Raw genomic sequence first — 576,716 nt, forward strand, 5'->3', positions numbered from 1 at the left:
AACTAAGAGCAGTGGTCTTCTTTTGGGAGTTCCTAGGGGGATCTCTGTTCATTAAAAAGTATTCCACAGCTGGCACTGCGATTTTGGGTTGGAAAACCCCTGGGAGTGATATGTTAGAATGTTTCTCCATGAAGTGCTTGCCTACCAGTTGGTACATGTACATACATACACTCCAGATTTCTATTTCACACTGTTATTTCAAAACTCCATTCAAACATGTCTTCTCTAAACTCTGCTCTTATAAAAAAAAAAAAAGAGACACACTCTGTGTTGTCTCCATTGTATACTTCTGTATTTATCAGAGCACCCAGGACACTGGTATTCATTTGAATCATTTTGTCTCCCTCTAAGAGATTATGAAATCTTTATTGACAAGAAACAAGGATTGTGTTTTAATGCAGCTGATAGAAGACTGGAGAGTGTAGGTCAGGGTAGTGAGGTTGCCTAACACACACAAGGCCCTAGGTTCAATCCCTAGCACTACAAAAATCAGTAAAATAAATGAAACTGAGAAGCCCTGTGGTTTTACTTCAGGAGGGGAGGAGAGGGTGGAAATAGGACCACAGTGCCCTCTCTCTCTCTCTCTCTCTCTCTCTCTCTCTCTCTCTCTCTCTTTCTCTCTCATGGGATCTCCCACCACTTCATGAATAAGAGAGAAGAAATTATAACAATGAAAGCCAAGTGTTGGGCCAGTGTGGGAGGGAGTACAAGCCTGCAATTCTAGCACCTGGAATGTGAAGGGGGGAGAATCAGTTCAAGGCCAGTCTGAACTGTAGAGACTCTGCCTCAAAGAGAGAGAGAGAGAGAGAGAGAGAGAGAGAGAGAGAGAGAGAGAGAGAGAGGAGGAGAGGAGAAGAGAAAAGAAAAAAGAAAAAGAAAAGAGAAAGGAGAAAAGAAAAAGAAAGAAAGAAAAGAAAAATAAACAGTCAACTAACCAAAAACCTCCAAGGATTTTTTTTATTTAACCCATGATTTATTTGGAAGTAATTTTTGGATTATACTTTTATGTTAATTTTTATTAGTTCTCTGAGAGTTTTATACAGTGGGTTTTCTTTACACTCACCCCTTAATTCTTTCCAGATCCTCTCCCCCTCCCTTCCCCATCAACTCTGTGTCCTTAAAAAACAAACAAGCAACACCCCCCCCCAACACCCTTTAAGACCTATTTGTGCTGCCCAAATATTCTTGGATGTGTGATCTTTCACTGGAGCACGGTTGACTTACGGGAAACTACACACTTAGACAAAACTGTTTTCCCTGCGCCCAGCAGCAATTGCAACTGTCGCTCCACAGCTGGGTGGTGTGCTCAGTTCCTCTCTCCAAACGGGAGTGTGGTCTGGCTTGGGCTTGCACAGGGCTTGGGAGAGTTCTGCTCTTAGTTCATACGTGCGGCTGCCCTGGTGTGCTCAGAAGACCATGTTTCCTTGTGATCATCTCCCACCTCTGCGGTCTCTTACGCTTTCTCCACTCCCTCTTCCTCAATGACTCCTGAGCCTTGGGAGACAGGATATAATAAATATGTTGAAAATAATTTTTTTGTATGGGAAAGTGAGGCTCGGAGAGGTGGGCAGTTTGCCCAGGCTGAAGCAGGTCGTCAGCTTTCAGAGCTAATGTATTTGACCCTGTGCTTTGAACGAAGTCCTCAGTATTCTGGGGAAAATTTCCATCAGGGCTCATTCTAACCACTCAGCACACGAGAAACCTCTGGGTCTCCGCAGAGTAGCCAGCAGGAAGTCAATGAATACTGGCATTCAGGAACTGAGGTTTATGCTGTTTCTCCTGGATCCATCCTCCTATCTCCGATTCTAGAAAGATACTCAAAATACAAGGTTCCCTCCAGTCGCTGGATCCATATCTGTTTGGCCTATGGAACTTCCTGACTTTTGGAAAAATCTCACCGCTTTACCGTCAGGTTCATAGAAGGGACTATTTTTTTTCAGAGCACAGCAAGAGTTTTTCACTAGTGAAGATGTGGGGCTTCTGGCAAAGATGTTAATACCAGGTAACTTGAGGTCAAGTGCCCCACCGTGCTCTCTCTTCCCAAAGCCTGACTGCAGATTCACAGGAGGCCAGTAGCTTCCTTAAAGACTTTGGGTTCTGATTGCGATCAGGGGGCCACCCAGCTGGCACCAGCCGCCAGTATACTTTCCAAAGATAAGGAAACCAAATATTAGCTAGCAGGAGTGTAAACACACCCATAAACACACCCATAAACACACCCATACCCTTTTCTCCTCCCCTCCCCCGTCCCTGGAGTGGCAGCAACCTGTTACACCTGTCCTTAGAAAGTACGGAACTAAACACAGCCTGGCTGAGAGACTTGTTTAGCTAAGATGGGTTCTCAGACAGAGAAAGGTTTCTTTATTCCCCACAGAGAATGGGGATAGGTTCCTTGATTTCTTCACGACTCCCTCAAGTAACCTCACCTGTCTCAGCACCTTAGCTTGGCCTTGAATTATAAACATACCACAAATGTCCTGCAATCTCTAATCGTTGTTTATATGGTTTCAGGATCCGGTTTAGCGAGAGTTTTCCAACCCCTTTGATGTTGGCTCTATGTCTTGTGTATCAAACAATAGCTCTCCCTTAGGACTTCACATCCTGTATCTTCGGTGTTGCCTGGTATGGTCCTCTGCCTAGTATTCCAGAGTTCACCAGGAGCTTGTTAGAAAGGTAACCTCTCTGGCTCCAACCCAGAACCACTGAGTCAATCCACATTTTAACACGGCACCAGGTGACTCACCTGCCATTTAAACTTTAAGGTGCCCAGGGCTGGAATAATGTTTACAAATATACACATTCTAAGTGTGCTGGATAGTACGTAGCACAGGCTTGTCATCTTCTGCCCATCAAGGCCTTTGGGTGTGGCCAGTACTACCACTACCCTCTTGGTATGTCCTTGTAATATATACACGTGTATATATTATGTAAGTGCCATGTTCCAATTTTTCATTTTAATAATAGTAATAAGTATAAGAATGCAAGGCTAGCATCCAGCTGCCACTTGGCCCACAATACCTGCAGCCATCCTTTCTCCTTCACAGGAGACTGTAGGTGAATCTCTGGCTAACAGACTTCCTGTGCTGGAGGTTTCTCACTTAGGGAAGTGGGTTGACATCAAAAGGGACACCAGTGGGTATACATTCTGCTCCCCACTTCCTTCCCTGCCTCTTGCCTGAAAGTCAGAAAGCCTGGCTACAGGCCCTAACCTTCCCCACCCTCAGAAAGACATGTCTCTTTTGCCATGGGCCTGTCTTCAGACCCTCTGCCATGCTGTCTGTTTCTGACGCTAGGGCCTGAACCTATGTTGCTTATCTGTCTACTCATGGCGTTAATTAAACTTCAGCACCTCCCCCACAATCCATTTCAGTATCCCCTTGGTTCCCTCATCTGAGACCTTTCAATGAGTGTAATAACTTTTAACTAAGTATGCAGGTGGTGAAGAATTTATGCGTGTTATTTTTAAATCTCCATTGAATTGGTGATTAGAGTGCCACAACAAAATACTACAGGCAGGGGGTTTTGAGAAGCATAAATTTCCACTGCTTTGGTGGTTATCCGGTCAAAGTCAAAGTGTGGGGAGGTTTACCTTCACCGTGGCTTCTCTCTATGACTTCCCGGTGGCCCCGTCCTCACCAGGTTCTTTTGCTGTTCGGTTTTATCTCTGCTTGTTTTCGTTCTTTATTCAGTTCTAAGGCATAGTCTCAAACAGCCTAGGCTGGACTTGAACTCGCCATGTAGCTAAGGATGACCTTTTAGTTCTAATCCAGCCTCCCTATCCTAAGTGCTGAGATTACAGGTAAGTCCTAGTGTAGGTATGTGGTGCTGGGGATCTACCCCACGGCCTCGTGTGCGTTATGCAAGCTTTCTATAGACACAGCACCCATGCTGCATTCTTATGTGCCCTTGGCTCTTCCTGTTCATGCACTGGGTGCCTGCATGTCTAGATTTCTAAGTCTCACAAAGATAGGACTTCAATCTATGATTGGAGTAAAGAGACAGGAGGCAGATGGAGATCGTCACCATGTGGCAAATTCTTAACCACATTAAAACTGAAGCAGGCTGAAAGACGTTCCTATAATTAATGCCATTGTGTGGTGGTCATGATGCTGGAGCTGGGATTCCGTGTTTACCTGTGTCTCTGCCTGATGTTTGCTATGCATTTTGTGACAAGAATACAGAATCATGACATCTGTTTTCACAAGATGTACACTTTAATGGATATCTTTTCATCTTGAAGATTGTTTGCCTCTCCTCTCTTGCTATTCAGATCTATTTTTGTGCACTTATACATTATTGATTGCCAAATTCAAGAGAACACTACAGCAAAGTCATTTGCCTTCCCCATAAAACCAGGCTCTGAATGTGGCTTTAGGAAAACTTTTCCGAGGCTGCATTGGCTTTTCTGCCCATGTCAGCTGCTTCCTGCGAAATACATTGGAATTTGCCTGCAACTTTCGTGGTTTCCTTTTAAAAATTGCTGTTTTGGCAAGTCCTCCTGTCCCAGGAGAGTCAGCCATGCTATTTCTCAATGCCAGCCCTGACAGGATAGGAGATGAGGAGCAGGCATCAGTCTACAACCGTGGTAGAAGCTGTGGGATGGTGCGGCTGTTTGCCATGTCAAGGAAGACAGAGCCACAGCCCCTGGAAACAACAGCCCTGGCCATGAGATGAAGGAGCTTCTGAAGCGGCCAGTGCCTATCTCAGAACCCAGCTCTGCCTCACAGCCTGCGGCCTCTGCTGTGTTCCTGGGGCCACGAATGTTTCTACAGCGGCTGTCACTTCGGGGTACTCAAGATGCAGCTTCTGGCAAAGTCCAGCAAATGAGAAAGGTGGGGTTCTCTCTGCTGAAGTGCTAAGCACCACTGGACTCCAACCTCTGGTTGTCCTCTGTTAGCTTCCAAGTCTTCATTGAAGGAGCCGGGGAAAGGCCTAGCCAGCCAGAGAACATCTTAACTACACAGTGCTGTAGAGACCACCAAGCAGGAAATCTAGCTCTTAAGCTAGGCGGTAGTGGAGCATAACATCAATCCCAGGAGGCAGAGGCAGGTGGATCTCTGAGTTTGTAGCCAGCCTGCTCTACAGAGCAAGCTCCAGGACAGCCAGGGCACATAGAGAAACTCTGTTTTGAGAAACTGAAATCCAAAACCAAACAAAGAAGAAAAGAAAAAGGAAGAAGTAGTTTAGCTCATTAACAGCAAAGACAGCAAAGAGTCAAAGCATATGCTGTCTTATATACTCTATCACCAAAATCCAAGATTATGTGTGGTATTGGGGCTGTGAATTCTCCAGGCAGAAGTATACGGTTTCTTACAAAATCAAAAGAAAAGGAGATTGCTTGACCACGTTTGCCTTTCAGCATGCTTCATCTTAATATGGTTCTTCTTTTCTAGATAAAGTCTTGCTCTGTAGCCCAGGCTAGCCCAAAACTTTACTTTGTAGCCTAAGCTGGCCCTGAAGTTAGAGAGATGCTCCTGTCTTGGCTTCCCAAGTGTGGCTTGCCATTCTTTTGGTTTTGGTTGTGAGCCCGGCCTTTAATGGCTGGGCCATCTCTCCAGCCTGCCATTCTTCTTTTATTTGTAGTACTCCCACCTCCCAGGGAGGAGGGGGCAGGTGTCACATTGTATGTGGGCAAGGCTGACCTTGAACTCCTATTCTGCCTCCAACTCCTACCCACTGGAATTATATATGTGTGCCACAAATCCTGACTGATAGGTGGTTTTGTTCTCTTTCAATTTGCAGTACTGGGGATTGAACTCATAGATGCAAGACAAGCATTCTACCATTGAAATACCACCCAAGCCTTCATGTCTCTTGAGTTCTAAATTAGTCCACAAAGTAGCTCGTTCATATTTAACTCAGAACTACTGTGAGCTGGACAGTGGAAGCACAAACCTTTATTCCCAGCACTTGGGAGGAAGAGTCAAGAGGATCATGAGTTTGAGGCCAGCATGGGCTATGTCCCGAGACTTCATCTCAGAAAAGAAGAGAGGAGGATGAGGATGAGGATCCGGAGTGTGATGACAGTGAACGTGTGTATAGTTATGGTTCAGTACAAAATCTGCAGTCCTCTGTGACTGTAGTTCCAGTTTCTTAGGAGGCTGAGGCAGGAGGACTCAGGAAGTCCTTAAATCCAGGAGTCTGAGGTCAGTTTGGACAATATAGTGAGACTTGGGCACATACATACATACATGCATGCATACATACATACATATGTACATACATACATACATACATACATACATACATACATACATACCATAAGCTTGTAATTCTAGCACCTGGGAGGTGAAAGGTGTAAGGATCAGAAGTTCAAGGTTGTCCTTGGCTTTATAGGAAATTTGAATTAGGCCTTGAATTTTGAGACCTTGTCTCAAAACAAAAAGCAATGCTAATAGATAAACTCCAGCTCTCTGAGAATCGTAGTAAAATTTCAAAGGGCAGCTAGGGCAGCTGGAGAATGTATGGTAGGGATAGCTTCTGAAAAGGCTGTGTCTGAGAATGAATGAAAGCTCCAGTGGAGAAGCGAAGGGATACCGGACATGAACCATCCATCAAGGGAAGGCCCAGCAGCCATAGAGCGAGCCTCTTCTAAGGACACTTGCTCTACTGACAGGGTCCCTACCTTTACAGCCTCGTTTAGCTTTAACCAACTACTTAAAGTCCCTCTCTTTAAGGGACAGTCACACTGGGGTTAGGGCTTCAGCATATGAATTTAGAATGGACTCTATTCCACTGATGCTCAGCTGGCTTCCTCCTTTCTCGCTTTCCTTCGGTCTGGAACTGCAGCCCACAGCAAGGAGTCATCCCCATGCAGGGTAGAGAGCTCCTCCTCGGTTAAGTCTCTGTAGAAATGCCCTCAGACAGGCCCAGAGTGTCTCCTGAGGAACTTCAAATCCAGTCAAGCTGACAATGAAGATTAACCCTCACAACCACCTGCTGCCTTGTCAGATGACCGAGTGCCCTTCCTCTCTGTACCCATAATTTTTTGCCTAAAACTCTTATTAGTGAATTCTTAATTTAATTCTACATTCTTCTCCTTATCTGTTTCTCCTAAGTGGGCACTTTCCTTTCTTTGTTCATTTGATTTTCTTTCTTTCCTTTTCCCTTTTTCTCTTCTTTGGAGACAGGTTCTTATGTGTAGCCTGTTCTTTTGTTCCAGCCCCCCTCAAGGAGCTGGGATTGTAGGTATGTGCCATACCTGGAAAAATGGTGGACTTCTTTCTTTTCCTCTTTCTTTCTTTCTTTCTTTCTTTCTTTCTTTCTTTCTTTCTTCCTTCCTTCCTTCCTTCCTTCTTTCCTTCCTTCCTTCTTTTTTTTTTTTTTGTGCCAAGGGGATCTGTCCATGTAGTCTCGGCTATCTTGGAACTTGCTATGTAGACTAGGCTGGCTTCAAACTCACAGAGATCCTCTTGAGTCTGCCTCTGTAATGCTGTAAATAGATTTTAATAAACTCTACTAACTATTAACATAATCTGGCTAGAGGGCCCCCCCCAGTAATGGAGGCAGAGTCCCCTGGATTATTTAATCAGCTCTTGCACAATTACTGGGGGATTACCCCTAATCTATATTTCTATTTGCTAAGACTGTTAATTCCCAGCAGTGCTCCCCAAATACTTGCTGGTTTAATCTTGCCAGGGTTCATTCTGCACCAGCAGACTATCCTGGGAAGGGTGTGTGTGTGTGTGGGGGGGGTACATTTCCCCTGGGCATGTGCTCCTGGTCTATCACATCTAATGGACACCTCCTGTTCTCCTCACCTTCTTCCTCCTTCACTCTCCTACCTCCTTTCCCTCTCTCCTTCCTCCTTTATTTGTGACCCTCAGCCAGGTAACTAAAACTCTGAATCTTTTTATTCTCCCTAGTAATTGGCTGTAGCTATTTTTATTTAAACAATAGCTTTAAATTAGGGAGCAAGGTTTCTAGAGCATCATTTGGTATACATGAGGATCTGCTTGGGGGGTGGACAACCAGATCTTGGGGGCCAGTATTAGCATTTGAACACATAGCAGCACCAGACCAACCCCCAACACAGTGCTGGCATTGAAAGCATGTGCCACTACTCGCAGCTGGACTTCCTGATGGCAGCGGCTCTCTGTAGTCTTACCTTAACATCCCCAGAGACTTGCTCACTGCCTACTCTAGTTTGCTTTCTGTTGCTGTGATAAATACCAACCAAAACCAAGCTTGGGGGAAGAAAGGGTTTATTTGGTGTACCATTCCATGTCACAGCCCATCACGGAAGGAAGCCAGGACAGACGTTCAAAGCAGGAAGCTGGAGACAGGAACAGAAGCAGAGGCCACGGAGCAGTGCTGCTTCCTGGCTCATGCTCAGTTACCTTTCACAGACACCCTACCCACTTGCCTAAGGATTGTACCACCTACAGTAGACTGAGACCTGCTCATGAACCAACGATTTAAAACATGCCCCACAGATCCTCAGTTGAGATCCTCTCTTCCTAAGGTTGCCTAAGTTTGTGTAAGTTGAAAAAAAAAAACTAATAATGACATTGTCCATACCTGTAATCCATACCTGTAATATTAGATATGTGATATAAGTTTGATTGATGGATGAGCAAGAGAACAACAACAACAACAACAAAACCCCCCAAAACTATTGATACAGAGGAAGATATGCTATGACGGCAACGAAGCTGAAGGGACCTCCTTAGCAAGATGAACTACCTATGTGTTTGATTTTATAGTTTGCTATTCTTTTCCATAAAGAGTCACATATGTTCCAGCAATTTAACATGGAAACTGGAGGATCTGCAGACAGCCTGGGCTATGCATTGAGATCATGTTTGAAAAAGTCCAGAGAGACAGAGAGAGAGACACCAATACACAGAGAGACAGAGAAAGAATGAAACACACACATAGATCTATTTAGGGGTGCCCCTAATTAATAAGACATGATAGGTCTCTCTATACTTATGGCTTATAGGGTTTCACTGCTGTGAACACACACCATAACCAAGGCAATTCTTACAAGGACAACATTTAATTGGGGCTGGCTTACAGGTTCAGAGGTTCAGTCCATTGTCATCAAGGCAGGAACATGGCAGCATCCAGGCAGACATAGCCTAGGAGGGGCTGAGAGTGCTACATCTTTATCTGACACCTACTATCATAATACTAACTTCCAGGCAGCTAGGACTAGGGTCTTAAAGCCCACACCCACAGTGATGCACCTACTCCAACAAGGCCGCATCTCCTATTAGTGCCACTCCCCGGGCCAAGCACATACAAACCATCACAACTTATTACTCCTTCCTTATCATTGGAGTCGGGAGAAAGAAGCGCCTCAAACCCTCTTCTCCTTCCCTGACTATTTCCAGAGATGAAACCTGCTGCTTAGCTGTCCTTTGATCACAGGAAATGAAAATCTTGGAGCTGTGTACCTGGCAGCATGGACCATACTGACTTCCAAGACATCATGTTAATTAACGACAATGAGATGCCCGGTGTGATCCCAGGGAACTTTTCTTCCCATTAGTTATCACTCCTCATCTTTCTAGAGAAGGAAGGGGTGGCCCCGGAGCACCCGAGGTCCTGTAGGAGGTCAGTCATTTGCCTGGATGTTTCGTTTAGAGCTTCATCTGTTTCTCAGAGCTTGGCGAATCAGGCAGGGTTGGATCTTTAAGTTAGTGTCCCCCTCCCTCCTTTAGCCTGTCCTTCATTACTATTTGGAAACTGGCTACTCTTGCCTCATTAACATCTGCTGTTTGTCTACTTCTCCCTCCTCATCCATCACTGTCCTCGACCTTTGCCTCATTTTTACGTGCAGCACTAACTGCTCCTTTTTCTTTCTAAGCTCGCCTGTCCTCAATCGAGGCCCCATGTGATAGCCACAAGGGCCTCTTTAAACAATTCCAGATGACTGGATGGCTTCCAGGGCTCCACAGGCCTTGGTGGTTTCCTGGTCGTACCCAAGTCGAAGCTTAGATTCTGCCGTGTTTTATGCAAGCTCACCTTGTCTTCCTTAGCTGCCTCTGCTTGCTGCTCCTCAGGGTGCTCTGAGCTGCTCCTTGTTTTCAAAGGTGGCTCCTTCCGCCATCTGCATAGTAACCAGCCAAGCATGTAGGCTCCCATGTGCCCAGTTGTACTTTACACTTTCTGCTTGAATCAGTACTGCCTAATAGAAATATATGAGCCACGTGTTTACTTTTACTATAAATTGTCTGGTAGGGACATTTTCATAAGTTAAGGGAGGGTAAGCATTATAGAATAACAACAAAAGATCTCATTGCTTCAAAATCAAAAGTAGATGAAGCCGTCCTGACATTTTAGATCGTGAGGAAGTTGATTTGAATTTCCTCAGTCATAGTGATCACTTTTACACCCTTATGAGCCCTATTGGGCTATGGCCACATTTTTTCTTCCTTTTTAAAAATTACATTCATTTATTTGGGAGAGGTATATGCAGAGATCAGAAAACTGCTTGCCAGAGTCAGTTTTTCCTTTCCACCATCTGAGTCTCTGGGATCAAACTGAGGCAGTCAACCTCTCTGTCAACCGTCTGGATTACCAGATTTGGATGTCACGTTCTCTTGACACTCCCTGGCCTGTATTAAGCACCCTCGTCTTTCACTCCAGCGTCCTATGCTTAACCTGATCGCTGTACTTACTGCTCTGTGATGCAGCTGCCTGCTCACTTGTCTTTGTTTCTTGTTAGAGTTTGAGTTTCTTGACAATGAAGACTTTGTCTAATTCATTTCTGTATCATCAGCACCCAACAATTCAGGCCTAAAATATTTGCTTGGTTTGTTTGTGTGAAGGAGTTTGAATGCCTAAACAACACTCCTCTGTGGAGCAATACAGTACTGCAAGATCGGGGCCCTCGCTCACTCTGACCTCATCTCCTACCACACTCCCTTTTGTTCTCAGCTCCCAACACATTGGCCTTCTTTCTAGTCCTTGAATAACATTAAGTCTGAGCTAACCCCAGGGTCTTCCCACTGTGTGCACTTTCTGGAAAGAGCCCGTCCAGTGAGGGTGTGTTGGTATGCTGGGTTCTCTCGTTGCCACTGACACCTCACTAAAACCTTCTTCCTTGAAAGCTAACTAAGGAAAACACACAGAAGCTTCTCAGATAAGATTCTCAGAATCTAAACCCAGTTTCACTATTTCTGCCATTTACAGTTTCACAGCATCCAAATGGCTTGGAAAATCTGAGTGTGTCTGAGGCTCTGCTCTTACAGTCAAGGCATGCCTGCCTGGTTCTCTAGAGAAGGGTTGGAGGGATGGAATGTGGCTGCTGCAAGCTTCCATGGCAGTTGCTAAAGATGACCAGATGGACCTGCAGGACTTCAGCGGGACCCACTGACCAAGAAGGGCAGGTAGGAAAGCCCTCACGCAGAGTAGCCACACTGGAAGTTAGCTCCTTCTAAGCCTTGAGAGGCCTTAAGATGGTACAGAGAATGCAGGAGCAGGGGACCAAACTCTGAGTGTTGGCTACTCAGGACAAGGTTGGGCTCCTTCCTCAATGCTCAGTTCTCTCTGCTAAGTCGAGACAATTCTAATCCCGAGACAGTGAGGACAACCTGACATAATGTATGTGAAAGCAGTCTGAACCAGCGAGCGCGTGACAAATATGAGTTAAGGGAAGCATTTCACTTGAGTAGTCTTGTTTGCCCACCTTCCGCCTTTAATCATTGGATTTATTGATTGCCTATAACCCAGGGCTCTGGGAGACTTTCATTTTGTTGAGAACTCGGGCTCTTTCCTCTTGAATGTCCCTCAAGGTTCAGAAAATCAAATCTCAGCCTATGGAACCATTATAATTTACGATTAAAGGAACCATATCTCAGTATGTCAATGAATATCGTGTGCCAATTATTTCTTGTGTGGATATCTTTCCTCCCCAGATTGAGACTGTAAGCTGGCTGCTAAATCGATTGGTGCTATGTTTACAGCTTTGCTCCTCACCAGTGCAGTAGGATTTGGGTTAGATTACTTAATCTCTCAGTGTTAATCCTCTCATCTACAATATCGACAGGATAATATCCTTTGCAAAGTGGTAGGGTAAGAATTCAAAGATGTATTCAATACATCTAAAGCATTGACCTAGACCTAGCACATAGTAAGACAGGACACTAATCAATGATCCCTTATTAACAAGAGCTACTGGCATAAAGCCAGATAGTGCTAGAATTGGGTTTCCTCAAATTCTTGATTGGGAAAGAGAAGTAAAACTAAGAAAGCAGAGTGACTCCAAGTCAAATCTGGCATTAGTTTCTAGGCTGTCAATGCAAACAGAAAGGTTTATGGCTTCCCTAACCCAGGCAGAAACTTAAACAGCAGTAAAAGGGTACTTTATCTTCTTGGTTTGGCAAGTGATAAATCTCATTTGAAATAGGCAGTGGGTTTATATAGAGAGGGAAGATTGGCAGTATTAGTCTCAAAATGTTGATGAGACTGTTTGGGACCACAGGGACAGAGGTAGCAGTGTAACACAGTTACCAGGACATTTTTGAAAAGTCCCTTGGGTGTGTTTCAAAACTGGCTAAATCCAACCTAGTAGACGATGGGTGCTCAAGGTGGCAGAATTTATCTTCCTTCTAGACTAGCCAGAGATGGGTGTGGTCTTTGTAGAAGGTACACAGGTTGGAGCTAATTGAATCATGTGCCCCAAGGCAAGAAGAAAGAACTTGACAAGGGTTTTCGAGGATGCAGGGAAGTTGGCTAGGCAACCAACAGTATCTCTCAGGTGAGTTGTACCTGTACCAGGGCTTTCTTTCATTCTCTTCAGGATAAACCATTTATTCATTTTTCAGGAAGTGTTTCTTAAGAACCCATTGCATATCTGCACCCGCCTCCAGGGTCCAAAGAATATGAAACAGGAAATGAGGTCAGCACCGTCAACTTCTGCCTTCATTTTCTTTGCTAGTTCAGCTGTGAGGCTAGGAAGACAAGGCAGGGCCTGGCAGGGGTGGGAACATTGTCTTTTATGACTCCCACGTGATGAAGTGTGGTGAGAGAATGCCAGGCACCTCTGTCAGCCTCACCCCTTAAATTGTAGTCTTTGCATTTCCAGTGCAAGGGCTGTTACTAAGAAATGCTCAGCAAAGGAGTGTTATGTGAAAACCTAGGCTGTTCTGAGCGTTGATTTTGGCCTCCGTGTTTGATGTGACAACAAATCGTAGCATTGAAATGAGGACATCTGACAGAATGCTTTAGCATTGTGGAAATACCACTGTTCAGAGTCACAAGACATACACAGGAGCAGATCCAATAATCGCCCATCCTCTCTCTGCTCTAAAGTTGGAAGGCTCCTTATAAATAGACCTATAAAATTTGATGTGGGTGGTATTCATCCCTTGGAGGCTTTCCCACTCTTATAAGTTCTTTCTCACTCTTTCTTAATGAATCTATGTTCATCCTGAAGACAACTGATGTGAAGCTTGTTTTGTGCTTAGATAAATTGATTAGTGGAAATGTTCTGAGCACACTAGAACAGACAGTGGATGATCTGGAATATGCTCAAACATGTTCCAGTTTTTGTTAAGAGTAATCTACATAAGCAAAGACTATGTTTATATATAGTCAGCCTGAAACTTATGCTGTTTGAATTAATCCCTTATTGATATTTGGACAGATGTTATGTCAATTAATGAAATCTGTATGCTAGAAATTGTTACTGCTATTTAATTTGCTATATCATTCTATCCTTTTTAACTTTATATAGTTTATAGCTGTTATTGGTTATATAATAATTTAGAAGTTTATGTATCTTTAGGAAAAGGAAATGATGGTTATATAGTGCCTCATTTATTTCCATAAAGTTGTTTTGTCAGCTATTAATGTAGGTGCACCAGCTTTTAGTTAGTACACTGCTCACCACCTCTGCCTGCCTGCCTGCTTGCCTGTTTGTTTGCTCGCTCTCGCTCTCTCTCTCTCTTTCTTTCCCTTCCTTCCTTCCTTTCTTCCTTCCTTCCTTTGTAAGCATAAGCTTTTTGCAACCTACCTTTCAAAGGGTTCAGCGTCTCCTCTAGCCCACCACCCAGCAGAGGCAGTGGAAGAGAAAAGTTAGTAGGACGTGGGGGAAGAGGATCTGGTCGGCAATAGTTCTTTGGGGGGCGAGCTTGATCTTCTTTGGCAGCAGTTCTAGCTTATTTAATATTCTATAGTCACTAATACTTACATGTAAAGTCTTTGCACGTCAAGTTTCTTCAGCCTATTGTGCTGTCTCTCTCCTCCATGCCCCAGAATATTTTCTTGTGATTTTGTTTTGTTGTGAACTAACATTCTCCAAGACTATGTGGACATTTTGAATGACTTGAGTGCCATGACCAATATATGATTTCCCCCCCCCCTGTATATTCTTTTAAGGGTACATGTGTTTTTCTTTTAACATTGGGTTTATAATCCTCTGCAGGTTGCGAATAAATGTTTGGATCTCTAAGATTAGTTTTGAAATTATGTGGATCTGAAAATATCCTGTCTTTTGGTTAAAAAAAAATCTGGATCACTGTGGATCAGAAAATATTCTAGAATAGACAGCAGTTTTAATATTTTCCCTATCCTTCCGGCTTGTTCTATGGGCTTATTTTTTATTTTATTTTTTTTTTTTGACTTTTGTATATTTCCTTCATTTTCTTGCCAAAGAAAAGATGTCTGTAGAGGTTCACCTCATAGTTTGGGAGATTATAAGAAAGGTAGTTTTGACATGAAACTCATGAAACTCTGTCCTATGTACGTCCACAAGCCCTTAGGCTCCTGAATCCTGTAACGTGTCTGACGAAATAATCTGACTATATTTTACAACACTCTTTCAGTTATCTTAACAAACAGGTGAGATCAGTATTATCATAATAACCTGTTCCTTTGTTAAAGACCAGAAAACAGAGGCATAGAAAGGTGGAGTCGTATGCCCAGGGCTGGGGTCAGTACGTGGCAGGTGTTTGAATCTGAGAAACACAGCATCAGTGGATGCACGCTTAAGCATGGCCTTCAGCCATATCTATTTCTGCTGTGTACTCAGCACTCTTCCATTTTGTTTAAAATCAGAATAAGGAGTCTAGGTGTGCTAGATTAGGTCTGCAGTCCCAGAGACAAGAGAGTTGTGAGTTTGAATCCAGCCTGGGTTACTCATTATGTAACTTGAGCTCCACTGTGACTCTTGGCCTCAAAAAGTAAGCCAACGCCCCCAAACAATAAAACTGGTCAGAAACGGAAACAGAACCCAGAGCCCCGTGCAGGTTCTTCTACCAAACTGTAACTCAAGCCCAGCCATGGAAGCCAGGACCTCACACGAGCTGGTGCTGGTCGTGTGTCCTCCTCGTGGCCACCTCTCAGCCTTAGTGCTCTTCTTGCTTATCCACAGCTCCGTCTTCACCCCCCAGCCCCGTGGTGGCCCTGAAAATAACAGCTTCAATGCTGAGACCAGGACCAGAGAGGGTATAATGAATGCTACTGTTTGCCTCCATTTGGTAAACCTTCTAACTCTGGTCACCCTACAGCTCAAATGGCTCGGTTTATCTTGCCTTGCCTTTCCCACACCTGAAGCCAACACCAAGAGTCAGTTATTGAAACAGGCAAATGTCACAACTTTTGAGGCAATGATGACAGTTGGGGAAGCCAACATATTTAACCAAATACCTCAGGAAGAAAGGTGGGGTGCGATGCTCTGGGGAATAAGTGAAGAACAAGAAGTGAAGGTTGTGTGGCAAACTGCCTGGGAGCTGAACGCATGCCTCAATAAAGACACGGAAGTCCTCTGAACAGACTGGGAGACATTCTTTTGTCCAGGGTGTTTGTGGAAATCTTTGTCCAACCATTATCTGACCACTAAATTAACACAACACAGACATTAGTGTTTGCACATGTGAGCTCACAGAAATCTGTACAGAACATGCTACAGGTGTAGTACAGCCATAAGTCAGGTCCTGTAGATCAGGGCTTAAAATCCAGAACCTTTACATACTGGGCAAGACTCTGTCACTGAAGAGGTCCAGCTTCCCTAACCCTACCTTTTTCAGACAGGTTCACTAAGTATCTATCCCGTGCTGGCCCCAAATACAGCCAAGGCAGACCTGGCCTTGATTTTCATATTGGTGGCTCAGGCCTATAAATCCCTTTCCTCAAGAGGCTGAGGCATGAGGATCCGAACTGCAAAGCTACTGTGGGCTACATAGCGAGTGTCTGAAGACAAGAAACAAAGGGAGGGGACACACTGAAATGAATAAATCAACACGAGGATTCCAGCACAGGCAGTTTAGACCACCACCTTCTCTTAGAGTAAGTTTAGGAAGGAGGTCTTGACATTAGAGGGCAAATGGCAAATTGACTTTGGGCATGGCAGGTTCAAATTGAAGACTATGTTTGGCTGATAATTATGATCTCTATAAATGCCTCATGAGAATTCAGAGCTAGACCTAGTACTTTGACTTCCCACTCTCCTTAAAGCTGTGCCTAATCTTTTAATGAGATGGAACCACTTTCCATTTCCCTAAAGCACTGAGACATCAAGACATGGCGTCTGGGAGTTTAAAGCAGAAGACAGATGTGGCCCAATTACGTTTGTTTCAACACGATGCCTGTGCTTGCAGAGTCAAAAATGGATAGGAAAGGGGTTTGTTGAGACCAGATAGTGGCATGTAGTTTTTGTTTCTGTGTTTTGCCTTTTGGCAGTGGCTCTCCTTGCAAAACAAAACAAAAAACAAAAACAAAATAAAAACAAAACAAATGAAAACAACAAAATAGTAACAACAACAACAAGCAAGAGAAAATCTCACAGTTTTTCTTTCAGATAACTTCTCCCTGCCTCTGATTTTAGGGTTAAAAATGCACCTATATTTGAGTTCCCAAGAGATCACTGTAGTTCACTCTTTGCTAGGCCCTGGGTGAAAATGCCCATACAAACTGTGTTTCATGGTTGGATCAAAGAACTCTCCCCTCTGCTGTGTCTACAGGTAGACATTGGTGTCAGTGTCTCATCATCTTCCAAATTATAGCCTTCACGTCTGTGAGGCAGTAGACAGACACGTAGTTACCCAGCCAGGCTCCTGACCCTCAGCAGGGCTGACTGTATTAGTGCTGGAACAAATTTCCACGAAGTTTGTTTGTTTGAGACAGTCTCACTACACAACCCAAGCCAATCTCAAACTTGTGGCAATCCTCCTGCCTCTCAGCCTTCTGTGTGCTGGGATTGCAGGCCTGAGCTTGTCACCCTAACCCATGAAGTTTTACAGTGAAGTGCACAGCAAACTGCCAGTAGCAAGTTGCTAAGACACTGGATTGTGCTGTATCCATGCAGGTCTGGTTAGCTCTCCACACAATGTTTAGACTTTGTCCCCAGAGAATCAGACATTTATAAGGATGTTCTCAGAGATGCTAAAAACCATGACAAAAAAAAAAGTTGTTTATTCATTTGTTATATATGGTCATAGAAAAATAGACACAATAATTTTTAAATCTAAGGGAATGGTCTAGAACAGTGGTTCCCAACCTTCCTAATGCTGTGACCCTTTAATACAGTTCATCATGTTGTGGTGACTCTCCCAACCATAAAACTATTTTGTCGACACTTGATAACTATAATTTTGCTACTACTATGAATCATAATGTAAATATCTGATACACATGATATCTAATATATGACCCCTATGAAACTCCCTATGAACTCCCAAAGGGGTTATGACCTACAGGTTGAGAATCACTGGTCTCGAAGTGTTCAATATTGTTAAGTTTTACATGTCAGAGAAAAGCTCCTACCACAGGATAAAAGGTATGCACATGGCTGTGCGTCATCCATCAAATGCCCCACCCTTACAGGACTTTTGTGTCCACCCCCAAACGACTCTCTTCCTCAGCCATCATCTTCCCCTCAGAACAACTGCTTGGTGGTCCATCCAGGAAATGGAGGCATTAGCCAGCTTCCTGTTTCCACCCCTCAGCCAGCACAGTCTCCCACACTCATGGAAAAGAACACTTTTTAAATTCTTTGTGCTGTCTATCCCCAAGTTAAAGAGCCCCAAGCAAAGAAGTTCTCTTGTCTAAAAAAAAGGAGAGCTGGTGGACAGACAGCTGTCTCTATTGACAGACACCTCCCAAGGTTCCCCATCTTGCTCTCCTTTCCAGATGTTCGGGTGGGTGTTTTAAAATCCCTTTCAGTTTTGACTCATTTCATTTATCATCTTCCACATACAGTTGAGATCTTTGTCCATTTTTTTAAAAAAAGATATATTTATTTATTATATATGAGTACACTGTAGCTGTCTTCAGACACACCGACACACCAGAAGAGGGCATTAGATCTCATAACAGATGGTCATGAGCCACCATGTGGTTGCTGGGAATTGAACTCAGGACCTCTGGAAGAGCAGTCAGGTCCTCTTAACCACTGAGCCGTCTCTCCAGGCCTGTCCATTTGTTCTGATATAGGGTCTTTCTGAATAGCCTAAGCTGGTCTCAAACTCAAACTCTTTCTGCCTCAGCCTTCCCGGTGTTCAGGTTATAGGCGAGAGCCACCATGCCCAAACCATGTCCAGCTTTACAGCAGTCACTTAGCTCCTGTAGTTGCTGTTTGGCTGTGGTGACACCATTCTCTACAGGAGTCTTTCACCTTCAGGCTCCTTATGGGTGCTTTCTCACCAGCCTGCCCTGGGCTCCCTACTCCGGGGTCTGCTTTTACTTACGTGTTCCTCTCTTTTTCCTGTGTCTCTCTTCCATTCTTACGACAGTGACCATTGTGCACATGCATGCAAGTGCTTTCCACACTGACGTGCATCTGTGCTCAGACGCCTCCTACTCAACACGCCATGGGTTGCCTCTTCCATGAATGCATTGCTTCTTTCCATCCAGCCTGCAAACTATCTGCTGACTTCGTTTCTCTCTTCACTGTATCTTCACTTAGGGTTCTCACTCACAGGGGAGCTCAGATCCATATATGGATGGGTCTTGAGCTCATCACTTTCCTGCCTCAAGTTCTCCAGCACTCTCAGAAGTGATTAATCAATCCCATTACAGTTCATATTCTCACTAAAATACCCGACAGCAGCAAGTGCTTCTTCCTCCCCAGCTTTACCTTCTATGGCAGAAGTCTGCAAGCTATGCCTCCTGGGCCAGATCTGGCTCCCTTCCCATTTTTGAAAATAAAGTTGTATTGGAACATGGCCATGTCTGTCCACATACATATTGTCTATGGCTGTTTCTATGCTACAATCATAGTAGTGAATAGTTGCCACAGAGACCATCTGGCTGACAACATCTCGCATGCTTACGGTCTCTTTTTAGAAGATGCTGTCTTGTCTTGGTCTCCAGGCATTTGATCAAAGGTGTCAGTCTTTCACCACCTCGAACTGTGCAGTATTAGTGCCCCCTTTGCCACTGGAAACAGGACTGTAAGTGCCTTTGACTCTAGTGCAAAGAATAAATTAACTCAACCTCAAACCTGTTGACAGAGATCATTTTTCTTCAAGGTTCCTGGATTCCTAGCAGATGTCAAATTTCCCTATCAGGGTTACATCAAAGAAGCAAACCTCTTGAAATTTGATATTACAGGACTTCGAGGTGTGTTGTTCTTGTCTGGTGCTGGAATGTGAGGCTTGCAGGGCAAGCAGTCTAGAAGAGGAGATGAGTGTAGAGTGAGCAGGTAACCAGGCCACCACTTAGAACCCACAAAACTGTCAGTACCTCACTGTCCCCAGCTAGGCTGGAGTGGTAACCCCAGGGACTAAGTGCTTGCCCATTTCTGATGTTGGGAAAGCCCCAGGAAGGCCTCTAAGGAGATGGGCAGCTATAGGCTGTGGCCTATACATGCCAAGGGGTGGGGCTAGCATCTAAGTGACAGTGGGTGTTGGAGATAAAACTCAAGTCCTTTGTAAGACTGGCTCTTATGAGCCATCCCTCTAGTCTGTACCATGAACTTGAATCCATTTGAATTCCTACTTTCAATTACTCTGGGCTTATTCCCAGGACTAGAAATGTTGGATCCTACAGCAATTCTATTCTTAATACTTCAGAGTGCCTCCACAGGTTCTTGGTGTCTAAAGCAAGTAATGCAGCCTCACCAACTGTGAACACAGCTTCCACTTTCTCTGTGTCTTGTTTGTAAAACATCAGATACAGAAGCAAAGGAAGAGGTATTTGCCAACTCAGTCTCAGGAAGCGTAGTCAGGGCACAGTAGCACTCTTGACTGTCCACCTTTCTCCTGTTTGTTCTGTCTGAGGCCCCTGCTTGTGGGATGGCTCCACCTGCCATCAGGATGAGTCTTTTCCCCACAGTCAATCTTCTCTGAGAATACCCTCCTAGACACAGTCAGAGATACACCCCACTCATCCGCTAGGTGACTCTAACTCCAGTTGAGTTGACAGTGAAGATTAACCCTTACCTTCCACATATTTACCAGCATGCATTACAAGACTTGGTGGCAAATGTCATCTTGCTGGATCTTATTTGATTTATATAACAGGTTTTACTTGGTAGGCCTGCTCTGTATTTCCTTTAGATTGATGGTATTGAACATCTATTGGATGCGTGTGTGTGTGTGTGTGTGTGTGTGTGTGTGTGTGTGTACTCTTATTTATTAAAATTGTGTGTCTGTGTCTGATGGGGGGCCAGTGGGTACACACATGCCACAGTGCAGGTGTGGGGGTCAAAACACAGCTTTGAAGAGTCAGTTTTCTACTTCCACATCCTGTTTCTAGGGCTTGAACTCACAATCGTCACACAGTAGGTGGTTTTGCCCACTGAGACACTTCTCCCAGCCCCAAACGTGAATTTTCTTTGGAGAAATGTCTGTTTCAGTCCTCTGCCCATTTTCCAGTCAGATCCATTGTTGGAGAGTTGTTGGTGTTCTTGAGCTGGGGTATTAGCCCTTGACTAAGTATATGATCGGCAGCTAGTTTCTCCTAGCCCACGGACTGCTTCTTTTACACAGTTGCTGGTGTCCTTTTGTACGTGCATGCTTACAATTTGAAGTGCACCATTTATCCACTTTTCCTTTTGTTGTGTTTGCTTTTTGTGTCATATAAAAAAAAATCACTGACTGCTCAAGGGATGCTTTCCCTCTTCTCATGTAAGGGATTTAAAGTTTTAATGCTTGCATTTCAGACTTTCATCCATTCAAGTGAACTTTTGCTGAGATAGTCAGTGTTCTAATGCTGTTGAAAATTGTTCCTCCCATCCCCTTCAACGACCTTGGTACCATCATTGAAGATACTTTGGCCATGTACATGGTGATTTGTTTCTGGCCTCTGCGTTGTATCCCATTGGTCCGGATGTCTGTCTTGAGGCCAGTACTCCATTGTTCAGATGGCTACAGCTTTGCAGTAACATCTGAAAATCAGGAACTGTGAAACCTGTTAAGTTTCTCTTTCCCTTTTAAGGACTATTTTGGCTATCGGGGTTACCATTTTTAGGTGGTGGTGTTTCTAGCTTTTAAAATTAAGTGAATATTAATTTTATTAGTAACAAACTACTAAAAGGACACATTTAATAGAAAGCTGAGCCAAGTGACTCCCTACGTTACTAATGATGACTCTTTTGTTTTTCCAAGTCCTTACTTTGTACCAAATTAATCCCCACCCCCTTTCAGGTGGTTCAAGCTCTCCGTGCAGTATTATTCTTCCTCACCACACCCCTTCCTTTTCCCTTTGTGACCCTTGCTTTCTAACTTCTCCACTAATACCTACCCACTTCTGGAGAGTATCATGCCTAGCTTTCCACACCTCCTTGTGTCTTTGCCTCCTGTTCTCACTGCTGAGAACACTTCCCATGGTTTCCTAGGCCTCACATTCCCCTTGGCTCTTCCTGTAGGAATTAGGTTACATGTCATTTTCTCCCAGCAGCGTTAGTTTCTGAAAAGATCCTGCCTTCTAGTTTCTGTTGCCCCCATCCTGTGCTGTGTGGACAATAAATATTATGTGGTAATTTTCAGTAGCTCTTCAAAGGCAGGAGCTGGGTTTTCATGTCTCCCCCCCCCCCAATGTATAAACACAACTGATGGTACACAAATAACTTCTGTTAAACTCAACAGAACTAAAAGAAGTTGGAGTCACCCTGGTACTTAAAAGTGGATGTCTCTGCTATGGGCAAAAGGAAGGACAAGTGGGAGAGACCCTGTGGTACTCTAGGGATCAGGTACATTTGGGACTCAGAGTGTACGAACCCTTGCTACAGAACAGCCATGTCAGCTGACTTCTATAGAGTAGGCTTGGAAATTTTCCCTCTTGCCAGGTCACTACACAGAACTTGTATTCAGAAAACCTATGTAAAGTTCAAGGCTCTCCAGAGGCCACTGGGCAACAGTCCAAGTCTTCTGTGGCTTAGTTGCCTTTTCCTGGAGGAATGCCAGAGGCCCTGAAGACCTTTTCATTCCACAGTGCATTTAGACAGTGGAGACATGGTTTTGTACAATTTTACTTCTTGAGAATGTAGATACTGTGATTGTCATACAAATTGAAATGGCCTTAAAACTGAAGCAGACCCAGTGGGCTTGGTTCCTGGGACATCCAAAATGAAAAAGATACATGTAGAACATACTGTATGGTGGCAAGTGTCTAGCCCAAAGATGAAGGGAGCAGGTTGTCTCAGCAGCCAGGATAAAAGAGAGACATGCTTAGCAGGAAATTTCCTCAGCCCCTTGCTGGGATCTATTAGTCACAGGCTAAAGAGGGGTGTATGCAAAGGAGGTGGTAGTACAAAAGCTTCCACCGGCCATTTGTGATGACTTTCCCAGGCCACCATCCCCCTCCCATATATGGTAAAGGAGAGAGCAAGAATGATTGTGTTTTTCAGTGAAGTTTTATCACCCCATAAACATGGTAGGCCTGTGTATATGTGTTTTGGTTTTCAGCTAGGACTGACATCAGGCCTGTGCATTCTAGACAAGAGTTCTAGAATATACTTAAAGGCAAGAAGTGCTCTTTTTTATGTAAAGGAAGAAGACAGGAGAGTTATGAATCTCATGATGACCTTTAATGTCCTCTTTAACCAAGGATCATGGGTCCACGTTTCACCCTGCTATTGGCCGTTGGGGTGTTAGGCACAGCTCTTGAGGAGGTAAAATGTGGGGAGTGTTTGATTGTGTCTCCCTGTGTCACCACTGTCTGTTGCTGGGCCTTAGGGCAGCATCGAGACGCTGCTCAGGGGGTGGGAAGACACAGTCTAGGATGGAGGAGGCATCCTAGACTCCCTGACTCTCAGGCACCCAGTCGCCACTGGGGTGTTGCACAGAAGAGTCACCAACGAAGGATTGGCGTCCGTGGGCCCTTGAAGAGGCCGGGACCATTGGGGGTCCGAGGGTTGAGCACAACTTCGATGACTGTGAAACTGGGGCGGAGGAAATGGGGAACTCCAGTTTAGCACATCAGTGAAGGAACAACGGTGGTCTGGAAGCACAGAGAGGCTTTCTTCAGGAGACTTAGGCTGTGCGGCTTTGTAGGTGAAGGCCTTCTCCATGTTCCCCACTGCTGTTTCGATGGAAAAGACAGTCCATGTTTATCCATACTGTTTATTGACTGTTCATCATGGAAAATGGATACATACCAACTTCTCAGGGTAGGCAAGAGATTAAATTTCATTTGCAAGAGGAATGTCCAGGAAGGGAAGCTTATTGGCTAACCCTCACAGTCTCTAGGTACCTACCGCATTAGCATAGAGAACTCTGTATTGGCCTGCTTGACCAACATGGGGAGCATGGACACATGTTGGAGGCCAGGAATCTGGGAGCAGGGAGGCGCCTACCGTCTCAGGTATGTGTACCCAAGTACTGGGGTCTCAGATCTGCTCTGCCTTACCAACTTTCCTAGCATGGCCCACTGTCCCACAAAGGATGACCTTGAACTTTTGTTCTTCCTTTGTCTACCTCCTAAGCATTACAATTATAGGTTGTATTACTATGTGTAGTGCATGTGGTACTGCAGATCAAATCCAGAGCTCTATGCATGCTAGGCAAACACTACCAATGGAGCTACATTCCCAGCCCAGGAAGTAATTTTTTTTTAATATTATTTATTGGGTTGGGGAATTAGCTCAGTGGTAGAACACTTGCCTAGCAAGCACAAGGCCCTGGGTTTGGTCCCCAGCTCCAAAAATAAATAAATAAATAAATAAAATATTATTTATTTAATGTGTATGAGTATACCGTAGCTGTCTCCAGACACACCAGAAGAGGGCATCAGATCCCATGACAGATGACTGTGAGCCACCATGTGGTTGCTGGGAATTGAACTCGGGACCTCTGGAAGAGCAGTCAGCGCTCTTAACCATTGAGCCACCTCCCCAGGCCAAGTGTGTAGCCCAGCTGGCCTCAAACTCGTGATCCTCCTGCCTCTGGCTCCTTCAGCAAATCCTACCGATGTGTGCCACCACAACCAGCAGTAAATTTCTAATTACCAGTATCAACCAGGCACGCTCAGTTTTTAGCCAGCCATTCTTTTAAAAAAAAGAAAATTGTGGAAATGCCACATGAACTAACAAGGAAACTGAAGGGTTTATTTTTTTTTAATCAAAGGATTTAAGAACACTTTAATAATCAAGTATTTAAAAAAACAATGACTTCAATATTAGCAAGGGTACATGGTTAGAGGAATTACCTTGAATACATCTTAAAGATCACTTCTATTTTCATCCTCGTTATCATGGACCCCATGTGGCTCATATTCCTTATTATATTGGTTTTTAAAAAATTTATGAATTCCCAATCAGACTTGTCTTCCTTAGTGGTGAAGTAAAACCAATTTCTTTGTAATTGCTTTTTAGACACTGTAAGTTTTAGATTGCCTTCTTTCTAAATTTTTCCAAGTCATCACAAAAGGCCTAGAGAGTCCTCTGACAGTCTGCTATAAGAGGGCTCATGGTGCTGCATGGACTTTTGACAAACTTGGCTTCGATAGCCCCCCAGAGAGACGTCTCCCCTTTAAAAACCTGCTCTGTGATCATAATTGATCACAGACAGATACCTGTGTCATAATTGCTGCTGACATAGCAGCCCGCATCACGGGAGGATGTCTGGTGTCAGCTTGCCTTCAGGTGCTCCATCAAGCACACGTGGAGAGCTCCGTGTTAGGTTAATGTGCTAGGAGACACTTGTGAGCAAAGTATGATCCTCGTGCTCCAAAAGCTCAGAATCCAGGTAAGCAGAGCCAGTAAACAAAGGTGCTTACAGCCCTTTGATCAGTCTTGAACTGGAAGTGAATTATCAGAGTTAGGAGAAGACATTATTCCAATGTTGTATAATAATTTCGAAGTGGTTAGGTTGTCCCTGATTCTAGACCTGGAGGGATTAGTTTAACTTTACCAGGAAGGTGTGGAACTGGTGTTATATGTCTGTAATCCCAGCACTTGATGGCCAAGGCAGAGAATCATGAGTTCAAGTTCATCCATCGTGGGCTTGTCAGAGAGATTGGGGGCAGGGGAAGGATGAGAAGCAGGGAGGGGGGTTTATGGTAAAATAGGACCTGGTTATGACTTAGCAGGTAAAGGAACTTGCTCCCAAGCCCGAAGACTTGAGTTCAATCCTAGGGAAACCACAGAGGAATTCTGTAAGAAGCCTGCTTCTTATACAACCAGGGTCAACCTGCCCAGGGGTGGCACCACCCACAGTGGGCTAGGCCCTCTCACATCAGTCATTAAGTAAGAAAATGCCCCGTAGATATGCCCGCAGGCCAATGGGATGGAGGCAATGCCTTAGTTATAATTCTTTCTTCCCACCTATGTTGGTTGAGGTTTGTGTCAAGCTGACCAAAACTAACTGCAGGTTAGAACTGAAACTCGACTTCACTCTTAAGAATTCGGACCCCAGTGACAAAAAGGAATGACAGACTGCGGGGTGTGAGAGATGATGTGGATTCAAAGACCAAGAGGCTGCAGGATAAAAACATGTTTTTTTTTTGTTTTTTTTGTTTTTTGTTTTTTTCTCAGTTCAGGACTTGGTTGCACCCACTGAATAGAATAGCAAATGTTAATAAAGCCAACACTGAGTAAGAAGGGTGGGCAAGAGGGTGGGGGTGGGGTGAGGGTTGAGTGGGGTAGGGTTGGAGGGTGGGGTGGGGTAGGGTGGGAGATGACCTTCTCAAAGGGGTTCTTTGGTATCCTCACCTGACTTGCGATCTTGCCAAAATTTGTAAGTCATTCTCCTAAAAAGAAATAAACAGATAAACAATTAAAAAAAAAAAGCCTACCCATTAGGCCTAGCCCTTTTGCTGGTGTAAGCAGAGAAGACAGACGCCTGAAGCACAGAGTCTAAGGGATTCGGGAGCTGACAAGCTGTCTCTCCTTGGCATAAAGGGTCCCATTGCCATAAATGGAAGTGGCGTTCGGAGTGTTGTTTTTGCCAGGTCTCCTGGACTTAAATGGATGTAAATGCTTTTGCAAAGATGGAGAGAGAATGAAGGAGAGGAGGGGGTGTGTCTGGGCATAGAAGCTGGCTGCCAGCCCTCGCTCCAGAGGTCCAAGTTCAAATATGCTTGCAGGCAAGCCTCAGTTAAGTTTTCTGTCCTCATACAATGAAGCTGTTGTACGACCAGAGGCTGGAGCAGGCCACTGGTTTTCCAGAGTCCAACAGCCAGCACCTTTTAGGCTTCCTCTTGATTCTCCTTCTGTTGGAGTTCCTCATAGGGCACTTCTGATCCATCCTACTGTAAGCTCTAGGAAGCAGGACATGCACTGCTCAGGAGTGGGGTGTCAACCCTGTCAGCACACAGCTTCAGAAAGTGACAGAGCAGTCAGGTAATAAAGATATTCGAAAGATCAAGAGCCATTAAACATTTTATTCTGCTTTTAAACATTTGCCCTGCCCTCAACAATCATTTTCGATGACGGAATTCCTGGACTGCTTGGTTCCTTTTGCTATGTCAGTTTAAATTTGTAAGCTCTCCCTACAGGAATTACTTGACTAGATGCCCATCTGATTTTTTAAGTCCAGAGGGATTTCTGTGCCTACTGCTTACAGATATAATCAGATGGTTCTTGAAATGGCCCTGACCCCTTTGTTGGGAATAATTTCGAAAGTGATAAATTTTCTCCCTACCAAACCTCTGAGTGATCCTCCTTTCCTCCCTCCTCCTGTCCCCTGTGTGTGCATGCTTGTGTATGTGTTCGTGCATGATTTCTTTTGAGTTCTCCTTAAACACCAAATATTAAGCAAGTTGGTACAAAAGAAACTAGGTTTGGAGGTGAGGGCTAGCAGAGGCATTTAGCCACGGTGATGATGAAATGGACATTTATTTGGTTCTGCCTCTGACAGGTGCCTGTTAAAGGTACTTAATGAATTGAATTCATATAACACTCAGTGTGACTCTAATTGTTATAATCGTCATCACCTTAAAAATGGAGAAACGGAGGCACAGAAGAATAAAGTCAGGAAGTGTCTTGATCATTGAGTCTGGCTCCCAAATCCATTACTTACAGCCAAATGCTGGACTGATTTACAGTGAATGGGGTGTTCCCTAATTTTCATGCCTCTTGGATTCAGTGTAACCATGAATCTACTCCTGAATATAGTTCCTAATGCTTCCTCACCTTTGTGTTCTGGTCACCAGGCATAAGTAGGAAATAATGGGAGAAGAAACAGGGTGGAAAGTAAGGGGTAACCATGTCATTGAGAGCACACACCTGGCCATTCATGTGCTTATGTGCACGGACATATTTATCATTCACTAAAGACTGTGTGTGTGCATGTGCATATGTATGCAAGTGTGCATGGGGGGCAGAAGTCAACCTCAGGTGTCCTCCTTACCTTCTCTTCCATTCTGGTTGAAACTGGGCCTGTCACTGGATTGGACTTCACCAAGTCTGCTAGGTTAGCTGTGCAGAAAGCGTCAAGGAATCCATCTATCTTCACCTCCTCAGTGCCGGGACTACAAGCCCATGTACACACCTAACTTTTTAAAGTTCTTCCTTTCTTTTCCAAACATAAGTTCTGGGCAGTGAACACTGGTCTTCTGCCTTACAAGGCTAACGTTTTATAGACTGCACCATCCCTGTAGCCTCCTTTTTGGTTCCTTTGAGATAGGTTCTCATGTAGCTCAGGCTGGCCTGAAACTTGTAGAGCTGAGACTACCCTTGAACTCGAGATGCTCTGTCTCCATGAGCCGGGATTGCCCACATTGTCCAAGAGCCATGCCCAACACTGACTCTTTTTTGTATTCACGTCATTTCCACACTCCCTGAGACTTTCTCGGCAGGTTATACATAGCCCTTCCCCGAGGGATCAGTTTTTCCCATTCCAGGTCATGGGAAGGGGCAAGAAGGAGAAGACTTCCTTTTCAAGGGCCTGTCAGGAAACCATGCTTGGAAAGGAACACATGAAAATTGATCAGTAAGAACAGTCAACAGTTTACCAGTCCTCTGTGCATGATAGGGTGCCCTCAGCAGCCTTAGGGTATAGGGGGAGACCAGCCCTGCCCTTTAGGAACTCAGCATTGAGAAAACCAGATATCCAGGGCCCCAGGACCACCCTCTCTGGCCATGTCATTTATCCATATGCTATCTTTATGAGTAGCATGAGTGCTTGACCCACCTGTAGGTAGGTGATGGAAATTGAAACTGGATCACCGGAAAAGCAGTAAATGCTCTTAGCCACTGAGCCATCTCTCCAGCCCTGCCTGAATCCTTTTATACTATTTTATAGTCGGGACTTAAAAGCAGATCCAATTCTTACACAAAGACAATTGAATGCCATGCTGTCATTATGCTGTATGAGGTTGTACTGGTATTCAAGGATACATTTGGAATATTATTAGATGACATACACTTGTAGAGCAGCATTCCTATTGTCCTATTTGTGTGACAAAGATAAAAATGCATAAATAACAATACAATGCATAATGATTACACCTACATAGTACTTACCATATACCGGGCATTATTTTAACTAATTAGTCTCCCAGAGAACTCTGTGGGTGTCAACGAGGTAGTTCAGTGGTAAAAGTGCTTGCCCCCTAGCCTGATTATCTGAGTTTTATTCCCGAGTTTCACATTGTGGAAGGAAAACACTCATTCCTTTGACCTCCACAGGTGGCATGTGTGCACTCTCTCGCGTGCGCGAGCGCGCACACACACACACACACACACACACACACACACACACACACACTTTTTCAAATGTAATTTATAAAAGAGAACTCTATGAAGTAGATATTACTATTATATCAATCTTATATGGATAAGCTAATGTATACAAAGTTTGTGACTTTTTAAAAATATTCCTGAAATAGTAAATGACAAGATCAGAATTCAGTCTCAGGTGTTACTTTTCCCAGGTGTGATAGTTGGTGTATGCTTGGGCCAGGAAGTGGCACTACTAGGAGGTGTGGCCTTGTTGGAGTAGGTCTGTCACTGTGGGCTTAAGACCCTCACCCTAGCTGCTTGGAAGTCAGTCTTCCACTAGCAGTCTTCAGATGAAGATATAGAACTCTCAGCTCTGCCTGTATCATCAAGGGTCTACTATTAGCCAACAGGCTAACCTGTAAGTGACGTGTAAGTGTAAACAAAATCTAGACAACAAACTCCCAACTGTCACTAGTTAAGAGGTATGGAAGTGGGTTGGATGGAGAGGAAAGGATATTTTCTTTTTACAATATATAATCCACCCCCCACCCCCCCGCAGTGCTGGAGATAGAACCCAGAGCTCCACTGAAGGAATTACTCTGAAATGAGATTATGGCTTATTTACAATGTTATGCTGCCATTGAGGGATACAGAGGGCTGTGGAGTCAGTGGAACTTTAGGCAAAGGGAGCGAACCCATGGGATCTGTTTCTAATTAGGGAGAATGAGAACTGGGTCAGGTTGATAAGTGGAAAGGAAAAGAGGAACGTGAAGAGAAGGAGAAAGAACTGAGCAGCCGAAAGAGGCAGCAAAGAAGGGGTGGGGTTGGATCTGTGAGTTGATGTGTGGCCAAGAAGTAGATATTTAACACCGTCAACTTTAAGGACCCACATTTCAATATAAAGTCTTGGGGTGAGAGAGATCTGTGTGTGGGGTTCACAGAAATTAAATACTTAACACATTTATAAAATTAATCAGTAATTGTAAATTTCTAGGTGAGGTGGAGAGGGTGGTCAGAGGGCCCTTGGAGAATTCCAGTCCTAACAGGTTTGGCTCCACTGAGGCCAAGTGCTGTTTTGGAAGGAAGGTTGATCTCCCTTCTGCTGATTATTATGGATGACTAGGGTTGCCCATGGCCACAGAAGCCCGTCAGGGCAGGGGTCATGCTTCAGCTGTTGGGACACTTAGCTGCCCTGCTGACAGGCCTCTCTGACTTGGCCCCATGCCAGCAGATCTCAGTAGCTCTTCTGCTGATCTGCTATCCAGCTCAACCACCTTCAACCAGGCTGAGGGCTTTGGAGGAAGGGCCCTTGGCGCACACAGCGTCAGGCAATGCTCAGCCTTGAAAAGTGAGCCAAAGCTACCTTCACCCTGCTTTCAAGGGCCTGGGCAGAGGCCACTGTTATGGAAAAGACTGAGTCTTCAGGGAAAGGTAAATCTGAAAGCACTGTCAGCTAGTCCAAGGACAGCCGTCCTTGCTTACAATACTCTAGTTACTGGAGTCTTTCTGGAGTATAGACAAGACTGGGTTGACTCCCCCAAACCCCAGGCTCAGATGAACTTCAGTTTAGGACATGACATTTGACAAGAGAAGAGGTACCTCCTCTGTCACCATGTCTTCCTCAGATAGCTGCTAGGATAGCGATGACAGCTCTTTTCTGAGTGGATATTATGCGTCGAGGCTCCTATAGAGCATGCTTCACCATAAGATGCTACCTTATTTTACAGATGCTAAAACAGAGACTTAGAGATGCTCAGGGTCCCACTTATTTATTTCAGGGTAGGATTTGAATTCAGGTCTGTCCTGCTCCAAATCTCGTAACATTGTACATTGTGTTTCCCCCAGATGGTCCTTTCAAACATGGATAGGAATATCTTTTGAGCCAAGCACCCTCTAATGGGCGAGCAGACTGTAGTATAAACATTTGTATGTTACAGGGCCTGGTGTCTATTCTTCCCTGTCTTACGTCACTTGTATTTTGTCTTAGAAGAGACACTCACTCAGCTACTAAGTGCCATGAGGTCCTAGAAGACTCAAAGCCTCATCATTCCTTCCGTATGTTCCAATTCTAGAATTGAATTCGTGCCAGTTGGGTGCAGAGGTCTGTGAGGTGTGCCAGGCTGAGCCTTCTCTCTTTCCCGTGCCAAGCCAGAGGTCCTCTTGCCTGAGCACTGCTGTCCATCAAGCTGATGGGCACCTGAGATGTGCATCTCTGCCAATAGCATCTACTCCTAGTAAAGCTGATCTGTGCATTCGTAAGGGTTGGATGTGATTTCTCCTTGTCTTGAGTGTAGGATCTAAATTATTTCAGCTACTTGAATCGAGCCTCATCTTTATTTAAGCTACAGAGTTCCCTAGAAGAACAAATTAGGAAAATTCTGAGAAAAGGCAGTTCACGGCTGGTTGAGCCTTCGCGTGGGTGGAAATGCACTGCTTGTGGGTATGTCACAGACAGCACTGTTTACGACACACCCCCAGACATACAAAGAACACACTGGAGACTTTTACTTCTGACCAAGACAGAGTAAAGGGAGCCAAGTTTACCTTCCAAATCATAAACTGGACAAAATATGTAAGACAACAATATTCTGATGCTAATCTTATCAGGCTGTTTTGGAAAGTGCTTCCTAAGGAAGAGGAAACAGAGGAAGTGGGCCCTGCAGTTAGCCAGCTTACTATTGGGGGAGTTTCCCATTTGATAGGTTATTTCTGCACTGGTGAAACGAGCCAATTCAAGCAAGATTAGATTAGATTAAAGGCAGGTTTATTGGGACGCTGCTCTTGGGCAAGTTCCCTGGCCCCAAGGATTCCTTGGCAGATTTAGAATCACCCTCTCTCTGGATCCCATAACCTCTTCTGACTCCCATCTTCTTTCCCTACTTGCCTCATAGATTTTCCCCCTCCCCCATTCCTTGAGACACAGGCCAAGGGCCAATCTCTTCTCCCTTACCCACCCAGCTCTTTCTCTGTTTCTCTTCTTACTGTCCCTCCCCCTTCCTCACCCTCACAGGCACCATTTGAAAGTCAGCTGCCTCCCCTTTACCCATCTCCTTCCCATCCTCTTCCCTCCTCAGTGCCTACTCTGTTCTCTTTCTCTTCTTCGACCCCACAACCTACACCCTGGTCTCCATCCGCACACTGGCCTGCCTCACAAGGAGTCTGTCCTGTGGCATCTCACACTGGGCCAAGCAGGCCTCTGCTCTCCTCTGCACCCTCTGGGAGGTGGTAGGAGGTAAGGGGTTTGTTCTAGTCCACCATCCTTTTTTTCCCTACAGGACCTATCCCAGATGGAAAATGGCTAGGTTTCTTCTCTGCCAACCCATCTGCCTATATTAAAGGGTTCTGCTACCTTTGCCAGGCCTATGACCTAACTTGGCATGACCTTGTCATACCATGTCATACAGCTTACTTCCCTTACTCCTAAGGAACATGGATGGGTTTAGGCAGCTGCCAGGCAGTATACAGACCAGACCTACCCTGTGGGTAACAAGGAGATGCCAACTACAGAGCCCAACTGGAATCACCAGCCAGGTAAAAATGGCCGCCAGAGGAGGGACCTCATGGTTTGCTGCTTCCTTCCAGTCAGTCTCAAATAAAATTGTTGACTTTGATAAGTTCTGCGAAATCGCACAACAGGCAGACAAAAATCCGGTCATTTTTCTAAATTTTTTTAAATATTTATTTTATGTATTTGAGTACACGGTTGCTGTCTTCAGACACACCAGAAGAGGGCATTGGATTCCATTACAGATGGTTGTGAGCCACCATGTCGTTGCTGGGATTTGAACTCAGGACCCCTGGAAGAGCAGTCGGTGCTCTTAACCGCTGAGCCATCTCTCCAGCCCCATTTTTCTAAATTGATTACAGAAGTTCGTGATCCCATGTCCCATACCTAGACCCAGCCTCCTCAGCGGGAAACAGGATCATTGCTACTCACTTTATTTCTCTGTCTTGGCCAGATATTCGGAGGGAAAAAGCTTTAAAAAAAGAAAAAAAGGCTGAGGATGGTCCTCAAAGCCCCATACAAGAGTTGGTAAAAACGACTTTTAAAGTCTTTAATGCCTGGAAGAGGCAGCTGAGTTTTCCTGAAAGGCTCTGCCCAAGCCTTAGTAGCTTCCCCGAGGCTAACAGCATCCCTGGGGAGGGAAAAGAGAGGTCACTTTGCCCCATCCTACTGGGGTCAAGCCTAAGCCAGCTCTGCCAGGGACATGTTTTAAGTGCAGTCGTTTGAGAAGGACATTAGTCTCTCAGTGACTCAACCTGAGGCAGCTCACCAAGCCATGGCCTGCCAGTCGGCAGCCTGGCCAGTGGAAGCTGGAATGCCCCATGCCATCTTGCCCTCTGTGCCCTGCCACGTAGGCCTAGCCCTATCAGCGTAGATCCGTCAGTCAGTCCCCTTCGGTTTTCCACCGAAGATCCTGCCACTCCTCTGCATTCTTGCAGAATTTCTTTCACATTCTTTTCTGGTCATGCCTGTCTTCCCAGGTTCCTTAGTCATGGGACAGAATTGTCCCTAGGTGAAAGGTGGCTGTGCTTTCCCTTATTACCACAAGCCTAGGAAGGACAGAATTAGTCCCCAGTAATTTAGCTGTGCTCTAGAACAACACTCAAGTATATTTATGAGAATACACCAACAGGACAAGTCTACCAGGCCTGTTATCCAATTCAAAACAGATCTGGAATGGAAAGAAACAGGAAACAACTAAGGATGAGGGCCCCCCAAACAGAGACCAGAAACGACACTGTTGATGGAATTCTTAGATAAAGGTTGTGTTGTTTCGCTTTTGGTTTAGACCAGAGTCTCCTACAATCAAGACTAGCCTGGAACTCACAATCCTCCTGTGTCCTCTGAAGTGTTGAATTTGCTGGTCTGTGCCCTCCTTACAGTTGTTTAAATGGTGGTAGTAATGTATCCTCTGTGCTGAAGAAAGCAAAAAGATTGAGCATTTGTAGGAGAGGGAAGACTATAAAAAGTAAGCTGGGTGTGGTGAGCTATATACACATGTAATTCTAAAAATTTGGGAAGTCGAGGCAGAGGGATTGCCTCAAAGTGGATGCAGCCTGAGCTCCATAATTTTTTGTTTCTCTTCCTGCCCTAGTGATACAAAATACTCGACCAAAAAAACAAAACAAAACAAAAACAAAAAAACAAAACAAAACAAAAACAACAAAACAAAACAAAAAAAACAAAAAAACAAAAACAAAACAAAAAACAAACAAAACAACAACAACAACAAAAACCCCAAAAACTTAAGGAAGAGAAGGTTTATTCTGGCTCCTAGAGTACAGTCCATCTTGTCAGGAAAGCCAAGACAGCAAGACACCTACAGAGAGCAAGCTAGGGAATGGTGCCACCCACAGAGGGCCTTCCCCACCTAATTATCCTAATCTGGAGCATGTCCGCCTACCTCAGTTAACATAAACAAGATTGTCTCTCACAGTCTTGCCCTGAGGCCTGTCACTCAGGTAATTCTAGCTTCTGTCAAGTCGATAATTAACACTAACCATCATCATAGCAATCCATACCAGCTGGAGCTACAAAGCAAGACTGGGCCTTACCATACCACAGTACCCCCACCTCCCCACTGAGAATAAAACCACGATCAAAAGTAAAACAAGCAAGCAAGAAAAGAAACAGACAAAAATTTGTTTTATGGGCCTATAAAAGAACACCCAAAATGGGATGGTTTGCTTATGGGGTCTTTCTTGTTCACAAGAGGCCTGGGTAGGAAGAAGAAGAGCGAGAGAGAGAGAGAGAGAGAGAGAGAGAGAGAGAGAGAGAGAGAGAGAGGTGGCAGGTGGGGGTGGGAACTTCCTTTTACTAGGAACTCATCCCTACAGTCCAGGCACTAATCCAGTCATGAGGGCACCCTCATGACCTCATAAGGGCATTCCCTTATGGTCTCATTTATCACCATTGCACATGGGCAGTGCAGAACACATTCAGCATAGCATCATTCAACAGCAATAACATCATTCAAAAACAACTTTTTCAGGGGCTGGGGAGGTGTCTCAGTTGATGAAGGGCCTGCTTGTGCAAGCATGAGGACCTGGGTTTGGATCCCCAGAGCTCATGTACAAGTACATGTACAAGTAGAGTATGGTGGCCTGCCTGCATAATGCCAGCAATGGAGAGGCAGAGAGAGGAGGATTACAAAGGCTTTCTGGAACACACATAGAAATGGACCCACACATGCAGCTAACCGATTTTTAAGAATGGTGTCAAAGCACCTGAATGGGCAGAGGACAATCTTTCCAACCAACAGCGCTGAAAGCAATCAAGCGAAACTCACCCCTTATCTGCAAGCCATCTTGAAGTATCTGGAAAGCAAGATTCCACAGAAGCGGCCTCTTAGCTTCATGGAGCAAGGCCTGCAGAGGTAGTCTGTGTGTCATTAGCACAAAGCTTCCTCTTTTCTACTGTCTACGTTGTTGAGGCATCATTGAGCCCTACCGTTCCTAGAGGTCCCGGCCTTTCAGATTCTTGGATCACAGACTCTCTTGCTGCTGTCTGACCTGTGTGAGGGATCATCGCTTTTATGCTTCCGTAATGAAAGCTCTCCATCGTGGGGAATCAGTGCTCCTTGGGGAACACTGATGTGCTGGCTCCCAGATTGATGACTGCACAGTTAATAAAGGCGGCCAAGGCCTTCAGACTTCAGGCACCTGCTCGCTCTTGGCTGTTCCTTCATAAAGGAAAGCAAGCCAGCTCCAGCAGTAATCCCACCTCTGACATAACCTAATGGTTTCCTGGAGAATTTACTTGCACTTGTTGCTAGTCTTTCCCTAAATATTTGAAGATGGAGCACAAGAAGATCTGGCTAGCTTAATGTACGGCATGTGGCTGTAGGGTCCACTGAAGAAGAGAAAACTCATGAAGCCATTGGAAAGTTGCAGGGAATAACGAAAGAAGCAATGAGAGAAACCTAGGCTTGGGATAGCCTCATTCTACCATGAATTAGTGCTCCTGTAACTTGATAATTATGTGCCTAGTGGTCTCTTCAATTACACATCTCTCTGTGCCACAAGCAGTGGTGTAATTTGCACATTAGATCCGAATTAGCTTGGGCATGCTGGCTTATGTCTGTAGTCCTAGCATTTGGCAGGAAAAGGCAGAAGGACTTGGCTGTAAGATAGGACCTGTTCAGATTTCTATTCTGCCAAAAAATCATTTCATGTCAGACTTTAAAAAATTATTTATTTACATTCTAGGCATTGTCCCCCTCCCAGTCCCAGCTCCCAAAGTTCCCCATCCCACTCTTCCTCCCCCTTGCCTTCAAAAGGGTACTCTCCTTCACCAGACATCCCCCTTCACTGGAGTCTCAAGTCTCTCAAGGATTAGGCGAAGCATCTTTTCTCACTGAGGCCAGACCAGGCAGTCCTCTGCTACATATAAGAGGGGGCCTCGGACCAGCCTGTGTATGCTGCTTGGTTGGAGGCTCAGTCTCTGGGAGCTCCCTGGAGTCCAGGTTAGTTGAGATTGCTGGTCTTCCTATGGGATCACCTTCTCTTTCAGCTTCTTCAATCCTTCTCCTAATTCAGCCATAGGCATCCCCAACTTTAGTCCAATGGTTAGTGTAAGTATCTGCATCTGTCCCAGTCAGCTGATGGTAGGGCCTCTCAGAGGACAGTCATTTTAGGCTCCTGTTTTCAGTCTCTTCTCAATTTTTGTCCCTTCAGTTCATTTAGACAGGAACAGTTCTGAGTCAGAACTTTTGACTTTGGGTTAGTAACCCTGTCCCTCCACTTGTGGCCCTGACTGTCTACTGGAGGTGGAGGGGAGTTTCTTCTCCCCATTGTTGGGCATTTTGGCTAAGGTCACCCCCATTGAGTCCTGAGAGTCTCTTACCTCCTGGCTCTCTGGTACTTTCTAAAGGGTCCCCCCACCTCCTACCCCGGAGGCTGAATATTTCCATTCATTCTCCTGGCCCTCTGGGTTTTTATCCTGCTCCCCCCACCTGAGACTGTTCCCCTTTCCCCTCCCCCTCCTCTCTTCCACTCAGGTCCCTCTCTCCCTCTGCCTCCCATGATTATTTTCCTCTCCCTTGTAAGTGAGATTGAAGCATTCTCTCTTGGGTCTTTCTGCTTGTTATACTTCTTAAGGTCTGTGAGTTGTAAGCTTGGTATTTTGTATTTTTCTTTTTGGCTAATATCCACTTATCAGGAAATACATACCATGCATGTTCTTTTGGGTCTGGGTTACCTCGCTCAGGATATTTCCATCCATTTGCCTGCAAAACTCATGATGTCCTAGTTTTTAACAGCTGAATAGTATTCCATTGAGTAAATGAAACACATTTTCTGTATCTATTCTTCAGTCGAGGGACATCTGGGATGTTTCCAACTTCTGTCTAATATATATAAGGCTGCTCTGAACATAGTGGAGTATGTGTCCTTGTGGTATGGTGGGGCATCTTTTGGTTATATGCCTAAGAGTGGTATAGCTGGGTCTTCAGGTAGTACTATGACCAATTTTCTGAGGAACTGCCAGATTGATATCCAGAATGGTTGTACCAGTTTGCAATCCCACCAGCAGTGGAGGAGTGTTTCTTTTTCTCTACTTCCTTGCCAGCATGTGCGCCACTTGAGTTTTTGGTCTTAGCCATTCTGACTGGTGTTAGTTGGAATCTCAGGGTTGTTTTGCTTTGCATTTCCCTGATGAGTAAAGACTTGGAACATTTTGTTAAGTGTTTCTTGGCCATTGGAGAGTCTTCTGTTTTGAGTTCTATGTTTAGCCCTGTATCCCATTTTTAATTGGGTTATTTGGGTTTTTGGAGGTTAACTTCTTGAGTTCTTAATATATTTTGAATATTAGCCCTCTATTATATGTATCATTAGTGAAGATTTCTTCCAAATCTGTAGGTTGCCAATTTGTCCTATTCTCATTCTTCTACATAGAGACTGCCAGTTAGACCAGCATCATTTATTGAAGATGCTTCCCTTTTTCCCTTGTATGTTTTTGGCTTCTTTGTCAAAGATAAAATGTCTATAGGTGTGTGGGTTTATTTCTGAGTCTTTGACTCTATTTTACTAATTGACTTGTCTATCTTTGTACCAATACCATGTGGTTATCACTATTGCTTTGCAATATGGCTCGAAGTCAGGGATGTTGATTTTCTCAGATCTTTTATTGTTAAGAATTGTTTTGGCAGGCTGGAGAGATGGCTCAGCCGTTAAAGGCTAGGCTCACAACCAAAAATATAAGAATTGCTTTGGCTATCCTGGGTTTTTGTTTTGTTTTGTTTTTCCATAAGAAGTTGAGAATTTCTTTTTCCATGTCTGTGAAGAATTGTGTTGGAATTTTGATGGGGATTACATTGAATCTGTAGATAGCTTTTGGTAAGATGGCCATTTTCACTATGTTAATCCTACATATCCATGAACATGGGAGATCTTTCCATCTTCTGGGGTCTTCTTCAATTTCTTTCTTCAGGGATTTGAAGTTCTTGCCATACATGTCTTTTGATTACTTGGTAAGAGTTACACCAAGATATTTTATATTATTTGTGACTATTGTAAAAAATGTTGTTTCCCTAATTTTCTTTCTGAGTCTGCTTATCATTTGTGTAAAGGAAGGCTACTGATTTGTTTGAGTTAATTTTATATCCAGTCACTTTGCTGAAGTTGTTTATCAGCTGTAGGATGTCTCTGGAGGAATTCTAGGGGTCACTTAAGTATACTATCATATCAACTGCAAGTAGTGATACTTTGATTTCTTCCTTTCAAATTGGATCCCCTTGACCTCCTTTTATTGTTTAATTGCTTTAGGTAGAAGTTCAAGTACTAATTTGAATAAATAATGAGAGAGTGGGCAACCATGTCTTGTCCCCGATTTTAGTGAGATTGCTTTTAGTTTCTCTCAATTTAATTTGATATTGACTGCTGGTTTATTATGTTTAGATATGTGCCATGAATTCCTAGTCTCCCCAAGACTTTTAACATGAAGGTATATTATATTTTGTCAAAGGCTTTTTCAGCATTTAATGAGATGATCATGAAATTTTTTCTTGAGTTTGTTTCTATAGTAAACTACTTTTATAGATTTTCATACAGTGAACCATCCCTACTTTCCAGGGATGAAGCCTACTTGATCATGGTGTTTTGATGTGTTCTTGGATTTGGTTTGTGAATATTTTATTGAGTATTTTTGCAGTGATACTCATAAGTGAAGTTGCCCTGACATTCTCTTTCTTTTTTTTTTTTTTTGAGTCTTTGTGAGGTTTAGATATCAGAGTAACTGTTGCTTCATAAAATGAATTAGGTAGTGTTCCTTCTGTTTCTATTTTGTGAAATAGTTGAGGAGTATTGGTAGTAGTTCTTCTTTGAGGGTCTGGTAGAATTTTGCACTAAGACCATGCAGCCCTTGGCTTTTTTGGTTGGGAGGTTTTTAATGACTATTTCTATTTCCTTAGTGGTTATGGGCTGTTTAGATAGTTTGCCTGATCTTGATTAACTTTGGTACATAGTATTTATCTAGAAAATCATCCATTTCATCTAGATTTTGCAGTTTTGTTTACTATAGGCTTTTGTAGTAGGTTCTGATGATTTGTTCAATTTCCTCAGGTTCTATTATGTTTCCCTTTTCGTTTCTGATTTTGTTAATTTGGATGCTGTCTCTGTGCTCTTTAGTTAGTTTGGCTAAGGGTTTATCTATCTTGTTGATTTTCTCAAAGAACCAACTCTTAGTTTGGTTGATTCTTTGTACTGTTCTCTTTGTTTCTACTTGGTTGATTTCAGCCCTGAGTTTGACTCTTTCCTGCAGTTTACCCTTTTGGATGTGTTTACTTCTTTCTGTTCTAAAGCTTTCAGATGTGCTATTGAATTGCTTGTGTTGGATCTCTCCAACTTCTTTATGAAGGCACTTAGTGCTCTGAATTTTCCTCTTATCACTGCTTTCCTTGTGATCCATAAGTTTGGGTAAGTTATCATTGAGGAGAGAGTTGTTCCGTTTCCATGAGTATGTGGGCTATCTGTTGTTTTTGTTGTTATTGAAGTCCTGCCATAGCCTCTGGTGATCTGATAGAATGCATGGGATTCTTTCAATCTTTTGTGTCTGTTGAGTTTTGTTTTGTGTCCAATTATACAGTCAGTTTTGGAGAAGGTTTCATGAGATGCTGAGAGGAAGGTTTATTTTCTTGTTTTGGTGTGAAATGTTCTGTAGATATCTATTAAATCCATTTGGCTCATGATTTCTGTTAGTTTCCCTGTGTCTCTGTTTAGTTTTTGTCTCAGTGACCTTTCCTTGTTGAGAGTAGGGTGTTGAAGTCTCCCTGTATTAAGGAGTGAGGCTCAACGTGTGTTTTGAACTTCAGTAAATTTTCATTTATGAATGTGGGTGCTCTTGCTTATGCTCAGAATTGAGACTTCTGGTTGGTGGATTTCCTTTGTTGAATATGAGGTGTTCTTTCCCATCTCATTTGATAACTTTTTGTTGAAAGTCTATTTTATTGCATATTAGAATGGCAACTCTGGCTTGTTTCTTGGGATCATTTGTTTGGAAAACTTTTTTCTGAAGTAGTATCTGTCTTTGTCACTGAGATGTGTTTCTTGTATACAGCAAAATGGTGGATCCTGTTTATGCATCCAATCTGTTATACTGTGTCTTTTTATTGGGGGAATTGAGTCCACTGATGTTGAGAGATATTAAAGACCAATAATTATTGGTTCCTGTTATTTTTGTTGTCAGCAGTGATATTATGTTTATGTGATTCTCTTCTCTTGAATTTATGAGATGTTTAATTTCTCCTGTTTTCGTGGGTATAATTACCCTCCTTGTGTTGGGGTTTTCTTTCTAGTATCTTCTGTATGGCTGGATTAGTAGACAGATATTGTTTAAATTTAGTTTTGTCATGGAATACCTTAGCTTTTTAAAAACAGTGGCTGAAGATGTGAAAGTTAAGAATTGTTGTTTCCAAAGATGTTAACATTCATAGTGATCCTAGAAAAAAACAGTAGGATTTTTTCTAACTCCTCCATTAGGTTCCCATACTCAGTCTGATGGTTAGCTGTAACTATCTTAATCTGTATCAGTAGGGCTCTGGCAGAACCTCTCAGGAAACATCCATATCAGGCTCCCTCCTGTCAGCAAGTACATCTTTGCATCAGCAATAGTGACTGGGTTTGGTGGCTGCATATGGGATGGATCCCCAGGTGGGGCAGTCTCTGGATCCATTCAGTCTCTGCTCCATTCTTTGTCCCTGTATTTCCTCCAGTGGTTATTTTGTTCCCCCCTCTAAGAAGGACTGATGCATCTACATTTTGGTCTTCCTTCTTCTTGAGTTTCATGTAGTCTGTAAATTGTATCTTGGGTATTCCAAGTTTTGGGGCTAATATCCACTTGTCAGTGAGTACATACCATGTGTGTTTTTCTGTGATTGGGTTACCTCACTCAGGATGATATTTTCCAGTTCCCTCCATTTGCCTATGAATTTCATGAAGTCATTGTTTTTGATAGCTGAGTAGTATTCCATTGTGTAAATGTACCACATTTTCTGTATCCATTCCTCTGTTGAAGGGCATCTGGGTTCTTTCCAGCTTTTGACAATTATAAATAAGACTGCTATGAACATAGGTGAGCATGTGTCCTTGTTATATGCTGGGGCATCTTTTGGGTATACGCCTAGGAGTGGTATATACCTGGGTCCTCAGGTAGCACTATGTCCAATTTTCTGAGGAACTGCCAGACTGTTCAGGAAATTTTCCCCAGTGCCCATGTGTTTAAGGATCTTCCCCACTTTTTCTTCTATTAGTTTGAGTGTATATAGTTTTATGTGGAGGTCCTTGATCCACTTGAACTTGAGCTTTGTACAAGGAGATAAGAATCGATGGATTCTCATTCTACTACATGCTGACCTACAGTTGAAATCAGCACCATTTGTTAAAAAATTCTATCTTGTTTCCATTGGGTGGTTTTAGCTTCTTTGTCAAAGATTAAGTGACCATTTTTGTGTGGATTCATTTCTGGGTCTTCGATTCTGTTCCACTGATCTACCTACCTGTCTCTGTACCAATACCATGTGGTTTTGGGTTTGTTTTGTTTTTGTTTTGTTTTTTTATAAATCACTATTGCTCTGTAATACAGCTTGAGGTCAGGGATGGTGATTCCCCCAGAAGTTCTTTTATTGTTGAGAATAGTTTTCTATATCCTGGGTTTTTTGTTATTCCAAATAAATTTGCAAAATTGCTCTTTCTCACTCTATTAAACTTTGAGTTGGAATTTTGACGGGGATTGCATTGAATCTGTAGATTGCTTTTGGCAAGATGGCCATTTTTACTATTTTAATCCTACCAATCCATGAGTTTTTGAGATCTTTCCATCTTCTGAGATCTTCTTCGATTTCTTTCTTTGGAGACTTGAAGTTCTTGTCATACAGATCTTTCACTTGCTTGGTTAAAGTCACACCAAGGTATGTTATATTACTTCTGGCTATTGTGAAGGGTGTCATTTCCTAATTTCTTTCTCAGCCTCTTTATCCTTTGAGTAGAGGAAGACTACTGATTTGTTTGAGTTAGTTTTACCCAGCCACTTTGCTGAAGTTGTTTATAAGGTTTAGCAGTTCCCTGGTGGAATTTGGGGGCCACTTAAGTATACTATCATATCCTCTGCAAATAGTGATATTTTGACTTTTTTCCTTTCCAATTTGTATTCCTTTGACCTCTTTTTGTTGTCTAATTGTTTTGGCTAGGACTTCAAGTACTGTATTGAATAGTAGGGCAGCCTTGTCTAGTTTCTTATTTTAATGGTTTGCAACTCCATAGGAAGAACAACACCAACCAGCCAGCCTCCCCAGAGCTCCCAGTGACTAAACCACCAACCAAAGAGTACATATGAGGGGACCCATGGCTCCAGCTGCTTATGTAGCAGAGGACAGCATTGTCTGGCTCTAGGAGGAGAAGCCCTTGTTCATGGGAAGGCTTGTTTCCCCAATGTAGGGGAATGTCAGGATGTTGAGTTTGGATTGGGTGTGTGGGAGGGGGAGCATTCTCATAGAAGCAGGGTGAGGGGGGATGGGGGAACCTGGAAAGAGGATAACATTTGAAATATAAATACTTAAACTATGCAATAAAAAAAAGAAAGAAAAAAACCCCAGTAGGATTGATGGATTCTCAGCCACAGATGGATTCTGTGCCAGATCTTTGGCACAAGGGACACAAGACTGTAAATGGCAGCTTAAACTCTTAGGCTTGGCAGAATGGCCTCACTCAAAGTACATACATGCTATCCCTCTTGATATCTTATAATTAGATCATATTCTGATAAGAAATGGCCAGAGCCTGTGGATTTAAATAGTCTTGGGAGAGGGGAGTCATGGTGTCTTGACACTACTGTTCTTTTGGCAACTACATTGTGGTATCAAGGTTGTGCTTTCTTTATTTAGGAACTAAGGACATGGTTCCAGAGTAAACATTTAGGCCTTCGTTTAGATTCAGTTCTGCTGTGCCTGCCAGTCTTTATGATCTTGGGAAAATAGCCTAACCTCTATAAAAGTTCAGACTTTGTGTTCATAGCAGCAAGAACTTTCCAACCAGCAGGGATTTTGCATCCCCACCCTGAAATATTTGGCAAGAGCCTGAGGCATTTGGATTGTCATGATTTGGGGAGTAGGGACTGCTGTTGGTATTCAGTGGGTAGAAGGCATGGGTGATGGTAATGTCTAGTAACACGGAAATGCACAATAGATGGCTACCCTCACAACGAAAAGTTACCAAACTGGCAGTGGAGTGAAAACCAAAATATCCCTGGCTTAGGGGCAGAGCATTTAGAGTTTGACACAAGATTTCGTAGGTGCCACATCAACAGTGCTGTCATCAGCAAACGATCAGTTTAATGTGGTTTGACTAAAAAACATAAAGAAAATGAAACAAATAAACACATACACACACAAACCAGCTTCTGAAAAAGTAAGGATCATCCACTTCTTGGTAGAGTTCAGAAAATTCTCTATAAACAGTGGTAACTGCAGCCCATCCAATTGTAACACAGGCCTAGCCAAAAGGTTTCAAGTGGAGGCTCTGGAGCCTGATATATACATACATACATACATACATACATACAGACACACACACACACACACACACACACACCAAGGTATGTTATATTACTTGTGGCAATTGTGAAGGGTGTCATTTCCTAATTTCTTTCTAAGTCTCTTTATCCTTTGAATAGAGGAAGACTACTGATACACACACACACACACACACACACACACACACACACACACACATCAAATGATATCATTTAACTCAGCCTTCTTTTCTGTAAAGTGGCCATCATAATACCTGTCTTTTTTTTTTTTTAAGATTGTAATGACCTGACTTTATTTTACACTAGGTAGGGGCACAAAGCAATCCTCTTTAATAAGGTTGACAATTAGCTTCACTTAGAACATTTTAATAATGCACATTAAAAAAAAAGCATTTGTCTTACAAATTGTTCTGCAATCCAAATATACAACAGCATGGAAAACGACATTTAGAAAACAAAAGCCAATGTGAAAAGACAGAGTAAAACAGCTACGACAGTACAGGCTTGATATGGCTCAGACTTTACGGTTTTCTGACTGCATCATCTACGTCAGAGATCTGTTCCTTCAGCTGGCTCCACTGTTCCATGTTTAAAGAAATACCTTTTCTCCCTGGTTTCATTTCACCTTCTGAGTCCATCCAATATTCTCTAATGCCATTAGAATTTTTCCTTTAAAGTCCCGAACACTGACATATCTCACCTTTCCAGTCGGGAACGTCATCATCTCTGCTGCTGCTACTCTGCTTGGAGGACGCCAGTGCTCTAGAACTCTCACCAGGCTTTTGCTTCTTCACAGGTTTCTCTGGAACAACTTGCTTTTTCCTCTTTAACTGTTTTCCAACTTCGCTGTCAGAATCACTTCCTGAAGAGCTCGAAGAAACAAGTTCCTTTGATTTAGGCACTGCTCCGCTCCAGCCGTCCAACAGCCTCTAGCTTGCTCGCTTGCTCCGGACTCCATAATACCTGTCTTATAGGAAATACATTAAGGCACATGAAGGGCCAGTCTGCATAGCATAGCAAGCATTTGACTGACACTTGCTATTCTTGCAGAGGAGTGGTTAGGGAGAATACTAGAAGGAATTTTAAAAAAAGAAAAAGCATTTGTTATTTACTTGTAGTTGTGTGTGTGTAGGCGTGCTTATGCCACAGCACATATGTACTGGTCATTGACAACTTGCAGGAGTAAGTTCTCTTCTACCACTGTGTGGGGTCTAGGGACCAAACTCCACTTGTTAGGTTTGACAGTGAGCGCTGTTACTGCTGAACGTATTTCTTGTCCACCCAGAAGAACACTGATTTTAACAAGAACCTCTAAAATATTTAATACGGCGTATGAAAGGGACACTCACCACATAAACAGAGAATCTAACCAGGGGTAGAAACCACCAGAGGACCTGCTGGAAAGGAGCCAGGTGTCGATAACCATCGTCTCCATGACTTCTCACACCCCTTTGTATTTCTTTGAGTCTCGTTGACAGTTGTGGAAGTGAGCTCACAATAGTCACTTGCTGAAGATCACACGGCTGCAGAGGGGCAGAGCTGGGCTTTTGAATCCCCAGTGTGACTCCCTCTGGCCTGGGATTTTGTGGGCTGGAATTGAGCACTGCTCAACTCAGGGCAAATTTCCAGAACATTAACAAGTTAGGAGGGTTTCTATGTTCAGGGAAAGGAAGTGTGAAAGCCTAGCCTCTGTCTCCTGGCAGCCTGGGTATGTGAGGCTGAGAGCAGAAGGCTGCAGTTTCTGCTTTACTGCAACGATAGCTTCTGGGTCCAGTCAAGTCACCCTGCAATGTCAGCACAGAGTCATCCATAGAGAGAATCTCTTAGTGAATATGAGACCTGCTGGCCAAAGAAGGAATATGGGCTCTTAGGTTGTTATTCAGCATTCTTTTCCACCACAAGGGGAGGTCTTCAGGATTCTTAACCTGTGGATCTCATCCCCTTTGGGGTCCAATGACCTTTCCACAAGGTTTTCTTAAGAACATAGTAAATATCAGATGTTTGCATTATAATCCACAACAGTAGCAAAAGTACAGTTATAAATAGCAGCAAATAATTTTATGATGAGGGAGGGTCATCACAATATGAGGAACTGTATTAAAGGGTCATAGCATTAGGAAGGTTGAGAACCACTGTTCTAGAGGATTCCTGAGACCTGAGACAATTCCTAGCAAGTAGGTGTGTGTGTGTGTTTGTGTGCTGTGTGTGTGTGCTGCGTGTGCTGTGTATGTGTATGTGCTGTATGTGTGTGTGTGGTAGTGTGTGTGTATGTGAGGTGTGCTGTGTGTGTGTGTGCTGTGTGGTAGTGTGTGTGTTTGTGGTGTGTATGTGGTGTGTGTATGTGTGTGCTGTGTGTATTGTGTGTGTACGTGGTGTATGTATGTGTGTATGCTGTGTATGCTGTGTGTGCTTTGTGTGTGTGTGTGTGTGTGTGTGTGTGTGTGCTGTGTGTGTGCATATTTGTTGAGGTAGGGTCATCATAACCTGAGTAACCTAGGCTGTAAACTGGAGAACCACGGTAGCCTTCCCATATGCAGCTCTATCTGGCAGAGAGAATGCTGGAAATAGTGTGGAGTCCTGAGGGCCTAACTGTGAAGAGTTGGTGCAGATGATGATGTCAGCATCTCTGGTGTCCTGAAGGACCCCTTTGGCTCGCCTGGTCTTATACAAATGCATTAGTTACCTTTCTCATCATTTCAACAAAGTACTGAACCATAAGACTTTAAAGGAGCCAACAGTGGTCCTGGCGCATGGTTTCGGGAGGGTTTCAGGCCATCGTAGCAGGGAGGTTTTGGCAGGAGCAATGCTCTTTACATGAAGTACTGTCTATGTGGGACCTGGCATGTATTAAACCTTTAAAGGGTCTCCCATGCTGACACATTTCCTGAAGCTAAGCAGGCTTCCTCTATGGCCTGAAAATTATCATTAAAAGCTGGGAAAACAGGGTTTAAAAGTTGAGCTGGTCGAGGCATAGTTCAAATTCAAATCATAATCAAAAGTATCACACGCAGCATCTGGGTGGATCTCCCTGCTTACCCACCTTCCCTCCACCTCTGCTCCTCCTCCTAAGATTTATTTTATGTATGAGTACACTGTAGCTGTCTTCAAACACACCAGAAGAGGGCATCAGATCCTATTACAGATGATTGTGAGCCACCATGTGGTTGCTGGGTATTGAACTCAGGACCTCTGGAAGAGCAGTCAGAGCTCTTAACCATTGAGCCATCTCTCTTTTTTTTTTTTTTTTTTTTTTTTTTCCGGAGCTGGGGACCGAACCCAGGGCCTTGCACTTCCTAGGCAAGCGCTCTACCACTGAGCTAAATCCCCAACCCCATTGAGCCATCTCTCTAACCACCCTCCCCCGACTCCACCCCCAGCTCTTCTTGAGGCACAAAAATAACAGAGCTAGAAGCTGTCTTGGGATGCTCGGGCCCCACATATACAGCGGAAGCTGAGCAGAAACAAAACAGGTTATAAGAACTCACTATCAACATGGCCCATGTGTTCTGTGAAAAGTCCTGCTCTGCTCTGACCAGAAAAAAGTACTAAAAGTTCACTAACCTGGTTGTTTAAATATAGGAAAGGAAACAGATGCTGGCTGGGCGGAAGTGGGTTGGGGGTGGGGCTTGAAGCCTAACCTCTGCTGATTTGCTGTGGGGCCTTTCCGTTTTTTACCCTGGGCTGTACCTCCCTCAGAATTCGCCTTCTCTGCAAGCTCCTCCTCATGATTGACAAGAGAGAGTTATTTTTAAGCCGATCTTTGTGACTTCCTTTTGGCTTGTGTCCTCTGCTTCCTTGGTAGTCCAATTCTGGCACAGTCTGACAGGCCGTGGGAGGCGAGGGCTGTCTTTGTATGGGCAAATGGCAAAGGCTGAGTGGGGAGCCCAAAGGTGCTGACTCTGTCAGGCTGAACACAAACCCCCGACCCAGCTCCTGAGCCGACAGTGCAGAGGAGTCCCAGCTTCAGGCCTAAATCTTAATCTCAGTGTGTGGACGTAGCCCGTAGCATCCACTTTGGAATCCTCTGATTCTATCCACAGTGTCCAGATAAATATAGGGATGCCACCGTGTCTTCAACTGGTCTGTCTTCTGAGGAACTCCCCTTTCTGAAACCAGGCTGGGCTGCCCTCTGAGTCTCCGAGGGCACCCGTCCTGTCCTCTCATCTGACTGGGTTCCTGGGGAGTGTGTCTGGCCAGGTGCACCCCCAGCACCCTCAGACTGTGTGGCTCACGAGTCAGCAACCTGTCTCAGCCTCTTCACTCTCCATAACAAAGGAGGTGAGTGGAGATCACTGTGGCTCTTGGGGATGGGGGATGGCCTCCTCAGAGTTCCTGCTGATCCCTTTTACTTCCTCTAGACTTCAGTATACAGTAGAGACCCTGAAGTGCAGCTGGTGCCCAATAATGCGGGTCTGTGGCTTCTTGTTCAATGGCTGGTCATGTCCTGGAAGGGCCTCCTCCTTAGTCTTCTCTGGAGATGGATATGGTCCCCCAGCTCCTATCACATCACAGAGCCACACCCTCTTCTGATTTCAAAGATTTCTTTCTGGCTCATCATACATGCAGGCTGAGGCCTGGGAGGGAATACTTTAGAAATTAGCACTATCTTGCCAAGGCCCAAGAGAACACAGCTCAGGTCTTAGTGGGTAGGAGTCTTGGTTGAGTAGCCCCTGTGAAATCAGGCAGAATAAGCTAGTCTGTGTCTTTCCACAGTAACCCACATGGGACGCTTAGAAAATTCTTTCTAATTCAGAGTCCGTGTCAAGAGATATTCGGTTTTTGAGATTCCTCCCCTGCAGACAAAGAGCTGGCTTTGCACTAACTTTCTGTTGAGCTCAAGCTTCTGACGCTCAACTTCAGCTACTGTAGAACTAAAGAAAATCCGACTCTCAATGTTGCAGTTGGATTAATTGATCTGCTCCAGGCAGACAGGCACAGTGGTCAGAGATGTGAATGCCTAGGGTCACCTGACTCTGGCAGCTGCTAGCCAAGCCTTGGGCAAGCTACTTAACCTTTAAGGAAGGGGACGTGGTGCTGTGTGTGCATGACCATGAGTCCCTCCTACCTGCACCCTCACTGACTTGCCGTGGGTGGGGCAGTCACCGCACCTGCTTCCTCTTTGGGTCTTTCCTGTCATCTGTGAAATGAGAGCCACTTCAGCTTTGCCACATCTGACATCTAAATGGTATTTAGGAGAGCGACAGCATGGCGTCTTTGATTTGGTTAGGGAATGGCAGAGTTTATCTTCTGTAAGTGGAAGGCGAGGAGGATTGTGAGGTAGCCCTTTAAAAATGTTTATTAATTCTTTGAGGGTCACACACACATACACACACATACACTTACACATAGTCACACACTCACAGTCACATACACTCACACACACGCTCACAAACACACACACTCACAAACACACACCCTTACACACAATGCATTTGATCATATTCATGTCCTACTCCTCCCCCTAACTTCTCCCAAGTGTACTCCCATCCCCCAACCCCTCCTAATTTCATACCCTTTAGAAAAGTATTTTTATAACCCATTGAGTCTACTCCTCAGTGTCCATATATTAGAGTGTGGATCCACCCACTGTAGTGTGGTTGACCTTCCAGGGGCCGTGCCCTTAAAGAAAACTGACTTTCCCTCTCCTAGGACATGTCCCCTGCTTGACTGTAGGTTTCTGGAGCAACCTCCCCTTAGGCCAGCCTTCCGGCAGTTCCTTGTAGCCCCACCCAGCCAGCAGCTGCTCTTGCATCCCTGCAGATGTTTCCAGTTTGCAGATTGCTTGGGGTTCTCGTCAGTCATTTGTTCCATTTGCTCAGAAACAACAGCCAGCATTCTTGTCAGGAAGTGAGAGAGTGCCAACCTCAGGATGACACAAAAGGCCCCAGTCATGGGTAGACAGAGATGGGGTAGGGGGTGGAAAGGACCAGTGACGGGACCATCTGCAGTGACCTAGACTTCTGCTGGCCTCTGCTGCAACCATGGTCACTGAAACAGCATCTATCTGGCTTCCCTCTGGGAGGGCCCAGCACGGGTCAGTTGAATCATCTTGGAGGGCCCAGGTCAGAAAGAGGCATTCTCCTAAAGGCCCGGGAGTGACTAGAGAGTCTGGCTCTGAGGACAAAACATTCTGGTTCCTTGCCCCCTTCACCATCAGGATCTAGTCCAGCGTTAATGAAAGGTTAGAGGGTGTTTGGTATTCGGGATCAAGAGCAAACACAATAAATGCGCAATAAATCTCAAGTTGTGTGCTGTGCGGTTCACTTTTGTCAAGTAGCTGTTTTGGCAGGAGGTGACCATAATAATAATCAACCTTCACACCCTGCCCAGAAGGTGGCCTTTTTATAGCACTGAAGAGTGCCAAGCGCTCTGCCAGGCCCTCCAGAGTGAGTGACAGGTGAGACACAGAAACTGTGACTGTGGTTCTGAATAGAGCTGGCTCTTGCGATAGCCAGGCTTCACCTGCGTCAACCGAGAGGCCTCAGCAGCTGCGGGGCCTCCATCCTGCCTGTCTAGGAACTGCCTGCAGTCAGAGCCCCCACCCCTCCCCCACGGTTGGCCTTCTCCATGGCTCACAAAGGGTGTGTGTGTTGGGGGGGGGGGGGATGTCATTTTGCTGAACTCTGGCGCAAGCTTCTTCATGCTGTCAAGTTACTCACTTCCTGGCAAGTAGAAAAGATAGGAGAAGGCGTCACCGCCTTCCTGCCATCGCCTTCGGGTCCAGTTTCTGAAGCTAGGAAAATCAACAGAGGATTTGGAGCAAAAAGCTTCTTCAACAAAAGATGAGAGATAGGTACCAAGGAAAGCCAAATCGAGACAGTTCCCGCCTTCCGGTCCTCAGCAAGCCTACAGCCCACGGTTCACAGAGGGTCCGTAGGTATGGAAATACTTTCTGTTGGTTAGGCATCCGCCAAGCACCTCACGCTGGCTGGGTGCCAATGAGGTTCACATTGAGCATGGGTGCAGGACTCTAGTAACTACCAGAGTGGGCCAGACCCTGCTCCAGCCGTTTGGTCCTTTTCCCTTCACTCAGGCCCCAGAGAATAATCTCCCTCCTTCCCCAAAGAGGAATTTAAGACATGGAAGATTGGGCAATGTGGCCAGTGTTATCCACTTAGAAACAGGGCTCACAAAATGAGAAGGACGTGGCACGTTGAACTTCTGAGTCACACGCTGGCAGCCAGCCCATATTGATTTCTTCTCGGGCTGGGCCTCAGGGCATAAATACAGTGGGACAGGCCTGACACCCGGAGGCAGAAAGCAAAGCGTGCACACGGACTGGACTGTGCAGTGGAGTGGGACTGGCTCTCGGCAGGCACTGAGTCTGAGGATTCTGGCACAGGCTTGAAGGTGCTGCCAATAGGAGGTGATGCGACTGGTGGGTACATAAGCCTGGATGGACGGGACAGGGAGACTGGCCACAAAGCACACATGCGTGAGTCACTGTTTGAGTGGGTGGTCCTAGGGTGTCCACCTGAGGGTTCAGTGAGGTGGGCACCAGAATGAGAAAGAAGCTCAATGCCAGGAAACCTGATTACATTCCAGTTTTGAGCTTGAACCAACCACTTTGGGCACCAGCCTCCTCTCATGTTCAGTTCTGCTTCTAATACACGTGTGCCCTAAAATCTCACGGTGAACATTGATTTGTGACAAGGAAAGTGATTAGCAACAGGCCAGGTGAAGCCACTAACTGCCAAGAGCAGTTCTGGTCTTACAGAAGAATCAGGAAAATGAGAACAGGGCTGTACATACAATAACGAGTGAGTTCTGCCAGTGAGGGCCATGGCAACATCCCGGATACTTCTGGGCATCAGTACCCCAAGTTCTGTATTGAGTCCTCTCCAAGACACTCACTTAAAATGACAGAGCTTTGTGACGTTTTGATTCACTTTGTAACCTTGGCAGTCCACTCTGGCTTTGAATTCACAGAGATCAAGCTGTCCCAGCCTCCCAACTTCTGGGATTACAGGCATGTGTACTGTATCTGGCTGGATATTTTATTTTTACAATTACACAGATTCCTATGGTGCATAGGAAATAACAACAACAATGTCCGTTCTATGTACTCTTTTTTTTTTTTTTTTTTTTTTCTGGAGCTGGGGACCGAACCCAGGGCCTTGCACTTGCTAGGCAAGCGCTCTACCACTGAGCTAAATCCCCAACCCCGTTCTATGTACTCTTTATTTGTGACTTGCATTCTTCCCAAAAGCATGTGCTCGTAAAAAAAAAAAAAAAAAAGAACAGAAAAAGAACAGAGCATAACAATTAAGATACCAGAGCCAGGGCTGGAGGTTTGACTCAGTGGTTAAAAGCAATTGCCACTTGGGATGGTTTGAATAAAAATGGCCCCCTTAGGCTCACAGGGGAGTGGCACTATTAGGAAGTGTGGCATTGTTGGAGTGGGTGTGGCTTTGTTGGAGGAAATGTGTCATTGGGGATGGGGGGGGGGGGGAGTTGAGGTCTCAGAAGCTCAAGCCAGGCCCGGTGACTCACGGTCTCTTCCTGCTGCCTGCTGATCCAGATGTAGAACTTTCAGCTACTATTCCAGCACCATGTCTGCCTGCATACTGCCATGCTTCCCACCATGATGGATAAAACCACTGAACTGTAAACCAGCCCAATTAAATGTTTTCCTTATAAGAGTTGCCGTGGTCATGGTGTCTCTTCCCCCGCAATCGAAACCTTAAGACACCGCTCTTTCAGAGGACCCGAGTTCAGTCACCAGCCCTCACACCAGGTGGTTCTGAATGCCTTGTAACTCCAGCTGCAAGTGTTCTGATGATGACTTCTGGCCGCTCATACTTAAAAAAAATAAATAAGTTTACAAGGACATTAGGAGCCTGAAGTTGAGATGGTGCATGTAGCTTTTCTAGAAAGTCTTTTTTTAAGTGAACCATGGTTGCCGAGACAAGCCTGGCTTGGGCTGACCCACTCTGAGTCTCTTGGCTGCCCCCTGCAGAAGCAACTTATACTACTGAGCTGATGAACAGAGCAGGAGAGGTATTTAGAAAAGCAATATCCTTCCCAGAAGTAGACTCCTCAGGGAAATTGACCTCTTAAACTTCTGTATAAGCAATAACAATATAGCATCTTGAATCATGAGGAGATGCTGAGAGAGTCTGTATGAGAATAGCTTTAATGAAAAGCGAAGGGAAACAAAGTTGTTGGGGAGAACCCTACTGCAGTAAGTGATGCTGTTTCCTATGCTGTCTGACCATGGACTAGCTGCAGGGGTGTGGGGTGGAGAGGGTTGAGGGAGGATCGGCTGGCTGCCCTCCACTACCCTGCAGCCTAATGGGAGAAGCCAGAAGCCAGAAAACTGACAAAAAAAAAAATACCCTGGTTTCAGTAGCTGGCCCAACCCATGGATCACCCACACCCATTCGGATACTGAAGAGTTTCTGCCCAATGGTAGTTTAGGTTTGGTATAATTGATTTGGCCTATTCTGAACTAATGCAGTAGTTCTGAAGTAACTAATGCGGGTTCAGTTCCTGGTTCCACCACTTGCTGGTGGAAAGTCACCTCTCACAAGGCCTTGGTTTCCTCGTCTGTGAAATGAGTAAGCTGCACTTTCGACTAAGTTTGGCACGTGATTGTAAGTGACAGGTATAAAACACCAAGGACGGAGCCTGACCCATGGCAGGGTTCACACACGCGTGATAGAGGGAGTAAGTGGGGAAGACATGTCATCAAAGTAGTAGAGGTTCCTGGTTTCTTGCTATATCGGAGAATGTACCCAACTCATTTAAGGGTAGAGTGGGTTAAGAAGAAGCAGACCAAGGCACAACCCCACTATAATCATCTACGACTGGCGGTGCTCTATCCCAGGTTCGTTCCAGCACCGTCTAGTTGGTGTTTACATAAAGGTCACTGAAAGTGACATCAGGAGCCACAGTTGACCTGTGTGGAATCAGAGGATGAGCCTCAGAGACTTGAGTGAAAAATACCACGATGGGTAATTGAAGGCCTGAGGCAGGATTGAGGGGGCTGGGATATGAAGAAGCTCACAGAAGTTTGCATAAGTCATGGGCTTTGAAAGGATGCTCTCTTGAAAAGGTCAGGACAGTAATCAGAGGGTCCTGTGCCCCACAGGAGGATGGGTTAGGGATTGGAGGGTAACAGGGGAAGGACCAACAATGCACAACCTAGTGAGACCTCCTTTCAGCAGACATCTTATGGTAGCAGAGCCCTGTCCTTAAGTCAGGAGACCAGATTGGGCTGGTTCCCAGTGCAGAACGTGCTCTTTACCAGAACAGACTTAAGCCGATTCCTCCTCTGTTTGGTAAGAGTAATTGTTCCTGCTTTGTGGAGCAAAGAGCACAACTTTTTTGTTAGGAGGTTCATGCTGCTTGCCAGCCTTCTTGAGTCAAGAGGACCAGAATATTCTGTGGGACTAGACTGGATTGAACATAGACAGCTTAACCTACCCTCCTAGCTCCTGGCCTCCCATGCAAGTCCGAGTGCATTTTCTTTCCCTGGTGGCAGTTTGTGTTTTAGAGGACGGTGGAAATGTGCTGCCATCTGGTGTCCATGTCTGAGCACAGCACCTTAGCCAGACCTCAATTGCTCAAAACACAAGCTGACATAGCTAGTTCAAAGACATACTCATGTTTTGAGAGCCTATAATCTGGAAGAATGCTGGGGACAGCTGAATCCTCTAGAGCAGTGGTTTCCAACCTTCCTAATAACATGACCCTTTAATACAATCCCCTTTAATACAATACAAATGTTGTGGTGACATATTTTCATTGCTACTTCATCACTTTAATTTTTGCTACTATTATACATCGTGACGTAAAAATGTAGGTTTTCCAGCAGTCTTATGTGTGTGGTGAGCAACTCACAGGCTGAGAACTGCTGCACTAGACTTTCTCTTGGGCTTGGAGGCCTGGCTCACTTGGGTGTGGTTGAGACGTGGTAGCTAAGGTTTGGGCACCTAGTCACGAGCAGTTCCCTTTCTGAGCAGGATTTCCTGTAACCCGAGTTACAGGGACCTTGGGTTTCTGGGTCTTACCATCCTTTTCATTTTTACTGATACTGAGAGAGCTCTGCATGTTCAGAGTCTTGGGCCCAGTAAGTCGAAAGGGCCTCAGACTAGCCCTAAGGAAACCCTGGGATCCCAGGTCTGTGAGCATGGGAAACTGCCTGAAGTCTTAGCATCTTACCTGTAGTTTGACAGAGAATGGGAAGGGAGCATGTAGAAGAGGTGGCAAGGAGAAGACACCCTCAAAGGTGACTCTGAGCACTGGTTCCTTCTAAGGTCATGTTGTTGACTGGCATATAGAAAGGTCTGTAAAAGCGTAAGGCTTTGGGGGAAGTGGTAATGCTGTCAAGAGGAAGTGAGTAGACGTGGTTCTATGCAAGTATGCCCACAGCATCGTGGCAGCTCTGAGCGGCAGGCTGCACCGCCCAGCTGCCTAGCATCCTATCTTGGCTGCGGCTTGTGCAGTTCTGGGATCTGGAGCTGCATTCCGGGTCTCCCGCTCATACACTTCGCTGTCGAAGACTGGCAGTTGAGGTTTTCTAGGCTTTTCTGAGAAGCTACAAAGGAGCTAGTGTGTGTCCTCTCTCTGGTCAGCTTTTTCAAGATGTTATGCAGCCAGTGGCTGAACTATGCTGGGGTGCTCCAGGCCTGAGCTTGGGAGGTCTTTTCCTGGACTGGGGTCACTTTGTCAGACTGCAAACTCCTCAGAGCCCATCCTTGTCTCCCTTGGAAATCAGCTCTCTCAGTAGAACTGAAAATGGTCTTCCTTTCAAATGGAAAAAAAATGACAGGGAAACCCAAGCTATGGTTCACTTATCTTCAATTCACAATTAAAAACATTCTTAAGTAGACCTTTTCTCTTCCCCACCCTGAGTCTTCTGTGAGATCCAGTGTGCCACAAGTGGCCTGCTTATGGGGCCCTTTCTCTGGTCTTATTATCTCTTCCAATTTCAGAACAGGCACTGAATCTATTTCATATGTATGCTTTAGTCTCACAGTCTTGGCGGCCTAATCATCACATCTTATAGTATTATTTTCTTCCTACTAGTGGTCAGATAGCGACATCAAGCAGAGGGGCTGCTTGTACCTGTGAGGGCTTCATATTGTGGTTGGTCGTTTCTGAGGGCTCCAAAGCCAGCCTTACGGTTTGAGTGTCAGCTTATCGCTTCCTAACCTGCTATCTCGGCCAATTGATTCAACCTCGAGGGACTCTGCTTACCATTAGCAAGCACTGTCATTCCACTCAGAAGACACTAGACAAGACCACAGATAATAAGATGTTATTATAAAACTCCAGGACACTCTGGTGTCCTGAAGAGTACCTAATAGGTCCTAGTTGAGGGGTTTCTGTCACTGTGTACCCAGTGCCAGGTTTCTGTCACCTGGCTTGTTATAAGAAGCATATCTAGTCATCCATCGAGCAATAGTGTACCGCTGTCTGCCAGGCATCGTGGAGTAAAGGTGAAAAGTTCTGGTTTGCTCTCAGGGAACTGCAGGTTTATAGGGTCTGGGTAGGAGGCTGTTAGGGTCTCTTGGTGGACCCACAGGAGGGAGAGGTGATGTCTTAGTTAGGGTTTTAATTGGGCCTGGCTTACAGGTTCAGTCCAGTATCATCAAGGCAGGAACATGGCAGCATCCAGGCAGGCATGGTACAGGAGGAGCTGAGAGTTCTACATCTTCGTCTGGAGGCTGCTAGCAAAATACTGGATTCCAGGGAGTTAGGATGAGGGTCTTAAAGCCCACACCCACAGTGACACACCCACTCCAACAGGGGCACACCTTCTAACAGTGCCACTCCCTGGGCCGAGTATATACAAACCATCACATTCTCCTCCCTGGCCCCCCATAGGCTTGTCCAAACATATGAGTCTATGGTGGTCATACCTAAACATAGAATAATGCAAAATACATTTAGTCCAACTTCAAAGGTCCCCATAGTCTATAGCAGTCTCCACAATGTTAAAAATCCAAAGTTCAAGGTCTCTTCTGAGATTCATCCAATCACTTAACTGTAATCCCCAGGGCAAGACCAGCAAACTCCAAACTCTGCATCTCCATGGCTGATGTCAAAGTGGCCTTCATATCTCCAACTCCTTTGGTTGCAACAAACTTCTTTCTCCTGGGCTGGTTCCACTCCCTGTTAGCAGCTTTCCTCAGCAGATAGCCCACGGCTGTGGCATGTCCAACATCTTGGGGTCTCCAAGGCAACTTCAATGTTTTAGCTTTTTGTTTCGATGTCTGGGATCCACACGTGACACACTGCCGCTGCTGTTTTTGGTGATCATCCCATGGTACCGGCATCTCCAATACTCTGGGGTCTTCCACTGCCACTAGGCTTCACCAGTAGCCTCTCACAGGCTCTCTTGCCAAGTCTCAACTCCTTTGCATGACCTCTTCAGTCCTGGGCCATCAACTGCAACTAAGGCTGCACCTTCACCAATGGCCTTCCATGGCCTCTCACAGTGCCAAGCCTCATCTGCTCTTCATGACCCCTCCATGCCTTAAAAACCAGTACCACCTGAGTGACTCTTACACCATATTAAGTCCAGCTGCAGCACAAGCTACAACCTTGGCTATCTCTGGAACACAGCCTCTTTGTGCTCTCAGAAAACATTTCCGAATATGCACCTCAGTGATGCTAGTCTCTTCTTAATCACCATTAATTTCTTAGCTCTAGCTAACCAGCATCAATTGTCCCAGAGGTCCCTTCTATATTTCACTCTAAAGTCAGAGCCATATGTCTGAAGCTGTGTGTCCTGCTGCTTGCTGGGGTTGGACCATGCCCCCCACCCTTTATTCTATTACCAGCTTTGTTTTCCAACTCTCTCTCTCTGCCTAAGCTTGGCTGCTCTAGAACTTCTCTGTAGATTGACCTTGAACTCAGAGATGTGCATAGCTCTGTCTTCTGTAATTCGGGGGTTAAATGCCTATACCACACTGCCTGGATTTACACTTTTTTTTTTTTTTTGCTAGAACCTGATTTGTTCTAGACTGGCTTTGCACTCAGAGATCTGTTTGGCTTTGTCTCTTGGGATTAAAGGTTTGTACTACCATGTCTGGGCCTAAATTTAGCTGGATGGGATCTTGCCTCAAGGAATTCAATTTAATATCCTTGATGACAGGGTTCAGCTCCATTTCACTTCCTGGTGCCCCTTTAATTCTCAAACCATATATTTTACATTTTTCCTTTCTCAGCTTGCTATGCTTGTTTAAAATGCTCTTCATGAGACTTAACCAGAGAACAAAGTCTATGATGGGTGTTCCTTTGTCAATGAGACTTCCTTTGTCAATGCAATAAATCTGAGTCTCTTCACCTTAGCCTCAGGCAGACTCTTCAGATAAGGGCAAGAAAATAGCCACACTCTTCACCAAAATACCACAAAAGAGTCTATAGGACACATATTGAAGTTCTCCACTGAAACCTCTTGGGCCAGGTCCTCACAATTCAAGTCACTCTCAGTAACAAAATCTTTCATTTTCTTACTAGGATAGCCCAGTAAGTCCCATTTAAATCATTCCAGTGCTTTCCAAATCAAAGTCCCCAAATCCACATTCTTACAAAGTATGGTCAGGCCTATCACAGCAATACCCCAGTCCCTGGTATCAACTTTTGTCTTAGGGTTTTACTGCTGTGAACAGACACCATGACCAAGGAAAGTCTCATAAAGGGCAACATTTAATTGGGGCTGACTTACATGTTCAGAGGTTCAGTCCAGTATCATCCAGGCAGGCATGGTGTAGGAGGAGCTGAGAGTTCTACATCTTCATCTGAAGGCTGCTAGCAGAATACTGACTTCCAGTGAGTTAGGATGAGGGTCTTAAATCCCACACCCACAGTGACACACTACTCTAACAAGGCCACACCTATTCCAACAGGGCCACACCTTCTAAAAGTGCCACTCCCTGGGCCAAGCATATACAAATCATCACAGGTGGTGTAGGAAGTTTTCTTCAAGATCTTGTTAGAAAACTGTCTCAAAGGGAGACTTTTATTTTTCTAAGTGGGCCAAGCTCCTCCAGCTAGACCAAGTGAGTGTGCACAGGAGAGGAAGTGAAAGGGAATTACCGAGCCATGAATTGCTGGGAGCTGTGGGCATATGGCTTCTGAGAAAGAAGCAGATGGCAGGAGCCTGTACAGGCTCAAACCCCACTAACCTGGGAATTATAATGAAAGTTATTATCAGAAGCCAGGACCTTGTAACAGAAGATGTGAGAGAATGGGTCCGTGGGTAAGAATGAGGAAACAGGATTGTAAGGTGGCTGTCTATCCTGGCCTCTCTGCCTTCCTGGATCTTTTGGATTTCAATCCTCATTGAATAGATCCTTGGCACAGTCATGAGGCAAGCTAGTGAGGGACTGTGGAAACCTCTCTCCCACCCTTCAAACTTGCCCTTGAGCACTGATGCTTTATTCAGAAGATACAAAACGACTTTTTCTCCTTGGAAGAAAAGAAACTCCCAAGGCATTGCAGAGAACTCTGGGAGTAATGTTGCTGGGTGAGAAGGGGTGGTGGCTATGTTCCTCTGGAAGAACATATACTGTTCTGAATAGCTGAGCCATCTCTTCAGTCTGTCCGCCTATCTTTTCCATGTAACAAAGCATGGACTGTCATCATGTTTCTGTTGTTGTTAATGCAGAAGCTGCCCATTGCCTGACCAACAAGCTTTAAATAGAGAAGAAAGCTTGAGCTCCTGTCCTGCCACTCTGTGGAAAATGATGGAGATTTTTTTATAGAAACCCAGCAAGATTCTGATTGTTTTTTGGTAAGGAAGACTCTTGCCTCTTGGTAGAAATTGTTCTCTGTAACTTCCCCTCTGAGGAAGAGAGAGAGAAGGCAATCACAGCAGAAGTAAGAGGAGGCTGATGGAACATAAAACAACAAATAAACAAAACAAAACAAAACACTGACTTAAACACCAGGGCTGGAGAGATTGCTCAGTGGTTAAGTGTACCTGCTGTTCTTGCAGAGGGGGACTTGATGTCCTTTTCTGATCCCTATTGGCACCTGTACACAAATGTGCATACACATGGACACCATACACATCAACACATATATACAAACATATATGTGTGTAAAAATTGTTTTGAGTTTGTCCTTGATTGACTTGAAATTTTTAAGTAGATCTGGGCGCCCTTAAACTCACAAAGATCTGCCTGCCTCTGTCTCCCCAGTCCTGGGACTAAAGGCATGCACCACAATTTTCTTTCTCTATCACAAAATCTTTGTGCTAAGCAGGCAGAGGGTGGAAATATTACATAGTGTTTCCATCTCTTCTATTCAGTCCTACCCACAGCTTATCTGATTCCTGAATGATCCCCGACATGCATGGACACTTGCATGCCTGCGTGCATGTGTGCATGCCTCTGTGTGTGTGTGCGTGTGGTGTATTATCTGTAGTGGATATCTGTAGTGGATGCAGTACTCAGAGTCTGATGTATGCATGCCAGCCAATCAATCATTCTACCACTGAGATATATCTTTGGCTTCCCACACCCTGACTTCCCTGACTTGAGGTTTTGTTTTGTGTGTGTGTGTGTGTGTGTGTGTGTGTGTGTGTGTGTGTTTTAAAGATACTGTTAAGTTACTTAAGATGGCCTCAACTCTGTAACCAAGACAGAACCTGTAACCCCCCTGCCTTAGCCGTCCATGTAGCTGAGACTGTTTGCTTTCACTAACGGACCCTGGCTCTAATCTCCTCTTTGAGCAGCCTCCATGTGACTCAGGGCAGCCTCCTATGCTCTGTCCATCTGGTTTTTTTTTTTCTTCTTCTTCTAAGGGTTCCTGGCCCTGTACTTCCTCTTGGACTATCTCACTTCTTGAAACACTGTAAAGAGGGGTGCTTATCTTGATGGAGCTTGAAAGCTCTCTGGGGCCCAGGGACAGCAGAAGCCCTGTCTCTGTCTGCCCAGGGAAGTAAGAACAGCAGCACTCTTGGATTTGGCTGCATAGAACTGTGTCCTCCAGGTTATCAGGAGGGCAGGGCTAAGTGGCTGAGGTCTACGATCCTGTCAAGGACCTTTTCTGAGAAAAGTCTCTAAAAGAGCATCACACCAGAAGGAATAAGCAAGTCATGAATTCTCCGGACTGTTGCTACCTTCTAACTTCTGGGCAGATGTCTGTCAAGAGCTAGGTCCACTGGCCCATACACATCCTGCTGAAGAAGCAACAGAAGTTTCCAGCTGAAGCTTCTCTGAGACAGCATGAAAGCCAACAATACCACGACGAGTGCCTTGTGGTTGCAAATCACCTACATCACCATGGAGGCTGCCATTGGTCTCTGTGCTGTAGTGGGCAACATGCTGGTCATCTGGGTGGTCAAGCTGAACCGCACTCTGAGGACCACCACCTTCTATTTCATCGTCTCCCTAGCACTGGCTGACATTGCTGTTGGGGTGCTGGTCATACCCTTGGCCATTGCCGTCAGCCTGGAGGTCCAGATGCACTTCTATGCCTGCCTTTTCATGTCCTGTGTGCTTCTGGTCTTCACCCACGCTTCCATCATGTCCTTGCTGGCCATTGCTGTAGACCGATACCTGCGAGTCAAGCTGACAGTCAGGTAACCGTGTGGGAGAAGTGGTGGGACAGTAGTTAGAATGCTGGAGACTAGAGCTACTAAGTTTGGTTCCCAGACCCTTTCCATGGACACGAGCCAAAAACTGGCCCTTGACATTTCAAAAGGGCAGTGAGTACCTTTGCACTACATGGTGTGTGAAGACCTTGGACATGAGGAGCTGAGACACGGGAATAGGAAACAGGGGGTGCTCCAAGCCCTTCTCCATTGAACATGGGCGTCTGCTTTCTGGCTGTGGTAGGAAAAGATGATAAAAACGTGATATATCTTTTAGTTTATATATAAAAAAATCTGATCTCAAGTTTTCAAAGGGACAGCGACCTATTCAATAGGGTATCTTGTTTTAGAAGTAGAAGACAGGCATAAGAGGAGATCAGCAGATGGACGAGTGGCTTCACAGACGTAGGTTAGATTGTAATGTCGCTTCTGTCTGAGACTGTCCTAATGTGGAAAAAGGACTCCTAGCATGTATATTTTTCTTTTAATGAAAAGTAAAACCTTCCTGAGATAAAGATGTTCTCGTTTACAACATGGTAGTATCACCTTCTGTGACCCTGCAAAGAGGTCCAATGACAAATCACATTCCCTGCTTTCTTCTGGTAGCATATTAACTGCAAAGGAGCTATGGATGAACACAAGTCTGGGTTCCTCTCCACTATTTCTGGGCTTCAGTCTCCACCTCACTAGGTGGCTCTGAGCATCTGAACCAGGCTCACCTCCATTCAATTGTAGCACTACACTCCCAGCCCTCTGTACACAACCTAATGCTGTTTTACATGCTTTAAGATCTATAAAGTGAAGATAATAATTTCACCATTATAAGGTTAAGTAAATAAAGCCAATAAATGTAAAGTCCTCAGAAAAACCCTGTCTAGAGCCCGTGTTTGGTAAACGATAGCTCTGCCACTGCCATCAATAAAACAGCTGTCAGGAAACAGCTCTAGCGAGCTCTGAGGGTCAGTTGAGATAAGTCTTAGGTTCATCCTTTTGTAGTCTGTTTTGGGCTATTTAGGAAGGATTGTTTAAGCAGAAATGATGATTCCCCAGGATGAACTATTAAGGGCTCTGAAACACTTCAACATAAACTTAACAAAACTCTGGTTAAACTGAAACACCAGAATAGATGCCCAGGTGGAGATGGGGCAGGTACGGGTAGAGAGAAGTGTAGGGGTGCAGTGCAGCTTGTGAGCTCCGGTACAATAGCCAGCCCCCTCCCCCCCCTCCCAACAACCCAGAGCACAGCACTCCAGCAGGCTTAGAGGAGATTCTCATCAGCTTGGGGCTCCCAGGACTTAGGGTAACGCTTACACCACAGGAGAGGGAAAGGCTGGAGAGGTGGCTCAGCAGATAAAAGTGTTTATTATTCTTGCAGAGGACTCAGGTTCCAGTCCTAGCACCCAGCCCCCATCCTGCCCATCACTCTAGTTCCAGGAGAGCCAGTGTTTTCTTCTGACCTCCCTGGGCACCAGGCACACACACGGTATACAGACATACCTGTAAACAAAACATTCATATGCATAAAATACATAAATCTAAAAAAACAAAACAAAACAAAACAAAAAAACCACTTCTTGGAGCCATGGTTGAGTGGAGGCAGGTAGGCAGCCTGATTCTCGGACACTGATGATAATTCTCAGTTTTTGTGTTTTAAAAGTGCTCCAGAGGAGTTTCTGGATTTTCCTCTGATCATTCTAGTCTCGTTTTGTTTTTATATCTAGTGGGATTTAGTCAGAGTGACATTACACCATGAGTGTTTTACCTCAGCAGATCAGGGAAATTGGGAGAGCTTACTCTGTCTTTCTCGTTTTCTCCCAGGTTGTCATTTCTTGTTGTGAACTTACCGTTTTCCTCCCCCCATTCAAACAGATATAGAACGGTTACCACTCAAAGAAGAATATGGCTATTCCTGGGCCTCTGCTGGCTAGTGTCCTTTCTGGTGGGACTGACCCCCATGTTTGGCTGGAATAGAAAAGTGACCTTAGAGCTCTCTCAAAACAGCTCCACCCTCTCATGCCACTTCCGTTCCGTGGTCGGCTTGGATTACATGGTCTTCTTCAGCTTCATCACCTGGATCCTCATCCCCCTGGTTGTCATGTGCATCATCTATCTGGACATCTTCTACATCATCCGAAACAAACTCAGTCAAAATCTGACTGGCTTCAGAGAGACGCGTGCATTTTACGGTCGGGAGTTCAAGACCGCTAAGTCCCTGTTTCTGGTTCTCTTCTTGTTTGCCTTGTGCTGGCTGCCTTTGTCCATCATCAATTTTGTTTCCTACTTTAATGTGAAGATACCAGAGATTGCAATGTGCCTGGGCATCCTGTTGTCCCATGCGAACTCCATGATGAACCCTATTGTCTACGCCTGCAAAATAAAAAAGTTCAAAGAAACCTACTTTGTGATCCTCAGAGCTTGCAGGCTCTGTCAGACCTCGGATTCTTTGGACTCAAACCTTGAACAGACTACTGAGTAGTTACCATGACAGATAAAGAGCCAGCTCATTTACCTTCACAGTTCGCATCGGTAAACACTATAAGGACTTAACAGCCATTCTTGCTTACTTCCACTGCAGTGGGATCATCGGGCTGGTTGCCACAGAGCTCCCTTCCCTCCTCCCTCCGCTCCTCCCTCCACTCCTCCCTCCAGTCTTCCCTCCACTCCTCCCTCCCGCTTCATTTATTTTCTTGAGCTTCTCTCATTCAATTCTGTGGAGGTCTGACATGAAGGCAATGCATTCCTGGTTACCACAGACTTCGCCCTTCCTTCCCAGACACAAGAAGTAATGGAGTGAACGTTGAGGGAGTCTCCTCTCACCAAAGAAGACTCTAGTGGGGCTGGATGTACAGAACCTGCGTTGAAGGATCCCTAGGATGTTGGGAACACAGGGAGTGAATTGAATTTAAAGAGGGCTAAATTCACCTGTGTGGGTGCATTTGAGCAAATAAAAGATGGCGCCCAACTGACGTGTAGCTCTCTGCTGGGATTGCATGGGGTTTGCAGGCACAGTTGACTGCTCTTGGCATTCCTTCTGCTTGCTTCTGGAATGCAACCACTCCTGTTCCAAGGGGACAGCCTCACCACCGTAGATGTCCTCTCTTAGAGGGAGGGGTGGACTGTTATGCAAAGTTCTGATGTCCTTGAAATCCAAGGCAACTGCAGGCTAAGGACAACTGGACATTTACTTGGTTTTGTTGTTGTTGTTGTTGTTGTTTTGTTTTGTTTTGTTTTTTAAGATAGGATTTCCTCTGTGTAGTCCTGGCTGTCCTGGAACTTGCTATGTAGACCAGGCTGGTCTCAAATGGCCCGCCTCTGCCTCCCAAGTGCTGGGATTGAAGGCAGGCAATGCCACCAGCTGGCTCCAGCTGGAGATCTTTAGGTGTGCTTTGAATGTCTGGAACAGGACATCTGAGAAAGCTGACACCAAGACACACACACATTTGTGGCTTCAGCCGAGGTGGAGGAATGAAATAAGTTAGGTATCACAAGTATTTTAACAAATACTCTGTATTTGTTATTTTTCTGTTGCTGTTAAAAAATATCATGACCAAGACAACTTGTAGAAGAACGAATTTATTTGGGCTTCTTGTTCCAGAGGGATAAGAGGGCCATGATGGTAGGGAGTGGGCATGGTGTCAAGGGGCAGGCATGGCGGCCTGAGCTGGAAGCAGAGAGAACTGAAAGCAGCACCAAAGCTTTAACCTCGCTCAGTGTTGCACCTCCTTCAGCAAAGCTGCATCTGCTCAATGTTCAAACAATACCCAAAACAGTGCCACAACTGAGGACCAGCAGGGGTGGGGAGTGGGGGGTATTTCTAATCCAAACCACCACATACTCCTTGAGTAGCTCACATGCCCTTATGCAGGTAAATAGATTGCCCAAAGGATACAGATGGAAAATGAAGGCAGGGATGGATGTGCAGGCTTTTGCTGGGCTCCTAGTTACTTTGTGAACCCAGATGAGGAGTCCAGGACATTTAGTAAAAGTGATCTTTGAGTTAAAATTCTGTTACGGAATATAAGGCGAAAGGTCACTATCATTTTCTGGGTTTGTGTGTGTGTGCATGTTTCTGTGTGAGAAAGAGCACATGCAGGCGGAGGCTAGAAGACAAACTCAGATATCCCTTCTCCCACCAAGGTGGGCACTGCCCTCCTTGTTGACTTTGAAACAGATTCTCTTAACCAACCTTCCACAGTTAGTCTAGGCTGGCAAGGATTAGACTCTCTCCCTAGCCCTGGCAATCCTTTTCCAGCCACTGAGATTTTAAGTGCCCCCTTGGCTCTGAAATTCTGTGAACTGGGTACTACAATTATTTTTATCTCAGTGTGAAGGTGTGAAGTCACCGTGGGTAAGGCACGATGGTGTGAGGGTGAGGCACCTGGCCACATTGTCTCTGTGGTCTGGAAAACAAAAGTTGATCACTGGCCAAGCATGACGGACATACCTTTAATCCCAATACTGGGGAGACAGAGAACTCTGTGAGTCCACGGCCAACGCTGTCTATGTAGTGAGGACTAGGCCCGCCAGGGATACATAATGAGACCTTGGTGGGAGAGGATGGGCGGGGGAGAAAGAAGGAAGATGGGTGATCACAGTGCACTTGAGGCTCAGTCACAGCACTGGAGCCCTTCAGCACTCACCCTTGTTTTGCCTATCTCAGTCTGAAGCTACCCAGGGAGTCTCACTTCTGAGATAACATATTGACTTGACTGTAACCTCAAGACAATGCCTCCAAGTAAGCAAAGAGAAATGGGGACCTGAAAGTGGAACCAGCTATTCCTGAAGTTTGTCTGAGGGCTCGTCCTAGGCCAGAACCCAGTCTTCTAATTCCTCTTGTCATCATTTCAGCAGAGGTCCCTTCTTTCTCATTCTGTCACCCCAGAAGAATCAAGAACTCAGGGCTTCCCCTTACTGAGTCTCTGATTTAGTCCAAGTGCACTTCAGGAAGAGGCCCTGGGGTTGCTCTGGGTGTCACAACCTCTGCTCAAGTTGGCCAGAGAGTAAGGGGGAAGTGCTGCAGAGTCTGGGTTTCCTGGTACTCTTCACACGGCACCTCTTGAGTTTTAACTTCTAGCCCCATTATTGTATCAGCACTCAGTCCCCCCCCCCCTTTTTGAGAGACTTGATTCGATGTGATCACTTCTCTCTAGTGAGGAGGACAATCAGGACCAGGCTTGCAAGTATTATTTGACCATGGCTATGAGGTTCTGAGAAGTACTTTTGCTTTTTTTTTTCCTTTTGCCCCTCTGACTGTCACTGGTGGCTTGCTGGGACCTGGGTGGTTTCATCTGCCAAGTGAGAATCTCCTGAGATAAAGAGCTCTGTCAGCTTGGAAGAAGCCAAACCCTAGGACTCAGAAGAAGCTGAAACCTGAGGTGTGAAAAATATTCTTTTAGCACAGAGTATTTAGCAAAGTCAAGCCAAAAGTCTCTGGCTACAGAGTAGACCCACTCTGCTTTCAGGTGGCCTCTGGCCAGCAAGTTTTCATCCCAAAAGGAAAGCTAAGTGTGTGGGGGGGTGGCGTTCTCTAAAAAGAAAAGGTACAGAGACACACATCATAGGGGTGGTTTCCGCCTCTTCCTATGAAGACACTGAACAAATGTACATGCCAAACACGTGGGCTTATTACTTTGCTTTTTAAAAATATAAATCAAGTGGAAATGGACACTAGCTTACCAAGAGTAAGCAAAAAGCTTTTACTCTTCTTCCATTTTTATTACATTTGTGTGTGTGTGTGTGTGTGTGAGTGTGTGTGTGTGTGTGTGAGAGAGAGAGAGAGAGAGAGAGGAGAGAGAGAGAGAGAGAGAGAGAGAGAGAGAGAGAATTCACTATGTAACCTACACTATCATTAAAACTCATGAGAACTCATAGTAGTCCTCCTGCCTCAGCCTCCTTAGTAGTGGGATTATAGGAATGAGCTTCCACACCTATTTTACTCTGAATTTGCTGTAGCACTTGGCCCAGATTCAGGCAAGCAGAAGAGTAGGGAAGCCTTATCGTTTAAGAGAAACTTAGGTGTAGCAATGCACATTTGTAATCAAGGTACTCAGTGGACTGAGGCAGGAGAGTGAGAGACCAGACTGTATAAGAGTCCCCACCCCTCTCATAAAAGAATGAATAAGCAAAATACACTGAAATGTTAATGAGTTTGTCTTGAATATTGGAAGAATCATGAACAGGGTGACTGTAGACTGCAAATGGCTCTGTACTACAGGGGAGAGATGTGGAGAGGCTTTTAACAAGAGGCTTTGCGGAAGCCCAACAAAGAGTGTATTTGATTGGCCAAAGTGCTAAGTCTATTGTTACTAAAGGGTTTGTCCAGCAGTGGGTTAATTGACTTTATAGGTGATTCTTCAGTACACACAGAGCTGATTTTCAATTTGATGATGAAGAGGCCCTACATATTGGAGCTATGTCAGCCCTTTAGGTTTTTTGAAACAAAAGAGAGAACAAGAAAAGGCTTGAGCTGTGTCCTTGTGGGAGGGTACAGCACTGGGCCATTTTGGATGCTACAGAACAGGGAACACATGATTGGTCCTAAGCTGCAGTGAGAACAAAAATTGAGGAAGCTACCACTTATTAGACAACCCTGGTAACTTGAGGAGAATTGTGAAGAGGGGTCCTTGTTTGCCTTCTGAAGATCATTGCTAGAGATAATAGCTCGACTCTCTAAAAATCCCACTGACTGCTGGCTGGCATACTGTGTGTTATAGATCAATGGCTGTTTTCCTGGGCAGATTGTTTCAGGTTGTGAATAAGAGTACTATGCTGATATCATCACCCATATGCATACCTTCCAGGCCTGTTTTGTAGAAAACAAAAAACAAAAAACAAAAAACAAAAAAAACCAAACCAAAACAAAAAAAACAAAAAAACGAACAAACAAACAAACAAACAAACAAACAAAAAAACCACTGCCCCTAACTATTACAGCTGGTAGGACAGGAGTGAGAAGCCTTGCTTATTCAGATGACTGATGACTCTACAAAGTAATTCTAAAGTGTTCTGCATTTCTGCAGTATAATGGCTCTGTGTGTGTGTGTGTGTGTGTGTGTGTGTGTGTGTGTGTGTGTGTGTGTGTGTGAGAGAGAGAGAGAGAGAGAGAGAGAGAGAGAGAGAGAGAGAGGAGATACTGCAACGGAAAGAGATTTTTATTACTGCTATTTTCCAACTCTGCTAGAATTCACATCAGATCACACTGGCTCTAAGTCTGTGAACTTGGCCCACTTACTTAAACTACTGTCTGCTCTCCTTGTTTGTAACATATTCATGCCATGTGGATGTGTAGATGTGTGGCAGGACATTTGTAACAGCACACATGTTGAGGTGAGAGGACAATTTTGTGGAGGTGGTTCTCTCCATGTGGGTTCTTGGTAACTATTTGTTTTTTCCTTGCCTGAATCATAAAGGTTAATCATAGCCTTAAGAGAGAGGAACAGAATAAACAGTTCCAGCTAACACGGACTATAGGCATCTTCATGCCCCTCTCTTTTTGTTTTATTTGATTTTCCAGTTTGAGACTGAATCTCATATAATCTAGGTTGGCCTTGAACTTGATATATAGCAAAAGATGACCCTGATTCTGTGACCTAGACAGAGCAGGAGGAGATAATAAATGCTTACAACTGTCTATGCTATACAGAAAATAATACTGATTTTTAAAAACTGCAGTCCTTATCTCTGTCAATACTAGATAGAAACCAGTCAGTGTTACCCAGAGATGGCACACTCTGTAATTCTGGCACCTTGGAGATGGAAGCAGGAGGGTCCCAGGTTCAGGGTCATCCTTGATCTCTCATGAGATTGACTGCTGGATCAGACATCTGAAAGTGTGACTCAGGTGTTGGGAGCCATTTGCTTGCTTCTGAGTAAAAAGTCAGGCAGCGTCAAGGTGGTCAGGGTCTCCTGGCAGATTTCCCAGCCTGCCGAGGCTTGGAACCATAGGAGGGAGGTACACTTGAAGCTCAAGGCAAGGTGAGGAAAGTTCTACTGACCTTGTTGGAAGGAACAGGGAGGCCTCTGGAAAAGAAGCAATTGTTTCTGCTAGCTTATGGTTTGGTTTCCCACTGCACTGTGAGGTATAAAAAGGCTATGCAAAATAAACTTGGAGGCTGCTTTGGTGTTCACTAACAGCCCTCCCAAATCTATCTCTTGTCTCTCCCTCTGTTTTTTACCTTTCCTATAATCATCCTCACTCCCCTCTCAGACACTGTTTAAACTCGTGCCAATGGGCTCCGACACACTCAGGCATGAGTGATAAGGTGCTATTGGCAAGTTGTTTCCTTTTCACGTGAGGCTCCCCATTGCCTGCTTGAGTCCTCATAAAATGATGGCCAACTTCCCCAAGGTAGCAGCACAAAAGTCTGAGGTAGAAGTTTGTATCACCTTTGAAAGACACACGTCATACTGCCAAACTCTAACCATGCAGGCTGTCCTAGTTAGGGTTTTCATGGCTGTAAGGAGACACTATGACCAAGGCAACTCTTATAAAAGATGACCCTTTACTCACCCCAGTTCCTTTTGGTCTGTGTTTTGACCATGGCAACAGAAATAGGTTATGATGATACCATTAACACACCTAAAACAAATAGCTAATAGCATGGACTATCCGGGCACTGTAATGAATTAATATGTTATCAGACTATCCGGGCACTGTAATGAATTAATGTTACCATTTGCTAATAGAGGTCACTCAGCCTTATTTAATCTATAGCCTTCTTTCTAGTCTTCTTCTTGTCCGCACGATTTATTGATTGATTGAGAGAGAGAGAGAGAGAGAGAGAGAGAGAGAGAGAGGGAGGGAGAGAGGGAGAGGGAGAGAGGGAGGGAGGGAGGGAGGGAGGGAGGTGGAGGAGAGAGAGAAAATCCATGAGGAACAGATAATATAATATAATGTAGGTAAAACCCCATCATAATGCAAGCTGCATATGCTGAATTCCCATGAATTAGAGGAAGGTGCCCCTTTCTCAAGAAAGGCTGCCATTGCACAATGCAGAAAAGCAATCTACTTCTGGGCCTTGGAGGGAAGTACTAGCTAGCTCTAGGGTGTAAGAAGAGTGATCCAGCTTAAATTTGAGAATTTAAGGTGGTTCAAGAATTGTCATGGCTAGTGGTCAGAATGTGTGCACCTATTAGGAATCAGGAGCCACTACTGCCTACTTGATGTGAAGTCCCAGCTCTATTCAGAAAAACTTTCTAGAATCTGGAAGCCCCAGCCCCAGATGCTGACCGCTTCACTCGTGTACTCGAGCTTGCAAGCACATTAGCTTCCGACAGCCATCATTCTACCTCTAACCATGCTCCCTAGGTCTTCACTGCAGTTTGGGACTCAAGTTAGCTAAGGATTTCTTTGCTGGGATTTCTCCCATCTAAATAGGAACTGGGCCTCCTAAGAATGATGGGGGTGGGGGAACAAGAGGCACAGGCTCTTTTAGCACACGGCAAAAGAGGGGGTACAGTTGCCCACACGAACATGTGCCAGTGGTGGTGTCTATAAAGTGTACTTGTCAAGTGGGTTTCATCAAGGAGGGGGTTGGGCCTCTGACTGCTTTGGGCTCTTACGGGAGCTCAGATTTTCAGAGTTGCTGCAGAGATAACATTCCATTCATGAGTGATAGCCCTCCGATGGGTTCCCCTTGCACAACCGCACACAGCCCAGATGGCCCTGCAGAGCAGGATTGCTCAGAATAGCTGGGGGCTCTCCCTTTACACAGGATGGAACCACTTTAACTCAATCATGTGTTCCCCTCAAACAGATCCAGGGTTCCTGAGATCCTCCCTCGAGTTATTCCAGCTGAAGGCTCACTTCCTTCTCAGCATGGAGCCCCTCCTACTGCTCTCCTTGGCTCTCTTTTCCGGTAAGATGTTGGTGAGGAGCCCTCTAAGCCACAACCTTCTGAGGCAGCTAGAGCCTCCTGTCTACTTAAAGCCCCTGCTTGCTGTAGCAGTTTGAAGCATATCAGCAGTTGGAAGGGAGAACAAGAAAAAGTGAAAATATATCATGTTAACAGGTCCTATCAAGAGGTCCTAGGTTCTTGCTTCTGATAAGGGAGTTGTGGGGAACTTGAAAACCTTCACTAATAATAGGGCTCTGCAGTTTTTTTTTTCACTGTCCTGAAGTCTTCCCCTCCCCCATTTCTTCCCTCACGTGTCTGCGAAGATACAAGCAGACCTTCTTATCTCTGTTCTGTCTAAGCCTGACACCAAAGACAGTAGTCAGAGACTGGACTTGCCCCAAGCTGTGTCGCCTCTCCATTGTGCCCCCTTTAGATTTATTGCAGATCTCTGTGGGTCAGCATCCTTGAACTGAGGATCACAAGATCTTCTCGTCTGGTTGTGATGAGAAGAAATTGACACTTAGGATATGAATTTGATTTGTAGGAATGTGTTAACCTCCTGTAAGACACTGGAAGCAGCCTCTTGGTGGTGATGGGTAGGGATCCTGCAATATACACTTGAAGGCTGAGAGTGATGGGCTTTCTCGTCCTCTCTCGTCTTTTATCAGGTATTTTCCAAGCCGTAGTGAAGCTGAACAATGCATGCATTACTTCCCCATTACGAAATATCCTGCTATGATAAAGATACTGGCACTAAAGCTGGGCAGTGGTGGTGAATACCTTTATTCATACAACTCAGGAGGCCAGCCTGGTCTAAAGTGCAAGTTCCAGGACAGCCAGGATTACTTAGATAGATCCTATCTTGAAAACAAAAACAAAAACACGAAAAGATACTTACATTGGTCTTGTATGGCAAGTTATCAGATCCTAAAATCAGAATCCTTTTATTTTCAGTCCTCTGCAGCCAGAACAGGCCTCCTAACCTTTCACTTCCTTTTAGTGGCTGCCAAGATAAGGTAGGAAGCTAGGGGCAGAGCTAAGGGGCACAGCAAACCTCAAGCTCAAAGATCCTTATGTCCACATTTCACACATTCTCAGACTCGGAGGACAGACTTCTCCACGGGATGCTGGGAGCTAAGCACATGAATTAGGGCTACCTACATTCAGGAAGGTCTGTCTTCTTCCCTTAGTCTATTTTCTCTGTAAACACCCATATAGAAACATCCAGAGATTTGCTTGACTGATCTAGGCATCTCTAAATCCAATCAAGCTGACATCAAGATTAACTATCACAAATCCCCAAATAAAGGTTTCTTCAGAGATGGCGTCATTCTGGAGATTCTTTCTGGCTTACAGATGGCTGTCTTGTGACTTCACATGGCTTTACCTAACAAGAATTTAAATAAGAACAGCAGCCATATTGGATTAAGAGGTACCCTAGTGGGGCCAGAGAGATGGTTCAGCAGGTAGCTCATACCTGGAACTTCAGTTTCAGGAGATGTCATTTTCTGACCTCTGGGTGCTGGGTAGAGATTGGTGCACTTATATAAATGCAGGAAAAGAACACTTATAAACACAAAATATAACAATTTTTTTTTAAATTTGAGAGCACCCCAATGACATAATTGCTTCTTAAAGGTCTTGCTTCCAAGTGCAGTCATAACACATTCTGTATAGCGAATTGGGTTTCAACATATGAAGAACACACACAAGTCAAACTGTAATACTGACCATTTATAAATGAGCAAAATCTAAATTCCTATTAATTATCTTCCAGGCCCCAGGGGAGATTTGGTGTGTTTTCAAGAATAATGAGCTCTGTGTGTGTGTGTGTGTGTGTGTGTGTGTGTGTGTGTGTGTGTGTGTGTTTGTTCACAGATGCCATGGTCATGGATGAAAAGGTGAAATCAGGCGTTGAGCTGGACACAGCTTCTGCAATCTGTAACTATGACGCCCACTACAAGGACCACACCAAGTACTGGTGCCGTGGCTATTTCAGGGACTCGTGCAACATTATTGCCTTCACCCCTAATAGCAGCAACCGTGTGGCCCTGAAAGACACAGGAGACCAACTCATCATCACTGTCTCCTGCCTGGTCAAGGAGGACACAGGCTGGTACTGGTGTGGTATCCAGCGGGACTTTGCCAGAGATGACATGGATTTTACAAAGCTGATTGTGACTGACAACAGAGAAGACCGGGCCAATGGCCTTTCACCTGGTAAAGAGACTGGCAAGGGATCTTTGAAGGGTAATGGGTGTTTGCTGAGGTAGTAAAAACTCACTGAAGGATCCAGGTCTGGTGGTGTGAAGGCAGAGGTGTTCAAGGCCAGCATGATCTATATGAGTTCCAAGCCAGCCAGAGCTATAAAGTGAGACCCTGTGTCAAAACAAACTAAAACCAAAACCAGACAAAACCCAAAACAAAAAAAAAATCTCATTGAAGGAAGTGGTTACCAACTCAAGTGCCTCTTGTATTATTTGAGATAGCCTGCTCTCTTGATCCCACTAAATACAATGGACTATTGTTCAGGTAGAAGTTTGTAAGAAAGAAGAGTGTCTAAGTGCTAGGTATGCTTATAACTTCCCTTCCCTCCCGGCATCCCGGCTCACAGACCTTGGAAGAGGCTAGAAGGTCTCATAGACCTGAGATCTTCGTACTGATGGTCAAGGCTTTGAGGCTGTCTTGAAAGCTCAGCCTTGCAGGTCTAGAACCCTGGAGATGGCTCCTTAAGAAGTGAGTGAGGCTGCAAAAGAGAGACTTGGGTTTCTTGTAACAGTGCAGCTTAAAGAATTTAATAATTTATATAAATTAAATATTGTGGTCAAATTTGCCAGCACCCAGTTTTACTAACGTGGGATGTAATTGTATCTTGGAGGCTACTGGGAGGGACTGGAACCAGAAGGCCAAAGTTTTGTAAGATAAATAACTGCGACTTTTAGCTGTAGCTAACTCTTGGGGTCTCCCAATGTTCAAAGGTGCCTTCTCTAGAGGCTGGAAAATTCTCTAGCACCTGAAAGCCCCCGTCTTACAGGCAGAGAGTAGTGGAAGACATGGACTGTTCTCTCATTGTTCCTATTTTGGGAAGCAATGTGTTTTCCTGTCACTGCCTAGAGCCCAGTGGCAGTAGGAAAACACATTGGAAGGACTTGTGAGCAGCCTCACAGCCACCTACCTCTCCAGGTCTTGTGCTGGGAAGAGTCTTACATTTAATCTACCGGTAACTGATTCAACAAGTAAACCACCGAGGGGGTAACATCCTCGCTGGCTGAGTTCCAAATCATGTGTGTCTCTTGAGGTTTAGGCTCAGGAAAAGAGGAGTCTTATCAAAACCTGCTCCTTTAAAGAAACACAGAGGAGGCTAGGTGGGTCTCCTCTATGGGTTGGTAGCAGCTATCAGAAGGAGCTATGTCACCGGTTGATCCATTTCCTAATGATGCGACTGTCTATTTGATACATCAAGACTTTTCCCCTTGGGAATGAATCTAGCCTGGGACTCTAACCACAAACTGCTCTTAGCCTGCACAGGGCCTTTATGCAAATCTGGGAAAGGTGCACTGTGGGTTGGATTACAGCCCCTATTCACTCCAGGCTTGTCCCCTGTCCACAGCACGTTTATGCAATAGTTAGTGCTGTTTTATACAAAAAGCCAAGAGTGCACATCCTCCCTGGAAGCCAGGTGGGGATGCAGCTGGAACCAAAGGAAGGGTCTTCGAATAGGCTTTGTTACCAACACCTTTTTTCTGATTCAGGCACTTCAGGCAACAGGACCCGGAGCTGTAAGACGTCCAAAGCTGTTCAAAAGGCAGAGGGCTCCCGGTGAGTCGGGATCTGAGGAGATGGCTGGGTCACGGGTATGGATGGGGCGAACCACAATATAATGTAGTGACTGGGTTACGACTACTACTTTTCAGCTGTAGTGTTTCTCTACCTCGGTCATCTTTATTGTAATGGTTTGGTTTCTTTAAGAAGACTATCTTTTTTTTTTTTTTGTTTGAAAGCAGCAGAAAATAGCCTCTAGTTTATAACAGGGGGCATCATCCTAAGGAGAGAACTGTCTGAAATACAGAGACAGGGATCAGGCACCGAGGACTCATCAGGACTCTCTCTTCGCCTCTAGCCATTTTCATCTGATGCTGGCACGTGCATCCACCTCCTCATCTTTCTGTGTCACTCTTCCCTAGTTCTCTTCTATTTTTCAAAACGTTTGATTCATTTTTATTTTATGTGTATGATTTTTTTGCGTGTGTGTGTGTGTGTGTGTGTGTGTGTGTGTGTGTGTGTGTGTGTGTGTGTATTTGCGCCCGGTGTCTGTGGAGCCAAGAAGAGGGAGTTTGGTCCTCTGGAACTGGAAGTAAAGATAGTTTTAAGCCGCCATGTGGGTGCCGTGTGCCACCCGAGAACTGAACCCAGGTCCTCTTTAAGAGCAGTAAGTGCTCTTAACTTCTGAAACATCTCTTTTTTGTTTTGTTTTGAGACAGGATCTGAAAAAGTTTCCTTCCAACTTCTTATGTTGCTGACCATATTGACCTTAAACTTTTTTTTTAACTTTTATTTACTTTTTATTAGATTTTTTTTTTTACATTTCAAATGTTATCCCCTTTCCCAGATTCCTGTCCATAACCCCCCATCCCATTCACCCTCCTCCTGCTTCTATGAGGGTGCTCCCCCACCCACTCACCCACCCGTCACCTCCCCACCTTGACATTCCCCTTCACTGGGGCATTGAGCCTTGCTTGGCAGGGCCTTAAACATTTGAGGCCTCTGCTTCCTCCTTCTGAGCCAAGGGATTATTGGTGTGTGCTACCACACCCAATTCACAAGCACTCTACCAATTTGCCAGGGACAGCATACCATGACAAGGACTGCCAGCAGTAGGCCGGGATGGAGACATGTCAGAAGCCTGTGGCTGCTCCTTGTAAAGAAGGATGGTGTCTGGGACCCTGAGAAGCAGGAGATACCTTCCTCCAGGGGACCCGACATCTGAAATAAGGGACTGCCTGCCTGCAGAAGGTTGGGATGCAGACACCTCAGTAGCCTGAGGCAGCGCTCTCTCTCTCTCTCTCTCTCTCTCTCTCTCTCTCTCTCTCTCTCTCTTTCTCTCTCTCTCTCTCTCTCTCTCTCTCCATATATATATGCATATATAACTGTATATATGCAGTTATACAGTTGTTTCCATTTCTTCTAACATTAGCCCTGGACAACAGCTGTATAGATTTCATTTGTGTTTGACTGCTTTTCAGTTGGCCTTGGTGTACATAATTATTCTATTATATCTGACTTTCCTATTTCTCCTCCTGCTCTGGTGAATTCTGTGAAACTAGATGTTCCTTGATGTAACAATCCTTAAACAATTGGAAATTGAGGCATAGGAGCACAGCACAGCACAGCCCTAATGGCCCAGGTGCAGGCTGTGTGTGCTCATCTGGAAACAATGTAATAACTGCACAATGGTAGTTCCAGATTAATGCTTGACTTGCAAAGAAAGTTTGAAGAAATTATTAGAAAATGAATTAGAGCCAATATTGGGACCCCAAGAAAGGAAAACAAATATTGAAGTTATGAAATAAGTTTTGTATAACATTTGAGAATGGTTCCTGGGTAAGGAAGTATAGAATGCATAAAATTATATACTAGCAAACCTAAGTCAAAATACTGGAACTCTTACCAGAGTCGTTGGGTGCAAAGAACAGAAAGCTAGCAGAACTACTGAGTCAAGGGTTAACTTGATTCTTTCTGACCACTGCCTGGCAACCTTGCCCATGTCATTTATCATTCGAGCTTCACAGGAAAATGAAAGTAGCTGACCTTGTTCTGAGCTCTGAAGTCATAAGTTAAAGTATAATAAGTCAAAAATTAAAAGTTAACTAATGATAAATTTACAATTATTGTTTTAGCTACAGGTCTAGGAATAGGGGAAGTTTGAAACTTTGGGGAAAAATTGTAATTCTTTTTTTTGTTTATAAGATAGTTTTTTAATAGAAAAATAAGAGAGATGGACAATACAAATGGCAATAAATATATAAAAATGCCCAGTATAATATCATTGAAAATAAACATTATAATGATATGTGATATTCCATTCATATAATGTCTCTTATTAAGAAAACAAGCACCTCAACAGCTTTACCACACACCAACAAAAATGAAAATGCACAGGAAAACTTACAAAGAGCATTGGATATTCAACACATGCACATACACACACACACACACACACACACACACATACACACACACATGCACACACACACATACAAACACAGAGATAGACAGAGACAGGGAGATACAGAGAGAGACAGAGAGACAGAGAGACAGAGACAGAAAGAGAGTTACAAACACATATGTGTGAAAATAACTTGGAATGACTTGGAATAAACTCAACCCAAATAATGAAAATCCACTACAGTGAAAACTTCAAATACTTAAGAGCAAACCGAGCTACCATATGCAGAGATTAGAGCAATTAATACTTTTCTATCTTACCCATAGCAATCTACAGATTTACTGACATCCTCCTCTAAATTCTAGTCCATTCTTATGTAAACGAATAAGTTAAATTAAAAAAAAATTAGGAGCTTATATGACCTCAGAAAAGATCTTCGATAACCAAGCCTATCCAGGAAATGCAGAATGTTAACTACATAAATAAGACTGATGGTACACGAACACGATAACAAAAGCACCATAGTAGGGGAACAAAATTGGCATATACATCAGTGGAACAGAACATACAATTTTGATATAAACCCATATAACTGCAGCCACTTTTTCACTGAAAGTGATTAAATGGATCCATTTGACAGAAGGCCATCTCTGGTAAGTGATGCTGGAAAACTGGGTAGTGATATTTGGAAGAGTGCAAATAGATTTATATCTCCCATCCTGAGCAGAAACCAGCTTCAATGATATGGAAGGCCTTAGCAGGTCATGAGAAACTTTGAACTACCGGGGTCAAACTTAGAGAAAATGCTTATAGATATAGGTAGAGATATAAGCTTACTCAATACATTTAGATCACCAGGAGAAAAGGGGGAGTAATTAACCAGAGAGACTGGGTACAAACCAAAAGCCTTCTGCAAAGCAAACAGTCTATCAAGACAAGACACAATCTTTGCCAGCTATACATTGACAGGAAGATGTTATCCCCAGAATATAAAATGGTCAAAGCCTGAAACAAAAAAGCAAACAAAACATACACACACACACACACACACACACACACACACACACACACACACACACACACACATATATATATATATATATATATATATATATATATATATATATATATATATATAACCACAACCATATTTCACATCCTTAGTCATCAAGGAAATGAAGACAGAAATTATTTTTAGGTTTATCAAACACCAGTGAAAAATTTTATCATCAAGAAAGAAATTAGCAGCTAGCTAGTTTGCTCCCCAGAGGAGGCTGTATCCTGAGACATAGCAGAGGATCCACTGCACCCAGCATTTGGTAAGAACCACCTCCCCCAAAGTCCCACAGCAGCTGCTCGGGGCCAGTGGACTCAGGGACACACAATCTCCCTAAACTTCCCACTCGCCAAATACCAACGTCCTTTCACCTGATCCTTTATTAAAAAAATTGAGATGTTGTCTACTGGTTTGCTGTATGTTGCTTTTACTATGTTTAGGTATGGGCCTTGAATTCCTGATCTTTCCACAATTGTAATTCTTAATTCTTTGTGGGATGTGGTTATTCTTTTGAATTTGGTTTAGCAATGATTATACAATGTCTTTTTTTTCTACCTGCTTTTGGAGTATCAAGAAAATACTGGGGCAAGAAAAAGGCTAGAGAGCATGTGTGAGCATGTGAGAGCATGTGTGAGCATGTGAGGAGCAAGTGGAGAGTGAGAGCAAGGTGTGCATTAGATGTGTGTGTGTGTGTGTGTGTGTGTGTGTGTGTGTGTGAGAGAGAGAGAGAGAGAGAGAGAGAGAGAGAGAGAAAGCATGTGAAGAGTATGTGAAGAGTGAGTGAATAGAGAATGTGAGGTGTGTATGGAGAGTGTGTGTGTGAGTGAAAGGGGAACTCACAGAGGTGTGTAGGAGTATGGGGATTCGAGAAAAGAAAAACGCACAGGAGAAAAGCAGAGTGTACAAGAGAATGCAGGGTGTGTGCAGCCTCAAGCTGTGAGCAAGCGAGCGAGCGAGAAAGAGAGCAGAGAGAGAAAGAAGAGAGAGTAACTTTAAGCCTTGAAAAATTGCCTGTCAGTTTGTACCTGAAAAGTAGTCTGTGTTTATTTATTATGCACCTTCCAGATAGCCCTGCTTCCAGTTGAGAACACCGATCCTGTGTGGAGGCTGGACTTCAACACCAACTAAACAATCCTCCTGCTTGTATGTCTTCTCTCTTCTCTCTTGTATGTCTTTCCCTTCTCCCTCTCTCTTCCTATCTGCTCTTTTGTTTCTGCTTTCCTTTTCTTTTTGCCATAGCAGGTGACACCCATTTATAGTTCCTCAGTTTATCTCTCCCTCATTCTGAGGAGTGGCCAAAGTCTGTGGTTTTCCACTCCTTGTCCCCATTTAACTTCTGGGGAAGGGATCACTGGCCCAGCTTGGTCAAATGCCTATCAGATCCAAATAATGTGGTCCAAAGAATAGGACCACTCTTCCAGAATGTAGTTGTCAGGAGCTACCGGGGCTGGGATGGAACTGGTGTGGGAAGAAAACCAAAAGGTCTCCTTCCAAAGGACCTGATATCTGATGCGGTTTCTTCTAGAATGTCCATTCTGATCGTTTGTGTACTGATTAGCGGGCTGGGGATCATCTTTTTAATCAGTCATATGTCCAGAGGAAGACGAAGCCAAAGAAACAGAGGAGGTAAGCAGCCTGGGGGGTGGGGGGGGTTGGATCTAGAGTTCGAGGAGTATCTTTCATGTGAATAAATGTGGCCCTCCTCTTACTGCCTAGTCACTTAGGTGCCAAGGCCGCTAGCCAGCCTACAGGCTGAGGAGGATGTAATCCACCCTCCTTGTGACAAAGGCGTTATGAAAGGTGGTGGAAGAAGCCTGGTAATCTTAAGTGGAGGTAGTTGCAGACAGGGAAGAAGGAAGACAGAGCTAACATATGCAGGTTCCATATCTGTAGGGCTACTTGTATCCCCAGCACACTACCCTTGGATAGGAGCCTATTATCCTTACTGCCTGTTTGAAACATTTTGCTCACTTGTAGGGATGGGGACAAGGCTCTTGTCAAATGATGGAGCCTCTCTAACCACCCTAGTTGGGCCAGCAAGTGTGCAAAGGTCTCCTTGCCAAGGGATCTGTGCGGAGCAGGTGGGCCTGAGATCTCGGCCCTTAGCTTTGTGTCTCTGTTTTCCCTTGGACAGTTACTGGCAAAAGCATCAATAGAAACCCACAAGCAAGTCAAGCTCCGTCCATGGTCTCCATCCCCTTGGTAAGTTCCATCCTTAATTGTTCAGTTCTGCATCCTCAGCCCCAGCAGAGCCCTGTCTTTAGTTCTCCCCTTTCATAGAGAGAGGACTGTGACTGTATGTCTCTGCCTGGGACACAGGCAGACCTTATCATCTGGAACGTTCTCTAGGTCAGCATGTGGTGAGTTCACCATTCTGCTAAGCTCTGAAGAATTTGAAGAACTGAAAGGATGCTGGCTGAAAGGATACCACAAGCCTCCTTTTAGCCAAGGCAATGCTGTTTGCTTTTGTCTTTTTGCGTTCAGAAAGCACGGAAACGCCTTGGACAATGAAGATGCTATGAGATAAATTACAAGATAGCTTCCAGTCACCTGGGTTTGGAAACACAGAAAATCATTTCAGGAAAATAATGATTAAGATAAAACAAACAAACAAAAGCCTCAAAACAGAAACCCACCACCATCACCAAATCCCAGTAGCACCCTAATGACAAAAGACCTGTTAATGACACACAGTGGGCCAGTGCCTGGGGGAGCCCCGAGGAGCTGAGATGTGAAGATAAGTCTTCATGGTCTCAGGCTGCTCTGTGAGATTTGGGTCTCATGCAGATGCAGAGTAAGCTCTATACGAAGGTAAAGGAAAGGCTCCCACAGCAGTCTTGCCTTTTTGCCATTTAGAAGCTTTGGGACCAGTGGAGGTGAGGGATATACAGAAAGCAAGGCCTTCAGGGCTTGCCTGGTTCTATCCTCTGTAGGATACAACTGTAGTTTATATTTATTTCAGAAACCTATTGTTTATTCTTAAAGATACGACCCTGGACGACATTTCTCTTCTCCAAGCTAGTTTTTCTCCATATAAACACTCTGTTTCCATACTCTTCTGAGTTTTTTACCCACCCATGACCCACCCACCTCACTCATACACCCTTCATTTTGCAAACTAGGAACATGCTAGTTGCTGAGGTTACAAAGACAAACAAAATAGATAGCGTCTGTCTTCATGGAGTGCATGATGTGAAAGAGGAGAACAGCTGAGCAGCTGTGGTACTCCCAGAAGCCCAGGCAGAAGCATCTCAAGTCTGAGGCCAGCTTGGACTACGTAGTGAGTTCTAGACTTGCTTAGACTACAGAGTGAGACTCTGTCTCATACACAAACAAGAAAGTGGGGTGGTGAGGTGGAGTAGTACAAACAAGCAGACACAAGCACAAATGTAAGCTTGTCAACTAGAATAAGCAAAGGAGACATGATGCTATAAATGATGGGACAATGGAATCCAAGGCTGTTCTCTTTAGCAAGGAGCCAGCAACCTGTTTTAGCCATGACCTGTTCCCTCATCCTTGGGAAAACAGCATCCTGAACTAAAATCCCTTCTACTTTTCTTATTCTTGGGCCTTGAAGCCAGATATATTTGTACCATCAAAACTCAGTGAGAGGGGAGAAAGCCCTAGGTATCAAGCTTTCCTACAGCTGACAAGTCTCATAGGGAAGACATCACACTCTAGACCTGAAAACAAACATTGGTGGTCTCAGGGCCAGTAAGATGGCTCAGTAGGTAGAGGTGCTTGTCACCAATCCCGTTGACCTGAGTGTAATTCCCAGTACTCCGATGTCAATGAGAACCAAGTTGTCCTCTGACTTCCACATGTGCTATGACACATACACACACACACACACACACACACACACACACAGAGAGAGAGAGAGAGAGAGAGAGAGAGAGAGAGAGAGAGAGAGAGAGAGAGAGAAGAGACAGAGAGAATAAATTAAAAAAAAAAAGCCTTGGGTATTTTGTTCCCGGGAAGCCTGGGAATACCGGGAGTGGCTCTTACATATATCCCTGTCTTCTGCCATCTAGAGAAGCTTTGAGGATGCTTAGGTTTGCTTGAAAAGATTCCCGAGTATGGGAACATAATCTTCAATTTAAAAGAGAGGAAAATAGGCTCAGAAAAGTGAAGTTTGTGGCTCTATGTTGACAAACACTCAGGCAAGAGCCCTCAACTCAATTTTCCTTTTCTGTTTCCCAACAAAGTAGGCAACGATTTGAAGTTCTTTCCACATGTCCTGACTCAAGGAAATGGCTCAAGCAGAACGCGTGTGACTGAAGATTTATTTCATTTAGCTCCTAAATAAAGTGATATCATTACAGTAGACTCTCCATGCCAACTGGTCTGCATCTCAGAGACTGACTCTGACCTTTCAGGATTTCTAAAGGACTCTGTGACCTTGCAGCAATCTTTTATGGCCGATGGCAACAGTGAGGCTCGGAAGATCTTTGGAGGAAGGCTGCCATTGAATAATCTCTCCAAATCTTAGCTCTCATGCATTAGATTAGCTACAGTGAAGAAGAGGTCACAGAATCTGGGACAAAGGGAAATGACTTATTTATTTTATTTACTAGCCAATAAATATCTGAATATTGTTGAAAATTCACCCCTAGGAGAATCACTGGATTCTCCTAGTTATTATTGGAAAAGTATTTATTGAAATGTTCCTAAACAGCATAATATTCCAACGCATTTCTGAGTCAGTATCAAATGTTTTATCCCAAAATAGAAGATCGATGGAGTCTGTGGTTCTTATATTCTCTTGGTGGAAAGACTCTGGACCCCAAAGCACATCCCCAATGAGGAACTGTCACCAGTGTAAGTGGGTGCTGCTTTTGACCAATGAGCAACAAAAAGGTGACAAATGACAAGTGTTTTTCAATCAGGAAGAGCAAGGCCAGAATGAGGCGTCATCTGTGGGAGCAAACAGGATTGCCACTATGGCACGTACTCCCCTGCAAGCTGACCATCTTCCCATATGGCATCCCTCCTGTTTCATCACTGACATCACTGACCTCATAAGAACCCTGCTACCCTGTGGGAGAAGTGCATTCATGTGTGTGCTTGGACATGTAGGGGCTGGAGGATAACCTCAGATGCCATTCCTCAGGAGCTGTCCACTTTATATGAGACAGGGTCTCTCATTGGCCTGGACCTTGCTGATTAAGCTAGGCTAGCTGGACAATGAGAGCCAGGGATCCTCCTGTCTCTGCCTCTCCAGCGCTATGATTACAAGCATTCACCAGTATGCCCCACATTTTCCCATGGGTCCCGGGATTCAAAGTCAGGTTCTTGCTCCTGCCAGGTGAGCCTTTCACTGATGGAGGCATTTTCTTAGTCTCAGCAGCACACAATTTGCTGTGCCTTGCTCCCTTCTAAGAAGGAGTAAGCTCAGCCCAGAATCCTCGAGTCCCCAGCCCTGTGTGAACGGGGTTGGAGTGAAGTTTGGGCGCTGATTAGATTCGGTATCTTGTCAGATTAGATCAGGGCTCTTGAAATGTCTCTGATGACCATAGTTCAGGTTCAGCCCCAACTCCGTTCTCTAGGGAGGGAACTCCAAGCACCTCAGCAGTCTGAGGGAAAGGGCAAGGGTCTACATGCCATACTTGCATGTTTCCTTGTAGTTTTTATTCTTCTTTGAGTTTCAAACACGCCTCCCCCCCGCCCCCACCAAAGCATTCTCCTTCTGCTACTGGCAAATTTCAGTCTTGCCCAGTGGTCATGTATTGAATTTATATATAGTCAATTTACCAGGGACTATATTCTTGGAGAAAAGTGTCTAATAATTGCTAATAATTCTTCAGCTAGGGGTAGGACTATGTGCCCAATTCATCTCTCCATGCCTGGGATTGCACAGGTCTTAATACTGTGATAATAGTTATGGGTTCGTATGTATGTATGTATGTATGTATGTATGTATTTATGTATGTATATATGTATGTATGTATGTGTGTATGTATTATTTGTGTGTGTGTGAACCCGCACACACGCGTATATGCATGTTTGTGTACTATGTTATGCACACACACCGCAGAGTAAATGTGAAGGCCAGAGGACAACTTTCTTGAGTCAGTTCTGTCCTTCCACCATGTGAGACCCAGGATTAAACTCAGGTTGTCAAGTCTGGTAGCAAATGTCCTTCTCTACCCCAATAGCACTTAGGTTTATTTTACAGATGTTTTCTTCTTGCTTAGTGCTTACATTTTAGATTAAGCTTGCATAATTAAGAAGAATCTTGCTGTTTTTTTCTTGGGGCAGTCTATATGATTGTCCATTTGTTTGGGGGAAATAAATGAACATGTTTAATCTCTCCTTTTGATTTTCAACCAAGGTTGTGATTCAAAGCTCTAATGCCATACAAAGGAGATAGAAACCCACATTTTAGCAGTGTTTTACACAAACGTACTTGGTGTTGACTTAGCATTCTGACCTTGATTTCTGGAGAACATAAAGGGACAGGATGACAACTAAGAAGGGACCAACCTTGGAGGAGGGTCTGCCATTATTTGTAACTCTTCAACTGTTTATTAGGGTTGGCTCCTCCCTGGCTATCATCAGTGTGCTTCTTTATCTTGAGCTCTATCCCCCCTTTGGAAAAGTTTAGGGGTGTTGTCCCTAAAGGGGCTGCTACCGAGTGAAAGCAACAGCCTCCTTTCCTCTGTCAGGGAAAGTCACTAACCACTGGTCCTTATGACTGACACCTTTCCTCTGTCAGGGAAAGTCACTAACCACTGGTCCTTATGACTGACAGCAACTGCACTAGATCAAGCCTAAATCACTCCAGTGGCAACTTTATATAGACTGTGGTCGCAAGTTTGTGGAAAACAGCAAAAGCAAACATACGGAACAAAACAAGAAAGCAGCATGTCGAAGGAGCTGAGCTGAGGTCCTGCATTCTGCCTCATTGGAGAGGCAGCTATGGGTCTGTCACTTTAATCTGAGAATAGACAGTGGGGTCCAAGCCTGAGGAGTGGTTTCTAGTCAAGTCATTGCTGTTTTCTTCTGAGGACTTGAAAGTCATGCTGGCATATGTGAGCGACTCCTTTGATATAGATGACAGCTTTTGAGGAGAAAGAGGAGAAACAAGTGAATTTAATTTGAAGCAAAAGATGTCTCTTTAAAAGTGACCCAGAAACTCTGAAAAGTGGGGACTCAAAGAGAACAGAACTCATAAAAGAGCCACTTGCCCAGAGTCCAGAAAGTGATGCCAACATTCTACTTCGAGAGGAGACAGAATAAACCAACTTCCCCCAAATAATTTGGTGTACCATTTCCATCATGCTCAGTCTCCCTCTTGCACCCTTAAAACACCAGATAGTCCTTACCTTGGTGGGAGGCTCTGAGTGAGGGTACCGGGTCTGGGCACTGGAGTTACCTGTAGCATACACCAGGAAGAAGAGGGTTGTCCTCTTACCAGGGTGACTGGAGGAGCCTCTCACCTTGGGTAAAGGTTAGTGGGTAGGGGTGTAGGGGTGTGGAGAGCAGCAAGGAGGAGAAAGGAAGGACCTGAAGGTGGATCTGCAAAGAGGGTGGGCCAAGCAAACCTTCCCTCCTCTTCCCCAGCGCTCACTGCTCTCAGTCACAGCAAGAGAAGGCTCATCTCGTCTCACAGAGACCACTCACATTTTCTGCAGCTCTTGATGAGGAGAGTAAGGATCACAAGGAGCAGTGTCAGCAGAACCCCAGCAAAAAAGGCCAGGATTAAGTGTTCCTTTCTGTTTTAGCAGAAACAAAAGGGAGTAGATGACTGGCTGGCAGAGGGCCCCTTGAAGCCTTTCTGGAAAGACAGGCTTAGCTTTCTTATGTAGGCTCTTACATGGGCTGGGCTGACGGGGCTTGCTCCCACCCACTGCTGGAAAAGAGGCATTTTGCTTTTGGGGCCCACAGCCATGAGACTTTCTTTTCTCTCAATCCCATTCCCAATACCCCACACCCCAGCACTGTGTGAAGTGTGGAGTGGGGATCTCTCAAATCTTGGGCAATGTTGAGTTCATACTGCTTGTAGCGCAGCGCCTGGGAAGCCGAGGCAGGGTGATTGTGGCAATTTGGAGGCCAGCCGGGGCCACATTGTGAGATGTGCTCAATCCCCCTCCCCTGCCAACAAAACAAAACAGAACTATTATACTCTTAAGATCAAACACTGAGTTCTTTCACCATTCCTGATCTCTTCTCCCACTCAGACTGTCCTTCCCAAGGTCCCAAGACAAAATGGTCAACAAAAAGCCCTCCAATGGACTGGAAATGCCACAAAGACCGGATAAGTGTATTCCTTTACTTGGGTTTGAAGGAATAGGGTGTAGAACTGGTCACTGGGGCTGCCGTGGAGATTGTTCCTGCAGAGAACATGGAAGGTATCAGTTTTGGGGGGATCAGTATCTCTGCCCTACTCCTGCCGTCCCTCTCGGATAAGACCCTGAGCACGACCACTACCCACGGGAACTTGCAAGCCGGCTACAACTCTTCAGAGGGAAGGGCAGTGAGTCTTTTCGCTGGTGCTGGGCAAGTGAACCCAGGACTGTTTGCACACTGGGTCAAGCCCTCTACCACTGAGCTACATGCTATATCTCAGTGAGACCTTTAAAATGAGAAGTAGAGCTGTACTTGAAAGGGTATACGAAATAAAGGAGCAGAGGTAGAGTGGGAAGCCCTGGGGAGATGTGGTTCTGACTTCAGCAGGTACTTCCCTACTTTCTCGTAACTGCCAGTGTGTGTGTGTGTGTGTGTGTGTGTGTGTGTGTGTGTGTGTGTGTGTGCGCGCGCCTGTGTGTGTTCCAGTGTCTAATCTATAGGGGAAGGAGCAAGAAGAAACAGGAATTAGATTTTCATAAACTACCAGCTGATCTACTCAGTTTAGGGGACAGGTCAGGTCTTCCTGATGCCTTTGTGTGCACTGGCTTCAGCAGTGTGGTGGTACCCTTGAATTCTACCTCAGAAACACTCTAGCCAACACTGCTCCCCATGGGGGCTTTCAACATAACTCTTCCTGTTACTAATTCACTGTAGCACCCAGGGAAATGATTTTTGTCCCGAACTCACTGATGGTGGGTTTAGGTGTGGAAGGAGTAGTTCCCATGCTGTCTTCTCCTGAGAATAAAACAGGTATTTTTTTAGTTTGGTCTGGGGTCTGAGCATGACAGTGGCACTCAATGGGGTTGGGGGTGGGGTTAGTTCAGAATGGGCTAATCCTTCTGTGGAGGGACAGTGATGTGTGTCATTGGTACTTTGTTCACCTGGACATATTCAATGACCAGAGAAGTTACATCGGAACCCTTTAGCTTAGCATTTACTCTATGCTTTTAGAGATAATCAGCAGCTGGATGTGGTTGAAAGTGTTTCTAATCCGAAGCACAGGGGAGGAGAAGTAGGAGGATCAGGAGTTCAAGTTCAACCTTAACTATGTAGTAAATTCCAAGTTAGCCTCTCTGACTTGAGACCCTAACACAAACAAACAAACAAAACTAAGGGGCTGGAGAGATGATGAATCAGTGCCTAGCGGCACTTGGTGCTTCTCTAGAGAGGACCAGGGTTCAGCTCTCAGCAAGTACATGCTCACAGCTATCTGTAAGTCCAGTTCCAGGGAATCCAACACCATCTCTCCTGCACCAGTACTGCATGCATATATATTCAGGCAGGCAAACACTCATGCACATTAGTAAGACATAAGTAAAAAAAAAATCAAGAAAATTACTAGCTGTGAGGTTGTATAAGACTCAGCGTCTCTCTCCATCCCCCTCACTCACTGATTCAATCACTCAAAAACACAAAGCAAAAATCCAGCACCTTGGGGGCCACCACAACTGTATTGCTTTGGTACACCTGGTGGCTCCTCCCTTGTAACACATAACGACATACGGTGCTTCCTTAAAGTAACATCTTTGAGATGCAGGATGGCTTTTCAGACACGTCTGCATTGTCACTGAACAGATACTATTGAAATGAATGCAGAGATGAGCTGGAGAGATGACTCATCAGTTCAGAGCACTGGCTGCTCTTCCAGAGGACCCAGGATGATTCCCAGCCCCCACTGGCAGCTCATAGCCACCTGTTAACTCGCATTCCAAGGGACGAGACGCCATTTTCTAGTCTCTTTGGGCACCAGACAATCATGTGGTACTCAGATTACACCCAGCAAACCACAAAACTGTAAAGCATCTAAAGGCAGGAGAGTACCATTGCCTGGACTCCTAGTGCCCATTGCTAGCTATGTGAATTCCTTTCAGTTACTCACTGTGTTTTATTAAAGCTGCCTGAAACACTTCTTCCCATCCAAGGCCAGATCTCTCTCCTGCTCAGAATTTTCTGTCCATTCTTGCACACTTCTAAAACCCTTGTAGTGGCGATAGACCTTTCTGAGCTGTGGCCTCCTCGCCGTGTTTGCAGAAGATACTTTGTAAGATACTGTAAAGATGTCAAAGACCAACCAGAGCCCCAACCCCTGCGTATAGGACTGTTTATTTCTGGAAGTTCTCCTTCATATTTTCAAATAACAGCTGGCCAGAAAGAACTGAAACTGGAAAGCAGACCTGTGTGAAAGCACACCACTCAGTTCTGATCGACCGGACCGACTTTCTCCTTCTTCTGTTTTAAGATTTTTATTTTATGTGCATCAGTGTTTTGTCTGTATGCATGTCTATGTGAGGGTGTCTGATCTGCTAGAACTGGTCTTACAAATGGTTGTGAGCTGCCGTGTAGGTGCTGGGAATTGAACCCGGGTCCTCTGGAAGAGCAGCCAGTGCTCCTAACCACTGAGCCATCTCTCGAGCCCTGGAACTGAACTCTCTTAATCAATCTTATGCTTATACAAATATTTTTCAATGTTTTTAATAATTAACGAGACAGGTACTTTAATATGTAAAATTTCAGCTACAACCTTTTTTTTTTTGTGGCTACAACTTGAATTCAATTTAGGCAAATCCATAATTTAAAAAAAAAAATCGAGGTTCTACAAATTTCACTGAATCTTAAGGCAATTTACTTAGAAAAATTCCATAAATGGCTCACGTGTTTTAATCAGTCAGCTTTCATGAGTGAATATGTCTGTCCTTAGATATGAGGGGGACTTTAAGGAGGACTCCTGTCCCTAAGCGCCATTAAAGCAGGAGCAAGGCAACATTATACTGTAGCTCGCCAGTCAGCATTTCTGTGTCTGCCACTATCTGAAGTGGAAAGTGCTGACAAGAAAACTTGGTGGGAAGTCTTGTCTGTGAGAACAGGAAGACCACGGTCCATGGAGGATGAGCAGGGGCAACACTTTTTTTAAATCACTCTTCTGTTCCTTTTGAAATTTACGTTGGTCATGTGAGGCGGTATGATTTTAATTCCAGCAATTGGGAGCGAAAGGCAAGTGGAGTCTGTGGATTTGAAATCAGCCTGGTCTACATAGTGAGATCCAGGCCAGACCAGTTACTATGTATAGGGAGAACCCACCTCAAAATAAAATAAAATAAAATAAAATAAAATAAAATAAAATAAAATAAAATAGTCAATGGTATTCATTGTAGAACACCATAAAATATTAGCATATTTTCTTGTATTTTATTATAGGATACATTATATGTTTTATAAAATATATTTAAAGTATTAAAATGTATTTTTCCTGAGGAGTGTGAATTACCACTAGACCTTACATTTAGAGCTACTGAAAACCTCTGCTTTTTTGCAGCAGTGGATCTATATGAAGAAGCAACCCAAAGAAATATCACATAAAAAATCCTAGGCCACCCTACTGTGATAGACTAAGTCTTAGACCACTACCACAGAGAAACAGATACTTACAAATCCAGGTAACAAAATGCAACAAACATATTTACCTTCAAAGGCAACAATCTAGCCAGGTGTGGTAGCACTCACTGGAGAGGCTGAGGCAGAAGGTTTGCCATGAGGTCAAGTCTAGCCTGGATTACACAGGATCTGTCTAAAATATTCAAAGGGAGCCTGGCATGGTGAGTTTACATCTTTATTCCCACAAGTTGGCAGAGGCAGGCAGATCTCTTTAAATTGAAGGAGAGCCTGAGTTCTAGACCAGTCAGGGATACATAGTGAGACCCTGCTTAAACGAAACAAAAGAAAATAAAACCAACTAACCAATCGAAATTAGGGCAAGAGGGATGGCTCAGCAGGTAAAGGTATCTACCCCACAACTCTAGAAACCTGTACACACACACACACACACACACACACACACACACACACACACACGCACGCACACACGCACACACACACACACACACACGCACACACGCACACACGCACACACACCTTTTAATCACAAAAGAGAATAGCAATAATCCAAGCATCAAAGAATAATAATCTAAGCATTTGGCAGAAGCAGAAAGATGAACCAGAAACGAAGCTGTTTGCAGTTTGATCTGGCATGAGAGACTCATACTCCACACTGAGACCTGTGCTATGCGGCCATTCAAATGCAATCCTTCCCCCACCCAAATAAGCAGCACATCAGAAGCCACTACACAAATGATTCAACTGTCCTTTGGTGAGCAATTAGAAAGGTCTTTACCTTTTCAGGAAAGTTCCAGTTTTAAGGTGCAGCTCTGAGACTTAGCCTTTGACTTTTCTGTTCCTAGTCTTGGTTTTCAGAGATGATGTCACTGTCACCCTCAAGCTGTGTTGCAAAGATATGTTCAACCTCCAAGGCACTGACTTCCTCTTTGAGGCCAATGATATTTTTTCCCCTTTCCCTCATTTCCTTCTTTTTAGATTGACTCTCTTCTCACAGAGACTAGGCTGGTCTCCACCTCCTGTGGATGATAATGACTTTTTGATCCTCCTGCCTCCAACTCCTGCATGCTAGGCTCACAGTCTGAACCAGTATGCCTGGTTTGTGCGGTACTGGGATTAATCCCAGATCTTCATGAAAGCTAGGGAAGCACTCTACCACCGGAGCCATAGCCCCACCCTGTGCTACATTTCTAAAGGTCCTGTAAGCAATGAGGGTTGCTTGTTTACACTTTCACACATGAATGCCAGAAGACCCAGGAAAGGTCATTTCTAGGAAGGAGTTTATTGTTTAACCTCCCGGAAGTTACTGATAGCAGCATGACATCATCACCTTCAGCAAGGACTTTGTAATTCCATGTTGAAATAGAAAAATGAAGAGTTACGGGTCAAAATTAAACAATGGGCTGAGAACTCAAGTGTGTTCAGAGCATTGAAATACCTTTTGAGGGAGCAGAAGATTGATTCACTTATTTATAAGCATTTATTAGTAAACTAGTATCCGGCAGATGCCATAAACCACCCGAGGATTGAAGGATGGGATTAGGCAGTGTATTTGGGATCTTGACATGGCGCAAGGAGTGGGTACTGGTAGGAGGAAAAGCACTAAAGAGTTAAACACAGATGGGCTAGAGCTAGAGTATGGAGACCTTTAAATTTAAACCTGTATGCAGTCATTAGCATACAGTTGCACTGAAGAGACTGCACTCACATAAACCTAGATGGTATGTATCACTCACCTGGTATGGCCTCCAGTTGCAATCAAGAGAGTTGGATGTAGTGGTATTCCTATGAATCTCATCCAAGCTTGAGGGCCTGGGTTCTCAAGGGCCAGACCTTTTTGGAGAGGGGTTAGATTTGAGAAACATGAGCTGAATGAGGTTGCCACCAGCAGAAACCGCATACTATTCTAAACTTTCTAAGTAGATGTACGGTCTGAAATTGTGGTCAAAGCTACAAGTATCTATCATGGCTGTTTTACCATTTTCAAGTCCTGTACACAGCTGTATAAGATGTGTGTGCTATAGTTTTGCTGTGGGTTTGTTTACCCTGACATCATTGCAAACATGTAAGTAACGCTCTGACGTATGACATTATCATAGCCAATGTCAATGGATGAAAGGAATTTTCAGCTTCATTAAAATCTAACATGTAATATATGTGAACTAATGTTGGCTATCTGTCCTACGTGATTACATTTAACATTTATAAAAAAATGCACAGATTAAAAAATTTTCATGTGTATAGATCTTTTGCCTGCATAGATGTCTGTGTATCGCATGTATATCTAGTGAAGAACCTCTGGAACTGAAGTTATGAAGAGTTGTGAACCACCATGTGGGTGCTGGGAATTAAATGATAGTTGAATTACAATATGGATACTGGGAATTAAACCTGCGACTCCTGGAAGAGTAGACAGTGTTCTTAACTACTGAGACATTTCTGCAGCTCAAGAATTTTAAAATGTGTGCTTGTTCAGAATTCCATAATGCATACAATGTATTTTTGATCACCTCTTTTATCCCTAACCCATCCCTTCTCAACTTGATATCCTTTTCTTTTTCTTTTTTTTTTTTTTAAAGATTTTATTTTTTACTTATTTCATGTATGAACATACTGTAGCTGTCTTCAAACACACCAAAGGAGGGCATCAGATCTCATTACAGATGGTTGTGAGCCACCATGTGGTTGTTGGGGATTGGACTCAGGACCTCAGGAAGAGCAGTCAGTGCTCTTAACCGCTGAGCCATCTCTCCAGCCCTCTTTTTTTTTTTTTTTTAAGCTTTATTTATTGTATATGAGTACACTGTCGCTGTCTTCAGACACACCAGAATAGGGCATCGGATCCCATTACAGATGGTTGTGAGCCACCATGTGGTTGTTGGGAATTGAACTCAGGACCTAAGGAAGAGCAGTCAGTGCTGTTAACCACTGAGCCATTTCTCCAGTCCTCATTTTCTCTTAGAATAATCCATCTAGTCTAATTTGTGTTCACATTCCCATGGGTATGGACAGTCCACTGGAGCAAAGTCAAGCATACGAGGGGCTTTACCCTTAAAGCCAACTGATGTTTCCTTCCCAGAACCTGTCAGTTATCAGTAGCTCCTTGGCTAGGGGTGGGAGACTGTAAGGCCCTCCCTTCTACATGGAAATTTTGATTGGGACACAGCATGAAAATACAGTTTTAAGGAAACAGCAGAAAACCATAAATACAATAGGATTGAAGGACATAGGGATTAAAACACAGGATGAGCCAATGATCAAACTTTTGAATCTCAGTGGCTCTTTTTATTCACAATTGACATTGACTCAGGTCCATCTGCCACTCTTTTAAGTAGTTTAAACTTAAAACTTACTTATGCACTTATTTCTGTGTGTGTGTACATGGACCGTGGAATATGTGTTAAGGTCATAGGACAGTTTGTGAGAGTTGGTTCTCTTCTTTGACCTTGTGGGTCCCAGGAATTATACTCAGGTTGTCAGGTTAGATGATGTGTACCTTTACCCACTAAATATTTCTGTGGCCCACAACATGTGCTGTTCTAAACTGAGGATATGAAAGTCAGCAAAAATTGGCTTTTACTTATCTTTGTAAAACTTTCTGAATGTAAGAAGTTGCAGGAGGCAAATGATTCCATGTGTTGTGATGGAGTGGAGTCCTTTACATATATCTGTAACACAGGGAAACTTCTCAGAGGAAAACACCGATACTGACTAAAGTTCTCATTAATAACACTAATTTTCTCAACGTTATTCTAGAATAGGAGGGAGGGAATGTTCAGATAACAGACCATTTGAAAATTGCTAGGAAGGAGAGCAAGAAGATCAAAGAGAGAATGAAAGTTATAGAAGCAAGAAGAGGTAATCCCTTGGAACATTTGTCTGCACAGTAAGAGAAGTGGGTGCATCAAACAGTCACTAAAATGGAGACAAAACAGGTTGGACATGAGTAGTCTAGTTGGGATCCTTGCAGAAACCCATTTGAGGGCAACAGGGACTAAATGGAAGGGGCAGAGAGATGAGATACAAAGAGATCTGAGAGGCGTTCAGAAGAGCGGCAGCAGAAACAAAAATAACAGATGACCAAAGAGACCACTCAATGGCAAGACTAAGAGCCCAAAAAAGGAAACAGTGGAAGTTCAAGACTTAGTTACATAACCAAGCATGTATTGAACACAGATACTAACCCATGCTCTGTAAGGTGGTAGAGAATAACAGGACATAGCTCTTAAGGTATTTTTTTTTTTAAAGATTTATTTATATGAGCACACTGTAGTTGTCTTCAGACACACCAGAAGAGAGCATCAGATCCCATTATAGATGGTTGTGAGCCACCATGCTGGGGATTGAACTCAGGACCTCTGGAAGAACAGTCAGTGCTCTTAATCGTTGAGCCATCTCTCCAGCCTGGTATTTTGCAATCATTGGTATTTTTGTTGTACAAAACAGTGTTCCAGATTGCTTGCAAGATAGAATGTTGTGGATGTTAATTTATAGATTTATACACATTGGACTGGGACCCCAAAGAAAAAACAAGAGGTTAGGTTACTCGATGAGGAAAGGGGGGTGTTGAGAAAAGCACAGATATTTGAGGTCAGAGGAGGGATGGAGAAAAAAAAAAAACGTCAAGTATCAGTGTTGTTTAGAGGTCAAACATGAGGAGTGGAGAAAACAGACTGGATCTGGAATTAAGAAATAATCTTGACGGCTAGAACATTAGTGTATCAAGGGGTCTTTTTGTAACATGGACTTCTCTAGATACCACTGTATGTAATTAACTATATGACATTCATGAGCTTCTAAACTAGATTAAGTTTATCACTTATAGATGTGCCCACCATTAATCTTTAAAAAAGCCTTTGCTTTAGTTTGTGTACAGTTATATACACCTGAGTCTAGGTGCTATAGAAGTCAAGAGGCATTAGTTACCTGGAAGTGGAGTTTACAGGTGGTTGTGAACTGCCCAATGTGAATGGGAACAAATTTGAGCTCACTGCAAGATCAGTGTGTTCTCTTAATCACTGAGCCTGCTCTCCACCCCCTTCATCTCCGTTTTAACATCAGGAATACTTACACGGTTTAATTTTCAATTACTTATCCTTAAATCCCACTGTCATCTACAGTTCAACAAAAATAACTGGTCAAAGATCTCTGAACTATGAATCTTAATTCATATTTTCAGTTCTCTTAACTCAATCTGAAAATCTACCACTGACCCTTCCTACATACAGCACTCCACCTTGTCTACCACTGACCCTTCCTACATACAGCCCTCCACCTTGTCTACCACTGACCCTTCCTACATACAGCCCTCCACCTTGTCTACCACTGACCCTTCCTACATACAGCACTCCACCTTGTCTACCACTGACCCTTCCTACACACAGCACTCCACCTTGTCTACCACTGACCCTTCCTACACACAGCACTCCACCTTGTCTACCACTGACCCTTCCTACACACAGCACTCCACCTTGCTACGTCTACTGACTCCACAATCACTTTCCTCTTCCATCCTTGCTGGCATCTTCCGTGGTTCTTTACTCAGACTGTTTTCTCCTGGAACATTTCATAAACAAGGTATGACGTCAATGTATTTTCACCATATATATATACATACATGTGAGGTTCTGTGTTCATGTGTGGAGGCCAGAAAAAAACCTTTGATGTCTACCTTGCTTTGTTTCTTGTCTGCTGCTGTGTATACCATCTGGGTCCACAAGCTTCTGGGAATTCTGTCTCTCATCTTCGGGGATTACAGATGCTTGTTAGCGTGCCTAGCTTTTACACGGTTCTGGGCATTTGAAGTCAGACTTTCATAAATGCATGGCAAGACCCTTTGCTAAGTTATCTCCAGCTGCTAGATATTTTATTTTAAATCATGTAATTCTTACTCATAATAAAGCAGTGCTATTTCAGAGTATGAAACTTACAAATTCTGTTTCAAACATTTTATTGTAAGATGTTTTAACTAATTACAAGTTTAAACTATAACTTGGTAATTTCTGTTGGGCAGCGAGTTGCTGCAAATTGCTTACTCAAATGTGATCAGACAACTCCGAATACAGAGCAAGGATCAGAAATAGGGTTAAGCCACTAAATGGACCTTGATCATTTCTTAGGAAAGGTACACCACAATTTCATTAGACAGCAATACAGAAAGAGTTCTTCAAGTAGAGTAGTTCTCATTTAAGTTAACCCTCTCTGGCTATCACAACTGAGATAGACACATTCACATAATTGGCTGAGCTTGAGCCTTCTTTGCAAGCATCTTTAGATCTCCGATGCACTTGGCAATGGTCTCCTTTTCCTGTAATAAGGAAAGAGAAATCTAGTTAGTTCTCTCAAGAATATGGAAGGGTAACATAATTAGAACGTCAAGATTAGTGCTTAAGGTAGAAAGCTTACTAAAAGAGCTCACAAAAAAATTAATTATAGTACACAGGGTAGATGTAATTTGTTTTAGAAATAAGTCCTGGGTGCTAGAATTTCCTGGTCTACCACTTTTATGAGTAAAACCTACAAAAAACTTCAGACTAGAAATGCTGGTTAGTTTAGGTAATCATCACTCCTTGTAAAAGACCAATCAACAAACACTAGTAATACAGAAATTAATAATGAGAAAAACTGGGGCTGGAGAGATGGCTCGGGAGGAAGCAGCACACATTGCCAACTCTTCCAGAGGACCTGAGCTGGGGGTTCTCAGCACCCACATCAGGTGGCTCATTGCTGTCTGTAACTCCAGCTCCAGAGGCTTTGAGGCTTCTGAGCTCCATGGGTATCTGCATTGTGTGTATGTACACACACTAGACAGCATGTGATTGCTACAGTACTGGTCCAACCATAGGCGATACAAAGGGTCATCATGTACCTGCTGTGCAGAAATGCTCTGTATCACATGCTTCTCCACCCAGTTTATCATGTGCTCTCCCTCCTTGCGACGCATCATGTCCTGTACAGAAATATGGTAGTCCAGGCGATTCTTTACCTCCTTATATGCTTTATGTAGTCGTTCCCGGTAAGTGACCTCCAAGGCCAGGGCAATGTTATTCTGGGGGTGTGGGGAGAATTTAGAAACGGTTTACATTTAATTAAGAAATACTGTTACATAAATGAAAGAACATTTCTCTGCTGGGGGCTTTGCCAGCTAGTATTCTCTATTTCTTGCATGTATGTTTATGTGAAATTCCTTTAATATGCAAGTAGGAAAACAGCATGTGACCAATTTAAGCATGGGCCCAAGCTACTGTTTTTCTGTATTTTTCAAGTATTCTTTCCCATAAATATTTAACAAACACAGTATGCTATATACTACCCACCTCAATTATAAAGTACACTGGAGCCCACTACACTTGTGTTGCAGTATTCACTTAACTAAGTTCTGCTAATGTTAGGCTGTTTCCAATCTTTTCTACTACAAATAGTGTCTTCTCTCTCTCTCTCTCTCCCTCTCTCTCTCTCTCTGACCTTCATCTTATGTTTGAATGGTGTCTTTATGTTTGAATGGTAGCTCACACTTACTATGTTCTAAACATTCCTGTGCTTGTGTCAATCTTGTCAAGTCTTATAAATACATCATGGGGTACCAGTGTTATCTATTTTACAGAGAGAAACTGAGGCAGAAGTTGAACTTGCCCAAGGTTACAGAGCGAATACACTGTGAAGCTAAGATCTGAACACAGGCTTAGATTAGGCTACAAAGCTCACAGTCTTAAGCACCTGTTCTTGGTAACTCTCAAACCTATCTAAAGGCTACTTGCAGCAAGGCTGCCAGAATGATCCTTTGAAATGTAAGTGAACCCACATCTCTCCTCTGCCTATAGCAACCCTCTGAGTTTTCTGAAAGAGCAACAAATGCTCCTAACAGCTGAGCTATCTCTTTAGCCCCAGTGATGTGTTTATATAAATTTCAATGATACATCTTACCTAAGAAATAACAAAATATCTGACATGCTTATAATTTTTAGAATTTAATTAAGCTCTGGGTATGATTAAAAGCTCTATTGCTTTCTAGATATTTTTTTTTGAATGATTGCTAAGGATCAGATTATCTAACAGTAAATGTTAACATTTTCTTACCCATGTATGTATGAAATGCAGAGAATGTATTTCACCTCTGGTGTGTGCCTTTAAAAAAAAAAAATCAGCCCTAACTTACTACTTTCCTCTTGTACGGATTCAAAGTGTGTTCTTTAACAGCTTATACTGTTTCTGATTTTAGAACAGTCTGAAGTATTTTTTTTAACAGTTTTTAGACAACAACTTCTAGTCAAATCTCTTTTCCACATAAAGTAAATAAAGCCCATTTTAATCATTCTTCAAAATACTCTGACTTTTTGGGTAGTGTTTCAGGCTTTCTTGAGCATGGAAGGCAAGTGACCTACTGCTGAGCTACATTCCAGACACTAATTTTCTGGTTTTTTTTTTTTTTTTTTTTTTGTACACCCACAAATTAACTACACCATCTTAGAAATTACTGAAACCTGCTGAGGTAACCCTTTTTTTTTTTTTTTTTTTAAATAAACTTTGTATGAAGGTATGTCTCTGTATTTTCAATGTTTAATTGTGTATTGGCAGAGAGCTAAGTCCTGGCAGGATTCTGGTATTATTTCTTCGGTCTATCAGGGGGTTTTCTGTTTTGTAAATATTCATCCTTCCTCCCTTGCCTAAAGGCAATCTACTAATGTATCAGAGGTTGCCTCACTACTGATTGGCTGTAATAAAGAGCTGGCAGCCAATAGCTAAGGCAGGAAGTTCTAGGGTGGAACTTCTGGGAAGAGGATTGATGCTGGGAGAAGGAAGCTCCTGTGGAAGAGTCAAGGGCAGACATGGAGGTACAGATATGGACTGAAGTGGAGCAGAGAAAGCCATGTGACAGGTGGTAGGCTAGTCAGGATGAGTTAGATGAGCGATCTGGAAGGCTGCCCCAGCAAAAGGCCTAAGCTTTAAAGTATAAAAGAAGCTTCAGTGTCTTACTGTATCACTGGCAGGTCTGAGACAGTCCCGCTATAGAAACCTACCCTCTGAACATCGAAGAGGTAGTGGCGCTTCTGAACCAGTGCCTGCTGTGCCTTCTCCCTGTTGATTGCATCCTGGATTTGCTTCATGCTTGACTGCTTTATTTCTTCTAGTTGAGCAATTTTTTCCTGTAATTATGATATTACAATGTCAGTTGAAGCACTAATGCTACCAAAAAGTCATTTTTATGCTCCCTCAGTTTTATTCCTCATCTACAAAAATTACCACGACGAAAAACACAGAGGAAAGTACTCAAAACTTTAGAAGAGTTCTATCATTGAAGGAAAAAGACCAAGGAGGGTCAACTCAAACTAAAGATGCATGAAAAAGCTGTATTAGAACCTGTTTGAACAGAGGTACCCTATATAGGTGGATAATACTGCTCTTAGAAACCAGAGGTTACTAAACCAAAATCCTTGTGCTAGGACTAAGATACTATGGGGGGGAGGATGGGGAAGGGGACACCCATATAGGAGGGGAGGAGGAGGGGTTAGGGGGATGTTGGCCTGGAAACCGGGAAAGGGAGTAACATTTGAAATGTAAATAGGAAATACCCAATTTAATAAAGATGGAAGAAAAAAAGAAATAAGATACTAAGTTGTTGGTCAGGGAGGCTCTAAGCACTCTCAATATTCTATTTCCATTGCTCTTGACTGAGCACCAGAATTTAAATGGTTAAGAGCCTACTGTTGAAATCACCACACTTTGGTTGCAGGACTGAGAAATCTAGCTTGAACTAGTAAGATGGAAACTTTTTCTCTGCTGGATAGCTTTCAAAATGATTGAAGGTTCTAGGTAGACAGAGGAAGAAAAATAAGTTATCAACATTTTTTCCTAGATCCGAACTCTTCAAGATGTAAAACACTGAACTTGCCAGGGAAGATATGTACAATAGTCTTATGACAGTAATCAACTATTTTCTGATTGGATTTGATTCTATTCCACAGGAAGGAACTCATGCATGGTTCTGCAATCTACTCGAAACTCCAATGACTGAGAACACGTAACATACTTTTTTTTGCTAAGTGAATACAGTGCCAAAGTGCTTTCTGCTATGTTTCACACACAGAGTAGCACCGTTCTTAGCCTTCATTAGAGAAGCTAGTTTTCATTAACCAGTCAAAGTGCCAAGAGACATGATACCCAGCCCTAAATGTAGCATCTGTACTACTTCCTTTAAGGCTCAGGGAACATCAAAGAAGAAATGGAATGAATCTAACAGCTGGTGGATATGGAGGAACACTGCAAAATTTTGTTTTCTGGACATGACCTGGTCACTGCACCAATGAATTCACAGTGGCTATGGTTATTTTATGTGTACAAGATTGAAATGTCTACATTCAATCAAATGGAGCAGGAAGTCATGAGGCCCCATCCTTCATTGTAGCAGTAAATGGTTGATAAGGGTGTCATTTTCTCCAGTAGTATAGCCACTGTAGTATAAGCAACCCCCCACCTATGTTCATGCAAGCAACACTATTAAAACTCAGTCAGCAAAAACAGAAGCATGAAAGCAAGAAAAGGACTTGTTGGGAAGAAAGGTTCAGCAGAAACAAGAGGAGGGGAGAAAGGGGGTAATAAAGAATGAATCTGACCAAAGTACATGTATGAAATTGTCAGAAGCACAATGTCCACAAGTTCAAAGTCAGCCTGGTACACAAATTGAGCACCGGGCCAGCAAGGGCTACATAGAGATCCTGTCTCAAAAGGTCAAAATAAAATTCTATCACTTAGGAGATGGACATTAAGGAACTCAGGAATTCAAGGCCAGTTTTGATTTTATAGAAGTTCAAGGTCACCCTGTGGTGTATGGGAGCCCTCACCAGGTCCCAACACCACCAACCAATCATGCAAACAGATGCAAATGGAAGCATAGTTTTTTTTTTTTTTTTTAAATTCCAAATAAATGTCTTTCAATTTATGCCAGTTGTGGAAATTAAGCATGTTCTAAAAGAATTTTATTCTTTGACAATTTTATACATGCACTTTTTTATCTTCAAAGTAGCTACAATGAAATATATTTTGGATTTTAGAAATAAGAAAAAAAGACTGAGGAAAATCTGAAGACTTTGGCACATTTGAATTCTGTGTCAAGGTATTAACTGCAACATGACTATAGCCATGTAACTACATTGGTGTACCTTTCCCTCTAACATGCATATAAATAATATTAGGTAACTGGGATGTTTCTGCTATAGTCTAAAGTGGAAAGTAAAGTTTATGATTCTTACCTCATTAAGTTTGTCAATAAATTCTCCAATAGAGGCGCCATATTTCTTAATCACATAGACAATCAACCCTACTACTGATATGGTAGAGAAGGTCTCTGGGGTAATCACATATATTTCTTTGGATAGAAAGTACAAGCTAAGCCCAGTTCCAAGCACGTAGGGTCCTAGAATAACAAAGAGTTATTTTAGGTTGTGCCTACTGCACATTTGGTTACTTCAGACAAAGTTAAAATGATAATCAGATCACACACACAGATTAAGTAGCATGCACAGCTGAAAGAAAGAAGATCTGGACTGAAGGAAATCTGTATCACGACTCTATAACCTATCAGAAACAGAAATCAATATAATCTCTGAACTTTGTTTCCTCAAAGGGAAACAGCACCTTCTTCCCAGGGCTGATAAAACACAATATAGATGTAAAGCACTTAACACACAGGAACTGTTCTACAAAGACACGAAGTGGCTTTCTATAGTAATCGCTCCAGCAACATATCCTGTTGACTGAATGGATACAAGGGACAGGACAAAGGTCTGTCTGTTCTTTGCCTACATTTACAAAAAAGTTAAGATGCAAAAAAACCAAGCACAAAGGAATTATTTAAAAAAAAAATATATATATACACACACACAAAGGAATTAAGTTATCAGAATTGTGGAAGTTAGGACACATTTTCTTTCTAGATTATTTTTAAAAGTTGTAATTTATGATGATTTAGTGGTTAAGAACATTTGTTGTTCTTGCAGAGGGCCCATGTATGAACTAGCACCTACATGGCAACTTAGAACCTTTGTAATTCCACCTCCAGGAGACTCAATACCTTCTTCTAGCCCCTAAGAGCACTGTGTAAAAGTGGTGCATGTATATATGTGCAGGCAAAACATTAACATACATAAAAATATAAATTTTAAAAGTTGGTATCTACACTAGTACATAGAGCAGATCTTTGCTTTCCAAAGCGTGGAACTAAAGTGGCACCTACATTTTCCAGACAGTCTTGCTCTGTAGCTCTGGTTGGCATTGAACATCCTGTGGTGATCCTTTTTCATGTCTGAAATCATGTAAAGCCTCTTTTTTTTTTTTTTTTTTGGGTTCTTTTTTTCGGAGTTGGGGATCGAACCCAGGGCCTTGCGCTTCCTAGGCAAGCGCTCTACCACTGAGCTAAATCCCCAACCCCGTAAAGCCTCTTAACAATTGCCACTGACTGGATTTTGAAGGGTCCATTGTATTAACATTTTAATGATTTACAAGATCTGAAGACATTCATTTTCTTCAATTCCAGATAAGGAAATGCTATTGTAGGGCAGTCTAGAGCTTAAAACAAATTTTGGGTTTCCAGTGTTCTATTTAAGAAAGGCATTGTATATAGACAAAACAATCAAACACACACCCAAAAAACAAAACCTAACTTAGCCAAGAGATCAAAGTTACAATCCAGTTCAGCCACAAGTGAGGGTAAGGCACTCTTGCAAATCACTCTTCTAGGTATTCTTGATAAAGTTTTCATGGGAATGTCCAAGTACAAAGTAGCAAAAGAGAAACCAGTCATTATAAAAAAAAGTATGGTTCTGAAGGTTTATCCCTTTCTTAAAAGAACAATCAATGAGATGTTCCTACTTGTTAAGATATGTGTGCCAGACACACTCTCTGTAATAGTTTCTTTTGCTTTATTTATAGCTCCTTTTATTATCTGATAGAGTAGGATATACAGGCACTATTTTTTAAAATTTTTATTAATGTTCCACAATATCAGACATTTAACTTAGTCCACTATCGTATGGCTAGAACAATGCCTGGCAGTAAATCAAAGAAATTAGCATGATTAGCATATGAATAAATAAAACAAAGATGCTGAAACATTTATCTCAAGGTTATGTGGAACCTGTAACTTCTTCTGGAAAAAGACTGACTTGATTTTAGTAGTATCAAATGTATTACTAAAGATGTGGCAATGCTCACCTGTTACACCAGTCTTAGGGTAAAGGAACTGGAAAAATTCCTCAGGAATCAGCCCAAGACGTACTTTTCCTCCATATTCAGGAAGAGGTGGTAGAGGGGCAAGGCGAGGCTGTCCTGTGTGAAAGACCCTTGTTGCCTGTAAAACCCTACAAGCAACCATTATACAAACTTAAGGCCAATTTTTCAAAGAAATAAACCCGGAGGAACAATTAACAAAACCAATGAATAGGGAGAAAGACTAGGTGTTTCCTACTGCCACAATGAAACAGAACAGACTAGAAATAGGAAGGTCCAGGGAAATGACTTAAAAGACACCGGTAACTTCTACTGGAATCTTTGCTTAAGCTTATGGATGATTTGCCTAGGACATGCTATGCCAATCAAGTGCAATGAAACCTGCGAGAGAAGACTACAGCCAGGTACCCACTTAAAATCCTAGACTGACCACTGGGCTTTGAGCAAACGATTTCAAAGTTTTTAAACATTTCAGGGTTAAAAGTTTTTAAAAATTTTCTATTTTTAAAAACTTGCTGGAGTTGTTTGTCTTCCACCACCACATGGGTCTGGGAATAGAACCGAGGTATACCTGTCAGGTTTAGTGGTAGGTATCTTAACCTGCTAAGCCATCTCACCAGCCCCTAGAACTTAAGTTTGTGTAATCTCAGACTTCTTTATGTAAGAAATAAAACATTACTTTACAGGTCACTGTGAAGACTGTTCATTTGTGTAACATTCTTAGAATGGTGCTTGTCATAGAGTAGGGGTCCACATGAGTAGTCACCTAAATGGCAACTCTGCTACAAGCAACCTGCTATTAAGAACCTTGATGCAAAACATTCTCTTGTTTTGATGATGGAGGACTGCTCATCCAAACAAGCCTTCTCAGTTTGCAGTAATTCTAATTATGTTCAATCTTTGAGTTGTATATAAATCTTTGGATCCTCAACCCATTTGTTCTTATTTTTCTGGTCTAAGGTTTTATATATATACATATGTATATATATGGTAAACACTCGAGTTCTCTCACAATTTTGCCTGCCTGACAAAAACCTTTCCAGATTTTTTGGCGATTTTGGTTATATGGTGAATGGAGATGGTGAGCTCTAGATTCCACAGAGTATTTTAAACCTAAGTTTTTTTGTTTTTCTGTTTTTTGTTTTTAGATAACTATTAGATCTTGCTATTGCCATTTCTAGGCTTGAACTATTACACCAGCGTAACAGACTTGCACATTATTTGTAGTAAAGCAGTTGATTGTGCATTTTGTAGAAATTACAGCATGCTGACGTCTGATTGAGCTTCTGATAAAATGTTTGCGTTTCACTCACATCTGCAGTCAGTCTCCTTAAGGTTCTGAGGGTGACTCTTCCCCACTTCCTATTCAATCTCCTTTACTCTCTACATCTCTATACTCCATGTACTTTAAGAGTTCAACAGAATTTTACTCATTTTTATTCACTTATTAACATAACACAAAAATATAAATTTTAAAAGTTGGTATTTACAGTACAGTGCTAGGAATTAAACCTCGCTACTCATACACCATGCAGGCAAACGTTCTATCACTGAGCTACCCCTCAGTCCTATGCCCTCTTTGAGTATCATTTTATGTCTCTAAAACATCAGTGACCCCACCAAGCTTCAAAACTGAAGAACCGCGGTAGAGAGCCTTCCATTTAAATTAGGGCTTCTCAGCTTAACCTGACTAAGACTGCACAATCCTTTGCTCCTCTGTGCATGTTTAGAAGAATCCATATACTTGCTGAATGGTGGCAACCCTAAACATTTTCAGACAGTCAAATGTCACCTGGGAAATCAGCTGAAGGCTGAATCCTACTTGTTCAAACCATACCGCAAGAGGATTTCGGAACTTTGCCAAGGTCATCTTATCAGACATTCCTAACATGGAGCTCTTTCACACTACTGCCAATGCTTCTAAACTGTGATCTGACTGGAAAACTCTTCAGCAGGCGCTCTTCTGTCTACAGAAACATGACAGTGCAGCAGGTCCAGTCCCTGTAAAATTTGTACTTTGTTTTTCCTTAGTGCTTCATCTATACTCACATGAACTATTCACATCTCTTGAGAACAAGCTGAATGACAAAGATCTTAGGGCTCAAAGATGGTCAAGAGTGCTTACTGTTCTTCCACAGGACCAGAATTTGGTTCCCAGAACCTATGCTGGGTTGCTTACAACCACCTCTAACTCTAGTTCCAGATCTAATACCTTTTTTTTCTGCCTCTGCCATCACACGCGCACGCACACACACACGCACGTAAATAAAAATAAAATTATTAAAAAAAAAAAAAGCTTAACTTTCTTTGTGGAAATAGCAGGACTGGCATGATAGGTACATAAAGCCATGTGGAAGGATGAGAAAGACCCAAGAGTAGATGAGGTTAATTTAGGTTGAGTTTTCTTGGTTTTGCTACGTTTAGATTTTATTTCAACAGGGATATGAATTAAGACTTTAAGTGGGGAACTGCCATAACTCTCTGCTACATTGGGAATGGACTGTATTGGAATGAGAACAGATGTCAAGACTAAAAGCCTAATGAAACTGTCCATTTCAAAGCTGCTCATGCCACAGTGAGGGTAGTAGTCAAGAGTCAAAGCATCATCATGGGAGCAGAATCTTACTGACAGATCAGAGAATGGAGGGTGACAGAAATGAAGGGTGCTCCTCCTTGCATTTTCTTCATCTAATTCACTTAATGTATCACCATTTTTGTTTTGGCAGTGCTGAGAATCACTCAAAGAGGTGCACTGTATGGAGTCATTTTTCTATGATTTGTTGAAAGCGATCAATTATGGCCTTACTTTTTTGCACACACAAAGCACTTTGTAGTTATTAAACCTTGAAGACTTCATGATGACATTTAGGAGTAAAGAAACGCACACACCCTGCATGCTTTAGGAAAAGAGGTGTAACAGCAACAGCACCATTTCTAAGCAGGCACACACACGCGCGCGCACACACACACTACCAAGTTATCTGAACTTTAGCTTTCTGAATTAAGTCATATCTCATAACCCATATGCCTCTAAGTGAGGTGTCACAGCTAAGTTGGGGAACCAGGTGTCCTCAGCTCTACCTCTGGGGCCTGTAAACTGCTACTTTGCAGCTGTCTCTAGGACTATGGTTGTTGTGAGCTCCACGAAGGTGTTCGTTCTCCACTGTCACTTTATGTGATTATCAAGACAAGTATTTACGAAGCAATAAATGATTTCGGACTCCTGATATGGTTAATAAAAGATGGGAATCTGGAAGACACCCAAAACAACATGTTTTATTTTGCTATATTTAACCAGATCTGTCCTTGGGTGTAATCTAGTAACTTGTGTGCTGCTGAAGGTCATGGTGAGGGGTGAGATTTAGCCTCTTCGGGGTTTGTCAGAGGAGGGATAGGATCACGTTCAAGGCAAGTAGAAGAACGAATGTCTGAATGGGGATGTAAGCTTGCTAAAGTGAAGGAAAACAGTAATTTCTGGCTTAACGGTAAGAAATGTTAAGAGAATAAAATGTGGTGACACTTACCCTGGACCCAGGACGGCCGCGTTCTTCAGACACGGGGCTGCAAACACACAAGACGTAGGTTAGCAAAGTCAAGGAGAAATCCATTTTCTACCTTCCTCGGTCTCGGTGAGTCGCGATCACTACGGCCCCTGCATCCTTCTCAGAGGTCCTCCGAAATCCTACACTGTCAGGGAACTCTTCGGATCAGGCCCAAACACTGCAGTCCTTTCTTTACGCACTTTCCGCCCTCCTGACCTAGCTTCTTCCCAGTCATCCTGATATGCCAGCTTCGGGTTTACATCTCTTACCCGCTGTGGCGGCGGCAGAAAGTACCACCCGGGACAGCATTGTCTGCGAAGATCCAGACAGCGGTACCGATGTCCCTGTGACCCCGACCCGAGACACTCAGGGGCAGGAACAAGATGGCCGCTCACATATCTCGCGAGAAGAGATCTGCACACTTTCTCTCGGAAGTGCTGATTTTTTTCCCCCTCCCCCTATCGCGAGAAGAGGAAAAGGGGCGGGAAAAAAAAAAAAAAAGTCCGAAGATCCCGTTGCGGGTATAGCAGACGGAAAAGCGAGCTGGAAGTGTAGACACAACTCTCGCGAGATGTAGAGCGAATCCCTGGAGAGGGGCGGATGCGCAGAGGTGCACCACGTGTGGTGTTCCTCCAGCGCAGTCAGGATCTCGTCTAGTTTGGGTCTAGGTTAGATTTGGAATCGTGGAGATGCGGAAGGAAAGCCCACCTCCGCTCGTGCCCCCGGCGGCCCGCGAGTGGAACCTGCCCCCCAATGCGCCCGCCTGCATGGAACGGCAGTTGGAAGCTGCACGGTACCGCTCTGGTGAGCCGAGATCCCGGGCCTGGAAGTCCCCCTTTACCCAGTGACGGGTACCCTCTCCCGCTTCTGACCCTCCCAAGTCCTCCTAGCGCCTTGTGCCCTCCCGATCCATATTTGGCATCCCGGCGGTGCCCCAGCTCTGTTCCACAAATCTGATCTCAGATCCAGACTCATCCCGCCGCGGGTTCTGTGAGGTTACCATAGAAACAAGCCAGGCCATCCATCTGACACCTTGTAACTTTGCTTTCCCCACCCTAGATGGTTCCCTTCTGCTCGGGGCTTCCAGTCTGAGTGGTCGCTGCTGGGCAGGATCTCTGTGGTTTTTCAAGGATCCTAGTGCGGCCCCCAACGAAGGTTTCTGCTCTGCTGGCGTCCAGACGGAGGCTGGAGTAGCTGACCTCACTTGGGTTGGGGACAAAGGTATCTTAGTGGCTTCTGATTCAGGTGAGTCACCTCTCTCCCCTGGAATTGAAGAGTTGGGTACAGGTTAGGGTGGGAAAAGGTATTGTTTTACCCCTAAGGTTTTAAACTGCTAGGTGGCCAATCAACTCACACACAAAAAATTAGGAAATAGATTGCAATCTTCTCTGGTCCCCTGGCCAACCTAGACCATAGAGAATGTTGATTTAAGAGGTGCTGCTGAAGACAGTCGGTGCTACCTATCTATTTTCTTCTTATTTAGAAGCAGGGCTTCACCATGTCCTGGCTGTCCCAGAAACTAAGTAGAGCAGGCTGGCCTTGAACTCGCAGACATCTTCCTCTCCTGTGCTAGGATTAAAGACGTGTTTCACCATGCCTGGCTACCTATTTTCTTTTGCTGCTTTGTGTGTGTGCTGTGAATTGAACCATCCTGCTAGGCAACTGCTCTATCACTGGACAGTCCTTACTTCCACTTAGTGTCAGGCTGAGCAATGTAGGCATTGGCTTTAAAAAGAAAAAAAAATTGAAGTTGGGAGGAGATGGAGGGTAAATCTTGGACAAGTTAAGGATGAATATAGTCAAACTACATTGCATGTAAGTATGAAATTCTCAGAATTAGCATTATATTAAGGAAAATCAGAATTTATAAGTTGGTGGGAGCTGGGTGTAGGTGCTGCCTTTAATCCCAGCAGAAGCAGGCAGAGCTCTGAGTTGGAGGCTGGCGTGTTATACATATCTACTTCTAGGCCAGCCAAAGGTACACAGGGAAACCCTGTCTCAAAGATGACAATAGAAAGATTTATTCTGGGTCTGGACACATGGCCCGGTGGTTATAAGTGTTGACTGCTTTTCCAGAGGGACACAGTTGGACACCCAGCATCCACATTCCACTAATAACCATTTGTAACTCCAGTCTTAGCAGGACCAAGGGCTTCCCCTTCCACTGGTGCTCTTACTAGGCTATTCATTGCTACCTATGAGGTTAGAGTCCAGGGTCAGTCCATGTATAGTCTTTGTGTAGTGGCTTAGTCCCTAGAAGCTCTGGTTGGTTGGCATTGTTGTTCATATGGGGTCTCCAGCCCCTTCAAGCTCTTCCAGTCCTTTCTCTGATTCCTTCAACAGGGGTCCTGTTCTTAGTTCAGTGGTTTGCTGCTGGCATTCGCCTCTGTATTTGCTGTATTCTGGTTGTGTCTCTCAGGAGAGATCTACATCTGGTTCCTGTCGGCCTGCACTCCTTTTCTTCATCCGTCTTGTCTAATTGGGTAGCTGTATATGTATGGGCCACATGTGGGGCAGGCTCTGAATGGGTGTTCCTTCTGCCTCTGTTCTAAACTTTGCCTCCCTATTCCCTCCCAAGGGTATTCTTGTTCCCCTTTTAAAGAAGGAGTGAAGCATTTGCATTTTGGTCATCCTTCTGGAGTTTCGTGTTCTGTGCATCTAGGGTAATTTAAGCATTTGGGCTAATAGCCACTTATCAATGAGTGCATACCATGTGTGTTTTTCTGTGATTGGGTTACCTCACTCAGGATGATATTTTCCAGTTCCAACCATTTGCCTATGAATTGCATAAAGCCGTTGTTTTTGATAGCTGAGTAATATTCCATTGTGTAGATGTACCACATTTTCTGTATCCATTCCTCTGTTGAAGGGCATCTGGGTTCTTTCCAGCTTCTGGCTATTATAAATAAGGCTGCTATGAACATAGTGGAGCACGTGTCTTTTATATGTTGGGGCATCTTTTGGGTATATGCCCAAGAGAGGTATAGCTGGGTCCTCAGGCAGTTCAATGTCCAATTTTCTGAGGAACCTCCAGACTGATTTCCAGAATGGTTGTACCAGTCTGCAATCCCACCAACAATGGAGGAGTGTTCCTCTTTCTCCACATCCTCGCCAGCATATGCTGTCACCTGAGGTTTTGATCTTAGCCATTCTCACTGTCTCACACTCATTCTTAAGTTGTTAAGTAGAGCATGGAAATTGAAAAATAGATGGTTAGTGCTTGAGCCTTCCTGACAGTTGAACCTTAGAATATTGCAAGGCGGGCCTAGAAAGATGGCTCAGCAGTGAAGAACACTGGATGCTCTTCCAGTGGTCATGAGTTCAGTTCCCAGTAACTACATGATGGGTCACAACCTTTTGTAATGGGATCTGATGCCCTCTTCTGGTGTGTCAGTATATGATCTGGTGTGATCATATACATAAACTAAATCTTGAAAATATTGCAAGGCATTTTATTCAAGCAGTCCAATCAAATACTAGTGTCTGCATAACTGGAAAGAGAAATTTTCACTGAACTGTTATTTAAGACTTTATCTTTGTCTCCCTGGGAACCATTCCCCAGTATCTGCTCTCTGGAAGCAGACTCATTGATTTTATACATCTACTTCCCTATCTCTAGGGGTTTTCCTCACACAGGCATCTGGCCTGTTAAGAAAACAGCAGGGTAACATAAAACCAGATGGCCTGGAACTTAGCTAACCCCTTTAGTGATTTGAACTTTGCTTTTACACAAGCGAGTTTCTTTTAGCTGGGTGACAATTCCTGCTTGTGTCCTGGGCAGGCATTCCTCCTTGGTATGACCCAGGCTCCTGCTTCCCCTGCCTACACCTCACCCTACCCTATCCCCAACAGGTGCTGTTGAATTGTGGGAGCTAGATGAGAACGAGACACTTATTGTCAGCAAGTTCTGCAAGTATGAGCATGATGACATTGTGTCTACTGTCACTGTCCTGAGCTCCGGCACACAGGCTGTCAGTGGTAGCAAAGACTTCTGGTGAGTCCTGCTTTCATTGCTTCTAACTCTAGGCTTCCTGTGGATATCCTTACTATCCTGTTAATTTTACTACGTAATGCTTTGGGCTGTTTGTAGTCTAGGGAGTTTGGTAGTGCATTGAAAATAAAACAGTAGGAGTCTAGGAAACAGATGTGGGACATGTTGTTTGAGTACATTTTAATGTTGATACTGCAAGTCAATATTCCTATTTTTTGCATTGTAGCATCAAAATTTGGGACCTGGCTCAGCAGATGTCGCTGAATTCATACCGAGGTAAGTATTCAGTCCTGCCTACGGTTAACTTTTGTTTTCCCCTTTGGGGTATTTGAACTGTGTCTGGATAATAATAATAGCCAATCTGGTTTCTTTTGATTGGCCTCGCCTTACCCCTAAACCACAGTCAGGTTTCATTATCTGCGCCCTGTCCATATCCCTATGCTCCTGTTTCCGTTTCACAGCCTTTTGACTATATGGGTGTCTTTGTCCTGATCTATTGCTGTGAAATAACACTGATCCAGGTTACTTATAGGAAAAACATTTGAGGGCTTGCTTACAGTTTCACAGGGTTTATGACTGTCATGAAAGGGCATGAGGCAGTAGGCAGAGCCTAGAGCTGGAGCAGTAGCTAAGTGCTTACATTGTAATTCATAAGCATGTGGAAAAGGATAGCAAGACTGGGCTTGGTGTGGGCTTTTGAAACCTCAAAGTCCATGGCCAGTATACTCCCCCCCACATGGCCACACCCTGAAATTCTTCCTAAAATAGTCCACCAAATGGGAGCCAAACATTTTCAATAGATGAGCCTATCAGAGCCATTCCCATCAAACCGTAGTGGGCCAATAGCCTCCATCTTACCTCAGGGTTCGTCAGGTTCCATGGGTCTCATTTGGTCAGTTCCTTTCTGTCCATTTCTGACCTTCCATTTACCATCAGGCTTTAGCAATAGAGTCACACTCATCATCTCATCATTGACTCTTGGTTCCTCATTGCTTTCTTGTAGTCTACAGGTCAAGATCCTGCTTACTTGTCAGCATTCAAGCCTTCTTAAGCTAGTAAACTGTGCAGCAGCTTAATGCAGACACAGTAGAGCCTTGCTCTTCTCAGAGGATAACCCTGAGACTTGTGTATGCGTGTGGATATGTACATACATGTGGAGGCCAAAGGTCTGCTTTGGAGATGTCTACTTTGTTCTGAGATGGATTCTCTGACTAGGACATGGAGCCGGGAGTCACAGTGATTCACTCGTCTTTGCCTCTGCAGTGCTGGGCTTGCAGCAGGTGCCACCACACTTGGCTTTTTATAAGAGTTCTGTGTCTGAAGTCAGGTCTTCATGCTGTCGTGGAAAGCACTTTACTGATTGAGCCATCTCCTGCCTTTAAAATCTTTTAAGAAGACTTTTAAATCTCTCTTGAATGTTGACCTGGGGCAACAGGCAAAATGTCTGTTTGGGACTTTCATCACTTTTTGTCCCTTTGACTTTGCTTCATTAGTAGAACTAGGAGTTAAATTTGTTTGGTAGCAATTCTTTATGAATTTTGAGTTCATGAAGATAGATACTAGAGTGAGGGGAGGGTGGCAGGTGGTTTAGTCCTAAGGCAGGACTGTTCTGGCTGTTCTGCGAGGGCTGGTTAGACCACTTCAGGATTGCTTCAGCCTCCAGCTGACTGGTGACCTTCACTCATCCATTGGGTGCAGACCACCCAAAAGAATTTAAAGCTGTGCCCCACTGTACATTTTAAAATTGTTAACAAAAAGGTTTAAGTGGGGTGACTGAGATGGCTTGGGTGGTGGTAAAGGTACTTGCTGCCAAACCTGGAGACTGTTTGATCTTTAGAATCTATTTGGTGGAAGACTATAACTGACTCCCGCAAGCTTTCCTGGGACCTCCACATGTATGCTGTGGCACATGTGCACACATATATTTAATAAATGAATATATTTTTTTTAAAATTAGGTGGTTGCCAGGAAGTTAACTTTTTTGGCCTATTATGTATTGGCATTTCATTTTTTCTAATATTTTTTTAAAAGTCAGTAACCTATTTATAGAAACTTTACAAATAATGACAACCAATTTATTTGTACTATTAGCAGCATTAGAGTTCACTTTGTTTAGGAAAAAGTCCTACTTGGTTTGTTAACAGTTAGACAAGTCAGTTGGCTATGTCCTTAGTGAAACAACTATTTTGTATTTCAGTTCTCCCTGTTAGAAACAGAGAGACAGCCACAGAGTGACCCTGGTATTTGTGGGAGGACCGAGACAGCTTTGCTCCATTCACTGAGTCCTTTGCTCTTTGGCTTTTACTGTGAGAGCCTTAGGTTTTCAGGCTCTGAACTCTGGCTTGGGAAGACCTGGAAGGGCCGAAGGGAGGTATGGATGAGCTCAGCCTATAGGGTGGGAGACGTGTGATGGGAAAACAGGCAAGTTCAGTCTTAGGGGAAGGCATATTAGAAAACTCACGGAAGACAGCACCAGAACTCTCAAGTGTTTCATACTTAAGAGGTATGTGTATTGTTAATATGACATCGTAGAGTTAGTAAGCCTCTTCCTTCACACCATCTACATTGCAAACTCCTCTCTGCCTACTAAGCCTGCAATTGAACTTCATTGTTTTTACCAGTTCATTATTTCTGCCAGCCTTTTCCTGTTTTATGACTATTAACTTTGACTCTGTTGTAGTTTATAGTCTGTTATATTTATTGAATTATCTAATGAAGCCAGCTTGTTTCTCACACTCCCTTTGCCATGTTTCTTTTCACAGCTCATGCGGGACAGGTCACCTGTGTTGCTGCCTCTCCCCACAGAGAAACTGTGTTTCTTTCATGCAGTGAGGTGAGATCCAATGGCTTCTTCCCAACCATAGCTAACCCTTAGTAGGCCCAAATCCCTGGTCTGGAGCTTGGGGAGTAGATGCTGTTTTGGATTGTGTAACCCTTTCTCTATTCCTTTTCCTAGGACAGTAGAATTTTGCTCTGGGATACCCGCTGTCCCAAGCCGGCATCACAGATGGGTGAGTCTGAGCTCCATGGTAAGGAGGAAGTGGTAATGGGGCCCACGTGCAGGAGGCTTTTGCTGCTCACAGTCACAGCAGAACTCTTAGATGCCCACCCTCTGACAACACTGTTTTCTGTCTCACTGAGACTTTGCTGACCACAGTGCATGGGGTACCCAGAGTAAGGGTTAGTTTCCATGTGTAGTTTACTGTGCAAACAGCTGGGCAAAGGGTCAGGGTTATTATTTTTATGTCTTGTGCTTTTAGTTGTACAGGAGATGGCAGGAGATGGATGGGTAGATGTAGGTGTAGGCTCAGGGGTGAGGACATACATGACTGCTCTGGCAGTCTTTAAGAAACTCAGTGAAAGTGCTCCCAGGATTTACTGACTTCTTTTGGAAGAAGCTTCTTCTAGGTTGTGACCATTGTTCCAAATCTCCCTTTTTTCCCTTCCAGGCTGCAATGCCTCTGGCTACCTCCCTACCTCCCTGGCTTGGCATCCTCAGCAGAGTGAAATCTTTGTCTTTGGTAAGGCAGCATGACGTATCGACTCTGGGAATGGGGCGGATACCTTGGAGTACATGCTCCTGTCAGCACACTTGGGCACTGCATGGATTATGTCGGTTTTACCTAGCTTTGGAGACCATCATTTTTTCCTAATAGGTTTGCTTCATTGTTTCAGCTCCTTTATTCTGGGCATGGTTAGAAATCAGTGAGCTGCATAGCAAGTGCTTGCTGTTAGGGAACTATGTTCTGCTGTGGTGTGACTACACATGGCAAGAGTTTGTAGTTAATGTAATAACTTTATCCAGTAATTCACAGCCACATAGTGACTGACTGATTCTATATCACAAAGGAAACTGTTGTCTACATCTTGAGAAACTAGGATTCATTCAAATCTCCCATCTGACTGACATCAGTGTCTATGGCTTTTTTTTTTTTTTTTTTTTTTTTTCCCTTCAGCCAAGACAGGGTCTGTATGTAGATGTAGTTTGGACTGTCCTAGAACGTGATAGGCCCAGTTGGCCTTGAACTCTGAGATCCTTCTGCTTCTGCCTCTCATCACATACTAGGATTAAAGGTGTGTGCTACTTAGCCCAAATCATAAATTCTTAACCACTGTGACATGCTCTCTTTCTTCTACAGGTGATGAGAATGGATCTGTCTCCCTTGTGGACACCAAGAATGCAAGCTGCACCCTCAGCTCAGCTGTGCACTCGCAGTGTGTCACTAGACTGGTGTTCTCTCCACACAGGTACTGTTTGTTACCAGGAACCTGGAAGGGATGGGTGGGGACTGTAATGAAAGAGTAGGAGTGGAGTGATACAGGGATGTGTCTATTTGGCAAAGCGTTAGCTGCTTACATTGGACCTCAGATAGGGCAGTACTCTAACCTGGTTTTCCTAAGCTTGTCCAGATAGTCTTTATTTGGTTTGTGTAGTTTGGAAAGACCTAAGATGTAATCTCACTCCTGCTCAGAGCCTGTGGGTGGGTAATTGCTAATGTAGGGAGGACCCTTGGGCTGGTTGGTTTCCGTGAGCACTGGCTCTGTTCCATCTTCCTTGGATGTAATGGTGGTAAGATCTGAACCCAAAGTGGGCATCAGACTGCCCTCTCCCCGGCTCACTTTACAGTGGGGTTGGGGCTGGCCCTGTTAGATTTCGGTTGTAGAACCTATGGGCATTATCTTCTCTTCCCTTTGTGTCCTCTCCTAGTGTTCCCTTCCTGGCCTCTCTCAGTGAAGACTGTTCACTTGCTGTGCTGGATTCAAGCTTTTCTGAGGTGTAAGTTTGAAGTAGAATCCTGTGGTCGGGAATCAGGGATCAAGACCAGTAGGCAAGCAAGTCTGTTTTCTCTTCAGGAACATGCATGTAGAATTCTTCCTTTGTTGGGTCTGGAGAAATGGCTCAGCAGTTTAGAATACCTTTGTTTCTAACATCTGCATCAGTCTGTACATAGCTGTTTGTAACTCCAGATCCAATGCATATGATACCTGTGTGCGTCCGCACTCAGTTGCACACCCACCCACATGGAGATTATTAAAAATAAGTATAAATACAAGAAAATTCTTCATCTTTGTCTGCAGAGATATCCCCTCCCCCAAGTCGTCTCTGTTTGCAGCTGTGTGTCTAAGACCGAGTGCTGGAAGCTGTCTGATTGTAGGCTGTTTACCAAGCGCTCCAGCTTCATGCAGGGCGCCACTTCTGAGAAGTGGAACTTGCTGTAAAGCACTGGATGGAAGGCCTGGGTGTGTCCCTCTGCCATAATTTCCTGTTGACTGTGGGCATTATTGCTTCCGATTCTGTCCACCATTTCTTCACCTAAGAAAGTAGACTGGATTGGATAATCTAACATCCACTGGCCTGGTGATGGGGCTGTGTAGATGGTGAAATGTTTCAAAAAATGTGTCATAAGTGTATGTTATTAGTTTTTTTTTTAATTTTTTTTTTTAATCGTTCCTCCTGGGTTTTCATCTTTTCTCTTACCACACCACATTTTCCCCTCTTGTTCTAGGTTTAGAAGTCGAGCCCACAGAGACTTTGTGAGAGATGCTACATGGTCTCCACTCAATCACTCCCTTCTTACCACAGTTGGCTGGGACCATCAGGTCATCCACCATGTTGTGCCGTTAGAGCCTCTCCCAGCCCCTGGACCTGACAGTGTTGTGGAGTAGAATGGATTGCAGAAGAAAAGAGCCTTCTGTCTGCAAGTGTCGACTCGCTTGCCCCTGCCTTCCATTTGTGAGAGAGAGAGCACAGGAGCCTTGTAGAGCATGATTACTCCCTAGTCCCGTGCAGTAACTAGTCAGATTCTCAGCCTGAGGGAGGCTGCATCCCATAGTGACTTGGAGGAAAAAGCTTCCTTTATAAATGGATGTATGTGTGAGTACACGTGTGAGTGCAGTGTATAGTTTGGAGTGGAGAAAATTATCCTTCAGCTTTCCCAAAGCAATGCTCTTTACCCCCGACAAAATGACCAGAGGATTTTATGCTTCCCATGTCTGGGGGCTGACTATGTTGTTAGGGATATGGAGTGTGGGTATCCCTGGATGCTTGGGAATACTTCACATTACTCAGAGGTGCGTAACTTATTTTTATATAGAGTTTAATTCACTATATGGGAATTACTTCCCATATACAAAAGTCTAGCCAGACTACCTTGAGAAGACAGAACAGTTTTGTACGAATGCCTGTTAAATGGAATCAAATCCACTTTCTGGGTGAATCAATTTGGCCCTTGGAGTTCGCGCTCGCTCACCCTGTGTTCCTTCTTTTGTGTTGTGTATGAGAGATGAGTGCTTTCCTGTCCTAGATTTCACAGTTTTAGGGATGATGGAGTACTTAAATTAAAAGTGTTTCAGTGAAGCGAGAAGATTGACATGGATTGTTACAGAGAAATCTGTCATTGTCATTTTTCCCACCTAAAAATTCCCTGAGGACTGATCTGGGTACTTTGCTCTGGAGAGCTGAAGTCTGAGCGCTGTATATTTGGACTCCTAAGATTGAAGATCCGGCATCAGAGAAACTGTCAAAAATACTGGAAGGTGAAATAAAGACTTATCCTTTCATCTTTCCTCCAAAGCTTATTTATTACCTGCTTTGCTTAGGTGAGTCACCTGAGTATCAATCAGTCTTAACTGCCCACTGTCTTTGTAGTCTACTGTTCGCAGAACATCTAGAACTTATTTATTTATACTTGGCATTGGTGGACTAGGCACTCCGTTAGCAATTATGGGTCAGTAACTGATCTTATTAGAGCTTTACAACTTTGGTTTAGGAAAAGCACATAAAATGGGCGCCCTGAAGGACCATGAGCTTCCATTCTACTCTTGCCAGTCAAGAGCCTCTCGTGATCACCCTTGAGTAAAGCACTTGAATTTGCAGCCTGTGTCAGTCAGGACTTGGAATTTTACTAAGTTCCAGGGAAGGCGTAAGAGGGAGGTAGAATCAGTCTCTGCTTCTCAAGAGATAAAGCTTGTATTTTGTGTTCCTTAGGGAAGGACAAATTATCCGTTTACACGGCCTGCTTTGGCAGGGGGGAAACCTGAAGGGAATGAGTAAATAAAAGTTTGTTAGAATGGCTAAAATAACACCAAAGAAGAGAAATGAGGTTTTGAAGGATAAGGTACTCAGAAAAAGGCCTTCTAAAACTCATATAGCATCATAACACTGCTGTGTTTAGAGTATGGAGCTCTGGTTTTAAAAAGGTACTGCATTTGGACAGTGTATAATATCTTGTATTTTCTTTGTGTTTTGGTAGTTGTCTGGTTGAGCCCACAAAGTAAATGTGAATTGAAAAATATATTTTTTAACGTGTGTGTATGTGAAGGCTTAGGGCATCTACCAGAATCCACGTGTGGAGGAAGCTAAAGACAATTTGTATGTAATCAGCATTCATGTTGAGTTGCTTATTGCCAATACGGATAATGTTGGGGTTTGGGAGTTGGGAGTTTAGAACCAGAAAATTGCTTTTGTTGGGGAAAGGGTAAGCAAGATCCAATCTCAAACACTGTCTCAAGAACTTCATGTCTAGTCTACAATACTGGAAATAGGAAAAACAGGGTAGTAAGGTAAGTAGGCCACTGTTGAGCATCCAAACACATTTCCTTGTGAGATTTTAGACTTTCTGTGAGGAAGCGTAGCTGTTTTTATTGTGTGGACTTGAGACAGGTACACTCCAACAGGGCTGAGGAAGGAATACGCTTCTGGAGGGGAGGAATAACTGGTAAGTTGCAATGAACATGGTGCCTGGTTCTAGTCTTTGATAATGCTTTGATGTGGTCCTCCACTTACTGTGGAATACTTCAGTCTTCTGCCATTCTGTGTGTAAGGAATGAACTGCTGGAATTCAGTGACTCAGTAAATAGAATTTAGTCTCTAATGTACAGTTCTGGTGGGAGCCAGCCAGTATCATTGTTTGAAAACTCACTTCCTTGTCCCTGTGATGTTAGACAAGCATTTCATTTTAGAGGCATTGTGCTAAAAGCATTAAGAATTTGTTTGAAATGAAAAAGTTGCACTCTAGTAGTGATTCTCTAGAGTGGATTCTCAGTGATACAATGAATTGCACTTGAGAATACATTTTACATTTACATGCTAAATTAGCTTCAGTTCTACACTTACAGTTTATCAGAATTTACTTGGCACTCTCCAGGCCTAATAAACTGGGTGTGTTTGGTTTCAAGGATTTGTATTTTCTCCTTCCAAAGGTAGACGACTTAACTTTTGAACCTGTAGTTACAGGGGTAGTCCTGGATCCTTCAGTAGAGAGCTCACAGCATCAGCCTTGGGAATGAGGGCCTGTCTCCAAAAACAAAATGAGAAACCTGAAACAACTGACAACTTTAAAATCCAGTGCTATAAAAGTCCTAAGGGGTAATGATGTATTCTCAAACATCACTAAAAAACAAGGAACATGATCTGTGAAAACATCATTTATATGATACACTTTCTAATACAATAACCATTTGATATGAAGATAAGAGGTAAAATTCTTCATGCTTAACCAACAATCATCTTTTATAACAAATATTGGGAAATAGACACATTGAAACAGATCATTGGCTTGAAAAAATGCTCATTCAGGTTTACTGTGAAAGGTAATTTTTTTTTTAACTGATAGCTTTATATTTTTACAGTCCAGTCATTACCCCATCCCATTTCCCCCTTCCACAGTTCATCTCATTCCTACCCCCTGTCTCCAAGAAGATGTCCCCCCACCCCCACTATGCCTTCTTACTCCCTGGGGCCTCAAGTCCCTCAAGGGTTAGGCACATCTTCTCCCACTGAGGCCAGACCCAGCAGTCCTCTGCTGTATATGTTGGAGATCTCGGACTGTCCTGTGTCTACCTCGTGGTTGGTGGCTCAGTGTCTTGAGAGATCTCAGGGGTCCAGGTTAGTTGAAATTGCTGGTCTTCCTATGGGGTCTCCTTCCTCAGCTTCTTCCAGTCTTTCCCTAATTCAACTACAGAGGTCCCTGGTTCCAGTTCAATGGTTGGGTGTAAGTATCTGTTTCTGTCTCAGCTGTTTGTTGGGCCTTTCAGAGGACAGCTATGTGTAAGCACACAACAGCATTAGTAATAGTGTCAGACCTTGGAGCCTCCTCTTGAGATGGATCCAAAGTTGAGCTGGTCACTGTTACCCTCAGTCAAAAATTCTGACCCAGAATTGTTCTGTCTAAACTGTAGCTATAAAAATGGAGAAATGTCAGTATTCTTTAGGATTTTGTATCATTCACACAGCTGATTTAAGCATGTCTCCACAATTTATCCACAGTGTCTCAAGTTTTAGATGTTTTGCTGAAACCAAAGCATTGCACATTTGTGTTTCTGCCTTCATCTCCATTAGTTTAATGAAATATGAGAGGGGTCATGATGCTTTGGGGAAATTTGCAGTTAGCCAAGAAAGATGCATTAGTATTTTTTGCCATAAGAATAGGCTAAATGTTAAGAAATATTTTCTAAATGTCAGTAGATGTATGACATAAGCATTGGCCTCCCCCCAAAGAACTGAAGGGGTAGGATTGTGAACAGATGGACAGACAGAACACATTGATTTTCAGTGTAATCCCCATTTACTGTGACTTATCAACCACTATGCATACAGAATCAGAGTTGTCAGCTTTGAGGTATGGCACCCCTGAATTAGAGGTCATTCCTGGTATCTATTGTTCTGTCTTGGCTTTCTTAGCACCATATACCTCTGATCATGCGGAGAGGTCAGGTACAGATTGGCAGGCAAATTACACTGAGCTAGTGCTCCTGGCTGCAGTGCAGTGGGGCATCTCAGTCATGCAGAAAGACTCAGAGACCAACATTGCATATCAAGGCTTTAAAAGAAAACCAGCAGAGCCTCAGGCCATGAAGGAGAGGGAGCCTGACAAGACTGAGGCTCCAGATTGCAAAGTCATAGATAGACCCAATAACAAGAACTGGAATGCATGCATAGTGACTGGGAAGCAAGGAAAGCATGGTCGTTAGAGTGAGGAGGCATTAGTAGGCATTAAACCAACTACAAGGTGTTGCCAATCCTGACTGTTGTTGGCCTTAGGAGACTTGCTGACTTAAAAGTAGCTCTGGGAATGACGGTACCTAAAGCAGATAGATAGACTCAAGGGGCCCCAGGGATGATAACAGTACAGGAAGGAGCTCTGGGGTCTGTTTGATAATAAAGCCCATTTTTCCTCCAAAACACACACACACACACACACACACACACACACACACACACACACACACACACACACACACCATACCACATATCTGGGGTCTGTTTGATAATAAAGCCCATTTTTCCTCCAAAACACACACACACACACACACACACACACACACACACACACACACACACACCATACCACACATGTTCTACACCTTTTGTCTTTGTACACACACACACACACACACACACACACACACACACCATACCACACATGTTCTACACCTTTTGTCTTTGTTCTTTGATACCCAAATAAACTACTGGTTTGAAAATTACGAGTTTCTTGCTTATTTTATCCCACAAATGAAGGACAAATGTTCAACAGATTTGACCACTGAGCACTGTGGTTTCCACGAATCCTCCATTGCATTGAGATCTGCTTAGCACCTTCTATGTGCAGCAGCATCTGACTCAGGCCACACAGTCTGAGGTCATCGGAGACAAAAAAATCCCAATGAATCAAGCTATCTGATTTACACTTTGAAAAAAAAAAAACCTTTTCATTATTGCTTGTGTTTCTTTAAAATTGGTCCTTGGGTATTCATAATCATATTCATAAACCTGAGGCTCAGGTCACCTCATGGTTGACTCATATGTTGGCCCAGTAAACATTGGATCTGAACTCTCATCATGTAGACAACATGCTGTTTTAGTTTGTCCATCTGTTCACACGAGCTGCCTGGCAAGTGTCAGTATTTGCTTTTGAGCATCCTGCTCTTTTGGGCAACTTTCTAGTGACATTAAGTAAACTTTCATTTTATGTAAACCATAGTTTTCATATGATCTTTTTAATTTTCATAAATTCCTTTGAAGTAAGAATGAGCTATTTATGGCAAACAGGTTTTCTTTTATGTGTGGAAACTTAGAGGCTCAGTAATTCATCCAAAATTATAAAACTTCCTAAATAGTGCCAAAAGGCTTAATCAGAAGTCAGCTTTGAAACTTTTTGATACACTGTTTTCTTGATAATCTTGTATAGATAGACTTCATCATGTAGTATGCCTCCTCCATCTCAACTGTGGCCAGGAAATGGGACCAACTGCCAGACAAGTCTCAGGGCCGCTGTATTTGCCTTTGTTATAGCCTGTGGTGAACACGTACTCCCTGCTAGTGTCAGATCAAGGATATTGCTTTGCTGGCTCTGAGAACTATAGCTGTTCCTAAGAGGGAGTGCGAGTTTCCTGAGGTCATTGTGACTTTTGAATCATTGTTTCTGGCATGGTACATAAGTGTAGTTATCCCCAGGTTGCATATGAGCCAACTCCTATTTAAGAGTCTTAGCTCCATCCCCATAGCTACCAGGCAGTTGAGATAGGAGGCCGCTGAGTATAACATCCTAGCAATGGTTGGTTGGTGAGTATAACATCCTAGCAATGACACAATCCAGGAGATACCAGTTTGTCATTTCTCTGGTGCCCAGCAGAGAAACCTAGGGCTTAGGAAGTCTGGATTAGGTGAATGTGGGATAAAAATTAAAGGCACTCATGGAGGATAGGGCTGGGCAGTAGTTCTCTGACCTAGTTGTTTTCATGCTTGAGCTTCATCTTGGACCAGTTAATTTGGAATTTATGGGAGAGGGCTGTGATAAGTGGGGTGTGTGTGTGTGTGTGTGTGTGTGTGTGTGTGTGTAGTTTTGAATTTGTAGCCAGAACTGAGAGTCACTGACTGAGTGCTTTAGCTTACACTTCTAACCATCATTGTCCCGATGCAAAGCATGGACAGGTAGCATGTGATGTTCATTAGGAAAGGAGCTTAGACTAGCTCCACTCTGTTAACTTTGCAGGAGAGGAAAATAGTGACTGATGCATGACTTCATTTGTGAATCTGCATGTGTATATGGTGCTGAGCTGGAGGGGGCACTTGCTAATTGGAGGGTGTGTGTATATGAATTTCTTCATTTCCTGCAGGGCTGGTTCTTCTGATGAAACTCAATGATGGTGGCTCCTAGGTCAGAGGTTATTGATCCAATACAATCTAACCCGGGACTCTGGTTACTTGCTGTTTGTATGTATCAGTGTGTCAGGATCTAGAATCACAAGGCAGTCTTTCTTCTCTGGGGCCTCAGCAGCAAGGTCAGGATGTCTGGAGGGCATGCATAAGCAGCTTTGTTGTGTGTTTGTGAGAGACATGGAGGCTGTCAAAGTGGTCTGGACTCTGATTAGGCTTGTTGGCTCACTTTATAGCCCAGAAACTGAGTTCCCTTTTTGCCCCATCATCTCTGCTGACTAGTATTTACTCTCCTTACCAGGTACTGCCTACAAACTGGTGTGCTATTTCACCAATTGGGCACAGAGTCAGCCAGGCCTGGCCTTCATCATGTCCCTGGACCCCTTTCTTTGTATAGATCTGATATTTGCCTTTGCCTAAATGAGCAACAATCAGATTGTTGCCAAGAAGCTCCAGGATGAGAATGTTCTCTAGAGTTCAACAAACTCAAGGAGAGGTATGTTAGATGTGTACTTGAGTTCTCAGATTTTATAGTTAGAAGGAAATTAAGCCCATTTGTCTAAATACTCTTAAATTTTCCTGATTTTTCTCATTCTATTTTCCTCTCAAATGGGGATCTGAGTACTTTCAGCCTAAGAGTTGACCAGCCCCTTTGAGTGTCTTCTTGCCTCGATGACTTGATAGTTGGTGTTGCCTCTTCCTGACTGTCTTCATACTCCTTTCTCTTGGGCAGCTTTGGCTCACCCTTTGAGCCCAGTTGTGTTAATGCTACTAATGTGCTTCAAAGAGGTCTTGAGAATCACAAATGCTCAACAAATGTTAATGTTTTTTTGTTACTTCTTGCCTCTTGCAACTGCCAGACTGTGAGTTTTCATCCAAGGGGAGCTCTCTGAACATGGAATAGTTAGGTCATTGATACACAAAGCTGACTCTCAGGAGGTGCTGAAGTGTTTCCTGTCTGGCACCTGTGGGTTCCTTCTCTGCCCAAGGGAAGGTTTGGTATTATATAAACAGAGTGATGGCCAGGTCGAGCTCATCACTTGAGTGGGATGCGGGTCCATGTGTTTGCTGTTGTGTTTCAAGCACTCAAAGGTACACAACCATTACTCAATGAACATTTGTGGAGTAAGAAGACAAGTGGCTAGAAACATTGTAGACTATTCTTTCTCTTCTGGAAAAATTATGGGGAAGTGGAGGAGTGTGGGCCACTTTGTAGTCTTGGTGCTCAGAGTTGTAATGGTCTTTGGACTGGTCGGTCTTCTCTATTTTCTTTCCTATTGTGATCTTCTCCACATACCTTCTATTCTTTTCATATCCCCCACTCAATTTCCCATAGTTTTCCCAAAAAAGAAAAGTAAACTAAAAAGGAGCAGTGACTGAAGGTGTTCATAGAGTAGGGGCCTGCTTACCTAATTTCACTTACCGTGTTACCTATGTTCCAGGAACAGGGAGCCGAAAACACTGCTGTCCATCAGAGGGTGGAACTTTGGCACATCACAGTGAGCTATTCAGTTGTTCTCTCTGGGAGGTAGAGCAAGATGGGGTGGAAGTGAGGATAATAGTGTGTGTGTGTGTGTGTGTGTGTGTGTGTGTGTCTTTGTGTTGTGTGGGGAAGCCAGCTTGAATATAAGGACAGCAAAGTCCATATCAGTACTTTTTCAAGTCCTGCATTCAAGGGACCCCTTTCTACAGATGGTCATAGGATATTGGAAAAGAAGGTCCCATATGTAGTAAGAAAAGGGACAGGGAAACATGAGAGACAATATGACACATTGAGGGCCGGAAACGAAGCTCAGTGGCAGAGAACTTACTGAACATAGCAAAGACCCTGGGTCTGACCCTTAGCACCATCTGAAAACACACACAAACAAAGCAGAGCAAAACAAAATAAAACAAAGCACAAGACCACGTGAAGCTATGAACCCATAGGAAGAAAAACCAAGGGAGATAGACATCTGATGTGAAACTTAGGGCAGGAAATGAGTCACAGGTAAAATGTGGCATCCACAAATGAATCCCACACTTTTTTTATGGGAGGCAGGAGCTTTGTCTCTGAAAAGAGATATTTTATAAAAGATAAGAATAACCCCCCAAACCTCATAGGCCCTGGACTCCTCCATTTTCTAGGTGGAGATGGTTGTGCTGGAGATAAAGAAAAATGGAGGGCATTTGGGTGCTACTGCAGGGACTCATGGCACACATCACTCATTCAGTGGCTGCTCTTGTTAGTGCCTCTCATCCAAAATACAATAGGGAAATGACAAACATCTTCACATTCTCACAAGGAAAGTTTCCGTGCTTCCTAGCTGAGCTCTGGGCACAGTCTGCTTTCCAGCTCTGGAGGGAGACCTAATAGTCTGGTGAGTATAGGATGCCCCTTGTGAGGGGCCTCCAGGTGGGATGGAGGATTATAAGTGTGAGGATGACTGATAACTACCTCTGTCTAACTCCAGGCTTCATCTCTGCTCCTCTGACTTTCTGTGAGCACAAATTAGATGCCACACATATGTGTATGTATGTATATATATATATTTATATGTATATGTGTATATATTTATATATGTATATGTGTATATATGTATACACACATATATATGTATATCATATATATATATATGATATATATATATCATATATATATATATGATTTCTTGTGATGTGGCTATATTTCAAGTTAAAGCAAGATTCACAAGTACTAAAAAATTCAAAAGGTTTCTTCCGGGGGCAAGGACCTAGGAGCAAGCAGGGACAGGACCCTTTGATTCCTGCTCATGCCTAGAGCTGGAAGACAGTCTCCAGGAACACGGACACACCTGAAATCAGAGTACCTGTTCTCAGAAAAGGCTGATAGAAAACAGGAAAACAGTTCTACAGGAGTGCTGACACTGAGGCCTACAGCAGGGTCAAGTCACTCTCAGAAACAGCAAGACAAGCAAACACCAGAGACAACCCAATGGCTATAGGCAAGCAGAGAAACCAAAGCAACAGAAACCAAGACTACTTGGTATCATCAGAGCCCAGTTCCCCCACCAAAGAAAATACTGGATATTCAAATGCACCAGAAAGGCAAGATTTAGATCTAAAATCACATTTTTGGATAATTATGGAGAACTTTAAGAAAGACATAAAGAACTCCCTTAAAGAAATGCACGAAAGGAATCTTGCGCTCCCTGCCTCCAGCTCACTGCTCCCAAACCCCGTGGGAGAGAGAGCTCACTGCCGAGACAGGTGGGCACTCCTGAGACTGCAGAGCAGAAGAGACACCAACACTGCCCAACCCTGCCCACATCCCTGGCCCAAGAGGAAACTGTATATGGCCTCTGGGTTCCCTTGGATAAGGGCACAGGAACAGCACCGCCGGAACCTGAAGGGATGACCGGATAAACAGTTCTCTGCACCCAAATCCCGTGGGAGGGAGAGCTAAAGCTTCAGAGAGGCAGACACGCCTGGGAAACCAGAAGAGACTACACTCTGCACACATCTCTGACTCCAGAGGAAAACACCAAACGCCATCTGGAACCCTGGTGCACGGAAGCTCCTGGAAAGGGCAGTGCAGATCTTCCTGGTTGCTGCCCCCACAGAGAGCTCATAAGCAACACTCCACAAGCAAACTTGAGCCTCGGGACCTCAGGTAAGACAAACCTTCCTGCTCCAAGCGACCTGCCTGGTGAACTCAAGATACATGCCCACAGGAACAGCTGAAGACCTGTAGATAGGAAAAACTACACGCCCTAAAGCAGAACACTCTGTCCCCATAACAGGCTGAAAGAAAACAGGAAAACAGGTCTACAGCACTCCTGACACACAGGCTTATAGGACAGTCTAGCCAATGTCAGAAATAGCAGGACAAAGGAACACTAGAGATAATCTGATGGCGAGAGGCAAGCGCAGGAACCCGAGCAACAGAAACCAAGACTGCATGGCATCATCGGAGCCCAATTCTCCCACCAAAGCAAACACGGATTATCCAAACACACCAGAAAAGCAAGGTCTAGTTTCTAAATCATATTTGATCATGATGCTGGAGGACTTCAAGAAAGACATGAAGAACTCCCTTAGAGAAACACAGGAAAACATAAATAAACAATAGAAGCATACAGAGAGGAATCACAAAAATCCCTGAAAGAATTCCAGGAAAACATAAACAAGTAGAAGCCTATAGAGAGGAATCACAAAAATGCCTGAAAGAATTCCAGGAAAACACAATCAAACAGTTGAAGGAATTAAAAATGGAAATAGAAGCAATCAAGAAAGAACACGTGGAAACAACCCTGGATATAGACAACCAAAGGAAGAGACAAGGAGCTGTAGATACAAGCATCACCAGCAGAATACAAGAGATTGAAGAGAGAATCTCAGGAGCAGAAGATTCCATAGAAATCATCAACTCAACTGTCAAAGATAATGTAAAGAGGAAAAAGCTACTGGTCCAAAACATACAGGAAATCCAGGACTCAATGAGAAGATCAAACATAAGGATAATAGGTATAGAAGAGAGTAAAGACTCCCAGCTCAAAGGACCAGTAAATCAAAAACAAAAATCATAGAAGAAAACTTCCCTAACCTAAAAAAAGAGATACCCATAGGCATACAAGAAGCCTACAGAACTCCAAATAGATTGGACCAGAAAAGAAACACCTCCTGACACATAATAGTCAAAACACCAAATGCACAAAATTAAGAAAGAATATTAAAAGCAATAAGGGAAAAAGGTCAAGTAACGTATAAAGGCAGACCTATTAGAATCACACCAGACTTTTCGCCAGAGACTATGAAAGCCAGAAGATCCTGGACAGATGTCATACAGACCCTAAGAGAACACAAATGCCAGCCCAGGTTACTGTATCCTGCAAAACTCTCAATTAACATAGATGGAGAAACCAAGATATTCCATGACAAAACCAAATTTACACAATATCTTTCTACAAATCCAGCACTACAAAGGATAATAAATGGTAAAGCCCAACATAAGGAGGCAAGCTACACCCTAGAGAAAGCAAGAAACTAATCGTCTTGGCAACAAAACAAAGAGAAGACAAGCACACAAATATAACCTCACATCCAAATATGAATATAACAGGAAGCAATAATCACTATTCCTTAATATCTCTCAACATCAATGGCCTCAACTCCCCAATAAAAAGATATAGATTAACAAACTGGATATGCAATGAGGACCCTGCATTCTGCTGCCTACAGGAAACACACCTCAGAGACAAAGACAGACACTACCTCAGAGTGAAAGGCTGGAAAACAACTTTCCAAGCAAATGGTCAGAAGAAGCAAGCTGGAGTAGCCATTCTAATATCAAATAAAATCAATTTCCAACTAAAAGTCATCAAAAAAGATAAGGAAGGACACTTCATATTCATCAAAGGAAAAATCCACCAAGATGAACTCTCAATCCTAAATATCTATGCCCCAAATACAAGGGCACCTACATACGTAAAAGAAACCTTACTAAAGCTCAAAACACACATTGCACCTCACACAATAATAGTGGGAGATTTCAACACCCCACTCTCATCAATGGACAGATCATGGAAACAGAAATTAAACAGTGATGTCGACAGACTAAGAGAAGTCATGAGCCAAATGGACTTAACAGATATTTATAGAACATTCTATCCTAAAGCAAAAGGATATACCTTCTTCTCAGCTCCTCACGGTACTTTCTCCAAAATTGACCATATAATTGGTCAAAAAACGGGCCTCAACAGGTACAGAAAGATAGAAATAATCCCATGCGTGCTATCGGACCACCACGGCCTAAAACTGGTCTTCAATAACAATAAGGGAAGAATGCCCACATATACGTGGAAATTGAACAATGCTCTACAATGATAACCTGGTCAAGGAAGAAATAAAGAAAGAAATTAAAGACTTCTTAGAATTTAATGAAAATGAAGGTACAACATACCCAAACTTATGGGACACAATGAAAGCTGTGCTAAGAGGAAAACTCATAGCGCTGAGTGCCTGCAGAAAGAAACAGGAGAGAGCATATGTCAGCAGCTTGACAGCACACCTAAAAGCTCTAGAACAAAAAGAAGCAAATACACCCAGGAGGAGTAGAAGGCAGGAATTAATCAAACTCAGAGCTGAAATCAACCAAGTAGAAACAAAAGGGACCATAGAAAGAATCAACAGAACCAAAAGTTGGTTCTTTGAGAAAATCAGCAAGATAGATAAACCTTTAGCCAGACTAACGAGCGGACACAGAGAGTGCGTCCAAATTAACAAAATCAGAAATGAAAAGGGAGACATAACTACAGATTCAGAGGAAATTCAAAAAACCATCAGATCTTACTATAAAAGCCTATATTCAACAAAACTTGAAAATCTGCAGGAAATGGACAATTTCCTAGACGGATACCAGGTACCGAAGTTAAATCAGGAACAGATAAACCATTTCAACAACCCCATAACTCCTAAGGAAATAGAAGCAGTCATTAAAGGTCTCCCAACCAAAAAGAGCCCAGGTCCAGACGGGTTTAGTGCAGAATTCTATCAGACCTTCATAGAAGACCTCATACCAATATTATCCAAACTATTCCACAAAATTGAAACAGATGGAGCACTACCGAATTCCTTCTATGAAGCCACAATTACTCTTATACCTAAACCACACAACGACTCAACAAAGAAAGAGAACTTCAGACCAATTTCCCTTATGAATATCGATGCAAAAATACTCAATAAAATTCTGGCAAACCGAATCCAAGAGCACATCAAAACAATCATCCACCATGATCAAGTAGACTTCATCCCAGGCATGCACGGATGGTTTAATATACGGAAAACCATCAACAAAATACACTATATGAACAAATTCATAGAACAAAACCACATGATCATTTTATTAGATGCTGAGAAGGCATTTGACAAAATTCAACACCCCTTCATGATAAAGGTCCTGGAAAGAATAGGAATTCAAGGCCCATACCTTAACATAGTAAAAGCCATATACAGCAAACCAGTTGCTAACATTAAACTAAATGGAGAGAAACTTGAAGCAATCCCACTAAAATCAGGGACTAGACAAGGCTGCCCACTCTCTCCCTACTTATTCAATATAGTTCTTGAAGTTCTAGCCAGAGCAATCAGACAACAAAAGGAGGTCAAGGGGATACAGATCGGAAAAGAAGAAGTCAAAATATCACTATTTGCAGATGATATGATAGTATATTTAAGTGATCCCAAAAGTTCCACCACAGAACTACTAAAGCTGATAAACAACTTCAGCCAAGTGGCTGGGTATAAAATTAACTCAAATAAATCAGTAGCCTTCCTCTACGCAAAAGAGAAACAAGCCAAGAAAGAAATTAGTGAAACGACACCCTTCATAATAGACCCAAATAATATAAAGTACCTCGGTGTGACTTTAACCAAGCAAGAAAAAGATTTGTACAATAAGAACTTCAAGACCTGAAGAAAGAAATTGAAGAAGACCTCAGAAGATGGAAAGATCTCCCATGCTCATGGATTGGCAGGATTAATATAGTAAAAATGGCCATTTTACCAAAAGCGATCTACAGATTCAATGCAATCCCCATCAAAATACCAATCCAATTCTTCAAAGAGTTAGACAGAACAATTTGCAAATTCATCGGGAATAACAAAAAACCCAGGATAGCTAAAACTATCCTCAACAATAAAAGGACTTCAGGGGGAATCACTATCCCTGAACTCAAGCAGTATTACAGAGCAATAGTGATAAAAACTGCATGGTATTGGTACAGAGACAGACAGATAGACCAATGGAATAGAATTGAATACCCAGAAATGAACCCACACACCTATGGTCACTTGATTTTTGACAAAGGAGCCAAAACCATCCAATGGAAAAAAGATAGCATTTTCAGCAAATGGTGCTGGTTCAACTGGAGGTCAACCTGTAGAAGAATGCAGATCGATCCATTCTTACCACCCTGTACAAAGCTTAAGTCCAAGTGGATCAAGGACCTCCACATCAAACCAGACACACTCAAACTAATAGAAGAAAAACTAGGGAAGCATCTGGAACACATGGGCATTGGAAAAAATTTCCTGAACAAAGGGGCTTTACAGAATGGTGAGTACTTTTAACTTCTGTGTGGTTACTCTAGCTCATCCTGGGATTTTAAAATGATCTCAATAATCCAGTTGTCAGCTTCTTTCTTTCAAGGTGAATTCCCTTCATTTTTCATTTTGGAAACATATTTGAGTCTAATCTACAGTGATGTTTCCCTGTGTAGAGTTTGGGATTCCTTCTCTAATTGTACCTACACAGCACTGGGTACCAGGGACAGAGCTGGAATCTATCTCTTCTGGAACGGTTCCTCACAATCCTAAAGGGGAGAAGTGAATTCCAAGGACATTTTTGCTTGGAAAAAATTTATTTGTTCCCATAAAAACAAACAAAAAGAACCACCTACTCTCTCAAGAGGATGTTGGAAAAACAAAATGTTGATTTAAAACCATCCTTTTAAATTATTTTATCGTTTACATTTCAAATGGTATCCTCCTTGTTCCCCGAGAGGTTCTACCAGCACCTGACCAATACAGATGCAGATACTCACAGCTGATCATCAGACTGAGCCTGGGGACCCCAATGGAAGAGCTAAGGGAAGTACTGAAGGAGCTGAAGGGGATTGCAACCCCATAAGAAGAACAATATTAGTGGGCTGCAATGATGGACAAGCAGTTAAGAGAATTGGATATTCTTTTAGAGAATGGGATTTTTTCTCCCACAGCATCCAGACTTTAACTGTAATTCTAGCACGAGGCTTTTGGTACCTTCTTCTGGTTTCTGGGCACCAGGCACACACAGGCACATATATATATATATATATATATATATATATATATATATATATATATATATATATATATAGGCTTTTCATATGGGCTCGTTGCTCAAACTCAGGTTGTCAGGCTAGTGTGCCAAGCCTATTTACCATCGGATGCATCTCTATGAAACATGCAAGTCTCCAGAATTTTCTCCTTAGATATGGCTCAGTTTCTGCTACAACATAGATTCTGAGAAGATTTTTCCTTATGAAGCAAGCAGGAGTTCAAAGCAAGCCATCATTAAGTAGGAACATTTGATCTGGGAGTTTATTTTAAATGACTGTAGGTCGTATACTTAAGTCTTTAGATGTAAGTACCATTACTTGGACACTACTTTGTAGGAAATGGACTATATTTAGCTGACTTTGTATGATACCAAGGGAAATTTAGAGCCTGTGAACTATGATAATTTTTATAAAAGGTTTAGTAGCCAGGGTTTTTACCAAGGCTAGATTAATAACTTATCATTGCTCCATTGATTAATATATTAAAACTCCGAACTTTTGAAGTTATAACATCATATATATCATTTTTCAGTAATTGCCTGTGTGGCAATTTCTTTTATCTGTTGAACAACATTCCCAGTCTCAATACTACTTACAAGAGAAAATGCTAGAACAATTTTAATACCACTGTTGGGAGCAGGGTATTCTAAGTTTGCATAATATATACATGCACATGTACATGTGGTAGAACAGACTGTTCTATGTTTGCATGCTACATGTAATTAATATGCAACCTTAGAATGCTGTTGTTTCCTCATCCTCTCAGAAATCTTCTTGAACTTGGGAATGTACAAAGTTCAAAGTAAAAGAGAGATACAACAATGAAAATCTGGCAGCACTTATTAATTCCCTACATATGCATTCCTTCAAATGAAAATTAATGCAATTCTGTGCTTTCTGGGTCTCGCTTTATTGTGTGTAGAAGGTATTTGCTGGCAAGATGGATCATTGCTCACATGGCTGCTGTAGTGTCCTGGTCATGGTTGGCTTGTAAGAGGTGAAGGAGAAACCTGCAGCTAACCTTATTAATGCAAACATGGAAGAGATGATGTTCATGATGATCTTGGTGAAGAAACAGAGCTTTGATTTTGCTCTGCTAATTAAGGTTGAAGTCCACCACTGTCTGGATAGCCTTCTGAGCTCAGCACAATATGGAGGACTCCCTTCACTGGCAAGGCTTCCTCTTCTCTGACCTTGTCTGGGAAGTTCAAAAACCTCCACACACCTCTACCTGCAGAATGTCAGGTAGCCTTGGTTAACAGTATAGGTTCAACTTCTTTCTCCTGAGAAGAACCTGTTCAGCTAGCACCTGAGATTCCTGAGATTCTTCCCCATGTGAATGAGGCCTTTCAGTACATTAAATCTTCAGCCAATGATCTTTGCCCATCCTGGATATTCTGACCCCTGTCCCCAAAACTATATAAACTTTGAATCACCCCAAGTAAAGTTGATCTGTCTCTCTGTAGCTGGTCTGCTTCCTTTGCTCCAGTGGACCAATATCTGCAGATGATCCCTGGGGGCAGGGAGGGTCACACTTCAATACTCAACATGGTCCAATAAATGGCCCTCCCCAGTAACACAACAGCTGATTTATCCAGCAATGTGCCTGAAAATTTCCCAAACAGGTTCTTTTACTGCTCCAGGCCAGAATGTTGACTGTGCAGAATGTTCCTGGAAGCCTGTGGGTTTCCTTTTTAGTAAAAATATTTGCTGAGAGGTAGAGGGTTTTTTTTTGTATAAGATTTCACATTCTCTCTGGCACTTGAAGATTCCCAATAATCTTGCTGCTGGGATGAAAACACCACTTGTTCCTACAGCTCAGTGTAGAGTTTTGGGGACAGTGGTTGCAGTCAGGATCAAGATCTAGACAAAACTGAAGATTCTAAGCATGTCAGGACAGTGATGTAACAAAGATTCCAGTTTGTATGTGAACACTCTAGAATGAACTTGGTTTAATATTGCACATGTAGCAGGAGGCTAAGTTAGAGTCCTTATTTTAAGAAAAATTATATTCTGGTCTGCTCCCAATTTTCCTGATATTCCTACACAAAATTCCATGTTGCGTTTCCCAGTTTAATCATTTGCTTTGTCCTTACCCCTGTGCTTTTCAGTGTAGATGTGCCCAACCTTCTCATTTCATCCCCAACTTGCTGCACATATAGCATATATCTCATTTTAACATTAAAGTTACTGTATTTTTTATTCTGTGTATTGGGTGTTCACATATACAGCAGTGTGTGGAGGTTACAGGTCAACTTGTGAGAGCCAGTTCTCTTTTTACAACTTGTGAATCCTGATCAAGCCCAGATATTCAGGCTTAGTGGAAGGGACATTTACCTATTTAACTATCTGGCTGGTCCAAAATATGTGTATTCTAATAGGACACTACTGCCTTCTCCCACTTTGAGATAGTTGGTTCTGTAACTTGCTAGACTATTGATTAAAAAGTTATAAAGTGGAGAAGGTAGAAGCAGAAATAAAAATTTTATTCTTATTCCATTTATACTTGTGTGGGACCACTGCATGGAAATCTCCACTGAAATAGTGGTAACGTGGGAAACTTGGTTCAATGATGGCTTTATTTAAATTAAATTTGTTTATTTTATGTGTATGCAGACACATCGTGTCTCTTATGGAAGTCAAAGAACAACTGTTGGCTCTCTTCCTCCATCGAGTGAATTCCAGGGACCAAACCCAGATTATCAGGCCTAATGCTCTCATCCACGGAGTCCCTTCACCAGCCCAGTGATGACAAACTTAAATCATGAAGCCGAGAGAACTGAGGAGCTTGCATCTTGCCATGTTATTTCATGCTGTGTCAAGAAAACAGACTCAGAGAGTTTATTCATGGATATCCTGGAAAGCAAGCTTTCCACAAGCACTGAGAAAGCCTGGGTGTTCAGAGACTGACGGGATGGAGACACAGATGTTAAATGGAGGTAGTCTTTAGAACAGCTGGGATGGTCATTGGTTGGTTGTTTTGAGCTGATTGGGAAAAGGAGGCAGGGCACAGGACTAAACAGTGAAACAGTTGTCTAGGAAAAAGCCGTGGAAAGATGTTACGAGCTATTGTCATCTGGCCTGAATTTCACATTTTCTTTCTTTCTTCTTTCTGAGCACAAGCATGCTATTTCTTTTATTAAACTTAAAACTTAGGGTTTCTTTCTGCTGCAGAGTTTGGGGCCCAGATGGAACAGGAGGATGAAGATGCTGTTTAAGGTGATGGTTCTATGTTCAATCCTCACACTCCTGCTGACTTTTTCTTTTTTTTTGGTTCTTTTTTTCGGAGCTGGGGACCGAACCCAGGGCCTTGCGCTTCCTAGGTAAGCGCTCTACCACTGAGCTAAATCCCCAGCCCCGACTTTTTCTTTTATTTTCCTTTTTTATTGAATATTTTCTTTATTTACATTTCAAATGTTATCCCCTTTCCAAGTCTCCCCTCCAGAACCCCTCATCACATTCTCCTACCCCTTGCCTTAATGAGGGTGCTCCCCCTCCAACCCATTCACACCCACCTCAACACCCTGGTATTCCCCTATACTGGACAAAGAACCTTTTTTTCCTATTGATGCTGGATAAGACCCATTCTCTGCTGCATATGTGGCTGGAGTCATTGGTCATCCCATGTGTACTCTTTGGTTGGTACTTTAGTTCCTGGGAGCTCTGGGGTGTCTGATTGGTTGATATTGTTGTTCTTCATATGGGTTTGCAAACACCCTCAGTTACCTCAGACCTTTCTCTAATTCCTCCATTGGGGACCCTGTTCTCAGTCTAATAGAAGAGTTGGCTTCCAGGATCCACTTCTGTATTTATCAGGCTCTGGCAGAGCCTCTCAGGAGATAGCTGTATCGGGGTCCTGTCAATAAGCACTTCTTGGCATAGTGACTGGGTTTGGTGGCTGCATGTGGGATGGATCCGCAGGTGTGGCAGTCTCTGGATGGCCTTTCCTTCAGTTTCTGATCCACTCTTTGTCTCTGTATTTCCTCCTGTGAGTATTTTATTCCCTCTTCTAAGAAGGACTGAAACATCCACACTTATGTCTTTGTTTTTTTTTTTTTTGTGTTTTTTTTTTTTTTTGAGCTTCATGTGATCTGTAAATTGTATCTTGGGTATTCTGAGCTTTTAGGCTAATATTCACTTATCAGTTAGTGCATATCATGTGTGTTCTTTTGTGACTGGGTTACCTCGCTCAGGGTGATATTTTCTAGTTCCATCCATTTGCCTAAGAATTTCACGAAGTCATTGTTTTTGATAGCTGAGTAGTATTCCATTGTGTAGATGTACCACATTTTCTGTATCCATTCCTCTGCTGAAGGACATCTGGGTTCTTTCCAGCTTCTAGCTATTATAAATAAGGCTACTATGAACATAGTAGAGCATGTGTCCTTGTTATATTAGTATATGCCCATGAGTGGTATAGTTGGGTCCTCAGGTAGTACTATGTCCAATTTTCTGAAATAGTGACTGTCAGAGTGGTTTTAACAGCTTGCAATCGTACCAACAATGGAGGAGTGTTCATCTTTTTCAACATCCTTGCCAGCAGCATCTGCTGTCACCTGAGTTTTTGATTTTAGCCATTCTGACTGGTGTGAAGTGAATCTCAGGTTTGTTTTGATTTGCATTTCTCTGATGACTAAAGATATTGAACATTTCTTTAGGTGCTTTGTGGCCATTTGTGAATTTCACATTTTCAACCAGAATTTTTTTTAAAGTTAATATAATATAAAACATTTTTATTGTAGGTGTAAAGTTAAGGTGAAATATACATTTTTCCTCCATCTTTATTAACTTGGGTATTAGTTATTTACATTTCAATTGTTATTACCTTTCCCAGTTTCCAGGCCAACATCCCCTTAAATCCTCCGAACCCCCTTCTCTATGGGTGAACCCAGCCCCATCCTCCCCACATTACCGCCCTCCCCGCAACAATCACATTCACTGGGGGTTCAGTCTTGGCAGGACCAAGGGCTTTCCCTTCCACTGGTGCTCTTACTAGGCTATTCATTGCTACCTATGAAGTTGGAGCCCAGGGTCAGCCCATGTATAGTCTTTGGGTAATGGTTTAGTCCTGGAAGCTCTGGTTGGTTGGCATTGTTGTACATATGGGGTCTCAAGCCCTTTCAAGCTCTTCCAGTCCTTTCTAAGATTCTTTCAACAGGGGTCCCATTCTCAGTTCAGTGGTTTAATGATGGCATTTGCCTATGTATTTGCTGTATTCTGGCTGTGTCTCTCAGGAGAGATCTACATCCGGTTCCTGTCAGCCTGCACTTCTTTGATTCATCCATCTTATCTAGTTTGTTGGCAGTATATGTATGGGCCATATGTGGGGAAGGCTCTGAATGGGTGTTCCTTCAGCCTTTGTTCTAAACTTTGCCTCCCTATTCCCTCCCAAGGGTATTCTTGTTCCCCTTTAAACAAGGAGTGAAGCATTTACATTTTGGTCATCCTTCTTGAGTTTCATGTATGTGTTCTGTGCATCTAGGGTAATTCAAGCATTTGGGCTAATCTCCACTTATCAATGAGTGCATACCATGTGTGTTTTTCTGTGATTGGGTTACCTCACTCAGGATTATATTTTCCAGTTCCATCCATTTGCCTATGAATTTCATAAAGTCATTGTTTTTGATAGCTGTGTAGTATTCCATTGTGTAGATGTACCACATTTTCTGTATCCATTCCTCTGTTGAAGGGAATCTGAGTTCTTTCCAGCTTCTGGCTATTATAAATAAGGCTGATATGAACATAGTGGAGCATGTGTCTTTGTTATATGTTGGGGCATCTTTTGGGTATATGCCAAGAGAGGTATAGCTGGGTCCTCAAGCAGTTCAATGTCCAATTTTCTGAGGAACCTCCAGAATGATTTCCAGAATGGTTGTACCAGTCTGCAATTCCACCAACAATGGAGGAGTGTTCCTCTTTCTCCACATTCTCACCAGCATTTGCTGTCACCTGAGTTTTTGATCTTGGCCATTCTGATTAGTGTGAGGTGGAATCTCAGGGTTGTTTTGATTTGCATTTCCCTTATGACTAAAGATGTTGAATATTTCTTTAGGTGTTTCTCAGCCATTCGGCATTCCTCAGCTGTGAATTCTTTGTTTAGCTCTGAACCCCATTTTTTAATAGGGTTATTTGTCTCCCTGCGGTCCAACTTCTTGAGTTCTTTGTATATTTTGGATATAAACCCTCTATCTTTTCCCAATCTGTTGGTTGCCGTTTTGTCCTAACCACAGTGTTACCTTACCGAAGCTTTGAAGTTTTATGAGATCCCATTTGTCGATTCTTGATCTTAGAGTATAAGTCATTGGTGTTTTGTTCAGGAAATTTTCTCCAGTGCCCATGTGTTCGAGATGCTTCCCCACCTTTTCTTCTATTAGTTTGAGTGTATTTGCTTTGATGTGGAGGTCCTTGATCCACTTGGACTTAAGCTGTGTACAGGGTGATAAGCATGGATCGATCTGCATTCTTCTACAGGTTGACCTCCAGTTGAACCAGCACCATTTGCTGAAAATGCTATCTTTTTCATTGGGTGGTTTTGGCTCCTTTGTGAAAAATCAAGTGACCATAGGTATGTGGGTTCATTTCTGGGTCTTCAATTCTATTCCACTGGTCTATCTGTCTGTCTCTGTACCAATACCATGCAGTTTTTATCACTATTGCTCTGTAATACTGCTTGAGTTCAGGGATAGTGATTCCCCCTGAAGTTCTTTTATTGTTGAGGATAGTTTTAGCTATCCTGGGTTTTTTGTTATTCCAGATGAATGTGCAAATTGTTCTGTCTAACTCTTTGAATTGGTATTTTGATGGGGATTGCACTGAATCTGTAGATCGCTTTTGGTAAAATGGCCATTTTTACTGTATCAATCCTGCCAATCCAAGAGCATGGGAGATCTTTCCATCTTCTGAGATCTTCTTCAATTTCTTTCTTCAGAGGCTTGAAGTTCTTATTGTACAAATCTTTTACTTGCTTGGTTAAAGTCACACCGAGGTTTTATATTATTTGGGACTATTATGAAGTGTGTAATTTCTTTCTCGGCTTGTTTCTCTTTTATGTAGAGGAAGGCTACTTATTTATTTGAGTTAATTTTATACCCAGCCACTTTGCTGAAGTCGTTTATCAGCTTTAGTAGTTCTCTGGTGGAGCTTTTGGGATCACTTAAATATACTATTGTATCATCTGCAAACAGTGATATTTTGACTTCTTCTTTTCCAATCTGAATCCCCTTGATTTCCTTTTGTTGTCTGATTGTTCTGGCTAGAACTTCAAGAACTATATTGAATAAGTAGAGAGAGAGTGGGCAGCCTTGTCTAGTCACTGATTTTAGTGGGATTGCTTCGTTTCTCTCCTTTTAATTTACTGCTAACTACTGGTTTGCTGTATATGGCTTTTACTATGTTTAGGTATGAGCCTTGAATTCCTATTCTTTCCAGGACTTTTATCATGAAGGGGTGTTGAAGTTTGTCAAATGCTTTCTCAGCATCTAATGAAATTATCACGTGGTTTTTATCTTTCAGTTTGTTTATATAATGGATTACATTGATTGTTTTCTGTATATTAAGCTATCCTTGCATGCCTGGAATGAAGCCTACTTGATCATGGTGGATGATTGTTATGATGTGCTCTTGGATTCATCTTGGCAGAATTTTATTGAGTATTTTTGCATCGATATTCATAAGGGAAATTGGTCTGAAGTTCTCTTTCTTTGTTGGTTCTTTGAGTGGTTTAGGTATAAGAGTAATTGTGGCCTCATAGAAGGAATTCAGTAGCGCTCCATCTGTTTCAATTTCGTGGAATAGTTTGAATAGTATTGGCGTGAGGTCTACTATGAAGGTCTGATAGAATTCTGCACTAAACCCATCTGGACCTGGGCTCTTTTTATTGGGAGACCTTTAATGACTACTTTAATTTCTTTAGGAATTATGGGGTTGTTGAAATGGTTTATCTGCTCCTGCTTTGACTTTGGTACCTGGTATCTGTCTAGGAAATTGTCCATTTCCTGCAGATTTTCAGGTTTTGTTGAATATAGGCTTTTGTAATAGGATCTGATGATTTTTTGAATTTCCTCTGATTCTGTAGTTATGTCTCCCTTTTCATTTCTGATTTTGTTAATTTGTACACACTCTCTGTGTCATCTCCTTAGTCTGGCTAAGGGTTTATCTATCTTGCTGATTTTCTGAAAGAACCAACTTTTGGTTCTGTTGATTCTTTCTATGGCCCTTTTAGGTTCTACTTAGTTGATTTCAGCTCTGAGTTTGATTATCTCCTGCCTTCTACTCCTCCTGGGTGTATTTGCTTCTTTTTGTTCTAGAGCTTTTAGGTGTGCTGTCAAGGTGCTGATATATGCTCTCTCCTGTTTCTTTCTGCAGGTGCTCAGAGCTATGAGTTTTCTTCTTAGCACAGCTTTCATTGTGTCCTGTAAGTTTGGGTATGTTGTACTTTCATTTTAATTAAATTCTAAGAAGTCTTTAATTTATTTCTTTATTTCTTCCTTGAGCAGGTTATCATTGAGTAGAGCACTGTTCTACTTACATGTATATGTATATGTATGTATTCTTTCCTTACTGTTATTGAAGACCAGCTTTAGCACGTGGTGGTCTTATAGGATGCATGGGATTATTTCTATCTTTTTGTATCTATTGAGGCCTGTTTTATGACCGATTATATGGTCAATTTTGGAGAAAGTACCATGAAGTGGTGAGAAGAAGGTATATCCTTTTGTTTTAGGATAGAATATTCTATAAATGTCTGTTAAGTTCATTTGGTTCATGACTTCTCTTAGTCTGTCTATGTCTCTGTTTAATTCGTTTCCATGATCTGTCCATTGATGAGAGTGGGGTGTTGAAATCTACTATTATTGTGTGAGGTGCAATGTGTGATTTGAGCTTTAGTAAGGTTTCCTGTATGTATGTAGGTGCCCTTGTATTTGGAGCATAGATATTTAGTGTTGAGAGTTCATCTTGGTGGATTTTTCCTTTAATGAATATGAAGTGTTATTCCTTACCTTTTTTGATGACTTTTAGTTGACAATTGATTTTATTTGATTTTAGAAGGGCTACTCCAGCTTGCTTCTTCAGACCATTTGCTTGGAAAATCGTTTTTCAGCCTTTCACTCTGAGGTAGTGTCTGTCTTTGTCTCTGAGGTGTGTTTCTTGTAGGCAGCAGAATGCAGGGTCCTCATTGCATATCCAGTTTGTTAATCCATGTCTTTTTATTGGGTAGTTGAGTCTATTCATGTTGAGAGATATTAAGGAATAGTGATTGTTGCTTCCTGTTATATTTGTATTTGAATGTGAGATTATGTTTGTGTGCTTTTCTTCTTTGTTTTGTTGCCAAGACATTAGTTTCTTGCTTTTTCTAGGGTGTAGCTTGCCTTCTTATGTTGGGCTTTTCCATTTATTATCCTTTTTAGGACTGGATTTGTAGAAATATATTGTGTAAATTTGATTTTGTCATGGAATATCTTGGTTTCTCCATCTATGTTAATTGAGAGTTTTGCTGGATACAGTAACCTGGGCTGGCATTTTTGTTCTCTTAGGGTCTGTATGACATCTGTCCAGGATCTTCTGCCTTTCATAGTCTCTGGTGAGAAGTCCGGTGTGATTCAGATAGGTCTGTCCTTATATGTTACTTGACCTTTTCCCCTTACTGCTTTTAATATTCTTTCTTTGTTTTGTGCATTTGGTGTTTTGACCGTTATTTGATGGAAGGAGTTTCTTTTATGGTCCAATCTATGTGGAGTTCTGTAGGCTTCTTGTATGTTTATGGGCATCTTTTTCTTTAGTTTAGGGAAGTTTTCTTCCATGATTTTGTTGAATATATTTACTGGTCCTTTGAGCTGGGTGTCTTCACTCTCTTCTATACCTATTATCCTTAGGTTTGATCTTTTCATTGAGTCCTAGATTTCCTGTATGTTTTGGGCCAGTAGCTTTTTCCGTTTTACATTATCTTTTACAATTGTGTTGATTTGTATGGAATCTTCTGCTCCTGAGATTCTCTCTTCTATCTCTTGTATTCTGTTGGTGATGCTTGTATCTATGGCTCCTTGTCTCTTCCTTCAGTTTTCTATATCCAGCGTTGTCTTCCTTTGTGCTCTCTTTATTGCTTCTATTTCTCTCTCTCTCTCTCTCTTTTTTTTTTTTTTTTTTTTTTTTTTTTTTTTTTTTTTTTGGAGCTGGGGACCGAATCCAGGGCCTTGCGCTTGCTAAGCAAGCACTCTACCATTGAGCTAAATCCCCAACCCTCTATTTCTCTTTTTAATTCCTTCACCTGTTTGATTGCGTTTTCCTGGAATTCTTTCATGGATTTTTGTGATTCCTCTCTATAGGCTTCTACTTGTTTATTTATGTTTCCTGCATTTCTCTAAGGGAGTTCTTTTTGTCTTTCTTGAAGTCTTTCATCATCATGATCCAATGCGATTTAAAATCAAGATCTTGCTTTTCTTGTGTGTTTGGATATTCAGTGCTGGTTTGGTGGGACAATTGGGCTCTGATGTTGCCATTGGAGTCTTGGTTTCTGTTGCTTGGGTTCCTGGGCTTGCCTCTTGACATCAGGTTGTCTCTGGTGTTACCTTGTTCTGTTATTTCTGACAGTGGCTAGACTGTCTTATAGGCCTCTGTGTCAGAAGTGCTGTAGACCTGTTTTCTTTCAGCCAGTTATGGTAATGGAGTGTTTTGCTTTCAGGTATGTAGTCTTTCCTGACTACTGGTCTTCAGCTGTTCCTGTGAGCATGTGTCCTGAGTCCACCACCCAGGTCACTTGGATCAGACAAGTTGGTCTTACCTATGGTCCTGGGCCTGAAGTTGCTCCTGGGGTGCTTCTTCTGAGCTCTCTGTCAGGGCAACCAGAAGGGCCTGCCCCGCCTTATCCTGGGACCCGTGTGCACAGGGGTCCCAGATGGCGTTAGGTGTTTTCCTCTTGAGTCAGAAATGTGTGCAGAGTGTAGTCTCTTCTGGCTTCCTAGGCGTGTCTGCCCCTCTGAAGGTTTAACTCTCCCTCCCACGGGATTTGAGTGCAGGGAGCTGTTGACCAGGTCCCTTCAGATCTGGGCGGTGTCTGGACCGCAGGGATCTGTCGCTTGGGTGCCCCTATCTTCCTGTTTCCAGAGGCCCTATATAGTTTCCTCTTGTGCCAGGGATGTGGGCAGGGGTGGGCAATATTGGTGGTCTCTCCCGCTCTGCAGTCTCAGGAATGCCCACCTGTCCGGGCAGTGAGCTTTCTTTCCCAAGGTGTTTGGGAGCAGTGAGCTGTGAGCCGGTATCAGTGAGGTTCTGGCTCCAGCTAAAAAAACCGGAAGTGTCTGGTCCCAGAGGAATTTTGCCTCTGTGTGTCCTGAGTCCACCAGGTAGGTCACTTGGATCAGAAAAATTGGTCTTACCTCTTGTCCCGGGACTGCATTTGCTCCTGGGGTGCTGCTTTTGAGTTCTCCATCAGGGCAACCAGAAGGGCCTGCCCCGCCTTATCCTGGGACCCCTGTGCACAGGGGTCTCAGATGGCGTTAGGTGTTTTCCTCTGGATTCAGAAATGTGGGCAGAGTGTAGTCTCTTCTGACTTCCCAGGTGTGTCTGCCCCTCTGAAGGTTTAGCTCTCCCTCCCATGGGATTTGGGTTCAGGGAGCTGTTGACCAGGTCCCTTCAGATCTGGGAGGTGTCTGGACTGCAGGGGACCTGCCGCTTGAGTGCTCCTATCTTCCTGTTCCCAGAGGCCCTATACAGTTTCTTCTTGGGCCAGGGATGTGGGCAGGGGTGGGCAGTATTGTTGGTCTCTCTCACTCTGCAGTCTCAGGAATCCTGATTTGTCTTATTGAGTATGTCCTTTGCCTTACAGAAGCTTTCCAATTTCAGGAGGTCCCATTTACCAATTCTTGATTTTAGAGTGTGAGCCATTGGAGTTCTGTTTAGGAAATGAGTTCAAGGCTCTTTCCCATTTTCTCTTCTGTTAGATTGGTTTATGTTGAGATCCTTGATCCACTTGAATTTGAGTTATGTGCATGGTGACAAATATGGGCTATTTTCATTTTTCTACAAACAGATATCCAGTTAGATCAGCACCATTTATTGAAGATGCTTTCTTTTTTCTATTGTATATTTTTGGCTTCTTTGTGTCAAAGAAGTGTGAGTAAGTGTGTGATTTTATTTCTGGGTCTTCAATTCTATTCTATTGATCATCTTGTCTGTCTTTGCATCAACACCATACAGTTTTTATCATTATTGCCCTGTAGTGAAGCTTGAAGTCAGGGATGGTAATTCCCCCAGCCACTCTTTTATTGTTTAGGATTGTTTTCTCTATCCTCGGTTTTTGCCTTTCCAGATAAATTTGATGTTCCTTTCATGATTTTGAAGAATTGTGTTGGGATTCTGATGGGGATTGCATTGAATCTGTAGATTGCCTTTGGTAGGATGGCCATTTTTACTGTTAGTTCTTGAGCATGGGAGATCTCTCCATTTTCTGAGATCTTCTTTGATTTCTTTATTGAGAGACTTGAAGGTCTTATCATAAAGATCTTTCACTTGTTTGGTTAGAGTTACCCCAAGATATTTTATATTATCTGTATTTATTGTGAAGGGGTTGTTTCCTTATTTTCTTTCTCAGCCTGTTTTTCATTTGTATAAAGGAAGGCTATTGATTTATTTGAATTAATTTTATATCTGGTCACTTTGATGAAGTTATTTATCAGCTGAAGATGTTCTCTGGTCGAATTTTTGGGGTTGCTTATGTATACTATCATGCCATCTGCAAATAGTGATACCTTTATTCCTTCTCTGCCAATTTGTATCCCCTTGGTCTCTTTTTGTTTTCTTATTGTTCTAGCTAGCACTTTGAGTATTGTATAAAATCAGTTACATTTTTCAATTGAGGTTATTTGCAAGGTTCACGTTGGCAGTGGATATTGCATGGTAGAGTTTAAGCATGTGGTTCAGACAGCAGTTTCTCAATCCAGGAACCCTGCATGTCTAGTCTAATCATTATATCATCATCTTAGTAGGATATTAACTAGGAAGGCAATTATGGCTGATGTCTATCTCTACAATGTAAATGCCATTCAAATCCATTAACAACAATTTGACTTCAGTAAATATTGATGGGCAAACAAACAAGATAGTATTGTATATCTTCAGATTTTAGTTTCCAATGGTAGAGAATAAGGTGGTTTGGTATAGGGGTTAGTATTGATTGCCTTTGGAGGAAAATGATATGAGAGAAGCAGCTGGTGGGGGCAAGTTGGGATACTGTTGGTTAAGCTATGGGAAATTAAAATTAAGTAAAGAGGCATAGAACAAGAGATCAGTGAGTAAGTAGCATTTACTCCACAAAGCTATCCTTTGACTTCCACACATGCATGGAAGCACTTCCTGAATCATGCATACACATGCATGCACGCTCCCACACTATAATAAACAAGAATATAAAAACAAATGTAGAGATAAAGAGAGAAACGACCTAGGGATAATAGGGAAGTAATATGTAATATAGGTACAACATAGTATTCTAAAAACTGGGTAGAGAAACATGCAGGGCAATCTTAAGTCTTAACTAAGCAAATATACAAACAAAAGCAAAGTCAGTATTAGCCATATATATATGTATGTATCATGGTAGGAATTAGTTAATAGAAAATAAAATAAAATAATACTTACAGTATAAATTTGGAGTCAGCTGAGCTGAGTTTAAAGACAAAGTTCTCAGATCTCTGCTTCACTTGGTGCTGTGGAAGAGGAGCAAGAGGGTGCCCCTTGGTCTTTGTAGCCATCACATACATTTTGTGGGTTGTGGGTCTGACATGTAGGGATGGAGTTGTAAGTCATTGGTGGTTTTCTTGTTTTCCACCTTGGCTTCTTGTGACCTTGCAGGGCTGGTATGCATGAGAAGCAGCACTTCCCATGAAGTTCCTATTGTTCCAAGCAGCAACTTGAGAGAGGACTTTTGTCCAGACTAAGGGTCTTAGTTCTTCCACTTGCTTCCTTGCAACTCTATCCTGAGTTAATAACTTCACTTACAGATCTTTTCCCTTGCAAGAGAAGAGCTTAGTGTGTGCTAAATTGACTATTTTCTGTCACCGAGTTTCAGTGAGGCCTCTGATCCGTATCTTACAAGAAGTCCTCTTTCTTTTTCCTCTTTTTGGTTGTTTTGAAACAAGGTCTCACTATATAACTCAGGCTGGTCTCAAATTTATGGCCCTTCTGCTTTAGCCCCATGCTTGTGAGCATAATTACATACATGTACTACTTTGCTCAGCTCAATAAAGTCAAACACTTCTCGACCAGAAAGCTCAAGTTGTTGGTTATCAGATTAAAAGAGGGCTGTGGAGAGTTACCATTTACTTGTCTAATATGGTAATGCATTAGGCTTAATGCCTAGCATTGCAAGTTAAACTAAGTAATTAATAGAGATTATGTAAGGTAAGTGGGGTAAGTAAAAATACTTTTTAGTTTCTGGTACCTTTATAATTGTTTTAATATTTAGTTTAGTTCTCAATAGAGACTATTCTGTCCTTTGCCACTAGTATTTCAGAAGACCTCAGTTCTCAAGAAATTACACCTATCTGGCATTATTCAGTCAAGAACTTTTGTTCCTAACCATTCCTTTTAATAGCTAGAAGTTATTATGTGTCACTCAAGGTTACTGTGGGCTAGAGCTTTCCTACTGTCTTTGGTCCTGTCTCACTCATTGGTATCCAGACCCTTGAAGATTTGCCCCTTTTTATAATAACTAAGAGATTATAAGTGAACCCTAACCATTTTCTTGAAAGATAAGATGGGCCATGCTTGGCACGGGACGGATGGCTCAGTGGTTGAGAGAATTGACTGCTCTTCCAGAGGACCTGGGTTTGATTCCCAGCAACCACATGGTGGCTTACAATGGTCTGTAATGCCGGACTCAGGGGTATCAAATGATCATTTTTTGGCACCAGGGCACCAGGCATGCATGTGTTACATGGACATTCATGCAAATAAAATACTCATCCACATTAAAGAATGATAGGCCATATTTAGTTCTAATCTTGAATAAGTATGAGTTATTTTAATATTAGGAAAAAGAGGCTTGCCCTCCCAGGCTGGAGTATCTAGATATGTAGATACACACTTTAAACATGGCTGCTGTGAATCTATCTGTCTGTCTGTCTGTCTATCTATCTATCTATCTATCTATCTATCTATCTATCTATCTATCTATCATCTGTCTATCTATCTACCTGCTTTTTGAGACAAGGTCCTCATATGTTGTTCAGGATGCTGTCTGCCTTTTCCTCCTAAATGTTGTGATTAAAGATGTGTGCCACTGTGCCAAGCTATTGTGGATTCTTATTTCAAACCCCAAGACTCACTTGTAAACCTTCAGGGGCCATTTAAATGAAGGGTAGACCCAATCTACTAGCCACCTTGTGAAATGTCTCTAAGACTTCAGGTTGTATATATATTGATTTCTAGTATATTCTCAATGCTTGCCACTTGCCTGACATTAAGTGGGAATTCAGTACATAGGCTAAACAAGCAATGTCATCAGTAATGGGACTTTTGGGTTCTTTGAGTGTTATGTTAGTCTAAGAAAGAAGAGAATCTGGAAATTTCCACTATTTATCAGAGAACTCATAAGCTTGGAAGAACTCCCCCAAAATAAATTGAAATATTTTCTATGTTCCGTGAGCTCAAATCCTATCTAAGTCTTTGATATATAGGGGTTAAGATCTACCTAGTGGCAAGGCTATTCATAGAGCATTCAAGACGAATGCCTGAGAATTAGAAGTAGTAGCCAAGAGATCCCTGAATATTTCTCAAAAATAAAACCACCCAACAGGGACCATTAGATCACAAACAAAGAAACAGAATAGAAACATTCTGGACCAGCCTTTATTTATTTGGAGGGCGACGTGACTATGAGACCCTTGTCCCTTCCTGGACACCAAATAGGCAGACAAGAGGGCCCAGGAACACAGAAATACAAGAGCAGCTATGTCCTCAATTCTGGAGACTCTGTGGTCAAGAACACATGAAGACAGTGCCTACTTCTCATTTGTAATACAGGCTAAAGTAGGCCACACGGTTCCGATGCTTTCTAAAGTCCTTGTCTGTGGACAGCTGCAATGAAAGAACATTGTCTAGCTTAGTATCCCATGAGAATCCTCTACTTCTGATCTTCCTGGCTATATGAAATGAAACTTCACAGTATTGACCCTGTGCTCTAAGTAAAGCCAGACGCAGTCATAATTGAAGTGTAGTGATTCAACATTTGATAACTGAGAACATCATACTCTAGTGTTCATCATGCTAGGAATTAGTGGCTATGTGGAAAATTTTAAGTAGTTGAACATCTTGAAGGCAAGGACTGTATTTTTAACAAATAGGTCCTAACATATATCTATATATTAGGCATATAACAAATATTCATGGATATAATCCTCAATTCTACTAGGAACAGAACACAAATCTAGAATTATGATGGCAAACTCATACTAAGTATATATTCTTATGTACTATATTAAATGATTTTCCATATATCTCAGTTATTAACTTTTACAACAATGCCAGATAAGTTGCATTATTAAGTCCATTTTAAAGATAAAAAATGATGCATATAAAATCCTTAAAGACCATAAAGGAACCCAAGGCAGAACTCTTGTTTGAAGACAGGTAATACTTTTTATGTTCTTGTCCAAAATGCTCTCCAGTTCTGCAGTGATCTCACCAATAAGTGATATGTCAGAAAGAGCAGTGTATCAGGAGTTATAAATATGAATTGCAGCTGCCCAGTCACCTAATCATTACTATTCTTAGCATCTTCCTATGTTATATAGGATATTTTTTCTTGTTTACTTTAGGGATTGTCAGGAGCAGTTATTTCCTTAGCTAAGGAACAAATAAAATATATTTGGCTAGTCATAATTATCTATAAAATGCTAATGCAGATGTATAACTCTCCAAAAAGATCCTCACACTGACACACACACACTATACCTTCAGCAGCTCATGAACTTTCTAAATTTCACTTACAGACTTCTACTTAAGAATAAGTGATTAAAAACTGCATGGTATCAGTACAGAGAAGAGGCAGGTAGAGCAATGGAATAGGATTGAAGACCCGGAAATGAACCCACATACCTTTGATCACTTGATCTTTGACAAAGGAGCAGAAAAAAGACAGCATTTTCAACAAATGGTGCCAGTTCAACTGGCAGTCAGCATGAAGAATGCAAATCGATCCATTCTTACTTCCTTGTACAAAGCTCAAGTCCAAGTGGATCAAGGACCTTCACATAAAACCAGATACACTCAAACTAATAGAAGAGAAAGTGGGGAAGATCCTTGAACACATGGGGACTGGGGCAAATTTCCTGAACAGAACACCAATGACTTATGCTCTAAGATCAAGAATTGACAATGGGACTTCATAAAATTGCAAAGCTCCTGTAAGGTAAAGGACACTGTCAATAGGACAAAACAGCAACCAATGGGTTGGGAAAAGATCTTACCAATCCTACTTATGATAGAGGGCTAATATCCCATATATACAAAGAACTCAAGAAGTTAGACTCCAGAGAACCAAATAATCCTACTAAAAATGGGGTACAGACACATGGACAGATCCATGGCTACAGTTGCTTATGTAGCAGAAGATGGCCTTCTTGGGCACCAGTGAGAGGAGAAGCTCTTGTCCTGCCAAGGCTCAATGCCCCAGTCTAGGGGAATGTCAGGGAGGGGAGGCAGGAAGAGGTGGGTGCTTGGAGGAACACCCTCATAGAAGCAGGGGGAGGGGATGGGATAGGGGGCTTATGGACAGGAAACAGGAAAAGGGGATAAAATTTGAAATGTAAATAAAAAATATCCAATAAAAAACAAAAGAAAAAATGGGGTACAGAACTAAACAAAGAATGAATATCAACTGAAGAATATCAAATGTCCAAGAAGCACCTAAAGAAATGTTTAACATCTTTAGTCATCAGGGAAATGAAAATCTAAACAACCCTGAGATACCACCTCACACCAGTCAGAATGACTAAGATAAAAAACTCAGGTGACAGCAGATGCTGGCAAGAATGTAGAAAAGGAGGAACACTATTCCATTGTTGGTGGGAATCAGTCTGGAAATCAGTTTGGAGTTTCCTCAGAAAATTGGACTACCCAAGGACCCAGCTATACCACTTCTGGGCATATACCCAAAAGATTCTCCAACATAACAAGGACACATGCTCCATTATTTTCATAGCAGCCCTATTTATAATAGCCACAAGCTAGAAAGAACCCCGATGTCAACAGAGGAAAGGATACACAAAATGTGGTACATTTACACAATGGAGTACTCATCTATTAAAAACAATGACTTTATGAAATTCTTAGGCAAATGGACGGAACTAGAAAATATTATCCTGAAAGAGGTAACCCAGTCACAAAAGAACACACATGATATGCAGTCACTTATAAGTTGATTTTAGTCCAAAAGCTCAGAGCACCAAACATACAATTCACAGACCATATGAAGCTTAAGAAAGGAGATCAAAATGTAGATGCTTCAGTCCTTCTTGGAAGGGGGGACAAAATATTTATGGTAGGAAGTACAGGGACAAAGAGTGGAGCAGAGACTGAAGGAAAGGCCATCCAGAGACTGCCCCACATGCGGATCCAGCCCATGTGCAGCCATCAACCCCAGTCACTATTGCTGATGCCAAGAAGTGCTTGCTGACAGGAGCCTGATAGAGCTGTCTCCTGAGGGGCTTTGACAGAGCCTTACTGATACAGATGAGGATGCTTGCAGCTAACCATCAGACTGAACAAGGGAACCCCAATGGAGGAGCTAGAGAAAGGACTAAAGTAGCTGAAGGGTTTTGCAACTCCATAGGAAGAACAATAATCAACAACCAGACTCCACCAGAGCTCCCAGGGACTAAACCACCAACCAAAGGGTACACATGGAGGAACTCATGGCTCCAGTCACATGTGTAGCAGTGGATGGCACTGTCTGGCATCGACGGGAGGGGAGGCCCTTGGTCCTGTGAAGGCTCGTTTCCCCATTGTAGGGGAATGCTAGGGGAATGTTGAGGTGAGAGTGGTTGTGTGGGAGTGGGAGCATACTCATAGAATCAGGGGTGGGGGAGCAGATGTGAGAGGGAGGAACCAGAAAAGGGGATAACATTTGAAATACATAAATACATAAAATATCCAACAAAAAAGAATAGATGATATATAGTATGTAGTACTAGACAGAACAATGATTTGAAGGTTGATCTTATTACCTCAGCTTTCAGAGTCCTTTTCTCTAGACATGGGACCTGAGACCAGTCTGGAGATCCAAATTTCATTGGCCAACTAACTTTTGGGACTGAATTGTTCTTAGGATTGTATGTCCCAGGGCTAGAAATAAATAGAAATAAAGACAGATGTCATGGATGATGACTGAACAAAACATCTTACCAGTTTTTGGGAAAAGGGGACTAACCTTTAGATGTCAGGCAAGTATGAACATCATTGCCCTGTTATTGTTTTTCTAATTAGCTTGCCAGTGTTAAAGAGAACCAGCTTCAATATCCAAGCAGGGTAAAGATAGACTCTAGTTTAAGAATATTTCTACAACTCAGTGTCCTCAGCCGACACATCAGTGAATACCAGGAGAGTGAGTGATCAGAGACTCACTGTGATGGCAGATTAGTGCTGCCCAAGATTTGCACTTCATGAAAGATATGCAGCAACAACCTACTTACAATCCAGGGAGGAGCAAAGCAGAACCAGTTGATTTTCTTGACAACGAGTTAGTTTTGGACTGCCTTTTTTGTAATGCTCTTACAGACTCTATTGTGAGGGATAGTTTAGAGGAGATACAGAGTCAAGGTTAACACTTTAGCTACCTTAACACAAGGTTGGAAAAGTTAACTTGTATACTCTGGACCTTGGATTTCTCATCAGTCAAGGAAAGACTTTGACTATTTCCCTTGCAGTTACAAATATTGAATGGGTTCATATATATCTAGACTAAACCCCACTAGTTTACAAGGCTTCAATACTCTAGCCTGCCCCCTTTCTGTTCGTATTTCTTCCCGTCTCACTATACCCTATCCACGATAGTGTCTTTCCTTTCCTATCTCATCAAATTCCTTCCCAATGTAAAGTTTTCCCCCCGTGGTTCTTTGTACTTGAGATGCTCTGTCCTCACACCTTCATAGGAATGACATAATCTATTTGTTCAGATTTTAGATGTAACGGTCCTTGCTGAGTGTTTTCCTTAACAACCTCAGATAAAGTAGCTTCCAGCTCATCATGCTATGTCCTGTTCTAATGCCTCCATTGGACAACACCAGCTCACCACACGCTCAGGTGTGAGCATGACTGAGCTTCTGTTACTGCCCTGAAGTAACTGTCACTTGCCTTCACACTCGGAAGTGTTACAGTTTGACTGGTAAGTTATGTGGTTAGTATTCTTACTACTGTTGATATTTTCTTGAATATTTGTGTCTATTTTGCTAGTTCTAATATGTAATCTCTGAGAGGTTAGGAGCCCTGTTTGATGGGTATATTGAATGATTTGTAGAAGCTACAAAACCACCTGATGCACTAGCAAATGTTTATTGAATCAATAACTGATTCTACAATTAACCGGTACCGGAGGCCTGAGAGGTGAGAGATTGAACCTTTAGAGACTTGGCTGGGAACATTTGGATGTAATTCCTGCTTTATGTATTTCCTTTCCTATTTCCCGTTGAAACACACAGTGAGCAAAAGACCTACCCAGGGTAAGAATCGCCCTTTACATCGCTCTTAAATCGAGGCATCAAGATGTTAAAAGGAGCAAAGCATTTTTTGTGTTTTTCACTTGAAATATCAACTTTCTGATACATTCCCGGGTATGGTGTCACATCCTGTAATCACAAAAAGATTAGTGGAATATATATATATATATATATATATTCTATATCTTGAGAAGATATAATTTAACACAAATCATTTAAGGTAAACAAAACGGGATCATTTTTATCCTGCTTATAAATCGGCTACAGGTCAGTGTGTCAAAGATGTAGAAATAGGCTCTAGTACAGGGGTGGTGTAGCTATATAATGATACACAACATACAGAAATAAACTTAGTATGGGTAAAGAATCGACATAAGTTGATACAGTCCGCCACTGGGAAAAATTTATAATTATCTCCAGTCCTTGACTGTCCATGTCAAAAACCACCAAAAGAGAGTAGGATCTTTTTTAGCCAGGGGCTATAGCTTAGTGGGAGCACATTTGCCTGGTGCAGTCTAGGCTCAGAACTGCATCAGAAAAAGGAGAAAGATAAGGATTTTTTTCTCATGAATAGACTTGAAATCTAGCCAGACACATATACCACAAACTGAAAAAGTTGGAATTTGTCTTTTGACTGACAGGATAAATGTGATGTATATAAACACAGGTTCTATATTTTAACTTTTGGTTATTAAAGTCTTGTCTTGGGCCCATTTCTTTAGTGCTTCTCTCCCCCCACCCCAATCATCTATCTGTGTACAATGCTAATGCCTCAACATAAATTTATGTTGCCACATGGACCACCTTAAAATCCCAGAACATTACCTTGTTGATTGGCTTAAACCTCACAGATGTCCTGGCTCCAATAGCATAGCCTTTTGTACTGGTTGGGACTTTTGATAGGTTATATGCTAAACCATTCCACTTCCAGTGAGAGGAGGAGAGGGAAGGAGGGGAAGAGAAAGAAGAAAATCATCAGTAACACAATCATAGGATGGCCTTCGAAGTGGAGGAGTGAATATAGTCAAAAGCAATGAATTAAACAACACGAGTAACTTTGCAAAGAGGTGTAGCTGGATAGACAAATGAATTCCTGTGAATACCAATGACCTTCCGTCTTTTCCAACAACTGAATTTACTTTTATGGAAGATTCAGCCTGAGAACTGTACTAGGCGAAAGGAAAGGAAACTGACATCAGCTCAAGAGGGCGCTGGACGTCAAGATGGAGTAGGGGCTATATGAAGACAAAGCTTGAGTTTAGTGGGGGATGGGAAATGGTGAACTATGGCCATTTACACATTGGCTTTACGGCTGGTTGCCGACCAGTGCTCCTTCTTTATTGGGACCCAGATATTAAAGTCACACACAGAATAGTTTTTCTCCCAGAACACCTATGTATCCTGCTGTAGACAGGAAACTGAAACCCACCCAAGGGGAGGTGAATACTCACATCTGTTGCTGCATAACACCCAGGGCCTGTGTGGGGCAGTCCCCTAAGAGGGAGATAAGTGTTCCCCAGCCAGGTTGGGGGATGGTAGTGAGGAAAGAGTTTCCTCGCTTGACGTGTTCCAAAGGAGTATTTATTCACCTTCCCTAAAGATCAAGAGAAGAAACTCCAAGTGAGCACAGGGGTGGAGGGAAGCATGGAGGCAGGTGGGCCATGCTGCCAACTCTTACACTGTAAAGCAGGTGTAACTCCACGGAGCGGGGGAGCAACCGGTACTTCCTCTGTGTTCATCTCTCTTGCTCTTCTTACCCTTCTGCTGTTTGCTCTGTAGGCCTATGCTACTCTCTTCATCTACTCTGCTGAAGCACATCCTGCAGGGTGCTAGGATTAGCGCTGTGTACTACGTTGCCAAGGGAACACGTTGCGGAGGTAACAGAGCGCGACTGCGCAGCAGGTTGCCCAGGACACCGGTCAAGTTAGATCTAGGCTTTGAGACTTTTAATTGAGAGGGCGGCGCCTGCTAGGCAACGGATGGGAAGGTTACATGAATGAGTGTGTGGCAAATTGCTTTGAAAATGTCCACGAGGAATACACTGCTGTGAAGGTAGGGCTATGGAGCTCAGATCACCCTAGGTCTGGACTCCTGGGGCCAGGGAAGCAGAAAACTCTCAACTGTGTGGACAAGTGAGGAAGATGTGCTCTGAACAATGCCTGGAGCGCAGAGGATGGTGGGGCAGGGTGGATGTTGAGGTTGAGCTGACAGCAAGGACTCTATCAAGTTCATTTTAGACTCATTTTTTCCCCTGAAGTCCGAGATTGCACACGCCGTGTGTGTGTGTGTGTGTGTGTGTGTGTGTGTGTGTGTGTGTGTGTGTGTGTGTGTATGCATACATGTGCATACAAACGTTCAATTGTACATATGTCTGTCACTTGCAAGCAGGTGGGGGAGGAAAGTCAGAAGAAGGTGTCAAATCTCCTGGAATTTGTGAGCACTGGGAACCCAACTTGGGTCCTCTGTAAAAGCAGAAATTGCTGTTAGCCTCTGTGCTCTCTCTCCAATCCTCTTTTACAGATTAAGTGGAAGTTTTTTATAAATGGGGGGGGGGTGTTTTATTAGTACAGGCCTTTAATCCCAGCTACTCAGGAAGCTGAGGCAGGAAGATCACAAGTTACAAGACTTCTTGAGCTACAAAGTGAGTTCAGTCTGGGTAACTAAGTGAGACCTACCTCAAAATGAAAACTGGAGAGAGAGGGCGTGTGATGTTGCTCAGAAGAACAGATTGCCTAGAAGGCATGAATGAGGCCCTAGGTTCATTTCCCAGAATTACAAAAGTAAACAAAATGATCCTATTTTGGAAATTTGCAAAAGCACAACAGTGTTTTTGGATTTAAAATACTTTATTTTCTGATTGACACATAATTATAACTATTTGTGTCATCATAGACTGTTTAAGTACACATGTGCATTGTATAATATTCAAATCAGGAAAAAACATATCTCCCCAACATTTGTCATCTCTTTGTGTTGAAATTTATGTCAAATTTCTGCCTTCTGTCTGGGGGGAACATTTTTTTTTACCTAAACATTATTGGAGTGTTGCCTTTGGCCAGTATATACTAGAGTGCCTAAGCTTCTTATAGTATACTGCCTGGCCAAACAATGAACCTTACCATGTACTATTTAATGTTCAAGTGTCCCAGATATAATTGGGAAAGCACAGGAGTGGTGGCATACTCTCATAAGCCCAGGACATGGTGCATGAAGCTAAGATTAGAGTTCAAGGGCATCCTTAGCTACAAAGTGAATTTGAGGTCAGCCTGGGTTATATGGGTTGCTGTTTCAAAGGAAAAACTTACAAAACTATCTATCTATCTATCTATCTATCTATCTATCTATCTATCTATCTATTATCTGTCTACCATCTCTCTTTTTTTAAAAACAAAACAAAACCAAGAACTGCTATAAGGGAGCTAAACTTAAATGGACTAAAGATTGAGTCTCAAAGTCCTAGTATATAATTTATTCCAAGAATTCTTTAAAAATATGATTATGGTAATGCAACTAATAAAGAAAATATAAATGCATATTGGTATTAATATGATAATTTTCACTTTCATTCTTGTTTTAAGAAGTATTAATATATTTTTTAAAAATGTTAACATTTTTGTTTTTAAGATAACTAGTTTTAAGACAATATTCTTATTTTAATTGACACAACTTATTTGAACAGTATAACACAAGTACAACACTTCAATACATGTACAGAATGTATAAAGATCAAATCAACATTGTTTGGATAGCTAGCATCTAAGATACTAAAAAATAAGAAACTTAAAATCAAACACATAAAAATACTATTATTGTACTTTATAACAGAATGAAAGTCATGAAAAGATAATTCAAAACATAAAAGCCAATTTCTTTTATTTTCTGAATGTGTAGTCACATATGTAATGAGATTATATTGCTAGATAATCTGATTTTAAAATTAAAAAAGAGAAATAAATTAAATCACCAATTAGATGTATAGCCCAAGTGTCAAAGTTAGGTAATTTATTTTAGATTGCTGATCATGTATTAATTTTTAGAATTCTTTTTCTATAGTAATCTGCTGTGTTTAACCCGTTTTCCATGAACAAATTTTTCCCTGGCTAACTTATGTCACTTGATATTTATAACCCCCCCACAAGTTATACATACAACACGTATTAATAAAATTTAAGACATGAATACATATATTTCTAAATAAAGTACGGATAAAGAATAAGATAATAGAGAGAAATATTAATCTGTAGGACATAAAGGTCTTATTATTTCTTCACTGAATCTCTGATCTGACCTTAAACATGCTTGGATGTAAAGTCAAAACTGAAGTCTTACTCCTTACTGATTTAGGAACAATCTCTTATAGTCATTCCCTATTGACTTTGGTTACAAAGTGTGATGTGGCAGAAAATTTCCTCAAAAGTGTTGAAATAGCAAACACTTGAAGGCTTTTATTTATATCTGGTGGGGTTAATTATGTGTGGGCAGATAGTTGTTACTTTCTTATACCTGGAGAATCTGGCAACAGCACATTGTAGGCATATTTAGGCAAGATTTCAAGAACATGCAACATAGTCAACACAGGAAAGTTTGATGCTTTCCTTGACTTAATACAAGTTAACAGCCTAAGTAAATTCTGGTGAAATAAGATGGACTGAATTCTTTTTGCATAAAAATCAAATACATAAGAAAATTTGTTCATGGAAGAAGGATTAAGAGCGCAGCTTACTACAGAGAAGGAATTCTAAAAATTAGTGCAAGATTAGCACTGTAAAATAAATCACCTAACTTTGAAGCCTGAGCTATACATATAGTTAGTGATTTAATTTATTTCTCTTTTTTAATTTTAAAATCAGATTATCTAGCAATACAATCTCATTGCACAGACTTCAGAAAATAAAAGAAGTTGACATTTTATGTTTTGAATTATCTCTTCATGTCGTTCATTGTTATAAAGTAGAATGGTTGTATTTTTCTTATGTATTTGATTTTTTAAGTTTTAAGACTCGCTAGTAGTCTATAGGGCTTGATCACTTCATTGTTCATATTACTTTACTGACTCAGACTTTTAGCACTGACTTACCAAGTCCTTGAATACACTATTTATAGGATCCCCTATTAACTCTCAAGCTATGCTTCAGGGAAATATTAATATTCTTAACTTCTCATATTTTTTGAGGGTTATATTTGCATCATTAGTGACGTGAAGCATAACTTGCAACAAATAGGCACCCTGTCAATACTCAGCATTGGTGGGCCGGTTTGCTCCAGATGAATCCAGCTGAGAACAAGGAAAATGAAAAACTAGCCGAGAGAGATAAAGTAGAGATTACATATGCAGATACCACGAAGGCGGCAAATGCAGCGGTATATCTACGAAATACTCCCATACCAGAGTCTCGGGGACATCGCAGCAGAGGGGCAGTGAGACTATAACCGTCTGAAGGTCAGGAGCTTTGTTCTTAGAGGGGAACCTCAAAAGCTCTCCGTGGAAAGCCTCACCAGCATGACTGCCCAAATGGGGACTGAATAAGGATGACACCAGTAAAGGTGCCGGATTAGCCACGGAAAGACCACGAGGCCTCGGCCCTACACAAAGGCCTCCAGGCAACTGGGGAAACCTGCAAATGGGCAGGATCTGGAAAGAGTTAGGAGAGAGAAAGATTGTGTTTAAAATATATTGTGTAAAAATAATTTCTTTTTAAAATTTTAAATTCCTATAGTTTACAAAAAGCAATGTGATGCAATAGATCATGGAACAAAAAGAGGACACCAGTAGGAACAAAGCCTGGCTGTTATAATTGTCACAATAATGTAGCAATGCTGCTTTCCTAGTTTTGATCATCTACCCAATAATGTAAGGTGCTGACCATGGAGGAAACTGAGTGAGGAACGCTTGGGGACTCTCACTGTATACAATTCAAATTTTTTGTGTGTGTGAATGAAATGAAATCTACTTTGACTTTTCAAATGAATGAAGGCAAAGAAAAAGAAAAAGAAAAATACCTAAAAGAGACATCACAACCCAGTTTATTCTATAACACTTGCAAAATCTTGGTGATAGTATTTGCCATTCGAAGAAACATCTTTATGAATGTAATTGAAAAGAAACAAAACAAAATTGAAAACAAATAGAATGTAGTCTATCATTCCATGACCAAGTTGTAGTTATCCCAGGAATGCATAGTTGATGTAACATTTAAAGTAAAATCAATATAATTTGTTAAATTAACAAACTAAAATTTACAATTTTAAATGTGAATATCTTTGTAAATTAGGAGAAACTTGCTTAATTTGATATTGTTAGTAATGGACATGTTCAAAATACACACACTTCATGATGTAAATCTGAAAATTTTTATCTTGAGATTGAAAACAAGGATAACTGCTGTTTTCCATAGTTATAAGATGTTGAGGAACAGGCGAGTTTATATTGATATATTATTACAGATACAATGAGAAAGAAAATACTTAGGGAGTGATGATCATTTGGCCATCATCATGGTGGTATAGGCAATTGGGAGTAGATGCCAAGACCCTCAAGGAACAGAATGTTGGTGGGACATAGGAATGTTTTCTGTGACTTTTATTTTTATATATCAACCTGGCTAGGCTATAGTCTGATTATTTCATCGAATGTTTAGGGTTTACTGTGAAGAGATTTTATAGTATGACTAAAGTCCTTCACCAGTTGACTTTAAGTAACAATTATTTCTTTTTGTATGATGGGCTTTTGAAGGTACAGTAAAAGGAGACTTCTACCTGTGGACAATAGCATCAGACCATGTAGTGATCTAGCCTGACCATGCTTTGGACTTGCTTAGCCAGCACTCCCAATATGAAATACGCCCAGGATCTTTATGCAGATTGTTTTTTCATACTGTTAATTATATGAATAGTAAAGGAAGACTGGAGACATTATTGTGGATTGAAAGATATCAGTGAAACACGACAATGGAATATAGCAGAAGGTCCTCAGTAGGATCCTAGTTGAGATAGGTGTGACAGTTGGAGAAATTCAGCAGCGTGTGTGTGAATTTAAGGGCAATGCTGGGCTGATGTAGGTTTTCAGAGGGCAGAGTCACATGGTTGTAGTGCAAGAGAGTATCTCCTGACAGTTTGACTGGAGGCTTCAAAAGAACACACACACACACACACACACACACACACACACACACACACACACACACACACGGGTGGGAGTAATGTCAAACATGATGAGAAGGTTGTTCTTTGTCTAACTTTTCTTTAGATTTGAAACTGTTTCAAAATAATAATTTGGACAGAGTTACATTTAGAAAGTGAGAAAGTAAGCTGTCAAAGAGGATACCAGCAGCAAAGCATAGAGGTCCAGGGCCCTCAGTACAGAACCACTAAAATGTATGGCCATTGAGTATTTCAAACATGGCTAGTCCAAGTTAGAGAAGCTGGGTTAGTCTAAACTCTTTTGTTTCAACAAAACACCTAAAAACAAAACAAGTAAAAATCAAAACAAAACAACAAAAACAATTTATAAAAAAGGAAGACATGTTTGTTTTGGCTTATGGCTCCAAGGTTATAGTTGTAGGTACTCTTTTTGCTGTTTTAGAGCCTGTGCTAGGCAGGACATTATGGTAAGCAGCAAGTGGAGAGCAAAACTGTTTACTCAATGGCAGCTAGGAAGCTGGGGTCTCAGGGAGCAGAGGCAAGTTATGCTCTTCAAGGACTTGTCTCCAGTGACCTAGTTTCTACAAACTAATGGTCTAGTTTCTAGACCCTATTTCTATAGTTTTCAGAGCTTGCTTATAGACCATCAAGCTATGAATATTGATGAGGCCAGAGCCCCCATGATCAATACCCAAAGGCCAATAGCCAAAGGCTCCATGAACACTGATCGTTGGGATTGAACCTTCACATGAGCTTTCAGGGGGACATTTTAGGTCCCAAACACAACTAAAAATAAACACATACTGAATTTTCAAGCACTGAACCAGACACAAACTAAGTTTTGTGTTGATTACATGGTGAAATGATAGTATTTGGGGGTTAAAGCAAAACATGATTAAAATGAACTTGTGTTCTTTTAATTTAGCTACTTGAAAACTTGAAAACATGACATATGCTGTGTTTTTATTGGATAGTTCTAGAGCATATAAAATTGTGAGAAAAATAAGTTCATTTAATAACAAAGATTATCTTCACAAAAAGAGCATTCAAATATTTGGCAACTATATCAAAGGTGACTGAGAATTTACAAAGGCCATACACTTTGAAGCTCAAATGAGACAGACACTGGGTGATTAAAAGTCTAAGTACGATAGGAACATGAAACAGTGGAAACTCTAGACTGAACGAACTTCTGTTGGAAGTGGTGGTTTTAATGAGATTCCCACACACCATCGGTCTTGGGCATTTGAGTATTTGCTCCACAGTTGGTAGCTGTTTGGGGGAGGATTAGAAGATGTATCTTTGCTAGAGAAAGTATGTCATTGGGCTTTGACATTTTAACTACTCAAGGCTCTGGCTTCTTTTTTGTAGTTTGAGATGTTAGCTCTCAGCTGCGCTTCAGTAGCCTGCTATCTCTGCTCCACTATAATAGACCCTAATCTTCTATAAAACCCCAAATAAACTTTTTCTTCTATGAGGTGCCTTGGTCATGGTGTTTTACCACTGTAACAGAAAAGTAGCCAAAACAGTGCAAATGCAAATTAGTAGGCGCAACCACTCTGGACAACTGTAGTAGCCTTTACAACACTGAACATAGCTCTGAGGCCCCTTAGGTATCTCTTTCTGGCACTTACTTGGCAGTAATGTTCACAGTGGTGTACTAAAAGACATGTGCCAAAATTTAAGAGCAACATTGGTTATAATAGTACTAAAGTAGAAACAAAAATATTCATTATCAACAAAATTGAAAACAAATCACAGAATAGTCATAGGGTAACAATGAAAATGAAATGAAAAGCATTATATACTGGGGATGGAGAGGTGGCTTGGTCAGCAAAGTGCTTGCTGTACAAACATGAGGACCAGAGTTCAATTCCCAGGGCACACATAGAAAAGCATGGTGGTATATCTTTGTAATCACTGCACTGGGAAGGTGGAGACAAGATTATTCATGGGACTTGCTGGCTGGCCAAAATGGGCATTCCAGGCCAACCAAGAGTCTCTGTCTCAGTAAGACAAAATGATTATTGCTTGAAGGATGACACATCAGTTTGTGGGCTGTGCGCTAGTCTCTACATGTACTCGCACACATATATTCACCGACTCACATGAACACACATATCACAGATAAATAATAATAATGAAAAGAAGCCTGATTTGGGGGAGGGTGTCACCCATCATTAGGGATGCTTCCCTCTGTAACAGACAGAGGCCAATACAAGAAAACTACAGTCAACCAAAATAGAGTTGTTGAATGCAGCCCAATGGACACAGCTACAAATCACTTTTTCACCTAAGGCTCAAGGAATATTGTGGAAGAGGGAGCAGAGAGAATTGAGAGCTCTTGCAGATATACAAGAGCTAGAAAAGTGGGGGATTTACTGTGAGACCTTCCCAGTAGTGTCAGAAGCGACATCCATAAAGTCTAAACGTGACTGCCCAGACATGAGCTGAGCAAGGACAACACAATACACATGCCTAAATGGATAGGGAAAGGTTGGGAGGCCTCAACCCTACACAAAGAGCTGCAGGCTACAGAGGAATGATGAGACTGGGAATGGTCCTTTCCAAAGAGGAGCACATCGGATGGTTATGACCAATATGGTCAGCCCTAAAAACATACATATAATCAACATTATACAGACTCAGTGCGCGCATGCACACACACACACACACACACACACAAATGAAAAAAAGGTCATGAATTTGAAAGAGAGCAAGACATAGTGTATAGGAACATTTGGAGGGAGGAAAGGGAAGGAAGAAAAATGTAATTATATAATAATCTTAAAAATAAAGGAAATTAAACAAAGGAGGTTGGAGAGATGGCTCAGTATGTAGGAATGTTTGTTGTTCAAGAACAAGGACCTGGATTTGGATCTCCATCACCTGTATAAAAAGCCAGGCATGGTGCCCGTACCTATAATCCTGGCACTGAAGATAAGAGGACCACTGGGGCATGTGGGTCACTGGTCTAGCTGAACAAATGGAGATCTCTGAGTTCACTGAGAGATCTTCTCTTAAGGGAGTAAACTGAAGAGGACAGAGGAGGCATGTTCCTGTGTCCTCTAATGTGTGCATCCACACACATATATACACATGTACACTCATCTCACATGCATGCACACAAAACAAGTGAAAAACTTGCAAAGCAATAATATAGTCTCACTATGTTGAATGAAAGAAGTCAGACATGAACATGCACAAGAAATACAAGTCAGATTTTATGAAATTTCAAAATAAGTGAAAGTAATCTGAGTTGGGAGGCAGCACAGGGAGTCCTTTGGTGGAGCAGGCTGAGAGGCCGTATGAGGCAGGCTGTGTAGTGACAGTGGGTTTCCATCGACACCACTGAGCTCACCTGCTGAAGCGAACCCATCGCTTTATTCTTGATTTAGGCCCTCTTAAATCTTATTATACATCAGGAAAATAATTTATATCAACATCTCTAAGCCAGATGTGCTGGTACCACCTTTGAGGTGGAAGCCAGAGAATATGGAGTTCGAGATGAGTCTGAGTTACACAATACTTTGTTTCAGAAAACAAAACCAAAACCACAGAAAACAGTAATGACTCACCACTGTTCACTCACTATTCATGACCTACCTCCCCCGCCTTTTAGAGATAAATGGATTTTATCTACAAGTTGTACATGTTTACATTGTTATTTGCCTTTTCCTGCTACCACAAACTAGTAAGATAGGGAAAGTCTGCTTCTCCCTCCTCTTTTCTCCCCCACTCCACTCTCTCCTTTCCTTCCTTCCTTCCTTCCTCCCTCCCTCCCTCCCTTCCTCTCTCCATTCCTCCCTCCCTTCTTCCCTCCCTCCCTCCCTCCCTTCATCCCTCCCTCCCTCCCTTCTTTCCTTCCTTCCTTCCTTCCTCCCTCCCTTCTTCCCCCTCCCTCCCTTCCTCCCTTCTTTCCTTCCTTCCTCCCTCCCTCCCTCCCTCCCTCCCTCCCTCCCTCCCTCCCTTCCTCCCTCCTTTCCTTCCTTAATTCCTTCCTTTCTTTTCATTTATTTTGGCAAGGACTATCTATGTATCCCTGGCTGTCCTGGAACTCACTATATAGAATAGGTTGGCTTCAAATTCAGAAATCTGCCTGCCTCTGCCTCCTGAGTGCTGGAATTAAAAGCATGTACTACTGTACTTGGCATTAATTTTCTTGATCCTTTTTTGGTGTCCACTTGTAAATATGCTCTAACACTCATTTGAGATTAAAATTTGAACTTCTTAATCCAGATTTTATTTGTTATAAAATATATGGTGCAAGACTCCAATGTCATTGTCTTGTAAAATAGTTAAGGCTGAGCATCTACTCACTGCGATACATAACGTAGCATTAGAGTTCAGTTTCCTTTTTAAAATTAAGATTAGGGCACTGTATACTAACCCATGAAATTTTGTGGTGCAGAGTGTGTTACTGACCAGTTTAATAATAGAATGAGAAGGTTAACATCATGAAATGATTTGTCACTAAAGCAGGCTTTAGATCTGAACAAGATTGGGGACCTCTATTTTGGGGAGTAAAAATACTGCTGCAGGATAAGAGTCCTGAGGAAGTGGACAGTGGAGAGGAAGCCAACTTCCTAAATCCTCCCTTTTAGGCTTCCTTAAATGTCACACTCTGTCATGGGCTCTGAAGTCTCATAGACTAGTGTGCACCAATTCCTGGTTTGTGTTTCCTAACTTCATGATCTTGTGGGAGCTACCGAAGCTCCTAGGGTCTGGTGTATCTTTAAAGGACTGTGGCAATAATTATGTCTTCCCTCTGAGGGCTGTCGTGAGACTCTTTCTACAGGGGCAGTTCATGAATGTAGACAGAGTATAAATTTGCTAATGCACAGCTGGAAATGCACTTCCAGCCTACCACTTCTGTGCCCAGAGCACTGTCCAGCACTTTTGTTCTAATTTTTCTTATTGGGGAACTCCTTTTGCCAAGGCTTTTGGTACAGCTAGCAGAGGTTTCTCCTTCCAACCCAGTAAGGACCTGGTTCTTCCTGTTATCCTACATGAGCTCTATCCTGCCTCTTTAAAATTTATTTCCTACTAGGAAGAGGATGTGTGTAGTTTCTTTTTCATATAAGAACTAGAGTCCAAGAGTTTCATTACCATGAGTGATGTCCCATAGGGCATGATGTTCATTTCGTCGTAGGGATTCATTCTCTTTGGTCTTGTCAGGTTGTTCTATCTGAGGCGTTTCAGATGCCTCAAGAGTTTTGAATAGTAACTGCATTGCATGGATACTTTCAGGAGGCCCGAGTTCCTCCTCATTTTCTGTGTGCATGAGCCACTACTTTCTTGATGGGCTTTAAGCAAGAAAGTGAAGGGTGTTCCCAAGACTAGCTGCTAAGCAACAGTCCTGCTCTAGAAGCCCCCCTTTAAGTCATTGTGACATGGTTTTCTTCAAAGCAGCATAATGGTATAACGGCAGATGAAAAGCCTGATTTAAGTAGCAACTCTACCAATGACCAACAACAGAATACTGGGCCGAATTCTGTTCATAAGCTGCTGTATAGATTAATGTATCTTGTTCATTTGTACCACAAGGAGATTGTCTTTGCTATAACTGTGCCCAAGAAACTCTTCCCAGATGAGAAAATTGTCAGCTGTCCTTGGCTTTGGTTATGATCTTCCCTCAAGAGTCATTGTCTGGGACAGGATACATCAAAGTATTGTTCTTCACTGGGGACATTTTAACAAGCTTTTGCCTACTTCATTTCCCATTTAATTTATTGTTCAACACTGCAGAAGCAACATATTATTATCCTCCTGTAAAAGGAAATTAGCCTTTTTCACCACTGTGCCTTTCACACTTAGAGTGGCATCTGACAAGTAGTAACTGGAAGTGCTTGGAATTTATGGTGACTGGTAATTAACTGGGGTGGTGGTGGTGGTGGTGGTGGTGGTGGTGGTGGTGGTGGTGGTGGTGGTGGTGGTGATGGTTGTGGTTGTGGTGGTCTTTTGTCAGTCACCCCTGCTGCCACTTCTCATGAGATCCCTATGCTTGGTGTCAGATGACATAGTGAGACCACAGGGAAGGGTCCAAGCTTTGGTTGCCTGGCTCTAGATATGGATTTACAAGGAACCAAACTTCCCCAGGTCTAATTTTCCAGGAAGTAATAATATCTGTCTTATGATGTTGGCATGTGAACTAAGTAAGAAAATGCATGTTTATTAGTTGCAATTTGAACAGGAAGTAGTGGAATCTGCTTGTAGTTACAACTGCTTGAGAGGTTTAAGTGAAAGGATCACTGAGCCCCAGATTTTGAGACCCGTTTGGGCTATACAGGGAGATCTATTATAAAAGGCAAGGAACCTACCATTGGATTTTCTTCTCCTACCTAAACTGCCTGGTTGGGTCTCAGTGGGAGAGGAAGAGCTGGGACTAGGTGTCTCAGGGTGGGGTTATGAGGGGAGGGGGCTGTGGGAGGAGGGTAGATTTGGAGGAGAGGAGGGGGGAGATGTAATTGGGATGTTAAGAGAATAAAAATAAATAAATTATTGAAAAAGATATATTGAATATATGTACATAAATCAGAAATAAAAATTAGTAACATTTGAAAAAGGCAAGGAATGAAAGAAAAAAATAATTTGACACATAAGGTGACTATACAGTCGGTGCTAGAGGAAAATAAAACACAAAAGTATTCTTAATAATGAAGACAACTTTAACTGTAAGAGTAACACACTTGAGCGCTTTAAGGAGTAAGGAGATTTGCTTATTTGTAGTGGAGTTTCATAGACTCTAAGGGCAGAAACACATCTGGCATTGTGAAGGAGCTATGAGGCTACTGATAAGTGCGTTCACTTAGTCTTACATTCTAGCTGTTGCAGTTAAAGCATCCGTCACTTCTCCTTATGTACAAACCCCTCTATAGCTCCTGAGTTTACACATTACAGATTCTGTCACTCTTAGTGAATAACAGATCAACAGTCCTTGTCCTCAGTTGTAATTCAAGGAGATGATATTAGATTGCTCCATTTAGTCTAATGACCTGTCAATTGGATAACCATATGAGGGGTGCACCTGGCAGCCACCACTGTTTTAAGTACAGCACATGTTCACAAGATAAGATCTTGCTAGCTCATTTTCTGGGCAGACTCTATGATGCATTCACTGTATCTCCATAATGAGTCTACTGCACAGCTGCTAATCCTGCAAACATTAGAGCAATGCTTGACCTTCAGAAGAAGTAGAATGATGTCTGTTTGGGCTTCCAGTTTTGGACAAACCAGGCTGTCCTGCATATGCTCAGGAGTCCAGGAGTCATGGTGGTTCCTTCCTGAGAGTGGTTACTAGGTTACAGACATTTATAAAAGTCCTCATCTTGTCCTGTGCACTGAAATCTAGCTATTTTTTCCTTACAGCCATCATGCAGATGTACACAAGCAGGTGGAAGACTATAGGTAGGGTGCTGGCTCCATGCTCACACTGTTTCTATGTTTTACTGGAGTAAGATGGTGTTTTCATGTTGAGAAAACGTTTTTGCCAAATATTCTCCTCTCTCTCTCTCTCTCTCTCTCTCTCTCTCTCTCTCTCTCTCCCTCCCTCCCTCCTTCCTTCCCTCCCTCCCACCCCCCCACACACACAGAGAGAGAGAAAGAGAGAGAGAGAGAGAGAGAGAGAGAGAGAGAGAGAGAGAGACAACCCCAGGGAATTCATGTTTTGACTGTTAATTTCATTTTTAGTACTGAGGGTAATTCAATTCAAGATGAGCTTTGCAAGGAGCAAAGGAGACTTCAGAGCCCTGGAAAAAGCTGATAGGGACATGTCCATGCCTAGCTTCTTCATACCACGTCATTTTGAGGACAGGGTCCATTTGGAAGTTGTGTTGGAATGAGATTCCATTTGAGCCATGCCAGAAGGCATTTTGATTATTCTCTTGGCACCGGTGACACAGAATCCACTGCCTCAGAGTCTCTCTTCCAGTTCCTATTCTCACTGTATAGAGGAACATTTACTTGCTGAAGATCTGAAACAGAGGCCATGCAACCTAAGAAACACAGCACAGAGTGGTGAGTTGGGGCCCTCATGAGAAGGTGAGTTTCTGCTAGAAGTAAAGTGTGAACATGGAGGCCTTGATTATGGGTTAGATCAGAGAAATATTCTATGCTCAGAGTTTAAGACATTATATCAACCCATACTCTCATACACATTTCCCTGTCTTCCTATCTTGCCTCAAAGCCAGCTGGACTTGGAATGAAAAAAAAAGTCATTTTTTTTCTCCAAACAAGTCATTAAAATATACTTATTGAGTACCTACTATGTGAAAAAAAGATTCAGGTACAAATAAGCTTTGATATAAAGAAAAATCTGTATAGTAACATGAGAGTAGTTTTGTTTTTTTCTGTTAAATCTCCCCAGAGAGAGAGGTAAGTGCGATATCAAAGAACAGCCCCATAGAGACATGTATGTTTATGGTTAAAGTCAGCACAATTTATGTAGACTGCTGAACACCTCAAAGACTTATCAGACCTGGATCCTGCTTCTAAGTATGTCTGGTTTTCTCTAGAGGCATCCCATCCTTGGCATGGAAGTTGAGGAAGGCGCAATGACTCTTATTTGGGCAAGCATAGTGGGAAGTAGGAAAAATCTCCCTTGGCAATGGATATAGGCACATCAAGGCTCCCTTTGAGTTTATGGAGGGATGTTTGCATACCATTAGCATGTCCCTGGTGTTACATACTTGTACTGTGAACTTCAGGAGCACTCTTCAGGGTAGAGGTCAGAGGGAACTGGCCCTGGTTACAGAAAGAGCCAGTGAAATCATCCATGTCAAGGGTCCATAGCATGGACCCTTCCAGGTTATTTTGTTTAAGCCATTTGGCTGTTGGAGGGCAGAGGATAATAAGATCATTTGATCTCTTGAAATTCAGGGTTGAGGCCTCAGAACACCCAAATGCCCGACTTTACCTTGATGTGAAGACTCTTGACATTATCATAGCCAACCAATTTGTTACCCTGATAGGCATAGGGTACTTCCTGGACCCCAGGCCTCGGTGGCTCCATCATTCAGGAAGGTGCAAATCTTCAAGAGATACAGTCCAAGAGATAAAGATTATCTAAATATTATGTCACGTAAGAGACAAAGATACACCATTTTTTTCTTCCTTTAATGTATGTATCTAGTGGGGATGGTTTTCCTTACTTTTCTAGTGGGTTTTATTTGGAGTTAAGAGGATTGAAATATTTCTCTTTTTGTGATGCTGGGGATGAAACTCATGGTATTGCCCATGCTATATAAGTACTCTGCAACCGATCCTTATCCTTATCCAAACAAATGACTCATTTGATCATTTGTTTGCTTTTTGTTATAGAGTCTCATACCAAAGAGACTATAGCTAAGACTTCAACCTGTGGAATCCTTTGACTCTGCCTTCTGAAAGCTAATATTACAGATGTGAGGCAACATAGCTGAGAGAAGTATTTGGGGCATATAATTGTATACTACGATACATTTAGAAGTGTATGGTTTTAGAAACTGAAACCAGGACCATAAGATAAGAGCTAGACTGTTGAGTAACATCCTCAGCTCATGCTATTTTTCAAATGCTCATTTACCATCAATATTTAGGGTTGGAGTTTTAGAATCTGTAGTAATATAGGAATATGTTTATTTATTCCTTTATTTTTCCATATAAATAGACTTAAGAATGTTGTCTGTTGTATGGAGAGATATTGTATATTAAGAACTCCTCATTTTATTAAATATAGGTTAAAAATGTAATACTTTTATGAATTTGGAATGATGCTCTGCTTAGAGCAGATAGATACTGAACACAATAAACAATTGATTTCTATCCATCAACCTCCAGACTACAGTACAGCTCTGGACCTGAAATAGAGCACTGTACAGACAACCTACTGACCTCATAATAGGCCCAGGTGACAGGCTCCTCTGTGTAGGGCCCTAGTGTACCAGCATTAGCAGTAGGGACACTTATTCCAGTGTTGGAGGGGTCACTCGGGGTGAAGGTTTGTCCATATGCTGGGAATTCAACAATGAGCTTCTCAGGTGCTGTCCCATTTTCATTCCAGTAGGTCATGCAGTAACAGAAGGTTAGTTATAGGCCCCAGGTAGCTGGCGACCTGTGCTAGGTTATATTACTTCCATGTTCTCAGTGCTCAAATTATATATTCATAATTTATTAGTTTTCTTTCCAAAATACTTCACTGAAGTTGTAGTTAATGTGGTATAGAAGAATATTGCATACTCAAAATTTGTTTTTTATTTTGTGATGAATCTTTTATAATCTGGACCATTTCTGTAGTCTGCATTTGTATCTGTGTAAAGTCTTACCACATTGAGGAAGGTGTTGGTGCCAGTGTCATTTAGGGACTTGTAGAGTGGGCTGTTTTCCTCAGTGTAACCATCTTGGGAGCCATGGAGATTGTAAGTCATGACCTGGATATAGTCTAGGGAGCTGTGGATGAAGGTTGTTTTTTAAATAATTTCATTTGTCACACTGATGTCAGAAAAATGAATCCATTCAAAGGCTGTAAACAAAGCTCATGCATAGCAAAACATTCCAAGAATTAAGATCCTTCGCTTATACTCCTACAGGAGTTTCAGAATAAGGTAGACCACTTACTGTGATAATTGAGGGACCTCATAGACAGATTGGATGGTGGAAATGACACCAGCTACTATGGCAGTGACCATCAGCCTGGGGCTATTGTTCTCAGTGGCTTCCAGTTCAAAAGCTTCACGTATTTTCTACAGAATATTAAAGTACACATTCATTTCAGCCCCTCTAATAACATAAGTATATATTTTTAAAAAGTACTTTTATATTTTGTTTTACATTATTCTGTCAATAGAATAGTCATCTAATATTCACAGTGCTTAGAAAACTTCACTCTGTCCCATCTTAAATTAGTAGCTTGTCATCCAAAAGCTAGGTCTGAGATGACTGATAGCTCTGCCACCATCACCACATTCTGAAGCATCATTTGTGGTAGTTCCCTATGTCCAGATTTCAGTGGAGGAGAAAGTTCCTTCTACTTTCTCAGTAGCTGAAGTATGTCTTAGGACCAACATCTCATCAAATGCAATGCAAAGTTATCTAAGAAAGACGGTGGAGGTGACTGGATGACAGGTACAGTTCAGTGCCTGGTAATAATCTACCTGTACTTTGTGTGACTCTAGTTTTAATAAGAGCTACTGGGGCCAACTCTTATAGTTGCATTATTTGGGAGTGCTAGGTCACCTTCCAACAGAATGCCCATGGAAATTGCCATGCATACAAATGGTCACGAGACTAGGACATTTTATTGGATGAAGAGGCATTATCAGAAGGGTGTTAGAGCTGTCTTCAAATATTAACCCCATATATTACAATGTTTCTGACCTTATGCTGTTTTTTGTGGGCAGAACTGTAACTTTTTTCTGGAGACATGTTTTAATTAAAAATAGAGATAATCTGCAGAAGCTAGGAAACTAGAAAGGGACATTGGGGTATAGAGAAGAATAAAAGAGACCAAAAGATGGGGCATAGAATAGTAGAAAACAGTCTGGAGGGGAAAAGGAAGAATAATGGAGAAGTATTAAGTGTGGAGTTGAATGTTAGTGCAGTGTACAGAAGGGGTAAGAGGAAGATTAACTAATACTTAAGGATATTTGGCAAAACCATGTGGAAACCAACTATTTTGTAAGATTCCTAAAATATAGCAACAACATAAAAGCTTAATTGGAGTTACCTACATAAATGATAGTGTAAGGCTCCTCCCAGAAGCCATAGATTATTAAAAAACCCAGTGCCACATATGGAATACTAGTCTTCAAGTAGTTCGTCAGGGGCTCCCAGAGACTCACAGGACAATACAGCCTATTGCCATTGCTGCTGGTTTCCCATAGAACTTGATGAGATCCCCTACTAAGAGCACCACACACTTTGCTCATAGAATGTAGAAAAGTCAAGTTAGTAGTGACCTAGAAATACTTCCCTGATGTCTATCAAAAGGTACGTTGAAGGCTGGTGGTGAGAAAAGTCATTAAAAGGCTTACCCAGATATGTAGCTCTTATGAGCTGCAGTAACAACTGGCTTGGAAAGATATGCCAACTCGTGCAACATGGGCATGAATGTTATGACGGTAATCAACACTGAACTTAACACCTCCCCCACAGAGAGGAACTCATGCCTCATACTGTTAAAATGGCCAAGAATCTGTAAATGGGGATTCATAGAACCTACTAATACTGTCTTCTTAAGGAAAATGGTATCAAACTGCCTAAGTAACTTACCTTTGTATCCACAGATTAGTGCAACTCTCATATCTCACCAGGGAAGCTTCTTTATGCAAATGCAAATGATAGTTAATACAGATTCACAGTTGGTGAAAATGCAGAGAATTGACCATGGAGTGTTATGCCTTAAAGGAACTATTTGGATCACAACTCATCTTCCAAAGGCTCAGGTAACATTGGAGAAAAGGGGAGGAAATATTGTAAGAGCCAGAGGTTGGGGAATATTATTGAAAAATAATGTCTTTGGCTATGATGGGTCTGTTGCAGCCACAAATTCACAACAGTTGTGGCTGTCTACACAAGACCAGCACAAGATCTAGCCAGTTGACACCAGTATGGAGAGGAAAGGATCTCAGGAGATCTCACCTTTAGTTGAGGAGCTATTGGAAATGATGGAAAAGAGAATCAGTTTTCCTCAATGGTATAGTCCATGGTAGTTTGCATATGCTCCAGTAGATGGAGGCACACACATGTAAATAGCAGTCATTGGACTCAAAATCAAAACCCTCAAGTTGAGAGTGGGATTAAAAAGTCTAGGGAGAATTGGAAAGGTGTAGTGGTGGAGAAGGTAATGAATATGATCTAAGTATATTTATTTTTATGTAAGATTGTTAAAGAATAAAAGAAACAGAAAATAAAGGAATTACTGTATCTGATAATAAGCGCTTTTGGATAAAAATAAGCAGGTTGATTCAGTATTACTTTGCGTTGCAACTACACAGATTCTGGCCGATGATCTAGTGTATGGGGCTGTATGGAAATGGTCTGTCTCTTTGGATACAGAACAGTGGTAATGCAATCTGCCAAAAGGAGTCAAAGATAAAAGAGTGGGATAAATTAAAAGCCATCCATGGTCTTTGATTTCATAATCTATTTCTTTTACTTGGTGTTTATCTCTCTTGCTGATAATACCAGTCCATCAAGTAAAGTTCTTTCTCATGAACTCTAGATCTGTATTTATCCAATGCATTCTGACCACTCAGACACGTCATAGTCACTAAGTTTAGAGGTACAGGAACCGGTTTTCTTCCTCCAAGCCTCCTCTTTGTTATATTTATCACCTTAACATATTTATGACCTCATAGTCCTCTAAGCCAGAGAGCTGGGGCTAATCTATATTTTTTTTTACTTAAACTTGATCCCCATGTCTTACAAATTTCTGTCTTCAAATGTCTCCTTATATCTGCCCTCTTTCTCTCAGTGTAAAAGCATAGCTTTCCTCTTATTGTCTGTCCCTTAATTTATTCCATTGGAGCTTTGCCTGCTTACTCTACAGTTTTTTGTGGCTAATGTTAGAGAAATAGGTCAAAACCAAAAGTTTGGTCTTGTTTCTTCACTGTATACAACCTTTCAGAGGATTCCCAATTGTCTTGAGGGAGCATTCCCAATTCTTTAACCAAAGGACCCACATGAATAGATTCTTGCTTCCTGTACAAACTCAGTATTTCTTCCAGTCATGTGATCACTGATCTCAGTGTCTTTATTTGTGACAGGTCCATTGTGACCGAATTGTGGACACCAGTGATTTTCCAAGATTGAGATTAGGCACTTCCTGGGGAAGATCTTTCTGCTCCCGCCTCACACAAACTTCTCTGGGTTTCTTTTGTACTCTGCAGACTTTTATCATATGGGTGTGCAGCTGTTGATTGTGTTTTAGTCTTCCACCTCACAGTGTATGTTCTTTTTCTTTTTTCTTTTCTGTTTTTACTGATGCACCACTGGTTTTATTTTTGTTTTTGTTTTTGTACATTTGCTGTTTTGTCCCAAGACAGTCTTGGTGGATGGTACATTTTTAAGAGTCTATTAATTTCTTCTAGATTATTCCATTAGTTGGCATGTAATAATTTTACAACAAGCTCTTGCAATGGTTCACATTTCTGAGGTGTCAGTTATGATGTCTTCTTTCCCTTCCCCTTATGATTTTGCTTATTTAAATTTTTTACCTGGTAGTCTCTTTAAAGATAATCACCTTTGTGTATGGTTTCTTTTTTTTTTTTTTCTTTTCTATTTTTCGGAGCTGTGGACCAAACCCAGGGCCTTGCGCTTGCTAGGCAAGCGCTCTACCACTGAGCTAAATCCCCAACCTCCCGTTTCTTTTCTTTTTACGTTATTATTATTATCTTTTTTCTGTAGTAACGAGTATTTCTTATTTACATTTCAATTGTTATTCCCTTTCCCGGTTTCCCAGCCAACATTCCCTTATCCCCTCCCCATCCCCTTCAATATGGGTGTTCCCCTCCCCAACCTCCCCCCATTACCACCCTTCCCCCAACAATAACGTTCACTGGGGGTTCAGTCTTGGCAGGACCAAGGGCTTCCCCTTCCACTGGTGCTCTTACTAGGCTATTCATTGCTACCTTTGAGGTTGGAGCCCAGGGTCAGTCCATGTATAGTCTTTGGGTAGTGGCTTAGTCCCTGGAAGCTCTGGTTGCTTGACATTGTTGTACTTTTGGGGTCTCAAGCCCCTTCAAGCTCTTTCAGTTCTTTCTCTGATTCCTTCAACGGGGTTCCCGTTCTCAGTTCAGTGGTTTGCTGCTGGCATTCGCCTACGTATTTGCTGTATTCTGGGTGTGTCTCTCAGGAGAGATCTACATCCAGTTCCTGTCAGCCTGCACTTCTTTGCTTCATCCTGTCTAATTGGGTGGCTGTATATGTATGGGCCACATGTGGGGCAGGCTCTGAATGGGTGTTCCTTCTGCCTCTGTTTTAAACTTTGCCGCCCTATTCCCTGCCAAGTGTATTCTTGTTCACCTTTTAAAGAAGGAGTGAAGCATTCGAATTTTGATCATCCGTCTTGAGTTTCATGTGTTCTGTGCCTCTAGGGCAATTCAAGCATTTGGGCTAATAGCCACTTATCAATGAGTGCATACCATGTGTGTTTTTCTGTGATTGGGTTACCTCACTCAGGATGATATTTTCCAATTCCATCCATCTGCCTATGAATTTCATAAAATCATTGTTTTTGATAGCTGAGTAATATTCCATTGTGTAGATGTACCACATTTTCTGTATCCATTCCTCTGTTGAAGGGCATCTGGGTTCTTTCCAGCTTCTGGCTATTATAAATAAGGCTGCTATGAACATAGTGGAGCATGTGTCTTTGTTATATGTTGGGGCATCTTTTGGGTATATGCCCAAGAGAGGTATAGCTGGGTCCTCAAGCAGTTCAATGTCCAATTTTCTGAGGAACCTCCAGACTGATTTCCAGAATGGTTTTACCAGTCTGCAATCCCACCAACAATGGAGGAGTGTTCCTCTTTCTCCACATCCTCGCCAGCATCTGCTGTCACCTGAGTTTTTGATCTTAGCCATTCTCACTGGTGTGAGGTGAAATCTCAGGGTTGTTTTGATTTGCATTTCCCTTATGACTAAAGATGTTGAACATTTCTTTAGGTGTTTCTCAGCCATTCGGCATTCCTCAGCTGTAAATTCTTTGTCTAGCTCTGAACATCATTTTTTAATAGGGTTATTTTTCTCCCTGCGGTCTAACTTCTTGAGTTCTTTGTATATTTTGGATATAAGGCCTCTATCTGTTGTAGGATTGGTAAAGATCTTTTCCCAATCTGTTGGTTGCCGTTTTTTCCTAACCACAGTGTCCTTTGCCTTACAGAAGCTTTGCAGTTTTATGAGATCCCATTTGTCGATTCTTGATCTTAGAGCATAAGCGATTGGTGTTTTGTTCAGGAAATTTTCTCCAGTGCCCATGTGTTTGAGATGCTTCCCCACTTTTTCTTCTATTAGTTTGAGTGTATCTGCTTTGATGTGGAGGTCCTTGATCCACTTGGACTTAAGCTGTGTACAGGGTGATAAGCATGGATCTATTTGCATTCTTCTACATGTTGACCTCCAGTTGAACCAGCACCATTTGCTGAAAGTGCTATCTTTTTTCCATTGGATGGTTTTGTCTCCTTTGTCAAAAATCAAGTGACCATAGATGTGTGGGTTCATTTCTGGGTCTTCAATTCTATTCCATTGGTCTATCTGTCTGTCTCTTTACCAATACCATGCAGTTTTTATCACTATTGCTCTGTAATACTGCTTGAGTTCAGGGATAGTGATTCCCCCTGAAGTCCTTTTATTGTTGAAGATAGTTTTAGCTATCTTGGGTTTTTTGTTATTCCAGATGAATTTGCAAATTATTCTGTCTAAGTTTCTGAACAATTGGATTGGTATTTTGATGGGGATTGCATTGAATCTGTAGATCTCTTTTGGTAAAGTGGCCATTTTTACTATATTAATCCTGCCAATCCATGAGCATGGGAGATCTTTCCATCTTCTGAGGTCTTCTTCTATTTCTTTCTTCAGAGGCTTGAAGTTCTTATTGTACAGATCTTTTACTTGCTTGGTTAAAGTCACACCGAGTTATTTTATATTATTTGGGATGATTATGAAGGGTGTCATTTCCCTAATTTCTTTCTCAGCTTGTTTCTCTCTCTCTCTCTTTTTTTTTTGGTTCTTTTTTTCGGAGCTGGGGACCCATTCACTTTGCTGAAGTTGTTTATCAGGTTTAGTAGTTCTCTGGTGGAACTTTTGGGATCACTTAAATATACTATCATGTCTTCTGCAAATAGTGATATTTTGACCTCTTCTTTTCTGATCTGTATCCCCTTGATCTCCTTTTGTTGTCTGATTGCTCTGGCTAGAACTTCAAGAACTATATTGAATAAGTAGGGAGAGAGTGGGCAGCCTTGTCTAGTCCCTGATTTTAGTGGGATTGCTTCAAGTTTCTCTCCATTTAGTTTAATGTTAGCAACTGGATTGCTGTATATGGCTTTTACTATGTTTAGGTATGGGCCTTGAATTCCTATTCTTTCCAGGACTTTTATCATGAAGGGGTGTTGAATTTTGTCAAATGCTTTCTCAGCATCTAATGAAATGATCATGTGGTTCTGTTCTTTCAGTTTGTTTATATAATGGTTCACGTTGATTTATTTCCGTATATTAAACCATCCTGCATGCCTGGGATGAAGCCTACTTGATCATGGTGGATGATTGTTTTGATGTGCTCTTGGATTTGGTTTGCCAGAATTTTATTGAGTATTTTTGCATCGATATTCATAAGGGAAATTGGTCTGAAGTTCTCTTTCTTTGTTGGGTCTTTGTGTGGTTTAGGTATAAGAGTAATTGTGGCTTCGTAGAAGGCATTCGGTAGGGCTCCATCTGTTTCAATTTTGTGGAATAGTTTGGATAATATTGATATGAGGTCTTCTATGAAGGTTTGATAGAATTCTGCACTAAACCCGTCTGGACCTGGGCTCTTTTTGGTTGGGAGAACTTTAATGACTGCTTCTATTTCCTTAGGAGTTATGGGGTTTTTTACCTGGTGTATCTGTTCCTGATTTAACTTCGATACCTGGTATCTGTCTAGGAAATTGTCCATTTCCTGAAGATTTTCAAGTTTTGTTGAATATAGGTTTTTGTAGTAAGATCTGATGATTTTTTGAATTTCCTCTGAATCTGTAGTTATGTCTCCCTTTTCATTTCTGATTTTGTTAATTTGTAAACACTCTCTGTGTCATCTCCTTAGTCTGGCTAAGGGTTTATCTATCTTGTTGATTTTCTCAAAGAACCAACTTTTGGTTCTGTTGATTCTTTCTATGGTCCTTTTTGTTTCTACTTGGTTGATTTCAGCTCTGAGTTTGATTATTTCCTGCCTTCTACTCCTCCTGGGTGTATTTGCTTCTTTTTGTTCTAGAGCTTTTAGGTGTGCTGTCAAGCTGCTGACATACGCTCTTTCCTGTTTCTTTCTGCAGGCACTCAGCGCTACGAGTTTTCCTCTTAGCACAGCTTTCATTGTGTCCTGTAAGTTTGGGTATGTTGTACCTTCATTTTCATTAAATTCTAAAAAGTTTTTAATTTCTTTCTTTATTTCTTCCTTGACCAGGTTATCATTGAGTAGAGCATTGTTCAATTTCCACATATATGTGGGCATTCTTCCCTTATTGTTATTGAAGACCAGTTTTAGGCTGTGGTGGTCCGATAGCACGCATGGGATTATTTCTATCTTTCTGTACCTGTTGAGGCCCGTTTTTTGACCAATTATATGGTCAATTTTGGAGAAAGTACCATGAGGAGCTGAGAAGAAGGTATATCCTTTTGCTTTAGGATAGAATGTTCTATAAATATCCGTTAAGTCCATTTGGCTCATGAGTTCTCTTAGTCTATCGACATCACTGTTTAATTTCTGTTTCCATGATCTGTCCATTGATGAGAGTGGGGTGTTGAAATCTCCCACAATAATTTGTGTGAGGTGCAATGTGTGTTATGAGCTGTAGTAAGGTTTCTTTTACGTATGTAGGTGCCCTTGTATTTGGGGCATAGATATTTAGAATTGAGAGTTCATCTTGGTGGATTTTTCCTTTGATGAATATGAAGTGTCCTTCGTTATCTTTTTTTGATGACTTTTCATCGGAAATTGATTTTATTTGATATTAGAATGGCTACTCCAGCTTGCTTCTTCTGACCATTTGCTTGGAAAGTTGTTTTCCAGCCTTTCACTCTGAGGTAGTGTCTGTCTTTGTCTCTGAGGTGTGTTTCCTGTAGGCAGCAGAATGCAGGGTCCTCGTTGCGTATCCAGTTTGTTAATCTATTTCTTTTTATTGGGGAGTTGAGGCCATTGATATTGAGAGATATTAAGGAATAGTGATTATTGTTTCCCTTTATATTCATATTTGGATGTGAGGTTATGTTTGTGTGCTTTCATTCTCTTTCTTTTGTTGCCAAGACGATTAGTTTCTTGCTTCTTCTAGGGTATAGCTTGCCTCCTTATGTTGGGCTTTATCCTTTAGTATCCTTTGTAGTGCTGGATTTGTAGAAAGATATTGTGTAAATTTGGTTTTGTCATGGAATATCTTGGTTTCTCCATCAATGTTAATTGAGAGTTCTGCTGGATACAGTAACCTGGGCTGGCATTTGTGTTCTCTTAGGGTCTGTATGACATCAGTCCAGGATCTTCTGGCCTTCATAGTTTCTGGCGAAAAGTCTGGTGTGATTCTGATAGGTCAGCCTTTATATGTTACTTGACCTTTTTCCCTTATTGCTTTTAATATTCTTTCTTTATTTTGTGCGTTTGGTGTTTTGACAATTATGTGACGGGAGGTGTTTCTTTTCTGGTCCAATCTATTTGGAGTTCTGTAGGCTTCTTGTATGTCTATGGGTATCTCTTTTTTTAGGTTAGGGAAGTTTTCTTCTATGATTTTGTTGAAGATATTTACTGGTCCTTTGAGCTGGGAGTCTTCACTCTCTTCTATACCTATTATCCTTAAGTTTGATCTTCTCATTGAGTCCTGGATTTCCTGTATGTTTTGGGCCAGTAGCTTTTTCCGTTTTACATTATCTTTGACAGTTGTGTTGATGATTTATGGAATCTTCTGCTCCTGAGATTCTGTCTTCTATCTCTTGTATTCTGTTGGTGATGCTTGTATCTATGGCTCCTTTTCTATTCTTTTGGTTTTCTATATCCATGGTTGTTTCCCTGTGTTCTTTCTTGATTGCTTCTATTTCCATTTTTAATCCCTTCAACTGTTTCATTGTGTTTTCCTGGAATTCTTTCAGGGATTTTTGTGATTCCTCTCTATAGGCTTGTACTTGTTTATTTATGTTTTTCTGAGTTTCTCTAAGGGAGTTCTTCATGTCTTTCTTTAAGTCCTCCAGCATCATGATCAAATATGATTTTAAATCTAGATCTTGCTTTTCTAGTGTGTTTGGATGGATATTCAGTGTTTGTTTTGGTGGGAGAATTGGGCTCCGTTGATGCCATGTAGTCTTGGTTTCTGTTACTTGGGTTCCTGCCCTTGCCTCTTGCCATCAGATTATCTCTGGTGTTACTTTGTTCTGCTATTTCTGACAGTGGCTAGACTGTCCTATAGGCCTGTGTGTCAGGAGTGCTGTAGACCTGTTTTCCTGTTTTCTTTCAGCCAGTTATGGGAACAGAGTGTTCTGCTTTTAAGCGTGTAGTCTTTCCTGTCTACTGGTCTTCAGCTATTCCTGTGGGCCTGTGTCCTGAGTTCACCAGGCACGTTGCATGGAGCAGAAAAGTTGGTCTTATCTGTGGTTCCGTGGCTCAAGTTTGCTCATGGGGTATTGCTTTTGAGCTCTCCATGAGGGTGGCAACCAGGAGGGCCTGCGCTGCCTTTTCCAGGAGCCCCCGTGCACCAGGGTCCCAGATGGCGTTAGGTGTTTTCCTCTGGAGTCAGAAATGTGAGCAGAGTGTAGGGTCTTCTAGCTTCCCATGCGTGTCTGCCCCTCTGAAGGTTTAGCTCTCCCTCCCACGGGATTTTGGTGCAGAGAACTGTTGATCCGGTCCCTTCAGATCCCAGCGCAGGGGACCTGCAGCTCCAGTGCCCCTATGTTCCGGTTCCCAGAGGCCATATACAGTTTCCTCTTGGGCCAGGGATGTGGGCAGGGGTGGGCAGTATTGGTGGTCTCTCCCGTTCTGCAGTCTCAGGAGTGCCCACCTATCCGGGCAGTAAGCTCTCTCTCCCAAGGGGTTTGGGAACAGTGAGCTGCGGGCGGGGATCAGCAAAGTTCACAGTGTGTGTTCTTTAAATTAAAGACTTTGCTTTATTCATATTTAAAGCCTAAACCCAATACATGCCACAGGGCATGTTACTCTATTAACACTAGACAGTCTTGTGTAATTGTTCTCAGAATTTAAGTCTGTAGTCATATAGAACAGGTGGTTTTATTCTTGGTTGTCTATCTATAGAATAAAGACCATAATGCTTGTGGTAATTTTATTATAGAACACTCAAAATGGAGATCTATGTAAACTTGATCAGACAAAAGCCTAGCATAGAGTGGAGCAGGAGTCAAGAAATTCTTTTCCTAGTGGAGGAATTATTGGTAACTGATAGCTTTCAGAAGTTAGCTTTCCTTAAGGGTGTGGTCCCTGATAGGTGAGACATGCTCCAGTGGATGGTTGTATACTCAAGAGTATAAGGTAGCACTAATTGGGGTTAGTTTTGTGTGTGTGTGTGTGTGTGTGTGTGTGTGTGTGTGTGTATGCATGTGTACGTATGTTTATTATACAAAGTTAGATGGATATGGAATTAGGGATGGATCTGGGAGGAGACAAGGGAGATGATGATATGATCAAAATACAATGTACAATATTCTCAAAGAACCAAAACATGTTATATGTGAATAGAAATCATTTTTAAGAACAATGTGATATATTTAGAATATAACTTAGTGAATGGATAGATACTCCATAAAGAAGAACCTTTGCTATTGCTAAGATATTATAATTCTAAATTCAGTTGAGCTTGAGTTTACTCTATAACCCCCCCCCCAATTTTTCTTGGAAGGAACAGACTTTGAGTCTTGTAGAGTTGAAGACATTTCCTTCTTTTCCTGCTTTCCTCACCTGCATCAGGACAGTGGAGAGATGCTTGCCCTTAGCTGGGCTCCCTTGAGACGCAGGGAACTGCCAGTCCAGGTTCACTCCATCAAACCCATACTGGTGCAGGAATTTGATGGCTGAGTTAATGAAAGTCTGTCAGTTGTGAGGAGTGGAGACCATGGCACTGAACCTGAGGGAGACCAAAAGAAGGCAGGGTAAGGCCTCTGTGATACTAATATATTGGAATTAAAACACTTTACAGGGCTAATTCCTTCTCTAAGCCTTTCACCTGATGAACACTTGTTTCTATTTTTTTTCTATTTTTGCCTCACCCTTATTTTGCAACCACTACTCTTGTCAGCTTTAAGACTCAGAATTTCCTTTGTTTGGTTATGCTCAACTATAACTATTCCCAAATTATTTTTGTTTTTCTGGATAGCCAGTTATTTTATCTTACCATGTTGTCTTCAAATACCCTCCAAGTTCATGTGCACTCAAAGAAGACTTACTTATGAGTAGACTTCTCCAAAAGACAAAGCAGTTGTATAAGACCTTCCTGAGCCCTTGTGCCCTTGAAATACTTTAGGAAGAGGCACCCTGAAATCAGTTAGCTAATGCTTAAATGGTGATGTCACCGAATTTCCACTTGAATTTAATCATATGATGCCATAGTAATCTTTCCAGTATGTTCTGTTTATCAGTAAGGTTTCTGTCAATTCATTGAGTTAACAGAATGAATGCCTTCTCTGATGTTGTGAAGTACTGTAATAGAGGCCATGCTGGGTTAGCTTGCTTTTGATAGAAATGAAAGAGTGGTTTTCTAGAGAGAACTTATGGGGCAGGTCCAAAGTCCCAGCCTCCAATGGCCAGGAGGGTTTTCAGCTGGATGTTCCTTAAAAGCAAAAGGTAAAGAATGTTTTCAAAATTCATGGGTCCCCTTATTTAAAGCAGCTTTGTTATGTAATATATTATTTGGGGTTGTCTTCACATGATAGGACATGCTCCAGCACAATTTTCTTTCCTTAACACAAACTTTCTCTGTGTTAGCATACTTGTGTTTCAAGTCCTGGTCTGAAAATCTGAATTGTAGAATTGTGGGGATCTTTTTGGGGAGGGTAGTGACTGATAGTAATTATGGTAGCTATAACTTAAAAGTGTAATTAGCTCATGCCTTATTCTACTGTATAAAATGATAAACATTGAACATTATTATTTACACAGCTTCCTTAACAATTAGATTTGCCAGGCTAGAACTATACACATTCTTGAGAAACTGACTATGAATATCATCTCCCATAAGAATTAATAAGGGCTGTGAGAGAAAATTTAAATTATAGGTTTATCATACATTTCTTAGAGATTCTGACTATGTGTGCCGGGCTTGGTACTACATTCTTTTTTCTAGTGGTTCATGTAGCATTGTTGCAAGAACTGCATAGACCATACTTGTCACAAAAGCCTGGAAAAGGAGTTTATTTCCAGTTGGAATCATAGAACATGTTTACCCAGTTGTACTCATGATAGTGCCATTACTATTGGGAGAAATCATCTGAGTCTCCTTTTGCTGATGTGGTTGAACTGAATGAATCTGGTAATTAGTAGATATGAGGTTTTATTTTGTTTTAACACAAAGAAGAACTCTATTGTAATACATCAAATCCTTCAATTCATGGGATCAATGTTTTCTACATTTGAATATCCTCTATTTCTTGTTTCTTGACACAAGTAGCTGAGGTTGTTTGGGGTTCTCGCTCCCCATTAACTTCCCAAAGAGGACAAAGAAAGAAGAAATATAGCCCTTGTTTTTCACATGCTATCTATTGCAGTGATGTGACACATTGTCTACATCCTTGCTACTAAACACATAGCTCCTAGACCAGAAGGATCAGCATCATGTATCAGATGCTTACTAGAAAGGCACCATATTTTCTGCAAGAAGAATAACAAAATAGACTGATGTCTCACACCACATTAAAAAATCAACTCAGTGACTAAACAGCCAAACACAAGACTTGAGATTATGAATCTTCTAGAAAAAAGAATAAGGAGAGCCCTCTGAGAGTGGTCTGGGCAGTGGCTTTTAAATATGGTCTCCAAAGCACAGACAACAATTCCAAGAATAAATTGTGAAAAGCTTCTGAGGAGAAAAATAACAGAATCAAAATATGAACTCAGGATTGTTCTTGTATTGGGTTTTTGATGTTTTGAGAAAACTTAAAATTGGGAGGGTGGTAAGGGGATCTTGATGGACTTGGAGAAAGGAAAGTATATGATTAAAATATATTTAAATTTAAAATTTGATTTCCCAAGTGGTTGTACAAGTTTGCACTCCTTCCCGCAATGAAGTGTTCTCCTCCTTCCACATTCCATTCAAGATTCTTCTGTTGAAAATTCTCTGTTTAGCTCTGTACTCCATTTTAAAATTGGCTTATTTGAGTTGTTGTTGTCTAAAATTTTGAGTAGTTTCTAAATTTTGGATATTAGTCCTCTGTTGGATGCAGTGTTGGTGAAGACTCTCAATCTGTAGGCTGAAGTTTTGTTTTATTGACAGTATCCTTTGCCTTATATAAGATTTGCAGTTTCATTACACCTCATTTATCAATTATTGTTCTTATCAGGAAATTGTCTCCTGTTGTGGCATCTCCAGGATTTGACATTGACTCAGGATAATGAGGCACCCGAGAATCAATGGGAATGACCTTAACTGTGACTCACAACATTGGGGATACGGATCCTGAAGAGGTCACCTCCTGTAGCCAAGCAGGAACTCCAGAGGATCAATAGAGACACCAACCCAGCTACAAAATTTTCAACCCCAACTTTATCCTGTCTACAAGAAATGACACTATTAATGATACTCTGTTATGCTTGCAAAGAGGAGTACATTGCCTTCTAAGAGACTCTACCCAGCAGCTGACTCAGATAGAGACACCCACAACCTATAAGTGAATGGAGCTTGGAAGGATCTTATGGAAGAATACGGGGAAGGATTGTGGCCCCAAAGGGGATAGGAACTACATAAGAAGACCAACAGAGCCAACTAACCTGAACCCTTGGGGGCTCAGAGAGACTGAACCACCAACCAACAGGGGTTGGATCTAGGTCTCCCTGCGCACATGTAGCAGATGTGCAACTGTGCAGCTTGATGTTCATGTGGGTCCTGAACTACTGAAGCTGGTACTATTCCAAAAGCTGTTGCCTGTATGTGGGTTATGTTCTACTAGCTGGGCTGTCTTGTCTGGCCTTAGTGGGAGATGAAGCACCTAGTCTTATAAAGAGTTGATGTGGCCCTTGGGCAGCACCCCGCGAGGGCCCTGGGGCAGCACCCCGCGAGCAAACTTGAGCCTCGGGACCACAGGTAAGACCAACTTGTCTGCTGCAAGAGAGCTGCCTGTTGAGATCAGGACACACAGAGGCAGAGTTCATATAGGACCGGGCACGTCCTGTGTTTGCCGGAGGTCCCACGCCCGCGGATCCCGGGCCCGCAGCAGCTCTCTGCTCCCAGACCCTGTGGGAAAGAGACCTCAGCGCCTGATCAGGTGGGCACTCCTGAGGCTGCAGAGCAGAAGAGACCACCAACACTGCCCACCCCTGGCCACATCCCTGGCCCAAGAGGAAACTGTATAAGGCCTCTGGGCTCCCGTGGGGGAGGGCCCAGGAGCGGCAGGACCCCTGCCTGAGACACCACCGGAACCTGAGGGAAACAGACCGGATAAACAGTTCTCTGCACCCTAAACCCCGTGGGAGGGAGAGCTGAACCTTCAGAGAGGCAGACAAGCCTGGGAAACCAGAAGAGACTGCTCTCTGTACATCTCGGATGCCAGAGGAAAACACCAAAGGCCATCTGGAACCCTGGTGCACTGAAGCTCCCGGAAGGGGCGGCACAGGTCTTCCTGGTTGCTGCCGCCGCAGAGAGCCCTTGGGCAGCACCCCGCGAGCAAACTTGAGCCTCGGGACCACAGGTAAGACCAACTTGTCTGCTGCAAGAAAGCTGCCTGGTGAACTCAAGACACAGGCCCACAGGAACAGCTGAAGACCTGTAGAGAGGAAAAACTACACGCCCGAAAGCAGAACACTCTGTCCCCATAACTGACTGAAAGAGAGGAAAACAGGTCTACAGCACTCCTGACACACAGGCTTATAGAACAGTCTAGCCACTGTCAGAAATAGCAGAACAAAGTAACAATAGAGACAATCTGATGGCGAGAGGCAAGCGCAGGAACCCAAGCAACAGAAACCAAGACTACATGCCATCATCGGAGCCCAATTCTCCCACCAAAACAAACATGGAATATCCAAACACACCAGAAAAGCAAGATCTAGTTTCAAAATCATATTTGATCATGATGCTGGAGGACTTCAAGAAAGACATGAACACACTTAGGGAAACACAGGAAAACATCAATAAACAAGTAGAAGCCTACAGAGAGGAATCGCAAAAATCCCTGAAAGAATTCCAGGAAAACACAATCAAACAGTTGAAGGAATTAAAAATGGAAATAGAAGCAATCAAGAAAGAACACATGGAAACAAACCCTGGATATAGAAAACCAAAAGAAGAGACAAGGAGCTGTAGATACAAGCCTCACCAACAGAATTCAAGAGATGGAAGAGAGAATCTCAGGAGCAGAAGATTCCATAGAAATCATTGACTCAACTGTCAAAGATAATGTAAAGCGGAAAAAGCTACTGGTCCAAAACATACAGGAAATCCAGGACTCAATGAGAAGATCAAACCTAAGAATAATAGGTATAGAAGAGAGTGAAGACTCCCAGCTCAAAGGACCAGTAAATATCTTCAACAAAATCATAGAAGAAAACTTCCCTAACCTAAAAAAAGAGATACCCATAGGCATACAAGAAGCCTACAGAACTCCAAATAGATTGGACCAGAAAAGAAACACCTCCCGTCACATAATAGTCAAAACACAAAATGTACAAAATAAAGAAAGAATATTAAAAGCAGTAAGGGAAAAAGGTCAAGTAACATATAAAGGCACACCTATCAGAATCACACCAGACTTCTCGCCAGAAACTATGAAGGCCAGAAGATCCTGGACTGATGTCATACAGACCCTAAGAGAACACAAATGCCAGCCCAGGTTACTGTATCCTGCAAAACTCTCAATTAACATAGATGGAGAAACCAAGATATTCCATGACAAAACCAAATTTACACAATATCTTTCTAGAAATCCAGCACTACAAAGGATAATAAATGGTAAAGCCTAACATAAGCAGGCAAGCTATACCCTAGAAGAAGCAAGAAACTAATCGTCTTGGCAACAAAAGAAAGAGAATGAAAGCACACAAACATAACCTCACATCCAAATATGAATATAATGGGAAGCAATAACCACTATTCCTTAATATCTCTCAACATCAATGGCCTCAACTCCCCAATAAAAAGAAATAGATTAACAAACTGGATACGCAACGAGGACCCTGCATTCTGCTGCCTACAGGAAACACACCTCAGAGACAAAGACAGACACTACCTCAGAGTGAAAGGCTGGAAAACAACTTTCCAAGCAAATGGTCAGAAGAAGCAAGCTGGAGTAGCCATTCTAATATCAAATAAAATCAATTTTCAACTAAAAGTCATCAAAAAAGATAAGGAAGGACACTTCATATTCATCAAAGGAAAAATCAACCAAGATGAACTCTCAATCCTAAATATCTATGCCCCAAATACAAGGGCACCTACATATGTAAAAGAAACCTTACTACAGCTCAAAACACACATTGAACCTCACACAATATTAGTGGGAGATTTCAACACCCCACTCTCATCAATGGACAGATCATGGAAACAGACATTAAACAGAGATGTAGACAGACTAAGAGAAGTCATGAGCCAAATGGACCTAACGGATATTTATAGAACATTCTATCCTAAAGCAAAAGGATATACCTTCTTCTCAGCTCCTCATGGTACTTTCTCCAAAATTGACCATATAATTGGTCAAAAAACGGGCCTCAACAGGTACAGAAAGATAGAAATAATCCCATGCGTGCTATCGGACCACCACGGCCTAAAACTGGTCTTCAATAACAATAAGGGAAGAATGCCCACATATACGTGGAAATTGAACAATGCTCTACTCAATGATAACCTGGTCAAGGAAGAAATAAAGAAAGAAATTAAAAACTTTTTAGAATTTAATGAAAATGAAGATACAACATACTCAAACTTATGGGACACAATGAAAGCTGTGCTAAGAGGAAAACTCATAGCGCTGAGTGCCTGCAGAAAAAAACAGGAAAGAGCATATGTCAGCAGCTTGACAGCACACCTAAAAGCTCTAGAACAAAAAGAAGCAAATACACCCAGGAGGAGTAGAAGGCAGGAAATAATCAAACTCAGAGCTGAAATCAACCAAGTAGAAACAAAAAGGACCATAGAAAGAATCAACAGAACCAAAAGTTGGTTCTTTGAGAAAATCAAGAAGATAGATAAACCCTTAGCCAGACTAACGAGAGGACACAGAGAGTGTGTCCAAATTAACAAAATCGGAAATGAAAAGGGAGACATAACTACAGATTCAGAGGAAATTCAAAAAATCATCAGATCTTACTACAAAAACCTATATTCAACAAAACTTGAAAATCTTCAGGAAATGGACAATTTCCTAGACAGATACCAGGTATCGAAGTTAAATCAGGAACAGATAAACCAGTTAAACAACCCCATAACTCCTAAGGAAATAGAAGCAGTCATTAAAGGTCTCCCAACAAAAAAGAGCCCAGGTCCAGACGGGTTTAGTGCAGAATTCTATCAAACCTTCATAGAAGACCTCATAGCAATATTATCCAAACTATTCCACAAAGTTGAAACAGATGGATCACTACCGAATACCTTCTACGAAGCCACAATTACTCTTATACCTAAACCACACAAAGACACAACAAAGAAAGAGAACTTCAGACCAATTTCCCTTATGAATATCGACGCAAAAATACTCAACAAAATTCTGGCAAACCGAATCCAAGAGCACATCAAAACAATCATCCACCATGATCAAGTAGGCTTCATCCCAGGCATGCAGGGATGGTTTAATATACGGAAAACCATCAACGTGATCCATTATATAAACAAACTGAAAGAACAAAACCACATGATCATTTCATTAGATGCTGAGAAAGCATTTGACAAAATTCAACACCCCTTCATGATAAAAGTCCTGGAAAGAATAGGAATTCAAGGCCCATTCCTGAACATGGTAAAAGCCATATCCAGCAATCCAGTTGCTAACATTAAACTAAATGGAGAGAAACTTGAAGCAATCCCACTAAAATCAGGGACTAGACAAGGCTGCCCACTCTCTCCCTACTTATTCAATATAGTTCTTGAAGTTCTAGCCAGAGCAATCAGACAACAAAAGGAGGTCAAGGGGATACAGATCGGAAAAGAAGAAGTCAAAATATCACTATTTGCAGATGATATGATAGTATATTTAAGTGATCCCAAAAGTTCCACCAGAGAACTACTAAAGCTGATAAACAACCTCAGCAAAGTGGCTGGGTATAAAATTAACTCAAATAAATCAGTTGCCTTCCTCTATACAAAAGAGAAACAAGCCGAGAAAGAAATTAGGGAAATGACACCCTTCATAATAGACCCAAATAATATAAAGTACCTCGGTGTGACTTTAACCAAGCAATTAAAAGATCTGTACAATAAGAACTTCAAGACACTGAAGAAAGAAACTGAAGAAGACCTCAGAAGATGGAAAGATCTCCCATGCTCATGGATTGGCAGGATTAATATAGTAAAAATGGCCATTTTACCAAAAGCAATCTACAGATTCAATGCAATCCCCATCAAAATACCAATCCAATTCTTCAAAGAGTTAGACAGAACAATTTGCAAATTCATCTGGAATAGCAAAAAACCCAGGATAGCTAAAGCTATCCTCAACAATGAAAGGACTTCAGGGGGAATCACTATCCCTGAACTCAAGCAGTATTACAGAGCAATAGTGATAAAAACTGCATGGTATTGGTACAGAGACAGACAGATAGACCAATGGAATAGAATTGAAGACCCAGAAATGAACCCACACACATATGGTCACTTGATTTTTGACAAAGGAGCCAAAACCATCCAATGGAAAAAAGATAGCATTTTCAGCAAATGGTGCTGGTTCAACTGGAGGTCAACATGTAGAAGAATGCAGATCGATCCATCCTTATCACCCTGTACAAAGCTTAAGTCCAAATGGATCAAGGACCTCCACATCAAACCAGACACACTCAAACTAATAGAAGAAAAACTAGGGAAGCATCTGGAACACAGGGGCACTGGAAAAAATTTCCTGAACAAAACACCAATGGCTTACGCTCTAAGATCAAGAATTGACAAATGGGATCTCATAAAACTGCAAAGCTTCTGTAAGGCAAAGGACACTGTGGTTAGGACAAAACGGCAACCAACAGATTGGGAAAAGATCTTTACCAATCCTACAACAGATAGAGGCCTTATATCCAAAATATACAAAGAACTCAAGAAGTTAGACCACAGGGTAACAAATAACCCTATTAAAAAATGGGGCTCAGAGCTAAACAAAGAATTCACAGCTGAGGAATGCCGAATGGCGGAGAAACACCTAAAGAAATGTTCAACATCTTTAGTCATCAGGGAAATGCAAATCAAAACAACCCTGAGATTTCACCTCACACCAGTGAGAATGGCTAAGATCAAAAACTCAGGGGACAACAGATGCTGGCGAGGATGTGGAGAAAGAGGAACACTCCTCCAGTGTTGGTGGGATTGCAAACTGGTACAACCATTCTGGAAATCAGTCTGGAGGATCCTCAGAAAATTGGACATTGAACTGCCTGAGGATCCAGCTATACCTCTCTTGGGCATATACCCAAAAGATGCCCCAACATATAAAAAAGACACGTGCTCCACTATGTTCATTGCAGCCTTATTTATAATAGCCAGAAGCTGGAAAGAACTCAGATGCCCTTCAACAGAGGAATGGATACAGAAAATGTGGTACATCTACACAATGGAATATTACTCAGCTATCAAAAACAACGACTTTATGAAATTCGTAGGCAAATGGCTGGAACTGGAAAATATCATCCTGAGTGAGCTAACCCAATCACAGAAAGACATACATGGTATGCACTCACTGATAAGTGGCTATTAGCCCAAATGCTTGAATTACCCTAAATGCCTAGAACAAATGAAACTCAAGACAGATGATCAAAATGTGAATGGTTCACTCCTTCTTTAAAAAGGGAACAAGAATACCCTTGGCAGGGAAGAGAGAGGCAAAGATTAAAACAGAGACTGAAGGAACACCCATTCAGAGTCTGCCCCACATGTGGCCCATGCATATACAGCCATCCAATTAGACAAGATGGATGAAGCAAAGAAGTGCAGACCGACAGGAGCCGGATGTAGATCGCTCCTGAGAGACACAGCCAGAATACAGCAAATACAGAGGCGAATATCAGCAGCAAACCACTGAACTGAGAATAGGACCCCCGTTGAAGGAATCAGAGAAAGAACTGGAAGAGCTTGAAGGGGCTCGAAACCCCATATGTACAACAATGCCAAGCAACCAGAGCTTCCAGGGACTAAGCCACTACCTAAAGACTATACATGGACTGACCCTGGACTCTGACCTCATAGGTAGCAATGAATATCCTAGTAAGAGCACCAGTGGAAGGGGAAGCCCTGGGTCCTACTAAGACTGAACCCCCAGTGAACTAGACTGTTGGGGGGAGGGGGACAATGGGGGGAGGGTGGGGAGGGGAACACCGATAAGAAAGGGGAGGGGGGAGGGGGATGTTTGCCTGGAAACTGGGAAAGGGAATAACACTCGAAATGTATATAAGAAATACTCAAGTTAATAATAAAAAAAAAAAAGAGTTGAGGTGCCAGGATGGGTGGATACCCAAAGGAGCACCCTCTGACTCAGAGAAGAAGGGAAGGGAGAATGGGGGAAGGATTGTGAGAGGGAGTAACCTGAAGGAAGGCGGTGAGTGGGATGTAAAGTGAATAAGTAAAAAAATAAAATTAAATAAAAATTAAATTTATTTTAAATAATAAAAAGTATAATGAAAAAAGGATACAGGCATTCATATGAATAGCCATATATGATCTAGACAAAGATATAACAGGTGTATAAATAAATACACCTAAATAAATAAATAAATAAATAAATAAATAAATAAATAAATCTAACACCTTTACTAATCAGAGTCATTCAAATTATAACAATACTGATTTGATACCCAACACCTGTTAAAATGGCTATCATAAAAAGTTGAAAGATAACCAATATTCTCAAGAGTGTATAAAGAAACCACTGAAATACTATTGGCTTAAATGTAATTATAGCCTCAGATAGAGCACTGCAGAGATTCCTTACGCAATACAAACAGACTGCACACGAGTCATCAATACGAATATCTAAAGAAAATGAAATCAATCTTTTCAAAATACAATACTCAAATAGTATTTTCAACACTGAATAATACCATCCAAGATATGGAATCCTATTAAGTGTTCAATGGGCAAATCGATAAATATTTAATATTATATATCTCTTTATATTCTAATGTAAATTTTAAAGAACAAAACCCACCACTGATAGTAACATTTGTGAACTTGAAGGGCACAATATAAGTAAAATAGGAGTGACATAGAATGGCAAGTAGAGGCACTTGAGTGGCAGGTCCCCTGTGGTCCAGACACCACCCAGAAAAGAAGGGACCCAGTCAACAGTTCTCTGCACCCAAATCCCTTGGAAGGGAGAGCTAAATCTTCAGAGGGGCAGACAGGCCTGGGAAGCCAGAAGAGACTACACCCTGCCCACATTTCTGCCTCCAGAGGAAAACACCTAACACCATCTGGGACCCCAGTGCACGGGGGCCCCGGGAAAAGGCGGTGCAGGCCCTCCTGGTTGCTGCCCTCATGGAGAGCTCAAAAGCAGCCTCCCACGAGCAACTTGAGCCACGGGACCACAGGTAAGATCAACTTTTCTGCTCCAAGCAACCTGCCTGGTGGCCTCAGGACACACAGAAGCAAAATTCCTCTGGGAGCAGACACTTCTGGTTTTTAGCTGGAGCCCCAACCTCCCTGATCCTGGCCCACAGCTCATTGCTCCCAAACCCCATGGGAGAGAGAGTTCACCGCCCAGACAGGTGGGCACTCCTGAGACTTCAGAGCGGGAGAGACAATCAATACTGCCCACACATACTCACATCCCTGGCCCAAGAGGAAACTGTTTAGGGCCTCTGGGAACCGGAAGATAGGGGCACTCGAGGGGCAGGTCCCCTTAGGTCCAGACACTGCCCGGATCTGAAGGGACCTGGTCAACAGTTCCCTACACCGAAATCCTGTGTGAGCTAAACCTTCAGAGGGGCAGACTACATGGCATCATCAGAGCCCAATTCTCCCACCAAAGCAAACACTGAATATCCAAACACACCAGAAAAGCAAGATCTAGATTTAAAATCACATTCGATCATGATGATGGAGGACTTCAAAAAAGACAAAAAGAACTCCCTTAGAGAAATGGAGGAAAACATAAATAAACAAGAAGAAACATATAGAGTGGAATCACAAAAATCCCTGAAAGAATTCCAGGAAAACACAATCAAACAGGTGGAGGAATTAAAAATGGAAATAGAAGCAATAAAGAAAGCACAAAGGGAGAGAACCCTAGATATAGAAAACCAAAGGAAGAGACAAGGCAAGAAGCCATAGATACAAGCATCACAAACAGAATATAAGAGATAGAAGAGAGAATCTCAGTAGCAGAAGAGTCCATAGAAATCATCGACACAGCAGTCAAAGATAATGTATAACGGAAAAAGCTACTGGTCCAAAACATACAGGAAATCCAGGACTCAATGAGAAGATCAAACCTAAGGATAATAGGTATAGAAGAGAGTGAAGACTCCCAGCTCAAAGAACAACTAAATATCTTCAGCAAAATCATAGAAGAAAACTTCCCCAACCTAAAGAAAGAGATGCCCTTAAACATGCAAGAAGCCTACAGAACTCCAAATAGATTGGACCAGAAAAGAAACGCTTTCCATCACATAATAGTCAAAACACCAAATGCACACAACAAAGAAAGAATATTCAAAGCAGTGAGGGGAAAAAGATCAAGTAACATATAAAGGCAAACCTATCAGAATCACACTGGACTCCTCACCAGAGACTATGAAGCCATAAGATCCTGGACAGATGTCATACAGACCCTAAGAGAACACAAATGCCAGCCCAGGTTACTGTATCCAGCAAAACTCTCAACATAGATGGGGAAACCAAGACATTCCATGACAAAAACAAATTTACACAACATCTTTCTACAAATACAGTGCTACAAAGGATAATAAATGGTAAAGCCCAATATAAGGAGATAAGCTACACCCTAGAAAAAGCAAGAAACTAATCATCTTGGCAACAAAACAAAGAGAAGAAAAGCAGACAAACATAATCTCACATCCAAATATGAATAGAACAGGAAGCAACAATTACGATTACTTAATATCTCTTAATATCAATTGATTTAACTCCCCAATAAAAAGACATAGATTAACAAACTGGATATGCAATGAGGACCCTGCATTCTGCTGCCTACAGGAAACACACCTCAGAGACAAAGACAGACACTACCTCAGAGTGAAAGGCTGGAAAACAACTTTCCAAGCAAATGGTCTGAAGAAGCAAGCTGGAGTAGCCATTCTAATGTCGAATAAAATCGAGTTTCAACTAAAAGTCATCAAAAAAGATAAGGAAGGACACTTCATATTCATCAAAGGAAAAATCAACCAAGATGAACTCTCAATCCTAAATATCTGCTCCAAATAAAAGGGCACCTACATACATAAAAGAAACCTTACTAAAGCTCAAAACACACATTGCACCTCACACAATAATAGTAGGAGATTTCAACACCCCACTCTCATCAATGTACAGATCATGGAAACAGAAATTACACAGAGACATAGACAGACTAAGAGAAGTCATGAACCAAATGGACTTAACAGATATTTATAGAACATTCTATCCTAAAACAAAAGGATATACCTTCTTCTCACCACCTCATGGTACTTTCTCAAAAATTGACCATATAATCGGTCATAAAACAGGCCTCAATAGATACTGAAAGATAGAAATAATCCCATGAGTCCTATCAGACCACCACGGGCTAAAGCTGGTCTTCAACAATAAGGGATGAACACCCACATATACATGGAAGTGGAACAATGCTCTTCTCAATGATAACCTGGTCAAGGAAGAAATGAAGAAATTAAAGACTTCTTAGAATTTAATTAAAATGAAGGTACAACATACCCAAACTTGTGGGACACAATGAAAGCTGTGCTAGGAGGAACACTCATAGCTCTGAGTGCCTGCAGAAAGAAACAGGAGAAAGCATTTATCGGCAGCTTGACAGCACACCTGAAAGCTCTAGAACAAAAAGAAGCAAATACACCCAGGAGGAGTAGAAGGTAGGAAATAATCATACTCAGAGCTGAAATCAACCAAGTAGAAACAAAAAGGACCATAGAAAGAATCAAAAGAACCAAAAGCTTGTTCTTTGAGAAAATCAACAAGATAGATTAAACCCTTAGCAGACAAAGGAGAGGACACAGAGAGCGTGTACAAATTAACAAAATCAGAAATGAAAAGGGAGACAACTACAGAATCAGAGGAAATCAAAAAAATCATCAGATCCTATAAGAAAAGCCTATATTCAACAAAACTTGAAAATCTGCAGAAAACGGACAATTTCCTAGACAGATATCAGGTACCAAAGTTAAATCAGGAACAGATAAACCATTTAAATCACCCCATAACTCCTAAAGAAATAGAAGCCGTCATTAAAGGTCTCTCAACCAAAAAGAGCCCAGGTCCAGATGGGTTCAGTGCAGAATTCTATCAGACCTTCATAGAAGACCTCATACCAATACTATCCAAACTATTCCACAAAATTGAATCAGATGGAGCACTACTGAATTCCTTCTATGAAGCCACAATTACTCTTATACCTAAACCACACAAAGACCCAACAAAGAAAGAGGACCTCAGACCAGTTTCCCTTATGAATATCGACGCAAAAATACTCAACAAAATTCTGGCAAACCGAATCCAAGAGCACATCAAAACAACCATCCTCCATGATCAAGTAGGCTTCATCCCAGGCATGCAGGGATGGTTAAATATATGGAAAACCATGAACATAATCCATTATATAAAGAAACTGAAAGAACAAAACCATGTGATCATTTCATTAGATGCTGAGAAAGCATTTCTCAAAATTCAACACCCCTTCATGATGAAAGTCCTGGAAAGAATAGGAATTCAATGCCCATACCTAAACATAGTAAAAGGCATATACAGCAAACCAGTAGGTAATATTAAACATAATGCAGAGAAACTTGAAGCAATCCCACTAAAATCCGGGAGTAGACATGGCTGCCCACTCTCTTTCTACTTATTCAATATAGTTCTCAAAGTTCCAGCCAGAGCAATCAGACAACAAAAGGAGACAAAGGGATACAGATTGGAAAAGAAGTCAAAATATCACTATTTGGAGATGATATGATAGTATATTTAAGCGATCCCAAAAGTTCCACCAGAGAACTACTTTTTTTTAATTTTTTTAAAGAATTTTATTTTTCTTGAGTATTTTATGTATTTACATTTCTTTTTTTTATTAACTTGAGTATTTCTTATATACATTTCGAGTGTTATTCCCTTTCCCGTTTCCGGACAAACATCCCCCTCCCCCCTCTCCTTCCTTATGGGTGTTCCCTTCCCAACCCTCCCCCCATTGCCGCCCTCCCCCCAACAGTCTAGTTCACTGGGGGTTCAGTCTTAGCAGGACCCAGGGCTTCCCCTTCCACTGGTGCTCTTACTAGGATATTCATTGCTACCTATGGGGTCAGAGTCCAGGGTCAGTCCATGTATAGTCTTTAGGTAGTGGCTTAGTCCCTGGAAGCTCTGGTTGCTTGACATTGTTGTACTTTTGGGGTCTCGAGCACCTTCAAGCTCTTCCAGTTCTTTCTCTGATTCCTTCAACGGGGGACCTATTCTCAGTTCAGTGGTTTGCTGCTGGCATTTGCCTCTATATTTGCTGTATTCTGGCTGTGTCTCTCAGGAGCGATCTACATCCGGCTCCTGTCGGTCTGCACTTCTTTGCTTCATCCATCTTGTCTAATTGGGTGGCTGTATATGTATGGGCCACATGTGGGGCAGGCTCTGAATGGGTGTTCCTTTCGTCTCTGTTTTAATCTTTGCCTCTCCCTTCCCTGCCAAGGGTATTCTTTTTCCTCATTTAAAGAAGGAGTGAAGCATTCACATTTTGATCATCCGTCTTGAGTTTCGTTTGTTCTAGGGATCTAGGGTAATTCAAGCATTTGGGCTAATAGCCACTTATCAATGAGTGCATACCATGTATGTCTTTCTGTGATTGGGTTAGCTCACTCAGGATGATATTTTCCAGTTCCAACCATTTGCCTACGAATTTCATAAAGCCGTTGTTTTTGATAGCTGAGTAATATTCCATTGTGTAGATGTACCATATTTTCTGTATCCATTCCTCTGTTGAAGGGCATCTGGGTTCTTTCCAGTTTCTGGCTATTATAAATAAGGCTGCGATGAACATAGTGGAGCACGTGTCTCTTTTATATGTTGGGGCATCTTTTGGGTATATGCCCAAGAGAGGTATAGCTGGATCCTCAGGCAGTTCAATGTCCAATTTTCTGAGGAACCTCCAGACTGATTTCCAGAATGGTTTTACCAGTCTGCAATCCCACCAACAATGGAGGAGTGTTCCTCTTTCTCCACATCCTCGCCAGCATCTGCTGTCACCTGAGTTTTTGATCTTAGCCATTCTCACTGGTGTGAGGTGAAATCTCAGGGTTGTTTTGATTTGCATTTCCCTTATGACTAAAGATGTTGAACATTTCTTTAGGTGTTTCTCAGCCATTCGGCATTCCTCAGCTGTGAATTCTTTGTTTAGCTCTGAACCCCATTTTTTAATAGGGTTATTTGTTTCCCTGCGGTCTAACTTCTTGAGTTCTTTGTATATTTTGGATATAAGGCCTCAATCTGTTGTAGGATTGGTAAAGATCTTTTCCGAATCTGTTCCACCAGAGAACTACTAAACCTGATAACAACCTTCAGCAAAGTGGCTGGGTATAAAATGAACGCAAATAAATCAGTAGCCTTCCTTTACACAAAAGAGAAACAAGCCGAGAAAGAAATTAGGGAAACGACACCCTTCATAATAGTCCCAAATAATATAAAATAACTTGGTGTGACTTTAACCAAGCAATTGAAAGATCTGTATGATAAGAACTTCAAGCCTCTGTAGAAAGAAGTTGAAGAAGACCTCAGAAGATGGAAAGATCTCCCATGCCCATGGATTGGAAAGATTAATATAGTAAAAATGGCCATTTTACCAAAAGCAATCTACAGATTCAATGCAATCCTCATCAAAATACCAATAGAATTCTTCAGAGAGTTAGAACAATTTGCAAATTCATCTGGAATAAAGAAAAACCCAGGATAGGTAAAACTATCCTGAAAAAATAAAAGGACTTCCGGGGGAATCACTATCCCTGAACTCAAGCAGTATTACAGAGCAATAGTGATAAAAACTGCATGGTATTGGTACAGAGACAGACAGGTAGACCAATGGAATAGAATTGGAGACCCAGTAATGAACCCACACACCTATGGTCACTTGATTTTTGACAAAGGAGACAAAACCATCCAATGGAAAAAAGATAGCATTTTCAGCAAATGGTGCTGGTTCAACTGGAGGTCAACATGTAGAAGAATGCAGATAGATCCATGCTTATCACCCTGTACACAGCTTAAGTCCAAGTGGATCAAGGACCTCCACATCAAAGCAGATACACTCAAACTAATAGAAGAAAAAGTGGAGAAGCATCTCGAAAACATGGACCCTGGAGAAAATTTCCTGAACAGAACACCAATAGCTTTTGCTTTAAGATCAAGAATCGACAAATGGGATCTCATAAAACTGCAAAGCTTCTGTAAGGCAAAGGACACTGTTAGGAAAAAAGAGCAACCAACAGATTGGGTTTATATCAAAATATACAAAGAATTCAAGAAGTTAGACCGCAGGGAGAAAAATAACCCTATTAAAAAATGGGCTTCAGAGCTAAACAAAGAATTCACAGCTGAGGAATGCCGAATGTCTGAGAAACACCTAAAGAAATGTTCAACATCTTTAGTCATAAGGGAAGTGCAAATCAAAGCAACCCTGAGATTCCACCTCACACTAATCAGAATGGCTAAGATCAAAAACTCAGGTGACAGCAAATGCTGGTGAGGATGTGGAGAAAGAGGAACACTCCTCCATTTCTAGTGGGACTGCAAACTGGTACAACCATTCTGGAAATCAGTCTGGAGGATCCTCAGAAAATTGGACATTGAACTACCTGAGGACCCAGGTATACCTCTCTTAGGCATATACCAAAAGATGCCCCAACATATAACAAAGACACATGCTTCACTATGTTCATAGCAGCCTTATTTATAATAGCCAGAAGCTGGAAAGAACCCTTTAACAGAGGAATGGATACAGAAAATGTGGTATATCTACACAATGGAATATTTTTTCAGCTATCACGTTTTCAGGAATGATGTTATGAAATTCACAGGCAAATGGATGAACTGGAAAGTATCATCCTGAGTGAGGTAACCCAATCACAATAAAACACCCATGGTATGCACTCATTGATATGTAGATATTAGCCCAAATGCTTGAACTATCCTAGATGCACAGAACACATGAAACTCAAGACGGATGACCAAAATGCGAATGCTTCACTCCTTCTTTAAAACAGGAACAAGAAAACAATTGGGAGGGAATAGGGAGGCAAAGTTTAGAACAGAGGCAGCAGGAGCACCAATTCAGAGCCTCCCCACTTCTGGCCCATACCTATACAGCCACCCAATTAGATAAGATGGGTGAAGCAAAGAAGTGCATGTTGACTGGAACCAGGTGTAGATCTCTCCTGAGAGACACAGCCAGAATACCGCAAATACATTGGCGAATGCCAGTAGGAAAGCACTGAACTGAGAAAGGGACCCATGTTGAAGGAATCAGAGAAAGGACTGGAAGAGCTTGAAGGGGCTCGAGACCCCACATGAACCACAATGCCAACCAACCAGAGCTGCCAGGGACTAAGCCACTACCCAAAGACTATACATGGACTGACCCTGGACTCCAACCTCATAGGTAGCAATGAATAGCCTAGTAAGAGCACCAGTGGAAGGGGAAGCCCTTGGTCCTGCCAAGACTGAACCCCCAGTGAATGTGATTGTTGGGGGAAGGGTAGTAATGGGGGAGAATGGGAAGGGGAAGCCAATATAGAAGGGGAAAGGGAGGGGGAGGGGTTAGGGGAATGTTGGCTTGGAAACCAGGAAGGGGAATAATAATCGAAATGTAAATAAGAAATACTCAAGTTTATAAAAATAAAAAAAGAACTAAAAAAAAAAAGACAACATGGGAAAAAGGTCAAGGAACATATAAAGGCGGACATATCAGAATTACACCAGACTCCTCAACAGAGACTATGAAAGCCAGAACATCCTGGGAAGATGTCATACAGACCTAAGAGAACACAAATGCCAGCCCAGGCTATGATACCCAGGAAAACTCTCAGTTAACAAAATGGAGAGTGGTTGGGGATTTAGCTCTGTCTGTGGTAGAGCGCTTGTCTTGCAAGTGCAAGGCTCTGGGTTTGGTCCTCAGCTCTGAAAAAAAAACACAAAAAGAGAAAATAACAAAATGGAGAAACCAAGATATTCCATGACAAAACCAAATTTGCACACTATCTTTCAACAAATTCAGCCCTACAAAGAATAATAGATGGAAAACAGCAACACCAGGAGGGAAACATCTGAGAAAAAGCAAGAAAGTAATCTTACAACAAACCAAAAAGAAGAGAGCCACACAAACATAATTTATTTCTAACAACAAAAGAAACAGGAAACAACAATAACTGTTTCTTAATATTTCTTAACATTAATAGACTCAAATCCCCAATAAAAATTTATAGACTAACAGACCGGATACATAAAGAGGACCCAGCATTTTGCTGCATATAGGAAACACACCTCAGTGACAAAGACAGACATTACCTCAGACTAAAAGGCTGGAAAACTATTTTCAAAGCAAATGGTCCTAGGAAACAAGCTGAAGTAGCCATTCTAAATCGAATGAAATAGACTTTCAACCAAAAGTCATCACAAAAGATAAGGAAGGACATTTCACATTCATCAAAGGAAAAATCCACCAGGATAAACTCTCTATCATATGTTCCAAATGCAAGGGCACCTACATTCATAATAGAAACCTTACTAAAGCTCAAAGCACACATTGCACCTCACATGATAACAGTAGGAGATTTCAACACCCCACTCTCATCACTGGACAGATCATGGAAACAGAAATTAAACAGAGACATAGAGAAAGTAACGAAAGTTATGAACCAAGTGGATTTAACAGATATTTACAGAACATTCTATCCTAAAACAAAAGGATATACCTTCTTCTCGGCACTTCATGGAACCTTCTCCAAAATTGACCATACAATCCAATCGGTCACAAAACAGGCCTCAACAGATACAGGAAGATAGAAATAATCCCATGCATCTTATCAGACCACCACGCACTAAGGCTGGTCTTCAATAACAACAATAATGACAGAACGCCCACGTATACATGGAAGTTGAACAATGCTCTACTCAATGACAACTCGTTCAAGGAAGAAATAAAGAAATTAAAGACTTCTTAGAATTTAATGAAAATGAAGATACAACATTCCCAAACTCATGGGACACAATGAAAGTGGTACTAAGAGGAAAACTCATAGCTCTGAGTGCCTGCAAAAAGAAACAGGGGAGAGCATATGTCTGCAGCTTGACAGCATACCTTAAAGATTTAGAAGAAAAAGAAATAAATAAACCCAAGAGAAGTAGAAGGCAGGAAACAATCAAACTCAGAGCTGAAATCAACCAAGTAGAAGTGAAAAGGACTATACAAAGAATCAACAGAAGCAGGAGCTGGTTCTTTGAGAAAATCAACAAGGTAGATAAACCCTTAGCCAGACTAACCAGAGGTCACAGAGAGTGTATCCAAATTAACAAAATCAGAAATGAAAGGGGAGACATAACAACAGAATCTAAAGAAATTAAAAAAATCATCAGATCCTACTACAAAAGCGTATATTCAACAAAACTGGAAAATCTGAATGAAATGGATAATTTTCTAGAAAGGTACCAGGTACCAAAGCTAAGGCAGGATCAGATAAATAATTTAAACATACCCATGACTCCTAAAAAAATACAAACAGTTATTAAAAGTCTCCCAACTAGAAAATGCCTGGGACCAGATGGGTTTAGTGCAGAATTCTATCAGACCTTTATAGAAGATTTCATACCAATACTACCCAAACTATTCCATGTATAGAAATAGAAGGAATACCACCCAATCTTAAACCTAAACCACACAAAGACTCAAGAAAGACAGAGAACTTCAGTCCATTTTCCCTTATGAATATTGACACAAAAATACTCAATAAAATTCTTGTTAACTGAATCCAACAACACCTCAAAACGATCATCTATCATGATCAAGTAGGCTTCATCACAGGGATACAGGGATGGTTCAATGTAATCCATTATATAAACAAACTTAAAGAAAAAAAACCACATGATCATTTCATTAGAAAACATACAAAACTGCTGGAATGGTCAGGAATTCACGGCTCATACTTAAACATAGTAAAGCAATATACAGCAAACTAGTAGCTAACTTTAAGCTAAATGGAGAGAAACTTGAAACAATCCCACTAAAATCAGAGACTAGACATGGCTGCCCACTCTCTCCCTACTTATTCAATATACTATTCAATATACTTATTCAATATACTTATTCAATATACTACTGTGTAGTCTCCCTCCTTATGTTTGGGTTTTCCATCTATTATCTTTTGTAGGTTTGGATTTGTAGAAAGATATTGTGTAAATTTGGTTTTGTCATGGAATATATTGGTTTCACCATCTGTTAATTGAGAGTTTTGCTGGATGTAGTAATCTGGGCTGGCATTTGTGTTCTCTTAGGGTCTGTATGACATCTTCCCAGGATCTTCCGGCTTTCATTGTCTCTGTTGAGAAGTCTGGTGTAATTCTGATTGGTCTGATTTTATATGTTACTTGACTTTTTCCACTTACTGCTTTTAATATTATTTCTTTGCTTTGTTCACTTGATGTTTTGACTATTATGTGAGGAGTGGAATTTTTTTCCATTTTTTTTCATGTGATGACTCCAGCTTGCTTTATTTTTAAATAAAAATTAAAGTTCCCTGTTTTATCAAAACAATATGTTCACTGTGAAAAGTAGGAACCAAGGTTTTAAATGAACATTTAGAACACAGAAACAGAACTCCACAGTCCACTGAAAACTGCGCTCATACCTTCGGTGTGTCTGTCCAGATTATTGTATAGCATTTAAATTTTTTTTCTATGCTCCGTGACATCCATTTATTTATTTATTTTTTTCCTTCTTTTTTTTAATTTATTTAATACTTAATAATAATTCTTTGGTTTCCGGGCAAACATCCCCCTCCCACCTCCCCTTCCTTATGGGTGTTCCCCTCCCAACCCTCCCCCCATTGCCTCCCTCCCCCCAACAGTCTTGTTCACAGGGGGTTCAGTCTTAGCAGGACCCAGGGAATCCCCTTACACTGGTGCTCTTACTAGGATATTCATTGCTACCTATGAGGTCAGAGTCCAGGGTCAGTCCATGCATAGTCTTTAGGTAGTGGCTTAGTCCCTGGAAGCTCTGGTTGCTTGGCATTGTTCTACATATGGGGTCTCGAGCCCCTTCAAGCTCTTCCAGTTCTTTCTCTGATTCCTTCAACGGGGGTCCTATTCTCAGTTCAGTGGTTTGCTGCTGGCATTTGCCTCTGTATTTGCTGTATTCTGGCTGTGTCTCTCAGGAGAGATCAACATCCGGCTCCTGTCGGTCTGCACTTCTTTGCTTCATCCATCTTGTCTAATTGGGTGGCTGTATATGTATGGGCCACATGTGGGGCAGGCTCTGAATGGGAGTTCCTTCAGTCTCTGTTTTAATCTTTGCCTCTCTCTTCCCTGCCAAGGGTATTCTTGTTCCCCTTTTAGAGAAGGAGTGAAGCATTCACATTTTGATCATCCGTCTTGAGTTTCATTTGTTCTAGGCATCTAGGGTAATTCAAGCATTTGGGCTAATAGCCACTTATCAGTGATTGCATACCATGTATGTCTTTCTGTGTTTGGGTTAGCTCACTCAGGATGATATTTTCCAGTTCCAACCATTTGCCTACGAATTTCATAAAGCCGTTGTTTTTGATAGCTGAGTAATATTCCATTGTGTAGATGTACGACATTTTCTGTATTTATTCCTCTGTTGAAGGGCATCTGGGTTCTTTCCAGCTTCTGGCTATTATAAATAAGGCTGCGATGAACATAGTGGAGCACGTGTCTTTTTTATATGTTGGGGCATCTTTTGGGTATATGCCCAAGAGAGGTATAGCTGGATCCTCAGGCAGTTCAATGTCCAATTTTCTGAGGAACCTCCAGACTGATTTCCAGAATGGTTGTACCAGTCTGCAATCCCACCAACAATGGAGGAGTGTTCCTCTTTCTCCGCATCCTCGCCAGCATCTGCTGTCACCTGAGTTTTTGATCTTAGCCATTCTCACTGGTGTGAGGTGAAATCTCAGGGTTGTTTTGATTTGCATTTCCCTTATGACTAAAGATGTTGAACATTTCTTTAGGTGTTTCTCAGCCATTCGGCATTCCTCAGCTGTGAATTCTTTGTTTAGCTCTGAACCTCATTTTTTAATAGGGTTATTTGTCTCCCTGCGGTCTAACTTCTTGAGTTCTTTGTATATTTTGGATATAAGGCCTCAATCTGTTGTAGGTTTGGTAAAGATCTTTTCCCAATCTGTTGGTTGCCGATTTGTCCTAACCACAGTGTCCTTTGCCTTACAGAAGCTTTGCAGTTTTATGAGATCCCATTTGTCGATTCTTGATCTTAGAGCATAAGCCATTGGTGTTTTGTTCAGGAAAATTTTCCAGTGCCCATGTGTTCCAGATGCTTCCCTAGTTTTTCTTCTATTAGTTTGAGTGTATCAGGTTTGATGTGGAGGTCCTTGATCCACTTGGACTTAAGCTTTGTACAGGGTGATGAGCATGGATCAATCTGCATTCTTCTACATGTGGACCTCCAGTTGAACCAGCACCATTTGCTGAAAATGCTATCTTTTTTCCATTGGATGGTTTTGGCTCCTTTGTCAAAAATCAAGTGACCACAGGTGTGTGGGTTCATTTCTGGGTCTTCAATTCTATTCCATTGGTCTATCTGTCTGTCTCTGTACCAATACCATGCAGTTTTTATCACTATTGCTCTGTAATACTGCTTGAGTTCAGGGATAGTGATTCCCCCTGAAGTCCTTTTATTGTTGAGGATAGTTTTAGCTATCCTGGGTTTTTTGTTATTCCAGATGAATTTGCAAATTGTTCTGTCTAACTCTTTGAAGAATTGGATTGGTATTTTGATGGGGATTGCATTGAATCTGTAGATTGCTTTTGGTAAAATGGCCATTTTTACTATATTAATCCTGCCAATCCATGAGCATGGGAGATCTTTCCATCTTCTGAGGTCTTCTTCAGTTTCTTTCTTCAGTGTCTTGAAGTTCTTATTGTACAGATCTTTTAATTGCTTGGTTAAAGTCACACCGAGGTACTTCATATTATTTGGGTCTATTATGAATGGTGTCGTTTCCCTAATTTCTTTCTCGGCTTGTTTCTCTTTTGTGTAGAGGAAGGCTACTGATTTATTTGAGTTAATTTTATACCCAGCCACTTTGCTGAAGTTGTTTATCAGCTTTAGTAGTTCTCTGGTGGAACTTTTGGGATCACTTAAATAAACTATTATATCATCTGCAAATAGTGACACTTTGACTTCTTCTTTCCCGATCTGTATCCCCTTGACCTCCTTTTGATGTCTGATTGCTCTGGCTAGAACTTCAAGAACTATATTGAATAAGTAGGGAGAGAGTGGGCAGCCTTGTCTAGTCCCTGATTTTAGTGGGATTGCTTCAAGTTTCTCTCCATTTAGTTTAATGTTAGCAACTGGATTGCTGTATATGGCTTTTACTATGTTTAGGTATGGGCCTTGAATTCCTATTCTTTCCAGGACTTTTATCATGAAGGGGTGTTGAATTTTGTCAAATGCTTTCTCAGCATCTAATGAAATGATCATGTGGTTTTGTTCTTTCAGTTTGTTTATATAATGGATCACTTTGATGGTTTTCCGTATATTAAACCATCCCTGCATGCCTGGGATGAAGCCTACTTGATCATGGTGGATGATTGTTTTGATGTGCTCTTGGATTTGGTTTGCCAGAATTTTATTGAGTATTTTTGCATCGATATTCATAAGGGAAATTGGTCTGAAGTTCTCTTTCTTTGTTGGGTCTTTGTGTGGTTTAGGTATAAGAGTAGTTGTGGCTTCATAGAAGGAATTCGGTAGTGCTCCATCTGTTTCAATTTTGTGGAGTAGTTTGGATAATATTGGTATGAGGTCTTCTATGAAGGTTTGATAGAATTCTGCACTAAACCCATCTGGACCTGGGCTCTTTTTGGTTGGGAGACCTTCAATGACTGCTTCTATTTCCTTAGGAGTTATGGGGTTGTTTAACTGGTTTATCTGTTCCTGATTTATCTTTGGTACCTGATATTTGTCTAGGAAATTGTCCATTTCCTGTAGATTTTCAAGTTTTGTTGAATATAGGCTTTTATAATAAGATCTGATGATTTTTTGAATTTCCTCTGAATCTGTAGTTATGTCTCCCATTTCATTTCTGATTTTGTTAATTTGGACACACTCTCTGGGTCCTCTCGTTAGTCTGGCTAAGGGTTTATCTATCTTGTTGATTTTCTCAAAGAACCAACTTTTGGTTCTGTTGATTCTTTCTATGGTCCTTTTTGTTTCTACTTGGTTGATTTCAGCTCTGAGTTTGATTATTTCCTGCCTTCTACTCCTCCTGGGTGTATTTGCTTCTTTTTGCTCTAGAGCTTTTAGGTGTGCTGTCAAGCTGCTGACATATGCTCTTTCCTGTTTCTTTCTGCAGGCACACAGCGCTATGAGTTTTCCTCTTAGCACAGCTTTCATTGTGTCCCATAAGTTTGGGTATGTTGTACCTTCATTTTCATTAAATTTTAAAAAGTTTTTAATTTCTTTTTTTATTTCTTCCTTGACTAGGTTATCATTGAGTAGAGCATTGTTCAATTTCCACGTATATGTGGGCATTCTTCCCTTATTGTTATTGAAGACCAGTTTTAGCCCATGGTGGTCTGATAGGACTCATGGGATTATGTCTATTTTTCTGTATCTCTTGAGGCCTGTTTTTTGACCAACTATATGGTCAATTTTGGAGAAAGTACCATGAGGAGCTGAGAAGAAGGTATATCCTTTTGCTTTAGGATAGAATGTTCTATAAATATCTGTTAAGTCCATTTGGCTCATGGCTTCTCTTAATCTGTCTACGTCTCTGTGTAATTTCTGTTTCCATGATCTGTCCATTGATGAGAGTGGGGTGTTGAAATCTCCCACTATTATTGTGTGAGGTGCAATGTGTCTTTTGAGCTTTAGTAAGGTTTCTTTTACGTATGTAGGTGCCCTTGTATTTGGGGCATAGATATTTAGGATTGAGAGTTCATCTTGGTGGATTTTTCCTTTGATGAATATGAAGTGTCCTTCCTTATCTTTTTTGATGACTTTTAGTTGGAAATTGATTTTATTTGATATTAGAATGGCTACTCCAGCTTGCTTCTTCTGACCATTTGCTTGGAAAGTTGTTTTCCAGCCTTTCACTCTGAGGTAGTGTCTGTCTTTGTCTCTGAGATGTGTTTCCTGTAGGCAGCAGAATGCAGGGTCCTCGTTGCGTATCCAGTTTGTTAATCTATGTCTTTTTATTGGGGAGTTGAGGCCATTGATGTTGAGAGATATTAAGGAATAGTGATTATTGCTTCCTGTTATATTCATATTTGGATTTGAGGTTATGTTTGTGTGCTTTTCTTCTCTTTGTTTTGTTGCCAAGACGATTAGTTTCTTGCTTCTTCTAGGGTATAGCTTGCCTCCTTATGTTGGGCTTTACCCTTTATTATCCTTTGTAGTGCTGGATTTGTGGAAAGATATTGTGTAAATTTGGTTTTGTCATGGAATATCTTGGTTTCTCCATCTATGTTAATTGAGAGTTTTGCAGGATACAGTAACCTGGGCTGGCACTTGTGTTCTCTTAGGGTCTGTATGACATCTGTCCAGGATCTTCTGGCCTTCATAGTTTCTGGCGAAAAGTGTGGTGTGATTCTGATAGGTCTGCCTTTATATGTTACTTGACCTTTTTCCCTTCCTGCTTTTAATATTCTTTCTTTATTTTGTGCGTTTGGTGTTTTGACTATTATGTGACGGGAGGTGTTTCTTTTCTGGTTCAATCTATTTGGAGTTCTGTAGGCTTCTTGTATGCCTATGGGTATCTCTTTTTTTAGGTTAGGGAAGTTTTCTTCTATGATTTTGTTGAAGATATTTACTGGTCCTTTGAGCTGGGAATCTTCACTCTCTTCTATACCTATTATCCTTAGGTTTGATCTTCTCATTGAGTCCTGGATTTCCTGTATGTTTTGGACCAGTAGCTTTTTCCGCTTTACATTATCTTTGACAGTTGAGTCAATGATTTCTAGGGAATCTTCTGCTCCTGAGATTCTCTCTTCCATCTCTTGTATTCTGTTGGTGAGGCTTCTATCTACAGCTCCTTGTCTCTTCTTTTGATTTTCTATATCCAGGGTTGTTTCCATGTGTTCTTTCTTGATTGCTTCTATTTCCATTTTTAATTCCTTCAACTGTTTGATTGTGTTTTCCTGGAATTCTTTCAGGCATTTTTGCGATTGCTCTCTGTAGGCTTCTACTTGTTCTCTAAGGGAGTTCTTCACGTGTTTCTTGAAGTCCTCCAGCATCATGATCAAATATGATTTTGAAAGTAGATCTTGCTTTTCTGGTGTGTTTGGATATTCCATGTTTATTTTGGTGGGAGAATTGGGCTCCGATGATGCCATGTAGTCTTGTTTTCTGTTGCTTGGGTTCCTGTGTTTGCCTCCCGCCATCAGATTATCTCTAGTGTTACTTTGTTCTGCTATTTCTGACAGTGGCTAGACTGTCGTATAAGCCTGTGTGTCAGGAGTGCTGTAGACCTGTTTTCCTGTTTTCTTTCAGCCAGTTATGGGGACAGAGTGTTCTGCTTTCGGGCGTGTAGTTTTTCCTCTCTACAGGTCTTCAGCTGTTCCTGTGGGCCTGTGTCTTGAGTTCACCAGGCAGGTCACTTGCAGGGGAAAAGTTGGTCCTACCTGAGGTTCCGAGGCTCAAGTGTGCTCGTGGGGTACTGCCTAAGTCCTCTCCACGGCGGCAACAACCGAGAAGATCTGTGCCGCTCTTTCCGGGAGCCTCCGTGCACCAGGGTTCCAGATGGCGTTTGGTGTTTTCCTCTGGCGTCTGGATGTGCGCAGAGTGCAGTCTCTTCTGGTTTCCCAGGCGTGTCTGCCTCTCTTTAGTTTTAGCTCTCCCTCCCACGGGATTTGGGTGCAGAGAACTGTTTATCCGGTCTCTTTTTTTCCATTTTTATTAAGTTGGGTATTTCTTATTTATATTTCAAATGTTATTCCCCTTCCCGGTTTCCTGTCCATCAGCCCCCTAACCCCTCTCACTCCTCTTCTTATTTCTTGTATTATTTTTAATTTTATATTGGTTATTTTATTTACATTTCATATATTGTCCCCCTTCCCAGTTTGTCCTCTGCAAACCCCCATCCCATCCTGCCTCCCCCAACTCTATGAGGGTGCTCCCCCACCACCTACCCACTCATGCCTCATCACCCTACCATTCCCCTATTCTGGGGGCATTGAGCCTCCACAGGACCTAGGGGCTCCCCTTACATTGAAGCCAGATAAGGCAATCCTCTGAGCCATGGGTCTCTTCATGTGTACTCTTTGACTAGTGGTTAAATCCCTGGGAGGGTATGGTAAGTTGATAGTTTTGTTGCAATCCCCTTTAGCTCCTTCAGTCCTTCCCCTAACTCCTCCATTGTGGTCCTGCTCTCAATCCGATGGTTGGCTGTGAGCATCTGCATCTTTATTGTTCAGGCTCTGTCAGAGCTCTCAGGAGATTCTATAAATGCATACAATATGTTTTTACCATGTATACTCCTCAAACCGTACCTCCAATTTGACACAAGACTATTGTAACTTTATTTCCTCTTTTGTATCAATCTATCTACTTATCATCTATTTCTAATGAATTGAAAACATTTATTTAATTTAGTTTTTTATTAAACTAAGCCTATTTAATGGCACTATCCACACAGGGCTGCCGGCCCTGCATAAACTCCTGTGGCCGTACCCCTAAAGAAAAGTGGCTCTCCTTTTTTCCAGCAGCCATCAACTGCCTCTAACCACTCAGATAGGGCTCTCATCATACCCAATCCACATGAGAAATATTTTTTTAGAGGTGAAAAAAATAATTTTATTATATACAAGAGAGTCACAGATATAATTCCTTAGAGTAAGATTGGTAAGACCAAAACATTAGAAAATATGGTTCAGAGACTTAAAAAAATAGTTGACATGACATTTCAAAGAAGGCATTTAATTGGCTACTTTCTGTGGACAATTAAATTTAAGTGCTAGTGGGTGAAATTTTAGTGAAATACGTTCTCGTGTTTACAATAGAACCTTGCTAATATTGTGTTAAAGTCAAAAAGAGTAGCAAAGTATAATATAATAAACATTTAATATTTTTTATGTGTGAATTTATTTTTAATTCCTTATATAAAAGCATACATATTACCTTTGGAATTAAAAACAAAAAGATTTTCTAGTCTCTCTGTTTTGAGAGGAGGGGTGAGTTTCAAGTCAGGGTTTCTCTATTTAGATCAGGCAGGGCTTGAACTCAGAGATCCTGCCTGCCTCTGCCTCCCAAGTGCTGGGATTAAAGGTGTGCACCACCATTGCCCAGCACTGCCTTTTAATAACTAATGGAATTACATTTTAAAGTATGAGGTTAGATCTATAGGACAATTGAATAGCTAACATGGAGAGGTGCACATACCCATTCTGTACTCTCATCCTTCCCTGCTTGATTCCTCTTAGTAGTTCTGTTCACTATAGTCCGGTTTACATTAGAGTGGCTTTCTCAGTGTTGTAGGCTTTGATAAGTCATAATCCTGTTTGGTCTACCCTTCCATACAGAATTGCCTCACCACCTAAAATCTCCCTGTCTTCTACCTACTCATCCCTTTTTTCTGCTTTCACTCTCAGGAAACTCCTTGTCTTTTATTGTCTCTGTATTTTAGCTTCCCCAAAATGTCATATAGTTAGAATTATACAGTGTGTGGAGTCTTAAAAACTGGCTTTTCACTTAGGTTCATCTACGTCTTTTCCTGACTCAATAAGGCACTTTGTATGGATGAACAGCAGCTCCAAAGCATGGACACATCATAGTGTTTGTTCACTTATCTATAATGGAAACTTTAGTTACTTCCAATTTAACAATAAATAAAGCTATTGTGTGAATAGGAAAAGAAATAAAAGAAAGACAATCAGCATGACTCCTATGTATGTTGTATTTTCAAATATCAATTTTTCTTAGCTGTGTCTTTAAAATTCACCTCACGGCAATAAAAACTTAGTAGCAATAATGCTACTTGACCCCTGATTATGGCCTCCAAATAGTATTCTGCACCAAAGACAATTCCATTCCTTAGAGATACAGATGATTTCTAGTCTGAAACAAGGAATATAAATATACTGAAAGGCTGTTTAAACATTTTTTACAAATGTGAACATCACTTGAAATATATCAATATGTGATAACTGAAGAAATGAAAATAATTTAGCTGTTCATATAAGCATTTAATAGATTTAATAAAAAAATCCCGTGAACCCCCTCTCATGAAGAAAATCAGACTAGGAGAACTTAAAATTCCAGCAATTAAAGTCTCTTCCAAGAGAACAGAAAAAATAAATATTCTTCAATTCAAATAAGAGGCTACTATAATTCCACATTCAAATCAGAAGGACATCATAAAAAGGAAGGAAGTACATCACCCAGGCTGGGCCCCACTCAGGAATACATACATAAACGTCCTAAGAAAAATGTCAGACCATGAACCCTCCAAGGTAAAATAACAATGCACAGAAAGTGGTTTTCAATCTCAGGAATGAAATTTCAACTTGAAATTAAGTATACATATAAGAAAAGTATCTTTAAATATCCCTGTTCATTTGTGATTTTTTTTTTTAGAAAAAAAAGTTAAACTCTGCAAACTAGAAACAAAGTTTCTAACTTATTAAAATGCATAGGGAACAACCAAGGGCAAATTTCTTTCTTGAATAGATTTCTGCTTGTCTCTGTAGGCAACTGTATGGCACCAAACACAGCAGCTATCCATTAAGCACTTTTGCTGAACACTTTATGGAATGTTTAGTCTGTACAATAAGAAAATATGCAAAAATTTGCAAAAGATTTATCCTGGTTTGTTACTTTAGATGGCTTTTTCTAATGAGAGAACAGGCGTGAGTTTCTAATGAGGGTGGAGAGGTAGGGAGGGAGGATTGGGGAGGAGCTGGGGAAGAGGAAACTAATCAGAATATATTCTATGAAAATATCTATTTTCAATAAAATATATGCAAAAATAAGGTATAGTAAGGATTTGAAAGGAAGAAACTGAAAAGCTCTCAGGGAGAACTTTCCCTCGGGATGGAGACCCTCCAACTTCAATGACCAGGCCGAGACACCACAGGATGCAATCAGCAAGAGGATTTGATTTATTGTCGGGATACACAGGTACCTGTGGGCGCTTCAGTCGCTCGGGGGACTGGCGCGCCCACGGAACCAAGGATGGGCTTTTTTATAGGATTTTGGGGAGCAGAAGCAAGCATACAGAAGCAGATGCATGGTTACAGGGATATCATTGGTGGATTCTAATGTTTCCTAGCTACCTTCCTGAAACATAACGGCTGACTCGGCCCCCAAAGGGTTCAGCCCGGGGGCAAGTTTCCTAGCTACCTTCCTGAAACATAACGGCTGACTCGGCCCCCCAAGAGTTTAGCCTGGGGGCAAGTTTCCTAGCTACCTTAACAACTGACTCGGCCCCCCACCAGGGTGTGGGACCTCTCCCGGGGCTTTTTCTTATTGTCAGGTGCTCAACCCCAGTCATCCTGTTGCCAGGCCTTCAACCAAACATCTCCTGCTTGGCAGCCGCTGTATACTCAGTGTTCTAACCTTTCCCTGAACCAGTCATCTTAAGTACAGCCTTGCAAAATGGCGTTACTGCTGCTAAGCTGGGGTCTTTCATTCCCCCATTTTTTTGCTAACTTTGAGTGAAATCTTTCACTCAACTTGGTCAAGAAATTTCTGTCTCTTGTTGTCTCAGCCTATGGTACTGCTGCGTCAGTACGAGGGTCTGAATGACTGAAAGTCTATCCCTCATGAACTGTACCAGCCTATTAAGGATGCAGGGTCCAAAAAGAAGAATTAGGAGAAGAATAAGTAGGGGTCCCATCAGGGTAGACAGGAGGGTAGCAAACCAAGGGGATCGGTTAAACCACCCCTCGAACCATCCCTGTTGGGAATCAGTTTTTGTCTTTGGGCCAGGCGTTCTCGAAGCTTAGCCATATTATCTCTTACTATTCCAGTATGGTCTGCATAGAAACAGCACTCTTCTTTTAGAGCAGCACATAATCCACCCTCGCGGAGGAACAACATATCTAGCCCTCGTCTATTTTGGAGGACCACTTCAGACAACGATGTTAAGGACTTTTCTAATGCACTCACAGACTCTTCTATAGCTTTAAGATCTGCATTCATGGCTGCTTGTAACTGACGGAAATGGCCAGTTTCAATGAGTGCAGTGGTCCCGGTCCCTATACCCGCGGCCACTCCCCCCAAGGTGATTCCTCCTAGGAGTAAAGCTAAAGTCAGGGTGGCAGGCTCTCGTCGAAAACGAGTCTGTTTCTCAAAAAACGAGTATATATACTCGGATTCATGGTAGGTGACTTTGGGCCAAATTTCTACTAATACACAATAGTCAGAGGATTGGTTGAGGACTGTGGCTGAGATACAGGGTGTTAGTCCGGTATTGCAGGCCCAGTATGTGCCTTTTGGGGCTGCCAGGAAGTAGTTCCCGATGGGAATCTTCTGAGTGGTGTTGCAGAGGGTCTGGTGTGTGGGGGGTACATTCCCCAAGCAGAGCCCTCGTCCCGAGACCTCGGGCAGAGTTAGTCTGTGGCTGGGGGTATTGGCACAACTGTCTGGGGCAGCAGTCAGGTTGGTGTAATTTCCAATGACTGCTACCCCTTCATAATAGGGCGGACCGGAAACGAGACACAACCAGCACTCCTGAGTCCTAAAAGGGTCTGAATAGTTGAGAGCCAGATATGCACCAGCCACCAAATTGAATAATCGATCCCCGGTGCCTGGCGATGGGGAGATCAAAATGGTGGAGCCCCCCGTTGTGGAGAAGGGGCTTGTGGGAGTACTACCAGGGGCCTGGGTGACCTTAGGCAATGACGGGGGTTGGGCTTGTGCCGGGAGCGAGGGAGGCTTCTGATCTGGTAGAACTGGGTTGGGTCCAATGGGTCGAGTGGCCAGGGGAGAGACTTGTCTATTTAGAGAGAACAGACCCACCGGATCGGTCCCTGTGACGTATAAGCGCAGGCCCCAAGATTTGGGCCCGTCCCAGGTCGCTCTTCTACCTGAGTCGGTGAAGTGGAGGACGAGGGGATTGCATTTCGCGTCCCGTTTACACAAGGTGTAAGGAGGCCGACCGTCTCGTTTCAGAGTTATCAGGTCCCAAGATGAGGATGGCTTCCAATACACATCCCCAGTAGTCTCACATCCCCACTGGGCACAGTACCCACTCCCCGGCCCTCCGCACTGCCGGCTCACTCTGTGTCCAGGGCAAACGTAGATCTCTTTGCTGTGGGAAGCCGGACCGCAACCATAGTAGGTGGTTGAGGGATGCCAATTATGGGTAGTGCCAGGCTCCCACTTGTAGTCTATCACATCACAAAGGTCAAAGTATAAGGGAGGGAAGGCATCGGCCAGTGTCCCCCTTACGGAGGTAGCATTAGCCAGCCTTCCTGTCATGAGATTAGTGACTATCCAGGTAATGTTATAAATGTGGTGGGGGCTTATTCCCCCACTGACTCTAGGCCACAAAAGGACTAGGAGGAGCCACGTAGGAGTTTTAACTTTAAGGGGTTTGGAGTGCGCTGAACTCTCCATGTCTGGGGTGTAGTGTTGTGATTAGTCAATTCCTCAGACCGGACTGCCTTGACGTGTGATGCGTGGATCCAAGCCGCGACTCCGTCTACCTTTAGGGAGGTCGGGGTAGTCAGGAGGACGGTGTAGGGTCCTTTCCACCGTGGCTCGAGATTCTTGGTCTGGTGTCTGCGTACCCACACGGTGTCTCCAATCTGGAACGGGTGTGGCACCACCGGATGCTCAAGCTCGTCCTGGTAAGCAGCGGCCAAAGGTCTCCAGACGTCTTTCTGCACAATCTGTAGGGCCTGTAAATGGGCCCTCAGAGAAGGGCTGTCAGTGAAATCAGCAATGTTTGAATCAAAGAAATGGACAAATGGGGGTGGTGCTCCATACATTATTTCAAAAGGAGTTAGACCATGGGGGCCCGGGGTATTCCGGGCCCGATAGAGAACTAGGGGAAGGAGGGTCACCCAATCCTTTGAGCCAGTTGCAAGCGTAAGTTTGGATAAAGTCTCCTTAATTGTTCTATTCATGCGTTCTACCTGACCTGAACTCTGGGGTCTATAGGCACAATGTAATTTCCAATCAATCCCCAGCAATTTGGCCACCAACTGACTTACGTGGGAGACGAAAGCGGGCCCGTTGTCCGACCCCAACGCTTGAGGCATGCCATACCTGGGAAAGATTTCCTCGAGGAGCTTCTTGGTGACCATTTTTGCAGTCTCGTGCTTTGTGGGGAAGGCTTCGACCCATCCTGAGAAGGTGTCTACAAACACTAGGAGATACTTGTATCCATACATACCTGGTTTAATTTCAGTAAAATCAATTTCCCAATGGATGCCGGGACGGTGTCCCCTAGGACGAACTCCTTGTCCAATCATGGTCCTTCCCGGGTTAACCTGAGCGCACGCTTTGCAACTCTCAGTCACCTTTTGTATCGCTTTGTCCCGATTCAAAAACCACAGATTTATCTCTTCCCGATCTAGTAAGGTTTTCATCTTCTTAAACCCCAAATGGGTTAATTTGTGTAAAAAAGAGATCAATTCAAAAGTCATTTTTATTGGCATAACTGTCTTTCCTTTGTAGACCCACTGTTTTAGTTGAGGGTGGTAGATGGCCCCCATTTTTTCTAGGAGCTCTATGTCCTCATGGGCATAAACCCAACTGGTTTGTCCCACTGGTGGGGGCGTGGGTTGGTCTGGGCTATTTAAGGGTAAGATTTGTTTGCTCATGGCCACTTCTCGCGCCGTGGCATCGGCCAGCCGGTTTCCTCGTGCCTCTGGGTTGTGCCCCTTCTGGTGTCCTGGACAATACATAATACTCAGTCTTTTGGGCAAGAATAGGGCTTCTAAGAGGGCCAGAATTTCAGCCTTATTTTTAATATCTTTACCCTCAGATGTGAGCAGCCCCCGCCTCCGGTAGATCTCCCCGTGGATGTGTGCCGTGGCAAAGGCATAGCGGCTGTCTGTATATACATTTAGCCTCTTACCTTTTGCCATCTTGAGCGCCTGAGTCAAGGCGATGAGTTCAGCCCGTTGTGCGGAGGTACCAGCAGGCAGGGCTTTTGCCCAAATTACTTTGTCCTCCGTAGTGACCGCAGCTCCAGCCTTTCGCTCTCCCTCTGCCAAGAAGCTGCTGCCATCCGTGTACCATGTGTGGTCAGCATTCTGAAGAGGCTGGTCCGATAGGTCCGGCCTGGTTCCATGTACTTCTGCGAGGATTTGTAGGCAGTCATGTTGTTCTGCCTCCTCTGGTAGAGGAAGCAAGGTGGCAGGATTGAGGGCGACTACGGGCCCAAACTGAACCCGTTCTGCATCCAGTAACAAGGCTTGGTAGTGGGTCATGCGGGAATTAGAGAGCCAGCGGTCTGGGGGCTGCTTTACCAAGGCCTCCACTGTGTGGGGTGCTAGGATGGTGAGTGGCTGTCCCAAAGTCAATTTTCCAGCATCCTTGATCAGGACAGCAATAGCAGCCACCATCCTTAGGCACGGTGGCCAGCCGGAGGCCACAGGGTCCAATTTCTTAGACAGGTAGGCTACAGGGCGTTTCCAGGGTCCCAACCTTTGTGTTAGGACCCCTTTAGCATACCCCTGTTTCTCATCGATGAACAGTTCAAAAGGTTTGGTAATATCAGGGAGACCCAAGGCAGGGGAGGACAATAAGGCCTGTTTGATGTTTTCAAATGCTTTTTGCTGCTCTGGTCCCCACTGGAAGAGCACCCCCGGTTTAGTGAGGGGGTACAAAGGGGCTGCCATTTCAGCAAACCCAGGAATCCAGAGGCGGCAGAATCCCGCTGTCCCCAAGAACTCTCGTAGCTGTCGGCCATTCTTGGGGGCAGGGATGCCGGCCACAGTCTGTCTCCTGGCCGGGGTCAGCCATCGCTGTCCATCCCGTAGCTGGTAGCCTAAATAAGTAACCTGGGTCTGGCAAATTTGAGCCTTTTTGGCAGAGGCTCGGTAGCCCAATTGTCCCAAAGTCTGTAAGAGGGATTCAGTTCCCCGTTGGCATGCAGTTTCAGAAGTGGCCGCTAGGAGGAGGTCATCTACATATTGCAGGAGTATGAGGGTGGGATGCTGAACCCTAAAGTCAGCTAAGTCCCGATGTAAGGCCTCATCAAAGAGCGTTGGGCTGTTTTTAAACCCTTGAGGCAGTCTTGTCCAAGTTAATTGTCCTGAAAGCCCTACTTCAGGGTCTTTCCACTCAAAGGCAAATAAGGGTTGGCTTTTCGGGCTCAGCCGGAGGCAAAAGAAGGCATCTTTCAGGTCCAAAACCGTATACCAAGTATGTGTAGGGGGCAGTGTACTGAGCAAATTGTAAGGGTTTGGAACAGTCGGATGAATATCTTCTACCCTCTTGTTGACCTCTCTCAAGTCTTGTACTGGCCTATAATCTCCAGTGCCGGGTTTCTTTACAGGCAGAAGAGGCGTATTCCAAGGCGACCGGCAGGGAACTAGGATGCCTTGATCCAGAAGCCTCGTAATGTGAGGCCTTATGCCTTGATAAGCTTCATGTGACAGAGGGTATTGTTTTATGGAGACTGGAGTTGCAGTGGCCTTTAACTGTATAATTAAGGGGGGCTGTTGGAGCGCCAACCCCATCCCACCAGTCTCTGCCCAAGCCAGTGGAAAATTCGTGACCCAAGTGCCTATTTCTTGGGATTGTGGCTTGTCCTGTCCCAGTTCATATAGTCTATATTCATCCTCTAATTGTAGGGTTAGAACTTGAAGGGGAGTTCCGTGGGGGCCAGTTATTTGGGCCCCTCCTTCCTCAAAATGAATTTGTGCTTTTAGTTTGGTGAGCAGGTCACGGCCCAGCAGAGGGTACGGGCAGTCCGGAACATGTAAGAAGGAATGGGTCACCTTACCGGTAGCCAGCTGAACCCGGCGGTCCGTAGTCCATCGGTATTGTTTCTCACCAGTAGCTCCTTGTACCCAGGCCGTCCGGTCGCTGAGTTGTCCTGAAGCTTGAGTGAGGACTGAATGCTGGGCTCCTGTGTCTACCAGGAAAGTAACCGGCTGCCCCCCAACTTTAAGCGTTACCCTGGGCTCAGGGGGGGACTCCTGGCCCTGACCTCCCTAATCTTTATCTAGAGCCAAGAGGGAGGTTCGTGGTCGAGGCTTTCGGGGTCCGCCAGGCTTCTTGGGGCACTCTCTGGCCCAGTGCCCTTTCTCTTTGCAATAGCCACATTGATCTTTATCCAGCTTCAGCCCCTTTCGAGCTCCCCCCCTATCTCCCTTCCTTTCTTGGCCCTGAACTATGGCGGCCAAGATTCGACTTAGTTCTTTGTTTCTTTTTTTATCTCTCTCTTCCCTCTCTCTGCGAACTCTATCTTCTTTTTCTTCTTGTGTCTCTCTCTTATTAAAAATCCTTTCAGCTTCTTTAAGTAAATCCTGTAATGTATAGCCCTGCAAATTTTCTAACCTCTGTAACTTAGTCCTGATATCTGGAGCAGCCTGCCAGATGAAGGACATAGAGACACTCGTCATTTGTCCTGGGTCATCTGGGTCATAGGGAGTGTACATACGGTAGGCCTCCTTAAGTCTCTCTAGAAAGGCGGAGGGAGTTTCCCCTGCTTCCTGTAATACCTGTTTTACCTGAGCCAAATTAGTAGGGCGTCGTGTAGCCCCTCGGAGACCCGCTAGAAGCAACTGGCGATAAAGGCGTAGGTGTCCCTTACCTTCGGCTGTATTAAAATCCCAGTTTGGTCTCTTAAGTGGGAATGCAGCATCAATTTCCTCAGGCAGCTGGGTGGGACGCCCATCATCTCCCAGAACATGCTTTCTGGCCTCTAGGAACACTCTTTGTTTTTCTTCTGAGGTTAAGAGAGCCTGTAAGAGCTGTTGGCAGTCATCCCAAGTAGGCTGGTGGGTAAGTAAAACAGATTCTCATAGGTCGGTGAGTGCCACCGGATCTTTGGAGAAAGAAGGGTTGTGTTGTTTCCAATTGTAAATGTCAGCTGCTGAAAACGGCCAGTATTGGGTCTGGCCACCGGTTCCCTGTCTAAGTGGAAAAGCCTGGGAGGTTGTATCTGGCATCACCTCGCGCTTATTGCGCAATCTCCCTGCGACAGGGGAGAAACCCTTATCAGACTGTGGCCCGGCAACTGATCTGGCCGGCAGCTCTGCCTCCTCCGTTTCAGCCGGGCCTGTAGGTAAACGATATGGGGGAGGAGGATCTTCAGAGAGAAGATCTATGAGAGGGGAGTTTGAGTCTGCCGGGAGGACAGGTTTCTTAGAAGGCTCTGATTTAATTAGAGTGGGGTAGAGAGAGGAAGACGGGGCCAGCAAACCGGGCGGGGCCGAGGGGACAAGCTGGGGGTTGAGGGGAGGCCAATTCGGGTCCACGAAGGGTTCCGCCCAAGGGGGGGGGTATAAGGCAAGACTCTCCCAAGTGATAATATAAGGAACCTGGTCAGGATGTCCGTGGACGACCCGATCTTTAACCTGTAAAATAATAATCTTATTAAATGTGCCATTCACTGGCCATCCGGCTCCGAAGGTGGGCCACTCGGATGTGCAGAGAGTCTGCCATTTTCCTTTTTTAACCTCGACGGACTGGTTGTGTGCCCGGTCGTGGACGTCTTTCCAATGATCAAGAGTGAGACTTAGGGGCGTTGTTAGGGACTGTCCCATGTTAGTTCTAAGGAAGATTAGAACACAGAGAAAACAAACAACACCAACAGTCAAACAAACAACAGACAGGCGTGCTGCACGGCTTTGGTACCAAACTGAAAGCAAAAAGTCAGATAGAGGTGGCAAAAGTCCGGGGCCCTCTGAAAGCCAAAAATACAGACAGAGTGCCGTTAGTCCGGATCTTTCTCAGATGGAGGTGGCAAAGGTCCGGGGCCCTCTGAAAGCCAAAAATACAGACAGAGGTGCCGTTAGTCCGGATCTTTCTCCTCTAACCAGAGTCCCAGATTGGGGCCCGAAAAGTCGGGCCCCTAGCACCCTTGGAACGTCTTCCAGGGCTGCGGGGCAAGAAGTCCGAGCTCGTCAGCTCCTTCTTCGTCCCGCCCAAATTCCAAACAACCTGGCTGAGCGCTCACAGAACAGACCTGGCTGAGCGCTCACAAAACCTGGCTGAGCGCTCACAGAACAGACTTGGCTGAGCGCCCACAGAACAGACCTGGCTGAGCGCTCACAGAACAGACAGAATAAGGTAGAACGAGACAAAATTAGACAGACAGACAGACGTCGGCCGGCTTACCTCCCAGTGGGTGGTCGGTGGTCCCTGGGTGGAGGATCTCCTTTCCCGGCCAACGCACCAAATGAAAAGCTCTCAGGGAGAACTTTCCCTCGGGATGGAGACCCTCCAACTTCAATGACCAGGCCGAGACACCACAGGATGCAATCAGCAAGAGGATTTGATTTATTGTCGGGATACACAGGTACCTGTGGGCGCTTCAGTCGCTCGGGGGACTGGCGCGCCCACGGAACCAAGGATGGGCTTTTTTATAGGATTTTGGGGAGCAGAAGCAAGCATACAGAAGCAGATGCATGGTTACAGGGATATCATTGGTGGATTCTAATGTTTCCTAGCTACCTTCCTGAAACATAACGGCTGACTCGGCCCCCAAAGGGTTCAGCCCGGGGGCAAGTTTCCTAGCTACCTTCCTGAAACATAACGGCTGACTCGGCCCCCCAAGAGTTTAGCCCGGGGGCAAGTTTCCTAGCTACCTTCTTGAAACATAACAACTGACTCGGCCCCCCAAGAGTTTAGCATGGGGGCAAGTTTCCTAGCTACCTTAACAACTGACTCGGCCCCCCACCAGGGTGTGGGACCTCTCCCGGGGCTTTTTCTTATTGTCAGGTGCTCAACCCCAGTCATCCTGTTGCCAGGCCTTCAACCAAACATCTCCTGCTTGGCAGCCGCTGTATACTCAGTGTTCTAACCTTTCCCTGAACCAGTCATCTTAAGTACAGCCTTGCAAAATGGCGTTACTGCTGCTAAGCTGGGGTCTTTCAAAACTTGTCAATATTTATGAAATAGGACATCTACAGATACATTTTTAATTTTGTTACTTTCTAGGGTTATTAACAGAGGTTAGCAATTGATATTTATGAAGTTCACATGAAAATGTCAGTTGGGTTGCTCTGCACTCTCAACATGCAGTCAGAAATCACAGTTTCAAAATATACATTTAAGACTATTTTTTTTTTACAAAAGATCCACAACTAGGGGAAAAAGTAAACAAAAAACAAAGCCCTTTACATGATAAATATATAACTTTGTTACAAAAATGTATCAAAGACTGAAAGAGGTTAAGAAGTGTCCTATAGCCTTGGATAGAAAGATTTAACACATAATAAACTTAGACTGGCTTAGAAAATATCTAATTTAACAATAAATTAGATATTTATTGTTTTCCAAAATGTGCAGTTAAACATACAAGAATTTTTTAAGTTACAAAGTAATTCTTTTACTAAATGTTTGGTTTTAGTCTATAAATATGATCCATAAACCACATATGGATAGAGTAAAAAGTTTAAGGACATTTTTCTTTAAGGAAGAAAATATAGACCCGTGAGGTGAACCAATGAGTAAATGCACTTACTGCCAAGCCCGGTGAGTTCAATCCCAGAAATCTGCATGAGGAAAGAGAGAAACAATTCCCAAGTCGTCCTCCGACAGAGCCACACGTTTATGCACCCACATAGACATACACAGAATGAATAAAGGTTCTTTATTTAAAAAAATTAAAGGACATGCAAAATTGTATAAAGTATATTTATGTATATTATATCTCTGTGAGTGTAGCTATATGTCAGTAAGAGAACAGAAGGGGCACTAGTTTTATATAACCAAAGATATATAACAAAATGTTCTCAGGTAATTCTTATTTTCTGGGCACATTCCTCTCTTCCGAATTGTGTTTTCCCTTTTTGTATGGTTTGAAAATATCATATGAACGCATATGGCGAGTTTTGATCTATCAGATCCATTCCGTCCCCTGCAGTCCCTCTTGTCCCTCTTTTGTCACTACCACCACCACCACCACCACCACCACCACCACCACCACCCACTTTTCCCTTCATAGGATTTGTAAGTCTACTTGCTGCCACTTTAGGAACACCTATGGGAACATGAGTCTCTGAAGAAAACTCATTCCTCCCCGTCTGTAATGAACTAAGTGCCAACAGGTTCTTAGCTATTAAAAGATGGGGCAAAGACCTTCTATATTATTTTTCTGTCTGCATTAATTTTAGAATATGAAAGGAAACAGACACATTAACAGGCAAATGCAGAGAGAAGGCTGGGGAGGAGCCAGTAGCTCCCACATGGTGGGTGGGGCCTGGAGACTTGTAGTCTGGTAAATGGGTGGGGCCACGTGGGTGGTCGTTTTTTTACTCCAAAGAGCCCTCAGAAGCTCCATAGTAAGTTGGCCTGAGATTGGGACCGTTGAATCCACAGATGCTGTAGCTGGTAGGCACTCAGCAAATCCGACCTGAACCACACAGGTAGGAAGAGGATGCTATAACCCTAAGAACAAAGCAGTTGGCAGGCTTGGTGTAGGAAAAAGGGTGGCTGTAGGGGAAGCTTGAGCAGCAACAAGAACTTAGACCTGCTCCCTAACTTCTCATGCAGAATGGGAAACAAGGAAATTTTGCTCGTGGACAATCCTAACTTCCGTAAGCAGTTAGAAGATAGGTTCTAAACTGATCCTTGTTTAGCAACACTTAGCCTTGCACACCAAAGGGGACATAGTCTCTCTCTATTTTCATCCCACTGGAACAAAAAAAGCTAAGGCTTACTCACTTTCAGGAGTAAGAGGGTTTTTCTATTTTCATTTTCTTTTATTCTAAATGCTACTCCTTTTTTTTTTTGTTCATCTTTATTAACTTGGGTATTTATTATTTACATTTCGATTGTTATTCCCCTTCCCGGTTTCCAGGCCAACATCCCCTTAACCCCTCTTCTCCCCTTCTCTATGGGTGTTCCCCTCCCCATCCTCCCCTGATAACCGCCCTCCCCCCAACAATCACGTTCACTGGGGGTTCAGTCTTGGCAGGACCAAGGGCTCTCTGAAGAATTGGATTGGTATTTTGATGGGGATTGCATTGAATCTGTAGATCGCTTTTGGTAAAGTGGCCATTTTTACTATATAAATCCTGCCAATCCATGAACATGGGTGATCTTTCCAGTTTCTGAGATCTTCTTCAATTTATTTCTTCAAAGGCTTGAAGTTATTATCATACAGATCTTTCACTTGCTTGGTTAAAGTCACACCGAGGTATTTTATATTATTTGGGACTATTATGAAGGGTGTCGTTTCCCTAATTTCTTTCTCGGCTTGTTTCTCTTTTGTATAGAGGAAGGCTACTGATTTATTTGAGTTAATTTTTTTAATCTTTATTAACTTGAGTATTTCTTATTTACATTTGGATTGTTATTCCCCTTCCCGGTTTCCTGGACAACATCCACTTAACCCCTCCCCATCCTTCCCCCATTACCACCCTCCCCCCAACAATCCCGTTCACTAGGTGTTCAGTCTTGGCAGGACCAAGGGCTTCCCCTTCCACTGGTGCTCTTAATAAGCTATTCATTGCTACCTATGAGGTTGGGGCCCAGGGTCAGTCCATGTATAGTTTTTAGGTAGTGGCTTAGTCCCTGGAAGCTCTGGTTGTTTGGCATTGTTGTACATATGGGGTCTCGAGCCCCTTCAAGCTCTTCCAGTGCTTTCTCTGATTCCTTCAACAGGGGTCCCGTTCTGAGTTCAGTGGTTTGCTGCTGGCATTCGTCTGTGTATTTGCTGTATTCTGGCTGTGTCTCTCAGGAGAGATCTACATCAGTTTCCTGTCAGTCTGCACTTCTTTGCTTCATCCATCTTATCTAGTTTGGTGGCTGTATATGTATGGGCCACATGTGGGGCAGGCTCTGAATGGGTGTTCCTTCCGTCTCTGTTTTAATCTTTGCCTCTCCCTTCCCTGCCAAGGGTATTCTTTTTCCTCATTTAAAGAAGGAGTGAAGCATTCACATTTTGATCATCCTTCTTGAATTTCACGTATTCTGTGCATCTAGGGTAATTCAAGCATTTGGGCTAATATCCACTTATCAATGAGCACATACCATGTGTGTTTTTCTGTGGTTGGGTTACCTCACTCAGGATGATATTTTCCAATTCCATCCATTTGCCTATGAATTTCATAAAGTCATTGTTTTTGATAGCTGAGTAATATTCCATTGTGTAGATGTACCACATTTTCTGTATCCACTCCTCTGTTGAAGGGCACCTGGGTTCTTTCCAGCTTCTGGCTATTATAAATAAGGCTGCTATGAACATAGTGGAGTATGTGTCTTTGTTACATGTTGGGGCATCTTTTGGGTATATGCCCAAGAAAGGTATAGCTGGGTCCTCAGGTAGTTCAATGTCCAATTTTCTGAGGAACCTCCAGAATGATTTCCAGAATGGTTGTACTAGTCTGCAATCCCACCAACAATGGAGGAGTGTTCCTCTTTCTTCACATCCTCGCCAGCATCTGCTGTCACCTGAGTTTTTTTATCTTAGCCATTCTCACTGGTGTGAGGTGGAATCTCAGGGTTGTTTTGATTTGCATTTCCCTGATGACTAAAGATGTTGAACATTTCTTTAGGTGTTTCTCAGCCATTTGGCATTCCTCAGCTGTGAATTCTTTTCTTTAGCTCTGAACCCCATTTTTTTAATAGGGTTACTTGTCTCCCTGTAGCCTAACTTGTTGAGTTTTTTGAATATTTTGGATATAAGTCCTCTATCAATTGTAGGATTAGTAAAGATCTTTTCCCAATCTGTTGGTTGCTCTTTTGTCCTAACCACAGTGTCCTTTGCCTTACAGAAGCTTTACAGTTTTATGAGATCCCATTTGTTGATCCCATTTGTTGTTCAACTTCCATGTACATGTGGGCGTTCTTCCCTTATTGTTATTGAAGAACAGCTTTAGCCCATGGTGGTCTGATGTGACTCATGGGATTATTTCTATTTTTCTGTATCTCTTGAGGCCTGTTTTACGACCAATTATATGGTCCATTTTGGCGAAAGTACCATGAGGTGGTGAGAAGACGGTATATCCTTTTGCTTTAGGATAGAATGTTCTATAAATATCTGTTAAGTCCATTTGGCTCATGACTTCTCTTAGTCTGTCTACGTCTCTGTTTAATTTCTGTTTCCAAGATCTGTCCATTGATGAGAGTGGGGTGTTGAAATCTCCTACTATTATTGCATGAGGTGCAATGTGTGGTTTGAGCTTTAGTAAGGTTTCTTTTATGTATGTAGGTGCCCTTGTATTTGGAACATAGATATTTAGGATTGAGAGTTCATCTTGGTGGATTTTTCCTTTGATGAATATGAAGTGTCCTTCCTTATCTTTTTTTGATGACTTTTGGATGATAATCGATTTTATTTGATATTAGAATGGTTACTCCAGCTTGCTTCTTCAGACCATTGTTTGGAAAGTTGTTTTCCAGCATTTTACTCTGAGGTAGTGTCTGTCTTTGTCACTGAGGTGTGTTTCCTGTAGGCAGCAGAATGCAGGGTCCTTATTGCATATCCAGTTTGTTAATCTATGTCTTTTTATTGGGGAGCTGAGACCATTGATGTTGAGAGATATTAAGGAATAGTGATTGTTGCTTCCTGTTATAATCCTATTTGGATGTGAGATTATGTTTGTGTGCTTTTCTTCTCTTTGTTTTGTTGCCAAGACGATTAGTTTCTTGCTTTTTCTAGGGTGTAGCTTGCCTCCTTATGTTGGGCTTTACCATTTATTTTCCTTTGTAGCACTGGATTTGTAGAAAGATATTGTGTAAATTTGTTTTTGTCATGGAATATCTTGGTTTCTCCATCTATGTTAATTGAGAGTTTTGCTGGATACAGTAACATGTGCTGGCATTTGTGTTCTCTTAGGGTCTGTATGGCATCTGTCCAGGATCTTCTGCCTTTCATAGTCTCTGGTGAGAAGTTTGGTGTGATTCTGATAGGTCTACCTTTATATGTTACTTTTTCCCTTACTGCTTTTAATAGTATTTTTTTTATTGTTTTGTGCATTTGGTGTTCTGACTATTATGTGACGGGAGGAGTTTCTTTTCTGGTCCAATCTATTTGGAGTTCTGTAGGCTTCTTGTATGTTTATGGGCATCTCTTTAGGTTAGGGAAGTTTTCTTATATGATTTTGTTGAAGATATTTACTGGTCCTTTGAGCTGGGAGTCTTCACTCTCTTCTCTACCTATTATCCTTAGGTTTGATCTTCTCACTGAGTCCTGGATTTCCTGTATATTTTGGGCCAGTAGCTTTTTCCGTTTTACATTATCTTTGACAGTTGTGTTGATGATTTCTATGGAATCTTCTGTCCCTGAGATTCTCCCTTCTATCTCTTGTATTCTGTTGGTGATGCTTGTATCTATGGCTCCTTGTCTCTTCCTTTGGTTTTCTGTATCCAGGGTTGTCTCCTTTTGTGCCTTCTTTATTGCTTCTATTTCCATTTTTTCCTTCACCTGTTTGATTGTTTTTCCTGGAATTCTTTCAGGGATTTTTGTGATTCTACTCTATAGGCTTCTACTTTTTTACTTAAGTTTTCCTGCATTTCTCTAAGGGAGTTCTTTATGTCTTTGTTGAAGTCCTCCATCATCATGATTAAATATGGCTTAAAATCAAGATCTTGCTTTCTGGTGTGTTTGGATATTCATTGTTTGCTTTGGTGGGAGAATTGGGCTCCTATGATGCCATGTAGTCTTGGTTTCTGTTGCTTGGGTTCCTGGGATTGCCTCTCGCCATCAGGTTTTCTCTGGTGTTACCTTGTTCTGTTATTTCTGACAGTGGCTAGACTGTCCTATAGGCCTGTGTGTCAGGAGTGCTGTAGACCTGTTTTCCTGTTTTCTTTCTGCCAGTTATGGGAACAGAGTTTTCTGCTTTCGGGAATGTCGTCTTTCCTGTCTACTGGTCTTCAGCTGTTCCTGTGGGCATGTGTCCTGAGTCCACCAGGAAGGTCATTTGGAGCAGAAAATTTGGTCTTACCTGTTGTCCTGGGGCTCAAGTTGCTCCTGGGGGGCTGCTTTTGAGCTCTCCATCAGGGTGGCAACCAGAAGGCTTGCCCTGCCTTTTTCTGGGCCCCCGTGCACCAGGGTCCCAGATGGCATTAAGTATTTTCCTCTGGAGTTAGAAATGTGGGCAGAGTGTAGTCTCTTCTGGCTTACCAGGTATGTCTGCCCCTCTGAAGGTTTAGTTCTCCTTCCCTCGAGATTTAGGTGCAGGGAACTGTTGACTGGGTCCCTTCAGGTCCGGGCGGTGTCTGGACCGTATGGGACCTGCTGCTTGAGTTCCCTTATCTTTCTCTTCCCAGAGGCCCTGTACAATTTCCTCTTGGGCCAGAGATGTGGGTTTGGGTGGGCAGTATTGGTGGTTTCTTCTGCTCTGCAGTCTCAGGAGTGCCCACCTGTCCAGGCAGTGAGCTCTCTCTCCCACGTATTTGGGAGCAGGGAGCTGTGGGCCGGAATCAGTGAAGTTTGGGCTCCAGCTAAAATCTGGAAGTCCCCATACAAGAATTTTTAACTTGCTGTCCCAGATATTGTGCAGATAAACACAGCTGCTATGAGCTCATGTGTTCAAGACTGATTCTATTCTTTTTTCTATCCATTTTTTATTAAATTGCGTATTTCTTACTTACATTTCAAATGTTATTCCCTTTCTTGGTTTTCTGTCCATCAGCCCCATAATCCCTCCCCTTCTTCTTCTATAAGTGTTCCCCTCCCCAACCACCCCCCCCCTTAGGACACTCCCCAAAAATCTCCTATATTGAGGGTCCAGCTTTGGCAGGACCAAGGGCTTCCTCTTTCACTGGTGCCCCAAGAATGCTATTAACTGCTATATATGCAGTTGGAGCTCAGGGTCAGTCCATGTGCATTCTTTGGGTAGTGGTTTAGTTCCTAGAAGCTCTGGTTGGTGGGAATTGTTGTTTTTATGTGGTTGCAAGCCCTTTCAGTTCTTTCAGTCCTTTCTCTAATTCCTCTAATGGTAGTTCTGTTCTCAGTTCAGTGATTTGCTGCTAGCATTCGCCTCTGTATTTGACATGTTCTGGCTGTGTGTTTCAGGAGAGATCTATATCCAGTTCCTTTCAGCATGCACTTCTTAGCTTCATCCATCTTATCTAGTTTTGGTGGCTGTATATGTATGGGCCACATCTAGGGCAGGCTCTGAATGGCCATTCCTTCAGTCTTTACTTTAAACTTTGCTACCTATGCCCTACAATGGATATTTTTGTTCCCCTTTTAAAGGAGTGAAGCATCTGCATTTTGGTCATCCTTCTTGAGTTTCATGTGGTCCATGCATTGCATCTTGGGTAATTCAAGCATTTGGGCGAATATCCACTTATCAATGAGTACATATCATGTGTGTTTTTCTGTGATTGGGGTGCCTCATTCACGATGATATTTTCTAGTTCCATCAATTTGCCTATGAATTTCATGAAGTCATTGTTTTTGATAGCTGACTAGTACTCCATTGTGTAGATGTACCACATTGTCTGTATCCATTCCACTGTTGAATAATGTCTGGGTTCTTTCCAGCTTTTGGCTATTATAAATAAGGCTGCTATGAACATAGTAGAGCATGTGTCTTTGTTGTATGTTGGCGCGTCTTTTGGGTATATGCCCAGAAGAGGTATAGCTGGGTCCTCAGGTAGTGGAATGTCCAATTTTCTAAGGAAACTTCAGACCGATTTCCAGAATGGTTGTACCAGTCTGCAATCCCACCAACAATGGAGGAGTGTTCCTCTTTCTCCACATCCTCACCAACATCTGCTGTCGCCTGAGTTTTTCATCCTAGCCATTCTCACTGGTGTGAGGTAGAATCTCGGGGTTGTTTTGATTTGCATTTCCCTGATGACTAAGTTTATTGAACATTTCTTTAGGTGATTCTCAGCCATTTGTTATTCTTCAGCTGCGAATTCTTTGTTTACCTCTGTACCCCATTTTTAATACAGTTATTTGGCTCTCTGGTATCTAACTTTGTGATTTCTTCATATATTTTGGATATTAACCCTGTATCAGATGTAGGATTGGTAAAGATCTTTCCCCAATTTGTTGGTTGCCATTTTGTCCTAATGACAGTGTCTTTTGCTTTACAAAAGCTTTGCGGTTTTATGATGTCTCATTTGTCGATTCTCGATCTTAGAGCATTAGCCATTGGTGTTCTGTTCAGGAAATTTTCCCCACCGCCCATGTGTTCAAGACTCTTCTGCACTTTTTCATCTCTTAGTTTGATTATATCTGGTTTGATGCGGAGGTCCTTGATGCACTTGGGCTTAAGTTTTGTACAGGGCAATATGAATTGATTGATTGGCATTCTTGTACATGCTGACCTCCAATTGAACCAGCACCATTTGTTGAAAATACTATCTTTCTTCCATTGGATGGCTTTGGCTCCTTTGTCAAAAATCAAGTGACCATAGATGTCTGGGTTAATTCCTGGGTCATTAATTCCATTCCACTCTTCTGTCTGCCTGTATCTGTATCAATACCATACAGTTTATATGACTATTGCTCTGTAATGCTGCTTGAGGTCGGGGATGTTGAATCCCCAGGGGTTCTTTTGGTTCTTTTTTTTTTTTTTTTTTTTCGGAGCTGGGAACCAAACCCAGGGCCTTGCACTTCCTAGGCAAGCGCTCTACCACTGAGCTAAATCCCCAACCCCGCCAGGGGTTCTTTTATTGTTGAGGATAGTTTTAGCTATCCGGGGGTTTTTTGTTATTCCAAATGAATTTGCAGATTGTTTTTTCTAACTCTATGAAGTTTTGAATTGGAATTCTGATGGGGATTCCATTGAATTTAAAGATTGCTTTTGGAAAAATGGCCATCTTTAATATATTAATCCTGCCAATCCATGGGCATGGGAGATCTTTCCATCTCCTGAGATCTTCATCAATTTCTTTCTTCAGAGACTTGAAGTTCTTATCATACAGATCTTTCTCTTGCTTGGTTAAAGTCACACTGAGGTATTTTATATCATTTGGGACTATTATGAATTGTGTTGTTTCCCTCATTTCTTTCTCAGCCTGTTTATCCTTTGCATAGAGGAAGACTACTGATTTGTTTCAGTTAATTTTATTCCCAGGCACTTTTCTGAAGTTGTTTATCAGGCTTAGTAGTTCTCTGGTGGAACTTTTGAGGTCACTTAAATATATTATCATATCATCTGCAAATAGTGATATTTTGATGTCCTCCTTTCCAAGTTTGGTCCCTTTGACTTCCTTTTGTTTTCCAATTGCTCTGGCTAGGATTTAGGAATAAGTAGGGAGAGAGTGTGCAGACTTGTCTAGTCCCTGATTTTAGTGGGATTGCGTCAAGTTTCTCTCCATTTACTTTAATGTTAGCTACTGGTTTTGTGTATATGACTTTTTTTTTTATTAACTTGAGTATTTCTTATATACATTTCGAGTGTTATTCCCTTTCCCGGTTTCCGGGCAAACATCCCCCTCCCCCCTCCCCTTCCTTATGGGTGTTCCCCTCCCAACCCTCCCCCCATTGCCGCCCTCCCCCCATAGACTAGTTCACTGGGGGTTCAGTCTTAGCAGGACCCAGGGCTTCCCCTTCCACTGGTGCTCTTACTAGGATATTCATTGCTACCTATGGGGTCAGAGTCCAGGGTCAGTCCATGTATAGTCTTTAGGTAGTGGCTTAGTCCCTGGAAGCTCTGGTTGCTTGGCATTGTTGTACTTTTGGGGTCTCGAGCCCCTTCAAGCTCTTCCAGTTCTTTCTCTGATTCCTTCAATAGGGGACCTATTCTCAGTTCAGTGGTTTGCTGCTGGCATTCGCCTCTATATTTGCTGTATTCTGGCTGTGTCTCTCAGGAGCGATCTACATCCGGCTCCTGTCGGTCTGCACTTCTTTGCTTCATCCATCTTGTCTAATTGGGTGGCTGTATATGTATGGGCCACATGTGGGGCAGACTCTGAATGGGTGTTCCTTCAGTCTCTGTTTTAATCTTTGCCTCTCCCTTCCCTGCCAAGGGTATTCTTTTTCCTCATTTAAAGAAGGAGTGAAGCATTCACATTTTGATCATCCGTCTTGAGTTTCGTTTGTTCTAGGGATCTAGGGTAATTCAAGCATTTGGGCTAATAGCCACTTATCAATGAATGCATACCATGTATGTCTTTCTGTGATTGGGTTAGCTCACTCAGGATGATATTTTCCAGTTCCAACCATTTGCCTACAAATTTCATAAACTCGTTGTTTTTGATAGCTGAGTAATATTCCATTGTGTAGATGTACGACATTTTCTGTATCCATTCCTCTGTTGAAGGGCATCTGGGTTCTTTCCATTTTCTGGCTATTATAAATAAGGCTGCGATGAACATAGTGGAGCACGTGTCTCTTTTATATGTTGAGGCATCTTTTGGGTATATGCCCAAGAGAGGTATAGCTGGATCCTCAGGCAGTTCAATGTCCAATTTTCTGAGGAACCTCCAGACTGATTTCCAGAATGGTTTTACCAGTCTGCAATCCCACCAACAATGGAGGAGTGTTCCTCTTTCTCCACATCCTCGCCAGCATCTGCTGTCACCTGAGTTTTTGATCTTAGCCAATCGCACTGGTGTGAGGTGAAATCTCAGGGTTGTTTTGATTTGCATTTCCCTTATGACTAAAGATGTTGAACATTTCTTTAGGTGTTTCTCAGCCATTCGGCATTCCTCAGCTGTGAATTCTTTGTTTAGCTCTGAACCCCATTTTTTAATAGGGTTATTTGTTTCCCTGCGGTCTAACTTCTTGAGTTCTGTGTATATTTTGGATATAAGGCCTCTATCTGTTGTAGGATTGGTAAAGATCTTTTCCCAATCTGTTGGTTGCCGATTTGTCCTAACCACAGTGTCCTTTGCCTTACAGAAGCTTTGCAGTTTTATGAGATCCCATTTGTCGATTCTTGATCTTAGAGCATAAGCCATTGGTGTTTTGTTCAGGAAATTTTTTCCAGTGCCCATGTGTTCCAGATGCTTCCCTAGTTTTTCTTCTATTAGTTTGAGTGTGTCTGGTTTGATGTGGAGGTCCTTGATCCACTTGGACTTAAGCTGTGTACAGGGTGATAAGCATGGATCAATCTGCATTCTTCTACATGTTGCCCTCCAGTTGAACCAGCACCATTTGCTGAAAATGCTATCTTTTTTCCATTGGATGGTTTTGGCTCCTTTGTCAAAAATCAAGTGACCATAGGTGTGTGGGTTCGTTTCTGGGTCTTCAATTCTATTCCATTGGTCTATCTGTCTGTCTCTGTACCAATACCATGCAGTTTTTATCACTATTGCTCTGTAATACTGCTTGAGTTCAGGGATAGTGATTCCCCCTGAAGTCCTTTTCTTGTTGAGGATAGCTTTAGCTATCCTGGGTTTTTTGTTATTCCAGATGAATTTGCAAATTGTTCTGTCTAACTCTTTGAAGAATTGGATTGGTATTTTGATGGGGATTGCATTGAATCTGTAGATTGCTTTTGGTAAAATGGCCATTTTTACTATATTAATCCTGCCAATCCATGAGCATGGGAGATCTTTCCATCTTCTGAGGTCTTCTTCAATTTCTTTCCTCAGTGTCTTGAAGTTCTTATTGTACAGATCTTTTATTTGCTTGGTTAAAGTCACACCGAGGTACTTTATATTATTTGGGTTTATTATGAAGGGTGTCGTTTCCCTAATTTCTTTCTCGGCTTGTTTCTCTTTTGTATAGAGGAAGGCAACTGATTTATTTGAGTTAATTTTATACCCAGCCACTTTGCTGAAGTTGTTTATCAGCTTTAGTAGTTCTCTGGTGGAACTTTTGGGATCACTTAAATATACTATCATGTCATCTGCAAATAGTGATATTTTGACCTCTTCTTTTCCGATCTGTATCCCTTTGATCTCCTTTTGTTGTCTGATTGCTCTGGCTAGAACTTCAAGAACTATATTGAATAAGTAGGGAGAGAGTGGGCAGCTTTGTCTAGTCCCTGATTTTAGTGGGATTGCTTCAAGTTTCTCTCCATTTACTTTAATGTTAGCAACTGGTTTGCTGTATATGGCTTTTACTATGTTTAGGTATGGGCCTTGAATTCCTATTCTTTCCAGGACTTTTATCATGAAGGGGTGTTGAATTTTGTCAAATGCTTTCTCAGCATCTAATGAAATGATCATGTGGTTCTGTTCTTTCAGTTTGTTTATATAATGGATCACGTTGATGGTTTTCCGTATATTAAACCATCCCTGCATGCCTGGGATGAAGCCTACTTGATCATGGTGGATGATTGTTTTGATGTGCTCTTGAATTCGGTTTGCCAGAATTTTATTGAGTATTTTTGCGTCGATATTCATAAGGGAAATTGGTCTGAAGTTCTCTTTCTTTGTTGTGTCTTTGTGTGGTTTAGGTATAAGAGTAATTGTGGCTTCGTAGAAGGAATTCGGTAGGGCTCCATCTGTTTCAATTTTGTGGAATAGTTTGGATAATATTGGTATGAGGTCTTCTATGAAGGTTTGATAGAATTCTGCACTAAACCCGTCTGGACCTGGGCTCTTTTTGGTTGGGAGCCCTTTAATGACTGCTTCTATTTCCTTAGGAGTTATGGGGTTGTTTAACTGGTTTATCTGTTCCTGATTTAACTTCGATACCTGGTATCTGTCTAGGAAATTGTCCATTTCCTGAAGATTTTCAAGTTTTGTTGAATATAGGTTTTTATAGTAAGATCTGATGATTTTTTGAATTTCCTCCGAATCTGTAGTTATGTCTCCCTTTTCATTTCCGATTTTGTTAATTTGGACACACTCTCTGTGTCCTCTCGTTAGTCTGGCTAAGGGTTTATCTATCTTTTTGATTTTCTCAAAGAACCAACTTTTGGTTCTGTTGATTCTTTCTATGGTCCTTTTTGTTTCTACTTGGTTGATTTCAGCTCTGAGTTTGATTATTTCCTGCCTTCTACTCCTCCTGGGTGTATTTGCTTCTTTTTGTTCTAGAGCTTTTAGGTGTGCTGTCAAGCTGCTGTCATATGCTCTTTCCTGTTTTTTTCTGCAGGCACTCAGCGCTATGAGTTTTCCTCTTAGCACAGCTTTCATTGTGTCCCATAAGTTTGAGTATGTTGTATCTTCATTTTCATTAAATTCTAAAAAGTTTTTAATTTCTTTCTTTATTTCTTCCTTGACCAGGTTATCATTGAGTAGAGCATTGTTCAATTTCCACGTATATGTGGGCATTCTTCCCTTATTGTTATTGAAGACAAGTTTTAGGCCGTGGTGGTCCGATAGCACGCATGGGATTATTTCTACCTTTCTGTACCTGTTGAGGCCCGTTTTTTGACCAACTATATGGTCAATTTTGGAGAAAGTACCATGAGGAGCTGAGAAGAAGGTATATCCTTTTGCTTTAGGATAGAATGTTCTATAAATATCTGTTAAGTCCATTTGGCTCATGACTTCTCTTAGTCTGTCGACATCAGTGTTTAATTTCTGTTTCCATGATCTGTCCATTGATGAGAGTGGTGTGTTGAAATCTCCCACTATTATTGTGTGAGGTGCAATCTGTGCTTTGAGCTTTAGTAAGGTTTCTTTTACGTATGTAGGTGCCCTTGTATTTGGGGCATAGATATTTAGGATTGAGAGTTCATCTTGGTTGATTTTTCCTTTGATGAATATGAAGTGTCCTTCCTTATCTTTTTTGATGACTTTTAGTTGGAAATTGATTTTATTTGATATTAGAATGGCTACTCCAGCTTGCTTCTTCTGACCATTTGCTTGGAAAGTTGTTTTCCAGCCTTTCACTCTGAGGTAGTGTCTGTCTTTGTCTCTGAGGTGTGTTTCCTGTAGGCAGCAGAATGCAGGGTCCTTGTTGCGTAACCAGTTTGTTAATCTATGTCTTTTTATTGGGGAGTTGAGGCCATTGATATTGAGAGATATTAAGGAATAGTGATTATTGCTTCCCGTTATATTCATATTTGGATGTGAGGTTATGTTTGTGTGCTTTCATTCTCTTTGTTTTGTTGCCAAGACGATTAGTTTCTTGCTTCTTCTAGGGTATAGCTTGCCTCCTTATGTTGGGCTTTACCATTTATTATCCTTTGTAGTGCCGGATTTGTAGAAAGATATTGTGTAAATTTGGTTTTGTCATGGAATATCTTGGTTTCTCCATCAATGTCAATTGAGAGTTTTGCTGGATACAGTAATCTGGGCTGGCATTTGTGTTCTCTTACGGTCTGTATAACATCAGTCCAGGATCTTCTGGCCTTCATAGTTTCTGGCGAGAAGTCTGGTGTGATTCTGATAGGTCTCCCTTTATATGTTACTTGACCTTTTTCCCTTACTGCTTTTAATATTCTTTCTTTATTTTGTGTGTTTGGTGTTTTGACAAGTATGTGACAGGAGGTGTTTCTTTTCTGGTCCAATCTATTTGGAGTTCTGTAGGCTTCTTGTATGTCTATGGGTATCTCTTTTTTTAGGTTAGGGAAGTTTTCTTCTATGATTTTGTTGAAGATATTTACTGGTCCTTTGAGCTGGGAGTCTTCACTCTCTTCTATACCTATTATCCTTAGGTTTGATCTTCTCATTGAGTCCTGGATTTCCTGTATGTTTTGGACCAGTAGCTTTTTCTGCTTTACATTATCTTTGACAGTTGAGTCAATGATTTCTATGGAATCTTCTGCTCCTGAGATTCTTTCTTCCATCTCTTGTATTCTGTTGGTGAAGCTTGTATCTACAGCTCCTTGTCTCTTCTTTTGGTTTTCTATATCCAGGGTTGTTTCCATGTGTTCTTTCTTGATTGCTTCTATTTCCATTTTTAATTCCTTCAACTGTTTGATTTTGTTTTCCTGGAATTCTTTCAGGGATTTTTGCGATTCCTCTCTGTAGGCTTTTACTTGTTTATTAATGTTTTCCTGTGCTTCCCTAAGTGTGTTCATGTCTTTCTTGAAGTCCTCCAGCATCATGATCAAATATGATTTTGAAACTAGATCTTGCTTTTCTGGTGTGTTTGGATATTCCATGTTTGTTTTGGTGGGAGAATTGGGCTCCGATGATGGCATGTAGTCTTGGTTTCTGTTGCTTGGGTTCCTGCGCTTGCCTCTCGCCATCAGATTATCTCTAGTGTTACTTTGTTCTGCTATTTCTGACAGTGGCTAGACTGTCCTCTAAGCCTGTGTCTCAGGAGTGCTGTAGACCTGTTTTCCTCTCTTTCAGTCAGTTATGGGGACAGAGTGTTCTGCTTTCGGGCGTGTAGTTTTTCCTCTCTACAGGTCTTCAGCTGTTCCTGTGGGCCTGTGTCTTGAGTTCACCAGGCAGCTTTCTTGCAGCAGAAAATTTGGTCTTACCTGTGGTCCCGAGGCTCAGGTTCGCTCGTGGGGTGCTGCCCAGGGGCTCTCTGCAGCGGCAGCAACCAGGAAGACCTGTGCCGCCCCTTCCGGGAGCTTCAGTGCACCAGGGTTCCAGATGGTCTTTGGCTTTTTCCTCTGGCGTCCGAGATGTGTGTGCAGGGAGCAGTCTCTTCTGGTTTCCCAGGCTTGTCTGCCTCTCTGAAGGTTTAGCTCTCCCTCCCACGGGATTTGGGTGCAGAGAACTGTTTATCCGGTCTGTTTCCTTCAGGGTCCGGCAGTGTCTCTGGCAGGGGTCCTGCCGCTCCTGGGCCCTCCCCCACGGGAGCCCAGAGGCCTTATACAGTTTCCTCTTGGGCCAGGGATGTGGGCAGGGGTGAGCAGTGTTGGTGGTCTCTTCCGCTCTGCAGCCTCAGGAGTGCCCACCTGACCAGGCGGTTGGGTCTCTCTCTCACCGGGTCTGGGAGCAGAGAGCTGCTGCGGGCCGGGATCCGCGGGTCGTGTATATGACTTTTACTATGTTTAGGTATGGGCCTTGAATTCCAGTTCTTTCCAGGACTTTTATCATGAAAATGTGTTGAATTTTGTCAAATGGTTTCTCAGCATCTAATGAAATGATCATGTGATTTTTATCTTTGAGTTTGTTTATATAGTGGATTATATTGTTGGTTTTCCATATTCTGAACCATCCCTGCATACCTGGGATAAAGCCTACTTGATCATGATGAATGATTATTTTGATGTGATCATGGATTCATTTTGCAAGCATTTTATTGAGTATTTTTGTGTTGATATTCATAAGGGAAATTGATCTGAAATTCTCTTTCTTTGTTGGGTCTTCGTGTGGTTTAGGTATAAGAGTAATTGTGGCTTCATAGTAGGAATTCAGTAGTGCTCCATCTGTTTCTATTTTGTTGAATATTTTGGACAGTGTTGGATGAGGTTTTCTATGAAGTTTGGATGGAATTCTGCACTAAATCCATTCTGCACCTGGGCTCTTTTTGGTTGGAAGGCTTTTAATGACTACTTCTATTTCTTTAGGAGTTAGGGGTTGTTTAGATGGTTTTTCTGTTCCTGATTTAACTTTGGTACCTGGTATTTGTGTAGAAAAATTTCCCATTTCCTCTAGATTTTCAAGTTTTGTTGAATATAGGCTTTTGTAGTAGGATCTGATGATTTTTTTGAATTTCCTCAGATTCTGTTATAATGTCTTCCTTATCATTTCTAATTTTGTTAATTTGGACACACTCTCTGTGTCCTCTGGTCAGTCTGGCTAAGAGTTTATCTATCTTGTTGATTTTCTCAAAGAACCAGCTTTTAGTTCTGTTGACTCTTTGTATAGTCCTTTTCATTTCTACTTGGTTGATTACAGCCCTGAGTGTGATTATTTCCTGCCTTCTACTCCTCTTGGGTTTATTTATTTCTTTTTGTTCTAGAGTTTTTAGTTGTGCTGTCAAGCTGCTGATGTATGCTCTCTCCTTTTTCTTTCTGCAGGCACTCAGAGCTATGAGTTTTCCTCTAACCACAGCTTTCATTGTGTCCCATAAATTTGGGTATGTTGTACCTTCATTTTCATCAAATTCTAACAAGTCCTTAATTTCTTTCTTTATTTCTTCCTTGACCAAGTTATCACTGAGTAGAGCATTGTTCAACTTCCATCTATATGTGTGTGTTCTTTCCTCATTATTGTTATTGAAGAACAGCCTTAGTCCATGGTGATCTCATAGGATGCATGGGATTATTTCTATCCTTCTGTATCTGTTGAGGCTTGTTTTTTGACCAATTATTTGGTCAATTTTGGAGAAGGTACTATGAGGTTCTGAGAAAATGGTGTATCCTTTTGTTTTAGGATGGAACTTTTATAAATATCCATTAAATCCATTTGTTTCATAACTTTTGTTAGTCTCTCTACATCTGTGTTTAATTTCTGTTTCCACGATCTTTCCAGCGATGAAATTGGGGTGTTGAAATCTCCTACTGTTATCGTGTGAGGTGCAATGTGTGCTTTGAGCTTTAGAAAGTTTTCTTTTATGAATGTAGGTGCCCTTGAATTTGGAGCATAGATATTTAGGATTGAGAGTTCTTCTTGGTGGATTTTTCCTTTGATGAATGTCCTTCCTTTTTTTTTTTTTTTGATGACTTTTGGTTGAAAGTCGATTTTATTTGATATTTGAATGGCTACTCTAGCTTGCTTCTTTGGACCATTTGATTGGAAAGTTGTTTTCCAGACTTCTACTGTGAGGTAGTGTATATCTTTGTATGTGAGGTGTGTTTCCTTCAGGCAGTAAAATGCTGTGTCCTCATTACATATCCATTTCTTTCAGAGATTTTTGTGTTTCTTCTCTAAGGGCTTCTACTTGATTACTTGTGTTTTCCTGTATTTCCTTAAGGTAATTATTTATGACCTTCTAAAAGCCCTCCATGATCATAATAAAATGTGATTTTAAATCTAGATCTTGCATTTCCAGTGTGTTTGGATATCCAGTGTTTGCTTTGGTGGGAGAACTGGGGTCTGATGATGCCAAGTAGTCTTGTTTTCTGTTGCTCATGCTTGTCTCCTGCCATCAAATTGTCTCTGGTTTTAGCTTGTCTTGCTGTTTCTGGTGGTAGCTTGAATCTTTTGTGGGCCTGTCTGTCAGCATTCCTATAGACCCACTTTCCTGTTGTATTTCAGCCAGTTATGGGAACAGAGTGTTCTGCTCTCAGGCTTGCTGTCACTCTTGGTGGCTGGCTTTCAGGTCTTGGCAAGGGCAGCAACCAGTAGGGTCCTACCCCTACTTCTCCTAGGTCCCTGAGAGCAGGGGGCACAGGTGGCACAAAGTGTTTTTTTCTTGAGTCAGGGATGTGGGCAGAGAGTAGTCTCCTTGGTTTCGCAGGAGTGACTGCACTTCTGAGGGTCTAGCTCTCCCCACTATGGGATTTGGGTGCAGGGAGCTCTTTGACCAGTTCAGTTCTGATCTGGGAAGAAATCTGGACTTCAGGGCTCCTGCAGCTGACTGCTCCTTCATTCCTGTGTCCAGACGCACTATGAACTATCCTCTTGGGCCAGGGATGTTGGCAAAGGTGGGTAGAAGTGGCAGTCTGTCTTGCACTGCAGTCTCAGGATTGCCCACACTTCTGGGTGTTCAGCTCTCTCTCTCTCTCCCAAGGGTTTTGGGAGCAGGGAGCTGTGGGCAGGGATTAGAAAAGTTCTGGCCACCACCAGAAACTGTAAGTGCCCAGGCTAGAGGACTTCTGCCCTTGTGTGTCCTAAGTCCACCAGGCAGGTCAGTTGGAGCAGATAAGTTGGCCTTACCTCTGCTCTCAGGCATGTAGTTGCTTCTGGCAGCTGGCTTTCAGCTCTCTGTGAGGGCAGCAACTGGGAGGAATTTCTTTTGTGGTTCAATCTAGTTGGAGTTCTGTATGCTTCTTGTTTGTTTCTGGGCATCTCTTTCTTTAGATTAGGGACGTTTTCTTCTATAATTTCATTTGAAAATATTTACTGGCCCTTTAATGTGTGAGTCTTCACTCCCCTCTATACCTATTATCCTTACATTTGATGTTTTGGGTTAGGAGATTTTTGTGTTTTACATTATCTTTGATAGTTTTGTTTATGGTTTCCATAGTATCTTCTGCCCCTGTGATTTTCTTTTCAATTTCTTGTATTCTTTTGGTGATGCTTGCACCTGTGACTTCTAATCTTTTCCCTAGGTTTTCTATCTCCAGGGTTGTGTCCCCTTTTGCTTTCTTTATTGTTTCTATTTCCATTTTTAAATCCTGTATGTTTTTGTTCAATTCCTTCACCTGTTTTGTTGTGTTTTCTTATAATTCTTTAAAGGATTTTTGTGTTTCCTCTTTAAGGGCTTCTACTTGTTTACCTGTGTTGTCCTGCATTTCTTTAAGGGAATTATTTATGTCCTTCTGAAAGTACTCTGTCATCATCATGAGATGTGATTTTATAACTAAGTCTTGCTTTTCCAACGTTCTGGGATATCCAGTATTTGTTTTGTTAGGAGAACTGGATTCTGATGATGCCAAGTAGACTTGGTTTCTCTTGCTTAAGTTCCTAGGCTTGCCTCTCACCATCTGTTTATTTCTGGTGGTAGCTGGTATTGCTGTCTCTGACAGTGACTTGACCCTCCTGTAAACCTGTGTGTCAGTACTTCTGGAGACCGGCTTTCTTCCAGTAGGATCTGGGTACAGAGAGCTGTGTTATAGGGTCAGCTTCATGTGCAGATGGAAACCAGAAGGATCCTTTCCCTGACTACTCCTAGGTTCCTGTGTCCAGAGAGCTCCAGGTAGGTTCCTCTTGGTCCAGCAATATGAACAGAAGTGGTAGTCTCCCCTGTGCTCTCAGAATTATCCAAACTTTTGAGAGTTCCACTCTCAACCTACGGGATCTGAGTACAGAGAGCTTTGGGACCATGCCAGCTCTGGGTGCAGGCAGAAACCAGAAGGAGCCTGTCCCAGACTGTTCCTGGGTTTCTGTGTCCTGAGGGCTCCTTGTGGCTCCCTTGAAGCATAAGTTTTGGTCTTACCTCTGCTCTCAGGTGTGTCAGTACTCACAGAGACCAGTTTTCAGTTCTATGAGTGGCCAGAAACCAGAAGATCCTTTCCCTGATGGCTCCTAGGTTCCTGTGTTCAGAAGATTCCAGTCAGGTTCCTCTTGGGCCAGGAATGTGAGCAGAAGTGGTGTTCTTTCCTGTGCTCTCAGGATTGTCTGCACTTTTGAGAATCCTCTCTCCCCATGGGATCTGGATACAGAGAGATGTGGGACTGTGTTTGCTCTGGGTGCAGGCAAAACCCAGAAGATCCTTTTACTTCTATGCTAACAAACACTAAGGAATATGGCAGATGGAATTAATATATATATATATATATATATATATATATATACTCAAAATACTAAAATTTAAATTTAGAGATATATAGAAAGAGAGTTGAGAAAAGTCATCATTCAGATATTAAATGAAAGTGATCCTGGACAATACAGCTCTCCTGTAATGTCCTCTCAGCCAATATCCTCACAGAAGTGTCTGAAGACATTTCATCTATCTATCCATTTTTGGGTGCCTATTGATCTCTGTTTCATTAGCTGGAGGGGGAAGCCCATGTCTCATAATATGGGAATAAGGGAAAAGGGAACAGCCTACCATATCATAATCATCTACTGAGCCAATTTCACACTATGTACTGAGCATGTCCTTTGCTGGCTCCTGAGGGTGTATCTTCTGTGAGGGCACATTTGTGGTATCTGGTCTTATGATAGACTTGTGTGGGTAATCACAGATGTTGTGAGTGCAGTAAAGCCAAGGCCATGACTTGCTCAAAGTACAGCATTCTTCAACACAGACTATGGAATCTGGAAGTAGAATCTTCATGAATTGATAAGGCCATAAAACTAGGGAGAGCAAAATAAAGTAAGGTAAGAGCTTGATTAGTAGTCTTCATGCTTTGTAGTAATGCCAACTTATAAATCAGATTAAAAGAAGTATTTTGAATACTGCCAAAGTTACTGGTACCTCTAGCCAAGAGAGAGTTCTGTTTGCTTTTTCTTATAGGAAAAAATTCAGCAAAATATTGTGTGAGAATGATGAAAGAAATGCTATATCAGTTATTTCAAGCTACAGTGAAGTAGAAACCAGAAATCTCATTTAGCTTCTCATCCAGTCTTCATTCTTAGTCTTTCTTCTACACTATGAGTGGTTGGAGTATAATGTACAAGTCAGTGTGTCTCAATGTCCCCAATGCTTTATTCTCAAGGAGTGAAGACTTCCTGAGGAGACTGAGCCCTCATCTCCTTTGTGTTTTTTTTAATTTATTTAATACTTAATAATAATTCTTTGGTTTCCAGGCAAACATCCCCCTCTCCCTTCCCCTTCCTTAGGGGTGTTCCCCTCCCAACCCTCCCCCCATTGCCGCCCTGCCCCAACAGTCTAGTTCACTGGGGGTTCAGTCTTAGCAGGACCCAGGGCTTCCCCTTCCACTGGTGCTCTAACTAGGATATTCATTGCTACCTTTGAGGTCAGAGTCCAGGGTCAGTCCATGTATAGTCTTTAGGTAGTGGCTTAGTCCCTGGAAGCTCTGGTTGCTTGGCATTGTTGTACATATGGGGTCTCGAGCCCCTTCAAGCTCTTCCAGTTCTTTCTCTGATTCCTTCAATAGGGGACCTATTCTCAGTTCAGTGGTTTGCTGCTGGCATTCGCCTCTGTATTTGCTGTATTCTGGCTGTGTCTCTCAGGAGCGATCTTCATCCGGCTCCTGTCGGTCTGCACTTCTTTGCTTCATCCATCTTGTCTAATTGGGTGGCTGTATATGTATGGGCCACATGTGGGGCAGGCTCTGAATGGGTGTTCCTTCAGTCTCTGTTTTAATCTTTGCCTCTCTCTTCCCTGCCAAGGGTATTCTTGTTCCCCTTTTAGAGAAGGAGTGAAGCATTCACAATTTGATCATGCGTCTTGAGTTTCATTTGTTCTAGGCATCTAGGGTAATTCAAACATTTGGGCTAATAGCCACTTATCAGTGAGTGCATACCATGTATGTCTTTCTGTGATTGGGTTAGCTCACTCAGGATGATATTTTCCAGTTCCAACCATTTGCCTACGAATTTCATAAAGCCGTTGTTTTTGATAGCTGAGTAATATTCCATTGTGTAGATGTACGACATTTTCTGTATCCATTCCTCTGCTGAAGGGCATCTGGGTTCTTTCCAGTTTCTGGCTATTATAAATAAGGCTGCGATGAACATAGTGGAGCACGTGTCTTTTTTATATGTTGGGGCATCTTTTGGGTATATGCCCAAGAGAGGTATAGCTGGATCCTCAGGCAGTTCAATGTCCAATTTTCTGAGGAACCTCCAGACTGATTTCCAGAATGGTTGTACCAGTCTGCAATCCCACCAACAATAGAGGAGTGTTCCTCTTTCTTCACATCCTCGCCAGCATCTGCTGTCACCTGAGTTTTTGATCTTAGCCATTCTCACTGGTGTGAGGTGAAATCTCAGGGTTGTTTTGATTTGCATTTCCCTTATGACTAAAGATGTTGAACATTTCTTTAGGTGTTTCTCAGCCATTTGGCATTCCTCAGCTGTGAATTCTTTGTTTAGCTCTGAACCCCATTTTTTAATAGGGTTATTTCTCTCCCTGTAGTCTAAGTTCTTGAGTTCTTTGTATATTTTGGATATAAGGCCTCTATCTGTTGTAGGATTGGTAAAGATCTTTTCCCAATCTGTTGGTTGCCGATTTGTCCTAACCACAGTGTCCTTTGCCTTACAGAAGCTTTGCAGTTTTATGAGATCCCATTTGTTGATTCTTGATCTTAGAGCATAAGCCATTGGTGTTTTGTTCAGGAAATTTTTTCCAGTGCCCATGTGTTCCAGATGCTTCCCTAGTTTTTCTTCTATTAGTTTGAGTGTATCAGGTTTGATGTGGAGGTCCTTGATCCACTTGGACTTAAGCTTTGTACAGGGTGATAAGCATGGATCAATCTGCACTCTTCTACATGTTGGCCCCCAGTTGAACCAGCACCATTTGCTGAAAATGCTATCGTTTTTTCCATTGGACGGTTTTGGCTCCTTTGTCAAAAATCAAGTGACCATAGGTGTGTGGGTTCAGTTCTGGGTCTTCAATTCTATTCCATTGGTCTATCTGTCTGTGTCTGTACCAATACCATGCAGTTTTTATCACTATTGCTCTGTAATACTGCTTGAGTTCAGGGATAGTGATTCCCCCTGAAGTCCTTTTATTGTTGAGAATAGTTTTAGCTATCCTGGGTTTTTGTTATTCCAGATGAGTTTGCAAATTGTTCTGTCTAACCCCTTGAAGAATTGGATTGGTATTTTGATGGGGATTGCATTGAATCTGTAGATCGCTTTTGGTAAAATGGCCATTTTTACTATATTAATCCTGCCAATCCATGAGCATTGGGAGATCTTTCCATCTTCTGAGGCTTCTTCAATTTCTTTCTTCAGTGTTTTGAAGTTCTTATTGTACAGATCTTTTACTTGCTTGGTTAAAGTCACACCGAGGTACTTTATATTATTTGGGTCTATTATGAAGGGTGTCGTTTCCCTAATTTCTTTCTCGGCTTGTTTCTCTTTTGTGTAGAGGAAGGCTACTTATTTATTTGAGTTAATTTTATACACAGCCACTTTGCTGAAGTTGTTTATCAGCTTTAGTAGTTCTCTGGTGGAACTTTTGGGATCACTTAAATAAACTATCATATCATCTGCAAATAGTGATATTTTGACCTCTTCTTTTCCGATCTGTATCCCCTTGACCTCCTTTTGTTGTCTGATTGCTCTGGCTAGAACTTCAAGAACTATATTGAATGAGTAGGGAGAGAGTGGCAGCCTTGTCTAGTCCCTGATTTTAGTGGGATTGCTTCAAGTTTCTCCCCATTTAGTTTAATGTTAGCAACTGGTTTGCTGTATATGGCTTTTACTATGTTTAGGTATGGGCCTTGAATTCCTATTCTTTCCAGGACTTTTATCATGAAGGGGTGTTGAATTTTGTCAAATGCTTTCTCAGCATCTAATGAAATGATCATGTGGTTTTGTTCTTTCAGTTTGTTTATATAATGGATCACGTTGATGGTTTTCCGTATATTAAACCATCCCTGCATGCCTGGGATGAAGCCTACTTGATCATGGTGGATGATTGTTTTGATGTGCTCTTGAATTCTGTTTGCCAGAATTTTATTGAGTATTTTTGCGTCGATATTCATAAGGGAAATTGGTCTGAAGTTCTCTTTCTTTGTTGTGTCTTTGTGTGGTTTAGGTATAAGAGTAATTGTGGCTTCGTAGAAGGAATTCGGTAGGGGTCCATCTGTTTCAATTTTGTGGAATAGTTTGGATAATATTGGTATGAGGTCTTCTATGAAGGTTTGATAGAATTCTGCACTAAACCCGTCTGGACCTGGGCTCTTTTTGGTTGGGAGACCTTTAATGACTGCTTCTATTTCCTTAGGAGTTATGGGGTTGTTTAACTGATTTATCTGTACCTGATTTAACTTCGATACCTGGTATCTGTCTAGGAAATTGTCCATTTCCTGAAGATTTTCAAGTTTTGTTGAATATAGGTTTTTATAGTAAGATCTGATGATTTTTTGAATTTCCTCTGAATCTGTAGTTATGTCTCCCTTTTCATTTCTGATTTTGTTAATTTGGACGCACTCTCTGTGTCCTCTCGTTAGTCTGGCTAAGGGTTTATCTATCTTTTTGATTTTCTCAAAGAACCAACTTTTGGTTCTGTTGATTCTTTCTATGGTCCTTTTTGTTTCTACTTGGTTGATTTCAGCTCTGAGTTTGATTATTTCCTGCCTTCTACTCCTCCTGGGTGTATTTGCTTCTTTTTGTTCTAGAGCTTTTAGGTGTGCTGTCAAGCTGCTGACATATGCTCTTTCCTGTTTCTTTCTGCAGGCACTCAGCGCTATGAGTTTTCCTCTTAGCACAGCTTTCATTGTGTCCCATAAGTTTGGGTATGTTGTACCTTCATTTTCATTAAATTCTAAAAAGTTTTAAATTTCTTTCTTTATTTCTTCCTTGACCAGGTTATCATTGAGTAGAGCATTGTTCAATTTCCACGTATATGTGGGCATTCTTCCCTTATTGTTATTGAAGACCAGTTGTAGGCTGTGGTGGTCTGATAGCACGCATGGGATTATTTCTATCTTTCTGTACCTGTTGAGGCCCGTTTTTTGACCAACTATATGGTCAATTTTGGAGAAAGTATGAGGAGCTGAGAAGAAGGTATATCCTGCTTTAGGATAGAATGTTCTATAAATATCCGTTAAGTCCATTTGGCTCATGACTTCTCTTAGTCTGTCTAGGTCTCTGTTTAATTTCTGTTTCCATGATCTGTACATTGATGAGAGTGGGGTGTTGAAATCTCCCACTATTATTGTGTGAGGTGCAATGTGTGTTTTGAGCTTTAGTAAGGTTTCTTTTACGTATGTAGGTGCCCTTGTATTTGGGGCATAGATATTTAGGATTGAGAGTTCATCTTGGTGGATTTTTCCTTTGATGAATATGAAGTGTCCTTCCTTATCTTTTTTGATGACTTTTAGTTGGAAATTGATTTTATTTGATATTAGAATGGCTACTCCAGCTTGCTTCTTCTGACCATTTGCTTGGAAAGTTGTTTTCCAGCCTTTCACTCTGAGGTAGTGTCTGTCTTTGTCTCTGAGGTGTGTTTCCTGTAGGCAGCAGAATGCAGGGTCCTCGTTGCGTGTCCAGTTTGTTAATCTATGTCTTTTTATTGGGGAGTTGAAGCCATTGATGTTGAGAGATATTAAGGAATAGTGATTATTGCTTCCTGTTATATTCATATTTGGATTTGAGGTTATGTTTGTGTGCTTTTCTTCTCATTGTTTTGTTGCCAAGACGATTAGTTTCTTGCTTCTTCTAGGGTATAGCTTGCCTCCTTATGTTGGGCTTTACCCTTTATTATCCTTTGTAGTGCTGGATTTGTAGAAAGATATTGTGTAAATTTGGTTTTGTCATGGAATATCTTGGTTTCTCCATCTATGTTAATTGAGAGTTTTGCAGGATACAGTAACCTGGGCTGGCATTTGTGTTCTCTTAGGGTCTGTATGACATCTGTCCAGGATCTTCTGGCCTTCATAGTTTCTGGCGAAAGTCTGGTGTGATTCTGATAGGTCTGCCTTTATATGTTACTTGACCTTTTCCCCTTACTGCTTTTAATATTCTTTCTTTATTTTGTGCGTTTGGTGTTTTGACTATTATGTGACGGGAGGTGTTTCTTTTCTGGTCCAATCTATTTGGAGTTCTGTAGGCTTCTTGTATGCCTATGGGTATCTCTTTTTTTAGGTTAGGGAAGTTTTCTTCTATGATTTTGTTGAAGATATTTACTGGTCCTTTGAGCTGGGAGTCTTCACTCTCTTCTATACCTATTATCCTTAGGTTTGATCTTCTCATTGAGTCCTGGATTTCCTGTATGTTTTGGACCAGTAGCTTTTTCTGCTTTACATTATCTTTGACAGTTGAGTCAATGATTTCTATGGAATCTTCTGCTCCTGAGATTCTCTCTTCCATCTCTTGTATTCTGTTGGTGAAGCTTGTATCTACAGCTCCTTGTCTCTTCTTTTGATTTTCTATATCCAGGGTTGTTTCTATGTGTTCTTTCTTGATTGCTTCTATTTCCATTTTTAATTCCTTCAACTGTTTAATTGTGTTTTCCTGGAATTCTTTCAGGGATTTTTGTGTCTCCTCTCTATGGGTTTCTACTTGTTTATTTATGTTTTCCTGGAATTCTTTCAGGCAGTTTTTTGATTCCTCTCTATAGGCTTCTACTTGTTCTCTAAGGGAGTTCTTCACGTCTTTCTTGAAGTCCTCCAGCATCATGATCAAAAATGATTTTGGAACTAGATCTTGCTTTTCTGGTGTGTTTGGATATTCCATGTTTGTTTTGATGGGAGAATTGGGCTCCGATGGTGCCATGTAATCTTGGTTTCTGTTGCTTGGGTTCCTGCGCTCTCCTCTCGCCATCAGATTATCTCTAGTGTTACTTTGTGTTGCTATTTCTGACAGTGGCTAGACTGTCCTATAAGCCTGTGTGTCAGGAGTGCTGTAGACCTATTTTCCTGTTTTCTTTCAGCCAGTTATGGGGACAGAGTGTTCTGCTTTCGGGCATGTAGTTTTTCCTCTCTACAGGTCTTCAGCTGTACCTGTGGGCCTGTGTCTTGAGTTCACCAGGCAAGTCACTGAAGGTCAGTCTCTGAATGTTTAGCTCTCCCTCCCACAGGATTTGGGTGCAGAGAACTGTTTATCCGGTCTGTTTCCTTCAGCTTCCGGCTGTGTCTCAGGCGCAGGGGTCCTGCCGCTCCTGGGCCCTCCCCCACGGGAACCCAGAGGCCTTATACAGTTTCCTCTTGGGCCAGGATGTGGGCATGTGTGGGCAGTGTTGGTGGTCTCCTCCGCTCTGCAGCCTCGGGAGTGCCCACCTGACCAGGCGGTGAGGTCTCTCTCCCACGGGGTTTGGGAGCAGAGAGCTGCTGGGGGCCGGGATCCGAGGGTGTGGGACTTCTGGTAAACACAGGAAGTGCCCGGTCTTAGAGGAATTTTACCTCTGTGTGTCCGGAGTTCACCAGGCAGGTTTCTTGCATCGGAAAAGTTGGACCTACCTGTGGTTCCGAGGCTCAAGTTTGCTCGTGGGGTACTGCCTAAGTCCTCTCCGTGGCGGCAGCAACCGGGAAGATCTGTGCCGCTCTTTCCGGGAGCCTCCATGCACCAGGATTCCAGATGGCGTTTGGCGTTTTCCTCTGGCGTCTGGATGTGTGTAGAGTGCAGTCTATTCTGGTTTCCCAGGCGTGTCTGCCTCTCTGTAGGTTTACCTCCCCCTCCCACGGGATTTGGGTGCAGAGAACTGTTTATCCTGTCTGTTTCCTTCAGGTTCCGGCGGTGTCTCAGGCGCAGGGGTCCTGCCGCTCCTGGGCCCTCCCCCACGGGAACCCAGAGGCCTTATACAGTTTCCTTTTGGGCCAGGGATGTGGGCAGGGGTGGGCAGTGTTGGTGGTCTCTTCTGCTCTGCAGCCTCGGGAGTGCCCACCTGACCAGGCGGTGAGATCTCTCTCCCACGGGGTTTGGGAGCAGAGAGCTGCTGCGGGCCGGGATCCGCGGGTGTCCTCCTTTGTGTTTTATTCCGGTAGAAAAGTGGTGTTATTGTAATACACAAGTAGGTCCATTTTTACTCAATTTGCTTTTTTTTTTTTACCATCTTTATTAAATTGGGTATTTCTTATTTACATTTCAATTGTTATTCCTTTTCCCAGGTCCAGGACAACATCCCCCTAATCCCTTCCCCTCCCCTTCTATATAGGTATTCCCCTCCCCATCCTCCCCCCATTACCGCCCTACCCCCAACAATCACGTTCACTGGGGGTTCAGTCTTGGCAGGACTCAGGGCTTCCCCTTCCACTGGTGCTCTTTCTAAGCTATTCATTGCTACCTATGCAGTTGGAGCCCAGGGTCAGTCCATGTATAGTCTTTTGGTGGTGGATAAGTCCCTGGAAAATCTGGTTGGTTGGCATTGTTGTTCATATGGGGTCTCAAGCCCCATCAAGATCTTTCAGATCTTTCTCTGAATCATTCAACAAGGGTCCAGTTCTCAGATCAGTGGTTTGCTGCTGGCATTTGTCCATGTATTTGCTGTATTCTGGGTTTGTTTCTCAGGAGAGATCTACATCCAGTTCCTGTCAGCCTGCACTTCTTTGCTTCATCCATCTAATCTAGTTTGGTGGCTGTATATGTATGGGCCACATGTGGGACAGACTCTGAATGGGTGTTCCTTCAGCCTCTGTTCTAAACTTTGCCTCCCTATTCCCTGACAAGGGTATTCTGTTCCCCTTTTAAAGAAGCAGTGAAGCATTCACATTTTGTTTATCCTTCTTGAGTTTCATTTGTTCTAGGCATCTAGGGCAATTTGAGCATTTGGGCTAATATCCACTTATCAATGAGTGCATACCATGTGTGTTTTTCTATGATTGGGTTACCTCACTCAGAATGATATTTTCCAGTTCCATTCATTTGCCTATGAGTTTCATAAAGTCATTGTTTCTGATAGCTGAGTAATACTCCATTGTGTAGATGTACCACATTTTCTGTATCCATTCCTCTGTTGAAGGGCATTTGGGTTCTTTCCAGCCTTTGGCTATTATAAATAAGGCTGCTATGAACATAGCGGAGCATGTGTCTTTGTTATATGTTGGGGCATCTTTTGGGTATATGCCCAAGAAAGGTATAGCAGGGTCCTCAGGTAGTTCAATGTCCAATTTTCTGAGGAACCTCCAGACTGATTTCCAGAATGGTTGTACCAGTCTGCAATCCTACCAACAATGGAGGAGTGTTCCTCTTTCTTCACATCCTCTCCAGCATTTGCTGTCACCTGAGTTTTTGATCTTAGCCATTCTCACTGGTGTGAGGGAATCTCAGGGTTGTTTAGATTTGCATTTCCCTTATGACTAAAGATATTGAACATTTCTTTAGGTGTTTCTCAGCCATTTGGCATTCCTCAGCTGTGAATTCTTTGTTTAGCTCTGAACCCCATTTTTTAATAGGGTTATTTCTCTCCCTGTAGTCTAAGTTCTTGAGTTCTTTGTATATTTTGGATATAAGCCCTCTATCAGTTGTAGGATTGGTAAAGATCTTTTCCCAATCTGTTGGTTGCTCTTTTTTTCCTAACAACAGTGTCCTTTGCCTTACAGAAGCTTTACAGTTTTATGAGAATCCATTTGTTGGTTCTTGATCTTAGAGCATAAGCCATTGGTGTTTTGTTCAGGAAATTTTCTCCAGTGCCCATGTGTTTGAGATGCTTCCCCAGTTTTTCTTCTATTAGTTTGAGTGTATCAGGTTTGATGTGGAGGTCCTTGATCCACTTGGACTTAAGCTGTGTACAGGGTGATAAGCATGCATCTATCTGCATTCTTCTACATGTTGACCTCCAGTTGAACCAGCACCATTTGCTGAAAATGCTATCTTTTTTCCATTGGATGGTTTTGGCTCCTATGTCAAAAATCAAGTGACCATAGGTGTGTGGGCTCTTTTCTGGGTCTTCTATTCTATTCCATTGGTTTATCTGTCTGTCTCTGTACCAATACCATGCAGTTTTTAATCACTATTGCTCTGTAATACTGCTTGAGTTCAGGGATAGTGATTCTCCCAGAAGTCCCTTTATTGTTGAGAATAGTTTTAGCTATCCTGGGTTGTATGTTATTCCAGATGAAGTTGCAAATTGTTCTGTCTAACTCTCTGAAGAATTGGATTGGTATTTTGATGGGGATTGCATTGAATCTGTAGATCGCTTTTGGTAAAATGGCCATTTTTACTATGTTAATCTTGCGAATCCATGAGCATGGGAAATCTTCCCAACTTCTGAGGTCTTCTTCAACTTCTTTCTTCAGAGGCTTGAAGTTCTTATCATACAGATCTTTTACTTGTTAAAGTCACACCGAGGTATTTTATATTATTTGGGACTATTATGAAGGGCGTCATTTCCCTAATTTGTTTCTTGGCTTGTTTCTCTTTTGGGTAGAGGAAGGCTACAGATTTATTTGAGTTAATTTTTTACCCAGCTACTTTGCTGAAGTTGTTTATCAGGTTTAGTAGTTCTCTGGTGAAACTTTTGGGATCACTTAAATATACTCTCATATCATCTGGAAATAGTGATATTTTGACTTCTTCTTTTCCAATCTGTATCCTCATGATCTCCTTTTGTTGACTGATTGCTCTGGTTAGAACTTCAAGAACTATATTGAATAAGTAGGGAGAGAGTGGGGAGCCTTGTCTAGTCCCTGATTTTAGTGGGATTGCTTCAAATTTCTCTCCATTTAGTTTAATGTCAGCGACTGGTTTGCTGTTTATGGCTTTTACTATGTTTAGGTATGGGCCTTGAATTCCAGTTCTTTCCAGGACTTTTATCATGAAGGGGTGTTGAATTTTGTCAAATGCTTTCTCAGCATCTAATGAAATGATCATGTGGTTTTGTTCTTTCAGTTTGTTTATATAATGGATCACGTTGATGGTTTTCTGTATATTAAACCATCCCTGCATGCCTGGGATGAAGTCTACTTGATCATGGTGGATGATTGTTTTGATGTGCTCTTGGATTAGGTTTGCCAGAATTTTATTGAGTATTTTTGCATCGATATTCATAAGGGAAATTGGTCTGAAATTATCTTTCTTTGTTGGGTGTTTGTGTGGTTTAGGTGAAAGAGTAATTTTGGCTTCATAGAAGGAATTCAGTAGTGCTCCATCTGATTCAATTTTGTGGAATAGTTTGGATAGTATTGTTATGAGGTCTTTTATGAAGGTCTGATAGAATTCTGCACTGAATCTGTCTGGACCTGGGCTCTTTTTGTTGGAAGACCTTTAATGACTGCTTCTATTTCCTTAGGAGTTATGGGGTTGCTTAAATGGTTTATCTTTTCCTGTTTTAACTTTGGTACCTGGCATCTGGCTAGGAAATTGTCCATTTCCTCCAGATTTTCAAGTTTGGTTGAATGTAGGGTGTTGTAGCAGGATCTGATGATTTTTTGAATTTCCTCTGATTCTGTTGTTATGCCTCCCTTTTCATTTCTGATTTTGTTAATTTGGACACACTTTTGTGTCTTCTTATAGTCTGGCTAAGGGTTTATCTATCTTGTTGATTTTCTCAAAGAACAAGCTTTTGGTTCTGTTGATTCTTTGTACAGTCCTTTTTGTTTCTACTTGGTTGATTTCAGCTCTGAGTTTGATTATTTCCTGCCTTCTACTCAACCTTGGTGTATTTGATTCTTTTTGTTCTAGAGCTTTTAGCAGTGCTCTCAAGCTACTGATATATGTCAAGCTGCTGAAATATGCTCTCTCCTGTTTCTTTCTGCAGGCCCTCAGAGGTAAGAGTTTTCCTCTTAGCACAGCTTTCATTTTGTCCCATAAGTTTGGGTATGTTGTACCATCCTTTTTTATTAAATTCTAACAAGTCTTTAATTTCTTTCTTTCTTTCTTTCTTCCTTGACCAGGTTATCATAAGGAGAGTTGTTCAAATTCCAAGTATATTTGTGTGTTCTTTCCTTATTGTTATCGAAGTCCAGCTTTAGTCCGTGGTGGTCTGATAGGATGCATGGAATTATTTCTATCTTTCTTTATCCATTGAGGCCTGTTTTACGACCGATTATATGGTCAATTTTGCAGAAAGTACCATGAGGTCATGAGAAGGTATATCCATTTGTTTTAGGATAGAATGTTCTATAAATATCTGTTAAGTCCATTTGGTTTATGACTTCTCTTAGTCTGTCTATGTCTCTGTTTAATTTCTGTTTCCATGATCAGTCCTTTGATGAGAGTGTGTGTTGAAATCTCCTACTATTGTCTGAGGTGCAATGTGTGCTTTGAGCTTTAGTAAGGTTTCTTTTATGCATGTAGGTGCCCTTGTATTTGGAGCATAGATATTTAGGATTGAGAGTTCATCTTGGTGGATTTTTCCTTTGATGAATATGAAGTGTCCTTCCTCATCTGTTTTGATGACTTTTTGTTGAAGATTGATTTTATTCTATATTAGAATGGTTAGTCCAGTTTGCTTCTTCTGACCATTTGCTTGGAAAGTTGTTTTCCAGCCTTTTACTCTGAGGTAGTGTCTGTCTGTCACTGAGGTGGGTTTCCTGTAGGCAGCAAAATGTTGGGTCTGTATTGTATATACAATTTGTTAATCTGTGTCTTTTTATCGGGGAATTGAGTCCATTGATGTTGAGAGATATTAATGAATAGTAATTGTTCCTTCCTGTTATATTTGTGTTTGGATGTGAGATTATGTTTGTGTGCTTGTCTTCTCTTTGTTTTGTTGCAAAACCATCAGTTTCTTGCTGTATCTACGGTGTAGCTTGTCTCCTTGTCGTGGGCTTTACCATTTATTATCCTTTGTAGTGCTGGATTTGTAGAAAGGTACTGCGTAAATTTGGTTTTGTCATGGAATATCTTGGTTTCTCCATCTATGTTAATTGAGAGTTTTTCTGGATACAGTAACCTGGGCTGACATTTGTGTTCTCTTAGGGTATCTTAGGATTTTCTGGCTTTCATAGTCTCTGGTGAGAAGACTGGTGTGATTTTGATAGGTCTGCCTTTATATATTACTTAACTTTTTTTTCTTACTGCTCTTAATATTTTTTCTTTGTTTTGTGCATTTTGTGTTTTGACTATTATGTGATGGGAGGATTTTCTTTTCTGGTCCAATCTATTTGGAGTTCTGTAGGCTTCTTGTATGTTTATGGGCATCCCTTTCTTTAGGTTAGGGACGTTTTCTTCTTTGATTTTGTTGGAGATATTTACTGGTCCTTTGAGTTGGGTGTCTTCACTGTCTTTCATACCTATTATCCTTAGGTTTGGCCTTGTCATTCTGTCCTGGATTTCCTGTATGTTTTGGGCCAGTAGCCTTTTCTGTTTTACATTATTTTTGACAGTTGTGTCCATGATTTCTATGGAATCTTCTGCTCCTGAGATTCTCTCTTCTATCTCTTGTATTCTTTTGTTGTTGCTTGTATCTACAGCTCCTTGTCTCTGTCTTTGGTTTTCTATAGCCCTGGTTTTCACCCTTTGTGCTTTCTTTATTGCTTCTATTTCCATTTTTAATTCCTTCACCTGTTTGATTGTGTTTTCCTGTAATTCATTCAGTGATTTTTATATTTCCTCCCTACAGGCTTCTGCTTGTTTATTTGTGTTTTCCTGCATTTTTGTAAGGGAGTTGTTTATTTGATCATCATGATCAAATGTGAATTGAAATCTAGATCTTGCTTTTCTGGTGTGTTTAGATATTCGTTGTTTGTTTTGGTGGGAGAATTGGCCTCCGATGATGCCATGTATTCTTGGTTTCTGTTGCTTGGGTTCCTGCACTTGCCTCTTGCCATCATGTCTCTGGTGTTACCTTGTTCTGCTATTTCTGACACTGGTTATACTGTCTTCTAGGCCCGTGTCTCAGGAGTGCTGTAGACCTGCTTTCCTGTTTTCTTTCAGCCATTTATGGGAGCAGAGTGTTCTGCTTTCAGGTGTGTAGTCTTTCCTGTCTACTGGCCTTTAGCTGTTCTTGTGGGCCTGTGTCCTGAGTCCACCAGGCAGGTCACTTTGAGCAGAAAAGTTGGTCTTACCTCTGGTCTCAGGCCTGAAGTCACTCATCAGAGCTCTGTTTCAGCTCTCTGTGAGGACAGCAACTAGAAGGGCCTGCCCTACCTTCTCTCAGTGCCCTGTGCACAGGGAACCCAGATGGCACTAGGCGTTTTCCTCTAGAGTCAGAAATGTGGGTAGAGAGTAGTCTCCTCTGCCTTCTTAGGCGTGTTTGCCCCTCTGAAGGTCTAGCTGTGCCTCCCACGGGACTTGGGTGCAGGGAGCTGTTTGAATGGGTCCCCTCAGATCCAGGCCCATTCTCTCCATTTGCTTTGACAACTGAGAGCAACCTCCTGTCATTCATTCATTTTCTTTGATGCAAGGAGGAACCTGTGCAAGTACTACTGGAGTATTGCATGTCTGCCAGGAGGCTGCTGAGGAGGGGTTCCTCTAATTGGTGTAGGTTAAGACTTTAAACCTCATGTTGTCCATTTCTTGTTATTTTTTAGGTCAATTAATGTCTTGTAGAGACTCTCCTAATTTCCTGAGTTTGCCAGGATCTTGTTCTTAATCTCAGAAAAGGCACTTATCAGATAAATGCACAGGGAGAGATTGATATAATCAGAATTTAAGGCCTTATGCCTATTCAGCATATTCTATAACAGTTATTAGACGGGGACTGTTTATTTTGTATATGTGAGTACACCATCACTGTCCTCAGACACATCAGAGAAGTGCATTGGATCTCCTTACAGATGGTTGTGAGCTACCATATGGTTGCTGGGAATTGAACTTGGGACCTCCGGAAGAACAGTCAGTACTCTTAACCACTGAGTCATCTCTCCAGCCCCTAGACAGGGACTGTTATCAGAAGAAGGAAAGTAAACAGTTCAGATTCACTGCTCATTGTTGATATCTTATAAAGTACAGATTTCCAAAGAACTTGCTTGGTAACATGCTATGACTGACACTGGAACATTGTGTTTTGCAATATATTTATATTGCATAAGTACTTCAGTGATAAAGATCTGTCTACATGTACCTGCTTAGGAGTAAGTGCTTGAGAGATAAGCAAATAACTACAGAAGCTATTTCCTGTAGCTGAAATAAAATGTGGCGGCTGGTGACTTTAATGTGTGCATCCACCCTGTCCTAGTAAAAACAACTACTATGGTTTACTCAGCATTAAGCTACCAAACATTATTTTGAGAAATTTATATTCATCTGCACATTAATCCTTAGGCAAACATGATAAAGTAGCTACTGTTGTTTCCACCAATTTATTCATTTGGATACAGACATGGAAGGAAAGTTGACACTTGGCTATTTGGCATTTGATACAAAGTCTTTTTCCCTAAGAGGAAATAAACTGCATGTCAGGAGACAAAAGTTTCCATGTTCCTTGAAATGTGTCATATAGTGGATCTATGCCTTGGCGGACTGGTTATGAGTTGGGCTGGAGTTGTCTTTTCTGTCACCCCCAGAGTTGTTTTTCAGAGTCAGTAAGATGATGGAGTGGATAGAGTATGCTTTCATGAAGAAGTCACCAAGTTGGTGATTCCCCATGCTTTTACTGTTATTTTTCTTTGTTTTTGAGCCAGACTGTCATGTTGGCCAGGTTGTTCTTGATCTCATTCTGTGGATCAGGATGATCTTAAAGCCCTAATGCTGCTGCCTCTCTCCACTTTCTAAATATTGTAGAATCACATTATGTCATCATGCCTGCATAAAAATTATTTTGCGGACTGCCATGTTGCTGTTTTTAGCATTTTAACATTTTGCGGAATGGTGGCAATCCTCTAAACATAGACAGTTTTCAATTATAAAAGAAAGTAGTTAATGTGCTTTGGTTTAAATAAAAATATGGAGGGTCATGCTAAGTTTCCAAATCATAAAGAAATAAATCAGGGACAACCTGGTGGTCTGAACCTGTAGTTTACAGCACTTACCACTGTTAGCACAAACAGCTGGCCTCAAGGTGACAGAGAATGAATGATTTGGGAGGAGACTTCTGTGACAGAGCAGCCTTTGTGAACCAGTGACAGTTTCTTGTATTTCATTCTCAAAAAGACTCTCTGGGTTCCAGACCCACTGAAGTCCAGATAGACCCAATGTTTGTCCTGGAACACATTCCCATCCACTCTCATAAGTAATTGAAGTCCGGTAAAGGAAGAAAGACTACAAGGAAATGGCAAAACCACAGGAAAGGATATTTTTCTTCACACTTTATTGCAAAGAAATAATCTCAGACTCCTTTGTTTGTATTTGAAGGTAAATAAAAGTTTTAAAGGAGGGAATAAAATTAGGAGGAAGAACATGGGTCCTAGGTAAAGCTGAGACAGTTTAATGAACAGGGAGAGCTGATCTCCAACAGCTTGCCTGTGTACCCACTGCCTCTTTGCCTGTGCTTTATCTGATTTTCCTTTGCATTCACTGCTTTAAAATGTTGATCTTGGCATTACTCAGTAAGGTCAAGACTGTCTGAGAACTTAATGTTGACAGGGAACAATAATCTCTTGATTTCACTTTATTAGAAGAAAAGATTGGCCTTAAACCCAGAATAACAGACAAACTTCACCATGGAGTAGATTGTTAAGTTTAAAAGATTTTATTAATAGATTTGATAGTGGCTTTGTTATTTTACTTTTGAGACAAGATTTCTCTGTGTAGCCTTGTCTGTTTTGGAACTTTCTCTGCAGGCCAGGATCCAACTGCCTCTGTTTCCCAAATACTGAGATTAAAGGCATATACCACTATTGCCTGGCTGAATTTGATAGTTTTATGTAAAATAGTTTGGTAATGAAGTAATTATTTCATGCTTTGTCATTCAAGAATATTAATTAAGTTCATGTTCATTCATTCATTTCTTGAAGTAATTTATTTACTCATTGTTAGAATAAGGTACCTTGTTAAGCAAAGTTATCCCACAAACTTATTTCCTCCTTCTCTTAAATTACTTTCCTATTCCTATTTATTTTCTCCCTTCTGGCCTCTCTACCTGAAGTGACTTCACTCAGTTCTTTGATGCTTAAGAGTCTTCTATAGATGATTCATTTTCAGATAATGTTGGATTCAGTAATAAATATAATGCAACTCACCCTCAGTCAATTAGTCTAGTGGGCAATGATATTCTGTTGGTTCCTTACTTGAGGCCACCTTTTTCTCATACTTAAGCCTCTGTAGATGTCTTGAATGTTCTGTTAAGATCCCATCACATTTTTTGGTACTTTCTTTATCTCTGATTTCCACAATTCACTGATCACTGAGACCCATATTGCCTCTTCACTGATCCTGGAGTCTCCTTTCTTCTTGGGACCATCTGCTCCCTTACCTTTCACCATTGACCATCTATCAGGATGGTCATTGTGTAGATTTACTCTAATTACGTGGCCCAGAGTTAATGTGCCTTGAGATGATTTTGAATGATTCCTCACAGGCTCATAAAGAGAGGTCTTTCTTCATGTCTGACTGAGACAGATGCAGATACTCACAGCCAAACATTGGACAGAAGTCAGGGACCCCTGTGGAAGAGTAAGGGGAAGGATTGAAGGCCCTCAAGGGGATGGCAACCCCACAGGAAGACAATTTGTATCAAGTAATACAGACCACTGAGATCTCCCAGAGAGTAAGCCACCAACCAAAGAGCATGTATAGAGGCTGGTCTAAGGCTCCTGACACATATGTAGCTGAGGGCTGCCACATCTGTCATCGATGGAAGAGGATGCTCCTAATTCTGCAGAGACTTGATGGATCAGGGAGGGGATATACAGGGGGAGATGCTCTCTCATAGGTGAAGGGGAGGAGCAATGGTAGGAGGAACTTTGAGAGGGGGCAACATTTGGGATGTAAATAAATACATACATAGATAATTTAAAGAAAAAAAATACAAAATGCAATCAAACAGGTAGAGGTCCTTAAAGAGGATATAAATAGATCCCTTAAAGAAATACAGGAAAATGCAAATAAACAGATGAAGGAAATGAATAAAACTGTTCAAGATATTAAAATGGAAATAGAAGCAATAAGGAAAACACAATCTGAAGAAATTCTGGAAATGGCAAACCTAAGGAAGAGAACAGGGACTATAGACACAAGCATAACCAACAGAATAAAAGAGAGAGAATTTGTGGCATAGAAGATGTGATAGAAGAAATTGATTTATCAGTCAAAGACACTGTTAAATCTAAAAATTACTGGCACAAAATATCCAGATAATCTAGGATACTATGAAAAGATGTAACCTAAGAATAATAGGAATAGAAAAAGGTATAGAGTGCAGTTCCAAGGACCAGAAGATATTTTCAACAAAATCATAGAAGAAAAATTTTCCTGACCTAAAGAAAGGGATGCCTGTAAATATACAAGAAGCTTATAGAACATCAATTAGATTGGACCACAAAAGAAAATACTTCTGCTACATGATAATAAAAACACTAAATATACAGAACAAAAAGTATTAAAAACTGTCAGGGGAAAAGGCCAAGTCAAATACAAAGGCATGAGAATTATGAGAATTATTGGGTTTTATGAGAATTATACCCAGTTTCTCAACAGAGACTCTAAAAGTTAGAAGGGCGTGGACAGATGTCTTGAAGCCTCTAAGAAAACACAGATACAGGGTTACCTGAGGGGGGCATAGGTGAGGGCTCATGTTGGTTAGGCAGCTGTGGTGAGTCAGGATTCTTTTGCATGGGTGAGAGTGCAGGGTAGACCACAGAGTGGAGTTAAAAAGGGGGTTTGGATCTACATCCAGTGCTGACCCTGTGCCACAGCTCTTCATACACAAATCCCCCGGAGAGAGCTGATCTTCCAGGAGTGCTGACACTCCTGAGAAGCACAGGTGAGACCATCACTTCTGCTCAAATACCTGACTCAAGAGGGACCTGCCCAGAGCACTCAGGACACAGGAACTGAGGAACGACTTAGGACATGATCCTTCTGGTTTCCATCTGTGCCTGGAACTGACCCTGTGCCACAGCTCTCCATACCCAAATCCTTCTGGAAAAGAGCTGGCTTCCCAGGAGTGCTGACATACCAAGATCACAGGTGAGACTACCATCTCTACTCTGAGGGGCCTGCTCAGATCCCTCAGGACACAAGAATCAAGGAGCAGCCTGGTACAGGACACTTCCAGTTTCTATCAGTGCCCCAGGGCTGACCCTGTGCCACAGCTCTTCGTATCCAAGCCCGGGGGAAAAGAGCTGATCTCCTAGGAGTGCTGACACACATGAGAGCACAGGTAGATCACCACTACTGCTCAAATACCTGGCCCAAAAGGAACCCATCCAGAGCTCTCAGGACACAGGAACCAAGGAACAACTTAGGACATGATCCTTCCAGTTTCTGTTTGCACCCTAGAGCTGACCCAGTGCCATAGCTCTATATACCCAAATTCTACAGAGAAAGAGATGGTCTCCCAGGAGGCCTGACATGCAGGCTTACAGGAAAGATAAGCCACAGTCAGAGACAGAAAGACCAGCTAACACTAAAGATAACCAGATGGCAAGAGACAAACACAGAAACATAAGCAACAGAAACTGCTCCTAGGTTCCTGTGCCCAGAGGACACAGAAGGCACTAGGTGGGTTCCTCTCAGATCAGGAATTTGGGCAGAAGTAGTTGTCTCCTCTGAGCTCTCAGGATTGTCTTCACTTCTTCGAGACTAGGTCTCTACCCCACTGGATTTGGGTACAGAGAGCTGTGGGACCGGTTCAGTTCAGTTCGAGGTGCAGACAGAAACCAGAAGGTTCCTGCCACTGACTGCTCCTATGATCCTATATCCAGAGGGCATTAGGCAGGTTCCTCTTGGGCCAGGAAGGTGAGCAGAAGTGGTGGACTCCCATGAGCTCTCAGGATTGTCTGTACTTCTGAGAGTCCAGCTCTCTCCCCCATGGGATTTAGGTACAGACCCAATTTATTTTATGAAGCCACAGTTATGCTGATACATAAACCACACAAAGATACAACAAAGAGAGAACTTCAGACCAATTTCCCTTATGAATATTGATTCAAAAATACTCAATAAATTTCTTGCAAACCCAATCCCAGAACATAATAAAATAATCATTCACCATGATCATGTAGACTTCATCACATGGATACAGGGACTGTTCAATATATGGAAATCAATCAATATAATCCACTATATAAAGAGACTCAGGGAAAAAAAACCAGCATGATCATCTCATTAGATGCTGAAAAAGCATTGACAAAATTCAACACCCATTCATGATAAAAGTCCTGGAAAGATCATGAATTTAAGGTATATACTGAAACATAGTCAAAGCAATATACAGTAAACAAGTAGCCTTCATCAAACTAAATGGAGAGAAACTTGAAGCAATCCCACTAAAATCAGGGACTAGACAAGGCTGCCAACTCTCTTTCCCTACCTATTGAATATAGTACTTGAAGTCCAAGCCAGGGCAATTAGACAACGGTAGGAAGTCACATGATACAAATTGGAAAGGAAGAAGTAAAAAAAATCACTATTTGCAGATAATATGATAGTATACTGCAGTGACCCCAAAAATTCCACCAGAGAACTTGTAGTGCTGATAAACAACTTCAGCAATGTGGTTGGATACAAAATTAATTCTAACAAATCAGTAGCCTTCCTCTACTCAAAGGATAAACAGGCTGAGAAAGAAATTAGGGAAACAACATCCTTTGCAATAGTCACAAATAATATAAAATACCTTGGTGTGACTCTAATCAAGCAAGTGAAAGATTTGTATGACAAGAACTTAGAGCCTCTGAAAAAAGGAATCAAAGAAAATCTTAGAAGTTGGAAAGATCTCCCATGCTCATGGATTGGCAGGATTTATATAGTAAAAATGGCCATATTGCTGAAAGCAATCTACAGATTCAATGCAATCCCCATCAAAATTCCAACTCAATTTTTAATAGAGTTAGAAAGAGCAATTTGCAAGTTCATTTTGAATAAAAAATACTCAGGATAGAGAGAACTATCCCAACAATAAAAGAACTTCTGGGGGAATTACTATTCCTGACCTCAAGCTGTGTTATAGCGCAATTGAGATAAAAACTGGTACTGGTACAGAGAGAGGTAGGTAGATCAATGAAATAGATTTGAAGACCAAGAAATGAACCCACATACTTATGATTCCTTGATCTTTGACAAAAGAACAAAAATTATCCAGTGGAAAAAAGATAGCAGTTTCAACAAATGGTGCTGGTTCAACTGGAGGTCAGTATTTAGAAGAATGCAAATTGAACTGTTCTTATGGCCTTGTACAAAGTTTAAGTTCAAGTGGATCAAGGACCTGCACATAAAACCAGATACACTCAACCTAAAAGAAGAAAAAGTGGGGAAAAGCCTCAAACACATGGGCAGTGGGGAAAATTTCCTGAACAGATCACCAATGGTTTATTCTCTAAGATCAAGAATTGACAAATAGGACCTCATAAAATTGTAAAGCCTCTGTAAGGCAAAGGACACTGTCAATAGGACAAAACAGCAACCAACAGATTGGGAAAAGATCTCTACCAGTCCTACATCTGATAGAGGGCTAATATCCAATATATACAAGAACTCAAAAAGTTAGAGTCCAGAGAATCAAATTACCTTTTAACAATGGGGTACAGAGCTAAACAAAGAATTCACAGCTGAGGAATATTGAATGGCTGAGAAGCACCTAAAGAAATGTTCAACCTCCTTAGTCATCAGGGAAATGCAAATCAAAACAATCCTGAGATTACATCTCACACTAGTCAGAGTGGCTAAGATCAAAACTCACATGACTGCAGATTCTGGCATGGATGTGGAGAAAGAGGACCACTCCTCCATTGTTGGTGGTATTGCTAGATGGTAAAACCATTCTGGAAGTTAGTCTGGTGTTGCTTCAGAAAATTGAACATAGTGGTACCTGAGGACCCAGCTCTATCAGTCATATATTGGCATATATTTGAAAGGTTCTCCAACATATAACAAGAACACATGCTCAACTATGTTCTTAGCAGCCTTGTTTATAGTAGGTAGAAGCTGGGAAGAACCCAGATGTTCTTCAACAGAAGAATGGATGTAAAGAATGTGGTATGTTTACACAATGGAGTACTACTCAGCTATTAAACACAATGACTTCATAAAATTCTTAGGCAAATGGATGGAACTAGAAAATATCATCCTGAATGAGGTAACCCAATCACCAAAGAACACACAAGGTATACATTCACATATATGAGGATATTAACCCAAAAGCTCAGAATAACCAAGATCCAATTCACAGACCTCATGAAGCTCAAGGAGAAGTAAGACAAACGTGGATGTTTGAGTCAAAAGTTCCACCAGAGAGCTAATTAACCTTATAAACAACTTCAACATGGTGTTGGGGTATAAAATTAACTCAAACTAATCAGTAGCCTTCCTTTACTCAAAGGATAAACAGGCTGAGAAAGAAATTAGGGAAATGACACCATACACAATAATCCCAAATAATATAAAATATCTTGGTGAGACTTTAACCAGCAAGTAAAAGATCTGTTACAAGAACTTCACATCTCTGAAGAAAGAAATTGAAGAAGATCTCAGAAGATGGAAAGATCTCCCATGCTCATGGATTGGCAGGATTAATATATTAAAGATGGCCATTTTGCCAAAGCAATCCACAGATTCAATGCAATCCCCATCAAAATTCCTACTCAATTCTTTATGAAGATAGAAAGAGCAATTTGCAAATTCATTTGGAATAACGAAAACCCAGGATATTGAAAACTATATTCAACAATAAAAGAACTTCTGGGGGAATCACTATCCCTGACTGTAAGCAGTATTACAGAGCAATAGTCATAAAAACTGCATGGTATTGGTACAGAGACAGGCAGGTAGATCAATGGAATAGAATTGAAGACCCAGAGATGAACACACACACCTATAGTCACTTGATCTTTGGCAAACAATCAAATGGAAGAGAGATAGCATTTTCAACAATTGGTTCTGGTTCAACTGGAGGTCAGAATTTAGAAGAATGCAAGTCGAACTTTTCTTATGGTATTTATGTACAAAGCTTTTAAGTCCAAGTGGGTCAAGGACCTTCACATCAAACCAGATACACTCAAACTAATAGAAGAAAAAGTGGGCAAGAGTCTCGAACACATAGGCACTGGGGAAATTTTCCTGAACAGAACACCAATGGCTTATGCTCTAAGATCAAGAATTGACAAATGGGACCTCAGAAAACTCCAAAGGTTCTGTAAGGAAAGGACAATGTCATGAGGACAAGATGACAACCAATAGATTGGGAAAAGATCTTTACCAATCCTATAGCTCATAGAGGGCTAATATCCAAAATGTACAAAGAACTCAAGAAGTTAGGCTCCAGAGAGCCAAATAACCCTATTAAAATGGGGTACAGAGCTTAACAAAAAATTCTCAGCTGAGGAATATCCAATGGCTGAAAATCACCTAAAGAATTGTTCAACCTCCTTAGTCATCAGAGAAATAAATATCAAAACAACCCAGAGATTCCAACTCACACCAGTGAGAATGGCTAAGATAAAAAAACTCAGGTGACAGCAGATTCTGGCAAGGATGTGGAGAAAGAGGAACACTCCTCCATTGTTGGTGGGTCTGCAAACTAGTAAAATCTTTCTGGAAATCAGTCTGGAGTTTCCTCAGAAAATTGGACATTGCACTACCTGAGGACCCTGCTATACCTCTTCTGGGCATATACCCAAAAGACGCTCCAATATATAACAAAGACACATGCTTCACTATGTTCATAGCAGCCTTATTTATAATAGCCAGAAACTGGAAAGAAGCCAGACATTCTTCAACAGAGGAATGGATACAGAAAATGTGGTACATCTACACAATGGAATATTACTCAGCTGTCAAAAACAATGACTTTATGAAATTCATAGGCAAATGGATGGAACTGGAAAATATCACACTGAGTGAGGTACCCCAATCACAGAAAAACACACATGGTATGCACTCACTGATAAGTGGCTATTAGCCCAAATGCTTGAATTACCCTAGATGCACAGAACACATGAAACTCAAGAAGGATGACCAAAATGCGAATGCTTCACTGCTCCTTTAAAAGGAGAACAAGAATACCCTTGGCAGGGAATAGGGAGGCAAAGTTTAGAACAGAGGCAGCAGGCACACCCCTTCAGAGCCTGCCCCACATATGGCCCATAGATATACAGCCACCAAACTAGATAAGATGGATGAAGCAAAGAAGTGCTGGCTGACAGGAACTGGATGTAGATCTGTCCTGAGAGACACAGCCAGAATACAGCAAATACATAGGCGAATACCAGCAGCAAACCACTGAACTGAGAATGGGACCCCCGTTGAAGGAATCAGAGAAAGGACTAGAAGAGCTTGAAGGGGCTTGAGACCCCATATGAACAACAATGTCAACCAACCAGATCTTCCAGCGACTAAGCCACTACCCAAGGACTATACATGGACTGACCCTGGACTCCAACTGCATATGTAGCAATGAATAGCCTAGGAAGAGCACCAGTGGAAGGGGAAGCCCTTGGTCCTGCCAAGATTGAACCCCCAGTGAACGGGATTGTTGTGGGGGGCGGTAATGGGTGGAGGATGGGGAGGGGAACAGCCTTCGATAAGGGGAGGGGGAGGAGTTAGGGGGATGTTGGCTTGGAATCCGGGAAGGTGAATAACAATTGAAATGTAAGTAAGAAATATTCAAGTTAATATGGATGAAAAACAAAACAAAACAAAACAAAACAAAAAACCCCCCAATGACCTCATGAAATTCATAGGCAAGTGGAATGAACTAGAAAGTATTATTCTGAATGAGTTAACCCAATCACAGACAAACACTCCTGATTTGCACTCATTGATAATTGGATATTAGTCCAAAAGGTCCAATTACTCAAGGTGCAATCCACAGACCACAGGAAGCCCATGTAGAACGATGACCAAAATGTGGATGCTCCCACTCCTTGTTAAAAGGGGGAACAAAAATATCCATAGGAGGTGATAAGGAGGCAACGTTTAGAGCAGAGACTGAAGTAATGGCCATTCAGAGCCTGCCCCAACTGTAGCATATATATACATCCAACAGAACCAGATAAGATTGATGAAGCTAAAAAGTGCATGCTGAAAGGGACTGGACATAGATCACTCCTGAGAGACACATCCAGAGCATGTCAAATACAGAGGTGAATGCTAGCAGCAAACCACTGAACTGAGAACAGGAACCCCTTGGGGGGGAATCAGAGGAAGGATTGAAAGAGCTGAAAGTTCTTGCAGCACTATAACAACAACAATGCCATCGAACCAGAGCTTCCAGGGACTAAACCACTAACCAAAGACTATACATGGACTGACCCAAGGCTCCAACTGCATATGTAGCAGAGAATAGCATTGTTGGGGCACCAGTGGAAGGGGAAGCCCTTGGTCCTGTCACAGTTGGACCCCTGTGCAGGGGAATGTCAGGGGGGTGATAAAGGGGATATATGGGGAGGAACACCCGTTTGGGGGAAGGGGAGAGAATGGGGTCTTATGAACAAGAGACTCGTAAAGGGAATAACATTTGAAATGTAAATAAATAAATATATCTTATAAAAAAAGAAGGGGGAACAAAATACTCACAGGAGGAAATAGTGAGTCAGAATGTATAGTAGAGACTGAAGGAAAAGCCACCCAGAGCCTGCCTCACCTGAGGATTCATCCCACATACAGTCACCAAACCCAAGCACTGTTGGGGATGTTCAGAAGTGCATGCTGACATGAGCCTGATATAGCTCTCTTTTGCAGGCTTTGCCAGAGCTTGACAAATACAGAGGGGCATGATAGTAGCCAATGATCAGACTGAGAATGGGCTCCTCAATGGTGTAGTTAGAGAAAGGACTAAAGGAGGTGAAGGGGTTTGCAACTCCATAGGAAGAACAATATCAACAAAGCAGACACCCCAGAGCTCCCAGGGACTAAACCACCAACCAATGAGTGCATATGGTGGGGGGGGAACTCATGGTTCTAGCTGCATATGTAGCAGAGGATGGCATTGTCTGGCATCAATAGGAGGAGAGGCCCTTGGTCCTGTGAAGGCTCTTTTCCCCAGTTTAGGGGAATGTTAGGGGGACGTGTCTTGGAAGAGGGCCTACTGGGAAATGGGATAACATTTGAAATGTCAATACATAAACTATCCAATAAAAAAGCAGAAAAAATGTTAAAAAAAAAGAAGTGAAAAGGAAGATATAATGTTAAGAAAATCCAAAGAATCATTAGGTCTTACTTCAAAAGTTTATAATACTCCCCAAAATTGGAAAATCTTAATGAAATGGATGGTTTATTTAGATACTACTTAGTGTAATTAAATCAATATCAGGCAAACAAGTTAAATAGTCGTATAACTACAAAGCAAATAGAAGCAGCCATTAAAAGTCTTCCAGCTTCCCCCTCACAAAGTCTTCCAACCCCAAAATCCCCAGGGTCAGAATTTTTTAGTTGAGAGTTTTATGAAACTTTCAAATAAGAACTAACAACATTTTTCTCAAACCATTTCACAGACAAGAAATAAAAAGAATATTGCCAGACTCATCACCCTCACAAAGACTCAATAAAGAAAGAGTATTTCAGACCAATACCCATTATGAACATTGATACAAAAATAATCAATAAAATACTCATAATGAATCCAAGAACATCGGAAAACCACCATCCACTATGATCAAGTAGGCTTCATCTCAGGAATACAAGTATGATTTAATACACGTAATAGAGTGTTTATATCCAAAATATATAAAGAACTAAAGAAGTTAGACTCCCTCCTGCAAAAAAAAAGAAAAGAAAAACAAAAAAAACCCCAAAATACAAAAAAAACCCCAAACCCCAAATAATCCAATTAAAAATGGGCTTCAGAGCTAAAGTTCTCAATAGAGGAATCTTGAACGGCAGAGAAGCACATAGAAAATGTTCAACATCATTAGTCACCAGGGAAATGCAAATTAAAATGATCCTGAGATTCTACCTTACACCAATTAGAATGGCTAAGATCAAAAACTCAAGTGACAACCCATGCTGGCAAAGATGTGGAGAAAGAGGAATACTTCTCCACTGCTGGTGGGACTGCAAACTGGTACACTCACTCTGGAAATCAATCTGGCAGTTCCTCAGAAAATTGGAAACAGTTCTACCTGAAAATCCAGTTATATTGTTCCTGGGCATATACCCAAAAGATGCTCCACCATACCACAAAGACACTTGTTCCACTATGTTATAGCAGCTTTATTTATAGTAGCCAAAAGGTGGAAACAATTCAGATGTCTCTCAACTGAAGAATGGGTACAGAAAATGTTCATTTATACAATGGAATACTATTCAGCCACTAAAATTGTGGAGATCATGAATATTACAGGCAAATGGATGGAACTAGAAAATATTATCCTGAGTGAGGTAACTCAGACTCAAAAGGACATGTATGGTATGTACTCACTAATAAGTAGATATTAGCCAAAAAGTAAAGAATACCAACGATACAACATACAGAATGTAAGAAGTTTTACAAGAAGGAAGGACCTAGTATGGATGCTTCAATCCCACTCAAGAAGGGGAAGAAATTTTGGAAGGCAGGAGGGAGGGACTTCTGTGGGAGAGGCTTGGGGAGGGGAACAGAGGGTAGGATCATGTGTGGGAGAAGACAGGAGAGAATCCACGAGGGCCATGAGAATGAATGGAAATATACAGCTGCTGTGATGGGTGGCAGGGGGAACCTTTAGGAAGTTCCAGAGACCTGGGATGTGAGAGGCTCCTAGGATTCAATGGGGATGACCTTAGTCAAAATACCCAACAGGAGGAATATGGAATATGAAGAGACTCCCTTCAGTAGACAGACATGTTCCCAGTGGAGGGATGGTTCTAGACACTAGGGATTGTGTTACCAACCCATCTTCAACTAACTCAACTGTCCTGGGAACTCCCAGAGACTAATCCAGCAACCAAAGAGCATCTGTGGTGTGGTCTGTGGCCCCCCAGAACATATGTAGCAGAAAAATGCCATGTCTGGCCTCAGTGGGAAAGGATGTACCTAATCTTGTAGAAACTTGGTGTCCCAGGGAAGGGGTATTCTCACAAGAGGTGAGGTGACTTGGTGGTGGGCGGGTAGGTGAGGATGGGTAGGTGGGTGGAGACACACCTTTTCAGCAGCAAAGTGAAGGGAGATGGGATGGAGACATCTGTGTAGGGGGATTGAAAGCAGAGGGGGGACAACACTTGGAATGTAAATAAAAGAAAAAAAGCATTAACAGATGAAAGAGTGGACTGTGTTGAAGGCTCAGTTCTCTGTTGCTTTTATAGGAATCCACCATTACAGTGACTGGGTCAGCTAAGGGACTTTGAAATGATGGAGTAGGGTCCAGGTTTTGGAATATCCAATATTTGGAAGCCTTCACATCTGACAAGCAGTAGAGGCTCTCAGACCCATGCCTTTCATCTTTGATGGGCTCAATGAGACACTATTTGCACTGCAGAATGATACAGCAGACAAATGAAAACTCTTAGCAAGCATTCCCTTCGGATCTTCCTGGGCCATGGCACCCTCCTTTCTGAGTGCTCACTGAGTGACAGATCTCCTGGAGCTGGAGTTCCAGGGTTGTCAACTCCCAGTTTCTCCCTGTCATTTCTGGTGAGATCCTGATTTCATGTATCTGTGGCACCTGAAATCTTTTTCTTGCTTTGTCTGTCACTGTGGTGGTTGGAAGATGTTTGGCCCAGGGAACAGCAATATTTGAATGTGTGACCTTGTTGGAGGAATTGTGTCACTGTGGGTGTGGGCTTTAAGATCCCTGTCCTAGCTACCTGGAAGCCAGTCTTCTCCTAGTGGCCTTTAGATGAAGAGGTAGAACTCTCCGCTCCTCCTGCACCCTGCTACCATGCTTCTGCCTTGATGATAATGACAACCTCTGAATCTATACAATGCCTTTCCCTCCATGTAGTCTACATAAGAGAAACTCAAATCAAAGAGCTCCTCCATAGAACCCAGGTGAAGTCTTTGGCAGGACTTATGATAAGGAATTAACCCTAAGACTTTAACATTATGTAGATTTAAGTAGAGGGCAGAAACCTTGAAGATAGCAAAATTGAACTTCATATTTTCTGGTAATAAACTGGCTCTCTGAACTCCATGTAACAACACAGGCTCAGCTGTGAACAACTATCCTTTAATGTTTCTCTAGCTTTAAGTGTGGTTAAAATTGTGCTTTTCCCACAGAGTATCTGGTGATGTATTATGAACTTTGAGCAGAGTACAGCTATGTCCTTGGCCACCTGAGATAAAGCTGATTTGAGACAATGAGTATCTCAAAGCAGCAGAGACAACAGTAGAACAAAGATCCCTAACAAAAGTGGGTCTGGATTGATGCCTTTTTCCTGTTCAGGTTTTGGTTATTTGAGCCAAGTGATACTTTTGCTCAGACTCCCCTTTTGGATATTAGCAATCTGAATAACATAGACCATTGACCATTGCAGTTTTAATGAAATGTGAACAATAAAGTTATTCATACCTAAAAATGGAATTCACCATATGAACAAACTGAAAGAAAACAAATCACATTATTATCTCACTAGATTCTGAGAAAACTTTTGACAAAATCCAACCCCCTTTATGTTAAGTCTTGAGGGGATCAGGAATACAAGATGTGTACCTAAACATAATAAAGCCAACATATAGCAAGCCAATATCCTACATATATTAAGTAGACAGAAATTTAAAACAATTCCACTAAAATCAGGGACAGACAGATTGACTGCTTACTCTCTCCCTATCTAATTTAGTACTTGAGTGCCAGATAACCATGGCATAGTCCATAGTCCCCCAAAAATTGGGTAATAAGGAAGTCTCAAGGGAGGATGAATGGGTCTCACTCAGAAGAGGAAGCTAAATAATGATTGGGAGTGGATGCAGAGAGGGAACTGAGTAGGAGATGGAGTAAGGAGAAGAATGGGAATGGCGATCATGCATGCGTGTGTGTGTGTGTGTGTGTGTGTGTGTGTGTGTGTGAGAGAGAGAGAGAGAGAGAGAGAGAGAGAGAGAGAGAGAGAGAGAGAGCTAGTTGTGAATGAGAATGGAAATTGGTGGGAGGCATCTCTGTTGACTAGCTAGAGGCCTAGTATACAGGAGAATATGGGGAGTCTGTGGAGGTGACCCTAAGTGAGATTCCTTTCAGAGTGGGATATGGAGACTGAAGTGGTCACCTCCTGTGGCCAGATGGGACTTCTAGGGGGAAGAAAGGAGGACATCAATCCACCCACAAAACCTTCAACTAAAGATTTGTCCTTCCTACAAGAATTGCAAGGATAAAGATGTAGCAGAGACTGAGGGACTGATGACTGCCCCAACTTGAGACTCGTCCCATATGAGAAAGCCTACTCCTGACACTATTAATGATACTCTGTTATGTTTACAGATAGGAAACTAGTACTACTCTCTCCTTACAGGCTTCACCTAGCAGCAGATGGAGGCAGATGCAGAGACCCACAGTCAAACATCAGGTGGAACTCAGGGAGTCTTGTAGAAGAGTGGGGAATAGAAGTTAGTAAGCCAGAAGATTCAAGGACATTACATGTTGCCTACAGAGTCAACTAACCTGGACCATGGGTCTTTCAGAACCTGGGGCACCAACTGGGAGCATGCAGGATCTGGACCCAGACTACCTACACACTTGTAGCCAATGTGCTGCTTGGGTTTCATGTGGATCCCCTAACAAGTGGAGCAGGGGCTGTTTTGGTCTCTGTTTCCTGCCATTGAATTCCCTTCCCCCTACCTGAACTGCCTGGTTGGGCCTCTTGGAGAGACTGTGTCTATTTCTGTAGGGACTAGATACCTCAAGGTAGGGTGGCAACCAAAGAGGTTTCCCCTTCTTCTTAGAGAAGAATGAATTAGAGAGAGAGATTTGTAAGGGTGGGGTTGGGCAGAGAAGAGGGAGGGTGGGCTTTGATTGAGATATAAAAATTCTCTTTAAAAAAAGATGGAGCAGAAATTGAGGGAATGGCCAACCAATGACTGGCCCATCTCAAGATCCATCCTACGTAAGAGAGCCAACCAACTCCTCTTACTATTAATGATGCTCTGCTATGCTCACAGCCAGGAGCATAACCAGGCGTAACTTTTCTTAGAGACTTCATCCTGGAGCTGATAGAAGCAGCTGTGAAGGTCCACAGCTAAACAATAGGTGGAGTTCAGGGAGCCTTGTGGAAGAGTCGGGGTAAAAGTAGAGAGAGCTGGAGTGGACAAGATCACTACAAGAAGACCCACAGAGTCAAATATTCTGGGCCCATGGGGGTTTACAGAGACTGAATTACTGACCAAAGAGCATGCATAGGTTGGAACTAGGCCCCCTAAGCAGATGTGCTGCTTAGTCCTTATGTGAGTTCCCTAACAGTAGGAGAGGAGGCTGCCTTTGACTCTGCTGTCTGACTTTGGATCTCTTTCTCCTAGCTGGGCTGCCTTGTGTGGCATCAGTGGGAGAGGATGTGCTTAGTCTTGCTTCAACTGGATATCCCAGGGCATAGGAATACACAAGGGGGGGGGGCTTATCCTCCGTTGAGGAGAAGGGAGGGGTAATGTGGGAAGGTATTTGTAAGGTAGGGCTAGGAGTAGAAGAGGGTCTGGTGGCTGCGATCGGGATGTAGAATGAATATATAAATAAATTAAAGAAAAAAATCCTTTCCTGGTGGGTCTGCTATTGGCTTATAGTCATATCCTTCACCAAGCCTCAAAACACACACACACACACACACACACACACACACACACACACACACACACACACACGCACGCATGCACGCACGCATGCACGCACACACGCACGCACACACACACACACGCACACACACACACACACACAGGCACATACAACTACTACCATCACTACAACAAAAAATAAAACCAAAAAGAAAACTCCTTGTATTTGCATTTTTAATTTTTTTTATGGACCAGTAGAAAGAATGAAGTGAGGAACAAGAGGAAGTGCTATGTAAATGGAGACTGAAGTTATTCCTACTGTTAAGCTTCAAACTGTTCTTATCACATGTTGGGTGAAAGGAGTAGGAAAGGTTCGATAGATGCAGTTTCCAAATTTGTAAAATAAAACACACATGCCACCTTGCAGGGTAGTGTTAAGCATTAAACAAAGTGTTTGTGAAAAATCAAGACACTGATAAGCATTCTACAAATAATAATTGTAGAATATTTACACATGGGTTTTATCTTCAGTTGGACTCAAATATCTGGCATGTTATCTCATTTTTGTAATTCCTGAGCATTGAAGGCCTAGGGAAGAGTATTGACACGAGGCCCAGGCTAGCTATGATTAAGTAGTGAGTACTAGGCTAACCAGAATTATGCATCAACACCTTATACACAAAACTTAAACTATCAGAATGCCTGTCTAAAGCTGGACATGTCTAAATTTGTTATCCTGTTTTCACTTATGTCATAGGGATTTATCAAAACCCAAAGTTTTTGGCCCATGTTACAATAAGCTTCTTCCCTCCTGTTGCTTTCCCTATGGGTAGAACTTTTCCCACATGCTGGGTCTTTGGCTCAGATTTTATTTTCACTTTACAGCCTCTATTCCTAAAACTGTAAAATAGCTATAAAATAACTATATGAATTATACAGTGACTCCTTCCATGAATACACTTTATAGATCTGTGGCTCTCATAATGAGTGTTGAAGGATACAAAGCAATATAGTGATATTTTAATATAACAACTATCAGAGGGAAAATGGCAATGCAACAGATGAACTTCTGGCTTTATCAAAAATGTGTGCAAAATGGCTCATGTGTAGAAATCTATTCAGCTTCAACTTTACCAGTTACTGATAATAGGTAGTTTCTCCTTCTGAACTTAGGAAATTAATTGAGAAATTAGACAATGACCTTGAAAAGAAACACCTAGTGGATGAAAGACTGGAAGGAGGAAAGGGAGAAGGGAAATGATGTCATTATAATTAAAAAAATATAAAAGAAATAACTAAATAAATAACTCTCATTTACAGTCTATAAAAGGCAACGGACTCGAGGCACGTCTTCCTGTGTTCTCACGGTTGGTTCTGTTTGTGAGACCTGTAGCTCGACTTTGCTGATAGCAAGATGTCTTCAGGAAATGCAAAAATTGGGCATCCTGCTCCCAGCTTCAAAGCCACGGCTGTTATGCCCGATGGACAATTCAAAGATATCAGCCTAAGTGATTACAAAGGAAAATATGTTGTATTCTTTTTTTACCCTCTTGACTTTACTTTTGTGTGTCCCAGGGAGATCATTGCTTTCAGTGATAGAGCAGAAGAATTTAAGAAACTCAACTGCCAAGTGATTGGAGCTTCTGTGGATTCTCACTTCTGTCATCTGGCATGGATTAACACACCCAAGAAACAAGGAGGATTGGGACCCATGAACATTCCCTTGGTATCAGATCCCAAGCGCACCATTGCTCAGGATTATGGAGTCTTAAAAGCTGATGAAGGTATCTCTTTCAGGGGCCTCTTTATTATTGATGATAAAGGTATCCTTCGCCAGATAACAATAAATGATCTTCCTGTTGGCCGCTCTGTGGATGAGATTCTGAGACTAGTCCAGGCCTTCCAGTTCACTGACAAACATGGTGAAGTGTGCCCAGCTGGCTGGAAACCTGGCAGTGATACCATCAAGCCTGATGTCAATAAGAGCAAAGAGTATTTCTCTAAGCAGAAGTGAGCACTGGACCAGTTTTCTGGCAGACAGCTTTGAGCAGCCAGAAGAAATTTGTACTCTACACATGACGTGGTGTGATTCCAGATAAGCCTTTCCTACAAGGGCTGGGGGTGGTTAGCCTTTCTTCCACTATTGGTAAGGGGCAGACCATCTTATATCAGTCACAGAAACCAGCCTGTTAATCTGTTAATTCTCTCTCTCTCTCTCTCTCTCTCTCTCTCTCTCTCTCTCTCTCTCTCTCAAGTATCTATTAAACGTGAATTCTGTGAAAAAAAAGGCAACGGACTCAAATCCATATCAAGCATTAATCATGGGTTAATTGACAGGTTGCTTTTTTAGTTCTGTGCTATTAAATGCAGCAACACTCAAAACCAGTAATGCAGCTTCTTGTATTACAATATCAGAGATTAACAGGAAAGTCTCAAAATGATCACTAGGCCTCAAATGTGGAATATTTCTTTTGGTGTAGGTCTTGCTAATGGGCAGCAAGATAGGGAAGCTGTGGAGTGAGACTTCTGGGTGCAGAGGATGGGCCTGTCAAAACATGCTTTATAATCTTCAAGGATATTTATTACATTTGATAATTAATGTACTTATGGAAAAGAAAATTATAGTGACCGTCTTCTGTAAACACTGTATTCAATAAAGTAATGCCATAACTAGTGCACTCACATTAAATAGGTGATGCCTTCTTGATCTCATTTGTCACAGTTGGTTAACTATGTCTCCAGACTCTCATAGTAGCTCAGATTCCATAGACCTTTCAGATTTCTCCCTTTTCTTCTCCTTTCTCTTTTAATTTCTCCTCCAACTTCATTTTTTAAGTTTTATTTTTTGTGGATATTTTATGTATTTACATTTTAAATGTTATCCCCTTCCCCCCTTCTTCCATATCCCTCCCCCTGCTTCTATGATGATGTTCACACTCCCACTCACCCACTTCCACCTCAACACCCTGGCATTCCCCTACACTGGGGAAAGGAACGTTCACAGGAACAAGGGCTTTTCTTCCCATTGGTGCTGGACAATGACATCCTCTGCCACATATGTGGCTGGAGTCATAGGTCCCTCCATGTGTACTCATATGTTGGTGGTTTAGTTCCTGGCAGCTTTGGTGGGGTCTGGTTGGTTGATATTGTTGTTCTTCTTATGGGGTTGCAAAGCCTTTCAGCTCATTCAGTCTTTTCTCTAACTCCTCCATTGGGGTCCCCTTGTTCAAGTCCATTGGTTAGCTGCAAGTATCCTCATCTGTATCTGTAAGGCTCTGGCAGAGCCTCTCAGGAGACAGCTATATCCGGCTCTTGTCAACAAGCACTTCTTGGCATCAGCAATAATGACTAGGTTTGGTGGCTGCATATGGGATAGATCTCCGGATGACCTTTTCTTCAGTTCCTGTTCCACTCATTGTCCCTGTATTTCCTCCCATGAGTATTTTGTTGTCCCTTCTAAGAAAGCATGAAACATCCACATTTTGCTCTTTCTTCTTCTGGGGCTTCATATGATCCATTAATTTTTTCTTAGGTATTTCAAATTTTTGGGCTAATATCCATTTATCAGTGAGTGCATACCATGTATGTTCTTTTGTGATTGGGTTGCCACACCAAGGATGATATTTTCTAGTTCCATCTATTTGCCTATGAATTTCATGAAGTCATTGCTTTTAATAGCTGAGTAGTACTCCATTGTGTAGATGTACCACATTTTCTATATCCATTCCTCTGTTGAATGACTCTGGGTTCTTTCCAGCTTCTGGCTATTATAAATAAGGCTGCTATGAATATAGTGGAGCATGTGTCCTTGCTATATGTTAGAGCACCTTTTGGGTGCATGCCTAGGAGTGGCATAGCTGGGTCCTCAGGTAGTACTATGTCTAATTTTATGGGCACGTCCACACTGATTTCCAGAGTGGTTGTATCAACTTGCAATCCTATCAATAATGGAGGAGTGTTCCTATTTCTCCACATCCTCACCATCATCTACTATCACCTGAGTTTTTCACCTTAGCCAGTCTGACTGAGTATATAGACTTTTGCAATATGATCTGATTTTTTTTTGAATTTCTGAAAACATCCAGGGAATCCAGGACACGATGAGAAGATCAAACGTAAGGATAATAGGCATAGAAGAGTGAATATTCCCAACTTAAAGAGCCAGTAAATATGCTCACCAGAATTATAGAAGAAAACTTCCATCACTTAAAGAAAGAGATGCCCATGGACATACAAGAAGCCTACAAAACTCCAAACAGATTGGCCCAGAAAAGAAATCCTTCCTATATCATAATAGTCAAAACACCAAATCCACAAAAGAAAGAATATTAAAAGCAGGAAGGGAAAAAGGTCAAGTAATATATAAAGGCAGACCTATCAGAATTACACCAGACTTCTCATCAGAGACTATGAAAGTTAGAAGATCCTGGAATGCAAGGGTGTTGATGTGGGAGTGGGTGGGTGAGAGTGGGAGCATCCTCATAGATGCAGGGGGAGGGTGGAGAGAATATTGGAGAGAAGGGGAAGGAGATAAAATTTAATATGTAAATACATAAAATATCCAAGAAAAATAAAATTAAAAAATATTAAAAAAAGAAAAAAAAAGGAAAAGTTACTTTTGTTCCTATTGGGCATTAAACTTAGGACAGCACGCATGCTGGTCAAGTGTTCCATCACCGAGTATATTCTCCAGATATACTTGCCTGTGGAGAAAGATCTAATGCATAATATGAGGATTGGAGTCAATAGCAGTGTATTGTATCATGAACTTTCCTTTGTGAGTGGATTATTGCTATTTCCTTGGGGGAATGGATTTCTTTGTAAGACGATGGATGTGGTAGCTTCTTTCAATTGCATACTTTTATTAAGATATCATATTCTATTTACCTTAAATATATACAAAATCTATTTCAAAAGCTCTTCATATTGTACACTTTAAATAAATACAGTGTAAATAGTTTAAAAATTATTATCTAAATTTATCAACTTGGATATAGATGTCTCCTGAGAAACATAGCTAGAGCATATCAAATATAGAGGTGAATGCTAGCAACAAACTACTGAACTGAGAACGGGATCCCCACTGGAGGAATTAGAAAAAGGATTGAAAGAGTGGAAGGGGCTTGCAACCCTACAAGAACAACAATGGCAACCAACCAGAGCTCCCAGAGACTAAACCACTACCAGAAGACTATACATGGATTGACCCATGACTCCAACTGCATATGTAGCAGAGAATGGTCTTGTTGAGCACTAATGGAAGGAGAAGCCCTTGGTCCTGCCAAGGTTGGAGCCCCAGTGTAGGGGAATGTTGGGAGGGACGGGGTGTATGGGGAGGGGAACAATGTTATAGAAGAGGAGGAGATGAGATAGGGGACTTATGTCTGGAGAAACTGGGAAAGGGAATAACATTTGAAATGTAAATTAAAAATATCCAATAAAAAAGAAGAAAAAATTAAAAATTATTACTAATCTAAACACACACACAAACACACACATATATGTAATTTGTAACAGAGATCTAGACCTTTGCTCAACTGCTTCCCTGATAGAAATACCATTCAGGCCATAAAACTCAGCATGCAGACAGTACTACATGCCAAAATGAAGACATAACCCATCAAAATTCATAGTTATAGGATAATATACAAAGTACTAACCTTGCCTTTTCACTTCTGTAGTCTGTTTCTGACTAAATGTTCTTGTTGCCTGAAGTATATTAATTCAAGATATGTTTTTTGTGCTTAAAAGGTCACCCCAAGAACTGTTCAGTTCGTGCTACACTGGAATCCCAAACTCCCAGTGTATTTGCAGGCTGGCCAATTAAAAACTTTCTATTGGTTTAAAGTGGAGTACAGAGGTAAATAGAGAATTCTCAACCAAAGAACACAGAATGGCCAAGAAGCACTTAAAGAAATGTTCAACAACCTTAGTCATCAGGGAAATGCAAATCAAAACGACCCTAAGATCCCACCTTACACCAACCAGATTGTCTATGATCAAAAACACAGGTGATAGCAGATGTTGGTAAGGATGTGGAGAAAGAGGACTGCATGCTGGTAAGACCACTTTGGAAATCAGTCTATTGGTTCCTGAGAAAATAGGAAATCTATCTGAGGACCCAGCTATACCACTCCTGGGTATATACTCAAACAATGCTCCACATGCTCCACTATGTTCATAGCAGCCTTATTCCTATTCTTATTTCATAGCCAGAAGCTGGAAAGAACCCAGATGTCTCTCAACAGAAGAATGGATGCAGGAAATATGGTACATATTCACAATGGAGTACTACTCAACTATTAAAAACAATTTCATGAAATGCATAGGCAAATGGATGGAAGTAGAAAAATATCATCCTGAATGAGGTAACACAGACACAAAAGAACACACATGGTATGTACTCTCTAATAAGTGGATATTAGCCCAAAAGTCTACCATGCTCACTATACAACCACAGAACATATGGAGAATAGAAGGAAGGAAGACCAGAGTGTGGATGCTTCAGTCTTGCCTTGAGGGGGAACAGGACAATTGTGAGAGGTGGAGGGAAAGGGGTACCTGAGAGGGGGAAATAATGGGGAGGAAATGAGGATGGCAGCGTCAGAATTGGGAGGAGATGTGAGAGAGGTACAGGGGGTCAGGAAATCGAACAAAAATATGCAGCAGGGGCATGAGGAACTGGAGTTAGCCACCGGAGGGTCCCAGATACCAGGGAAATGGAAGGCTCCCAGGACCCAGTGGAGATGACTTTAGCCAAAATGTGCAGAGAAGGGGGAGATAGATCCTGTAGAGACCTCCTCCAGCAGATAGTCATGGACGCTGGTGGAGGAAAGGGGGCACCCACCCATCTGTCATCTTTGGACAGAAATGTTCCTGTCCAAAGGAAGAACAGGGACAAAAAATGGAACAGAGACTGAAGGAAGGGCCTACCAGGGACTGCCCCACCTGGGGAATCCATTATGTCTGCAAACACCAAACCGAACACTGTTGCCCTGGTCAAGAGGTGCTTGCTGACAGGAAACTGGAGGACTTCCTGAGAATGTCCAGCCAGCAACTGACCAATATAGATATGAATGTTTGGAGCCAGCCATCAGACTGGGTTCAGGAACCTAGTAGGGGAGCTGGCGGAAGGACTGGAGTAGTGGAGGGGGATTGAAACCTCATTGAAGAACAACATAGACTGACCTGACCACCCAGTTCTTTTAGAGTCTAGACCACCAACCAAGGAGTGTACCTGGAGGGATCCATTGCTCCAAATATATATGTAGCAGAGGATGGCCTTACTTGACAGCAGTGTGAGGGGAGGCCTTTGGTCCCAGGGAGGCTTGATACCCCAGCTAGGGGGATGCTGCAGTATTGGGGGTTGTGGTGGGTGGGGGAGCTCTCTCATACAGGCAAAGGGTAGGGGGACAGCTGATGTGGGATGGGGAGCTGGTGGAGGGGGTAATAGGGAAGTGGGATATCGTAGGATGGGGGCTTGGTGGAGGGAGTAACCAGGGAGTAGGAGGGAGGAACCTGGGTGGGTTAGGGGAGGCAGAAAGGAAAGGGGGAACATGATCAGGTATTAATGGAGGGAGCAGGAGTGAAACTCTGAGTGCCAGCAAAATGAATGGAAACAGGTAGGAGGCGGGGACCCTCTAGAAAGTACCAGAGATCTAGGAGGAGAGAAAGACTCTCAGGACTCAAAGGGAGGGACACTAGATAGCCCAACTATGAGGAGAGGAAAGTTGTAGAGTCCACCTCCAGGGGAAAGATAGGGCATCAAGTGGAGGCATGGGGTTGCCATTCCACAGTCAAAAACTCTGATACAGTATTGTTCCTGTCTAAAAGAACCGCAGGGACAAAAATGGAAGAGACACTGAGGGAAAGGATGTTCAGTGATCAGCCCAAATTGGGGTCCATCTCAAGAGGAGGCTCCAAGATCTGACACTATTACTGATGCTATGGTGTACTTATAGACAGGAATCTAGCATGACTGCCCTCTGAGAAGTCCAACAAATTCGTGACTCAGACACAGATACTTACACCCAACCAACGAACAGTAGTCAGGGACCCCTGTGGTTGAGTTAGGGAAAGGCTGAAAGAAGTTGTTGGGTAGGGTGACCTCATAGGAAGACCAGCAGTCTCAACTAACCTGGATCTCCAAGATCTCTTAGACACTGAGCCACCAACCAGGCAGCATACATTAGCTGGTAAGAGTTGACCCCCAAGACATATACAGCAGAGGGCTGCCTGGTCTGACCTCAGAGAAAGAAGATGCACCTAGCTCTGGAGAGACTTGAGGTCGCAGGGAATGGGAAGCCTGGCAGGGTGGCAATGGGTGGAGACATCCTCTTGGAGACAGGGGAGGAGGAATGGGATGAGGAACTGTTGAAGGGTGGACCAGGAGGGGGATAACAACTGGACTATAAAAAAGATTAAAAATAATTAAAAATAAATATTTACCTTTCTTAATTCAGTGACCAGAAACCACTGGCTTCTGGCAAGCAACACTTGCTGTTTAACAGTAAGGGATTAAGTAAAGACTTGTTTATCTGGCTCTTTGTTCTCTTCTTATAGGTCACTCTCTGATTTAGCTAGTGGGTCTGAGTTCATTAACTCTTTGGGAGCCAGAGAAAGCCACTCTCACAGAGAAAAACACTCTGAATCTTTATTGGTGAGAGAAAAAAGGGGGAACCCTTTCCTATTGTACCTTTTTATACTTTCTCAAGATAAAGATCACATGTCATTCCAAACATCTTTACATTCCAAAAGTTCCTAAAAAATCAAATAAGGAGATACAGCAGAAATGTTTATATGTATTTTCAGTAAGATCAGTTCCTAACTAACGTTCAATATCTATCTTCTAGCTTTACAAGTTTATTAAAAGTTTAAAGCAATACTTTTTATGTCAGCACAGTTTTGTCAAAAAAGAAAATTATCTGCCTTGTGACTCATTAGTTTTGAAGTTTTGTATAGGTACCTCAATGTTGCACAAAGTACTATAGGCAACTAAAGGACACTAACTGCAGGAGGAATAGTCTTTTTCAGGCAAGAGTACAACAGTTGATTATCTACTACCAAATGGCCAATACTGAAAACATGCATATAATAGAATTAAATAGACTGAGAAGGTTATATTTAGGAATTTATACATGTTTACACACACACACACACACACAGATACACATATGCCTATAACAACAATTAATAAAAATATCCAAATGTATTTGAAAGAGAGATAGAGGTGTCTATGGGAGGATTTGAAGAAAAGAAAGGGATGGGAGAAATGATGTAGTAATATAATCTCAAAAAAAGAAAAATACTATTTTGAAATTCCATCACACCCATAGTCAACATGACTACCATAGAGAAAACAAATGACAAAAAATACTGAATAAAATGTGGGGGAAAAAGGAACCATTGTACACTATTGGTATAAAGAATGTAAATTGGTACAGAAATAATAGAACTCAGCATGTAGGTTTCAGAAAAAGATAAAAATAAAGCTATAATATAACCCAGCCCAACCACTGGATGTGAACCCAAAAGAGTCACTGTGCTTCAGAGGCATGTCCATTCTAATCATTGCAATACTTCAAACAGCTGGAAAATAACATTGGCCAGATATACATCAACTGATGAATAGATAATAAAAATGTGGTACATATATGGAATATTTGTAGGGAAACGGACGAAACTGGAAAATAGACTAGTTAACCTAGTCCCATAGAGATGAATGCCATGTTTTCTATCATACACATGTTTTAGCTCTGGATTTTTAGATTTGTACATTTTACTTGGAATGTCTACAGAGGCCAGTAAGCTATAAATCACCTTCTGGGTTTGAGGATGGGCCTTAAAAAGAAGTAGAACCCATGTGACAGAACAGATGTGTTATGGAATTAAAGAGAAATTCTGCAAGTAGAGAGGTTTTAACTAGGATGAAATGGGGGCATGAATGAGAGAAGATAATATGTGTGTGTGTGTATGTATGTATGTATGTATGTATGTATGTATGTATGTACATATGTGTAAGGATCACTAATCCAAATTTAGGATGTATGAAAAACTATGTGGAAATATATTACTCGGTAACCTAATACACATAATTTCTCATAATAATTTTATTAATTATTTAAGAATTTCACATCACAAACTCCTAGCACTCTACTTCCTAGTCCTCCAAGGTCTGCCTTCCCACCCTTATGACCTTCCCACCCAAACAGAAGAGGAAGAAGAAAAGGAGGAGGAGAAGGAGAAGGTAGAGGAGGAAGAAGAATAGGAGGAAGAGTAGGAAGAAGAGGAGAAGGGAATGGGACCAATACACTCACAGAGTATTGTCAAATTCCTGATGGCCTGCCCTAAAGGAAAACTTAATCCTTCCCTACTTGGACCCCCATGAGAATCCATTAGTTGTAGAGAGCCACACTTCAGCATCCTGAGTAGTTTTTAGGAGTTCTCTTTGATGGTTTTCTGTTTAGGCTGTTGCTTTCTAAAGGGGTTGCGGTGCGATGGGAGTAGGGGTTGTCACAGAAGCTTTCTATGTTCATTTTTCACAACTATAATTCTGATGTCATCAATACAATGGGAAAAGTAGCCTCAACACCCTTTACCGTCAGGGGGAACACTGATCATGACTTCCACATGGTTTCTGGTGATAGCACAGATCATGGATTTCCACATGGTCTTCCATATCAGCTTTCTGATACAGACCACAGACACCAACACAGTCCTCTGCTGCTACACAGACCACAGACACCATCATAGTCTTTGTCAGAAGCACAGGCCAAAGGCATAAGCATAGTTTCAGATGGAAACACAGGACACTCACATCAACAAGCCCCCACCCTCTCTCAAGTAACATGGCTTCAGGCAGCAGTACAGACCAGGGACATTAACATGGCCTTTAGAGGTGGTAGGGGCCTCAGATATCATCATAGGTTCTCGCTGCAGTTGAATCATGAACACAGACATGACCCTCAATTTTGACAAGGACTATGGACATTAGCATAGCCTCAGGAGGCAGCTAGAGCAGGGACATCTGAATAGTCTTCATGCTAGAGACATCAACATGGCTCCCAGGTTCTGGAAGACTATGGACATCTGCAAGAACCTTGAACTTCAACAGGGCCTGGGGCAGCAGACCGCAGATATCCAAGTAACCTTCAGTGATCGCATAGACCAGAGAGCCCTTTTGAAGAGGTACAATCCAGAGAATGAGTAATTCTTCATCTTGGACATGTTTGTTGCTTAGAACCAGAGCAATCATGCATCTGGGCAGTATGTTGGGGCTGAGTCAGAGTGCAAGCTCCGGGCTTTCTCTCATACCTATCACCACCTTTGAATCTCTAGTTCCACCTCTCTCCACTGTTCTCTGTTCCATTCCTTTACCTTTCCCACCTCTCTATTTAATATTTGTTTATTGTAGTGGCATTGGAAACTGGAGTGTGTAATACAGCATTTCATATGTATAACATACACACATACATACATGCATGCATGCATACATACATACATACATACATATATCACACACACACACCACACAACATGCATACACACACATACACACACAGACAGGGTGTCAGGGGCAGTTTTTGTGTCAGTTCCTTGCCCTCAATATGATGTCTGCCAACCTGAAGCTCACCAGGCTCGACTTTTATGCTGTGGCCTGCTGGCAGTACTGCTGCCCCACACTCTGTCCCCTAGGAGGACAATGGGCAGCTCCAGCAGCTCCATGTTAGAGGCTGGTTGCCCTTTGGGCCTAGAGGTAGCCCTATTCAGCAGTGACCTGTTTCTGCAGGAGCATCAGGCTGGCACACATCTCCCTGTGTTTTGTGTCAGTGGCCCCAGGGCTCTTCAAGAACAACTTGCATTTGTAGTCTGGGTACAGATTTATAATTCTCTGCCATCTTTCCATCCAATTTTGTGACTCCACAATTTAAAAGTTCTTCTCACAAGACTTGTTTTCCTCCCACTTAATTGTTTTGGAACTATTGCTTGTCCTACAGACTCCTTTTCTGCTTCCCTATCACCCCTCAGAGCCTTCATGGGGCTCTCAGATTCCCTGGACCTCTGTGGCTTTTACTGCCACTTTTTTATTGTTTCATTTATTTACATTTTAAATGATACCCTTTTCTGGTTCCCCCTGTAAGAGTTCTTCACCCTATCAACCCTCCTCTGAGAGGGTGCTCCCCGCCTCCTCACCTGCACACCCAAAGCTCCCCATTACCTGGGGCATTGAGTCTCTACAGGACAGCACATCCTTTTCCACTAAGGTTAGACAAGACCGTCCTCTACTACCTATGTGCAGGGGACCATGGGCCAGCCCATGTATGCTTTTTGGTAAATGGCTTCATCTCTGTGAACTCTGTGGGGTCTGAGTTAGTTGATACTGACACTTTTGTGCTTTTCCTAAAGATCTCATGTTTGTGGATGATGTTTCCAGAAGCCATAGGTTAAATGAACAAAAATTTCAGTCCTAACCATGGGTTATTTCCTATGGTTGTTAATCAGGAAGGCCATGATACTCCCTGAACAATTCAGGCTATTGCCATTGCTCTTGGTCACCCACTAGAACTATATTGTTAGTTCTTTTTGCTGAAGAAATTACATCCTTTGTCTGTAGGGCACAGAGAAATCAAGTTGGAACTAGGCTGGAAACGTCCAGCTTTCATATTGTGCTGTGTAGGTTGTTGGTGAAGAAAAGCTCTTCCTTTTACAAGCAGTAGGAGATATATGCTTTAATACTGGTCTGTCAGGCAAGATGGTTTCATTAGTACCAGTGTGAGGTGACTGTTATGGGGTTAACCAGTGGCGTTGTGGTTGGATTTGAGGCCAGTATTACAGGAGAGCCTTTATGTTTGGTACAAATCAAGAGTTTGGAAAACCTGTTTCTATTGTTTTGCAAAATGGAAATGGTGTCAGACTGCCTTCTAAATGTTTATGTTTATAGCTATGAATTCGTGCAATAGTCAGGAATAATGAATAAAACATTTTGTCTAAAGTAGAAATCTGCTAGAAGGAATGGTAAATCAGGATTAATTTCCCACTCATAAATTCTTAAACCAAATTACCTTATAGTTTTAACACTTAAGTAAAGGAATAGGGAGAATGTTTAGGAAGCAACCTTTAAAGAGGAAAAGTTCTTTAGGCACAGATTGTACCTTTCACAGATTGTGAAAGTTCCTTAAAAGAAAACAAAAGAAAAGCAGCTAATCATTTCCAAGGGCTTTTGATGTTTACTTTCTAATAACATTCTTTTACGCCAGGCATGAAATGTCCACAAAATGAAACAACTTCAGTATATGAACAGGTGTTTGTCCACCTTGGGAACTGCCAAAAAAGCAATTAAGTTTCAAGGTTGTTTCTGTTGGTCTACATGACACTTTTAAGGGGACATGGTGTTAGTTTGTCCATATAGGTCAGGAAAGGTGATGATAGAGGTGAGAAATCTGAGTAGGTATGTCTGCAGGGGAGATCTGTGAATTTAGTGATTAGTCATGCACACATTTTGCTTAAGCCCTGACCTTTTAGAAACCCTTGTGATAACTAGGCACTCAGGTGGTATAAAAAGCCATTTGAAGTTCTGCTGGAGCAGTACTGAAGACAACATGGCCAAGCTCATTCTTGTCACAGGTGAGTCTGTAGTCAGAGCTAGACCTTTGGCCTTGCTGTGTGTCCTTTCCTCTTAGGATCTCATAACCAGGAAACAGTCAGTGTGTGATACCTCTGACCTTTTCATTTCTTTCTTCTCATTGCAAATGTTCTTTCCTCATACGATCAGCCTTTCTCTTGCTCTCTAGCATGGTGCTAAAAGAAAGTCTCATTGTCTTTCAGTACTTGTCTTTTTTTCTGTCATTTCTAGCCATTCATTTTCCTACACATCTTCCTGTACGACCTGCCTTAAATTGCTATTATGTTTATTTACTTCTCTGTAAGTAGGAAATAGCTCCTTTAGAGATAAAACAAGAACAAAACCAACCAACCAACCAACCAAACAAACAAACCAGTAGCAATATATATATATATATAGAGATATGCAAGTTTGCTTTGCTTTCTTTTGAATTATTTATTTTCTTTTATAATCCTGCTGAGATGATGATAACATGTCACTCCCAGACATTGCATAAGTGGTTGATTTAGTAGTTCCTTAGAGCCAATTCATGTCTAAAACTTACAAGCTACTCTAAATTTGTGTTTTAAAAACTTTGTTATGCTCTGAAGCCTTTTTCAAAGGTATTCTAAAGCCTGGTATATAAAAGATGCTGAGATAAGTGGCCCAGTTCTCTTGACAGTGATTCAAACTTGTGGTCCCCACACTCAAGTGGCACGAAGTTCTCTAGATCCAGGGCAGCTTCACTCAGAGTAGGCATCACATTTACAAAAATTATGGTGCAGAATGTAGAATAGGATAGTGACCATTTTTGACCAAATGGTAAAGTGTAGATCAAAGAATGTTTACTGAAAAGATCACCCCTTTACACAACTGAAAAGTTTCACTTGGGCTGCCACAACACATGGTAAGCAGGATGGACCATAAAGCTCTAGAATTATATCCTAGACGATTCAGGCAACTGCTTCAGAATAAATATCTGTTTTCTGTTTCTAGGTCTGGTTCTTCTGCTGAATGTTCAGCTGGGTAAGTTGCTGATTCCATGTTTTACTTTTGACAAAACAACTACCATAAAGCTTAAATATCTTAATTTGTACAATGCAACTGTCTGATTAATAAAATTAAGTAAAAATACATTCCAGAATTATTATATTTGGAAAAAGGTACCAGGAGATAAAACATATTAGAGACATGGGTTTGCCTTATGGCAGGAGTAGACTCTTAACTCAGCTGTTACTGCTAGTCTTTATAGTGTGACCACCTAAGAGTTGTAAATTCTCAGCCACTGGTTTTTATAGGACCACTGAGCTTCATGAACTATGGTCATTTTTGTTTCAAGATCCCCAAATGTATTTTTATCATCTCTTGATTTATGTGTAAGAGTGTTCACAGTAGACACTTACACTTAGAAATCAGGGCTCTGAGGCATGGAGGGAAACAGAAGCAGAACTCAAACTGCTTTCACAGTACCAAATACACCAGAACATCATACTTTTTCCTGATCACCACAGGGTCTGCCTACAATCTGGTATGCTACTTCACCAACTGGGCCCAGTATCGGCCAGGCCTGGGGAGTTTCAAGCCTGATGACATTAATCCCTGCCTGTGTACTCACCTGATCTATGCCTTTGCTGGGATGCAGAACAATCAAATCACCACCATAGAATGGAATGATGTTACTCTCTATAAAGCTTTCAATGACTTGAAAAACAGGTAAAAGAGAGGGGTAAATAGATACCTACATTATAACTTTTGGATCAGTAGTTACTAGCACCACTGCTTTTGAAGATGTTATTCCTAACTGAAAGATTTGTGATATGTAACAGATCAAAGCTCGCTTGCTCTATCTATCTATCTATCTATCTATCTATCTATCTATCTATCTATTTATCTATCTATCTATCTATCTATCTATCTATCTATCTATCTATCTATCTATCTATCTATCTATCATCTATCTAATTTACTTATTTTAAAATTAATTTTAAGAATTTGTATAATGTATTCAAATCATACTATTGTCTTCCCAAGCCCTCCTAGATGCTCCCCTTTTCTCTACCTATGCAACCTAGTGTCCTTGTTTTTGTTTTAAATCCATTTTTGATATAATTAGTGCTGTCAATATATTTTTGGGTATGTGGGCATCCACTGCAGTAAAGTTTAGTAAGGTTTACCTACTAGGAGTCACACCCTTCAAAAAAACAGATCTCCCAGAGGCTATCAATTGGCACTAGTGGCTTCAGATAGGGATAGGACCTTTTGCCAACCTTCCCTTTCGTGATAATATTCTGTCTGCCCTGAGGTTGTGGATATGTTGGTACATGCTGTTATAACTACTATGAATTCATATGCACAACTTCTTGAGTATGGAAAACACTTTTCTTGTAGTCTGCTGTCTCTGTTTCCTACAGTCTCTCTACCCTCTCTTCTGTAATTATTCCATTTCATTTTTGGCCTGGTCCACATGACGAAACTCATATGTGGCATCATCACCAGGGTAAGGACCTTCCTTGTTATGTTTTTGTTGACACAACCACGTGCATGTATTGATGTTCTGAAATAAGTACAAACTGTGGTGTGGTTCATATGAAAATTAGCAAATATTCTTCACATGTTTTATGATAAAACATTTTAAATAAACTAATGCTTTTTAAAATACTACACAGTGCTAGGAATTATAGAAACAATGTTTAAAGATGAGCTCTTGAACTTTTTCTTCCTCTTTCACTAAAGTTTGTATTTGTTAAGCAACATCTCTTTAATCCTCCCTTCTACTTCTTAAATCTGGTAACTTCAATATGTTAGTTTTGCTTCATTATATTATATTTTGCTATGCTTGGCTGTTATATCTTAGAAGTGTGTTCTTTTGTAATGAAAGACAGAAATAGAGTATATCCAAGGGGAGGGGGAGGGATGAAGGAAAACTGAAAGGGGTAGAGGGAGGAGAAGCTATAATCAGGATATTTGTATGAGAAAAGAATTTATTTTTCATAAAAGGAAAAATCCTTCCATCTACTTTTGTGAGTTCAAATATTTTAGAATATTTTGCTTATGATATTTTTCTCATGATATGTTGTTATTCTGTGCCTTCTTTCAGATAACACGTTATCTTTTAGATTTAAAGATGTTATATTTCACTCCTTTTATGATTAAATAATATAACTCATTGCATGTCATAGCACATACTGTCTTAAAACTTTATTCTTTGATGGACACTTACAGTAATTGGATAACCAAAATGAATACTACACTGAATATGAAAGTGTTAGTGTCTGTCTGAAGCATTAGTTTTGCTTCATTATATTATATTTTATTTTACTATGCAAATAAATAATTCTTAATAAGCAAAACTTATTAAGAATGTTGCTAGGCTTTACCTTTAAATTTATTCAGGAATCTCCTCACTTATGTATAATGTCTACAGACATTTACATTACACCAACTTCATTCAAATGTTTTCCGTATTCTCTACATAATTGACAATACCTGTTATTTACCCCTGTTTGGTAAGAAACACTATGAATAGGATTTTAGTTTGCATTTATCTTATATGTAATGAATTATCTCTTTTTATATACCTTGGGGCGTTTATACACTTTTAGAAAAATGACTACTCAGGGTTTTGCTCATCTTAGAATTAGGTTACTTTTTTCCTTGTTACTGAGCCAAGTTCTTGATATATTTGTGTCAGCCCATGTCTGCTTCTCCCTCAAGGAAACCAGGCCTATTGTACACTGGCTGGAGGAAGGGATGCTTAACCGGCACAGGTCCATGCTTTGCAACATCTCAGTAGGCAATGAGTGTATGGACAATATAAACACTAAGAACAGCTTCAGAGAACTGGTTCATTTATTGGGGGTGGCGGTTGTGGGAAAGGGCTATTTATGCCGCTGGGGAGGTGGCCAGGGTCTCTGGGGCAAGGGTTGTGTGTCTCTGACTCATTGACCAGGCTAGGGGTGTTAGATGATTCATCTGCATACCCAGGGGCTGTAGGGGCTGGGTGTGTGTAGGGAAACCTTATGAAGTCAGACAAGGAGTGAAGCTTGATAACTGTCAAGGTAATAAATTCTTTTTTTTTTATTTTTATTTATTTATTTTTTTTATTATCTTGAGTATTTCTTATATACATTTCAAGTGTTATTCCCTTTCCCGGTTTCCGGACAGACATCACCCTCCCCCCTCCCCTTCCTTGTGGGTGTTCCCCTCCCAAACCTCCCCCCATTGCCACCCTCCCCGCATAGTCTAGATCACTGGGGGTTCAGTCTTAGCAGGACCCAGGGCTTCCCCTTCCACTGGTGCTCTTACTAGGATATTCATTGCTACCTATGGGGACAGAGTCCAGGGTCAGTCCATGTATAGTCTTTAGGTAGTGGCTTAGTCCCTGGAAGCTCTGGTTGCTTGACATTGTTGTACTTTTGGGGTCTCGAGCACCTTCAAGCTCTTCCAGTTCTTTCTCTGATTCCTTCAACGGGGGACCTATTCTCAGTTCAGTGGTTTGCTGCTGGCATTCGCCTCTGTATTTGCTGTATTCTGGCTGTGTCTCTCAGGAGCGATCTACATCCGGCTCCTGTCGGTCTGCACTTCTTTGCTTCATCCATCTTGTCTAATTGGGTGGCTGTATATGTATGGGCCACCTGTGGGGCAGGCTCTGAATGGGTGTTCCTTCAGTCTCTGTTTTAATCTTTGCCTCTCCCTTCCCTGCCAAGGGTATTCTTTTTCCTCATTTAAAGAAGGAGTGAAGCATTCACATTTTGATCATCCGTCTTGAGTTTCCTTTGTTCTAGGGATCTAGGGTAATTCAAGCATTTGGGCTAATAGCCACTTATCAATGAGTGCATACCATGTATGTCTTTCTGTGAGTGGGTTAGCTCACTCAGGATGATATTTTCCAGTTCCAACCATTTGCCTACGAATTTAATAAACTCGTTGTTTTTGATAGCTGAGTAATATTCCATTGTGTAGATGTACCACATTTTCTGTATCCATTCCTCTGTTGAAGGGCATCTGGGTTCTTTCCATTTTCTGGCTATTATAAATAAGGCTGCGATGAACATAGTGGAGCACGTGTCTCTTTTATATGTGGAGGCATCTTTTGGGTATATGCCCAAGAGAGGTATGGCTGGATCCTCAGGCAGTTCAATGTCCAATTTTCTGAGGATTCTCCAGACTGATTTCCAGAATGGTTGTACCAGTCTGCAATCCCACCAACAATGGAGGAGTGTTCCTCTCTCTCCACATCCTCGCCAGCATCTGCTGTCACCTGAGTTTTTGATCTTAGCCATTCTCACTGGTGTGAGGTGAAATCTCAGGGTTGTTTTGATTTGCATTTCCCTTATGACTAAAGATGTTGAACATTTCTTTAGGTGTTTCTCAGCCATTCGGCATTCCTCAGCTGTGAATTCTTTGTTCAGCTCTGAACCCCATTTTTTAATAGGGTTATTTGTTTCCCTGCGGTCTAACTTCTTGAGTTCTTTGTATATTTTGGATATAAGGCCTCTATCTGTTATAGGATTGGTAAAGATCTTTTCCCAGTCTGTTGGTTGTCGTTTTGTCCTAACCACAGTGTCCTTTGCCTTACAGAAGCTTTGCAGTTTTATGAGATCCCATTTGTCGATTCTTGATCTTAGAGCATAAGCCATTGGTGTTTTGTTCAGGAAATTTTTTCCAGTGCCCATGTGTTCCAGATGCTTCCCTAGTTTTTCTTCTATTAGTTTGAGTGTGTCTGGTTTGATGTGGAGGTCCTTGATCCACTTGGACTTAAGCTTTGTACAGGGTGATAAGCATGGATCGATCTGCATTCTTCTACATGTTGCCCTCCAGTTGAACCAGCACCATTTGCTGAAAATGCTATCTTTTTTCCATTGGATGGTTTTGGCTCCTTTGTCAAAAATCAAGTGACCATAGGTGTGTGGGTTCATTTCTGGGTCTTCAATTCTATTCCATTGGTCTATCTGTCTGTCTCTGTACCAATACCATGCAGTTTTTATCACTATTGCTCTGTAATACTGCTTGAGTTCAGGGATAGTGATTCCCCCTGAAGTCCTCTTATTGTTGAGGATAGCTTTAGCTATCCTGGGTTTTTTGTTATTCCAGATGAATTTGCAAATTGTTCTGTCTAACTCTTTGAAGAATTGGATTGGTATTTTGATGGGGATTGCATTGAATCTGTAGATTGCTTTTGGTAAAATGGCCATTTTTACTATATTAATCCTGCCAATCCATGAGCATGGGAGATCTTTCCATCTTCTGAGGTCTTCTTCAATTTCTTTCCTCAGTGTCTTGAAGTTCTTATTGTGCAGATCTTTTACTTGCTTGGTTAAAGTCACACCGAGGTACTTTATATTATTTGGGTCTATTATGAAGGGTGTCGTTTCCCTAATTTCTTTCTCGGCTTGTTTCTCTTTGTATAGAGGAAGGCAACTGATTTATTTGAGTTAATTTTATACCCAGCCACTTTGCTGAAGTTGTTTATCAGCTTTAGTAGTTCTCTGGTGGAACTTTTGGGATCACTTAAATATACTATCATGTCGTCTGCAAATAGTGATATTTTGACCTCTTCTTTTCCGATCTGTATCCCTTTGAACTCCTTTTGTTGTCTGATTGCTCTGGCTAGAACTTCAAGAACTATATTGAATAAGTAGGGAGAGAGTGGGCAGCCTTGTCTAGTCCCTGATTTTAGTGGGATTGCTTCAAGTTTCTCTCCATTTAGTTTAATGTTAGCAACTGGTTTGCTGTATATGGCTTTTACTATGTTTAGGTATGGGCCTTGAATACCTATTCTTTCCAGGACTTTTATCATGAAGGGGTGTTGAATTTTGTCAAATGCTTTCTCAGCATCTAATGAAATGATCATGTGGTTCTGTTCTTTCAGTTTGTTTATATGATGGATCACGTTGATGGTTTTCCTTATATTAAACCATCCCTGCATGCCTGGGATGAAGCCTACTTGATCATGGTGGATGATTGTTTTGATGTGCTCTTGAATTCGGTTTGCCAGAATTTTATTGAGTATTTTTGCGTCGATATTCATAAGGGAAATTGGTCTGAAGTTCTCTTTCTTTGTTGGGTCTTTGTGTGGTTTAGGTATAAGAGTAATTGTGGCTTCATAGAAGGAATTCGGTAGGGCTCCATCTGTTTCAATTTTGTGGAATAGTTTGGATAATATTGGTATAAGGTCTTCTATGAAGGTTTGATAGAATTCTGCACTAAACCCGTCTGGGCTCTTTTTGGTTGGGAGACCTTTAATGACTGCTTCTATTTCCTTAGGAGTTATGGGGTTGTTTACCTGGTTTATCTGTTCCTGATTTAACTTCGATACCTGGTATCTGTCTAGGAAATTGTCCATTTCCTGAAGATTTTCAAGTTTTGTTGAATATAGGTTTTTATAGTAAGATCTGATGATTTTTTGAATTTCCTCTGAATCTGTAGTTATGTCTCCCTTTTCATTTCTGATTTTGTTAATTTGGATGCACTCTCTGTGTCCTCTCGTTAGTCTGGCTAAGGGTTTATCTATCTTGTTGATTTTCTCAAAGAACCAACTTTTGGTTCTGTTGATTCTTTCTATGGTCCTTTTTGTTTCTACTTGGTTGATTTCAGCTCTGAGTTTGATTATTTCCTGACTTCTACTCCTCCTGGGTGTATTTGCTTCTTTTTGTTCTAGAGCTTTTAGGTGTGCTGTCAAGCTGCTGACATATGCTCTTTCCTGTTTCTTTCTGTAGGCACTCAGCGCTATGAGTTTTCCTCTTAGCACAGCTTTCATTGTGTCCCATAAGTTTGGGTATGTTGTACCTTCATTTTCATTAAATTCTAAAAAGTTTTTAATTTCTTTCTTTATTTTTTCCTTGACCAGGTTATCATTGAGTAGAGCATTGTTCAATTTCCACGTATATGTGGGCATTCTTCCCTTATTGTTATTGAAGACCAGTTTTAGGCCGTGGTGGTCCGATAGCACGCATGGGATTATTTCTATCTTTCTGTACCTGTTGAGGCCCGTTTTTTGACCAATTATATGGTCAATTTTGGAGAAAGTACCATGAGGAGCTGAGAAGAAGGTATATCCTTTTGCTTTAGGATAGAATGTTCTATAAATATCCGTTAAGTCCATTTGGCTCATGACTTCTCTTAGTCTGTCTACATCTCTGTTTAATTTCTGTTTCCATGATCTGTCCATTGATGAGAGTGGGGTGTTGAAATCTCCCACTATTATTGTGTGAGGTGCAATGTGTGTTTTGAGCTTTAGTAAGGTTTCTTTTACATATGTAGGTGCCCTTGTATTTGGGGCATAGATATTTAGGATTGAGAGTTCATCTTGGTGGATTTTTCCTTTGATGAATATGAAGTGTCCTTCCTTATCTTTTTTGATGACTTTTAGTTGAAAATTGATTTTATTTGATATTAGAATGGCTACTCCAGCTTGCTTCTTCTGACCATTTGCTTGGAAAATTGTTTTCCAGCCTTTCACTCTGAGGTAATGTCTGTCTTTGTCTCTGAGGTGTGTTTCCTGTAGGCAGCAGAATGCAGGGTCCTCGTTGCGTATCCAGTTTGTTAATCTATGTCTTTTTATTGGGGAGTTGAGGCCATTGATATTGAGAGATATTAAGGAATAGTGATTATTGCTTCCCGTTATATTCATATTTGGAAGTGAGGTTATGTTTGTGTGCTTTCATTCTCTTTGTTTTGTTGCCAAGATGATTAGTTTCTTGCTTCTAGGGTATAGCTTGCCTCCTTATGTTGGGCTTTACCCTTTATTATCCTTTGTAGTGCTGGACTTGTAGAAAGATATTGTGTAAATTTGGTTTTGTCATGGAATATCTTGGTTTCTCCATCTATGTTAATTGAGAGTTTTGCAGGATACAGTAACCTGGGCTGGCATTTGTGTTCTCTTAGGGTCTGTATGACATCTGTCCAGGATCTTCTGGCCTTCATAGTTTCTGGCGAAAAGTCTGGTGTGATTCTGATAGGTGTGCCTTTATATGTTACTTGACCTTTTTCCCTTACTGCTTTTAATATTCTTTCTTTATTTTGTGCGTTTGGTGTTTTGACAATTATGTGACGGGAGATGTTTCTTTTCTGGTCCAATCTATTTAGAGTTCTGTAGGCTTCTTGTATGCCTATGGGTATCTCTTTTTTTAGGTTAGGGAAGTTTTCTTCTATGATTTTGTTGAAGATATTTACTGGTCCTTTGAGCTGGGAGTCTTCACTCTCTTCTATACCTATTATCCTTAGGTTTGATCTTCTCATTGAGTCCTGGATTTCCTGTATGTTTTGGACCAGTAGCTTTTTCCGCTTTACATTATCTTTGACAGTTGAGTCAATGATTTCTATGGAATCTTCTGCTCCCGAGATTCTCTCTTCCATCTCTTGAATTCTGTTGGTGAAGCTTGTATCTACAGCTCCTTGTCTTTTCTTTTGATTTTCTATGTCCAGGGTTGTTTCCATGTGTTCTTTCTTGATTGCTTCTATTTCCATTTTTAATTCCTTCAACTGTTTGATTGTGTTTTCCTGGAATTCTTTCAGGGATTTTTGCGATTCCTCTCTGTAGGCTTCTACTTGTTCTCTAAGGGAGTTTTTTATGTCTTTCTTGAAGTCCTCCAGCATCATGATCAAATATGATTTTGAAACTAGGTCTTGCTTTTCTGGTGTGTTTGGATATTCCGTGTTTGCTTTGGTGGGAGAATTGGGCTCCGATGATGCCAAGTAGTCTTGGTTTCTGTTGCTTGGGTTCCTGCGCTTGCCTCTCGCCATCAGATTATCTCTAGTGTTACTTTGTTCTGCTATTTCTGACAGTGGCTAGACTGTCCTATAACCTGTGTGTCAGGAGTGCTGTAGACCTGTTTTCCTGTTTTCTTTCAGCCAGTTATGGGGACAGAGTGTTCTGCTTTCGGGCGTGTAGTTTTTCCTCTCTACAGGTCTTCAGCTGTTCCTGTGGGCCTGTGTCTTGAGTTCACCAGGCAGGTTTCTTTCAGGGGAAAAGTTGGTCCCACCTGTGGTTCCAAGGCTCAAGTTTGCTCGTGGGGCACTGCCCAAGTCCTCTCCGCTGTGGCAGCAACCGGGAAAATCTGCGCTGCTCCTTCCGGGAGCCTTCGTGCACCAGGGCTTCAGATGACGTTTGGTGTTTTCCTCTGGCGCCTGGATGTGCACAGAGTGCAGTCTCTTCTGGTTTCCCAGGCGTGTCCGCCTGTCTGAAGGTTCAGCTCTCCCTCCCACGGGATTTGGTTGCAGAGAACTGTTTATCCGGTCTGTTTCCTTCAAGTTCCGGCAGTGTCTCAGGCGCAGGGGTCCTGCCGCTCCCGGGCCCTCCCCTATGGGAACCCAGAGGCCCCATACAGTTGCCTCCTGGGCCAGGGATGTGGGCAGGGGTGGGCAGTGTTGGTGGTCTCCTCCGCTCTGCAGCCCCAGGAGTGCCCGCTTGATCAGGCGGTGAGGTCTCTCTCCCACGGGGTTTGGGAGCAGGGAGCTGCTGCGGTCCGGGATCCGCCGGTGTGGGACTTCCGGTAAACACAGGAAGTGCCCGGCCCTAGAGGAACTTTGCCTCTGTGTGTCCTGAGTTCACCAGGCAGGCTTCCTGCAGGGGAAAAGTTGGTCCTACCTGCAGCTCCAAGGCTCAAGTTTGCTCGTGGGGTACTGCCTAAGTCCTCTCCGCTGTGGCAGCAACCGGGAAGATCTGCGCCGCTCTCTCCAGGAGCCTCCGTGCACCAGGGTTCCAGATGGCGTTTGGTGTTCTCCTCTGGCGCCTGGATGTGCACAGAGTGCAGTCTCCTCTGGCTTCCCAGGCGTGTCCGCCTCTCTGAAGGTTCAGCTCTCCCTCCCACGGGATCTGGGTGCAGAGAACTGTTTATCCGGTCTGTTTCCTTCAGGTTCCGGCAGTGTCTCAGGCGCAGGGGTCCCGCCGCTCCCGGGCCCTCCCCTACGGGAACCCAGAGGCCCTATACAGTTGCCTCTTGGGCCAGGGATGTGGGCAGGGGTGAGCAGTGTTGGTGGTCTCCTCCGCTCTGCAGCCTCAGGAGTGCCCACCTGATCAGGCGGTGAGGTCTCTCTCCCAAGGTAATAAATTCTTACTAGGGTTGATGGCAGGGCAGCTGACTTTATGGCATGAGGTTGAGAAGGGGAAGGTAGCCAACTCCTGCCATCCTTATCAGAAGAAACCAGTGTTGGAGCTCCTTTGACTCTTCCTCCATAACCCTGGGCAATTATGGACCCATGTATTTGGCATACATCCTTTAACAAAATAAATGGTATATAGATATCTTCTCTCATTCTTTAATCTGAATAATCAATCTAACTCAAGATCTAGTCAAGATCATGGGCATATACTAAGTGGACTCTATATCTTACTGTTCATCCATGGTCATTGCTATGCTATTCATAATAGTCAGAAATAGGAAAAGCTTAGAGGTTCATCAACTGATAGACAATGAAATACAGCACATTTATACATTCTCATATTCAGTTGACAAGAAAAATGAAATCAACAGTTTACAAACCCTCATTCTGAGCAAGGTACCTCAGATTTAAAGGACAGACATTGCATATTATCTCCTATATATGAATGTTAGATCTCAAGCTTTATATATGTGCCAAAGATTAGCTTCAACACATCAGGTCCTCAGGGGAATGTGTGGAGTTAGCAATTAATCACTCAGCAGACTTTTCTCTGACAGAACAAAACTTAATTCTCTAGGGGTCAGTGAAAAACGGTAGAAACACAGACACACACATACACAACACACACACACGCACGCACACACACACATACACACACACAGAGTGGATGAAGCAAGGCTCTAACAACTTTTTCTTTTTTCTTTTTTTTACACTCCAGATTTTATTCCCCTCCTGGTCCACCCTCCAACAGTTTCACATTCCACATCTCCTCCCAACCACCTATGTCTCCAGAAGGATGTCTCCACCCCACCAACCCTGCCATACCTTTAAACTTCCTAGGGCCTCCAGTCTCTTGAGGGTTAGGTGCATCTTCTTTGACTTAACCAGACCTGGGAGTCCTGTGCTGTATATGTGTTGGTGGGTTCATTTCAGCTGGTATATGCTGCTTGGTTGGAGATCCAGTGTCTGAGAGATCTCAGGGGTCCAGGTTAATTGAGACTGCTGGTCCTCCTACAGGTAACCCTCTTCCTCAGCTTCCTCCAGCTTTTCCCTGATTCAACCAGAGGGGGCAGCAGCTTCTATTCATTGGTTGAGTGCACATTATCTGCATCTGACTCTTTCAGCTGCTTGTTGGGTCTTTTGAAGGGCTGTCATGATAGGTCCCTTTTTGTGAGCACCCCATAGCATCAGTAATGGTGTCAGGTCTTGGGATTTCCCCTTGAGCTGGATCCCACTTTAGGCCTGTCATTGGACCTTCTTTTCCTCAGGCTTTTCTCCATTTCCATCCATGCACTTCTTTTAGACATGAAGAATTATGGGTTAGAACTTTGACTGTGGGATAGCAACCCCATCCCTCAGTTTATGCCCTGTCTTTCTGCTGGAGGTAGGTTCAATAAGTTCCCTTTCCCCACTGTATGCTATTTCATCTAGAGTGCCCCCTTGAGTCCTGAGGTTTTCTTACTTCCCAGTTCTCTGGTACATTCTGGAGGGTCCTCCTAACCTCCTTCCTCCCAAGGTTGTCTGTTTCCATTCTTTCTTTTGGCCCTCAGGGCTTCAGTTCATTTCCCCACCCAATACCAGATCATGTTCTCCTTTCCATCCACCCAGATCCCATTTCCCTCTCCTGTCCCTCCATCCCTCCCTACAATGGTTGCTTTCTTCTCCCTCCCAAGTGGGACCGAGGCATCCTCAGTTGAGCCCTCAGCTTGTTGATCTTTTTGAGTTCCGTGGACTGTATCTTGGGTATTCTGTACTTTTTTTGGGGGCTAATATCCACTTATTAGTCAGAACTTACTGTGCATGTCTTTTTGGGTCTGAGTTACCTTGATCAGGACCTAAAGATCCAGAAATACCACTCTTGGGAATATACCCAAAAGACGCCCCACCATGCCACAGTGGCACATGTTCCACTATGTTCATAGTGGCCTTATTTGTGATAACCAGAACTTGGAAACAACCTAGATGTCCCATGATACACAAAATGTAGTTCATTTACACAGTGGAATACTTACTACTCAGCTATTAAGAATGAGGACATCCTCAGTTTTGCAGGCAAATGGATGGAATTAGAATAAGATGGCCATTTTCAATATGTTAATCCTATCAACCCATGAGCATGAAAGAGCTTTTCATCTTCTGATATCTTCTTCAATTTTTTTTCTTCATGGACTTAAAGTTCTTGTCATACAGATTTTTCATTTGCTTAGTTAGAGTTAAACCAATATATTTTATATTATTTGTGGCTATTGTGAATGACGTTGTTTCCATAATATCTTTTTGGCCATTTATCATTGGTATAAAGGTGGGCTACTAATTTCTTTGAGTTAATTTTACATCCTATCATTCAGCTGTAGAAGTTCTCTGGTAGAATTTGAGGGATTGCTTATGTATTATCTCATATTATCCACAAATAGTAATAATTTGAATTCTTCCTTTTCAATTTGTACCCTCTTGATCTCCTTTCATTGTCTTATTGCCCCAGCTAGAACTTTCATTACAATACTCAATAGATAGGTAGAGATCAGGCAGCCATGTTCCTGCAATCTTGTCCCTGATTTTAGTGAAATTAAGTTTTTCTCTATTTTGTTCAATCTTGCCTATTGTTCAATCTTACCTATATATTTCTTTGTTTATATATAGGTATGTGCCTTGTATCCATGTTCTCTCTAATACTTTAAATATGAAGTGGTGTTGAATTTTGTCAAAGGCATCTAATGAGATGATCCTATGATTTTTTTCTTTCAGTTTGTCTTTATAGTGTATTATATTGATGGGTTTTCATCCATCCCTGTGTCTCTGGCATGAAGCCTACTTGACTGTGGGAAATGATGTTTTCGATGTGTTGTTGGATTTGATTTTGTGAATTTTTGTGTATTTTTGCATCAATGTTCATAAGAAAAATTGGTGTGAAGTTCTCTTTCTTCATTTTTTGTGTCTTTTAGGTATCAGGGTAACTGTGGCCTCGCAGAATGAATTAGTTAGTATTCCTTCTGTTTCTATTGTGAAATACTTTGAGGAGTATTGTTATTAGCTCTTCTTTGAAAGTCTGGTAGGATTTTGCACTAAAACCATCAGGCCTGGGCTATTTTTGGTTAGGAGACTTCTAATGACTGCTTCTATTTCCTTAGGGATTATAGGACTTTAGATAGTTTTCTTAATCTTGGTTTAGCTTTGGTAAGTGGTAGCTGTCATGAAAATCATCCATTTCATTTAGATTTTTTCCATTTTTATGGAATATAGGATTTTGAATTAACACCTAATGATTCTTTTCATCTGTTTTTGTTGGTGCATTTCCCTTTTCATTTCTTATTTTGTTAATTTGGATACTGTCTCAGTGCATTTTATTTAGTTTGACTAAGGATTTATCTATCTTGTTGATTTTCTCAAAGAACCAGCTCCTGTTTTTCATGACTTTTTATTGTGCTTTTCCCCCTAACTGATTGACTTCAGCCCTGAGTTTGTCTATTTCCTGCTATCTATTCCTCTTGGGTGTATGTGCCTCTTTTTGTTCTGGATATTACAGATATGCTGTTAAGTTTTTAGTATAAGAAGATGAGATCTCTCCAATTTCTTTATGAAGGCACTTAGTGTTAAGAATTTTCCTTTAAGGATTACTGAGGTCCCAGCAGGCAAGGACATTGGGGTGGGAGTGGGGCTCTGGGTCTCATCTATGTGTTGAGATTTAGCTGACCTCCTGGGAGTCAGGTAGAGTGTTGAGTGGATATGGTGTGTTGATCTCTGACTGCTGCAGGTTTATTTGTGGACTGGAAGCTGTATGCATTCTTTTTACATTTACACATCCAGTTTGACCAACACTATTTATTGAACATGTTTTTTTTCCAGTGTTATTTTGGACTTCTCTATAAATATTATATGTCCATTGGTGTGTGAGTTTACTTCTGGGTTTTCTGCTTTTATGTCAATACCATGAAAGTTTGATTACTATGTCTATAATACAACTTGAAATCAGGAATGATAGTATGTCTAACAGTTCTTCTATTGTTGATGATTGTTTTAGCTATTCTGTTTTTCTTCCATATGAAACTGAGAATTGTCCTTGAAAGGTCTGAAAAGAAGTGTGCTGGAATTTGATGGGAATTACATTGAATCTGTAGGTCGTTTTTGGTAGAATAGCCATTTTTACAATGTTAATCCAAGTGATCCATAAGCATGGGGGATATTTACATCTTCTGATATGTTTTTCAATGTCCTTCTTAAAGATTTGAAGCTTTTATCATATGTCTTTGACTTACTTGAGTAGTCAAAGTTTACCCCAAGGTATTTTATATTACTTGATGTTATGGGAAGAATGTTGTTTCACTGATCTCTTTCTAAATTACTTTGTCATTTGTATGTAGGAAGGGTAATGATATTTTAAGTTAGTCTTGTATCCATCTACTTTGCTGAATAGGATTTCTCAGTTGTATGAGTTCTCTGGTGAAATTTTATGGTCACTTACATATACTATCATATCACCTGCAAATAAAGATACTTTGACTTATTCCTTTCCACTTTGTACACCTGTGATCTCCTTAAGTTGTCTTGTTGGTCTATCTAAAACATCAAGTTCTATGCTTAATATATATTGAAAAAAAAAGACAACTTTGATTCTGATTTCAGTGGAATTGCTTTGAGTTGCTTTCCACTTAATTTTATGTTGGCTACATGGTTGATGTACATTACCTGATATATCCCTTGTTTTCTTGTATCCTTACATGGGATTTATTATGAAGGGGTGTGGGATGTTTGTCAAAGGTCTTTTCTGCATCAAGTCAGATGTTCTTGTTTTTTTAAAAAACCTTTCATTTATTGATTTTTGTATATTGAGCCATCCCTGCGTTTCTAGGATGAAGCTTATTTAAACATTGCGGATGATCTTTTTGGTGTTCTTGTATTCAGTTCACAACTATTTTATTGAGTATTTTTTGCACACATGCTTTAAAAAAAGTTAGTCCATAATTCTCTTTCTCTGTTGAGTTGTTTGTGTATCAGTATAATAAAATGATTTTGGTACAGTTCCTTCTGTTTCTATTTTGTGGAATGATTTGCAGAGTATTGATGTTATCTCTTCTTTGAAATTCTTATAGAATTTTGTGCTAAAACCATCTGTCCCTGGGATTTTATTGGGGGATTTTTCATGACTGTCTCCTTTTTCACTAGGATTTATAGGTTTTAAAAAATTGTTTATCTCACTTTTATTTAACTTTAATAAGTAGTACCTATTGAGGAAACTAGTCATTTCCTTTATATTTTCCATTTTGGTAGAGTATATGTTTTTAAACTATGTTCTTAAGATTTTCTGAATTTCCTCAGCATTTGTTGTTATGTCCTTTTCCTTGATGATTTTGTTAATTCTCTCTGTGTTTTAGTCAGTTTGGACTAGGATTTGTCCATCTTATGATTTTCTCAAACAGCTAACTATTTGTTTTATTGATTCTTTGCATTAATAACTTTCTTTCTATTTAATTGACTTTAGACCTCAGTTTATTTTCACTGTTACTCTACTAGGTTTGATTACTTTTTTTCTTCTAGAATTTTTGATGTGCTGTTAACCTGCTAGTATGAGATCTCTCCAACTTCCTCTTAACACTGCTTTCATTGTGTCTCATAAGTTTGTTTATGTTATATATTCATTTTCATTGAATCCTTGTAAGTCTTTAATTTCCTTATTTCTGTCTTGACCCAGTTTTCGTTCAGTTTCTGAGTTTGTAGGATTTTTGTTGTTTCTGTTGTTGAAACAACAGAAATTGAAATTGAAAGTTCCTGATAGTCTGCTAGAATTCAGGAAGTTATTTAAATTTTCTTATATCTGCTGAGACTTGCTTTGTGTTCAAGTATGTGTTCAACTTTGGAGAAAATTATGAGAGGTACAGAATAGAAGGTATATTACATTGGGTTTGAATAAAATGCTCAGTAAATATTTGTTAGGTTCAGTTGGTTTAGCATTTGTTAGCTACAATATTTTTCTGTTTGGTTTTGTCTTGATGGCGTTTATTTTTGAGTACGTGATATTAAAGTCTGTCATTATCTGTGAGAAGATGATATGTGATCAATAGTGTAGTAATCTTTCCTTTGCAAATGTGGGTCCCTTTGTTTTTGGAGCACAGATATTAAGAATTGGAAGGTCATTTTGGTGGATCTTTCCTTTGATGAGTATAAAGTGTTCTTTCCTATCTTCTTCAAATATGTTTGATTTGAAGTTTATGTTAGATATTACAATGACTCCACCAGATTTTATCTTAGGCCCATTTTCTTGGAATATCTTTTTCTACCTCTTTACTCTGAGATAATGTCTATCTTTGATATTACTTATTATAAGCAGCAGAAGGATGGATCCTGTTTTTCCATCCAATATGTTAGCCTATGCCTTTTTATTTGGGCATCGAATCCATTAACATTTGAGAGCTATCAATGACCAATGACTTCTAATTCCTCTTATTTTGTTGTTGTTATTGTTGTTGGAGTATGTGTGTGTGTGCGTGTGTGTGTGTGTGTGTGTGTGTGTGTGTGTGTGTGTGTGTGTGCGTGCTTCCCTTATTCCTTTTGTTTTCATAGATGTAGTTTACCTCCTAGGGTTGGAACTTTTCTTCTATCACCTTTTGTAGGACTGGATTGTGGACAGGTATTGCTTATTCTTTTTTCTCCTTAATTAACTAATTGATTTCTCTTTAAACAAGTAATCAATCAATCAAACAATTAATCAATTAGTCGATTAATCTTATATCCCAATCACAGCTTACCCTCTCCTCTCTTCCCAGTTTCTCCCTTTTACTTCCCCTCCTTCTAGTCCCCCTTTCTCTTTAGTGAAGGTCAGGCCTCCCATAGATACCAACACAATTTGGCATATTAAGCTGCAGTAGGGATAAGTGCATTTTCACCTACTGAGGTTGGACAAGGCAGCCCAGTTAAGGGAAAGAGATTTAAAGGCAGGCAACAGAGTCAGAGAAAGCCACTGCTCTAATACATATTGTTCAAATTTGACATTATGGTAGAATATCTTATTTTCTTCATCTATGGTAATTGAATGTTTTGCTGGGTATAGTAGTCTAGGCTGGCAGTTGTGGTCTCTTCCAGTCTGTAAGATGTTCAAGCTCTTCATCTTCTAAAGTCTCCATTGTGAAATCAGGTATAATTCTAATAGTTCTGCTTTTATGTTACTTGGTCTTTTCTTCCTTGCAGCTTCTAATATTTTTCTTTGTTTTGAATGGTTAATGTTTTTATTATTATGTGGTGGTGGTTGTAGGTATATTTGGCATTCTGCAAGCTTGTACCTTTATAGTTTCTGTAGTTCCTGTTTGTTTATCCTATTTTCAGAAGTCCTTCAGTTTTTGTTTTCTTTATTGCTTCTGTTTCCATTTTCTGATCTTGAACTGTTTTATTCAAGTTCATCAACTATTTGATTTCTTTTTCTCGGATATCTTTAAGGGATTTATTCATTTCCTCCAGTTTTTGCTTATCTTTTCCTCAATTTCTTTAAGATACTTATTCATTTCCCCTTGGGGAATCTTTACCATTTTCATAAAGATGGTTTGATGGTTGCTTTCTTGTGCTTTAGCTGAGTTAGGATATTCTGGGATTTCCATAGTAGGATAGCATGGCTCTGATGGGGACACATTATCCTGGCTGTTGTTGATTGTGTTCTTACAGTGGTACATAGGAATATGGTTCAGAGATAATTATAGTTATAAATAGTAATTTCTGAGTTTGTCTTTGATGGGTGTCTTTTCCCCATTGACTTCTGTTTCCTCTCTGGTCTTCTGACTGGAGTGGCCTGTAGTTGAGTAGTTGTTCATTACTCAAGTTGGGGCCTGGAGTTCTGGTGCCAGGCACAGCCTCTGGTTCAGCCAGTGGCCCTCAGCAGATTTTGGAGGCAGGATGTGGTATTGGAGCTGTATGTCATGACTGGAGCTATGTTACAGGGAACTGAATAGGGACAGTGTTGTGGTGGGTGGACTATCTGCTGTTGTTTTGGTGGCTACTATGTTTGTTGGTACAGAAGGGTGCCTCTTCTGGAGTTGAGGGCTGGGATATGGTCAAAAGGAGGGCGAGTTGCCACGGGATTGGCAAGCAATGAGAAAGTGGGACAGTTCACACACAACCAGCCAACCTGGAATTCTGGTGGGTGGCTTGGCCTCTGGTGTGACAGGAGGCTTCTACCCGAGTTGGGTTCTGAGAATATGATGACAAGTGGAGGAAAGGCAGTTAGGGGAAGGCTGAGCAGGCACTGAGGGAATATAAGTAGTCTGTGGTTAGGCCATTTTCCTGAGGCTGTAGGTGCGTTGTGGCTTCTGGTCCCAACTCAAAATCTTATGCACCAAATAAAACTTCAAGTGGCAAGAGTAGGTTACACTGTATTAAATCAGCGGCCAAAAGGGTCCCTACCCAATCACCTCAATCACAGTCTATTACTAAGGCTGTTCATTATTTTCTACAATGTAATGGTAAGGCTCTATGAGTACACCATCACTTATATCATCAAATATGGAGAAATCAAGCTGGTATCAAACTAGAATGTTTACCTCTCCCACCTAGAATTCCTGACGCTGGAAGTTACTGTAAGGTATAGAGAAAGGTAACCATCGATATCACCCAGCTATAAACCCTGCGATCTACATATTGTGTCCTTTCTCTGTCGTCTTTATTCCTTTTCTGTGTAGTAGCTTTAATTTTATATAATTCCATTGCCCTTTTGCACTTGCTATCTATGTTTCCAGTGATGCTTCAATTAACTTATATTAACAAAATAAAGGATAAAATATGATTATGCTTAAGTAACATTTAACATTTTATCTGAGGGAAGGGCAATGAGCTAATTATGCTTTTAAAGTTATATGTAGCACAAATATTGCTAGCAATAAGTCTAACAATTATATAATTCTGATTTCTCTGCATATCCCTGACCTTATTTATGAAGATAATACAAAGAGCTTTTGTAAACAAAGTTTCAATAGTGGAAAAATAGCTCAAATAACTCAAGTAAATAGTACCACATCAGTACTACCATGAATAATTTGAGCAGGCCCAATATCATAAACAGAAATGTTATTTTAAATGGCAGGACCCATGGATTTAAATATTTCTTTGTTAAGTGCTTTCTCAGCATCTAATGAGATGATCATGTGGTTTTCCCTTTGAGTTTGTTTATATAGTGAATTACATTGATAGATTTCCATATATTGAACCATCCCTGTATCCTTGGGATGAAGCCTACTTGATCATGATGGATGATCATTTTGATGTCTTGGGTTCAGTTTGTGAGAATTTTATTGAGTATTTTTGCATCGATATTCATAAGGGAAATTGGTCTGAAGTTCTCTTTCTTTGTTGAGTATTTGTGTGATTTAGGTATAAGCATAATTGTGGCTTCATTGAAGAAATGAGATAGTGATGCTTTTGTTTCTATTTTGTGGAATAGTTTAGACAGTATTGTATGAGGTCTTCTATGAAGATCTGATAGAATTCTTCACTAAACCCATCTGGTCCTGGGCTATTTTTGGTTGGGAGACTTTTAATAATTGCTTGTATTTCTTTAAGAGTTATGGGACAGTTTAGATGATTAATCTAATCCCGATTTAACTTTGGTAGCTGGTATCTGTATAGAACATTGTCCATTTCCCCTAGACTTTCCAGTTTTGTTAAATAAAAACTTTCATTGTAGGATCTGATGATTTTTTGAATTTCCTCAGATTCTGTTGTTATGACTCCCTTTTCACTTATGACTTTGTCAATTTGGATACTCTCTCCATGCCTTCTGGTTAGTCTGGCTAGGGGTTTATATCTTTTGTGAATTTTTTGAAAGAAACAGCTCCTGGTTTTGTTGATTTTTTGTACAGTTCTTTTTGTTTCTACTTGGTTGAGGTTGGGAGGTAGGGTGGGTGAATAGAAGAAGGGGAATGGGGAATGGGATAAAGGCTTTATGAATGGGAAGCTAGGAAATGGGATAACATTTGAATTGTAAATAAAAATATCAATAAAACAAAGAATAAAGAAGAAAAAGTGGGAAAGAGCCTAAAACACACGGGCATTGGGGAAATTTTCCTGAACAGAGAACCAATGGCTTATGCTCTAAGATCAAGAATCGACAAATGGGACTTCATAAAATTGCAAAGCCTCTGTAAGCAAAGGACATTGTCATTAGGACAAAATATCAACCAACAGATTGGGAAAAGATCTTTACTAATCCTACATCTGATAGACAGCTGATATCTAAAATATAAAAGAACTGAAGAAGTTAGACTTCAGAGAATCAAATAACCCTATTAAAAATGGGATACAGAGTTAAACAAAGAACTCACAGCTGAGGAATATTGAATGGCTGAGAAGCACCTAAAGAAATGTTCAACATCCCTAGTCATCAAGGAAATGCAAATTAGAACAACCCTGAGATTCCACCTCACACCAGTCAGAATGGCTAAGATCAAAAACTCAGGTGACAACAGATGATGGGAAGGATGTGGAAGAAGAGGAACACTCTTCCATTGTTGGTGGGATTGCAAGCTGGTACAACCACTCTGGAAATCAGTCTGGAGGTTCCTCAGAAAATTAGACATTCCACTACCTTAGGACCCAGCTATACTACTCCTGGGCACACACCCAAAGATGCTCTAACATACAACAAAGACACATGCTCCACTATGTTCATAGCAGCCTTATTTATAATGGCCAGAAGCTGGAAAGAACCCAGACATTCTTCAACAGAGGATAAGAAAATGTGGTACATTTAAAACAATGAAGTACTACTCAGCTATTAAAAACAACGCCTTTATGAAATTCATAGGCAATGGATGGAACTAGAAAATATCATCCTGAGTGAGCCAACCCAATCCCCAAAAAACACACATGGTATACAATCACTAATAAGTGGATATTAGTCCAAAAGCTTGAATTACCCAAGATATAATTCACAGATTTCATGAAGCTCAATAAAGAGTACAACCAAAGTACAGATGGTTTAGTCCTTCTTAAAAGGGGGAACAAAAATATTCATAGGAGGAGATATGGAGAAAAAGTTTGGAGCAGAGCCTGAAAGAATGGCCATTCAGAGCCTGCCCCACCTGGGGATCCAGCCCGTATACATGCAGCCCCCAAACCCAGACAATATTGCTGATGCCAAGAAGTGCATGCTGACAGGAGCCTGATAGAGCTGTCTCCTGAGAGGCTCTTCCAGAACATGATAAATACAGAGGTGAATGTTAGCAGACAACTAGCTGAGAACAGGGTCCCCCATTGGAGGAGTTAGAGAAAGGATTGAAGGACCTGAAAGGCCTTGCAATCCCATTAGAGCAACAATACCAACCAACTAGAGCTCCCAGAGACTAAAGCACCATCCAAAGAATACACATGGACAGACCCATGGCTCCAGCTGCATATGTAGCAGAGGATGGCCTTCTTGGGTACCTTGGTCTTCTCATGGCTGGAACCCCCAGTGTAGGGGAATATCAGGGCAGGGAGGTGGGAAGGAGTGGGGGTTGTGGGCAACACCCTCCTGAAGAAGGGGTATGGGGTATGGGGTATGGGGTATGGGGTAGGGGTTTATGAATGGGAAACCAAGAGAGAGGGATAACATTTGAAATGTAAATAAAATAATCAAATAAAAATAAATAATTTTTTTGTTTATCTTTTGCTTTATAGGAACAGCAAACTGAAAACTCTCCTGGCAATTGGAGGTTGGAACTTTGGAACTGCTCCGTAAGTTCTCTCTAGAAAACCACTTGTTTATTTATTTATTTTTTTTATTAACTTGAGTATTTCTTATATACATTTCAAGTGTTATTCCCTTTCCCGGTTTCCGGGCAAACATCCCCCTCCCCCCTCCCCTTCCTTATGGGTGTTCCCCTCCCAACCCTCCCCCCATTGCCGCCCTCCCCCTATAGTCTAGTTCACTGGGGGTTCAGACTTAGCAGGACCCAGGGCTTCCCCTTCCACTGGTGCTCTTACTAGGATATTCATTGCTACCTATGGGGTCCGAGTCCAGGGTCAGTCCATGTATAGTATTTAGGTAGTGGCTTAGTCCCTGGAAGCTCTGGTTGCTTGACATTATTGTACTTTTGGGGTTCGAGCCCCTTCAAGCTCTTCCAGTTCTTTCTCTGATAAACCACTTGTTTATTTACTATCAAAAACAATATATCATAATCTATGTCGTTTTATACTTCAAAATTTTAGAGCCTGCCGCACCTGGGGATCCAGCCCATATACATGCAGCCCCAAACCCAGAAAACGGCTATTAAGAAAATCCATTAAATGAAATTTTACTTAATAAATTACTGTATCAGATTATTGATACTTATCGGGAGATTTTAGAATGACTACTTTAGGTTTTACATGGATAAAATTGGATGGATATTTTTGGACACCATTCTATGAGCTTTAGTTGTCCAGTTAAAAAACATCTTAATGTATACAAAGGCTATAAGATTTGACGAAGGTCCTGTATATCTTTTGTCTGTCTTCCCATGAAAATAAAATGAGACCATATGTAAAATCAAGACTTATTTGAGTAAATATGGACTGGAGGCATATGTGAAGGCAGAATGCTCTGAACTAAATTAGTTGGGTATTCAAAACAACAAAGGCATTTTGGGAAAATGTTTGAACTGGGAGTTGGGAAGAATGGTAAAATAAAGTGAATTCTGAGGTACCATGGCTGGTAAGAATAGTGAATGCAAAGAGAGTCCAGGACAGCCCTGGAACACACTTTAGTCCTCAGTCAGGTCCTGATCAAGGACTGTCAGACAGAAATTGAATTTAAACTATTTTTCCAGTATGTTCAGAACACCAAGGCCTCACTCTGACTGTTTTGCTTTCCCCTAGTTTCACCACCATGGTTTCCACTTCTCAGAACCGCCAGACCTTTATTACCTCAGTCATCAAATTCCTGCGACAGTATGGGTTTGATGGACTGGACCTGGACTGGGAATACCCAGGCTCACGTGGGAGCCCTCCTCAGGACAAGCATCTCTTCACTGTCCTGGTGAAGGTGAGGAAGCCAGGAACAGTTGTTAGGTCTATAATTTTCAAAGTCTATTTTTTTTCAATGAGGACCAGGTGCTTGCACAATAAAACCAAGCTTTTAGAATTAGCATAAGAAAGTTGCTTAGATATCACGTACTCCTTGACCCATCAATGTGCTGCACATTACTCAGAGTTCACTTCATCTTGACATTTACTAAACCATATAGGCTCCTTAAGCATTATGACCTTCATTACACAGATAAGTAACTAAGGTATTAAAAAGGCATACATAATTTGGACATCATACAGCTAGTGTCATAAATACCTCCCATGTCTGTTTGAGATACAATAATTGTCTACTGTTATTGAGTAGTCTATGCTCTGTGCCAGTTATTGGGAATAGGTTAAAACTGAGAATAAGGCAGAGTCTTGACATTAAAGAACACACATCTGAGGTGGAAAACTGAAGCATAAGCAACAACTGTAGCACATCCTGATATAAGCTCTGATAAGCTACACTGAATCCAAGGTCTACAGGATCCAAAAGCAAATTCAGAGTCACCTAATTCTTTTCTTGGGTAAGGTCACAAGGAGCTTTCTAGGTAAAATGAGGTGGATCATAGTCTTGAGAGAACTTGGTGTTATGTAATTCAGCGCAGATGGAAATGACACAAAAGAAGACAGTTTTTTTTTTGTGAGCAACTGAGGAGTGAGTTTCAAGCCTCACAGCAAGACAGCAAGAATCAGGTTACTTACCTGCACGTCTTATATTAAGCTAAAAATTAAACTTGCTTAAGGAAAATGGAAATCTTTGAAAAAATGTGCATTGATAAATATGACCAGACTTGTATACTTTGGAATGGTTATTTTGGAATTAATTATGAATTAGGAGTGCAAAGACAGGATAGAGTAGGAAGTCAATGAAATAAGTTAAGCAAGAGGTGACCAAGGTCCCAATGGACCTAGCACTGATGGAAGAAGAGAATATACAAAGAGATATAAAGAGATCAAATATCAGCAGGAATTGTGCTTGACAGAAAAGAATTCCTCTTTTTCTAATTTCAAGAACTAATATTGTTATAGTGCTGCTGATATAGATAGGAAGAATAATGAAAGAACTAGTTAATTTAGCTTTGAATATTAGTATGATCTATCCACAATTACCACAATGAATTGAATGAATACCATCCTGGAAGGCATGGCAAAGAACAGCAATTTATATGATTTCCACAGAAAAATAAATGAAGTAATAAATGCAACATCTATGAGGTTTATCAAATTGGGCAAGGAATTGCCAGTGGATAAATTGACCCATAACTTCAGAGCAATAGGAAAATGTTTCTTGAGAACACTGGAAGGAACAGATTGGGCGGTAACCAGAACCCCAGATACAGTATAAGGCAGTGGGCTGCGTGTTAGAATTATCTCCATTTTAAGAAAAGTATTTGTTCCTTTGGGTAAAGTATCTTAGCATGCAGCTTCCAAGTGTATAGTCTCCACCATATGAATGAATGTAGTCCACACTACGAACCTGCCAAACACATCATTTCTTGTTACACAGCCTCATCCAGGCAAATCAAGCCCATAAAATCGAGGGCCATGCAAGTAAAGGTTGATCGGCGTTGAGTTCTGGGAAGAGGTTTGGGTTGCAGGTCCAGGCTGAGGGGGTGATGCAACTTCGTTTTGTAGTTGCATCTGTCAGTTCAGCTGGGGGTAAAGGTTTTCTTTTTGAAATTTCCAGACCAAGCTTGTTAAATCCTGTCCATTTCCTGACATCTTAGTGACATCACCTCAATATGGACTTTAGACTTACTTTCTTCCAAGGTCGATTATTTTCTACATTAATTTATACACCAGGTCATCAGCTGGCTTTGGAGTAACTTCAACGTCAGGTTAACAAGATGCCTCAGTGGGTAAAGTACTTTCTTCAGAGCATGAACACCTGAACTCAAATCACCAGAGTCCACGTAAGAGCCAGATGCAGTAACAAACACACAAGCCCAGTGCTCCTAAAGAGGTGGGCAGAGACAGGAGTATACTGGACCCCTGGTACAGCCAGCTTGGTATACACAGTAGCAACAAACAAAACGTGTCTCAAGGAAGGCAGAAAGTAGAAGGTGAGGACTGAAATCTAAGATTGCCACGGGCACTTTCGTTCACACCCATGAACATGAAAACATATACACATACACACAGAATTTAGAAAATCTAAATTACTTTTATGTGTGTATATATATGTGAGGTACATGTGTGTGAGCTGTCACTTCTCAGACACTGTCAACCTTGATTTTTGAGTCAGTGTCTTACTAGTCTACAAGTCATGGATTAACACAGAATAGCTGACCAGTGAGCACCAGGGATCCATCTCTGTAAGTTTCCTCAGCACTGAGATTAAGAGACATATGCCACTATGTCTTTCTTAGAATTGTTTTTTTTTTTTGTTTGTGTGGGTTCTGTGGGAATAGCTGTATTGAGCTCAGGTTTTTAGCTTGCATGGCAAGCATATTAATTACAGAGCTGTCTCCACAGCACCACGGTACATTTTTATAAGATAGCTCCAAAGATCAGAAATAGGACCTCTACTCTTAGTTGAACAGGACTGTTATAAGTTGCAACATCTCATCATTGGCTACAGTTCTGCTAACAGAAGTGATACAGAATAAAACCACGCACATTGCAGTATCTGGATTTAACATTTGAAAACACACATAGCATTGTTTATAACTTTCATCCTTCCACGTAAATGTCTTAGTTTTTCAACACAACCTACATAATTTGGTGTCCCAAATAATGTCCTTGTAAAAGTTCAACTGACCATAGTGTGTGGATTCATTTCTGGGTCTTCAGTTCAATTCCACTGATCTACCTGCCTGATTCTGTACCAATATCATGTGGTTTATACCACGATTGTTCTATAATACAGCTTGAGGTCAGGGATGATGATTTCCCCAGAAGTTCTTTTATTGTTGAGAATAGTTTTCACTATCCTGGGCTTTTTGCTTTTCCAAATGAATCTGCAAATTGAACTTTCTAATTCTTTGAAGAATTAAGTTGGAATTTTGATTGGGATTGCATTGAATCTGTAGACTGCTTTTGGCAAATTGGCCATTTTTACTGTATTAATCCTGTGAATCCATGAGCATGGGAGATTTTTCTCCCTTCCTTCCTTCCTTCCTTCCTTCCTTCCTTCCTTCCTTCCTTCCTTCCTTCCTTCCTTCTCTCTCTCTCTCTCTCTCTCTCTCTCTCTCTCTCTCTTCCTTCCTTCCTTCCTTCCTTTCTTTGTTTCTTCCTTCCTTCCTTCCTTAGGGGAGGAAAGAATTTATTTCAGTTTACAGGTTCAGAGTCCATCACAGTAGGAGACCAGGGAAGGAGCTCAAGGCAGGTGTTTGAAACAGAAACTAAAGTGGCACAAATGTCAGCAGGGGAGTGCTGTTCATTGACTAGGTCACATATAGCTAGATTTCTTTTTTATATAAACCATATTGCCTGCCTAGAGTGGTACAGCCAACAGTAGGCTGGATCCTTCTACATCAATTAGCAATTACAAAAGTGCACCACAGACACACCCATAGGCCAAGCAGATGGGGGCAATGTCTCAATTGAGACTCACTCTCCCAGTTGTGTCAAATTGACTAGCAATCACAAACTTTTTTGAGGTATACAAATCATTTTATTTGTATCTATGCCAAATGAAAATGCCATATATACTTTCTATAGGTCCTTAACATCTTTTTTACCTTATTGGATATTTTTTATTTACATTTCGAATGTTATTCCCTTTCCAGGTATATCTATCTTGTTGATTTTCTCATACAACCAGCTCCTTGTTTTGTTGATTCTTTGTATAGTTCTTTTTGTTTCTACTTGGTTGATTTTAGGTCTGAGTTTGATTATTTCTTGCCATCTTCTCCTCTTCTGTGAATTTGCTTCTTTTTCTTCTAGAGCTTTCAGGTGTGCTGTCAAGCTAGTGTATGCTCTCTCCAATTTTTTTACAGGCACTCAGAGCTACGAGTTTTCCTCTTATCACTGCTTTCATTGTAACCCATAATTTTGGGTGTGTTGTGCCTTCATTTTTGTTAAATTCTAAAAGTCTTTAATTTCTTTCTTTCTTTCTTCCTTGACCAAGTTATCATTGAATGAAGTGTTGTTCAGCTTCCGCATGTGTGTATGTGTGTGTGTGTATGTGTGTGTGTGTGTGTGTGTGTGTGTGTGTGTGTGTGTGTGTGTGTGCTTTCTGTTGTTTTTATTGCTATTGAAGGCCAGCCTTGGTCTATGGTGATCTGATAGGTTGCATGGGATTAATTCAGTGTCCTTGTATCTGTTGAGGTTTGTTTTGTGTCTTAGTCTATGGTCAATTTTGGAGAATACACCATTAAGTGCTGAGAAGAAGGTATATTCTTTTGTTTTAGGATGAAATATTTTATAGATTATCTGTTAAATCCATTTGGTTTATAACTTCTGTTATGGTAGAACTGTATTCTGATGATGCCAAGTAGTTTTGGTTTTTGTTGCTTAGGTTCTTGTGCCTGCTTCTCACCATTTGGTTTTCTCTGATGTTAATTGGTCTTGCTGTCTCTGACTGGAGCTTGACCCTGCTATGGGCTTGTGAGCCTATGATCTTAGGAGTGAGAACACTCCTTGGAGACCAGCTCTCTCTGGGCAGGTTTGGAGTCTGGAGTACTGTGGGATAGTCTTAGCTCTAGGCACAGATGGAGATCTGAAGGGTCCTGTCCCAGATTGCTGCATGGTTCCTGTGCCCCGTGCATTCTTGGCATTTCCTTCTTTGGACAGTTAGTGGAACAAAAGTGAGGCCTCACCTGTGTGCTTAGGAGTGAGAGTGCTCCTTGGAAACCAGCTCTATTTCTTTTTTTTTTCTTTAGTTTTTTTTTTACAATCCAGACTTTATCCCCCTCATGTTCTGCCCCCCAACTGCTCCCCATTCCATACCTCCTTTCCCTCACCCTGTCTCCAAGAGGTTGTCCCCACCCTCTTCCCCTATCCTACCAGGCCTTTCAACTCCTTGGGGCCTCAAGTCTTCTGAGAGTTAGGTACATCCTCTGTCACTGAGGCTAGAGCAGGCAGTCCTCTGCCATATATGTGTCATGGGCCTCATATCAGCTGGTGTATCATGCCTGGTTGGTGGCTCAGTGCCTGAGAGATCTCAGGGATTCAGATCAGTTGAGACTGCTGACCTTTCCATGGGGACACCCTCCTCTTCAGCTTCTTCTAGCTTTTCCCCAATTCAACCACAGGAGTCCCCAGCTTCTGTCCATTGCTTGGGTGCTAGTATCTGCATCTGACTCTTTCAGCTACTTGTTGGCCTCTCACAGGGCAGCCATGCTAGGATCCTGTCTGTAAGCACACCACAACATCAGTGACAGATTCAGGGCCCTGGGCTTCCACTTGAGCTGGATCCCAATTTGGGCCTAGACATCCTTTCTCTCATGCTCTTTTCCATTTTAGTCCCTGCAGTTTCTTCAGACAGGAACAATTCTGGGTCAGAGCTTTTTACTGTGGGATGGAAACCCTATCGCTCCACTTGATGTCCTGACCCTCTACTGGAGGTAGACTCTTCCACCTTTCCACTGAAGAGCACTTCACCCTCCTTTTGAGTCCCAAAAGTCTTGAACCTCCCAGGTCTCTGATATATTCTAGAGGGTTCCCCTACCTCCTACTTCCCGAGGTTGCCTGTTTACATTTTTTTCTGATGCCCCTCAGGGCTTCAGTTCTGTTACCTTTCCACTACTTGATCATGTTCCCCTTCCCCTACCTGTCTTTTCTCCCACCCAGGTCTCTCCCTCCCTTTACCCTCCAGTGACTGCTTTCTTCTCCCTCACTAGTGGGATTGAGTTATCCTCATTTGGGTCCTTTGACTTGTTAACCTTCTTGAATCCTATGGATTGTGTCTTGTGTATTCTGTACTTTTTTTTTTAGCTAATATCCATTTATTAGTGAGTACACACCATGTTTGTCATTTTGGGTCTGAGTTACCTCACTCAGGATGCTATTTTCTAGCTCCATCCATTTGCCTGCAAAACACACGATGTCCTTGTTTTTAATAGCTGAAAAGTATTCCATTGTGTAAATGAACCACATTTTCTATATCCACTCTCCCATTGTGGGACATTTAGGTTATTTCCAGCTTCTGGATATCACAAATAAGGAAGACATCCCCCTGTGGCATGGTGGGCCATCTTTTGGGTATATGCCCAAGAGTGACATATCTGGGTCTTCAGGTAGATCTATTTCCAGTATAAAATTGGATTTAAGGTCATTTTCTTGTGCTTTGTCTGTGTTAGGATATCTAGGGCTTGCTGCAGTTGGATAGCTGACCTCTGGTGGTGTCGTATTATTCTTGCTATTGTTGATTGTATTCTAACACTGGCCTTTAACTACCTTTAATCATTTTGTTGTTGATGTTAGCTTGATGTTCTTGATTTCAGCAGTACTCCTTGGGGGGTGGAGGGAGGTAGAGGCTTGGGTCTGACAAAGGACCACAGGGGACAGCATGCTGCTTATCTCTGCTGGCTTTGCCCCAGGTGGATCTGGAATTCATGAGCAGTCTGACCTAGATGCTTCTGGGCCCTCCAGTCCTCTTTGGGAAGGCAGGCAATGGAGCTTGGGTGGGGAGTGTGCAGCTCACCTCTGCTGTCTCTTCTCCAGGTCAACCAAGGCAACTCTTAAAATGCTTAATTGGGTCTGTTTTACAGTTTCATATGTTTAGTCCATTATTGTCCTGGCAGGAAACATACCATTGTGTAGGCAGACATGGTGCTAGAGAAGGCACTGAATTTTCTACATCTTGATTCCTAGGCAGCAGAGAAATCCTGGGTGCTACACTGGGCATAGCTTGAACATAGGATATCTCAAAGCCCACTCCTCCAAGTGGCCCACACTTCTTCCAGCAAAGCCACATCAACTCCAAGTAGGCCATACCTCCTAAAAGTGTCACTGTCTAGGAGCAAAGCATTCAAATATCCAAGTCTATGGGAGCCATACCTATTAAAACCACCATATACAGAATGTAGGTAAATTAACACCTGTCACTCAGCCATTCCCACCTTCCTCACTGGCTAATTAAGCAATTCATTGAACGATATGTCTGTGTTGCAAGGAGCAACTTTCCAAATTATTGAAAGCTATATAAGTGTACTGAAGAGAGTATATCTTCAAAATGATGTGATTGAAATGATCTTTAACTGGTCATTTGAGATCTTGGATTCCATTAACTTTCTGAGGGACTCTGGTGTCAATTTCCTAACTCCCACATATACTGAATTCTTGTAATTTTTAAATGAATACCATCTATATTATTGACTTTATCAAGATATCGGTAGACTGAAATCAGACAAAATATTTCAAAGTACTTTGAAGAAGAAAGACACTGTACAAACATGAATTTATTATTACTTAAATGGCTGAAACTAACTTCAAAAGTATTTGCCTTATTTTGCAGGAACTACGTGAAGCTTTTGAGCAGGAGGCTATTGAGAGCAACAGGCCCAGATTGATGGTTACTGCTGCTGTAGCTGCTGGCATTTCCAACATCCAGGCTGGCTATGAGATCCCTGAACTTTCTCAGTGAGTAGTGCTCTTATCCTAAACTTCTGTGAGGACCTTTCAAGCTTTGTACTTAATCTTGAGATGTATTGTGCTCAAAGACCTTGTCTCCACACTTGCGGTGGAAAAGGTGTCTCTGCCTGCATAGATGTGAGAAACAGTTGTGATTTTAATCTTACTACCTCTCAGGTACCTGGATTTCATCCACGTCATGACATATGACCTCCATGGCTCCTGGGATGGCTACACTGGGGAGAACAGTCCTCTTTACAAACTCCCTACTGAGACTGGCAGCAATGCCTACCTCAATGTGGTAAGACCTACAGAAATTCACACTGGAGAAGGGTGTAGAAAATCAGGCTCTAGATTAGTGCAAGTTCAGAAGCAAATTTATTTAGGCAAATATCTTAAGTTTAGTGACAATATCTCATTTACTGTAATTTAATCCAAAAAATTTGAAAAATAAAATACCAATAAATAAATCCACTCATTATGAACATCAGATAATTTGCCCACTAAAATAGGATCTTAACACAGGCCCCTGGCTATTGAGGTCTGGTGTCTAACCTCCTACTATTACAGGATTATGTCATGAATTACTGGAAGGATAATGGAGCCCCAGCTGAGAAGCTCATTGTTGGATTTCCAGAGTATGGACACACCTACATCCTAAGCAACCCTTCTGATACTGGAATTGGTGCCCCTACCTCTGGTAATGGCCCTGCTGGGCCCTATACCAGGCAGGCTGGGTTCTGGGCCTACTATGAGGTCAGTAGATGGGTTGTATAATGTTCTTTGAATTCTGCACCCTGAGTTGTACGTAGTCTTCAGTTTGGGAAAGGGTTTGGATACTTCTATACTTCCATACTTAATCCAAACAGTATTTCTTCAAAGAGCAGACCACACTATTAAGGTTATTTACATTAACACAGAGTGAATAAAATAAATTTCCTATACTAATATAGATTCCAAAACTATAGTACTAAAATATGGATAAAATGATAAAATGTAGAATTTGAGAAGTAACTCAAATCTGGGGAATGTAGCTCAGTGGTTGAACATTGACTTAGAATTCCCATAGCCCTGGATTTAATTACTAACACAGAGGGACAAAACAAATTAGGATCATACTGTACAATGATTTTTTTCATGATTTTTTTTTATTAACTTGAGTATTTCTTATATACATTTCGAGTGTTATTCCCTTTCCCGGTTTCTGGGCAAACATCCCCCTCCCCCGTCCCCTTCCTTATGGGTGTTCCCTTCCCAACCCTCCCGCCATTGCCGCCCTCCCCCCATAGACTAGTTCACTGGGGGTTCAGTCTTAGCAGGACCCAGGGCTTCCCCTTCCACTGGTGCTCTTACTAGGATATTCATTGCTACCTATGGGGTCAGAGTCCAGGGTCAGTCCATGTATAGTCTTTAGGTAGTGGCTTAGTCCCTGGAAGCTCTGGTTGCTTGGCATTGTTGTACTTTTGGGGTCTCGAGCCCCTTCAAGCTCTTCCAGTTCTTTCTCTGATTCCTTCAATAGGGGACTTATTCTCAGTTCAGTGGTTTGCTGCTGGCATTCACCTCTATATTTGCTGTATTCTGGCTGTGTCTCTCAGGAGCGATCTACATCCGGCTCCTGTCGGTCTGCACTTCTTTGCTTCATCCATCTTGTCTAATTGGGTGGCTGTATATGTATGGGCCACATGTGGGGCAGGCTCTGAATGGGTGTTCCTTCAGTCTCTGTTTTAATCTTTGCCTCTCCCTTCCCTGCCAAGGGTATTCTTTTTCCTCATTTAAAGAAGGAGTGAAGCATTCACATTTTGATCATCCGTCTTGAGTTTCGTTTGTTCTAGGGATCTAGGGTAATTCAAGCATTTGGGCTAATAGCCACTTATCAATGAGTGCATACCATGTATGTCTTTCTGTGATTGGGTTAGCTCACTCAGGATGATATTTTCCAGTTCCAACCATTTGCCTACGAATTTCATAAACTCGTTGTTTTTGATAGCTGAGTAATATTCCATTGTGTAGATGTACCACATTTTCTGCATCCATTCCGCTGTTGAAGGGCATCTGGGTTCTTTCCATTTTCTGGCTATTATAAATAAGGCTGCGATGAACAAAGTGGAGCACGTGTCTCTTTTATATGTTGAGGCATCTTTTGGGTATATGCCCAAGAGTGGTATAGCTGGATCCTCAGGCAGTTCAATGTCCAATTTTCTGAGGAACCTCCAGACTGATTTCCAGAATGCTTTTACCAGTCTGCAATCCCACCAACAATGGAGGAGTGTTCCTCTTTCTCCACATCCTCGCCAGCATCTGCTGTCACCTGAGTTTTTGATCTTAGCCAATCGCACTGGTGTGAGGTAAAATCTCAGGGTTGTTTTGATTTGCATTTCCCTTATGACTAAAGATGTTGAACATTTCTTTAGGTGTTTCTCAGCCATTCGGCATTCCTCAGTTGTGAATTCTTTGTTTAGCTCTGAACCCCATTTTTTAATAGGGTTATTTGTTTCCCTGCGGTCTAACTTCTTGAGTTCTTTGTATATTTTGGATATAAGGCCTCTATCTGTTGTAGGATTGGTAAAGATCTTTTCCCAATCTGTTGGTTGCCGTTTTGTCGTAACCACAGTGTCCTTTGCCTTACAGAAGCTTTGCAGTTTTATGAGATCCCATTTGTCGATTCTTGATCTTAGAGCATAAGCCATTGTTGTTTTGTTCAGGAAATTTTTTCCAGTGCCCATGTGTTCCAGATGCTTCCCTAGTTTTTCTTCTATTAGTTTGAGTGTGTCTGGTTTGATGTGGAGGTCCTTGATCCACTTGGACTTAAGCTTTGTACAGGGTGATAAGCATGGATCGATCTGCATTCTTCTACATGTTGCCCTCCAGTTGAACCAGCACCATTTGCTGAAAATGCTGTCCTTTTTTCCATTGGATGGTTTTGGCTCCTTTGTCAAAAATCAAGTGACCATATGTGTGTGGGTTCATTTCTGGGTCTTCAATTCTATTCCATTGGTCTATCTGTCTGTCTCTGTACCAATACCATGCAGTTTTTATCACTATTGCTCTGTAATACTGCTTGAGTTCAGGGATAGTGATTCCCCCTGAAGTCCTTTTATTGTTGAGGATAGCTTTAGCTATCCTGGGTTTTTTGTTATTCCAGATGAATTTGCAAATTGTTCTGTCTAACTCTTTGAAGAATTGGATTGGTATTTTGATGGGGATTGCATTGAATCTGTAGATTGCTTTTGGTAAAATGGCCATTTTTACTATATTAATCCTGCCAATCCATGAGCATGGGAGATCTTTCCATCTTCTGAGGTCTTCTTCAATTTCTTTCCTCAGTGTCTTGAAGTTCTTATTGTACAGATCTTTTACTTGCTTGGTTAAACTCACACCGAGGTACTTTATATTATTTGGGTCTATTATGAAGGGTGTCGTTTCCCTAATTTCTTTCTCGGCTTGTTTCTCTTTTGTATAGAGGAAGGCAACTGATTTATTTGAGTTAATTTTATACCCAGCCACTTTGCTGAAGTTGTTTATCAGCTTTAGTAGTTCTCTGGTGGAACTTTTAGGATCACTTAAATATACTATCATGTCATCTGCAAATAGTGATATTTTGACCTCTTCTTTTCCGATCTGTATCCCTTTGATCTCCTTTTGTTGTCTGATTGCTCTGGCTAGAACTTCAAGAACTATATTGAATAAGTAGGGAGAGAGTGGGCAGCCTTGTCTAGTCCCTGATTTTAGTGGGATTGCTTCAAGTTTCTCTCCATTTAGTTTAATGTTAGCAACTGGTTTGCTGTATATGGCTTTTACTATGTTTAGGTATGGGCCTTGAATTCCTATTCTTTCCAGGACTTTTATCATGAAGGGGTGTTGAATTTTGTCAAATGCTTTCTCAGCATCTAATGAAATGATCATGTGGTTCTGTTCTTTCAGTTTGTTTATATAATGGATCACGTTGATGGTTTTCCGTATATTAAACCATCCCTGCATGCCTGGGATGAAGCCTACTTGATCATGGTGGATGATTGTTTTGATGTGCTCTTGAATTCGGTTTGCCAGAATTTTATTGAGTATTTTTGCGTCGATATTCATAAGGGAAATTGGTCTGAAGTTCTCTTTCTTTGTTGTGTCTTTGTGTGGTTTAGGTATAAGAGTAATTGTGGCTTCGTAGAAGGAATTCGGTAGTGCTCCATCTGTTTCAATTTTGTGGAGTAGTTTGGATAATATTGGTATGAGGTCTTCTATGAAGGTTTGATAGAATTCTGCACTAAACCCGTCTGGACCTGGGCTCTTTTTGGTTGGGAGCCCTTTAATGACTGCTTCTATTTCCTTAGGAGTTATGGGGTTGTTTAACTGGTTTATCTGTTCCTGATTTAACTTCGATACCTGGTATCTGTCTAGGAAATTGTCCATTTCCTGAAGATTTTCAAATTTTGTTGAATATAGGTTTTTATAGTAAGATATGATGATTTTTTGAATTTCCTCCGAATCTGTAGTTATGTCTCCCTTTTCATTTCTGATTTTGTTAATTTGGATGCACTCTCTGTGTCCTCTCGTTAGTCTGGCTAAGGGTTTATCTATCTTGTTGATTTTCTCAAAGAACCAACTTTTGGTTCTGTTGATTCTTTCTATGGCCCTTTTTGTTTCTACTTGGTTGATTTCAGCTCTGAGTTTGATTATTTCCTGCCTTCTACTCCTCCTGGGTGTATTTGCTTCTTTTTGTTCTAGAGCTTTTAGGTGTGCTGTCAGGCTGCTGACATATGCTCTTTCCTGTTTCTTTCTGCAGGCACTCAGCGCTATGAGTTTTCCTCTTAGCACAGCTTTCATTGTGTCCCATAAGTTTGAGTATGTTGTATCTTCATTTTCATTAAATTCTAAAAAGTTTTTAATTTCTTTCTTTATTTCTTCCTTGACCAGGTTATCATTGAGTAGAGCATTGTTCAATTTCCACGTATATGTGGGCATTCTTCCCTTATTGTTATTGAAGACCAGTTTTAGGCCGTGGTGGTCCGATAGCACGCATGGGATTATTTCTATCTTTCTGTACCTGTTGAGGCCCGTTTTTTGACCAATTATATGGTCAATTTTGGAGAAAGTACCATGAGGAGCTGAGAAGAAGGTATATCCTTTTGCTTTAGGATAGAATGTTCTATAAATATCCGTTAAGTCCCTTTGGCTCATGACTTCTCTTAGTCTGTCGACATCACTGTTTAATTTCTGTTTCCATGATCTGTCCATTGATGAGAGTGGGGTGTTGAAATCTCCCACTATTATTGTGTGAGGTGCAATGTGTGTTTTGAGCTTTAGTAAGGTTTCTTTTACGTATGTAGGTGCCCTTGTATTTGGGGCATAGATATTTAGGATTGAGAGTTCATCTTGGTTGATTTTTCCTTTGATGAATATGAAGTGTCCTTCCTTATCATTTTTGATGACTTTTAGTTGGAAATTGATTTTATTTGATATTAGAATGGCTACTCCAGCTTGCTTCTTCTGACCATTTGCTTGGAAAGTTGTTTTCCAGCCTTTCACTCTGAGGTAGTGTCTGTCTTTGTCTCTGAGGTGTGTTTCCTTTAGGCAGCAGAAAGCAGGGTCCTCGTTGCGTATCCAGTTTGTTAATCTATGTCTTTTTATTGGGGAGTTGAGGCCATTGATATTGAGAGATATTAAGGAATAGTGATTATTGCTTTCCGTTATATTCATATTTGGATGTGAGGTTATGTTTGTGTGCTTTCATTCTCTTTGTTTTGTTGCCAAGACGATTAGTTTCTTGCTTCTTCTAGGGTATAGCTTGCCTCCTTATGTTGGGCTTTACCATTTATTATCCTTTGTAGTGCTGGATTTGTAGAAAGATATTGTGTAAATTTGGATTTGTCATGGAATATCTTGGTTTCTCTATCAATGTTAATTGAGAGTTTTGCTGGATACAGTAACCTGGGCTGGCATTTGTGTTCTCTTAGGGTCTGTATAACATCAGTCCAGGATCTTCTGGCCTTCATAGTTTCTGGCGAGAAGTCTGGTATGATTCTGACAGGTGTCCCTTTATATGTTACTTGACCTTTTTCCCTTACTGCTTTTAATATTCTTTCTTTATTTTGTGCGTTTGGTGTTTTGACAATTATGTGACGGGAGGTGTTTCTTTTCTGGTCCAATCTATTTGTTGTTCTGTAGGCTTCTTGTATGCCTATGGGTATCTCTTTTTTTAGGTTAGGGAAGTTTTCTTCTATGATTTTGTTGAAGATATTTACTGGTCCTTTGAGCTGGGAGTCTTCACTCTCTTCTATATATTATCCTTAGGTTTGATCTTCTCATTGAGTCCTGGATTTCCTGTATGTTTTGGACCAGTAGCTTTTTCCGCTTTACATTATCTTTGACAGTTGAGTCAATGATTTCTATGGAATCTTCTGCTCCTGAGATTCTCTCTTCCATCTCTTGGATTCTGTTGGTGAAGCTTGTATCTACAGCTCCTTGTCTCTTCTTTTGGTTTTCTATATCCAGGGTTGTTTCCATGTGTTCTTTCTTGATTGCTTCTATTTCCATTTTTAATTCCTTCAACTGTTTGATTGTGTTTTCCTGGAATTCTTTTAGGGATTTTTGCGATTCCTCTCTGTAGGCTTTTACTTGTTTATTAATGTTTTCCTGTGCTTCCCTAAGTGTGTTCATGTCTTTCTTGAAGTCCTCCAGCATCATGATCAAATATGATTTTGAAACTAGATCTTGCTTTTCTGGTGTGTTTGGATATTCCATGTTTGTTTTGGTGGGAGAATTGGGCTCCGATGATGGCATGTAGTCTTGGTTTCTGTTGCTTGGGTTCCTGCGCTTGCCTCTCGCCATCAGATTATCTCTAGTGTTACTTTGTTCTGCTATTTCTGACAGTGGCTAGACTGTCCTATAAGCCTGTGTGTCAGGAGTGCTGTAGACCTGTTTTCCTCTCTTTCAGTCAGTTATGGGGACAGAGTGTTCTGCTTTCGGGTGTGTAGTTTTTCCTCTCTACAGGTCTTCAGCTGTTCCTGTGGGCCTGTGTCTTGAGTTCACCAGGCAGCTTTCTTGCAGCAGAAAATTTGGTCTTACCTGTGGTCCCGAGGCTCAGGTTTGCTCGTGGGGTGCTGCCCAGGGGCTCTCTGCAGCGGCAGCAACCAGGAAGACCTGTGCCGCCCCTTCCGGGAGCTTCAGTGCACCAGGGTTCCAGATGGTCTTTGGCTTTTTCCTCTGGCGTCCGAGATGTGTGTGCAGGGAGCAGTCTCTTCTGGTTTCCCAGGCTTGTCTGCCTCTCTGAAGGTTTAGCTCTCCCTCCCACGGGATTTGGGTGCAGAGAACTGTTTATCCGGTCTGTTTCCTTCAGGGTCCGGCGGTGTCTCTGGCAGGGGTCCTGCTGCTCCTGGGCCCTCCCCCACGGGAGCCCAGAGGCCTTATACAGTTTCCTCTTGGGCCAGGGATGTGGGCAGGGGTGAGCAGTGTTGGTGGTCTCTTCTGCTCTGCAGCCTCAGGAGTGCCCACCTGACCAGGCGGTTGGGTCTCTCTCTCTCATTCATGTCTTTCTTGAAGTCCTCCAGCATCATTATCAAATATGATTTTGAAACTAGATCTTGCTTTTCTGGTGTGTTTGGATATTCCGTGTTTGTTTTGGTGGGAGAATTGGGCTCCGATGATGGCATGTAGTCTTGGTTTCTGTTGCTTGGGTTCCTGTGCTTGCCTCTCGCCATCAGATTATCTCTAGTGCTACTTTGTTCTGCTATTTCTGACAGTGGCTAGACTGTCCTATAAGCCTGTGTGTCAGGAGTGCTGTAGACCTGTTTTCCTCTCTTTCAGTCAGTTATGGGGACAGAGTGTTCTGCTTTCGGGCGTGTAGTTTTTCCTCTCTACAGGTCTTCAGCTGTTTCTGTGGGCCTGTGTCTTGAGTTCACCAGGCAGCTTTCTTGCAGCAGAAAATTTGGTCTTACCTGTGGTCCCGAGGCTCAGGTTTGCTCGTGGGGTGCTGCCCAGGGGCTCTCTGCAGCGGCAGCAACCAGGAAGACCTGTGCCGCCCCTTCCGGGAGCTTCAGTGCACCAGGGTTCCAGATGGTCTTTGGCTTTTTCCTCTGGCGTCCGAGATGTGTGTGCAGGGAGCAGTCTCTTCTGGTTTCCCAGGCTTGTCTGCCTCTCTGAAGGTTTAGCTCTCCCTCCCACGGGATTTGGGTGCAGAGAACTGTTTATCCGGTCTGTTTCCTTCAGGGTCCGGCGGTGTCTCTGGCAGGGGTCCTGCTGCTCCTGGGCCCTCCCCCATGGGAGCCCAGAGGCCTTATACAGTTTCCTCTTGGGCCAGGGATGTGGGCAGGGGTGAGCAATGTTGGTGGTCTCTTCTGCTCTGCAGCCTCAGGAGTGCCCACCTGACCAGGCGGTTGGGTCTCTCTCTCACCGGGTCTGGGAGCAGAGAGCTGCTGCGGGCCGGGATCCGCGGGTGTGGGACTTCCGGTAATCACAGAATGTGCCCGGTCCTAGAGAAATTCTGCTTCCGTGTGTCCCAAGTTCACCAGGCAGCTTTCTTGCAGCAGAAAATTTGGTCTTACCTGTGGTCTCGAGGCTCAGGTTCGCTCGTGGGGTGCTGCCCAGGGGCTCTCTGCAGCGGCAGCAACCAGGAAGTTCATGTTTTTTATTGCAGTTTTGGTTGCTCATATCTGCAATTTCAACATTCAGGAAGCTGAAGCAGGATGATCCTATATTTGGAGATATATATATATATATATATATATATATATATATATATATATATAGAGAGAGAGAGAGAGAGAGAGAGAGAGAGAGACTCTGCCTTAACAAAGCAAAGACTAGGGATGTGACATAGTGAGGGTGTTAGAGCATCTACTTATCTAATATGGCAAGTCCTGGGGTCTCATCTGCATCACTGCAAAAACAAAAACAACCCAATTTTACTTTTTACAAACAAAACTGAATTATAAAATTCAGGTAACCCCAATTGAGGATACAAAAGGGAAGAAAAAATGTGTTTTCTTTTTCATGGGGTTAATATTTAAAGGGTTTTACTCTCTTGACATTTAAAGATTTGTACCTTTCTGAGAAATGGAGCCACTCAGGACTGGGATGCCCCCCAGGAAGTTCCCTATGCCTACAAGGGCAATGAGTGGGTTGGCTATGATAATATCAAGAGCTTCAGTGTCAAGGTAAGGTCAGTTCCTTGGATTTGATGGCATAACAGACCCAAGGCTCAGGAAAACAAATGAAACTTCTCTCCTCTACTCTTCAACAGGCTCAGTGGCTTAAGCAGAACAACTTTGGTGGTGCCATGATCTGGGCCATTGACCTTGACGACTTCACTGGCTCTTTCTGTGACCAGGGAAAATTCCCTCTGACTTCTACTTTGAATAAAGCCCTTGATATACCCACAGCAGGTAAATGACACAGGGCCTGTGTTAAGATCCTATAAGTATACTGTGTGTGTGTGTGTGTGTGTGTGTGTGTGTGTGTGTGTGTGTGTTTGTGTGAGTGTTTTAATAATGTCTGCTGATCAATTTAAAGGCAGTCTTGGCATTCTCACCCCTAGGATATTCTTCCCATTTCATTATGTTGTACTTGTCCAGGTGACAGAAAGTTATTGACTTTCTGTTTTCAATTTCTAAGGGAATTATGGAAAATCAAGCCTATCTTTAGAGTGTGTGAGATCAGATTTTCTAGGACTTCAAGGTTTCTAAGAGTCTGCAGATGACTCCTCTCCTCTCCCTTTCTCTCCTCCTCTCCCTCTCCTTCCTCCTCCCTCTTTCCCTCCCCCTCTCTGTTCCTTATTCAATGTATTGCTCAGGAGACATCTCTGGTTATTGAGGGAGAATCAACAGGAAGCTGTGTCGGTACTCTTACATATCCAGTCCATCATTCAGGGAATATTTCAACCTCCATAACTGTTCTCATGTTTTACTTTCAGTGGTATTTATAGTCAAATCTTTAAAATATTTGTTTTTGCATATTAGGTCTTTCTTGAATGCTTTAGATGGCAAAAGATAGAACAAGAGAATGCTGGCATGGATTCACATTACACTTTTCCTTAATTCCTGCTATGTCTCCCATTCTCTTCAGTTGTGAGAACTGAGTTAACTGCCTCCATCTTCTGGAAAAAATGCACATAGTTTTCATTACTTTGACATAAAGTTTGCTGTTGTAGCAGGCCTACCTGTCAGTTCTCTCTACTTGTATGTTTCAGGTTGCACAGCCCCTGACTTGCCTTCTGAACCAGTAACTACTCCTCCAGGAAGTGGGAGTGGTGGTGGAAGCTCTGGTGGAGGTTCTGAAGGCAGTGGATTCTGTGCTGGCAAAGCAGATGGCCTCTACCCTGTGGCAGATGACAGAAATGCTTTCTGGCACTGCATCAATGGAATCACATATCAGCAGCATTGTCAGGCAGGGTTAGTTTTTGATACCAGCTGTAATTGCTGCAACTGGCCATGAAACTAATGTTCTTCACGAAATTTCTGCCCTCTCCCTTAATCCTCACCAAAGGTAGCTTGCTTCCATTTAAAGTTATGCAATAAAATTGATAGCCAAAATATGGGTGTCCTTGATTTTTTAATGGTTTGTTTGAAAACTTTTCTCCATTTAGAAATACCAACTATGTATGGGTTGGAGAGAGAGAGACGGGGGGGGGGGTAGAAGGAGGGAGGGAGAGGGGGAGAGAGGGGGGGGGAGAGGGAGAGAGAGAGGGAGAGAAATGGTAGAGCCAACTACCATACATTTTTCTACCCGTAGAAGATATTTGATGCTTGGTTATGAATCAGTAACCTAGGGACCATTCTCAAGGACTCTGTAGCATTTGCAATGTTGCTGGGGTTGCTTAGGAATAAAATTTAGGACGTTCTGTTAATCTTGCTGGGGATATGGAACTGTTTTAGTAACACTGGCATTAGAAGGAATGGCCAGATACGTGCCATGGGCTCTGCAGCATGAAGTACTTGCCTAGGAAAGAGGCTTACAAGAATCTTTATCAACTCATAATGACTTAGTGCCTTTTCAAAACTTTATCAGAGAAGCTTCTTTCTGCAGGATGTAACAATTAGCACGAATACCAGCAACTGGCCAAAGCTCAAAGAATAAGAAACTTTGGAACACTTAGCCCTAAGTGTGACATCTATCTCACACCCACTCTTCTCCTAAGGCTCAGGGATCATAACAGAAGGGGCTTTCAAAAGATTGTAAGCACCAGAGGCAAAGAATAAATTCAAGGAAACTGTGTTTTCTGGACACTACAGAGCAGTTGTAGATACAAATCCACAACAATTGTGACAGTATACATAAGAACACCACAAAGTCAAGACAGACAAATACTACCTTTGAAAGGGAAGTTGGCCATGAAGTCCCATCCCTAGCTGAGATGCTATTGATAATGGATAGCATTTGGGAGACAAAAGTCAGTTTTCTTTAAAGGTATCATACAACTCAAGAATACATAAGCAGCACAAATTAGTCACAATGGGTTTAAAAACATGAGAACACAAAGTTGGGTCGATGAGGAAATGGATGGAATGGGAGAAGTTTGGGGAGGGAGTGAATATCATCAAAATACAGTATAAAAATCCTCAAATAGGATTTGTGCCTAGAGTGGATCCAGGACCATGGCTCCCCACACACTCCTGCAACATACAGAGAAAGCTTGACTACCAGGAGCTCTGACACAACAGGATCTCAGGAGCTTGGCCACACCTGATTCTAAGGATCTTCTAGGTAGCTTGACTCCCAGGAGATCTGACATTACCAGTCAGAGACAAAAGGGCAGTTAGCACTAGAGATAACAAGATGGCAATAAGTAAGCAGAAGACCACAAGCAACAGAAACCAATGCAACATCAGAACCCAGTTCCCCCATCTCAGCAAGTCCTAGATACTCCAAGAGACCTGAAAAGCAATATTCAGATCTAAAATTTCATCTCATGGAGATGATAGAGGGCTTTTAAAAAGGGCATAAATAATTCCCTTAAAAATACAGGAGAACTCAGGTAAACAGGTACAAGCCCTCAAAGAGGAAACACATGGATCTCTTAAAGAAATGCAGGAAAACACAATCAAACTGGTGAAGGAATTGAATAAAACTGTCCAGGGTCTAAAATTGGAAATAGAAACAATAAAGGAAACACAATGGGAGACAACTATGGATATGGAAAACTTAGGAAAGAGATCAGAAGTTACAAATGCATGTATCACCCACACATAATACAAGAGATAGAACAGGAAATTTTAGGCTTAGAAGATAACATAGAAGACATTGACATATCAGTCCAAGAAAATATGAAAAGCGAAAAGCTCCTAACACATAACATTCAAGAAATCCAGGACACAATGAAAAGATCAAACCTAAGAATAACAGGTATAGAAGAGAGTGAAAATTCCCAACTCAAAGGGCCAGTAAAGTATCTTCAACCAAATTATAGAAAACCTCTCCAATCTAAAGAAAGAGATGCCATAAGCCTACAAGAAGCTTACAGAACACCAAAGAGTTTGAACCAGAAAAGGAATTTCTCCAACCACATAATAATGAAAACACCAAATACACAAAACAAAGAATATTAAAAGCAGTAAGAAAAAAGGTCAAGCAACATATGAAGAGAAACCTACCAGAATTACACCAGACTTCCCACCAGACTCGAAAAGTCAGAAGAACTTGGGAATATGTCATACAGACTCTAAAAGTACAACCAGCCAAGGCTACTGTACCCAGAAAAACTCTCAATACCATAGATGTAGAAACCAAAATATTCCATGACAAAACCATATTTAAAAAACATCTTGTGCAATCCAGCCCTACAGAGGATAATAGATGGAAAACTCCAACACAAAGTGGGAAACTACACCCAAGAAAAAGCAAAAATATAATATTCTCACAATAAACCCAAAAGAAGAGAACCACACAATGTAATTCCAACTCTAACAACAAAAAGAACAGGAAGCAAAAATTATTGGTCCTTAATATCTGTCAATATCAGTGGCCTCAATTCCCCAATAGAAAGACGTGGACTAACAGGCCAATAATATAAGCAGGACCCAGCATTTTGTTGCATACAGAAAACACACCTCAGTGACAAAGACAGACACTATCTCAAATTAAAAGGTTGGAAAAAAGATTTGCAAGCCAATGGTTCCAAGAAAAATGCTAGAGTAGCAATTCTAGTATCTAAACAATAGACTTTCAACCAAAATTATCAAAAAAGGTAGGGAAGGACACTACATACTCATCAAAGGAAAAATCCACCAAGATGAACTTCAATTCTGAAAATCTATGCCCCAAATGCAAGAGCACCCACATTTGTAAAAGAAACATTACTGAATCTCAAAGCATACATTGACCCTCACACAATAATAGTAGGAGACTTTAACACCACACTCTCAACAATGGAGAAATCATGGAAACAGAACCTAAACAGAGATACACTGAAACTAATGGAGTTAACAGATATCTACAGAACATTTCACCCTAAAACAAAAGAATATACCTTTTCCTTAACATCTCAAGGTACTTTCTTAAAAATTTACCATATAATTGGACATAAAACAAGCCTCAGCAGATATAAGAACATTGAAATAATCTATGCATCCCATCAGATCACCACAGACTAAGGCTGGTCTTCAACAACAACAAACCACAGAAAGCCCACAAAGACAGGGAAGCTGAACAATGCTCTATTCAATGATAACTTTGTCAGAGAAGAAATAAAGAATAAAATTAAAGACTTTTTAGAATTTAGTGAAAATAAAGGTGCAACATACCCAAACTTATTGAATACAAGAAAAACAGTGCTAAAAGGAAAACTCATATCTCTGAGTGCCTCCGAAAAGAAACTGGAGACAGCATACACTAGCAGCTTGACAGCACACCTGAAAGCTCTAGAAGAAAAAGAAGCAAATGCACCCAAGAGGAGTAGACAGCAGGAAATAATCAAACTCAGAGCTGAAGTCAACTAAATAGAAAGAAAGAGAACTATACAAAGAATCAACACATCCAGGAGCTAGTTCTTTGCAAAAATCAACAAGATAGGTAAACCTTTAGCTCAACTAACTAGAGGACACAGAAACAGTATCCAATTTATCAAAATCAGAAATGAAAAACCAACACAACAACAGAAACTGAAGAAATTAAAAAATGATTGGATCCTACTACAAAAGCCTATATTCAACAAACCTGGAAAACCTGCATGAAATGGAGGACTTTCTAGACAGACACCTGGTACCAAAGTTAAATCATGATTGAATAAACTTTCTAAATAGCTCCATAACCCCTAAGAAAGCAGTTATTAAAACTCTCCCAACCAAAAAATGCCAAGTATCAGATCGTTTTAGTGTAGAATTCTATCAGACCTTTGAAGAAGACCTAATACCAATACTAATACTTCTCAAACTGTTTGATAAAATTGAAACAGAAGACATACTACCCCAGTACATTCTATGAAACCAGAATTCTATGAAACACTGATACTTAAACCACACAAAGACCTAACAAAGAAAGAACTTCAGTCAAATTCCCTCAAAAATATTGATGCAAAAATACTTAATAAAATTCTTATAAACTGAATTTTGAGAACACATCAAAATGATCATTCACCATGATCAAGTAGGATTCAGAGATGCAAGATGTTTCAGTATTCAAAAATCAATCAATGTAATCCACTATACAAACTCACAGAAAAAAGCCCACATGCTCATCTCATTAGATGTGCAAAGCCTTTGAGAAAATACAATATCCTTTCATGTTAAAAGTATTGGAAAGATCACAAATTCTAGGTCCACATTTAAGTATAATAAAAGCAATATACAGCAAACCAATAGACAACATTAAACTAAATGGAGAGAAACTTGATACAATGCCACTAAAATCAGGGACAAGACAAGGCTATCCACTTTCTTCCTATCTAGTCAATATAGTACTCAGAGTTCTAACCAGAGCAATTAGGCAACAAATGGAGATCAAGGAGATACTATTTGGTAAAAGGCGAAAGATTTTAGTAAAAGGCGAAAGATTTATATGATCTGAAGAGAAACCAGAGTATGAGATACTATTTGGAAGGGAGGAAGTGAAGATATCACTACTTAGATATGATATAGTAAACATAAGTGACCCAAAAATTCCACCAGACAACTCCCACAGTTGATAAACAACTTCAGCAGAGTGACTGTATATAAAATTAACTCAAACAAATCAGCAGCTTTCCTTTACTTAAAGGATAAACAGGCTGAGAAAGAAATTAGGGCAATGTCACCCTTTACAACAGTCACAAATACTATAAAATATCTTGGTGCACCTCTAACCAAGGAAGTGAAAGATCTATACAACAAGAACTTCAAGTCTCTGAAGAAATAAATAGTGGAAGACCTCAGAAGATGAAAAAAATATCCTATGCTCATGGATCAGCAGGATTAATATAGTAAAAATGACTATCTTATCAAAGCAATCTGCAGATTCAATGCAATCCCCATCAAACTTCCAACTCAATTCTTCACAGAGATAGAAACAGAAATTCTTAAATTTATCTGGAGTAACAAAAAACTCAGAATGGAAAAAGCCCTTCTCATGCTTTCTGACAGGAGCCAGATACAGGTGTATCCCGAGAGGTTCTGCCACATCCTGATCAATACAAATGTGAATGCTGGAAGCCAACCATCGGACTGATCACAGGGACCACCACGGTGGATCTAGGGGAAGGACTGAAGGGGTCTTATTTGGCATTGGTGGGAGGAGAGGTCCTTGGTCCTGTCAAGGCTTGAGGCCACAGTGCAGAGAAATCCTAGGGCAGTGGATCACTCTCATAGGAGCAATTAAGGGGGGATGGGATAAGGGGTTTGAAGGGTGGAAACTGGGAAAAGGGATAACATTTGAAATATAAATAAAAATATCCAATTAAAATTAAAAAAAGAGAAAAGCTCTATTTAATAATAAAACAACTTCTGGGGAAATCACCATCCCTGATCTCAAGCTCTACTACAGAGCAATAGTGAACAAACCACATGGAATTGGTACAAAGACAGGCAGGTCGATCAGTGGAAATTGAAGACTCAGAAATGAACCCACACATCCTTAGCTACTTGACCTTTGACAAAGGATCCAAAACCATCCAGTGGAAAAAAGCATTTTCAACAAATGGTGCAGGTTCAACTGGCAGTAAGCATGTAGAAGAAAGCAAATCGATCCATTCTTATCTCCTTGTACCAATTTCAAGTCCATTTGGGCCAAGGACCTCCACATAAAACCAGATAAAGTGAATTCAATAGAAAGGAAAGTTGGAAAAAAACAAACACTTTGCACAGGGAAAAATTTCCTGAACAGAACACCAGTGACTCATGCTCTAAGATCAACAATCAACAAATAGGACCTCGTAAATTTGAAAAACTTCTGTAAGGCAAAGGACACTGTCAATAGGTCAAAACAGCAACCTACAGATTGGGCAAAGATATTTTCCATCCCTACATTTGATAGAGGGCTAATATCCAAAATATACAAAGAACTCAAGAAGTTAGACTCCAGAAAACCAAATAACCCTGTTAAAAATGGGGCACAGAGCCATACAGAGAATTCTCAGCAGAGGAGTGGAAAGTGGCTGAGAACCACTTAAAGAAATGTTCAACATCCTTAGTCATCAGGGAAATGCAAATCAAAACGACCCTGATATTCCACCTTATACCAGTCAGAATTGCTAAGATCAAAACCTCAGGTGACAGCACATGTTGGTTAGGATAAAGAGGAACACTCCTCCATTGCTGGCATTGCAAATTGGTGCAACCAGTTTGGAAATCAATCTGAAAGTTCCTCAGGAAATTGGAAATAGTTCTCCCTGAAGACAACTGAAGAGGCTCTACTACTCCTGGGCATATATCCAAAAGATGCTCTACCATATCAGAAAGACACACGTTCCAGTATGTTTTTTAGCAGCCTTATTCATAACAGTCAGAAGCTAGAAGCAACTCAAATGTCCATCAACTGAAGAATGGATACAGAAATTGTGGTTCATTTACACAAAGTAATACTATTCATCTATTAAAAACAAGGATACCATGAATTTTGCAGGCTCACTGACAGAACTAGAAAATATCATTCTTAGTGAGGTAACCCAGACCCAAAAGGACACACACGGTATATACTCACTGAAAAAGTACAGAATATCCATGATACTACCCATAGACCATAAGAAGTTTATCAAGAAGGAAGGTCCAAATGAGGATGTTTCAATCCCACTTAGAAAGGGGGAACAAATTAATCAGAGTAGGGCTGTGGGAGGCAGGTTGAACATTTTCCCTGCTTCTGCTCTATCTTTGTCCCTGCATTTCTATTAGGAGGGTCACATTTTGAGTTGAACATTTTGTGGGTGGGTTGATGCCCTTATCCTACCAATTGGAGTCCTACTTGGCTACAGGAAGTGACCACTTCTGGATCAATATCCCCCACTGCTAGGAGTCTCATCTAGAGTTGCCCCCATAGATCTTCCATGGCCTTCCCTTATCCCAAGACTCTGGAATATCCTAGAAACCTCCACACCAATAAACCTCTCTCCCCTGCTTTCCCTACATATGATCTCCCCCTCTCATCCCTATATTCTCTTGCACCCAGTTTCCTTCTTCCATTGACCTCCAATATCTATTTTGTTTCCCCATCTGAGAAAGATTCAAGCATCCTCCTTTGGGCCCTACTTGTTATTTTTTGGGGGGAGGGGTGGTTCTGTTGATTAAAGTGTGACTATCCTGTGCTTTGTGGCTAAAATCCACTTATAAGTAAGTGTATACCATGCCATGTCCTTTTGGGTCTACATTACCTCACTCAGGGTATTTTCTAGTTCCACGAATATACCTGTGAAATTCAAGATGTTCTTGTTTTTAATGACTGAGTAATATTCCATTGTGTAAATGAACCATACATCTGTTTCTATTCTTCAGTTGAAGGCATCTAGGTTGTTTCTAGTCTTTGGCTATTATGAATAAAGCTGCTAAGACTATAGTTGTGCAAGTGTTCTGGTGAGGTGATGGGACATTTTTTAGGTATATCCCCAGGAGTGGTATAGTTGAGTTTTGATGTAGAACTATTCCTAATTTTCTGAGAAACCAGCAAATTGAATTTCAGAGTGATTGTAAAAGATTTCACTCTCACCAGCAGCGGAGAATTGTTCCCATTGCTTCACAACTGCTTGCATGTGCTATTCTTTGAGTTTTGTCCATAGGGGTGTGGGTTTATTTTTGAGTTCCTTCCTTCCTTCCTTCCTTCCTTCCTTCCTTCCTTCTTTCCTTCCTTCCTTCCTTCCTTCCTCCCTCCCTCCCTCCCTCCCTCCCTCCCTTCTTCCTTCCTTCCTTTCTTTCTTTCTTTCTTTCTTTCTTTCTTTCTTTCTTTCTTTCTTATTGGATATTTTATATATTTACATTTCAAATGTTATCCCCTTTCTCAGTTTCCCTTCTGGAAATACCGTATCCCCTCCTACCTTACCCTGCTTCAATGAGGGTGCTCCTCCAGCCACCTACCCACTCCTGACTCCCTTCCCTCCCATTCCCCTACACTGGGGCATTGAGCCTTCCCAGGACCAAGGGCCTCTTCTACCTTTAATGTCCAACAAGGACATTCTCTGCTACATATGTGGCTAGATCCATGGGTCCCTCATGTGAACTCTTTGGTGGTTTAGAACCTGGGAGTTCTGTGGTGTCTGGTTGGTTGATATTGTTATTCCTATGGGTTGCAAAAGCTTTCAGGTCCTTCAGTCCTTTCTCTAACTCCTAATTGGGGACCCCAAGCTCAGTCCAATGGTTGGCTATGAAAATCCACCTCTGTATTTGTCAGGCTCTGGCAGAACCTCTCATGAGACAGCTATTTCAGGTTCCAGTCAGCAAGCACTTTTTGCCATCTGCAATAGTGTCTGGGTTTTGAGTCTGTTTATGGTGTGAATTCCCAGGTGGGGCAGTCCCTAGATAGCCTTTCTTTCAGTCTCTGCTCAACACTTTGTCTCCATAATTCCTCCTGTGAGTATTTTGTCTCCGCTTTTAAGGACTGAATCATCCACATTTTGGACTTCTTTCTGATTGAGCTTCATGTGGTCTGTGCAATTGTATCTTGGGTATTACAGGATTTTGGGCTAATATCCACTTATTAATGAGTGCATATCATGTGTGTTCTTTTGTGACTGGGTTACCTCACTCAGGATATTATGAGAAAAAAGTTTATTATTGATAGAGATACATCATGGGTTGTGCCATTTAAGCAGGAACACAGGATCTTGTCCTTAAATGGTACCCATACTTCGGAGGGTCCAGTTCTCTCCCCCATGAGATTTGGGTTCAGGGAGCTGTTTGACCGGTTCAGTTCAATCCTGAGCATAGACCAGAACCATGGATACCAGTGGCTATCTGTTCCTATTTCCCTGTGTCCAGAGGCACTGTGCATTTTCCCCTTGGCCCAGGGATGTGGGCAGAGGTGTGCAGAGGTGACAGTCTGTCCTGCAGTCTCTGGATGTCTGCACTCCTGGGTGGTCAGTTCTTTTCCCCATGGGATTTGGGTGCAGGGAACCCAGATATTTTTAATGTAGAGACTCGTTTAATTCTCAGAATTATCTCAAAGCAATGATACAATTTATCATTTGTCACAGAGATGTAATGTGGCCACAACTGATGTGAGTATGTTTTTTATGTTATATCTATATATTTATTTTGTGTATAAAATTTCTCTAAGGAAAGTTTGATCCATTTTGTATATGACATCAATCTAAGGACTTCAAATCTATACTTTATTTTTTATTATTTATTTATTGGATATTTTTAAATTTACATTTCAAATGTTATTCCTTTTCCCAATTTCCTGTCCATAAACCCCCTATCGCATCCTCCTCCCCCTTCTTCTATGAGGCTGTTCCCCTAAACCCCTTCCTGCCTCCCCATTCTGACATTACTTTACACTAGGGGTCAAGTCTTGGCAGGACTAAAGCCTTCTCCTCCCATTGGTGCCCAAAAAAGGCCATCCTTTGCTACATATGCAGCTGAGCCATATGTCTGTCCATATGTGGGTGGTGGTTTAGTACCTGGGTTGGTATTGTTGTCTTATGGAGTTACAAACTCCTTCAGCTTCTTCAAAACTTTCTCTAACTCCTCCAATGGGGACCCTGTTCTCATTTCAATGGTTGGCTGCTAGTATCTGCCTCTGTATTTGTCATGCTCTGGCACAGTCTCTCAGGAGACAGCTATATCAGGCTCCTGTCAGTGTGCACTTCTTGACATCAGCAATATTGTCTGGGTTAGGTGGCTATATGTATATGGGCTGGATCCCCAGTTGGGGCAGACTCTGAATAACCCTAGGTAGGGCTATTCCTTCAGTCTCTGCTCAGACTTTGTCTCCTCCTATGAATATTTTTATTCCTTCTTTAAGAAGGACTGAAGCAATGCACTTTGGTTGTCCTTCTTCTTGAGCTTCATGTGGTCTGTGGATTGTATCTCAGTCTTTTATTTTTTTCCTCCATCTTTATTAACTTGGGTATATCTTATTTACATTTCAATTATTATTCACTTTCCTGGTTTCAGGTCAACATCACCCTAACCCCTGCCACACTCCTTCTCTATGGGTGTTACCACCCATCCCCCAACAATCACATTCACTGGGGGTTCAGTCTTGGCAGGACCAAAGGCTTTGCCTTCCACTGGTGCTCTTACTAGGATATTCATTGCTACCTATGCAGTTGGAGCCCAGGGTCAGTCCATGTATAGTCTTTTGGTAGTGGCTTAGTCCCTGGAAGCTCTGGTTGCTTGGCATTGTTGTTTATATGGGGTCTCAAGCACCTTCAAGCTCTTTCAGTCCTTTCTCTGATTCCTTCAATGGGGGTCCCATTCTCAGTTCAGCGGATTGCTGCTGGCATTCGCCTATGTATTTGCCATATTCTGGCCGTGTCTGTCAGGAGAAATCTACATCCGGTTCCTGTTGGCCTGCACTTCTTTGCTTCAGCCATCTTATCTAGTTGGGTGGCTGTATATGTATGGGCCACATGTGAGGCAGGCTCTGAATGGGTATTCCTTCTGCCTCTGTTCTAAACTTTGCCTTCCTATTCCCTCCCAAGGGTATTCTTGTTCCCCTTTTAAAGAAGGAGTGAAGCACTCAGCTATCAAAAACAACGAGTTTATGAAATTCGTAGGCAAATGGTTGGAACTGGAAAATATCATCCTGAGTGAGCTAACCCAATCACAGAAAGACATACATGGTATGCACTCATTGATAAGTGGCTATTAGCCCAAATGCTTGAATTACCCTAGATCCCTAGAACAAACGAAACTCAAGACGGATGATCAAAATGTGAATGCTTCACTCCTTCTTTAAATGAGGAAAAAGAATACCCTTGGCAGGGAAGGGAGAGGCAAAGATTAAAACAGAGACTGAAGGAACACCCATTCAGAGCCTGCCCCACATGTGGCCCATACATATACAGCCACCCAATTAGACAAGATGGATGAAGCAAAGAAGTGCAGACCGACAGGAGCCGGATGTAGATCTCTCCTGAGAGACACAGCCAGAATACAGCAAATACAGAGGCGAATGCCAGCAGCAAACCACTGAACTGAGAATAGGTCCCATATTGAAGGAATCAGAGAAAGAACTGGAAGAGCTTGAAGGGGCTCGAGACCCCAAAAGTACAACAATGCCAAGCAACCAGAGCTTCCAGGAACTAAGCCACTACCTAAAGACTATACATGGACTGACCCTGGACTCTGACCCCATAGGTAGCAATGAATATCCTAGTAAGAGCACCAGTGGAAGGGGAAGCCCTGGGTCCTGCTAAGACTGAACCCCCAGTGAACTAGTCTATGGGGGGAGGGCGGCAATGGGGGGAGGGTTGGGAGGGGAACACCCATAAGGAAGGGGAGGGGGGAGGGGGATGTTTGCCCGGAAACCGGGAAAGGGAATAACACTCGAAATGTATATAAGAAATACTCAAGTTAATAAAAAAAAATAAATAAATAAAAAGGAAAAAAAAAAGAAGGAGTGAAGCATTAACATTTTGGTCATCCTTCTTGAGTTTCATGTGCTCTGTGCATCTAGGGTAATTTGAGCATTTGGGCTAATATCCACTTATCAATGAGTGCATACCATGTGTGTTTTTCTGTGATTGGGTTACCTCACCCAGGATGATATTTTCCAGTTCCATATATTTGCCTATGAATTTCATAAAGTGATTGTTTCTGGTAGCTGAGTAATATTCCATTGTGTAGATGGACCACATTTTCTGTATCCATTCCTCTGTTGAAGGGCATCTGGTTTTTTTCCAGCTTCTGGCTATATAAGGCTGCTATGAACATAGTGGAGCATATGTCTTTTTTACTCTTTTTTTTTCTTTTTTTCGGGGCTGGGGACCAAACCCAGGGCTTTGTGCTTCCTAGGCAAGCACTCTACCACTGAGCAAAATCCCCAACCCTGGAGCATATGTCTTTGTTATATGTTAGGGCATCTTTTGGGTATATGCCCAAGAGAGGTATAGCTGGGTTCTCAGGTAGGTCAATATCCTATTTTCTGAGGAACCTCCAGACTGATTTCCAGAATGGTTGTACCAGTTTGCAATCCCACCAACAATGGAGGAGTGTTCCTTTTTCTCCACATCCTTGCCATCATCTGCTGTCACCTGACTTTTTGATCTTAGCCATTCTGATTGGTGTGAGGTGGAATCTCAGGGCTGTTTTGATTTGCACTTCCCTTATGACTAAAGATGCTGAACATTTCTATAGGTGCTTCTCAGCCATTCAGCATTCCTTAGCTGTGAATTCTTTGTTTAGTTCTGAACCCCATTTTTAATAGGGTTTTTTGTCTTCCTCCAGTCCAACTTCTTGATTTCTTTGTATATTTCGGATATGAGCACTCTATCAGTTGTAGGATTGGTAAAGATCTTTTCCCAATCTGTTGGTTGCCATTTTGTCCTGACAACAGTGTCCTTTGCCTTACAGAAGCTTTGCAGTTTTATGAGATCCCATTTGTCGATTCTTGATCTTAGAGCATAAGCCATTGGTGTTTTGTTCAGGAAATTTTCTCCAGTGCCCATGTGTTTGAGATGCTTCCCCACTTTTTTTTTCTATTAGTTTGAGTGTATTTGGTTTGATGTGGAGATCCTTGATCCACTTGGACTTAAGCTTTGTACAGGGTGATAAGCATGGATCTATCTGCATTCTACTACATGCTGACCTCCAGTTGAACCAGCACCATTCATTGAAAATTCTATCGTTTTTCAATTGCTTGGTTGTTTCTCCTTTGTGAAAAATCAAGTGACCATAGGTGTGTGGGTTCATTTCTGGGTCTTCAATTCTATTCCACTGATCTATCTGCCTGTCCCTGTACCAATACCATGCAGTTTTTATCACTATTGCTCTGTAATACTAATTGAGTTCAGGGATAGTGATTCCCCCAGAAGTCCTTTGATTGTTGAGGATAGTTTTAGCTATACTGTTTTTTTTTTGTTATTCCAGATGAATTTGCAAATTGTTCTGTCTAACTCTATGAAGAATTGGATTGGAAATTTGATGGGGATTGCATTTAATCTGTATATTGCTTTTGGTAAAGTGGCCATTTTTACTATATTAATCCTGGCAATCCATGAGCATGGGACACCTTTCAATCTTCTATGATCTTATTCAATTTGTTTCTTCAGAGGCTTGACGTTCTTACCATACAGATCTTTCACTTGCTTGGTTAAAGTCACACCGAGGTATTTTACATTATCTTGGACTATTATGAAGGGTTTCATTTCCCTAATTTCTTTCTCGGCTTGTTTCTCTTTTGTGTGGAGGAAGGCTACTGATTTATTTGAGTTAATTTTATACCCAACCACTTTGTTGAAGGTGTTTATCAGGATTTGTAGTTCTCTGGTGGAACTTTCGGAATCATATAAATATACAATTATATCATCTGCAAATAGTGATATTTTGACTTCTTCTTTTCCAATCTGTATTCCCTTGATCTCCTTTTGTTGTCTGATAGCTCTGGCTAGGACTTCGAGAACTATATTGAATAAGTAGGGAGAGAGTGGGCAGCCTTGTCTAGTCCCTGGGTTAGAGCAATTGCTTCAAGTTTCTCTCCATTTAGTTTAATACTAGCTACTGGTTTGATGTATATGGCTTTTACTATGTTTAGGCATGGGTCTTGAATTCATGTTTTTTCCAGGACTTTTATCATGAAGGCGTTTTGAATCTCGTCAAATGCTTTCTCAGCATCTAATGACATGATAATGTGGTTTTGTTCTATGAATTTGTTCATATAGTGTGTTTTGTTGATGGTTTTCTATATATTAAACTATCTCTGCATCCCAGGAAGGAAGCCAACTTGATCATGATGGATGATGGTTTTGATGTGTTCTTGGATTCGGTTTGCAATTTTTTTGAGTATTTTTGCATTGATATACATAAGGGAATTTGGTCTGAAATTCTCTTTCTTTGTTGCGTCTTTGTGTGGTTTAGGTATAAGAGTAATTGTGGCTTCATAGAACGAATTCAGTAGAGTTCTATGCACCCAAATCCCATGGGAGGGAGAACTAAACCTTCAGAGAGGCAGACAGGCCTGGAAAACCAGAAGAGACTACACTCTGCCCACATCTCTGACTTCAGAGGAAAACACCAAACACCATCTGGAACCCTGGTGCACGGATTCTCCCGGAAAGGGCGGCGCAGATCTTCCTGGTTGCTGCCCCTGTGGAGAGCTCATAAGAAACACCCCAAGAGCAAACTTGAGCCTCGGGACCACAGGTAAGACCAACTTTTCTGCTACGAGTGACCTGACTGGTGGCCTCGGGACACACAGAGGCAAAATTCCTCTAGGACAGGACTTCCGGTTTTTAGAGGGAGTCCCAATCTCGTGCTCCCTGCCTCCAGCTCACTGCTCCCAAACCCCGTCGGAGAGAGAGCTCACCACCAGGACAGGTGGGCACTCTTGAGACTGCAGAGCGGAAGAGACCACCAACACTGCCCACCCCTGCTCACATCCCTGGCCCAAGAGGAAACTGTATATGGCCTCTGGGTTCCCTTGGATAAGGGCACAGGAGCAGCAAGTCCGCTGCGTCTGAGACACCACTGGAACCTGAAGGGACCGACCGGATAAACAGTTCTCTGCACCCAAATCCCGTGGGAGGGAGAGCTAAACCTTCAGAGAGGCAGACACGCCTGGGAAACCAGAAGAGACTACACTATGCCCACATCTCTGACACCAGAGGAAAACACCAAACGCCATCTGGAACCCTGGTGCACGGAATCTCCCGGAAAGGGCGGCGCAGATCTTCCTGGTTGCTGCCACTGCGGAGAGCTCATAAGAAACAGCCCAAGAGCAAACTTGAGCCTCGGGACCACAGGTAAGACAAACCTTCCTGCTCCAAGTGACCTGCCTGGTGAACTCAAGACATAGGCCCACAGGAACAGCTGAAGACCTGTAGATAGGAAAAACTACATGCCCGATAGCAGAACACTCTGTGCACATAATTGGCTTTAAGAAAACAGGAAAACAGGTCTACAGCACTCCTGACACACAGGCTTATACGACAGTCTAGCCACTGTCAGAAATAGCAGAACAAAGTAACACTAGAGATAATCTGATGGCGGGAGGCAAGCGCAGGAACCCAAGCAACAGAAACCAAGACTACATGGTATCATCAGAGCCCAATTCTCCCACCAAAGCAAACACTGAATATCCAAACACACCAGAAAAGCAAGATCTAGCTTCAAAATCATATTTGATCATGATGCTGGAGGACTTCAAGAAAGACATGAAGAACTCACTTAGAGAAACACAGGAAAACATAAACAAGTAGAAGCCTACAGAGAGGGATCACAAAAATCCCTGAAAGAATTCCAGGAAAACATAAATAAACAAGTAGAAGCCTATAGAGAATAATCACAAAAATCCCTGAAAGAATTCCAGTAAAACACAATCAAACAATTGAAGGAATTAAAAATCAGAATAGAAGCAATCAAGAAAAAACACATGGAAACAAACCTGGATATAGAAAACCAAAGGAAGAGTCAAGGAGCTGTAGATACAAGCATCACCAACAGAATACAAGAGATAGAAGACAGAATCTCAGGAGCAGAAGATTCCATAGAAATCATCGACTCAACTGTCAAAGATAATGTAAAGTGGAAAAAGCTACTGATCCAAAACATACAGGCAATCCAGGACTCAATGAGAAGATCAAACCTAAGGATAATATATAGAAGAGAGTGAAGACTCCCAGCTCAAAGGAGCAGTAAATATCTTCAACAAAATCATAGAAGAAAACTTCCCTAACCTAAAAAAAGAGATACCCATAGGCATACAAGAAGCCTACAGAACTCTAAATAGATTGGACCAGAAAAGAAACACCTCCCGTCACATAATTGTCAAAACACCAAATGCACAAAATAAAGCATATTAAAAGCAATAAGGGAAAAAGGTCAAGTAACATATAAAGGCAGACCTATCAGAATCACACCAGACTTTTCGCCAGAGACTATGAAAGCCAGAAGATCCTGGACAGATGTCATACAGACCTTAAGAGAACACAAATGCCAGCCCAGTTTACTGTATCCTGCAAAATTCTCAATTAACATAGATGGAGAAACCAAGATATTCCATGACAAAACCAAATTTACACAATATCTTTCTACAAATCCACCATTACAAAGGATAATAAATGGTAAAGCCCAACATAAGTAGGCAAGCTATACCCTAGAAGAAGCAAGAAACTAATCGTCTTGGCAACAAAAGAAAGAGAAGAAAAGCATACAAACATAACCTCACATCCAAATATGAATATAACAGGAAGCAATAATCATTATTCCTTAATATCTCTCAACATCAATGGACTCAACTCCCCAATAAAAAGACATAGATTAACAAACTGGATACGCAAAGAGGACCCTGCATTCTGCTGCCTACAGGAAACACACCTCAGAGACAAAGACAGACACTACCTCAAAGTGAAAGGCTGGAAAACAACTTTCCAAGCAAATGGTCAGAAGAAGCAAGCTGCAGTAGCCATTCTAATATCAAATAAAATCAATTTTCAATTAAAAGTCATCAAAAAAGATAAAGAAGGACACTTCATATTCATTAAAGGAAAAATCCACCAAGATGAACTCTCAATCCTAAATATCTATGCCCCAAATACAAGGGCAACTACATACATAAAAGAAACCTTAATAAAGCTCAAAATACACATTGCACCTCACACAATAATAGTGGGAGATTTCAACACCCCACTCTCATCAATGAACAGATCATGGAAACAGAAATTAAACAGAGACGTAGACAGACTAAGAGAAGTCATGAGCCAAATGGACTTAACGGATATTTATAGAACATTCTATCCTAAAGCAAAACGATATACCTTCTTCTCAGCTCCTCATGGTACTTTCTCCAAAATTGACCATATAATTGGTCAAAAAATGGGCCTCAACAGGTACAGAAAGATAGAAATAATCCCATGCGTGCTATCAGACCACCACGGCCTAAAGCTGGTCTTCAATAACAATAAGGGAAGATGCCCACATATACGTGGAGTTTGAACAATGCTCTACTCAACGATATCCTGGTCAAGGAAGAAATAAAGAAAGAAATTAAAGACTTCTTAGAATTTAATGAAAATGAAGGCACAACATACCCAAACTTATCGGACACATAAGTGCTAAGAAAGCTGTGCTAAGAGGAAAACTCATAGCGCTGAGTGCCTGCAGAAAGAAACAGGAGAGAGCATATGTCACCAGCTTGGCAGCACACCTAAAAGCTCTAGAACAAAAAGAAGCAAATACAACCAGGAGGAGTAGAAGGCAGGAAATAATCAAACTCAGAGCTGAAATCAACCAAGTAGAAACAAATAGGACCATAGAAAGAATCAACAGAACCAAAAGTTGGTACTTTGAGGAAATCAACAAGATAGATAAACCCTTAGCCAGACTAACGAGAGGACCCAGAGAGTGTGTCCAAATTAACAAAATCAGAAATGAAAAGGGAGACATAACTACAGATTCAGAGGAAATTCAAAAAATCATCAGATCTTACTATAAAAGCTTATATTCAACAAAACTTGAAAATCTGCAGGAAATGGACAATTTCCTAGACAGGTACCAGGTACTGAAGTTAAATCAGGATCAGATAAACCAGTTAAACAACCCCATAACTCCTAAGGAAATAGAAGCAGTCATTAAAGGTCTCCCAACCAAAAAGAGCCCGGCTCCAGACGGGTTTAGTGCAGAATTCTATCAGACCTTCATAGAAGACCTCATACCAATATTATCCAAACTACTCCACAAAATTGAAACAGATGGAGCACTACCGAATTCCTTCTATGAAGCCACAATTACCCTTATACCTAAACCACACAAAGACCCAAAAAAGAAAGAGAACTTCAGACCAATTTTCCTTATAAATATCAACGCAAAAATACTCAATAAAATTCTGGAAAAACCGAATCCAAGAGCACATCCAAACAATCATCCACCATGATCAAGTAGGCTTCATCCCAAGCATGCAGGGATGGTTTAATATACGGAAAACCATCAACATGATCCATTATATAAATAAACTGAAAGAACAAAACCACAAATACTCAAGTTAATAAAGAAAAATAAAAGTTTAAAAAAAAGTGTGTGTATCAGGAACTGGATATAGATGTCTCCTGAGAGACACAGCCATAGCACGTCAAACATAGCAGCAAACCACTGAACTGAGAATGGGACTCACATTCAAGGAATTAGAGAAAGGATTGAAAGAGCTGAAGGTGCTTCCAACCCCATAAGAACAACCATGCGAACCAATCAGAGCTCCCAGGGACTAAACCACTACCCAAAGACTATGTGTGGACTGACCCATGGCTCCAACTTCATATGTAGCAGAGGATGGCCTTGTTGGGCAAAAATGGAAAGAGAAGCCCTTGGTCTTGCCAAGTTTGGACTCCCAGTGTAGGACAATGTCGGGGTGTGGGAAGGGGTGTTGAATGGGGAGGATAATACCCTCATAGAAGAAGGAGAGGGGGATTGTTAGGTGGCTTATGTCTTGGAAACTGGGAAAGGGAATAACATTTGAAATTTAAAAATAAAATATCCAATTTTAAAGAGTTTAAAAGAATCAAAAATAAAAAGGGTGTTATAACAGTGGATAAAAAGCAAGAAATAAACCTGCTCATACTATAGTATTACAGGGCATGGTACATCACTCACTGTGACAGGTGGGGAACATGATAGCCAAATTGGATTGGGCAGATGACACCGGCAACTGACTATCAGTTTGGGTTTTTGTTCTTGCTCACCTCCTTTTCAAACGCTTTATGTATTTCCTAGAGAGTAATATGATATAACACCATATGTTTGGAATTAATTTAGCTCTGTAAATAAAATACATGCTAAAGCACTTCACCATCTTTTATCTTACTTAGTCAACATTTCAATAAAGTCATTGTGGTAAATGATGTTAACACATGGCTAATATTCATAGGTAATAGAGATTATTCCCAATGTTACACAAAATGTCGGCAACCACTCAAAATCAAGGTAAAGGTCCTAGATGTCCTCGATGTATCCCAGCATCATCCTGCTCTGGAACTACATTTGCTTTGATGCCCTGGATTCAGCTTTCAGTTGGGTAGAAATTTGCTTTCATTTGTTCAATAGAGGACCTTTTTATGAGGCTGATTTTCATTTCAATGGAAGGGAGAAAGAATAGGTAGATGACAGATCAATTTCAGTATGAGATGATAATTCCAAATTACAAGAGGATTTTTTTTTAGCTCTTGCCAAATGTTCATTTTTCTGTATCTGGAGAGTAGGGGGCACTTTGCATTCTGTATTTATTTCCAAATAAATGACAAAAGGATAACAACAGTAAGTAGAAATTTAAAAGCATTTGTATGAAGACAACAGTATAAATTCTTAAAAATAATGCTTCGTAATCAACTGCTAAGTAAGCATTGCTGTGCTTAAATATACCAAAGCCACAATTTCCTAGCTTCTGCATTTTATTTCAGTTACAGACAATGACATATGAATTTAATCACTTTTCCTAAGGGGCAGGTATGTCTAAGGTGATTTCTTTTTTTCATGAAAGTATCCACTAATTTTTGCTGAAATTCAATACCTTGTATTCTCAGGTTATCCCCCTCTCTCTGATCCCCAACCTGGAAAGTTCTTTAGAAACATGTATTTTTTAAAGCAATCTATAATAATCACACTATTTTTCTTTGTTATATTCTTCTGAATAACAAGCTCTACGTACTAGGTGATATCATATATCCTTGCCAGGCTTGGGGCCTTGAACCCTGATGACATCAACCCCTGCTTATGCATTTGTCTGATCAGTGCCTTTTTGGACTTTCAGAAAAATATCCTGAAAAATTCATGAAATCATCTGTCTCTCTACAAGGGATTCATTTGCCTGTAGAAAATCCAGTGATAGAAGAATTTTAGGCTCAGAGTCTTTTATCTTTAAGAATATTTAGGGCACAACCTCTTCCTCCTCCTCCTCCTCCTCCTCCTCTTCCTCTTCCCCTTCCCTTTCTCCTTCTTCTCCTCTCCTTTCTCCTTTTGCTCCTCCCCTTCCCCCTCCTGTACCTCCTCCTCATCCTCATCCTCCTCCTCTACCACCACCACCACCACCACCACCACCACCACCACCACCACCACCACCACCACCACCACCACCACCACTACCACCACCTCCACCATTCTTGTCATCCTGGAAGACATTCAGATCACAAGGAATTGCATTTTTCTTGTTCCTGTTATAGGGATAACTTTAAAATTAAGGAAAATCAGTACATTACAGGAGATTGTTCTCAGCAGACTTACAGTTCAGTTGTCAAAGCAAATTGGTAAAGGACTGTTCTGCTATCTGGCAACCTCTAAAAAACCACAGATGCAAACTAGAACACTATTCCTAGAAAAAGCCTCAATCACTCTAGATGGAGAAAACCAAATATTTCAAATCAAATCCAAATCCAAACAGCATCTATCCACAAATCTAGCCCTACAAAAAATACTATGAGGAAAACTCCAACCCCAAAAGTATAAGTACATCCAAGAAAATACGTAAAATAAGTAATTCCAAACAGCAAATACAAGGTAAGCATGCTTGCACATGCACACACAAATACACACACACACACACACACACACACATACACACACACACTAACACCACCAAAATAAAAACAACAGCGAATAACAATTACTGCTTATTAATATCTCTCAACATCAGTGAACTCACATCCCCAATAAAAAATACTGGCTAACAGAATGGATGCAAAAGTAGGATCCATCCTTCTGCTGCATACAAGACACACACCTTAATAGTAAAGATAGACATAATCTCAGAGTAAAGGGCTGGAGAATACTTTTGCAAAAAAACAGACACAAAAAGCAAGCTGGAGTGCCAATTCTAATATCTAATAAAATATACATTCAACCAAAAGTAATCAAAAGAGACAGGGGTAGATACTGTATACTGATCAAAGGAAAAAATCTACTGAGATGATCAATTATGAAGATTTATTCCCCAAACACAAGGACACACACATTTGTAAAAGAAACATTGCTCAAGCTTAAAATACATCAAACACCACACATTAACAATGGGAGACTTCAGCACACTACTCTCACCAATTGGCAGTTCATCCAGACAAAAACTAAACAGAAAAATAACAAAACAAACAGACATTATGAATCAAGTGGACCTAACAGACGTCTGTCCAATATTTCACTATAACAGAAAAGAATATACCTTCTTCCCAGCACCTCATAAATCTTTCTCCAAAATTGCCTCTATAGTTGGCCACAAAATAAGCATCAACAAATAAAAAAATTGAAATAACACCTTTTATCTTATTATACCACCATGGAGTAAGGCCACACTTCAAAAACAACATAATCAAGTGAAAGGCTATGCACTCATGGAAATTGAACAAATCATTACTCAATCATATCTGGGTCACTGAAGAAAGAAAAGAAACAAGTAAAATACTTTCTAGAATTCAATGAAAATGAAGGCACCACATCATCAAATTTATGGGACATAATAATGAAAGCAGTGCTAAGCAGAATTTCATAGCAAAAAATGCCTTCATAAAGAAAATAGAAAGTTCTCATATGAGCAATTTAAAAGTGCACTTGAAAGCTCTAGAAATAAAAATGAAAGCACCAAAAGACTCAATGAAGGATTCTGCCAAAAGTATTGATCCAGACTGGTAAAAGAGGAAAATTTCTTATAATCTATGGCCTAAGTTTTGATCTTGAATGACTACTAGCTTTCTGTGGATGTTATGAATGTTTATAATCACATATATACTGTATAACAGTAAAAACATTGGCATATATCACAATGACTTTACCTAGATATTGACATAGTAAAGTAAGACAAACCTGTTAAAGCACTATAAGATAGTTACATATCTGTTTACCCCTGTAGTTGGTGGCATGAACCTGGGAAGCTGGGGCATAAAAAAGAGGCGGACAAAAGTCACACAGAGCAGCTAACATTTCTTAGAGCACCATACATTTTATATTCCGAAGGTTAAGGAGGATCACATGTGTAAAGTTTTCATTCACAAGGACAAGCCAAAACATATTTTCCTTATGAGTCATATAAATTAAAACAGCTGAAATAAACTCATTCCTATCTGCTATACATGGAGAAAGGTTGAAAGCATACTCCAAGAACAGTTCTGTTTCTTTTCATTTTTTTAAAATTTATTTAATACTTAATAATAATTCTTTGGTTTCCAGGCAAACATCCCCCTCCCCCCCTTCCTTATGGGTGTTCCCCTCCCAACCCTCCCCCCATTGCCGCCCTCCCCCCTACGAATTTCATAAAGCCGTTTTTTTTTTGCCCACGAATTTCATAAAGTCGTTGTTTTTGATAGCTGAGTAATATTCCATTGTGTAGATGTACCACATTTTCTGTATCCATTCCTCTGTTGAAGGGCATCTGGGTTCTTTCCAGCTTCTGGCTATTATAAATAAGGCTGCTATGAACATAGTGGAGCACGTGTCTTTTTTATATGTTGGGGCATCTTTTGGGTATATGCCCAAGAGAGGTATAGCTGGATCCTCAGGCAGTTCAATGTCCAATTTTCTGAGGAACCTCCAGACTGATTTCCAGAATGGTTGTACCAGTCTGCAATCCCACCAAAAATGGAGGAGTGTTCCTCTTTCTCCGCATCCTCGCCAGCATCTGCTGTCACCTGAGTTTTTGATCTTAGCCATTCTCACTGGTGTGAGGTGAAATCTCAGGGTTGTTTTGATTTGCATTTCCCTTATGACTAAAGATGTTGAACATTTCTTTAGGTGTTTCTCAGCCATTCGGCATTCCTCAGCTGTGAATTGTTTGTTTAGCTCTGAACCCCATTTTTTAATAGGGTTATTTGTCTCCCTGCGGTTTAACTTCTTGAGTTCTTTGTATATTTTGGATATAAGGCCTCTATCTGTTGTAGGATTGGTGAAGATCTTTTCCCAATCTGTTGGTTGCCGTTTTGTCCTAACCACCGTGTCCTTTGCCTTACAGAAGCTTTGCAGTTTTATGAGATCCCATTTGTTGATTCTTGATCTTAGAGTATAAGCCATTGGTGTTTTGTTCAGGAAATTTTTTCCAGTGCCCATGTGTTCCAGATGCTTCCCTAGTTTTTCTTCTATTAGTTTGAGTGTGTCTGGTTTGATGTGGAGGTCCTTGATCCACTTGGACTTAAGCTTTGTACAGGGTGATAAGCATGGATCGATCTGCATTCTTCTACATATTGACCTCTAGTTGAACCAGCACCATTTGCTGAAAATGCTATTTTTTTTCCATTGGATGGTTTTGGCTCCTTTGTCAAAAATCAAGTGACCATAGGTGTGTGGGTTCATTTCTGGGTCTTCAATTCTATTCCATTGGTCTATCTGTCTGTCTCTGTACCAATACCATGCAGTTTTTATCACTATTGCTCTGTAATACTGCTTGAGTTCAGGGATAGTGATTCCCCCTGAAGTCCTTTTATTGTTGAGGATAGTTTTAGCTATCCTGGGTTTTTTGTTATTCCAGATGAATTTGCAAATTGTTCTGTCTAACTCTTTGAAGAATTGGATTGGTATTTTGATGGGGATTGCATTGAATCTGTAGATCGCTTTTGGTAAAATGGCCATTTTTACTATATTATTCCTGCGAATCCATGAGCATGCGAGATCTTTCCATCTTCTGAGGTCTTCTTCAATTTCTTTCTTCAGAGTCTTGAAGTTCTTATTGTACAGATCTTTTACTTGCTTGGTTAAAGTCACACCGAGGTACTTTATATTATTTGGGTCTATTATGAAGGGTGTCGTTTCCCTAATTTCTTTCTCGGCTTGTTTCTCTTTTGTGTAGAGGAAGGCAACTGATTTATTTGAGTTAATTTTATACCCAGCCACTTTGCTGAAGTTGTTTATCAGCTTTAGTAGTTCTCTGGTGGAACTTTTGGGATCACTTAAATATACTATCATATCATCTGCAAATAGTGATATTTGACTTCTTCTTTTCCGATCTGTATCCCCTTGACCTCCTTTTGTTGTCTGATTGCTCTGGCTAGAACTTCAAGAAATATATTGAATAAGTAGGGAGAGAGTGGTCCACCTAGTCTAGTCCCTGATTTTAGTGGGATTGCTTCAAGTTTCTCTCCATTTAGTTTAATGCTAGCAACTGGTTTGCTGTATATGGCTTTTATTATGTTTAGCTATGGGCCTTGAATTCCTATTCTTTCCAGGACTTTAATCATGAAGGGGTGTTGAATTTTGTCAAATGCTTTCTCAGCATCTAATGAAATGATCATGTGGTTTTGTTCTATGAATTTGTTCATATAGTGTATTTTGTTGATGGTTTTCCGTATATTAAACCATCCCTGCATGCCTGGGATGAAGTCTACTTGATCATGGTGGATGATTGTTTTGATGTGCTCTTGGATTCGGTTTGCCAGAATTTTATTGAGTATTTTTGCGTCGATATTGATAAGGGAAATTGGTCTGAAGTTCTCTTTCTTTGTTGGGTCTTTGTGTGGTTTAGGTATAAGAGTAATTGTGGCTTCATATAAGGAATTCGGGAGTGATCCATCTGTTTCAATTTTGTGGAGTAGTTTGGATAATATTGGTATGAGGTCTTCTATGAAGGTTTGATAGAATTCGGCACTAAACCCGTCTGGACCTGGGCTCTTTTTGGTTGGGAGACCTTTAATGACTGCTTCTATTTCCGTAGGAGTTTTGTGGTTGTTTACCTGGTTTATCTGTTCCTGATTTAACTTCGGTACCTGGTATTTGTCTAGGAAATTGTCCATTTCCTGTAGATTTTCAAGTTTTGTTGAATATAGGCTTTTATAGTAAGATCTGATGATTTTTTGAATTTCCTCTGAATCTGTAGTTATGTCTCCCTTTTTATTTCTGATTTTGTTAATTTGGACACACTCTCTGTGTCCTCTCGTTAGTCTGGCTAAGGGTTTATCTATCTTGTTGATTTTCTCAAAGAACCAACTTTTGGTTCTGTTGATTCTTTCTATGGTCCTTTTTGTTTCTACTTGGTTGATTTCAGCTCTGAGTTTGATTATTTCCTGCCTTCTACTCCTCCTGGGTGTATTTGCTTCTTTTTGCTCTAGAGCTTTTAGGTGTGCTGTCAAGCTGCTGACATATGCTCTTTCCTGTTTTTTTCTGCATGCACTCAGCGCTATGAGTTTTCCTCTTAGCACAGCTTTCATTGTGTCCCATAAGTTTAGGTATGTTGTACCTTCATTTTCATTAAATTCTAAAAAGTTTTTAATTTCTTTCTTTATTTCTTCCTGGACTAGGTTATCATTGAGTAGAGCATTGTTCAATTTCCACGTATATGGGCATTCTTCCCTTATTTTTATTGAAGACTAGTTTTTGGCCGTGGTGGTCTGATAGCACGCATGGGATTATTTCTATCTTTCTGTACCTGTTGAGGCCCGTTTTTTGACCAACTATATGGTCAATTTTGGAGAAAGTACCATGAGGAGCTGAGAAGAAGGTATATCCTTTTGCTTTAGGATAGAATGTTGTATAAATATCCATTAAGTCCATTTGGCTCATGACTTCTCTTCATCTGTCTACGTCTCTGTTTAATTTCTGTTTCCATGATCTGTCCATTGATGAGAGTGGGGTGTTGAAATCTCCCACTATTATTGTGTGAGGTGCAATGTGTGTTTTGAGCTTTATTAAGGTTTCTTTTACGTAGGTAGGTGCCCTTTTATTTGAGGCATAGATATTTAGGATTGAGAGTTCATCTTGGTGGATTTTTCCTTTGATGAATATGAAGTGTCCTTCCTTATCTTTTTTGATGACTTTTAATTGAAAATTGATTTTATTTGATATTAGAATGGCTACTCCAGCTTGCTTCTTCTGACCATTTGCTTGGAAAGTTGTTTTCCAGCCTTTCACTCTGAGGTAGTGTCTGTCTTTGTCTCTGAGGTGTGTTTCCTGTAGGCAGCAGAATGCAGGGTCCTCGTTGCGTATCCAGTTTGTTAATCTATGTCTTTTTATTGGGGAGTTGAGGCCATTGATATTGAGAGATATTAAGGAATAGTGATTATTGCTTCCTGTTATATTCATATTTGGATGTGAGGTTATGTTTGTGTGCTTTTCTTCTCTTTCTTTTGTTGCCAAGTCGATTAGTTTCTTGCCTCCTTATGTTGGGCTTTACCCTTTATTATCCTTTGTAGTGCTGGATTTGTAGAAAGATATTGTGTAAATTTGGTTTTGTCATGGAATATCTTGGTTTCTCCATCTATGTTAATTGAGAGTTTTGCAGGATATAGTAACCTGGGCTGGCATTTGTGTTCTCTTATGGTCTGTATGACATCTGTCCAGGATCTTCTGGCCTTCATAGTTTCTGGCGAAAAGTCTGGTGTGATTCTGATAGGTCTCCCTTTATATGTTACTTGACCTTTTTCCCTTACTGCTTTTAATATTCGTTCTTCGTTTTGTGCGTTTGGTGTTTTGACTATTATGTGACGGGAGGTGTTTGTTTTCTGGTCCAATCTATTTGGAGTTCTGTAGGCTTCTTGTATGCCTATGGATATCTCTTTTTTTAGGTTAGGGAAGTTTTCTTCTATGATTTTGTTGAAGATATTTACTGGTCCTTTGAGCTGGGAGTCTTCATTCTCTTCTATACCTATTATACTTAGGTTTGATCTTCTCATTGAGTTCTGGATTTCCTGTATGTTTTGGACCAGTAGCTTTTTCTGCTTTACATTATCTTTGACAGTTGAGTCAATGATTTCTATGGAATCTTCTGCTCCTGAGATTCTCTCTTCCATCTCTTGTATTCTGTTGGTGAAGCTTGTATTTACAGCTCCTTTTCTCTTCTTTTGGTTTTCTATATCCAGGGTTGTTTCCATGTGTTCTTTCTTGATTGCTTCTATTTCCATTTTTAATTCCTTCAACTGTTTGATTGTGTTTTCCTGGAATTCTTTCAGGGATTTTTGCAATTCCTCTCTGTAGGCTTCTACTTGTTTATTAATGTTTTCCTGTGTTTCTCTAAGGGAATTCTTCATGTCTTTCTTGAAGTCCTCCAGCATCATGATCAAATATGATTTTGAAAGTAGATCTTTTTTTTCTGGTGTGTTTGGATATTCCATGTTTATTTTGGTGGGAGAATTGGGCTCCGATGATGCCATGTAGTCTTGGTTTCTGTTACTTGGGTTCCTTTGCTTGCCTCTCGCCATCACATTATCTCTAGTGTTACTTTGTTCTGCTATTTCTGACAGTGGCTAGACTGTCGTATAAGCCTGAGTGTCAGGAGTGCTGTAGACCTGTTTTCCTGTTTTCTTTCAGCCAGTTATGGGGACAGAGTGTTCTGCTTTCGGGCGTACAGTTTTTCCTCTCTACAGGTCTTCAGCTGTTCCTGTGGGCCTATGTCTTGAGTTCACCAGGCAGGTCACTTGCAGCAGAAAAGTTGGTCTTACCTGTGGTTCTGAGGCTCAAGTTTGCTCGTGGGGTGCTGCCCACGGGCTCTCTGCGGCGGTAGCAACCAGGAAGATATGTGCCGCCCTTTCTGGGAGCTCCCGTGCACCAGGGTTCCAGATGGCATTTGGTGTTTTCCTCTGGCGTCCGAGTTGTGTGTGCAGAGTGCAGTCTCTTCTGGTTTCCCAGGCGTGTCTGCCTCTCTGAAGGTTTAGCTCTCCCTCCCACGGGATTTGGGTGCAGAGAACTGTTTATCCGGTCTGTTTCCTTCAGGTTACGGCGGTGTCTCAGGCGCAGGGGTCCTGTCGCTCCTGGGCCCTCCCCTATGGGAACCCAGAGGCCTTATACAGTTTCTTCTTGGGCAAGGGATGTGGGCAGGGGTGGGCAGTGTTGGTGGTCTCCTCTGCTCTGCAGCCTCGGGAGTGCCCACCTGACCAGGCGGTGAGGTCTCTCTCCCACGGGGTTTGGGAGCAGAGAGCTGCTGCGGGCCGGGATCCGTGGGTGTGGGACTTCTGGTAACAGTTCTGTTTCTAAAGAACCTAAGGTCACAAGATTATTGTCTTCTTCTCTTGGATTTCTCATAAAACCTGATAATTCCTCTTTAATGATTCCATTCTTGACCATTGTCTTGAAATCTCCACATTTTTACTTCTATATTAATAATAATAAATACTATTATTATTAGTAGTAGTATTAATTTACTTATTCAATTTACCTCCCACTCACTGCCTATGTCCCAGACACCTCTCCCACACACCTTCCATATGTCACCCTCCTCTTTTCCTCTGAACAGCTGAGACACCTCTGAGTATTACCCCACCCTGGAACATCAAATTTCTACAAGTCTAACTGCGTCCTTTTCAACTGAGACCAGACAGGGAAATCCAACTAAAATGTGTCCCATATACAGTAAGCAACTTTTATGATAGCCCCCATTCCTGTTGCTCAGGACTCACACAAACACAAAGCTGTATATCTGCTACATTTTTCAGGAAGCCCTGGATCCTGCCAGTATATACTCTTTTGTTAGTGATTCAGTCTCTGAGAATTCCAAGAATCCATGTTGACTCTGTTTTTCTTCTTGTGGAACTCCTATACCCTCCAGGTCCAAAATTCTTTCTTCCTATGCTTCCATAAGAGTCTCCAAGCTCTAACCTCTGTGTGGCTATGGGTGTCTACATCAAAGTCAGATGGTGGGTGGAGTCTCTAAGTGGGCATATATATTAGACTCCTGTTGCCAAGCATAACAGAGTATCATTGAGAGGGTTAGGCACTGGTGCTTGTTCATGGGGTGGGTCTCAAATTGGGCGGGTTATTGGTTGGCCATTCTCCTCAGTCTATACTCCAGCTGCATCACTACATTACTTGTACATAGGATAAATTTGGGACAAAGTTTTGTGGGTTGGTGGGTGTCCTATAGCTCCACTGGGATTCCTTCTTGGCTGTAGGAAGTGGCCTCTTCAGGTTCAATATACTCAATACTTTGAGTCACAGATAAAGAAACCTTGGTTGAATTTTGAGTGCCTTCCTAATTCCAGGTGTCTGTCTCATTCCGGACACCCCATACCTCCCACCTTGGCCAGTTGCAGATTCCCATTTAATGTCATGGCCATCTGGCTATATATCCTGTTCTTTCTTACACCTGATCCTGTACCCCTCCATTCTCAGCCCCACTTCCTCTCCCACCAAGTTCTCTCCCTCTATCTGCCTCTTATGGTTATTTTACACCCCCTTCTAAGAAATTCAAGCATCCTTGCTTGTGCCTGCATTCTTGTTTAGCTTCTGAGTCTGTAGAATGTAGAATTGGTAGCCTGTATTTTATGGCTAATATCCACTTATGAGTACAAGACTTGCATGTCCTTTGGGGACTAGGTTACCTCACTCAGGAAAATATTCTCAAGATCCATCCATTTGCCTACAAAATTCATGGTGTTTTTGTTTTTAATAGCTGAATAATATTACACTTTGTAGAAGTACCACATTTCTTAATCCATTCTTAAGTTGAGGAACATCTAAATTGTTTGTAGTTTCTGGTAATTATGAATAAAGCTGCTAGGAACATAGATGATCAAGTGTCTTTGGGTGACAGTGGAGTATCTTTTGACTATATGCCATAATATAGTTAAATTGAGAAACCACCAATTGATTTCCAGAGTAGTTGTACAAGTTTACATTCCCATCAGCAATGGAAAATGTTCCCCCTTACTCCACACCTCACCAGCATGTGCTATCTCTTGAGTTTTTGATCTTAGCCTTTCTGGCAGGCATAAGATTGAATCTCAGGGTTGTTTTGATCTGCATTTCCTTGATTGCTGAGGACTTTGAACATTTCTTCATGTGCTTCTATGACATTAGAAATTTCTCCGGAGATTTCAAATATTTTTCCTTTTTAATAATAATTTTATTTTTCTTGGACATTTTGTGTGTTTATATTTCAAATGTTATCCCTTTCCCCCACTTTCCCAATCCCCCTCCCCCTCCCCCTGATTTTATGAGTATGCTCACATTCCCACCAACCCACTCCAACCTCAATGCCCTGGAATTACCCTACATTGGAGAATAAAGCCTTCACATGACCAAAGGTTTTCCTCCCATTGATGCTGGTCCCTTGATGTGTACTCATTGGTTGGTGGTTTAGCCCCCAGAAGCTCTAGTGAGGTTTGGTTGGTTGATATTTTTGTTGCTATGGTGTTGCAAACCCATTCTGCTCCTTCATTCTTTTCTCTAACTCCTGATTGAGGTCCCCTCGTTCAGTCCATTGGTTAGCTGAAACCATCCTCATCTGTATCAGTAAGGTTCTGGCAGAACCTCTCAGGAGACACCCATGTCTGGCTCCTGTCAGAAAGCACTTCTTGGCATCAGCAATGGTGACTGGATTTGGTGGCTGCATATGGGATTGATCCTCAGATGGAGCAGTCTCTGGATGACCTTTTGTTCAGTGTCTGCTCTACTCCTTGTCCCTGTATTTCCTCCCATGTGTATTTTGTTCTACCTTCTAAGAAGGAATGAAGCATCATGTTTTGGTCTTCCTTCTTCTTGGGCTGCATGTGATCTGTGAATTTTTCCTAGGTATTCCAAATTTTTGGGCTAATATCCATTTATTAGTGAGTACATATCACTTGTGTTCTTTTGTTACTGGGTTACCTCACCTAGGATGATATTTTCTAGTTCCATCCATTTGCCTAATAATTTAATGAAGTTATTGGTTTTAATAGATGGCTAATACACCATTGTGTAAAGTATCACATTTACTTCATCCGTTCCTCTGTTGAATGGCATCTGGGTTCTTTTCAGCTCCTGGCTATTATAAATAAGGCTGCTATGAACATAGTGGAGCATGTTTCCTTGTTCTATGTTGGAATATCTTTTGAGTGTATGCCCAGGAGTGGTATAGCGGGGTCCCCAGGTAGTACTATGTCCAATTTTCTGAAGATCCACCAGACTGATTTCCAGAGTGGTTATACCAGCTTGAAATCCCACCAAAAATGGAGTACTGTTCCTCTTTCTCCTTATCCTCACCAGCATCTGTTGTCATGTGAGATATTGCTCTTCGCCATTTTGACTGCTATGAGGTGGAATACTCAGGGTTGTTTTGATTTGCATTTCCCTGATGACTAAGGATGTTGAGCATTTCTTTAGGTGTTTTTCAGACATTTGGTATTCTTCAGTTGAGAATTCATTGTTTAGCACTGTACCCCATTTTAATAGGGTTTTTTTTGTTCTCTGAAGTCTAACTTCTTGAGTTCTTTGTATATATAAAATATTAGCACAGATGTAAGATTGGAAAAGACCTTTTCCCTATCTGTTGGTTGCTGTTTTGTCCTACTGACATTGTTCTTTGCCTTACATAACTTTGCAATTGTATGAGGTCCCATTTGTCAATTCTTGATCTTACAGCATAAGACGTTGGTGTACTGTTCAGGAAATTTTCCACTGTGCCTATGTATTCAAGGTTTTCCCCACTTTCTCTTCTATTACTTTGAGTGTATCTGGTTTTATGTGGAAGTCTTTGATCACTTGGACTTGAGCTTTGTGAAAGGAGATAAGAATGGATTGATTTGCGATCTTCTACATGCAGACATTCAATTGAACCAGAACCATTTGTTGAAAATGCTGTCTACTTACATTGGATAGTTTTAGTTCCTTTGTCAAAGATCAAGTGACCATAAGTGTGTGGGTTCATTCTGGGTCTTCAATTCTATTCCATTGATCTACCTCCCTGTTTCTGTACCAATACCATACAGTTTTTATCACAATTTCTCTGTAATACAGCTTGAGGTCAGGGATAGAGATTCCCACAGAAGTTCTTTTATTGTTGAGCATAGTTTTTGCTATCTGGGTATTTTGCTTTCCCAAATGAATCTGTAAATTTCTTTTTCTAATTCTATGAAGAATTGGGTATGGAATTTTAATGGGGATTGCTTTGAATCTGTAGATTGAGAGGGCAGAGAGACAGTATACAAATCAATAAAATCAGAAATGAAAAACGAGTCACAACAATAGAAACTTGACAAATTAAAAAAATTATCAAATCCTACTACCAAAGACTATACTCAGCAAAACTGGAAAACTGCAAAGTGGCTGGATATAAAATTAACTCAAATAAATCAGTAGCCTTCCTCTATTCAAGGGGTAAACAGGGTGAGAAAGAAATTAGGGAAACGACACCCTTCACAATAGTCACAAATAATATTGGTGTGAATCTGAAGAAAGATATTGAAGCAGATCTCAGAAGATGGAAACATCTCCCATGCTCATGGATCAGCAGGATTAATATAGTAAAAATAGCCATCTTGCTGAGACTTTGAATTTTGAAAGCTATTTTTAATATGGGATCTCAAATGTCTCAATACCCTATCTAGCCTAATGTCCAGAGGTAGAGGAGACAATATAGTAAATAGGACAAAAGGATGTAGACATGTTTAGAACTAGCTCCTTGTGGCAATTCCAATCTCCATTGTCAGGATACCATCAGTCTAGTTATATACTGTCAGGACACCAAACAAGAGTAGGAGGAGGTAAAACAATCTAGCTGAAACCACCAGGCCTCCACCACATAGTCTGTAGTCATCAGACACAACCATGACCAAGCAGGATGATAGGAGGTTTTCCCCGCCATGCCTCTCTCAATGAAGTAAAAATCAGATAAGGTTCAAGACCAAGGAATCTTTACAAGCGAGCTATGCAAATTCACCTGTACTGTCCTTTGAGTTCTGTTTATATTCTCTAGAAACATAATGTGTCTTCCCATGTGTCTTGCCTCAACAAAACACCACATGAATCAGCATTATGTAATACATCCAGAAATGTTTACTTCATTAATCTATTGAGAATTCTCTGTTTAGCTCTGTACTGGATATTTTTTTTTTATTAACTTGAGTATTTCTTATATACATTTTGAGTGTTATTCCCTTTCCTGGTTTCCGGGCAAACATCCCCCTCCCCCCTCCCCCTCCCCTTCTTTATGGGTGTTCCCCTCCCCATCCTCCCCCCTTGCCGCCCTCCCCACAACAATCTAGTTCACTGGGGGTTCAGTCTTAGCAGGACCCAGGGCTTCCCCTTCCACTGGTGCTCTTACTAGGATATTCATTGCTACCTATGAGGTCAGAGTCCAGGGTCAGTCCATATATATCTTTAGGTAGTGGCTTAGTCCCTGGAAGCTCTGGTTGCTTGGCATTGTTGTACATATGGGGTCTCGAGCCCCTTCAAGCTCTTCCAGTTCTTTCTCTGATTCCTTTAGCGGGGGTCCTATTCTCAATTCAGTGGTTTGCTGCTGGCATACGCCTCTGTGTTTGCTGTATTCTGGCTGTGTCTCTCGGGAGAGATCTACATCCGGCTCCTGTCGGTCTGCACTTCTTTGCTTCATCCATCTTGTCTAATTGGATGGCTGTATATGCATGGGCCACATGTGGGGCAGGCTCTGAATGGGTGTTCCTTTTGTGTCTGTTTTAATCTTTGCCTCTCTATTCCCTGCCAAGGGTATTCTTGTTCCCATTTTAAAGAAGGAGTGAAGCATTCACATTTTGATCATCCGTCTTGAGTTTCATGTGTTCTAGGTATCTAGGGTAATTCAAGCATTTGGGCTAATAGTCACTTATCAATGAGTGCATACCATGTGTGTTTTTCTGTGATTGGGTTACCTCACTCAGGATGATATTTTCCAGTTCCGACCATTTGCCTACGAATTTCATAAAGGCATTGTTTTTGATAGCTGAGTAAAATTCCATTGTGTAGATGTACCACATTTTCTGTATCCATTCCTCTGTTGAAGGGCATCTGGGTTCTTTCCAGCTTCTGGCTATTATAAATAAGGCTGCAATGAACATAGTGGAGCACGTGTCTTTTTTATATGTTCGGGCATCTTTTGGGTATATGCCCAAGAGAGGTATAGCTAGATCCTCAGGCAGTTCAATGTCCAATTTTCTGAGGAACCTCCAGACTGATTTCCAGAATGGTTGTACCAGTCTGCAATCCCACCAACAATGGAGGAGTGTTACTCTTTCTCCGCATCCTCGCCAGCATCTGCGTTTTTGATCTTAGCCATTCTCACTGGTGTGAGGTGAAATCTCAGGGTTGTTTTGATTTGCATTTCCCTTATGACTAAAGATGTTGAACATGTCTTACAGGCAGATAGATCAGTGGAATAGAATTGAAGACCCAGAAATGAAGCGACACACCTATAGGCACTTGATTTTTGACAAAGGAGCCAAAACCATCAAATGGGAAAAAGATAGCATTTTCAGCAAATGGTGCTGGTTCAACTGGAGGGCAACATGTAGAAGAATGCAGATTGATCTATGCTTATCACCCTGTACAAAGCTTAAGTCCAAGTGGATCAAGGACCTCCACATCAAACCAGATACACTCAAACTAATAGAAGAAAAACTAGGGAAGCATCTGGAACACATGGGCACTGGAAAAAATTTCCTGAACAAAACACCAATGGCTTATGCTCTAGGATCAAGAATCGACAAATGGGATCTCATAAAACTGCAAAGCTTCTGTAAGGCAATGTACTGGATATTTTAATTGGGTTATTTGGGTTGTTGATGTCTAACTTCTTGAATCTTTTGTAAATTTTGGATATTGCTCCTCTGTCAGATAGTGAAAATCCTTTCCCAATGTATAGGTTGCTGTTTTGTCCCATAGGCAGAATCTTTCACCTTACAGAAGCTTTCATGAGGTCCTATTTATCAGCCATTGATCTTAGAGCCTGAGCCATTGATGTTATGTTCAGAAAATTGTTTCCTGTACCAGTGCCTTCAGGGTATTTTCTACTTTCTTTTCAATGACATTTAGTTTATTTGGTTTGTTCTGAGGTCCTTTGATCAACTAGGATGTGAGTTTTGTACAGGGTGATAAATATGGATTATTTTCATTACTTGTAGACATTAACTTAGAACAGGACCATTTATAGAACACAATTTTTGATTTATGGCTTTGCTTCAAGTGTCCATAGGTGTGTAGGTTTTTTCTAGGACTTTGATTCAATTCCATTGATCAATATATCAGTTTCTGTACAAATACCTTACAGTTTTTATCATTGTTTCTCTGTAGTAGGGATGGTGATTTTTCCTAAAGTTCTTTGTTTGGGATTATTTTTGGTAGCTTGGGTTTTTCTTTTTTCTTTTTCCTTTTTTTATTGGATTATTTTTTTACATTTTAAATGTTATTACCTTTCCTGGTTTTTCCATCCATAAATCCCCAATACCATCCATCTAAGCCCTTCTTCTATGAGGATATTCCCCCACCTGTCCACCCACCCCTTCCCGCCTGCCTGCCCTGACATTTCCTTACACTGGGGGGTTGATCTTTGGCAAGACCAAGGCTTCTCCTCACATTAGTGCCCAGTAAGTCCATCCTCTGTTACACATGCAGTTGGAAACATGATTCAGTCCATGTACAGTCTTTGGGTAGTGGTTTAGTCCCTGGACCCTCTAGTTGGTTGGCATTGTTCTTCTTATGGTGTTGTAAGTCCCTTCAGTTCTTTCAATCCTTTCTGTAGTTCCTCCACTTGGGGTCCTTTTCTCAGTTCAGTGGTTTGCTGGTAGCATTTGCCTCTGTATTTGACACACTCTGGCTGTGTCTCTCAGGAGACATTCTAAATCCGGATCCTGTCAGCATGCACTTTGTAGCTTCGTCAATCTTATCAAGTTTTGGTGATCACATGTAGAAGAGGTTCTGAACGGCCGTTTCTTCAGTTTCTGCTCTAAACTTTCCTCTATATCCCCTCCTATGGATATTTTTGTTCCACCTTTTAAGAAGGAGTGAAGCATAAACATTTTAGTCATTCTTCTTCTTGAGCATCATATGTTCTGTGCATTGCATCTTGGGTAACTCGAGCTTTTGGGCTAATATCCACTTATCAATGAGTGTGTACCCTGTGTGTTTTTATGTGATTGGGTTACCTCACTCCTGATGGTTTTCCTAGTTTAATCCACATGCCTAGGAATTTCCTGAAGTAATTGCTTTTGATAGCTGAGTATTTCTTCATTGTGCAGATATACTACATTTTCTGAATCCATTCCTCTGTTGAAGGGCATCTGGGCTCTTTCCAACTTTTACATATTATAAATAAGGCTGCTAGGAACACAGTGGAACATGTGTCTTTGTTGTATGCTGGAGAATCTTTTGGGTATATGCCAAGGGGAGGTATAGCAGGGTCCTCAGGTAGTGGAATGTCCAATTTTCTGAGGAACCTCCAGACTTATTTCCAGAGTTGTTGTACCAGTTTGCAATCCCACCAACAATGCAGGAGTCTTCCTGTTTTTCCACATCTTCACCAGCATTAGCTGTTGCCTGAGTTTTTGATCTTAGCCATTCTGACTGGTGTGAGGTGGAATCTCAGTGTTGTTTTGATTTGCACTTCCCTGATGACTAAGGATGTTGAACATTTCTTTAGGTACTTCTCAGCCATTTGATATTCCTGAGGTGAGAATTCTTTGTTTAGTTCTCTACCCCATTTTAATAAAGTTATTTGGCTCTCTGTAACCTATCTTCTTGAATTCATTGTATATTTTGGATATTAGCCCTCTATCAGATGTACAATTGGTTGCCATTTTGTTTAATGACAGTGTCCTTTGCTTTACAGAAGCTTCAGAATTTTATGAGTTCCCATTTGTCAATTCTTGATCATAGAGCATAAGTCATTAGTGTTTTGTTCAGGAATTTTCTCCATTGCCCATATGCTCGAGACTCTTCCCCACTTTTCCTATTAGTTTGAGTGTATCTGTCTTGTAGTGGAAGTTCTTGATCCACTTTTACTTAAGCTTTGTAGAGAGCAATAAGAATGGATGGATTTGCATTCTTCTACATGTTGGCCTCCAGTTGAACCAACACCATTTGTTGAAATGCTATCTTTTTTCCATTAGATGTTTTTAGCTCCTTTGTCAAGATCAAGTGACCATAGGTGTGTGGGTTCATTTCTGTGTCTTCAATTCTATTCCACTAATCTATCTGCCTGTCTCTGTACCAATACCATACAGTTTTTATCACTATTGCTATGTAGTACTGCTTGAGGTCAGGGATGGTGATTCCTCCAGAAGTTCTTTTATTGTTCAGGATAGCTTTCACTGTCCTAGGTTATTTGTTATTCCAAATGAATTTGCAAATTCCTCTTTCTAACTCTATGAAGAATTGAGTTGGAATTTTAATTGGGATTGCTTTGAATCTGTAGGTTGCTTTTGGCAAAATGGCCATTTTTACAATATTAATCCTGCCAATCCATGAGCATGGGAGGTCTTTCCATCTTCTGAGATCTTCAATTTCTTTCTTTTGAGACTTGAAATTCTTGTCATACAGATCTTTTACTTCCTTGGTTAAAGTCATATCCAGGTATTTTATTTTATTTGGGACTATTGTGAAGGGTGTCATTTTGCTAATTTCTTTCTCAGCCTGTTTATCCTTTCAGTAGATGGAGGCTACCATTTTGTTTGAGTTAATTTTATACCCAGACACCTTGCTGAAGTTCTTTATCAGGTTTAGTAGTTCTCTGATGTAACTTTTGGGATCACTTAAGTATACTCTCAGATCAAATAGTGATATTTTGACTTCTTTCTTTCCAGTTTGTATCCCTTTGACCTCCTCTCATTGTCTGATTGCTCTGGTTAGGACTTTGAGTACAATTATGAATAAGCAGAGAGAGAGTGGACAGCCTTGTCTAGTCCCTGATTTTAGTGGGATTTCTTCAAGTTTCTTCCCATGTAGTCTGATGTTACCTATATGTTTGCTGTATGTTGGGTTTCCTCTGTTTAGGTATGGGCCTTGCATTTCTTTCCAGGACTTTTATCAGGAAGGGGTATTGAATTTTGTCAAATGCTTTTTCAGCATCTAATGAAACTCTCATGTGTTTTTTGTCATTGAGCATGTTTATATAGTGGATTATGTTGATGGATTTTCATATATTGAACCATCCCTGCATCCATTGGATGAAACCTACTTGATCATGATGGATGGTTGTTTTGATGTATTCTTGGCTTCAGTTTGTATAAATGTTATTGAGTATTCTTGTGTTGATGTTCATAAGGTAAATTGGTCTGAAATTCTCTTTTTTTGTTGGGTGTTTGTGTGGTTTAGCATAATTGTGGCTTCAAAGAAGGAATTTGCTAGTGCTTTGCTTCTATTTTGTGGAATAGTTTCGACAGTATTGGTATGAGGTCTTCTATGAAGGTCTGATATAATTCTATACTAAATCCATCTGGTCCTGGGCTCTTTTTGGTTGTGAGATGTTTAATAACAGCTTCTATTTCTTTAAGAATTATTTCCTTAGGTTGTTTATCTTTTCTTCATTTACCTTTGGTACCTGGCATTTGTCTAGAAAATTGTCCATTTCCTCCAGATTTTTCAAGTTTTGCTGAATATAGGCTTTTGTAGTAGAATTTGATGATTTTTTGAAGTTTCTCATATTATGTTGTTATGTCCTCTTTTTCATTTCTGCTTTTGTTAATTTGGATACACTCTCTGTAGTCTGGCTAAGGGGTTATCTATCTTGCTGTTTTTCTCAAAGAATCAGTTCCTAGTTTTGTTGATTCTTTTTTATAGTCCTTTTTGTTTCTACTTGATTGATTTTAGCCCCAAGTTTGATTTTTTCATGCCTTCTACTCCTCTTGGGTTCATGTATTTCTTTTTGTTCTAGATCTTTTATATGTGCTTCTCAAGCTGCTGATTTATGCTCTCCTCTGTTTCTTTTTTGAGGCACTCAGATCTATGAGCTTTCCTTGTGTCCCATAATTTGGGTATGTTGTATCTTCTTTTTCATTAAATTTTAAGAAATCTTTAATTTCTTTCTTTATCTTTCCTTTGACCAAATTATCATTGAGTAAAGCCTTCTTCAACTTCCACGTATATGTGGGTGTTCTGCTGTTACTTGAAGACCAGCCTTAGTCCATAGTTCTCTGATAGGATGCATGGGATGATTTCTATCTTCCTGTATCTGTTGAAGCCTGTTTTGTGTCTGATTGTATGGTCAATTTTGGAGAAAGTTTCTTGAGGTGTTGAGAAGAAGGTATATCCTTTTGTTTTAGGATAAAATATTCTATAAATATCTGTTAAACTCATTTGGTTCATAACTTCTGTTAGTTTATATCTTTGTTCAATTTCTGTTTCAGTGATCTGTCCATTGATGAGAGTGGGGTGTTAAAATCTCCTAATATTATTGTGTGAGATGCAATGTGTGATTTGTGCTTTAGTAAGGTGTCATTTATGAATGTAGGAGCCCTTTCATTTGGAGCATAGATATTTAGGATTGAGAGTTCATCTTGGTTGATTTTTCCTTTGATGAATATGATGTGTCCTTTCCATTTTCTTGATGACTTTTTGTTGAAAGTCGATTTTATTCAATATTAGAATGATTATTCCAACTTGGACTTGGTTTCTTTGGACCATTTGCTTGGAAATTGGTTTTCCAGACTTTTATTCTGAGGTAGTGTCTGTCTTTGTCTCTGAGGTGTGTTTCCTTTATGCAGCAATATGCTGGGTCCTCTTTACATGTAAGGTTTGTTAATCTATGTCTTTATTTATTGGGGAATTGCGTCCATTGATGTTGAGAGATATTAAGGAATAGAGATTTTTTTCCTGTTATTTTTGTATTTAGAATTGCATTTATGTTTGTGTGTCTCTCATATTTTGGTTTCATTGCAACAAGATTATTTGCCTGATTTTTCTATGGGGTAATTTTCCTCCTTGTATTGGAGTTTTCCATCTATTATCCTTTGTAGGGCTGGATTTATAGAAAGATATTGTGTTAATTAGTTTTTTATATTTTTAAATAACAATTTTATGTTATATTGTCCCAATAATTATTTCTTTACAGAATTTGCTCATTGGTAATATGTTAATTCAAACATGTAATATTTGTGCCACTTGTACAGATAATGAGATTATTTTTGTTATTTAATTTTTAAAATCCTATTCAATATTTTTTGATGTGATGGATATAATTTAATTTTGCTAGTACACATTTTTATGTATATTTATAACTCTTATAGTTGTTTCTTCTCTTAATATAATGGAGCAGACAACTTATACTCTTCAAAAATATTTGTTTTGCCCAGTTTGCTTTTTATGATGTCTGTTAAAAATTATTTTATGCTGTCTTTGATGTGTTTTTGGATTCAGTTTGAGAGCATTTTATTGTGTATTTTTGCATTAATATTAAAAAGAAAAGATAATCAAAGTCAGAAAAACAAATTAGAATGAGTGTGTCTATGACTGATATAAACATCTTTGAGATTGGCTGAGTTTTAGTAAGATCTTGAGTTCTGTGTAAAAATATCATGAGACTGTTTGGTGATGCTGTCTGAATAACATTTAATACAATTATGAATATGTGTGAGAGAAATGAACTACATCCAAAGAAGGTGAATATGCTAAAGTCTATGTCTACTTCCTATTTTATTGATTACTTTAGTGATTTACATTTCAAATGTTACCCCTCTTTCCAGTTTCCCCTCTGCAAACCCCCTATCCCATCAGTCTTCCCCATAGTTCTATGAGGGTGCTCCCACCCTTGCATACACACTCCCAGCTCAATGGCTTGGCATTCCCAGATGGTGGGGCATCAAGCCTTTACAGGACCGAAGGTCTCTTCTCTCACTGGTGCCAGTTCATCCTCTACTACATATGCAGCTGGAACCAAGGATCCCTCCATGTGTATTCTTTGGTTTAGTCCTGAGGAACCTTTGAGAGTCTATTTTGTTAATATTGCTGTTCTTCCTATGGATATGCAAACCCTTTCAGCTCCTTCAGTCCTTGCCCTAACTCCTCCATTGGGGTTCCTGTGGTCCTCAGTCTGATGGTTGGTAGCAAGCATTTGCATCTGAATTGATAAGGCTCTGGCAGAGACTCTCAGGAGACAGCTATATCAGGCTTCTACCAGCAAGCACTCTTGGCATCAGGAATAGTGACTTCTTAAACAAAGTATTCACAAGAACTTAATGTCATTTGATAGTGAATGTCAAATAAACCAAAAGAGAAGTGGGGGCAAACAGGTGGCAAACAAACCTGCTACTAAGGAATTTGGTGGTTTAGAAGGGCCCTGTTCCAACCTCAGTACTCAGACAGGAAGTCCTGAGAAATACTTAGAGTTCTTCCAAAGCTGAAAACTCGAGAGGAACTCAAACTACTCCAGTATCTCAAGACATTTAAAATGCCTTGGAGTGCATATATGGTTATGTCACAGATCACTGCACCTGTGCTGTCATGCTGAGGCTATGGTAGCAACTTCTGGATTATAGGCAATGTACCCTAAACCAATCCTCTTCATATAGTCATTCTCAATCTGAACCAACTATTAAACATTTCTATCTCACAGCCTCAATCATGGGAAAGCCTGAAGTCAAACAGAAAATGCAAAGCCACTGAGTTTCATCACTATTTCCCACAGCCATTTTATCACTATAACACATGAGCAGAATGAATTTCACACCAACAAATGATTTCCTCAAAATTGTGCAGTAAGCACCAGAGATGCTGATATTTTGAATGTGGAATTTATTATGAAAGCCAGAAACATGCAAGGTAGTTTTACAGGAAGCAAGCAATGTTCAGAGATTATCAAAAAGCAGACAGATGAAAGCCATTCTTGGTTTCTTCTTAGCTGGTACAGCAGACAAGACATCCATTTTAGTAGTACTGCTCTGGGATTCAATTCAGGCAAGCCCAGGATTTATTGCTATTATTCTCCTTTGACGGGTGATACAGAATCCACTATGGAAAAGCTGTTGAAATTGCTCTTAATCTGACAGGTTCAAGGACAAATTACTGGTTAAAGCTCCTCTTTATAAGCCGGACAACCTGAAACACACAGAACAAGATACATCAGTGACCCTGGAGGCAGATGGAGAAGAAAAATACAATCTAGGTGACATGGACTAGAGAAGCAGAATCTTTCAGGTTTTACCAGACAATAAAACATTCCCAGGTCTCTAAAACCTACCTCAGAGCATGCTGGACCAGCAATTAAGAGTATTGCTTTTCACTACCCAAAGACTATACATGGACTGATCCTGGGTTCCAACCTTATAGGTAGCAATGATATAGGTGCCTAGTAAGAGCACAAGTGCAAGGGGAAGCCCTTGGACCTGCCAAGACTGAACCCCCAGTGAATGTGATTGTTATGGGGAGGGTGGTTTTGGGGGAGGATGGGAAGGGGAAGCCCATATAGAAGGGGAGGGGGAGGGGCTAGTGGGATGTTGGCCCAGAAACCTGGAAGGGGAATAACAATCGAGATGTAAAGAAGAAATACTCAAATTAATTAAGATAAAATGATAAAAAAATTAAAAAAGTATTGCTTTTATCATCAGTGTCATAAGCAATACTTCCTTTATACCCATTTTATAAATCTGTTAAAAATCTCAGTATAAACTACATATTAGAGAAAATATGTAGAGCACCTTCCAAGTTTTTCTGATAAAAGGACCCAAAGGGACAGATTTATGCTCTCATGACATGGCTAAAAGAGGAGAAAAATCTGATAACAAGTGTGAGTATAGTTTTTGCAGACTTATATAACCTGAATATTTACAACCTGGAGCAGACTGCCTCATACTCAAGGTAGCCCTGGTTTTCACGAAGTATGTAACATAAATTAATTGAATTGAAGAGGTGGGGAACTATTTATCACTTTGAAAGGAATGCAAAAATTAATTTAAAACATTATTCAGGGTTGTCCAGGCCACCTTTGAATGGATGAAGTGCATTGTACACTGTGACTATAACTCTAGTGTCACTTACTTGTACTCTGTACACCTAGATAATGCTTTAAAGTAGAAGTCAGAGGGAACCTTCCTTGGTGACAGAAAGAACCAGTGAAGTCATCCATGTCCAGGGGCCAGACCATTGCACCTCCTAATTTGTTGTCCTTGAGCCACTGAGCCTGTTGAAGCAGAAGACATGAGCAACTTGGTCTCCTGGGAATCAGGCTGCAATCTCAGCATATTTGGCAGTCTAAGCTTACCTTAATCTTGAAGCTCTTGACATTATCATAACCAACCCATACATTGCCCTGAACGGCATAGGGTACTTCCTGGGGGCCATCCCAGAGATCAGTGGCTCCATCATTCAGAAATGTGCAAATCTTTAAACAAACAAATTCAGATCTTATACATATTAATACCAAGAAGGAAAAATAACATACAGTTTACCATTTCACATTATCTTATGGAGTGTTCTCAAGTTTTAAAAAAAGAAATTTTTCTTTGTCTTACAGTAAACAGACATTTTCTTGAATTTACTAGTTCTACAGGACACATCTAGATCTTTGCCCAGACTAGGGAAGTGATCTAACTTGAGGTACATCACTAGTCCTCATTACTACATTTTACTTTCTGAAATATTGTCCTGTTAATATTTAGGTAGTCTTCAAACTGCTTATTCTTAAATCTCTGCTTTCTAAAAGTTTATATTCTAAGTATTAGTCATGAGACTTTATGGAAATCTTCATAGTTTATACTACCATCCTTCTGAACATTGAATTTGAGGTCCAGCAAATCAAACTAAGCAAGGTCACAAAGAAAAACTAATGCTTCAATTAGGTTGTAGACCAATCTTATGTTGCCCTCATACTTGTAGTGTAATTTTAGAATCCACTCTAGCAAGAAATAGAAACCCTTCAGCATATTTATGAATATTATTTTTGGTCTGTTGTATCAGCTTATATGTATATTCTAAAGTATCTCTTACTATTAATTGTAGGAAGGTATAGTATAAAAATGTATAAGCACTTGACACATTGTATCTGCATATGGACAGTACATACTGGATACAGTGAACATACACTTTCAGCTGATTCCAGTTCTCAAACAGATTATGGGTCTGCAATTCTATGAGCACACTACTACCAATATACTGACCTCATAGTAAGCCCAGAGTCCTGCTTCACCTGTGAACTTCCCTGGTGGGCCAGCACTGACAATAGGGGCACCAATTCCAGTGTTAGAGGGGTCACTCAGGATAAAGTTATGCCCATATGCTGGAAATCCCACAATGAGCTTCTCACGAGCTGCCCCATTTTCCTTCCAGTAGCTTATGATTGCATCCTATAGTGGCAGAAAGTAAAATTATTTCTGGAGCATCTAGTGGCATTTTTTGGCACAGGTTAGTTTCCTGCTCTTGTATCTTGAATTGTGTGATTTTATAGCTAATAAAAAAATATGTGGTTTTATGTTTTTTCCAAAAGAGATTAGTGAATTGAATTTTTTCAGATACATTAAATGGCACAGGCTCATACATTAATCTCTCAATTCCACTTGAATCTGTTGATTTCTTACCACATTGAGATAGGCATACTTTCCGGTGTCGAATGGAGATTGATAGAGGGGACTATTTTCTCCAGTGTAACCGTCCTGGAAATCATGGAGATTATATGTCATGACCTGAATATAGTCAAATGACCTGGAGAAAAGGAAAGATCTTAGAATTAATGTTTCAATTGAGAGGCAGTTATATGTGGATGTGTATGATCAAAATACATTGCATTAATGTATGAAATTATTATGTTTCTTCAAATTCACCTTTGTATTCGTCCCTAATATACCTCCTAATGTGTGCATCATTTTTCTCCTCCATGTACTCTTGTCCAGTTCTCTGATTTCATCTACAACAAAAATAATCCAGCATATTGCAATTACTCCAGGATGTTAACCATAACTTGATGCAAACCATAGTGCTGAACACATTAGTTCTACACATAAACAAATCAATCTGAAACTTACAGTGCAATCTCTCTTCCTACAAGAAGCCTACAGCATTATAAATATGTACAATAGGCTTCAGGAGTAAAAGGACGTCGATGATCTTACCCATTGATAGACCCAGAATGCTACAGTACCAACACAATATATAAGTTATTCACTAAAGACATGATCATTATGGAGGTAATAACCTGATTTCTGATTGTTTATGAGGCTTAACATTGGGTGTCTTTTATACATGACCCAGTAAATCCGGCCAAACATTAATGTCTTAGAAACTCATAAGCCCAACAAGGGATGAAAATTTGTTGTTTAGCTAGATTGTTATAGTATTGAACTGCCATGTAAATATGTGTTTATTTCCATAGATATATGCTGCTTTCACATTTTTCTAGAATATCTTCTTTTTTTGAAGAAAAGTTCTTAATTTATATGCCTATTAAAGTACAGAATCTTAAGTAAATCTGAGTTCTCAGCTATAGACATGACATTTCTATTTTGATCACGCACATTCAAGGCTCAAAAGATATGATGCAAGAGGGTTTGGGAAGGATTTATTGCTGCTGAGGAAAGGAAGATGGTGAAATGATGACTTCTTCATCAGATGAGGCTGTCAAAAAACATAACCTCATAGCAGATGGTGTTTATATGCACCATCTATATGATATCTATAGGATATCAAGTCTTACAAAATTATAGCATTTTGGGCAGATATTTCCCTTTCCAAGCCCAACATATTATCAAGAAGTTGTTGTTACTTAATGGCAAAATGAGCAAGATTCAACTTGTCTTAGGATTGTGGCCATTGGTAGGTGCCTGTGATCCACTGGATGAGCCCATAGCCATGCATTTTTTGGCTTTATAATTTGTGTAAGAAGATATTAACTTCATTAAAAACTAAAAACAGAAAACCTGTAATTCAGAGGGATATAAGTTATAACCTATTAGGATGATTTAGAGAGGCAGCTATGTATGGATGTGTATTATCAAAATACATAGTATTAATGTATAAAATATTTCTATAGATAAACATATTTGTAAGATCAATAAACATAAGGATAGAATTTTTTTTCATTGTATGAACATAATTTTTTTTATTAACTTGAGTATTTCTTATATACATTTCTTTTTTTTTTATTAACTTGAGTATTTCTTATATACATTTCGAGTGTTATTCCCTTTCCCGGTTTCCGGGCAAACATCCCCCTCCCCCCTCCCCTTCCTTATGGGTGTTCCCCTCCCAACCCTCCCCCCATTGCCGCCCTCCCCCCATAGACTAGTTCACTGGGGGTTCAGTCTTAGCAGGACCCAGGGCTTCCCCTTCCACTGGTGCTCTTACTAGGATATTCATTGCTACCTATGGGGTCAGAGTCCAGGGTCAGTCCATGTATAGTCTTTAGGTAGTGGCTTAGTCCCTGGAAGCTCTGGTTGCTTGGCATTGTTGTACTTTTGGGGTCTCGAGCCCCTTCAAGCTCTTCCAGTTCTTTCTCTGATTCCTTCAATAGGGGACCTATTCTCAGTTCAGTGGTTTGCTGCTGGCATTCGCCTCTGTATTTGCTGTATTCTGGCTGTGTCTCTCAGGAGAGATCTACATCCGGCTCCTGTCGGTCTGCACTTCTTTGCTTCATCCATCTTGTCTAATTGGGTGGCTGTATATGTATGGGCCACATGTGGGGCAGGCTCTGAATGGGTGTTCCTTCAGTCTCTGTTTTAATCTTTGCCTCTCCCTTCCCTGCCAAGGGTATTCTTTTTCCTCATTTAAAGAAGGAGTGAAGCATTCACATTTTGATCATCCGTCTTGAGTTTCGTTTGTTCTAGGGATCTAGGGTAATTCAAGCATTTGGGCTAATAGCCACTTATCAATGAGTGCATACCATGTATGTCTTTCTGTGATTGGGTTAGCTCACTCAGGATGATATTTTCCAGTTCCAACCATTTGCCTACGAATTTCATAAACTCGTTGTTTTTGATAGCTGAGTAATATTCCATTGTGTAGATGTACCACATTTTCTGTATCCATTCCTCTGTTGAAGGGCATCTGGGTTCTTTCCATTTTCTGGCTATTATAAATAAGGCTGAGATGAACATAGTGGAGCACGTGTCTCTTTTATATGTTGAGGCATCTTTTGGGTATATGCCCAAGAGAGGTATAGCTGGATCCTCAGGCAGTTCAATGTCCAATTTTCTGAGGAACCTTCAGACTGATTTCCAGAATGCTTTTACCAGTCTGCAATCCCACCAACAATGGAGGAGTGTTCCTCTTTCTCCACATCCTCGCCAGCATCTGCTGTCACCTGAGTTTTTGATCTTAGCCATTCTCACTGGTGTGAGGTGAAATCTCAGGGTTGTTTTGATTTGCATTTCCCTTATGACTAAAGATGTTGAACATTTCTTTAGGTGTTTCTCAGCCATTCGGCATTCCTCAGCCGTGAATTCTTTGTTTAGCTCTGAACCCCATTTTTTAATAGGGTTATTTGTTTCCCTGCGGTCTAACTTCTTGAGTTCTTTGTATATTTTGGATATAAGGCCTCTATCTGTTGTAGGATTGGTAAAGATCTTTTCCCAATCTGTTGGTTGCCGTTTTGTCCTAACCACCGTGTCCTTTGCCTTACAGAAGCTTTGCAGTTTTATGAGATCCCATTTGTCGATTCTTGATCTTAGAGCATAAGCCATTGGTGTTTTGTTCAGGAAATTTTTTCCAGTGCCCATGTGTTCCAGATGTTTCCCTAGTTTTTCTTCTATTAGTTTGAGTGTGTCTGGTTTGATGTGGAGGTCCTTGATCCACTTGGACTTAAGCTTTGTACAGGGTGGTAAGCATGGATCGATCTGCATTCTTCTACATGTTGCCCTCCAGTTGAACCAGCACCATTTGCTGAAAATGCTATCTTTTTTCCATTGGATGGTTTTGGCTCCTTTGTCAAAAATCAAGTGACCATAGGTGTGTGGGTTCATTTCTGGGTCTTCAATTCTATTCCATTGGTCTATCTGTCTGTCTCTGTACCAATACCATGCAGTTTTTATCACTATTGCTCTGTAATACTGCTTGAGTTCAGGGATAGTGATTCCCGCTGAAGTCCTTTTATTGTTGAGGACAGCTTTAGCTATCCTGGGTTTTTTGTTATTCCAGATGAATTTGCAAATTGTTCTGTCTTACTCTTTGAAGAATTGGATTGGTATTTTGATGGGGATTGCATTGAATCTGTAGATTGCTTTTCGTAAAATGGCCATTTTTACTATATTAATCCTGCCAATCCATGAGCATGGGAGGTCTTTCCATCTTTTGAGGTCTTCTTCATTTTCTTTCCTCAGTGTCTTGAAGTTCTTATTGTACAGATCTTTTACTTGCTTGGTTAAAGTCACACCGAGGTACTTTATATTATTTGGGTCTATTATGAAGGGTGTCGTTTCCCTAATTTCTTTCTCGGCTTGTTTCTCTTTTGTATAGAGGAAGGCAACTGATTTATTTGAGTTAATTTTATACCCAGCCACTTTGCTGAAGTTGTTTATCAGCTTTAGTAGTTCTCTGGTGGAACTTTTGGGATCACTTAAATATACTATCATGTCATCTGCAAATAGTGATATTTTGACCTCTTCTTTTCCGATCTGTATCCCTTTGATCTCCTTTTGTTGTCTGATTGCTCTGGCTAGAACTTCAAGAACTATATTGAATAAGTAGGGAGAGAGTGGGCAGCTTTGTCTAGTCCCTGATTTTAGTGGGATTGCTTCAAGTTTCTCTCCATTTAGTTTAATGTCAGCAACTGGTTTGCTGTATATGGCTTTTACTATGTTTAGGTATGGGCCTTGAATTCCTATTCTTTCCAGGACTTTTTTCATGAAGGGGTGTTGAATTTTGTCAAATGCTTTCTCAGCATCTAATGAAATGATCATGTGGTTCTGTTCTTTCAGTTTGTTTATATAATGGATCACGTTGATGGTTTTCCGTATATTAAACCATCCCTGCATGCCTGGGATGAAGTCTACTTGATCATGGTGGATGATTGTTTTGATGTGCTCTTGAATTCGGTTTGCCAGAATTTTATTGAGTATTTTTGCGTCGATATTCATAAGGGAAATTGGTCTGAAGTTCTCTTTCTTTGTTGTGTCTTTGTGTGGTTTAGGTATAAGAGTAATTGTGGCTTCGTAGAAGGAATTCGGTAGGGCTCCATCTGTTTCAATTTTGTGGAATAGTTTGGATAATATTGGTATGAGGTCTTCTATGAAGGTTTGATAGAATTCTGCACTAAACCCATCTGGACCTGGGCTCTTTTTGGTTGGGAGACCTTTAATGACTGCTTCTATTTCCTTAGGAGCTATGGGGTTGTTTAACTGGTTTATCTGTTCCTGATTTAACTTCGATACCTGGTATCTGTCTAGGAAATTGTCCATTTCCTGAAGATTTTCAAGTTTTGTTGAATATAGGTTTTTATAGTAAGATCTGATGATTTTTTGAATTTCCTCTGAATCTGTAGTTATGTCTCCCTTTTCATTTCTGATTTTGTTAATTTGGACGCACTCTCTGTGTCCTCTCGTTAGTCTGGCTAAGGGTTTATCTATCTTGTTGATTTTCTCAAAGAACCAACTTTTGGTTCTGTTGATTCTTTCTATGGTCCTTTTTGTTTCTACTTGGTTGATTTCAGCTCTGAGTTTGATTATTTCCTGCCTTCTACTCCTCCTTGGTGTATTTGGTTCTTTTTGTTCTAGAGCTTTTAGGTGTGCTGTCAAGCTGCTGACATATGCTCTTTCCTGTTTCTTTCTGCAGGCACTCAGCGCTATGAGTTTTCCTCTTAGCACAGCTTTCATTGTGTCCCATAAGTTTGAGTATGTTGTATCTTCATTTTCATTAAATTCTAAAAAGTTTTTAATTTCTTTCTTTATTTCTTCCTTGACCAGGTTATCATTGAGTAGAGCATTGTTCAATTTCCACGTATATGTGGGCATTCTTCCCTTACTGTTATTGAAGACCAGTTTTAGGCCGTGGTGGTCCGATAGCACGCATGGGATTATTTCTATATTTCTGTACCTGTTGAGGCCCGTTTTTTGAGCAATTATATGGTCAATTTTGGAGAAAGTACCATGAGGAGCTGAGAAGAAGGTATATCCTTTTGCTTTAGGATAGAATGTTCTATAAATATCCGTTAAGTCCATTTGGCTCATGACTTCTCTTAGTCTGTCGACATCACTGTTTAATTTCTGTTTCCATGATCTGTCCATTGATGAGAATGGGGTGTTGAAATCTCCCACTATTATTGTGTGAGGTGCAATGTGTGTTTTGAGCTTTAGTAAGGTTTCTTTTACGTAGGTAGGTGCCCTTGTATTTGGGGCATAGATATTTAGGATTGAGAGTTCATCTTGGTGGATTTTTCCTTTGATGAATATGAAGTGTCCTTCCTTATCTTTTTTGATGACTTTTAGTTGGAAATTGATTTTATTTGATATTAGAATGGCTACTCCAGCTTGCTTCTTCTGACCATTTGCTTGGAAAGTTGTTTTCCAGCCTTTCACTCTGAGGTAGTGTCTGTCTTTGTCTCTGAGGTGTGTTTCCTGTAGGCAGCAGAATGCAGGGTCCTCGTTGCATATCCAGTTTGTTAATCTATGTCTTTTTATTGGGGAGTTGAGGCCATTGATATTGAGAGATATTAAGGAATAGTGATTATTGTTTCCCTTTATATTCATATTTGGATGTGAGGTTATGTTTGTGTGCTCTCATTCTCTTTGTTTTGTTGCCAAGACGATTAGTTTCTTGCTTCTTCTAGGGTATAGCTTGCCTCCTTATGTTGGGCTTTACCATTTATTATCCTTTGTAGTGCTGGATTTGTAGAAAGATATTGTGTAATTTTGGTTTTGTCATGGAATATCTTGGTTTCTCCATCAATGTTAATTTAGAGTTTTGCTGGATACAGTAACCTGGGCTGGCATTTGTGTTCTCTTAGGGTCTTATGACATCAGTCCAGGATCTTCTGGCCTTCATAGTTTCTGGCGAAAAGTCTGGTGTGATTCTGATAGGTCTCCCTTTATATGTTACTTGACCTTTTTCCCTTACTGCTTTTAATATTCTTTCTTTATTTTGTGCGTTTGGTGTTTTGACAATTATGTGACGGGAGGTGTTTCTTTTCTGGTCCAATCTATTTGGAGTTCTGTAGGCTTCTTGTATGTCTATGGGTATCTCTTTTTTTAGGTTAGGGAAGTTTTCTTTTATGATTTTGTTGAAGATATTTACTGGTCCTTTGAGCTGGGGGTCTTCACTCTCTTCTATGCCTATTATCCTTAGGTTTGATCTTCTCATTGAGTCCTGGATTTCCTGTATGTTTTGGACCAGTAGCTTTTTCCGCTTTACATTATCTTTGACAGTTGAGTCAATGATTTCTATGGAATCTTCTGCTCCTGAGATTCTCTCTTCCATCTCTTGTATTCTGTTGGTGAAGCTTGTATCTACAGCTCCTTGTCTCTTCTTTTGGTTTTCTATATCCAGGGTTGTTTCCATGTGTTCTTTCTTGATTGCTTCTATTTCCATTTTTAATTCCTTCAACTGTTTGATTGTGTTTTCCTGGAATTCTTTCAGGGATTTTTGTGTCTCCTCTCTATGGGCTTCTACTTGTTTATTTATGTTTTCCTGGAATTCTTTCAGGGATTTTTGCGATTCTTTCAGGCATTTTTGCGATTCCTCTCTGTAGGCTTCTACTTGTTCTCTAAGGGAGTTCTTCATGTCTTTCTTGAAGTCCTCCAGCATCATGATCAAAAATGATTTTGGAACTAGATCTTGCTTTTCTGGTGTGTTTGGATATTCCATGTTTGTTTTGATGGGAGAATTGGGCTCCGATGGTGCCATGTAGTCTTGGTTTCTGTTGCTTGGGTTCCTGCGCTTGCCTCTCGCCATCAGATTATCTCTAGTTTTACTTTGTTCTGCTATTTCTGACAGTGGCTAGACTGTCCTATAAGCCTGTGTGTCAGGAGTGCTGTAGACCTGTTTTCCTCTCTTTCAGTCAGTTATGGGGACAGAGTGTTCTGCTTTCGGGCGTGTAGCTTTTCCTCTCTACAGGTCTTCAGCTGTTCCTGTGGGCCTGTGTCTTGAGTTCACCAGGCAGCTTTCTTGCAGCAGAAAATTTGGTCTTACCTGTGGTCCCGAGGCTCAAGTTCGCTCGTGGGGTGCTGCCCACGGCTCTCTGCAGCGGCAGCAACCAGGAAGACCCGTGCCGCCCCTTCCGGGAGCCTCAGTGCACCAGGGTCCCAGATGGTCTTTGGCTTTTTCCTGTGGCGTCCCAGATGCGCGTGCAGGGAGCAGTCTCCTCTGGTTTCCCAGGCTTGTCTGCCTCTCTGAAGGTTTAGCTCTCCCTCCCACGGGATTTGGGTGCAGAGAACTGTTTATCCGGTCTGTTTCTATCAGGTTCCGGAGGTGTCTCAGGCAGGGGTCCTGCCGCTCCTGGGCCCCACGGGAGCCCAGAGGCCTTATACAGTTTCCTCTTGGGCCAGGGATGTGGGCAGGGGTGAGCAGCGCCGGCGGTCTCCTCCACTCCGCAGCCCCAGGAGTGCCCACCTGACCAGGCGGCTGGGCCTCTCCCTCACCTGGTCCGGGAGCAGAGAGCCGCCGCGGGCCGGGATCCGCGGGCGTGGGACCTCGGGCAAACACAGAACGTGCCCGGTCCTAGAGAAACTCTGCCTCCGTGTGTCCCAACCTCACCAGGCAGCTCTCCCGTAGCAGAAAACTTCGTCCTACCTGTGGTCCCGAGGCCCAGGTTCGCCCGCGGGGCGCCGCCCAGGGGCTCTCTGCAGCGGCAGCAACCAGGAAGGTTATGCCTGTTTTTAATGGGATTATTTCTCTCCATTCCTGAATCCCAGGGTCATCAAAACTGTACCTTTCTTTCTTTGTTTCTTTCCTTCTTTGTTTCTTTCCTTCTTTGTTTCTTTGTTTGTTTGTTTCTTTCTTTCTTTCTTTCTTTCTTCCTTTCATTGGTTATTTTTATTTACATTTCAAATGTTTTCCCCCTTCCCAATTTCCGCTCCACAAACCCCTTTCCTTTCCTCACTTCCCTTGCTCTTCCTCACACCCACCCACTCCCACCTCACCACCCTAGCATTCCCCAATTCTGGGACACTGAGCTTCCACAGGACCAAGCGCTTATCCTCCTATTGATGCCAGTTAAGCCAACCCTCTGCTACATATACAGCTGGAGCCATATTTCCTTCTATGTGTACTCTTTGGTTGGGGGTTTGGTCTCTGGGAGCTCTGCAGAGTTTGGTTGATTGATAGTGTTGTTACTCCTAAACAGTGTCATCTACTGATGGCATGGTCTGGCTACCTGGTACATAATGTTGGATACTGAGAACAACTATACCCATGGATGTATCATAGAGAACAGAGATGATTAATCAGAGAGGAACTGAGCAAAGCTCTCTTTAGGAAACAGAGTATATGGTACAGAAATAAGAAAATTTATCAGATTAAAGGACATAACAAGTGAAAAGATAAGAAGTATATACTACAATCCCCTATTAGACTTCAAAGAAGGAATTTGCTTTCACAATGAGAAAATAATTGACTTCAAAAAATGGATGCATACAAATTTTAATGTTCCTGCATGATGAAGAGGGAGTAAAATAATTAGCTCCTTTGCCATCTAAGGAGGGAGTATAGCCTATTCTGTGTAAGTCATCTTGATTTATTCAAGCGACTCTATTATAGTGCTTGGTTCTTGGGCTTGAGTCCGATTTTCCTTCTAAGTTGCTAAGAAGAAGTTAAGATCAGTCCATGACCTGGATGAAGCAGAAACCAACAGAGCTTCCTGGAGGAGAAAATCAGCCAAGATGCCTGGAAGAGGCAGATGCCCCTGAACTGCGTGAAAATGACAGAGAAAAAGACAGATAGAACACACTCAGGCCAAAAGAATCTTTCCACTCTGTTGACCTGTGTGAAGGTTGTACAGTTCACTCCAAGTCTCTAGAATTCATGAGCTTTCACCCTTGCTGGGGTAAAGTTTTTTGCGAGGCCACTGACTTTGAGTCATTTTTGCTCCTATAAGTAACCTTTCACTCATATTCCTGTAGATAACCTCAATAAAACTTATGGTTTGCCAAATTGGATTTTGGTAATATCTGTCTTTTTGTCTGTTATCTGTTTCCTAACTGGGTTGATAGACTTTTGTTCATGTTTCCCCAGAAGTAATGTCACATACAACTTCAAGCCAGGAATGTGAACTTATTTTTCAGACTTGGATATCCTCTGTGTTTAAAATTTGGTACAGTTTAAAAAACAAAACAAAAAATAGAAAACAAAATATAATGCTGAAAACAACCAGACAACATATCAAAAATACATTCTGTTCTTCCTCCAGGGTCTACTCTGATAAGTATAGTCTTGACTCTCATTAAGGAAACTTCTCTTTGCAACAAAAAGAGAACTACAGAAAACCACAACCAATAAAAATGTGGGTTATTGCCTTAGTTGATATATATTCAATACACCCAGGATCTAAGACTTAGGGAACATTCCAGAAATGGGTATAGAAAGAGCAAAAGTGCCAGGGGGTCAGGAAGTTTGCTGTGACATTGTGTCTTCTAGTAATCTCAGAAGCTACACTCATAAAATCTCACCAACATGACTGTCCAGATTAACAACAATGATGCCAATCAACATACCATATTAAATAGAGAAAACCCACATGAAGGCTCAATCTGACAGGAAGAATTATAGGCAACTGGGAAATGCTAGGTGTAGAAGAGGTGGTCTTCCCTAGTGAGGAGCATAACTGGCTGTCCAGTGCCAAATGATCAGTCTTGGAAATATCCATACAAATAACATTATATAGACTGAATAGCCTTTATTTAGGAATATATATGCACATTAATATATACATGTAATAACAAGTAATAAAGAAAGAGAGTGGGGTGGAGTATCAAGGAAGGCTTGGAGGGAGGAAAGGGAGGAAAGAAATGCTGTGATTAAATTATAATGTAAAAATTTCCTTAAAAATACTTTCCAAATATATGACCTATGACTTAAACCATAAAATTTAGAAGGTAGAAGTAGGGTCATCAGAAATAAGGCCATGCCTGTGTACAGAGCTAGTTTGAGACTAGTTTTGGCTACATGAGACTCTACCTCAAAAGAGATAAATATAAATAAAAATATCAATGTTAATGACAGAAACTAACAGGAAGGTATCGGCATAATGATTTCTCTGTGTGATTATGTTTAAATATATAATTTTACTGAGTCATGAGAATAAGTCTTCTCTGGGAGAGGAAAGAAGAGAGGTCACCACCTGTACTAAGGATCAGCTAGTTAAAACAGTCATGAACATACCTTTCCCAGGCAACACAAGAATCTCAGTTTTTTTCATGTCTGGTTCCTAAGAAGTAAAACAAGGAAACCAACAGTGCTTACCTTATAGGATTTGAGTGAAGTTCACGAACAAATAAATGTAGATTAACAGAAAAAATATTCAGTACTTGGATGTCAGTAAGGATTACTAATCACTACTACTAAGTGTGGGAAAAGGGCTTAAATACACAGAAATCAGTATTTATCTGATTTGCTTTTAATCAGACAGTAACAATGGTTTTCAAAGTTCTTACTTCTCTGCCAGAAGGATGGATTACTTCTAAGACTATCTTCATCACTGATGTGTCTACTAGTTATTACTTCCATTCAATACACAAAGTTCTCATGTTAATCTCCCTCCCTTGAAGTAATTTCCTGAGAAATCGCTAATCCCCTGAGAACTTCCTTTGTAAAAGCTGCTCTTCCTCTTTAGAGTTTTAGACAATGCTTACACAGTTATGTGCTAAGCCTCAGCCAGGTCAGAGGCCTTTTATTCTGATGTTACTAATTCTGTCCATATGCTAATTTGATTAAAGTCTTTTCTGAAATTCATAAAATATCTTGACCATTCAATAAATGATTTGTTCATCATCCGATGCTAAAAATATGGCTACACTATACATTCTGAAAAACTACTAGAAACTACAATTCTGTAGCTTCAACATCTCCATGCCTGAAAATTTAGTGGATAGGCTAAACAAACAATGTTCATAATGGTCTGATACATGTATATATTTTCTGTCTATTTAACCATGATTTCCCCACTAGAGAAAAAGATAAGATGCCTAGTAAGTTCTTGTATAACTGGTATTAGGATAAACATTCCCGAATAAATAAATGAAAACTTATTATGAATCATAATAGTAGAGAATCATGGCTTTGAACAAAATTCCAGATGAGTTTATTAAAAGATTTAGAACCCCTTGAATGAAAGGGATGCTCAATAGTTTTGAGGAAGACCCTTTCAGCTATACTGAAAAAGTTTATGAATACTTTTTCTTCATTCATCCCTTAAGACTAATGGATGCTTAATAGGATAACTGCACTGGGACCAATGAAATAATGACAAATTTTTCAAACCTACTAGACAGTGACTTTGAAGTGATAATGATTCAGGGCACTCCCCAAGTGCTCTGTGGTCCTTCAGTTAAAGTAGAGTCTCAAGGAGGACGAATGACCAATGAAATTTAGCTGAGGTCTGACTCATAGATGGCTTAGTAGATATTCAAACTTATCATGTGGATATTCTTTCAGTCTCAGAATTCATAATTGGGAGAGAAACATTTAGAAGTTGCAGATTAGTGTAGAGAGTCACAATTAGTGTAGATGCTGAAAACAAGTCACTCTAGAGTCCTCAACTTCAATAATAACTGGCAATTTTGTGTATTCTTCCATTGAAGGACATATAGGCTGTTTCCTGTTTCTGGCCACTATGAATAAAGCTACTATGAACATAGTTGAACAAGTGTCCTTGTGGAAAATTGGAAAAATCTTGGGTATATGCCCACGAGTGGTACAGCTGCACTTTGAGACAGAACTATACTCAATTTTCTGAGAAACTATCAAATTGACTTCTGGAGTAGTTGTCCAAGTTTAAACTCGTACCAGTCATGGAGGAGTGTTTCCCTTGCTCAACATCCTTTTCAGTATGCGCTCTTCCATCAGTTTTGATCTTAGCCATTCTGATAGTTGTAAGGTGGAATCTCAGAATCATTTTGATTTCCATTTTCCTGAATACTTTGGATATACTTCCTTAAATGTTTCTGAGCCATTAGGGATTCCTCTGTTGATAACTGGATGGGAGAGGGAAACAGTGCCAGGTATAGGTTGTGTTGATCAGGTATAGGTAGAGTTGGGGAGAGAAAACTGAAATTAGTGCTGGTCAGGGGAGGCCCCAGGGTGTTTGTAGGCATGAATCTAGCTAAGACTACCAGCAAAGGATATGAATCCTGAAGTGGCCCCTTTCTGTAGGCAGGCAAGACTCCTAGTGTTGCAATTCATAAGTGTTCATAAGGACATTGACAAATCCACAAAAGCTTTGATACAAAATGTGTCCTGTCTTCAAGATATCAGAGACATAAATGAAGCAGAGAGGGAGGGAATGGCCAACCAAGGACTGGCTCAACTTGAGCCCCATCCCATGGGCAAGAACTGACACTATTAATGGTACTCTGTTATGATTGTAGACACGAGCCTAGCATAATTGTCTCTGAGAAGCTCTACCCATCATCCAATGGAAATGGAAACATAGACCCCTAGCCAAATATTAGATGCATCTTTGTGAGTATTATGGAAGTGCTGGGGGAAGAATTGAGGGACCCAGAAAAAGACATGGCCTCCATAAGAAGACTAACAGAGTCAACTAACCTGGACCCTTGGTGGTTCACAGAGACTGAAATGTCAACCAAAGAGCAAGCATAGGCTTAATATATGCCCATATGTAGTACATTCACATACATAGCAGAAATGCAGCTTGGTCTTCATGCAGCTTCCCCCAAAAGCTGAGCAGGGGCTATTTCTGAATTGTCAGCTTGCCTATGGATTCTGATCTCCTAACTGGGATGCTTTGACTGGCCTCAGTGGGGAGAATGTGCCTAGTTCTGTACTGACTTGATATGTAGGAGTTCAGGGGGTTAGGATTATACCCAAGAGGGGAAGCATTTCCTTCTCTCTGAATGGAAGGGGCAATGGAAGAGACTCTGTGTGAAGGGTACTAGTAGAAGAGTGGAACTGATGTTGGGATGTAAGTGAATAAATAAATTAATAAAAATTACAATATAAAACATATATGCACTGAATCCCAATGCATTCAGTTTCATAAAAAGTATAATAATGAAATTAAAGGCACAGATTAACCCAGATACAAGAATAGCAGGCAATTTGAATACCCTACCTTCTCCAATGCATAGGCCATCTGAACAAAACATAAACAGAGAAACCTCAGAAATAAAAGAGACTACATGTTAAATGAGCTCAACAGATATCTAAAGATTATTTTACTAAAACTTTAAGAAGTAAACATTTTACTTAGCAGAACATAGAAGCTATTCTAATATGGACAATGTGGTATAATACAAAACAAACTTCAAAAATTAAAGGAAATTTGAGGTAATCCCATGTATCCTATATATCATACAAAAACCTTAAAATCAACAGCAAACAAAGCTCTAGTAATTGTATACACTTTTGGAGTTGATCAAAACCTTACTACTGAATGATGAATTAGTCAAAGAAAAAATCATGAAAAAAATTAAAATATGCATGTAACTAAACACAAGACAACAAAACCTATGCAACATAATAAATGTAGTTATAAAAAATCAGACACCCCAGAGCTCCCAGGGACTAAGCCATCAACCAAATAGTATGCGTGATTCCAGCTGCATATGTAGCAGAGGACAACTCTGTTGGGCATCGATGTGAGGAGAGGCCCTTGGTCCTGGGAAGGCTTGATGCTCCAGTGTAGGGGAATATCAGGGTTGGGAGGTGGGAGGGAATGGGTAGGTGGATGAATAAGCACCCTCTTGGAAGCACTGGTGGCGAATGGGATAGCAGATTTCTAGAGGGGAAACATTTAAAATGTAAATTTAAAAAATCCAATAAAAGAAAAGAAACAGAAAAAAATCTTTAAATCCTTACATGCCTCCGTTAAATGTCAGAAAGAGCATAAATAAATAACTTAATGATTCAAGAAAACTCAAGAATTTGGGAAAACCAAAACAAACGATGCCCAAATCCTGTAAGCAGCAAGAAATAATTTTGAAAAACAAATGAATTAAGTAGAAACAGAAACGATGAATGAATTTATGAGCTTGTTTTCTTAGAAGATAAATAAATTTGACAGATCCATGGCCCATCTAACCAAAAGAGAGTAAATTAGAAAACAATACCAAACCCAAAAAAACAAAAAAACAAAAAAACAAAAACTTAAAATCCAAAGAGGAACCAAAGTAACACAATCAAAATGATCATGGAATCATTACAGAAGAACTCAAAGAAATGCAGAATTTTATAAAGGAATACTTTAAAAACCTGTACCCCACTAAGTTGGAAAAAAATCTTAAAGAAATGCATGAATTCCTTTATTCAGGCAAACTACCAAAGTTAAACCAAGAAGAGATCAATAATTTAAACAGATTCATAGAAAAGAAACAGATTGAAAATAAAATTTAAAAGCCATTCAATTTAAAAAAAAAACCTGTTATCTAGCTGGGTCCGAACCTCGCTGATCCCAGCCACAGCTCCCTGATCCCAAACCCCTTGGGAGAGAGAGCTTACCACCCAGAGAGGTGGGCACTCCTGAGACTGAAGGGCAGGAGAGACCACCAGTACTGCCCACCCTTGCCCACATCCTTGGCCAAAGAGGAAACTGTATAGGGCCTCTGGGAACAGGAAGATAGAGGCACTCAAGTTGCAGGTCCCCTGTAGTCCAGACCCCACCGGGATCTGAAGGGACCCGGTCAAATATCTCCCTGCACCCAAATCCTGTGGGAGGGAGAGCTAGACCTTCAGAGGGGCAGACATGCCTAGGAAGCCAGAGGAGACTACTCTCTGCCTACATTTCTGACTCTAGAGGAAAATGCCTAGTGCCATCTGGGCCCCCTGTGCACAGGGTCCCGAGTGAAGGCAGGGCAGGCCGTTCTGGTTGCTGCCCTCACAGAGAGCTGAAACCCCAGCTCTGAGAAGCTACTCCAGGCCTGAGACCAGAGGTAAGACCAACTTTTCTACTCCAAGTGATCTGCCTGGTGGACTCAGGACACACACCCACAGGAACACCTGAAGACCAGTAGACAGGAACGACTACACCCCTGAAAGCAGAACACTCTGTGCCCATAACTGGCTGAAAGAGAACAGGAAAGCAGGTCTACAGCACTCCTGACACACAGGCCTATAGGGCGGTCAAACCACTGTCAGAAATAGCAGAACAAGATAACACCAGAGACAACCTGAGGGCAAGAGGTAAGCACAGGAACCCAAGCAACAGAAACCAAGACTACGTGGCATCATTGGAGCCCAATTCTCCCACGTCAATCTCTTCTAAGGTACCTTCTATACCAGAGATTCACTCTTCTATCTCTTGTACTCTGTTCGTGATACTTACATCTGTAATTCCTGACCTCTTTCCTAGGTTTGCCATTTCCAGATTTGCCTTCATTTGTGTTTTCTTTATTGTTTATACTTCTACTTTCAGGCCATGCAATTACTTCACCTATTTAATTGAGTTTTCTTGTATTTCTTTCTTTCCTTATTTTTAATTTTTTATTAGATATATTTCTTTACTTACATTTCAAATGTTATTCCCTTTCCCGGTTTCCTGTCCATAAGCCCCACCCCCATGCCCTCCCCCTCCCCCATATGAGTATTCCCCCCATCCATCCCCCTCACTGCCCCCCATATTCCCCTGCACTAGGGATCCAACCTTGACTGGACCAAGGGCTTCCCTTTCTACTGGTGCACCAATAGGGCTATTCTCTGCCACATATGCAGTTGGAGCCCTGGGTTATTCTATATATAGTCTTTTGGTAGTGATTTAGTCCCTTTAAGCTCTGGTTAGTTGGCATTATAGTTCTTATGGAGTTGCAAGCTCCTTCAACTCTTTCAATCCTTCCTCTAATTCCCCCCAAGGGCATCCTGTTCTCAGTTTCAAGGTATTTTTTAAATTTTATTTAATTTTTTTTGGATGAGGGTAAATTAGAAATGGAAGTTAGGATGATAGTGTTCAATTGCATTTTCACCTAAAAATCATGAAATATAAATGGGTTAAATACTAAAGTTGAGTCAAAATTTAACAATGTACCTTTTTTAAAAAATTAAACATTCAGTGAGCTAGCATATGGTGTCCAATTCCCTCTGGGTCCTAGAGTCTCCACCTCTACCCGTTCTTCTAAGTTTCCAAAGCTACACGGACACGGACATGGTTCCATTGGAGATCTCCAGTGTGAGTTTCTCTCTCTCTCTCTCTCTCTCTCTCTCTCTCTCTCTCTCTCTCTCTCTCTAAGTTTGACTGTGGATCTCTGCACGTGCTCCAATCATCTACTGGAGAAAACCTCCCTTGATGATGATTGACTAGGCACTGACCTCTGCGTACTGCAGTCATAATGTATTGTATTACCGGAAAATAAATAAAATAAAATAGAAAATAAGGAGAAAGAGCTCATCGCACAGACATACTGAAACTTATGGGACACAATGAAAGCTGTGCTAAGAGGAAAACTCATAGCGCTGAGTGCCTGCAGAAAGAAACAGGAAAGAGCATATGTCAGCAGCTTGACAGCACACCTAAAAGCTCTAGAACAAAAAGAAGCAAATACACCCAGGAGGAGTAGAAGGCAGGAAATAATCAAACTCAGAGCTGAAATCAACCAAGTAGAAACAAAAAGGACCATAGAAAGAATCAACAGAACCAAAAGTTGGTTCTTTGAGAAAATCAACAAGATAGATAAACCCTTAGCCAGACTAACGAGAGGACCCAGAGAGTGTGTCCAAATGAACAAAATCACAAATGAAAAGGGAGACATAACAACAGAATCAGAGGAAATTCAAAAAGTCATCAGATCCTACTACATAAGCCTATATTCAACAAACTTGAAAATCTGAAGGAAATGGACAATTTTCTAGACAGATACCAGGAACAGAAGTTAAATCAGGAACAGATAAACCATTTAAACAACCCCATAACTCCTAAAGTAATAGAAGCAGTCATGAAACATCCAAACAAAAAGAACCCAGGTCCAGATGGGTTCAGTGCAGAATTCTATCAGACCTTCATAGAAGACCTCATACCAATGCTATCCAAAATATATCAAAAAATTGAAACAGGTGTAGTACTCCTGAATTTTTTCTGTGAAGCCACAATTACTCTTACACCTAAACCACACAAAGATCCAACAAAGAAAGAGAACTTCAGATCAAATTCCCTCATGAATATAGACACAAAAATACTCACTAAAATTCGTGCAAACCGAATCCAAGAAGACATCAAAACAATCATCCTTCATTGTCATGGCTTCAATGGGCTTCATCCCAGGTATGCAGGGATGGTTTAATATGCAGAAAACCATCAACATAGTCCACTATATAAACAAACTGAAAGAACAAAACCACATGATCACTTCATTAGATGCTGAGAAAACATATGACAAAATTCAACACCCCTTCATGATAAAAGTTCTGGAAAGAACAGGAATTCAAGGCCCATACATAAACATAGTAAAGGCCATATACAGTAGACCAGTAGCTAATATTTAACTAAATGGAGAGAAACTTGAAGCAATTCCACTAAAATCAGGGACTAGACAAGGCTGCCAACTCTCTCCCTACTTACTCAATATAGTTCTCAAAGTCCTAGCGAGAGCAATCAGACAAAAAAAGGAGATCAAAAGGATACATATTGGAAAGGAAGAAGTCAAAATATCACTATTTGCAGATGATATGATAGTATACTTAAGTGTTCCCTAAAGATCCACCAGAGAACTACTAAACCTAAAAAACACCTTCAGCAAAGTGGCTGGGTATAAAATTAACTCAAATAAATCAGTAGCCTTCCTTGACACAAAAGAGAAACCGGCTGAGAAAGAAATTAGGGAAATGACACCCTACACAATAGCCCCAAATAATATAAAATACCTCGTTGTGACTTTATCCAAGCAAGTGAAAGATCTGTATGATAAGAACATCAAGTCTCTGAAGAAAGAAATTGAAGAAGATCTCGGAAGATGGAAAGATCTCCCATGCTCATGTATTGGCAGGATTAACATTGTGAAAATAGCCATTTTACCAGAAGTGATCTACAGATTCAATGCAATCCCCATCAAAATTCCAACCCAATTCTTCATAGAGTTAGATAGAGGATTTTGCAAATTCATCTGAATTAACAAAAAACCCCAAGATAGCTAAAACTATCCTCAACAATAAAAGGACTTCTCAGGGAATCACTATCCCTGGACTCAAGCAGTATTACAGAGCAATAGTGATAAAAACTGCATGGTATTGGTACAGAGAAATGCAAATCGACCAGTAGAATAGAATTAAAGAACCAGAAATGAACCCACACACCTATGGTCACTTGATTTTTGACAAAGGAGCCAAAACCATCCAGTGGAAAAAAGATAGCATTTTCAGCAAATGGTGCTGGTTCAACTGGAGGTCAGCATGTAGAAGAATGCAGATTGATCCATGCTTATCACCCTGTACAAAGCTTAAGTCCAAGTGGATCAGGGACCTCCACATCAAACCAGATACACTCAAACTAATAGATGAAAAAGTGGGTTAGAATATCAGACAGATGGACACTGGAGAACATTTCCTGAACAAAACACCAATGGCTTATGCTCTAAGATCAAGAATCGACAAATGGGATCTCATAAAACTGCAAAGCTTCTGTAAGGCAAAGGACACTGTTGTTAGGACAAAACAGAAACCAACAGATTGGGAAAAGATCTTTACCAATCTTACAACTGATAGAGGGCTTATATCCAAAATATACAAAGAACTCAAGAAGTTAGACTGCAGGGAGACAAATAACCCTATGAAAAAGTGGGGTTCATAGCTAAACAAAGAATTTACAGCTGAGGAATGCCAAATGGCTGAGAAACACCTAAAGAAATGTTCAACATCTTTAGTCATAAGGGAAATGCAAATCAAAACAACCCTGAGATTCTACCTCACACCAGTGAGAATGGCTAAGATCAAAAACTCAGGTGACAACAGATGCTGGCGAGGATGTGGTGAAGAGGAACACTCCTCCATTGTTGGTGGTATTGCAGACTGGTACAACAATTCTGGACTAAGTCCTGTTTTGTTGGAATCCTCCTTTCCCTCTCACTCTTTTATTCATTTCATGTCTCTTTCACAGGGATTTCCTCAGTTTTGATAGAAGATATTTGATAGAGACATCCCATTCAGTTCTGATGTTACAAGGTTGCTTACTCTCTCCATAATGTCTGGCTGTGTTTCTTTGTGTTTGTTCCCTTCTACTACAAGAGGTGCTTCTCTGAAAATGTTTAAACAAGGCACTGGTTTATGAATACAGCCAAATATTATTAGGAATCATTTTTGCTACATTTTTTTATAATTTTACTATTCCTTGTATTACTGAGGTTCCTGAGCTGTCTAGTATAAGGTTCTTGGTCACCCAAGCAATATTGGGTATTGGTTCCAACTCATGAACTTTATCTTATTAAATTAACTATTGATTGGTTTCCAATATAAGCTTTGTGTCACCATTATCCTAGAATACCTTGCAGGTTGAAAATTTTTGTATAAATTTGGTTTTGTCAAATTTGAAGCAATCCCACTAAAATCAGGAACTAGACAAGGCTGCCCACTCGCTCCCTACTTATGCAATTTAGTACACGAAGTCATAGCCAGAGCAATCAGACAACAAAAGGAGGTCAAAGGGATAAAAACTGGAAAGGAAGATGCCAAAATATCACTATTTGCAGATGATATGATAGTATATTAAGTGACCTCAAAAGTTCCTTCAGAGAATCACTAACCCAGATAACCAACTTCAGCTAAGTGGCGGGATACAAAATTACCTCAAACATATCAGTATCCCTCCTTTACTCAAAGGATATACAGAAGGATATACAGGCAGAGAAAGAAAACACTCAGGATAGCAAAAACTATCCTAAACAATAAAAGAACTTTTGGGGGACTAACCATCACTGACTTCAAGCTGTTTTACAGCGCAATAGTGATAAAAAATGCATTATATTGCTATAGAGATAGGCAGGTAGACCAATGTAGTAGAATTGAAGACTCAGAAATGAACCCACACACCTATGACCCACACACTTGATCTTTGACAAAGGGGCTAAAACTATCCAATGGAAGAAAGATAGCATTTTCAATGAGTGGTGCTGGTTCAACTGGAGATCAGGATGTAGAAGAATGCAAATTGAGCAATTCTTATCACCCTGTACAAAGCTTAAGTCCAAGTGGATCAAGGATCTCCACATAAAACCAGATACACAGAAACTAATAGAAGAAAATGTGGGGAAGAGTCTCAAACAAATGGATCCTGGGGAAAATTTCCTGAACAGAACACCAATGGCTTATGCTCTAAGATCAAGAATTGACAAATGGGACCTCATTACATTTCAAAGCTTCTGTAAGGCAAAGGCACTGTAAGTATAACAGAATGACAACCAACAAATTGGGAAAATATCTGTGCAAATCCTATATCTGAGAGAGGGCTAACATCCAATATATACAAAGAACTGAAGAAGTTAAACTCCAGAGAATCAAATAACCCTATTAAAAATGAAGTGCAGAGCTAAATAAAGGATTCTCAGGTGAGGAATATTGAATGGCTGTGAAGTGCCTAAATAAATGTTTAACATTCTTACTCATCAGGGAAATGCAAATCAAAACAACACTGAGATTCAGCCTCACACCAATCAGAATGGCTAAGATCAAAATCTCAAGTGACAGCAGATGCTGGATAGGATGTGGAGATAGAGGAACACTCCTCCATTGTTGGTGGGACTGCTAACTGGTACAACCACTCTGGAAATCATTCTGTAGGTTCCTCGGAAAATTGGACATTGTACTACCTGAGGACCCAGCTATACCACTCCTGGGCATATACCCCAAAATGCTCCAACATAGAACAAGGACACAGGCTCCACTGTGTTCATAGTAGCCTTATTTATAATAGCCTTATTTAAAGAATCCAGATGTCCTTCAACAGTGGAATGAATTCAGAAAATATGTTAAGTCTACACAATTGAATGGTACTCAACTATCAAAAACAGTGACTTCATGAAATTCATAGAAAAATGTATAGAACTAGAAATGTCCTGAGTGAGGTAACCTAATCATAAAAACAGACACATGATATGCACTCATTGATAAATGAATATTAGTCCCAAAGGTCACAATATCCAAGATGCAGTCCACAGACCACATGAAACTCAAGAAGAAGGAAGACCAAAGTACGGATGTTTCAGTCCTTCTTAAAATTGATAAGAAAGAGGGGACTTAGAGGGGAAGACAAAGTTTGGAGCAGAGACTGAAGGATTGGCCATTCAGAGCCTGTCCAACCTAGGGATCCATGCCATACACATACAGCCACCAAATCCCAAAAATATTGCTAATGCAAAGAAGTGCATGCTGACAGGAGCCTGTTATAACTATCTCCTGACAAAACATGACAAATACAGAGATGATTACTCACTACCAACCACTGAACTGAGAACAGGGTCTGCAATTGAGGTAGGAGTTAGAGAAAGGATTGAAGGAGCTGAAGGGGCTTGCAACCCCATAAGAACAACCATACCAACCATCCAGAACTACCAGGGACTAAACCACCACCCATAAAGTGGACAGACCCATGGTTCCAGTTGCATATGTAGGAAATGATGGCCTTGTTGGGCACCAATGGGATGAGAAGACCTTGGTCCAGCGAAGGCTGGACCCCCCAGTGTAGAGGAATGTCAGCGCTGGGAGGTGGGAAGAGGTGGGTGAGGGTTTATTGCTGGGAAACTGGGAAAGGGGATAACAGTTGAAATGTAAATAAAAAAATCCAATAATAAATAAATAAATTAATTAAATTACAAAGTAACAAAATACAAATAAAAGAAAGCATTTAATTGTGGGCTTGCATACAGTTTCAGAAGTTTATTAGTCCAGTATCGTTGTGATTGGGTACATGGCAGCATCCTTGGTACTGGAGAAGTATTGTGAGCTATATCCTGATCCACTGGTCAAGAGAGAGAGAGTGACTCTGCTGTTGAATCCCTACTCCCACCCTTCTCAGTGGTACACTTAAAAAAATTGTAGATCAAAGTTCTGAGGTCTGCTTGGAGTTCACATTCTTATTTATAATATACAAAGTATATTCTTGTATCAAAGACGCTAGAACTTATGCAAGAAGGATTCTTGTTGGCCCCAGCCCAAAATCTCCATGTTCAAAAAGATGTACAAGTTTTGTTTCAACAATGGGGATTTATTGTAAGTTTTTGAAGACCATCCTATAGTCTTGGTAATAGATTTGGTTGTTAGGGGATTCTAAACAGGATTATAATGGGACCCATTTGGTCAACAACTTAATTAGACATAACCCAATTCCAATACTGGAAACTTTGTTGTGTAAAAGTATCTTTATTCCCCAGATGTAATTTTCATCTTGAAGGCTTACAACTAAATAATCTCAGCCTTTTTATCACTTTCTGAACTTTCACTGGCTACTTCAGCTCAGCTATTCCAGCTCAAACTCTTCTCGATGCTGACTCAATCTGGATATTCTCAGCTTCTCTCTGAATTGTTGGTCTTTGCCTCAAACTACCCCTGCCAATTTATTCTCATCTTTCCTTATTCTCTGGCTTCAGTTGCCTTTTCTGACATGTACTGGACTTCATCAACTTTTAAATGAACTCAGCTCCACTGCACAGTGCTCACTATATTGACTCCCAACTGATTCTTTTTCCCTGTACTGCTCTTGAAATGCTTCTCTTTCCAGTGCTGTTATTTTAAGAGTATGGAGTATCCTATACCTGACTCATTTTTCTCAAATCTTTCTGTGATTCCTCACTTTGTCTATCCCTCTATTAGATGTCTCTTTAAAACATAACTGATTTCTACTGCAAACAAATTTTACCTTAAAGGTGAGCACTAAGTGTGTGTCTGTATCCCATGGAAAGAAATTAAAGGTGTTTAACATATCTACATTCCAGCCAGATCATGGATACCTCGTTCTTTGGGTGTGATTCCTTTCTAGAGCAGTCATGACCTTGGATTAAAATATTTCTTCTTTGTTGAGTGACAGAAAATTGCCAATCAGAACCAATTCCCCTCATTATGTGGTGGTTTCGTTTATATTCACATTTTCATATGCATGTACACAAACTCATACATGTATATATTTTAGGAAGCTTATGCTACGTTTAGTTTCCATATTTCTCATCAAATGCCCTTTTTTGCTGTGTATCCTTGTATTGCCTCCCACAACCTCCTCACCTTTCCACCTTTCCACTTAATCTGCCCTTTCCAGCTTCTCCCTTTGAATCCTTATCTGTTGACATATTTGTTTACTATTTTACTGAGTCCTTATAACTCTTTCTCTCTTCCAGACCTTATTTCACCTTAATTTCTTCCAAGTCCTTAACACTGTGGCATGCATGTCAGGGTCAGCTTTAATTCCTCATCCTTTCTTTCTTTTTTGGGAATGTCCAGGAACCACTGCACACTGGGATGGAATGGAGAAGTGGAGTCTGCAAAATGGAGGATATGTAGGATCCTCATTGAGCTGGGAAGCAGTTCCAGGGCTCAAATGAAAAGTAGACTCTGCAAGTTGAGCAGTGGGATTTCCAATTCTCATCTTATCCCCAATTTGGAAAGCCTCAGGCAGGTCAGCAGTGGATTAAGAGCATATCTAGTCTTGGCCAGCTTTGTCACAAATAATGCAAACTTCAGGTGGAGTTCCTTCCGTTTCCATCATCTTCTTTGAAGTAGATTGGAGTTGCTGCCAAGAGCAGATGTGTCTATCTGTCAGAAAAGCCTTTGTAATTGAACTTATTAGTGCCATAATCTATGGATCTCTGAGGACTTCCTATCTATCCCATAATGGACAAATGTTGCTTGTTTATAGCTATTTTCTTTCTGCTTAACTTTGAAAACACATACAAGAGGCTAAATAAAGCCTATTTTGGTAATTAACTAAATTGGTTCACAAGAAGGACTAAAAATAAAATTATTTATAGGTGAATAATTCTTAATTATCCTACACAGTTACAATAGTAACTTTCAGAAACTAGAATTTTATAACAAAATTATAAATGAGTTCCATATGTATAATACATTAAGTAAGAGTTGAGCAAAATAACCTTAAATTTTTATCAATAGACCATAATCTACACTAATGTAAAATATTTGAGACTTAGTTTTGCTCTCATAGTCTAAAAGCAGATACAATAATATACCTTTTATGCTACTTTCCTATAACCCCTACCCTACGATTTCATAACTTTGTGCATCTGGGCTTCTCTACTCTAAAGCAGCTAGTATTTTTTGCTGCTGAGCCTCAAACCTGGGCCCCAAAGCAACTTGTTGGGAAAATAACCTTGAATATTTCTACTTTATTTGCACTAATAAGCCCAATGACACACTTTTCCAGAGTTTTAAACTCTGGGAAGCCTGGGCTTTTTCTTTGAGGATAACCTAATACCACCAGAAGCTAATTGTTCAATTCTCCAATAAAATGTACCGCATCTAGCAGAGTTAAGCCATCTGATATTTTCAGCTCTGAGACTTTTAGCAGGTTGATTATAACGTCTTTTTACATGACCCAATTTGCTGCAATTGAAGCACCAGGCATGTTGATATGGAAGACCTGGTGCTACTACCGGGAAAATTGTGGTGGTAATCTAGGAGCCACAGACCAAACCTCTTCCATCTCTGATAAATCAGTTGGTTCAAGACCATTTGTTCTCTTTATCCCAGTTACCCCCAAAACCTCCTCGTCCAGGTGCTCTCTCCTGCCTAGGTGTTTAGGGGAATTAGAAAAAAAAATTACACAGCACAGGGCAGGGAGACAATCTGCCCAGTTGGCTTTGCTTTTTCATCCTATGGGAAGCTTCCACACTCAGTCACCAGATATGAAACATTTATTTTTATTTTTTTCCACAGGTGTTTGAATCTCTTGCCACTTCCACTCAAAAGTTTTTCCAATTGTCCAGCCATTCTCCCAACATTTTTGAAATGGAATAAAGGAAGAAAACAAAAACAAAAACAGAACATCCCTTCTGAAAGCAGACTGGGAAAGACCTCATTGGCAGCAGCTATGATGAGCCTATTGCTGACATGCTAAAATAGGCTCCTTTCTTCCCTTCTATCTACTCTACAGCATTAGAAATCAAGTTTCCCATTTTTCCTAGCTTCACTTTGGGTCACATTTGTTGGCACTATTTTTTTCAAATCTATTTTATTGAATTCTTATATCTAAACCTCATTGCATCTTAAAGTGTTTCAATGTCACTCACAACACTAGGTAGGGCAGAAAGAAGGTTAGAAGGAAAAGGGTTATAGATTCATTAAACTATTTCCTATTGGTTAGGGTTGTCATGTTTCTTGGGCCTGTCCAATCTTCATTGTCAAGATATCTACAATTACTTCTCATGTCTATCTATGCTCAGGAATACTTGTCAAGTCACGACAACAACAACCCGGAGCAGCATGGTGAAAAGAGGCCTCCAGTGGCCCTCTCAGGGATTTTCCATCTGTACCCATCTGAAGCTGGCACAAATCCTGCCACTGCTAATGTATGAGGCAAATCGTAATCACCTACTATGAAGCAGCATCATTTTTTAAAGATTGATTAAATAATTTTAATTTTTTCTCTATCTTTATTAAATTGGGTATTTCTTCTTTACATTTCAATTGTTATTCCCTTTCCCAGTTTCCAGGCCAACATCCCCCTAATCCCTCCCCTTCCCATCTATATGGGTGTTTCCTTCCTCATCCTCCCCTCATTGCCGCACTCCCCACAACAATCACATTCACTGGGGAGTTCAGTCTTAGCAGGACCCAGGGCTTCCCCTTCCACTGGTGCTCTTACTAGGCTGTTCATTGCTACCTATGAGGTCAGAGTCCAGGGTCAGTCCATGTATAGTCTTTAGGTAGTGGCTTAGTCCCTGGAAGCTCTGGTTGGTTGGCATTGTTGTTCATATGGGGTCTCGAGCCCCTTCAAGCTCCTCCAGTCCTTTCTCTGAATCCTTCAACGGGGGTCCTATTCTCAGTTCAGTGGTTTGCTGCTGGCATTCGCCTCTGTATTTACCATATTCTGGCTGTGTCTCTCAGGAGAGATCTACATCTGGTTCTTGTCAGCCTGCACTTCTTTGCTTCATCCATCTTATCTAGTGTGGTGGCTGTATTTGTATGGGCCACATGTAGGGCAAGCTCTGAATGCGTTTTCCTTCAGTCTCTGTTCTAAATTTTGCCTCCCTATACCCTCCCAATGGTCTTCTTGTTCCCCTTTTAAAGAAGGAGTGAAGCATCCACCTTTTGATCATCCTTCTTGAGTTTCATGTGTTCTGTGCATCTAGGGTAATTCGAGCATTTGGGCTAATATCCACTTATCAATGAGTGCATACCATGTGTGTTTTTCGGTAATTGGGTTACCTCACTCAGGATGATATTTTCCAGTTCCATCCATTTGCCTATGAATTTCATAAAGTCTTTGTTTTTGATAGCTGAGTAGTATTCCATTGTGTAGATGTACCACATTTTCTGTATCCATTCCTCTGTTAAAGGGCATCTGGGTTCTTCCAGTTTCTGGCTATTATAAATAAGGCATGAAGTAGCATCTTATCCAACACTTGGGGTTAAAACAAAAACATTCATATAACATAATTGAGTTTTTAGAGGAACTAAAAATTTTACTAAACTTACTTATCTGTCTTATTTTCCTTCCTGAATGAGATCTGTCTTTCTTCTAGTCTTTTACACTGGATCGATGGAGGGTAGCTTGGTTATTATTGACTTAACCGATATTATCTACATGTTTGTGAATACATAAAATACTTTGTCTTTCTGGGTTTGTAAAACTCTTACCCAGGATAATTTATTCTGGTACCAACAATTTGCCTGCAAATTACATGATTTTAATTGTTTTTCAAATGGCTGAATAAATACACCTTTTACCACATTTTCTTTATCCATTCTTCTGGGGAGAGACATATAGTTTGTTTCCAATTTCTGGATATTATGAAGAAAGAAACAATCGATATAGTTGAGCATGCGTTTTGGGGGTAGAATGCAACATCCTTTAGGCTTATGCCCTAGAGTAGAAAAGCTGAGTATTGAAGTAGATAAATCCCTATTCTCCTGAAGAACTGACACATCGTGATTTTTGCATTGCCTGTCTGAGTTTGCACTTTCACCAGAAATGTATTTGTTCATACTCCATGTTATTTACTGCCTATCTTATCCATCCTGTCAGGTAAAGGAAAAAAATCTCAAATAGTTTAGATGTGTATTTTACCCTTTCATTTATAATAGTTTTCTATCCTTGCTCATCATATACTGCCTCAAAACCCTCCAGTTCATAATAATTCAAGCAAAGTTTCTTTTATATATGGAACCCTAAACTGAGCTCTTGACAAGGTAGAAAGAAACACCACATAACCCTCCTTTGACCTAGAGAATTGTAATCACTTGCATTCACAAAATGACATCCCGGAATATCTAAACCAATTTGAGGTTGTAAAGGCCACATATGGACTTGGAAAGAATTTGTTCAGATTAATTTGAGCTTCAAGTGAAACCAATTAGGACTTAGCCTGCTTTTTCAATGTGTATTCTTAATTCTTTTCTGCAAACATATAGTTTGAACTGAGACAGTGTTTTCATTGCTTGCTTACACTAGCAATGAACCATAGGTCATATGTAAAGACCAAAGTTCTAGTTTCCAATGGCCAGGGGTTTTCAGAAAATGTTCTGTAAAAAGCAATAGAAAAGGGGAATTATTAAGAATGTTGGTAAATCCCATGGGGAAGAGAGCTGAACACCCAGAAGTGCAGACATTCTGAGATAGCAGGACAGACTGCCACTTCTGCACAACTTTGCCCACCTCCCTGGTCCAAAGGGAAACTGCACAGTGCCTCTTGACACAGGAAATTAGGAACAGGCAGCCGTTGGTACCTCCAATTCTGGTCTGGGCCCAGGACTGAACTGAGGCGGTCAAACAGCTCCCTGCACCCAAATCCCACGGGGGAGAGAGCTGTACAATCAGAAGTGCAGACTCTCCTGAGATATAAGAGACTAGCCTCTGTCCACATTTCTGATTCAAGAGGGAATTGCCTAGTGCTAACTGTGCCCCCTGGGTGCAAGGACCTAGGAGGAATCAGGAGCAGGACCATTCTGATTCTTGCCTGTACCTAGAGCTGAAAGATAGTCACCACAAGTGCCTACATACCTGAGATCAGAGCACCTGTTCTCAGAAAAGGCTGAAAGAAAACAGGAAAGCAGTTCTACAGGAGTGCTGGCACAGAGGCATACAGGAGGTTCAAGCCACTCTCAGAAACAGAAAGACAAGCAAAGACCAGAGACAACCCAATAGCAAAAAGTAAGCGCAGGAAACTAAGCAACAGAAACCAAGACTACTTGGCATCATCAGAACCCAGTTCTCCCACCAAAGAAAATACTGAATATCCAAACACATTGGAAAAGCAAGATTTAGATTTAAAATCACATTTTTGACAATGATGGAGGACTTTAAGAAAGACATAAATAACTCCCTTAAAGAAATGCAGGACAACACAAGTAAACAGGTAGAAGAACGTAAAGAGGAAACACAAAAATCCCTGAAGGAATTACAGGAAAACACAAACAAGCAGGTGAAGGAAATGGATAGAACTATCCAGGAGTTTAAAACGGAAATAGAAAGAATAAAGAAAACACAAAGGGAGGCAACCCTGGAGATAGAAAACCTAAGAAGGATACCAGGAGTCATAAATATAAGTATCACCAACAAAATACAAGAGATTGAAGAGAGAATCTCAGGGGCAGAAGATACCATAGAAAACATTGACACAGCTGTCAAAGATAATGTAAAACACAAAAAGCTCCTAGCCTAAAACATCCTGTAAATCCAGGACAAAATGAGAAGATCAAACCTAAGGATAATAGGTATAGAAGAAAGTAAAGACCCCCACTTTAAAGAGCCAGTAAATATATTGAACAAAATTATAGAAGAAAAATTCCCTAAAGTAAGAGATGCCAATAAAAACACAAGAATCCTACAGAACTCCAAACACGTAATAGTTAAAACACCAAATGCACAAAACATAGAAAAAATATTAAAAGGAGTAAGGGAAAAAGGTCAAAGGACATGTAAAGGCAGACCTATAAGAATTACACCAGACTTCTCACCAGAGACTATGAAAGCCAGAACATCCTGGGTGTCATACAGACCTTAAGAGAACACAAATGCAAACCCAGGATAAAATATCCAGCCTTCGGCTTTCATCTGACTCTGTGTCCCACCTCAGTACCTGACTGTCAGGTCAGGACCCCATCAATTCATTATTAGCTAGTGTCACAAAAGTCCAAGTTTTGTCATATTTCTTGACTTATATGCTCAATCCTTTAAAGTATCCAAAGGTGTTGCATGAGAATTACAGATTTTTAAATAAATATAAAGCTACCACATGATCAGAACTTGATGAATGTCTGTCGGTTCTGAGGAGTAGAGACCATGGCACTGAACCTTATGTATATTGAAAGAAGTTAGTGTTAGGCTTCTATGACATGGACACATTGGAAACAAAACAGTTCACAGTTGAATATTGACTCCTTGTCCTTCACAACGTGCCCTGTTTCTCTCTCATCCTCCCTTTGCACTCACACCACCTACCTCAAAATATCCTTTATTTTCCCAGCCCCTTATTAACTACTAACAAGTTTCCCTGGCATTTTAATTTTTATGTTCATCCTAACTCATCATATTTGTCTTCAAACACTCCAAGTCATATCTAATCAAAGAAAATTTCTTAATAAGAGGCCATTATTTTATGTTCTGAACAGTTAATCAAAAGCAGAACATGACCATCCTCTGGTCTGGAGGACATGAAACAGTTTAAGAAAAGCTTTTTGGTAGTTAAAAATCTCTCAGAGGATGCATGCCAAAATATTAGGCCAAATTTGACATGTGAAGGCCATATGTGTACCTGGAAGGAATGATTCCTGTTTAATTTGAGGCTCTATTGTCATTATTTCCATGTTGAAACATTTACTTAATGCATTTTCTTCAATTCCCTTTTTAAAAAGATGAGGTAATTAACCTGTGATTTTACAACTATAGCCTGCCTAGAACATTAACACCCAGTATCCCACGTGTATAGAACTTACGGGGCAGATCCAAACTTCCAGCCTCCAATGGCCAGGAGAGTTTTTAGCTCAGTGTTCCTCAAAAGTGACAGAAAAAGAGAAATATCAAAACATTTGGCATCCATTATAAAAAATATCAGTGCTTTTTAAAAATATTTCTTGTACTATTCAGTTTTGTTTTGACATACTATCACTTTACAGAAGAAGCTTTTTTCAACATTAAGTAATTTTTTACTGTGTACTTTTATGTATTTACATTTCAAATGTTATCCCCTTTCCCAGTTTCTTCCTCTCTCATCCCTTTCCCCTCCTTCTATGAGGATCCTCTCCTTCCCCCCTGCCCATTCCCCTCAACACCCTGGCATTCCCCTACACTGGGGAAATGAGCCTTCACAGGACCAAGGGCTTCTTCTATTGAGACCAGACAATTTTGAATAAGCTTCATTATCATACTTTTACGGCCGGCTCCTTAAATAATTCTAAATTTAATAAATGTTTACCAAGTATTATAGTAACTACATTTCTGTGCTAGTAACTTATAACCATAGGAAGCTCACATTCTCCCTAGTAACAAAGTTAACATATAGATGGATCTTTATCATTGTCTCAATTCTCATCATTAAATACAAATCAGTTCTGCTGGAAGTGTACATCTTCACTGAAATACTTGGATTGAGACATCAGATTCCATGGTAATTGATCAGCTCTTTGGAGAAGTCATTAAACTTTTAGGTTTATCTCCCTTCCTTGGAGATTCAGTTTCTGTGATATGCAGTAGAGATAGGCATTGCTTTCAGTGATCCACTTAGCTTTAATGCAAGACATGAAAGGGGCATTGTTAGATATAAGACCTTTTACTGAACTCAGTTGTAGTTGGAAACCATAGATTAGAGTCTTCCTAAAGATAATGTTACTACTGAAGGAAGATGTCTCCTGAGTATTCCAGAGCATTGGTATGGCTAAAATACCTAACCTGTCAGTTGCTGGAAAAAAATGTTCAGTTTATTGTTAAATCAAGCAAAACTTTCATAAAATTCATCAAACATTTATGATTCTTGTGAGCAGTGGTATTCACTTTCTAATGGCCCACAGTTCTAGCTTCCTGAAGTAATTAGCAAAGATTGCAATTTTTTTTGTTTTCCAAAAACAAATAAAAAATACTGACAGATAAAAGATGAACCACATCACTGATGTTTCTATCACTATGGTATCTTTTACACAGTCAGAGCAGGTTTTATATAAAAAATAGAATTGTGTACTTCTTTGATATTTAACATATGGTGTCACTCATAGGTGGCAAAAGTCCCACAGCAGAAACTTCCTAAGAAAACACTCTTCACACAAGTAATTCAAAAGAGAAGTTATGACCCAGGTCATACCACAGACAAAAATAAACAGAAATTGGAGTGATGTAAACATGAAATCTGAAGTTTCCAAATTATTGAAAGAACATTGAGATATCTCCATGTGATTGATTTGGACCATGGATATATTTTTTTATCTTTATTAATTTGAGTATTTCTTATTTACATTTCGATTGTTATTCCCCTTCCCAGTTTCTGGGCCAACATCCCCCTAACCCCTCCTCCTCCCCTTCTTTATGGGCTTCCCCTCCCCATCCTCCCCCTATTACCACCCTCCCCCCAACAATCACGTTCACTGGGGGTTCAGCCTTGGCAGGACCAAGGGCTTCCCCTTCCAATGGTGCTCTTACTAGGCTATTTATTGCTACCTATGAGGTTGGAGCCCAGTGTCAGTCCATGTATAGTCTTTGGGATATTTTATTATGTATTCCAGGCTTATAAGCTATTATTGAAAAATTAATGTAGCTTTGTTGTTTTATTCTAACTAACAAAAATAGGGAAAGCAATAAACTGAATTGATTTAGAAATTATAGACTGGTGAGATTAATTGTAAAATATATAATAATGTATTAATATAAAATACACAAATCAGTAATTGAATATCAAGAATATAAATTATTTTTTAAAAGGAAAATCCTTGGGGAGAATTTTCTCAAAGAAAGATAGTTAAATTAAATTTCTAACAGTTAAATTAAGCAAACCTAATACCATGACAAACATAAATTTAAATTTCAACTTCATAGGTCAGTCTATTTATTTTTCTCATGATAGCAATAATAATAGAAGATGAAACCTAATCAATATCATCAAGTATATGAATAAAAAGCTGTGTACTGCTGATATAAATATAACTAGGTACAGTTACAGAGGACAGCATTATGACATTTCTCCAGAATGGTAGAAATGCCATATGATCAAAGGCACAGTCTTTAGTTTATCTCAAAAGCAAATGCACCCAAGGTTTTCAAGAGGAGGCTGTGTGTCAACATTAATTGTAGCTTGATTCACAAATTCAACTTAAGTCACAGTAATTTTTGAGAATTTGGTGACTGGGGAATGTGGTGTGTTCTGCATATATCCAGAAATAATACTCAAACATTAAAAAAATGAAAGTTTGGTTTGTTTCTCTTTTTAAAATATATTTTTGAGACTGGTAGGCATGGTATTAAATGAACTAGGTGGAAGACAGGCAAATAGAATATGGTCTGAATTACAAAAAATATCTACCATATTTGAACACATAGAATGTGAAAATAGAATGATGATTCTCACCGAAATATAGACACAGTGTTGATCCAGGAAGGATATTTCAAGAAGTATGTTTAGGAAGAAGGCTAAACACATACAAAATATGGGATGAAGTAACTTGTATCCTAACAGGGTTGAGACATACAGAAGTTTATGCAGAATCCAAGGCCATGAGTGATAAAAGAAATAAAAAGATAAGAGATACAGCCTGTCTCAATTGAAAACTGAAGGATATACTGCTGGAATCATCATGCAATTTTGTTGGTTCTGACATACATTTTAGGAAGCACTGAGATATAGCAACTATTGGAACAATTATAACAAACCAGTTATCTCTGTCCTTACCTGTCTTTCAGATAATTTAATGCTTCATAGTCAATCAAGTCCTGCTCACTTGTGTTGATAATCTCATTATTCCGCATCCCAGCAAAGGCACAGATTAAGTGGGTACACAGACAAGGGTCAATATTACCAATTTTGAAACTCCCTACTGTTGGTCTCTCCTTAGCCCAACTGGTATAGTAGCACATCAGCTGATAGGAAGATCCTGTGGAAAGTTATCAGAGGAATACTGTCCTGATGTAGATGCCTGTAACATTGGCTAACAATTTTGCCTTTATTATTTTATTAGTTGTGTATCAGACACAAGTTATTCAGAAATAGATGAGTGCTGTGACTATTTGTGTAAATGAGTACAACTTTTTAACCAGCCAATGACTCAGTTGCTTATAATTGTAGCAAATTCATAGTCAAAACTCAGATAAGTTTTTGGGCCTTATGAAAAAACCAAACCATGAGAAAAGGACAATATCTGTAAAACCCAGAGGTTATCAATTTCAAAACTCTCAACTCATCTCACTAGGTAGGACAACAGAGAAAACTGCTGCTCATCTACTATCCAAGAGACAAATCTAATACATTTCCTTTAATCAATTGTGTTTGGACATTTGAGTCCATATAGCAAATGAAAATGAATCATGATTAGCAGAAAATTGCATTATAAATCATTAAAATAATGAATCAGGATTAAAGATTTATGTTGAAGAATGGTTTGATCAAAAACTTACCCAGGTGTGCATACAGAAGAATTGCTAGACCTAGACAGAGAGAGGTAGACAAAACACATTTCTTATTCTGAATCAATTAGTGTAACCATAACTATTGGTATAACATAAAGTTTGTAATCCTTGTAAGATTACAAAGCCTACCAATTACAGGTCATTATATCACACAAAATTTGATTTTTGCCAAAAAATATTGCTTCACCAATGTGGGGACCTTAAAGTTATCACGTCTTTCAAACTCCTGTTTACAGAGTAGTCCAACCTATCAATATTTCATGTTTTACCATCAGTGTCCTAATTGTTATTTAACATTAAGTCTACTACAATTACAAGAATTTCTAACTGAAATTATTCACAATTTTACCTGCTTAGTGGCCATACATTTATGAATTTAGTTTTAAGAGCCATAACTAATCAAGTCCTCTTCAGAAGATACAACATCTAAAGCACATAACTGAATATCTCCTTGAGCCATTTTGATGTTTGAGAGCACTGATCAAAAGCAGTTGCCAGAAAAAATATAGTGACTCATACCAGTTATCATTTTGGACTCTCAGTTGGCAGTTTAGGATGAATGTCTTTTCTGTTGATGGCTTTTTTGCTTTCTTGTTATGTTTGTGTACGTGTGTATGTACGTGTGTGTGTGTGTGTGTGTGTGTGTGTGTGTGTGTATGTGTGTGTGTGTATTTTGAATCATAATGTCATTGGTTACCCAAATATGCTTTTCTGTTGTACCTTTCAAGTGGTGAGTTTTAGGTGTGGATCATCATCATGAATTTACAGCTCCTATAATCTGATTCTTTTACAAATTGAGATTCAAGTCATTTGAATAACTTTCTGAAACTGTACTAAGAAGTACAGAAAATAGTAAGCTTTGAACAACTTGTCTTAAAACAGTGACTTACTGTAACTCTTTGGATAATTGTATGTCTGTCTATGATAGTTCTATGTCATCAAGGAAAAAGGATAATGGAGGGAAAGTGTAAAATGATTCTGAATAGAGAAGAGTTAAGAAATGTGGATAGCTCTATCTCAGATTCTCTTGTTCCCATCACTTAAAATATGCTCAAGGACAACAATCAGAGTAAAGTCACAGAACTGAGTCACAGAACTCCTTCCAGTAAGGAGGAATAGGAAGAGGTATGGGGTAATGAATGGCTGGACAAAGACAAACAGCAAAGGACCCTTGAATGAATGTGAGACATTAGTGCCATTCATGTGGCATCAATATTCTCCCACAGATAGACTTATGAGAGCTAGACGAATCCTGAATAAAGTGACACAATTTGAAATGATAAAGAATTTGAAAACATAATGCTCTAGAGTTAAAACTGCTTCAGGCAAAAATAAGACTTTATGTCTCATTTTCTACTTACCTGTGACAACAATGAGCTAGGCCATGATCTCTTCAGAACTGCTACAGAATGCTTCACTCACTCATTTCAGACCCTGATTATTACATTTTCTATCTAGTAATTTTTATGAGAATATGTGTGTGTGATTAATAAACCAATAGTTAGCTACTGTTGACTTATCTCCTTTAGTATCTATCCCCATATACATAAAATGTCCTGTCTCCTAAAAGTGAGTGAAAACTATCACCCTAGACAATAATGTATTTGAAATGATTTTGGCTATTCCCAGAAATGCATATTCTTTTCAGAAGAGCAGTTCATTTTTATTGTGCATGCTTCCTATATAATTGAATTCTTATTCAAAAGTAATCAAATTATTCAGTGGAAGATTTAACCATTGTCAAACAATTTAATATCTTTCTTTAGTCATTCACATGAAAGTCTTAAAGTGAGTGCCTGAGAAACTTTATCTATTTCATGGTCACTTTCTAAATATTCTGCCAACTCTTGTTCTGTTGAATTCTAGGTAAAGTTACTAGCCATGCCTTTGTCTAAAAATAAGTGTAACCAAGCATGTTCCTTTTCCAACTCAGAAACAACCTCTATCTTCTATACATATGCTGATATAAAAATAGAGTCCATTCCCAATCACTAATACGTAAAGTTGATTATGGCAAAATTTTTCCACTCCTTCAATATCTGTCACATATTTTAGGATTCTGTTCTTAGAGTTCATTTCAATTTACTTTTCCAAATTCTTTATGATACTAGTATATCATATTAAACTTCTAGTTAAGCAAGATTGTTCACATACTAATTCAAGATGCCATACCCAGTCAATTGTAAATTTTTATCCATTGGGATTGCCCAATAATATTAATTCATGGAACTCAAGAACAGATCCCCTTGTTATCATTATTGATATTATCTTCCTCTTAATTGCTGTAGAATTTCCAAAGAATATTATCTATATTTTATATAGTATTGATATGAGATTAAACACTATATTAAGTCGATGAAAATTTGTACTTTTTATCATACATAAGTGTATTCACATATAGGGGAAATATCTTGTTTCTATATGGATGTAGTTCCCTTCAATAATAAATTTGATTATATATATATATATATATATATATATATATATATATATATATATATACATACACCATCTTAAGCAGGGAAGAGAATGTGGGATAACTGGGAGGCATTAAAGATTCTAGGTTAGTATTAGGCACTGTATATTTGCTGGGAAGATAGGACAATGAGACAGAGCATGGTATCTGAGTCCAGGTAACCAACCTTGTGTTAGAACATAGGTTAGAATAAAGGGTAACTTTTACATTATATCTAATCTGAGAAGAGCCCAGCTATACGAACAATTTATTAACACATATATTTTGTGTCAGAGTTTTATTTCTGGGAGCCTGGAACTAGCAGGAAGAACCAGTTGCAAACTTTTACAATACCAGAGTTCTTGTGAGTCCAGAAAGATTTACCTGTTCAATAAGTTTGCAAGTTTAATGTATTCATCTATGATAAATAGTATTTTATGGTTTGATTGCAATTTACAGGCATACACATCATCTAGCAGATATTTTGTGAGGAATGACTTACTTGAAAGTTACATTAACAAATTGTAAAGACATTATGTTATGGGTTGGCATAAGGAGTTCATTTCACTCTGGTACTATAATATCTGTTGTTCTGATGAAGTAAATACATAGTAAAACATTACAGAGATAAATGTAGACTTAGAGTTCTAGAATATTGACCATTATTTATGGCATTTAGGGAGAAAATTCTACTGGGCCACCCTACTGACCATAGATCATTACATTCCCTAGAAACTTTACAGCCATACAAGGTTTGGACCCTGAAGACATATGTCATTCAAACTCTTCTACAGTGGTTAGTAAAATATAGCAATGTCTGCATGTTCCATCTGTTGTGTCCTAATTGCTGTAAAATTTGAAATCTGTTACCTCTGCCAGTGATACTGAATGAAATTATTCACAAGGTTCTCTACTTAGTGAGCAAACATATAGTAGCTTCAGTCCCCAGAGTCGTAATGAACCAAGCCTTCCCCCAGTCAAGACATCTAAAATACAGCATTCAATATCTTTTGAAGTTAGCCATTGTTTGCATCTATCTGTTAAAAGACTGTGCTGGCTATATAAAATGTTTTCTCTGAGATATCATTTTTAGCAACAAAGGAAATTTAGTTTTGAAGAGGTTTTCTCTTTGTATGAGTTGATTTGCTTTGTAAATCAGGATATCTTATTATGTAGGCATGGAGGGATTTCTATTGGAGAGAGTTCTGACTGTACCTCTTTGGTGGTAAGATTTGGGATTTGAATCACTATGTAAGTAGAACACCTCTAATGGGAATCTTTTAAACATTGTATTTAGTCTTGTCTGGAATGAATTTATGAAGCTGAAAAATTGTGTAGGGCACAGATTTGAAACAACTCATAAGGTTTCAACAACTTGATTTAAAACACTCAAATCTAGCTCTGTGAGTAACTTAATGTTTCTTCTTGTGTCAATTTAAGTCATCAATGGAAAATGACAATAAAGAATAAATGTAAAATAATTCTGAAAGTCGCAGGATAAACAGACCTCTGACAGCTCTAACTCAGATTCTACTGATGCCTGTCTCTGCAAAAGTTATTCTAGAAAAGTGATATGAAAAGGAGCAGAATAGGAATTTCAGGCAGGTGGTAGAGCAAGAGAGACAGGGGAGTGAATGACTGGGAAGGTACAGCAGACCAAGCATTGAATGAAGTTAAGACATTACTGCTATGCCTGTGGTATCAGTGAAGGCAGAAGTATTCTCTTAGTCCATGGACTTACGAGAGTTAGGGAAGGATGGAATAAGAAAAGAAAATTTGCAATTATAGGGAAGGATGGAATAAGGAAAGAACACTTGCAATTACAAAGATTGGAAAAGCATAGAGTTGACATGTCCAAATTGCTTCCTTGTCAGATCCTGTGAGGGAAAACTCAGTCAAGACTGAAGTTCTATACCTGATTATCAACTCACCTGTGGCAAGAATGAGCTTGGCCATGGTGTCCTCAGGATTTCTTCTGGAGAGCTTCTGTTGGATTTTTATGCTTTGAGATTATGGTTATGTAATGTTTCAAAGTGGAAAGTTTGGATTAGGAAGTCTTTGTGGGTAATCTTTGTATTCATAGCTTCATACTGCTGAATAAACTCCCTTATTACACAACCAGCCCCTTCTATCACCTGTTCAAGCAAAATAGCTATGTTTCCAACAAGTGGGCATATCTTCATTTCACACATGAGTCATTCAGCTAAGATCATATTCGCAGTTCCCAGAGACACAGCATTTCTTTGAATATTGTATATGTTTTATACCTAAGAAAATCTCATTCTTATTGGAAAGTAAGCTAGTTGATTCCATGGAAAACATTGTGCTTCTTTCCTTCATTTACCTTAATCCTGAGATCATTGGCTTAGGACATTTTTCATGTCATAGGAAACTCTCTGGACTTTGTTCCAGTTATTTTTTTTCAGGAGGCACTTTATGGGCCAAATTGTGTTGCATCTCATACCCCCAAGTACTCCCTCGTCCTTTCATTCCATCTCTTGACATACAAAGTGAGGAAAATGATTCCCTCTTGTTACTACATAAAGATGATGTTAAAATGCTGAATTTATACCAATGTCAGGCACATAAACAGTTTTAGAATTCTATGTTTAGTATTCATTCCAAGCCTCTGTCTCCAAACAGTATGTGACACAAGTTCTATTAAAACTTCATTTCTACTAAATTATCTACATTCTATCTTAAAATGCACTTTATCTGACTCTCTTCAAGCTCTCTTGTCTGCCATGTTTTTCAGTAGAACCGATTCTTTAAAGTCCAGATCAGGACATCTCTTTCTCACTGAATAATATTCTCTTCCTCATAATACTTGTAAACATTCTATCACATATTTTTGTCCTAATTATATGAAATAATATGGTGATACACCACAGTGAGGATATGGACAAAAGTGTATTTATCATAGAACACAGGCCCCTTGCTTGAATGTATGGACAACCACATGGTTGTCTCTATTGAAAACATTTTGTAATTTAAATTTGCCATTCAACCTAGAATTATTAAGACTTCATGGTTTGTTTCCCATTCACAGGGGTACACAAATTTTGTAGTAATCCTCTCTGGAATGATGCCCTTATAAAACCACCATTGATAATCTGTAAAAGCACTTATTTGATTTTAGAGGGAGGATGTGTACTTATGTCCCTGTATCATTTCTCATCCTCTTATAAAATGACACTTAAGGCAGGAATGATCTGTTTAGATTTAAATTTCAGGTTACATATCATTATTTTAAAGAAGTCAGGAAGGAACTGAAAATCACATTCATAGTCCAGACCTTAAAGATAGTAAAATACATGGCTCCTCATTTGTTCTTACTGAACTATCTTCTGTCAACTATTGTTGATTATCTAGAGAAATTCTGTCTAGATAATTGTATACCCCACAATATGCCGAACATTACTGTATTAATTACATACCCATGAACATTTCTACTTGCCAAAGAGTTTAATTCTTCACTGAACACACTTCACAGGTGATTAAAGGTTGTGCCAGCATGAAAGGCCAAACTGAATAGCAGACATAGGCTCATCAATGTACTAACTATAATCATATGCATACTAGTAGCAATATTCAATTTGAGCCATTATATTTATGTGATAAAAATGTATACGATACATATGTATATAAGAATGACATAATTATGCTATGATCTGAAAGATTAATAAAATATACTCAAAAAGCAAAGAGTCACAATCACTTAGCACAAGTTAGCAAGTATCCCTATACTGAGAAGTAGCAGAATTCAGTACATTTATCTTCTTATACCTGCCTTTCATTTTTGGAATTATATGCAATTATGTCATTTCTCTCATTCCTATCTCCAAAAACTTTCAGGTATCCTTCTTAGCACACCCGAATTCATGGCCTTTTTCGCTAATACTTATCTTACAGATAAGATAAGGATATATATATATATATATACATATATATATATATACATATACATATATGTGTATGTATATATATATATATATATATGTGTGTGTGTGTGTGTGTGTGTGTGTGTGTGTGTGTGTGTGTGTGTGTATCCTGCTCAGTTGATATAATTTTGTATGAACCATTTGGTATTTGGCATTCAATAAATAATTGATGTGCTCCTTCCTTAGATAGTATTTTGTCCCATTCTCAGTACTCCTTTTTTGCTTGCAGTACTTTATATAGGACAGAAGTTTTGTGTAGCTTATCCATTCACATTGGCATACCATTGCTGTTGCCCTTGTTTAGCATGTGTTTAGGCAGGCATACTGGTGAGATTTTACCAGTGCTGACATTAGAAGATGTAGTATTAAGAAAACTTTCTGATCCTCTGCATCTTCCAACCTTCTGCCCTTTGTCCTATAGTTGTTTTATTCATAGGTTCATTGAGGCTAGCATTCATAAATATGCATTTTGATTGCTTGTCGCTTTCAGAAAAAGTTATTCTGTTACAAAGAGCACTTTCCTTGATATGGTTTGAGGATTACACCTACTTGTTGGTATGAGAAAACATATTTACAGAGTGTTTGGGTGTTATAGTGATTTAGTAAGTTTTTGGTTGTAAGTCCTTCAAGATCTATGATTTCACTAGCCATTGTCTAGTTTCTAGTAAAGACATAATATTCTACCTATTGAAGAGTGCATAAATACAGTGACACAGGGTTTATTACAATCAAGTTATGTGTGTTAGCACTGCATCATAAGAGTTATTGTGCTCTTATGATCCTTGTTGTGCTTCATAAGCATAAAAGTTACAAAGGATATTTAGAGGTTTGGTTCCTTGAAAGCATGAATTGTACCTTCTAATGCCATGTAATACTTCTTCAGAGAAGAGTCAAAGTCCCCTGGGCCATGTGTCTAAAGAACATCAGGGATAGATGGAGGGGATTGGGTGAAATTTGAGAGAGTGGTGGGGAAAAGAGGAATGAGGAGAGAGGAGAGCAGGGGGAAACAGTACTGGGAGAGACTACTGGATTGTGGCGGATATTACTGGGATGAGAAAGCCAAGACAAAGGAAATGACAAAGAATCTTTGAGCTAACCCTAGCAAAGACTCCTAGCAATGAAGGATTGGAATTGGAACATACTGTCTTCTATAATCAGGCAAGATTTCCTGTGGAATGATTGGGACACCAACTCAGCCATAAAACCTTATATGCACATATTTCCCTACCTACAAGATGTGTAGGGGTAATAAATGAGGGAAAGTTGAACTAATAACTGTTCCTGCTTGATACCCATACCATAAAAGGGACCCCCTTACCCCCGTGCAACACTACTATTTTGCTATACTCACAGATAAGGGCCTAGCATAAATGTCATCAGAAAGGCTTCCCCCAGAAACTGATAGCAACTGACATAGAATCCCATTGCTAAAATATAGTGGAGTTTAAGGAATCCTGTGAAAGAGTGGGCAGAAAGAAGGGTTGAAGGAAAAAAATGGGTCAAGGAAACCACATGAAAACCTACAGAATCAACTAACCTGTAGGGGCTCATAGAAACAACTGCCAAACAGAGAGCATGCAAAGGATAGTTATAATTTACACTTGGCAGCTGGATCTTCATGTGGAGCTCCTAAAGTGGGAGAAGACTTTGTGTCTGAGTATATTGCCTGATTTCAGATACTTCTTTCCTACATGGACTGCCTTGTTTAAACTCAAGAGATGAAGATGTTCCTAGTCTTAATGCAATTTGATATTCCAAGATATCCTATTTTAGGAAGAGAAGGAGTGGAGAGGTAGATTTGGGGCAAGGCTAAGGAAAATGGGGGATTAGGACAGGAGGGAAGAGAAGCTGTTGTCAAGATGCAAAGAAAGAATCAATCAAACAAACAAGTAAACAAAACAAACAAACAATTTCCCTGGTGATTAGGAATACAATGAACAGTGCTAACAGAAAATTTCATATCAGAAGTGTTTCCACAAAGAAATTAGAGAGATCTCATACTAGCAATATAAAAACAAACCTGAAAGCTCTAGGGATAAAAAAGAAGAAGAAAACAAACTCACTGAAGAGGAGCAGATGGCAGGAAATAATCAAATTTAGGGCTGAGATCAATCAATTAGAAACAAAGAAAACAAGATAAAGAACCAACCATACGAAGAGCTGGTTCTTTGAGAAAATCAACAAGATAGACAAACCCTGAGCCAAACAAAGTAAAACAGAGAGAGAGAGAGAGAGAGAGAGAGAGAGAGAGAGAGAGAGAGAGAGAGAGAGAGAATTCTAAGAAACAAAATCAGAAATAAAAAGAGAGACATAAAAACAGACACTGAGGAAATTCAAAGAATCACTAGTTTGTACTTCAGAAGACTGAAATTGGAAAATCTTAACAAAATGGAAGATTTTCTAGATAGATACCACTTATCAAATTTAAATAAGATCAGACAAATTATTCAAACACCCCTATAACACCTAAGAAAATAGAAGTCATTAAAATTCTTCTAACTTGATCATGGTGGATGATTGTTTTGATGTGCTCTTGGATTCGGTTTGCCAGAATTTTATTGAGTATTTTTGCGTCGATATTCATAAGGGAAATTGGTCTGAAGTTCTCTTTCTTTGTTGGGTCTTTGTGTGGTTTAGGTATAAGAGTAATTGTGGCTTCATAGAAGGAATTCAGTAGTGATCCATCTGTTTCAATTTTGTGGAATAGTTTGGATAATATTGGTATGAGGTCTTCTATGAAGGTCTGATAGAATTCTGCACTAAACCCGTCTGGACCTGGGCTCTTTTTGGTTGGGAGACCTTTAATGACTGCTTCTATTTCCTTAGGAGTTATGGGGTTGTTTAACTGGTTTATCTGTTCCTGATTTAACTTCGGTACCTGATATCTGTCTAGGAAATTGTCCATTTCCTGTAGATTTTCAAGTGTTGTTGAATATTGGCTTTTATAGTAAGATCTGATGATTTTTTGGATTTCCTCTGAATCTGTAGTTATGTCTCCCTTTTCATTTCTGATTTTCTTAATTTGGACACACTCTTTGTGTCCTCTCGTTAGTCTGGCTAAGGGTTTATCTATCTTGTTGATTTTCTCAAAGAACCAACTTTTGGTTCTGTTGATTCTTTCTATGGTCCTTTTTGTTTCTACATGGTTGATTTCAGCTCTGAGTTTGATTATTTCCTGCCTTCTACTCCTCCTGGGTGTATTTGCTTCTTTTTGCTGTAGAGCTTTTAGGTGTGCTGTCAAGCTGCTGACATATGCTCTTTCCTGTTTCTTTCTGCAGGCACTCTGCGCTATGAGTTTTCCTCTTAGCACAGCTTTCATTGTGTCCCATAAGTTTGGGTATGTTGTACCTTCATTTTCATTAAATTCTAAAAAGTTTTTAATTTCTTTCTTTATTTCTTCCTTGACTAGGTTATCATTGAGTAGAGCATTGTTCAATTTCCACGTATATGTGGGCATTCTTCCCTTATTGTTATTGAAGACCAGTTTTAGGCCGTGGTGGTCTGATAGCACGCATGGGATTATTGCTATCTTTCTGTACCTGTTGAGGCCCAGTTATTGACCAACTATATGGTCAATTTTAGAGAAAGTACCATGAGGAGCTGAGAAGAAGTTATATCCTTTTGCTTTAGGATAGAATGTTCTATAAATATCCATTAAGTCCATTTGGCTCATGACTTCTCTTTGTCTGTCTATGTCTCTGTTTAATTTCTGTTTCCATGATCTGTCCATTGATGAGAGTGGGGTGTTGAAATCTCCTACTATTATTGTGTGAGGTGCAATGTGTTATGCTTTATTAAGGTTTCTTTTGCGTATGTAGTTGTCCTTGTATTTGGGGCATAGATATTTAGGATTGAGAGTTCATCTTGGTGGATTTTTCCTTTGATGAATATGAAGTGTCCTTCCTTATCTTTTTTGATGACTTTTAATTGAAAATTCATTTTATTTGATATTAGAATGGCTACTCCAGCTTGCTTCTTCTGACCATTTGCTTGGCAAGTTGTTTTCCAGCCTTTCACTCTGAGGTAGTGTCTGTCTTTGTCTCTGAGGTGTGTTTCCTGTAGGCAGCAGAATGCAGGGTCCTCGTTGCATATCCAGTTTGTTAATCTATGTCTTTTTATTGGGGAGTTGAGGCCATTGATGTTGAGAGATATTAAGGAATAGTGATTATTGCTTCCTGTTATATTCATATTTGGATGTGAGGTTATATTTGTGTGCTCTTCTTCTCTTTGTTTTGTTGCCAAGACGATTAGTTTCTTGCTTCTTCTAGGGTATAGCTTGCCTCCTTATGTTGGGCTTTACCATTTATTATCCTTTGTAGTGCTGGATTTGTAGAAAGATATTGTGTAAATTTGGTTTTGTCATGGAATATCTTGGTTTCTCCATCTATGTTAATTGAGAGTTTTGCAGGATACAGTAACCTGGGCTGGTATTTGTGTTCTCTTTGTGTCTGTATGACATCTGTCCAGAATCTTCTGGCCTTCATAGTTTCTGGCGAAAAGTCTGGTGTGATTCTGATAGGTCTGCCTTTATATGTTACTTGACCTTTTTCCCTTACTGCTTTTAATATTCTTTCTTTATTTTGTGCGTTTGGTGTTTTGACTATTATATGACGGGAGGTGTTTCTTTTCTGGTCCAAACCGAATCCAAGAACACATCAAAATAATCATCCACCATGATCAAGTAGGCTTCATCCCAGGCATGCAGTGATGGTTTAATATATGGAAAACCATCAACGTGATCCATTATATAAACGAACTGAAAGAACAAAACCACATGATCATTTCATTAGATGCTGAGAAAGCATTTGACAAAATTCAACACCCCTTCATGATAAAAGTCCTGGAAAGAATAGGAATTCAAGGCCCATACCTAAACATAGTAAAAGCCATATACAGCAAACCAGTTGCTAACATTAAACTAAATGGAGAGAAACTTGAAGCAATCCCACTAAAATTAGGGACTAGACAAGGCTGCCCACTCTCTCCCTACTTATTCAATATAGTTCTGGAAGTTCTAGCCAGAACAATCAGACAACAAAAGGAGGTCAAGGGGATACAGATCAGAAAAGAAGAAGTCAAAATATCACTATTTGCAGATGATATGATAGTTTATTTAAGTGATCCCAAAAGTTCCACCAGAGATCTACTAAAGCTGATAAACAACTTCAGCAAAGTGGCTGGGTATAAAATTAACTCAAATAAATAATTAGCCTTCCTCTACACAAAAGAGAAACAAGCCGAGAATGAAATTAGGGAAACGACACCCTTCATAATAGACCCAAATAATATAAAGTACCTCGGTGTGACTTTAACCAAGCAAGTAAAAGATCTGTGCAATAAGAACTTCAAGACACTGAAGAAGGAAATTGAAGAAGACCTCTCCTCAGAAGATGGAAAGATCTCCCATGGTCATGTATTGGCAGGATTAATATAGTAATAATGGCCATTTTACCAAAAGCGATCTACAGATTCAATGCAATCCCCATCAAAATACCAATCCAATTCTTCAAAGAGTTAGACAGAACAATTTGCAAATTCATCTGGAATAACAAAAAACCCAGGATAGCTAAAACTATCCTCAACAATAAAAGGACTTCAGGGGGAATCACTATCCCTGAACTCAAGCACTATTACAGAGCAATAGTGATAAAACTGCATGGTATTGGTACAGCGACAGACAGATAGACCAACGGAATAGAATTGAAGACCCAGAAATGAACCCACACACCTATGGTCACTTGATTTTTGACAAAGGAGCCAAAACCATCCAATGGAAAAAAGATAGCATTTTCAGCAAATGGTGCTGGTTCAACTGGAGGTCAACATGTAGAAGAATGCAGATTGATCCATGCTTATCACCCTGTACAAAGCTTAAGTCCAAGTGGATCAAGGACCTCCACATCAAACCTGATACACTCAAACTAATAGAAGAAAAACTAGGGAAGCATCTGGAACACATGGGCACTGGAAAAAATTTCCTGAAGAACACACCAATGGCTTATGCTCTAAGATCAAGAATCGACAAATGGGATCTCATAAAACTGCAAAGCTTCTGTAAGGCAAAGGACACTGTGGTTAGGACAAATTGGCAACCAACAGATTGGGAAAAGATCTTTACCAATCCTACAACAGATAGAGGCCTTATATCCAAAATATACAAAGAACTCAAGAAGTTAGACCGCAGGGAGACAAATTATTACAAAATGGGGTTCAGAGCTAAACAAAGAATTCACAGCTGAGGAATGCCGAATGGCTGAGAAACACCTAAAGAAATGTTCAACATCTTTAGTCATAAGGGAAATGCAAATCAAAACAACCCTGAGATTTCACCTCACACCAGTGAGAATGGCTAAGATCAAAAAGTCAGGTGACAGCAGATGCTGGCGAGGATGCGGAGAAAGAGGAACACTCCTCCATTGTTGGTGGGATTGCAGACTGGTAAAACCATTCTGGAAATCAGTCTGGAGGTTCCTCAGAAAATTGGACATTGAACTGCCTGAGGATCCAGCTATACCTCTCTTGGGCATATACCCAAAAGATGCCCCAACGTATTAAAAAGACACGTGCTCCACTATGTTCATCGCAGCCTTATTTATAATAGCCAGAAGCTGGAAAGAACACAGATGCCTTTCAACAGAGGAATGGATACAGAAAATGTGGTACATCTACACAATGGAATATTACTCAGCTATCAAAAACAATGGCTTTATGAAATTCGTAGGCAAATGGTTGGAACTGGAAAATATCATCCTGAGTGAGCTAACCCAATCACAGAAAGACATACATGGTACGCACTCACTGATAAGTGGCTATTAGCCCAAATGCTTGAATTACCCTAGATACCTAGAACAAATGAAACTCAAGACGGATGATCAAAATGTGAATGCTTCACTCCTTCTTTAAAAGGGGAACAAGAATACCCTTGGCAGGGAAGGGAGAGGCAAAGATTAAAACAGAGACTGAAGGAACACCCATTTAGAGCCTGTCCCACATGGGGCCCATACATATACAGCCACCCAATTAGACAAGATGGATGAAGCAAAGAAGTGCAGATCGACAGGAGCCCGATGTAGATTGCTCCTGAGAGACACAGCCAGAATACAGCAAATACAGAGGCGAATGCCAGCAGCAAACCACTGAACTGAGAATAGGTCCCCCGTTGAAGGAATCAGGGAAAGAACTGGAAGAGCTTGAAGGGGCTCGAGACCCCATATGTACAACAATGCCAAGCAACCAGAGCTTCCAGGGACTAAGCCACTACCTAAAGACTATACATGGACTGACCCTGGACTCTGACCCCATAGGTAGCAATGAATATCCTAGTAGAGCACCAGTGGAAGGGGAACCCCTGGGTCCTGCTAAGACTGAACCCCCAGTGAACTAGACTATGGGGGGAGGGCGGCAATGGGGGATAGGGTTGGGAGGGGAACACCCATAAGGAAGGGGAGGGGGAGGGGGATGTTTGCCCGGAAACCGGGAAAGGGAATAACACTCGAAATGTATATAAGAAATACTCAAGTTAATAAAAAAAAATTCTTCTAACTAAAACTAGCTTAGAACAAGATAGTTTTAAGTTATAATTCTACCAGACTTACAAAGAAGAATCTAATACCAATACTTCACAAACTCTTCCATAATATAGAAAGAGAATGAACAGTGTAAAACACATTGTATGAGGCCATAATCACACCAAAAGCTAAATTGCCCAGATTCAACAAAGAAAAATTTAAACCAAATTTCCTAAGGAACATTGATGCAAAAATACTCAATAAAATACCCTCAAACTGAATCTAAGTCATCATCCAGAATCATCAAGTAGGCTCCATTCCTGAGATACAGGAAAGTTTTACACTGTGAATATCCATCAACATAATCCACACTATAAACAAACCAAAACAAGAAAGTCACATGATCATTGCATGAGATGCTGAAAAAGTCTTAGATAAAACCCAACAGTTCTTCCTATTAGAAGTATTGTTGAGATCTCAGATACATAACATAAACATAATAAAAACAATATATAGAGTGACAATAGACAGCATCAAATTAGAGATAAAGCAGACCCACTAAAATCAGATACAAGAAAAAGCTACAATCCTCTCCCTATTAATTCAATATACTATTGATGTTCTAGCTAGAGCAGCAAGACAACCAAAGGATATCAAAGGGATACTAATGGAAAAGAATCAATATAAGAATATATATTCAAGGATGGTATGAGTATAAATATCAAACCCAAACATTCTACCGAAGAACTCCTACAGCTGATAAATACCTGCAGCAAAGTGGCTGTCCTGTAAGGTAAAGAGTATAGCCAGTAAGACAAATCAGCATCCTACAGATTGGGAAAAAATCTTCACTAACTCACATGTGATAAAGGGCTAAAATCCAAAATATGTAAAGAACTCAAGAAGCTAACTACCAAAAATCAAACAACCCAATCCAAAAATGGGATATAGAACTAAACCAAGAATTTACAACACAGGAATCTCAATGGCTAAGAAGCACCTAAAAATATGTTCAAAGTCCTTAGTGATCAGAGAAATGCAAATTAAAACAACCCTGAGATTCCACCTTATACGACTCACAATGGCTAAGATCAAAACCTCAGGTGACATCATATGTTAGAAAGGATGTGAAGAAAGAGTACTCCTCCATTGCTGGTGGGATTGAAAACTGGTACAACTACTCTGGAAAACAATTTGAAGTTTTCTCAGAAAATTGGAAATAAAACCCAGCAATACCACTCTTGGGAATATACCCAAACAATGCCCCACCATACCACAGGGACACATGTTCCACTATGTTCACAGCGCCCTTATTTGTGATAGCCAGAAGCGGGAAACAACTCAGATGTCCCACAGCAGAAGAATGAATAGAGAAAATGTGGTTCATTTACACAGTGGAATATTACTCAGCTATAAAGAATGAGGACTTGCTGAGTTTTTCAGGCAAATGGATGAAACTAAAAATACCATCCTGGGTGAGGTAACTCAATCCCAAAAGTACATGCCTAGTATGTTCTCACTTATGAGTGGATATTAGCCAAAAAAGTACAGCATACCCAAGATACAGTCCACAGAGCTCAGAAAGGTCAACCAGCAGAAGGGCTCTAGTGAGGATGACTCAGTTCCACTTGGAAGGAAGAAGAAATCAACCATGAGGGGGAAGGACAGGAAATGGAAAGGGGATGGGGATCAGTGAAGAGGGGGACATGATTTGGTAGTGGTTGGGGGAAAGGTGTTTTGAAGCCCTGAGTGCCAGCAGAACAATGGAAACAGGCAACCTCGGGAGGCAGGAGGTTGAGAGGACCCTCTAGAATATACCAGAGACCTAGGAAGTTAGAGACTCTCAGGAATCAAAGGAGTGGGAAGGATCCTAGATGAAATGCCCTACAGTTGGGAGAGGTAACTTATTGAACTCACCTCCAGCAGTAGGACAGGTCATCCAGTGAGGGATAGGGTTGCTATTCCACATTCAAAGCTCTGACCCATAATTCTTCATTTCTAAAAGAAATTCAGGGATGGAAATGTAGAAGAGCCTGATGAAAAGAAGGCCTAGCAACAGGCCCAAAGTGGGATCCAGGTCAAGGGGTGGCCTGAAGACCTGACACCATTACAGAGGCTATGGGGAATTCACAAAAATGGACCTATCATGACTACCCTCCAAAGGCCCAACAAGCAGCTGAAAGAGTCAGATGTAGATACGTGCAACCAACTAATGAGCAGAAGCTGCTAAACCCTCCGTTGAATTAGGAAAAAGCTGGAGGAAATTGAGGAAGAGGGCAGCCCTGCAGGAGGACCAGCAGTCTCAATTAACCTGGATTCCTGAGATCTCTTAGACACCAGATCACACAGATGAAATGAGGCCTCCAACACATGTAGAGCAGAGGACTTCTGAGTCTGGCTTCAGTCAGAGAAGATGTACCTAAACCTCAAGAGACTGGAGGCCTCAGGATGTTTAGAGTTCTGGTGGGGTGGGTAGGGTGGATGGGATGGGGACATCCATGTTGATACACAGGCCGGGGTGTGGAATTGTCGGAGGGAGGGTAGTCTGGAGGGGAATACAATCTGAAGTGTAAAAACAAATAAAAAAATTAAAAAGTTTAACTAAATTGTCAGTAGTCCTTCTTTATACAAATAAAAATTGGACTAAGAAAGAAGTAAGGGTGACAACACCATTTAAATTAGCCACAAATAATATTAAATATATTGTTGTAACTCTAATCAAGTAATTGAAAGACCCATATGAAAAGAAATTCAAGTCCCAGAAGAAAGAAATTGAGGAAGATATCACAAGATGGAAACATCTTCCATGCTCATGGTTCTATAGGACTGCCATAGTGAAAAATGAGTATCTTATCAAAAGCAATCTTCAGATTCAACGCAATTCCCATAAATTACAACACAATATTTTATAGAACTTGAAAGAACAATTCTCACTTTTAAATAGAAAGGGCAAAACTCAGGATAGCGAAAAGCAGTTCTGAACAATAAAGAACTTCTTTTTTTTTTTTTTATTAACTTGAGTATTTCTTATATACATTTCAAGTGTTATTCCCTTTCCCGGTTTCCGGGCAAAATCCCCCTCCCCCCTCCCCTTCCTTATGGGTGTTCCCCTCCCAACCCTCCCCCCATTGCCGCCCTCCCCCCATAGTCTAGTTCACTGGGGGTTCAGTCTTAGCAGGACCCAGGGCTTCTAAAGGTATCACATCCCTGGTCTCATGCTGTACTATAGAGCAAGAGTAATTAAAATGTTATAGTACTGGTATAGAAACAGGCATGTTAATCAATGGAATCAAATTGAAGTTACAGAAATAAACCCACGCACTTATAAACAGTTGATTTTTGACAAATAATCTAAAGCCGTGCAATGGAAAAGGGAGAACATCATCAACATATGGTGCTGATCTAACTGGATGTCTGCATGTAGAGGAATAAAAATAGACCCATATCTATCTGCTTGTATGAAGTTCATGCCCAAGTTGATCAAAGACATTAATGTAAAACTGGACACCCTAAATCTAATAAAAGAGAAAATTGGTAATAGAGTTAAACTCATTATTACAGGGGACAGCTTCCTAAATATAACATCAGTGGCCCAGGCTCTAGGACCAAAAACTAACAAATTGGACCAAAGGAAACTGAAAATCTTCAATGCAGAAACTACTGTCAGTAGGACAAAATAGCTTAGATATTGGAAAAGGGTCTTGCCAATTCTTCATCTGACAGAGAACTGATATCCAGAATTTATAAAGATTCAAAGAAAATAGTCCACAAACCAAATAACCCAATTACAAGTTGGGTAGAGAGCTAAGTGAGAATCCTCAACAGAGGAATCCATCTCAAATGGCTGAGAAGCACTTAAAGAAATGTTTTTTTTAACTTTCATTAAAAAGGTAATTTTGTTCACTTATTTATATTTAGTTCGCTGCCCTTTCCCTATCGTGCCTCAAAATCCTTTCCCCTATCCCTTCTCCTCTTTGCATCTGAGCAGTGGGGCTCCCCTGTGTATTCTCCCTTCTTTGGTGTGTCAAGGTTCTGCAACACTAGGTGCTTCTTCTCCCACTGAAAGCTGACAAGGCAGAACAGCTAGAATAATATATCCCACATACAGGGAAATGCTTTTGGGATAGCCCCTGTTCCAGTTCCAGGACTCACATGAAGGTCAAGCTTCAAATATGAGTGTGAAGGCCTAGGAGTAGTCCTTTGTTCTTTGGTTGATGGTTCAGACTCTGAGAGCCCCAACAATCTAGGTTAGTTGACTCTGTTGGTCTTCCTGTTGAGTTCCTGTCCCCGTTGGGCTTTGTAATTCTTTCCCCTATACGTCCAGAACAGACCCTAAGTCACTGTTTGACTGCATTTGTACCAGTATGAGTTAGTTGCTGGATATAGCCTAGGAAAGGACAACATGCCACTGTCTACAGGCATAACAGAGTATCATTAATAGTGTTAAGGATCTGTGCTTGCACATGGGATGGGTATTAATTTGAGCCAGTTATTGGTAAGCTATTCCGTCAGTCTCTGCTCACTCCCCCATGCCCACATTACTTATAGACAGGATAAATATTGGGTTGAAAATTTTGTGAATGGGCTGGTGTCTCTAATGTTCCATTGGGATTCCTATCTGGTTACAGGAGGTGGCTTCTTTAGGCTCCGTATCCTTAATGTAATGAGTGACAAATGATGTCACTCCATTAATTCGTGGGTGATTCCCTTATCCCAGATATTTGTCTTATCGTGGAGATCTCCCCTTCTCACACCCATTAGTTGTAGATTTCCACTCGTTTTCATGGCCAACTAGACATCTCTCCTGTACATACACACATGGTCCTGAATCCCAATTTTCCTCTGCATGCCCCCCCACTCTATGTATCCTCCTTCCATCAACCTCCTATGACTATTTTATCCCTCCTTCTAAATGAGATTCCAGCTTCTTCCTTTGTGCCTTTCGTCTTGTTTAGTTTATTTTAGTATGTGGAGTGTAAATAACATGATACGTGTGTTTTATGACTAATATCCATGAATACTGCAATGCATATCCTTTTGTAACTGGGTTACTGTACTCAGGATGATATTCTCAAGTTCCACCCATTTGCCTGAAATGTTTGATGTCCTTTTAATTTGAGAAATTCAAATCAAAATGACCCCAGACTCCATCTTTCTAACATTAGAATTGGTAAGGTAAAAACTCAAGTGATATTCCAAAATGAAGATATGTGGAACAAGAAGAACAATCCTTCCTGACTTGTGGGAGTACAAACTTAATAACAACCACTTCATAAATAATTTTGTGGTTACTCAGAAAATTGGGAATAGTTCTACCTTAACACCTAGCTATGCCATTTCTGTATCTGAAAGATTATTAGCCATCCTATAAGAACACCTGCTCCGACTGGTAAAACCATTCTGGAAATCAGTCTGGAGGTTCCTCAGAAAATTGGACATTGAACTGCCTGAGGATCCAGCTATACCTCTCTTGGGCATATACCCAAAAGATGCCTCAACATATAAAAGAGACACGTGCTCCACTATGTTCATCGCAGCCTTATTTATAATAGCCAGAAAATGGAAAGAACCCAGATGCCCTTCAACAGAGGAATGGATACAGAAAATGTGGTACATCTACACAATGGAATATTACTCGGCTATCAAAAACAACGAGTTTATGAAATTCGTAGGCAAATGGTTGGAACTGGAAAATATCATCCTGAGTGAGCTAACCCAATCACAGAAAGACATACATGGTATGCACTCATTGATAAGTGGCTATTAGCCCAAATGCTTGAATTACCCTAGATCCCTAGAACAAACGAAACTCAAGACGGATGATCAAAATGTGAATGCTTCACTCCTTCTTTAAATGAGGAAAAAGAATACCCTTGGCAGGGAAGGGAGAGGCAAAGATTAAAACAGAGACTGAAGGAACACCCATTCAGAGCCTGCCCCACATGTGGCCCATACATATACAGCCACCCAATTAGACAAGATGGATGAAGCAAAGAAGTGCAGACCGACAGGAGCCGGATGTAGATCGCTCCTGAGAGACACAGCCAGAATACAGCAAATATAGAGGCGAATGCCAGCAGCAAACCACTGAACTGAGAACAGGTCCCCTATTGAAGGAATCAGAGAAAGAACTGGAAGAGCTTGAAGGGGCTCGAGACCCCAAAAGTACAACAATGCCAAGCAACCAGAGCTTCCAGGGACTAAGCCACTACCTAAAGACTATACATGGACTGACCCTGGACTCTGACCCCATAGGTAGCAATGAATATCCTAGTAAGAGCACCAGTGGAAGGGGAAGCCCTGGGTCCTGCTAAGACTGAACCCCCAGTGAACTAGTCTATGGGGGGAGGGCGGCAATGGGGGGAGGGTTGGGAGGGGAACACTCATAAGGAAGGGGAGGGGGGAGGGGGATGTTTGCCCGGAAACCGGGAAAGGGAATAACACCCGAAATGTATATAAGAAATACTCAAGTAAATAAAAAAAAAAAAAAAAAGAAAGAAAATATTCTTTAAAGTGAAAAAAAAAAAAACAAAAGAACACCTGCTCCACTATGTTCATAGCAGCTTTATTCTCAATAGCACCAAAGTGGAAAAAAACAGATATTTCTCAACTGAAGAATGGGTTCAGAAAATGTTCATTTACACATGGAATACCACTCAGCTGTTAAAAGATATAATGAATTTTGTAGGAAAAATGGGTGGAAAGCTAGGAATGCTAAAGAGAACATGACTCTGGGAATCTCCTTGGGGTAACTATACCTAACAAAACTCAAAAAATATAATTGATTTGCTATATAGTGCTCTTACTATGGCTAGGTTTTGGCCTTGAATTCCTGATATTTCCAGGACTTTTACCATGAAGGTATGTTGAATTTTGTCAAATGTTTACTCAGCATCTAATGAAATGATCATGTGAGGTTTTTTCTTTGAGTTTGTATACATAGTCGATAACATTGATGGATTTCGATATGTTGAACCATTCCTGCATCCCTCTGATGAAGCCTACTTGATCATGATGGATGATTGTTTTGATGTTTTCTTGGATTCGGTTTGCAAGAATTTTATTGAGTATTTTTGTGTCAATATTCATAAGAGAAATTGGTCTGAATTCTCATATTTGTTGGGTCTTTGTGTGGTTTAGTATAAGTGTAATTTTGGATTCATGGAAGGAATTCGGTAGTGCTCCAACCGTTTCAATTTTGTGGAATAGTTTGATTTGATTCTATTGTTCAACCTTTCTCTGTTTATTAATATCATGTAGCTTTCATTATGATTGCTTGCTAGTACAGCTTGAAGTCAGGGATGGTGACAGTTTCTAAGGTTCTTTTATCATTTAGGATATTTTTCTAGCAATCCCAGGTTTTTTGTTTACCACATGAAGTTAAGAATTGTTCTTCCAAGATCAATGAATTATTATGTTGGAATTTTGATGGAAATTCCATTGAATTGAAGATTGTTTTCGGTAAGATGGTCATTTTCACTATGGTAATCCTACTGATCCATGAGCATGGAAGGGATTTGTGAGGCAGGGTTCCAAGGCAGTCTTGGAGCCTTGCAGACCTCTGAAGGAAGACAGGATGCTCTTGGGTTGCCCCAAAGCTTTTTCAACACCCAAGGATGAACCCAGAGCAAGACAATAGAAGTAGGAGACCTCACATAACTTTCCTTTGCTGGCTATGCCTTCAGGCAAACCTGATTGGGTAAGGATTGTAGGAGCAAGTTTCCAAGCTGCTCAGTCTTGGGGTCTCACAGGCCTCTATGGAGAAGCAGGATGCTCTTGGGATTTCACATGTCTCCTCGGATCATGCACATGTCCAGAGATAAAATGATGTAGTACATACTTCTTGGATAACATTTAGTCTGTATTTATTCTATGAAAACTGCATAAATAAAGAAGCAACCTAATTGTTTCTCAGTCAGAGATGCAAGATTCCCAGGCCACCAAGCCTGACTCATTGTTCACTGGCTGAATCCTAATCTACTCTCAGGAACCAGTCAACCAACAGGGCAGGATCCCAGCTACAGACATACAGGTGGCCCCTGTGGCAGCTCAGGGCCAGTCCCATTAGCATAATTTCTTGGAGGCAACACGGACCATTGACACCATCATGGCTCCTGGCCACAGCATTGATAATGGAGGTCAACATGATCTCAGGTGAGGCAGAGGCCACTCATATCCACAAAGTCCCCAGTGGCACCACTGCCAACACACATAACCATGGTTTTAGGCAAAATTATAAATTTAACCAGAACCTTGTTTCAGTTCACTACTCAGGTGTGATTTCTGTAACAGGTACTAAAGTAAATACCTCATAGTATTCATAAAGTGCTTAATATTGAAATTATGCAGTGGCTGGGTAAGTATCAACTGGGTAGAGTGGCATTGAAAATAATCTGTCTCTGATTATGTAGCTCCATGGAAAAGCATCATGTCAAATATGAAATTTGTGAATAATCCTTTTACAAAGATATCGTAGAAAAATACATTTTAAGAAATTCTCTAGTCTTTGCTAATTATGCTATTGAGATTTGTGCGCAATAACCTCAGTACTGTATATTAAGCCAATTTCCAAATCATGGAGTCCACGTCGATATTTATTCAGTGCTTCTTTTCTCATACATATACTTCACATTCTGTTTTCTTATGATTCCAAATTCACTCTGTTGTTATTTGTAATCTCAACTAACAAATTCACACTCATATTATCCTTTAAGTCATAAAATCTGGGATGTTTTCTCATATAAATTCATACTTCATTCTTACTGGATTTTATCTCCATATAACACCTTCATTTCTTCTGTGTAAAATGATTATTATTCTCTGATCTCCTGTTTCCTTATTTCTTTCAGAGCTTCCTTCTGCATTTTTGGCTGCTCAGTCTACTTGTATTTTGTTAATGTCACAGTAATCAATCAGAAGCCCAATTTAGTCATGTTTCTCCACTACATGAAACCTTTAAAAATTTCCAGAGATATGTTATTTATTTAAGTAAATTTAAAGCTGCCACATGATTAGAACTTGACCTCTTTGTAAAATAGCATGTCTCACAGGGTCACTGATTTCTGTCTCTTCATTTTTACATACCCACCCTTTCCTAATTTGATGAAAAGAATCTGTTTTTCAAGAGTGAGAACTAGCATCATTTACTCTCGTGGATAGTGTTGTGTCAACTTGACACATGCTAGAATTTTCTGAAAGGTGGGAATTTCCTTTGCCTCCATAAGATTCAGATGAGGGATATTTTACCATTTAGTGGTTGATGGGGAAGTACACAGTCTGCTGGGGTTTGTGCCAGCCCAAGTCTGGTAGTCTTGGGTACTATAAGAAACCTTGATGAGTAACCTATGGAGAGCAAGGCAACATGCAGCACCCTTCCATAGCTTCACCTTCAATTCCTGTTCAATCATGGTTCCTGCCATGATTAAGTTTTTGTCCTGAGATCCTTCTATCATCAATAGTAATAAGAGAGTGTACCCAAATAAACCCTTTCCTTCTGAAGTTACTATGGTCCTGGTGAAACATCACAGCAATAGTGACTCTAAGACATTTATTAAGAAGTTCTTTCTAATCCTTCTTCAAACACAATTAGTTACACATTTTAAGTTCTTTTGCACTCTGTTGACTTTTAGCATGGCAGTTATTTAGATGTGCCCCAAGGAAAAGATCTTTACTAACTACATCTGATAGAGGGCTAACAACCAAAATATACAAAGAACTCAAGATTTTAGAATCCAGAGAACCAAATAACCATATGAAAAAAATTAATACAGAACTAAACAAAGAATTCGCAACTAAGAAATTTTGAATGGCTGAGATGACCCTTATTTGTAGGCAAATGGTTGGAACTGGAAAATATCATCCTGAGTGAGCTAACCCAATCACAGAAAAACACACATGGTATGCACTCATTGATAAGTGGCTTTTAGCCCAAATGCTTGAATTACCCTAGATGCCTAGAACAAATGAAACTCAAGACGGATGATCAAAATGTGAATGCTTCACTCCTTCTTTAAAAGGGGAACAAGAATATCCTTGGCAGGGAAGAGAGAGGCAAAGATTAAAACAGACACAGAAGGAACACCCATTCTGAGCCTGCCCCACATGTGGCCCATACATATACAGCCATCCAATTAGACAAGATGGATGAAGCAAAGTAGTGCAGGCCGACAGGAGCCGGATGTAGATCGCTCCTGAGAGACACAGCCAGAATACAGCAAATACAGAGGTGAATGCCAGCAGCAAACCACTAAACTGAGAATAGGACCCCCGTTGAAGGAATCAGAGAAAGAACTTGAAGAGCTCGAAGGGGCTTGAGACCCCATATGTACAACAATGGCAAGCAACCAGAGCTTCCAGGGACTAAGCCACTACCTAAAGACTATATATGGACTGACCCTGGACTCTGACCTCATAGGTAGCAGTAAGAGCACCAGTGGAAGGGGAAGCCCTGGGTCCTGCTAAGACTGAACCCCCCGTGAACTAGATTGTTTGGAGGAGGGCGGCAATGGGGGGAGGATGGGGAGGGGAACACCCATAAAAAAGGGGAGGGGGAAGGGGATGTTTCTCCGAAACCGGGAAAGGGAATAACACTCGAAATGTATATAAGAAATACTCAACTTAATGAAAAAAAAAAGAAATGTTCAACATCCTTAGTCATAGGGAAATGCAAATAAAAACAACACTGAGATCCCACCTCATACCAGTCAAAATGGCTAAGATAAGAAACTCAGGTGATAGCAGATGCTAGTGAGGATGCGGAAAAGCAGGGACACTCCTCCATTGTTAGTGGGATTGCAGTCTGGTACAATGACTCTAGAAATCAGTCTGGAGGTTCCTCAAAAAATTGGATATAATACTATCTGAGGACCCAGTCATACCACTCCTGGTCATATACCCTAATGATGCTCCAACATACAACAAGGACACATGCTCCACCATGTTCGTGGCAGCCTTATTTATAATAGCCAGAAGCTGGAAAGGACCCAGATATCACTCAAAAGAAGATATCACTCCTCTTCTTCTTCTACTTTTCTTCTTTTCATTTCTTTTTAATGGGATTTTTTTCATTTACTTACATTTCCTTTTACCTGTTTCCGAGCCACAAATTCCCCATACAATCCCCACTCACCCCTCTTCTATGAGGGTGTTCCCCAACCCATAAGCCCACCCGTTCCTACCTACCTGCCCTGGTTTTCCTCTACACGGGGGCGGGGATCTAGTCTTGGCAAGACCAAGGGTATTGGTGCCCAACAAGGCTACATATACAACTAGAGCCATGGGTTGTCTGTCTAATTTTTGGATGATTTTTTAGTCCCTGGGAATTCTGGTTGGTTATTTTAGTTGTTGGTAAGGGGCTACAAACCCTTTCAGCTCCTTCATTTCTTTCTCTAACTCCTCTGATGGGATCCCCATTCTCAGTTCAATGCTTGGCTGCTAGCATTCACCTCTGTATTTGTTATGCTCTGGCAGAGACTCTTAAGAGACAGCTATATCAGTCTCCTGTCAGCATGCACTACGTGGCATCAGCAATATTTTCTGGGTTGGTTGGTTGTATGTGTATGGGCTGGATTCCCAAGTGAGGAAGTCTCTCAAAAGACATTCCTTCAGTATCTGTTCCAACATCACATCATACTTTTTTCCCCATTTTATTCTATGAATATTTTTGTTCCCCCTTCAAAGAAAGACTGAAGCAACTGCATTTTGGTTGTCTGTCTTCTTGAGCTTCATACAGTCTGTGGATTATATCTTGGGAAATCTGAGATTTTGGACTAATAAATATTTATCAGTGAGAGCATACCAATGCTTTTTTGTGATTGGGCTCCCTCAGTGGTTAACTGCATGACTCCTCTTCCATAGGTCCTGAGTTCAATTCTCAGCAATCACCTGGTTCCTGTACTTCTTGTAGTCAGGACACAATCTGTCAAAGGTTTTGTGGATATGTTAGTGTCCTTATTCCTTCACTGGGAATTCTGCCTGGCTACAGGATATTGGCAATTGGTTTTAATCCTTTGTCTATTTACAGCTTCCCAAAGGCTGTGCTTTTTGTAGGTCCCTGCCTTCAGCTAGCTTTGATTGATAATAACCAATTACTCTACAGTCATTGGCTGGGCAGGGAGATGGGGCATGATATTTTGATTTCTTGGGCAAGAGGAGAGAGAGAGAGAGAGAGAGAGAGAGAGAGAGAGAGAGAGAGAGAGAGAGAGAGAGGAAAGGTTAAGTGCCATGCATGGCAGAGAATCAGAAAGATGAGACTTAAAGACCTGCTGGCATATAAGGACCCAGGAAAGTGTTCCAAGGTGTTGGTTCCCTGATTGGTTCAGGGATAGTAGAGATGAATTGTTAGTTTAGCAAATTAACTCAGGAAAGTTGGAGAGTAGAAAGTATGCTAGCTGCAGGGAGGATTAAAATGTCTAGTCACTGACTTAGCCAAGGCATATCAAAAATCAACTGAGGGGTGTGTGTGTGTGTGTGTGTGTGTGTGTGTGTGTGTGTGTGTATCATTCATGAATCCAGAGAGCTCTTGGACATGTGCAGCATGTGAATACCTTCCAGGAGTCAAAGTGGTTTTTACAAATTCACAGCGACAACAGAAGTTGGCTACTTCAAGTTTCACATCCCCCACTACCAAGAGTCGTCTCAACTAGAGTCATCCCCATAGATTCCTGGTAGCCTCCCCCATGCCAAGTATCTGGTACATCCTATGGATCTTTGCCACTACCACCACCACCTGTACCAGGTGCAGATTTCCATTCACTTTTGTGACCCTCTATCCTGTCTCTCTCCATACCTGAACCTTAATGTATCCCCTCATTTCACTCCATATCCCTTCTCCCATTCAGTTCCCTCCCTCCATCTGCCTTCTATGACTATTTGAATTCCACTTATGAGTGAGATTCAAACATCCTTCCTTGGTCCTCTCTTGCTATTAGCTACTTTAGATCTGTGAATAGTATACTGGTCATCATGTACTTCCTTGGTAGTATGCATTTATAAGTGAATATACACAAAGTATGTCTTTGAGTCTTAGTACCTCACTCAGAATGTTAGATTCTAGTTCCATCAGTTATATCCAGATTCTCTTAGCTTACATCAGAATAGAAAATTATATACTCACAAATTTAACAAATCTTTGTCATACCAGTCTGGTTTGTATTTCAAAATATTTCTCATTTGCCTTATAATTAATTCAAGAAAAAAGTGATCAAATATTTTAGCCTAGATATTTTGTAGAAACTTAGAATAAGAATACTAACACTAGGGACAACTGAGGGGATTGCTGAGCTGCATGGATCTTAAGTTATAAAAGGACTTTCAAGGAATTTCTCATATTGATCTATGAGAAAATTAAACAGAAGTATGAGACAAAGCATTTGATATAGTTCTTGTATTCTGAAGGTGCGCATGTTACTTCTATCATCTGGAGTCTTATTCTACTTGCAAAACCCCTCACCACACTATGACAGTGTGCTTGGTTTTGCATTTCTTTTGTTTTTTTTTTTTTAGTATTTTTAGATATATTTATTTACTTGCATTTCAAATGTTATTTCCTTTCCCAGTTTCCTGTCCATAAGCCACATTCCATCCCCCTCCCCCATACAGGTATTCCTCCATCCTTACCCCTTACTGCCCCTATATTCACCTGCACTGGGGGTCCAACCTTGGCAGGACCAAGGGCTTCTCTTTCCACCGGTGCCCCAACAAGTCTATTCTCTGCTACATATGTAGTTGGAGCCCTGTGTCAATCCATATATAGACTTTCGGTAGTGGTTTAGTCCCTGGAAGCTCTGTTTGGTTGGCATTGTTTCTTTTATGAGGTTGCAAGCTCCTTCAACATTTTCAATATCTCCTCTAATTCCCCCTAAGGGGGTCTTATTCTCAGTTCGGTGGTTTGCTGCTAGCATTGACCTCTGTATTGGACATGCTCTGGATGTGTCTCTCAGGAGAGATCTATATCTGGTCCCTTTCAGCATGCATTTTCTAGCTTCATCAATCTTAGTTTTGGTGACTGTATATATGGGCCACATGTCAGTCAGGCTCTGAATGGCCATTCCTTGAGTCGCTGCTCTAAACATTGCTTCCATATCCCCTCCTATGGATATTTTTCCCTTTTTAAGAAGGAGTGGAATCATAAACATTTTCATCATCCTTCTTCTTGAGCTTCCTGTGGTCTGTGGATTGCATCTTGGATAATTCGAAATTTTTGGCTAACATGAACTTATCAATGAATGCATACCAAGTGTGTTTTTCTGTGATTGGGTTACCTCACTCAGGATGATTTTTTTTCTAGTTCACTCCATTTGCCTATGAATTTCATGATGTCATTGTTTTGATAGCTGAGTAGTAATTAACTATGTAGATTTACCACATATTTTGAATCCATTCCTCCATTGAAGGGCATCTGGGTCCTTTCCAGCTTCTGGCTATTATAAATAAGGCTGCTATGAACATAGTGGAGCAGTGTCTTTGTTTTATGTTGGAGCATCTTTTGGGTATATGCCCAAAGAAGGTATAGCTAGGTCCTCAGGTAGTGAAATGTTCAAAGAACGTCCAGACTGATTTCCAGAGTAATTGTACCAGTTTGCAATCCCACCAACAATGGAGGACTGTTCCTCTTTCTCCACATCCTCATCAGCATCTGTTGTCACTTGAGTTTTTTAACTTAGCCATTCTGACTGGTATGAGGTGGAATCTCAGGGTCGTTTTGATTTGCATTTCACTGATGACTAAGGATGTTGAACATTTCTTTAGGTGCTTTTTGGCCATTTGATAATCCTCAGCTGAGAATGTTTAGTTTATCTCTTTACCCCATTTCTTAATAGGGTTATTTGGCTCTCTGGAGTCTACCTTCTTGAGCTCTTTCTATATTTTGGATATTGGCCCTCTATCAGATGTAGGATTGGTAAAGATCTTTTCACAATCTTTTGGTTTTCGTTTTGTCCTAATGACAGTGTCTTTTGCTTTGCAAAAACATTGCAGTTTTATGAGGTCCTATTTGTCAATTCATCATCTCAAAGCATGAGTTATTTGTGCTTTGTTCAGGAAATTTTCCCTAGTGCCCATGTGTTTGAGACTCTTTCCCATTTTTTCTTCTATTAGTTTGAGTGTATCTGGATTGATGTGGAGGTCCTTGATCCACTTGAACTTAAGCTTTGTTCAGGGTGATAAAAATGGATTGATTTGCATTCTTCTACATGCTAACCTACAGTTGAACCAGCACCATATGTTGAAAATTCTATCTTCTCTCCGTTGGATGATTTTAGTTCCTTTGTCAAAGATCAAGTGACTATAGGTCTGTGGGTTCATTTCTGGGTCTTTTCGATTTTGTTCCACTGGTCTATCTGCCTGTCTCTGTACCAATACCATACAATACTACTCTGTAATATTGCTTGAAGTCAGGGATGGTGATTCCTCCATAAGTTCTTTTATTGTTGAGTAGTTTTCACTATCCTGAGTTTTTTTTTTTTTGTTATTCCAAATGAATTTGCAAATTGCTCTTTCTATCTCTATCAGCACACACAGAAGCAAAATTCCTCTGGGACCGAACACTGCAGGTTTTTAACTGGAGCCCCAACCTCACTGATCCCGGCCCACATCTCTCTGCTTCCAAACCCCTTGGGAGAGAGAGCTCACCGCCTGGACAGGTGGGCACTCCTGAGACTGCAGAGTTGGAGAGAACACCAATACTGCCCACTCCTGCCCACATCCCTGGCCCAAGAGGAAACTGTATAGGGCCTCTGGGAACCGGAAGATAGGGGCACTTGAACGCAGATTCCCCCGCAGTCCAGACACGGACCTGACCTGAAGGGAACTGGTCAACAGTTCTCTGCCCCAAATCCTATAGGAGGGAGAGCTAAACCTTCAGAGAGGCAGACGTGCCTGGGAAGCCAGAAGAGACTACACTCTGCCCACATTTCTGACTCTAGAGGAAAACACCTAATGCCATCTGGGAACCCAGTGCAAGGGGGCTCCAGGAAAAGGCAGCATAGGCCCTCCTAGTTGCCACCCTCACCAAGAGTTCAAAAGCAGCCCCCCAAGAGCAACTTGAGGTGCAGGACCAAAGGTAAGACCAACTTTTCTGCTCCAAGTGACCTGCCTGCTGGACTCAGGACACACACCCACAAGAACAGTTGAAGACCAGTAGACAGGAAAGATTACACGCCTGAAAGCAGAACACTTTGTTCCCATAACTGGCTGAAAGAAAACAGGAGAGCAGGTCTACAGCACTCCTCACACACAGGCCTATAGTCCAGTCTAGTCACTGTCAGAAATAGCAGAACAAGGTAACACCAGAAACAACCTGATGGTGAGAGGCAAGCATAGGAACCAAAGCAACAGAAACCAAAACAAATTGGCATCATCGGAGCCCAATTCTCCCACCAAAGCAAACAGTGAATATCCAAACACACCAGAAAAGCAAGATCTAGATTTGAAATCACATTTGATAATGATACTGGAGGACTTCAAGAAAGACATAAAGAATTCCCTTAGAAAAATGCAGGACAACATAAATAAACAAGTAGAAGCCTATAGAGAGGAATCAAAATATCCCTGAAAGAATTTCAGGAAAACACAGTCAAACAGGTGAAGGAATTAAAATGGAAATAGAAGTAATAAAGAAAGGACATAGGGAAACAAACCTGGATATAGAAAACCAAAAGAAGAGACAAGGAGCCGTAGATACAAGCACCACCAACAGAATACAAGAGGTAGAAGAGAGAATCTCAGGAGCAGAAGATTCCATAGAAATCATCAACACAACTGTCAAAGAATGTGCGAAATGACAAAAGCTACTGGTCCAAAACATACAGGAAATCCAGGGCACAATGAGAAGATCAAACCTAAGGATAATAGGTATAGAAGAGAGTGAAGACTCCCGGCTCAAAGGACCAGTAAATATCTTCAACAAAATCATAGAAGAAAACTTCCCTAACCTAAAGAAAGAGAAGCCCATAAACATACAAGAAGCCTACAGAACTCCAAATAGATTGGACCAGAAAAGAAAATCCTCCTGTCACATAATTGTCAAAACACCAAATGCACAAAATAAAGAAAGAATATTAAAAGCAGTAAGGGAAAAAGGTCAAGTAACATATAAAGGCAGACCTATCAGAATCACACCAGACTTTTCGCCAGAAACTATGAAGGCCAGAAGATCCTGGACTGATGTCATACAGACCCTAAGAGAACACAAATGCCAGCCCAGGTTACTGTATCCTGCAAAACTCTCAATTAACACAGATGGAGAAACCAAGATATTCCATGACAAAACCAAATTTACACAATGTCTTTCTACAAATCCAGCACTACAAATGATAAAAAGGGGTGAAGCCCAACATAAGGAGGCTAGCTATACCCTAGAAGAAGCAAGAAACTAATCGTCTTGGCAACAAAACAAAGAGAAGAAAAGCACACAAACATAACCTCACATCCAAATATGAATATAACAAGAAGCAATAATCACTATTCCTTAATACCTCTCAATATTAGTGGCCTCAACTCCCCAATGAAAACACATAGATTAACAAACTGGATACGCAGTGAGGACCCTGCATTCTGCTGCCTACAGGAAACACACCTCAGAGACAAAGACAGACACTACCTCAGAGTGAAAAGCTGGAAAACACCTTTCCAAGCAAATGGTCTGAAGAAGCAAGCTAGAATAACCATTGTAATATTGAATAAAATTGATTTTCAACTAAAAGTCATCAAAAAAGATAAGGATGGACACTTCATATTCATCTGGAATAACAAAAAACCCAGGATAGCTAAAACTATCCTCAACAATAAAAGGACTTCTGGGGGATTCACTATCCCTGAACTCAAGAAGTATTACAGAGCAATAGTGATAAAAACAGCATGGTATTGGTACAGAGACAGATGGATAGACCAGTGGAATAGAATTGAACCCAGAAATGAACCCACACTCCTAAGGTCACTTGAATTTTGACAAAGGAGCCAAAACCATCCAATGGAAAAACAATAGCATTTTCAAGAAATGGTGCTGGTTCAACTGGAGGTCAACATGTAGAAGAATGCAGTTCGATCCATGCTTATCACCCTGTAAAAAGCTTAAGCCCAAGTGGAGCAAGGACCTCCACATCAAACCAGATACACTCAAACTAATAGAAGGAAAAGTGGGGAAGTATCTTGAACACATGGGCACTGGAGAATATTTCCTGAACAAAACACCAATGGCTTATGCTCTAAGATCAAGAATCGACAAATGGGATCTCATAAAACTGCAAAGCTTCTGTAAGGCAGAGGACACTGTTTTTAGGACAAAATGGCAACCAACAGATTGGGAAAAGATCTTTCCCAATCCTACAACAGATAGAGGGCTTATATTCAAAATATACAAAGAACTCAAGAAGTTAGACCGCAGGGAGACAAATAACCCTATTAAAAATGTAGTTCAGAGCTAAACAAAGAATTCACAGCTGAGGAATGCAAGATGGCTGAGAAGCACCTAAAGAAATGTTCAACATCTTTAGTCATAAGGGAAATGCAAATCAAAATAACCATGAGATTTCACCTCACACCAGTGAGAATGGCTAAGATCAAAAGCTCAGGTGACAGCAAATGCTGGCGAGGATGTGGAGAAAGAGGAACACTTCTCCATTGTTGGTGGCATTGCAGACTGGTACAACCATTCTGGAAATCAGTCTGGAGGTTCTGATATTGGAGTCTGAAAATTGGATATTGAACTACCTGAGGACACAGCTATACCTCTCTTGGGCATATACCCAAAGGATGCCCCAACATATACCAAAGACACGTGCTCCACTGTGTTCATAGCAGCCTTATTTATAATAGCCAGAAGCTGGAAAGAACCCAGATGCCCTTCAACAGAGGAATGGATACAGAAAATGTGGTACATCTACCCAATGGAATATTACTCAGCTATCAAAAACAATGACTTTATGAAATTCATAGGCAATTGGAGGGAACTGGAAAATATCATCCTGAGGTAACCCAATCACAGAAAAACACACATGGTATACATTCATTGATAAGTGGATTAGCCCAAATTCTTGAATTGCCCTAGATGCACAGAATACATGAAACTCAAGAGGGATGACCAAAATGCAAATGCTTCACTCCTTCTTTAAAAGGGGGAACAAGAATACCCTTGGCAGGGAATAGGGAGGCAAAGTTTAGAACAGAGGCAGAAGGAACACCCATTCAGAGTCTGCCCCACATGTGGGCCATACATATACAGCCACCCAATTAGACAAGATGGATGAAGCAAAGAAGTGCAGGCTGACAGGAACCACATGTAGATCTCTCCTGAGAGACACAGCCAGCATATAGCAAATACATAGGTGAATGCCAGCAGCAAACCACTGAACTGAGAACTGGACCCCTGTTGAAGGAATCAGAGAAAGGACTGGAAGAGCTTGAAGCGGCTCGAGACCCCATATAAACAACAATGCCAAGCAACCAGAGCTTCCAGGTACTAAGCCACTACCCAAAGACTATACATGGACTGACCTTGTGCTCCAACCTCATAGGTAGCAATGAATAGCATATGTAAGAGCACCAGTTGAATGGGAAGCCCTTGGTCCTGCCAAGACTGAACACCTAGTGAACGGGATTGTTGGGGGGAGGGTGGTAATGGGAGAGGATTGGGAGAGGAACACCCATATAGAAGGGGAGGGCAAGGCGTTAGGGGGATGTTGGCCCGGAAACCGGGAAGGGGAATAACAATCGAAATGTAAATAAGAAATACTCAAGTTAATAAAGATGAAAAAATATCACTGCATACAGATGATATTTAATATACTTGAGTAACCCCAAAATTTCCACCAGAGAACTACTAAGCTTGATAAACAACTTCACCAAAATTGCTGGATATAAAATTAAGTCAATTAAATCTGTATCCTTATGTATCCTCTTCCAGGTCTGCCCTCTAACTGTTGTTCCTCCCATACCACCTCCACCCACTAACTCCTATCTCCAATAGGATGTCCCTACCCTGCTCTCATCTCACTCCATGGGGTCTGGAGTTTCTTGAGGGTTATGTGCACTCTATTTAGAAAATTTCCCCCTGTGCCAATTAGTTCAAGGCTCTTTCCCACTTTCACTTCTAGTAGACTCACTGTATCTGGTTTCATATTGAGGTCCTTGATTCACTTGAACTTGAACTTTGTGCTAGGTGAAAAATATGGATCTATTTTCATTTTCTACATAAAGACTACTAGTTAGACCAGCACCATTTATTGAAGATACATTTTCCATTGTATATTTTTGACTTCTTTGTCAAAGATCAAGTGACCATAAGTGTGAGGCTTTATTTCTGGGTCTTCAATTGTATTAATTAAATAATACCAATTACATTTTCTTTATTTCTTTGTCAGACTATTACTCTAGACATAATTTACAAATATATTTTCAATGTCTATTTTTAGGTTTTCTATTTATATCTAGAAATAATATTGCTATATCTTATATTTAAAAAGAGGACCCCACCATCATGAGCACATGAGCAGATAAAATTTGACTCAGTAAGAGGAAGAAGGAAAGTCTACTTGGGTCTATGAGTGAGCAAAAATTCCAGATTTCTTAGATAGACCAGTATGTGTTGAATATATTTAAGTTACATACAAGTATAAGCAAGTTATTCATAAATATATTACATATATTTCATTTTACATATTATGTTTTTATATATTCTATATTTTAAATATATTGTGAGTTCTCAGGAATATATAGAAATACATATTAAAGTAGAAAACAATATAATTCATTATCATATTTTCTTATGACACACATAATCATTCACATTACAGAATTTATTTTACAAAAGTATAACTAAGGGTTAGACCTAGTGAGTGTCATATCTATCCCTACTTCCTAACTTCAAAGCCCACTGCTGGTAATGATTGCAATAAACTATTTGTTTTTAATGGGATATTCAGATTTTTTTGCCAGACATTGGGTAAAGTTTTGCAATAGCCACGAATAATATCACATATCGTGGTGTGACTCTAACTAAGCAAGTGAAAGATCTGAATGACAAGAACTTTAAGTGTCTGTAGAAAGAAACTGAAGAAAAGACCAGAAGTTGGAAAGATCTCTCATGCTCATGGATAGGTAGGATTAACATAGTGAAACTGAACACTTTACCTAAAGCAATCTACAGGTTCAATGCAATCCCCACCAAAATTCCACCACAAAATTTATAGACCTTTAAAGAGAAATTCTCAACTTCATATGGAAAAACAAAAAGCTCAGGATAGCCAAAACAATCCTGAATAATAAAAGAGCTTTGGGAGTAATCAACATCCCTGACCTCAAGCTGTACTACAGAGCAATAGTGATAAAAAGTGTATGATATTGATACAGAAACAGCCACATTGATCAATGGAATCAAATCAGAGTCCCAGAAATGAATCCAAAGAGCAACAGACACTTGATTTCCTGTTGCGGCCAACCTCGACCAGCAAGGAAGACACGACCACAGGAGATCTTCTTCAAGCAGTTTTACTCAGGAACCTTGATACAATCTTCTGACCTCTATCTCTTCTGACTCTCTCTCTCTGGGGAACGCCCTGCACCACACTTAAAAAGCTAGCGCTGGCCAATCCTAGCAAGCCATGTGGGTCATGTAGATAGGCTGTCACTATGCAGAAGCTGGCAGGCCAGGCAGACATAGCCAAATAAGGACTAGTTTACTGCAAGGCGCGCTCACCGTTGGGAGGGTGGAAGGCAGAAACCAGCGCCATCTTTGATGCGTGGCACATCGCAGCTCTCTACAGTTCCCCCTTTTTGATTAATTAATCAAGCAGGCAAAGGCACCGCTGAGCGTGGCGACCCCCCTCCCCTGTCTTAGGATCATCCCTTCATTAAATCCATCGTAGGACACCTCGTCACCCACAAGGTTTCGTGCCTTAGGTAGAAGGGAAGTTGCCCATCGCTGGGCAACTTCACTCACATATACTCAGGGGTGAGGTGCAACTAGGTCTTCTGAATGACCGTAAGCCAGGCTTGAGGGGACTGTCCTGCTTCAATGGCTGTAATTGTCTCTACCATCATAGCTGCGTGTCGCCTCTGAACAAACCTCATTCTACAGAGACACCACAGGCTCACTAGGGAGACCAGCAGCAAGAATCCAGCTAGGGCTCCCATACCCACCCACTCTCTAAGACGATTCATAGCAGCAGCAATCCAAGATGACAATCCCGTAGCCAGTCTAGCATCTGCACGTGTGGAGTTCACGGTCACGATGGCTACACGTAGCTGATCCATTAAGAAATCGAATTCTCCAGTCCAATTACCTAAAAGATAACTTGACAACTGTTTAAACAAATTAGAGGAGTGGGCTTATAGGTCATGATGTATTGGCATGAGTCTCGGGAACACCAATAGTATCCCCCACTGGGGCTCCGTTTGGACCAGCATTTGGGTCACACCAAGAAGTGTCAGCAACAGCAGGATCTTCATTCTTGTTGCACCTCCTGGTCAATCTTTCAGGGACCCACAACGGATCTTGCCGGTCCTGAGGAAACACACAAACAGACCCTCTCACCCATGCCAACACAGGATCTGGCCCATGCCATAAGCCAGTGAGTACATCTTTCCACTTCACATAACCTTTCTTTTTTTTTTTTTATTAACTTGAGTATTTCTTATATACATTTCAAGTGTTATTCCCTTTCCCGGATTCCGGGCAAACATCCCCCTCCCCCCTCCCCTTCCTTATGGGTGTTCCCCTCCCAACCCTCCCCCCATTGCCGCCCTCCCCCCATAGTCTAGTTCACTGGGGGTTCAGACTTAGCAGGACCCAGGGCTTCCCCTTCCACTGGTGCTCTTACTAGGATATTCATTGCTACCTATGAGGTCAGAGTCCAGGGTCAGTCCATGTATAGTATTTAGGTAGTGGCTTAGTCCCTGGAAGCTCTGGTTGCTTGACATTGTTGTACTTTTGGGGTCTCGAGCCCCTTCAAGCTCTTCCAGTTCTTTCTCTGATTCCTTCAACGGGGGACTTATTCTCAGTTCAGTGGTTTGCTACTGGCATTCGCCTCTGTATTTGCTGTATTCTGGCTGTGTCTCTTAGGAGCGATCTACATCCGGCTCCTGTCGGTCTGCACTTCTTTGCTTCATCCATCTTGTCTAATTGGGTGGCTGTATATGTATGGGCCACATGTGGGGCAGGCTCTGAATGGGTGTTCCTTCACTCTCTGTTTTAATCTTTGCCTCTCCCTTCCCTGCCAAGGGTATTCTTTTTCCTCTTTTAAAGAAGGAGTGAAGCATTCACATTTTGATCATCCCTCTTGAGTTTCGTTTGTTCTAGGGATCTAGGGTAATTCAAGCATTTGGGCTAAAAGCCACTTATCAATGAGTGCATACCATGTATGTCTTTCTGTGATTGGGTTAGCTCACTCAGGATGATATTTTCCAGTTCCAACCATTTGCCTACGAATTTCATAAACTCGTTGTTTTTGATAGCTGAGTAATATTCCATTGTGTAGATGTACCACATTATCTGTATCCATTCCTCTGTTGAAGGGCATCTGGGTTCTTTCCATTTTCTGGCTATTATAAATAAGGCTGCGATGAACATAGTGGAGCACGTGTCTCTTTTATATGTTGAGGCATCTTTTGGGTATATGCCCAAGAGAGGTATAGCTGGATCCTCAGGCAGTTCAATGTCCAATTTTCTGAGGATCCTCCAGACTGATTTCCAGAATGGTTTTACCAGTCTGCAATCCCACCAACAATGGAGGAGTGTTCCTCTTTCTCCACATCCTCGTCAGCATCTGCTGTCACCTGAGTCTTTGATCTTAGCCATTCTCACTGGTGAGAGGTGAAATCTCAGGGTTGTTTTGATTTGCATTTCCCTTATGACTAAAGATGTTGAACATTTCTTTAGGTGTTTCTCAGCCATTCGGCATTCCTCAGCTGTGAATTCTTTGTTTAGCTCTGAACCCCATTTTGTAATAGGGTTATTTGTCTCCCTGCGGTCTAACTTCTTGAGTTCTTTGTATATTTTGGATATAAGGCCTCTATCTGTTGTAGGATTGGTAAAGATCTTTTCCCAATCTGTTGGTTGCCGTTTTGTCCTAACCACAGTGTCCTTTGCCTTACAGAAGCTTTGCAGTTTTATGAGATCCCATTTGTCGATTCTTGATCTTAGAGCATAAGACATTGGTGTTTTGTTCAGGAAATTTTTTTCAGTGCCCATGTGTTCCAGATGCTTCCCTAGTTTTTCTTCTATTAATTTGAGTGTATCTGGTTTGATGTGGAGGTCCTTGATCCACTTGGACTTAAGCTTTGTACAGGGTGATAAGCATGGATCGATCTGCATTCTTCTACATGTTGCCCTTCAGTTGAACCAGCACCATTTGCTGAAAATGCTATCTTTTTTCCATTGGATGGTTTTGGCTCCTTTGTCAAAAATCAAGTGACCATAGGTGTGTGGGTTCATTACTGGGTCTTCAACTCTATTCCATTGGTCTATCTGTCTGTCTCTGTACCAATACCATGCAGTTTTTATCACTATTGCTCTGTAATAGTGCTTGAGTTCAGGGATAGTGATTCCCCCTGAAGTCCTTTTATTGTTGAGGATAGCTTTAGCTATCCTGGGTTTTTTGTTATTCCAGATGAATTTGCAAATTGTTCTGTCTAACTCTTAGAAGAATTGGATTGGTATTTTGATGGGGATTGCATTGAATCTGTAGATTGCTTTTGGTAAAATGGCCATTTTTACTATATTAATCCTGCCAATCCATGAGCATGGGAGATCTTTCCATCTTCTGAGGTCTTCTTCAATTTCTTTCCTCAGTGTCTTGAAGTTTTTATTGTACAGATCTTTTACTTGCTTGGTTAAAGTCACACCGAGGTACTTTATATTATTTGGGTCTATTATGAAGGGTGTCGTTTCCCTAATTTCTTTCTCGACTTGTTTCTCTTTTGTATAGAGGAAGGCAACTGATTTATTTGAGTTAATTTTATACCCAGCCACTTTGCTGAAGTTGTTTATCAGCTTTACTAGTTCTCTGGTGGAACTTTTGGGATCACTTAAATATACTGTCATGTCATCTGCAAATAGTGATATTTTGACTTCTTCTTTTCCGATCTGTATCCCCTTGACCTCCTTTTGTTGTCTGATTGCTCTGGCTAGAACTTCAAGAACTATATTGAATAAGTAGGGAGAGAGTGGGCAGCCTTGTCTAGTCCCTGATTTTAGTGGGATTGCTTCAAGTTTCTCTCCATTTAGTTTAATGTTAGCAACTGGTTTGCTGTATATGGCTTTTACTATGTTTAGGTATGGGCCTTGAATTCCTATTCTTTCCAGGACTTTTATCATGAAGGGGTGTTGAATTTTGTTAAATGCTTTCTCAGCATCTAATGAAATGATCATGTGGTTCTGTTCTTTCAGTTTGTTTATATGATGGATCACGTTGATGGTTTTCCGTATATTAAACCATCCCTGCATGCCTGGGATGAAGCCTACTTGATCATGGTGGATGATTGTTTTGATGTGCTCTTGAATTCGGTTTGCCAGAATTTTATTGAGCATTTTTGCGTCGATATTCATAAGGGAAATTGGTCTGAAGTTCTCTTTCTTTGTTGTGTCTTTGTGTGGTTTAGGTATAAGAGTAATTGTGGCTTCATAGAAGGAATTCGGTAGCGCTTCATCTGTTTCAATTTTGTGGAATAGTTTGGATAGTATTGGTATGAGGTCTTCTATGAAGGTCTGATAGAATTCTGCACTAAACCCATCTGGACCTGGGCTCTTTTTGGTTGGGAAACCTTTAATGACTACTTCTATTTCCTTAGGAGTTATGGGGTTGTTTAACTGGTTTATCTGTTCCTGATTTAACTTCGATACCTGGTATCTGTCTAGGAAATTGTCCATTTCCTGAAGATTTTCAAGTTTTGTTGAATATAGGTTTTTATAGTAAGATCTGATGATTTTTTGAATTTCCTCTGAATCTGTAGTTATGTCTCCCTTTTCATTTCTGATTTTGTTAATTTGGACGCACTCTCTGTGTCCTCTCGTTAGTCTGGCTAAGGGTTTATCTATCTTGTTGATTTTCTCAAAGAACCAACTTTTGGTTCTGTTGATTCTTTCTATGGTCCTTTTTGTTTCTACTTGGTTGATTTCAGCTCTGAGTTTGATTATTTCCTGCCCTCTACTCCTCCTGGGTGTATTTGCTTCTTTTTGTTCTACAGCTTTTAGGTGTGCTGTCAAGCTGCTGACATATGCTCTTTCCTGTTTCTTTATGCAGGCACTCAGCGCTATGAGTTTTCCTCTTAGCACAGCTTTCATTGTGTCCCATAAGTTTGAGTATGTTGTATCTTCATTTTCATTAAATTCTAAAAAGTTTTTAATTTCTTTCTTTATTTCTTCCTTGACCAGGTTATCATTGAGTAGAGCATTGTTCAAATTCCACGTATATGTGGGCATTCTTCCCTTATTGTTATTGAAGACCAGTTTTAGGCTGTGGTGGTCCGATAGCACGCATGGGATTATTTCTATCTTTCTGTACCTGTTGAGGCCCGTTTTTTGACCAATTATATGGTCAATTTTGGAGAAAGTACCATGAGGAGCTGAGAAGAAGGTATATCCTTTTGCTTTAGGATAGAATGTTCTATAAATATCCATTAAGTCCATTTGGCTCATGACTTCTCTTAGTCTGTCGACATCACTGTTTAATTTCTGTTTCCATGATCTGTCCATTGATGAGAGTGGGGTGTTGAAATCTCCCACTATTATTGTGTGAGGTGCAATGTGTGTTTTGAGCTTTAGTAAGGTTTCTTTTACGTATGTAGGTGCCCTTGTATTTGGGGCATAGATATTTAGGATTGAGAGTTCATCTTGGTGGATTTTTCCTTTGATGAATATGAAGTGTCCTTCCTTATCTTTTTTGATGACTTTTAGTTGGAAATTGATTTTATTTGATATTAGAATGGCTACTCCAGCTTGCTTCTTCTGACCATTTGCTTGGAAAGTTGTTTTCCAGCCTTTCACTCTGAGGTAGTGTCTGTCTTTGTCTCTGAGGTGTGTTTCCTGTCGCAGCAGAATGCAGGGTCCTCGTTGCATATCCAGTTTGTTAATCTATGTCTTTTTATTGGGGAGTTGAGGCCATTGATATTGAGAGATATTAAGGAACAGTGATTATTGCTTCCCGTTATATTCATATTTGGATGTGAGGTTATGTTTGTGTGCTTTCATTCTATTTGTTTTGTTGCCAAGACGATTAGTTTCTTGCTTCTTCTAGGGTATAGCTTGCCTCCTTATGTTGGGCTTTACCATTTATTATCCTTTGTAGTGCTGGATTTGTAGAAAGATATTGTGTAAATTTGGTTTTGTCATGGAATATCTTGGTTTCTCCATCAATGTTAATTGAGAGTTTTGCTGGATACAGTAACCTGGGCTTGCATTTGTGTTCTCTTAGGGTCTGTATGACATCAGTCCAGGATCTTCTGGCCTTCATAGTTTCTGGCGAGAAGTCTGGTGTGATTCTGATAGGTCTGCCTTTATATGTTACTTGACCTTTTTCCCTTACTGCTTTTAATATTCTTTCTTTATTTTGTGCGTTTGGTGTTTTGACAATTATCTGACGGGAGGTGTTTCTTTTCTGGTCCAATCTATTTCGAGTTCTGTAGGCTTCTTGTATGTCTATGGGTATCTCTTTTTTTAGGTTAGGGAAGTTTTCTTCTATGATTTTGTTGAAGATATTTACTGGTCCTTTGAGCTGGGAGTCTTCACTCTCTTCTATACCTATTATCCTTACGTTTGATCTTCTCATTGAGTCCTGGATTTCCTGTATGTTTTGGACCAGTAGCTTTTTCCCGCTTTACATTATCTTTGGCAGTTTAGTCAATGATTTCTATGGAATCTTCTGCTCCTGAGATTCTCTCTTCCATCTCTTGTATTCTGTTGGTGAAGCTTGTATCTACAGCTCCTTGTCTCTTCTTTTGGTTTTCTATATCCAGGGTTGTTTCCATGTGTTCTTTCTTGATTGCTTCTATTTCCATTTTTAATTCCTTCAACTGTTTGTGTTTTCCTGGAATTCTTTCAGGGATTTTTGTGTCTCCTCTCTATGGGCTTCTACTTGTTTATTTATGTTTTCCTGGAATTCTTTCAGGGATTTTTGTGTCTCCTCTCTATGGGCTTCTACTTGTTTATTTATGTTTTCCTGGAATTCTTTCAGGCATTTTTGCGATTCTTTCAGGCATTTTTGCGATTCCTCTCTGTAGGCTTCTACTTATTCTCTAAGGGAGTTCTTCACGTCTTTCTTGAAGTCCTCCAGCATCATGGTCAAATATGATTTTGAAAGTAGATCTTGCTTTTCTGGTGTGTTTGGATATTCCATGTTTGTTTTGATGGGAGAATTGGGCTCCGATGGTGCCATGTAGTCTTGGTTTCTGTTGCTTGGGTTCCTGCGCTTGCCTCTCGCCATCAGATTATCTCTAGTGTTACTTTGTTCTGCTATTTCTGACAGTGGCTAGACTGTCCTATAAGCCTGTGTGTCAGGAGTGCTGTAGACCTGTTTTCCTGTTTTCTTTCAGCCAGTTATGGGGACAGAGTGTTCTGCTTTCTGGCGTGTAGTTTTTCCTCTCTACAGGTCTTCAGCTGTTCCTGTGGGCCTGTGTCTTGAGTTCACCAGGCAGCTTTCTTGCAGCAGAAAAGTTGGTCTTACCTGTGGTCCCGGGGCTCAAGTTCGCTCGTGGGGTGCTGCCCACGGGCTCTCTGCAGCGGCAGCAACCAGGAAGACCTGTGCCGCCCCTTCCGGGAGCTTCAGTGCACCAGGGTTCCAGATGGTCTTTGGCTTTTTCCTCTGGCGTCCGAGATGTGTGTGCAGAGAGCAGTCTCTTCTGGTTTCCCAGGCTTGTCTGCCTCTCTGAAGGTTCAGCTCTCCCTCCCACGGGATTTGGGTGCAGAGAACTGTTTATTCGGTCTGTTTCCTTCAGATTCTGGTGGTGTCTCAGGCAGGGGTCCTGCCGCTCCTGGGCCCTCCCCCACGGGAGCCCAGAGGCCTTATACAGTTTCCTATTGGGCCAGGGATGTGCGCAGGGGTGGGCAGTGTTGGTGGTCTCTTCCGCTCTGCAGCCTCAGGAGTGCCCACCTGACCAGGCAGTTGGGTCTCTCTCTCACAGGGTCTGGGGGCAGAGAGCTGCTGCGGGCTGGGATCCACGGGTGTGGGACTTCCGGTAAACACAGAACGTGCCCAGTCCTAGAGGAATTCTGCTTCCCTGTGTCCCAAGCTCACCAGGCAGCTTTCTTGCAGCAGAAAAGTTGGTCTTACCTGTGGTCCCGGGGGTCAAGTTCGCTCGTGGGGTGCTGCCCACGGGCTCTCTGCAGCGGCAGCAACCAGGAACCACATAACCTTTCAATGTGCCCGCCCAACACTGATGTCGGTCAGCGGCAGAAAGGCCATCATCATCCAAAATTAAGAAATTAAGAGTTAAAAGGGCTAAGGATATCTGTTCCTTAGGAGTTCTGCCATGGCCTATTCCCCCTTTTTGTTTAATTAAGCATTGCTTCAAGGTACGATGTGCTCGCTCAACAATATAATCCTTGGGGATTATAAGGCAGACCATGGCTCAACTACACATCCATCTGTTTACAAAAGGATTTGAAAGATTGAGCAGTGTATGCTGGGCCATTATCAGTTTTTAAGTGTTGAGGCTTTCCCCAAGCAGCCCAGGCTTCTAGGCAGTGTCCAATAACATTGTGTGCCTTTTCCCCACTCATAGAGGTAGCATGAATGACACCTGAGCAGGTATCCACAGAAACATGAATGTATTTTAGAGTCCCAAATCCAGATATGTGAGTTACATCCATTTGCCAAATCTTTAGAGGCAGTAAGCCCCTGGGATTAACCCCCACACTAGGGGGATGATGGAAAGTGATACACTGTTGACATCCTAAAACTATCTGTCGAGCATCTGCTCGAGACAGATGAAACTTCTGCTGTAAGGTTTTGGTAGGCACATGAAATTGTTGATGAAACTGTCGGGCTTGATCCAATGATGAGCTTAAGAAGATAAACTCCATTCGGGTACATCTATCCACAAGATCATTTCCCTCACTTAGAGGACCAGGCAAACCTGTATGAGCTCTAATATGTTGGACCAAAAACTTGTGACCTCTTTTCCAGATCAATTCCTGAAGTTCCCTCAGCAGCTGGCATACCGTGCTGCTAATTTTAATAGGACCAGCCACTTCTAATATCTTAACGGCATTAACAACATATGATGAATCAGAGAGCAAATTAAAGGCAAAAGAACAATTTTTAAACACTTCCAGCACAATTTTGAGTTCAATTACTTGTGGAGAGCCGGGTTGATATTGACACAAAATTGGCTCTTGATGGTCAACCATATAGGCTTCACAACCATTTTTGGATCCATCTGTAAAAATGTTTGGGGCCCCCTGTATGGGAAAAATCACGGAATGTTCCTTAAAGAAGGATAGCAAAGGGTGTTTTGGATAATGACTATCTATCTGTCTATGGAATCCACAGTGTAATATAGCCCAATCATCCACAGTGCCACATAAGATCTTCATCTGCTGACCTGTATAGGGCACTATGATCGAGGTTGAGGAAACACCAAAATATTGTATGCACTGTTGAATTCCATTCAGGGCTAATCGTGCAATTGCTGTAGGATAATACTCTACTGATCTAGCTGGAGAAGCTCTGGGATAAACCCAAAACAGAGGACCATCTTGCCACAACAATACTGTGGGCTGCATGTAGGTGGCTAGAATGCATAGCACAATGTCTGCACCCTCCTTCCATTGATGTAACATTGCGCCTTGTAATCTTTTTTCAACCTTCTTTAAAGCTTCCCTTGCTTCATCAGTCAATTGTCTAGGAGAATCCAAGGCTGAATTCCCAGCCAAAATATTACACAATGGTTTTAATTCATAATTTGGTAATTTTAAATAACATCTGACCCAAGTAATATCTCCCAATAATTTTTGAAAATCATTAAAAGTCTTAAGGTTATCTTTCCTCAATTCAACCGTTTGGGGGATAATGATATAAGGGCTTACTTTTGTTCCTAAATAATTTACAAGCTTGCCCTTTTGTACCTTTTCAGGGGCAATAATCAATCCTTTACCTTCTAGCAATTTAACTAAATCTCCATATGCTAAATCTAAAATCTCTTCATTATTCACAGTTAAAAGGATATCATCCATAAAATGGACGCATCTCAGTGTGGGAAACTTGATCCTCAAGGCAGCTACATACTAAGCACCATACTGGACGTACCCCAGGTCTTAGAGTCCCCTGTTCCTGGGCAAAATCAAGGTCTTTGCCTAACTTGTCCCAGCTCGCCACTGTGAGATTACCACAGGCTGCAAACCAGGGTGCAATGGCATCGCATTTGCTCAAAAATCTCTCTATGGTGCTTCTTTTTATTTTTAGTTTCTTTTGCTCAAACAGCTCTTGAAGAGCCAGAAAAATTGGATGAGACTGTGAGGTCCCCATGACAAAAACTTTCTATGCTGCTACGGCTAAATTCACCACGCGTCTTGCTACTTTCGGTTCGCTGCTACCGCGAACTTTACTTGCTCACTACCCTGAGACTTTATAGCCGCTATTTCCCACAGTCCTTATTGTCCCACCTTACCTTGGGAACTTTCCAGCCCTGCCCTGACTGCAAGAAGTTCTGATCTCAGAGAGAGTTGAGTCCCTTTACGGTGGATTCAAGGAGTTCCCTGTAAGGGCCACCACTTGTCGCGGCCAACCTCGACCAGCAAGGAAGACACGGCCACAGGAGATCTTCTTCAAGTAGTTTTACTCAGGAACCTTGATACAATCTTCTGACCTCTATCTCTTCTGACTCTCTCTCTCTCTCTGGGGAATGCCCTGCACCACACTTAAATAGCTAGCGCTGACCAATCCTAGCAAGCCACGTGGGTCATGTAGATAGGCTGTCACTATGCAGAAGCTGGCAGGCCAGGCAGACATAGCCAAATAAGGACTAGTTTACTGCAAGGAACGCTCACCATTGGGAGGGTGGAAGGCGGAAACCAGCGCCATCTTTGAGGCGTGACACGTTGCAGCTCTCTACAATTTCCGATAAAGAAACTGAAATAATATGAAGGAAAATTGAAAGCACCTTTCACAAATGGTGCTGGACTAACTCAATGTCTACATGTAGAAGAATGTGAACAGGTCAATATTTATTACCTTGCACAGATTAAATATTTCTTAGAATTGTTATCTATCCTTGAATTGTTACATGCCTAATGTCATGTATTATTAAATGACATTAATACATGTTTTGGCATGTATTATTGACTGAGCACTTAATGTCAGCAGAGAATTCCCCCCACCTCTGTCCCTTAGAAGTCAGATTTTTCTTGTATAATGTAAGTTCCAAATTGAGAACCCTAATCACAGGATTTCACATGACCACCATTCATTTCCCAATTCTGTTGTGATTCTTGAGCCCCATTGCCCCAATCAACCCTTTGTAATTTTTGCAAATGCTCTTGGACACATGAAAAAGGTCAAAACACCTTTCAGTCTTTCAGTGTTTATTTCAGAAATGTTGTTTTGAAATGCAAAACCAAGCACACTGTCATAGTGTGGTGAGGGGTTTTGCAAGTAGAATAAGACTCCAAATGATAGAAGTAACATGCGCACCTTCAGAATACAAGAACTATATCAAATGCTTTGTTTCATACTTCTGTTTAATTTTCTCATAGATCAATATGAGAAATTCCTTGAAAGTCCTTTTATAACTTAAGATCCATGCAGCTCAGCAATCCCCTTAGTTGTCCCTAGTGCTAGTATTCTTATTCTAAGCTTCTACAAAATATCTAGGCTAAAATATTTGATCACCTTTTTCTTGAATTAATTATAATGCAAATGATAAATATTTTGAAATGCAAACCAGACTGGTGTGACAAAGATTTGTTAAATTTGTGAGTATATAATTTTCTATTCTGATGTAAGCTTAGAGAATCTGGATATCACTGATGGAATTAGAAAATATCATCCTGAGTGAGGTACTGAGACTCAACGACATACATTGTGTATATTTGTTGCTGTAAAACTATAAAAAGTAAAAAAGGTATGGTTGTCTTTTATCCTGCTAGGTACAGCACCACAGTGCCCCAAGATATCTATCTGCTAGATATCTTGGCAGAAATAGATCCCAACTCTGCAGTGGCCCTGTGCCTCCTGCTGCCTCACACTTTGCTATACTCAAACTGTCACATAAAAGAATACATGACACAATAATCTTTGATACAATTGGTAAGATATAATTGCCCACCTAAACATACAAAGCCCAGTACCATCCATCCCTTAAGAATATCAATAACAACCTGTAAATACACAGAGCAGAATCTTAACGTCACCTGCCATGGCTTATCCCTCTGTCCCTCCTGTCTCTTCTTCATTCTCCATTCCAGTCTCCTCCTCTTCCTTCAAACTTCTCTCCTGACCATCCCTCCTCTTCATCTGATGACAGGTTTCCTTCTATCCTGTACCTGCCCCTCACTCATATTTCACAAATTCAATGGGGAGAAGATTCTGGTGAAGTCACCTGAGTTCTGAGTACATGACTAGGTAGCTGTCCTTGATGCAGTAGAATTAGCTGCGTCAAAATACAGATAACTCCAGGGCAAACCACATTTCCCCCTTTTTGTCCAGTTAAAAGGCCTTTTCACTTATATACAAATTGAGTACAATTATTACCATTCTACAATTTATAAAACATAGGATACAGTCACCACCAAATCCATCAATTTTTGTCCATTAACTAAAGCACCTTGTCATCTATTCTAAAAGACTGTAATTCTATACCTGATTCATATCCTGGTTTGAGATCACACACCATCTGAAAAACGACCCTATTAAATTTATTATCCTTCTCAATGCTAAACAGTTTGGGTTGTTTAAAATACTACCAGTCTTCAACCACGTGAGAAATCTTTGAATGAACAAATATCTATACACATAGGAAGTCTAACATGGCTTCCAGAACTGAAGGGTTGTAGAGACAAATCTCCACTAGCACAGTCCTCTGTTCACAACATGGGAGCACGACTCTTCAGCCTTCTGTCCAAAATCAACTGATAGACTCTTGAAATGCAGATTTTTGAAGGGCTGATCACCCTGTCTTGGCAGAGCTTATAACTCAACTATTCTGCATAATTTGTCCTTTTCTGGACAATATAGCCTGCAGATAAAACAGGCAGTTTTGTCCAGTGTCTGCCTAGCCACAAAGTATTGCCTCACCTGGAGATAGAGATGTTCAAATTCTTCATTAAACCTGTTAAAGTGGAACTTTTAGGAGCAGATATGTCTCAACAAAAGATAAATAACTTTAAATCTCAAATTCTGTGGATTTCTGACATTTTTGAAAACTATCAATCTATATAAGACAATCTGGACTGTTGTCTTTATATCTTACTATTATCTTGAAAGTATTCTCATAAAGTCAGAGCCATGAATTTGCTATTTGGCCCTTAACTCACATGTGTAATCAACTCAGAAGTTTGTAATAACATCAATAGAAATATTGGCTCTAAACCTTGTACTTTTAAACTTTTTGACAAATAAATTATATACCAAAGCAAAGATATGATTTTAGCTTAGTTGCCAAATGAGATTATGACTGTTCAACTCAATCTATCTAATTCCTCCCTGTTAAATTACAACCAAATTTAAATTCATCATAAAAGCAATAACCACTTTCAGCTTCCCAAAAGCCCAGGGAATTGGGGCGATGACTCCTCCATAACTTCTTCAAGCTGCACATGGGCGTTGAGATATATCCTTGGGGGTAGGGGGTAGGAAGAATGAAGCAAATGCTATAGCCAGATGTGTTCTGACTGGACCCAGCTGAACTTCCTTGAGACCAGGAATCCATTTAGGCACACTCTGTAAAATACAACTCTCAAAAGTTTAGAATTGAGATACCTTTTTGTCTGATTCTCCTGAATCAATTTTTTCAGGGTGTCTACCTCTATCAAATCTGATCAGTATGACTCTGAGGTTTCCAGAGCCTAATCACACTTTTTAAAAACACAAAGACAAAATCTTTCTCCCAAAATACTGTGTTCCTTAGTCTGTAAACAGAAAAGTTTGTGTCTTGTACTTTCTCCCAGAGTAATAATATAACCATAAAATTCAAAGTCACACCCATTATGAAGATTAAACAATTTTTAAAAAAGGAAGTAAGCTAAACAATAAGCCTGATAAGCCTTTGTACTCTATGATACCACGAAATGAACCCCAAATTCCTGTGGAGCCCACATTAAGAGGATCCGAGCTTCCTATTGTGGTAAATATCAAAAGTAACCACAAACCCTCGCTAGCTGGCATCAATGAGCCATATGGCGTTTAGAGAGGCAATTCATAAAACAAACTAAACACATTCTGTCAATTCTAATACCAAGGAGCAACATATCAAACCAGGACTTCAGCCCAAAATATATCCATCTGTTAAGCTCTCTACCCAGAGCCACAGATTTTTCTTTAACCTTAATAACTTGTAAATACATTCTATCAATTCCAATATTAATCAATAAGTAACTTAAAGTCAGTACTTTTGCCCAAAATATATCCATCTGTTAAGCTCTCTACCCAGAGCCACAGATTTTTATTTAACCTTAATAACTTTTATAATATATGTCTGCATTCACTCTGCCTGGTGTTACAGACATTTATCACAGCTCTCCACTTGGAGTGAGTGATTAATTTTACCTTAAGTTCTGAACCATGGGTGAAAATCACTATGTGATTCAGGTAATCTCTTTACTCTCTTCTTTCTAAGAACAAACTTAGTCACCTTTAATAATACCTGTAATTAAGAAGTAGCTTGTCTTACATGGTATGCACTCACTGATAAGTGGCTATTAGCCCAAATGCTTGAATTACCCTAAATGCCTAGAACAAATGAAACTCAAGACAGATGATCAAAATGTGAATGGTTCACTCCTTCTTTAAAAGGGGAACAAGAATACCCTTGGCAGGGAAGAGAGAGGCAAAGATTAAAACAGAGACTGAAGGAACACCCATTCAGAGTCTGCCCCACATGTGGCCCATGCATATACAGCCATCCAATTAGACAAGATGGATGAAGCAAAGAAGTGCAGACCGACAGGAGCCGGATGTAGATCGCTCCTGAGAGACACAGCCAGAATACAGCAAATACAGAGGCGAATGCCAGCAGCAAACCACTGAACTGAGAATAGGACCCCCGTTGAAGGAATCAGAGAAAGAACTGGAAGAGCTTGAAGGGGCTCGAGACCCCATATGTACAACAATGCCAAGCAACCAGAGCTTCCAGGGACTAAGCCACTACCTAAAGACTATACATGGACTGACCCTGGACTCTGACCTCATAGGTAGCAATGAATATCCTAGTAAGAGCACCAGTGGAAGGGGAAGCCCTGGGTCCTGCTAAGACTGAACTCCCAGTGAACTAGACTGTTGGGGGGAGGGGGACAATGGGGGGAGGGTGGGTAGGGGAACACCGATAAGAAAGGGGAGGGGGGAGGGGGATGTTTGCCCGGAAACTGGGAAAGGGAATAACACTCGAAATGTATATAAGAAATACTCAAGTTAATAATAAAAGAAAAATAAAATAAAATTTAAAATAAAAAAAAAAGAAGTAGCTTGTCTAACTACAATTTCAACCCACGATTCCTGTGGTGCCCACATTAAAAGGAATATGAGTATCCTGGAAGAATTTCTAAACAACTTTCTTTTAAAAGCAGCTTTTAATCTCTAACTCTCTGATCTGCCTTACTTATCATAGAGCCGGTGACCTACAACCGGCCAGCCCAGGTGGGATGTGTTTTCTCCAAGATATCTAGCAGATATCATGGAGCACTGCTGTGCTGGACCTAGCATGATAAAAGACTACCATAAATTTTTTATTTTTTATACTTTTACAACAACATATATTCACTTATATGTGCATACTATCAAGGAGGTACAGTATAACCAGAATACTATTCACAGATCCAAAGAAGCTAAAAAGCAGGGAGGCCGAAGAAAGGATGTTTGAATCTCACTCATAAGTGGAATTCAAATATTCATAGGAAGGCAGATGGAGGGAGGGAACTGAATGGGAGAAGAGATGTGGAGTGAAATGGTGGGATACATTCAGGATCAGGTATGGAGAAAGACAGGATAGAGGGCCAGGAAAGTGAATGGAAATCTGCACCTGACACAGGTGGTGGTGGTAGTGGCAAGTATCCATAGGATGTACCAGATGCTTGTCATGAGGGACGCTGCCAGGAGTCTATGGGCATGACTCTAGTTGAGATGACTCCTGGCAGTGGTGGATGTGGACCTTGAAGTAGCCAAATCCTTTTGTAGCTGTGATTTTGTAAAACCCCTATGGCTCCTGGAAGGCAAGCATGTGCTGCACCTGTCCAAGAGCTCTCTGGATTCATGAATGATACACACACACACACACACACACACACACACACACACACACACACACACACAAACCAATTGATTTTTATATGCATTGACTATGTCAGTGACTAGACATTTTAATCCTCCCTGCAGCTAGCATACTTTCTACTCTCCAACTTTCCAGAGTTAATTTGCTAAACTAACAATTCATCTCTACTATCCCTGAACCAATCATGGAACCAACACCTTGGAACACTTTCCTGGATCCTTACATGCCAGCAGGTCTTTAAGTCTCATTTTTCTGATTCTCTGCCATGCATGGCACTTATCCTTTCCTCTCTCTCTCTCTCTCTCTCTCTCTCTCTCTCTCTCTCTCTCTCTTCTTCCCCAAGAAATCAAAATATCATGCCCCATCTCCCTGCCCAGCCAATGACTGTAGGGTAATTGGTTATTATCAATCAAAGCTAGCTGAAGGCAGGGACCTACAAAAAGCACAGCTTTTGGGAAGCCAAAAATAGACAAAGGATTAAAACCAATTGCCAACACCCTGTAGCAAGGCAGAATTCCCAGTGAAGGAATAAGGACACTAACATATCCACAAAACCTTTGACAGATTGTGTCCTGCCTACAAGAAGTACAGGAACCAGGTGATTGCTGAGAATTGAACTCAGAACCTATGGAAAAGGAGTCATGCAGTTAACCACTGAGGGAGTCCAATCATAAAAAAACTTTGGTATGCAGTCAGTGATAAATATACATTACCCAAAAGCTAAGATTACTCAATATACAATCCACAGACCACACGAAGCTCAAGAAGACAGATGAACAAAATGTGGATGTTTCAGTCTTTCTTTGAAGGGGGAACAAAAATATTCATAGGAGGAGATGTGGAGACAAAGTTTGAAGCAGAGACTGAAGGAATGCCCATTGAGAGACTACCCAACATGGGGATCCAGCCCATATACATATAACAACCAAACCCATACAATACTGCTGATGCCAAGAAGTGCATGCTGATAGGAGACTGATAGAGCTATCTCCTAAGAGGATCTGCCTGAGCGTAACAAATACAGAGGTGAATGCTAGCAGTCAAGCATTGAACTGAGAATGGGGACCCCATCAGAGGAGTTAGAGAAAGGAATGAAGGAGCTGAAAGGGTTTGTAGCCTCTTAACAACAACTAAAATAACCAACCAGAACTCCCAGGGACTAAACAATCATCCAAAAATTAGAGAGACAACCCATGGCTCTAGTTGTATATGTAGCCTTGTTGGGCACCAATACCCTTGGTCTTGCCAAGACTAGATCCCCGCCCCCGTGTAGGGGAAAACCAGGACAGGTAGGTAGGAACGGGTGGGCTTATGGGTTGGGAAACACCCTCATAGAAGAGGGGTGAGTGGGGATTGTATGGGGAATTTGTGGCTCGGAAACAGGTAAAAGGAAATGTAAATAAATAAAAATCCCATAAAAAAGAAATGCAAAAGAAGAAGAAAAAATAGAAGATGAGGAAGACTACAAAGAAGAAGAAGAAGAAGAAGAAGAAGAAGAAGAAGAAGAAGAAGAAGAAGAAGAAGAAGAAGAAGAAGAAGAAGAAGAAGAAAAAGAAGAAAAAGAAGAAAAAGAAGAAAAAGAAGAAGAAGAGGAGGAGGAGGAAGAAGAGGAGGAGTAGGAAGAGGAGGAGGAGGAGGAGGAAGAGGAGGAGGAGGAGGAGGAACGAGGATGGAGCAGAGACCGAGGGAATGGCAACCAATTACTGCCCAAAATTTCGATCCATCCTATGGTCAAGAACCAATCTTTGAACTATTAATGATACTCTGTTATGTTTGCAGACAGAAGCCTTTCATAACTGACCTCTGAGACGCTTCACCCAGCATCTACCAGAAACAGATGGACAGACCCACAGCCAAATATTGCGTGGAGCACAGTAGTCTTTATCTTTACTCTTATTGGATTCTTTCTTTATTTACATTTCAAATGCTATCCCCTCTCCTGGTTTCCCCTCTGGAAACCCCTACCCCACCCCCTCCTCTGCTTCTATGAGGGTGCTCCCCAACAAACGACCCACTCCCTCTAAACTCCCTGCCCTGGCATGCCCCTATACTGGGGCATCAAGCCTTCACAGGACCCAGGGCCTCTCCTCCCATTGATGCCCAACAAGGCCATAATCTGTTACAAATGCAGCAGGGGACACAGGTTGCTACATGTGTACTCTTTGATTGGTGGTTTAGTCCCTCAAGCTCTAGGGGACTTCAGATCCTTCAGTCCTGTCTCTAAGTCCTCCATTAGGGACACCATTCTCAATCAATAGTTGCCTGCAAGCATCTGACTCTGGTAGGTTCTAGGAAAGCCTCTCAGGAGACAGGTATAACAGGGTCCCGTCAGCATGGATTTCTTGGAATCTGCAATAGTATCTGGGTTTGGTGACTGTATATAAGATGGATCACCAGGTGGGGCAGTTTCTGGGTGGCCATTCCTTCAGTCTCTGCTCCAAATTTGATTCCATATTTGCTCCTACGAATATTTTTGTTCCCCCTTCTAAGAGGGACTGAAGCATCTGCATTTTGGTTGTCGTTTTTCTTGAGGTTTATGTGGTCTGTGCATTGTATATTGGGTAATCTGAACTTTGGGCTAATACCTACTAATCAGTGAGTGCTTAATATGCGTGGGTTTTTTTGGGGGGGATTGGGTTACAATATTCAGGAGATATTTTCTAGCTCCATCTATTTGCCTAAGAATTTCATGAAGTCATTGTTTTTAATAGCTGAGTAGTACCCCATTGTGTAAATGTACCACATTTTCTGTATCCATTCTTCTTTTGAGTGATATCTGGGTCCTTTCCAGCTTCTGGCTATCATAAATAAGGCTGCCACGAACATGGTGGAGCATGTGTCCTTGTTGTATGTAGGAGCATCATTAGGGTATATGACCAGGAGTGGTATGACTGGGTCCTCGGATAGTATTATATCCAATTTTCTGAGGAACCTCCAGACTGATTTCTAGAGTGATTGTACCAGACTGCAATCCCACTAACAATGGAGGAGTGTCCCTGCTTTTCCGCATCCTCACTAGCATCTGCTATCACCTGAGTTTCTTATCTTAGCCATTTTGACTGGTGTGAGGTGGGATCTCAGTGTTGTTTTTATATGCATTTCCCTATGACTAAGGATGTTGAACATTTCTTTTTTTTTTTTCATTAACTTGAGTATTTCTTATATACATTTCGAGTGTTGTTCCCTTTCCCGGTTTCGGGGAAACATCCCCCTCCCCCTCCCCTTATTTATGGGTGTTCCCCTCCCCATCCTCCCCCCATTGCCGCCCTCCCCCCAACAATCTAGTTCACTGGGGGTCCAGTCTTAGCAGGACCCAGGGCTTCCCCTTCCACTGGTGCTCTTACTGCTACCTATGAGGTCAGAGTCCAGAGTCAGTCCATGTATAGTCTTTAGGTAGTGGCTTAGTCCCTGGAAGCTCTGGTTGCTTGACATTGTTGTACATATAGGGTCTCCAGCCCTTTCGAGCTCTTCAAGTTCTTTCTCTGATTCCTTCAACGGGGGTCCTATTCTCAGTTTAGTGGTTTGCTGCTGGCATTCGCCTCTGTGTTTGCTGTATTCTGGCTGTGTCTCTCAGGAGCGATCTACATCCGGCTCCTGTCGGCCTGCACTACTTTGCTTCATCCATCTTGTCTAATTGGATGGCTGTATATGTGTGGGCCACATGTGGGGCAGGCTCTGAATGGGTGTTCCTTCTGTGTCTGTTTTAATCTTTGCCTCTCTCTTCCCTGCCAAGGGTATTCTTGTTCCCCTTTTAAAGAAGGAGTGAAGCATTCACATTTTGATCATCCATCTTGAGTTTCATTCGTTCTAGGCATCTAGGGTAATTCAAGCATTTGGGCTAATAGCCACTTATCAATGAGTGCATACCATGTGTGTTTTTCTGTGATTGGGTTAGCTCACTCAGGATGATATTTTCCAGTTCCAACCATTTGCCTACAAATAAGGTTCATCTCAGCCATTCAAAATTTCTTAGTTGCGAATTCTTTGTTTAGTTCTGTATTAATTTTTTTCATATGGTTATTTGGTTCTCTGGATTCTAAAATCTTGAGTTCTTTGTATATTTTGGTTGTTAGCCCTCTATCAGATGTAGTTAGTAAAGATCTTTTCCTTGGGGCACATCTAAATAACTGCCATGCTAAAAGTCAACAGAGTATAAAAGAACTTAAAATGGGTAACTAATTGTGTTTGAAGAAGGATTAGAAAGAACTTCTTAATAAATGTCTTAGAGTCACTATTGCTGTGATGTTTCACCAGGACCATAGTAACTTCAGAAGGAAAGGGTTTATTTGGGTACACTCTCTTATTACTATTGATGATAGAAGGATCTCAGGACAAAAACTTAATCATGGCAGGAACCATGATTGAAAAGGAATTGAAGGTGAAGCTATGGAAGGGTGCTGCATGTTGCCTTGCTCTCCATAGGTTACTCATCAAGGTTTCTTATAGTACCCAAGACTACCAGACTTGGGCTGGCACAAACCCCAGCAGACTGTGTACTTCCCCATCAACCACTAAATGGTAAAATATCCCTCATCTGAATATTATGGAGGCAAAGGAAATTCCCACCTTTCAGAAAATTCTAGCATGTGTCAAGTTGACACAACACTATCCACGAGAGTAAATGATGCTAGTTCTCACTCTTGAAATAACAGATTCTTTTCATCAAATTAGGAAAGGGTGGGTATGTAAAAATGAAGAGACAGAAATCAGTGACCTTGTGAGACATGCTATTTTACAAAGAGGTCAAGTTCTAATCATGTGGCAGCTTTAAATTTACTTAAATAAATAACATCTCTCTGGAAATTTTTAAAGGTTTCATGTAGTGGAGAAACATGACTAAATTGGGCTTCTGATTGATTACTGTGACATTAACAAAATACAAGTAGACTGAGCAGCCAAAAATGCAGAAGGAAGCTCTGAAAGAAATAAGGAAACAGGAGATCAGAGAATAATAATCATTTTACACAGAAGAAATGAAGGTGTTATATGGAGATAAGATCCAGTAAGAATGAAGTATGAATTTATATGAGAAAACATTCCAGATTTTATGACTTAAAGGATAATATGAGTGTGAATTTGTTAGTTGATATTACAAATAACAACAGAGTGAATTTGGAATCATAAGAAAACAGAATGTGAAGTATATGTATGAAAAAAGAAGCACTGAATAAATATCGACGTGGACTCCATGATTTGGAAATTGGCTTAATATACAGTACTGAGGTTATTGCGCACAAATCTCAATAGCATAATTAGCAAAGACTAGAGAATTTCTAAAAATGTATTTTTCTATGATATCTTTGTAAAAGGATTATTCACAAATTTCATATTTGACATGATGCTTTTCCATGGAGCTACATAATCAGAGACAGATTATTTTCAATGCCACTCTACCCAATTGATACTTACCCAGCCACAGCATAGTTTCAATATTAAGCACTTTATTAGTACTATGAAGTATTCACTTTAGTACCTGTTACAGAAATCGCACCTGAGTAGTGAACTGAAACAAGGTTCTGGTTAAATTTATAATTTTGCCTAAAACCATGGTTATGTGTGTTGGCAGTGGTGCCACTGGGGACTTTGTGGATATGAGTGGCCTCTGCCTCACCTGAGATCATGTTGACCTCCATTATCAATGCTGTGGCCAGGAGCCATGATGGTGTCAACGGTCCGTGTTGCCTCCAAGAAATTATGCTAATGGGACTGGCCCTGAGCTGCCACAGGGGCCACCTGTATGTCTGTAGCTGGGATCCTGCCCTGTTGGTTGACTGGTTCCTGAGAGTAGATTAGGATTCAGCCAGTGAACAATGAGTCAGGCTTGGTGGCCTGGGAATCTTGCATCTCTGACTGAGAAACAATTAGGTTGCTTCTTTATTTATGCAGTTTTCATAGAATAAATACAGACTAAATGTTATCCAAGAAGTATGTACTACATCATTTTATCTCTGGACATGTGCATGATCCGAGGAGACATGTGAAATCCCAAGAGCATCCTGCTTCTCCATAGAGGCCTGTGAGACCCCAAGACTGAGCAGCTTGGAAACTTGCTCCTACAATCCTTACCCAATCAGGTTTGCCTGAAGGCATAGCCAGCAAAGGAAAGTTATGTGAGGTCTCCTACTTCTATTGTCTTGCTCTGGGTTTATCCTTGGGTGTTGAAAAAGCTTTGGGGCAACCCAAGAGCATCCTGTCTTCCTTCAGAGGTCTGCAAGGCTCCAAGACTGCCTTGGAACCCTGCCTCACAAATCCCTTCCATGCTCATGGATCAGTAGGATTACCATAGTGAAAATGACCATCTTACCGAAAACAATCTTCAATTCAATGGAATTCAATGGAATTTCCATCAAAATTCCAACATAATAATTCATTGATCTTGGAAGAACAATTCTTAACTTCATGTGGTAAACAAAAAACCTGGGATTGCTAGAAAAATATCCTAAATGATAAAAGAACCTTAGAAACTGTCACCATCCCTGACTTCAAGCTGTACGAGCAAGCAATCATAATGAAAGCTACATGAAATTAATAAACAGAGAAAGGTTGAACAATAGAATCAAATCAAACTATTCCACAAAATTGAAACGGTTGGAGCACTACCGAATTCCTTCTATGAATCCAAAATTACGCTCATACTAAACCACACAAAGACCCAACAAATATGAGAGTTCAGACCAATTTCTCTTATGAATATTGACACAAAATTACTCAATAAAATTCTTGCAAACCGAATCCAAGAAAACATCAAAACAATCATCCATCATGATCAAGTAGGCTTCATCAGAGGGATGCGGGAATGGTTCAACATATCGAAATCCATCAATGTTATCGACTATGTATACAAACTCAAGGAAAAAAAAACCTCACATGATCATTTCATTAGATGCTGAGTAAACATTTGACAAAATTCAACATACCTTCATGGTAAAAGTCCTGGAAATATCAGGAATTCAAGGCCAAAACCTAGCCATAGTAAAAGCACTATATAGCAAATCAATTATATTTTTGAGTTTTGTTAGGTATAGTTACCCCAAGGAGATTCCCAGAGTCATGTTCTCTTTAGCATTCCTAGCTTTCCACCCATTTTTCCTACAAAATTCATTATATCTTTTAACAGCTGAGTGGTATTCCATGTGTAAATGAACATTTTCTGAACCCATTCTTCAGTTGAGAAATATCTGTTTTTTTCCACTTTGGTGCTATTGAGAATAAAGCTGCTATGAACATAGTGGAGCAGGTGTTCTTATAGGATGGCTAAGAATCTTTTTGATACAGACGTGGCATAGCTAGGTGTTAAGGTAGAACTATTCCCAATTTTCTGAGTAACTACAAAATTATTTTTGAAGTGGTTGTTATTAAGTTTGCACTCCCACAAGTCATGAAGGATTGTTCTTCTTGTTCCACATATCTTCATTTTGGAATATCACTTGAGTTTTTACCTTACCAATTCTAATGTTAGAAAGATGGAGTCTAGGGTCATTTTGATTTGAATTTCTCAAATTAAAAGGACATCAAACATTTCAGGCAAATGGGTGGAACTTGAGAATATCATCCTGAGTACAGTAACCCAGTTACAAAAGGATATGCATTGCAGTATTCATGGATATTAGTCATAAAACACACGTATCATGTTATTTACACTCCACATACTAAAATAAACTAAACAAGACGAAAGGCACAAAGGAAGAAGCTGGAATCTCATTTAGAAGGAGGGATAAAATAGTCATAGGAGGTTGATGGAAGGAGGATACATAGAGTGGGGGGGCATGCAGAGGAAAATTGGGATTCAGGACCATGTGTGTATGTACAGGAGAGATGTCTAGTTGGCCATGAAAACGAGTGGAAATCTACAACTAATGGGTGTGAGAAGGGGAGATCTCCACGATAAGACAAATATCTGGGATAAGGGAATCACCCACGAATTAATGGAGTGACATCATTTGTCACTCATTACATTAAGGATACGGAGCCTAAAGAAGCCACCTCCTGTAACCAGATAGGAATCCCAATGGAACATTAGAGACACCAGCCCATTCACAAAATTTTCAACCCAATATTTATCCTGTCTATAAGTAATGTGGGCATGGGGGAGTGAGCAGAGACTGACGGAATAGCTTACCAATAACTGGCTCAAATTAATACCCATCCCATGTGCAAGCACAGATCCTTAACACTATTAATGATACTCTGTTATGCCTGTAGACAGTGGCATGTTGTCCTTTCCTAGGCTATATCCAGCAACTAACTCATACTGGTACAAATGCAGTCAAACAGTGACTTAGGGTCTGTTCTGGACGTATAGGGGAAAGAATTACAAAGCCCAATGGGGATAGGAACTCCACAGGAAGACCAGCAGAGTCAACTAACCTAGATTGTTGGGGCTCTCAGAGTCTGAACCATCAACCAAAGAACAAAGGACTACTCCTAGGCCTTCACACTCATATTTGAAGCTTGACCTTCATGTGAGTCCTGGAACTGGAACAGGGGCTATCCCAAAAGCATTTCCCTGTATGTGGGATATATTATTCTAGCTGTTCTGCCTTGTCAGCTTTCAGTGGGAGAAGAAGCACCTAGTGTTGCAGAACCTTGACACACCAAAGAAGGGAGAATACACAGGGGAGCCCCACTGCTCAGATGCAAAGAGGAGAAGGGATAGGGGAAAGGATTTTGAGGCACGATAGGGAAAGGGCAGTGAACTAAATATAAATAAGTGAACAAAATTACCTTTTTAATGAAAGTTAAAAAAAACATTTCTTTAAGTGCTTCTCAGCCATTTGAGATGGATTCCTCTGTTGAGGATTCTCACTTAGCTCTCTACCCAACTTGTAATTGGGTTATTTGGTTTGTGGACTGTCTGTTTTCTTTGAATCTTTATAAATTCTGGATATTGGTTCTCTCTCAGATGAAGAATTGGCAAGACCCTTTTCCAATATCTAAACTACTTTGTCCTATTGACAGTAGTTTCTGCACTGAAGATTTTCATTTCCTTTGGTCCCATTTGTTAGTTTTTGGTCCTAGAGCCTGGGCCATTGATGGTCTATTTAGGAAGCTGTCCCCTGTAATAATGAGTTTAACTCTATAACCAACTTTCTCTTTTTATTAGATTTAGGGTGTCCAGTTTTACATTAATGTCTTTGATCAACTTGGGCACGAACTTCATACAAGCAGATAGATCTGGGTCTATTTTTATTCCTCTACATGCAGACATCCAGTTAGATCAGCACCATATGTTGATGATGTTCTCCCTTTTCCATTGCACGGCTTTAGATTATTTGTCAAAAATCAACTGTTTATAAGTGCGTGGGTTTATTTCTGTAACTTCAATTTGATTCCATTGATTAACATGCCTGTTTCTATACCAGTACTATAACATTTTAATTACTCTTGCTCTATAGCACAGCATGAGACCAGGGATGTGATACCTTTAGAAGTTCTTTATTGTTCAGAACTGCTTTTCGCTATCCTGAGTTTTGCCCTTTCTATTTAAAAGTGAGAATTGCTCTTTCAAGTTCTATAAAATATTGTGTTGTAATTTATGGGAATTGCGTTGAATCTGAAGATTGCTTTTGATAAGATACTCATTTTTCACTATGGCAGTCCTATAGAATCATGAGCATGGAAGATGTTTCCATCTTGTGATATCTTCCTCAATTTCTTTCTTCTGGGACTTGAATTTCTTTTCATATGGGTCTTTCAATTACTTGATTAGAGTTACAACAAGATATTTAATATTATTTGTGGCTAATTTAAATGGTGTTGTCACCCTTACTTCTTTCTTAGTCCAATTTTTATTTGTATAAAGAAGGACTACTGACTATTCAGTTAAACTTTTTAATTTTTTTATTTGTTTTTACACTTCAGATTGTATTCCCCTCCAGACTACCCTCCCTCCGACAATTCCACACCCCGGTCTGTGTATCAACATGGATGTCCCCATCCCATCCACCCTACCCACCCCACAGAACTCTAAACATCCTGAGGCCTCCAGTCTCTTGAAGTTTAGGTACATCTTCACTGACTTAAACCCAGACTCAGAAGTCCTCTGCTCTACATGTGTTGGAGGCCTCATTTCATCTGGTGTATCCTCCTTGATTGGTGATCTGGTGTCTAAGAGATCTCAGGAATCCAGGTTAATTGAGACTGCTGGTCCTCCTGCAGGGCTGTCCTCTTCCTCAATTTCCTCCAGCTTTTTCCTACTTCAACAGAGGGTTTGGCAGCTTCTGCTCATTAGTTGGTTGCACGTATCTACATCTGACTCTTTCAGCTGCTTGTTGGGCCTTTGGAGGGTAGTCATGATAGGTCCATTTTTGTGAATTCCCCATAGCCTCTGTAATGGTGTCAGGTCTTCAGGCCACCCCTTGACCTGGATCCCACTTTGGGCCTGTTGCTAGGCCTTCTTTTCATCAGGCTCTTCTACATTTCCATCCCTGAATTTCTTTTAGAAATGAAGAATTATGGGTCAGAGCTTTGAATGTGGAATAGCAACCGTATCCCTCACTGGATGACCTGCCCTACTGCTAGAGCTGAGTTCAATAAGTTACCTCTCCCAACTGTAGGGCATTTCATCTAGGATCCTTCCCACTCCTTTGATTCCTGAGAGTCTCTCACTTCCTAGGTCTCTGGTATATTCTAGAGGGTCCTCTCAACCTTCTGCCTCCCGAGGTTGCCTGTTTCCATTGTTCTGCTGGCACTCAGGGCTTCAAAACACCTTTCCCCCAACCACTACCAAATCATGTCCCCCTCTTCACTGATCCCCATCCCCTTTCCATTTCCTGTCCCTCCCCCCTCATGGTTGATTTCTTCTTCCTTCCAAGTGGAACTGAGTCATCCTCACTAGAGCCCTTCTGCTGGTTGACCTTTCTGAGCTCTGTGGACTGTATCTTGATTACGCTGTACTTTTTTTGGCTAATATCCACTTATAAGTGAGAACATACTATGCATGTACTTTTGGGATTGAGTTACCTCACCCAGGATGGTACTTTTAGTTTCATCCATTTGCCTGAAAAACTCAGCAAGTCCTCATTCTTAATAGCTGAGTAATATTCCACTGTGTAAATGAACCACATTTTCTGTATTCATTCTTCTGTTGTGGGACATCTGAGTTGTTTCCAGCTTCTGGCTATCACAAATAAGGGCGCTGTGAACATAGTGGAACATGTGTCCCTGTGGAATGGTGGGGCATTGTTTGGGTATATTCCCAAGAGTGGTATTGCTGGGTTTTAGTTCCAATTTTCTGAGAAAACTTCAAATTGTTTTCCAGAGTAGTTGTACCAGTTTTCAATCCCACCAGCAATGGAGGAGTACTCTTTCTTCACATCCTTTCTAACATATGTTGTCACCTGAGGTTTTGATCTTAGCCATTGTGAGTGGTAGAAGGTAGAATCTCAGGGTTGTTTTAATTTGCATTTCTCTGATCACTAAGGACTTTGAACATATTTTTAGGTGCTTCTTAGCCATTTGAGATTCCTGTGTTGTAAACTCTTGGTTTAGTTCTATACCCCATTTTTGGATTGGGTTGTTTGATTTTTGGTAGTTAGCTTCTTGAGTTCTTTACATATTTTGAATTTTAGCCCTTTATCACATGTGAGTTAGTGAAGATTTTTTCCCAATCTGTAGGATGCTGATTTGTCTTACTGGCTATACTCTTTACCTTACAGGACAGCCACTTTGCTGCAGGTATTTATCAGCTGTAGGAGTTCTTCGGTAGAATGTTTGGGTTTGATATTTATACTCATACCATCCTTGAATATATATTCTTATATTGATTCTTTTCCATTAGTATCCCTTTGATATCCTTTGGTTGTCTTGCTGCTCTAGCTAGAACATCAATAGTATATTGAATTAATAGGGAGAGGATTGTAGCTTTTTCTTGTATCTGATTTTAGTGGGTCTGCTTTATCTCTAATTTGATGCTGTCTATTGTCACTCTATATATTGATTTTATTATGTTTATGTTATGTATCTGAGATCTCAACAATACTTCTAACAGGAAGAACTGTTGGGTTTTATCTAAGACTTTTTCAGCATCTCATGCAATGATCATGTGACTTTCTTGTTTTGGTTTGTTTATAGTGTGGATTATGTTGATGGATATTCACAGTGTAAAACTTTCCTGTATCTCAGGAATGGAGCCTACTTGATCATTCTGGATGATGACTTAGATTCAGTTTGAGGGTATTTTATTGAGTATTTTTGCATCAATGTTCCTTAGGAAATTTGGTTTAAACTTTTCTTTGTTGAATCTGGGCAATTTAGCTTTCGGTGTGATTATGGCCTCATACAATGTGTTTTACACTGTTCATTCTCTTTCTATATTATGGAAGAGTTTGTGAAGTATTGGTATTAGATTCTTCTTTGTAAGTCTGGTAGAATTATAACTTAAAACTATCTTGTTCTAAGCTAGTTTTAGTTAGAAGAATTTTTTTTTATTAACTTGAGTATTTCTTATATACATTTCGAGTGTTTTTCCCTTTCCCGGTTTCCGGGCAAACATCCCCTTCCCCCCTCCCCTTCCTTATGGGTGTTCCCCTCCCAACCCTCCCCCCATTGCTGCCCTCCCCCCAATAGTCTAGTTCACGGGGGTTCAGTCTTAGCAGGACCCAGGGCTTCCCCTTCCACTGGTGCTCTTACTAGGATATTAATTGCTATATATGAGGTCAGAGTCCAGGGTCAGTCCATGTATAGTCTTTAGGTAGTGGCTTAGTCCGTGGAAGCTCTGGTTGCTTGCCATTGTTGTACATATGGGGTCTCGAGCCCCTTCAAGCTCTTCCAGTTCTTTCTCTGATTCCTTCAACGGGGGTCCTATTCTCAGTACAGTGGTTTGCTGCTGGCATTCGCCTCTGTATTTGCTGTATTCTGGCTGTGTCTCTCAGCAGCGATCTACATCTGGCTCCTGTCGGTCTGCACTTCTTTGCTTCATCCATCCTGTCTAATTGGGTGGCTGTATATGTATGGGCCCCATGTGGGGCAGGCTCTGAATGGGTGTTCCTTTAGTCTCTGTTTTAATCTTTGACTCTCTCTTCCCTGCCAAGGGGATTCTTGTTCCCCTTTTAAAGAAAGAGTGAAGCATTCACATTTTGATCATCCGTCTTGAGTTTCATTTGTTCTAGGTATCTAGGGTAATTCAAGCATTTGTGCTAATAGCCACTTATCAGTGAGTACATACCATGTATGTCTTTCTGTGATTGGGTTAGCTCACTCAGGATGATATTTTCCAGTTCCAACCATTTGCCTACGAATTTCATAAAGCCATTGTTTTTTGATAGCTGAGTAATATTCCATTGTGTAGATGTACCACATTTTCTGTATCCATTCCTCTGTTGAAGGGCATCTGGGTTCTTTCCAGCTTCTGGCTATTATAAATAAGGCTGCGATGAACATAGTGGAGCACGTATCTTTTTTATATGTTGGGGCATCTTTTGGGTATATGCCCAAGAGAGGTATAGCTGGATCCTCAGGCAGTTCAATGTCCAATTTTCTGAGGAACCTCCAGACTGATTTCCAGAATGGTTGTACCAGTCTGCAATCCCACCAACAATGGAGGAGTGTTCCTCTTTCTCCGCATCCTCCCCAGCATCTGCTGTCACCTGAGTTTTTGATCTTAGCCATTCTCACTGGTGTGAGGTGAAATCTCAGGGTTGTTTGATTTGCATTTCCCTTATGACTAAAGATGTTGAACATTTCTTTAGGTGTTTCTCAGCCATTCGGCATTCCTCAGCTGTGAATTCTTTGTTTAGCTCTGAACCCCATTTTGTAATAGGGTTATTTGTCTCCCTGCGGTCTAACTTCTTGAGTTCTTTGTATATTTTGGATATAAGGCCTCTATCTGTTGTAGGATTGGTAAAGATCTTTTCCCAATCTGTTGGTTGCCGTTTTGTCCTAACCACAGTGTCCTTTGCCTTACAGAAGCTTTGCAGTTTTATGAGATCCCATTTGTCGATTCTTGATCTTAGAGCATAAGACATTGGTGTTTTGTTCAGGAAATTTTTTTCAGTGCCCATGTGTTCCAGATGCTTCCCTAGTTTTTCTTCTATTAATTTGAGTGTATCTGGTTTGATGTGGAGGTCCTTGATCCACTTGGACTTAAGCTTTGTACAGGGTGATAAGGATGGATCGATCTGCATTCTTCTACATGTTGACCTCCAGTTGAACCAGCACCATTTGCTGAAAATGCTATCTTTTTTCCATTGGATGGTTTTGGCTCCTTTGTCAAAAATCATGTGACCCTAGGTGTGTGGATTCATTTCTGGGTCTTCAATTCTATTCCATTGGTCTATCTGTCTGTCTCTGTACCAATACCATGCAGTTTTTATCACTATTGCTCTGTAATACTGTTTGAGTTCAGGGATAGTGATTCCCCCTGAAGTCCTTTTATTGTTGAGGATAGTTTTAGCTATCCTGGGTTTTTTGTTATTCTAGATGAATTTGAAAATTGTTCTGTCTAACTCTTTGAAGAATTGGATTGGTATTTTGATGGGGTTTGCATTGAATCTGTAGATCACTTTTGGTAAAATGGCCATTTTTACTATATTAATTCTGCCAATCCATGAACATGGGAGATCTTTCCATCTTCTGAGGTCTTCTTCAATTTCTTTCTTCAGTGTCTTAAAGTTCTTATTGTACAGATCTTTTACTTGCTTGGTTAAAGGCACACCGAGGTACTTTATATTATTTGGGTCTATTATGAAGGGTGTCATTTCCCTAATTTCTTTCTCGGCTTCTTTCTCTTTTGTGTAGAGGAAGGCTACTGATTTATTTGAGTTAATTTTATACCCAGCCACTTTGCTGAAGTTGTTTATCAGCTTTAGTAGTTCTCTGGTGGAACTTTTGGGATCACTTAAATAAACTATCATATCATCTGCAAATAGTGATATTTTGACTTCTTCTTTTCCGATCTGTATCCCCTTGACCTCCTTTTGTTGTCCGATTGCTCTGGCTAGAAATTCAAGAACTATATTGAATAAGTAGGGAGAGAGTGGGCAGCCTTGTCTAGTCCCTGATTTTAGTGGGATTGCTTCAAGTTTCTCTCCATTTAATTAATGTTAGCAACTGGTTTGCTGTATATGGCTTTTACTATGTTTAGGTATGGGCCTTGAATTCCTATTCTTTCCAGGACTTTTATCATGAAGGGGTGTTGAATTTTGTCAAATGCTTTCTCAGCACCTAATGAAATGATCATGTGGTTTTGTTCTTTCAGTTTGTTTATATAATGGATCACATTGATGGTTTTCCATATATTAAACCATCCATGCATGCCTGGGATGAAGCCTACTTGATCATGGTGGATGATTATTTTGATGTGTTCTTGGATTCGGTTTGGACCAGAAAAGAAACACCTCCTGTCATATAATAGTCAAAACACCAAACGCACAAAATAAAGAAAGAATATTAAAAGCAGTAAGGGAAAAAGGTCAAGTAACATATAAAGGCAGACCTATCAGAATCACACCAGACTTTTCGCCAGAAATTATGAAGGCCAGAAGATCCTGGACAGATGTCATACAGACCCTAAGAGAACACAAATGTCAGCCCAGGTTACTGTATCCTGCAAAACTCTCAATTAACATAGATGGAGAAACCAAGATATTCCATGACAAAACCAAATTTACACAATATCTTTCTACAAATCCAGCTCTACAAAGGATAATAAACGGTAAATCCCAACATAAGGAGGCAAGCTATACCCTAGAAGAAGCAAGAAACTAATCGTCTTGTCAACAAAACAAAGAGAAGAAAAGCACACAAACATAATCTAACATCCAAATATGTATATAACACGAAGCAATAATCACTATTCCTTAATATCTCTCAACATCAATGGCCTCAACTCCCCAATAAAAAGACATAGATTAACAAACTGGATATGCAACGAGGACCCTGCATTCTGCTGCCTACAGGAAACACACCTCAGAGACAAAGACAGACACTACCTCAGAGTGAAAGCCTGGAAAACAACTTTCCAAGCAAATGGTCAGAAGAAGCAAGCTGGAGTAGCCATTCTAATATCAAATAAAATCAATTTTCAATTAAAAGTCATCAAAAAAGATAAGGAAGGACACTTCATATTCATCAAAGGAAAAATCCACCAAGATGAACCCTCAATCCTAAATATCTGTGCCCCAAATACAAGGGCAACTACATACATAAAAGAAACCTTAATAAAGCTCAGAACACACATTGCACCTCACACAATAATAGTGGGAGATTTCAACACCCCACTCTCATCATTGGACAGATCATGGAAACAGAAATTAAACAGAGACATAGACAGACTAAGAGAAGTCATGAGCTAAATGGACTCAACGAATATTTATAGAACATTCTATCCTAAAGCAAAAGGATATACCTTCTTCTCAGCTCCTCATGGTACTTTCTCCAAAATTAACCACATAATTGGTCAAAAACGGGCCTCAATAGGTACAGAAAGATAGAAATAATCCCATGCGTGCTATCAGACCACCACGGCCCAAAACTGGTCTTCAATAACAATAAGGGAAGAATGCCCACATATACGTGGAAATTGAACAATGCTCTACTCAATGATAACCTAGTCAAGGAAGAAATAAAGAAAGAAATTAAAAACTTTTTAGAATTTAATGAAAATGAAGATACAACATACCCAAACTTATGGGACACAATGAAAGCTGTGCTAAGAGGAAAACTCACAGCGCAGAGTGCCTGCAGAAAGAAACAGGAAAGAGCATATGTCAGCAGCTTGACAGCACACGTAAAAGCTCTAGAACAAAAAGAAGCAAATACACCCAGGAGGAGTAGAAGGCAGGAAATAATCAAACTCAGAGCTGAAATCAACCAAGTAGAAACAAAAAGGACCATAGAAAGTATCAACAGAACCAAAAGTTGGTTCTTTGAGAAAATCAACAAGATAGATAAACCCTTAGCCAGACTAACGAGAGGACACAGAGAGTGTGTCCAAATTAACAAAATCAGAAATGAAAAGGGAGACATAACTACAGATTCAGAGGAAATTCAAAAAATCATCAGATCTTACTATAAAAGCCTATATTCAACAAAACTTGAAAATATACAGGAAATGGCAATTTCCTAGACAGATACCAGGTACCGAAGTTAAATCAGGAACAGATAAACCAGTTAAACAACCACATAACTCCTAAGGAAATAGAAGCATTCATTAAAGGTCTCCCAACCAAACAGAGCCCAGGTCCAGACGGGTTTAGTGCAGAATTCTATCAAACCTTCATAGAAGACCTCATACCAATATTATCCAAACTATTCCACAAAATTGAAACAGATGGAGCACTACCGAATTCCTTCTATGAAGCCACAATTACTCTTATACCTAAACCACACAAAGACCCAACAAAGAAAGAGAACTTCAGACCAATTTCCCTTATGAATATCGACGCAAAAATACTCAATAAAATTCTGGCAAACTGAATCCAAGAGCACATCAAAACAATCATCTACCATGATCAAGTTAGAAGAATTTTAATGACTTCTATTTTCTTAAGTGTTATAGGGGTGTTTGAATAATTTGTCTGATCTTATTTAAATTTGATAAGTGGTAACTATCTAGAAAATCTTCCATTTTGTTAAGATTTTCCAATTTACAGTCTTCTGAAGTACAAACTAGTGATTCTTTGAATTTCCTCAGTGTCTGTTTTTATGTCTCTCTTTTTATTTCTGATTTTGTTTCTTAGAATTCTCTCTCTCTCTCTCTCTCTCTCTCTCTCTCTCTCTCTCTCTCTCTCTCTCTCTCTCTCTCTCTCTCTGTTTTACTTTGTTTGGCTCAGGATTTGTCTATCTTGTTGATTTTCTCAAAGAACCAGCTCTTCGTATGGTTGATTCTTTATATTGTTTTCTTTGTTTCTAATTGATTGATCTCAGCCCTAAATTTGATTATTTCCTGCCATCTGCTCCTCTTCAGTGAGTTTGTTTTCTTCTTCTTTTTTATCCCTAGAGCTTTCAGGTTTGTCTTTATATTGCTAGTATGAGATCTCTCTAATTTCTTTGTGGAAACACTTCTGATATGAAATTTTCTGTTAGCACTGTTCATTGTATTCCTAATCACCAGGGAAATTATTTGTTTGTTTGTTTTGTTTACTTGTTTGTTTGATTGATTCTTTTTTTGCATCTTGACAACAGCTTCTCTTCCCTCCTGTCCTAATCCCCCATTTTCCTTAGCCTTGCCCCAAATCTACCTCTCCACTCCTTCTCTTCCTAAAATAGGATATCTTGGAATATCAAATTGCATTAAGACTAGGAACATCTTCATCTCTTGAGTTTAAACAAGGCAGTCCATGTAGGAAAGAAGTATCCGAAATCAGGCCATATACTCAGACACAAAGTCTTCTCCCACTTTAGGAGCTCCACATGAAGATCCAGCTGCCAAGTGTAAACTATAACTATCCTTTGCATGCTCTCTGTTTGGCAGTTGTTTCTATGAGCCCCTACAGGTTAGTTGATTCTGTAGGTTTTCATGTGGTTTCCTTGACCCATTTTGTTCCTTCAACCCTTCTTTCTGCCCACTCTTTCACAGGATTCCTTAAACTCCACTATATTTTAGCAATGGAATTCTATGTCACTTGCTATCAGTTTCTGGGGGAAGTCTTTCTGATGACATCTATGCTAGGCCCTTATCTGTGAGTATAGCAAAATAGTAGTGTTGCACCGGGGTAAGGGGGTCCCTTTTATGGTATGGTTATCATGCAGGAACAGTTATTAGTTCAACTTTCCCTCATTTATTACCCCTAATCATCTTGTAGGTAGGAAAATATGTGCATATAAGGTTTTATGGCTGAGTTGGTGTCCCAATCATTCCATAGGAAATCTTGCCTGATTATAGAAGACAGTATGTTCCAATTTCAATCCTTCATTGCTAGGAGTCTTTGCTAGGGTCAGCTCAAAGATTCTTTGCCATTTCCATTGTCTTGACTTTCTCATCCCAGTAATATCCGCCACAATCCAGTAGTCTCTCCCAGTACTGTTTCCCCCTGCTCTCCTCTCTCCTCATTCCTCTTTTCCCCACCACTCTCTCAACTTTCACCCAATCCCCTCCATCTATCCCTGATGTACTTTAGACACATGGCCCAGGGGACTTTGACTCTTCTCTGAAGAAGTATTACATGGCATTAGAAGGTACAATTCATGCTTTCAAGGAACCAAACCTCTAAATATCCTTTGTAACTTTTATGCTTATGAAGCACAACAAGGATCATAAGAGCACAATAACTCTTATGATGCAGTGCTAACACGCATAACTTGATTGTAATAAACCCTGTGTCACTGTATTTATGCACTCTTCAATAGGTAGAATATTATGTCTTTAGTAGAAACTAGACAATGGCTAGTGAAATCATAGATCTTGGAGGACTTACAACCAAAAATTTACTAAATCAGTATAACACCCAAACACTCTGTAAATATGTTTTCTCATACCAAAAAGTAGATATAATCCTCAAACCATATCAAGGAAAGTGCTCTTTGTAACAGAATAACTTTTTCTGAAAGCGACAAGCAATCAAAATGCATATTTATGAATGCTAGCCTCAATGAACCTATGAATAAAACAACTATAGGACAAAGGGCAGAAGGTTGGAAGATGCAGAGGATCAGAAAGTTTTCTTAATACTACATCTTCTAATGTCAGCACTGGTAAAATCTCACCAGTATGCCTGCCTAAACACATGCTAAACAAGGGCAACAGCAATGGTATGCCAATGTGAATGGATAAGCTACACAAAACTTCTGTCCAATATAAAGTACTGCAAGCAAAAAAGGAGTACTGAGAATGGGACAAAATACTATCTAAGGAAGGAGCACATCAATTATTTATTGAATGCCAAATACCAAATGGTTCATACAAAATTATATCAACTGAGCAGGATACACACACACACACACACACACACACACACACACACACATATATATATATATATACACACACATACACATATATGTATATATATATATATATATATATTCTTATCTTATCTGTAAGATAAGTATTAGGGGAAAAAGGCCATGAATTCGGGTGTGCTAAGAAGGATACATGAAAGTTTTTGGAGATAGGAATGAGAGAAATGACATAATTGCATATAATTCCAAAAATGAAAGGCAAGTATAAGAAGATAAATGTACTGAATTCTGCTACTTCTAAGTATAGGGATACTTGCTAACTTGTGCTAAGTGATTGTGACTCTTTGCTTTTTGAGTATATTTTATTAATCTTTCAGATCATAGCATAATTATATCATTCTTATATACGTATGTATCGTACATATTTTTATCACATAAATATAATGGCTCAAATTAATATTGCTACTAGTATGCATATGATTATAGTTAGTACATTGATGAGCCTATGTCTGCTATTCAGTTTGGCCTTTCATGCTGGCACAACCTTTAATCACCTGTGAAGTGTGTTCAGTGAAGAATTAAACTCTTTGGCAAGTAGAAATGTTCATGGGTATGTAATTAATACAGTAATGTTCGGCATATTGTGGGGTATACAATTATCTAGACAGAATTTCTCTAGATAATCAACAATAGTTGACAGAAGATAGTTCAGTAAGAACAAATGAGGAGCCATGTATTTTACTATCTTTAAGGTCTGGACTATGAATGTGATTTTCAGTTCCTTCCTGACTTCTTTAAAATAATGATATGTAACCTGAAATTTAAATCTAAACAGATCATTCCTGCCTTAAGTGTCATTTTATAAGAGGATGAGAAATGATACAGGGACATAAGTACACATCCTCCCTCTAAAATCAAATAAGTGCTTTTACAGATTATCAATGGTGGTTTTATAAGGGCATCATTCCAGAGAGGATTACTACAAAATTTGTGTACCCCTGTGAATGGGAAACAAACCATGAAGTCTTAATAATTCTAGGTTGAATAGGCAAATTTAAATTACAAAATTTTTTCAATAGAGACAACCATGTGGTTGTCCATTCATTCAAGCAAGTGGCCTGTGTTCTATGATAAATACACTTTTGTCCATATCCTCAATGTGGTGTATCACCATATTATTTCATATAATTAGGACAAAAATGTGTGATAGAATATTTACAAGGATTATGAGGAAGAGAATATTATTCAGTGAGAAAGAGACGTCCTGATCTGGACTTTAAAGAATCGGTTCTACTGAAAAACATGGCAGACAAGAGAGCTTGAAGAGAGTCAGATAAAGGGCATTTTAAGATAGAATGTAGATAATTTTGTAGAAATGAAGTTTTAATAGAACTTGTGTCACATGCTGTTTGGAGACAGAGGCTTGGAATGAATACTAAACATAGAATTCTAAAACTGTTTATGTGCCTGACATTGGTATAAATTCAGCATTTTAACATCATCTTTATGTAGTAACAAGAGGGAATCATTTTCCTCACTTTGTATGTCAAGAGATGGAATGAAAGGACGAGGGAGTACTTGGGGGTATGAGATGCAACACAATTTGGCCCATAAAGTGCCTCCTGAAAAAAAAATAACTGGAACAAAGTCCAGAGAGTTTCCTATGACATGGAAAATGTCCTAAGCCACTGATCTCAGGATTAAGGTAAATGAAGGAAAGAAGCACAATGTTTTCCATGGAATCAACTAGTTTACTTTCCAATAAGAATGAGATTTTCTTAGGTATAAAACATATACAATATTCAAAGAAATGCTGTGTCTCTGGGAACTGCGAATATGATCTTAGCTGAATGACTCATGTGTGAAATGAAGATATGCCCACTTGTTGGAAACATAGCTATTTTGCTTGAACAGGTGATAGAAGGTGCTGGTTGTGTAATAAGGGAGTTTATTCAGCAGTACGAAGCTATGAATACAAAGATTACCAACAAAGACTTCCTAATCCAAACTTTCCACTTTGAAACATTACATAACCATAATCTCAAAGCATAAAAATCCAACAGAAGCTCTCCAGAAGCAATCCTGAGGACACCATGGCCAAGCTCATTCTTGCCACAGGTGAGTTGATAATCAGGTATAGAACTTCACTCTTGCCTGAGTTTTCCCTCACAGGATCTGACAAGGAAGCAATTTGGACATGACAACTCTATGCTTTTCCAATCTTTGTAATTGCAAGTGTTCTTTCCTTATTCCATCCTTCCCTAACTCTCGTAAGTCCATGGACTAAGAGAATATTTCTGCCTTCACTGATACCACAGGCACAGCAGTAATGTCTTAACTTCATTCAATGCTTGGTCTGCTGTACCTTCCCAGTCATTCACTCCCCTGTCTCTCTTGCTCTACCACCTGCCTGAAATTTCTATTCTGCTCATTTTCATATCACTTTTCTAGAATAACTTTTGCAGAGACACGCATCAGTAGAATCTGAGTTAGAGCTGTCAGAGGTCTGTTTATCCTGTGACTTTCAGAATTATTTTACATTTATTCTTTATTGTCATTTTCCATTGATGACTTAAATTGACACAAGAAGAAACATTAAGTTACTCATAGAGCTAGATTTGAGTGTTTTAAATCAAGTTGTTGAAACCTTATGAGTTATTTCAAATCCGTGCCCTACACAATTTTTCAGCTTCATAAATTCATTCCAGACAAGACTAAGTACAATGTTTAAAAGATTCCCGTTAGAGGTGTTCTACTTACATAACAATTCAAATCCCAAATCTTACCACCAAAGAGGTACAGTCCGAACTCTCTCCAATAGAAATCCCTCCATGCCTACATAATAAGATATCCTGATTTACAAAGCAAATCAACTCATACAAAGAGAAGACCTCTTCAAAACTAAATTTCCTTTGTTGCTAAAAATGATATCTCAGAGAAAACATTTTATATAGCCAGCACAGTCTTTTAACAGATAGATGCAAACAATGGCTAACTTCAAAAGATATTGAATGATGTATTTTAGATGTCTTGACTGGGGGAAGACTTGGTTCATTACGACTCTGGGGACTGAAGCTACTGTATGTTTGCTCACTAAGTAGAGAACCTTGTGAATAATTTCATTCAGTATCACTGGCAGAGGTAACAGATTTCAAATTTTACAGCAATTAGGACACAACAGATGGAACATGCAGACATTGCTATATTTTACTAACCACTGTAGAATAGTTTGAATGACATATGTCTTCAGGGTCCAAACCTTGTATGGCTGTAAAGTTTCTAGGGAATGTAATGATCGATGGTCAGTAGGGTGGCCCAGTAGAATTTTCTCCCTAAATGCCATAAATAATGGTCAATATTCTAGAACTCTAAGTCTACATTTATCTCTGTAAGGTTTTACTATGTATTTACTTCATCAGAACAACAGATATTATAGTACCAGAGTGAAATGAACTCCTTGTGCCAACCTATAACATAATGTCTTTACAATTTGTTAATGTAACTTTCAAGTAAGTCATTCCTCACAAAATATCTGCTAGATGATGTGTATGCCTGTAAATTGTAATCAAACCATAAAATACTATTTATCATAGATGAATACATTAAACTTGCAAACTTATTGAACAGGTAAAACTTTCTGGACTCACAAGAACTCTGGTATTGTAAAAGTTTGCAACTGGTTCTTCCTGCTAGTTCCAGGCTCCCAGAAATAAAACTCTGACACAAAATATATGTGTTAATAAATTGTTCGTATAGCTGGGCTCTTCTCAGATTAGATATAACGTAAAAGTTACCTTTTATTCTAACCTATGTTCTAACACAAGGTTGGTTACCTGGTCTCAGATACCATGCTCTGTCTCATTTTCCTATCTTCCCAGCAAATATACAGTGCCTAATACTAACCTAGAATCTTTAATGCCTCCTAGTTATCCCACATCCTCTTCCCTGCTTAAGATGGTATATATATATAATCAAATTTATTATTGAAGGGAACTACATCCATATAGAAACAAGATATTTTCCCTATATGTGAATACACTTATGTATGATAAAAAGTACAAATTTTCATCGACTTAATATAGTGTTTAATCTCATATCAATACTATATAAAATATAGATAATATTCTCTGGAAATTCTACAGCAATTAAGAGGAAGATAATATCAATAATGATAACAAGGGGATCTGTTCTTGAGTTCCATGAATTAATATTATTGGGCAATCCCAGTGGATAAAAATTTACAATTGACTGGGTATGGCATCTTGAATTAGTATGTGAACAATCTTGCTTAACTAGAAGTTTAATATGATATACTAGTATCATATAGAATTTGGAAAAGTAAATTGAAATGAACTCTAAGAACAGAATCCTAAAATATGTGACAGATATTGAAGGAGTGGAAAAATTTTGCAATAATCAACTTCATGTATTAGTGATTGGGAATGGACTCTATTTTTATATCAGCATATGTATAGAAGATAGAGGTTGTTTCTGAGTTGGAAAAGGAACATGCTTGGTTACACTTATTTTTAGACAAAGGCATGGCTAGTAACTTTACCTAGAATTCAACAGAACAAGAGTTGGCAGAATATTTAGAAAGTGGCCATGAAATAGATAAAGTTTCTCAGGCACTCACTTTAAGACTTTCATGTGAATGACTAAAGAAAGATATTAAATTGTTTGACAATGGTTAAATCTTCCACTGAATAATTTGATTACTTTTGAATAAGAATTCAATTATATAGGAAGCATGCACAATAAAAATGAACTGCTCTTCTGAAAAGAATATGCATTTCTGGGAATAGCCAAAATCATTTCAAATACATTATTGTCTAGGGTGATAGTTTTCACTCACTTTTAGGAGACAGGACATTTTATGTATATGGGGATAGATACTAAAGGAGAAAAGTCAACAGTAGCTAACTATTGGTTTATTAATTACACACACACATATTCTCATAAAAATTACTAGTTAGAAAATGTAATAATCAGGGTCTGAAATGAGTGAGTGAAGCATTCTGTAGCAGTTCTGAAGAGATCATGGCCTAGCTCATTGTTGTCACAGGTAAGTAGAAAATGAGACATAAAGTCTTATTTATGCCTGAAGCAGTTTTAACTCTAGAGCATTATGTTTTCAAATTCTTTATTTATCATTTCAAATTGTGTCACTTTATTCAGGATTTGTCTAGCTCTCATAAGTCTATCTGTTGGGAGAATATTGATGCCACATGAATGGCACTAATGTCTCACATTCATTCAAGGGTCCTTTGCTGTTTGTCTTTGTCCAGCCATTCATTACCCCATACCTCTTCCTATTCCTCCTTACTGGAAGGAGTTCTGTGACTCAGTTCTGTGACTTTACTCTGATTGCTGTCCTTGAACATATTTTAAGTGATGGGAACAAGAGAATCTGAGATAGAGTTATCCACATTTCTTAACTCTTCTCTATTCAGAATCATTTTACACTTTCCCTCCATTATCCTTTTTCCTTGATAATATAGAACTATCATAGACATACATACAATTATCCAAAGAGTTACAGTAAGTCACTGTTTTAAGACAAGTTGTTCAAAGCTTACTCTTTTCTGTACTTCTTAGTACAGTTTCAGAAAGGTATTCAAATGACTTGAATCTCAATTTGTAAAAGAATCAGATTACAGGAGCTGTAAATTCATGATGATGATGATCCACACCTAAAACTCACCACTTGAAAGGCACAACAGAAAAGCATATTTGGGTAACTAATGACACTATGATTCAAAATACACACACACACACACACACACACACACACACACACACATACACACATACACAAACATAACAAGAAAGCAAAAAAGCCATCAACAGAAAAGATATTCATCCTAAACTGCCAACTAAGAGTCCAAAATGATATCTGGTATGAATCACTATATTTCTTCTGGCAACTGCTTTTGATCAGTGCTTACAAACATCAAAATGGCTCAAGGAGATATTCAGTTCTGTGCTTTAGATGTTGCATCTTCTGAAGAGGACTTGATTAGTTATGGCTCTTAAAACTAAATTCATAAATGTATGGCCACTAAGCAGGTAAAATTGTGAATAATTTCAGTTAGAAACTCTTGTAATTGTAGTAGACTTAATGTTAAATAACAATTAGGACACTGATGGTAAAACATGAAATATTGATAGGTTGGACTACTCTGTAAAGAGAAGTTTGAAAGACACGATAACTTTAAGGTCCCCACATTGGTGAAGCAATATTTTTTTAGCAAAAATCAAATTTTGTGTGATATAATGACCTATAATTGGTAGGCTTTGTAATCTTACAAGGATTACAAACTTTATGTTATACCAATAGTTATGGTTACACTAATTGATTCAGAATAAGAAATGTGTTTTGTCTACCTCTCTCTGTCTAGGTCTAGCAATTCTTCTGTATGCACACCTGGGTGAGTTTTTGATCAAACCATTCTTCAACATAAATCTTTAATCCCGATTCATTATTTTAATGATTTATAATGCAATTTTCTGCTAATCATGATTCATTTTCATTTGCTATATGGACTCAAATGTCCAAACACAATTGATTAAAGAAATGCATTAGATTTGTCTCTTGGATAGTAGATGAGCAGCAGTTTTCTCTGCTGTCCTACCTAGTGAGATGAGTTGAGAGTTTTGAAATTGATAACCTCTGGGTTTTACAGATATTGTCCTTTTCTCATGGTTTGGTTTTTTCATAAGGCCCAAAAACTTATCTGAGTTTTGACTATGAATTTGCTACAATTATAAGCAACTGAGTCATTGGCTGGTTAAAAAGTTGTACTCATTTACACAAATAGTCACAGCACTCATCTATTTCTGAATAACATGTGTCTGATACACGACTAATAAAATAATAAAGGAAAAATTGTTAGCCAAGGTTACAGGCATCTACATCAGGACAGTATTCCTCTGATAACTTTCCACAGGATCTTCCTATCAGCTGATGTGCTACTATACCAGTTGGGCTAAGGACAGACCAACAGTAGGGAGTTTCAAAATTGGTAATATTGACCCTTGTCTGTGTACCCACTTGATCTATGCCTTTGCTGGGATGCGGAATAATGAGATTATCAACACAAGTGAGCAGGACTTGATTGACTATGAAGCAATAAATTATCTGAAAGACAGGTAAGGACAGAGATAACTGGTTTGTTATAATTGTTCCAATAGTTGCTATATCTCAGTGTTTCCTAAAATGTATGTCAGAACCAACAAAATTGCATAATGATTCCAGCAATATATCCTTCAGTTTTCAATTGAGACAGGCTGTATCTCTTATCTTTTTATTTGTTTTATCACTCATGGCCTTGGATTCTGCATAAACTTCTGTATGTCTCACAACCCTGTTAGGATACAAGTTACTTCATTCCATATTTTGTATGTGTTTAGCCTTCTTTCTAAACATATTTCTTGAAATATCCTTCCTGGATCAACACTGTGTCTATATTTCGGTGAGAATCATCATTCTATTTTCACATTCTATGTGTTCAAATATGGTAGATATTTTTTGTAATTCAGACCATATTCTATTTGCCTGTCTTCCACCTAGTTCATTTAATACCATACCTACCAGTCTCAAAAATATATTTTCAAAAGAGAAACAAACCAAACTTTCATTTTTTAATGTTTGAGTATTATTTCTGGATATATGCAGAACACACCACATTGCCCAGTCACCAAATTCTCAAAAATTACTGTGACTTAAATTGAATTTGTGAATCAAGCTACAATTAATGTTGACACACAGCCTCCTCTTGAAAACCTTGGGTACTTTTGCTTTTGAGGTAAACTAAAGACTGTGCCTTTGATCATATGGCATTTCTACCATTCTGGAGAAATGTCATAATGCTCTCCTCCGTAACTGTACTTAGTTATATTTATATCAGCAGTGCACTACTTTTTATTCATATACTTGATGATATTGATTAGGTTTCATCTTCTATTATAATAGCTATCATGAGAAACATAAATAGACGGATCTATGAAGTTGAAATTTAAATTTATGTTTGTCATGGTATTAGGTTTGCTTAATTTAACTGTTAGAAATTTAATTTAACTATCTTTCTTTGAGAAAATTCTCCCCAAGGATTTTCCTTTTAAAAAATAATTTATATTCTTGATATTCAATTACTGATTTGTGTATTTTATATTAATACATTATTATATATTTTACAATTATTCTCCCCAGTCTATAATTTCTAAATCAATTCAGTTTATTGCTTTCCCTATTTTTGTTAGTTAGAATAAAACAACAAAGCTAGATTAATCTTTCAATAATAGCTTATAAACATGGAATACATGATGAAATATCCCAAAGACTATACATGGACTGACATATACTGGGCTCCAACATCATAGGTAGCAATGAATAGCCTAGTAAGTGCACCATTGGAAGGGGAAGCCCTTGGTCCTGCCAAGGCTGAACCCCCAGTGAACATGATTGTTGGGGGGAGGGTGGTAATAGGGGGAGGATGGGGAGGGTAAGCCCATATAGAAGGGGAGAGGGAGGGGTTAAGGGGATGTTGGCCAGGAACCTGGGAAGGGGAATAACAATCGAAATGTAAATAAGAAATACTCAAATTAATAAAGATAAAAATATATCCATGGTCCAAATCAATCACATGGAGATATCTCAATATTCTTTCAATAATTTGGAAACTTCAGATTTCATGTTTACATCACTCCAATTTCTGTTTATTTTTGTCTGTGGTATGACCTGGGTCATAACTTCTCTTTTGAATTACTTGTGTGAAGAGTGTTTTCTTAGGAAGTTTCTGCTGTGGGACTTTTGCCACCTATGAGTGACACCATATGTTAAATATCAAAGAAGTACACAATTCTATTTTTTATATAAAACCTGCTCTGACTGTGTAAAAGATACCATAGTGATGGAAACATCAGTGATGTGGTTCATCTTTTATCTGTCAGTGTTTTTTACTTGTTTTTGGAAAACAAAAAAAATTGCAATCTTTGCTAATTACTTCAGGAAGCTAGAACTGTGGGCCATTAGAAGTCAAATACCACTGCTCACAAGAATCATAAATGTTTGATGAATTTTGTGAAAGTTTTGTTTGATTTAACAATAAACTGAACACTTTTTTTCCAGCAACTGACAGGTTAGGTATTTTAGCCACACCAATGCTCTGGAATACTCAGGAGACATCTTACTTCAGTAGTAACATTAACTTTAGGAAGACTCTAATCTATGGTTTCCAACTACAACTGAGTTCAGTAAAAGGTCTTATATCTAACAATGCCCCTTTCATGTCTTGCATTAAAGCTAAGTGGACCACTGAAAGCAATGCCTATCTCTACCGCATATCACAGAAACTGAATCTCCAAGGAAGGGAGATAAACCTAAAAGTTTAATGACTTCTCCAAAGAGCTGATCAATTACCATGGAATCTGATGTCTCAATCCAAGTATTTCAGTGAAGATGTACACTTCCAGCAGAACTGATTTGTATTTAATGATGAGAATTGAGACAATAATAAAGATCCATCTATATGTTAACTTTGTTACTATGGAGAATGTGAGCTTCCTATGGTTATGAGTTACTAGCACAGAAATGTAGTTACTATAATACTTGGTAAACATTTATTAAATTTAGAATTATTTAAGGGGCCGGCCTAAAAGTATGATAATGAAGCTTATTCAAAATTGTCTGGTCTCAATAGAAGAAGCCCTTGGTCCTGTGAAGGCTCATTTCCCCAGTGTAGGGGAATGCCAGGGTGTTGAGGGGAATGGACAGGGGGGAAGGAGAGGATCCTCATGGAAGGAGGGGGAAAGGGATGAGAGAGGAAGAAACTGGGAAAGGGGATAACATTTGAAATGTAATTGCATAAAAGTACACAATAAAAATTACTTAATGTTGAAAAAGCTTCTTCTGTAAAGTGATAGTATGTCAAAACAAAACTGAAAAGTACAAGAAATATTTTTAAAAAGCACTGATATTTTTTATAATGGATGCCAAAAGTTTTGATATTTCTCTTTTTCTGTCACTTTTGAGGAACACTGAGCTAAAAACTCTCCTGGCCATTGGAGGCTGGAAGTTTGGATCTGCCCCGTAAGTTCTATACACGTGGGATACTGGGTGTTAATGTTCTAGGCAGGCTATAGTTGTAAAATCACAGGTTAATTACCTCATCTTTTTAAAAAGGGAATTGAAGAAAATGCATTAAGTAAATGTTTCAACATGGAAATAATGACAATAGAGCCTCAAATTAAACAGGAATCATTCCTTCCAGGTACACACATGGCCTTCACATGTCAAACTTGGATGCATCCTCTGAGAGATTTTTAACTACCAAAAAGCTTTTCTTAACGTGTTTCATGTCCTCCAGACCAGAGGATGGTCATGTTCTGCTTTTGATTACCTGTTCAGGACATAAAATAATGGCCTCTTATTCAGAAATTTTCTTTGATTAGATATGACTTGGAGTGTTTGAAGACAAATATGATGAGTTAGGATGAACATAAAAATTAAAATGCCAGGGAAACTTGTTAGTAGTTAATAAGGGGCTGGGAAAATAAAGGATATTTTGAGGTAGGTGGTGTGAGTGCAAAGGGAGGATGAGAGAGAAACAGGGCACTGTTGTGAAGGACAAGGAGTCAATATTCAACTGTGAACTGTTTTGTTTCCAATGTGTCCATGTCATAGAAGCCTAACACTAACTTCTTTCAATATACATAAGGTTCAGTGCCATGGTCTCTACTCCTCAGAACCGGCAGACATTCATCAAATCAGTCATCAAATTCCTTCGCCAGTATAAGTTTGATGGCCTCAACTTGGACTGGCAATACCCTGGGTCTCGTGGAAGCCCTCCTAAGGACAAACATCTCTTCAGTGTCCTGGTGCAGGTCGGTCAATTGGAAAATTTCTTTGGTTCTAGAAGGTTTAAATCTCTCCATTTCAAGGACTATGAGTACTTGTGAAGTAAAATCAAACAAACATAGAGTTATAGAATCTTAGCACTGTAAAGATCCTAACTTATTTTTCATTTATTCAACAAATATGTGAGACATTACTTTCCAATTGTTTTAAAACCATAGTGAATCGTTGTGTGTCCTCTAGGGAGTGAGTCCAGTGTCACCATCTTCATATTACAGACAAAACCATTAATGCCCAGAGTGTATTTGAGTAATCTTTCCAGAATCACATAGATAGTAATAATCACAACTACTTATGCTATTTGCATGCAGAGTTCAATTCTTAAAATCCAGAGGTTAGTGGGTCCAGTTTTAATCAAGGAACAAGACAGAATGTTTTGCTTCATAATGCACACATATGAGATAATCTAGGCAACAAATAATAAAACTTTGAAAACTGGCAGGAAACACCAAAGTACAAAATAAATTCAAAATTGTGAGTACCTGATTGGGTTTGGAAATGTATAAAGAAGCACTTCTGAATAAGGCCAACTTGTTCTGAGTCTGAGAAGGACTCTGCTGTCATTAAATTAGATAAGGAAACATCTGTTACAATGGTGAAGAAGAGATCTATGAAAAAGTGACTTGGTAAGACATGTCAGTTTAAAGAGGCATCAAGTTCTGATCATGTGGTAGCTTTATATTTATTTAAAAATCTGTAATTCTCATACAACACCTTTGGATACTTTAAACGATTGAGCATATAAGTCAAGAAATATGACAAACCTTGGACTTTTGTGACATTAGCTAATAATGAATTGATGGGGTCCTGACTTGACTGTCAGGTACTGAGGTGGGACACAGAGTCAGATGAAAGCCGAAGGCTGATGACCTCTGACTTTAACTCTCTCTTACTGTACTGGGGGCCAGAAGCCGAGGGCTTCTAGCAATTTAACTCTCTCTTGCTATTCTGGGGATAAAAAGCTGGTGGATCTGGAAATTTAATCCTCTTGTTATCCTGGGGCCAAAAGCTAATGGCTTGTACAAATCTAACCCACTGCATTCTGGGGACCAGAAGCTGATGGCTCCTGGCAATTAACTATTTTGTTCTTCTGAGCCCAAAATATGACTTCTGGCAATTAACTTCTGCTGAAAGCACCAGCAGCGTAATGAAAGAAACTTAATTACTTGGGCCTTTTACTCTCTGAGTCAGGGGGCCCTTGATGGACAGGATAAAGGCTTGGAGTTCTTTATCTCTTCCTGAGCCAGAGAGAAAGGAAAAGAAAGTCAGGCGCACACAAATACATGCACAAAGGATGAAGCAGAAAAGGGCTACATCCACTTCTATTATTGCTTTCAGCATTTCATAATTTTTTAGTCAAAAGTTCCTGTATAAGAAATTGCCTACCTCGGGGCTGGGGATTTAGCTCAGTGGTAGAGCGCTTACCTAGGAAGCACAAGGCCCTGGGTTTGGTCCCCAGCTCCGAAAAAAAGAACCAAAAAAAAAAAAAGAAAAGAAATTGCCTACCTCATAGGTAATATGTTACACAAAAGGGGAGTTACAGGGGTAGTAAGTACAAAACAGTGTTTCATTCTATTATATGTAAGTTCCAAGCAACAGTTTCACACGGTCTTGCTCTATCACATTGCATACCTGTGGCCTCATCCTTGGACTTGACATAGAATAAATGTTTTTTCTTGATCAAAAACCTGTTGCAAGCCTTTTTCTCTTCTAAGCATAATTAATGAAAACTCATTGTATTCCTGATTATGCAGCCTTTACTTAATATCTATGAGGAGGGGCCATATTCTATTATTGACTCCAACTTTTTTATATCCATAAGTAGATTAATATACAGTATTAAACTTCATGATATGAAATTTGATTTGATGCCCTGTGCTGCAGTTAGCATCAGGAGTAGATGATCACCAATAGAATGAATAGAATAGAAAGCCAGACTTGGGCTGATTCCATCGTAGGCCTTTCAGCAGGCAGGAAAACAACAATCAGGATAAGGAAGGATGAAACATGGCTCAGTCCACATTAACTGTAACCAGTGCTGGACTTGGACTTCTAGAGTTGGGCCTAGATTAGTTTATTTTAGCCATATTTGGCCACAAAATAATTTTAAACATTATTCAGATATCAATTAACTCAGTCCCAAGATTACAATTTGACACATGTTTACATTGAGATTACTTACAAAACACATCTGTGCAATTTCAAAAGGATGGGTAGTGTTGACTCAAAGAACCTGCCCAAGATTTGGATGTCTCTGGAGCATTATTGAAGTAAACATAATGTGTGTAGTTGTCAGGAATGCCCAGATAGCATCAGAGAACATAGAGTCACTTACGCTGCTGTAAAGCACAAATTATATCACTCATGAGGAAGGGATTTATGTCCTAAAAGTGATACTTAAGATTTTCAAGGGAAAAGGTTTGAAAAAAGTAAATTCTAGCATATCATAAGAGCCCAATTCATCAAAAAACGAAGGATCACCAGGTTTTAAAACTACATCATTACTGGTATTCCTAAAAGAACAGTTAACATCACATTCTATTGTAGAGTAAGAGGTATGTTCAACTTCCCTGGTTCCTCTGGTGTTTATTTGTGTTCACAAGAACTTTCTATCCTCTAGAAATACTGAAAAGTGGTTTTAAAATTCAATTTGCCCTAAAACAATTTTTATAAACCTTATTTATGTATTAAAAATTTCCCACTGCTCTTCTAGAAACTCGATGACAAATTATTTTCAATATCACCACACTCAATGGATTTTTATCAAACCTCTGAAAAGTTTCAATGTTAAGAAAAATGTGAATGACAGGATATTTTTTGCTAAATAGCTTTGATAGAAAGAGAACGTGAGCATCAAACTAAATCATGCTTCTGCCTGACATTGACAATTCTGAGTGCTTTCATTAAGCAAGAAAAAAATTTAAACACAAATATTACAATTGATAGGCTTACCAATTAAAATGATCTATGTAACACTCATCTTCTCATGACTTGAACCAGCAAAATGTTCTCATCATTTCATCCTCTTAACACATGGCAAAATGTGAAGTTTGTTTGCTTTCTTCATTTTATAAAATTTCATTTTAACTTATTTTCTGAACTGTTCTGAGATACTTTCCACCTCTATGCTCACCCAAATAATTCATGTCTTCTTCCTAACTTTCTCAAAAATAAATAAATCAATAAACAATACCCATAAAACATATCAGAAGAAAAAAAAACATATCAGAAGAAAAATCAGTGGTACTATTAACACAAGAAATAAACATTCTTTGAAAGTATGTGTCACACTGAAATAATACCAATATGAAAGAAAACTGAATTTGAAGATATGATTATACTCAGAATCCTGTGGATTATGAACAGTCACTGAATTGGACCTCTTACTCAGTTCTTACCACCTTCTCATTTTGATATTTGATTAGGCAGGATGCAGGACCTGTGAGCTAATTCAACCACAGAGCAATGCCAGCATTTCTCTGCAGCATTACACGAGGATACAGGCTCAGATGGGAGTCACTTGCAGAGTGCTGGATTTAGAATCAGCTCGGATCAAACACTGGAGCCTGTATTCTAGTCATTGATTCCTACAAATTATTTTTTAATCCCTATACATATTAGCCATAAAATAATTTAATCAATTTTAATGATTTATTGAGTTATTTACAAATAAAGTAAGAGAAAATTTGTAAATATGTACTGAAATAATTTTATAAGATTCATTTATCATAAAAATATCTGAAATAATATATAAGTACATTGTACTTTTTTTTAGGAAATGCGTAAAGCGTTTGAGAAAGAATCTACTGAGCAAGAAATCCCAAGGCTGCTTCTCACTGCCACAGTAGCTGGAGTCATTGACACAATCCAGTCTGGTTACAAGATTCCTGAACTCTCTCAGTAAGTGAAGACCCATCCTCAGGTCTCTTGTGGGAATTTAAGCAATGATCACTTATTCACAGACTTCTTGGTGCTTCAAGACACTGTGTATAGGCAGTATTATGGGTATGCTTTGATTACATAGGTATGAAAATGGTCCTAGAAAAAATTCTAACCTTATGTTTATTGATCTTATAAATAATGTTTATCTATAGAAATATTTTATATATAAATACAATGTATTTTGATAATACATATCCATACATAGCTGCCTTTCTAAATAATCCTAATAGATTATAACTTATATCCCTCTGAATTACAGGTTTTCTGTTTTTAGTTTTTAATGATGTTAATATCTTCTTACACAAATTATAAAGCCAAAAAATGCATGGCTATGGGCTCATCCAGTGGATCACAGGCACCTACCAATGGCCACAATCCTAAGACAAGTTGAATCTTGCTCATTTTGCCATTAAATAACAACAACTTCTTTATAATATGTTGGGCTTGGGAAGGGAAATATCTGCCCAAAATGCTATAATTTTGTAAGACTTGATATCCTATAGATATTGTGCATATAAACATCATCTGCTATGAGGTTATGCTTTTTGACAGCCTCATCTGATGAAGTCATCATTTCACCATCTTCCTTTCTTCAGCAGCAATAAATTCTTCCCAAACCCTCTTGCATCATATCTTTTGAGCCTTGACTATGCACGATCAAAATAGAAATGTCATGTCTATAGCTGAGAACTCAGATTTACTTAAGATTCTGTACTTTTTTTAAATCTTTATTAACTTGAGTATTTCTTATTTACATTTCGATTGTTATTCCCTTTTCCGGTTTCCGGGCCAACATCTCCCTAACCTCTCCCTCTCCCCTTCTATATTGGTGTTCCCATCCCCATCCTCCCCCCATTACTGCCCTCCCCCCAACAATCACGTTCACTGGGGGTTCAGTCTTGGCAGGACCAAGGGCTTCCCCTTCCAAAGATTCTGTACTTTAATAGGTATATAAATTAAGAACTTTTCTTCAAAAAGAGAAGATATTCTAGAAAAATGTGAAAGCAGCATATATCTATGGAAATAAACACATATTTACATGGCAGTTCAATACTATAACAATCTAGCGAAACAACAAATTTTCATCCCTTGTTGGGCTCTTAAGTTTCTAAGACATTAATGTTTGGCTGGATTTACTGGGTCAGGTATAAAAGACACCCAATTTAAGCCTCATATACAATCAGAAATCAGGTTATTACCTCCATAATGATCATGCCTTTAGTGAATAACTTGTAGAGTGTGTTGGTACTGTAGCATTTTGGTTCTATCAATAGGTAAGAACATCAATATCTTTTTACCCCTGAAGCCTATTGTACATATTTATAATGGTGTAGGCTTCTTGTAGGAAGAGAGATTGCACTGTAAGTTTCAGATTGATTTGTTTATGTCTAGAAGTAATGTGTTCAGCACTATGGTTTAGCATCAAGATATGGTTAACATCCTGGAGCATTTGCAATATGCTGGATTATTTTTGTTGTAGATGAAATCAGAGAACTGGAAAAGAATACATGGAGGAGAAAAAGGATGCACACATTAGGATGTATATAAGGGAAGAATACAAAGACGAATTTCATACATAATGTATGAAACATAATTTCATACATTAATGCAATGTATTTTGATCATACACATCCACATATAACTGCCTCTCAATTGAAACGTTGATTGTAAGATCTTTCCTTTTCTCCAGGTCACTTGACTATTTTCAAGTCATGACATATAATCTCCATGATTTCCAGAATGGTTACACTAGAGAAAATAGTCCCCTCTATCAATCTCCATCCGACACTGGAATATATGCCTATCTCAATGTGGTAAGAAATTAACAGATTCAAGTGGAATTGAGAGATTAATGTATGAGCCTGTGCCATTCAATGTATCTGAAAAAATTCAATTCACTAATCTCTTTTGGAAAACACATAAAACCACATATTTATTTATTAGCTATAAAATCACACAATTCAAGATACAAGAGCAGGAAATTAACCTGTACAAAAAATGTCACCAGATGCTCCAGAAATAATTTTACTTTCTGCCACTATAGGATGCAATCATAAGCTACTGGAAGGATAATGGGGCAGCTCGTGAGAAGCTCATTGTGGGATTTCCAGCATATGGGCATAACTTTATCCTGAGTGACCCCTCTAACACTGGAATTAATGCCCCTATTGTCAGTACTGGCCCACCAGGGAAGTTCACAGGTGAAGCAGGACTCTGGGCTTACTATGAGGTCAGTATATTGGTAGTAGTGTGCTCATAGAATTACAGACCCATAATCTGTTTGAGAACTGGAATCAGCTGCAAGTGTATGTTCACTGTATCCAGTATGTACTGTCCCTATGCAGATACAATATGTCAAGTCCTTATACATTTTTATACTGTACCTTCATACAATTAATAATAAGAGATACTTTAGAATATACATATAAGTTGATACAACAGACCAAAAATAATACTCATAAATATGACTGAAGGATTTCTATTTCTTGCTAGAGTGGATTCTAAAATTACAATACAAGTGTGAGGGCAACATAAGATCAGTCTAAAAACTAATTCAAGCATTAGTTTTTCTTTGTGTCCTTGCTTAGTTTGATTTGCTGGACCTCAAGTTCAATGTTCAGGATGGTAGTATAAACTATGAAGATTTCCATGAACTCTCATGACTAATACTTAAAATATAAACTTTTAGAAAACAGAGATTTAAGAATAATCAGTTTGAAGACTATCTAAATATTAACAGGGCAATATTTCAGAAAGTAAACTGTAGTAATGAGGACTAGTGATGTACCTCAAGTTAGATCAATTCCCTAGTCTGGGCAAAGATCTAGATGTGTCCTGTAGAACCAGTAAATTCAAGGAAATGTCTGTTTACTGTAAGACAAATAAAAATTTATTTGAGAAAACTACAGAAGATAATGTGAAAATGGTAAACTGTATGTTATTTTTCCTTCTTGGTATTAATATGTATAAGATCTGAATTTGTTTGTTTAAAGATTTGCACATTTCTGAATGATGGAGCCACTGATCTCTGGGATGGCCCCCAGGAAGTACCCTATGCCGTTCAGGGCAATGTATGGGTTGGTTATGATAATGTCAAGAGCTTCAAGATTAAGGTAAGCTTAGACTGCCAAATATGCTGAGATTGCAGCCTGATTCCCAGGAGACCAAGTTGCTCATGTCTTCTGCTTCAACAGGCTCAGTGGCTCAAGGACAACAAATTAGGAGGTGCAATGGTCTGGCCCCTGGACATGGATGACTTCACTGGTTCTTTCTGTCAACAGGGAAGGTTCCCTTTGACTTCTACTTTAAAGCATTATCTAGGTGTACAGAGTACAAGTAAGTGACACTAGAGTTATAGTCACAGTGTACAATGCACTTCATCCATTCAAAGGTGGCCTGGACAACCCTGAATAATGTTTTAAATTAATTTATGTGTTCTTTTCAAAGTGATAGACAGTTCCCCACCTCTTCAACTCCATTAATTTATTTTACATACTTAGTGGAAACCAGGACTACCTTGAGTGTGAGGCAGTCTGCTCCAGGTCTGTTAAATATTCAGGTTATATAAGTCTGCAAAAACTATACTCACACTTGTTATCAGGTTTTTCTCCTCTTTTAGCCATATCATAAGAGTATAAATCTGTCCCTTTGGGTCCTTTTATCAGAAACACTTGGAAGGTGCTGTCCATATTTTCTCTAATATGTAGTTTATACTGAGATTTTTAACAGATTTATAAAATGTATATAAAGGAAGTGTTGCTTATGACACTGATTGTAAAAGCAATACATTTTAATTTTTTATTTTACTTTTTTATCTTTATTAACTTGAGTGTTTCTTATTTACATTTTGAATGTTATTCCCCTTCCCGGTTTCCGGGCCAACATCCCCCTAACCCCTCCCCCTGGGATTCTCCTCCCCATCCTCCCCCAAATACCACCCTCTACTCAACAATCATGTTCACTGGGAGTTCAGTCTTGGCACAGCCAAGGGCTTCCCCTTCCACTGGTGCTCTTACTAGGCACCTATATCATTGCTACCTATAAGGTTGGAGCCCAGGGTCAGTCCATGTATAGTCTTTGGGTAGTGAAAAGCAATACTTTTAATTGCTAGTCCAGCTTGCTGTGAGGTAGGTTTTAGAGACCTGGGAATGTTTTATTGTCTGGTAAAACCTGAAAGATTCTGAAGCCCAGTGCTTCTCTAGTCCATGTCACCTACATTGTATTTTTCTTCTCCATCTGCCTCCAGGGTCACTGATGTATCTTGTTCTGTGTGTTTCAGATTGTATGGCTTATAAAGAGGAGCTTTAACTGGTAATTTGTCCTTGAACCTATCAGATTAAGAGCAAATTCAAACAGCTTTTCCATAGTGGATTCTGTATCACCCTTCGAAGGAGAATAATAGCAATAAATCCTGGGCTTGCCTGAATTGAATCCCAGAGCAGTACTACTAAAATGGATGTCTTGTCTGCTGTACCAGCTAAGAAGAAACCAAGAATGGCCTTCATCTGTCTGCTTTTTGCTAATCTCTGAACATTGCTTGCTTCCTGCAAAACTACCTTGCATGTTTCTGGCTTTCATAATAAATTCAACATTCAAAATATCAGCATCTCTGATGCTTCCTGTGCAATTTTGAGGAAATCACGTGTTGGTGTGAAATTCATTCTGCTCATGGGTTATAGTGATAAAATGGCTGTGGGAAATAGTGATGAAACTCAGTGGCTTTGCATTTTCTATTTGACTTCAGGCTTTCCCATGATTGAGGCTGTGAGATGGAAATGTTTAATAGTTGGTTCAGATTGAGAATGACTATATGAAGAGGATTGGTTTAGGGTACATTGCCTATAATCCAGAAGTTGCTACAGTAGCCTCAGCATGACAGCACAGATGCAGTGATCTGTGACATAAACATATATGCACTCCAAGGCATTTTTAAATGTCTTGAGATACTGGAGTTTGCTTTCCTCTCGAGTTTTCAGCTTTGGAAGAACTCTAAGTATTTCTCATGACTTCCTGTCTGAGTACTGAGGTTGGAACAGGGCCCTTCTAAACCACCAAATTCCTTAGTAGCAGGTTTGTTTGCCACCTGTTTGCCCCCACTTCTCTTTTGGTTTACTTGACATTCACTATCAAATGACATTAAGTTCTTGTGAATACTTTGTTTAAGAAGTCACTATTCCTGATGCCAAGAGTGCTTGCTGGTAGAAGCCTGATATAGCTGTCTCCTGAGAGTCTCTGCCAGAGCCTTATCAATACAGATGCAGGTGCTTGCAACCAACCATCAGACTGAGGACCACAGGAACCCCAATGGAGGTGTTAGGGCAAGGACTGAAGGAGCTGAAAGGGTTTGCATATCCATAGGAAGAACAGCAATATTAACAAAACAGACTCCCAAAGGCTCCTTAGGACTAAACCAAAGAATACACATGGAGGGATCCTTGGTTCCAGCTGCATATGTAGTAGAGGATGAACTGGCACCAATGAGAGAAGAGACCTTTGGTCCTGTAAAGGCTTGATGTCCCACCATAGGGGAATGCTAAACCATTGAGCTGGGAGTGTGTATCAGGGTGTGGGAGGACCATCACAGACCTATGGGGAAGACTGATGGGATAGGGGGTTTGCAGAGGGGAACTGGAAAGAGGGGTAACATTTGAAATGTAAATCACTAAAGTAATCAATAAAATAGGAAGTAGACATAGACTTTAGCATATTCACCTTCTTTGGATGTAGTCCATTTTTCTCACACATATTCATAATTGTATTAAATGTTATTCAAACAGCACAACCAAACAGTCTCACGATATTTTTACACAGAACTCAAGATCTTACTAAAACTCAGCCAATCTCAAAGATGTTTATATCAGTCATAGATATACTCATTCTAATTTGTTTTTCTGACTTTGATTATTTTTTCTTTTTAATGTTAATGCAAAAATACACAATAAAATGCTCTCAAACTGAATCCAAAAACACAACAAATTATCCATAAGGGGAATATGGACACAAAGTTTAGAGCAGAAACTGAAGGTTCAGCAGAAACTGAAGGTTCAGCAGAAAGGTTCAGAACCTGTTCTACATGTGATCACCAAGACAGGATCCAGATATAGAATGTCTCCTGAGAGACACAGCCAGAGTGTGTCAAATACAGAGGCAAACTCTAGCAGCAAACCACTGAACTGAGAAAGGGACCACCAGTGAAGGAATTAGAGAAAAGATTGAAAGAACTGAAGGGGCTTACAACCCCATAAGAAGAACAATGCCAACCAACTAGAGGGTCCAGGGACTAAACCACTACCCAAAGACTGTACATGGACTGACTCATGTTTCCAACTGCATATGTAACAGAGGATGTAACATTTGAAATGTAAAAAAAAATAATCCAATTAAAAAAGGAAAAAGAAAAAAGAAAGACCCAAGCTACCAAAAATAATCCCAAACAAAGAACTTTAGGAAGCATCACCATCCCTGATATCAAGCTTTACTACAGAGAAACAATGATAAAAACTGTAAGGTATTGGTACAGAAACAGATATATTGATCAATGGAATTGAATCAAAGTCTTAGAAAAAAACCTACACACATATGGACACTTGAAGCAAAGCCATAAATGGAAAATTGTGTTCCATAAATGGTCCTGTTCTAAGTTAATGTCCACAAGTAATGAAAATAATACATATTTATCACCCTGTACAAAACTCACATCCTAGTTGATCAAAGCACCTCAGCACAAACCAAATAAACTAAATGTCATTGAAAAGAAAGTAGAAAATACCCTGAAGGCACTGGTATAGGAAACAATTTTCTGAACATAACACCAATGGCTCAGGATCTAAGATCAATGGATGATAAATGGGACCTCATGAAACTGCAAAGCTTCTGTAAGGTATAAGATTCTGCCAGTGGGACAAAACAGCAACCTATATATATTGGAAAAGGATTTTCACTATCTGACGGAGGAATAATATCCAATATTTACAAAAGATTCAAGAAGTTAGACTCCAACAACACAAATAACCCAATTAAAATATCCAGTACAGAGCTAAATAGAGAATTCTCAATAGAGTAATGAAGTGAACATTTTTGGATATGTTACATAATGCTGATTCATGTGGTGTTTTGTTGAGGCAAGACACATGGGAGGACACATTATGTTTCTAGAGAGTATAAACAGAACTCAAAGGACAGTACAGGCGAATTTGCATAGCTAGCTTGTGAAGATTACTTGGTCTTGAACCTTATCTGATTTTTACTTCATTGAGAGAGGCATGGCGGAGAAAATCTCCTAGCATCCTGCCTGGTTGTGGTTGTGTCTGATGACTACAGACTATGTGGTAGAAGCCTGGTTGTTTCAGTTAGATTGTTTTACCTCCTCCTACTCTTGTTTGGTGTCCTGACAGTATATAACTAGACTGATGGTATCCTGACAATGGAGATTGGAATTGCCCCCAAGGAGCTAGTTCTAAACATGTCTACATCCTTTTGTCCTATTTACAATATTGTCTCCTCTACCTCTGGACATTAGGCTAGATAGGGTATTGAGACATTTGAGATCCCATATTAAAAATAGCTTTCAAAATTCAAAGTCTCAGCAAGATGGCTATTTTTACTATATTAATCCTGCTGATCCATGAGCATGGGAGATGTTTCCATTTCTTTCTTCAGATTCACACCAATATTATTTGTGACTATTGTGAAGGGTGTCATTTCCCTAATTTCTTTCTCACCCTGTTTACCTTTTGAATAGAGGAAGGCTACTGATTTATTTGAGTTAATTTTATATCCAGTCACTTTTCTGAAGTTGTTTATCAGGTTTAGGAATTTTCTGGTGGAACTTTTGGGGTCACAAAGTATACTATCATAACATCTGCAAATCATATTTTGACTTCTTCCCTTCCAATTTGTAGCCCATTGACCTCCTTTTGTTTTCTGATTGCTATGGCTAGAACTTCAGGTACTATATTGAATAGATAAGGAAGGAATGGGCAGCATTGTCTAGTCCCTGATTTTAGTGGGATTGCTTCAAGTTTCTCTCCATTTAGTTTAATGTTAGCGACTGATTTGCTGTATATGGCTTTTACTATGTTTAGGTATGGGCCTTGAATTACTTATCCTTCCAAGACTTTTAACATGAAGGGTTTTAGAATTTTTCTAATGCATTTTCAGCATCTAATGAAATGATAATTTGTTTTTTCATTGAGTTTGTTTATATAGTAGATTGTGTTGATGGATTTCCCTATCCTGAACCATCCTTTCATCCCTTGGAATGTATCCTACTTTATCATGCTGAAGGAGCATTTTGATGTGTTCTTGGATTAGGTTTGTGAGATTTTATTGAGTATTTTACGTTGATATTCATGAGGAAAATTGGTCTGAAGTTCTCTTTCTTTGTTGGGTCTTTGTACGGTGTAGGTAGCAAAGCAATTGTGGCTGCAAGAAACAAATTATTTCTATTTTGTGGAATTGTTTGAAGAATATTGGTATTAGGTCTTCTTTGAAAGTCTGATAGAATTCTGCACTAAATCCTGAGGGGATTTTTTTTGTTCTTTTTCCTTAAGAGACTTTTAATGATTGTTTTTATTTCTTTAAGGATATGGGAATGTTTAGATTGTTTTTCTGATCCTGATTTAATTTTGATACCTGATATCTGTCCAAAAAATTGTCCATTTATTTGAGATTTTCCAGTTTTGCTGAGTATAGTCTTTGGAAGTAGGATTTGATAATTTTTTGAATTTCTCAAGTTTCTATTGTTGTGTCTCCCTTTTCATTTCTGATTTTATTGATTTGGATACTGCCTCTCTGCCCTCTCAATCTACAGATTCAAAGCAATCCTCATTAAAATTCCATACCAAATTCTTCATAGAATTAGAAAAAGAAATTTACAGATTAATTTGGGAAATCAAAATACCCAGATAGCAAAAACTATACTCAACAATAAAAGAACTTCTGGGGGAATCTCCATCCCTGACCTCAAGCTGTATTACAGAGCAATTGTGATAAAACTGTATGGTATTGGTACAGAAACAGGGAGGTAGATGAATGGAATAGAATTGAAGACCCAGAATGAACCCACACACTTATGGTCACTTGATCTTTGACAAAGGAACTAAAACTATCCAATGTAAGTAGACAGCATTTTCAACAAATGGTTCTGGTTCAATTGAATGTCTGCATGTAGAAGATTGCAAATCAATTCATTCTTATCTCCTTTCACAAAGCTCAAGTCCAAGTGATCAAAGACTTCCACATAAAACCAGATTCACTCAAAGCAATAGAAGAGAAAGTGGGGAAAAGCCTTGAATACATAGGCACAGTGGAAAATTTCCTGAACAGAACACCAATGGCTTATGCGCTAAGATCAAGAATTGACAAATGGAACCTCATAAAATTGCAAAGATTCTGTAAGGCAAAGGACACTGTCAGTAGGACAAAACAGCAACCAACAGATTGGGAAAAGGTCTTTACCAATCTTACATCTGTGCTAATATTTTATATATACAAAGAACTCAAGAAGTTAGACTTCAGAGAATAAAAAATCCCTATTAAAATGGGGTACAGTGCTAAACAACGAATTCTCAACTGAAGAATACCAAATGTCTGAAAAACACCTAAAGAAATGCTCAACATCCTTAGTCATCAGGGAAATCCAAATCAAAACAACCCTGAGATTCCACCTCATAGCAGTGAAAATGGCTAAGAGCAACATCTCACATGACAGCAGATGCTGGTGGGGATAAGGAGAAAGAGGAACAGTACTCCATTTTTGGTGGGATTGCAAGCTGGTATAACCACTCTGGAAATCAGTCTGGTGGATCTTCAGAAAATTGGACATAGTACTACATGGGGACCCAGCTATACCACTCCTGGGCAAACACTCAAAAGATATTCCAACATAAAACAAGGACACATGCTCCACTATGTTCATAGCAGCCTTATTTATAATAGCCAGGAGCTGAAAAGAACCCAGATGCCATTCAACAGAGGAATGGATAAAGTAAATGTGATACATTTACACAATGGTGTATTAGCCATCTATTAAAACCAATAACTTCATTAAATTATTAGGCAAATGGATGGAACTAGAAAATATCATCCTAGGTGAGGTAACCCAGTAACAAAAGAACACAAGTGATATGTACTCACTGATAAATGGATATTAGCCCAAAATTTGGAATACCTAGGAAAAATTCACAGATCACATGCAGCCCAAGAAGAAGGAAGACCAAAACATGATGCTTCATTCCTTCTTAGAAGGTAGAACAAAATACACATGGGAGGAAATACAGGGACAAGGAGTAGAGCAGACACTGAACAAAAGGTCATCCAGAGACTGCTCAATCTGAGGATCAATCCCATATGCATCCACCAAATCCAGTCACCATTGCTGATGCCAAGAAGTGCTTGCTGACAGGAGCCAGACATGGGTGTCTCCTGAGAGGTTCTGCCAGAACCTTACTGATACAGATGAGGATGGTTTCAGCTAACCAATGGACTGAACGAGGGGACCTCAATCAGGAGTTAGAGAAAAGAATGAAGGAGCAGAATGGGTTTGCAACACCATAACAACAAAAATATCAACCAACCAAACCTCACTAGAGCTTCTGGGGGCTAAACCACCAACCAATGAGTACACATCAAGGGACCAGCATCAATGGGAGGAAAACCTTTGGTCATGTGAAGGCTTTATTCTCCAATGTAGGGTAATTCCAGGGCATTGAGGTTGGAGTGGATTGGTGGGAATGTAAGCATACTCATAAAATCAGGGGGAGGGGGAGGGGGATTGGGAAAGTGGGGGAAAGGGATAACATTTGAAATATAAACACACAAAATGTCCAGAAAAATTAAAATTATTTTTTAAAAAGAAAAATATTTGAAATCTCCAGAGAAATTTCTAATGTCATAGAAGCACATGAAGAAATGTTCAAAGTCCTCAGCAATAAAGGAAATGCAGATCAAAACAACCCTGAGATTCAATCTTATGCCTGCCAGAAAGGCTAAGATCAAAAACTCAAGAGATAGAACATGCTGGTGAGGTGTGGAGTAAGGGGAACATTTTCCATTGCTGATGGGAGTGTAAACTTGTACAACTACTCTGGAAATCAATTGGTGGCTTCTCAATTTGACTATATTGTGGCATATACTCAAAAGATACTCCACTATTCTCCAAAGACACTTGATCAACTATGTTCCTAGCAGCTTTATTCATAATTACCAGAAACTGCTAACAATTTAGATGTTCCTCAACTTAAGAATGGATAAAGAAAATGTGGTACTTCTACAAAGTGTAATATCATTCAGCTATTAAAAACAAAAACACTATGAATTTTGTAGGCAAATGGATGGATCTTGAGAATATTTTCCTGAGTGAGGTAACCTAGTCCCTGAAGGACATGCAAGTCTTGTGCTCATAAGTGGATATTAGCCATAAAATACAGGTTACCAATTCTACATTCTACAGACTCAGAAGCTAAACAAGAATGCAGGCACAAGCAAGGATGCTTGAATTTCTTAGAAAGGGGTATAAAATAGCCATAAGAGGCAGATAGAGGGGGAGAACTTGGTGGGAGAGGAAGTGGGGCTGAGAATGGAGGGGTACAGGATCAGGTGTAAGAAAGAACAGGATATATAGCCAGATGGCCATGACATTAAGTGGGAATCTGCAACTGGCCATGGTGGGAGGTAGGGGGTGTCTGAAATGAGACAGACACCTGGAATTAGGAAGGCACTCAAAATTCAACCAAGGTTTCTTTATCTGTGACTCAAAGTATTGAGTATATTGAACCTGAAGAGGCCACTTACTGCAGCCAAAAAGGAATCCCAATGGAGCTATAGGGACACCCACCAACCCACAAAACTTTGTCCCAAATTTATCCTATGTACAAGTAATGTAGTGATTCAGCTGGAGTGTAGACTGAGGAGAATGGCCAACCAATAACCCGCCCAATTTGAGACCCACCCCATGAACAAGCACCAATCCCTGACACTCTCAATGATACTCTGTTATGCTTGGCAACAGGAGTCTAATATATATGTCCACTTAGAGACTCCACCCACCATCTGACTTTGATGCAAACACCCATAGCCACACAGAGGTTAGAGCTTGGAGACTCTTATGGAAGCATAGGAAGAAAGAATTTTGGACCTGGAGGGTATAGGAGTTCCACAAGAAGAAAAACAGAGTCAACATGGATTCTTGGAATTCTCAGAGACTGAATCACTAATGAAAGAGTATATACTGGCAGGATCCAGGGCTTCCTGAAAAATGTAGCAGATATACAGCTTTGTGTTTGTGTGAGTCCCGAGGAACAGGAATGGGGGCTATCATAAAAGTTGCTTACTGTATATGGGACACATTTTAGTTGGATTTCCCTGTCTGGTCTCAGTTGAAAAGGACGCAGTTAGACTTGTAGAAATTTGATGTTTCAGGGTGGGGTAATACTCAGAGGTGTCTCAGCTGTTCAGAGGAAAAGAGGAGGGTGATATATGGAAGGTGTGTGGGAGAGGTGTCCGGGACATAGGCAGTGAGTGGGAGGTAAATTGAATAAGTAAATTAATACTACTACTAATAATAATAGTATTTATTATTATTAATATAGAAGTAAAAATGTGGAGATTTCAGGACAATGGTCAAGAATGGAATCATGAGAGAGGAATTATCAGTTTTTCTGAAAAATCCAAGAGAAGAAGACAATAATCTTGTGACCTTAGGTTCTTTTTTTTTTTTTTTTGGTTTTTTTTTTTTTGTTGTTTTTTGTTTTTTGTTTTTTTGGTTTTTTTTTTTTCTTATTAACTTGAGTATTTCTTATATACATTTCGAGTGTTATTCCCTTTCCCGGTATCCGGGCAAACATCCCCCTACCCCCTCCCCTTCCTTATGGGTGTTCCCCTCCCAACCCTCCCCCCATTGCCGCCCTCCCCCCACCAGTCTAGTTCACTGGGGATTCAGTCTTAGCAGGACCCAGGGCTTCCCCTTCCACTGGTGCTCTTACTAGGATATTCATTGCTACCTATGAGGTCAGAGTCCAGGGTCAGTCCATGTATAGTCTTTGGGTAGTGGCTTAGTCCCTGGAAGCTCTGGTTGCTTGGCATTGTTGTACATATGGGGTCTCGAGCCCCTTCAAGCTCTTCCAGTTCTTTCTCTGATTCCTTCAACGGGGGTCCTACTCTCAGTTCAGTGGTTTGCTGCTGGCATTCGCCTCTGTATTTGCTGTATTCTGGCTGTGTCTCTCAGGAGCGATCTACATCCGGCTCCTGTCGGTCTACACTTCCTTGCTTCATCCATCTTGTCTAATTGGGTGGCTGTATATGTATGGGCCACATGTGGGGCAGACTCTGAATGGGTGTTCCTTCAATCTCTGTTTTAATCTTTGCCTCTCTCTTCCCTGCCAAGGGTATTCTTGTTCCCCTTTTAAAGAAGGAGTGAAGCATTCACATTTTGATCATCCGTCTTGAGTTTCATTTGTTCTAGGCATCTAGGGTAATTCAAGCATTTGGGCTAATAGTCACTTATCAATGAGTGCATACCATGTATGTCTTTCTGTGATTGGGTTAGCTCACTCAGGATGATGTTTTCCAGTTCCAACCATTTGCCTACGAATTTCATAAAGTCGTTGTTTTTGATAGCTGAGTAATATTCCATTGCGTAGATGTACCACATTTTCTGTATCCATTCCTCTGTTGAAGGGCATCTGGGTTTTTCCAGCTTCTGGCTATTATAAATAAGGCTGCAATGAACATAGTGGAGCACGTGTCTTTTTTATATGTTGGGGCATCTTTTGGGTATATGCCCAAGAGAGGTATAGCTGGATCCTCAGGCAGTTCAATGTCCAATTTTCTGAGGATCCTCCAGACTGATTTCCAGAATGGTTGTACCAGTTTACAATCCCACCAACAATGGAGGAGTGTTCCTCTTCCTCCACATCCTCGCCAGCATCTGTTGTCCCCTGAGTTTTGATCTTAGCCATTCTCACTGGTGTGAGGTGAAATCTCAGGGTTGTTTTGATTTGCATTTCCCTTATGACTAAAGATGTTGAACATTTCTTTAGGTGTTTCTCAGCCGTTCGGCATTCCTCAGCTGTGAATTCTTTGTTTAGCTCTGAACCCCATTTTTAATAGGGTTATTTGATTCCCTGCGGTCTAACTTCTTGAGTTTTTTGTATATTTTGGATATACGGCCTCTATCTGTTGTAGGATTGGTAAAGATCTTTTCCCAATCTGTTGGTTGCCGTTTTGTCCTAACCACCGTGTCCTTTGCCTTACAGAAGCTATGCAGTTTTATGAGATCCCATTTGTCGATTCTGAATCTTAGAGCATAAGCCATTGGTGTTTTGTTTAGGAAATTTTTTCCAGTGCCCATGTGTTCCAGATGCTTCCCTAGTTTTTCTTCTATTAGTTTGAGTGTGTCTGGTTTGATGTGGAGGTCCTTGATCCACTTGGACTTAAGCTTTGTACAGGGTGATAAGCATGGATCGATCTGCATTCTTCTACATGTTGCCCTCCAGTTGAACCAGCACCATTTGCTGAAAATGCTATCTTTTTTCCATTGGATGGTTTTGGCTCCTTTGTCAAAAATCAAGTGACCATAGGTGTGTGGGTTCATTTCTGGGTCTTCAATTCTATTCCATTGGCCTATCTGTCTGTCTCTGTACCAATACCATGCAGTTTTTTTCACTATTGCTCTGTAATACTGCTTGAGTTCAGGGATAGTGATTCCCCCTGAAGTCCTTTTATTGTTGAAGATAGCTTTAGCTATCCTGGGTTTTTTGTTATTCCAGATGAATTTGCAAATTGTTCTGTCTAACTCTTTGAAGAATTGGATTGGTATTTTGATGGGGATTGCATTGAATCTGTAGATTGCTTTTGGTAAAATGGCCATTTTTACTATATTAATCCTGCCAATCCATGAGCATGGGAGATCTTTCCATCTTCTGAGGTCTTCAATTTCTTTCCTCAGTGTCTTGAAGTTCTTATTGTACAGATCTTTTACTTGCTTGGTTAAAGTCACACCGAGGTACTTTATATTATTTGGGTCTATTATGAAGGGTGTCGTTTCCCTAATTTCTTTCTCGGCTTGTTTCTCTTTTGTATAGAGGAAGGCAACTGATTTATTTGAGTTAATTTGATACCCAGCCACTTTGCTCAAGTTGTTTATCAGCTTTAGTAGTTCTCTGGTGAAACTTTTGGGATCACTTAAATAAACTATCATATCATCTGCAAATAGTGATATTTTGACTTCCTCTTTTCCGATCTGTATCCCCTTGACCTCCTTTTGTTGTCTGATTGCTCTGGCTAGAACTTCAAGAACTATATTGAATAAGTAGGGAGAGAGTGGGCAGCCTTGTCTAGTCCCTGATTTTAGTGGGATTGCTTCAAGTTCTTCTCCATTTAGTTTAATGTTAGCAACTGGTCTGCTGTATATGGCTTTTACTATGTTCAGGTATGGGCCTTGAATTCCTATTCTTTTCAGGACTTTTATCATGAAGAGGTGTTGAATTTTGTCAAATGCTTTCTCAGCGTCTAAGGAAATGATCATGTGGTTTTGTTCTTTCAGTTTGTTTATATAATGGATCATGTTGATGGTTTTCCGTATATTAAACCATCCCTGCATGCCTGGGATGAAGCCTACTTGGTCATGGTGGATGATTGTTTTGATGTGCTCTTGGATTCGGTTTGCCAGAATTTTATTGAGTATTTTTGCATCGATATTCATAAGGGAAATTGGTCTGAAGTTCTCTTTCTTTGTTCTGTCTTTGTGTGGTTTAGGTATAAGAGTAATTGTGGCTTCGTAGAAGGTATTCGGTAGTGATCCATCTGTTTCAATTTTGTGGAATAGTTTGGATAATATTGGTATGAGGTCTTCTATGAAGGTTTGATAGAATTCTGCACTAAACCCGTCTGGACCTGGGCTCTTTTTGGTTGGGAGACCTTTAATGACTGCTTCTATTTCCTTAGGAGTTATGGGGTTGTTTAACTGGTTTATCTGTTCCTGATTTAACTTCGGTACCTGGTATCTGTCTAGGAAATTGTCCATTTCCTGAAGATTTTCAAGTTTTGTTGAATATAGGTTTTTATAGTAAGATCTGATGATTTTTTGAATTTCCTCTGAATCTGTTGTTATGTCTCCCTTTTCCTTTCTGATTTTGTTAATTTGGACACACTCTCTGGGTCCTCTCGTTAGTCTGGCTAAGGGTTTATCTATCTTGTTGATTTTCTCAAAGAACCAACTTTTGGTTCTGTTGATTCTTTCTATGGTCCTTTTTGTTTCTACTTGGTTGATTTCAGCTCTGAGTTTGATTATTTCCTGCCTTCTACTCCTCCTGGGTGTATTTGCTTCTTTTTGTTCTAGAGCTTTTAGGTGTGCTGTCAAGCTGCTGACATATGCTCTTTCCTGTTTCTTTCTGCAGGCACTCAGCGCTATGAGTTTTCCTCTTAGCACAGCTTTCATTGTGTCCCATAAGTTTGGGTATGTTGTACCTTCATTTTCATTAAATTCTAAAAAGTTTTTAATTTCTTTCTTTATTCCTTCCTTGACCAGGTTATCATTGAGTAGAGCATTGTTCAATTTCCAAGTATATGTGGGCATTCTTCCTTGATTGTTATTGAAGACCAGTTTTAGGCCGTGGTGGTCTGATAGCATGCATGGGATTATTTCTATCTTTCTGTACCTGTTGAGGCCCGTTTTTTGACCAATTATATGGTCAATTTTGGAGAAAGTACCATGAGGAGCTGAGAAGAAGGTATATCCTTTTGCTTTAGGATAGAATGTTCTATAAATATCCGTTAAGTCCATTTGGCTCATTACTTCTCTTAGTCTGTCTACATCTCTGTTTAATTTCTGTTTCCATGATCTGTCCATTGATGAGAGTGGTGTGTTGAAATCTCCCACTATTATTGTGTGAGGTGCAATGTGTGTTTTGAGCTTTAGTAAGGTTTCTTTTACATATGTAGTTGCCCTTGTATTTGGGGCATAGATATTTAGGATTGAGAGTTCATCTTGGTGGATTTTTCCTTTGATGAATATGACGTGTCCTTCCTTATCTTTTTTGATGACTTTTAATTGAAAATTGATTTTATTTGATATTAGAATGGCTACTCCAGCTTGCTTCTTCTGACCATTTGCTTGGAATGTTGTTTTCCAGCCTTTCACTCTGAGGTAATGTCTGTCTTTGTCTCTGAGGTGTGTTTCCTGTAGGCAGCAGAATGCAGGGTACTCGTTGCCTATCCAGCTTGTTAATCTATGTCTTTTTATTGGGGAGTTGAGGCCATTGATGTTGAGAGATATTAAGGAATAGTGATTATTGCTTCCTGTTATATTCATATTTGGATGTGAGGTTATGTTTGTGTGTTTTCATTCTCTTTGTTTTGTTGCCAAGACGATTAGTTTCTTGCTTCTTCTAGGGTATAGCTTGCCTCCTTATGTTGGGCTTTACCATTTATTATCCTTTGTAGTGCTGGATTTGTAGAAAGATTTTGTGTAAATTTGGTTTTGTCATGGAATATCTTGGTTTCTCCATCTATGTTAATTGAGAGTTTTGCAGGATACAGTAACCTGGGCTGGCATTTGTGTTCTCTTAGGGTCTGTATGACATCAGTCCAGGATCTTCTGGCCTTCATAGTTTCTGGCGAGAAGTCTGGTCTGATTCTGATAGGTCTGCCTTTATATATTACTTGACATTTTCCCTTACTGCTTTTAATATTCTTTCTTTATTTTGTGCGTTTGGTGTTTTGACTATTATGTGACGGGAGGTGTTTCTTTTCTGGTCCAATCTATTTGGAGTTCTGTAGGCTTCTTGTATGCCTATGGGTATCTCTTTTTTTAGATTAGGGAAGTTTTCTTCTATGATTTTGTTGAAGATATTTACTGGTCCTTTGAGCTGAGAGTCTTCACTCTCTTCTATACCTATTATCCTTAGGTTTGATCTTCTCATTGAGTCCTGGATTTCCTGTATGTTTTGGACCAGTAGCTTTTTCCGCTTTACATTATCTTTGACAGTTGAGTCAATGATTTCTATGGAATCTTCTGCTCCTGAGATTCTCTCTTCCATCTCTTGTATTCTGTTGGTGAAGCTTGTATCTACAGCTCCTTGTCTCTTCTTTTGGTTTTCTATATCCATGGTTGTTTCCTTGTGTTCTTTCTTGATTGCTTCTATTTCAATTTTTAATTCCTTCAACTGTTTGATTGTGTTGTCCTGGAATTCTTTCAGGCATTTTTGCGATTCCTCTCTGTAGGCTTCTACTTGTTCTCTAAGGGAGTTCCTCACGTCTTTCTTGAAGTCCTCCAGCATCATGATCAAATATGATTTTGAAACTAGATCTTGCTTTTCTGGTGTGTTTGGGTATTCCATGTTTGTTTTGGTGGGAGAATTGGGCTCCGATGATGCCATGTAGTCTTGGTTTCTGTTGCTTGGGTTCCTGCGCTTGCCTCTCGCTATCAGATTATCTCTAGTGTTACTTTGTTCTGCTATTTCTGACAGTGGCTAGACTGTCCTATAAGCCTGTGTGTCAGGAGTGCTGTAGACCTGTTTTCCTCTCTTTCAGTCAGTTATGGGGACAGAGTGTTCTGCTTTCGGGCGTGTAGTTTTTCCTCTCTACAGGTCTTCAGCTGTTCCTGTGGGCCTGTGTCTTGAGTTCACCAGGCAGCTTTCTTGCAGCAGAAAATTTGGTCTTACCTGTGGTCCCGAGGCTCAAGTTCGCTCGTGGGGTGCTGCCCACGGGCTCTCTGCGGGGGCAGCAACCAGGAAGACCTGTGCTGCCCCTTCCAGTAGCTTCAGTGCACCAGGGTTCCAGATGGTCTTTGGCTTTTTCCTCTGGCGTCCGAGATGTGTGTGCAGAGAGCAGTCTCTTCTGTTTTCCCAGGCTTGTCTGCCTCTCTGAAGGTTTAGCTCTCCCTCCCACGGGATTTGGGTGCAGAGAACTGTTTATCCGGTCTGTTTCCTTCAGGTTCCGGCGGTGTCTCAGGCAGGGGTCCTGCCGCTCCTGGGCCCTCCCCCATGGGAGCCCAGAGGCCTTATACAGTTTCCTCTTGGGCCAGGGATGTGGGCAGGGGTGGGCAGTGTTGGTGGTCTCTTCCGCTCTGCAGCCTCAGGAGTGCCCACCTGACCAGGCAGTGAGGTCTCTTTCCCACAGGGTCTGGGAGCAGAGAGCTGCTGCGGGCCGGGATCCGAGGGTGTGGGACTTCCGGTAAACACAGGATGTGCCCGGTTCTAGAGGAGTTCTGCCTCTGTGTGTCCCGATTTCACCAGGCAGCTTTCTTGCAGCAGACACGTTGGTCTTACCTGTGGTCCCGAGGCCCAAGTTTGCTCGCGGGGTGCTGCCCACAGGCTCTCTGTGGCGGCAGCAACCAGGAAGACCTGTGCCGCCCCTTCCGGGAGCTTCAGTGCACCAGGGTTCCAGATGGCCTTTGGTGTATTCCTCTGGTGTCTGAGATGTATGTACAGAGAGCAGTCTCTTCTGGTTTCCCAGGGTTGTCTGCCTCTCTGAAGGTTTAGCTCTCCCTCCCATGGGATTTGGGTGCAGAGAACTGTTTATCCGGCCTGTTTCCTTCAGGTTCCGGCGGTGTCTCAGGCAGGGGTCTTGCTGCTCCTGGGCCCTCCCCCACGGGAGCCCAGAGGCCTTATACAGTTTCCTCTTGGGCCAGGGATGTGGGCAGGGGTGGGCAGTGTTGGTGGTCTCTTCCGCTCTGCAGCCTCAGGAGTGCCCACCTGACCAGGCGGTGAGGTCTCTTTCCCACCGTGACCTTAGGTTCTTTAGAAACAGAACTATTCTTGGAGTATGCTTTCATCCTTTCTCCATGTATAGCAGATAGGAATGAGTTTATTTCAGCTGTTGTAATTCATATAACTCATAAGGAAAATATGTTTTGGCTCTGGTGGCTTGTCCTTCTGATGAACACTTTACACATGTGATCCTCCTTAACCTTCAGAATATAAAATGTATGGTGCTCTAAGAAATGTTAGCTGCTCTGTGGGACTTTTGTCTGCCACTTTTTATGCCCTAGCTTCCCAGGTTCATGCCACCAACTACAGGGGTAAACAGATATGTAACTACCTTATAGTGCTTTAACAGTTTGTCCTACTTTACTCTGTCAATATCTTGGTAAAGTCATTGTGATATATGCCAATGTGTTTACTGTTATACAGTATACATGTGATTATAAACATTCATAAAGTCCACAGAAAACTAGTAGTCCTTCAAGATCAAAAGTCAGGCCTTAGATTATAAGAAATTTTCCTCTTTCACCACAGTCTGGATCAATACTTTTGGCAGAATCCTTCATCAAGTCTTTTGGTGCTTTCATTTTTATTTCAGGAGCTTTCAAGTGTACTTTTAAATTGCTCATATGAGAACTTTCTATTTTCTTTATGAAGGCATTTTGTGCTATGAAATTCGGCTTAGCACTGCTTTCATTATTATGTCCCATAAATTTGACGATGTGGTGCCTTCATTTTCATTGAATTCTAGAAAGTATTTTACTTATTTCTTTGTTTCTTCAGTGACACAGATATGATTGAGTAATGATTTGTTCAAATTCCATGAGTGTGTAGTCTTTCACTTAATTATGTTTTTGCTGAAGTGTGCCCTTAATTCATGGTGGTTCAATAAGATACAAGGTGTTATTTCAATTTTCTTTTATTTGTTGATGCTTATTTTGTGGCCAACTATAGAGTCAATTTTGGAGAAAGATTTATGAGGTGCTGGGAAGAAGGTATATTCTTTTCTGTTATAGTGAAATATTGGACAGATGTCTGTTAGGTCCACTTGATTCATAATGTTTGTTAGTTTTGTTATTTTTCTGTTTAGTTTTTGTCTGGCTGAACTGTCAATTGTTGAGAGTAGTGTGCTGAAGACTCCCATTGTTAATGTGTGGTGTTTGATGTATTTTAAGCTTGAGCAATGTCTCTTTTACAAATGTGTGTGTCCTTGTGTTTGGGGAATAGATCTTCATAATTGATCATCTCAGTAGATTTTTCCTTTTATCAGTATACAGTATCTACCCCTGTCTCTTTTGATTAATTTTGGTCAAAGGTATATTTTATTATATATTAGAATTGGCACTCCAGCTTGCTTTTTGTGTCTATTTGTTTGCAAAACTATTCTCCAGCCCTTTACTCTGAGATTATGTCTATCTTTACTATTGAGGTGTTTGTCTCATATGCAGCAGAAGGATGGATCCTACTTCTACATCCATTCTGTTAGCCAGTATTTTTTTTATTGGGGATGTGAGTTCACTGATGTTGATAGATATTAATAAGCAGTAATTGTTATTGTCTGTTGTTTTTATTTTGGTGGTGTTTGTGTGTGTGTGTGTGTGTGTGTGTGTGTGTGTGTGTGTGTATTTGTGTGTGCATGTGCAAGCATGCTTACCTTGTATTTGATGTTTGGAATTACTTATTTTATGTATTTTCTTGGATGTAGTTATACTTTTTGGGTTAGAGTTATCCTCATAGATTTTTTGTAGGGTTGGATTTGTGGATAGATGTTTTTTGGATTTGGATTTGATTTGAAATATTTGGTTTTCTCCATCTATAGTGATTGAGGCTTTTTCTGGAAATAGTGTTCTAGTTTGCATCTGTGGTTTTTTAGAGGTTGCCAGATAACAGAACAGTCCTTTACCAATTTGCTTTGACAACTGAACTGTAAATCTGCTGAGAACCACCTCTTGCAATGTACTAAATATCCTTAATTTTAAAGTTATCTCTATACCAGGAACAAGAAAAATGCAGTTCCTTGTGATCTGAATGTTTTCTAGGATGACAAGGATGGTGGTAGTGGTGGTGGTGGTGGTGGTGGTGGTGGTGGTGGTGGAGGAGGAGGAGGAGGAGATAGAGGAGTGGAGGAGGAGGGAAAGGAGGAGGAAGGAGAGGAGAAGAAGAAGGGGAAGGGGAAGGGGAAGATGAAGAAGGAGAAGGAGAAGGAGAAGGAGAAGGAGAAGGAGAAGGAGAAGGAGAAGGAGAAGAAGAAGAAGGTTGTGCCCTAAATATTCTTAAAGATAAAAGACTCTGAGCCTAAAATTCTTCTATCACTGAGTTATCTACAGACAAATGAATCCCTTGTAGAGAGACAGATGATTTCATGAATTTTTCAGGATATTTTTCTGAAACGCCATAAAGGCACTGATCAGACAAATGGACAAGCAGGTGTTGATGTCATCAGGGTTCAAGGCCCCAAGCCTGGCAAGGAAATATGATATCACCTAGTAGGTAGAGCTTGTTATTCAGAAGAATATAACAAAGAAAAGTAGTGTGATTATAATAGATTGCTTTAAAAAATACATGTTTCTAAAGAACTTTCAATACAAGGTATTGAATTTCAGCAAAAATTAGTGGGTACTTTCATGATTAAAAAGAAATCCCCTTAGACATACCTGCCCCTTAGGAAAAGTGATTAAATTCATATGTCATTGTCTGTAACTGAAAGAAAATGCAGAAGCTAGGAAATTGTGGCTTTGGTATGTTTATGCACAGCGATGTTTACTTAGCAGTTGATTACGAAGCATTATTTTTATGAATTTGTATTGTTGTCTTCATACAAATGCTTTTAAATTTCTACTTACTGATGTTGCCCTTTTGTCATTTATTTGGAAATAAATACAGAATGCAAAGTGCCCCCTACTCTCCAGATACAGAAAAATGAACATTTGGCAAGAGCTAAAAAAATTCTTCTTGTAACTTGGAATGTGTTATATAGCTCATCTCTGCATTGGGTAGTTCACTGCAAATTGGAGTAGAAAGACCTCTTCCATTAAATTTCACAGATAGTTTCCAAGAAGTAGTAATATAATAGACTCAATCCTACTTTCACAAAGCAGAAAGGACCATGTTGATTTCAGTCAATGTTGCTTGCTGTTGTTGTTTTGGGTCAGGATCTCATGTAGGTCATAGTATATTCACTTTAAGTATATAGCAAGGTTAATAATGAACCCCCAGATTTGCAATGTAAACATGTTATCAAGCCCAGAATGTATTATTTTAAAACTGTAGTGGTTTGAATATGCTTATCCCAGGGAGTGGCATTATTGGGAGATGTAGCCCTGTTTGAGTAGGTGTGGCCTTGTTAGAAGAAGTGTTTCACTGTGGGGTGGGCTTTAAGATGTTCCTTGCAGCTTCCTAGGAGACTGCAATCTTGTCTGCCTTTGGATCAAGATATAGAACTTTTGGTTTCTCTAGATCCATGCTGCCATGCTTCCTGCCATGATAATAATGAACTGAATGTCAGAACCAGTAAACAGCCTCAATTGAATGTTCTCTATAAGAGTTTTCTTGGTCATGGTGTCTCTTAATAGCAATGGAAACCATAACTAAGACAGAAATTGATACCAGGGACTAGGGTATAGCTGTGAAAGGCCTGATCAACTTTTGTTTGTAGAACTGTAGATCTGGGGACTTTGGAAAGCAGTTCAAGGATTTAAGTGGGGCTTAATGGGCCATCCTAGTGGGAATATGGAAGGCATTGGTGCTGAGGGTGATTTGAACTATGCAGATATCGCCCAAGAGGGTTCAATGGAGAAGAATTTCAGTATGTGGCATAAAAATTGTGCTTGGGATATTTTGGTGAAGAGTGTGGCTGCTTTTTGCCCTTATCTGAAGAGTCTACCTGAGGCTAAGGTAAAGAGATTTTATTAATTATATTGACAAAGGAAGACTTAACATTCCAAGCAAAGACTTTGTTTTCTGATTTAGTCTCACAAAGACCATTTTGATCAAATATAGCAAACTTCAAAAGGAAAATTACAAAACATATGGTTCAAAGGAATCAAGGGATAGCAAGAAGAAGAAGAAGGGAGTCAAATGGAGATAAACAGATAAAGAGAGTGTTGACTTCAAGGCAAGATCCCACCCAGCCAAGTTTATTGTTTGGGTTTGCTGTGGATCAAAGAATCTTTTATCTGTGTGTTCTTATTATAATATTGTTATTGCTTTCATTTGGAGTTTTAATCTGGACTACAATCTTTTGATCTGGATTTTGAGGAATAGTGGTCATGAAATGTTTAGGTCCAGTCATAGTGATGCCTTTAATCCCGGGAGACAGAGAAAAGCAAATCTCTGAGTTCAAGGCCAGCATAGTACAGAGCAAGTTTCAAGTAGAGAAAAGCTTAAGTTCAGGCATAGTGGCACATGCCTTTATCTCAGCATTCAGGAGACAGAGCCATGCAGATCTCTGAGTTCAAGGTCAATCTACAAAGCAATTTCCAGCCAAACTTATGCAGTGAAGGATGTGGAAAACAGAAAGCTGGTGATAATGTAATGGAAAAAGGAGCCCATGTTCCAGCTCCAGGAAGAAGCAAAACTCAGTAGTTTCAGCCATGTGGTTCTGGCTTTAAAATCAAGAAAAGAAGGGACTTTTGAGAAAATTAATGCTGGTTAGATGGAACCAAGAAATTAGCCATGATTAAGGAGAGACCAATATACCTGGGGTGAAATCTTCTGGGATGTGTTTTTGAGAGCATAAATAAGTTGAGTTCCAGAGATAGCCAAGGTTGTAACAGCTGTACTTGGTTGTGGGTAAAACTCACCTAGGTGGTAGTGGGTTTGAAGGCATGAAAGGGTCATTGGGAGCAACTGAGGCTTGGTACTGTGAGAGACTATGGAAGGTAATTGGTAAAGATGAAGACTTAGTTGTAGATGACAGCCCAGGATTGAAGGGGTCATGCAAAGAAGTTAAGGCTTGGCACTATTAAGCAAGCCTATGAGAGGCTGTTGGTGAAGCCTAATCACAACAGAAGACCCAAGCTTATTGGTTATGCCAGTACCATGGGCTGACCATCAAGAACAGCAGCAGCAGTGGAGTGGAGACAATCTCAACCTACAGTGCTACAAACAACAAAGCTAGAGAAGTGACCTAAGCCCTTTTGAGAAGCCTAGAAGATTGTGCATGGATCCATCATGAGAACAATAAGCTGGAACATTGGAATTGCCTTGGAGACACCAAGATGTTAGAAATGCCTGACCCATGGGATAGCAGAATTGAGCTTTCTGAGGCAGTGATGATTTCTAAGCACTATGCTCAACTTCCTCTGCCCCTTGCCAGTCACCACACTCAGGAGAGCTATTCCCACCATTTACTGGCTGCAGGACTTGGGAAAGCCTACCACCAATCTGCCATGCATTGGCATGGTTAAAGAAGAGATGCCCCTCTTCCCTTCTCCCCACCACCTGTGGCAGGAAGGTGACCCTGCCAAGAGCAGACCCCTCAGTTATCCTGAGCAGCACAATGGAGGCTACGGGAGAGCTAGTAAGGTGACAAACTCAGTTTAGGCCCAGGCCCACATGCAGGACTCTGAGTTGGCCCATCCCAACATCTACCCTTTCAATGAACTTTTGAAGTATGTGTATTAAGGGGTGAGTCTTGCAGAACCAAAACTTCAGGATCTCCATGACCCAGTGAAGAAATAAAATGACCAAGAGGATTCCTGGTGAGGATCTAGCATTGATGATGTAGCATAACCCAGAGATCTCAAAGCAGACAAATGATTCATTTCAAATAACAGCTATAAGTAGAGATGTTTGTTCAGGAGTGTATACTGTGTGACACATCATACCATTCAACTTTCCATGGTAATAATTTGTTTTGATTTGGGAAAGGGTTCAAGCCTGGAGGTGGATATGAGGTTGTAGGAGATGGTAAGGAGGGAATGCATGATGTGAAATTAAAAAGAATCAATAAAAAGTTTTAATAAGATAAAACATAAGAAAATAAATTCTTCCTCTTGCTCTCTTGCTCTTGCCCTCTTTCCTTCTTCCCCTTTATCCCTTCTCTCCCCATTCTCCTCCCCCCTTTCCTCCACATGCTTATGTCCAGCCTTTACTCCTCTCCTCTTCTCCTCTTTTTCTCTCATTAAACCTTTCCACATGGAAAAAAAGAAAAGAAAAGAAATTTCTAACACAAAACATCTCCATAACTCCTAACGAAGTAGAAGCAGTCATTAAAGGTCTCCCAACCAAAAAGAGCCCAGGTCCCAGTGGGTTTAGTGCAGAATTCTATCAGACCTTCAAGAACATCATACCAATACTATCCAAACTATTCCACAAAATTGAAACAGATGGAGCCCTACTGAATTCCTTCTATGAATCCATAATTACTATTATACCTAAACCACACAAAGACCCAACAAAGAAAGAGAACTTCAGACCAATTTCCCTTATGAATATCGACGCAAAAATACTCAATAAAATTCTGGCAAACCAAATCCAAGAGCACATCAAAACAATCATCCACCATGATCAAGTAAGCTTCATCCCAGGCATGCAGAGATGGTTTAATATTCGAAAACCATCAACGTGATCCATTACATAAACAAACTGAAAGATAAAAATCACATGATCATTTCATTAGATACTGAGAAGGCATTTGACAAAATTCAACACCTGTTCAGGATAAAAGTCCTGGAAACCATAGGAATTCAAGGCCCATACCTAAACATAGTAAAAGCCATATGCAACAAACCAGTCACTAACATTAAACTAAATGGAGAGAAACTTGAAGCAATCCCATTAAAATCAGGGCCTAGACAAGGCTGCCCACTCTCTCCCTACTTATTCAATATAGCTCTTGAAGTTCTAGCTAGAGCAAGCAGACAAGAAAACGAGATAAAGAGGATACAGATTGGAAAAGAAGTCAAAATATCACTATTTGCAGATGATATGATAGTATATATATATATATATATATATATATATATATATATGCATGCGATCCCAAAAGTTCCACCAGAGAACTACTAAACCTGATAAACACCTTCAGCAAAGTGTCTGGGTATAAAATTAACTCAAATAAATCAGTAGCCTTCCTCTACACAAAAGAGAAACAAGCCTAGAAAGAAATTAGGGAAACGACACCCTCCATAATACAAATAATATAAAATACCTCGGTGTCACTTTAACCCAGCAAGTAAAAGATCTCTACAATAAGAACTTCAAGCCTCTGAAGAAAGAAATTGAAGCAGACTTCAGAAGATGGAAAGATCTACCATGCTCATGGATTGGCAGGATTAACACAGTAAAAATGGCCATTTTACCAAAAGCGATCTACAGATTCAATGCAATCCCAATCAAAATCTTCAAATAGTTAGACAGAACAATTTGCAAATACATCTGGAATAACAAAAAACCCAGGATAGCTAAAAATATCCTCAACAATAAAAGGACTTCAGGGGGAATCACTATCCCTGAACTCAAGCAGTATTACAGAGCAATAGTGATAAAAACTGCATGGTATTGGTACAGAGACAGACAGATAGACCAATGGAATAGAATTGAAGACCCAGAAATGAACCCACGCACCTATGGTCACTTGATTTTTGACAAGGGAGCCAAAACCATCCATGGAAAAAAGATAGCATTTTCAGCAAATGGTGCTGGTTCAACTGGAGGTCAGCATGTAGAAGAACTGCAAAATATCATCCTGAGTGAGGTAACCCAATGACAGAAAAACACATATGGTATGCACTCATTGAAAAGTGGCTATTAGCCCAAATGTTTGAATTACCTTAGATACACAAAACACATGAAACTCAAGAGGGATCACCAAAATGTGAACGCTTCACTCCTTCCTTAAAAGGGGAAAAAGAATACCTTTGAGAGGGAATACGGAGGCAAAGTTTAGAACAGAGGCAGAAGGAACACCTATTCAGAGCCTGCCCCACATGTGACCCATACTTATACAGCCACCCAATTAGATAAGTAGGATGAAGCAAAGAAGTGCAGGCCAATGGGAAACAGATGTAGATCTGTCCTGAGAGACATAGCCAGTATACAGCAAATACATAGGCGAATGCCAGCAGCAAATCACTGAACTAAGAATGGGACCCCCGCTGAAGGAATCAGAGAAAGGACTGGAAGAGCTTGAAGGGGCTTGAGACCCCATATGAACAACAATGCTAAGCAACCAGAGCTTCCAGGGACTAAGCCACTACCCAAAGACTATACATGACTGACCCTGGGCTCCAAACTCATGGGTAGCAATGAAAACCTAGTAAGAGCACCAGTGGAATGGGAAGACCTTGGTCCTGCCAAGAATTAACCCCCCAGTGAACATGATTGTTGGGTGGTGGGCGGTAATATGGGGAGGATGGGGAAGGGAACACTAATATAGAAGGGGAGGGGAGGGGCTAGGAGGATGTTGGCCCGGAAACTGGGACAGGGAATAACAATCAAAATGTAAATAAGAAATAATCAAATTAATAAAGATAAAAAAGGATATAAATAACTCACTGAAAGAAATGCTGGAAAACACATGAAAACAGGTAGAAGCCCTTAAAGAGGAAACAAAAAAAATGCTTTTAAGAAATATAGGAAAACACAATCAAACAGGTGAAAAATTTGCATAAATCTGTCAAAAACCTAAAAGTGGAAGTAGAAAAAATAAAGAAAACACAAATGAAGGCAAACCTGTAAATGGAAAACCTAGGAGAGAGATCAGAATGTACAGATGTAAGTATCACCAACAGAATAAAAGTGAAGAGAGAAGCTCAGGTATAGAAGATACCTTAGAAGAGATTGACACAACTGTCAAAGAAAATTCAAAACATAAAAAACTCTTTACCCAAAACATCCAGGAAATTCAGGACACAAGTAGAACACCAAATAAATGGAACCAGAAAAAAATCCTCTTGAAACATAATAATCAAAACACTAAACTCATAGAAAAATGACAGAATATTAACTGTTACAAGGGAAAAGGATCAAGTAACATACAAATATAGACCTATCAGCATTATACCAGACTTCTCAACAGAGACTATGAATGCCAGAAGAGCCTGGTCAGAAGTCATGCATAGTCTCAGAGAACACAAATGCCAGCCCAGGCTACCATAAGCAGCAAAACTCCCAAACATCATAGATGGAGAAACCAAAATATTCCAGGACAAAACCAAACTCAAACTTTATCTATCTATAAATCTAGTCCAACAGAGGGTACTAGAAAGGCAAATGTAACAGAGGGAAGGCAAATCTAACATCAAAGAAAACACAAGATATTACGCATCTTACAATAAAGCCAAAAGGAGAGAACCACAAGCAGAAAATGCCACCTACAAAAATCAATATAACAGGAAACCACAGTAATCCATCTTTAGTATCTTTTGATATTAATGGACTCAACTCACCTATAAAAAGACATAAGCTAAGAGACTGGATAAGCATACTGCTCCATACAAGAAACTCACCTCATTAACAAAGATAGACACTGTCTCAGAATTAAAGAATGGAAAAGGTCTTCCAAGAAAATAGTCCTAAGAAACAAACAGAGTTGCCATCCTAATATCCATAAAATAGACTTTCATGCAAAAGTTATCAAGAATGATGAGGAAAAACACTTCGTATTCATCATAGGGAAAATCCACCAAGAGAAAATTTCAATTCTGAACATCTATACTCCAAATGCAAGGGCACTAACATTCATAAAAGAAACTTTACTAAAGCTCAAAACACACACTGAAACCCACACAATAGTAGTGGGAGACTTCAACACCCCATTCTCACCAATGGAAACATCATTTAAACAGAAACTAAACAGAGACAGAGTGAAACTATTAGAGGTTATGAATCAAGTGGACTTAACAAATATCAATGGAACATTTCACCTTAAAACAAAATAATAAATCTTCTTCTCAGCATCTCATGGTACCTTCTCCAAAATGAACCATATAATTGATTACAAAGCAACTCTCAACCATTATAGGAAGACTAAAATAATCCCATTTATGCTAGCAGACCACCATAGTCTAAGGCTGCCCTTCAACAACAGCCAAAAAGCATAAGCCCACATATACATTGAAACTGAACAACTCTAATCAATGATTTGTTAGGGAAGAAATAAAGAAATTACAGACTTCCTGGAATTTGATGAAAATATCGATAAATCCTATCCAAACATTTGGGACACAATAAAAGCAGTGATAAGAGATAAACTCATAGCACTATGTGCCCTGCTAAAGAAACTAGAGAGATATTACACTAGCAAATTAACAGCACACCTGAGAGCTCTAGAATAACAAAGAAGCAACCTCACCCAAGAAGAGTAGATGGAAGGAAATAGTCAAACTCAGGGCTAAAATTAACCAAATAGAAACAGAGGGAACAATACAAAGAATCAGCAGAAACAAAAACTGGTTCTTTGAGAGAATCAACAAGATAGATAAACCCCTAACCAAACTAACTAAAGGGCCCAAAAATCATCAGATCCTAATACAAAAGCCTATATTTAACAAAACTTGAAAATCTGGAGGAAATGGACAATTTCCTAGATAGGTGCCAAGTAGCAAAGTTAAATCAGGTACAGATAAACCACTTAAACAACCCCATGACTCATAAAGAAATAGAAACAGTCACTAAAAATCTCCACTAAATTTTCTCCAGTGCCCATGTTTTCGAGATGCTTCCCCACTTTTTCTTCTATTAGTTTGAGTGTATCTGGTTTGATGCAGAGGTCCTTGATCTACCTGGACTTAAGCTTTGTACAGGGTGATAAGCATGGATCGATATGCATTCTTCTACATGCTGACGTCCAGTTGAACCAGAACCATTTGCTGAAAATGCTATCTTTTTTCCATTGGATGGTTTTGGCTCCTTTGTCAAAAATCAAGTGACCATAGGTGTGTGGGTTCATTTCTGGGTCTTCAATTCTATTCCACTGGTCTATCTGTCTGTCTCTGCACCAATACCATACAGTTTTTATCATTTGCTCTGTAATACTGCTTGAGTTCAGGGATAGTGATTCCCCCAGAAATCCCTTTATTGATCTTTGGTGAGGCATCAAGCCTTCACAGTACCAAAGGTCTGCCCTCTCATTTGTGCCAGATAAGCTGATCCTCTGCTATATATTCATTTGGAGCCATGGGTCCCTCTATGTATATTCTTTGGATGGTGGTTTAGTCCCTGGGATCTCTGGGGGTCCGAATAATTGATATTGCTGTTCTTCCTTTGGGGTTGCAAATCCCTTAAGCTCCTTCAATCCTTCCTCTAACTCCTCCATTGGGGTGCTCATGCTCAGTCCAATGGTTGGCTGCAAGCAACCACATCTATCAGTAAGTACGTAAATTATTCTTCTGCTCATTAAAGTCTTCTATTGCTTTGACATGCTTTCTGATGATTATTTGAATTTCCCCCATTTCTGTTGTTATGTCTCCCTTTTCCTTTCTGATTTTTTTAATTTTGACACATTCTCTGTGTCCTCTGGTTAGTCTGACTAAGCATTTATTTAATTTGTTGTTTTTTTCAATGAACCAGGTTTTAGTTCTGTTGATTTTTGTATAGTCCTTTTTGTTTCTACTTGGTTGATTTCAGCTTTGAGTTGGATTATTTCCTGCCTTCTACTCCTCATGGGTGCATTTGATTCTTTTTTGTTCTAGAGCTTTTAGGTGTGCTGTCAAGTTGCTGATATATGCCCTCTCCTGTTTATTTCTGCAGGCTTTGAGTTTTCATCCTACCACAGCTTTCTTTGTGTCCCATAAGTTTGGGTATGTTGTATCTTCATTTTTATTAAATTCTAAGAAGTCTTTAATTTCTTTCTTTATTTCTTCCTTGACCAGGTTATCATTGAGTAGAGCATTGTTCACCTTCCATGTATATGTGGGCTTTCTTTCCTTATTGAAGACCAGCTTTAGCCCGTGGTAGTGTGATAGGACGCATGGGATTATGTCAATCTTTCTGTATCTGTAGAGGACTGTTTTATGACCAATTTTATGGTCAATTTTGGAGAAACTACCATGAGGTGGTGAAAAGAAGGTATATCCTTTTGTTTTAGGATATAATGTTCTTTAAATATCTGTTAAGCCCTTTTGGTTCATGACTTCTCTTAGTCTGCTTATGTCTCTGCTTAATTTCAGTTTCCATGATCTGTCCATTGAGGAGAGTGGGGTGTTAAAAACTCCTAATATTATTGTGTGAGGTGCAATGTGTGCTTTGAGCTTTCGTAAGGTTTCTTTTATGTATGTAGGTGCCCTTGTATTTGGAGCATAGATATTTAGGATTGAGAGTTCATCTTGGTGGATTTTTCCTTTGATGAATATGAAGTGTCCTTTCTTATCCTTTTTGATGATTTTTGGTTGAAAATCCATTTTATTCGACATTTGAATGGCTACTTCAGGTTGTTTCTTCAGACCATTTCCTTGGAAAGTTGTTTTCCAGCCTTTTACTCTGAGGTAGTGTCTGTCTTTGTATCTGAGGTGTGTTTCCTTTAGGCAGCAAAATGCTGGGTCCTCATTGCATATCCAGTTTGTTAATCTGTGTCTTTTTATTTGGCAGTTGAGTCCATTGATGTTGATAGATATTAAGGAATAGTTAATGGTGCTTCCTGTTATATTCGTAGTTTGATGTGAGATTTTGTTTGTGTGCTTTTCTACTCTTCTTTTTTGTTGGAAAACGATTAGTTTCCTGCTTTTTCTAGGGTGTATGTTGCCTCCTTGTGTTAGGCTTTACCATTTATTTTCCTTTGTAGGGCTAGATTTGTAGAAAGATATTGTGTAAATTTAGTTTTGTCATGGAATATCTTGGTTTCTCTATCTATGTTAATTGAGAGTTTTGCTGGATACAGTAATCTGGGCTGGCATTTGTGTTCTCTTTGGGTCTGTATGACATCTGTCAAGGATCTTCTGGCTTTAATAATCTCTGGTGAAAAGTATGGTGTAATTCTAATAGGTCTGCCTTTATATGTTATTTGACCGTTTTCCCTTGCTACTTTTAATAATTTTTCTTTGTTTTCTGCATTTTGTTTTTTTATTATTATGTGACCAGAGGAGTTTCTTTTCTGGTCCAATCTATTTGGAGTTCTGTAGGCTTCTTGTATGTTTATGGGCATCTCTTTCTTTAGGTTAGGGAAGTTTTCTTCTATGATTTTGTTGAAGATATTTATTGGTCCTTTGAGTTGGGAGTTTTCACTCTCTTCTATACCTATTATCCTTAGGTTTGATCTTCTCATTGTGTCCTGGATTTCCTGTATGTTTTGGGCCAGCAGCTTTTTCCATTTTATATTATCTTTGACAGTTGTGTTTATGATTTCTATGGAATCTTTTGCTCCTGAGATTCTCTCTTCTATCTCTTGTATTCTGTTGGTGATGCTTGTATCTATGGCTTCTTGCCTCTTCCTTTGGTTTTTCTATATCCAGGGTTGTCTCCCTTTGTGCTTTCTTTATTGCTTCTATTTCCATTTTTTAATTCCTTCACCTGTTTGATTGTGTTTTTCTGTAATTCTTTCAGGGATTTTTGTTTTTCCTCTCTATAGGCTTCTACTTGTTTATTTGTGTTTTCCTGCATTTCACTAAGGGAGTTCTTTATGTTTTTCTTGAAGTCCTCCATCATCATGATCAAATGTAATTTAAAATCTGGATCTTGTTTTTCTGGTGTGTTTGGATATTCAGTGTTTGCTTTGGTGGGAGAATTGGGCTCCAATGATGCCATGTAGTCTTGGTTTCTGTGGCTTGGGTTCCTGTGCTTTCCTCTTGCCATCTTGTCTCCAGTGTCACCTTGTTCTTCTATTTCCCGCAATGACTATATCGTCCTATAGGCTTGCGTGTCAGGAGTGCTGTAGACCTCTTTTCCTGTTTTCTTTCAGTCAGTTATGGGAACAGAGTGTTCTGCTTTCAGGCGTGTAGTCTTTCCTGTCTACTTGTCTTCAGCTGTTCCTGTGAGTGAGTGTCCTGAGTCCACCAGGCAGGTCACTTGGAGCAGAAAAGTTTTTCTTACCTCTTGTCTCAGGCCTGAAGTCACTCCTTAGGCCTGGCTTTTAGCTCTCAGTGAAGGCAGCAACCAGAAGGTCCTGCCCCACCTTCTCCCAGTCTCTGTGCACAGGGGGCCCAGATGGCACTTGGTGTTTTCTTCTAAGGACAGAAATGTGGGCAGAGATTCATCTCCTCCTGCTCCCAGGCATGTCTGCCCCTCTGAAGTTCTAGCTTTCCCTCCCACTGGTGCAGGGAGTTGTTTGACTGGGTCCCTTCAGATCCGAGCGCAGTCTGGACTACAGGGCTCCTGCAGCTTGAGTACCCCTATCTTCCTGTTCCCAGAGGCCCTATACAATTTCCTCTCTCCCAGGGATTTGGGCAAGGGTGGGCAGTACTGGAGGTCTCTCCTGCCCTGCAGTGTCAGGAGTGCCCACCTGTCTGGGCGATGAGCTCTCTCTCTCCAACTGTGTTTGGGAGCAGGGAGCTGTGGGCTCGGATCAGCGAAGTTGAGACTCCAGCTTCTTCAAACTTTTAAATGCAGGTTTCCCTATCCTTAAATTTACTTCTTTGTATGGAAGTGAAAATAATTATGAGCTTAAGAAATACACTACAAGAGCCACAATGCAGAAGCAAGTAAGGAATTCGAATGGGGGAAATGTTCTTTATAATTCATCTGCCCCATGTTTTTCTTCAACCATATTCTTTCTGAGAAGCAGTATTTGAGTCTCATTCTTTTTCTATTTATCATAGTTATAACCATGCCTCATGATTTCCTCTCTATTTGAGCTCCACTATGGACACTAGATCCCATTAGGAATGTGAATGTCATGCTGTTAAGGGAGAGGAATGACAAGGGATGAAAAACAAAGAACACAAAAGCAAATCATAGACTAGGAGGTCTTGCATAACCTTATGATTTGTACCAAGCAAGTTTAGATAGAAGTACTGTGTCATTTATACTCATTTGTAGTGTAGAATATGCCAAGGGCAATGGAGTGCTAAATCAGATGATGTTGATAAGAAAAGCACAGGATATCTCAGACATAACTACCTTAGGAGCAGAAACCAGAAAAATGATGGCCATTTAGAAGGGATTTACCAAGAACAGAAACTTTTCGTCATTATTATTAAATTATTTTATTTATTTACATTCCAAAAGTTGCCCCCTTCTTGGTCCCCTTTCCCTGATTTCATCACCCCATCCCCTAGCCCCATTCAATCCACACCCATTTCATCCCCACCAGCATCCCTCTTCCCTGGGGCATCAAATTTTCACAAGATTAGTCGCATCCTCTCCCACTGAGCCAAACAAGGCTGTCCTCTGCTACATATGTGCCTTCCCAGGACCACAGAGCAGCCCACGTATGCTCCTTCATTGATGACTTAGTCTTTGGAGGCTCTCAGGGGTCTGAGGTAATTGACATTATGGTTCTTCTTATGAGATTACAATCCCACTCTTTTCCTTTAGTGTTTCCCCTAATTCTTCCATGGGGATCCCTGAACTCAATCCAATAGTTGGCTAAGTATCTGCGTTTTCCTCAATCAACTGCTGGTAGAGCCTCTCAGAGGACAACCATGCCAGGCTCTTCTTTGCAAGCATTATATGGCATCAGAAATAGTGTCAGGATTTGGTATGCATGCATAGGATAAATCCCAAGTTGGGCTGGTCACTGGGTGGCATTTCTTTCATTTTTTCCTCCATTTTTCCCCACCTTTCTTTGAGACAGGAAGAATTCTGGGTCAAAAATTTTGAAAATGGGTAGGCGGCTCCCTTCCCCAAATGGAGATCATGTCTATATACTGGAGGTAGTCTATTCAGGTTCCATCCCTTCATTGTTGGGCATTTCTGCTAATGTTATGCCCATTAAGTTCCTATAGCCTCACATATCCCAAGTCTCTGGGTCTTTCTAGAGGTTCCCTCAGTCTCCCTCCCACTCCACACTGCTGCATATTTAAATTCATTCTGCTGGCCTTCTGTCATTTTCTCCTGTCTCCCATCCCTATACCTGATCTTGCCTTCCCTTTCCTCCTCCCCTCTCCCACCCAGGTTCCTCCTCCTCACTTCTGTCTTCCATGACTATTTTTGTTCTCCCTTCTAAGTGGAATTAAAGCATTCACACCTTGACCGAACTTCTTGTTAGGCTTCATATGGTCTGTGAGTTGTAATGTGGACATTATGAGCTTTTGGGCTAATATCCACTTATCAGTGAGTACATACCATGTATGTCCTTTTGAGTCTGGGTTACCATAATCAGAATCTTTTGTAGTCCCATTCATTTGCCTGCAAAATTCACTATGCCCTTGTTTTTAATAGCTGAGTAGTAGTCCATTGTATAAATGAGTCAAACATTCTGCATCCATTCTTTGGTTGAGGGATATCTATGGTGTTTCTGGCTTCTGGCTATTACAAATAATGCTGCTATAGACATAGTGGAGCATGTGTCCTTGTTTTATCTTGGAACATGTTTTGGGTATATATCTAGTAGTGGTAGAGCTAGGTCTCCAAGTAGAACTATTCTGAATTTTCTGAGGAACCACCAGATTGATTTCCAGAACAGTTGTACCAGTTTGCATTCCCACCAGCAATGAAGGAGTATTCCTTTTCTCCACATCCTTGCCAGCATGCACTGTCACTTGAGGTTTTATCTTAGCCATTCTGATTAGTGTAAGGTAAAATCTCAGGGTCATTGTGATTTGCATTTCCATGATGACTAAGATGTTGAACATTTCTTTAAGTGCTTCTCAGCCATTCTGACTTCTCTGCTGAGAATTCTTTGATTGCCTCTATACCTCACTTTTAATTGTGATATTTGGTTTTATTTGGAGTCTAACTCCTTGACTTCCTTGTATAATTTAGATATTGGCCCTCTATTGAATGTAGGGTTAAGTTTTGACTGTTCCGAAGCTCTGACCCAAGTCCTAGACTGGATTTGCCAAGTCTATCCCTGGATAAATACACAGAAAGGTAGGGTGAAGTAGTGTGGTATGGATAAAATCAAATTAATTGTATAGATCTGTGTAATTAACAAGGAAAAATAAACTATTTTAAAAGTGAACATGATTGCTGGGTGGAGGGCAATAATGGGGGGAGGATGAGGAGAGGAACACCCATATATAAGGGGAGGGAGACGGGTTAGGGGGTTGTTGGCCCAGAAACCAGGAAATTAAACAATTGAAATTTAAATAAGAAATACCCAAGTTAATAAAGATGGAGGAAAAAGAATAAATTAATGTAGGTTTTTGCTAAATTACAAAATAAACAAAGACACTCATGAACTAACTGCTTATTTTAATTTAGTGTACTAGGTAGAAGTGATATGGTCCTAGAAAGAGGCAAGAGACAGTATGCAGAGTTCCTGGAGAAAGGTATCAGATAGTGTCTATGTCTAGCCCAACAATGTTTGCTGCTCTTGAAGGCAGATTCTGCCTGGAAGTTCTAGAATGTGATTCCATTCAGGCGGTGCCAGATGCTGCTTGTGTTATTTGCTACTGAGTTGAAATAGAGGCTCCAATGCTCCAAAGTTACTGTCCCTGCTACCAGTCACATTGGCTGAAAGAGCAGTTACTTTGCAACCTAAAACATATAGCATAAAGAGAAGAACAATGAATTCATGTGAGGAAACTGACTGCTCTGAAACAAGAGAACTGGGCAGGAGGAAGTGTCCTAGAATGTTGGTACAATAAACTCAAGGTTTGCTCAGGTAAGTTCAGAAGTTACAAGCAGCTATTGTCTCAAGCCTGCCTAACTCACAATAAAAAGTTGGCCTCCCTTTGTTGGGTAATTTTAACAAAAACTAAAGTCATCTGAGATGAGGGCACCTCAATTAAGAAATTTCTTCCATAAGACTAGGATATAGGCAAGCCTGTAGGGCATTTTCTTACCTAATGACTGATGGGGAAGGTACAAGCCCATTGTGAGTAGTACCATCTTTGGGCTGTAGTCCTGGGTTCTTTAAGAAAGCAAGCGGAGCAAACAATGAGAAATGACAATAAGTAGCACTCCTCCATGGCCTCTGAATCAGCTCCTGCCTTTAGATTCCTGTTTTAGGAGTTCCTGCTCCAGCTTCCTTGATAAACAGTGAAGTAGAAGTCTAAGCCAAATAAATCCTTTCCTTTACAAGTTGCTATTAGTCATGGTGTTTCATCACAACAATAGGAACCTTAATTAAGACATGTCCCATATAAATCAGTTAAGAAATAGGCACTGATTCCCAGTATATAAAAACCTTTCTGGAGGATGTGGTACAAGTAACAAACAAATGCATTTTTAAAAAGTCTGGAGTAAATATAGGCATTCGTAATCCCCATGAATAATAGCTTAGATTTATGAGTTTCTATTAAACCTTCCCAGGGTAGCTATCTAATCTAGAAACAAATAAGAAAGCAAAAGCTAAGGAATCCTGATTTCCTATAGAGTATTAAATTGCTGACATGGTAGTTAGCAGTTGGAGAAATAGTAAGCACCTCACTGGCGAAAAGCCTGGCATATCAAGGCTTTCTCTGGATTGATGAAGGAACAATTATTTACCTTCTGCATACTCTTCCTGTCACTTACTTGCACTGTGCACTTTGAGGGCGTTCTTCAAGGTGGAGGTCAGGGGAAATGGGCCCTGATCACAGAAAGAACCAGTATAGTCATCCATACCAATGGCCCAAATCATGGCACCTCCAAAGTTGTTGTTCTTAAGCCACTGAGCCTGGTTAAGAAAAAAGGACAGCAGGAGTCACTTGGTTTCTTGAGACTCAGGGTTAGGGCTCAGAGCATCCAAAGAACTAACCTTACCTTGATGTGAAAGCTCTTGACATTGTCATAGCCAACCCACTCATTGCCATGGAAGGCATAGGGCACCTGCTGAGCAGCATTCCAGACCTGAATGGCTCCATTTTTCAGGAATGCACAAATCTTTGAACAGTTAAGAATTTCAGATAATGTAAATATTATTTCCATGTAAGAAAAATGTGCACATTTATTTGATTTCCTTCCTTTGATTGTCTCCACAAGGTTTACCTCAAATCTGTAATTGATTAGATTTCTAGGAAACTAACCCTACAAATTTGTTAGAAAGATTTAAAGTGTTTTATTTTCTATACTAGAGGTCACCCCAAGGCCTTGCTAATGCTAAATAAGAAATTTACCAATGAACTACATCTCTAGTCCTTTTTTTATTTGAGAAAAGATCTGAGTCTGTATAGACTCACTGCAAACTGATGATATTCTTGCCTCTGTCATATGAATACAGAGTTAATGGTTATGAGGCACCATGCTTGCCAAATATATTCATAATATATTACTATATACTATGCAACTATTTTTTATTTCTGTGGTATTGGGGACTAAACCCAGGGTTATATACATTCTAGGCAAGAGATGAAGAATTGATATATATCTCCATGTTTTTACGTGTTCACAAATCGTCCACAATTTTAGTGTTTGGTTTCAGGATCCATGGTATTCTGAGACATTTGTGTGTGTGTGTGTGTGTGTGTGTGTGTGTGTGTGTGTGTGTGTGTGTCTGTGTGTGTGTGTGTCTGTGTGTGTCTGTGTGTGTGTGTCTGTGTGTGTGTGTAAATACAAATATAAAGAGTGTGACCTACTAATCGAAAGAACAATGTGTTAGTAAATGCTTATCACTTTTGGTTACTTGGAAGCTATGGAATAAAAATTTTAAGTCCTTAAAATAACATTCAACTCAATTTAAGAATAAGATAGAATAAAAATTCAGAGTCAGTACATTTTTCTTCTTAGGCATATAAAAGTTCACAGAGCACTGTGCAGCCAACTACTAACCTCATAATAGGCCCAGAATCCAGTTTTCTTTGTGTAGGGTCCTGGATGGCCACCACGATTGCTAGGGGCACCAATTTCTGTTTTAGTGGAGTCACTCAGAATGAAAGTGTGTCCATATGCTGGAAAGCCAACAATGAGCTTCTCAGGTGATACCCCTTTGTTCTTCCAGTTGTGCATTGTATATTTCTGCAGTAGCAGAAATTAGATATGGTGTCCAAGCCACAGACCATCTATGAATAATTATGTTAGCTATTTATTATAAGCATTCAAATTTCTGTATTAACCTAAAAATGACTGCTAATTTCTTACAAATAATTTCAGTATATTAGAGTTTATACTAAATGAAACATGATTGATGACTTAAAACAATGAGATTTGTAATTAATTGTGTTGTTTTTGTACTAAATCTACATATGATTTATCTTACCACTTCTCTATACAGTATCTTACTATGTTGTAAAAGGCCTTGACTCCAGTTTCAGCTGGAGATTTATAGAGAGGACTGTTTTCTCCAGTGTAACCATCCCAAGATCCATGGAGGTCATAGGTCATGACTTGAATGTAATCCAAAGACCTAGGGTAAGGGGAAATTACTTAAAATAATTTATTTTTATTAATTACTTTATTTCTAACCCCAAAGTTGCCCCCTTTCCTGCACTTTCTTGTAGAATTCTTCCTATCCCAAAATCCTCTTCATTGCTGAAAGTATGCAGCCCCAGGGTATCCCCCATCCCTGGGGCATCAAGTCTCTATGAAATGAGGCACATCTCCCACTGAGACCAGACAAAGCAGTCCTCTGCTACATATATTTTGGGAGCCTCAGACCACCCTGTGTTTGCTTTTTGGTTGGTGTCATAATCTCTGTGTGATCCTAGGAATGCAGGTTAGTTGACAGTGTTGGTCTTCCTATATGGTTGCCATCCCATTCAGTTCCTTATATTCTTCCCTCAACTCTTCCAAAGGGATCCCTGACCTTAGTTCAATGCTTAGCTGTTAGTATGTGGATCTGTCTCAGTCAGCTGCTGGTAGACTCTCTCAGATTAAAGTAATTTGTTATGATTATTTTCCACACCTATTCCAGCAAAAGATGACCTTTCCAAGGCCTCTGAACAAAAACTTAGATCAGTAAGACATCCCAGGAATAAGAAAACTGGGCCCAAATCCCATGGGGGAGAGAACTGGACCCTCAGAGATGTGGACACTCCTGAGAACTCAGAGGAGACTACTCTCTGCCCAAGTTCCCGACCCAAGAGGAAATTGCCTAGTGCCGTCTGTGCTCCTAGGCACAAGGACCTAGGAGTAGTCAGGGGCATGGCTCATTGAGCTTCTACCTGTGCCAAGAGCCGAAAGCCAGTCACCAGGAGTGCCTACACACTTGAGAGCAGAGGTTAGACCAACTTCTCGGCTTTAGATGACCTGTCAGGTGGACTAAGGTCACACAACGGCAGAAGTTCTCTGGGACAGGGCACTTCTGGTTTCTGGCTGTGCCCGAAACTGAACTGAATTGATCAAACAGCTCCCTGAACCTAAATCGATTGGGGGAGAGAGCTAAACACGCAGAAGTTCGGATAATCCTGAGAACACAGATCAGACCGACACCACTGCCCAATTCTGTCCTCATCCCTAGCCCAAGAGGAAATTGCATAGTGCCTCTGGATACTGGAATATAGGAGCAGTCAGCGTCAGGAACCTGCTGAGTCCAGCCAGTGCCAGAAATGAACTGAACCAATCACACACCTCCCTGCACCCAAATCCTATGGGGGAGAGAACCTGGACCCTCAGAAGTGCTGAAACTCCTGAGAACTCAGAGGAGACTACTCTCTGCCCACATTCCTGACCCAAGAGGAAATCACCTAGTGTCATCAGTGCCCCCTGGGCACAGAGACCTAGAAGCAATCAGGGGCAGGACCCTTCAGGTTTCTGCCTGCACTGAGAGCTGAAAGCCAGTCGTCTGCAGCACCTACACACCTGAGAGCAGAGCTCTCTGTTCCCATATCCAGCTAAAAGAAAACAGGTCTACAGAATGCTGACACACAGGCCAGCATTCTGACACAGAATCGTCAAGCCACTGTAAGAGACAGCAAGGCAAGCTAACACCAGAGTCAACCTGATGGCAAGAGGCAAGCTCAGGAACTTAAGCAACAGAAACCAAGACTACTTGGCACCATCAGATCCAAGTTCTCCCACGAAAGCAAATACTGCAAATGTAAACACAATGGAAAAGCAAGACTTAGATATAAAATCACATTTTATGATGATGATAGAGGACTTTAGGTAGGACATAAATAACACACAAAGAAATACAGGACAACACAAGTAAACAAGTTAAAGCCCTGAAAGGGGAAACAGAAAAATCCCTTAAAGAATTACAGGAAAATACACAAAATGAGGGAATTGAACAAAAACATCCAGAATTTTGAAATGGAAATAGAAACAATAAGGAAAGTACAAAGAGAAATAACACTGGAGAAATAAAATTTAGGGAAGAGATCAGGAGTAATAAATGCAAGCATCACCAGCAGAATACAAAAGATAGAAGAGAGAATATGAGGGGCAGAAGATACCATAGAAGACATAGACACAATAGTCAAAGACAATGTAAAACAAAAAAAAAAAGCTCTAGTCCAAAACATCCAGGAAAACCAGAATTTTCTCCTGTCACATAATAGTCAAAACACCAAATGCATAAAACAAAGAAAGAATACTAAAAGCAGAAAGGGAAAAGGCCAAAGGTCAAGTAACATATAAAGGCAGATCTATCAGAATTATATATTCCTTCTCACCAGAGGCTATGAAAGCCAGAAGATCCTGGACAGATGTCATACAGACCCTAAGAGAAAACGAATGCCAGCACAGGCTACTACATCCAGCAAAACTCTCAATTAACATAAAGGGAGAAACCAAGATATTCCATGACAAAACCAAATTTACAGAATATCTTTCAACAAATCCAGCCCTACAAAAGATATTAGATGGAAAAGCCCAACAAAGGAGGGAAACTATACCCCAGAAAAGGAAGAAAGTAATCTCCTTGAAATGAAACCAAAAGAAGAGAGGCACACAAACATAATTCCATCTCTAACAATGAAAACAATGGGAAGCAACAATCACTGTTCCTTAATATCTCTGAACATCACTGGACTCAATTCACCAATAAAAAGACATACACTAACAGACTGGATACACAAAGAGGACTCAGCAATTTGCTGCATACAGGAAAGACACCTCAGAGACAAAGACAGATACTACCTCAGAGTAAAAGGCTGAGAAACAAATTTCCAAGAAAATGGTCTGAAGAATAAAGCTGGAGTACCCATTCTAATATCAAATAAAATCGACTTTCAACCAAAAGTCATTAAAAAAGATAAGGAAGGACACTTCCTATTCATCAAAGGAAAAATCCACTAAGATGAACTCTCAATCCTAAATATCTATGCTCCAAACGCAAGGGTACCTACATTCATAAAAGAAACGTTAATAAAGCACACATTGCACCTCACACGATAATAGTAGGAGATTTCAACACCCCACTCTCATCAATGGACAGATCATGGAAACAGAAATTAAACAGGCACATAGAGAAACTAATAGACGTTATGAACCAAATGGACTTAACAGATATTTATAGAACATTTAGCATAAAACAAAAGGACATACCTTCTTAACAGCACCTCATGGTACCTTCTCTAAAACTGAGCATACAATTGGTCACAAAAAATCCTCAACAGATACAAGAAGATAAAAATAATCCTATACATCCTATCAGATCACAATGGAATTTGGCTTGTCTACAATAACAACAATAATGACAGAATGCCCATATATACTTGGAAGTTGAACTATGTTCTACTCAATGATAACTTGGTCAAGGAAGAAATAAAGAAATTAAAGTTCTTTTAGAATTTAATGAAAATGAAGGCACAACATACCCAAACTTATGGGACAAAAGAAAGCAAAGCTAAAAGAAAAACTCATAGCTTTCAGTGCCTGCAAAAAAAAAAAAAAAAAAAAAAAAAAGCAGGAGAGAGTATAAGTCAGCAGCTTGACAGCACACCTAAAAGCTCTACAACAAAAAGAAATAAATAAACCCAACAGGAGTAGAAGGCAGGAAATAATCAATCTCAGGGCTGAAATTAATCAAATAGAAACAAAAAGGACTATACAAGGAATCAACAAAACGAGGAGCTAATACTTTGAGAAAATCAACAACATAAATAAACTCTTAGCCAGACTAACCAGAGGGTATAGAGTGTGAATCCAAATTAACAAATTCAAAAATGAAAAGGAAGACATTACAACAGAATCTGAAGAAATTTAAAAAATCATCAGATACTACTGCAAAGACCCATATTCAACAAAACTAGAAAATCTGGAGGAAATAGACAATTTCCTAGACAGATACCAGGTACCAAAGTTAAGTCAGGAAAAAATAAACCATCTAAACAACCACATAGATCCATAAATAGAAGCATTTAATAAAAAAGAGCCCACGACCAGATGGGTTTAATGCAGAATTCTATCAGATCTTCATAGAAGATCTCATACCAATACTGTCCAACCTATTCCACAACATGGAAACAGATGGAGCACTACCGAATTCCTTCTATGAAGCCACAATTATATTTATACGTAAACCACACAAAGACCCAACAAAGAAAGAGAACTTCAGACCAATTTCTCTTATGAATATCAATGCAAAAATACTCAATAATATTCTCATAAACCGTATCCAAGAACATGTAAAAAGGATTATCCATCATGATCAAGTAGGTTTCATCCCAAGTATGCAGGGATGTTACAATATATGGAAATCCATCAGTGTAATCCACTATAAAAACAAACTCAAAGATAAAAAACCCCATGATCATTTCATTAGATGCTGAGAAAGCATTTGAGAAAATTCAACACCCCTTCATGAAAAAAAGTCTTGGAAAGATCAGGAATTCAAGCTCCATCCATAAACATAGGAAAATCAATATAGAGCAAACCAGTAGCTAACATTAAAATAAATGGAGAGAAACTTGAAGCAATCTCACTAAAATCAGGGAGTAGACAAATGTGACAACTCTCTCACTACTTACTCAATACAGTACTCGAAATACTAGCCAGAGCAATCAGACAACAAAGAGAGGTCAAAGGGACACAAATTGGAATGGAAGAAGTCAAAGTACCAATTTTTGCAGATGACATGATAGTATACTTAAGTGACTCCAAATGTTCCACCAGAAAATTACTAAGCCTGATAAACAATTCAGCAAACTGACTGGGTATAAAATTAAATAAAATAAATCAGTAGCCTTCTACTACTCAAGGGATCAACAGGTTGAGAAAGGAATTAGGGAAGCAATGCCTTTTACAATAGTCCCAAAAATAAGAAATACCTTGCTGTTACTTTAACCAAACAAGTGAAAGATCAGTATGACAAGAACTTCGATCTCTGAAGAAAGAAATTGATGAAGATCTCAGAAAATGGAAAAACATTCCATGTCCATGGATTGGCAGGATTGATCTAGTAAAAATGACCATTTTGCAAAAAGCAATCTACAGATTCAATGAAATCCCCATTAAAATTACAACTCAATTCTTCATAGAGTTTGAAAGAGAAATTTGCAAATTCATTTAGGATAACTAAAAACCCAGGAGAGCAAAAACTATACTCAACAATAAATAATGTCTGGGGGAATCACCATCTCTGACCTCAAGCAGTATTACAGATCAACAGTGATAAAAAACTATTTGGTGTTGGTACAAAGACAGGCTGGTACTTCAGGGAATAGAACTGAAAGCCTAGAAATAAACCCACAAAACTATGGGCACTTGATGTTTGACAAAGGAGCTAAAACCATCCAATGGAAAAGAGATAGCATTTTCAACAAATGGTGCTGGTTCAACTGGAGGTCAGCATGTAGAAGAAGGCAGATCAATCCATTCTTATCATCATGTACAAAGCTTAAGTCCAAGTGCATCAAGGACCTATATCAAAACAGATTCACTCAAAATAGTAGAAGAAAAAGTGGGGAAGAATCTCGAACACATGAGCACTGGAGGAAACTTCCTGAACAAAACACCAATGGCCTATGCTCTAATCTCAAGAATTGACAAATAGGATCTCATAAAACTACAAAGTTTCTGTAAGGCAAAGGACACTGTTGTTAAGACAAAAAGGCAACCCACAGATTGGGAAAAGATGTTTACCAATCCTACAACCAATAGAGAGCTCATATCCAAAATATACAAAGAACACATGACGTTAGACTGCAGGGAGACAAATAACCCTATTAAAAACTGGGGTTCAGAGCTAACCAAAGAATTCACAGCTGAGGAATGCCGAATGACTGAGAAGCACCTAAAGAAATGTTCAACATATTTAGTCATAAGGGAAATGCAAATCAAAAGAACCCTGAGATTCCACCTCACATCAGTCAAAATGGCTAAGATCAAAAACTCCGGCAACAGCAGATGCTGGCGAGGATGTGGAGACAGAGGAACACTCCTCCATTGTTGGTGGAATTGCAGAACGGTACAACCACTCTCGAAATCAGTCTAGAGTTTCCTCAGAATATTGGACTTGAACTACCTGAAGAACCAGCTATACCTCTCTTGAGCATATACTCAAAAGATGCTCCAACATATAACAAAGACATATGCTCCACTATGTTCATAGCAGCCTTATTTATAATAGCCAGAAGCTGGAAAGAACCCAGATGCCATTCAACAGAGGAATGGATACAGAAAATGTGGTACATCTACACAATGGAATACTACTCAGCTATCAAAAACAATGACTTTATGAAATTCACAGGCAAAGGGATAGAACTGAAAAATATCATCCTGAGTGATGTAACAAATTCACAGGAAAACACACATGGTATGCACTCATTGATAAGTGGATATTAGCCCAAAAGCTCAAGTTACCCATGATGCAATCCACAGACCACATGAAGCTCAAGAAGAAGGATGAGCAAAGTGCAAATGTTTCACTTCTTCTTAAAAATGGGAACAAAAATTTTTATAGGAGGGGATATGGAGGCATAGTTTGGAGCAGAGACTGAAGGAATGGCCACTCAGAGCCTGCCCATGTGGCCCATATGTATACAACCACCAATGTAGATAAGATGGATGAAGCTAAGAAGTGTGTGCTATCAGGAATTGGATATAGATGTCTCCTGAGAGACACAGCCATAGCACGTCAAACATTGCAGCAAACAACTGAAATGAGAATGGAACCCCCATTCAAGGAATTAGAGAAAGGATTGAAAGAGCTGAAGGTGCTTGCAACCCCATAAGAACAACCATGCCAACCAATCAGAGCTCCCGGGGACTAAACCACTACCCAAAGACTATGTGTGGACTGACCCATGGCTCCAACTTTATATGTAGCAGAGGATGGCCTTGTTGGGCACCAATGGAAAGAGAAGCTCTTGGTCTTACCAAGTTTGGACTCCCAGTGTAGGACAATGTCGGGGTGTGGGAAGGGGTGTTGGATGGGTAGGATAACACCCTTATAGAAGAAGGAGAGGACGATTGGGAGGAGGCTTATGTCTTGAAAACTGGGAAAGGGGATAACATTTGAAATTTAAAAATAAAATATCCAATTTAAAAAAGTTTTAAAAAATCAAAAATAAAAAGGAAGTTATAACAGTGGATAAAAAGCAAGAAAGAAAACTGCTCATACTATAGTATTACAGGGCATGGTACATCACTCACTGTGACAGTTGGGGAACATGATAGCCAAATTGGATTGGGGAGATGACACCGGCAAGTGCAGCAGTGATTATCAGCCTGGACTTTTTGTTCTTGCTCACCTCCTTTTCAAAAGCTTTACGTATTTCCTATAGAGTAATATGATATAACACCATATGTTTGGAATTAATTTAGCTCTGTAAATAAAATACATGCTAAAGCACTTCAACATCTTTTATCTTACTTAGTCAACATTTCAATAAAGTCATTGTGGTAAATGATGTTAACACATGGCTAATATTCATAGGTAATAGAGATTATTCCCAATGCTACACAAAATGTCGGCAACCACTCAAAATCAAGGTAAAGGTCCTAGATGTCCATCAATGTATCCCAGCATCATCCTGCTCTGGAACTACATTTGCTTTGATGCCCTGGATTCAGGTTTCAGTTGGGTAGAAATTTGCTTTCATTTGTTCAATAGAGGACCTTTTTATGAGGCTGATTTTCATTTCAATGGAAGGGAGAAAGAATAGATAGATGACAGATCAATTTCAGTATGAGATGACAATTCCTTGGTGTGTCCTGTGATTCAAACATTACTTAGAATATTAGGTTTTACTCTTATTACAACATTATTTGGGAATACCAGAAGGAATTAAATAGACTGCCTCAGAAAACTGCCATGTAGACATTAGTCAAAGTGACCAGGATGTTCTACTAGAAGATGCATTATAAGTGAGATGTTTTACTGTCTTTAAATATTGAACCCATATATTGCACAGTGTGTGGTTTTGTTCTCCATTGTGTCAATGAAGTAAAAATAAGTGTCTAGAAATTATAAATATACTGAAAGCATGCTTTAACTAAGAGTTCATATACTGTTTTTTGATAGTTAAATCTGTTCAACAAAAAGTAAATTGCCACTATAGAACTTTCATAATATATATACATGCATACAATCAAAAATAATTAAAATGGAACCACCATATAAGTAGGCAACAATGACTTTACTAGATACAAAAAATTAATTAAAAGCAAAATGTCAGAAACTAGTTATCTCTTTGGGAGTTATTGGCTAGTGTGTGCCCTTGCACACTTTCTAATTGGATTTGGAGACCACTCCACAAAATAAAACCCACACTTGGCATCATTATCAAAGCAAAGAACTTATGACTACACAGGTCATTGATTTTAGGGAATGATCTACTATTATTCTGCTAAATGGACGTAGATGAAACAAACAACAGATAACCAGTCATTATAGTCATAGATCAATACATCTCTCAGTTCTCATCAGAGAATTCTCAATCCTAAATTGGTTATTATAGTTCCTCATTCAGATCCTGGCTGATAATCTACTGTTCAGACTAAGAAAAAGAATCTGTCTTGAGATCATAAAATATATAGATTATAGATTGTTTTCAGCAAGAGAGTCAAAAAAGTTATATTAACTAGAAGTGACAGATGACCACAAGAAAACAGTGTTTCTGAACACAGAAGTATGGATACACATATGAATTCATGGGAATTGTGACAATATTCATATGACCTATATAACACAAGCCAGATAAAATTCTGGCATAGAGAGCTGCTGGAGTAGGGACAGTCAGTTTTCCTTAAGAGTGTAGAAACTAAGAGATTGATCATGCTCCAATGGAAGGCCACTTCCAAGAACATGTGAGCAACAAACATTGGACTAGATGGATTTTAAGAAATAGAACACAAATTTATTTGGGTAGCAACATAATTGAGGAGGTGTTATCAGAGAGCAAATACGACCAAAACACAAAAACTTTTCAAAGAAGTAGTAAAAATGTTCTCACAGATTCATCTATTTACATACATGCAGTCACTATCTATCCTCAATTGCATAGTACCAGACTATGTTCATCACTGAGAGAAAGCATTTTATGTACTGCAGTAAGAAATACCCTCCATAGCCTTAGTAATTTGAACAGGTCCCTAGTCAATGATGTATTTGAAGAAGTTAAGGTAGTAAAACCTTGCTAGAAGAAAGTCATGTGTGGGAAGGAGTTTGAGATTAAAAAGCATGTCCACTTCCAGTTTGCACTTAGTGTTTCATGTTATGGTTCAAGCTGTGAGCTCTGAAAACACTGTTCCAGCCACCATGCCTACTGCTTGCTTACTGTTATGCTAACTCTCTAGATCTTCAAGGGAAAATAAACACTTCTGTAAGTTGTGTTTGTCAAGGTATTTTATCCCAGCAATAGAAAATAAGTAATACTTTAGGAAGCACTTTTTCATCTTTCCATGAACATTTGTTTAAATATACTGTATTGTTTATGCTTTGCATTCCTTTATCCTGTCATTCATCAAAAATATTATGAAATTATATTTTAAAATTTTATTTATTCTTTAAGAATTTCACACACTGTATCTTAAACATATTAATTCTCTTCCCTCAACTTCTCTCAAATCCTCCTGTACCTTTCTACTAATCCAAGTTCATTCACTCTTTCACTCTACGCAAAACATCATACAGTCCAGTTTGTACATACTATCTACTCTTATGGAGTTTACCCTGCAATGTGGTTGATATATCCAGTGACACATAATTAAAGACAATATATTATCTCTCTTCTATTACCAATGTGTTACATATAGCCCACTGTGTTACATTTTATGCCCACTTCACCTCTTTTCTGTTGGAATTTTGTCTGGTTTGTGCTTGCTCTGCTCTTGTGCATGCTGTCACAATCTCTATGACACATGTGTTCATATGTGTATAACCTTGTGTCTAAAAGTCTGTTTCTTCAAAATCATCAACTGTTTCTGGTTTTTAAAATAAATCTGTCCTCTCCATTTGTGGCTTTTTGAGTTATTTACTCTTCTACTCCTAACAGAAGCTTCTCTGATGAGGAGTAAGTGATTCCCCAACCTCTAGGCCAAGAAATATGACATTAGAAGTCACTCTGTTACTATGTTCATTTAGAAGAATAATTGTAATCTATTTTCTCTTAGGAACCATGGCCTATTTATTCAGGTTCTTAGCCTCTTTGTCAGGTATGGGTTCTTTCTAGTGAAAAAGGTTCTAAATGAGGTCAAAAGTGTCCAGTTTCTCCTTTAACATATGTGCCACTATTGCATTAGTGGGAATAACTTGAAGATAGGTCATTAGTGTAGCTTGCATGGTTCATAGCTGGGTGACATTAATGATCAGTTTTCTCCTCTGATAGTTTGTATAGCACCTTCAAGCATTATGAATACTAGCCAACAGAAAAGAATGTTCCATATGAGTACCATCTACATTTCTCTATGTAGTATGACTCAAGTATGTGGGATGTTCACCAAAAGTGTTTTGCTATCAAGTTGTGAAGGATAATCAATAGTATTATCGGTGGTTTGCAATATCTGTGGGGTCTATAGGACTATTTGGTAGCATATATTCTTAGGTAGAATATTATATTGTCCACCTCTATAGTAGCTTTACATGGAGTTTGTGTCGGTATGTGTGTGTGCGTGTGTGTGTGTGTGTGTGTGTGTGTGTGTGTGTGTGTGTGTGTGTAATCCTTGTATACACATAAACTAATGAAAAATGTGAAGTTGAAATGAATTACAGGTCTTAAAACTCATGTGGTCAAGCCGAAGGTGTGGATTAGCAGTTAAGAACATTGCCTTGTCCAGGGTTTCTGAGTTCAATTCCCAGGATTCATATGGTGGCTCAAAATTGTCTATAACTGTAGTCAATGTGATCTGATGCTCTCTCCTGCTGTGTAGGCATACATTCAGACAAAACACCTATATATGTAATACCAAAATAAATAATATTTGTGTTTTATAAACTACATGTGGTAAAAACATCTAGTATATACCTTGTTGAATGAAGTGATGGTACTTAAGAATCTTTGCAATGATAATACTTTATAAATCTAAATTCATATTTAGTTTTGTAATATAATAATTCTCCTTAGAAAGATAAAAATTCAAATCTTCTAGGAATAAAAACGGTATTTATTCCTGATTTCCTTACCTGTGTTAGGATAGTAAAGAGATGTTTGTCCTTAGGAGGGCTTCCATAACAGCCAGGGTACTGCCAAGCTAAGTTAAGTCCATCAAATCCATACTTTCGCAGGAATTTTCTAACTGAAGTAATGAAAGTGTGGCGGCTCTCAGGAGTTGACACCATGGTGATAAAACTAAGGGAACACAGAGAAATGATAATAATTCTTCAGGAAACTAAACACACTGGGATAAAGATGCTTTATTGATTAATATATGCCTCTGAGTCTTTCATCAGGACCTTTCCCCAAGATTAAGTCTCTGCAGTTCTCAGGAAATCCCTGTGGAATCTCTGCTTTTGGTCAACTTTCCATGTATTTAATTATTGCTGATTCTAATGTTCTGTGTATTGAATGCAGCTGTACTGGTTTTGAGTGGAGCTAACATATCAGTGTGTTTGGTCTTCAAATAGTTCTCAAATTTATGTGCTCTCAAAGAAGGCTTACTGCTTATGCATGTCCATTTTCTTTCCCTTCTTTTGGAAACAAAGATGAAAAATATATCAGTTATTCCTCTGGCTTTGTATGCTGAGGTACTTTAAGAAGGACATCTGTTATGAAATAGGTAATTAAATCTTAGGGGAGTACCAGAATATTAATCCAAACATTTAAACATATGAAATACACACTAGTTTTCCAAAGTCTTTTGGTTAGTAATGAAGTTCCACTGTAGACTTTATTTAGTTTACATGTTCCCTTAGTGGATACTTTAGTACTCCATCTAAAACTGTGTAGGATAAGGAGACAGAAATGATGCTACAGATTGTCTTCAATAGTATGTGAATGAAAACTATCTCAGAAGAGAACTTACAGACCAGCTTCAAAGTTCCAGCAACCAATAGACAGGAGTGTTTTCAGCTTGTTGTTTCTTTAAAGTAAAAGAAAAGAGAAATTTCAAATTCCATGGGTCCTCGTATTTAAAATGAAACTATTTATGGTATTGGGCCTGTTCTTATGCTTTAATCTTGTCTTGATATTATACAGTAAACTTGTGAACAATTTTTCTATTAATGAAAATTTATTACAAATTTTGTGTTGCCATAATCTTAAATAACATCAAAGTTACTTGGGCAAATCTAAAGTACAAGATTTTATAAGGTATATTGTTATTTTCAAAATTATAAGATAATTATAATATTTCTCCCTCCAAACTATTCCTTATATAACTTCCCACAGTCTGCTTCAAATTTTTGACCACTTTGTTCACTAATTTTCATTGTAGACATATAGGCATATATTATATATATTACATATATGTCCCTATTATATATTCCTATGTTTTATACAGATATGCATAATTATAAGTATTTCTTACATATGACCTTTATCCACATCTCTCCAATCCCTTCCTGTCCCCCTTCCTACTTCTCCCATGCTCCTTTTCCAAAATTCATGCAAAGAATGTACTGGGCAATATTTCTAGTGCCTACAAATCAGACGATAATTAATTCATACCCTGTACTATGAAGTAAAATGATATCTCTTATTTGAAATATCATGTCTTCAGTCTCTATGATAATTAATCCAAAATCAGTGCATTAGAAATGCAAAGACTCTTCGGAATAGGGATTTCAAACTATGAATTTCCAAAGTGCGTCTTTCATGAGAAAACAATACTCAAGTTTTGGGTGCATTGTTATTTTTTCTGCTTGATTCTGGTTCTGTTGTGCTGGAATAGTGATTCACATACTATCAGGTAGTCTTTGATGCAAGAAATCAAAAAGTTGTTATTCCCAGTATAAATAATAGCTTTATTAATAACTATATTCATGATAGTACCATTGATCATGGTAGAAGTTGCCTTATTTTTGTGTTATGTATGAATAAACAGAATGGATATGCAAATTCCAAAGTACCAGGTATTGCTTTATTTTTCACAAAAGACATTTTTATTAAAATGTAGAAAATTCTTCTGATTATCAATCAGACCATTTGGTGTCTATTTTATAGTATGTTCATCCTCTTCCTTGTGCAATTCACTGAGACAATGGCGTTATTGAGTGATTAAATACACAAAGGATGGAAGAAAGTAGCTAATTTTAAAAATACTAAGCACATATAATAGGTAATATGACCTTTTACATATGTACTTATCTGCAGGTGGAATTATAATTTTGGACCACTGTTGCTCATCAAATGTAAAAAGAAACTAAAATAAGTTAAATACAAACATAGGTTGTGAAACTAAACACTACCTGAAAGAAACATGGATAAAACTACAAATGTGGCCTAAACAGTGATTTTTTTCCAAAAGATTCCCCATCACACAGGCAACAGAAGGAAAGATGATCAGTGGGATTATGCCATATTGCAGATTCTTACAACAAAAGTAACACAATCAACAGAGTAAGAAGACAAACTAGAATATGGAACAAAATATTTGATAACTATATACCTTGTGAAAGGTTAATAACCAATATATTCATGAATCAAAAGCTCTGAGTGATCAAAAGCATCCTGAATAAAAAATGGGCTAAAATCTTTACACATTTATTTAAAACAAGATAAAACACCAATAATGGTATGAACAAAAGTATTTTAAGATCATACAATCCAGAGATAATGTTCTTAAAACCATAATGAAATGTCATCTTCACCTGCTATGATTACTATGATAAAATATGAAGCACAACTACATTGTCAAGGAAATCTATTTTTGAAAGAACACTTAGAAGCCATTTATACAGATGTACTTTAATGCAGCCAAGATATAAACTAATATAAATAGTCCTTGAAAGGTTATAATTGTCATTTAATTTCTTTCCGAAGGATATGAAATGAATGTGTTGAAGAAATGGCACAAACAGTGTACAATTTGCAATATGCAAGATATTAAATCTCCTATACTTAGGTGAATGAGTAGACAAAAAGATGTACTAAATATAAGCATAAAAATTCAGCAATAGAATGAAGTGTGTTACTTAACATGGCATGTGTTAACATGGAGTGCATGTTAATAAGAAAATTAGGAGAGACCCATAAAGATACCATGCATGAGTAGACTCTTGAGTATTTGAACTCAAACATAAACCAGACTTGTGCTTATCATGGCCAGTCAGGGGAAAGAGGATTAGGAATACACACAAGAATTACAAAATTTCACTTATCATAACTTGATGATACCACATTTATGCAACATGGTGCTTAAAGTTTATAATAATTATCAACATTTTAGAAACAGCAGAGAGTAGATTAAATTACTGAAAATAGAAGTGTTCAGGGGCAGGCAAGATATCTCAGTTCTTATATATACTTGCCATCAAGCTGATCACCTCAGCACAACTCCCAGTACCCACATGGTGAGAGAGTTAACTCCTGAAAGTTGTGCTCTGATTTCAACACATGTTTTGTGGCATACATATGAACATTTATATGCATCTACAGACACCATAAATGCATGTAACAATTTTTATAGATGTGGTCAAAACAATGTATATATTTATAAATATTTCAAAACTTACATTTTTGTCAAAAATATGTCATTTTTTCTAACCTCAGTTACATTTGGGAGGGAGGAGAAAGCAACCACAATGGGGGAGGGAAAGGGGATTTGGGTGTGGGGAGAGGGAACATGGTCTTGTATTGGCTGGGCGAAAAGAACTGAAGCCCTGAGGACCAGCAGAAAAAAAAATGGAAACAGGTGACCTCAGGAGAAAGGAGATTGGGAGGACCCTTTCTGAAATGTACCAGAAACCTGGGAAGTGAGAGACTCTCAGGACTCAAAGGAGGGACCCTAGATGAAAGGTCCTACAGTGGGGAGAAGGAACTTATTGAACACACATCCAGCAGAAAGACAGGGCATAAAGTGAAGGATGGGGTTGCTATCCCACAGTCAAAACTCTGACCCATAATTCTTCCTGTCTGAAAGAATTGCAGAGAAATAAATGGAGAAGAACCTGAGGAAAAGGAGGTCCAGCAACAGGCCCGAAGTGGGATTCAGATTAAGGGGAGTCCCCAAGACCTAACACCATTACTGAGGCTATGGGGCAGTCACAAAAAGGGGCCGATTATTACTGCCCTACAAAAGACCCAACAAGCAGCTGAAATAATCAGATTCAGATATGAAGAGTGTGCCCAACCAATGAACAGAAGCTGCTGAACCCTCTGGTTGAATTAGAAAAAAAAGCTGGAGAAAGCTGAGGAGGACAACACTGTAAGAGGACCAGCAGTCTCAATTAGCTTGACACTGGATCACCAAGCAGGCAACATATACCAGCTGAGATGAGGCATCCAACACATATACAGCAGAGGACTCACATGTATGGGCCCAGTCAGAGAAGATGCACCTAACCCTCAAGAGACTGGAGGCCCCAGGAAGTTTAGAGGTCTGGTAGGGTGGGTGGTGTGGGGACATCCTTGTAGAGACAAGGGGGGAGAATGTATGGGATATGGAACTGTCGTGGGGGTGGACCAGAAGGATAATAAAATCTAGAGTGTAAAAATAAATAAATAAATAAATAAATAAATAAATAAATAAATAAATATTTTAAAATGTGATCAACTTGGAAACTGGGCATCTACATCAAATCTATCAATCCTGTAGTATTAAGAAGCATTGACATCTGGTAACTATTGACCCCACAGATGCCACATCATATATCTTCTCCTTCTCTTACCTCTTTTTTAAATCATTAAATTCTTTGTAGTCATCCAAATCTTTCCTTTTGGTCATGGTGTTGTTGTTTTCCCAAATCCCAGCAAAAGAATAGATTAGGTGAGTACAGAGGCAAGGGTCAATGTCATCAAGCTTCATACCTCTCACATCTGGCTGATACTGAGGCCAGTTGTTGAAGTAACACATCAGCTGGTAGGCAGAGTCTGTGAGAAGTGATGGTTAAGGATGACAGTGTTCTGTTGGTGCTAATGACCTGTTCTCATAATTTGTCCTTGCTACCTTCCTTTCCTGTACTTCAGATGCCTAATCTCTGGTTAAAAGTGATGAGTCTGAGCTCTCACAGAAGAGCCCATCTTGACTTAAAGTGACTTATGTTCGGTTTTGAAAAATACATAGGGGAAATTTGGTTTACTTATGTGACAAAACATGTCCAGCTGTCATGTAGAGCTAGGTAGTCATTAGTTTATAGCTCTCTAGTGGTCATGCTATAGTGGATAGCAATGAGAACAGAACTAAAATAGTCAACTCTCCACAAAGTAAACCCATCTCAATTTTTAGTATGTTATCTCCTGCTAGGGTTTTTTCTAAAATAAAATAGAATATAAGTTAATAATAATCTATATTAAGCATAATATTGGATTATAAGTAATTTAGAGAGATAAGAGGCATTGCTAATAGTAAACATGTAGTTAATGACTTACCAAGTTGAACATTCAGTAGGAGGTTGAGTCCTGGAAACAGAACATACATTTACCTGCTGTTCTCTAGGATCTAACTCAGAAGAAGCCATGTGAACCACATTGCTGATTATAGATTGCTATATCCCTAGTAATGCTCTTTTTTAATGGATACATTTCTTTATTTACATTTCAAATGTTATTTCCTTTCCCAGTTTCCTAGTAATGCTCTTAAACCTATTCTTTTACTATTCAGAACTAGCCATTACCCTGTCTTTTACTTTCTATGTAATATTTATTATTGAACATAAAGGCTATAGAAGACAAACTGACATTCACTCTACTTAGGGACGACATCCAAATGTGCCTCTTCTTCCATAGATTGCACGAGTTTAGCCTTATAACATGCAAAGCATCATTTAAAGCAGAGAATTGGGTTTCTCCTACAGCATTGCAATGTTCATTAAGAAGACTGTTGCAAAGCCTTTTGTAACAATGCCAGAAAAACAATAAAGTAAAACTCAAGATGATTTTACTCAGCTTAAATACAGTATGTTTTCTTTCATCATCATCTCACTATGGAACTTAGGCTGGCCATGACTTGGAGTTCCTTCTTCCTCAAAATCTTGAGTCCTAGAATTAAAAGCTTGAACCACCCTCAAGCTGAGCAAACCACTCTTTCTCTGACTGTTTCACTAATTAAGCTTGGTGTTATATTTCAAAATATATTCTGAAGGACACTGAGTTTAAAACTATATAGATTTTATGAAGCTAGTACATTTTGGAATTACATAAAGTATATATAAAATCATGCTCCATGAATGACTGTACTTTTAAGAATAATACATTATGTCATCACTGACTTAGGAAGACTGTATAGGATGATTAAAGAATAATTCTAAGTAATTGCTTCCATAGCACTGCCTCATGTATTGCTGGTCTTCATCTCAGAGAAAGCCATTCTACAGATATAATAAAATAAATAAATAAATAAATATAACACCAAGGAACAAAGAAATATGATCTACCGAACAGAAAATAATGCCTGTACACATAGACAACTATTTATAACTTCCGGAGATCTAGACCTTGGAGGAAAACTTCCAGTTTCTACCTTTCTAAACCAGCATAAATCCTAAATATATTCTAAATTCTTGTCCTACTACCCAGACTTAAGTTTGGTTCTTATCCATTAAAGAAACAGTATTGTGGAATCTTGAGCTTGGAACAGAGTTAGACCATTAAAGAAAAGGATCAAAATGCTGAGAACAAGTGACCATGCGGCACCCAGCCTCAATTGCTATATCTATAACTCCTCTACTCAAGACTCAAGGGTAATAGTAAAAATGTGTCAGAAAGATTCTAAGAGCCAGGGGAACAGGAAGATTGTTGTGAGATTCCCTCGCCTAAAAATGTCAAATAAGCTACACGAACTAAATCTATCAATGTGGCTTCCTCAACAAGAACACCAATACAAATGCTAACACAGAAGGGGAACATTTCACCTGGTCTCACTCCTACACAATCAAGTATAATTAACTATGGGATGCTAAGACTGGAAGAAATTGTCCTCCCAAGGAAAGTCCCCAAATTGGTTATCCTATATAAGTGCTAACCCCAGTCATCATAAAAATTAAAGCATCATTATAAAAATACTAGTAAAGAAACCATATAAGAAGAAGGAAGGATCTATATCTGATTACACACTTACCCATGATGAAAACAAGCTTGGATATGAATGCCCTCAGTACTGATCCAGCAGGGTCTTCACTGGTTTTATATAACATTTCTGTCCCTAATAATCACAAGAGTTTTCAAAAAGAATTGCTTACTACAATGTATGTATGGTTGATTTGTAAATCAGCATCTCTCTATTACAGACTCTGCTTTTAATGCTATCCATCCTAGCAGGAGGTGAAGTCCACAGTTACACAAAGTACTCACTTCCTTAATACCCCTTTCCCTACATGTTGAGGCTGAAAAATCTGTTGAGATAAGGCAATCAGGTTTTTATTTCACAGAATTTCCATACCTGGCATCAAAGCAAGTTTCTATTGGCAAGTAAACAACAAAAGCCTTTGAAAATTATTAGCTCTGTTTGAATCTTGTTTGTTCTTGGAATTATTCACATGCTATTTATATGGTCAATGCCTAAATCATTCCTTCTATCTACTCATGGACTACTTCCTTAACATTCTATTCACATTTGTTATATGAAATGGCCAAGATGTGGGGTATGGGGTATTTAGGGTTTCAAAGAATGTTAGTTACAGAGGGCCAAGGGTTGCAGAGATGAATTCACACTGTGATGTGTTATGTCAAATTGAGATACTTACTGGCACTTTGATATATAAATTTGACGATGAGAGAAGTTCACCACACTAAGGAGTCCTTAGAATAATGAGTGTGCTTAAGCCTATATAGGGATAAGTTTGTGAATAAACCAAGCAATAATAAAAACAAAATAATGCTCACACAATAGAAAGATGAAAGATCAACATACAGAACTGAGAAAGATTCATGAAATAGAAGAGAACAAACAAAGTGATAGCTTTAAGCAATGAAATGTTTCTTAAGAATCAGAAATCAACTAGATAGTAGCGCATACCTATAATATTAGCAACAGGAGGCTGAGGTAGGAGGATTGTTATGAGTTTGAAGCAAGCATTGACTAGTAGTGAGTTCCAGAATAATTTGAACTACACTAATACCTTGTCTCCAAAAAAAGGAAGGAAGGAAAGACAGGAAGGAAGGAAGGAAGGAAGGAAGGAAAGAAAGAAGGGAGGAAAGAAGGAAGGAAAGAAGGGAGAAAAGAAGAAGACCGAAACTAGTGTGTCCATAATGTCAAATGTTGCTGAGTATATACTATTTTTATGTCAGTACAGTTCTTGAGGCTAGAAACAATTCATAATTGCTAAATACTTCATATAAAGAAGAACAGCATTCCAATGCTAAATAAAAAATTTAAAATAGTTGTGATCACTCAGAGAACATCTTCATACTTCCTGTTGATTCTTTACTCACAAACAAGATGTCTGTCCTAAAAAAAAACTAAAAGACAGAAACTTCTATAGTTCTCATATTGACAGCATAAGTGTGGCTCATCTATTTGATATAATCCATATAGGCAGAAGAACTTCTCAAATTATAAAATTGAGGTGAAAGTTTAGGTATAAAGTTCTCTAGTCTTCCATGATCAGCTCTACTATATTTTATTCTTTTGTCATTTATTATGTGGGTCCTCACCAAATGGCATTTGTTTGCTTAACCAAGATGAAGGTCATCATTAATTTCATCATTTTAGAGAGCTAATGACTAAAATCTCTAACCTTATAGGCATGCTCATGGACTACTGTACTTAACAGCTATTTACCTTACTTATAAAATATACTACTTTTTTGTGGGTGTGGTAAACTTTATTGTTAATATTCAAGAAAATAGGGAGGGCTCCCTAGGCCCCTCCTATTATTATGGTGATCTGGGATAGAAATTGTGAGCGAGATGCTCACAATTGGGGGCTGAGTGGGGATGGGGACTCTTCAGCTACTGAGGGCTTCTCTCTTGCTCTCAGTGTCCTTGCTCGGGTGGGTGGTCCAGGGTTCCTTACTCCTTGGAAGCCATGAAGTCATTGGGGTCAACCACCCTGTTACTGCAGCCATATTCATTTTCATACCAGGAAATGAACTTTACAAAGTTGTCATTGAGAGTAATGCTGGCCCCAGCATAAAATATGGAAAAGTAGGAGTTGTTGTTGCAGTCGCAGGCAACAACCTGGTCCTCAATGTATCTCCAAATGCCATCCAGTGGGCTCTCAGATGGCTGCTTCATCACCTTCTTGATGTCATCATACTTGTCAGGTTTCTCCAGGCAGCATGTCCAATCCACAATGTATACATTGGGGGTAAAAATGTAGAAGGCCATGTCATTGAGCTTCCCATTTCAGCCCTGGAATGATCTTGCCAGTGGATATAGGGATGATGTTCTGGGCTGTCCCATGGCCATAAGACCACAGTTTGCCAGAGGGGCCATCCACAGTCTTCTGATTGGCAGTGATGACATGGACTGTGGTCATGAGTCCTTCCACATTGCCAAAGTTGTCATGGAAGACATTGTCCAAGGGGGCTAAACGGTTGGTGGTGCAAGATGCATTGCTAACAATCTTGAGTGAATTGTCATATTTTTCCTGGTTAACACCCATGGGGGCATTGACTGAAGAGGTGGTGATAATGATGCTTTTGGCCCCACCCTTCAGTGGGCCCCAGACTTCTTCTTCATGGTGGTGAAGACACCAATAGACTCCACTACATACTCAGCATCAGCACCAACACCACCCCATTTGATGTTAGCAGAATCTTGTTCCTGGAAGGTATAGATGAACTTCCCATTGATAACAAGCTTCCCATTCTCACCCTTGACTGTGCCATTGAATATGCCATGGATAGAGTCATGCTGAAACAGTAGACAATGTAGTTGAGTGTTGGGGATTTAGCTCAGTGGTAGAGCACTTGCCTAGCAAGCGCAAGGCCCTGGGTTCGGTCCCCAGCTCCGAAAAATAGAAAAGAAAAAAAAAAGACAATGTAGTTGAGGTCAATGAAAGGGTCCTTGATGGCAACAATCTCCAATTTGCCAGATGCAGAGAAGACAGACCTGGTAACCAGACAGCCAAATACGGCCAAATCTGTTCACACTGACCTTCACCATCTTGTCTAGAGGACAAGCCTGGCAATGCATGAGAAGATGCAGTAGTCTCTGGAACAGGGATCTGCTCCCAATTCACAATCTCTCCTGATCCTCAGAAACTAGTCAACTTGTGAAACTAACTGCTAAATATCTAGCCTCCTGGTTAGGACTCTATCCAGTCCTCTCCATCATCATCACTGCTGCTAAATTCTTTGTTTTTAAACTCATTTGTCCAAGATAAAATCAATCCCTAAACCTTAAGGACAGACAGCACACACTCACACTCAAACAGGAAAGATGCTTATTTTGGTCTAATCCAGATGGAGTAACATTCTGAGTCACCTTTTAACTGATTCTGCCCACTCCTGTGACCTCAACTGGACTTCAAACTTTAGTTCCAAAGGAATTGGATGAGAGCTTTCCTTTTCCTCTTCCCACCTTTTAGTCTATACTCTCTACACTGGAGAAAGTCCTTCAGATAAAACTTTTAGAATATTCTATAGTGACCAACACTAAAAAGTTGAAATTGATGATGTATGACAAGGGGATGTCATGAACTCTGTCCCGTATGAAATTGAAATTTTCTTATTTATTCTGAGTCTAGCCACTTCTGATTGATAGATGCATCTTTTGCTAATCTGTATTTTTCCTTAATTTACTTCACCTATTCCGTTATAATCAGAGATTTTTTATCTCTAATCACCTAGAGCACACTCTTAATCTTGTAACCTCATACTAAGCAACTTCAGCACCACTCTGGTTAATGACAGCTTTCTATGTGTATCGCTTTCTGCACCAGCATAAATGGCTATTTCAGAACCTCTAATGACTTAACCATGTTTACAGGTGTTACTTTGTACACAAAAAGATGGCCCACTTTCAATTATTTATCAACCAATGAAACCTCTCAAAGCATAATAAAAATTCATGACTATTGACAAATACGTTCATTGACAGCAGTCACACCTCAAGATATAATAGGCTTAGATATCCTAACAGTAGAAAGGGGTAGCTTTACCTCCTTTTAGGAAAGGAATGTTGCTTCTACATAAATCAGTGTAGTTTTTGTAAAATATATGTCAAAAATAATTAACCATGCCTTTAGCATCAGAAAACAGTCATTATTGTAAAATAAATGGTTTCAAAGTTCCTCATGGATCTCCTGGGTCATACATGTCATCATGTATACTATATAATGATCATTTTTACTCTTGTTGTCTTTTCAAAAGTCCATATATTAATTCAGTTCCTCCATGCTAATATCCACCATATCTCTTGAACTGAGTTCATCATTTTGTTGTCTGATTTAGGGATTGCCAATTAACTGTCAGGAGTAATAAAAAGAGAGGTAATCATGACTAGCTCACCACAATGGCCCAATTCAATAATGAAAAGACTGAAGTGAAATCAGGGTCCAAAATCCTTCATGTTCCACCTCCTTCTCACCCACATTCCTTAAAGTTGCCTCTTTTTATATACAAGAAAAAAGTGTGGAGTGTTAGTTCTCAGATATTTCCACAATAGAGGAGAGTAGTTATGCTTTTTTCTGGTTCTCTTCCACGCCAGAAGCGACCTGAGTTACAGCCTTTTATTCTGTCTTCTTTACACAGAAGTCCCTTGAATTATGACCTTAACTCTAGTCAAAGTTCTCACTTAAAAAGACAATAAAAATAAGGAATTTCCTTTGTTCTGTGAGCTTCTATGGAACCCTATATCAAAGTTTCCTACATTATAGACCCCAAGCATTACTTAAGGGTATTTCATCTCAGGGAAAAGTCATAAAAATATAAAGTCCAAGTTGAGTGTAATGATTCACATATTAAATCCCAGCACTCAGGAGGTGGAGACAGGTGGATCTCTGGGTTCAAGAGAAACCTGCTCTACAAAGTGAGTTCCAGGATAGGCAGGTCTACACACAGAGAAACCCTGTCTTTAAAAAATTTAAAATAATTGAAATGATGTTAATTTATATTTATATGTAGAGAGTTCTGAGAACAATAGGAGTGATTCCAAGGTATTCTATCCTGTCAAATAAAACACAGTTGAAGTATAATTTTTTTGTTTCAAAGTAACAAGGAGTTAATATTATCACAAAGTAAGAGGAGGAATGAGCCAAGAATTTGAAGCCCTGATTTAGATCACAGCACTGAACACAAAACAAGTTATAAGAACCCCACAAAGTTGAAATTGGCACAAATTTACACAGGTATTGTAGTTAATCTCTTCTTTGTTGTAACCAAATACCTGAGAAGGATCAATTCAAGGAAGAAGTTTTTATTTTGGCTCATGACTTTGGGAGGAATAAGATCTATTACTGTAGGGAAGAAATGGCGCCAGGAGCATAAGCAGTATATCACCTTGAATTGTGTCAGGAAGCAGAGTGGACATAAAGTAGAACCAGGTTATAAACCTAAAAGTTTGATCCAGTGGCAAATATCTTCCACTTAGAGTCTACCAACTAAACTGTCCACAATCCACAAAGGAATACCACCAAATGAAGACCAAGTGGTCAAATGCACCACCTTTTAGAGAACATTTTCACATTCTAATCACAACATTCTGAGACTGGTCAATATAAGATCATGTTCATCCTAGCAGATAGCAAATTTTCAAGATTTGTAAACATTCTTCCCATGTACTGATTTTTCTTTGGCCCAATATTTTCTTGTTATTCTCCAATGTTTTTCTTTCAGAATGTTTTTCTTTCTCTCCTGTGCCATTAAATGATTTCAATTTTATCAGGGCTCACAGTTAAGAGATATCAATGAATGTCTGAGTTATTTCAGACTTGGAACTGTGGGTTTTTTATTTTTATTAGATATATTTATTTATTTACATTTCATATGTTATTTCCCTTCCTGGTTTTCTGTCCATAAGCCCCCATTCCCTCCCCCGTCTCCCATACGGGTATTCCCCACCTACATATTCCCCCCCATATTCCCCTGCACAGGGGTTCCAACCTTGGCAGGACCAAAGGCTTCCCATTCTACTGGTTCCCCAACAAGTCTATTCTCTAGAAAACATGCAGTTGGAGCCCTGGGTCAGTCCATGTATAGTCTTTCAGTAGTGGTTTAGTCCCTGGAAGTTCTGGTTTGTTGGCATTTGTTTTTATGGGGTTGCAAGCTCCATCAACTCTTTCAATACTTCCTCTAATTCTCCCTAAGGGGGTCCTGTTCTCAGTTCCATGGTTTCCTGCTAGCATTGACCTCTGTATTGGACATGCTCTGGATGTATCTCTCAGGAGAGATCTATATCCAGTCCCTTTCAGCATGCATGTTTTAGCTTCATTAATATTATCTAGTTTTGGTGACTGTATATATACAGGCCACATGTGGGGCAGCCCCTGAATGGCCATTCCTGAGTTGCTTCTCTAAACTTTGCTTCCATATCCCCTCCTATGGATATTTTCCCCTTTTAAGAAGAAGTGGGAGCATCCACATTTTGGTCATCCCTCTTCTTGAGCTACCTGTAGTCTGTGGATTGCATCTTGGGTAATTCCAGCTTTTGGCTAATATCCACTTATCAATCAGTGCATACAAAAGGGTGTTTTTCTGTGATTGAGTTACCTCACTCAGGATGTTATTTCCTAGTTCATTCCATTTTGAACTGTGTTTTTAAATGATGGAGACTTTTGGAGTTAAGTGAATGTACTTTGCATTATAAAATGACCATGAAGGAAGGTTAAGGGAGCAGAGAAAGAATGCAGCAGTATAAAGGGTTTAATAGTAATTTTGGAAGACAAAGAAATAAATTGTGATTGAAAGGGAAAGGTGGAATAGAAAATCGAAAACAGGAAGAGATAAATGACACTAAAGATTTTTCACATATAATTTTTGGTAAGTGAATAAAGAACTTTGTCTCCTTCAGGGCTTCTGCCTTCTGCCTAAGTGTTCTGTATGCACTCTAACTTTAGAATTGTATTAAATTATAAGATAATTTTATTTATGTGTCACTAAATGTTCCCTGTATTATTCTATGAAACTATCCAGTTTCATAATGTTGTCTGGTATCTTGGTGATGTTAAGATAGATTTCCAGCTATCAAAAAGAACGAGAGACAGCTCACTGCTCCCAAACCCTCTGGGAGAGAGTGCTTGCCACCCAGACAGGTGGGCACTCCTGAGACTGCAGAGCAGGAGAGACCACCAATATTGCCCACCACAGCCCACATCCCTGGACCAAGAGGAAACTGTATAGGGCCTCTGGGAACTGGAATACAGTGGCACTCGAAGGGCAGACACACCAAGTCCAGACACCGCCCGGACCTGAAGGGAATCAGTCAAAAGTTCTCTGTACCCAAATCCCGTGGAAGGGAGAGCTAAACCTTCAGAGGGGCAGTCACATCTGGGAAGCCAGAAGAGACTACACTCGGCCCATATTTCGGACTCCAGAGGAAAACACCTAACGCCATCTGGGACCCCTGTGCACGGGGGCCCCAAGAAAAGCCAGCACAGGCCCTCCTGGTTACGGCCCTCATGAAGAGCGCAAAAACAGCCACCCATAAGCAACTTGAGCCACAGGACCGCAGGTTAGACCAACTTTTCTGCTCCAAATGACCTGCTTGCTAGACTCAGGACACAGGCCCACAGGAACAGCTGAAGACCAGTAGACAGGAAAGACTACTTGCTCTGTTCCCATAACTGCTGAAAGAAAATAGGAAAACAGGTCTACAGCACTCTTGACACACAGGCCTATGGGACAGTCTAGACACTGTCAGAAAGAGCAGAACAAGGAAACACCAGAGAAAACCTGATGGTGAGAGGCAAGTGCAGGAACCCAAGCAACAGAAACCAAGACTACATGGCATCATCAGAGCCCAATTCTCCCACCAAAGCAAACACTGAATATCCAAACATACCAGAAAAGCAAGATCTAGATTTAAAATCAGATTTTATCATGATGCTGGAGGACTTCAAGAAAGACATGAAGAACTCCCTTAGAGAAACGCAGGAAAACATAAATAAACAAGTGGAAGCCTATAGAGAGGAATCACAAAAATCCATGAAAGAATTCCAGGAAAACACAATCAAACAGGTGAAGGAATTAAAAATGGCAATAGAAGCAATAAAGAAAGGACACAGGGAAACAACCCAGGATATAGAAAACCAAAGAAAGAGACAAGGAGCCATAGATACAAGCATCACAAAGAGAATACAAGAGAGAGAAGAGAGAATCTCAGGAGCAGAAAATTGCATAGAAATCATCAACACAATGGTCAAAGAAAATAGAAAATGGAAAAAGCTACTGGTCCAAAACATACAAGAAATCCAGGACTCAATGAAAAGATCAAACCTAAGGATAAAAGGTATAGAAGAGAGTGAAGACTCCCATCTCGAAGGACCAGTAAATATCTTCAACCTAATCATAGAAGAAAACTTCCCTAACCTAAAGAAAGACATGCCCATAAACATACAAGAAGCCTACAGAACTCCAAATAGATTGGACCAGAAAAGAGACTCCTCCTGTCACATAATAGTCAAAACACCAAATGCACAAAATAAATAAAGAATATTAAAAGCAGTAAGGGAAAAAGTCAAGTAACATATGAAGTCAGACCTCTCAGAATCACACCAGACTTCTCACCAGAGACTATGAAAGCCAGAAGAACCTTGACAGATGTCATACAGACCCAAAGAGAACAAAAATGCCAGCTCAGGTTACTGTATCCTGCAAAACTCTCAATTAACATAGATGGAGAAACCAAGATATTCCATGACAAAACAAAATTTACACAGTATCTTTCTACAAATCCAGCACTACAAAGGAAAATAAATGGTAAAGCCCGACATAAGGAGGCAAGCTACACCCTAGAAAAAGCAAGAAATTAATCATTTTGGCAACAAAACAAAGAGAAGAAAAGCACACAAACATAATCTCACATCCAAATATGAATATAACAGGAAGCAATAATCACTATTACTTAATATCTCTCAACATCGATGGCCTCAACTCTCCAATAAAAAGACATAGATTAACAAACTGGATAAGCAATGAGGACCCTGCATTCTGCTGCCTAAGGAAACACACCTCAGAGACAAAGAGAGACACTACCTCAGAGTGAAATGCTGGAAAACAATTTTCCAAGCAAATGGTCTGAAGAAGCAAGCTAGAGTAGCCACTCTAATATCAAATAAAATCGATTTTCAACTTAAAGTAATCAAAAATGATAAGGAAGGACACTTCATATTCATCAAAGGAACACTCCACCAAGAAGAACTCTCAATCCTAAATATCTATGCTCCAAAGACAAGGGCGCCTACATACATAAAAGAAACCTTATTAAAGCTCAAAGCACACACTGCAACTCACACAATAATAGTAGGAGATTTCAACACCCCACTCTCATCGATGGACAGATCATGGAAACAGAAATTAAACAGAGACATAGACAGACTAAGAGAAATCATGAACCAAATGGACTTAACAGATATTTATAGAACATTATATCCCAAAATAAAAGGATATACCTTCTTCTCACCACCTCATGGTACTTTCTCCAAAATTGACCATATAATTGGTCATAAAACAGGACTCAACAGATACAGAAAGATAAAATAATCCCATGTGTCCTATCAGACCACCAGGGGCTAAAGCTGGTCTTCAATAACAATAAGGGAAGAATGCCCACATATACATGGAAGTTGAACAATGCTCTATTCAATGATAACCTGCTCAGGGCAGAAATAAAGAAAGAAATTAAAGACTTCTTAGAACTTAATGAAAATGAAGGTACAACATACCCAAACTTATGGGCCACAATGAAAGCTGTGCTAAGAGGAAAACTCATACCTCTGAGTGCCTGCAGAAAGAAACAGGAGAGAGCATGTATCAACAGCTTGACAGCACACCTTAAAGCTCAAACAAAAAGAACAAAAAGAAGCAAATATACCCAGGAGGAGTAGAGGGCAGGAAATAATCAAACTCTAAGCTGAAATCAACAAGTAGAAAAAAAAGGACAATACAAAGAATGAACAGAACCAAAAGTTGGTTCTTTGAGAAAATCGACAAGATAGATAAACCCTTAGCCAGACTAAGGAGAGGACACAGAGAGTGTGTCCAAATTAACAAAATCAGAAATGAAAATGAAGACATAACTACAGAATCAGAGGAAATTCAAAAAATCAACAAATTCTACTACAAAAGCCTATATTCAACAAAACTTGAAAATCTACAGTAAATGGACAATTTCCTAGACAGATATCAGGTACCGAAGTTAAATCAGGAACAGATAAACCACTTAAACAACCCCATAACTCCTACAGAAATAGAAGCACTCCTTAAAAGTCACCCAACAAAAAGAGCCCAGGTCCAGACAGGTTGAGTAAAGAATTTTCTCAGACATTCATAGAAGACCTCATACCAATACTATCCAAACTGCTCCACAAAACTGAAACAAATGGAGCGCTACTGAATTCCTTCTATGAAACCATAATTACTCTTATACCTAAGCCACACAAAGACCCAACAAAGAAAGAGAACTTCAGACCAATTTCCCTTATGAATATCGAGGCAAAAATACTCAATAAAATGCTGGCAAACCTAATCCAAGAGCACATCAAAACAATCATTCACCATGATCAAGTAGGCTTCATCCCAGGCATGCAGGGATGGTTTAATATACGGAAAACCAACAATGTAATCCATTATATAAATAAACTGAAAGAACAAAACCACATGATCATTTCACTAGATGATGAGAAAGCATTTGACAAAATTCAACACCCCTTCACGATAAAACTCCTGGGAAGAATAATAATTCAAGGCCCATACCTAAACATAGTAAAAGCCATATACAGCAAACCAGTTGCTAACATTAAACTAAATAGAGAGAAAATTGAAGCAATCCCACTAAAGTCAGGGACTAGAGAAAGCTGCCCACTCTCTCCCTACTTATTCAGTATAGTTCCTGAAGTTCTAGCCAGAGCAATCAGAAACAAAAAGAGATCAAGGGCATACAGAATGGAAAAGAAGAAGTCAAAATATCACTATTGCAGATGATATGATAGTATATTTAAGTGATCCCAAAAGTTCCACCAGAGAACTACTAAACCTGATAAACAATTTCAGCAAAGTGGCTGGATATAAAATTAACTCAAATAAATAATTAGCCTTCCTCTACACAAAAGAGAAACAAGCAGAGAAAGAAATTAGGGAAAGGATATCCTTCATAATAGACCCAAATAATATAAAATATCTCAGTGTGACTTTAACCAAGCAAGTGAAAGATCTGTATGATAAGAACTTCAAGCCTTTGAAGAAAGAAATTAAAGAAGACCTCAGAAGATGGAAAGATCTCCCTTGCTCATGGATTGGCAGGATTAATACAGTAAAAATCCCCATTTTACAAAAAGCGATCTACAGATTCTATGAAATTCCCATCAAAATACCAATCCAATTTGTCAAAGATTTAGATAGAACAATTTGCAAATTGATCTGGAATAACAAAAAACCCAGGATAGCTAAAACTATCCTCAACAATAAAAGGACTTCTGGAGGAATCACTATCCCGGAACTCAACCAGTATTACAGAGCAATAGTGATAAAACTGCATGGTATTGGTACAGAGACAGACAGATAGACCAGTGGAACAGAATTGAAGACCCAGAAATGAACCCACACACCTATGGTCACTTGATCTTTGACAAAGGAGCCAAAACCATCCAATGGAAAAAAAGATAGCATTTTCAGCAAATGGTGCTGGTTCAACTGGACGTAAGCATGTAGAAGAATGCAGATCGATCCATGCTTATCACCCTGTACAAAGCTTAAGTCCAAGTGGATAAAGGACCTCTATGTGAAACCAGATACACTCAAACTAATAGAAGAAAAAGTGGGGAAGCATCTGGAACACATGGGCACTGGAGAAAACTTGCTGAACAAAAAACCAATGGCTTACGCTCTAAGATCAAGACTCGACAAGTGGGATCTCATAAAACTGCAAAGCTTCTGTAAGGCAAAGGACACTGTTGTTAGGACAAATCGGCAACCAACAGATTGGGAAAAGATCTTTACCAATCCTACAACAGATAGAGGCCTTATATCCAAAATATACAAAGAACTCAAGAAGTTAGACCGCAGGGAGACAAATAACCCTATTAAAAATGTAGTTCAGAGCTAAACAAAAATTCACAGCTGAGGAATGCTGAATAGCTGAGAAACACCTAAAGAAATGTTCAACATCTTTAGTCATAAGGGAAATGCAAATCAAAACAACCCTGAGATTTCACCTCACACCAATGAGAATGGCTAAGATCAAAAACTCAGGTGACAGCAAATGCTGGTGAGGATGTGGAGAAAGAGGAACACTCATCCATTGCTGGTGGGACTGCAAACTGGTACAACCACTCTGGAAATCAGTCTGGAGGTTCCTCAGAAAATTGGACATTGAACTACCTGAGGACCCAGCTATACTACTCTTGGGCATATACCCAGAAGATGCCTGAACATATAATAAAGACACATGCTCCACTATGTTCATAGCAGCCTTATTTATAATAGCCAGAAGCTGGAAAGAACCCAGATGCCCTTCAACAGAGGAATGGATACAGAATATGTGGTACATTTACACAATGGAATATTATTCAGCTATCAAAAACAATGACTTTATGATATTCATAGGCAAATGAAGGGAACTGGAAAATATCATCCTGAGTGAGGTAACCCAATCACAGAAAAATGTCGTGCGCCTAACGTCTCCCCAGCAAGAAGGACGCGCGGACACCGGGATCATTCTGCAGCAAAATGTTTATTACATCTTGAAGAGGAGAGACTGGGGCCCAGAAAGGGGCTGCTTATAAAACCCTAGCACGGCGCGTCCACACCTGATTGGTCGCTTACCCATGATCTCACTGGCACGCCCCGGGGTGGGCAAAGACTTGGCGTGAACACACTCTTGCACATGCGCACACAGCTAGTTTCCTGAAAGGAAGTCGGGCTGGAGCAGCAGAAGCCAGCACCATCTTGTAATGGCGAATGCTATCCCGGCTTTCCACATGGGGTGCAGCGGAAGCCAGCACCATCTTGTGATGGCGAATGTTATTGAGGCTTTCCACATCTCCCCTTTTTGTTTTACTAGAATGAGGGTGGTCTAGGCCTCTGCAGTTAGTTCCATCTTCTGTGGCTCCTGTCTTAGGTCGTTCCTCTAATGTCACAGCCTTATCTGTCGTAGGGTAACCCTATCGCCACCGGGCCCGTGTCTTAGATTGGTCTGTGTATGAGGAAAGTTGCCCGTGTCTGGATATTGCAGTTCTGTGTGACAGTAACTGCTAAACAACCTAGGGCAAACTCTACAAAAGAGGCCAGCCAGAAAATGAGTTAGTGGGGAAATCATGATCACCCTATCGCGTGCAATGAGGAAACCTCAGCGATGTAGAAGGGCTGATCAAAGAATCATTGAGTCTCTCTCATCCCAGTGCAATGGATCCACAAATCCATGGGGTGCAAGAGCAGAGAACTCAGATGTCGACTGATTTTTAGGATAGATAACCAAATTTCACAGGAGGCCCCTTGTTCAATGGCCACAAGTGCTTGAGTGATAACGACCTTGTCACGTTTCTGTTGAGATCTGAGTTTGCAAACCAACCATAGCATAAACACTAATCCACAGCATAGGGCTGCACCAAACAGAGCCATTCCCGATAAGTAGTGGGCTCCTCATTTGGTTCTCCTCAGCTGCTACCACCAAGGGCCGTAGTCAAGCCGCTCCTATAATTAAATTTAGAATTCCCAATTGTTAGCAACTACTCCAGAAAGTTCACCCACTGTGCTTGCCTAACAATAGATTGGGGGAGGGTAACTCTAGACACTGCAGACACAATGGCTGCAGCAGTAATGGCTGTTACAATAGCAGCGAAATTAACAAGGTCTTTCCCAGGACAGTTAAGGATCAGTCATTCTTCTCTGGAACAACCAGCAGGCAATGGAACCATGTCTGAGATCTGCACAACCAGGGCAGAGTTCCCCAATCCACAGCAGCTTCACGCAGATGGCATTCCTGTGAAGCTACAGACTGCAAAATGACTAAGGCAGCAAGAGTCACCAGGGGAATGAGGGGGGCAGGGGTAACAGTTGGAGTCCAATCTTCTCCGGCAAGCAGTAGTGCACTGAGGGTTGGAGTGCAGGCCACGGTGGGACGGGACACAATGATTGCAGCAACATCAAAATCTCTGTGATGACAAAAGATGTGGGGGAATCCTCCGTCTTCCTCCAAGGATACAGGAATGACTCCAGGGACCCGAACCACGAGAGCTGAATCTTCATGCTCCCAGGATCAGCAAGTCTCAGCAACCACCTCTGGCAGCTGGCATACTCATGTAGCATCCTATAGAAAAAACACAAACATTCCCTCTTCCCCATATAAAATACCTGGACAGGATCATGCCAAATGCAGAAGTATGCCTAGTTGTAGGGTGCCATAAACACTCAGAGTTCCTTGGCATCCAAATTTTAAAATTGGAAATAAAAGGAGTATTATTAAATAATTGTATAGCATACATAGCATACAGGGATATAACTCCCCCTTTTTATTTATTAAGATATAAACTGTCTAGTATCATTGTCCTCCCTCGTTAAGGGGTCCAGACAATCTAGTTTGAGTTCCCAAATGTCCTACAAAGGAACAGTACTTAGTGCTCTTAACCACTAAGCCATCTCTCCAGCACCTCACAAGTTTTAAGCATTAATTAGAAATGCCGAATCCTGTAATCAAGGTCCAGATTTAGCCTTATTTAGAAATCCCTGAGTTGGCAGGGTGAGGCTGGGCGTTGAAAGTAAGCAAATGGAGTCTTCCTCTTTTCGTGAGGGTGTGTTATCAACTCAATTACCATTTTCAAAGAGCTGGGTCTATGGTTTTGTTTAGTTGTCTGAGCCAGAGCACTGAAAGGACAGTGAATTGTCAGACATTCACACTGAAATCATCACTCACTGATTTCATGTAGAAAACTTGTCTCCAATAAGGCATTAACTAATTGTAAAATTTAAGGGTTAGTAGTATCTAAAAAAAAAAGGAAAACTTTTTAATCAATTGTGAAACCACAAGCCACACATTGGCTATCAGTATATGAATTGAAAGCTTGATTTTTTAACATTTTAAAAACAGTGGCTACAGCATGTAATTTAATAGTCTGTGTTGAAGCAGGGGAAACTCAAGAGAATAAACAAGTGATCCAATCATACATGTAGCCTTTTCATTAGATGAACCACCTATAGATACAGTAAGCGCATTTCCTATGGGTTGCATGCACAAATATACAGATGTACAAAAGCATGCAAAGAGTAAATTTATCAATTTTGCCTGAAAAATTTGTATATGTAATAGACCAAATATCAGTATTTTGTAATAACCAATTTGATTGCTGTTTGGAATAAGGTATGTTTCACCAGGTTTCTTTTTAAAATACTTCCATGACTCTAGCCTACAATTCTGTATTAACACAACTGAAGCTTTTATCTCCAATGAGGATAACAAAGGCTTAAGTCCTCTGGTAAGGTGAGATATTTTGGCAATTAACATATCCTTAGAAGCTTAAAATTAGTTTCAAATATTCTTTTCTGGAGTAGTGTAACAGCTACTCCCCAAATATTAAAGCTCATTTTGAGAGCAAAGATTTGTAGTAAACATTTCCATATACACTCAAAGATTCAAAGTTCTAACTTCTTACATTGAAGAAGAAACAAAATTACATAATATAAGGCTACTAGCCATTCTTTTGTAAAATTTTTAATGATATCACTTCATGGGCTCTCTAAAATTATAAGCGAGCTCATGAAATGAAAACTCACAATTGCTATGACGTAAACAAATTGCATAAAATCAATCCTCTAAATCTGTCTTGAAATGGCAGTTGGAGTAAGGAAACTGGCTGTAATGCTCTCACAAGTTCTAAAACCTCATCAATCCTTTGTAAATCCTGTAACAATCTCTACTGTTTGATTTTTTCCTCAATTATAAATAAGTTTGAGTTAGTCAATGTAACACTGGCAATCCTTAATCAAATCCTTAAGTTCTCCTTGTAACACCAGAGAACAACCACAAGGTCACCTGAGTTCTGAGTAGTGACTAGGCAGCTGTCCTTGGGGCAGTGGAATTAGCATTAAAATACAGATAACTTCAGGGCAAACCACGACTTTGGAAAGCAAAACTCAACCTCCAACAAACAATCTAGTCTCCAAAATCTAGTCTCCAAGACACCGAGTCTATCCTTCATGCTACAAAGTTTGACTGCCAATTCCTACATATCAACGCACGATGGTGCAGTCTCCAATACCTCAACAAAGAGACATTGTCCTAAATTCTTTTAGAAGCCTGGTTTCTAGGATAAGAGTTCCATAAAAATATTATCTCAATTTAGACCTGTTTCCCTAGGTTGGCTCATGTCACATGTTGTCTAGAATGACTTTATCCAAATTACCAGCTTTATGTCAACTTTCTGTTACCAATATTATACCTTTTTAACCATATCCAATAACTTAAAAGCCAATAGTCCATAACCAAGACATGTAGAGCATATTTATACATTTAAAACCAATGAGAAACAAAATTGAAGTGGCTACACATATCTTTAATATTTAGACCAAACACCATTATGACTTTTCTAGCTGTGATTTTAAGAGAAGCACCTTGTCACCTGCTAAGTCTAATAATCAGCTTATGCAGACGCTCATCCCCGGGCAGCTTCTCCAGCTGACCTAGACTCCTGGCTACAGATACAGGGCTCCAAGGACTGATTGAAACTGCTTTTTATTCATTTGTTCCTTTTTTGAAATGAGTTAAAACCAAATCAAGATGTGAATGATTGGCAGATAAGGTTTTACCATTTTCTCTTTTGAACATGAAACATAAAACATTTAAACAACGAGAAGCAAGAACCACAGACATAAACTGACAGACATGGACAGCTTGGTGCACCAAGGACAGACAATACACACAGAGGGAAAAACTAGATGGTATCCCACCAAAGGGACCCAGATTCCAATAGGAGTCAGCAGAGAGGTAGGATTTCCCCTTTCCCACCACTTCCACGGTGACCATCCACTTGAGTGGAGTTGATATGGACGATGGATTGTCTCAATTCCTGGACTAGTCCATCAACGTGTTGAAACCAAATTCCTGTAAGATACTGAGATATATTACGGGATATCTGAGCAGCACGACTGACATTCACAAATGGTATGGAAGTGAAACACAGTCCTGAATATTTCCACTCACAACCCAATTACATTAACTCCATCAAGCTGTGTATGGGCGTTGAGATGTCCTTGGGGGTAGGGGGTAGGAAAAATGAAGAATTGAGATATCTTTTTGTTTGATTCTCCTGAATAAATGTTTCAGGCGGTCTATGTCTATCAAATCTGATCAGCATGACTCTGTGAAGTTTCCAGAGCCTAATCACACCTTTTACAAGCACAAAGACAAAATTTTTCTCCCAAAATACTGTGTTCCTTTTATCTCCTCCCTTTTTCTCTCCCAAGGCATCCTTTCCCTTATCTCTCGCTTCCTCGGATCCAAGATCCTTGGAAGGGCCTTTATTCTTAGGTGCACCTTTTGTCTTTGAGCTCTTTAATCTTTCATTGTGCTCTGTTTCTGACATGCTGTCTTGTAACTCCCCTAGCACTCCCTGTCCTGCTATTACTGTTGGGCGGCATTTCTCGTCTTCTAGGCACGGTTTCTGTGCCTAGCGGCAGCCGCAAAATCAAATACCAAAAGAGAAAGAATGAGCACTGCCAAAACAATAACAAAAGCTTCCACCGCATCTTTTAATGGGGGAGAGAGATGAGAGAGATCAAGACCAAACATGTCTCTCAGAGCTTACCTTTCGACCTGCAGTTCTGGACCCTCTCCGCGAACAGAGGCTCTCCTCGGCACCAGTGATGGTGAGGCGTTTGTCCCGGGTTTCGGCATCAAATGTCCCGCGCTATCGTCTTGCCAGCAAGAACACGCGCGGACACCGGGATCATTCTGCAGCAAAGCGTTTATTACATCTTGAAGAGAAGAGACTGGGGCCCAGAAAGGCGCTGCTTATAAAACCCTAGCACGGCGCGTCCACACCTGATTGGTCGCTTACCCATGATCTCACTGGCACGCCCCGGGGTGGGCAAAGACTTGGGGCGAACACACTCTTGCACATGCGCACACAGCTAGTTTCCTGAAAGGAAGTCGGGCTGGCACAGCAGAAGCCAGCGCCATCTTGTAATGGCGAATGCTATCCCGGCTTTCCACATGGGGTGCAGCGGAAGCCAGCACCATCTTGTGATGGCGAATGTTATTGAGGCTTTCCACAGAAAAATGCACATGGTATGCTCTCATTGATAAGTGGCTATTAGTCCAAATGCTTGAATTACCCTAGATGCACAGAACACATGAAACTCAAGAAGAATGACCAAAATGCGAATGCGTCACTCCTTCTTTAAAAGGGGAACAAGAAAACCCTTGGCAGGGAATAGGGAGGCAAAGTTTAGAACAGAGGCAGAAGGAACACCCATTCAGAGCCTGCCCCACATGTGGCCCATACATATACAGCCACACAATTAGATAAGATGGATGAAGCAATGAATTGCAGGTCGACAGGAACCATATGTAGTTCTCTCCTGAGAGACACAGCCAGAATACAGCAAATACATAGGTGAATGCCAGCAAGAAACCACTAACCTGAGAACGGGACCCCCGTTGAAGGAATCAGAGAAACGACTGGAAGAGCTTGAAGGGGCTCGAGACACCATATGAAAAACAATGCCAACCAACCAGAGCTTCCAGGGACTAAGCCACTACCCAAAGACTATAAATGGACTGACCCTGGGCTGCAACCTCATAAGTAGCAATGAATAGCCTAGTAACAGCACCAGTGGAAGAGGAAGCCCTTGGTCCTGCTAAGACTGAACCCCCAGTGAACGTGATTGTTGGGGGGAGAGAGGTAATGAGGGGAGGATGGGGACGGCAATCCCATGTAGAAGTGGAGGTGGAGGGGTTTGGGGGATGTTGGCCTGGAAACCGGGAAGGGGAATAATAATCGAAATGTAAATAAGAAATACTCAAGTTAATAAAGACAAAAAAACATAAAAAAATAGCCAGAAGCTGGAAACAACACAGATGCCCCCCAACTAAAGAATGAATACAGACAATGTGGTTCATTTACACATTGAAATACTACTCAGCTATTAAAAACGAGGATATCATGAACTTTGCAGGCAAATGGATGAAACTAGAAAATATCATGCTGAGTAGGTACCACAGGACCAAAAGAACATACATGGAATGTACTCACTGATATGTGGATATTAGCCAAAAATCTCAGAATACCCATGATACAACTCACAGACTGTAGGAAGCTTATAAGAAGGAAGGCCCAGATGTGGATACCTGAAACCCACTTAGACAGGGAACAAAATATTCACAGGAGGCAAATGGAGGTAGCAACCTGGGTGGGAGAGGGGAGGGGGAGTGGAAGGGGAGGGGAAACACAGGAGGAATACCCAGAGGGTCAGGAGAACGAATCAAAATATGCATCAGTGGAGGTTGTGAAGCAGGGGGAACCTTTATAAAGTTCCACAGATCTGGGATATGAGAGGTTACTAGAACTGAATGGGGATGGCATTAGCATAGATGCCCAACAGGTAGGAGGTGGAACTGGAAGAGACCACCCCCAATAGATAGGCATTACCCCCAAATGAGGCAGTGGGCCACCCACACATCCTCAAAATTTTTAACCCAGAATTGTTCCTGTCTCAAGGAAATACAGGGGCAAAATGGAGCAGAGACTGCAAGAAAGGCCACTCAGTGACCAGCTGAACTTGGGACTCATCTAATGTATGCACATTAAACCCTGACACTATTACTGAGGCCATACTGTACATGCAGACAGGAGCCTGGCATGGCTGTCCTCTGAGGCATAGAGCAACTGGCTGAGACAAATGCAAACACAGCCAACCTTTGGATTGAGGTCAGGGACCTGAATTGAGTTAGGGGAAGGACTGAAAGAGCTGAAGGGAATTGCAATGCCATAGGAAAAGCAGCAGTGTCAATTAACCTGGACCCCTCAGACATCCCAGAGACTAAGCCAGAAACCAAGGAGCATACATGGGCTGGTTCATGGTCCCAGGCTCATGAGTATCAGAGGACTGCCAACAATGGTTTCAGTGTGAGAGAATGCATTTAATCCTCTGGAAACTTGATGCTGGTAGGGGTGAGGTAGGTGTAGATGAGCATATGGAAAGCACACTCTCAGAGGCTGGGGAAGAGGAGGATGGAATAAAGAATTTGGGTAAGGGGAACTCTGGAAGGGGGTAACTTTTGGAATGTAAATAAATAAAACAATTTAATAAACTGTAAAGATAATGGTGATAAAGAAATATCTCTTTTCCTAGAAATAAGTGCTACTCAACCATTTCTAGAATTCTGTGTGTAAAATCAATTCTTCTCTGGTCCTTCCAAAAATCATCCAGTAACATACTTATATATGAAGTACTACACTTCATATTTTTACTTCAGTGAAAAGAAGTAAAGTACCCATTTTCTGTCCTGATACTTTCTATATCTCTCTGTTCAAACTGTTATACTTCTCTTCCATTTTTACTTTATATTATCCTCACATTAACAATTAAAAGACTGCATCAGATCTTCTCTTTAATTTTACATAGGAATTCAATTTAATTCCTTTAGTTATTCTAGAACATATCTACATACAGTGAGATTTTACACAGGTTTTTCAACTTATTACATTTATAAATTAAAGAATTTCTAGTTGTACTATAAGGAGCTGACAAGACACAGTAGAAATGTTCTCATGAAATGTTTCAGTTGTAAAAATAGTATCACCAAATATTATAAGCACATACTATGTACCACAGATTTCACGTAAACAGATTTGGATGATGAGGGTAAGTTCATACAATCAAAAACTTTAAGATAGAGACTGCTTCTGCTATAACAAAGTTCAAATCCTTTTCAGTGAAAGTAAACAGAAAGCAACTGGATAAAGAAACTCCCGATTCCAAACTTCACCCATTAACAAGATAACACAAGAATCAACATTCTGAGGAAGTAATCTTGTATAACACCAGACAATTCTTAATGAAAGTGCAGGTGTGTGTATTTGTATTTCTGACGTGACTAGTCATAAAACAAAATTCTTATAAAATGGAAAGTGAAAGCAGATAGAATAAGAAAAAAACAGAATTCTTATCAGCAAGCTCTATTTTACTTATTTTAGCTAATAAAAAGTTAGTTTACCAGCAAATGCAGGCTACGAGACACAAACTAGCTGCTAAAATGAAATGAACATCTGGTAAAACTTATGATACACTACCACCTTGTGTTTATAGGATAAGTTTGTAGTTGAAGTAAAAATGTCAGAGGAACCCTCCTGTTGTATAAAGCAAGCAAGATAGTACAAACATCCAGAATTGTGGCATCAAATTGACATTTACATAATTGCACAATTAAATAAGTTAAAATATTTGTGGGTTTGTGCTGATTAGGACTATCAGCTTTAGGTAGTTTTGCACTTAATCAAGTACTTTCCATTGAATTTGGAAACTCTGGTCCCAATGATATCAAATCTATAGATAAAGTATCTCCTTTCAAAGGTATCTCTGCTTTCTGTACTTTGACTCTTTAGGTGGGATTTGGTTGTAAAGACCTGAGTGGACTGGAACACAATATGTTGACTATGGTGCTCTCAAACCTGAAGTCATTTTCTTCCGCTTCCTTAATTGTATGATTATGGGTATGAACCTGAACATCTGATATATAACAGCTTTCAAAGAGTTACCATTTTTGATGGTTTGAATGATAATTGCCCCATAGGTTTATATATTTAGTCCCCATTTGATGCAATTATTTGAACAACATTAGGAGGTATCACATTATTGAAGAAAGTGTTTCATTGGGGATGAACTTTGAAGTTTCAAAAGCCTATACCATACCTAGTTAGATCACTCTCTCACTTGTGGTTGCTGCCTCAAGATGAGAGCTCTCAGTTTCTACTTGAGTGCCAAGTCTGACATCTGCCATGCTCCCCACTATGGTGGTCATAGACTAAACTAACCTTTGAAACCATAAGTCCCAATAAACATTTCTTTAATCAGTGGCTTTGATCACAGTGTCTTGTCACACAATAGAAAAGTAAGATGGCATCCAACTTATTCCTTGTGAGTATCCATTTCAAAGCTCCTGGGGAATTCACATTAAAATTTACTCTTATAGAAACTATTAGATTTTTGACAAAAAAAAAACATTGCAATCATAAGACTCATGGTCTAGACACACATATGGTAGAATATACTTTAAATCTCTCTGTAGGTGTGGCTGAGGTTGCAAGATTGTAGGTTAGAAACCAACATGGAACACAGTGAATTTTAAGTCTAACTAGATTATCATACCCACTTTAAAATTAATTATTCTATCATTTTCAAGGGGCAATATCAGGCTTTAATCAATTTGTATTTAAGTCGACTGCTATAACTGTCTTATTCTCTTCTCCACATCTTCTGTAGATAACATGAAATATGAAGTAATTCTGACATTTAACTCAGGATCGTCTCCTGAATACTTGGCATGTGTGAAGGTTGCTTTTAATTGGAAAGCAAAAGCGTCTAACTTATCAAGTCAGGCAATCCTGACAATGTTTGACTGCAGATCCACAATGCACAATTAGTTTACTTCCTATCTCAAAAAAAAACTTGCATATAATTTTAGATTTTCTACCATCATGTGTTCTGGATATAAAGTTCCTCATGTTTCTATTTAACCACTCCATAATGAGTCTTATTAAATCATTAAACATTAAACATTGACTACAAAATATGAATTTATCCATAAACAAAGATGGGGACTATCATTACTTAGAAATCACAATCACATAAAATTTGTCAAAGCAAGTGCTTCTTGACATCAGTTATAGTGTCCAGGTTTGGTGTGTGCAGATGGAATGGATCCCTCGATAGGGCAGTCTCTGGATGGCCTTTCTTTCAGTCTCTGCTCCATTTTTCACAATTCTTGCTGACAGGAGCCTGGTATGGCTGTCCCCTGAGAAGCTCTTCCAGTAGCTGACTTATACAGATGCAGAAACTCACAGCCAACCACCAGATTGAGCCCAGGAATGCCAATGGAAGGATGCCAGGGGAAGGACTAAAGGAGCTGAAGGGGAATTGCAGCCTCATAAGAAGAACAATATCAACTAACTGCACCACCCAGAGCTCCCAGGGACAAGACCACCAACCAAAAAGTATACTTGGAGGGATTCATGGCTCTAGCTACATACATTGCAGAGGATGGCCTTGTCTGGCACCAGTGGGAGAGGAGGCCACTGGTTCTGTGGAGGCTTTATAGCCCAGCATAGGAGGATGCTATATTAGTAAGGCAGGAATGGGTGAGTGGGTGGAGGTGCAAACTCAGAGAGGCATAGAGAAGTGGGGGTTAGATGAGGTGGGAAGGCCTGTTGAGAGGAAACTGGGAATGGAAACAACATTTGAAATGTAAATAAATAAAATAACCAATAAAATGCTTCAGTAGGAATCCTGCCAGAAGTTATTTTGACTCAGTGGGCCAACTACTTTACTTGCTACAAGGGAAGGTGTAATCAATTAAATCATGTAATTTAGTATCCCCTATCCTTTGTCTCCTTTTAACTGGGTTATGTATCATACTAACAATCTCTGATAGCCTTCAATACTTTCAATTTACTCTACCTGCCAAAAGAAAATTTTAAAGATGAGAATCAATCATCCATTTGTTTGGTTCTGTTTTGATTAGACCACACAAAACACAGCTGAACAATACAACTTCTCAACATGTAATTCCATGATAAATGCTGACCTCTATGAAACCAACCTTGCGGTTCTGAAGAAAACCTTCTAAGACCAATTAAGAGTATCATGAAAGCTTAGGTGAGATAATTGTAACCAAGAAGACTCATTCATTATCCTGGATCATAAAAAAAAATTGGGGATTAGCTGTAATTGCTAAATTTTGAACTTTACTATTCAAGGAAATGTTTTAATTCTGATTCCTTTGGACTACTGTGAGAATGCTATGATATGTTACCACATGGTTGACACCAGTTCCCACCTGACACACAGTTAATTGTCAAACAGTTAAAGGATGAAATGAAAACACTTTGAATAAGTGTTTCTTTGGGGGAAGTCCAGACACTGAAGAAATATTCTATGAGTGTTCCTCTGGTGATACTCAATACAGCTCTCTAGTAGTGACCACATCTAACAGAGAGAAACTGTGGTCCTAGATATTGGGATTTTTAAAGTTTCTTAATTAGTAAAGATCTAACACTACATTGGTAAAACAAGGATATAGGATTTAATACCAGTATTGTACATCAGATTGTTAACTTTAAACCTTATCTACTAACTCAGTCTCTGTTACTTTGTAGAAAATGCCACCAGCCTTGTAGAAATTAAGATACCCCAAAGAAAGTTGGTTATGAATCACTTTTGAATATAAGAAAATAAACAATAACCAAGGGATTTAAATATCCACAAGAATCTCATCCCAAGAGTATGAAAAGGCTGAAACCTGGTGCCAGCCAGGAAAGGAATTTTTGCACTAGGAAGAGTTTTCATACAATACTGATAATGTATCAGTTCACCACAGAGGAGAGACTAGAGCAGAGACAAGAGTGGGTCAATGACAGGTGGGGCCAAACCTTGATTAGGACTGTTTACTTATAAACTTAGAAGGCAGATTTGAGCCACCGATTATCTTTATGATTTCCATCTTGTAGTGTAGATACATTAAACAATTGTCCTCTCTTTACTTTTATGAGCACTAGTCCCTAATTGAATTGCTAGTGACTGGTGTTGGAACCCATACTTGATCATAAAAACCCTTTATTTAATTTTTTTTTATTTTTACACTTTAGATTTTATTACCATCCTGGTCTACCTTCATACCTTCTCCCCGCACCCCTGCTCTTGCACCCCCTCACACCCGATCTCCATTGGTGTCTCTACCCTACCCACCCCAGCAGATTTCTAAATTTCCTGGGACCTCCAGTCTCTTGAGATTTAGATGGATCTTCTCTGACAGAAGCCAGAACTGGGAGTCCTCTACTGCATATGTGTTGGGGGTCTCATCTCCGCTGATGTATGCTGCCTGTTTGGTGGTCCAATGTCTGAGAAATCTCAGGGGTCCAGGTTAATTGAGACTGCTGGTCCTCCTACAGGGTTGCCCTACCCTCAACTTCCTCTAGCTTTGCACTAATTGAACCAGAGGAGTTATCAGCTTCTATTCATTGGCTGGGTACATATATCTGCATCTGACCCTTTCAGCTATTTCTTGAATCTTTGGAGGGAAGTCCTGATAGGTCCCTTTTTGTGAATGCCCCACAGCCTCAGTAATGGCATCAGTTCTTGGGCCCTCCCCTTGAGCTGGATCCCGGTTTGGGCCTGTCACTAGATCTTCTTTTCCTCAAGCTCTTCTCCATTTCCATCCCTGCATTTCTTTCAGACAGGAAGAATCATGGGTCAGAGTTTTGACTGTGGGATAGCAACCCCACCCCTCACTTGATGTCT

At 40.6% G+C, this 576,716-nt stretch overlaps 10 protein-coding genes, 3 long non-coding RNA genes and 4 pseudogenes across 27 annotated transcripts; 6 read left to right on the plus strand and 11 right to left on the minus strand.

The window, feature by feature from the left end:
* Positions 1-4,195: 4,195 nt before the first annotated feature.
* Positions 4,196-11,250, minus strand: LOC108350083 (uncharacterized). Its single transcript, XR_001836863.3, has 4 exons — positions 10,629-11,250; positions 9,973-10,135; positions 7,202-7,432; positions 4,196-5,135 (listed from the first exon to the last, which is right to left on the minus strand). It is a non-coding gene; the product is annotated as an uncharacterized LOC108350083 (long non-coding RNA).
* On the plus strand, positions 11,137-87,281 carry Tmigd3 (transmembrane and immunoglobulin domain containing 3). 6 transcript variants are annotated; one of them, XM_017590570.3, is made up of 8 exons: positions 11,297-11,339; positions 12,636-12,709; positions 71,331-71,432; positions 73,290-73,631; positions 75,164-75,230; positions 80,160-80,260; positions 80,769-80,836; positions 82,843-82,961. In XM_017590570.3, exons 2-8 carry the CDS (start codon positions 12,670-12,672, stop codon positions 82,843-82,845), a joined length of 723 nt encoding a protein of 240 aa, XP_017446059.2. In that variant the 5' UTR covers positions 11,297-11,339; positions 12,636-12,669; the 3' UTR covers positions 82,846-82,961. The 6 variants fall into 6 exon arrangements, with proteins under 6 accessions (NP_001289678.1, XP_017446059.2, XP_063137159.1 ...); XM_063281089.1 differs by having other exon boundaries at positions 82,846-82,961; XM_063281090.1 differs by lacking the exon at positions 12,636-12,709 and adding an exon at positions 66,872-66,950 and having other exon boundaries at positions 11,324-11,339; positions 82,846-82,961.
* On the minus strand, positions 25,817-28,310 carry LOC134485666 (uncharacterized). The gene is made up of 2 exons (XR_010063911.1): positions 27,684-28,310; positions 25,817-26,082 (listed from the first exon to the last, which is right to left on the minus strand). It is a non-coding gene; the product is annotated as an uncharacterized LOC134485666 (long non-coding RNA).
* On the minus strand, positions 44,367-51,454 carry Sub1-ps4 (SUB1 regulator of transcription, pseudogene 4; annotated as a pseudogene).
* Positions 60,893-64,537, plus strand: Adora3 (adenosine A3 receptor). 2 transcript variants are annotated; one of them, NM_001302750.1, is made up of 2 exons: positions 60,893-61,563; positions 63,394-64,537. In NM_001302750.1, exons 1-2 carry the CDS (start codon positions 61,208-61,210, stop codon positions 64,049-64,051), a joined length of 1,014 nt encoding a protein of 337 aa, NP_001289679.1. In that variant the 5' UTR covers positions 60,893-61,207; the 3' UTR covers positions 64,052-64,537. The 2 variants fall into 2 exon arrangements, with proteins under 2 accessions (NP_001289679.1, NP_001289680.1); NM_001302751.1 differs by having other exon boundaries at positions 63,445-64,537.
* On the minus strand, positions 85,520-91,255 carry C2h1orf162 (similar to human chromosome 1 open reading frame 162). Of its 4 annotated transcripts, none has more exons than XM_017591328.3 (6): positions 91,155-91,255; positions 87,674-87,721; positions 86,913-86,970; positions 86,261-86,352; positions 85,963-86,012; positions 85,520-85,697 (listed from the first exon to the last, which is right to left on the minus strand). In XM_017591328.3, the coding sequence occupies exons 2-6, from the start codon at positions 87,708-87,710 to the stop codon at positions 85,554-85,556; spliced, it is 381 nt and encodes a 126-aa protein (XP_017446817.1). In that variant the 5' UTR covers positions 87,711-87,721; positions 91,155-91,255; the 3' UTR covers positions 85,520-85,553. The 4 variants fall into 4 exon arrangements, with proteins under 4 accessions (XP_017446817.1, XP_038959750.1, XP_038959749.1 ...); XM_039103822.2 differs by lacking the exon at positions 91,155-91,255 and adding an exon at positions 90,448-90,585; XM_039103821.2 differs by lacking the exon at positions 91,155-91,255 and adding an exon at positions 88,866-89,002.
* Positions 91,256-96,309: 5,054 nt separating this feature from the next.
* Atp5pb (ATP synthase peripheral stalk-membrane subunit b) lies at positions 96,310-107,588 on the minus strand. 2 transcript variants are annotated; one of them, NM_134365.2, is made up of 7 exons: positions 107,409-107,588; positions 107,122-107,158; positions 103,583-103,728; positions 101,623-101,786; positions 99,394-99,519; positions 97,245-97,424; positions 96,310-96,683 (listed from the first exon to the last, which is right to left on the minus strand). In NM_134365.2, the coding sequence occupies exons 1-7, from the start codon at positions 107,446-107,448 to the stop codon at positions 96,606-96,608; spliced, it is 771 nt and encodes a 256-aa protein (NP_599192.1). In that variant the 5' UTR covers positions 107,449-107,588; the 3' UTR covers positions 96,310-96,605. The 2 variants fall into 2 exon arrangements, with proteins under 2 accessions (NP_599192.1, XP_038957551.1); XM_039101623.2 differs by lacking the exon at positions 107,409-107,588 and having other exon boundaries at positions 103,583-103,750; positions 107,122-107,141.
* A 144-nt stretch (positions 107,589-107,732) lies between these two features.
* Wdr77 (WD repeat domain 77) lies at positions 107,733-117,704 on the plus strand. The gene is made up of 10 exons (NM_001008771.3): positions 107,733-107,943; positions 108,199-108,384; positions 110,992-111,133; positions 111,357-111,406; positions 113,893-113,963; positions 114,087-114,141; positions 114,580-114,651; positions 115,270-115,378; positions 115,839-115,907; positions 116,638-117,704. The coding sequence occupies exons 1-10, from the start codon at positions 107,829-107,831 to the stop codon at positions 116,795-116,797; spliced, it is 1,029 nt and encodes a 342-aa protein (NP_001008771.2). The 5' UTR covers positions 107,733-107,828; the 3' UTR covers positions 116,798-117,704.
* Positions 117,705-119,296: 1,592 nt separating this feature from the next.
* LOC134485667 (uncharacterized) lies at positions 119,297-125,735 on the minus strand. Its single transcript, XR_010063912.1, has 2 exons — positions 124,711-125,735; positions 119,297-119,423 (listed from the first exon to the last, which is right to left on the minus strand). It is a non-coding gene; the product is annotated as an uncharacterized LOC134485667 (long non-coding RNA).
* A 22,218-nt stretch (positions 125,736-147,953) lies between these two features.
* Cimap3 (ciliary microtubule associated protein 3) lies at positions 147,954-165,317 on the minus strand. Of its 3 annotated transcripts, none has more exons than XM_003749376.6 (6): positions 165,082-165,313; positions 154,284-154,426; positions 153,658-153,756; positions 152,831-152,961; positions 151,345-151,462; positions 147,954-148,195 (listed from the first exon to the last, which is right to left on the minus strand). In XM_003749376.6, exons 1-6 carry the CDS (start codon positions 165,254-165,256, stop codon positions 148,127-148,129), a joined length of 735 nt encoding a protein of 244 aa, XP_003749424.1. In that variant the 5' UTR covers positions 165,257-165,313; the 3' UTR covers positions 147,954-148,126. The 3 variants fall into 3 exon arrangements, with proteins under 3 accessions (XP_003749424.1, XP_001077265.2, XP_038959751.1); XM_001077265.8 differs by lacking the exon at positions 165,082-165,313 and adding an exon at positions 154,511-154,735; XM_039103823.2 differs by lacking the exon at positions 154,284-154,426 and having other exon boundaries at positions 165,082-165,317.
* Positions 165,318-168,583: 3,266 nt separating this feature from the next.
* Chia-ps1 (chitinase, acidic, pseudogene 1) lies at positions 168,584-411,489 on the minus strand (annotated as a pseudogene).
* On the minus strand, positions 212,865-215,082 carry Envl-ps3 (MLV-related proviral Env polyprotein-like, pseudogene 3; annotated as a pseudogene).
* Positions 274,306-275,249, plus strand: Prdx1l1 (peroxiredoxin 1-like 1). Its single transcript, NM_001408808.1, has one exon. It carries the CDS (start codon positions 274,377-274,379, stop codon positions 274,974-274,976), a length of 600 nt encoding a protein of 199 aa, NP_001395737.1. The 5' UTR covers positions 274,306-274,376; the 3' UTR covers positions 274,977-275,249.
* Chia (chitinase, acidic) lies at positions 286,538-328,700 on the plus strand. Its single transcript, NM_207586.2, is given in 11 exon segments — positions 286,538-286,585; positions 287,559-287,588; positions 288,074-288,275; positions 309,297-309,353; positions 310,476-310,641; positions 318,073-318,197; positions 318,366-318,489; positions 318,759-318,944; positions 327,212-327,331; positions 327,418-327,559; positions 328,363-328,700. Coding segments are annotated over 11 exon segments (1,422 nt in total). The 5' UTR covers positions 286,538-286,560; the 3' UTR covers positions 328,608-328,700.
* A 68,817-nt stretch (positions 411,490-480,306) lies between the features above and the next one.
* Chi3l3 (chitinase 3-like 3) lies at positions 480,307-497,685 on the plus strand. Its single transcript, NM_001412550.1, has 11 exons — positions 480,307-480,346; positions 484,630-484,659; positions 485,179-485,380; positions 488,262-488,318; positions 488,947-489,112; positions 492,919-493,043; positions 494,776-494,899; positions 495,130-495,315; positions 496,079-496,198; positions 496,280-496,421; positions 497,365-497,685. The coding sequence occupies exons 1-11, from the start codon at positions 480,322-480,324 to the stop codon at positions 497,391-497,393; spliced, it is 1,206 nt and encodes a 401-aa protein (NP_001399479.1). The 5' UTR covers positions 480,307-480,321; the 3' UTR covers positions 497,394-497,685.
* Positions 497,686-530,003: 32,318 nt separating this feature from the next.
* On the minus strand, positions 530,004-551,503 carry Chial1 (chitinase acidic-like 1). 3 transcript variants are annotated; one of them, XM_006233113.5, is made up of 11 exons: positions 551,228-551,503; positions 549,541-549,570; positions 548,841-549,042; positions 545,036-545,092; positions 544,197-544,362; positions 540,227-540,351; positions 532,970-533,093; positions 532,520-532,705; positions 531,515-531,634; positions 531,287-531,428; positions 530,004-530,305 (listed from the first exon to the last, which is right to left on the minus strand). In XM_006233113.5, the coding sequence occupies exons 1-11, from the start codon at positions 551,301-551,303 to the stop codon at positions 530,211-530,213; spliced, it is 1,323 nt and encodes a 440-aa protein (XP_006233175.1). In that variant the 5' UTR covers positions 551,304-551,503; the 3' UTR covers positions 530,004-530,210. The 3 variants fall into 3 exon arrangements, with proteins under 3 accessions (XP_006233175.1, XP_063137725.1, NP_001127984.1); XM_063281655.1 differs by lacking the exon at positions 549,541-549,570 and having other exon boundaries at positions 551,228-551,441; NM_001134512.1 differs by lacking the exons at positions 530,004-530,305; positions 551,228-551,503 and having other exon boundaries at positions 531,273-531,428; positions 549,541-549,589.
* A 1,616-nt stretch (positions 551,504-553,119) lies between these two features.
* Positions 553,120-554,217, minus strand: Gapdh-ps9 (Glyceraldehyde-3-phosphate dehydrogenase, pseudogene 9; annotated as a pseudogene).
* Between the last annotated feature and the right edge of the window lie 22,499 nt (positions 554,218-576,716).

This window comes from Rattus norvegicus, chromosome 2, assembly GCF_036323735.1.
Source record: "Rattus norvegicus strain BN/NHsdMcwi chromosome 2, GRCr8, whole genome shotgun sequence".
Taxonomy (NCBI): domain Eukaryota; kingdom Metazoa; phylum Chordata; class Mammalia; order Rodentia; family Muridae; genus Rattus; species Rattus norvegicus.

Bases quoted from the DNA above. Each gene is read 5' to 3' on its own strand.
- Atp5pb (NM_134365.2), bottom strand. From the start codon at position 107,448: ATGCTGTCCCGGGTGGTACTTTCTGCCGCCGCCACAGCGG. The intron at 101,787-103,582 runs GTGAGCATTGCC...TTGTTATTCTAG, and splicing joins CCCTAAGACTGGTGTAACAG to GACCCTACGTGCTTGGAACT. The intron at 97,425-99,393 runs GTAGGTTTCTAT...CCACACCCCCAG, and splicing joins ACCTCTTCGATGTTCAGAGG to AATAACATTGCCCTGGCCTT.
- Wdr77 (NM_001008771.3), top strand. From the start codon at position 107,829: ATGCGGAAGGAAAGCCCACCTCCGCTCGTGCCCCCGGCGGCCCGCGAG. The intron at 108,385-110,991 runs GTGAGTCACCTC...TATCCCCAACAG, and splicing joins CTTAGTGGCTTCTGATTCAG to GTGCTGTTGAATTGTGGGAG. The intron at 115,908-116,637 runs GTAAGTTTGAAG...CTCTTGTTCTAG, and splicing joins GATTCAAGCTTTTCTGAGGT to GTTTAGAAGTCGAGCCCACA.
- Adora3 (NM_001302750.1), top strand. From the start codon at position 61,208: ATGAAAGCCAACAATACCACGACGAGTGCCTTGTGGTTGCAAATCACC. The intron at 61,564-63,393 runs GTAACCGTGTGG...GTTTTCTCCCAG, and splicing joins CGAGTCAAGCTGACAGTCAG to GTTGTCATTTCTTGTTGTGA.
- Chi3l3 (NM_001412550.1), top strand. From the start codon at position 480,322: ATGGCCAAGCTCATTCTTGCCACAG. The intron at 484,660-485,178 runs GTGAGTTTTTGA...AACTTTCCACAG, and splicing joins TCTTCTGTATGCACACCTGG to GATCTTCCTATCAGCTGATG. The intron at 489,113-492,918 runs GTCGGTCAATTG...ACTTTTTTTTAG, and splicing joins TCTTCAGTGTCCTGGTGCAG to GAAATGCGTAAAGCGTTTGA.
- Tmigd3 (XM_063281089.1), top strand. From the start codon at position 12,670: ATGCAGGGAAGTTGGCTAGGCAACCAACAGTATCTCTCAG. The intron at 73,632-75,163 runs GTAAAGAGACTG...TTTCTGATTCAG, and splicing joins GGCCAATGGCCTTTCACCTG to GCACTTCAGGCAACAGGACC. The intron at 75,231-80,159 runs GTGAGTCGGGAT...GGTTTCTTCTAG, and splicing joins CAAAAGGCAGAGGGCTCCCG to AATGTCCATTCTGATCGTTT.
- Cimap3 (XM_003749376.6), bottom strand. From the start codon at position 165,256: ATGCACACAGAAAATGAGGAGGAACTCGGGCCTCCTGAAAGTATCCAT. The intron at 154,427-165,081 runs GTAATGAAACTC...CTTGATCTTTAG, and splicing joins CCTATGGGACATCACTCATG to GGAAGGTGAATAAATACTCC. The intron at 151,463-152,830 runs GTAGGTCTTTTG...ATTTATTTCTAG, and splicing joins AAGGGCGATTCTTACCCTGG to CCCTGGGACATACAATCCTA.
- Chial1 (XM_006233113.5), bottom strand. From the start codon at position 551,303: ATGTTATATAAAACCAGTGAAGACCCTGCTGGATCAGTACTGAGGGCA. The intron at 549,043-549,540 runs GTAAGTCATTAA...CACTTCTCACAG, and splicing joins CCTACTGAATGTTCAACTTG to ACTCTGCCTACCAGCTGATG. The intron at 530,306-531,286 runs GTAAGTGACAGG...TATATGTTTTAG, and splicing joins CCTCAAAGTGCACAGTGCAA to GTTGCAAAGTAACTGCTCTT.
- Prdx1l1 (NM_001408808.1), top strand. From the start codon at position 274,377: ATGTCTTCAGGAAATGCAAAAATTGGGCATCCTGCTCCCAGCTTCAAA.
- C2h1orf162 (XM_017591328.3), bottom strand. From the start codon at position 87,710: ATGGGAACTACTCCTTCCACACCTAAACCCACCATCA. The intron at 86,971-87,673 runs GTGAGTTCGGGA...TGTTCTCTGCAG, and splicing joins CACACCTAAACCCACCATCA to GAACAATCTCCACGGCAGCC. The intron at 86,013-86,260 runs GTGAGTGGTCTC...TGTATGCTACAG, and splicing joins CATCAAGAGCTGCAGAAAAT to GTAACTCCAGTGCCCAGACC.